At 37.4% G+C, this 524449-nt stretch overlaps 6 protein-coding genes across 15 annotated transcripts; 4 read left to right on the top strand and 2 right to left on the bottom strand.

Annotated features, from left to right (window-relative positions):
• The first annotated feature begins 1542 nt into the window (after positions 1 to 1542).
• On the top strand, positions 1543 to 8145 carry LOC125253279 (CD276 antigen homolog). Of its 2 annotated transcripts, none has more exons than XM_048167209.1 (5): positions 1543 to 1727; positions 3799 to 3842; positions 4067 to 4327; positions 7384 to 7701; positions 7866 to 8145. In XM_048167209.1, the coding sequence occupies exons 1-5, from the start codon at positions 1708 to 1710 to the stop codon at positions 7943 to 7945; spliced, it is 723 nt and encodes a 240-aa protein (XP_048023166.1). In that variant the 5' UTR covers positions 1543 to 1707; the 3' UTR covers positions 7946 to 8145. The 2 variants fall into 2 exon arrangements, with proteins under 2 accessions (XP_048023166.1, XP_048023158.1); XM_048167201.1 differs by having other exon boundaries at positions 1555 to 1727; positions 4001 to 4327.
• Positions 8146 to 37219: 29074 nt separating this feature from the next.
• On the bottom strand, positions 37220 to 46302 carry LOC125253251. 5 transcript variants are annotated; one of them, XM_048167185.1, is made up of 9 exons: positions 46178 to 46302; positions 44549 to 44639; positions 41598 to 41732; positions 41187 to 41251; positions 39777 to 40984; positions 39366 to 39698; positions 39083 to 39217; positions 38655 to 38719; positions 37220 to 38473 (listed from the first exon to the last, which is right to left on the bottom strand). In XM_048167185.1, the coding sequence occupies exons 5-9, from the start codon at positions 39799 to 39801 to the stop codon at positions 38384 to 38386; spliced, it is 648 nt and encodes a 215-aa protein (XP_048023142.1). In that variant the 5' UTR covers positions 39802 to 40984; positions 41187 to 41251; positions 41598 to 41732; positions 44549 to 44639; positions 46178 to 46302; the 3' UTR covers positions 37220 to 38383. The 5 variants fall into 5 exon arrangements, with proteins under 5 accessions (XP_048023142.1, XP_048023134.1, XP_048023150.1 ...); XM_048167177.1 differs by lacking the exon at positions 46178 to 46302 and adding an exon at positions 45160 to 45543; XM_048167193.1 differs by lacking the exons at positions 39083 to 39217; positions 39366 to 39698; positions 39777 to 40984; positions 41187 to 41251; positions 46178 to 46302 and adding exons at positions 41881 to 42213; positions 42304 to 44065; positions 45160 to 45547.
• Positions 46303 to 46324: 22 nt separating this feature from the next.
• Positions 46325 to 308230, top strand: dock3 (dedicator of cytokinesis 3). Its single transcript, XM_048167153.1, is given in 55 exon segments — positions 46325 to 46456; positions 112526 to 112609; positions 129744 to 129784; positions 159356 to 159411; positions 169143 to 169239; positions 200110 to 200258; positions 204150 to 204234; positions 209239 to 209280; positions 210520 to 210671; positions 233998 to 234079; positions 234206 to 234266; positions 238125 to 238272; positions 252826 to 252914; positions 254251 to 254376; positions 263997 to 264121; positions 264607 to 264769; positions 265122 to 265228; positions 267907 to 268078; positions 268164 to 268261; positions 268366 to 268449; positions 269206 to 269306; positions 269428 to 269509; positions 271150 to 271320; positions 275109 to 275301; positions 275556 to 275683; positions 275782 to 275928; positions 277726 to 277824; positions 277913 to 278007; positions 278336 to 278411; positions 280096 to 280196; positions 280818 to 280876; positions 281373 to 281521; positions 282279 to 282364; positions 282504 to 282530; positions 282663 to 282758; positions 283377 to 283437; positions 283544 to 283637; positions 283875 to 284023; positions 284997 to 285083; positions 285253 to 285357; positions 285534 to 285675; positions 286688 to 286854; positions 286949 to 287035; positions 288101 to 288280; positions 288518 to 288601; positions 288682 to 288798; positions 289453 to 289571; positions 290987 to 291119; positions 292214 to 292295; positions 292526 to 292644; positions 292799 to 292886; positions 293830 to 293949; positions 300205 to 300287; positions 302522 to 302588; positions 302591 to 308230. Coding segments are annotated over 55 exon segments (6207 nt in total). The 5' UTR covers positions 46325 to 46419; the 3' UTR covers positions 303106 to 308230.
• A 3227-nt stretch (positions 308231 to 311457) lies between these two features.
• On the top strand, positions 311458 to 314019 carry manf (mesencephalic astrocyte-derived neurotrophic factor). The gene is made up of 4 exons (XM_048167145.1): positions 311458 to 311685; positions 312828 to 312955; positions 313056 to 313197; positions 313378 to 314019. Exons 1-4 carry the CDS (start codon positions 311598 to 311600, stop codon positions 313560 to 313562), a joined length of 543 nt encoding a protein of 180 aa, XP_048023102.1. The 5' UTR covers positions 311458 to 311597; the 3' UTR covers positions 313563 to 314019.
• Positions 314020 to 314645: 626 nt separating this feature from the next.
• Positions 314646 to 318649, top strand: rbm15b (RNA binding motif protein 15B). Its single transcript, XM_048167132.1, has one exon. The coding sequence runs from the start codon at positions 314917 to 314919 to the stop codon at positions 317362 to 317364; it is 2448 nt and encodes an 815-aa protein (XP_048023089.1). The 5' UTR covers positions 314646 to 314916; the 3' UTR covers positions 317365 to 318649.
• Positions 318650 to 335709: 17060 nt separating this feature from the next.
• Positions 335710 to 432695, bottom strand: pcbp4 (poly(rC) binding protein 4). 5 transcript variants are annotated; one of them, XM_048167083.1, is made up of 14 exons: positions 432543 to 432695; positions 379297 to 379477; positions 376695 to 376718; positions 369062 to 369094; positions 364887 to 365003; positions 356341 to 356472; positions 354865 to 354993; positions 353501 to 353575; positions 349438 to 349509; positions 344439 to 344480; positions 344155 to 344233; positions 342209 to 342264; positions 339745 to 339914; positions 335710 to 337939 (listed from the first exon to the last, which is right to left on the bottom strand). In XM_048167083.1, the coding sequence occupies exons 2-14, from the start codon at positions 379402 to 379404 to the stop codon at positions 337588 to 337590; spliced, it is 1389 nt and encodes a 462-aa protein (XP_048023040.1). In that variant the 5' UTR covers positions 379405 to 379477; positions 432543 to 432695; the 3' UTR covers positions 335710 to 337587. The 5 variants fall into 5 exon arrangements, with proteins under 5 accessions (XP_048023040.1, XP_048023047.1, XP_048023054.1 ...); XM_048167090.1 differs by having other exon boundaries at positions 342209 to 342261; XM_048167106.1 differs by having other exon boundaries at positions 337797 to 338206.
• Between the last annotated feature and the right edge of the window lie 91754 nt (positions 432696 to 524449).

The raw sequence follows: 524449 nt of genomic DNA, 5'->3' as shown, positions 1-524449 counted from the left end.
AAAAAAAACAGTTTTTACAAACCCATTGCAAATGTTCTATTGAAAGTATATTAATTAATATTAATATATCAGATGCAATTAACTAATCAACTTATACCATTAAATATTAAGTGTCTGTATATGTGAAAAATATCTAAAAATGTATAAAACTCATCAGAGATCAGGTAATAGACACTTGTACACTTAACACTCAGGGAATAGACATAGACACGTTGTACGCTGAATAAATTATTTTTCTGTGGTCACATCAAAAAAATTACTATTTGTCCTGCATTCTTTAACGTATTTGCTATTAAAAAATGAATTTGAAGTTAACTGTATTTTGGGTTTTCTACGACAAACAACTGTTTTATATAAAGTCTGGGGGTAAAGATTAGAAGGGATACAGCTACGGCCACTAGACATTTTAATATTTATTTATTTTATTTAATAACTGTATTAAATCAATTAGGGTTGGGGGTAGGTGTAGTCGTTAATAAATACAATCTGTTAAGTAGCATATTAATTTACTGTTGTTTTATTATGAAATTTTGCCTCACTTCCGGCCGTTGCTAGACACAACAAGGCTGTGTTCCACTCCAGTTTTAGACACGCACTCGCGAACTTCCCTACACACTTCCCCTCAGGGGAATCCCTGCCGCCATTTTGAAGTGCGTTCCACTTCGTGAAGTGGACGAGGGAAGTTTACATGGACAGACCCTCGCTCCCTCGATTTTAAGTCTACTTCACATGTACACTACAGGCAGCTCCATAACCCACAATGCAACACGATTATGACGTCATCGCACATCGCGTTTAATTTACCCTACCACAAACAATTCTATGATATATTAATTATTTTTTTAAACATTTAAAACACACATATATACATATAGAATGCTGTATTAAACAAATTTGTAAGGGGAAAAAATAAATAATAAATCAGCTCCATTGCGGATTCCAAGTGATCAAGGGCTTAGGACTTTCCAGTTCAGCTCATTGCAAAGGTTCCGCCAGAAGTTTTTTAAATTTTTTTTATTATTTATTATTATTATTATTATTATTGCAAGGAAAGAAACAGCACTGCATTAAACACATTAATATAAATTGAGGGAAAAACAACAACAACAACACAAAAAAAAAAAAAACATACAGACAAAAGAAACCTCAGCCAGTAAGAAAAAAATGGTCATAGTTCTTAAAGAATTTGTTGTTCTTGTTATTATCAATGAGTTTAAGAGATTTAATAACAAGGGAAATCTCAGCAATGTAGACATCAAATCTAGGCAATGTCTTGAGAAATTTGTTTTTGTGAATAAAATTTGCAATGCAACACAAAGAAATTAACAACAAGATCAATAGCATAGTCACTCCTCGAAAAATAAAGAAATATATCCTTCAAAGAAAAGTCTAAATCGCGGTTTATAAAAGGAGAAAGATAACAGCTTAAGTTCTCCCAGGTTCCACCAGAAGTGGGCACTCGTGCAACGTAAGCAATGACGTATATCCGAGTCAACGAGACCGAGGGAAGTTAGCAAGGGAAGGGCATTTAAAAACCGAACTGGTACGCAGCCCAAGAATGATACAACCATTTTGCGACAGGTTTGAACCGTTTTACGGCACTATGTAGTTGCACGTCTGTTCACCGCGTTTCTCCTGGAGCCATTGTTTTATAGACCTCCGCAATTTAAGAAACGTATAAACATTAGTTACATTTGTAACCTTTTCATGTCAGTCATGATCATCAGGTATGCGATCTGATTATTTTCATGTTACTCGGCATTATATATAGAAATTTAAATAAAGTAATTGGGCTAATGCTTAAACTAAGTGCTAACTGCTTAAAACTATATAAATACGGCTAGCATGTTTGATCTTGTATTTATTGAATGTATGTCTGTATAAACTGTTTCTATACAGACAGGGAAAAGATTTATCCTGAATGATGTGGACGCAGACTAAAGTTATCTCGGCATATATAGTTACTGACAATCTGGGCCCAGTTGCAACAAACCCCTAGGGTTTAAGGCACAATATGTAAGACTTTTGGATTAAAATATCCAAAAACCACTAGAACAGGGTTATATATGTTGTTTACTTGTGTACTTGTATTATACCAGATGTTTCCAAGATTGTTTAAACCCAGAGAAATAAGTCATTTTTACATGCCTGTCAGTGACATACCTGCAGTACCCTAGAGCAGTGGTTCTCAAACCTGTCCTGGGGACCCCCCACCACTGCACATTTTGCATGTCTCCCTCATCTAACACACCCAATTCAACTCTTGCAGACTTAGGTAAAGTTGGTTTTATATTCGCACATTCGGACTTCTGATCAATTCAGACTTTGCAATAAATGTGCAATAAATTAATGTTTGCGAATTTTAAGCAGCGACATGATATTGACAACCAACGATTGTCAACTTGCTTACTGCAGTGTGCAACAAGTGTCTCATAGCATCCGCCGAGTGAACGCACAGAGTAACGTTATAACATATTTTTCAACACACTCAATTATAGCTGATATGATAAAACAGTGTTGCTTTACCCCACCTACTACACTTGACTGGAAGAAGTGGAAGCAGCGACTGTGGCATAATTAAAGTTCCTCTGCTCTCAATGCATGTGTCACACTCGTCTCTTATTAGCAATCGCTACAGCCGTAACGTTCAACTACAACATCACTTGGCCCTGCTTCACTTCATACTTTAGTAACATTATTAATCTGTCCCAATTATTTTTCACTGGCTGTGAGGTGAAGAAGATATTTCCCAAGAATCCTCGCTCAATCTCTGTGTCATCAAGCTACGCCTTTGTTTTGAATGGGCAACCTCTAGTGACAAAAAACTACATAGAGTGCCTTTTAAGAAAGCCATTAGTTGTAGCTTAACTTCAGGGGTTTCTAGCAACTGAATTGACCTGTGAACCTACAAATCCAAACTACGTTTGAGCATATTATAGATTTTAGAGATTAATTTAATTTAAAAACTAAGAACAAACTATTGATAACTTAGCCCCAGATAACTTAGAAATATGCCTAATGAATGTCTCTATTGACTGATCTACATTTTCGTCTGACACTGAACTAATAGAGGAAGAGGAATAGATCAGAGGCAGAAGCATTTGATGGTGACATTTTCTATCCATTTTCATCTTTAATGAATTGTTAAAATGTTAAAAGCTTAGCTTAAAGTGCCCCATTATGCTTTTTCGTATATTACCTTTCATGACGTGTGTGGTATAGCTGTTTGTGAATGTAGAAGGTCTGCAAAGTTTTTAAGATCAAAGTGCAGATAAATGGAGTTGTTGTCTCCCAAAAGAAAGAAGTGATTCTGAACTGCCTGAAACAACACATGCTGTTTGTCGTAGACCAGTCAAAACAGACTGGGCCATCTGACCAATCAGACCAGAGGAGGCTCTTGGAAAGGAGAGGTTTAGAGAGAGAGCAAATATATATTATACACAAAAAATATACAAGTGTTTTTTTGTTTGTTTGTTTTTTTTTTTACCTTGGATGCATGTAAACCTATTGTAGGAGACCTCCAAAACCAAATTAGGATCCAAAATGGCATAAATGGGGAGATCGTATTCTCTCTTGAAACTGAGCAGAGACTTGGATCTGGAAACCTAACACACTTAAGAGCAAATGCTTTGATTTGTGAAATTTTTAACTTTATTGGAGTAGCAAGACTTCGGAGGTGTCTGTTTACAATAATGCACTAACCAAACAATAGACCTAAACGGTTTAACAACATTCACAGGAATGTGAATCTTATTTTTACATTTTTAATAAATATTTCAATTCTTTCTGTGTTTACAGGTGCTGTATTGTATTAGTTCCTCTGTTTATGTTGATGAATGAAGGTGAGCAGTAATGATCTTTGCAGGGTCAATGACATGAAAAAATGTCCATGATAAAGAGGAAACATCTTTAAATTGTCTAGTTTTAAACACCTGCATTAATTCATGTTTTTGCATTGAAGCTGTGTTTCTTTATTATTGTAACTTCTGTCTGTTTTCAGTGTCTCTGCAGGTCACTGTTGTGGGTTTAATTGGAGGTTCTGTCGCTTTACCATGTTCTTTTAAAGAATCTCAGTTTGCAGTTGAAGGCATCACAGTGAACTGGAAACACCATGACACACTGAAAGTGTATGACATTATTAAGGGTCAAGGCTCTGTAGAAGGACAGGATCCGGCATTCAAGAGCAGAGCTGAAACCTTCCCTGATGAGTACGAGAAAGGAAACTTCTCACTCAAACTCAACAATCTTGAATACAATGATACAGGAAAGTACCAGTGCTACATCATAGAGGAATCAGATATTCAGACTGTGGAGCTACTCATTGAAGGTTTGTAAAAAAAAAATATATATATATAAAATTTAAAAAAAAGTCTTAGGAAACACTTTATTTTATTTTATTTTATTTTATTTTATTTTTACTTTTATCTAGTTGCTTATTAGCATGCATATTACTAGAATTTTGTCTGTTTATTATTAATTATTAAGCACATATTAATGCCTTATTCTGCATGACCTTATTCTTCATTCTTTATCCTACCCAATACCTAACAATTACCTTACTAACTATTAATAAGCAGTAAATTAGGAGTTTGAGGGAAAAGTCGTAGTTAATAGTAAATACATGTTCCCTATACTAAAGTGTTACCAAATCTTATTTATTTTTTGGTTACACAATTTCGATGGTCCACTTTTGACATTATATTAACTATAAGAAATTTCAGTTAACTTATACTTTCATCTAACTAACTCTCATTAGAGTAATAGACTGTAGTAGACTGTTACATTATAGGGTTCAGGTTAGTAGAATTAGTTGACTGTAAGAGTATGAAAAGAATGTAGTTACAAAGTTACTTATATAGTCTGTAGAACTTTAATGCCAATATACAAAAATATAACAGTGTATACAAATTTTATATATATATATATATATATATATTTTTTTTTTTTTTTTTTTTGGATAGGCTTGATATGTTTTCAAGTAAAAATTAATTTTCAAATATATGAATGATTAATTCAGAAGGTGTTTTGAAAAGTCATACAGCATGACATTTCATAACCTTAAAGGATTAGTTCACTTTCAAATTAAAATGAGCCAAGCTTTACTCACCCTCAAGCTATACTATGTGTATAAGACTTTCTTCTTTCTGATGAACACAAACAGAGAAATCTTAATTAGGGATGTCCCGATCACGTTTTTTTGCCCTCGAGTCCGAGTCATTTGATTTTGAGTATCTACCGATACCGAGTCCCGATCCGATACTTCTATAATACATGAAAAAGAATAAAGAAGAGCGAAAAAACAGATCCAGGATCCAGGAACAGTGCTTTTCAGGTTTTTCAGGTATCTAACAGTAGTTTTCAAGTACAGAAAATGGATAAAGTAATCAAATATAAAATAACACTGCATATTATCTTTACTGTATAAAATAAATAAAGATTAATCATTATTGAAGTTACAAAAACTATTCAGTCAAGAGCAGTGAGTGATTTCTTTGTTATTTGTTGTTTGATTTAACATTAAAAACAGGCAGAAGGAATAGTTTTTTTCCCTATAAGACATGCACGATCCAGTACATATACTCTTACACATGCGCTGTCTTTCTCGACTAATATACGTTCACTTAAGACATAACCGACTATGTTTGCTAGGATACTCGCTAAGACGGGCATGTTGACATAATTTTTGTATGAATTTGTCCGCTGAAGTGCAAGACTTGAAAGAGAACTCAGTATTTGAGCGCTGACTGAAATAAGCGTGTGCGCGCTTCGGATGAGCGCACACAAATCTTCTCACAGCGCGTGCGAGTTCTCTTTCGCGTCTTGTTCTTGAAGGTTTAAATCAGCAAGGCTTAAATGAGTTAGTTTAAACACAGACAGCAACGTGTGCTGTTCAGGTCTCACCTGCGCTCGCACACTATCAACACCCGGGTGATGACGGCGTAAATGACTGGACATTAGAGCATACGGCACTCGCAGTTAACAGTTTACAAAGAGTGACTGTTTTGTCCACGCTTTCTGATTATTGTTGTTCTAACGTTTTGCGCATCCATCGACTGAAACATACATTATTTGAACTCTGTCTGTCTGTTTTCCACGTTGCTATTTTAAACAAACCATATTAACCAATAGAAGCGTCGTCATTCGAGATGGACCGCGGTGCAAGTGCGTACCGAACCGTAAGTGGAGAACCGTACGGTTTGATTTTTTACTGAGAACCGTTGCACCCCTAATACATATATATCCGAGTCCTGATCGGGAGGTAACGTCCGATTCCGATCGAGTCTGAAATCACGTGATCGGGCCCGATTTCCGATCATGTGATCGGATCTGGACATCCCTAATCTTAATGAATATATCCTGACGCACGTGTACTCCACATGGCTCCGGAGGGGTTAATAAAGGCCGTCTGAAGCAAAGCGATGCGTTTGTGTAAAAAAAAAAAAAAAAAAATCCATATTTAAACAAGTTATGAAATAAGATATCTAGCTTCCGCCAGACCGCCTTCCGTATTCAATGTACGAAGAATGTGTAAAACTCTTGCAGTTCACAAATTATGCTATGTCCTACGCCTTCCCTATTCAACTTATGGAAAAAATGTAACTGTTGCAGTGCCAGTTTACACTTTCTACGTAACTTGAATACGGAAGGCGGTCTGGTGGAAGCTAGATATTTTACTTCACAACTTGTTAAATATGGATACTTTTTTTACACAAATGCATCGCTTCGCTTCAGAAGGCCTTTATTAACCCCCCGGAGCCATGTGGAGTATGTTTATGATGGATGGATGTGGATGGAGACACTTTCTTCAGCTCATACTAGTTGGTCCCATTCACTGCCATTTAAAGCTCAGATGCATCAGGATATTTATTAATATTTATGTGATTATGTTCATCAGTAAGAAGAAAGTCATATACACCTAGGATGGCTTGAGAGAGTAAAGCTTGGGCTAATTTTCATTTGAAAGTGAACTAATCCTTTAACTAACCTTGCCTTGCTATAAAAAGGTCAAAATATCCAATATTTTTGCAGGGGTGTTCCATATGATGTCATTTCTTGTTTGTTTGTTTGTTTTTGTTTTCCCTGCACGTTTCACCACAGGATATTCATTTGGTGGACAAACGTTTTTAATATATTAAGCAATAAAACAAAAAAAAATAGAAATTCCTTTCAGAAATGTAAAACCACCAGCAGACGTGTATTCAATTTATTTTATGTATAAACTGCATTTTAAATGTGGTTTGGGGTTGGGTTTCAGAATTTGAATTCTCTGACTGACAGTAAACAGGTTAAGATGCCATTGAGTCAGCAGTCATTAATAAAGCAAATTCCTTTTTTGATGCATGAAAAACATTTTTTATTATTAATACTTCTCTCTGTTTTCAGTGCCTTTGCAGGTCCCGATTGAGGATGTTATTGGAGGCTCTGCTGTTTTACCTTGTTCTGCTAGAGAACGTATATTTACAACTGAAGACATTACAGTCAAATGGAGACACAATAAGACCCTGAATGTGTTTGACATTATTAAGGGTGAAGTTTCAGTGGAAAAACAGGATTCATCATATAAGAACAGAACTGCAACCTTCCCTGAGGAGTATCTGAATGGAAACTTCTCACTCAAACTCAACAACCTTCAACACAATGATACGGGAATCTACAAATGCTACATCACAAATGAATTAATAATTCAAAGTGTGAAACTAGGTTTGTGAAAAAGAGGTTTAATTTAAGCTAATAATGTTTTTAATGATTTTAAATAAGTGAGAATGAGATTGTTTAACATTGTTTTGAGACCTCTTTTAAAACACAATGAAATATTTTTCATTCGTTTTTACTCAACCTAACACAATTGTCTTTGTGTCCACCAGAAATTAACCAAGGAGCACAATCAAAACCAGAGAAGATTTTACTTCTAGTGCCTTTTCTTTGTTTCTATTCTGCTCTGTGAGTATTGACAGAAGAAATTTGTTCCTTTGTGGTTCCTCAACAAAACCTGCTGAGATCATCACAGCCTTTGAGAAACAGCTGAAGACATGTCTGTTAGCGCTGTAGTTAAAGGTGCCCTAGAATGCTTTTTCACAAGATGTAATATAAGTCTAAGGATTCCACAGAATGTGTCTGTGAAGTTTCAGCTCAAAATACCCCATAGATTTTTTTTTTATTAATTTTTGTAACTGCCTATTTTGGGGCATCATTAAATATGTGCAGATTCAGGCTGCTTCCCCTTTAAATCCTTCCTGCCCCCGAGCTCGCGACTCTAATACATTGCATAAACAAAGATCACACAGCTAATATAACCCTCAAAATGGATCTTCACAAAATGTTTGTCATGCATGCTGCATGCATGCATCCGATCATTTAAGTATGGTATTTATTTGGATGTTTACATTTGATTCTGAATGAGTTTGATAGTGTTCCGTGGCTAATGGGCTAAAGCTAACATTACACACTGTTGGAGAGATTTATAAAGAATGAAGTTGTGTTTATGAATTATACAGACTGCAAGTGTTTAAAAATGAAAATAGCGACGGCTCTCTTGTCTCCGCGAATACAGTAATAAACGATGGTAACTCTAACCACATTTAACAGTACATTAGCAACATGCTAACGAAACATTTAGAAAGGCAATTTACAAATATCACTAAAAATATGTTATCATGGATCATGACAGTTATTATTGCTCCATCTGCCATTTTTCACTGTTGTTCTTGCTTGCTTACCTAGTCTGATGATTCAGCTGTGCACAGATCCAGACGTTAATACTGGCTGCCCTTGTGTAATGCCTCGATCATGGGCTGGCATATGCAAATATTGGGGTCGTACATATTAATGATCCTGACTGTTACGTAATAGTTGGTGTTATGTTGAGATTCGCCTGTTCTTCGGAGGTCTTTTAAACAAATCAAATTTACATAAGAAGGAGGAAACAATGGTGTTTGAGACTCACTGTATGTCATTTCCATGTACTGAACTCTTGTTATTCAACTATGCCGAGGTAAATTCAATTTTCAATTCGATGGCATCTTTAAACCATCATCTTAAACACTCCTGAAACTTATACTTGCACTGCAGCCTACAGTAACAATTAAGTTATTCTGTTTTTAGCTAAATTGTTTTTTTTTAAAAATCAGTTATTATATATTTTATACTCATTGTTTACTTTTTACTTGCCACGAAGATAGCCTTGCTGCTGACATGCCGTTAAATGAAGAAAAAAAAAAAAAGTCGTTAGATAGCTTATGCATTTAAAAAAAACTTTTATTTTTTAAGAGTGTATTGTGTGACAACATATTATAGTGTCTGTATTACCATGTGTAAAATTAACTGTATCTTTGACCCTCAACTATAAAGATGGAAATGTTCAATAGCTTTTTGTACCTAAGTATGTGATTTTTCAGACGAAAAAATTCCTGCATACAGTATTAACTATGGTAAAAAAATGTTACAACTAGCCCCAATCTTCATTATGCAGTCTGGTTAAATTCCATTTCAGTTGGGAAGTGATTTTGAAAATCAGTGGCGGCTGGTCAATCAGTGTGCGCCGCCCCCTTTCAAGTTAGCCAGAGAAGAAGCTTGCTTCAACGTGTTAAAAAATAAGTGGCTATTTACACAACACTATTTTCAACTAAAAATGGGAAATGTGTTATGCGTTTTGGCTGATGTTCTGAAATAATCAGTGTGTTTGATTTTTGGTATCACTGGGCAGAGGTTACATGAATATTCTCAAGTTTCCTGATTTGTGTTAAAGTGACTCAGAAAATATTAGTGCATGCTTCTCGGCTTACATAAAGGTAATTAGTCTGTGTTAAACAAAGTTAAGCTTATGTAAGGAATAATTGATGACGGGCCGGGAGTGCGTTATTTTCTAATAATTCAGGGGTTCGGTGTGAACTATTCTGCTTATACCACACCTCAAGACATATTTCAAGACATCAGGTTTTTGTCCTTAAAACTCTCTTGTGTGGGGGATTAATTTCTTATGCATCTCATCCCAAGCCTCTGTTGCTAATTCCAAAACCTAATTTCAGAACAAGTAACAGAGGCTTGAGCCTTGATAGCAGACTAATACAGTTGATGCAGCTATTAATGCAGTTAATTGCCCAATAGCCTACATGATTTTGTGCCTCTTTCATAGCAGCAGCAATTTCCACTTCTGATCTGGGTAGACTTGAATTCCTTGTGTTATATGTTTCCAAAATTGCATACATCCATGAAAACATGTTAATGTACTTGTGATGGGATATATATATATATATATATATATATATATATATATATATATATATATATATATATATATATATATATATGAATAAATATGTGTGTGTGTGTGTATAATCTTATTGTGGCATGAATTATGCCTGTGATAACCAATATAATGTATATCAACTTCATTCTTTTTCAATGAAGATGACTTGTGCTAAACCAGACAATCCAGTTTTTTTTTTTTTTTTTTTTTTTTTTTTTTACTTTTTTGAACATCAGTGCATTCACAATTTTAATACAGGTTTGTTGTAAATGTCATTTTTATTTTATTTTTTTGCATTGAATGTGAGTTGCAAAGGCTGTTATCACTGGGACTGCATGAGCAGACCACAGTGTGAAGTGAGTGTTACTGTGTATGTTTAAACTAAAGTATTTCTGCTAATTATATGTCAGGACTTCTCATTTTTTTGTGAATAAAACTTACACATAATCAGTTGCTCTGTTTTATTCAAAATTAAACTTTACATTATTTACTTATATCTTTGATGTACAGTAAATGTGCATAGTACTACATGCTCTATTATTTTAGTCATTAAATAAATGTCATTAAAATTTAAACATTTTAATTGTTATGGTAAGCTTATAGAGGAGAATTAAACTTTTTATTGTAAATGTAGGGTTGCTCATTTCACAACTTGACCAGGGGTTTATTTCAGAAAGCAGGTTATGTAACATTTACGAGTAAGTAAGCGGATAACCTCAACTTTCAGTTCCAAAAACAGATAACTTTCAGGGTAGGTAAGTAGTCATAGCAACTTACTCTCTGAACATAACCTGCTCTGGAATAGCTCATTTTCTAGGGTTAGTTTGCTTAGGTATTCAGATACGTGTTATATAATTAATATAGTTATATTAATGTAACTAAATTTGTTATATAGTTACAGTTATATATACAATATTATATGTTAATGTGACTAAATTTGCTATATAGTTATATATACAATATATATATATTCAATCTTGAATATTCATGTAATGAAGTTATTGATGTCACTTTGTAAAGAAATACATGCATCTGCACATACACATTCTTTTACAGAGCACTTGTGCCACTCACGATCCGTGTTTTTGTTCTTTACACTTAGACGATAATGGTATCGTTTTCAAGAACATGCACTTTTAAAACGTTTTCAAAAGTTTGCGTTTTCAGGCCCCCAAAATGAAAGGCCAAAACACATTTAAAACGGTGTCATGTAAACAGCCCCGAAGCGCAAGTTTTTGAAAATGATATCGTTATCAAATGGCAAAAACACATATTATGGCCTTCATCTCTAAATTACATTGATACAATTTCTATTTGTTGTTGAGGGATTTGTGGAAACATTCGTGTTTTTAGATTTGTGGAGTAAAAATTACAGTGCAAAGAAAATAATTCACACAGAAGGATCTGATGGCATAATATCAGTAATGTTACTTTTTAAATAAAATGTAATACTGTAATTCATGGGGTTATTATTGAATAATGCCATTCCATTTTATACATTTTATCTTCACTTTTCATTAAAACCTAAGCTAATTGAGAGAAATTTTTCAATTTAGCACTATTATGACAAATTAAATATGTAAATATTTATAAGCATGCATGTATTCATAAATGTAACTTTCAGATGAATCTCTTTTACTGGGATTCTGCTTTGTCTGTCATTCAATTCAATTAATTAACCAAATTGTTACTTTTTCTGAGATAGGGCACCCCAGCCTGTCCCATTGCCACTCCCTGATGGTACAGTGTCTCGCTGCACCAGGGGGCAATTGCATTTAGGCAGCTGCAAGTCACCCTGATGTGCATACGGCCAGCTTGATGCATTGCACAGGACACATGCTTTCAGCCAAAGCTTAAGTGTCAGTGTGAAATATCCCCAAGCAACATACAGTCTTTGCTGCACCCATAAGCCCTATATTCTTTGAAAAGACTTTACAGTCAGAGACTTCCCTGATCTGAACGCAGAGAGGGAGTTGAGTAAAACCTGAGAGTGCTCCCAAGACAAGTGGGCTTGCATAGAGACAGAAGACATTTATATTTCTAAGAATGACATTCGTTGGGTTGCAGTATGCTCTTCTGCGTATTGTTTGACAGTCCCAAACACCACAGGTGGTTGATGAGCTTGTGTAGCCTAGGGGTCTCCAACACTGCTCCTGGGGAGCAACTGTCCTGCAGAGTTTAGCTCGAACCTCAATCAAACATATATGAACCAGCTAATAAAGTTGTTGGAACAGCACTGCAATTAAAGTCTACAGGAATTTTCTATGCACTGCTTATATAGTGTGAGAGTTTGAAGAGGAAAAGAAAGATGCTGAGTAAATTTTTGGTTTTTTTTGTTTAGACGTTATTGCACTGGAGTGTGGAATTGCCATAACATACACACAGAACAATTTTCTCTTTTGAATATACAAGGAGAACACATTTGTTTTTCCTTTAGCACTGTGCAGTGCACTCCTCTTACTGCTCAAACTGTCAGGATAGACTTGGGTTCTGAAGCACTTTGGCCACTTGGTCTGGAACCTTGTCACATTGGAAACGCATGAAGCTCTGTTTACCACTTGTTCTTGTGTCTCACTTCTGGCTTAGGCCCTCAAGGCTTGGCTAAGGCATAGCTGGGGGTGTATTTGGCAGAGCACTCAGGAGTGTGCTGAGTAGAAGAGGTGTGCGAGAATGTAGAGGGTGTTGTCTTCAGCATAAAGCGACTTATTGCTTTTGACAGCTTCTGAGCTTCAATAAATCAATCAAAGAGGCCTATGGGGCTAACGGAGGCATCAAGAGGGGCAACTTTTTCCCCGTCCTTCATGTCAGTCAAATTCAGCTATAACTGGTGGTCCAGGACAATGAAGGTGCCCACTGTGAGACCGATGGATTGGGCTGTCTTTGTGGCTCACAGGAACAGCTCTGTAGCGCTGCAAACTCTTTGAAAAGCTCTGGATCGGGGGCCATGCTCGTCCATGGTTTTTAATATCTTGGCCTGATAAACCTGTAGTACAGCCATCGTGTGAATTACTGAAGCTGCTTGTCCAACCGCAAGATGGCTCATCAACAGTGATAGGTGCTTCGCTCGTGTCGCTTTGAACCGCCACGCCGTAGTTTTCACCATGGACATAGCATCCTTGCATTCCTCTGACTTATCAAATGAAACTCTGAGGCGCAACGTAAGGATCTCCTGCAAAAGTGTGATTTAGGAATCGCCTGCCTTTTTTGCTCAACATTTAGGTTACTAAGTCTGCGGGACTTAGTAACCTGATGCATATATTGTCAATATTGCTACTTTTAAACTGTTGCTGCAGGTTGATTTTTTTCCCTGTGTGTTAAAGGTTTGACAAAGTATTGCATAAATTGTATTTGACATGAAATGCTTGTATAGAAACAGTGCTAGATGATGAGTTTTGTGAGGAAGGGGCACTGGTCTAGTCTAACCTGGCTTTGAGCTCCTTTATGAAAACAGACTGTGTTTATAATAACTGCTATATAGTGATTTTCAAGCTGAAAGTTTGTATAATGCATAATATTGACTGTAAAATATGTATTTTATGTATGGCAGTGTCATATTTTCAGTTTTGATATTTGGGATAGAGCCATTTGGCTATTTGGGCTTGTTTTGGCCTGTTTTTGTTTGGCCATTTTGCTTGTTTTGTTTTGCTTTGAAGACCTGGCAACCCTTATCCTATTCATGATTCTAGCCCCTTTAGCCAGACTTTTACAAACTGTTTATACTATATATTTGTAAATAATTTCATCTCATATGTCACGATCATCAGGTATGCATTTCATTTACTCATGTTGAATATGTCACACAGAATTAGTTATACATAGAAATTGAAAATAAGCAGTACATTGATCCAATTTAAGGAACAAGCCTTTGCTCGCTATACTAATGTATTTGTACTACTACAGTAGAAAGAAAACACAAAATAGTTTCAATATAATTTAGGTCTAGTTAAACATGGAAGGTTTTTTTTTTTTTTTTTTTACCAGTAGTGGAGAGTAAAGAGAAACAAGGCTTAGAGAGTCTGCTGGAGTAGCATAACTAGCATGTTTGAACTTGTATGGTACAGTTGGGCTAAAGGCACATCATAAGGAAAACATGCTTTTCCTTACTATTGTGGATTAGGTTATTGGTATATTGGGGGATTAGGGGATTGGTATATCAGTAATTTGATTAACTTAATAAATATATGAACAAAATTTAGACTTATGTCCATTTTCTATGAAAGTGTTGCAGCCCACCCCATTAAAACCTTTCTAGTATTCTAATAGAGTTGATTGTAAAAATAGTACTTGCAAAGTTTAGAAATCAGTTGTAGATTTAAGAATCATTTTAATTGGTAGCAAGTAGACTTGGGAAAATTGTATCAAAACTTTGAGAGATATAGAAGACATTATTTGCAGTTATGGATGTTACAAAAATTGTTTCAATTATCAACTGTCTCTGCTATAATAATAAAAAAGTTAATTAAATCGATAGCAGAATAAATAATTAAAATTATTTAAGTGCATAAAAGAAGGGACTGGTTTATCATAGCTATAACAGAGCATAAAATAAACAAAGATACACATCCATAACACTGTATTATAAGTAGACTACAAAACTAACAGTATATTGCCCGCAACCCAGAAGGGCACCATAAGAACACAAAGTGCATACAACCACACACTTATATTTCACAAGATGTTAAAATAAACATTGCATTTCAAAATAAATGCAAAAGAAAATACCAGAGAAATTAAATTCCCAACAAGCAATGTACATATCATTAGACACATTGCATTGATTTAATCCAAACATCACAACTAAAATTGCAATAAGAATAACAAAATGTCCAACGTCAAATGCAGCCTTAGCACAACAAACAAATTCCTCTCTTCAAAAATGTCCACAACACCACAAAATTACTTATGGCTTAAACCATAATAAAAACACATGATTCCAACTAACAATGTCAGTTAAAAGCAACATGATTAATGTGACACTCAAACGAAGGAAAAAAAAAATATTTTCTAGAAATATAGTATGATTTATATTAGTAAACATTTAAAAAAATATAACCACAAATGCAATGAACTTAAAATACAATAAAGATTGTTACCTACCAAACTACAACTGAAACCTGTTGTCTCAATGCCAGATCACATGCAAAAACCACTGTAGCTGATCACTGTAGCTGATAGAAGTGATACAAGAATCACTTCCTTAGTCTCCTGTGCAAACTGTCCCTCCCACACAATGGTGTCTGTTTACATGCCATATCAGTCAAGTGCTTTTATAAGTGACATATAAAGAACATGCCTGGGTCACATTTCACACCAGAATCAGAAAGAAAGGTAGCTTAAGATTTGTTATTATTCAGGCTCATGAGTTGTAAGAAAAATTAATTCATTAGTTAATCTTTTCCCACACACTTTGTTCTGTTGTTCCGCTCATGCTGCTTCAAATGGTATATGGGAAGAATGAAACACACACAAAGTGACATGCTTCACATCTACTTCCTCAAAGTTTGTTGGTCAGCTACACAGTTTACATACTCTGCTTATTATGCATATTTCATTTATCCTAGAACAAACACTATAAAAATTGCTTGGATAAACAAATGATAAGATTATCATAAGGCCTTGTACTTCTGTTTATCATGTATGTTTTTACCTCAAAACCATATTTGAGGAAGTTTTACTCTTTACAAGATTGAAATGTGTCAATTTCAACACAATTGAAGATGAACAGGAAATTCTGTGTGCTCTAGGCAAACAATATCTGAGTCTTCTATAGATATCCAGTTATCTGAGGCCCTAATAATAATATAATACATTTTATTTATGATGCGCTTTTCTAAAACCCAAAGCACTACAAACAATCGCAAATAAAAATAAAATACAGAAGTACAAAAATAATACAATACAAAAAAACTATAAATCGTAATATAGTCATTACAGTACAACACAATAGAATACTAATCATCACAGTCTATATAAGCAATTTTAAAAAGATACGTTTTTAACAGCTTATAGAGTACCTCAGGGATGACGTGTTTTTGTAGGCCAACCCGGAAGTTAGTGGCGCACAGGTTCCCTTGATCGAAAGCCTATGCATTTTTCCCATAGACTTTTGGAAAATCGCAAAAAATAAGCTCTTTTTATGACACTTACATGTTTTGTCTATCGAGATAATCTTTACAAGTTAACACAACATTTATACATTTTGAAGCCTAAATAAAGTCGTCAGATATAAAAAGTTAACAGTAGGCTATAAACTACAGCACACCATGGTCGCGGATCAACGTCACCACCACCACCAAGCTTCCTCAAAGTTTATTTAGAAGACGTTATTTAAAAACATGCTCGCTGATTATGATCTGCGCTGTGCATGAATACTTATCCACTTATGAGAAATGCTGTCCAAATGTCCTGTTTGTCATGATGACGTCTAAAGTCCCTGCCAAACGAAGTAGTCCCTTTTAGTAATTTGTTAGCAACTGCCATTTTTTAAGACACAATAAAGGTTTAAAAAAATCACGAGTGGGTTATAACTGGTGTGTTTTATGTCATAGATCAAAACGTGAAAATATTTAGAGGCTTTGTTAACCACAGACTTTATTTCAGGCGATTTAACAAAAATCCTTTCAAAAAACCCATAGACTATAGGCTGATGGAACCGGAAGTCCTAAAATGCTAACTCGCTTCCGGGTTTTGCCTACAAAAACACGTCATCCCTGAGGTACTCTATTGAAAAATAAGTTCAAATTTCGAGACCGCGTGGACGGTGCACATGCAACAGCGCATGCGCAAACAGGACAGAAGAGTCCACTAGGTGGCAATACGCACAGTACTGAGCACAATGTGCAGTTGTTGAAGAAGAGTGTGTAAAGAGCGATTCAAAAACAAGAGGAGTAAACTCAGAAGCATGCTTTCTCCATCGTCTTTGATTCCTGTTCCGAACAGGAACAGGAATATTTCAGAACCGAATATTTGCACCAAATATTTCAGAACACCGGGCACGGAAAGTGAAGTATACCGGGGCTTAAGAGAATCAGCAGACCGGAGGGAATGAGAAGGCATGTACAGGGTGACTAAGTCACAGATATAAGAAAGGGCTATTCCATGCATAGCTTTGTTTGTTAGTGTGTGAGTTTCAAAAACAATACATGACTGAACAGGAAACCAATGCAAACTATAAAGCATGCCTGTGATGTGCTGACGTGATGGGGTATGTGTAAGAACACATGCTGCTGAATTCTGGATACACTGCAGCCGTTTGATTGATTTAGCAGGTAAACCAACAAATAGTGCATTACAATAGCCAATCCTGGAAGTAACAAATGCATGAATAAGCCTTTCAGTGTCAGGTAGAGTGAGGAAAGGCCTAATTATTGCCATGTTTCTGAGATGATGGAATGCACATTTTGTAATACTCTTAATATGTGAGTCTAGTGTCAGACGAGAGTTAAAAATTACACCAAGGTTACGAGCTTAAGTAGATGGAATTACGACACTATCATCCATAATCAAATAAAAATTGCTTCCTTTGTGAAAGGCGCTGGTGTGCCAATGAATAGAACAATTCATTTTTCAAAAATTTTGGTGCACCGACGTTTTTATTTCCTGCACACACTCCGAGAGAATTGTAAAGGTAGAATCAAACTTGGAGCTGATGTAAATTTTGGTGTCATCAGCAAAAAAAAAAAAAAAAAAAAAAAAGATACCCTAAACCATATTTCCTAATGAATTGCCTCAAAGGAAGCATATAAACACTAAACAATATGGGACGCAGGACAGATCCCTGAGGAACACCATGGCAGACCTGTCCAATTTGAGACAAACTGGGAATGATAAGTGAGGTAAGATTTAAAGCAAAGTACCAGTGATATCAAGCCATCTCTCCAGCCTATTTAGCAGGATAGAATGGAACACTGTGTCAAATGCTGCACTGAGATCTAACAAGACCAAGATGGTAGAGGCTCCAGAGTCAGCCGAGACAAGCAGGTCATTCATAACTTGAACCAAGGCGGTCTCTGTAAACGCAGACTGAATATGTTCAAAAAGCTTTTTGGAAGACAAGTGTGAGTGGAGTTGTGCCACAAAAACATGTTCAAAACCTTAGCAAGTAAGGTATTATCGTTACATTACCATGTACAACATGATTTCCGTGCTTGAAACAGCTTGAGTCATTTGTCCCCTTACATTTAAAGGTTCCCTGTAAAAAATCATTCTGCCCTCCTCCCCAAAATATTCTTGACAATATTCTATGATTGACAGAAGCATTGTAGCTGCAAGCAATATATATCAAAAGCCCTTTCAATACATTGCTACATGGTCCACACAATAAAAGTATGATAGTTGCAATATATAGGAATCATAGAAGTTACCCATAGGGCAAAATGTCCAAAGATACTGAGATCTCCTAAATTTTCCTTCTAGGCTGGCCAACTAACACCAGGAATATCCACAGCCACATCTATAGTCTATATAAATTTATGGACAGTGTTGGGAAAAGTGTAAAAGTATGTTGCATTACTCAAAAACGTAACTCATTTCTTTACTCTTTCAGACAAATATTGAATTGTACTGTGTGGTGGTCAGACTAAGAACAAGCTGGACAGGTAGTAGGCAAAATGAGCCTACCCCCCAAAAAATCCCAAGATCAGCAGCCCATGATGTTACTGTGGCTGGACAACTGTCATGGTCATGGTCAACTGGATGGTCAAGCAAATGTTTGTGCTTTGGTTCTGTTTGGTATAATTGTAATGTTTATGTGTACAAAGCCATGCTTGCTGATATTGTGGTCTATAACTCCTCCCCGAACTCCCCGCTGCTCTGTATCTTGCTCTCTCATTGGCTGTCGGTCATCGCCGATGTAGTTTCCAGTCAGAACACTTTTCACACAGCAGGATTTTGAATCGCCGACAGGTCCAGATATTTAGCATGCCAAATATCTCACGGATGTCGGCGACTCGTCGGCGATTCTCTCAGATTGCGTCTTTGCTCATTCACACTGCGTGATTGTCACTCACGTGAACGAGCACCGATTTGCTTGTGATTTCGGGCATTTGTCGGCGAGCCAAAATCAGGGCTAAAATCGTGCAGTCTGAACTCGGCTTTAGAGTAAGCTCAGGAGAGGAATCATGGACTGGAGCAGGCTCTAGAATGACCTCATGGACTGAAACAAGCTCAGCAAAACACTCGAGGACTGTAGCGGGCTCTGCAATGACTTCATGGACTGAAATAAATTCAGGAGAGAATTCATGGACTGGAGCAGGCTCTGGAGTGAATTTATGGACTGGAGCATGCTCTGGTGCTGGTACAGCAGTCTTGTTTAAAGCTATTTTGATGAGCGTCACCCAAACACACCAAAAATGCCACTGCGATCCCTTGAAGCACAGAGGAAAACGGGATAATTTCAAAAAACAAAGAAGCATCAGTAGAAATACTCGATGGCAGGGAGCGAACTACGGGGAGCTGGGGGGGTCTTTCTTTCGTCAGTTTATGATGAAAACATTCCAGGATTATTCTCCTTATAGTGGACTTCAATGTCCTCCAAATGGTTGAAGGTGAAAATTACAGTTTCAGTGCAGCTTCATAGGGCTTTAAACGATTCCAGATGAGGAATAAGGGTCTAATCTAGTGAAACGATCGGTCATTTTGTATAACGATCGGGCAACTGTATATGCTTTATAAACACAAATGAAGCACGTACTTCCGCTTTCCTTATTCTTCAAAAAGCTTACGCTGTATGCCCTACGCCTTCCCTATTCTACTTACGGAACGAACGCGGCGCCAGTTTAGTTTTTTTCCATAAGTTGAATAGGAAAGGCGTATGACATACAGCGTAAGCTTTTTGAAGAATACAGAAAGCAGAAGCATGTGCAAGGCGATCATTTGTGTTTATAAAGCATATACAGTTGTATTTTTTTCAAAAATGACCGATCGTTTCTCTAGATAAGACCCTTAATCCTTGTCTGGTATCATTTAAAGCCCTTTGAAGCTGCACTGAAACTGTAATTTTGACCTTCAACCGTCTGGAGGCCATTAAAGTCCACTATAAGGAGAATAATCCTGGAATGTTTTCATCAAAAACCTTCATTTCTTTTCGACTGATGAAAGAAAGACATGAACATCTTGCATGACATGGGAGTGAGTAAATTATCAGGAAAATTTTATTTGAAAGTGGACTAATCCTTTAATAAGACATGGGCTCCCCTGAAAACGTGATTTGTGAAATTTTGGGAGGGGGGGGGTCTCAAAAAATATTGACAATGTGTTATTTTGACGTGCAATTTCAGTTTTGTGTAATGTGATCATCGTGGATTATTATGTGTAAAATTGCAAAAATATCATTAAAGTGAGACACATTACAGTTTTTCTCAAATGCTAAAACACAAAAGCCAATCCTCTAAACCAAATGACCAGTAGTCTAAACACATTTACTAAATCTAGCCATCACTTTCCAATATCATAAATACATTTCACATGAAGACACAATTCACAAAACACAATCCTCCATTCTCATAAATCTTAACACATTTTTCTTTGCTAAAACACAAGTTGCAAAAGAACTCTGCTCATATTCTCAAATGAAAGCTCATGTGATGCAAAATGCTTGCCACAGTCAGCAATATTTGAACACAATGAACACACCTGGCGTCATTCATTACACACAACGACTCAAAATTGAAGACACTTGTTGCTAATGCTGTGACCACATGTATAAAAGCAAGTTCAGAGTGCACAGTTTGCTGAAGATTCCAAAAAAAAAAACACAATGGATGAAGGCAGAGTCAGGGGAAGAGGAATTTGAGTCAGAGGAGGGAGAAGAGCTGGCCATGGAAGAAGAGGAGCAGGCCAACGAGGAAGAGGAGTTCAAATCAGAGGAGGAAGAGGAGCAGGCCAACGAGGAAGAGGGGTTCAAATCAGAGGAGGAAGAGGAGCAGGCCAACAAGGGAGAGGAGAAGGTCCAGGAGGGAGAGCAAGACAACCTCGCACCATCATTACGGACGAGATGCGAGCAACAGTCATTGACCATGTCATTGTCCATGGCATGACAATGGCTGAAGCAGGACTACGAGTCCGTCCAAACCGGAGTAGGTTCACTGTGGCCACCATTATCAGGGCATTCAGACAACACAACAGGTATTGTACTCTATTGCTTTCTTTGTCACAATACAATTTTACAAGCCTGTGAAAGTAGTCTATTGGTTTCAAATCAGTTGTTACTGTATTGTAAAACATGTCAATTGACAACACATGTTTCTTTCTTTAGAGCTGAAAGAATGCCACATAGGGGTGGGAGGGTTGCCATATTTACAGCGGCACAAGAAACCCTCAATGTGGATATGGTTCGTGAGAACAACCTCATCAGACTCCGGGAGATCAGAGACAAAGTCATTGCCGATAATGTCAACTTTGAGAGCATTGATGTCAGCTTGGCCACAATAGACCGAGTTCTCCAGTGCCAAAATATGCGGATGAAACGGGTCTATAGGGTTCCCTTTGAGCGCAACTCTGCGTGACACAAAGACCTACGTTACGAGTATGTGCAAGTAAGTATACATCCATGTTCACAGTACAGTTAGTGGACATACTGTGTTGCTCCGTGGCCTACATTACTTCTGGACAATACTGTGCTACCTGATTGACTGTTGTTCTGAACACCTGTGCACTTTCACATTTTCACAGAGGATATTACAGTTGGGCGCGATGGCCAGACCTCATGAGTACCTCTTCCTGGATGAGGCTGGCTTCAACCTGCAGAAACGAAGGCAAAGAGGCCGTAACATCATTGGCCAAAGAGCCATCACTGAGGTTCCTGGCCAACGGGGGGGTAATATTACTCTTTGTGCGGCCATGGGTTTGGAGGGGCTTGTCCACCGGCATGCTGTCCTTGGGTCTTACAACACCCAACGTCTCCTCACCTTCCTAGAGGAGCTAAAAGACATCCTCCTGGACCACCAACAACACCATCCTGGGCCCGCACATCACATTTATGTGATCATTTGGGACAATGTACGCTTCCACAAAACAAACCAAATCAGAGAGCGGTTCACCACCAACAGTAACCACTTTTTAAACGTCTGTCTGCCACCCTACTCCCCTTTCCTGAACCCTATAGAGGAGTTCTTCTCATCGTGGAGATGGAAGGTTTATGACAGACAACCATACACTAGAGAGAACCTCCTAAGGGCAATGGAGCTGGCCTGTGTTGACATCCCAGTGGAGGCCTTGCAAGGATGGCTTCGCCATTCCAGGGCGTTTTTCCCGCGGTGCCTGGCAAGAGACAATATAGCCTGCGACGTGGATGAGGTGATGTGGCCCGATGCAGCTCAGCGACATGATGCCGCACCGTGATTGTGGTGTGTGTGTGTGGTGTGAATAAAGTAAATTAAAAAAAAAAAAACTTCACACTCTGATCATGTTTTCAAGAGTACTGTTGTGTGCAATAGACTCTGTTTTTGCATTGAGTTGTTACAGTAGTGTACATGCAGAATTTACAATAGATTTATACTCTTCATATGAAACTCACAAATCTAAATGCCTAATCCTCTGCAGAGATCTAAGAACATCCATTACTGTAAAGTTTCTAAAAATATGCATTGGCAATTAAGAAACAAAGAACCTTCTCACAAATTGAGCACTGTTTCCAATTGTTTTGCTGTAGTGTGTAATGACGTGTATAGTGTTTACATTTTTGAAAGCTTCGAGCTGCTCTTTTGGTGTGAAAGTTTGAGTTTTGAAGTGAGAAGGTGTGGTTGTTTATGTAGCTTTAGAAAAGGGTGTTGTGTTTAGACATTGGGGAACATGGAGGAAATGTTTGTGAAATGTGTTTTAGCATTTGAGAAAAACTGTAAAGGTCATTGCTGCCCTCAGGTGGTCAAAAACAATAACAAAAGGTAGGAGAAAAAGAAGGGTATTTGAGTTTAAAGGAAAGGAACTAATGATGTCATATATGTTGTCTACTTATAATTTCAAGTTGTTTTATTGTTCACTTTTTAAACTTGCATAGAAAACATTTACAATGTAGTAAAATAAATGAAAAGTTAAAATACAACCCCAGTTCCAGAAGAGTTGGGACATTTTGTAAAATCTGATAAACACAATCTGTGATTTGTTAATTCTCTTCTTTTTTCTTTTTTTTTTTTTTTTTTTTTTACTGACAAAAGTACAAAGAAAAGATTTCCAATGTTTTCATTATTTTGTGAATATAAACAAATTTTAATTTTGATGGCTGCAACACACTCCAAAAAAGTTGGGACTAGTAGGTGAATTAGTAATAGGTGAGGGTATAGTATTTCGGTCTAAAAGAGCTTCTCACACTTTGCAAGAAAAGATGAGTCATGGCTCACCACTTTGTGCCAAATGTCATGAGAGAATTGTCAAACATCAAAAATCACATTTCTCAAAGCATGATTGCAAAGAATTTGTCTTTCTCCATCTGCCATGCATAATATTGTGAAAAGATTCAGGGAATCAAGAGAAATCTCAGTCTGTATAAGACAATGTATAGGATACCTCAGTTGAATATGCGTGACCTTTGAGCCCTCAGATGACATTGCATTAGAAACAGTTGTTACTTAACAGTCTGACTCTGCATCAAGAAATGTAACTTTAATCTCTGTTACACAAGGAGAAATCTACACATCTGTATAATACAGAGATGCTACTGAGTTCTCTGGGCCTGAGCTCATCTCAGATGGTCCAAAAGACAGTGGAAATGTGTGCTGTGGTCAGATGAGTCCATGTCTCAGCTTGTTTTTGGAAAAAACGTACATCAAGTTCTCAGTCCCAAAGACGAAAGGGACCATTTAGACTTTCATCAGCGACAGGTGCAAAAGCAAACATCTGTCAATGGTATGGGGTGCATCAGTGTAAACGGCATGGGTGACTTGCATATGTGTGAAGGTACCATTAACATGAAGGCATATATTTAGATTGTACAGACATAAACTGCCATCAAGATGACATCTTTCCTGGGTAGCAAGACATTGCCAGGCCTCATTCTGCATGATACATGAGAGTGGTTTCTAGACACTCTACACCATAGAGTGGATGTGCCTGACTACCAGCAGTCCAGATCTTACTCTTATTGATAATGTATGGCCCATTATGAAAAAGAGAATAAGACAATGATGACCACAGACTGTTGTGCAGATGTCTTGTATCAGGTGAGATTGGGTAAAAATTCCACTTGCAAAACTGCAACAATTAGTATCCTCAGTTCCCAAATGATTAAAAATTAAAATTAAAAGGTAAGGTGATGTGACACAGTGGTAAACATGGCTCTGTCCCAACTTTTCTGGAGTGTGTTGCAGCCATCAAAATCTGTTTATACTTACAAAATACAATAAAGTTGTTCAGTGAAAACATTGAAAATCTTTTCTTTGTACTTTTGTCAGTTATAGGTTAGAGAGAATTAACAAATCACAGATTCTTGATTTTATTGCCTTTTACAAAATGTCACAACTATTCTGGAATTGGGGTTGTAAATTAAAATAAGTTTTAATTTGACCTAAATTTAATAAATAGATAAAGACAGATTTAGGACATACACAGGACCTTGTGTTTTTAAAGCACATATGATGAAGGTTCACAACACAAAATACAAACTGATTTTAATCTTACCATGTATTGGCTATGTTTTTTATTAAAAAAAAAAAAAAAAATTCCTGGTTTTCTATCGCAACACTGCTCTCTTGTGGTCAGGAGGTATTTCTTTTGTGCTGTGGCTTAATTTTGTTTTGTTTAGACTGAAACTTATAATTAAACAGAAATAAACAAATTACAAAAGCATAAAACAAGGCCAGCAGAAGACATGAAAATATCATTATTTCTGGCCATATTGATTTTAAAACAGATTAGTAATCTTACATGCATAATTAGGTATTATGTATTTTATATTTACTTGCCCCTAAACAGCATATAAATTGATGTATCAATCAATATCACACACTTAAACATTGAGACATAATGGCCCAGTTTCACAGACAGAGCTTAGCCTAAGCCAGGATTAGGCCTTAGTTCAATTAGGGCATTTAAGTAACTTTTATAAACATGTCTTAGAAAAAAATATTACTGATGTGACAAAACAATGACACTGACATATTTTAAGATATCTCAGAGCAAGTTTCTTTCAGTTGAAACAGTTCAAACATGCATTTTAGTCTAGCTTAAGCTTTGTCTGTGAAACCGGGGGAATATGTTCTTTATATTTTCATGTAATATATCAGTGTTTGTGTTGAGTCTTGAGGTTGTTCGAAATCCAGATCTTGAAGATTCTTTAGGTTTGTATCTTGAAATCGTTTCAAGTCGTCTCTGTTTCTTGCATGAACAAACACCTGTAACAGTCCTTAAAAGCGACAAAGTGAATTTAGACAGATGTGACATTTAATGAGTAGTTTATCCAAAAACATTTTATTTATTCACCCACATTTCATGTTTTTGTTCTTTTTGTAACATAACAATATACAGGTGCTGGTCATATAATTAGAATATAATCAAAAGTTGATTTATTTCACTAATTCCATTCAAAAAGTGAAACTTGTATATTATATTAATTCATTACACACAGACTGATATATTTCAAATGTTTATTTCTTTTAATTTTGATAATTATAATTGACAACTAAGGAAAATCCCAAATTCAGTATCTCAGAAAATTAGAATATTAATTAAGACCAATACAAAGAAAGGATTTTTTAGAAATCTTGGCGAACTGAAAAGTATGAACATGAAAAGTATGAGCATGTACAGCACTCAATACTTAGTTGGGGCTCCTTTTGCCTGAATTACTGCAGCAATGCAGCGTGGCTTGGAGTCGATCAGTCTGTGGCACTGCTCAGGTGTTATGAGAGCCCAGGTTGCTCTGATAGTGGCCTTCAGCTCTTCTGCATTGTTGGGTCTGGCATATCGCATCTTCCTCTTCACAATACCCCATAGAAAAAAGGTCAGGCGAGTTTGCTGGCCAATTAAGAACAGGGATACCATGGTCCTTAAACCAGGTACTGGTAGCTTTGGCACTGTGTGCAGGTGCCAAGTCCTGTTGGAAAATGCATCTCCATAAAGTTGGTCAGCAGCAGGAAGCATAAAGTGCTTTAAAACTTCCTGGTATACGGCTGTGTTCACCTTCGACCTCAGAAAACACAGTGGACCAACACCAGCAGATGACATGGCACCCCAAACCATCACTGACTGTGGAAACTTTACACTGGACCTCAAGCAATGTGGATTGTGTGCCTCTCCTCTCTTCCTCCAGACTCTGGGACCCTGATTTCCAAAGGAAATGCAAAATTTACTTTCATCAGAGAACATAACTTTGGACCACTCAGCAGCAGTCCAGTCGAGACGCTTCTGCCGCTGTCTGTTGTTCAAGAGTGGCTTGACACAAGGAATGCGACAGCTGAAACCCATGTCTTGCATACGTCCGTGCGTAGTGGTTCTTGAAGCACTGACTCCAGCTGCAGTCTACTCTTTGTGAATCTCCCCCACATTTTTGAATGGGTTTTGTTTCACAATCCTCTCCAGGGTGCGGTTATCCCTATTGCTTGTACACTTTTTTCTACCACATTTTTTCCTTCCCTTCGCCTCTCTATTAATGTGCTTGGACACAGAGCTCTGTGAACAGCCAGTCTCTTTTGCAATGACCTTTTGTGTCTTGCCCTCCTTGTGCAAGGTGTCAATGGTCGTCTTTTGGACAACTGTCAAGTCAGCAGTCTTCCCCATGATTGTGTAGCATACAGAACTAGACTGAGAGACCATTTAAAGGCCTTTGCAGGTGTTTTGAGTTAATTAGCTGATTAAAGTGTGGCACCAGGTGTCTTCAATATTGAACCTTTTCACAATATTCTAATTTTCTGAGATACTGAATTTGGGATTTTCCTTAGTTGTCAGTTATAATCATCAAAATTAAAAGAAATAAACATTTGAAATATATCAGTTTGTGTGTAATGAATGAATATAATATACAAGTTTCACTTTTTGAATGGAATTAGTGAAATAAATCATCTTTTTGATGCTATTCTAATTATATGACCAGCACCTGTAGTCACAATAAAGCTGTAAGAGCTGTTAAAATATTCTTTTATTTATTTATTTATTTTTTAAATAGCAGATAGATATTATGATAAAAATTTAAGACAGTGTCCCCATTTGGATCCATACATGTACACTGTAAAAACTAAAGGTGCCTCAAATATCCTTTTGGATACTCAAGGAACTTCAAAATGTATTTTAAGTGCCTCAAAGCTCTTTCTCCTATAGTGGGGTTACTGGTGGAACCATTGACAGTCTATACAGTTCTTGCAGGTACTTATAGGATCCTTTAAGCACTTTGTATTCTGTTCTGAGGTTCTGGAGTCACCTTTTCATTACTATGAGACCTCAAAGTGCTTTGGGGGAAGTTCGAGGAACTCAAATTCTATAAAAGGGTTCTTGTAAGATCTGTAAACATTTACATGGTTCCTGGAAGATCTCTTTTTTTAAAAGCCAGCATCTAGAGGAACCCAAAAGTTCTGTGAGGCCACAATAAGATGTACAGCTTTGAACATGTATTATTATTATTATTATTATTTATTTATTTATTTATTATTATTTTTTTTATATACTTAAGTTTGATTAAGTAGCCTATAGCCTACATAGGCATACATTTATTCTGTATATTTTATTTTGTTTAAAAATAAAACATTAACGAATACGAAAACGACAAACACAAAAACGAAAACAATGGTGACCTGTGAAGGAGAATCTGCGAGTCTCAAATGTGATGTGGGATTCATAAAGGTTCTTAAAGCCAATTATGGGCGGACTGATTGCAAAACGTGCGCTAGTGGGAAACCAGCTGATCAGCTCTCAAATACACGCTGCCTCGCACAGTCTTCTCTCTGCACAATGTCCGCTCGGTGTGATGGAACACAGAGCTGTACTGTTCCTGCAGTGAACTCTGTTTTCTCTGATCCTTGTGTTGGGACTTATAAATACCTTGATGTGACTTATGACTGCGTCCAATCAAAGGAACAATGTAACCGGTGTCAGATGGGGTGAAATGGTTCACAAGACGACTTCCTAAGTGCTTAACATTACTATGTTTGCTGATACCTGTCGTCATTGGCTTTTGTTATTAGGCATACAGAATAACACAAATGGTTAATATAGTTTTTGTTTATTTACTACAGATTCTCTCCAATAGTACCCTTTTAAAGTTCTTTACTGGCCAGTACATTTTTATCTTTTAATGTTGTGCATGGATATAATCAGCTTTGTTATTTTGTTTTCCCAGAACAACCATTTCTGATATAATCTCGAAATGTTAGAGTACCTGAACCATGTAAGTATTGAATTACAATTTTCTGTGTGAAATTGTAGCCTATGTTTGACTGTGTACTTGTGTTTTTAACTTTACCTACCTACTGTAAATCTAATTTCAATGACAGTTTGGGAGATATTCACAGATCAAGATATACAAGGTGCTGTAATGTGGTGAGTTTTAGAAGTAAGGTTAAGGGATATTAATTTAATTTTAAGCTGCTCTTTTCCATTTATCAAAAGTGATTGGGTATAGGAAACTTCAAAATTAACTTAAAACCATTCATACACTATATTCCTAGTTTTTAGAAGCCATACAATAGCTATTTGTGATGAACAGACACAAATTTAATCCATTATTCTCTGAAAATCTTCCCTCGTGCTCTCAAATCTCATTCACGTTACTCATATAAATAATATGACAGGTATGGCATCAATGATGCTAGATGCCTTTTTTCTTATGCCTTAATCATTTGCATTTGAATTTAAGACATTTGAACTTGAAATTACATCTTCAAGTTTAGTCTTTTTTATAAAAACAAAGAAAGAAAAAAGAAAGATATTGTGTGGCTTCAGAAGACTTACAACACAACTCATAACACATGATTTGTGCACTCGTATGATACTTTTTAGGATCTTTTCTTGGACATTTTTGGAGCTTAGAATATTTATCCATTTTACATAGATTGATGCATTGAATTGAATGAGACTTGAATTGATTAATGAATGATTTACACAATTTTTTTTTCTGTTTGTGTTTCATGCAATGAAATTGAACGGTGACTGCATTATGCCTGAGATCTGCTTTTGGGTTCCACAGACAGAGTCAAACAGGTTTGAAATGTTACAATGCTGAGGAAATTATTTTAATTTTACAACTATCACTTTACTAATGTTACTAACAGTAAATTTTGTACTTTGCAGGGATCTTGGCCTAGTATACTGAAACAAAAATCCTCCTGTAGACCTGGAAATCATTGAAGTGCCTGGATCATCCACCAAAAAAGAGGAAAAAGAAGCCTAGCAGAAAACAAAGCTGCTGTACCTTTTTACTTTTCTGATTAATTACCTCAAATGTACCTCGTGAAGATTTTATTATTGATTGGATTTTATGTTGCCGCGAGTAAAGGTGCAGTCACATTTGTGACATTTCTGTGAAATCACGCAGGCAAAAAGGTCCATTTATCATTTTCAGCAATATAGTGACGCATTATATGATGGAGCTCATATAGGAGTCACTTTCAGTCAGCTTTCTGTTGGTCAAATCTGGCGAATTTGAGTAACCAACTTGGACTCATAGTGAAATTTTTGACCACACATGAAATTAATGATTGTGTGGATTTCTATTGAAATTACTGGAATTCATTCTCCAAACAGCAGCAAATTTTACTGCACCTTAAAGGGTTAGTTCACCCAAAAATGAAATTTCTGTTATTAATTACTCTCCCTCATGTCGTTCCACACCCGTAAGACCTTCGTTCATCTTCAGAACACAAATGAAGATATTTTTGATAAAATCCGGTGGCTCAGTGAGGGCTCTATTGACAGCAAGACATTTAACACTTTCAATGCCCAGAAAGCTACTAAAGACATATTTAAAACAGTTCATGTGACTACAGTGGTTCAACCTTAATGTTATGAAGTGACGAGAATACTTTTTGTGTGCCAAAAAAAACAAAATAACAACTTTATTCAACAATATCTGGTGATGGCCATTTTCATAACACTGCTTCATGAAGCTTTGAATCTTTATGAATCTTTTGTTTTGAATCAGTGGTTCAGAGCGTGTATCAAACTGCCAAAGTCAGTGGTGAACCATTGAAATTTCGAAACACTTATCACGTAATAAAGCCTCGTTTACTGAAATCACATGACTTTGGCAATTTTATATGCGCTACAAACCACTGATTTGAAACAAAAGATTTGTAAAGCTTCGAAGCTTCATGAAGCAGTGTTTTGAAATCGCCCATCACTAGAAATTGTTGAATAAATTCGTTATTTAGTTTTTTTGGCGCAAAAATAGTATTTTCATCACTTCATAACATTAAGGTTGAACCACTGTAGTCACATGAACTGTTTTAAATATGTCTTTAGTAGCTTTCTGGGCATTGAAAGTGCTAAATGTCTTGCTGTCAATGGAGCCCTCACTGAGCCATCGGATTTTATCAAAAATATCTTAATTTGTGTTTCGTGGATGAACGAAGGTCTTACTGGCGTGTAAATGTGGTAAATGGAAGCTTAAACATGTTTGTTTAACATGCAAGAACCAACGAGGTTCATTCTTGTGTTACACAGCACGTTTGAGCTTTAGCAAGAACCAGTGAGGTGGTTCGGTTGAGCTTCTGTTTTTTTTTCGCAGATCAATGTTTACATGTGAATAAAAGCTTAAAATAAATCTGTTCACCATTTAAGCCGGGCACACATTTAATGACTAGCTAAAACATTCTAAGACTGTGCTCAACATACAGCGATTGTTTCCTGCGACTGAAGCAGATTTAAATACTTACACATGGAATTTGAACACCGACTGTAATCGCAGACTGAACGCAACTGGCTCTGACTGGACGGGTTTGAGCGCGATCAGTCATAAGTATCAATTTACATTCATAATCGGCCTTACAATCGTTAAGTGTGTGCGCAGCTTTAAAGTGATTGAGTTTATTCAGAAAATTTGGACAAAACCACTCAATTCATATGGATTATTTTTACTATCTCTTTATGAACTTTTTTTAAACGTCAAATTGGTTGTTGCGTAGCTGTCAATGGAGGGACAGAAATCACTCAGATTTCATCAAAAATATCTTAATTTGTGTTCCGAAGATGAACGAAGGTCCTACGGGTGTGGAACGACATAAGGGTGAGTAATTAATGACACAATTTTCATTTTTGGGCTAACTAATACATTAATGTCATTTTTTAAACATTGATTTATTACATGGGACATTTGTGTTTCCATGCATTTTGTTGAGATGTCTATTCTTGTATTGCCTATTGTTTATAAATGGTTGGTTATTCATGTTGCTTATGTATTACCCTATTTTTTAAATGTGTATTGATATTAAGCCTATTGCTTTTTTTAAGTGCCTTAAAGTGTATGTAATAAAATTCATCTATATGCAATAAACAGTTTTTATTTTGCATTTTGCATTTGCAGTCTTTCAATTTATATATTATAATAGAAGTTAAGGGTAACCATAGTACCAACATGAAAATAAATTAATAATTTAAAAAAAAATGAAATTTGGTTCCTGGAGGCACCCAAAGCGGTTCCACACAATGCTTCATATATGGTTCCTCAGGAAACCAGCCCTTTTGAAAGGGTGCCTAGAGGATCTACAGACGGTTCCGCCGGTGTGGCAAAGTGAAGAACCCCAAAAGGTTCCTACAGGCACCTTTTATTTTTACAGTGTATAATTTCATCAAAGAGCTCACCTGTGATCACAATGATCAGAAGACCATTTATGAAAGCAGATATGAAGATAATAATCTGCCAGTGTGTCTGATTCTTCTCAGTGTGCTTCACCGCTGTATGATTCTGGATCTCTGGAGTTGGAGTTGGTACTGTACAAACATTGAAGGGGTTTAATATTTTTACCTTTTGTGTCTAACAAATTAATCACTGAATGGTCACTCACCGATGATTTGCAGTCTAGTGCTGTTGCTGTATTTTGGAGGTGTGCCTGTGTTCACACAGTAATAAAGTCCTAAATCATCAATAGTGACATTATTTATCAACAGATGATGTTTACTTTGCAATAAATATTTCTGCCTAAAAGTTTTACTGCAGTAAAAAGTAGGTGAAGTTGTGGAAGAGCATAATATCAGAACTGGAGGATCTGGTAGTTTCAGTAATAACCAGTTAACCTTCTTTACATCAAGATCACAGTTTATAATCGCATTTTGACCCAAATCTGTTAGTTGATCTGTTAAAGTCTCTGCTGCTTGACACCATATGAACAGATCTGTGAAATAAACAACACGCATACACACACACACACACACACACACACACACACACACACACGCACACACACACACACAAACAATATGATTATTATTGTGTCATTAAAACATTATTATAAATCCACTTACAAATAACAAGAAAATATTCATAAACTCACAGAGGTGAAGCTGCATGATCTTCAGGATGTTAAAAGACTTCAGCATGATGCAGTCTTGTTTAACTTTATCTCAGAGCTTTCGAAAGAATAGTGTGATTTTAACCACAATCAAGAGGAAGTTAAAGGCAGGTTGCTTTGGCCACATGTTTAGCATTTTTGTTTAGTTCAAAAGTCAACCATTGAGATATATATATATATATATATATATATATATATATATATATATATATATATATATATATATATATATATATATATATAGCTGTGTTTTCTTCAACTGTAGCTGAATTCTGTCATGTTTAGATGAGGTTTTTGGTTTCTGTCTCTTGAATTTCAATGTTTTCAGCAACCACTAACAATATTTATCCTTGAAGCATGTATTGAAGTATGTTGAAGTGTGTATTTTTATCTGGATTTTGTTTCTTTTTTCTTAGTTATTTTTTATTGTTGTTTTATTGTTGTTATTTATGGATTTTTGCTATTTGCAGCTAAATTGTATAGTTGGGCCATGTTATCCAGTTCCTACTAAAATATTTGTTGTTTAGACAGTTTTGTGGAAATGTTTAGAATAGAAAAGAGTAGGAGATGTGAAACTCATTTCTCACATTTGTTATAGTATTTATTAATCTTTGTTAACGTTAGTTAATAAAACTACAGCTGTTCATTATTAGTTCATTAGGTTCATTAAATAATATAAACAGATACAACTTTTGATTTTAGTAATGTATTAGTAAATGCTGAAATTAGCATGAACTTAAACGTTGTAGATTTTTTTTTCATTGTTAGTTCATGTTACCTAGTAGGTAACTAATGTTAACAAATGAAACCTTATTGTAAAATGTTACCATAGTGTTTCGTGTCATGTTAACTTGGTTAAAGTTTAAACCACTTGATGCATGCAGTCTATATATGATCGTGTTGCTCATCAAGTGACCAAACCAGTGGAACAATTCATTTGCACGAAACCATGCTTGTGTTAACCACAAAAAGAAAACTGTGCAGAAGTTAGATGTATTTACATATTGTCACTTTTTGAGTTTTTGATTCTCTTTCTGTTCCATTCATGTCTGAATGTCATTGTTATCTCCTTATTAATTAGTTCAGTTATCCTTAGTTCTCTCCGTTTGTATCCACTGATTTGATTAGAGTTCTTAGTTCAGGTGTGTCTTATTAATAGTGTCATTAGCTCCTCTGTTTCCTATGTATATAAGCTCTCAGTTTCTGTCTGTTCTTTTTCTAGCTTTGTTTATGTGTAGCGTTATGTGGTATGTTTTTCCTTGTTGTTTCTCCAGTTTATTGTTTTAATTACTTTATTAATAAGTTCCCAGAAGATATGTCCTTTGTCATGGGCTTTACTATAGCCACCTATCATGACAAATATTTGATTTGATATCAAGAATAATTAAAATGGTTGCAGAGATAAAAAGCTTCTTCAGCCCCATGAAAGCTCATTTGCCATGTTGTTTTCTATTAAGAGATTTGAAAAATAAGTAGATCTAGCATTTCTTATAGCCGTTCTGTACTCAATCATTTTTTCTTTCCACGAAAGGCGAAAAACTTCTAGTTTTGTTTTCTTCCAACTACGTTCAGCTTTTCTCACAGCTCGTTTTAGAGCCCGAGTGTGCTCATCATACCACGGCGTTGGATTAGTTTCCTTAATCTTCTTTAGACGTAAAGGAGCGACTGCATCTAATGTGCTGGAAAAGAGAGAGCCAATAGTTTCTGTTGCAGCATCGAGTTCTTCTAAGTTGTCAGGTGTACTAAGGCGATGAAACTGCTCGGGGAGATTATTTATAAAGCAATCTTTAGTGGTAGAAGTGATGGTTCTACCATATATATGGCTGGGTGGTGGTTTTGTAGCCTTGGCTAACTGTATTATACACGACACTAAATAATGATCTGATATATCATCGCTCTGCTGTAGAATTTCAACAGCATCAATATCAATTCCATGCGACAGTATTAGATCTAAGGTATGATTACGACAATGAGTGGGTCCTGACACGTGTTGTCTAACTCCAATAGAGTTTAAAATGTCTGCAAATGCCAATCCAAATGCGTCTTTATTATTATCTACATGGATATTAAAATCACCAACAACAAGGACTTTATCCGCAGCCAGTACTAACTCTGATAGAAAATCAGCAAATTCTTTGATAAAGTCAGTATGGTGCCCTGGTGGCCTGTATACAGTAGCCAGCACAAATGTCAACTTACATAATGTTACATAAAGCACCATCACTTCAAAGGAGTTATATTTGAAATTCTTTTGAATGATTCTGAATATATTACTATAAATTACAGCAACACCTCCCCCTTTGCCTTTCTGTCGAGGATTGTGTCGATAGTCATAACCTTGAGGACTAGACTCATTTAAAATAATGTAATCGTCTGGTTTTAGCCAGGTTTCTGTCAAACACAGCAAGTCTAGTTTATTTTCTGTGATAATTTCATTTACAATAAGTGCTTTTGAAGAAATAGATCTAATATTCAGTAGCCCAAGCTTTATCATTTGTTTATCTAATTTATCTGTGATTTTCATTTTTTGAACATCAATTAAATTTTTACCCTTAAAAGGTTTCGGAAGTTTTTTGTATTTACTAGTTCGAGGTACAGACACAGTCTCTATGTGATAATATCTAGGTGAAAGAGTTTCTATGTGCTGTGAATTATTTGAGTTCTGTGACGTGAGGCAGCTAGCAGACGGTCGGTTTAGCCAGTTTGTCTGCGTCCTGATCTGGGCCCTGGTTTGTCATGGTTTAGCTCTAAGACTATTTGCCAAATTTCTAGATAGAAGAGCAGCACCATCCCGGGAGGGATGAATACCATCTCTTTTCAACAGATCAGGTCTGCCCCAAAAGCTTTTCCAATTGTCTATGAAACCTATATTATTCTGCGGACACCACTTAGACAGCCAGCCATTGAGTGATGATAACCTGCTAACTATCTCATCACTCCGACGAACAGGAAGAGGGCCAGAACAAATTACTTCTGCTGACATTGAATTTGCGAGCTATGGTCGCAAGTTCCGTCGTTACCAATAGAGTTCAATGGGACTTGCGACCATGGTTCACCAACGATGCTTTCGGGAAACTCACCCCAGCTTGTGTGTGTGCGTGTGAGAGAGAAAGAGAGAGAGAGGCGCGGGCGCGATCGAACAGTGGAAACATAAAAACATACTCCGTCATTTTGTTCATACAGGACATCTTTCAAACTGCAAAGTGTTTACTTATATTTGTGTACACACAATAAAACACAACATTGTGCTTTTGTCAAAATGTAAACTTGTCAAACTGTAACCTACAACTGTCACCCAACCAAAATCTCACACACACAAGCTGGTTTGTTGAATTCTGACTGCATGCAGATAGATGAGAGAGAGCGAGTGTGGTGCTTAAAACATTAGCATACATTTGAACGGACGACAGTTTTCTGCCCCACTTTTACAATCTCCAGGTCCTGCATCCATCTGTAAAAAAGACCTGTGCCTGCTGCAGCGACTTAAATTTACTGTTTAACACAGCAGGTAGACGGCATCTTGAACACTGCGTTCTTCCCTCCATGCAAGTCTGGCGCCTTGTGTATTGTGCCGCGGATTCCCAAAATGCTTTGCGTTCACCACCGGGAATACGTCATGATGACGACACATTAGCAATCCCTATAAGTCTAAAAACAGCTGTTGCATTTTACCGCGCAGCATATGCATCAGTGTAACAAATCAACATAAAAAATAAAAAAGAATAGGGTGATTTTAAAGGTCCAGTTTTTCGTGGTTTTTTGAAGCTTTGATTGTGTTTATAGTGTGCAATATAACATGTGTTCATGTTTCGCGTGTAAAAAAAACACAGTATTTTTCACATAATTTACTTATCTGCATACCGGTGTTTACTGTCTATGGTGTTTCCACTGTCATAAAAACGGGCTGATGACTTCCTTGTTCTATGAAGTCCCTCCTTCAGAAATACGTAACGAGTTCTGATTGTGCCAGCGGTTCCTGTGTTGAGATACACTCGCTCAGTGTTATTGTAAACATGTCTTTAATTTTACCCTATCAATTTGAGCCGGAATCAGACCCGGTGATTGGACTGAGGGATGAAAATAACAGCGTTTCGACGACATGGCGACAAACACACTCTACAAACGCAACTCTTGTGTATTCCTGTGGGCGGAGGTTAGTCAAAAAACTGTTTTAGTGACGTCATTAAAGAAGGAAGTAGAGGGATGTAGTCCAAACTGGCCGTTCGATGTAGGCGACTTCTGTTAAATAAAATATCTCGCTTGGCATTGAACTTTGAGCTTTAAAATTTTACAGATTTTATTTATACTCTAACAACAACATTACACACTAACTAAAGTTTGAAACATGGGATCACGAAGAACGGGACCTTTAACCACAATCAAGAGGAAGTTAAAGGCAGGTTTGCTTTGGCCACACGTTTAGCATTTTTGTTTAGTTCAAAAGTCAACCATTGAGATATATATATATATATATATATATATATATATATATATATATATATATATATATATATATATATATATATATATATAAACAGTAATGCTGTGTTTTCTTCAACTGTAGCTGAATTCTGTCATGTTTAGATGAGGTTTTTGGTTTCTGTCTCTTGAATTTCAATGTTTTCAGCAACCACTAACAATATTTATCCTTGAAGCGTGTATTGAAGTATGTTGAAGTATGTATTTTTATTAATCTGGATTTTGTTTCTTTTTTCTTAGTTATTTTTTGTTGTTGTTTTGTTTTGTTCATGGATTTTTGCTATTTGCAGCTAAATTGTATAGTTGGGCCATGTTATCCAGTTCCTACTAAAATATTTGTTTGTTTAGACAGTTTTGTGGAAATATTTAGAATAGAAAAGAGTAGGAGATGTGAAACTCATTTCTCACATTTGTTATAGTATTTATTAATAAAACTACAGCTGTTCATTATTAGTTCATTAAATAATATAAACAGATACAACTTTTGATTTTAGTAATGTATTAGTAAATGCTGAAATTAGCATGAACTTAAATGTTGTTTTCATTGTTAGTTCATGTTAACTAGTAACTAATGTTAACAAATGAAACCTTATTGTAAAATGTTACCATAGTGTTTTGTGTCATGTTAACTTGGTTAAAGTTTAAACCACTTGATGCATGCAAGTCTATATATGATCGTGTTGCTCATCAAGTGACCAAACCAGTGGAACACTTCAGTTGCACGAAACCATGCTTGTGTTAACCACAAAAAAGAAAACTGTGCAGAAGTTCCCAGAAGATATGTCCTTTGTCATGCGCTTTACTATAGCCACCTATCGTGACAAATATGTGATTTAATATTAAGAATAATTAAAATGGTTGCAGAGATAAAAAAGCTTCTTCAGACCCAAAAAAGCTCATTTGCCATGTTGTTTACAACTTTTACTGCTACTGTGAAGATGTCAGCATACTTACATAACAGAAAAAAAAAGATTATTATTACTATATATAAGCATAATCTCCACTCAAAACAGTACCAGCAACATTAGTTACATTAGTACTTACAACACTGCATATTTAGATACAAAGCAGAAAACTTATAAAAGGTAACATAATTATATAATTCATGAAAAAGATTCTTGTCCTGAAACAAAGTTCCAATTTCCTATCAGGTTAAATGCACTCTTTTAAAATAATAGTAATAAAAAAAAAAAAAACTAATATGTAGGCACAATTTGTATTTATAATGTATATATTACATCATACATTGGCTGTAGACAGTAGTGCTCTGCTCCTGGAAAGGCCTGGTGCTACTGGAGCACATGGAAAAATCAATTTCAGCACGCTGAAAGAGGAAGATATTATATATGAACGGCCACATATGTAAGACATAATGTGCACTCAGTCAATCATAAACATTTCAGATCATTTAATGAATCTTGTGTATGCTTGAAGCTGCACTGTACAGGTTTAAAGGTAACAAAACAAGATAACATATATTAATAGTAAAGACATACTTATCTTACCTGTGGATTATTTGAGTTTTGAGCTGGAGATTTTCCAGCTGCATCCAGGTAGCTCTTCACCATACCTGAAACAGCACTGAATATGAAACATAACTGAATTCACACATTGTAACAGTCCGAAGGCCAGTTCAAACAGAATTTGTTTTTGCTGTTAAAAAATGTGACATGCATGCAGGACAGGGGAATGAAAAAAGGGCAAGGTCTAAAGACTTGTTTTTTTGAGTGCAACAGTTAAAGACTTCTGTCTAATGCACCTTTACATTGAAAAACAATGCAAAAGTGGTGCAGCAGAATAGAAAAATAATTTCTGTGTGAACCGGCCTCTAAGCAATCAAACAGTAAACAGAATATTGTTACATTTGTGTAGATCTAGAGTTTATCTCCTTGTAGTTCAAAGAGATCTTTACTGTAGTAAAACAAGTATTCACCTATTAATGCAATGGTCAAAAGCACAATTATCAGGACAGATGTGATGGTCAGAGTTTTCCATGGTATCTGGTGTTGTGGAGCATCATCTGTCTGATTCCTGTGGACTGAGTCTGTAATATTCTTTTGGACAAAGTCTGTAAAAGGTTTGTAGTTCAATCTTTATTCAGTTTCAGTCTTTAACAGAACAATTAAATTTTAACATTTTAGTTCTTCATACAGTATATTCAATATGGAATCCACTATGTGGTTTACAAAGACATATGAAATGATAAAATATCTTACCGCTGATGTAGATTTTGGTGCCGTTACTGAATTTTTGTGGTTCACTAGTTTTCACGCAATAATAAACTCCTAATTCATCAATGGTGATATTTTTGATGAACAGACGACTGTTAGTTTTCACTGAGTATTTGTGTTCAAAGATGCTGTTTTCATATTTAGCAATTTCATATATGCTATCATAAGTGCGTAAGATCAACACTGGAGGATCCGGTAATTTCAGTTTGTACCAGTAAATCTCCTCTATATCAAGATCACAGGTTATTATAACATCAGCTCCTAAAGTTACTGGTATATTTGTTAGACTCTCTGTGGCTTTATAACACATGAACAGATCTATGAGAGAAAGAAAAACACTTAAGATATAAAATCAAAAGAAAACGGAGTCAATAGAATGTTATGTGAAAAACTCACAGATCTGCAGCGGAATGATCTTCATTGTCTGATTCAGATGAAAATCTGCTATACTGTGAGCATTCAAACATCACTTACTGTGAGCAGAAACACAAACCTCAACCACACCGACAAGAGGGGAAGTCAGAGCTCGGCTTCTCTGATACTTTATCATTCTTAGTTGTTTAAATCAATGCTGTACGTTGAAGATACTGTATATGTAAATATTCCAGTGTGTTTTATTTGAATATACAGATGTGTGAATTTTGATTTGGTCCTCAGAAAAACCACATAAATTTATATAACCATATAAATTGTATTTATTTATTTATTTTACTACCAGCTATCAGGTGGCATCTCAGATTGACATTTGACTAAAATGCCATTGCAAAGGCTCATGCTTAAAGAAAAACATCTGATGATACCTTGATGAACAGAAGAAACCAAAGCAATCAGTGTGCATGTCTGATTAGCTATCTGTTCAGATGTTTAGTGGCAAAAACAAACGAATATGTGGAGCTTTCACATGTTCATAATGTCATAGGTTTAGTGCAATTTGTAAGAATTTTGTTTCAAAATTTAGTTTAATTTAAATATACTGTAAGGATTGCTTATATTGTTCATTGTGAACATTACTCCTGTCTGTCCTACGTTTTAATAATTCCATTTATACATTAGTATTGCAATTCACATCTCTACCACATGGTGTCACTGTAAACTTTTGTAGAGACTTAAATCAAGAAAGTGGTATTTATACCTAAAAATATGTCCAGGACATAATAGTCAGGTTTTACTGATTTTAATATTCATTTATTCATCCAGAATTTATTTATTATAATGTTTGTGTGTTTATAACGACTCAATGTGGGTATTTAAACAGCCTTTCATCTATAGGAGGATTGTTCATTCACATTTGGTGATTATTTAAATGTATTTACATTAGTACTACAACACTGCACATTTAGATACAAAACAGCAAACTTGTAACATAATTATGAAGATAATGTAATTCATGAAAAAGACTTTTGTCCTGAAACAAAATTCATATTTCCTATCAAGTTAAATGCACCCTTTAAAAAAAAAAAGAAAAAAGTCATATGTAGGCACAATTTGTACAATTTGTATTTATAATGTATATATTACATCATACATTGACTGTAGACAGTAGTGCTCTGCTCCTGGAAAGGCCTGGTGCTACTGGAGCACATGGAAAAGTCAATTTCAGCACACTGAAAGAGAAAGATATATATATGAATGGCCACATAGAGTACGTAAGACATAATGTGCAGTCAGCCAATTATAAACATTTCAGATCATTTAATGAATCTTGTGTATGCTACTTGAAGCTGAACTGTTAGAATCACTAGCACAGGTATTAAATGTGACAAAGTAAGATAACATACATTAATGGTAAAGACGTATGTATCTTACCTGTGGATTATTTGAGTTATGAGCAGCAGATTTTCCAGTTGCATCCAGGTAGCTCTTCACCATACCTGAAACATGAAACACAGAATAAGAAACATAACTGAATTCACACATTGTAACAGTCCGAAGGCCAGTTCACACAATGCGTTTTTGCTGTTAAAAATGTGACATACAGGACAGGGGAATGAAAAAAGAGCAAGGTCTAAAGACTCGTTTTTTGAGCGCAACACTTAAAGACTTCTGGCACCTTTACATTGAAAAACAATGCAAAAGTGGTGCAGCAGAATAGAAAAATAATTACTGTGTGAACCGGCCTCTAAGGAATCAAAGAGTACATATGATATTGTTACATTTGTGTAGATTTATCTCCTTGTAGTTCAAAGAGATCTTTACTGTAGTAAAACAAGTATTCACCTATTAATGCAATGGTCAAAAGCACATTCATCAGGACAGATGTGATGGTCAGAGTTTTCCACGGTATCTGGTGTTGTGGAGCATCATCTGTCTGATTCCTGTGGACTGAGTCTGTAATATTCTTTTGGACAAAGTCTGTAAAAGGTTTGTAGTTCAATCTTTATTCAGTTTCAGTCTTTAACAGAACAATGAAACTTTTTAAATTTGAGTTCTTCATACAGTATATTCAATAGGAATCCACTATGTGGTTTACAAAGACATATGAAATGATAAAATATCTTACCGCTGATGTAGATTTTGGTGCCGTTACTGAATTTTTGTGGTTCACTAGTTTTCACACAATAATAAACTCCTAATTCATCAATGGTGATATTTTTGATGAACAGATGACTGTTAGTTTTCACTGAGTATTTGTGTTCAGAGATGCTGTTTTCATATCTACCTCCTTCGTATGTGCTATCATAAGTGCGTAAGATCAACACTGGAGGATCCGGTAATTTCAGTTTGTACCAGTAAATCTCCTTTATATCAAGATCACAGGTTATAATAACATCAGCTCCTAAAGTTACTGGTATGTTTGTTAGACATGCTGTAGCTTTATAACAAATGAACAGATCTATGTGAGAAAGAAAACACATTTATTAAGACATAAAATTAAAAGAAAACTCATTTAATGATTCAATCAAATGTGACGTGGGAAACTCACAGATCTGCAGCGGAATGATCTTCATTGTCTGATTCAGATGAAAATCTGCTATACTGTGAGCATTCAAACATCACTTACTGTGAGCGGAAACACAAACCTCAACCACACTGACAAGAGGGGAAGTCAGAGCTCGGCTTCTCTGATACTTTATCAATCTTAGTTGTTTAAATCAATGTTGTAGGTTGAAGATACAGTATATGTAAATATTCAGGTGTGTTTTATTTGAATATACAGATGTGTGAATTTTGATTTGGTCCTCAGAAAAACTACATAAATTTATATAACCATATAAATTGTATTTATTTATTTTACTACCAGCTATCAGGTGGCATCTCAGATTGACATTTGACTAAAAATGCCATTGCAAAGACTCATGCTTAAAGAAAAACATTTGATGATACCTTGATGAACAGAAGAAACCAAAGCAATCAGTGTGCATGTCTGATTAGCTATCTGTTCAGATGTTTAGTGGCAAAAACAAACGCATATGTGGAGCTTTCACATTTTCTTAATGTCATAAGTTTAGTAAAGTTTGCAAGAATTTTGTCTCAGAATCTAATTTAATTATACTGTGAGGACTGCTTATATTGTTCATTGTGAACACTCCTGTCAGTCCTACATTTTAATAATTCCATTTATACATTAGTATTGCAATTCACATCTCTACCACATGGTGTCACTGTAAACTTTTGTAGAGACTTAAATCAAGAAAGTGGTATTTATTCCTAAAAATATGTCCATGACATAATAGTCAGGTTTTACTGATTTTAAATATTAATTTATTCATCCAGGTTTTATTTATTATAATGCTTGTGTGTTAATAACGACTCAATGTGTGTATTTAAACAGCCTTTCATCTATAGAAGGATTGTTCATTCACATTTAGTGATTATTTAAATGTATATTCTTGTGCACTCTTGTCTAAAAGACTGTTGCGTTGTTGGATTCCATCTTGCGTAGAATCCATGCAAAAATCTCTTTGATTTAACATCCCTCAAATCTGAAATCTCATGCTCATAACAAATCTAATCTAATCTTTGAAGATTTACCAGAAAAAATAAACAAACTAAGGTCCCGAATGCAGCCACAGACATGCTCCTCATGACACAGCGAAGGGAAGGATGCGTTTGATAGTTTTAACTCACAGACTGAGCAAACTGCTTTCATCTGGAGAATTCTCAGCTGAATCGCTATGACTCAGTGCTGTTCGTGTTTCAGGGCCTCTCTTAAGTCTTTTGAATCACAGCCAGCAAGAGTAACAAATAGAAATTCCCTTCACTCCATATGCAGTTTTATACATCACACTAGAGGCTGAAAATACAACTATTAAAGATGAATATTTTGGTATACTTTGCCTTTACAGCATCGATATACATTCAGACGTTTTTGGCTTATACGTGTTTCTGCATAGACACAGAAAATGCCTGCAAAAGCATTTAGATTGCAAAAATAAGTTAAAATAATATTAAATATTAAATTTAAGCTCTCATGACTATAAGACAGCACTGGAACTGCAACAATAATATATTCAACTGCAATAAACACAGACTTGGAATGAATAGATGAGATTATGAATCTGATTAAGGCAATGCATGGACGACTTGCTCAGCAGGTCAGGAGAATCCGCAACACCCACAATGACCATTAAGCTGCCTCGGAAAATGCGGCAGGTTGCTGTTCGCATCACCATGGTTACCTCATGTCCGGAATGTTTATTCAGTTCTCACAGGATCTAGGTGTTAGCAGACAATCACCTTTACATCTAAAAATAAACAATGAAATTGAGTTTATGCACCAGTGGCTCGGAAAAAAACAACCGATTTTAAGTGGCTTGTGGAACATCAGGGTAATCTGAGTTGTGCTTTTTTGAATGCAGTTTATGATTTTAGTTAGGTATTTATAATTTATTATTAATATTTATAATATTTATGATAATTATATGTAATATTTACAATATTAATTGCAATTATAATTAATACATATTTACATTTTTTATTTTATTTATTTTTATTGTAAAAATACCACACATTTGATTATTCTGTCTTTTTTTCCTGACGTTCAGATGCACATTTATGTGAAAGACTTATAAAAGAGAATGTGCCATCTAAACACACACACACACACACACACACACACACACACACACACACTAATGGACTCTGTCATTTCTAAATGAATGCTTGGGTAAATGAGATGGGAAGGGCAGTGAGAGCGACTCCCACCCCCGCCTGATTCCCCCCTTCACCTGCTCTTGTCATGATAATATTCCTCTGCAGTATCATCATTGTTTTCTTTCTGCAGGATAGTAGCTGTGTTTGAATCTCCTGGATCCAAATCTGTACAGAGAAATGAAGAAAAACGACAAAAATAAGTAAAGCAAAAGACGAGTATATAACTGCTGTCTTGAGCAGTTTTTATACAGTCTGGCACCTTTTATACATCAACAAGTAATGAATTTGTTATGGTAAATGAGTGGTGCAAAAACTTTCCTGGCACACTTGCTGTTGACAATATGGCCTGCATGACAACATAATTATGCCCAGATAATAGATTAAGAACTATAACATGTTTGGCTGATGGCTGGTTAACCCACATTTAGACATGGCATTAATCATAGGTCTAAAACCAGATAAAACTAGTCTAAGCTGGTTGGCTTGTCTCCCATCCTGGTCATTTCTGGATTTGCAGATTGGTTTTTAGAGGGGTTTTGGCCACATCTGTAGATGGTCAGGCTGGTCTTAACTGGGCTAAGACCAGCCAACCAGTTTAGCCGTTTTTTTTCCCAGCAGGGTAATGAAACAATAATTTACATAAAATCCCACCGTGACTAAAGATTTTGGATGCGTTCACACTTACAAATAGGCCTTCAGTGAACAGGAAGTCGATCGTCTTCACCCCGCGAACCCATGTAACGATATAGTATAAAGACATTGTATTGCGTCTTTAGGGATTTAATTTGTATTTCAAACTATTTTAGGTCACTCCCGCTGCTTTAATCCTCTCAGATATGAGGTCAAATCTCTGGTCTTGTCCAATTCAGTTTTTCCCTCAACGCCCAAAAGCATAACAGGTGTTGTTTCTCTCGCTGCCAGCACAGCATCCCTAATTCGTGACATTTTCCATAACAAAAGAGTTTTAACACGATAGTTTTAACATTAGTTATTGCCATTTCTGTGATACTTCTTCCGTTAATAGTACAGCACACGTCACCCGAACTCCCGCTCAATATTTGGTTGTGACGTCGGTTATAAAAAGCAGTTTGAATCAGTTTTGAAACTATGTTTGAAAATAACCGTTCAGCTCTCCAACAGGACATTCTGCTGCTGTGAGTCATTCTCTGGTAAAAACAAACAAACATATAAATAAATTAATTAACGAAACCAAACGACAGAAAGATTGTGAAAGGTATCATAGTTACTGCTGAGAAATCGCATATTAATTTATTGTAATTTTAGAGAAGACCATAGTGTATTATTTTAGCTGAAAGACTATAACATGGTAAATTTCTGTGATTTAAACTGTCGCGTGAAACCTAATGTGAAGTGTCAGTCAAGTGTTTTAAAGTATTGACCATCCTAAAAACTCAAACACGAGTCAATAATCCAGCTCGCGCTCAGTCGAGCTTTAACTGCTACTGTAAAGCGCGTGTCCCGTTAAAGAGCGACAATCTGCGTCATGTGACGGCGGACGGACGGAGAGATGAAGATGGCGCAGCACCGGCGCTGAAGAGTCTCCCGTTCACACCGTAAAATCACGGAAAATTGTATCGATTACGCGTAGAAGAACACCACGCGCGCACGCGACTCGAGAAACGCTCAAGGTTAGTTTGTCCTCGCGCTGTTTTGTCGGATTCCAGTGTTAAATCACGACTAACCGAGTCAATGAAATAAATAAATGATCGTCTCCATCCTCAGATGTTGCTGCCGTCGCATCCATAACGGGAGATCCATGCGCACGGATGGGAAACCTGAGCTGATGTGTGAAATATGTCGTTTGTTTTATGAAACATACTGCTGTGAGATAAACACGTCTGACCGTTTGCTTGAACTTTAATGTGTCATCGTACATGACATTTAACCGAAACTCTTTTGATATCTTGGTTATTTTACCGGGATCATGTGGACACCGACCGAGGACGAGAAAATCGGAGTGGGTGAGTTGAAAAATATGTTTATTTATCATTTTAGATGTACATATACACATTAAACTATTAGTCCTGCAACTGATTTCAAGTATGTTTTATGTGGCATACAAATCATTTAAAGATTTGAGAAGGCAAGGACATTTGATGCTGTCATATGAAACTAGATGCCATATAAAATGTATAAAAACCTATGCCATATTGAATGTTTTATGAGAAATTCGTAACCCGTTTTATGTATTAAATACTTTCACCAGGCTATTGCTATGAATTGTATTGAATTCACCATGTAAATTTGTCTGCACGACTGTTGAATACTAAAGTGATGTTATACAGTAGTACACACTGCTGATGTTGAGCATACTCGACCGACAGGGGGCGATAAGAGCGGTGCGTTTCCAACAGGTGCATATGGTGGAAAAACATCTAACATTTAGGTCTAACACTTATCATTCACATCACTATAATCATCATCTCAGAGAACATAAGCTTCCAAAATAAATGGACAGTGTCTTCATTGTTGAAATGCACCGTCAGCATGTTGCAATGGTTTACCCGAAAGCTTCACGTCAATGCGTGAAATGCCAGTACAGTTTGCACCTCCCCTACTGTGCCTGACAGAATCAGTCAAGCTTCATGTACAAACAGAGGCACATTCAAATGTAGGGGTCATTAGAATACCTTCAAAAGAATGAAAAAGCCTTGTGTGAATCATACAGTGGGGTAACATTGCTGCAGTAAATAGGGAACTTGAATGATTAGTCTCATAAGGGTCTGATGAGTCACCATTTTCAGAGAGAACAGCATTAAGGGCGGGTGTATGATTGGTCATATACAATCTAGCTGTCACATCGGTCAGATAAATGCAGATTAATAAGATGCATTGTTGTGTACACTTAGTTCTGTGGGTTCACTTCCTGTGCTTCGTGTGAGTCACAATACAAAATGGCAGCCTTCACTAGTATATCTTTGCTAGATGATATTTGCTGGCTGTTTTGTTGTGGTGTTAGTAGTTTGAGTAAATTAAACCTATTTTTAACAAGCCTTTTTAGTCGCCTCAAACTTTAATTACTCATTTTATTGATTCTTTAATTATGGCTACTTTTCTGTCTTCAAGGATGATTTTATAGAAAAAAATACTTTTTTTAAGGAAAAAAAAAAACTATTTAAAGAATGAATTGTAATAGCCTTAAACTTTTTAATTGACTGTTTTCTTCATTTTTAGGAATGTGCAAACAATAAATTGGCTAAAAATGTTTAAATCAGGACAATTCTGCTTTGCACCTTTTCCTTAGAATTTGAATGTTTAATTTTTATACTTGTACAATTTGTATAACATAAAAAAATATGTCAAGCATTTAAGTGAACAGTTGTGTTTTACTTGTATTTGATTATTGAAATGTAATTTAAAATTTTATAATTAAAAATTAACATTAAGAGGACATACACTTAATCTGCATGCCTTTTTATAGTTTTACATTTATTAAATATATGTCAAATCAGTTAGTGGTAACAGTTATTGCTTAAATATTTGATAAGACTGAATATTTGTCTGAAAATAAAAAAAATTCCCATTTTTTTCCCTTTGCATTTAAAGTTAATTGACCAGTAACTAGCTTGTTGCCAAGAGCCTGTTTACAAGACACCGTTTTCAACTAAAGGAAAACTTTTTATGTGTTTTGGCTGTTTATTTGCATGATAACAACGTTTTGTTGGCCCAAAAACGACGCAAACTATTAAAAAACAGGTTTCAAAGTGCAAGTTTTTTAAAACGATACCGTTATCGTCTCTGTGTAAACTATAAAAGCATGAATTTGTGAAAATGGTGACATCATGACTTTCAGACTATAGGCATGTAGTGTTTCTTTACAAAGTAACATCGCCAACTACTGGCCTGGCATGAATAATACAGCGCTTTTAGTCGTTTTCATGGATCTGTGTGAACAGGGATTGTTTTGACAGTGTTGTTGTCGTCTGTAGATGAAAAACGCAAAAGAAAAACTTTTTTGTTTTTACTACATCGTTATGTAGTGTAAACGTACCCCAAGGCATACAACTTTTCCTCCAAAAAATTTTAAAATTTCAGTACTACAGTATTTCAGTCACACACAATATCAAAATCACCACAGTGTTGTTTATCATTAACTAAAACTATTCAAAATAGTTTTCTTTAATTAAAATACAGCTGAAATAAAATAAAAATATTAGTTGAAAAACTTTAAAAACTTAAACAAAAATTAGAAATGTTGTCTTGGCAACTAACTGAAATAAAATAAGATTAAGTTGAAGTACTACAATTACTAAACTTCAATTACTACTTTAATAGTATGTAAATAATACTAAAATAACAGTACTATCACCACACAATATACCAAAATACACGTCTGGTTGATCAAGTTTGAAGAAGTTACAATTTTCAAGCTTTTTAGTTGGTCAAAAGTGCCCCTAATTGAAGAATCACACATATATGATGTGATATGATGAGGATATGTTCAGAGAGCCATTTTAGAGTCATTTATTCTTCTTCTTTGAAGCTGCATCTTGTTTGCAGTCGAAGTAAATACGAGAAAGTTTGAACTTTAAAATGTCTCCTCAGGGAGCCTTATAACCTCAGATACAGCCCATTTGTCAGAGCTGTCATCTGACATCTGCTTTAGTCTTAACGATTATATATTAAGAGCTACAGAATTATAAACTTATAGAAATAGACCAACTATTTGTCATCTAAAAAGCAGATCTGTCAAAAGGATAGGAGTTTTAGAAGAAGGTGGAAACTCATGGATGTTCTCCAAAAGGCCGACCCCCCCGAGATTCTGGCATGCCATTGAAAAACAGCTATTCATGCTGGCTCTGTGTGAATGGGTCTTTGTGATGCAATGGCCATGTTGAATGTGATGCTAACCTCAACAGCCTGCTAATGCACCACACAGTTCACATCAATGAAGGCTATTTTTCTCCCTATCTTTACTTTTACTGTAGAAAACATGTTGAATCAATAGCGGTTCAATATTAATTCTGCTTATTTTTGAAGGTATTATACATTAACAAAATCATTTAACGCACTGCCATTGACTTTTGGGACTAGAACAGGTGATATTAGTGTTGAAGCGGAACATTTTGAGGTTGTAAAGGAAATTATCATATTTGAGATGATTGTTACCACCACATACTACAAATTCTACCTCTTATTTTGATTATGACTACTAAAGTACGGCCTCATTTTAGTAACTACACTATTCAGCACTGCTTCCTCTACATAAGTCATAGGTGACATTGTTGATATAATGGAGATAATAAGATGGAAATCTTCTGTAAGAGGGCCAGACTGCCCAATTTTATGGTTAAAGAGCCAAATTTCCTCATAATGCCTAGAGGTGATGTATAATTTACTAATGTGCACAATTACATCCCATTTTGATCTGGCATTGCGTAATGTTATATCCTTGGGGTATTCGCGAATGGCAGGAATCCTTGTATATTTCTACTAAGATATTTATCTCATAATTTTTCAGTGTTTTGAATATAATGGTTGTGTCCGAAATCCATACTTCTCCATTATATACAGGCGAAAAACAGTATGTAACAAAAAAAGTATGTCCAAAATCACATTAGAAAAAAAGTACCCAAATGACCTTCTACTTCCGGTGAGATTCTGAAGTGCACATACAATAGACAATTTACCATCCCATGAGGCCATGTGAGAGGATTTGTGAATGGCAATGAAGTGACGTAACTGACACTGGTACGTGACATGACAATGACAACATGGCAAATGTAGTAGATCCGGATTACATTCACTACAACTACACAATCATACTATATAGAGTTTTTTTTGTGCTCACAAAGTACTTATTCAAAATAAAAACCTACTTGAGAGTATGTGATTTCAGACGCAGCGAATGTGTAAAGAAAAAATGGCTGTGCTAGCATTTGTTTTGCACGATTATCAACATAAAAGATAATTGACGTTGCTGGTTAATCGTTTGCTAAATGTTAGCTAGACAGGTTTAATCATTAATTTATTTATTTTTTTTTGCTTAAAGGTACACTTAGTCATTTTTTTGGTTGTGTTGCGCCAACTGTGCTGGGGTCATTTTGATCTCATACTGACACCTAGTGGTGTGGATGTAGAATCTCACAAATGTTTACAGTTACTGATTGCATAAATGCGATATTTGCAGTCGCACATGATTAATTTATTATGTTAGCAAACGTGTCCAATTTTAGGAGTTTACCAAGATGGTCATGTGATTTCAACATGGCTGCCCCCATGAGGCGCCCCACTACTTCTTAAACAAAACCGCTTTTTGGGATACATATTAAACTGTTGTCATCATCATGGTGTACATGATTTTGAATATATATATTTTTTCCTCAAAAATACTACTGAGTTGTTCATGTAAAACTTCTTAAATGAGGGAAAATTACTGAGTGCTCTATTAAAAGTGAATATCAACCTCGACCAGGCTGATTAATCAACATCCTGCTGTATAGATATCTAATATCAGAGTTTGAAATTTCGGTAAATTCTGAAGTTAAAAGTTTAAAACATGAGCACTTAGCATGTGCTGATAGACGTGATAGTGCTAATAGCACTCTTCTAGTCCCTTTTGAGATTTGTTTATCATCTGTAACCCTGCTTAAAGGAAGGAGTTAACAGGCAGATGGGGGAACTATTATGTCCCTTAATTTAATCTGTATTGAATGGATGGCTATAGAGGCCCAGCCTCACACTGAGCCCGGGGACACTTTGGATATTCGCCATTGAATATTCATCTTTGCTTAATGAAGAGGCTGCGTTCAATTAGAATATTATAGAAGGATGTGATTGTGGGCTGTCAAAGAGACGGGTGAGAAGGAGGGTGTCCATTGTTGTTCAGTAGATCATTAAATGCAGTTATGAGCCTATGACAGGAAAAGAGTGCTCAGGACTTCTGAAGTGTTGATGGAGGTTTTCTGGTGGCATTGTGAGAACTTTTATTGAATATGTAGTCGGTGGAAAGTCTGTTTGTTTGCGAGACCGTCACATTTCAGACTGCAGTTAGTTATTAGCTACATTTGCTAAGGCTGATACCTCAAATTATGCAGCTTGTTGAGGTGTGCTATTATTTTTCTAAGTGTCCAGACTTATAATTTTCACCTGACAAGACAACAGAATTGGCAATAAAATCACATACCTGTAACTGAGACAAGAATATCAATACTTGGGGGTTAGCGAGTGTTAGGTGGCTAGCATACGAATATCAACAACATCCTAAAACATGCTAACTTGTAATCTATCAAATCAAATTAGCTCCAGATCAACTTATGTGAGAGATTATTAGTATGATTTGCTTACCAATTTTTGGTTTTATTTAGGCTAGTAACACAACACAGACTTACATAAAAGTAAACGAGACCAGAATATCAATACTTGAGGGTTAGCAGGTGTTAGGTGGCTAGCATAGCAACATGCTAGAACACACTAACTTATAAAATAGCAAAACAAAGCTAGGTTCCTTTGAGCGTCCATAAGTATAATTTGCTTACCAATTTTGGGTTTTGTTTAGGCAAGTTACACAAATTACTGATAAATAATTTGGGAGAACAGTCTCAGTGCCGTTACTGCAAGATCTAAACTATTTTTGCTGTTCGTACTGTTATGTTGATAAATATCATAGATCTTTTATGTAACTGCTGGAACATTTTCACCCCTTATGCATCTCCAGAATGTGTGATTGTGCTGAATATCAGCAAGAGTGGAACACAGGGAGAAAGATGCAGACAGAGAAGGGAATAACAAGGCACAAAACACAGGAGATGTCAACACTCGATACCTCCACCAAACTGTTTACAGCCATCCTTAACCAGAGGGGGCTTGTTCACATGTTCATTCACAAATGTCACTGTTGCAATGCAAGCAGACATGAACATTTGGGAAGGGAAGCTTGCTGGGGGAGTGGAATTGGCACGCTAGACCTGTCATCCCGAGCCCCACACAAACTCGCGCACGCTTTTGTTTGTGAGCTTCCTCTACATGCACTCCTGCTGAATGTTTGCATGAGGCAATGAATGTCAATTATATAAAAATCTGTCAGCTCCTGATCGTTACTCTTATTTTGTCTTCGATCGGGCATTTAAAAGCTTCATTCTTAATGAAGTCTTATGGTCAGCCTGTGGCCTTAGTGTAGCTTGCTTAGGTCTAATGGGTTTCTGTGGATATGATTAATGTTTTTGCTTTTTATTAGTGTCTCCTCGTTATTTTCTAGTTCTACACAATTATAATAAATATAAAACTATAAGTAACTTTGCAACCGCATGTCAACTAACTCTCATCAGAATATTAGTAGAGGATTATTTATAGTCATTATTTATAGTCAGTCTGTTGGGGACCATCAAAATAAAGTGTTAGCAGATATTAAGCAGACAGTTTACTAATACCATAATGATCGGTAATTGACATGTAGTTTCAAAGTTAGAGGAATGTCTAAAATGGACTATCAAAATAAAGTGTTACCAAAAAATTCTTACTGAGTCCCAAACTTTTGAACAGTAGTTTATAATATTATACCAACCTCAACCATTTTTTTCTCAGTAATGCAAATTATTTATAAAGAGTGAAATTATACAGTGATAAGAAATGAAGGTGGAGCTTAATTATATTAATAAGGAATTGATTGGATCATAAAAAAGTGGGCGATACATACTAGTATAGAGACAGGTTTTTGTAGGGGAGGGGCTGAAAAATAAGCTGCCTTGATGATGTCACTGGAAAAGAAAAGTTGTTTCAGTGTAAAACAGCAACATTTTTATTAATTTTGTCTTTAACCTGCATGTTATTATATAAGAAAATATAAATTACTCTGTATTTTGTCTACAGTGTAGTGTATGGAACAAGGATTAGGATTTATTGTTAAACCTTATTGTAACATTATAGATAATATCTCGGCTACATCCTCCTGCTGAGGTTAGAGCATGTTTTAATTGCATTTAAATCATTACCACTAAGTGCTCTGAATTAATTACAAGATCTGATAAGGAAGCAACAGAGCAAGTGGTTTTAGGGGAGGCGCTGTCCAAGGTGCTGAACACAGATGCATTGTTCAACACACACGGATTGATACCTGAGACGCTCTTGCAGCAAATGGGTTTACCACGGTTTTCTAACACCCAAGACGCATTCAGCAAATCCTCGGTTAGATACTCCTTCAAAACACGTCCTCTCGTTGAAATCCCAGGTCTTATGTCAGTAGCGACATAATCGCCATGAAAGTGGCGCGTCGGAATCCTCCTGTTTACCTTTTCCTCCGGCCGAACCCGACACTCCTGAATGAACCTGACTGAGCAGCCGGCAGGTCATTAGTAAAACATTCTGGAGCTCTTGCAATAAGATCCCTGATTTTGCTAGCTGAACAAACTTGATTAGCTCTCTTTCAGTCACTCACTAGCTCTCAAATCAAACATTTACCTCTCTTCAATATTCCCCTGATTTGAAGCAAATTCCAGGCACCTTTTCTTCACACACTTCCCTCTACTCAAACAGTCTCTCTCAACGATTGATTCTTTCTGTCAACAGCTTGCGCAAGTGCTAGTGCTAATCAGTGAGATGTGCTACAAGATTGCGATATTTCGTGAACGAACTGGACTGATGCTGTGAGTTAGTGGCTTTAGTTTTGTATTGGAGCCCACAGTGATGCATTTATGAAGGTTTATTTACTCGCCCTTTGATCATCACTCATCCCCAGGGAAGCAAAGGCCTAAAATTTTCTGTTATCTTCCCAGAATTTTTTTATGGTGCATGTTTTAGCAGTGCAAAGAATTCAGACTTTGATGCAGAGTGTCATTATGGGATGTTTTCAAGGACTTTGAATATGTATTTATATATAATATGTGTATATAGAATGATAAAATGATGGATAGATATAGAATAATAAAATGCTGGCTGGGTGAATGGATAGGTCAAAAATGGATAATGGATGGATGAATAGATAGATAGATAGATAGATAGATAGATAGATAGATAGATAAAAAAACCTACATCTAGATGTATAAATACATTAGAATGACAAAATGACAGATATATAAAAAAAACAAATGGTGAATGGATAAATACACTCTAAAAAATGCTGGGTTAAAAACAACCCAAGTTGGGTTGAAAATGGACAAACCCAGCAATTGGGTTGTTTTAACCCAGCGGTAGGGTTAAATGTTTGCCCAACCTGCTGGGTAGTTTTATTTAACTCAACTATTGTTTAAAAATTACTGCATTGCTTAATTAAAATTAACCCAAAGTATGTTGGAAATGAACATTTATTAATGTTCAATGAATAATTATTAAACAATAAACATTTATTAAATTGCTTATTAATAAATTTATATTAATAAACTATTAAACTATTAAATTTATATTAATAAACTATTAAAGCTTATTAATAAACATTCACCTTTTGTCTATTATTGTTGCCTCTAATTGCATCTGGTTTTTAATTTCCCAACTATTTTGGGTTCATTTTAAGCTAGCCATATAGCAATTTTTAAACAATAGTTGGTTTAAATAAAACTACCCAGCAGGTTGGGCAAACATTTAACCCAACCGCTGGGTTTGTCCATTTTCAACCCAACTTGGGTTGTTTTTAACCCAGCATTTTTTAGAGTGTAGAACGAGGAAAAGGATGGATAGATAGATAGATAGATAGATAGATAGATAGATAGATAGATAGATAGATAGATACTGTAGAAGGACCAAATATAGATAGATCAACATGACAAATAGATATATAGAATGAAAAAAGGATGGATGCATATATATACAGAATGACAAAACTAAAGAAAGACATATAGACCAATCAGTTTAGAGCTTGTCAGTTTGACAAAGCTCATATTTGTAAACAATATGCTCAGTGATCAGTGAACAGACTGTGGGCGGCTGAGTTTAACAGGCTTGGCAACATGAAATAAATAGAAACATACAGAAAAAGCAATGTCAGCCACCAAGCCATCAAATTACCTTAAATTTTGAACAAGGGATACATGTTTATTTAGTCTGTGCTCTGTATTTTCTTCTTGAAATACTTTTCTTGTGAACTGTTGTGGCATGTTGATATTCTCATTTCTTTGTCCTTTAAACTTTATTTATTTTTCGGAACGAAGCACAGCTTTTGTGTTTGTGATTGAAAGTATTTCTTCCTCATAAGGATGTGCGTTATTGCTCTTGTAGACAAGGCCGACAGAAGGGCCCTAGGCATTGTGGGATTCTGTCTGAGAGTTCCGTTGATGTTATGGCAACCGTTGTGAAACAGAAGCCGGCCTGCGGAACTCTGGCACAGGGATTCCAGCATTGCCATAACAACCCTGTTGTCACAGTCAGAAATTAGCATGGTTTAGTAAGCAAGTCACTGCCGAGGTGGTGAATCACATGTAAGCCGACCTTGTGTTATAGAGCAAATGTAGATTAGCATGAGGGATTTGGATATTTTACTACTTATTTGTAATGGATTGTGTCTCGTGTATCATTTCTAGAGATATCAGCAGTATAATATTTTTAATATTTTAAAGCTTTTTTTTTTACTTTAACCATCAGTATATTATCTCACAGGTAGGAAAGTGCTATAAAAACTACTCAAAACCTGTTCTCCCAACCATATCAGTCTCACTAGAACATTCTGAAAGTGCTGATGGCTAGTCCACAGATTTATTTTTTTTTCTCTACTAAAAATTGCCAGGCTGCCCTTTTCACTAAGCCCAAAATAGAAGGCTTAAGTCAGCTGTTAGAACTAAACACTTTTGTCTTCTGAAAGGCCTCACTGCCTATTGATTAGCCCTCAATGACTTTGTTAATGGTGACTGTGTATGGCATGTTCACTATGGCTGACATGTGTGTGCGAGTATCTGTCTGGCCTGTGTGTGTGTGTGTCACATGGCTGGAGGCTGGAGTCAAACAGCCTTTAGTGGTGACATAAAACTGCATGTCCATTCCCTCTTTGGGGCCAAATGGATTTTTAGCGGCTCACTTAACAATAATCTTTACCAAGCACAAATAATGCAAAAAGACAGTTTAGGGTTTCACTATATGGGGTGTCAGAATATATTCGTTTGTTAAGCGAAAGATAAGTTAATTAATAGCTAAGGTAATAGACAGATAGTGTTCATTTAAAGGGTTAGTTTGTCCAAAGTTCATCTTCAGAAAACACATATGAAGATATTTTTGATGAAATCTGAGAAGTTTTTTTTTATCCTCCATAGAAAGCAACATAATTACCACATTCAAGGTCCAGAAAAGTAGTAAAGACATTGTTAAAATAGTTAACGTGAATACAGTGGTTCAACTATGTTATCTATGGTGGATAAAAAAACTCTCAGATTTCATCAAAAATATCTTGATTTGTGTTCCGAAGATGAACGAAGGTCTTATGGGTGTGGAACGACATGAGGGTGAGTAATTAATGACAGAATTTTCATTATTGGGTGAACTAACCCTTTAATAGTCCGTTTAATTTAATAGTTAAATTAATAGTGCTAAGTTAATGGATGGATGGATGTACTGTAGAAGGACAAAATATAGATAGATCAACATGACAGATAGATATATAGAATGAAAAAAGGATGGATGCATATATAGAATGACAAAACTAAAGAAAGACATATAGACCAATCAGTTTAGAGCTTGTCAGTTTGACAAAGCTCATATTTGTAAACAATATGCACAATGATCAGTGAACAGACTGTGGGCGGCTGAGTTTAACAGGCTTAGCAACATGAAATAAATAAAAACATACAGAAAAAGCAATGTCAGCCACTAAGCCATCAAATTACCTTAAATTATGAACGAGCAGAGTACATGTTTCATCTTTATTTAGCCTGTGCACTGTTTTTTTTTTTTTTTTTTGAAATTCTCTTCTTGTGGACTCTTGTCACATATGTGCCATCATTTCTTTGCCGGGTTTATGTTTCCTGTCCTACCTCCCCTCTCATCCTCACATTTCCTACATTTTAAAAATCTGTAAAAATCTTTTTTTTTCTCGCCCACTTTGTCCCTTTCCCCTTCTCGTGTTTCAACAAATGGGCAATTACTTTGACCCAATTTCCAGCTGTCCTCATGCTAATGGAGCTGTGCTATGTGCTATGTTTTTATGTCTTCTTTACCTGAAACATGCTAATGCGCCATTAAGTTTCAACAATAGCATATTGCATGCATCGTTTTCCTACTGCACACCATTCTTCCTTTGTGCTGGGGGTTAGTGGGTTCCTCATTCACATCTACATGAATTCCGGTAGCTAGTAGATATGGTTTATAATTTTGCTTCCAGCACATCGCATCTACATCGCAACACACTACAGTTCATATTGAGTTCATATGGCTTTTTTTTAGTCAGAGGCCACCAGTCCCTTTGGGATAGGATGTGCTAACACACAACTTTTATCAAAGAATTGCACTATCCAATCCAGTTTCTCAAGCACATGGTATATAATAAATGCTGTTGGAAATACTAGTCCTAGCCAGTCCTAATGACACATTCACATTCAATCAGAACACATTTATATGGAAGCCCTAAGAGGCCATTGATTATTATTATTTTTCTCTTGTTTCTGTTTTAAACGTGCGCACGATTTAGTAAATCGAGGGAACAGATTAGTAAGTCGTGCGCACAATTTAGTAAATCGAGGGAACGAAATAGTAAATCGTGTGCACGATAATTCCAGACATCTCTGCATGTTTTTGAAGCTATGATGAGACTCAATTTTAATTAAAACAGACCTGTTGAAAAAAATATGATGGGAAAAAATAACACTGCTGGATTATTAATAATATCATCAATGTTTTTGAAAAATCAACATCTAAAAGGAATATGGCTGTCTCAAATAACCAAATCATAGTCAATAATGTCTGGTAAATGAACACTGGTAAACTGAAGCGCTTTTCTAGCGGATTAATAAACGCAACCAAATGCATCCTATATTGAATAAGTGTGAACGCTGCCAACCCTGGTGTGTACCAAACAAGCGGACCAAAACCTCTGAAATATCAACTGAAATATGAATGCAACACGGACCAAAGACATCTAAACGAAACCAAAAACAGGCGTGATGTCAAAAGATGCAACCTTTTTTATCTTTAGGTCTGGTGTTAAGAATGACAGCGCTGAGTATGGTTGGGAATTACAATTCTGGAATCAGATACTTGTTGTAAAATCCACTTATTGATTCCTGTATGTGCATTTTAATGTGGTTTTAAACCATTAAAGTGCTTGAAGACATGAAAGAGAACTCAATTCGGTACTTGCGCTGTTTTCTGTGCTGGGCATATCCAGAGTGCGCACACAAAAAGCTGACTCTCATATAGTGCACGAATACTGAATTGCTATTTCGCATCTTCTTGCACTTGAACATACAAACACACACACAATTATGTCAAAATATTCTCGTAACACAGTTGGTTATGTCTTAAGTGAACGTAAACAGTTGAAAAAGAAAATGTGTAACAGTATATTGGATCCGTTCATTAGGTCTTAAAGTCACAGCAGCCTAATAAACCTGCTGTAGTCTGTGTCATTACTGTCAATCAAAGAAAAAAAGAAAATTAAAATCACTCACTGTAACCTTTGTAACTTATATATATATATATATATATATATATATATATATATATATATATATATATATATATATATATATATATATATATATATATATATATATATATATATATATATTATAAAAAGAAAACTATTCAGTGCTATTTTACATTTAATTTAAATTTCTTGTTTATTTGTGCTATTGCTAATTTGCTTATTTGTTGTTTTTATATTATTGACTGTATACTTGTCTTTAATAATGTTTGAAATTTAGTTAGTCTAGTTTATTAGTTGTTCTTTTGTATCATGATTGATACAACACAATCAACACAATCTGTGGGCTAAATACTGTGATATAAAATTGCTTCTTCAGTTGTAACGCAAACATTTCTTTCTATTAAATTAGGCTTATTAATATTCACCTTATTTTTAACACAAGAGTAATTTGAATGTGCAAGGTATTATATACTGGTTTTGTCATATTGTAATTTATTATCATAATCATAAAAACATTGGTTTGTAGCGCAGATAGTTTTACTACCTTTTACTGCACTTTTTTAGGACATTCATATGAAATAGCTTACTCATGCTTTGAAAAATTAGGTGAATAGATTGCTCTAAAACAGTGCAGACACCATATGCGAATAAATGGCTCTATCAGTCTTGGTCAGTTCCTCCATCAGTGTTTAATCTCATTGAACTAGTAAGATTTTTCTGAACTAGTGAGATTTTTCATTGCTGCAACCCTGCACAACATGGGCAAAGAAGCAAACTAGGGTAGCAACAAAGTATTCTGATGCTTGTCGCAGCAAGTTAGCAAAAGTTATGTTAGCTTACATAGCTTGATGTTACATAGCATGCTTTGTGTTGTGCCTGGCTTAAGAAATGTGTTTGGCAGATTTCTGTTGAAGAAAGCCTGATCGGTCCTGTGGGGTATTATAAATAGCTCCAAGTATTAATTAATCATGATAAGCTGCATGTTTAGCATTATGCTAAGTTAGATCTCTAGCCAGAAGCTAAAATAGTGGTTCCATCAGCAAAGCGGACACTTACGTTCTGCATTTTTCAGCTTTTTACAGTAATCTGCCTATGGCATTGATTGAGTTACCAAAGATTTAACATTATATTTTGTGTATCTTCCCCCTCTCTGTTGTAAATACTGTATGTTGCTAGCTTATCATTCTCATTTTAACATGATCTATGATCTTTGGTTGTTTTGATCGATAAATATAAATTTCACTGTAGAGTAGTTTCTCATTTTTAAGTCAAAATGAAATATAAACAATAACATTACATTACAGTTAGAAATCTTTTAAAGGGGTCATGAATTGAGGAATGACCTTTTGATATATAAGAGGTCATTGTACTATAAGATTATCCTGCAAGTTTCAGAACTAAAAACTTTCTTGTTTGTCCAATAAAAGCTTTTATTGACACCAGGCCCAGTGAATGACTCGTCCCGGAATGTCCTTATCTATGAGGTGAAACGCCACCTCCACAGAAGAAATCAATGCCTACTTCATTATTGCAATGTTAGCCCCACCCACTGGCAAGTTAGTGAGATGATGAGGAGAGAAGAGCGATACAGGACTAAAAATAACATTACCTTTCAAAGGATCCTAATGCTAGGAATATGGTTATTTATTTTCAACAATATAAATGTCTCAGTTGAGCTTTGTATTTGCAATTTTACTGTGGATTCTTTGATAAAACATCATTCCATAATCATTCAGGGTAAGGTTTGGAAAATGGATTCATGTTGTACATTGTCATTATATAATTTTTGTAAATTTTGAACACAAAAAAAGTTACGGACAGCACCTTTAAAGAGCGCGTTAGTAATATGCACCTATATGTGGGTGCACGACGCGCGATTCTGCTTATTACACAGGGAAGCACAGCAGCACACAAACATGCCAAATATTAAAAATAAAAGAATTTCAATGTAAAATATTATTATTGTGTGCATAAAAATAAAAATGCTTTGGTGGAATCCAGCTTTTCCCGTAGATGGTCTGCTGAAGCGCTTTAACCTTGCGCACGTGCAGATCCGTTTCCTCACTATAGACGCATTAAGTTATTCTGCTTTCAAATTCCACCTTGTAAATAGCATATACGCTATGGCAAAAAAGCGCAACTGGCTTTTAAAGGGAATGGGAGACGAGACTCTGATTGGTTTATTGCACGTTACCCCCAAAACACACCCATGACTCATTAAGAGAATATGGACAACCTCTTTAGACAATGCGGCGGGTGCACTGACCATTTTTCCAATTAAATTAGCAAAAGTGGATTCAGACATGCTCTAAGTTTACTTACGCCATGCGCTTTAGACCATGTGCTTAGATCGTTAAAATAGGGCCCTAAGTCTCTCTTCCACCTCCATTTTTTTTTTTTTTTTTACACAAAGCATTCCTCATTGGTTATGCTTCTTTGTTGTCTTCCAAATGTTGGTATGTTAATGACCCAGATAATAACTCTCCAGAATGTGAAATTAACTTATTCATGCAATTCACGGACATGCCAGTCTTAAAAATCTTTCCTAGTCAATGCAACCGGTAAACAACACAGAATAATTCACCCCACACATGCATTGTCTTGGGAGAAAGGCCTGTCATAGTCGATCAGCTGAAGGAATGTGTGTGCGTGTGTTCTAAAAATGTGTGTGTTTAATATATTGTTACACTAGCGGGAGGACAGAGTTATTAGTACATGGGAGACATCTGGGCACATTTGTCTTTTTCGCGGCAAGGGGGCAAACTTCAAATTTCCCAAGCAGTTGGAGCCCTGGTAAATGTTTAGGTGGTAATATTGATTACTATGGGGTTCCCTAATGGAAACAATGTGGATAAACCATTTACTGCTTTACAACTATGTGTACTGTAGGTCACATCCTCTGTAAAGTCTATGGAGTTTTTATGTGAATTAGAACTTGCATAGCATATAATTTTTGATACCAAAACAAATTTTATTTTATTTGGATGCTTTTAACTATTTAAAAAAATAATTTAATAGATATTAATTCAAAAATATTTTTTTAAATAAATATGAAATTACATCAATAGCATGTAGCAAAGGACAGAATGTTTTTTTTTTTTTTTCTAACTGTAGAGGTTAGTTATTATTAATGACATTACAAACAGCGGCAAGTCAGTTAGGATACATACAGTGCAGGGCCTAATGAACAGATTTATTTTTACGTCACATTTCTTGTCACGTCTCTATACATTTGACACGGCCCATTCAAATTGCGTGACCAAATTTTTTTTCTTCACATTGTTGTGCGCCATTTACTTGATTGTTGTTAGGCTGAACATATCTGTATACACATGATGTGAAAGGAATAAACACTCCACAGTCAACTCCTAAACTAAATTCATTCAAACACTTGACCTAATGTGATGGGAGATGTTGGTGCATTGCTAATGTCAAGGCTTTATATCTGACTGAATACATCACAGAGGTTACGTTCATGTAGCTTAACAGTTAGCTTAGAAATCTGTTTTCTTTTAGACTGTTATTTTAAAAAATGTGAATGTTCAAGGACTCTCTTGCAATTCATAGTTTTGGCCATTGTTCACATCTAAGGAAACCTTACTGTAGACCAGCCAGATTTAACGATGTAAAACGTAAAGACAAATCAGAATATATACAAATGATGGTTTAAAACAGTGTTTCTCAAACTGGGGTACGCGTACCCCTGGGGGTACGTGAGGTGACAAAAGGGGGTACGCGAACAAAATGCGGAGTAGTTAATTTAACTCTACCATACCTTAACATAATATTAAAACCGAGCATGTATTTCTAACTGGCAAAATGCCGTAAATCCATTACATTTAATCAAATTACCTCATGTTTTGCAGTCTAAAATGACTGCATCCACACAAGCAGCATGCATATGATAGATTGCGTGCAGTCTGCTGCCTTAAATCGCGCTAAATTACTGCCGTTCTCGACAATGCACCTTTGTAAAAGTGGGGATTTAGCACTTGCATGAAGAACAAATATAGACACAGATAGTGGATTTATATCAATTTAAGACTCAAACTTTCTTCGATACAAAAACATACCTTGTGTGAGTTCTTGTATTTAATGTTGATAACGAGGAAGAATGCAATTGTACCCAAATATCCACATGACTGCAAACGTGCATTATTATACAACAGGTCAAAAAACAAAACGTACATTTTGAACACAGTACTGTCAGTATTTACTCTATTTTGCAACGAAAAAATATTTCTAATGAAAACCAGAGCAGAACTACAACACACGAATGCGGCTTTGAACGAATCGTGAGAGTCGTTACTGAATGAATGACTCGATGACTCACTCATAAAAACAGTGACTTGCTGCCACCTACTGGCAGTTTTAGTTTAATATTTAAAAGTATCACTTCGTTTTACCATCATTGCATATTTCTCTATTAAACATTTTTTATAAACATTATTTATTTTATAAAGTTATTCATAAACGTAAAAATATGCACTGGAAAATCAATTTAGGGGGCAAATATTGTACCTTAATGGAAAAGGTGTGACTGCAGTCGAAGTGGAAGAGAGGGGGTACGCAGAAAGATGGGAATCCCTTCAGGGGGTACTCCACGCTAAAAAGTTTGAGAACCACTGGTTTAAAGAAGTAATCTTACAAGCTATGATCTGTAAAATACTGATAATGCTAATATCTCCATGATAGCTCTCACTTCCTGTTGTGCACTACTGTTGTGTTTTTCAGCAACTCATCAAATTAAATCAAGAGGTTTGTCATGACAAATCACTCCATCCACTTACTCTTAAAAGGATCACCACTGAAGTTTTAGAGCTTGCATCTTTTTATCAGGTGATCTTAACTAGGTTAAATGAAAAGCTAAGAGACTAGTGTGGGTTCACAGAACCTATGCTAATGATGCTAATGCTTTAAAGTAGCAAACATCAAATGGCATTAGCGCAAATCTCGCCAATGTTCTTCCCTGTTTGATGATAAAGCTCATGCTGTTGACATCAAAGCCAGTCGTAATGGGACATGTTATATCTTATTCACAACTGTTTCATCCGTGCTGTTTATGAGGGAGGAAGACAGGCCACTAGTGTAGCGTGTAGCTACTTGGAGCCAAAATAAATCCAAAAATACAGTCAAATTAATGTTTTATTTAGCCTTTATTTTACATGGAGCAGAAATTTGGACCGATGTGATGTTTTTTGACAAGGCTACCCAGTGCGACATGATAGAAATAGACATTAAGTGGCTAGCAAAATCCCATCTCTAGCATTGCTTGTCACTGTTGTAGGTGGTTAGGAGAAAAACTTAACAGGAAAGAGATTCCATGAATCCATTTGGTCATGTGTTAAATTCTCCAGGAATGTACATACTGATAAAATGTATGTTCAGTGCGCTGTAATTCACTTCAGATAAAGGCACCTGGCAAATGAACAAGTTTTAATGTAAGAGATAGGATTTATTGCATGTTGCTTTATCATTCCATGTCTTGTTAGGAAATGATGTAAGACAGAGAAGGGGAGAAATATAGACAATGGAGAACAAAAAATGTGAGTTTAATCCTGTTGTCTCTGCTCGGCAGCTGTGACATGTTGTTTGATGTGTACCCTCTCTGTCATCTCCCTTTTTTTATTTTCCGGGGTGGGCCTGCTGGTGATATCTGAGATTGATGTGACAGCAATAGACAGGAGTAGCCCAGGGACTCGACCCTCAAGCCTTGGGGATGTGAACCTGTCCCATTTTTGATTCCCTTAATTACCTTCATTCTGAAAAAAAGCTAAAAAGTGTGCAGTATTAAAATACATTCTCTTGTCCCAGTTTAATATGCAATAACTTAATTGACCTTTTACTAAACTCTTCTTTTTTTGAATATTTAACTCCTTAACATTTTACTGACCAGCCCTACCTTAACAGCTGTTGCTGTCCACCGTTTTCTCAGAGAGTCTTTTATTCTTGAACCCTTTGAAGGATTATTTATCCTGCCCATACAGACACAGACCAATGCTGATCAGCATCTGTAGGTGCATTGAGAATTAGCCTTTACTCTAATTTATTCTAATTTATTCCTACAGGATAGGGTTGGGCCAATTGACGATGCCATCGTCCATCGCTGATGCAACCTGCCCACAAAAAAACAAAAACAAAAAAAAACATCTTAATTAATCACACTATATCGCCCAGTGCAGATACTTCAAATAATTTTTTTTTTTTTGTCTGATTAGGTAAAAATAACATAATGAAGTTTTTCCTGATCACAATACAAATTACATTCAAAACAGTTCGATGAACACAATTTAAACAGTAAAGATTTTATTGTGCAAAAAATGACAAATGAATTATAGGCTACTAAATGTTTACATGAACTACACCACTGATATTCAAATGACAGACTGTGGTCCGCACCCCAGCATGTTTCTATCTGGACTGTGAGACAGAACGATAGCATGAAGTGAACAGCGTGTCAAAACAGCGGTGCGGATCACATCACAAGCACTCTGGATCTGGATTTGTGGTAATGATATTTCAACGCTATATCCTCTAGTAGTTTTATCTAAAGCCAAACGCGCTTCATTCAAGCCCTTTCAGCTCCGTGCGTGTTCTCTCTTTCTCTAGACGTGCGCCACACGGTACGTGTCCATTGGCGCGGTGCAGAGATTAATTAATTTTTAATTAATTCCATTGGAAGTTGAGCTTGTAGTATTCGTCATTAGGTGGGTCTAACTCGTAGAACACTGAAAGACAGCGGCATGACTTTTAGTTGTCATTTAATTGCAGCACACACCAACAACAAGATGCACAAGCGTCATGTAACAAGTTAACAACTTTACACATTAACATTGCAACTGTGCCCTCTAGGGGGACATGGCCATAACAGCATTCATAAACAGTTGTAATAGAGTATGCGCAATTTGCGCATGCATATGCTCCCCCTCCCCAGACGATGTCATCGTCCATCGAAATGTTTCACTGTAGACATTGTCCAATGCTAATTTGGTAGACGTCGCCCAACCCTACTACAGGATGTAATGCATCTGACTTAGCAACAATAACCAAGGATGGTGTAGCTTAGCAAACAACATCACAATCAGAGCCAGATAATAGTCTTGCAGGGCAGTGTTGTAGTATTCGAGACCATATTTTCATGGTATTGGTCTTGTCATGAAGCATTTGGACTCGTCTTGACTTAGACTTGAGACCGATTCAGATTCTCACGCTTGACTCAAACTCAACCTACTGAGTTCTTCGCCTGGACTTGATCAAATGAACAGGTCTGGACTACAACACTGCTGCAAAGCCCCTGCTCACAACTTCAGAAGCCCCAACCCCTGCCACTTCTTGTGCCAGACCTCTTTACCTACATTAAGCAAGGACAAGGGTCATTTGACTAAAAAAATGTTGATTTTTTTTGTCGGCTAAAATTAGATGACTAAGTAGCTATGGACCCTAGTGATCAGCTTATGCTGAGGGCACTGGTGTTCTTTCTTTGATGTTCTCGAGTCATGCGACCTGAGGTTTTATAGGCCTCTGACAATCTGAGGACATGGAGCTAATTGAAATTATTTTAATTTTAAATATAAAGTAATTGATCTTTTCCTTGAACAATACTAAGCAGGAAAGGACACACCTAGAGTCAGCTACATGAGCATACATATACATATGCATGCACAAACAGACTCATCCCTAGATGACAGATGGCCCTGAAAGGGTTATAGGAGACACACAGACGGGTCTGAGGATAGCAGTACATTGACACTATTTATGTGTAAGATAGAGAGGTCAAGAAACGCCTTTGCACCCTGCTGTGTCAGCATGATTTCGTTCATACCCAATTTCCTATTGCTTGTATTAATTAGAAGCGGCAGCTTGACACACTGGAAGAACCTTCAAGTGTGAAGTCTTATTTGCTAATGCTGTTTTGTACTCTAATGCCATTTAGAGTACCTGACAGCCTTTACTTGTTCCTTTTAAGGTAACTTTCTGTTTGTGTGTGTGTGTGTTTGAATGCATTTCAGACTTTAGCTCGGCTGCTAATCTGTGAATGTGCGAGCACCATCTGGCCATGGGGATTTATCTGCCTTCATCCAATGGCTTCTGTCTGCTCTCTCCACCCTCTTTCCTATGTGCTCTCACTTTCATGGTTCCAGTATCTGTCTCTCTCTTTCCTGTCTCATCTCTACTGTCTTAGAGTCGCTCGTTTGTTCTCTCTAGCCTCTCAGTGTCTTTTTGTTTGTGGCTTTCGCTTTTGTGTTCTTTTCTCCTTCTTTTTTTGCAAGGTGCAGTTATTTTGGTCAGCTGCAATTGTCAAAGTGTCCCTAAACACAAGAGGACAAAAGAAGAATGCAATGAACACAACTTAGTCTTGATTTCTTTAATGTTCTTAGCATAACAAAAGGATTGTTCTAATGTGATTTAGAGCGATTTCCCTTCTCGTCCATGAAAACATTGTTTTAACTCTGAATTGAAGACAGCACATTCATTGTTTTGGTCTTAAAATCCTCTGCTGCCATTTTGTCATGAAAGGGTTTGGTTGGAACAGATATATCACTCAAGATACCACCATCTTTTCCTATACTTATTTTTTTTTTTGTAACATCACCAGAAATGCTGTGTGAGAAGAATTGCTTATTAGTAGGAGTGTCCAATTCTGCTTCTGAAGGGCCACCTTCCTGCAGAGTTTACTTGCTTCAACACACACACATGCCTGTATGTTTCTAGTAATCCTGAAGACTTTGCTTAGCTGGTTTAGTTGTTTGTTGGTGGTAAACTGTAGGAAGGTGGCCCTCCAAAAGCAAAATTGGACACCCTTGGTTCAGCTTCTTAACAAGGAATTGTCCTGATTGGATTGTAAGAAGTGACAGTGTTTTACAATATGGTGGCTTCAACTAAAATCAGAAAAGCAATAAAAGGCATACTGTATCACAGCAGAGGACTCTTTTTTGACACCCATTAGTACACTTTCGTCATTGCCATTTTTCCATTTTTGCAGTCAATTTGTAAATTTTCTTGAGTTTCTCAGGCAATCCCTAAGGATACTGGCAACGGCAGACAGTTAGGGTGTCCAGAGTTGGCACCTTGGGCTTTGCAGTTGGCTTTTGTTTTTCTAGGATATGGGATGGCGGAGGGCACTCGGGCCTTGCCAAGTGCCTGCACACCTCAGGACAGGATGGCTTTCCCAGCGTCGCTCTCAGCACATACCCGGACACACTTTAAGTAATCCATTTACTGGGCATGACAATATAAAACACCCTTGGCCTAAAGAGCTGCTTCTCTCTCATGGTTTCTTGCAACAAGAAGTGGACATCATTACTTAAAATTATTTTAAATGATTTTTTTGATTGTCCTAGTTGATTATGACTCTAAAATGTTTCATGACTTGATTTATTTCTAGGTGAAGTGATTAAAGAGCTGATAACCAGGTTGCTGACTCTGTAATAAATTAATTGAACTGTTCTTCAGCAATGTTATGTGAAAAGCATGGAAATTAGATCCATTGTCTCTGTTGTGCAACAGTATTACAGTTCGAAGTGTTTTTTAACCGGTTTTGTGCTTTCCATTCTTTGTTGAGAACCAATACTCAATTTGCTTTCAATGTGATTCAAATAATGAAATCTATATGCTTAATGCAATGGTCTGCTGATCATTGGAGTTACAGTATCCATACCGTTAAGAGAAGTCAATGATTATAGTGACTTTAAGCCTGTGTAATGGTGGCTTAGCCCACTGCTCCAGTTACTGTGTAGACTCACCATCTGGACCCTAATCCCATAGAAACGCCATCTTTGGGTGCCTTTGCATGGCCAGAGAGAGCATGCAAGTCAGTCTGATCATACTTATATGCTTCCATAACAGACCTTATTGAAGTTATCATTACTAAAAAAAAAAAAAAAACATATTACAGGACAGTATTAGACATTGCATCTTGGTAAATGCATTTTGAATTATTGATGAAATTCAGTGTACAGTGTGTATATCCTAAATGATGTGAGAATTTGAGACTGGCGACATTTAATTAACTTGCTAAAATTTAATACGTTTAAGGAACTTTAGAAGGAAACTTATTTATTCTTAGGCCCTGTTTACATTAAGATGCGTTCTGGTTGATTGGATCACAAGTAGACAAGGGAGACACATTTCTATTTACACTTGGTGTTTTAATCCATCTCTTTTGTCCACCTCTGTCCTGATTTCTTTGAGGGGAGGGTCTATGGAGAAGTAAGTCTTTGTCAGATCTTTCAATCTAATGGATGAAATAAACTTGTACAATCTACATGTGACTGGAGACAATGGAAAACATACAGAGCAGCAGCTTTCTTTTCTGCTCTGATAGCCGCAAGACTACACCGAACGCTGTGAGTTAGTGTAAGAAATCACGAACATTGTGCCTGGTACATTTTCCGTCTTCAACCCAAACTTACATGTACAGCTCATCTGGCTCGAACATTTCCCATAATGTTTACACATTAAGTCAGTAGGCAGAGAGTAGGTGGTATTTTGTGGCTTTTCAAGTGCATTCAACCACATGAGGGTCCACAATGTGTTTTTGACTACCTCTGGAAGTGGTCAAAAGTGGACAAGCTCAAGACATTTTAGACCCTCTTTATACCTGTATTTAGCGTCGTCCACTTGTGATCGGTCCACCTGTCATCGGATATGTTGAAAATGTTGTGAAATAGGCTCAGAAAAATATAGAGTGACAGGAAAGTACTAATGAAAGTATAATTTTTGTTGTTTGTTACTTTTTTACCAATATATTTCCATGACTTTTACCAGATAGAGTTTCTAAAATTCCCAGATATTTCCAGTTTCTTGGAATTTCCCCCCCAAAAAAGACTGGCAATACATCAAAGCATGTTTTCTTCTGATATGGGAGCCTTCCTCTTGTGAGACACTAGAGCGAGAGTAGTTTTGACAATGTTTTTTATTTTTTTATTTTTTATATCTAGGCATGATTAGCCTGTGGACATTTAGGGTGTACTCACACTAGGTACTCTGAACCATGCCCGAGCGCGTTTGTCCCCCAAAGCCCGGTTCGTTTGACAAGTGTGATCGTTCCATTCCATGCCCAGGCACGATTCGTTTAGCCGGCCCTGGCCAGCTTGGAAGAGGTGTGCCAGAGGGTGGTTCGTTTGGGCTTGAGCGCGGTTCGCATACAGTGTAAGCGCTAACCGTGCCAGAGCACGGAACAGCTATACTTTTGTGTGTACTACTGTCATCATTATGATGGCAAACATCTTTATTGATACTTTGATAGTACACTTATCAATTCATGTAATTAATTTGAGTGTATTTGGGTTTATAACAGGTCTGATTCTCACCTTATTGATGAACAGGAATTGTAGTTTGCGTGTAAAGCTGCAAATTCCTCCATTAACGTCAGCTGCCTTCGTAATAATCCTCTGGTACGTGCTATTGAAAATCGCTGCGTAATTCGCAGCATACATTTTAAATAGCCTATATTAGGCAGGATCTTAGCGAAAGTGCATTTCTTCCTGTTTTCTTCCATTCAAAAAAAGTTGCATCATATATGATGCAAGCGTGCTTTGGCCAGGAACATTAAGTGCAGTGTGAGTGCGGGCCAGTGGGGGAGGGGGGACAATTGCATTTGGGCTCGGTTGAAGGCAACCATGCCTAGTGTGTGAGTACACCCTTAAATACATCTATTCAAACATATCACTGTAATGTTGTACCAAATAGGGTACAAAATACACTGTGGAAAAAAAAAAACCTGTAAAGAAAGGGCATCACCGGGGATGAAGAGATGCCACCTGGGCATCAGACAGAAGGAGCGTGCCTGTCCTGGCCGCTGCAGATAAGTGCCACTGACCTCATTAACTGCATCCCTGGCAGCAAAGGAACCGCTGAGATCAGGCTGACAGATTGTGAGCAGTCTGTCCTCCGACCGTGCCACGGAGCGTGGCTCTTCATTCACGGCTGATTGGAAAAGGCAGCATAGAGCCAAAACTCACTCACATTGAAAGGGAGAGAGTGAGTGATAAAGAAAAAGTGCAAGGGGCCGACTGATGTGTTGGGGAAGCTGCTTGCAAATACACTGGGAGTTTGGCTCTTTTGATTTTCCGTATGCCCCATGTCTACTTTCAAGGACGCTGGTCTTTTCCTTTTATCTCTCCTTAGTGAGGCACAATAAAACAACACCCCCCCCAGTTCCCAAGATTAAATTTATATACCTTAGAGTAAAAGCAATAACTGTTGACCTCAATAAAAAGTAGTTTCTGTAAAGGTGGAAATACAACTTCTGCCAAAAGAAACAAAGCATCTAGTACTGTTTAGAACTGTATCGTTTGAGACCCCTCATAGCAGAGATTTTGACCTCCTGTGTTCAGTTTGTTTAAGAGATTTTGAACTCCTGTCAGTCATTTTCTTCAAGGGCTTATTTCTCTTTTTCATATTACTGTATGTCAGAGGTGTATACAGACAGGTTCATTGATTATAACGGAAGTTTTTCAAGAGTGTAGCTTTGTGTACCTCGCGTTGTAATTGACATTTCAGTGATTATAATGGCAGCAATCTTTGCTCATTTTCTGTATATGATATATATTTTCATACTGCTAACTACTCATTGCAAAGTTTCTGGATTGACAACTTATTTAAATACATGATTAAATCTGATAGACAGTGATAACCATAGCAATGGATGGGGGAAAAAAAAACAATCTGATATGTCAAATGATCTGTGTATACACACAGTTTCTGCCAATGTCATGTTAATCTCGAGTACCTATATAGTAGTAGTGCATCCTTCATATCTCCAAATTTTTATAAAAGATACATACGCTGTACCGAGTCTTTCCGAAAACAGCCGAGCGCCTGGAGGCGTGCCGTGTGAGCGGAGCAAAAGAGTCACGAGCACGCGCAGCTTTTGCGTAGCGATCATCTGCAAGCTATCAATGGTCAGCTAAACAAATGTATTTAAACACACAATACACCATCGCATTATCCCCGGATAACTTTTGAATCACTATAAAGAATATAGCGTATAGTGAACAATGAATAATGAATTTATGAATTCACTACGTTCGATGACATTGTTGATTTCGTTAAGTCCCGTGAGCTGTGCAGCACTGCCGGTGACTTCCGTAAAGCCGAACGCATGTTGATGGGCGTGCTCTTGCTCTCTTGCTCTGGTCGACGTATGCCCGTACAAGAAATTCCGACCCTGTTGACGTCACACAGGCCCATACTCGAAAAAACAGACTGCAAAGTTTATGAGGATTTGGAAGAGTATTTTTGGCACAGAAATACTCTGTTATGCGTCCAACTCGTGTTTTGAAACTTTGGCCATGTTTAGCACTCTTTAACACTGTAAATAAGTCAGAATACAGAAGAAAATTTCAGAAGATGCACATTAGCACCCCCTACCATATAACAGTGAAAAAATGCAAAGCCAGAAAATTCCATCAATGGTGGGGAAAGAGTAAAAAAAAAAAAAAAAAAAAAAAAATCAAAAATGACATTGATATTAAATGATATATTAAAAAAAAGATGTCTTGTGTTTCATGACATTAACCCTTAAATATAACATCAAAAAACCATGGAAATACAATGATATTAATCTTGAAGAACATTATAGTACCATGATATATGAATATGATAATCAAACCATGGAATTATACTGTATATCTGATACCATTATTGAAGCATGGTACCACCACAGTACTTTTTAGTAGATTTATGGATTATTCATAGATAGATTTACTCCTAAAAATAATAAGTAGTAAATAAGTAAATTTTTACATTACATGTCACTTGATGAGTTACAGTATGAATACTATACAGGTCTTAAATTTGTACCCTCTCTACAAAACGGCTCACATCGGATTCATCCACGCAGGGATTGAAACATTACTTTTGTATTAGTCATCCCCTGCTCACACAGACATTAACATACACTTTACATGCTCCTCCCTTGCACACATTTATAAAAAATGCACCGCCTTTATAGTTCAACATGCACCTTCAAGACACAGAAAAGGGTTTGCATTTTTTATTGGTGTTTCCTTTTATTGCATTTCAGAGCGATTTAACCATCTGTGTTATCTGCGAATGCTCGCTTATATCATGCTTGCACATGGCATTGATTCTGATGAGGGCTAGCTAGAGGACCAGTGCTGACCCATTATTTCAGCCATTTTGTTGCATCAGCTGCTCAAAACCAAAAATTAGAAATATGCATAGTCGCGTGCTCATGGCTGTACAGAGCAGCAACATTTCGCTGGCTGTCCCAGTTGCGATTGCATGCATGAATACTCTCACATCCGAACTCACATCATTACCTCTCTGTGTGCATGTGTCTTGAGGGCTAAACCAACTGGCTTTCTGACATGTTATTCTTGTAATTATTCTGTGTTATTCTGACTTGATGAAAAGGGGAATACATTTCAACCGAGAGACTAATTAACAGAGCTTCCCAGCAGCTGAAAATGATGTGATAAAACCCTCTAATTATTTGAAGAGAACATCTTTTGCTTTAATGCTGTTCGCTAGCACCACCTTAACAGTTTTTCCACTTAATTCCTATGCCATGCTGTGAGTTACACTGCAGTCATTAGATAGTAAATGTTGTAATTGGCGTATGGTGTTGTTGTGCAAATCTGAAGTCATATAAGTCAGCCATACTCTTAAATAAATTAGCAGATGCGAAGTGCATCCTCTATGAGACATACATTTGTGTCCTGTGAATTGTGTGTCAGCCGGTAGAGATTCTGTTGTATTTTTGGTGAGTTTTTATTTTATTTGTATAACGTTGCAGAGCATCGTCGTAACTAGTGGCATACACACTTAAGACGAAAACTGTAAAATGATAAAGATATATTCATAAAGTTTTGTTTTTTTTCAGCTGATGAATGATAAAAACATTGACAGCCAATTAAAATCCATCCTACTTTAAAGAGCTCAAGCATTTAAAGTGGCAGACGACAAAAAAACTGCAGATCATTCTGGGTGTGAACTGGCCTTTAGTGTTAAATTTGTAGGATGTGAAGTTATTTCTTTTTGTAAGTTTGAGCTATTTTACACAACAATGGCTCATCCAATCAGAATTCTAAGTTTAAACTATCTGTTTTATAATGTTAGTTTTATTGTTTTTTTATATTTATTCTAGTGTATATGCATGTAATATGTCATTTGATTGTTTAGAATAATATCTTCTAGTTTGCATCTACAAAGTTCTAAAGAGATGATGTAATGCCTTAATTTGTAATGTGTTTAATGCACTGGATAATCCAAAATTATCCAAAACATTACCACTTCGTTGTGGTATATCATCCACAGTGATATTTTATCTATTATAATATTCATTAATATTTGAATTAGCTTTTACTTTGATATTTTCAGTCTTCATTTTAATTTTAGGTTAAGTTTTAGCTTTCTTTGTCATTTTAGTTTTTTATTATTTAGCTTTATTTATTCAGTTTTAGTTTTAGTCATTTTAGTACTTAAAACTTAAACTTGGTTATTTCATTTAGTTGCCAAAATAACATTTCTAATTTTAGTTAAATATAGTCTAATATTTATTAAATTATTATTATATATTATTAAATTAAATTAAATTAAATTTCAAAAAATAGAAAACAGCTGTAAACAGTAATAATTTAATTACAACATTACTGCTTTTGATTGTATTTTGTTTAATTAAATGCTACATTGGGACGAATTCCTTTCAGAAACAAGCTTGTTTGCAAGCTTTTGAATGGTAGTGTACAGGGATATAAATGACTCATAGTGTGATATAAGATTTTGTTCATACCGCCCACCCCTGCTTGCTATTTGTCTTAACATTCAGAAGCGACTTCATTCACACAACACCTCATAGCGCATTGTTGTCCAGTGTGAATGTGAAAAATAAGCAGTGAAATGAATATGTGGGGACTTTGGTCCCTTGTGATTGCGACTGGTGATATCATGACGCTGCAGGATGAGTGTGTTAGCACTATAGGCAAGAAAGACGATATCAGTGTAATCACACACTAGCTTCTTTTACATACTGTCCCATCCTCCACACCGCACCACACGACTCTACTGCTCCTCGTGATGCGACAAGACCAGGCTTTGTCCTCGACAAGGCCTCTGCTGCCTACTGATTCATGACAAGACCCAGTGATAGAGATTGTGTCATTGGGGAAGGACTGTTTTTAAGAGTATTTAATGCCAATTATTTTATATTATTACATAGCACTCTACAATACTTATTTCTGATAGGTCAATCGCAGCATTCAGCAGTCAAATGTTGTTTTATAATGACTGTTAAATTGTATAATGGACCATTGTCCCAGGTAATTAATGGTTGTGCTAATTTTATGCTACGTTCTGCGATAACATGCACCCTTATTTTTCTGTGGCGATAAACTCAGTACTGCAGGGGTGATAGAGTTCATTTCAAATGCCTGTGGCATTCAACCAGATGTATTATGATTTCAGTAGCTAGCTGTAAACATGCTCTGCAACATTCTCTTCAAACTCTTTCTCTGACAGTAGCTGACCTGAAAAAGAAAACTTACATTGCAGTTTAAGTTAATGTGCTAATAATGAACTGCACACTATAATATTTTGGAACAGTCCCTGCATTTGAATATACCTACTTCCCTATGATATAGTTGGTGAAAAACAGTATGTGAAAAACGTAGTAAGTACGAGTTCCTAGTAGGGCTGTGTGATTAATCGTGATTGATTTTCATTTCCGGCTTCAAGCGATTATGAAAACAAGATAATGGAGGTAAAACGATTATTGAGCCGCTGCCTAATTCCGTCCATCGCACCATCCTTTTTATCACAGCGGTGCGCTTTCTTTCCTCCCTAAAAGCCCAAACTTAACATCCAAATCAGACAAAAAAGTGAGTGGTGTAAAATGCAGTCTGTTGTTGCTAAACTGCAGGACGTGTTTGATATTAAACAGTGTTATTAAAAGCGCATTAAGCAACAAAAGAGACATTGTTCACCAGGCGGCTTTCTGTGTGCACATTCAAATCGGAGCCAAACGCGGATAAGCAAATGGGCTTTGGATACATGCCTAAACGTGTGCACGCAGAAATGTCAAAATGCCTTTTTGGAGAGTATTCATGCAAGGACAGTGGGATATGTCTTAAGTAAACATACACAGTTGAGAAAGAAAATGCATGCGCAACAATATATTGGATCAGTGCATCTATTAAAGTAACAGCAGCCTAATAAACCTGCTGCAGTCTGTCCTTAATGATAACCAGGGGTTAAATTGTGATTTGTTATGTGGGGGCGCTCTGTGGTTTTAGGCTTTTAAGGGGTGCATGTGTATGCAAAGACTACAAAATCGTATCCATTGACAAACTAAAATATAACAAGTTGAGAGAGCCCTCTGCTATGAACAATAAAATGCTGATCAAAATCATTCTATAGATGCTGGTAGTGTGCAAAGCTACATCTGATGACAATAAAATCTTTCTGTAGGCCTGTGCCTTCTCCTTTGTGTCAGTATCAAATATAAGAGTGATGCTACCATTAAAGGTGCCCTAGATTCAAAAATTTAATTTACCTTGGCATAGTTAAATAACAAGAGTTCAGTACATGGAAAAGACATACAGTGAGTCGCAACCCCATTGTTTCCTCCTTCTTATATAAATCTCATTTGTTTAAACAACCTCCGAAGAACAGGCGAATCTCAACATAACGCCGACTGTTACGTAACAGTCGGGGTGTACGCCCCAATATTTGCATAATGCCAGCCCATGTTCCCAACATTATGAAAGGGATTACACAAGGGTAGCCAGTTAACGTCTGGAGCTGCACACAGCCGAATCATCAGACTAGGTAAGCAAGAACAACAGCGAAAAATGGCAGATGGAGCAATAATAACTGACATAATCCATGATAGCATGATATTTTTAGTGATATTTGTAAATTGTCTTTCTAAATGTTTCGTTAGCATGTTGCTAATGTACTGTTAAATGAGGTTAAAGTTACCATCATTTCTTACTGTATTCACGGAGACAAGAGCCGTCGCTATTTTAATTTTTTAAACACTTGCAGTCTGTATAATGCACAAACACAACTTCATTCTTTATAAATCTCTCCAACAGTGTAACATTAGCAGTTAGCCATGGAGGACAGCCTCAAATTCACTCAGAATAAAACTTTAACATCCAAATAAATACTTTACTCACATGATTCGAAGCATGCATACAGCATGCATGACGAACATCTTGTAAAGATCCATTTGAGGGTTATATTAGCTGTGTGAACTTTGTAAATGCGCTGTAATATAGTTGACAGCTCGTGTGGCAGGGAGCACGCTATTTAAGGGGGCGGCGCCGAGTGTAAATCAGTGCATTGTTAATGATGCCCCAAAATAGGCAGTTAAAAAAAATAATTGAAAAAAATCTATGGGGTATTTTGAGCTGAAACTTAACAGACACATTCAGGAGACAACTTAGACTTATATTACATCTTGTGAAAAAGCATTCTTGGGCACCTTTAAAGGAGAGAATATAAATACAAAATAAAGAGTACGACATTGAGCCTTGTTTTGTGCTTGTCCCTTGGACAACTAAATTGGTCATTGACTTGTCAGAGTAAAAAAATAGGATTTTTTTTTTTTTTGTGTATTGTAAATATAATTTATTCTGAAACAAGCAACATTCTCATCAGTGTTTTATCAGCAGTGATATATTTAAATCTGCATATTTATGTTATTTATCCTGGGGGTATTTTATTAATATTCCTTACATTATAATAATAATAATAATTCCTTAATTAATAATAATAATAATAATTAACATTTATAAAGGGCATTTCCCCCCTCCCCCAATCTAATTAAATTTATGTTTAATCTTTTATTTCAATTTCTTACGTTTGATAAATTAAAATAGTAAGACACTATAGGGCTGTTACCAAATTAAATAATTTACACTGAAAAAAGTACAACTGCATTCAATAATGTTATGAGATTCTTTAAATATTTTTGAATATACAAATAAGAAATGTTGGTGGGAAATTTATACTTTTAAACATGAAATTAAACCGCCAGTAGATGGCGGCAAGTCTTAATGAGTGAGCCACTGATTCATTTATTCAAACGATTCATTCAAAAAGCTGAATCAAGAATGAAGCAGTTGTTTATGATTGGGCCATTGAATCTTCACTCAGCCGATTTGTTCAAAACGCTGAATCTTTCGAAACGGCTGAGCGTAGCTGCGAGATGCTCTGGTTCTGCCTTGTTTGGAACTATTTTCGTTGCTACAATAGAACAAAAAACAGGCAATATTGCACCTAAAATGTAAGTGATTAATATTAACTACTTGTTTATTGAACTGTTGTATGAAATTAGTGTCAATTTCAATCGTGTGATGCTTAACTTTATCATATGTCGTAAATGGCTAGCTATAAAAACACACATATTGAATTTTTATTTCAACATGATAACGGAGTTTCTTTGTTTGAGCAGAGCTCATTTGTTTTGAATTCTCCTCAAGAGGTTACGTGCGCCTCAACAGCGCAATAGGCTATCCCAGCCAATATACATTAGGCTGCATATATTACTATCCACTACCACTATCACCACTTAAGCTAAATGAATCATTCTCGCGTTTTGGTTGTTATTGACATTTTAATCAAGCTACTTGCGTTTTGGTTGTTATTGACATTTTAATCAAGCTACTTGCCTGGTCAGGCAAAGTATGTCGAGCCCTGGTAAGCCTATGTGCCGGGGCTCAGCCCCGGATGGCCCCGGCCCAATTTAACCCCTGATGATAACCAAACAACAAATGACAAAGGAAAATCATTCACTGATCTTGACTGAATAACTTAAGTAGCTTTAATAAGGATTCATCTATATTTAATGTACATGCAATGTTATATGCAGTGTTATTTTACATTTGATTATTCAGTTTTTTAACTATAACTTATCTGAATACCACTGTTAGTACATCTTCCTGAAAAACTTAAAACACTGTTTATTTAATTTGTATTTTCATTCTGTTGTATTTATTTTTCCATTTTATAATTTTTTTTTGGTCTCATTGTATTGTTGACTGTTGACTGTTTACTTGTCTTATATAATTATTTTGAGGACCTTTTTCTTACATTAGTTAACCTAATATAAGTATCGATGATTGTGAAGAAATCGTGAAAAAAGGCTTTGATTATTGGCCACCAATAATCATATTAAATAATTGTGATTTCAATATGGACCATAGTAATCGTGATTATGATTTTTGCCATAATCTAGCAGCCCTAGTACCTAGTTGTCAGTAGGCAAGAAGCACTCGGGTGATCTACTGCTTGCGACGAAATTCTGAAATGTGCAGCCGATGTACACTTTACTATCCCATGAGGCCACAAGAGATGAGTTGTGAATGGCAGTGTAGTGCAACTGATGCATACAGATGACGTAGTCAAAATGATCCCCGTTCACATGGAGCCGCAAAAACGAATAAAAATGCTGTATTATTCATGCCAGGCCAGTAGTTGGCGATGTCACTTTGTAAAGAAACACTACGCGCCTATAGACTGAACACTAATACGTATGCGCATGATGTCGGTTTCACAAATTCCTTTTTTTCGAGACGATAACGGTATCGTTTTCAAAAACTTGCATTTTGAAACCCCCAAAACTGTTTTTAGTTGGAAACGGTGTCATGTAAACGGCCCGAAAGGAACTCCAAAGGAAGTTTACACTAGCTAATAGGCAGTTAGTAAGCTAATAGGCTAAGCAAGGGGTTATTGAGGTCCACTTTCCTGCAGAGTTTATCTCCGATGTTGATCAAACTCACCTGCCTCACTTTTTATTAATCCTGAAGACCTTGATTAGTTTGTTCATAAATAGAGCTCATTACATTTTCTCCTTTTTCTGTTCTTATCATTTCTTGTTATTTTTCTAGTCAAAACATTACATTTTTCTAAACAAGTTGCCTTAAATAACCAACCCTATTTTAATACAAAATCACTGTCACAAATGGAGAACATCTGATACGTTCACATCCGAAATACAAACCTGCTCGGACAGGCTGAACCCTCGAGGGATGTAGCTCATTGGGGGATCAATAGCTCTAAGGACGGCAGTGTGGGATCAGTTTGTCCATGCCCCTTCCCCCACAACCGAACAACAAAAGCGAAATTCAACCACACTCAGTTTAGAAAGCTTGCATGGCACATTCCTCCTCACGGCTGACTCTGATTCCTGTAAAGTCAGGTGGGACACTTTGACTTGTTTCACCACAAATTTATCCATAAATGTTTACGTCTTGTTCTCCTGCAACTCCTACTTTCCATTATATCATGGATACTAAATGTTTTTTTTGCTTCCATAAAGAGAAATGTTACACAAAATCAACCCGCCCAAGGTCCTCTTAGATCTTCCAGTTGCATAATGCATGCTGCAAGTGAGTTACAACAGATTCATCAGCACATCACACACACATGCATTCGCTCACCCTTTTGCAGCCTCTGCTGCGTGTCCATGAGCGGATGCGTGTTTTCTCCAGCTCAGGCGAAACATATCCAGGTCAGTAAGTTGATCAGATTAACTGATTCTAACAGGACCCTGAGGGAAGGTGCTTCCTCCTGTTAAACTGCTAATTTGCAGTGCTTTCCCTACCTCACTGAGAGAAAGCAGGAGTGGCGTGTAGTGATAGCTAGTATAAAGCAGCTTTAAGCCCACCTGTCAAGTGAATAAAATTTTATTCTATATATGAGTTGTCAGTAATTAAAACAACATCCTTCCTTATGGGGCGGCAAATGCAAAATAAAAACATATTATAGCATACTGTTTTCTTCAGATCTAGCAACAAAAACCATCTAAGTACATATTTAATAAGTGAACTTTTGAAATGTATTATTTTTATAGAATTATTTTGGTATTGGTTTTAAATTGGAGCTTTTTTGTAACAAGCTTTAATTTTATATTTGATGCACCACTGATCTTTAATATTTAGTACTATCTATCTATCTATCTATCTATCTGATTATGAGAGAAAGAAACCAGTGAAAGTTTTTTTCCGAAAAAATGTGTGTATATTTATGTGTACGTACACATACACAAATTATTCTTTATATTTTATATACACATTAAATAATCAACAAACACACATATATATATATATATATATATATATATATATATATATATATACACACAGTACAGTCCAAAAGTTTGGAACCACTAAGATTTTTAATGTTTTTAAAAGAAGTTTCGTCTGCTCACCAAGGCTACATTTATTTAATTAAAAATACAGTAAAAAACAGTAATATTGTGAAATATTATTACAATTTAAAATAACTGTGTACTATTTAAATATATTTGACAAAGTAATTTATTCCTGTGATGCAAAGCTGAATTTTCAGCATCGTTACTCCAGTCTTCAGTGTCACATGATCCTTCAGAAATCATTCTAATATGCTGATTTGCTGCTCAATAAACATTTATGATTATTTTCAATGTTGAAAACAGTTGTGTACTTTTTTTTCAGGATTCCTTGATGAATAGAAAGTTCAAAAGAACAGCATTTATCTGAAGTACAAAGCTTCTGTAGCATTATACACTACCGTTCAAAAGTTTGGGATCAGTAAGAATGTTTATTTTTATTTTTTTGAAAAGAAATTAAAGAAATGAATACTTTTATTCAGCAAGGATGCATTAAATCAATCAAAAGTGGCAGTAAAGACATTTATAATGTTACAAAAGATACGATTTCAGATAAACACTGTTCTTTTGAACTTTCTATTCATCAAATAATCCTGAAAAAAAAAAAAATTCTACACAAATATTTTGTACAATTGTACACATTAAATGTTTCTTGAGCAGCAGATCAGCATATTAGAATGATTTCTGAAGGATCATGTGACACTGAAGCCCGGAGTAATGATGCTGAAAATTCAGCTTTGCCATCACAGGAATAAATTACTTTGTGAAATATATTCAAATAGAAAACAGTTATTTTAAATTGTAATAATATTTCACAATATTACTGTTTTTTACTGTATTTTTAATTAAATAAATGTAGCCTTGGTGAGCAGACGAAACTTCTTTTAAAAACATTAAAAATCTTAGTGGTTCCAAACTTTTGGACTGTACTGTATATATATATATATATATATATATATATATATATATATATATATATATATATATATATATATATATATATTTTAGTTAGAGTTAGTTAGTTAGTTAGTTAGATACTTTATTTATCCCAGTGGGAAATTCACAATTTCCAGCAGTATACACAACCGATACAGCATACAGTAATACTAAAATATTAAAATAATACATTTAAATTAAAAAATAAAAAAGTCCTGTGCAAATCAAATTTTATGCTACCTAATGTACAATAATAATCCAGTTCAGATCAGAGACAAATGTCCGCCTTGAGTGGAGTTGAGAGAGCTGCATGGCATGGGGAAGAAATGACCTCCTCAGTCTGTCTGTGGAGCCCACCTTCCTCACCAGCTTGTCCAGACGTAATGCATCCTTTTTCTTGATGTTGCCTCCCCAGCACACCACCGAATAGAAAAGGACACTTGCCACCACAGTCTGATAGAACATCTGCAGCATCTTTTTACAGATGTTGAAGGATGCCAGCCTTCTGAGGAAGTACAAGCGGCAGAGCATCCGTGTTAGCAGTCCAGTCCAGTTTCTCATCTAACTGCACACCCAAGTATTTGTGAGTCTTTACCAGCTCCACACGGTTGCCGTTGATGATCACAGGCTCCGGTTGAAGCCTGGGCCTTCTGAAGTCCACCACCATCTCCCTGGTCTTGGTAGTTTTAAGGTGCAGGTGGTTTAGGTCGCACCACATAACAAAATCCTGGATCAGTCTCGTGCACTCCTCCTCCTGTCCACTCCTGATACAGCCCACGATAGCAGTGTTGTCTACGAACACAGAGTTCTATTGAAAGTCTGACGTGTACAGGGTGAAGAGGACCGGAGAGAGCACAGGCGGTGGCGGTCCCGTGCTGCTCACCACCGTGTCAGACCTGCAGTCCCCTAGTCGCACGTACTGAGGTCTGCCTGTCAGGTAGTCCGTAATCCACGCCACCCGCTGTAAGCCTACTCCCATCTCTGTCAGTTTATCTCTGAGGAGCAGCGGTTAAATGGTATTGAAGGCACTGGAGAAATCCAAGAAAGTAATTCTCACAGCCCCCTGTCCAGATGGGTGAGGGATCGATGTAGTTTGTACACAATAGCGTCTTCCACTCCCACCTTCTCCTGATATGCAAACTGCAGCGGGTCGAGGGCGTGGCGGACCTGTGGCCTTATGTGGTGTAACAGTAACCGCTCCATAGTCTTCATTACATGTGACGTCAGGGCGACTGGCCTGAAGTCATTCAGTCCTCCAGGGTGTGGTTTCTTTGGAACTGGGATGATACAGGATGTTTTCCATAGCTGAGGGACCCTTTCCTCTTCCAGGCTCATGTTGAAGATGCGCTGTTGAGGGTCTCCCAGCTCCAATGCGCAGGCCTTCAGCAGTCTTGGAGATACTCCATCTGGACCCGCTGCTTTACTGGGACAAAGCTTCCTTAGCTCTCTGCACACCTGAGATGCTGTGAACATGGGAGAGTGATTATTCTCCTCTATGCAAAGATTGGTGCCTGGGGGGACGGAAAGAGCAGAAAGGAGGGGTTTGGGTGCAGGGTTATTAGGTGTGAATGAGTTGGGATGGTCAAACCTATTGAAGAAGCTGTTTAGCTGGTTCGCTCTCTCCACATCTCCTTCAATGGTATCACCCCTCTTTGAGCTGCATCCGGTGATTATTTTCATACCGTCCCATATCTCCTTCATGCTGTTCTACAATTTCTGCTCCAGATTCCTTCTGTACTGCTCCTTTGCTTCCCTGATCTGGACTCTGAGTTCCCTCTACACACGTTTGCTCTCCTGCTGGTCACCGTCTCTAAAGTCCCTCTTCTTCTGGTTCAGAAGACCCTTGATGTTACTCGTAATCCAAGGCTTGTTGTTAGCATACCAGCGTACAGTTCTAACTGGAACAACAGCATCCATACAGAAGTTGATGTGATCAGTAGTGCAGTTAACAACCTCCTCAATATCCTCATTATGCGACCCCTGCATTACATCCCAGTCTGTAGTTTCGCAGCAGTCTCTCAGAGTTTGCTCTGCCTCTAGAGACTATTTCCTAAAAGAGCGTGTGGTTGTGGATAACCTCCTCACTCTTGGTTTGTAGTGAGGCTGAAGCAGAATAAGGTTTGGTCTGCTTTCCCCAGTGCAGGCAGTGGGGTGTCACTGTATGCATCCTGTACGTTTGCATACAGTTGGTCAATAATCCTTTTTCCCCTGGTGTTACAGTCCACATACTGTGTGAAAGCAGGTAATGTTGTGTCCAGAGTCACATGATTAAAATCCCCAGAAATTAACACAAGTGCTTCGGGGTGCTGTGTTTGTAACTTAGCAACAGCTGAATGGATGACGTCACACGCTACTTCCGCGTCAGCGCACGGGGGGATGTAAACAATGACCACAATTGCGAGTCCAAACTCTCAGGGCAAGTAATAGGGACGCAAACTTACAGCCAGAAGTTCAATGTCCCTGTAGCAGCTGGAGATTTTAATGCTCACATGCCCATGATTACATCATCTTGTGTTCACCTATAAGGCGAGTCCTCCCTTATATATATATATATATATATATATATATATATATATATAGTTTCTGCCATTCTCATGTTAATCTTGAGTACAAAGAGTAACAGTGCATCCTTCATATCTCCGAAAAGTCTTTAGTTTTATCATATTTATAAAAGATAGGTGCGGAGTCTTTCCGGAAAAAAGCCGAGCTCCTGGAGGCATGTCTGCCGTGGGCAGAGCTAAAGAGTCACGAGCGCGTGCAGCTTTTGCTTTTGCTGGGTCAGAGAATCGCAGATTCTACCTGACCTAAAAAGCCTCTGCATCCATCTAAAAATCTCCATGAACAACAGCATATTAAAACAGATAAATCAACTCATCAGCTTACAGTGTGTAAGTCTCCTCAGCTTTCATTGTCAATTGTGCTCCCTCTTGTTGCGCGTCCCTTAAGCTGGCAACCCACGTCTTTGAAGGAGGAGGTGGGGCAAACAATATTTTGAATTTGGTCTGCAGTACCGATTTCGACCACTGGGTGTCATTCCTACATAGAGCCCCTTTAAGATATTTAAATGTTTTATAGTTTTATTAAAATAAATGTAAAATGCATTAAATATATAAAATGCCTGAAAATACAAAAGCTACTTTAAAAAATGTTTTACTGAAGAGATTCTATAATACACTAGTGCCTTTCACAGGCAGTCACGACTGGCCATTCAAACGGGCTCTGTTTATGTAACAGACAGGCTCTCTATCTCTCTCTTTAACTTTAACTCTATACACACTCTACTCTATCTCTCTCTTTCACTTTAAAGGGGTCATGAACTGAGAAATCAAAATTCCCTTGATCTTTTGACATGTAAGATGTCATTGCACTATAAAAAAATGCTGTAAATTTCAGAACTCAAAACTCTCATTAGTCTAAAAACAGCTTATATTGAAAACAATCTGCCAAAACGACAGGTTGTGGAATGTGCCACTTTAATACGTAATAGTGTGTCTAAACACCACCTCCAAAGAAGAAGATCAACGCCTGCTTCTACATCACTGCCTGTTTAGCCTCACCCACTGATTTGCACAGGTAGTAGGTAAATAACGAGCAGGTCTACGCAGAAACTAAATGATAAAGATGGCTCCGAAGACAAGATGCTGTGCAGTGCCAAGTTGAGGAAAAAACTTGAGGAAAAGTCTTTGCCTTACCTTCCTTCTGATCCTAACATTCGGAAAGAGTGGATGAACTTTATTTTTAATGATTCGGGAAACGTGGATTAGTTTACAAACAAGGCACAATTCGATGCAGGATTTTTAGAAAGATTGAAACTAAAAGACGATGCTGTGTTGACTATATTGGATCCGACAGTAATGTTGCACCACATAAGTGTGAGTAACTGTTTTTATTATGTGGTCACTAATGCTTTGTCTGTTATTACAGACTGTTTGATATGTACTGAGTATTTATGTATTTTTAAATTGTGATTAAATAACTCTCTCTTTATAGTGGATGAAGCCGTCAATCACACAGCACAAGTTTATCTGGATACGTGCCAAAAGTGGCTATTTACCCGGCACAATGAACCACTGGCTTTATTTACATCATGTTTGCATTGTTAGTTATGGTGAAAGAGTGTAGAAACTGTGTTGCAATGACGAGATCACTGCATTCAAGTGATCAATAGACTGTCATCGGCTACAGTGCTCATCGATGCAACCTTTCATGTGATGGGAATAGATCTACATATAACACCATAATCAACACTGTTCACAATTTGTTAATCTTGACAGCTGTAATAGTAAAAAAGTAGTAAAGTTATTAGAGAGGATTCCACAAGTAATACTCATTTCATATGCAAAGATGTCAGCCAATCACAGCAGTGGGTGTTTCACAGCAGACACACCTCTTCAAACAGAGGTTCAGACCAGAGGGTTAAAATCAGAGTAGAAAATGGCCTTTTATTTCTAAATTATGACAATTTTTTATGTACAAAGGGCACCTCAGGAAACAATATAAAATATAAAAAAAATGCAGTTCATGACCCCTTTAATTCTGTGCACACTCTACTCTCTATCTCTCTCTCTTACTTTAAATCTATACACATTCTATTGCTTACCTGCTGTACAGCCAACAGGCTGTTATGTTTGAGTTGTGTCTTATGTTCTGTCCATCAGAATTTCCCCTCGCTAATCCAACATAATCCTTTATTCAGCTTTTGTTCTGATCCGTACTGCCATAAGACATCCCTGCTCGCTCAGATGAAATGAGAAGGAAAATCAATTAAACCAGCCAGTCTTACCATTGCAGTAACTGTCATTGGTTAATTTATTGACCCCTTCATTTGTGTGATATATATATATATATATATATATATATATATATATATAGAAGTAATAATAAATGTAAATGCTTTGGGGCTGTTTTTAATTTCCATATTAAGAACAGCTCTTGCCATTAATTTTGCAAATAGTTATGCAGAGAACATCGAGTGGGTTGACGCAACTGTTTCTGCGCGCAGCCCATATGTGCTGTAGCAAAAAAACATTTAATTTGTGTAATCATGCATAATTTCAAATACTCAATTAGCAAAGCTTTTGATCCCTTGAAAGGAAATTTGAATAGATTGTGGAAAATAAGTGAAAAAACAAAACAGCACCCTGCCATCAAATGCTTCAACATCTGCTTTACAACATCACTGCTCTCTCTGTCTAGCAATTATATCAGCAGTCGTTAAAAAGTGATTTTTTTTTTCAATGAATGCACTGTGGCATTTTTAATTTCACTTCAACATTCATTTGCTGGACATCTTCAGTTTTAAGGAATTTAATTAGTGTCAGAGTTAAACTGAACTGCGTGTTTACAAGAATTATCACAGTTTGATTGAACCGGTTTGACGGCCACGTGGTCCGACCATATGGAGATCTGATCCCTTTCACCACACAGCCAATGATTCAGAGTTGGCACAGGACAAGCCCTGAAGGCTCGTCTCAGGCTAAGATTTGTTTTGTTAATGCTTTAATAATTTGGTTTTGTGTCTAAAGAGCCTTGGTACAAGTGTATGCCTTGCAGGCTTGGATTGTTAATACTGCTTATATTGTTTGCATTTCCACTGACTTGTATTTAAGTACACCTTGAATACAAGTCCTTGGAAATGCAAACATTATTAAAATATTAAAAAATACATCTTGAGTACATGTAAGGTCACATCTTAATCATTATTTTCAAAAATGCTTTTAGATATGTTTTTTCACGGTAAAACGATGAGGAGTCGCACCACATGACATTTAACAACCTGAACTGACTTGACATGCAGTTTTGAGGCTCTGCAGGGGTCCTCTCTATCATTTCCTGTTTATTTATTTATTTGTATTTTAATATTGATTTTTGATTGGTTTTGAATGTGGTTGCACCCTATGACCTTGATTAGATGATGACTCTGATTAGGCAGTTTGTAAATGTTGTAACCTGTGAAACAGTTATTTTTTTTTTCAAAAAACATAATAATAAAAGATTGTCAAACTGTAGGTTTTCTTTCCAGAAATGTATTCGTCAAATGAGGCATTTATTATTATTATGTTATCAGGACAGCACCAGCCCGCCATTTAGGACTTCGAAAATCTTAAAATCGGTTTTAATTTAGGAATAAAAAAATGTTCATCACTGAAGATGTGTATTCAAGTTATTTTATAATTGATTTGCATTATTAATGTATTTGTGAATAAATTGATACATCCAATAAATAAATAAATAAATAAATAAATAAAATAAGCGTTACGTAGAGCTGCACGATTAATTGTTTACAATTATGATTACAATCTCGATTCTCTGTTTGAGGATCATACAGCTCTAGAGTCATAAAATTGACCCATTTAATCCATAGACACTAAAGGTGTGGTGAACCATTGTTCAGCGAATTTTCACATGCAGAATCCAGTCACTTTAATAGGAATCCCCCCGATCTTGAATTTCTCATGAAAGCAAACATTTCTCCATTTTTTTATGCGAATTCGGCACGGACCATCTTGAAAGATAGCTGTTTGGTTTGAAAGACCCTTCTTTGCTACATTATTGACAATAGACTATGGACCTTTTTTTCTGAAATTTCACTGATGTGATCACATTTTATTTAACAAGTAGTACTGTGGCAGCAGAATTTCCTGGTTTCCCTCTTGTATAACCATTTTTACCTTTACAAAAGGGATATTACATTCACATTTAAAGGTGCGGTGTGTAAATTTTAGCAGCATCTAGCGGTGAGGTTGCGAACTGCAAACAACGGCAGCTTAACCCACCCTTCAAAGCAAAATAGAGAAGCTACGGTGGCCGTCTGGCCGACACAAGTCAAAGATGTCATCGTCTGAGACAGCAGAGAGTATGTTAGCCAGTCAAGCAAAGAGGTTTCTTCTTACTTCTAACAAAAAACTGTCTCTGCTTCTAATAAACCAGACGACGACTACTACTACTACCTCATGCGTATTCAACATAGTGACGATGCAAGCTGCCTCTAAAAACACGAGCGATTTAGAACAACAACAACAACACGCTCTGTAGAGTGTTTGTCCATTTAGGGCTGCTGTAGAAACATGCCAGAGCAAAATGACGACTTGACATGGAGGGGGACCCGCGGTGTATGTAGATATAAATGGCTCATTCTAAGGTAATAAAAACATAACGGTTCATTAAGTAAAGTCTTTATACACCACTGAAAACATAGTTATGTATATTATATTGCATTTCTGTCAATAGATCTGTCATTGCACCTTTAATATGGAAAACCCATGACAAAACCCTTGACATTGGCCTGAACGTAACCAATGCATACATCGTTTTTTCATCCAGCCAATTAAAATGCTAAAAATATTCGCACTGTCAAAATGTGCAGCACTACAGACACTGGCGCAATATCCTGTTGTGGAGAATAGACATGTTAATGCATCCTGTATATATTTCATTTTACTATTATAGGAAGACTGAATGTTGTATTTTTGGCACTTTGATGTCTCCCAAAAGTTTTTGAATGGATAGGTCCAGGTGGCCACTATGGTATTCTGGGTGGTTTCTTTGATGTTGCAATGGACATTTTAGTGTGGTTTCTATTATATTGCTAGGTGGTTGTGAGGATGTGCTTGGATGGTTTCATGGATACTAGATAGTTGCTGGGGAACCAAACTTTGAGCCCCTGCATGTTTAAATCATTGCTAAAATTATGGCTACAGTGAATCCCCAACTTGTAACAGACAGTAATGATTTGGTAAAGTCAAGAAACCCCCAATATAACGACAGAGCCCTTACCCATAAGGCCGAGCTGAATAATAGTATCCACTCTTCATCTCAAACCCACTAAATCCCTGTCTCTCCCTCACCAACCTCCACCTTCCTCCCTCCAAATGTAATTGAAATAATGTCTTGATTAAATCTGGGACGGCCTCCACACAGAAATCAAATTTAATAAAGTGCAAATGCACCAGAGCTGTTTATGAAAACAATACAAAAATTGAGTTGGAGGATGTTTTTCCCAGAAATAAGAAATAAAATTGGTATTTTAGGTTCACTCAATCTCAACAACAGGATCACTATCTGCTCACAACAATAATGAAAAAGACAAGACAGCATGAAGGAAGTCAAACCGTCCAGTCCAATTCAGACACAGTCATTAACGCCTTCACAGACAGCAGTTTTCTTTCAGAATCCCTTGCTCTTGGGCTAACCAACAAAAATGCTTTCCGCCCTAATCCTGCTGTCTCCTACCACAATGGCATTTACCCAGGCAAGGGAAAGCACGCTGTGTGTTTTTTTTTTTTTTTTTTTTTTTTTTTTTACACGATTCAGTTCACCTTTGCGGTTTAGAGAGACAGACTGACTGGTGCACTGCTGAAAGTACATTAGAGTTTGATGGAGGGGAAGTCTGAGAGGTCGTACCTCTTCTGGTTAGGGATGGATTTGAAAGAAGCACTACATGTGGAACGCTGGCTTTTGTTTGCAGCAGAATGAATTAAGGCTGCGTTTGTCTGGCATTGTACTTTATGTTAACCCTATTCTGCTTGACGGTGCTCTGGTGTAGTTTCCCATAGGTGAACTCGATGAACTCCATTAGTTGCTTGAAAAAATGAATAAACACATTAACGTTCAAACTTTTGGGGTCAGTGATTTTTATTTTTATTTTTTTTTTTTTATGTTTTTGAACGTCTCTTTTGCTCAAGGCTGCATTTATTTGAAAAATACAGTAAAACAGTAATATTGAGAAATATTATTACAATTTAAAAAAAAAAAACAGTTTTCTATTTGAATGCATCTTTAGATTTTATTTATTCCCGTGATCAAAACTGAATTTTCAACATCATTACTCCAGTCTTCAGTGTCACATGATCCTTCAGAAATCATTATAACATGCTGATTTGCTGCTTAAGAAACATTTATTTTTATTAATGTTGTAAACTGTTGTGCTGCTTAATATTTTTGTGGAAATATATTTTTTTCAGGATGCTTTGATGAATAGAAAGTTAAATAAAATAAGCATTTATTTGAAATAGAAGTCTGTTGTAACATTATAAATGTCTTTACTGTCGCTTTCGATCAACTTAATGCATTCTTGATGAATAAAATTATTAATTTGAATGGTAGTGTACATAAATAATTTTTCTGCATGTTACATAAATAAACTGTGCCTTATTCATAAACCAGATACAGAACAAGTTGACTTTTTATAAAAATGGAATGCAACAGCTTATAAAAAACGTCTCAGGTTACGTATGTAACCATAGTTCCCTGAGAACAGGGAACGAGACTCTGCGTTCGATGACGCAATGGGGGAACGTCCACGTGACCCGGTGTTTCGAAACCTCAGTACCAAAACTCCAATCCTATTAGCCAGCGACAGTCATATGTCGTGACCCGGAAGTATAAAGGCGCGCCTACGGAAGCAGTCAGTATTCATCGTCTTTGAGAGACTGTTCCACAGGCAGCCCCAAGCATGGCAAGGAAACGCAGAGTCTCGTTCCCTGTTCTCAGGGAACTATGGTTACATACGTAACCTGAGACGTTCCCTTTCGAAGGGAACTTCTACTCTGCGTTCGATGACGCAATGGGGAACGATATACCCATGCCTCCATGCTTAGGGGAGTGCATGCCAATTAGAATGGCTGAGACAAAGCCCCCACAGTTCTACAGGAACTGTAGCAACTCCCCCTCGGATCACACCTGACTGCCAGTGACAGCATTCCCTAAGGCCACCAGCCCAAGCTACGCCTATAAGAGGCCTTCCTCGCAGGAGAGAAGGCCTGATAAGGCTGCTAAGAGCTTCTGAGACCAACCCTTCCGCAGACAGAGTGGTCTCTTCTAGGGAATGAGGGCAGGGAGCCAAGAAAGGGACCCCGCCCAGCCACTAGAGGGGGCAGCGTCACCCTCAATGCCACCAGGGAAGCTGACCTGGTCTTATCATAAGACATGCCAAGTGTTAAGCAATCCCTGTCTGAACACAGAATCTCCAAAACGCAACCTCCACAGAAGGGAGCAGGTAAGAGTGACTGCAGAAAGGCAGGAGCACTCAAACTCGTGCATAGAGACGGGCATCCTGGAGAGCAGAACTCAGCTAGAGTGCTATGAACCCTCGTATCGATGGGAGTGTATTCTGCTCATCTAGGATCTGCTTAGTGCGTGATTAACGCACTAAGGAGGCTGTGCGCCAAAACCAGCACAAACCAGCCTACGGGCTGAAACACAGGAGGAGGCCTGAACAGAGCCAACCACCGTGATCAGCTTCGGGAGCTAAGCACTATTATGTACACAACACAAAGGGAAGTACAAAGCTCACCTAACAGGTAGACCATGCAATGGGCGAACAATCATGGAGGCCAAAGAGGGGCCTACAGCGTGACAAAAAATGGGTATGCAACAGCCGAATATTCAGAAGGTGGCCTAGAGGAGCCACCCCGAACATCTGTATGTTCTGGAGCAGACAGAACACTCATTCGCTTGCACGTCACTACCCAACACGAACCAACGAGCAGTGTACTCGGTAAAAGCACCTTTTACTCTATCAGCAAGAGGAGTACCACATACGCCGACACTTCATCAAAGAAGGCCTATACATGCCTGTCACCTCGACAAATGCGTGGCATCAGCTCATAGCAGTGTTCTTAGGCACCAGAAAAAAAAATATACTAACCGACACGAAGGAGGTTAAGTACCATCTGGACCCGTGGCCAACGGCATGTGAAAAGATCCTCAGATCAAAAAACACATCAACATATACCATATGTTGAAAAAGGCGGCCTATAAGGCCTAGAAACCTTTAAACATATGGCATTGGCCATATGTCCATATGTCCAAGTCCATTGGCCTTTACTAGGAGCATACAAGATCCACCTTAGACATCTAGGTGGCTGGAGCTCAACTAGCATCCTCTCATAGGCTCAGTGAGACAGATGTAGTAAGAAAACCAAACCTCAGTAAGGTTTGCTACAGTCTACTGAGGGGCTAGCCACTCAGAGTACTCAACAACCACACCATTCCTACAGCAGGAAGAGTACTCTAGCTGAACTCCAAATGCTACACCAGAGGCCGAGAAGGAGGCCTACCTTAGTATACACCTGGCATCAGCCAGTGGCTGCCACATCTAGACCACCAAAGAGCAGTGTATGAATCCTCCTCAGAGGAAATACACGATTCTACTCCCTGCTGCAAAACAGGCCTGAAGTGGGCTGTTTGCTCAGGTCATGAGTGCTCTTAAAGTGGTCGCAAACTAGCCAACCAGCCGACTAAAAAGGAAGGCCTAAGGAGGGCCAACGATCTTAGCAACAGATGGATTTACGGCTTTCTGTAGTCAATAGCTGAGAAGCTTAGAAAGAACCGAACAGTGGCCATTTTGTGGCCCACTCAGTCCTTCTAAAAACTCCTTCAGATTGCCCACAAAAAAACCCTAATATTTTACTGCTACATGTTCAGGAAAATATGTTTAGGAATAGAAAGACAAGGTCAACACTAATAATAATAAGCTGAACCCTGCTTACCTTTCCCGTGGCAACTGGACCGACGAAACTTCCTCCTGACCGAAGGGGGAGGACAACTCAGGTTCCTTTGCCAAAAGAACCCCTTTCACTATCAAGCCAGACGGCGGGCCATCAGAGAAAAATTCATCATGGGCCCAACCATCAGTCCTGACTGTTCAAGGGTGTCATCTGAACATGTATCAGTCAATAAGGTCCCCGGGAAGGCCGAGGAATAGAGGCGAGGGCAGATGTAATGTGCCCCCCGCCAGAGAGGAGATTGACTACCAGCGGGGTTTGTTCTGACGCCGGTTTTCAATCACCTCCCTCAGATCCTGCTTTCTATTCCTCGTATCCCGCTGCTTCTGCGACTTACTCCGAGGCGGAGGAGAAAGGGCCCAGAATCGGATCTGAGCGGTATGCAATTCTTGTATGCTGCTGAGTGCGCCCTCACGGGCGAGACTGGGGCATCAAGGAGAAAGCCCTTTTCTTTCTCTCCGATGTCCGCCATGCTCAACCACAGATGTCTCTCCGTGGCCACCATGGCCCGGAGAGCAAGATCTGTGGTGCGGCGCAGCTCAGCTACCGCATCGGGACAAACCCTGCCCCTGATCCAGATCCTTCAGCAGATCAGCCTGGTAAGCTTGCCTGTGACGAGATAGTTAGCAAACGTCTCGTCAATAGGCGGCATCGCCACATACCCATGCTGGCGTAATCCCTCCACATCAGCAAAGTTACCCCGCTGATGTGTATGAATCCTCGCCGAGTATGGGCTCTTCCATGCCTTCTCGATCTCTACATGGAGATCTGGAAGGAATGGAAGGCTCACCAGAGTTACGGGGTTATGGTCAGAAAGAAAACGTTCGTCCAGTCTGCCGTGAACAGTCTCTTTCTTCTCACGCTCCCAAGGCAGCTGCAGTCTGCCGGCAGCGCGCTCCATAACCTCCAGTAACTCAGCGTACGCTGAACAGGGAGGTCTGGAGAAAGAAGCTGCTTCACTCGCTTCTTCCTCCACTGCCATCACCTGCTCTTGGGGGCTGGCAGCCAGTAGAACACTCGCTCCTGGATCTGACGATGTTAGTGATAAAACATCATCATCATCCAGGATCGCGTTCTCACCAGCCGCCGCCTGAGGCTGAGAGACAATCACACCTCTCTCAAACTCGGCGGCGAGCTCCATCTGCGAACCCCATGAATGCAGTCTTCGCTCCGCCACAGCGCGAGTGGGACCAGATCCACCAGGCACAGATGTTGACGCCCCTTCTCTCGAGAAGAGGGCCAGGTGAGAACGGAGCGTTCTGATAGGGAAACGCTCACAGTTGACACAGACAGCGCCCTCAAGCACTGTCTGCGCGTGTTCTTCCCCCAGACAGTTAACACATAGGGTGTGTGTATCTTCCGGTGTCAGAAATCTCGGACGCGGATCAGCACACTTCTTAAAGTTCTTACCTTTCTCAGACATACTGGATTGGAATGAATTCTTTAAGACAAAAAATACAAAATAGAGGTCGACACAACAGTCCCGAAAAGACGATGCAATACTGACTGCTTCCGTAGGCGTGCCTTTATACTTTCGGGTCGCGCCATATGACTGTTGCTGGCCAATAGGATTGGAGTTTTGGTATTGAGGTTTCGAAACACCGGGTCACGTGGACGTTCCCCCATTGCGTCATCGAACGCAGAGTAGAAGTTCCCTTCGAAAGGGAAGTGGTTTTGCGAACAGTTTATATAGAAATTCCTTCTGCTCAATGTTTGCTAATACCTATGAAATAATTGCACATTTTGATGTAATTTGTATTTTTCGTTAAGCATGGTTAACTAAGTCTGGCTACTCAAGTAGTTAAATGCAGTCAAGCTTCTTTTGTTAAAAAAAAAAGAGAAAGAATAGTTTTACAAACAATTTACATAGAAATACTTCTGCTCAGTAGCCATGAGCGGGCTAGTGTGTGCCAGGGCCAGTTGCATTTCCACTGTCTCTGTCACTGTCAATGTGGTGAAAAATGGAACTGCAGCACGCATGAGCCATTGGCTCAACTATATCAGGCTACCAGTCGACTTTAACATTTAAGACATTTTAAATCATTTTCAGCTCAAAACTCACACCAGCGAGTGTTTGAAATAACTTCCTTGCGATCCAATGGGGATTCTGATCACCGTATGAGGCAGAAATGTATTTATGTGATGCTAAAGGCTACTTATGCTAACCATTGCGATAATAAATACACATATGTTTATGGAAAATACCAGAGACTGATTGAAGAATGTAGACAAATCATATATAATTGTATATGATTTCTAAAGTTTCTAAAGAATTGTGATGTAAACATATGATATTTTATCAATGTTTTTCTAAATGTGTAAGCCTTTGGACTTAAAAGACTTAATGGAGTTGTGTGACATTGTTCTATGGAGGTGTGTCTGGGGCTGGTTTTATGAAAGCTCTGAGGGGCTACTGGCTCGACAATGGAAATGCAACTTGATTTTGGCCTCTGTGCTTCATGTCCGAGGCTATTGGCCCCACCCGGCACGTTGTTAGCCCTGGCTCACACTGGCCCGACAGTGGAGAAGCAGCCTGTGTGTGCTAGAATACCTACAGTATGAAATAATTGTTCAATCTGATGTATATGAGCTTAATCATTTGTATTTTTTTCAGGCATAGTTAGCTAATTCTGGCTAGTTAGTAGCAGTGTTAGCTTGTAGCTGCTTGTAAACTATGGGTGCGTCTCAATCAGCTCCCTAGTTCAGTAGTCAGGGCACTGATCAGGGAATCGGCCACATTCTTTTACATGATATACTGATTCACGACCTAGGGAGCTAGGGAGCTGATTGAGACGCAGGGTATAGCTTCCAGAGCTACACGCTAGTCATAAAACTGCAAGCTACTTTATTTTCACTGCAGTCAAGCTTTATAAAAGTAGTTAGCTACACAACTGTTTGCTAACAAAAAGTAGCTGTCTGTAAATTATACACTGAAGCTGTTTAAGGTGGCAATATAAACATATTAAAGTGATTATTCACTTGAAAATGAAAAAAATGTACTCACTTTCATGTCCTAACTGGCTAACAAGTATGCTAAAGACTCTAGCGTCTGTGGCTAATGCGCCTCTTGAGGCTCGATGAGTGAGGTTTTACCTGCATAGCTACCTCATTCCAGCTGGCCTCCCTAACAGTTACATGACAGGGAGTTGTAGTTCTGCTTTGTATTCACAGACAGTATTTTAGAGTAGCAGTCAATAGCTCTTGTTAGCACAAAAACGTACAATGAGGGGTAGCTGTTAAATGGTATCTGTGGAGAAGTGATGTCAGTAAGTGAGATCTCACATGTAGATGTGTTCATTGTGTAGCAGATGGTATTGTATCTGATGTCTCTTTGTTTTTAGAGCAGGATTAGTGAATTCCTTGACACCCCGTGTGACACTTGCCGTTTAAACTGGGACACTAGAAAAAACTGTAAACAAAAGTGTGTCTGGAAGTGCAAGGATTTGTGGGATCCATCTGTCTGTGTTCATCATTCAATATGTTTGGCTGTTTTGTGGGAGGCCCGAGTGTTATTCACACAATTCATATACAGTCTTATGCTAATCCTTTAACCCCTTTCATAAATATAATGTTATATTTCGTGTGTGTTCCTCGTACCCAATTAATGTGAGATCTTATATGCGATTGTATGTCTACAGAACAAAAGGAAAAGGAATAAAAGATTAAAGCACATAGTTTGATATTTTAAAGATGCTACATTTAGGTTCATAATGTAAAATAACATGGATAGTCTTTCGTTTAGATTTTCTGAATAGAAACATGAAACCAAATGAAACTTTTGTTTTGAGTGACTTGAAATACACACACACACACACACACACACACACACACACACACACATACATATATATATATATATATATATATATATATATATATATATATATATATATATATATATATACAGTGGCATGAAAAAGTATGTGAACCCCTTGCAGAATCTGTGAAAATGAGAATTATTTTAATAAAATAAGAGGGATAATAAAAAATTGCATGTTATTTTTTGTTTAGTACTGTCCTGAGTAAGATATTTTACATAAAAGGTGTTTGCATTTAGTTCACAAGACAAAACAATAGCTGAATTTATTAAAATAACCCCATTCATAAGTATGTGAACCATTGATTCTCAGTACTGTGTGTGGTTACCAGGATGATCCACGACTGTTTTTTTGTTTTGTGATGGTTGTTCATGAGTCTCTTGTTTGTCCTGAGCAGTTAAACTGAGCTCTGTTCTTCAGAAAAATCCTCCAGCTCCTGCAGATTCATCAGTTTTTAAGCATTTTTGCATATTTGAACCCTTTCCAGCAGTGACTGTAGGATTTTGAGATCTGTGTTTTCACACTGAGGACAACTGAGGGACTCAAACTCAACTATTAAAAAAGGTTCAAACATTCACTGATGCTCCAGAAGGAAACACGATGCATTAAGAGTCGGGGTGTTAAAATTACTAGGGTTTTCTTGGGTGTTCTGGGCGGTTGCTCTGTGGGTTGCTAAACAGTTATTATAAAGTTCCCTTTCGAAAGGGAACTCATGCTGCGTCCAAAGTGCTAGGGGAACGCCTCTGTGGGAACCGTTGTCTGAAACACATATCCAATTTCGGCAATATCATATTGACCGGCGACAGCCCATGACATCATAACAATGCAACCCGCGTGTATATAAGGGCCGCCCAAGTAACATGTCATCCTCTAATCATCTTCAGGACTGTCTTGTGTGAAGCACTATCTGGCAAAATGAAATGCACAGAGAGGATTATTAAGTGTGGGGATCTGTGTCCTCGCTATCTGACACTAGATGACACACACAAGCTTTGCGTTCTCTGTCTAGGGAAGAGCACGCATAGTAAGTTCTCTAGGGAGCTGCCTATGCAAACTGTGAGCGTGTTCCTTTAAGAATGCTTCATTCTCTTCTGGGTCTCTTCTCGAGGGAAGAGAGTTCAGCATCTGGGCTTGGTGGTTCGGTCCCGCTCGTGATTACGGGGCTAGCAGTTGGAGCTCGCCGGACAGTTTGAGAGGGGCGTGACCGCTCATGCTGTTCACCGGCTCGCGAGAGTGAGCTGCTGGGAGAGGATGCATTGTCTTCTGCATCCTCAGGTCCAGCTGAGAGTGCACTTTCAGCAGAGCAGGAGATAGCAGAGGAGGATGGAGAGAGTGAGTTCACTGGATCCTCTCAGCCACCCTGTCCCACGTATGCTGAGCTGTTAGAGATTATGGAATGCACTGCCGGAAGACTACAGTTTCCATGGCAGCATGTTAGGAGAGAGTCCACGCACATTCACAAAGAATGATGATCGGTTTCTCTCAGGCCATAATCCTACAGCTCAAGTGAGCTTTCCATTCCTTCCTGACCTGCATATTGAGTTTGAGGCGATATGGGAGAACCCAATTCCTTAAAAAAAAAAAAAAAAAAAAAAAAAAGACGCAGGTCGAACTGTTTTAGGTCGGGTTACTATTTAAATACTAAAGTATTTCTTTTAGACCACTATTCCCTGTGTAGGGTTTGTAGAAGGAATATGGGTATGTGTCAATGCTTCCGGCTGATTATAATAATAATAATAATAATAATAATAATAATAATAATAAATGTGATTATTCAGCACTTTTCTTGCAAAAAATAATAAAGTGAGTGGACACTGACACTAAAAGCTCAGACTCTGCCATCTAAGCCTCTTATCTCGCTTAGATGGCAGGGCATACGCAGCAGCGGGTCAAGCTGGTGCTGCTCTGCACACAATGGCTGTGTGGTAGACGCACCAGGCTGAACTGCTGAGTAACTTAGACCAGTGGCATTCAAGACGTGCATGCTGCTGAGGTCTGAGTCCTCAACCAGACACGACCCAAGGGCCGTGGACGGGACCAGAAGGCTCCGTTCTTCAACCCCAGGCGCTTCTTACATCAGGCCTGTGGCTGTTGGTCTGTCTTTGGCTTTGACAGTGAGAAGATCCTTTCAGGCTTGTAAGGGTGGAGGACACCATGTTTCTATGGTGGAGTTCACCACCCTGTGGCCGCAGGTGGAACGGTTACCAGGTCTTGTATCTATTTGAAATACTAATGTATCTCTTTAGACCACTGTTCCCTGTGTAGAATGTGCTTGGGCATTCATCTAAATTAGGAAGGAAGTTTTATTTTATTTTATTTTATTTTATCTATTGTAAAAATATAATAATTAGGGCCCTGAAGTTCCCTGTAGGTTGGCTAGTAAGATTTTTAGAGAGAAAGAAGTACCATTTGGGTCTTCCAACTACTTCCGCTGCTCTGTTGCAGGCTGGCCCTCTTCAGGCCGCCTTGATAGCCATCTCAGGGTAGAGTCAAGTGTGGGTGGTTTTTCTATGAGAAGTCCCTATTCCCCTGGGGCTGAGTACAGATATTATTTCTGTCATGATGGAGTCTTTGTGGCTGGCCTCCACCTTGTAGTTTCTCAGGGTTAGGCAGATAGTACTCCCTTGTAAACAAGGTGTTTTCTGAGTGCTTCGCTTATATCTCTGTTATCTGCCCTGCACCATTGTGGCTCAGGTCGAGCGGTATTTGACCTTCACTGCAGGCTGGTCATTTAGTACAATCCCTTGTAGCTCAGCTGACGCCCGTGTTCATCTGGAAAAGTAGGCCCAGGTGGGCCTCCTCCAGGGCATGTTGGTGTATGTTTGTACTCCCCTTGCTTAAAGGGTAAAAAGTGCTTTGACTGAGTACACCCCTCGTTGGCGATGTGGTAGGTCCCAGGCATTGTTTGAATAGTAAACTATCTCTGCTACAAGACTCGCTATAGGGTAGTAGGCCCTAACAGGCCTCCTCTCACAGTGAGTTCCCACCATGTTGGACCCCTAGCAGCCAGCACATGTGCTGTTAGGTAGCTGGCCTTAACAGGCCTCCCTGTTAGCAGCCCCAGTAAATGGGTTTTCTGGTAGCTATTTCTTATGCCGTCAGATAGTAATCCTTAACAGGCTTCTCTGTGGTCAGCCCCAGTAGTGTGGATGTTGTAGCAACAAGACACGTTCCGGGTAGCTGGCCTTAACAGGCCTCCCTGTAAACGAGTTCCCAGCACTTTTGTATGTGAAAGCTCAGCTAGCAATGATTTGCTTTAAATAAGTAGGCCTTAAGAGGCCTCTCTGTGAGCGAGCTCCCTTTTGTGCTGGTATTTTTAGAATGGTTTAGCCACTTAAAACTGGCTACCAGGCAGCTGGCCTTGATGGGCCGCCCTGTAGGCTATACCCCGGCAGTAGTGGACTTGCTTCAGATTGCAGGCCTTACCAGGCCTCTCTGAGGATGAGTCCCCAGCAGTGTGGGCATCTGGCATCCAGCTGTGGCTTGTTTTCAGTTTGTTGGCCTTAGCAGGCCGATCTGGAAGACAGCAGGCCTCACTGTGGGCGAGCCCAAGGTTGTAGGTTTTGGACAGTAGGTTTTGGACAGCTAGCTAGCTATTTGCTATCAGGTTGCTGGCCGTATCAGCTAGTTTTCAGGCAGCAGGCCTTAATAGGCCTCTCTGAGAGCCAGCCACTAATGAGTAGGTGTATGGCAGCTAGCGATGGCCACAGTCAGCCAGTGAACATTTGCCATTGAGATGAGTAGCCTTAGTAGGCCCCTTTCGAGGCGAATTTCCCATAGTATGGTTATTTCTCTGCCAGTCTAGACTTGGTACCACGTGGTTGGCCACAGTAGGCCTCCCTGATGCGAGTTCCTAGCAGCTGGGTATCGGTCAGCAGGGTCTTGTTATCAGGTGGTTGGCATTCCGGCTTCCCTGAGACCGCACGCTTCTGCGTGTTGCTGGCTTGGCTAACCTTTTTCACAAAGCTTTGTTTCTAGTTTATAGCCTGGTCGACCTGATGGGTCGAGCTGGTACTCTCTTCACTCTGAGAGTGGGCTTGAGTACTTAGCTTCCTAAGTCTGGTCAGTGGTTGAAGGCTTACCTCAAAGCCTCCCAGTTAGATCAGCTCTTAGGCTGTGAGCATTCCCCTCGCGAGGGTTCCTTTTTAGAGTGCACGGCCTCCTTAGTGCCTTGAAACATAGGTGCTTTGTAGATCCTAGGATCGAGCAGAGTAACTCCCCTCGCTTACAAGGGTCGATAGCACTTCGCTGAGTCCTGCTCTCCAGGATGCCCATCTCTAAGATCCGGTCTGAGTTGGTCTACTGCCCTTTCTGCAGTCCCTCTTTCTGGATGTCTCTTCGTGAGACTTCTGTGTCTAGAGACTCTGTTTCTGAGGAAGCAGACAGGTTGTTGGCAGACTAGGTTACTAGTTCAGCTAGAAGCCAGGTCAGCCTCCCTGGTGGCATTCGGGGTTGATAGTGTTCCCTGAGAAGTGACTGGCTGGGGGTTCCTTCTGGCCCTTTAGCCACGCTCTCTTAAAGGGACCCCTTTCCTTTGAAGTGGTTGGTTCTAGGCCTTTGTGCGGCCTTGGCAGGTCTTCATATGTAAGATATGGAGGCCGCTTTGAGGCTTGTAGCTGAGGCTTTGACTGCTGGGAGCGCTGTCACTGACAGCTCATTTGTGACCCATAGGGTGAGTGGGTCTGGCATTTCATTTGAATTTGCCAGATTCTGACAGTTGTCACTGCCATGCGTGGCATGCACTCCCCTCAGCATGGCGCCATTGGTATCTCGTTCCCCTAGCACTTTGGACGCAGCGCGAGTTCCTTTTCGAAAGGGAATGTCTCAGGTTTCACATGTAACCATGGTTCCCTGAGAACAGGGAACGAAACGCTGCATCTCATAGCCATGCCTCGGGGCCCGCCTGCTTACAGTCCCTTCAGACGATATACGGATGACATGTTACTTGGGCACCCCTTATATACATGCGGGTCTCATTGTTATGATGTCATGGGCTGTCGCCGGTCAATATGATATTGCCGAGATTGGATATGTGTTTCAGTCACCGGTTCCCGTGGAGGCGTTCCCCTAGCGCTTTGGACGCAGCGTCTTGTTCCCTGTTTTCAGAGAACCATGGTTACATGCGTAACCTGAGACGTTCTATGTGGTTGCTGGGTATGGATAGGGTGTTTTTTAGGGGTGTAATGGTTCAAATTACTCACAGTTCAGTTTGTCTCATGGTTTTAGGGTCACGGTTTCGGTATGTGCTATGTTCAGGAAAAAAAAAACAAAAAAACAAATAATCAAACTACAACCAATATCACAAATAAATGTGATACAGCAGATATGCAAATAAAATAAACAGTGCTTTTCAGTTTTTTTTTTTGTTTTTTTTTTGAGGTAGGTAAACTAACAGTAGTTTTCAAGTGTAAAAATTGAACAAAGTAATCAAATAAATGTATGTATATTTATAATTAAAGATGAATCCTTATTAAAGTTACAAAAGTTATTCAGTTTTTAAGCATCGACCAGCTAAGTTTTCCCGGAATATTCTGCACTGTTGGCTGCAGTTGGACGCCATTCATCTTGTAGAATCGGCGTCGGGCCGTCAGAGATCTGATTGGCTGTTCAGTTTAGTGAACGAGTCAAAGCGTGAGAATAATAGCAAAACAGTGAGCAAACAAGTCAAGATGGTACAGGCAGAAGGCTTTTTTAATTTTACATCTTGAGTGTTCCTGGACGAATCTTTAATATTAATGTGAGCCGAGTGGAATATAAAAAGTGATCAGCATGCATGATATTCAAAATGGTAAGCACACGCTGCTTTGTTTACTGTTTGTGTATCTGCAGCCTGCAGTGATGGTCTCCCTTTATGAATTACGAATATAGAGAAATATATATGAAAGCGGATAAGACAGTGGTCTTTTTACACTCAGGCGCTGAACGCACGTGCTGGCTGACAGTCGGCCGTAGTTCTCTTTGTGTGTTCACGTGCAGTTTTTTGCCCCGATGTAGGCGACGCAAGGCGACAACACAGTGGGCTTTAATCAGTGCTAGTTCTTTGGCATCGGTTTGGTGTGTCCCTACTCTAAGTCATAATGGACGCATCCAGCATACTGATACTCTTACACGTGCATTGTCTTTCTCGACTGTTTACATTCACTTGAGACAACCAACTATGTTTGCTATTATACTCACCATGTATAAGACAGGCATGTTTTGGACATAAATGTTGTCAATTTGTAAAGGGCAATAAGACTTGAAAGAGAACTCAATTTAGTATTCACAAGCTGTCTGAGATGCAGCTTTCCGTGTGCGTGCTTCAGACGAGTGCGCACACAAAACTTCTCACGCAGCATGTGCAAGTTCTCTTTCACGTCTTCTTGCACTTGAATGTTTAAATTGGCAAGGCTTAAAAAAACCACATACACACACACACACACACACACACACACACACACATTAGAGCATATGGCATTCGCATCGAACAAACTCTCTCGCATTTCTGTTGTAACGTATTGGGAAGCCAGAATTTTCCCAGACAGGAGATTTATATGAAGCAAGCAGCGGCTCTATTAGAGGCTTGTCTCCTTCGCTTGCCATGCTGAACTGCAACACACCAACATGTGAAGAACTGTGATGTCAGCAACAGATTTTATATACAAACAGTTGATTGGACAGCTACTCTCATTTGAAATGCATGCGGAGCATATACATTAGTAGTGCTCAAGTCTCCATGATATTGTAGCCCAGAGATATGAATTGAGTTCCTCACTCAGAGTAATTCTATCTTATGTTTTGTCCATTTGTTTGTCCATCAGACGAAAAACGTAAGTCTGATCACGTACAAAAAATATAATTCATGTACATAATTCGTTGCACATTACTGGATTAGTTAGGCATTGAAGTTTGATACTTTGGTTAGGGGTTTGTTGTTGGCAAGCAGTGCTATAACTGTGTTTTGTATTGGCAGTACTTTAGTACCAGATGGTAGCATTTATTACAAATATTTCGGAATCAGAAGCTGTTAAATCGTAACTTAGGCACATAATGTAATCCCATTTGGCATACGTTTCTACCCACTGATGTCAGACCGGCCCAGTCACATCCTCAGCTGTCATACGAACAACACCTGAACTGGTCACTGAACAGCATATGAAATCAAAGGGTAATTTACATACATCCTCCACACCTCAGAAGCTGTGATGGATGCATGCAAATGGCCCATTTAGTTCATTTAGCGTGGCTGCAGGCAGTGTGCCCAGACTGAGAATGAAAGTCCAAAGTGTTTAGGTAAAATACACTTCAAATGAGGGCACAGCTAACACAATGTGCAAAAGCTTTCTGTCTTATCAATTTGCGTTATTGTCGCCCTGAGGCTATCGTGAGAACATCTTGCCAAAGTTTGCGTCAGATTCTGAAAGTACAGTATTGCTCTCTGGGGAAACCAATGCATGAAGCTGAGCTTTGATGCTTTGGATTGTGAAATTTTTTTAGGGTGCTTAGAATGCCATGAGAGTGAGAAAATACTGGCATAACAGTTGTTTTTGGGTGAAATATTCCTTTAAAGGCCCACTGAAGTGCCTTGGAATGCGCAGCTTTATTCACTGGGTTGGTGTAATTTTAAATGAAACAGGAAGACAGGGTGGGCTATATCTAGAAAATGCTCCTCCCCTTTTTCAAAATAGCCAAAAGAGTTTTGCCTAGATCACAGCTCAGCCAGAGCCGTTAAATTTTTCTCATAATCTCTTACAGTTTCTCCTCCATATTGCTTTAAAATATAGCATTGTTTGTAGAATTCAAATGTGTCCGAACATTTTGTGGTCTGCGCTGACTCGCACGTATAATCCGCTCTCGTGTCTCTGGACCAGAGCAGACCTGCTCGCGCTGCAGTGGTTTATGTGACACTAACCGTGAAAACGAACTTCATTCGTGTCAATGGAAATTCGTGTCATATTTACACTGTCTGAATCGTTCCCTATTCTCTATATAATGCACAATGTGCCATTCACCATGTAGAAACTAGTAAACGTGTGAACAGTTGACCGATTTCAGCCACAGCTTCAGCGTCTGATAATAGTGTAGGAGGGGGTGGGACTTCAGATTTTAGAGAGCATTTGATTGGACAGAAAATTTTGTTGAGAAGCTGAAGTCTGCAGTGATGTCATGAAAATCCGTGATCCATTTTAGCGGAAGTAAGAGACTGTAAGTTTTGAATGCTTGTATCTACTAAATGCGAATTTTGTAATTGTTTTGGAACACATCAGCTTATTCATAACCTTAAGGCTAACATATTCATACTTAAAGCTAAAATATTTAAATTTTGATTTCAGGGCCACTTTAAAGTGAAATTAGAGTGGAAAGATGTGAGAAGGATTTATTCTTATAGTGATTCTCTTCAGAAATCAAGCAACTTCTACTTCTACTTCTACTTCTACTTCTACTTCTTTATAGTCAAGTTGACATCTTTGTAATCTATTTTTTATTTATTTTTTTTTTTTTTTGTAGCAACGTTCATAATGCCAAAGAATGTAAATTCACTTATATTTTTTGCAAAATATTGAATAACAAACAAATTGCTCCAAATCACGCTAACTGGCATTTTATTGATAATGGATTTTGCTGATACTGTTAGCAAAGGTGGCACTTTTTTTTGATAGGTTTGCATTTTTGGTAGAATTTTCTTTTTTTATTTGATTTTTAATAGTTTTAAAAATCAATATTAAATGTAAACTAAACTAAATATGTATATTTTATATAAACTTACATAAAATCAAACAGTTTTTTAGCTATTTTATTTGTTTTATTTAAATTTATTTTATTTTTATTTTAAATACCCTTTAAGACAAAAAAGTGAGCCTTTTCAACTTATTATATTTATTTCTACATTTTAGAATGCAAAAGAACCTACTTTATTTCGAAGATGAAGGTCATGGGACAACGATGTAGCATACTAGTATTTGAAATGTTTATCATTGTATATCATACTATTTTAAAACAGAACAGATTTTTTTCAGTATATAATGAGCTGAACAGTATGCAGTCAATAGAATGCTAATGTAATAATGTACTAATTACTGAATGCCTAGTATATCTACTGTATATACTGAACTTTGAAAATAGCAACTGAAAAACTTGCAACTATAAATGTTTTAAACTGTAGTATGTTGCTACATCATTTTGCTCTGTTATATATGGCACAATTTGAAAAATATAGCATGCATACAGAAAATGTACATACTTTAAACAGTATGCATGATATAATAGTAAGACTACTATGGCAGTATATTCTGAACAGTCTCTGTGAGGTTTGGGGGAGAGATGTTCTTTATTAAGGAGGCTGCCATCTAGTGTTTAATAGATTGAGTGCAGTTTTAATGACAGACAGCAAAATGTCTCTGTAAATTAAATCTAAAAAAACCTTGGTTGTTTCACTGCTTTTCCAATTGACTGCCTGAAATATCCTTCGGTAAATCTGAGAAGAAAAAAAAAAAACCTTCCATAAACCCAGATTTATTAGTGTTTTCTGCTTGTTTGTTTAGCAGATTATTGAGACACGCATATAAAACCTGCCGGCATGGATCCATTTGGCTTGCTGTTTGTTTTTTTTGGCATGACAGGACAAATTTCAGAATGGCAGGAAGAGGTGTGGCCCTACGGGCTCCAACAGCTGCCATTCGTTTAATGAGAACGTGTGTATATAGATGCCACATGCAAATGTCTTAATTTAGCCTATAGGGTTAGCATAATATATGCAGATTGAAATTTGATTTGTTACTAGGCAAATACCAAGTGTATAATGAGTGTCTTCTGTCATGTTTACGGACATGAAGTCAGTGAACACTCTTGGGTTGGTTTACTGACCTGCTTTCTGTGCACAGGGTTAACTTGCCCTCGGCTCGCATGTCTGTCATAGCATCCTTGTGAATTGCGCTAATCACACACACATGCGTCTCAAAGGATACAGCTATTTGCTGCAGAGCTATGTGACTCTTTTTGCTAGCAGGAGCCACAACAAATGCTAATTTGACAAGCTATTTGCCTTAATTAAAATGTAATTTCCTCCCAGGATGTGCCATATTTTTCTCTCTTCTCTCGTTATCAAATTGTAAGTTAGCATTAGTTAGCCTAGCAGTTATACACATTGCATAAGAATGATTTATCTACTACATAACCAAGTTTTATTGCCTATTTTTAGATATTTTGTGTTCATTTTTGTGTTGCAAGTTAACATTGTTTAGCCTAGCAGTTGTATACCTCACATAAGGATTAACTGTTTATACTAAATAACCATGTTGTATTGCCTATTTTTGGATATTTACACTGCATCTGAAATCGAATAGTTCCCTTCTATATAGCATGCGAAAAATAGTACGCCAACTGAGTAGTATGTCCAAATTTATAGTATTTGAAAAACAGTAGGCAAAAAGTCCCAGGATGACCTACTGGCGAGATTTTGAAATGCGCATTTGATGGACACTTTACTATCCCATTAGGCCATGGGAGAGGATCTATGAATGGAGGTGAAGTGACGCAACTGACGCTGGTAGGTCATGTGACAATGACAACATGGCGAATGTACGTCCGGATTACATTTATTCTACACACATTCATACTATTTAGAACATACTTTTTTAATGGTTGTGAAGTAAGTTCAAATTCAAATGTAGTACCTACTCACACAGTGCGCGATTTCGGACGAACTGTTAGTGTTTATTTCTGTGTTGTAAGTTAGCATTGGTTAGCCTAGCAGTATATGTCACATAAGGATGGTTTATCTACTAAATAACCACATTTTATTGCCTATTTTTGGATATTTTGTGTTTTTTTTCTGTTGCAAGTTAGCATCAGTTAGCCTAGCAGTTATATATGTCAAATAAAGATGCTTTGTCTACTAAATAACCATGTTTTATTGCTTATATTTGGATATTTCGTGTTTATTTCTGTTGTAAGTTAGCATTGGTTAGCCTAGCAGTTATATACATCAAATAAAGATGGTTAATCTACTAAATAGCCACGTTTTATTGCCTATTTTTGGATATTTTGTGCTTATTTTTGTGTTGTAAGTTAACATTGGTTAACCTAGCAGTTACGTCACATAAGGATAATTTATTTACAAAATAACCATGTTGTATTGTACATTTTTGTATATTTAGTGTTTATTTCTGTTGTAAGTTTTAGCATTGGTCAGCCTAGCATCTGTATACTGTGACCATAGGGGTGGTTTTATATATATATATATATATATATATATATATATATATATATATATATATATATATTAAACCACCCCTATGGTGACAGTATACAGATGCTAGGCTGACCAATGCTAAAACTTACAACAGAAATAAACACTAAATATATTTATATATATATATAAATTAGGTTCTTTACAAAAGATTTTGATGTTTCCATTCTGCTATGTATTTACACATTACTTAATGTATGTTTAATGTCAAGGTAGTGTAAAACAGTCCTGTCTATTTGTAGCCATGCAAATATTTATACCACAGTATTCAGTGTGTGTTTTGGGGCAGTTTGTTTTCTGATTGAAAGATGTTTTCACTATTTTTAAGGTATTTACCAGGTATTTGCACACAAAAATGATACTTACAGACATCTCGGCGACCTACATATTAACTGGCCAGCATTTTTATTTTTTCTTATAGCATTAGGACCATCACAATGCCAGTTCTGATACCATTAATAGCAAAGTCTTCCCTATTCAAAACACATTTGTTTATGTCGTTTTGTCTTTTAGTGGGATTAACTCATGAAAAGCTCTTTTAATAGCTATTGAATTATTTACTAAATGCAGACCTCTGGCGGCAGTCACATGTTTTCTTGGAAACTGCAGCGAGAGTTTCTTAACAGGCATTAAATATTAAACTGTGATCTCTGAAAATAAATAACAAATGGTACAATGTCATCACAAATGAGTAAATGAACATGACAAATCCTGAAAGACGCTCTGTCCCTTTCTGATGGTTAACTCTGATATTTTGGTGTCTTGAGAACGACGCCGTCGAGATAATGTAATCATTGCTTTCAGATGCTGATTTTTTTTTTTTTTTTTTCAGTTCAAATCAACCTTAAAAATGTTTACTCGGATCTTATAATTAATTTTTTTAGGCCTTATAAAAGTTTATTTTGCATATAAAATCAATTATAGCTACTGCTGAAGAATTAAAATGATAACCCCCTTCAAAAAGTGTAGAACCTTTCAGAATCTGTGAAACTCCTCAGGGGAAAGTAGCCCTGTCTTCATTGGGAATATTGTATACATGTATGCAACATGTAATGCCATATTTGTCATCTAAACCATTGTCGATTTCAAATAGATGTTTCTATTGTTTCATGGAGTAGCGTTGTAGCCGGTTGCATGGTAACACCAAGAACAGTTTGCTTCTTGACAAGATTATGGAAAGAGCAGACATTGATATCAATTTGGGATTCTGAGAGGCCCCATCAGATGTCTGTGTACAGCAGCAAAACAAGCCAGACTGGATCATGTTGCACAAATACAGATGGATTCAGAGAAATTACTCAGCTTTGTTCCGGGCATTTCAGCTGGTCTGTTTGTCTGACCATTATAATCTCACCCTTATATAATGAAATTATATGCATGGCTTATTTTCCATGGGGGACGTTTAGATTAAAAAAAAAAAAAAAAAAAAAAAAAACTGAATTCACATGTAATCAAATGTAGATTGAGGAGGGGTTTATTTTAGGAATGTGCTTTGTCCAAAAATATCTCTTCAAAGACATCTCTATTTCTCTTACATACACATTTAAGCTCATTTTTGGATATTAATGTTAAAATAAATTGTCATTTGCCATTTTACCTCTGTAATGTGATGTGTTTCTTGAGTTAAACAGGATAATCAATAAGAAATGCAGGATAATACTTGATTTTATCCTTCTGGAATTGATCGGATGGTTAAAATTAGGTTGTACACACTAGAATGGAGCCAGACTGAATGTGACTTTGCTAAAACAATACTCTACCTGAAAAGCTAGTTGGCTATTGGTTAATAGTCAGCATGGCTTAAGTGATGTCATCGAAAAAGGAAAGTCATTTCAGAGTAAGAGCAAATTGTTGCATTTTCATAATGCATTACAAAGAAATGCATTTTCCAATAAATAAATAGTGCATAATAAGACCAGTAATGTGTTTTAAGTAAGTAAATTTTGATGCCATGTAGACTTTAGAAGTATTTTTCCCATGTGATTCCCATGTCGCAATGGTTACGGAAAGATATCTACTCTGGGAAAACTGAAAACAGCAAGGTTTTTCATCAGCAAGGATTCGATAATTCCCTGGGATGCTCTGTCCATGTTACCATGGCAATTCAGAATATCTCTGCTTTTAAATCTGCACATGTCCGTTTTTTTGCTGTCCCGGAATGCATTCATTGAAAGTAAATCCTATTATTTCCACAGTGCTGCTCTGCCCATCTGCACCGTAGTGGAATCTTGGTAGATAACATTAAAAAAAATCATTATATATTATATTATAAACATAACAATTAGAGTGAAAACCTATATTAAAATATCAGTATTAAAAACCTTCATATAACAGTGGTGGCTGATACCAAGTTATCACAATGTTACTGTAGTTATAATAACAGTATAGCAACTATATTTTGGCAGAAACTATAGTTACCAGTGAAGAAAACAATGTGGCCCACATAAACAGACACATTTTGTTCTACTGAACCCAGCGGCAAAAGCATAGCCCACAGATGACCTTAATATGATAGTAGCTTTGTCTTTAGCTTTGGCTTATCCCTAAAAAAAAAAAAAAAAAAACAGCTAAAATTCCAGGCTTCAAATACAGTATCCACTGCATTTATAAATGAAGCATTCCTCAATTCTTACCATCTGAAAAATAAATGTATGGAGAACATACAGAGCTCCCTCCTGAGGACAGCTGACAATTATTCACCCTATTCTCTGTTATTTTGCTCAAAATTATGACGCTATTGAATTTACCGACGTTTTCTAATTGTGAAGTTCCTGCCTCTATGGTTTATTTTGTAATATTGCACTTGTGCTTACTTGTAAGTAAACCATTTGTAGGTGGATTTCCTCAAAAAGTGTAAATATTGTCTCTCTGTGGCACTAACACATTGCTCTGTTTTTTGAGCAGTCCGACCAAAGGCACCGATATACGTCATTTAGAATAAAATCAGGCCAAAATGAAGTTCGTTTGGAGATTGTTTCGGGAGTTTGAAACAGATTTCCAAAGCAAACTTTCTGTAAAAGCTTGTTCCAGCTGATAAATACTTTTTAACTACCATTGGTTGGTGGCGATGATGTAATAGATGGGTGTGACTCTGAGGCTCCACCTTCTTTGAAAAAATAAATCTTCTCAGCTTAATTTCTTCTGTTCAGTCCGTCGAGGTCAAATGTGAGTAAAAACATGAACACACTGGAGAGCTGCTTTATAGAAAAATTCATGTTGCATGTCTAATTGAAAGCGACACTGACACTGTCCTTCATGTTTAATACTGTAAAGCTACTTGCTTTAAAGCCAATAAAGACCATAGGCGGGCATTAGGCAAATGTGTTACTTTGTGATGTGTGGTCGTCACGGAAGTGGGATTCGAATTCGTTTAACCGGTTCAGTCGATTCATTCTTTTGAGAGACAATAATTATTGTGCACTTTCGGCTTCACAACTTTGCAGATCGTTTACATTCACAGACAGCACATTGCATGAAAGGTAATATTCAAAAAAAGCATAATGGGGCACTTTAACTGCTGTTTTTCGACCGCTGTCGTAGTTTTTTTTTTTTTTTTTTTTTTTTTTTATGAGAGGAAAGCATGCAGCACATATTTACATATTCATTGCTGCTCACGCTGCTAACAGCAAAGGTATTTTGAACTTCTTTTAATCCCTAAGCGAAGAACGAAAAGGAGTTTCACTGTGAGTATATCAGGGCCTTGACAAAGCAAACACTGTCTCAACCAAGAACATCAACAAGGGGCGGAGATATCTGACCAATGGCAGACAGGGAAATATGTTTAGGAAATATATTCAGGAGAGTTGTAGCACAAATTACACTTTTAACAAATTGTTTTGTGGTTTTATTTTGAATGCATCGTCTCTGGATGCTTTCAATATGTATCTAACTCAATTCCCTCTTCTCTTTTATCTTTTCCCAGTGGTCTGTAGTTTCCGAGGATCTTTGTCACATGGTCTGACTCTAGAGCTTGGAGAAACAGTTCAGATCCTGGAAAAGTGTGAGGGTAAGTCTTTTTCCAGAAGTACCATGAAACTTAAGCTAGTGTTTTTGGAAAATAACTTTTTACAGGTGTTGATGTCTCACACAGTAACAAATTTTTTTTGTCAGTTTTGGGAAATGTAAGTTGTTAATAATTAATAGCCCCAAACTATCTCGCCCTATAGAGGGACAGCTCAGATTAGGTTAAAAATAAAAATTCAGGGTAACACTTAATTTCAGTGGTCCACTTTAGACATTCTACTTACTATAAGTAACTTTGCAAATACATGTCAACTTATTCTACCAACCCTAACACCTAACCCTACCCTAACAGTCTACTAACAGTCTGTACCGTCTACTAATGTGAGTTAGTTGACATTAGGGCTGGGTTTTGACACATTTTTCACGATTCGATTTCTATTCACATGCTTGCGATTCAATATTGATTGTTTTGGATGTATATCAGATACAATACATGGCAAATTTTCTAGAGAGAAAAAAAAAAGCTGCAGCAGACAAGAGACGTTGGATTCAAATGCAGTAGAAATTTATTGCAACAGAACTAAAATAACTGTAGACAAGGAACAAGAAACCCAGGCTCATGAAAACGATGATGCAAATGCACAATACCACCATGTAATGGTAATGCTAGACAAGAAACATGAGAAACGCTGGGGTTTTTATACACAAGGGGTTATTGGTAAACAACACACGGGAACAATCAGGAACTAAATCAACAAGGAAAAAAACCCCTACAAAACATGGCACTAGTAGCCTACAGAAAATACAAAAGTCCACAAGACAGGGGAACACAGACTGGGATCATGACAGAGCCCCCGCTTTAAGGAGCCGATTCCAGACGCTCCTAAAAAACAACAAACGAGAGTCCAGTGGAGTGGAGGGGAAAGGATGGAGGGCCTGGTCCGTGTAAAGGAAAGCGGCCTGGAGACTGAGGCTGGACAGACGGCCAGGGCAGAGGAGGCTGGATAGACGGTCAGGTAGACAGGCTTGAAGACCCCCCACGGCAGAGCAGACAACCACCACATTAGCGCAGACGGGCTTGAAGACCCTCACTGCGGAGCAGAAGACCACCACAGCAGATCTGGTAACACTGGGAACCAACATGGCTGACCAGGAGAAACTGTAACATGAAGCACAGAAAGGTTACCATTGGCCACTAGGGCCATAACTGGACAGGCAGGAAGCTCAGAAAAGCCCTCCAGGACTCCGACTAGAATGTCCTCTCTGGTTGTGTTGAACAAGGCAGACAGTTCTGGTACGACCTCTGCGGTCATGTCGAAGCAGACAGGAACCCCAGGAGCCACCTCTGTAGTCACACTGATACAGGCAGGAAGTTCAGGGACGATCTCTGTGGTTGCATTGAGGCAAACAAACAGTTCTGGTACGACCTCTATGGTTGTGTCGAGGCAGACAGAAACCCCAGAAACCACATTCATGGTCATATCCAGGCAGACAGGGAACTCATTGACGACCTCCATGGTCATTTCAGGGCAGACAAGGAACGCAGGGACAACCTCTATGGTCGTTTCAGAACAGACAGGACGTTCATAGCATACGAGGCTGGATTCAGGGACCGTGGCAAACTCTGGAGTTGACTCATGGACTGAAGTGGACTCTGGACTGGACTCATAGGTTGAAGCAGGCTCTGGAGCAGATTCATGGACTGGAGCTGATGTATGTGCAGCCCACACACACCAAATGGTTGTGGCCATAATGGCCAGCGCTGCAATCTCTGAGGGCTCAGGCGTGGCAGCCATCTTGCGACGAGGCTCTGGAAGATCTGCCGAGACGCGACAAGGCTCTGGAAGATCTGCCGAGACGCGACAAGGCTCTGGAAGATCTGCCGAGACACGACGAGGCTCTGGAATGATGGCCATCTTGTGAACTGGCTTAGGTGTAGGAACCACAGGACAGGAAGGTACAGAAAGCACAGGGCTAGCAACCAACAAAAGAGGACATGCTGGTGACCAAGATGGCCACAGAGCCTGACCCATTGGAGCTTGGTGTTTGGTGCCCCCCTCCAAAAAATATTTAGGGGAAGGGTCCTCTTCAACCCCCACAGTGAAGGGGGAACCACTTAACAAAAGAGCATAGTCAGTCAATTGTTCTAAGGTCAGATCGTTATTTTATAGGTTTGTTTAATCCATGACAATAAAAGTCTTTCAAAACAGCATCCTTCCAGTCCAAACGGTTAGCAAAAACACAAAACTGAGCAGTGTAATCCGCGATAGAACTAATACCTTGTCGAAGGAACAGAATTTCCTCTGGATCCATGTGGTCTAACGTTCTGTAACTAGTGATGTTACGGTCTGTGCCGAGGCTTCGGAGCGTGTGTCGAGAAATCCTGGAAGCTTTCAATGAAGCGCGTATCGAGGCTTGTATCGCTTTAGATCAATGACGTCATTGATGACGTTCGAAGCCTCGCTTCTGCCTGACTGGTTCGAATGGTTCGACTGGATGCGGTTCAAATCTTGACGCGACATTTTGACAGACATATAAACCATGGGATCCCCTCAGAATTTGTGGTTTTAGAATAATAATATCGCCCCTCCTGCCTGTTATGACCAAAGAATTTGTTTACACACATTTGATATCCCCATTCATTTGAAGCCAATACGTTTATTACACACTTATGTTATACAATCATTATATACAACTAGAAAATACACATTACATTCAAATAAATATATAAGTCTTTGTGGAAATAGATTTTTTCTTCACCGTTATTTCTAAGCCATAACTGCCGCAAAATACAGTGTATCACAGATCACATCGGGTCATCTGTAATGTATCTACTTGTTTTACACTCTTTGACCACCAGGTGGTATTGTGAGCAAATGAAGCCTCGAGAAATGAACCTTTTTGTGAACCACTTGGCTGAAAAGCTTCAATGCTTCATGAGGCTTCATCTCGCCATCACTATCTGTAACGCTGCTGCTGCAGACCAGAGGCGTTGGATCCAAATGCAGTAGAAATTTATTGAAACAGAACAACTAAAATAACTGTACACAAGGAACTAGATAAACCCAGGCTTGTGAACACAACGCTGCAACAAACACACACGATACAACCATGTAATGGTAACGCTAGACAAGGAACGTGAGAAACACTAGGGTTTTTATACAAGATGATTGGTAAACAAGACACACCTGGGAACAATCAGGAACTAAATCAACAAGAAAAACTACAAAAGGACTACAAAATGGCACTAGGACAGGAAATACGACAAAAGTCCACAAGATAGGGGAACACAGACTGGGATCATGACAATTACTATAATATTTAAAGTTAAAATTTAACTTATTTATATACAAACACTTAAGTTGCACTGAATGATGTTTTTTTTTTTTTTTTTTATAATAAATACAGTTTAGAATTACATAATCACATTTCTACTCCAATTCATTTTTTTTGAAATATTTATAAACATTTAAATCGTGGCTGTCATAACTGATTTATTCAAACATGCATTAAGTATTGAAGAACATTAAAAATTATAATGAATACGTAACAGTGCATATTTATCAGAATGCTGCTCTCTAGAGTTCATTTTTCTAGCTGACTTACTGGTTTATGGTCACTGAATATGGTTTTTCTGAGGTAAATGTGACGTTATGTGACATTGTTTACAAGCCGTTTTATTGACGTCTTTCCGAGGTTGAAACACTGATTGAACGATTTCATGTGACATGATACGGATGTCGGTAAGTTGTACTGTATGTTTTAACATACCTTCAGATGTTTAGTCATGTTTATTTCACGCTGTAACTGGTATTAAAGCGGAGAGGATAAGTTCACATGCGCTCTGTGCTGCCGCTTCTCTTTAACTGAGGTGCTACAGTGATCTGTCACATCACATTTAACAGTGCCAAAACGGTATTTATTTTTTGAATTTCATAATAAGATGGACATGATTTAACAAAGACATGATGGACATGAAGTAACAAAGCACTAAGATTATTGTGATTTATTGGATGGGAGGCGTGCTACATATTCTGTTCATTCATCAACTGAAAACAGGATAGACTAATCATTTCATGGGATTTAAGAATCGATATTGGTCCGTAAAAAAAAGAATCGATTGAAATCGAGAAATCTATATTTTTTTTACCCAGCCCTAGTTGACATGTAGTTGAAAAGTTACTTATAGTTAGTAGAATGTCTAAAGTGGACCATCAAAATAAAGTGCAACCAAATTCAACTCTTTTACACATTCTTCTATGTTTTAATCATTGTTAAATGAATTAGTTTTTAGTTCATTTTTTTGTTTGTTTCTTCGTTTAGCCCCCCCAAGGTGGGCAGAAAGCATTTTCCGAAGGTTAATCATGACCATTTGTTTAAAAAAAAAAAAAAATACATTGTTCAAACCCTTTTTTGTAACCTATTCATGGGAAGTGCCAAGAGACATAGCAACATTTTCCACCCACTCTTAGTTCAGATCGTCCTGTATATTACAAGACAAAATCTCCTGTCTCTGCGTTTTTTGCTCAGTATGTAACTTGTGCTGCTGGCAGTCTTTACTTTAGAAACCAGGATAAATATGAATACTTAAATGGAACCAAGAGACTTTCAAAACTGAATTTCAGGGCACCTCTGTACTTCAGCCTTCAGAACAGTAATTCATGTTTGATTAGTGTATATTTATGCTTTTTTGTTGACTTTTTGCACTATTAGCTAGCTTTATCCTACTGTTACCTTAGTCCTGCAGTTAATGGGATTGTTGTGTACCCATCTCAGGACAAGGGCTCTGATTCATGAGCGAACCATCGATTGTTTGGTGAAAGCTGTACATCGGCACCCTGGCCTGGATGTGCTGGCTCGCTCAGATAACGGGACTGATCATGTGATATTAGCTGTGGAACGTCAGTCCTCCAGTATTGATCGAGACTTCACTCACTTTTTTTCATGAGTAATCTTTCTTTGTCAGGAATACTATGAGAAGAACACTTGTCCAGGCAGTAGATGAAGCAAGATCTTCTAGATCCAGCAAAAAGAAACAGCTCAAAATGATGTTGATGGTCACCTTTTGTCTTCTTGAATGAGTTAACTTTGAGACTAGGTTGATCTCCCAGAGGAAGTGTTGAAAAATCCTAGAAAATCCTCCCAAAATTGCACAAACCGATTGTGGGGTGAAGATTTTGGGTATTGACTTCTCTCTTTAAATGCATTAATGAAAAAAGTCACTTATTACAAAGGTGGGTCAGCATGTTAATACAATTTGAATTTAAAAGCAATCCGCACAAATTCCAGGTAACAGAGTTTTCATGGATTTTCGCTTCAGCCCCCTCTGGGTCCTGAAAGAAAAGTGGCTCAATTTCAGAGTGTCGCAGTTTAAAGGTCAGTAATAAAAAATGCTCATTCCCAAGAGCTGTCAATGGTCATGGTTACAGCCTGATATTCAGAGCCCGCAGGCAAAGAGTGAGAGATGCATGCCGCATTGAACCTCAGCCAGTGAAATACAGCCTTTTAAAGGGGGAAGAAATATGTTTCAGTGTGTAAAAGTAGCAAAACACAAACCCCTGCCATTATACCTCAGGTGTTTGAGTGTAGAGTGTATTTAAGCAGTTCTGGGTGCAAATTGTTGCTTATTGTCAAGATTGATGGTGATATTTGGGACTGCTTTTTGGTTCTTCATAGAAAAATCACAGTCTACTTTCATTCTATGGTAAATAGTGACTTGAACATTCTTCAAAATTTGCTTGAAAGAACATCATACAGATTTGGAATGACATTAGGGTGAATAAATAATGACAAAAAAAAAATAAAAATATTCTGTACTGCACATTCTGAAGGACTGAATGTGTATTGATAGACAAACAGATTGTGTATGGGGTGTAGTAGATTAGCTGCAGGTCACCAGTTAAGGTGAGAGTTTTGGCTTTGGCCTCAAGGGCTGGGATAATCAGTGCTCTGATTCACTGGGTTAGCAGTTTGTTGTACGTATTGATTGTTTTGCTGCAGTGCCATACTTTTGAGGTAATGGATGCCTGGAAAATCGAAGCTTTTGAAAGCTCCAGGTTTTGGAGTGTCACAGTGGTCTGCAGTGGCCAGTGGTCTGATTGAAGCTTTCTGTTTTGAGATTTGAAGATTTTGCAGTGTCATCCACTGGGAACTTGAGGGAGAAGTGTGTGTCTGAAGACTTGACGACAGGATATTTGTTTGTGCTCATTGAGAGTTTTCCTTTAACTGTAAATGGCACCCAGTTCAGCGTTCTTTTTTTTTAAAGAGTATCAAAAGACTCTACATAGTCAGACACAGACAGATATACAGACAGACAAACAGACAGGCATATAGATAGACAGACAGACAGATAGATAGATAGATAGATAGATAGATAGATAGATAGATAGATAGATAGATCACTTTTGCTTTTTAGTATGGTAAATTGGATCATTGAAGGTCAGCAGCAAAGACATTAGTTAGGTGAGATTAAATACATAAAGTATATTTGTGTAATTTAATAGTTAATTATTACAGGTTTACATAAAATTCTGAGATTGCATTTCACTGTTTTTATTAATTTTGAGGAATACTGAATGTTTTTGTGCAAGTGAGATGAGTAAATGCATGTTCACATTTAGACTAGAATAGTGTTGTCACGGTACCAAAATTCCAGTAGTTGGTACCGATACCATGAAAATTTTACGGTTCTCTGTACTAATTTTGGTACCACAGCAAAATCTGTTGGAACTATTTTACTATTTTATATAGCCTATTTTAAAAACATTAAATATATAAAAAAGCTCAAACATCCATTTTGTACTGTTGAAAAAAACAGCATGCTGGTAAGGTAGGTTTTGGTTTTTTCAACAGGGGTAACAGACGTTCGTGTTTATTTGAGCTATTCCGTCAGTGAAACAACACACTACAGCCTGTAAAACTATTAAATAAATATTGGTAAATTATGGTAACCTAAATAATAAGAAAGTTAAATATTATTTCAAAAAACATTAGTTTTTTTATTTCCACACAAAGATGTGTCATATAGCCAAAGTCCCGTTATCTTTGATATAGCCACCGCTCTGCGCTTTGAGAGGTATGTGGGACACGAGCAGGAAAGAGACAGTTTCTCTTTAATAATATCTTCATGTTATCTCCTGATGTTTCAAGCAATTGACACTTGTTGTAAAAGGTCTGAAGAGCGAGTTTTATCCTCCGCAGGGGCAAGACATTCAGGCTATGTTTGATTTTGCGCTGCCAGAGAAAACGAAAGTAAAAATCACCGGCGTGTGTGAAACGCGCTATACAAATAAACTTGACGCGCCTTATAAAGTCTAATAACAGTCACAAACTCTTGTTAAATAGAAATTGACGTGCAAGCAAAAAGGTTTCTGTCCTACGGTGCTTTTTCTACTTTACCACAGTAAAGAATGCGAATAGGCCTAAATGCGAACGAACGGAAGAAACGTTTATAATCCCCTGCGTGAGTGAAGATTTGGGAAAAGAAACAGAGATGTTCAGTGGAATAACTAATGGAATATTGTTAAATTCTCTGATAATCGGGTGACCAGATCGCGATTCGCAAAACAGAATACAAAGCTTAAATGTATAGACTCACGTAGGCTACCTCTCATTCGGCATGAACCAAAATATTTCCATGGCTGTGATGTCACTTTTAATCGCTAACCTATTATTTCTTTTGTAAACAAAGCTTTGTGCTTCACTCGTGTCATATTCAAGTAAATACTGCCACAGTCCTATCAGTGGGTACCAGATATACCCGGATTCTCGGTACTACCGGTACTACAGAAATGCGGGTATCGTCACATTTTCAAAATTTCAGTACCGACTTGGTACCGAAGTACCGGTACTTTTGACAACACTAGACTAGAACTACAATAACCATCATGTTCACACAGCGCACACAACGCCTCTGCACTTTATTTCTCTCAGCATGGGGACAGGAGAGCTGTCAGTCAATAAATGTGAAAAAGTAACTTGCGTTACTTATTTGAAAAAGTAATTAGTATTTTACTAGTTACTTGAAAAAGTAATCTGATCACGTAACTCAAGTTACTTGTAATGCGTCACCCCCATCACTGGTGATTGGCTACAGTGATCAACGCAAGGGAACATTTGAAAGCATGTGGAAGTGTTTGAATTTGAAAGCATGTTGAAAGCTGGAGCTGGAGCGTTTGAAAGCAGGCATCTATCAGCAGACTGGTCTGTGATAGACGCCTGCTTTCAAACACTCACATGTGTATCTGTGTAAGAGCTCAGTGAAGAGCCTCAAAGTTCTACTGAACAGAGGAAACCGCAGCAGCCTTCGCCGCCTCGATGTCCAGCTGTCGAAGCTTAACCTCTTTATCGTCTTCAATTTCGAGCTTGCGCACCTGTAGACGCAGATCTAGTTCTGCTTGGCGGGATTGTGCTCTCTCTTGAGCTTCCATACGGAGCCGTTCGATGCGCACTCTCAACTGCACCTCCCCTGTTGACCTAGGAGAGACTGGTGAAAAAGGTTCAAAAGGTGGAAGAGTTGCCCCAACGTTAGCCTCCGCCTCAGCTGTGACTAACTCGCCCTCACCTTCACCTACTTTCCCAGCATTCTGCTCCACGCCCGCAAGATCTGCCCCTCGCTTAACACTCCAGAATCAATTAAACAATCAATCAATTCAGCTTTAATTTTCTTTTTTAAAGTTTGCTTTGGAATCACAATTTGGAAGTGGTTAGCTATAATTAACAACTCATCTTTTCTGCACTTCTCAATCACCTCTAATGAGGGATTATTAACAAAGCTCTGCAAGTTAAATGCCATCAAACCTCATCAAATGCCACAAGACTAAATTTGCTCAACCTACGTTCACACAAAATTCTGACTGTAACAATAACACACATCTTATTCCTTAAAGGGCACCTATTATGCCCCTTTTTACAAGATGTAATATTGGCCTTGGGTGTCCCCAGAATGTATTTGTGAAGTTTCAGCACAAAATACCCCACAGTTAATTTATTATAACCATTTGAAAATGTCATTTTTGGGGCCTGTTTTAAAAAGAGCTGTTTTGGTGTGTACCACCTTAAATATAAATGAGCTGCATATCCCCGCCCTGCCTTTGGATGAGGGCGTAACTTGCATACCTATGGCAATAAACAGAGGGTAGAAGCAGAATGGCTGAGAGTGAGAGACCCGCTGTTTTGTATGGCATTCAGCCGTACATGTTTGAACCGGAATCAGACCCAGATGATGAAGAGACTCCGGCAGAAGAAACACAATTGAGAATGGAGCAGGACGTCATGGTTATTTGATACATTTATGTACTTATAGAGTTTTAATCGCGTCCCCTTTGCAATTATGGATGTGCAACACACACACACACACACACACACACTGTGATAACGTTCGTGCATTTTTTTGAAACTACAAACACAAATACTGTGATAACGTTTGCTAAGTAAACATACACAGTTTTTAATACAATATCTTTAAAAAATATATATATATACGTGTGGATACACACTATACAAACAAGGTTTAAATTATATACACAGACATTCTACGACGACGACAACAACTTTAGACGCATTTGTTATTGAACTGGCTGACATCGACTGAAATGACTATTTGCTCAAAAAACATTAAATACACTTACTTCTTCTGGAGGTGACGTTGGATCGCGAACAGTAGGCAACGATCCACACTTGAGGATTAACTTTGAAGCAAGACCTGCTTTGAATTGACCCTCGTTCTCAAAACAGTCAGTCAAAAAATGATTCGCGCAAACATAAACGTATTTTGGAATTTTGAGTGGCGCCTTTCCTTCGTAAATAAAATCCATCCAGTGCGTTTTCAGTGGCTCTGATGTCGGAAGTAAGTGAAAACTACTATATTCATTATTACATCCCACAACAGAACACTTTCTTAGGAGACATTACCGGCTGTCGTTGAAACAATGGAGGATGGTTGACCGATCACTGAGGGCGGGGTCTATGCCAAAACCAGATTGTCAATCAAACCACGTGGGTGGGGCTTAGCGCAATTCTACGTCACAGTGAGAGCAATCTTAGAACAGGACGTTCTGAGACAGTGCTTATGAATTATTGAGATTGTAAAAAAAATACTGGGTGGATTTTTCTCATTCTAGGGTGGTTTTGCTCACACACTGCCAACACACATTTATGGTCAAACACCATGTAAAAGTGAATTTTGCATAATAGGTGCCCTTTAACAAAGGAGACAGCATTGCTTTGGGACGAGCCCCCAATTATGTTACGTCCCCCTGGCATCTAGGGGATATGGAGACGTAACATGAGAAAACTAATTATTAAAATGCTGTTAAAAGGAATGTACTCATTTATTAAGGAGATGTGATGTGTGCAATAAGGAAACAGGCAGAGAGGAAAACTGAATTTGTAGTTGCTTTTAGTAAGAAAAATAATTAAATATAACAAAACACCCAATAATACAATAAGCAGTGAACCAAACATACATCCTAAACAAACAAGTACCTATTTACAAATTATATGCAAACATAAAGAATAAACGATAACAAAGCGAGGGACAAGAGCGGTGCTAAAGCAAAGAAATCAATAAAACAAAACAAGATAACTAAACCCCAACAAATACTAAGCTAATCAAAAGAAAACAAGGAAAATAACATCTTCAGTGTAGGACACCGCTAACTACACTGTCTAGCAAACATAAATACATAAATTGGCACCCGCTCGTAACCTAGTGTGTTTAGACAACTTTACTGTGAGGTGTAAGTCACGTGACGTACTAACCTGGTCCCATCACTATGTATCGGAGAAGGACTTGAACAAACTCTGGTAAACCGAGAGTCGAGTCACACCATAAACTCAATGAGTAGATCATGAAGGGCAAAGTTTCAACAAAGGAAAACACACAATCAACTCAAAATGCAACTAGGCAAAAGCAAAACAAGAACAGTCAAGAGCAAACGCAGGCGAGCAAACAAAAAGCAAAGCAAGCGCTTCTCCCGTGCTTGTGTCACATCCGGGTCTTTATACGCGCCCACTAGTGTCTGATTGATTCTCGTGATGTCGCGTGGACCTGATGACTGGCAGCGACGTCATCCCATCACAGGACCTGTAACAGGTGAAAGTGAAAGAGAGGGAGAACACACTACGGGACGTAACAGACTATTTACAACATGTTTTTGAAGCGGTGATCATTGAAGCCAATCACAGATATATCTGATGAGCGTGTGAACACATTGGCCAGTCAGAGGTGTTTATGAATCTGCTCAACATCGCTCAAAGCGTCACATTTTTAAAATTTAGTACCGACGTGGTACTGAAGTTGAAACTTTTGACAACTCAGATAGATAGATAGATAGACTGACAGTTATACTCATAGACAGGTAGATAGACAGATAGATAGACAAACAGACACATATGGACTGACAGACAGAGAGTAGTGGTCTAGTATTCATCCCACAAGGGTGTGGCCCCCTAAAGAGCAAAACCTCTTGAGATAAACATGTCACCATCACAGCTGTGAATATTCTGACAGCTCAACAAGTCCCTGCAGTGTGAACCTGTTGAGAGACACAGAAAGAGATGACACATTTCATCAGGTGTTTGTTGGCAGCTGCGTGTTGATGCTGAGTTTCCTCATGTCCACATGGAAGTCTCACGCCAGCAAACATGAGCCGTCTGCTAATCTATCACAGCTAATGCCTACAGTCAGCCTCTAGCACAAACACTTCCACATACTGTTTGTGTACGGCACTCACAACTTTTTTGTGGTGGTTTTTGTCTGGATTCTTCTCTAGAGAAGACCTAAACATCTTGTTTGCTAGCTGCTGTGCACCAGCTTCTAGCAAATTAACGGCAAAATCATTTGCATGTTGCTAATACGCTAAAAATGAATTGACACCCATCTGGACCTAGAAAACAGCAGTAACATTTTATGTCACACAAACTGACACAAGACTCGTTGCCGGGAATGTTGTTCATTAGCTAATAGCATGGTTTGTTTTGGTGCTAAATGGAAAGTGATAATGGAAATGGCTAACGTTGACGGACGTGGCCCGCTCATTCCTTGCATAAACCAAATAGCTAATTACAAAGTGCACCTCTTACGTTTTCAAGATGCACCTGGGGAGAATACTAACAAAGATAGACTGCAATGATTAATGCGGCAGAGTCTGGGTTGCATTCAAGACAGATGGCCACAGGTGTGAGTGATGTTAGCAGCCAAGCTTATGAATATTTTCCACAGTTGTCGCAGCAAATTGTTTACAAATGGCTGCGTTAATGATTGCATCACACACTGACAATTTCACTTTACCTTTTTACACAGATTCTCTACTGCAGAGGTGTCCAAACTCGGTCCTGGAGGGCCACTGTCCTGCAGAGTTTAGCTCCAACTTACCACAACACACCTATCTGGAAGTTTCCTGTATGCCTAAAAACCTTCATTATTGGTTCAAGTGTGTTTAATTGGGGTTGGAGCTAAACTCTGCAGTACAGTGGCCCTCCAGGAGCAGAATTGGACACCCCTGCTCTACTGAGTCCTAATGTCCCATCATCACATAGTTAATTGGATTTGGTTAGGCTTCAGTATTACTATTCAAGGCCCATTTACGCCAAGAATGACTACAATGATAACGATATAAACATCTACACCATCGGACAATATTAATGTTTATTATAAGCGCTGCATTTTTGTCGTCTACTTCTTTAAATGTTCAAGCTCTATAAAGCAGGATGTATTCTGATTCTGATTGGCTACTAATGTTAACATTTATCATTTGGAAAAAAATGATGAGAAACATTATCGTTATAGTTGTGGTGTGGACTTTGCTATTCTTGTGAATTTAGAACAATTTTTAAAACTAATTCTTTATTGTTATCGTTACAGTTTTCATCTTTGGTGTGAAGATTTTGAAGCTTGTGGAACAGTGTTTTTACATTTCTGAAGTAATTTCCAAATATTGCTAAGTGAATGATAAAATGAGTGAAAAAATATAGACTTGCATTGTAGGAGGTATTTGAGCCATATCTAAAGATCCCCTATAACACACTATTATCGGCATAACAATGTGTAACATCACTCAAGACACCTGAGCAACTGCATAGCAACAACCTGGCAACCATCCAGAACACTTTAGCATTGTAACATCTGTTTTTGCAAGTGTAATGGAGGCGCTCTAGCAACTGATGCTAGAGACTGCGTCCTTGTTAGTGCACCCGCCTCCCATGCCGCAGACACCGGTTTGAATCCTGTTCTGAGAGCCTCAAGTTGGACTGGTTACATTGGTGCCATGACCCAGATGAGAGTTAAGGCCAATTCACACCGCACCGACAACAGCCAACAAACGGCAACAAACTCGTCTGTTGGAGTTTGATGGATCGGTGTGATACCCCAGTTGGCGTCTGTTGCCGTTTGTTGGCGTTGGTCGAAGTCGGTTTTCAACCGACTGAACATGTTTAATCAGTGTTTGTCGGGTCGTGGAATGTCTGTGCAGTGTGAACAGTTTTCCAACAAACGGCAACAAACTCTGACGTAATCTGACCTGGCTACGAACAGTTGCCATGACGATGAGGCAAGTCCCCTGCAAAGACAGCTGTTTGATCGCGCCTGCGCCTCACGCACACACAACAAACGCAGCTTGTTCGTTATAAAAAATAAAATACAGTTAAAAAAAATAATAAATTAAAATATACAAAAGGTACAATAGTCCATAGTGCAATCCATGCCATTCAGCAAGAGCAGCTGCTCCACTTCACCGAAAGAGAGGTAACGTTATAACCACCATGAGAGCAACACAGGTTTACCTTCAGTTTTGTTTTTTAATAATTAGTTTTGGTTTGTTTAGCTGCATGGTTGTATATGCTTATGGGTCTCGTTAATAAAAAGGGTCGCGCTAAAAAAAAGTTTAAAAACTGGTGTATATACCAACCACAACGCAATAGGTTACGATCAGATCAGTGGCTACAGCGCTTCGGATTTCAGGTTAGTATTTTTGTTTTGCCTCAATACTTTAATACAATGAAAATATATATGATACAGTATCATTAATATAATAAACTTGCCTGACAATATTGTTAACATGTTATTGGTTACACGTATAGTTGTGGAATTTTCCCAGTCAGACGTCACTCGTTTGTCGGTGTTTGTTGGGGTGGTGCGAACATGACAGTTTTTTCGTTGCCGTTTGTCGGTGCGGTGTGAATTGGCCTTTAGGTTTAGGGCAGGGGTCGGCAACCCAAAATGTTCAAAGAGCCATATTGGACCAAAAAAACAAAAAACAAATCTGTCTGGAGCCGCAAAAAAATTAAAAGCCTTATATAGGCTAACCCTTATATGAAGGCAACATAGGCTGTAAGTGTATATTAGCTATATTAGCCTACTATCAAAATGACTAAGTAGGCTACAAATACATAATGAGGTATTCCCGAGGTATATATTTAAAAACTGCTGAAAGCTACAGAAAAAAGCAAATGGATCGGTGCAATTCACAGAAACAGCTCGACTCCAGGCAGAGAAACATGGATTTGCATTTATCATTTTGTGTCAAATTGTTGGATTTTGAGGTAAAATCATTCCATATATATTGTATTGTTATATATTATGTTGACAAATCATCAATTAAATTTTTTCCATCTTATATTCTGCATAATTGTGTGTTTTAAAATAAACACTGACAAAAACTATATATATTTTAGGGCTGGACAATATGACGATATATATAACATTGATATAAGTGATTACGCGGATTTAAACCTACCTATATTGTAGTTATACAAAATATTCACAGGCAGATTTGCTTTATGTATTTCCCCGGCGTCGAAATCAGGCACATATAAATGTCAGGAAACACGACTCCTGGCTGTATGTCAATATCCATGGATTAGGTTTATTTGACAAGTTGTAAGAAACACTTTCGAGTCCAACCTTTAGTGTAATCGTTTGTTTTACTCGCGTTTTTTTCAGTTTCCCCTATTAAATCCAGTCACGCAGCAGGTTCTTTTGCCACTCAGTCCAGCTGAGGGAGCGAGCTTTCGGCGGGAAAGTGACGTCGATGCATACCCTCGCGTCGCGCTGAAACGTGTGTCGCAGGCTATGACGCAAATCTTCGTTGACAGAAATGTTGAAATTTAATATTATACACATTTTTACAGCATTGGAAAACGTTAAGAATGTGTCATGTTTGTCCTTCTACAGAAACCATATGAAAACAAAAAATATTTTTCCATTTTCATACATTTTTGAAAAAGCTCCAGGGAGCCACTAGAGGAGCGCTAAAGAGCCGCACGCAGCTCTAGAGCCGCGGGTTGCCGACCTCCGGTTTAGGGGGTGAGTTTAACGGAGGCCAGCTAGTAAGAGCTGCGCAAATAAACGTCACTCCCCTGGCCTTAAGAGGCGTACTACCAACTGATGTTAGAGGCTGCAGTCTTTAGCATCCTTGTTAGTGCTGCCGCCTCTCATGACATAAACGTCTGTTCGAATCCTGCTTGGAGTGGGGCAAATAGGACCAGAGGGGTTATACATGGTCAAGCACCCTCACATTTTCTTCAGAAAATATAAAAATCTGCTTGTATTAGTCAGGGGTACTGCTTATGAATTTTTGCCACAGGTATTTGCTAATAGTTTAATAGCTCTTTAGAGGAGGTACCGGTTATTTAGGCTCTAATTAAGTGAAAAATGCTCAAGCTGAGAAAAGCCGAGTAATAATTTGGTTGATGGTGTCTCCAAGGCTTGTTTTATCCAAACATACAGTGTGAGAAAACAGCCAGAGACTGGAGAAATATATAGATGTGTTTGCAATGTTTGGTGAAATTATACAGCTTTTTTGTTTCATAAATTCAGTGGCATAAACTTTATTTATACTCAACTACATAATGTTATAATACCATTTATAAATGATTTTTTCCATGCAGTACATTTTCTATTTCCCTGAATGTTTTTCCCCCCAGGAAACGTTTTGTCCATTAGGAGTAATGTTTATGCAATTTGGAAAAATTAATAGAAAATTTGAATATGTTTTATTGATTGATAAAATCTTAATATAGCATATTTTTTTACTTCTAATTACTCCTGTGTTTTTCTAGTGACACCAAAGAGAATTTCAATTCACATTTATTTGTATTGCGCTTTTCACAATGCATATCGTTTCAAAGCAACTTTACAGAGAATGCATGTCAACATTACAATTGCAAAAATGCAGAATGCAGAATTGCAAAATTGACAATTTTCAAACAGATCGCCTGAACGATCCTCTCATTTGCCATTGGTCAGGTAGCCCAGCCTTATATAGATGCCATTGGATGCCTTGTTTCTGTGTTGAACTGGCCAGAATGCTCATGGGGTGTCAAACAGAACTATGTTTTGACATTGCGTCACAGTCTTTATACTCTTCTGGGAAATCAACCAATTAATGCTCAGTTTGTTGCAGATTCAGTTTGTTGAATCTGCTGGGAAGCTGATTTTGTTCTATACATCAGACAGTGAAATTGATGGCCTACACCTTAGTGTACTATAAGTTCCAGTCTTCATGTTCCACCTTATCTAAAAAAGATACGGCCTTCAACACAGCATAGTTGCTGTGAAAATGTGATTCAATGCATTAGCAACACAGTGAAGTACTTTTTTCAGGGTCAAAATGTCAAGCGTATGTGTGTGCACAGCATACATTATGTTGACAAAAAAGAACTGACATTTGGATATGTATTTCATGGGCGCATATTATGGATGTACAAAAACTACATGGGGCTAGGACACCCCCTGGGGTAAGATGCCCCCAAACACATTTAAAATGTACTTTTTGACCATAGGGGGCACTAGATTTCATCTCAACACATTTATTGAATGCCTATGCATTTCTCAATGTTGATATTTTATCTGAATAGCAAATTTTGTGTCATGTATTTCACCTAAACAGTTTGGGGGGGTAATTCATTTATCTAATAAATTTAGACATTTTTGTTAACAGCTAGCTTTATTACTGTACTATATATATATATATATATATATATATATATATATATATATATATATATATATATATATATATTAGTAAAAATATCTAAAATTATTAGATATTCAGATAATATATTTTCATTTTAAGTTTTTCTTACCCCACTGGCATATTGTTTTTGATGTTAGTATCTCATTTATAATTTATAATGTCAGTGTTTCTCAACTAACATTTGCGTTTTGTCTATTTCAGGATGGTACAGAGGGTTTTCCACCAAGAAACCCACAATCAAGGTAAACTTATGCATTGTTCATACTCAATAGTATGGATTCTACAATCTGTACAGTTTGTTTGTGTGTTTGTTGACCCAGAGGTCTGCAGTGATCCTGTTTGAATGTCAAGTACACAGCAAAGATATACTTTAGAACTATAGTTTTCAACTGGTAGGCTGTGACTCTTGACCCATGCCTGTTCTGATAGGGCAACAAAAAGCAGGGAAAAGCAATGCTTTATGCAAATGACGAAGTACAAGTAACTTTTTTTTCTTTTTTTTTTTCTGCAGATCTGTCTTTGATTAAAAATAAATAAATTAAACATCCCTATAAATTAACATTCCTATATGATTTCAATCAATGATACATACTCCCGTACAGAAATGAAACCCATAATATCCACTTGCCTTGCAACAGTTGTCTTGTCTACAGGAAGAAGGTTGAAATGTTTTCTTCTTCTTGTTGTTTTTTCCCAATGCTACAAAATAAAATCACTACATGTGTTTTACAATAAATGCCCTTTGACTGGTTGGAAATATGTAGCATTGATCTTTCTAAATTTTAGCAGCAAGGGACTCTCTTTGCAGTGCTCACTTAAAGGCGCGTGGGCTATTGTCTTTCTAAAATACTCCAAAATACGACCATTTCACACTGAAAACTTCTTTTCAAATTGTACCGATACATTTGTTTATAGAACACATTTCACGTCATTTCACTAAAAGCCAGGGTATGACAGACCCTGATGACGTCATCCAGCCTTATGCTGCGTTCACGTTACCTCGTATTTACCGGAATCTTGAGATAACAACACGTGACGTTATATTCGGAGCTGTTCACGTCCTTTTTGGTCCTTGGACTGGGAATTATGCGTTTCCATGGCAGCACTATCAACGCCTAAATGAATCTACAGCGGTCAGGTGGTACAGCGGCCACGTGGTACATGTGGGAGCTTTCAGGAAACTCCCAGCTTACAAGCTGTAATTACGAGCTCTACGAGGACGTGAGCGCTTTTTACAAGCTAGAATGTCGTAACTACAGGAATTACGAGGCCGCGTGAACGCACCTTTACTCCCTCGACGTGACACTCCCAGTTTCTTCACACAACTTTTTGGAGCACTTCAAAGCTCAAAAGTCTGAATATTATCCAATTTAAGTGTTGTTTTTAATATGATTACCAAAAACATTTTTGTTCATCCTACAAAGATTGTCCTCATTTGTAAAACTAAAAGTCAGTCAATCAAAAACCACAGCCAATCAGAACACAGTGTGGGCAGGCTCTCGCAGAATTTTTTATGGCACCAGAGATTAAAATTGAAGGCACTCGCAAGAAAATGGATAAGTAAATAATCAAATTCACAAATATTACACCATTTAAACATTAAAGACCCCCTGTGGTGAAAATCAAGTTTTTAATGTTATTTATATGTCTATGTAGTGTTTTTAATATGCTTTAAGACAAACCATGTGCAAATTCATAAGTCAACACCTTTGCTGAGTATTTTATGTTTGAAACTGCAGTAAACCAAAAACCTGCGGTGTGAAATCGTGGGTGTTTGTGACATCACTGACTGCCTTGTAAACAATCACAACAGCGTGCCGGCAGGCTTTAGCATATCATTAACTATGACCGCTCGAGAAGCCATATACCGGTTATCCCGGTATATTTTCCGATGATATGAAAAAATGTGTAGATTTAGCAATATAGCGATGTTATGATGAACTATAAGATTCTGATTGTTAGAAGGTAGCTGTCTGACTCTGACATGAAGAACAGGAACGGTGTGTGTAACATTAGCAACACATTATTAGCTGTTTGATAACGTAGTCAAGCAAAAGGCTATTTATATTAATTCATATTAATTAATGACAGAACTGTCGCAAGGGCTGTGCCAAGTGTGCGAGCGCATAGTGGCTCGTGCCAAAGTAAAGTGACAGCTGACTTGAAGTAAAGCCAATAAAGTTCATGTTTTTGTCCTTTGAAATATTTTAATACTATAAAACATAGCTAAAACAATATTGCTCTGAGCGTGTGCGTGTGACCGTGATTCATGTGCATATATCAGTCAGTATGGAATCGCATGCCAAGTTCTGAGAGAGCTATTCAGTCCATTATAAATTCTGATTTTGGTGCCTCTGGAATGGATCAAACCATATATATTAGCCTACCTGATAAGATCAAGTAAATATGCTGGAAATCCGCGCTCATTCAAGGATGTGCATTTCAGAGATGGAAACTCGAGTCACACTTAAGTCACAAAAATAAACGATTTGCGACTTGACTTGGACTCGTGAACTACTAACTCGAGACTTGACTTGGACTTGTGAACAAATACCCGAGACTTGACTCGAGACTTGACTTGGACTTGAAGACAGAGACTTGTGAAAAATAAAAAGTCTTTTGGCGTGACATTCCCGATTGCGTTCTCTATTTACTAGCCCACACGATGGCACAAAACACCACATTTTACCATCTATTCATTCCCAAATATTTGCTGCAGCGAATATCACAAATCATCTCTAAACACACAAAGCCATCGAGCGCGTGACGCATCTGAAGGCACGCAAATTCATCACCCATTAGAAAACAAATAATAACAATAAAGCCAAGCCTTACCTTGCGATAAACTTTGTCATTTTATTTGAAAAGCAATCAATTAATCTGAAGGGAAGCTGCGATGTTCCACAGCTGCAGAGGCTTGCTTGTGGTCCATTTTCAAGAAGTACATGTCCTTTTCATTTTTTTATTTATTTTTGATAATGCCAAAGTCCCTTTAAGACAAGTCATTTCACTCTGCGGCCATCTTTGAAACGCCTCTCGGGCATCCTGGGCATCATGCAATCTCTTTGAATGGGGAAACATCAAATTCTCCAAAACTGTTCGCCAATCTTATGATTAAATTTCATATTTGAAATCACCAATGAAATCTAACAATAACCGGCTCATAAACCTAGTTTCTAAACGCTTGAATCATGACAAAAAAAAATTATTTTTCAGGCTGGATCAAGCTAATGCGCATGCGCAGACCTAAATGCGAGTCTCTTCGGAGGCTCGAGTCTGACTGTTTCTATAGAAACCGGTGATTCTAACAGCCGCTGAAGTGACGCGATGACTTTACCAGTCGCCGATTGGCTCTTATTTAGAAGGCGGGACCTATTCCGCCATATTGCGCGTTACACTTTCTCCCATTCAAAACAATACGAGTGACACGTCTTGTGTTATTCTATAGTCTTTGATAATGCATGTACTATCCAGATTTACCATGTTAAATTGTATTTGGCTAGAACGAGCACTTTCAAGCATGCGCATTTTATGACCCTGTCCGTCCGACTTTTTTCCACAGATCGGTTTAGTAAGTCACAGTGCGTTATTATATCTCCTTATCACAAACGAGACACACAAAAGGAAATGTTGTTTGTCGTGTTGTTTACTGTAACGCTTGTCTATACATAGGTTTTGTTACCACCAGCGCTCACTGGAAGACTACATTTTCCAGCATTGCTTGAGATCTACAGCAAACTACGGCAACTCATATAGCTCAAAATACACAGCACTTTTTTCCTTGCAGTGGTTCTAAATGGTATAATTTTGTACAAAGTTAGAAATAAATAAAAATGATTTAAGTAGTATTTTGTGTGCTTTATTAGACAATTTTAAAGTAAAAGTAATCTGTTTTGATATTTAAATACACTGTTAATTACAATAACAACTAGCTGAAAAAAAGAAAATAGAACAAAGACTTGACTTGAGACTTGACTTGGACCCCTAAAGACTTGAGACTTGACTTGGACTTGACTTGACTTGACCTAATTTGCATATTCATTGATCCATGTATATTAAATGAGGCAAGGGTGTAGAGTTACATTCAAGCTATTTTACGGCATGAAGACATTTTTTTCACTTGATTTTTTTTTAAATATGTCATTTTGGTGATCAAATATGAGTTTTAAGGGATAAAATAATTGACTACAGTTGGATTTTAAAAATACATACTGAGCTACTAAAACAATCTTTGTCATAGAATACACTTGTATGTTCACAGTTTGAATGGTTTTGCTTCCATTTGTTTAATTTCAAGATCTGAGGTGAATTATCCATTGTTGCTTTTACTACGGCTACAAAGATGGGAGCACTAAACAATATTGAAAGTCACATTACACAATTTTAATATTAAATAGAGCACATAAACATTAGCTGAGATAGATTAACATTGCCATGCTTTGTTTTGTTTTTCCTGTCACAGCAAAAAAATAGAAACTTGTCACATTCACAGCTGCTTAGGACAACCGGTAACTTAAACACCTCTGATTGGTCAATATTTTCAACAGAAATCCCTGTGATTGGCTACAGTACTCAAAGCTGTAAAATCACGTTGTGAATAGACACATTGGCAGCACCGTTGATCTTACATAACACAAATATGACAACCAGATCGCTTTAATTTACTTACTTTTCTGTTTTATTTAAAAATACAAATTATATGTTACACAATATAAAAATGTTAATCCTGCATGCAATGAATACAATTATAAAAACTGCACTGACTTGACCAGGCAGCCAAGGTATGGCAGTCGCCATACCCAATTGACGCCCCTGGTAAATTGTCACATCATGCAGCACCTAAATATTTGTGAATCATTCACATAACACATAATGTTATTTATTTATTTATTGTTTTAAATATATTATTTGAACATATACTGTATGTAAATCAATTTTGTCTGTAGACATAAATGTTATTTATGCCGTGTGTACTGACTGCTCCATTCTTCAACTTTTTTGCTCTTTTCGACACTTAGCGTAGCAATGACATCTATTACAAAGTGGCAGCGAGCAGCTAATATCTATTTCCTGGACAAGATTGTGCATTTTATTCTGCTTTTCCTCACCCCGCAAGCCAGGTTGAAACAAGGACATTACGAACTACTAATATTCCTCCCAAAAGGCAGTTTTTCTTGGAAAGGAGGGGAGAGAGACTTAGATCTTGCCTGCCACAGCTGTTTTCTTCAGGGGCACAAAACACAGACAGGTATTATTTCAGGCGCCATGTTGAGCTTATTTGTTGCCATTTCTCGGTTGAAAATGGTCTCTTTCCACATCTATACACCTCGCTAGAATGCATAGGGAATCACCACTTAAGACATCAGAACAGCATTATGTAAAGTTTCAATTATTTTAATACATTTTTAAGTCTTACATTTAATACATTTTAAGACTCAAGTCTTATTATCAGATAGCACTATACAAATATGTCACATTCAGCCATATGTTGACAGATCCATATCCAGTAGCTGACATTTTCCGACAATTTTCTTTTGTGTGAGTAAAGTTCACCTTACAAAGGACATCCGGAAAGTTTTATGCATACAGTGACCTTTACAGAGCTACGGCTAAACTATGAAGAAGCCCTCATCCAAACCACCAAAGATAAAGACCTTCAGGCAAAATCACATGTATGAATGAACAGGAGTTTTGTTTTGATGTCTGAGTATATGAGTTTTCTATATAACGTTCACTTGGCAAATACTAATAGGTTAGTATTTTAAGATAATTCACCCCCTGTGGTGAAAATCAAGTTTGTAATGTTGTTTATATGTCTATGTGGTGTTTTTAATATGCTTTAAGGCAAATTCATCAGTCAGAGCCATTAATGAGTATTTTCTCTTTAAAGACGTTGTGAATTGTGAAATCAACTTTTCCTTGAGCTTTTGATATATAACAGGTCATCATTTTGATATATAACAGGTCATCATACTGTAAGAATATCCTGAAAACATCCTTGTTAGTCCAATAAAAGCTTTTATTGATACCAGGCCCAGTGAACGACTCGTCCCGGAATGTGCCTATCTAGGTGAAACGCCACCACCGCAGAACAAATCAACATCTACTTCATCATTGCAACGTTAGCTCCGCCCACTGGCGTGTTAGTGAAATGATGAGGAGAGAAGAGCGATACAGGACTAAACATAACATTACCTTTCAAAGGATCCTAATGCTAAGAATATGGTTATTTATTTATTGATTTTTTCCTCCGATGTGGCACAGATCGGATATGATCCACGACCGTGTAAGCAGGAAAAAAGCGCATGGATTCCGATTTTCACAGATCGGTTTCAGGCCTCATTCATATGTGGAAATAAATCAGATATGAATCGGATATGTGCGTTTGCGCCTGCAGTGTAAGCGGACAGATCAGATATTTCCCTGTAAATGACTCCTGCGTCATTGAAAAGTGAGTTGTTGTTTTTTTTTTAACATTTTGCAGTACAGACATACCTATAACAAACAGAACATCTCTAGTTGACTGGCAGAGTATTAATTTCATTTGTTTGTGTTAAATAAAAGTCAATCTGACGTTGAAATGTGTTTCTCTTAAAATAACAAATATCTACCCGAGTTTTATTCAACTCGCACACTTCCGGCGGAGCTGCGTACGTATACTGTCGTGAAGAATTTGTATTATTTTGATGTAGGGATGTAACTATTGCATTAAATGGGTTTCTATATGAATTCCATGTCAATAAATTAAACTCAATGTACCATTGAAATTGATTTGTAATGTCATATATGCTATTTTTGGTTCATTTCGCAGTGTAAAAAGGAGACATCGGATACAGGTCACTTTTAAAAGAAATGTAAGCACATCGTCCAAAAAAAATGGATATGGTCAAAAGTTTGGATCTGTGCATTAAAACTTGCAGTGTAAATGCAGCCTCAATTGAGCTTTATTTATTTGTATTTGCGATTTATTTATTTCGATTCGCGACTGTGGATTCTTTGGTAAATTAATCGGCGCAAGCTTTGCAAACAGTTTTTATCTGCAAACAGTATCAGTTTTTATTTGCAAACAGTTTTTAAACTTTGCAAACTTTTATGATATCAACAGTAATGCAACAACATGTAAGTAACTGTGTTAATTCTAATACCTGATCTGATATGTAATGGTTCATGTACAGTCAGATGTTCTTTGTCTATGTGTCAGTAAATCAAACCAGTGACTAAATGGTCAACTTCAAATTGTTTCTCTTAGTAGGATGAAAATAATCTGTTATTTAAATGGTGATTAAATTATATTAAAAAAAAAAACCATCAAAGAATGCTCCCTTTACAATCGCTGGAGTTACAGCGCAAGTTTATCAGTGACTGAGTTCTGGACATGCAGAAAAACTCCAGTTTTATTCAACGAATCTCTTAGTTACAATGCGTTTGGACTGTTAGTTATGATGAAAGCATTCGTTAATGTGCAAAAATTGCAATGACGTTGCAATGACGAGATCACTGCTTTCATGCTCTACAATGTTCTAATGCCATAGATCTAAATCTAATGCAACACTTTTCATGATTAGTTAACCTTGAGAGCTATAATAGTAAAAATGTGCTAAAAGTTTTTGAGAGAGTAATATTTGCTATTTCAAATGGAAAGATGTCAGCCAATCACAGCAGTGGGTGTTTTCAATGAAGTCTCACAGCAGACATGTTTCAAACAGAGCTTTCAAATAAAATCAGGGTTGGAAATATGCCTTTTATTTCTAAATTATGACAATTTTTGATGTACAAAGCATACAAACTTTATAAGTGCACCCCAGGAAACATTATAAAACAATAAAACGATGTAGATCATGACCCCTTTAAAACTGTTTACCAAATACAGTCTCAAAAACACAGTTTGAAACCACCCGTTTCCTAGTGTCACAAACATGTAACCAATCCCGTCAACATGCAGCGGGGGTTTTCTCCACTGACTTTCTATGATGTTCTTCTAAAGATGCTGATATTTAGAAGCCAGCTGTCTGACTCTAAGATGGCGAATGAGAACATGGTTTGTGTAACATTAGCAACACATTATTAGCTGTTTGATAATGTAGTCACACTAAAAGCTAATCATATCAGTTACTGTTATGTGTTCGACTTTGTAGAGCGTGATACATAAAACGCATTACCATTCTGATAAATTGACTTGTAGACAACCCTGTATTATTCACTCTTCCTCTTCTTCTTAAACCAATATTTCTGCTTTCCATTGTGTAGCGTTTACTACAGTTGCTGGTGTGTTTGAGTGGAGGCAGGGACAAATTTGTATATTCATAGTTCTGCATATAATAAATGAAGCAAGGGTGTAGTTACATTCAAGAAATTCCAAGGCATGAAGAAATTATTTTCACAGGGGAAAATAAAACCTTTAAATGTGTCATTTTGATTTTCAAAGATGAGTTTTAAAGGATAAAATTATTGACTGCAGTGGGACTTTAAACATATTATAAACATATTATTAAAAACATATTTAGTACATTAAAATTACCTCACAATAATAAACTTCACAAGCAATTACAAAGAAATGGAAAGTAACGACATTTCGAAGTAGAAAAGCTGAAATAGTATTTTCTTGTAAAACATACTCCAATAATCTTTGTTTTATTTACAACTTCGAAAAAGCATTTTTTACAGTGTACAATAGTACGATTTGACATTTGATATTGCTTAAATAATTATGAAAATTTATTCATATATCTGAATACACACACACACACACACACACACACATATATATATATATATATATATATATTTTTTTTTTTTTTTTTTTACAGTGTGTAAGTGTAAGTCAGAATATGTATCTAAATCTGAATATGTATTTCAATCATGACAACTCTTGAAACAGTATTCTGAGACTATTAATACTATTTACTACTTGCTTTTGTTTTGAAGTATTAGTTTATATATTTAAAACTCTTAACATACAATTGTTTTAATTTAATTTTTTAATTTGTAATTATTTTAAAATGTTATAATTACTTATAACTGGATCGTGACTCCCAGAATTGGAATCGGATCATGAGGTGCCTAAAGATTCCCACCCCTGCTTGCTACTGCTAATAGATACACAGACACGCTGCTGTGAGCATGTAAGATATGCTTCTGCTGCATAAATAGACATTCATAAATCTCATAACAGATCTAGGCAGGTGGAGCTGGAGGAGGTGGAGGGGTTCAGAGTAAATTTGATAGTGTGCTGGACTATAGCAGGACTATGTTACAGCAAACAATGAACCAGACTATTTAAATGTTGAGCAAGCAATCTTAATGGCTGCAGGATCAGCAGAGGCCAATCAGTTTGTGCCATGTGGTAATGATGTGATTGCTTGCAGATTGCATGTAAAGTACCTATCAGCCTGCACCCTCTAGAGTTTCATGACTGAACTAGGTATTTATACAACAGAGTAGTATTTTTAACTTAGTACAATAACAAATGGACTATATATTCAGGATATACATAGCCTACACATGTTACTGAATCAAAATGTTACTATGTTGCTATGAACTTACTATGAACTATGAGCAAACACAGACATATATCTCACTTTGGCCATCCGTTAGGCGCAGGTGTGCCACACTGCATGCCAGTTGACACTTTACTCGAGGTGAGAATCCATAGGGCTGCCTTTGTGTTCACTGCATGTGTGCATGCCATGTGGCAAGACCTCAAAGTGCCCGCCGGAGGTGCCCGTGATGCCCACTGTAAGCAGAGTCCTGAGCAGTGCAGTCAACGGCCAATCCTTGCTAATCTTCTGTAGAGGTGACACTGAGCTGGCACCTGTTCCTAAATTCATGTGCCAAGCCTGCGCTGTGAGAACCACAGGGTTGTACTCACAGTGTGAATGAGGTGGGAAACTCATGCCATTACCTGGAGCTGCGAGGAAAATCTTGCCACCCAAACTGCTCAAAATTCCTGCTCTCGTTTAACAAGAATGTGATTTCTACAATTTCAGTCTCAGCATGCAGCACCAATGCATTTGTTTACACAACAAAATTCTGTGTAAATCATAAATAAAACCATTGGGTACACATTATTTTAAGGTGTCTGTGTTACAGTGTAATGACACATTTAAGCACTGAGTAATAATAATTAACCACATGTACTTACTATAGGATTAGGGTTAGGATTAAAATTTGGTTTAGGGTTAGTTGCATGTAGGGTTGCAAAATTCCGGGAATTTTCAAAGCTGGAAACTTTCCATGGGAATTAACAGGAATTAATGGGAATAAACAGGGAATTTGCAAAATTGCAGGTTAGCCTATAACAGGGTACTTAAATGTAGTTGACAAAACATCTTGCAACATAATTTTGGTTAAAACAACCATATTTAATGCAATTTTAGTTTAATTTTTACCCTGCACATTCCTCACACAGCACACTACTTACTGCAGGGCTATTGAGGCCACACCCCCTGCATGCACTGTGCATTCCCCCAGTCCAAAACATGCACATTTGATCAAAAATACAGAAAATTCTGTAATATTGTGAAACATAACTACAATTTAAAATAATGGAATAATAATTGATATACATAAAAATATTATTTATTTCTGTGATCAAATCTGAATTTTCAGCATCATTTCTCCAGTCTTCAGTGTCACATGATCCTTCAGATATCATTCTAACATGCTAACACAACTGTTTCCAACAATGATAATTACAAATAAGTATCAAATCAGCAAAATTAGACTGATTTCTGAAGGATCATGTGACACTGAAATAAATAACACATAACAATTGCTGTAATAAAAATATATTTAATTTACATATTTACTAAATTAGAATTAATTGAATGAGAAAAATAAATAAAAATGGTTTTACCAACAGAAATTTGCTCTTTAACAAAGTGTAAACGTCACACAAGAGTTGTTTTATGAATTGTTTCAGTGGTTTTATGAACACTTTAGAAATTTATTCTGTTAACAAATGTGAGGATACAGCATGTTGAAAATTTATGTAAGAATGGTTTTTCACTTTACACAAAAAATTCATCTTGTAAACAAACATGCAGGTACTGCATTATACGTCATTTTACGCAATAATGGTTTTACAAATATTTTACAAAGAAATTTGTTCTTTAAACCAATTGTCAGTGTAGCATAATGTGGCATTTTATGTAAAAATGGTTGGTAACACTTTTTTTAGTGTCCTTGTTACATGTAGCTACTGTAGTAATAACTATAAATAGCTACATAATTACATGTAACTAGGGTTGCAAAGGGGCGGAAAGTTTCCGGTAAATTTCCGGAAACTTTCCACGGGAACTTAACCTGGGGAATTTTGGAAATATTCCAATTTGGAAACTTAACAGGAATTTATGGAAATTTATGGGAATTCATTGGAAATGGTATACAGATTTATAATATATATATATATATAAAATGTATCATAGAAAATAAATATAAACATTTTGTTTGGTCATAACATTAAATAACAGTTTTCATGTAATGTAAATTTTTAACACATTTGCAGCACATTCACTTACATAATGATTTTTACCATTCGTTAATTGATTCGTCATTCAATGCAAACACATTTGCAAATTGCAACACTTTGGCCCTGGTATTAACACGAGTTTTGGTCGATCAGATCACAAGTGGACAACGCTAAATACAGGCATAATCAGGGTCTAAAACATTTTGAGCTTGTCCACTTTTTACTACTTTCAGTGGTAGTCAAAAACGCATCCGACCAGATTGTTTTTGTAGTGTACTGTAGATGCTCATGTGGTCGTATGTGTTCGAACAGCCACAAAAGACTGCCTACTCTCCACCCTAATGCATAAACATTATTGGAAGTGCGCTAGCCAGATTGGATTTAAATATTTTTTTCGGCTGAAGACCCAAGTTTGGTTTGAAGACAAAAAAACGTACCAAGCACAATGTTCTCTCACCATTCCTGATTTTTAACACACACCGCATTCGCTGAGGTCTTGCAGCTCTCAGAGCAAAAACGAAAGCTAATGCTCTCTGTATGCTTTCCGTCGTCTCCTTTCGCATTTGTATGTAATTTGTACAAGGTTATTTCATCCATTAAATCGAAAGATCTTAAAATGCCCATACATTTACCTTCTCGTAGACCCTCCCCTCAAAGAAATGAGGACAAAAGTGGACAAAGGAGACAAGAGTAAAACACCAGGTGTAAACAGGAATGCGTTTCCCTCATCTACTTGTGATCCGATCTAACAAAACACATCTTAAATGGTTAGTTCACCCAAAAATGAAAATTCTGTCATTTATTACTTACCCTCATGTCGTTCCACACCCGTTAGACCTCCATTAATCTTCGGAACACAAATTAAGATATTTTAGTTGAAATCCGATGGCTCCGTGAGGCCTTCATAGGGAGCAATGGACACTTCCTCTCTCAAGATCCATAAAGGTACTAAAAACATATTTAAATCAGTTCATGTGAGCACAGTGGTTCAATATTAATATTATAAAGCAACAAGAATATTTTTGGAGCGCCAAAAATAACAAAATAACGACTTATTTAGTGATGGCCGATTTCAAAACAATGCTTCAGGAAGCATCGGAGCACAGATGAATCAGTGTGTCGAATCTGCTGTTTGGAGCGGCAAAGTCACGTGATTTCAGCCGTTGGCAGTTTGACACGTGATCTGAATCATGATTCGACACGCTGATTCATTTATGCTCCGATGCTTCATGAAGCAGTGTTTTAAAATCGGCCATCACTAAATAAGTCGTAATTTTGTTTTTTTGGCGCACCAAAAATATTCTCGTCGCTTTATAATATTAATATTGAACCACTGTACTCACATGAACCGATTTAAATATGTTTTTAGTACATTAATGGATCTTGAGAGAGGAAATGTCCATTGCTCCCTATGAAGGCCTCACAGAGCTAACGGATTTCAACTAAAATATCTTAATTTGTGTTCTGAAGATTAACGAAGGTCTTACGGGTGTGGAACGTCATGAGGGTGAGTAATAAATGACAGAATTTTCATTTTTGGGTGAACTAACCCTTTAATACCAGGTGTAAATAGGGCCTTTGTTTTGCAAATGTCTGTTGCAAAACCTTTCACACAAACTGAAAGACGAGTCAAAATTATTACCTGTCTGTGACTGACAGCATAACACTGATGCTGTTGAGAGAGCTCAAGTTGCATCTTACCCGGAATGTTCTTGTAAGACACTTTTAGATGTGTTCATTATAATGTGTGATCTCATTAGAGTTGCATGTAATTATCATGTCATTTACAAGACTCTACACAATTCTTTAAACAGGTATTTGAGCTCTGCTACTGTCCTGTGAGTATTTGCTTGGTGAGGCAGCATAACGCTGCGAGTGATTGTTTTTGTTTTGCTTTGCTCTGCCTTCACTATTTTAAATCTCTTTGCCTCTCTCCCTCGATCAATTATTTTCATCCAAAATTTTACACCCACTCTCGTCTGCCTACACACTGACACGCCAGAGCCCACAGGGCAACATCAGGAATATGTCTATAACTGCTTTCTGCTGATGGAAACAAGAATAGAGAGAAAGAGAGTGAGAATTGAACTTGAGAAGTCAAATCATTCAATCACAGGCAGATTTGTTTGCCATTATTTATGGATTTGTTCATCAGAGAGAATACTGAGAAATAAAGATTAGATGATTCAAGAGTCAGCTTGAATCAACTAATTCATTTAGAAAGCTTATGCTGCCTTACCATATATTATGATTAAATTGACAAATAACAAATAAAACGTCTTTCGTAATGGCTATTTTATTTATACATTGTGTACAATAGGTATATAATAATTACGTAATATATATATATATATATATATATATATATATATATATATATATATATATATATATATATATATCACACATATATGACATTCACAGACATTGAGTTTTTAAGTCAGTAAGTTTTATTTTATTTTAAATGACATATACCATTTATACCAATACCATTTATAACATATAATAATATCTTTACATTTATAAACGTATTATAACATATATATATTTATATACATATTTATAACATATATGTATTTAGAATGTTATCATATTTATCGTATTTATTTATTTGTAGTTAGTTTGAGTGCCAAATAAAATATTTTTTTATTGATTTAGCTCTACAAGCTTTTTTAGAAAATCACAAAAAAAATAGTTCTGGTGCAAAAATGCGGAATGTGTCTCCCTCATCTACTTTCCCTGATCTTGGCTCGTAACATTAATTCAGTTTGAATGTTGCCTGACCTCACATCATCTGGTAAAAAAAGAAGACATGACATATTTAACTGCCTTAAAGACAAGAAATACAAACAGCTTGCAAGATGAGCACAGACAACAAACAATGAGCCAAATAATATGTGCGCATTTGATTGACATGAAGATGAAGATTTCTGAACGCCTGTGCAGCTGGTTCTTGACTAAAAGTACTGACAAATAGACAAAACACACTTGCCATATAATGAAAGCTTATCCAGAGCATTTTGTCCTAGACATAATCCTTTTTTTTTTTTTTTTTTTGCTAAATTACACAGTTTTCACTCACATGCTGCAATTATGTCAATTTCATTCTCTATTGTGCAAACTCCATGACAAAAGATAGAGTGTGGGAAGTGTTTATACATTATTTCTACTTTTTTTGGAGTCCTTGAATTACTTGGACACACTGTAGAATTGAGTATTTTATGAAATAATGGCAGTCCAAATGAAAGTGAAGACAAGCCATACGCCCGCAAACTTCTTGTATGTTTGTACATACACTACCATTCAAAAGTTTGGGGTTGGTAAGTTTTTTAATGTGTTTGAAAGAAGTCTCTTCTGCTCACCAAGTCTGCATTTATTTGATCAAAAAATTCAGTAAAAATAGTAGTATTTTGAAAAATATAAATATATATAAAGTAGCTGCTTTATACTTGAATATATTTTAAAATGTAATTTATTCCTGTGATCAAAGCTGAATTTTCAGCATCATTACTTCAGTCTTCAATGTCACATGATCCTTCAGAAATAATTCGAATATGCTGATTTGATGCTCAAGAAACAGTTCTTATTATTACAGTATCAATGTTGAAACAATTGTTTCAGGATTATTTGATGAATCGAAAATGAAAAAGAACAGCTTTTTTTTTTTTTAAAAAAGTAGAAATATTTTGTAACATAATGTCAAATATGATCAATTTAATGCACATTTGCTGAGTATAACTATTAAAGGTGCAATATGTAAGAATTTTGCAGTAAAATATCCAGAAACCACTAGGCCATTGTTATATATTTTGTTCACTTGAGTACTTACAATATCCCAAATATTTCTAACTATTTGTAAATCTTGAGAAAAATTAAAATTTTAACCAAGGCTCCGGGACATGTGAGGAGTCGCCTGTCAATTGCGTCATTTTGTAGAAAAAATGGAAACACCAAAGACGCTTTAATATTTACATGTTTCAGTAGACTAGGGATATATTTAATATATTTATAGACAGAAAACGAATTATTATTACATAGTTCAACACGTTTAATCTTATTGTTTAAATCAAATTTTCTTGATTTTTTGGAGTACCATGCTTTAAGAAGCCTCAGAGAAAAACACTATTTTGTCAAGTAGCTAACAGCATAATCAGATGCAGCTTTATTTTTAGTAACAGTAATACAGAATTTTCTCCATCATACAATACGTTTTAAAATTAATTGCATGCCATTTATCAACACAAGCCATCCAGCATTTAATATGGTATTCAAAAATCGATCTATCTTACTGCAGTGTGTAACAGTGTCTCACAGCAGCCGCCGAGCGAACGCACAGAGTAACGTTATAACATAATTTTCAACACACTCAAATGTATCTAATATGATAAACAGAGCTGTTACCTCATACTCATGACCAGAAAAGCGGAAGCAGCGCCGGCGACTGTGTCATAATAAAAGTTCCGCTGCTCGTGAGGCGTGTGTTGCGCAATCGCTCCAGCTCTGCTTCATACTAAAGTAACGTTAATAATCGCATCCATGAACATGATTTCTGTCCGAGTCCTATCCCGATTGTTTCCACCGGCTGTGAGGTGAGGTGAAGTCCACATGTCCCAAGATTCCGCTCTCAAATTTGCCGTCATCAAGCTACGTTTTTGTTTTGAATAGGCCTCTAGCGACCTCTAACGGACAGAAATCTTACATATTGCACCTTTAATTTCTTAAAAAAAAAAACTTACTTACCCAAAACTTTCGAACTGTAGTGTATTTTGTCATAAAAATAAATATGTTTTTATACTTGATAACAGATCATTTATAGTTTATTTTATATTGTTGTTTTTATCCAAATACAGAATTTGTGCTGATTTATGGGACGAGCAGTCTTGTACAGTCTATTTTCAAATGCTTCACTTCACTTCGATTCAAACTTTGTTTTATTGAGATTTATCTCCAAGTTGCTGTGATCATAATTTAGAACCATTTATATGAGAAAAACAGTGAAAAAATATGATTGTCAGTGAATACTGACACCGCAGGTTTTTAGATTTCCACTGAAATCTGGGACGGACGTTCTTTTCCACAGAACGAGGGTTTCTATTCCAGAATCCAGGCCACAGTCGGCCGGGTCTCCAGAGAGAAATTCCTGCCGATTAGAACAGATCATTACTCCTCATGGCAGAGGGAAAAGCAACCTGCGGCGCACAGGGAGAGAGGTCAAAAGGGGGGACAGAGGGAAGAGAGTCTGTTAGACGGCCCTTCACACAAAACCTTCCTTTTTATCAAGATGAATGAGGGCAGGGAAAGATAGCTTTGTTACTCAGATGAATTTAAACCTGACATATTGGTGTCTCTGCCTTGTCATCGTCTCTGTAAAAGCCTCTCTAGAGGTCAGTTGGCAAATCTTGATTTCCTGTAGCTGTTTTTGGCTGTTATGCTATTTTTAGTTCCTTCAGTTTTTTTTTTTTTTTTCACATGTTTTGCTAACACTTATCACTTTAATTAACAAGTGTTTTGCAAACATAGATCAGTAGTTCAGGCATAAATATGGAAATGTATATTTACAAACCATTTCTTGATGAAAGAAGTCTCTAATAGTCACAAAATACTGTAAAAAACAGTAAGTATTATTGCAATTTAAAATAACTGTTTTCTAGTTTAATATATTTTAAAATGTAATTTGCTCCTGTGATGTCAAAGCTTTATTTTTTAGCATCATTAATCCAGTCTTCAGTGTCACGTGATCCTTCAGAAATCATTATAATATGCTGATTTGCTGCTGAATAAACATTTCTTATTATTATCAATGTTGAAAACAGTTATGATGCTTAATATTTTTGTGGAAACCATGTTACGTATCTAGTTCAGTCATTAAACTCTAGAGGGCGCAATCTGATAGGTCCTGCAAGCAATCACATCATTACCACATAGCACAAGCTGATTAGCCTCTGCTGATCTTGCAGCCAAATGAGACTGCTTGCTCAATATTTAAATCTACAATATGTAAATGTTTCGCCGCTAGAGGTCACCTATTCAAAACAAAGGCGTAGCTTGATGATGCCGAGTTTGAGCTCGGAATCTTGGGAAATGTCGTCTTCACCTCACAGCCAGTGGAAAAGTATCGGAGCAGAAATCATGTTCATGGATGAGATTATTAACGTTACTGTAGTATGAAGCACTGCAGGGCTGAGTGATGTTGGAGCTGAACAAGTCCATTGGAGAGATTGGTAATGAGAGACGAACGCGACACACGCCTCATGAGCAGTGGAACTTTTATTATGCCGCAGTCGCCGTTTCCGCTTCTTCCGGTCAAGCGTATGAGGTAACACAGCGCTGTTTATCATATTACATTAATTTGACTGTGTTGAAAATGATGTCATGATGTCACACAGTGCGTTCGCTAAATGTAACCACAGTTGTTCCCTTGTCTAATAAAACATGTAATATATTAAAGCGTCTTTAGTGTTTCCATGGTTTCTACAAAATAAAACCGGAAACCGAGGGTAACCTGGGTATGACACCATTGACAGGCGACTCCCGTACACGTACCATATCCTTGGTTAAAATCACGATTTTCTCACAATTTACAAATCGTTGGAAACATATTGTAAGTACTCAACTGAACAAAATATATAACTCTGGCCTAGTGGTTTTTGGATATTTTACTGCAAATATCTTGCTTATTGTAGCTTTAAATAGTCTGTTTCAGTGTTTGCTGTAGTCTAGTTTGGTTAAGAGGTTCAAATGTATTTTGAACCCCTCCACCTCCCCCAGCTCCACCTGCTTAGATATGCTATGGGATTTATTCATGTCTGTTTATGCCACAGGAGCTTATTTACCATGCTCACAGCAGTGTGTCTGTGTCAGTGATGCGTGGGTCAATGTATAAACAACCCGCACCCGACCAACGTTTTCAACTAACCCACCCGCAACTCGGACCGCAAAAAAAAAAGGAAAATATTGTACCCGACCCGCTTCCTGACCCGCATTTTTTTAAAAGTAGTAAATGCTCATTGTAGCGTCATTGGGCCATAGACGTAAGAACTAGGGGTGCGGGGGGTGTGGCCGCCCCCCTCCCATACGCCCCCCATCAGCCTCCCTGGCCAATAATATCCATTAATCCAGCCTGTGGAGGAGAGAAATGTTTCAGGACCTGACGTGGTGCGCTCAGAGGTGCAGCGGCGAGAGCAGGCAGTTCTTGAGGCGGCCCATCATTTTCCATTTCAGCTGTCTAGATGCATATTATTGATGAATGCGATGTTTATGTTTCGACCCTGCTTGAAGAATTAATCAGCAGGTCAACTGAGAGAAGGCCCACTTTTGGAAAAGTGTGAAAGCCCTTAGGAGCGCAACTGTTCTTTTTCTGAATGCTGTATGATATAGCCTAGTGTTATGTAATAAAGGCTTGATTTATTCATTTATTTCGTTTCATTTTCTTAACAATTAATATACTGCATGTGTTTATCCAGTCTAATCGAAGTGTGCGTCTCTCCCCCGACTTTCCCAACAAAAATCCCGCCCCCTCTCAGAAAATACATAAAACTGACATTACTGAGCTATATGCGTTTAAAAGTAGCCTATTAAAATGGTACAATGGCATTGCTCAGTTCAACGTGTTGGGAAATCGGGCATTTTGTCCCGCGTCAGCATTTATTCAAAAGTTAATAACGCTCAACATTCAAACGGTAAATAAGGATTTCCCACTTGTATTAGTAGGCTTAGGCTATTTCGCCACGTGAATGCCCAATTGAAGCTCTCACAAGCACAAAATGCAGGGATAGAATATGTTAATAAAGTAGGCCTATTTATTAACGCATTTTAGACGAACAAAAACAGGTAGGCTAAGCCAAAGACTGAGGCTGCAATATCCATAAATAAATGTTCACAAATACCCATGAAAGTAAAACTGAAACCTTTAGTAAGTAAAACTGAAAATTACAAAGATTTAATTGGCATCTTTATTTCAAACGACCCGACCGACCGCGACCCGAATATCATTAAAAATATTTTTGGATGACTCGTAACCGCGGGTGACCGCAGGCACCCGCTCATTTTGGATCAACCCGCGCATCACTGGTCTGTGTATCTATAAGCAGTCTATACTTCTACAGCAGCAATAATTAACAGCATCAGCGTAGCAGATCTAGTACACCAAAACCAAATACATTAACATTGCCATATTCAATCACATGCTAAAACTATTTTAAGATTTGTTTTGATTTAATTTTCTTTTTCAGGATTCCTTGAATAGAAAGAACAGCATCTATTTAAAATATAAATCTTTGTACCAATGTAAAATCACTTTTGGTCAATTTAATGCATCCTTTCCAAATAAAAATCTAACTTTAAAAAAAAAAAAAAAAAAAAGCATCTTACTGACCCCAAACTTATTTCTAATAAATGCATTTGTGAGTAAAACTGAATGTTCAACAAGAACAAATACTCAAGTTTATAAAGGTGAAGTTTATAGAGTTCCAAGTTTACAATGAATTAACAAAGATGCTTATGTTTTTTACAATTTATAAATGGTGGTGTACAGAGCCTCAGACATGACTTGAGGACATATTCATTTTTTTTCCCCTCATGTCATGTGCGAGGCTCCGTAATGCTGCAAAATTCTCTATGGAAAGACTTTCAAAATGAGCAATAGTTAATTGAAGATTAAAACTACAATAAGACGAATATGATCTTTTTTTAAATAAAAATAATGCATTTTAGGAAGTAATTTTATGCCAGTTTTACTCAACTGTCATTCAAAAGTCAGTATTAATGAATGTCAAGAGCAGTGCACAGTGGGATAGTCGGCTTTCAGAAGCTTTTAATTATTTACACGCCTTCTAAAGCTGGAAACCTTGATGTTGTCTGGCCTACAAAGAACTGCAAGTTCACCTTCATCACTGTATGTGTTTATCAAGTTAGAGAGGAGCTTAATCCAGCTCATTAAAATCCTCTGCTCCCTCAAATTAATATTCGTCATGTGGCAAAAGTGAGTAAAGATTGGCTTTGACATGTTAGTTAGACTCAGTTTTCCCTCCAAAACTCTATGTTGAGACACATACATGGAATATTCCTCGCTTTGAGCCACCAAAACAAAATAAGAGAAGAAAATTGCATTCAACTTACAAAATATTACATTTTCTGAGAGAAACAAAGCGTTCATTGGGAAAAAATGTAGGGCAGGACTTCATTTTATTGGATAGGGAATAGTGGGCTATGATTTCATACTTAATATTATTTTCAGCAGAAAAGTTATCACATTTTGATGAAACATTATGAAAACAAGCATTTTTGTGTTCCTTGGAAATAACTTGGACTGATAAATCATGCACTATAAAGACAGGAACTTTTATTAGGAAAGTAAATAGTCAATTTTCATTTCTTTTAAGCAAACAAATATTAGCATTATCAAGAGGACAATTACTGTCAGGAATGATTCTGACATGCAGAAGCTGCTCGCTATCTTTCTTTTACTCGTTGGCTTCACTCTTTATCTGGTTGCAGCGGGATTGCTATTCTTATTTGGCTCCACGTTGACCTTTTCTGCTAAACAAGCATTAGGCTGCTGGGAGCGAGGGAAGGGAAGCACATTTCTTTTTGTTTGGCCCTCTAACTGAGTGCAGAGCTGTTAGTTACAGGTCAGCAGTCCTACCCATATGCCACGGCTCACCTGGTGTAAGATAGCTATAAACCCGCATGCATTACCTGCCATGGATACACATGTACCAGAATACACAGAGTGAACGCTTGGATGTTATGTCTATTGGAGCATTTATATTGGAAACTTTTATGTAAGACTGCTGCACTGAGCCATGTGCATTAGATAACAAATCAAGGGCCCTTGATATATTGTTAGGCCAGCTCGGTGGCCATTTTGAGAAAATTTGAGAAAAACTTAAGTATATGTTTAAAAACCAAATTGCAGATCATATAATATTAAAGAAATAAAAGGAAAATTAAAGAGTTTTTTAAGCACACTTAAAAAGTGCACTTGGTAATAATGTCAAATTTAAAAGGGACCTATAATGCCCCTTTTTAAGAGATGTAAAATAAGTCTCTGATGTCCCCAGATGTGTATGTGAAGTTTTTGCTCAAAATACCGCACAGATCATTTTTTTTCATGTTAAAATAGCCAGTTTTTGGGGTTGAGCAAAAACGCGCCGTTTTAGTGTGTGTCCCTTTAAATGCAAATGAGCTGCTTCTCCCGGCCTAAGAGGGCGGAGCTTCTAGAGCTGATACTTCGAGCTCCGGTGACAGAACAATCTCATGCACTAATAATGTAAGAAACTCTCCGTAGTGGTGTTCAGTTCGAAAATGATGCCTACAGAGCCAGAGAATATATGCTGCATGGAGATGGAACAGGTATAATTTAGTTTAATTACAGTTATAACTCATGTTGTCATATTGCTTGTATCCACTATTAGTACAAGCCTGTTGTATTGGACCCTGTTTGAATAATGGCCAAAACTTTACTGATGAGCTTTATGAAGTTTATTGTAAATCACAATAAATTCTCCCTTTCTGCAGTGACCAGTGTCGCTCGGGAGAGGATCACAAACAGTTTGTACTGATCCATCCTTGAGTAATAACTTCAACCATGGTGTCCTCAGATGGCTGGAGTCTATGGAGCTTCGTATGTTCGTTGGTACATCCAACAACAGAACATTTGTAATGTTTTTTTGGCACAAACATTGTATATCTCTTGCTGATACAGCGAGTAAACAGAAATGGCAGACTCTGTGCTTCTCACTTAGGGGTGTGTCTATGCTAACAAGGCAGATCGTCACCAGTCATGGGCGGAGTTTCCCTACTCTTATGTAGGAGTAGGGGGAAATATAAAACAGCATGTTCTGAGAGATTGAAAATGATAAATGGGGATTATAAAAAAAAAAAGTATTGGGTGGATTTTTACCATTATAGGCTGGTTGTTTGAACACAGATGTGTGTCCACAGTGTGTAAACACCTTATAAAAGTGAATTTTGCATAATAGGTTCCCTTTAAAGTATTTTAAGCATACTAATTTGCAACTTCAATAGAAGTTTCAATTAAAATATCATTAAAGTGTGTTTTAGTTTATCATAAATGCCTGATTGGCAGTACACTTTAACTGTGTTTCAAAGTCAATAGAAGTAATTATGAAATTACATGAAAATCGTGGCCACATTGAACTAATTCATCCCCTCGTTTTGATTAAACTAAAACAATGTAACAAATTATAACAATGTGGACACAATTTAGTAAAATGACGTGACATATTCTTCAGTGTTGGGGAAACACGTTACAAGTAATTTGAGTTAAGTAATCAGATTACTTTTTCAAGTAACTAGTAAAGTAACACATTACTTTTAAATTTACGAGAACATATCTGAGTTATCTTTTCAAATAAGTAATAATGTCAAATTGAAAGATTTACTTTAAAGTATTTTAAGGATACTAAATTGCAACTTAAATAGAAGTTTCAATAGAAATGACATTAAGTCCCTCGGGTCGTGATCACAGCATTTTTTTTCTAACCAGTGTGAAAGAGACTCAAAATACTCTGTCAATGTTGCACATACAATTAAGAGTTATACACCATTTTAATCTGTGGAATATCTTCTTTTATTTGTGTACACTCAGAGTAACAACAAAATGTTGTGCTTTTTGTAAAATAAAGAAAACTAACATGATGCGTAATCTCTCGTCTCCCTCTGAACGAACTCCAATCTGATAGTTCTCAGAAAATGAACTGTAACTTAGTGAATACTAATCACAAAAAAATTAGACTTATGTCTAAAAAAAACGTTGAAATGTCAGGTTTTAAATTGTGTAAGTCAAATCGAAAACAAATATTCTGTGTTTATGTAATCTGTATGAAAAGAGAGCCATGTCAGAAGTCTGTGATTCAGCTCATTATCCGCTAATGCGGCCACGCCCACGGAGCCAGCACTATTCAGACGCAAATTCAGTCAATACATCGTCTCAATCGTGTATTTATTGTCTTGAAAAGTGTTTTGAATAGCCATAGTTAGCGATCTCTGGCCTCTGTTAGTTCGGTTAGTTCCTGGATGACCTATTCTTCTTTAGCAGGCATTTGTGGACAAAAGGGGCAGAGCGCCCTCCGGCTGCAAGTATGAATTGAAAACACAGTATCCAGCGCTCATAGTAATGACAATAAATCCTGAATAAATATTACTCCTCTGTATAGAAAATTGAGAAACATATGAGAATCCATCAATATTTCTCCAAATGTGCATGCTTTTAAGCTAAAAGCCTATATGAAATGCCATAGAGGTAACATAACTGTTCAGACACTTTGCATCACAGAAATACATTATATTTTAAAGAATATAATAGAATACCATTATTTTAAATTGTAATAATATTTCACAGTATTGCTGTTTTTTCTGTATGTTTGATTTACACCATGATGAGATTTGAGACATGATCAACAGAGGGTTTTTTCACAGCCTACCTGACTGAAAGGCCTCATTATTTATGCAGGTCATTAGAGCTCTTTATGCGATTCTTTTGTCTTCTCAGGTGAGAATCACCCATTATTCATGATGATTCACGCCTCCACGCATACTGTGTTTCTTGACCAAAGATGTTTTAGAAAATTTAAATCTCTCTATTGTTTTATATGAACAAGCAGGCAGCATAAATTTTACCTCATTTTGAAGCAAAAACTCTAGTCTACAACCTCAAATACCCAGAAGCCTTGTGAACAAAGATTTAATATATATTTTTTTGGCTTTATTTCAGTGACTTAAGTTTTTAGTTTTTTCAATAACCACGCATAAACGTTATTCCTTCACAAACACAAACATGTACATACATGTTCCTCACATATTATTGTAGCCTAGTTTGTGCTGAATACAGTGTAATGACACTTTTTCCATTAATATGTTTATGAACAACTGAAAAAAGCACAAATGTCAGGGCATGTCAAAACTTCTCCAGGGTCCCAAAAATCCTCAGACCCCTGAGGGTTAAAGTGTATTTTAGTTGATCAAAAATGCTTGTTTGGCAGTACACTTTAACTCTATTTCAAAGTCAATAGAAGTAATTATGAAATTACATATAAATAAGTTCCTTCATTAAATGAACCTGTTTTAAAAATGTTTGCAGGAGTGTAAAACACAATCAATTATAATCTGTTGATAATCATACACCTGCAGAACAAAAGCTAGCATTGCTCTGCATGGTTTTTAACGTGAGATTTTAAACACCTGCAAAGCTAAGAGTAATGCTATCGTTTTTTCATCAAGTGTTGAGCAGTATAGAACACCTTTATATCTGAAAGTCACAGATATCAAACTGGAAAATCTGACTTAGGATGAAATGCAGCATTAGTTTCCTGATCCACTGATCCATATCAGTCTGACAGGTTTATAGCTTGTTAGTTGTACTGTTGCATGAAAAAGTATGGGAACCTTTTGCAGAATCTGTGAAAATGTGAATAATTTTAACAAAATAAGAGAGATCATACAAAATGCATGTTATTTTTTATTTAGTACTGTCCTGAGTAAGATATTTTATATAAAAGATGTTTATAATCCACAAGAAGAAGAAAAAATAGCTGAATTTATTATTACCATTGAACCATTGATTCTTAATACTGGGTGAGGCTACCTCACCTGGATGATCTATGACTGTTTTTTTTGTTTTGTGATGGTTGTTCACGAGTCTCTTGTTTGTTCTGAGCAGTTAAACTGTCCAATGTTCTTCACAAAAATCCTCCAGGTCCTGCAGATTCTTCAGTTTTCAAGGATTTTTTGCATATTTGAACCCTTTCCAGCAGTGACTGTATGATTTTGAGATTCTTCTTTACACACTGAGGACAATTGAGGGACTCAAACACAACTATTAAAAAAGGTTTAAACATTCACTGATGCTCCAGAAGGAAACACGATGCATTAAAGGGCACCTATTATGCCCCTTTTTACAAGACAAGATGTAATATTGGTCTTGGGTGTCCCCAGAATGTATTTGTGAAGTTTCAGCACAAAATACCCCACCGTTAATTTATTATAACCATTTGAATATGTCATTTTTGGGGCCTGTTTTAAAAAGAGCTGTTTTGGTGTGTACCACCTTAAATATAAATGAGCTGCATATCCCCGCCCTGCCTTTGGATGAGGGCGTAACTTGCATACCTATGGCAATAAACAGAGGGTAGAAGCAGAATGGCTGAGAGTGAGAGACCCGCTGTTTTGAATGGCATTCAGCCGTACATGTTTGAACCGGAATCAGACCCAGATGATGAAGAGACTCCGGCAGAAGAAACACAATTGAGAATGGAGCCGGACGGCTCTGAATGGTTATTTGATACATTTATGTACTTATAGAGTTTTAATCGCGTCCCCTTTGCAATTATGGATGTGCAACACACACACACACACGGTGATAACGTTCGCGCAATTTTTTGAAACTACAAACACAAATACTGTGATAACGTTTGCTAAGTAAACATACACAGTTTTTAATACAATATCTTTAAAATATATATATACGTGTGGATACACACTATACAAACAAGGTTTAAATTATATACACAGACATTCTACGACGACGACAACAACTTTAGACGCATTTGTTATTGAAACATCGACTGAAATGACTATTTGCTCAAAAAACATTAAATACACTTACTTCTTCTGGAGGTGACGTTGGATCACGAACAGTAGGCAACGATCCACACTTGAGGATTAACTTTGAAGCAAGACCTGCTTTGAATTGACCCTCGTTCTCAAAACAGTCAGTCAAAAAATGATTCGCGCAAACATAAACGTATTTTGGAATTTTGAGTGGCGCCTTTCCTTCGTAAATAAAATCCATCCACTGCGTTTTCAGTGGCTCTGATGTCGGAAGTAAGTGAAAACTACTATGTTCATTATTACATCCCACAACAGAACACTTATGTTTCTTAGGAGACATTACCGGCTGTCCTTGAAACAATGGAGGATGGTTGACCGATCACCGAGGGCGGGGTCTATGCCAAAACCAGATTGTCAATCAAACCACGTGGGTGGGGCTTAGCGCAATTCTACGTCACAGTGAGAGCAATCTTAGAACAGGGCGTTCTGAGACAGTGCTTATGAATTATTGAGATTGTAAAAAAACCACTGGGTGGATTTTTCTCATTCTAGGGTGGTTTTGCTCACACACTGCCAACACACATTTATGGTCAAACACCATGTAAAAGTGAATTTTGCATAATAGGTGCCCTTTAAGAGGATATACTGTTTCCCGGAAGACAAATTAAGTACAATTTATCTTGATCCTCAAATTCAAAAAGCTTTCACCCCCTGGGTCTTAATGCATTGTGTTTCCTTCTGGAGCATCAGTGAATGTTTGAACCTTTTTTAATAGTTGTGTTTCAGTCCCCTCAATTGTCCTCAGTGTGAAAAGATGGATCTCAAAATCTTATAGTCACTGCTGGAAAGGGTTCAAATATGTCTTGTATGTCTTCTTATTTTGTTAAAATTATTCACATTTTCACAGATTCTGCAAGTGGCTCCCATATATTTTCATGTAACTGTACATGACAGAACTATAGTAAGTCTACAGAGCTTTTAATAAATTTGAGACCGTAATAACTGCTTAAGTTTTTTACACTAACCATTACTGACCTATTACTGATTTATTTCAAAAATATGCAAGTTGCATGAGAAAGTTATTATATTATATTATATTTCATTACATTACATTATATACATTTGTTTTATCACTGGCCCTTTAAAGCATTCTTGCTGACTCAGCTGTCATTGTTCCTGTCCTTCATGACACATGCTGCTTTATTTCCAGCACTCAGCTTTGGTGCTCAGGATAAAAATAATAAAATAAAATATATGCTTCTGGCACACACACACACACACTGATAACATGAGTTTCAACAGATGGAGATGATGTGTATTCACACACACATCTGTGCCGCCGCAGGGCCTACAAAAACATTTCCTCTCAGTTCAGCTCATATAGGAGCAGCTATATTATCTGCCTCCAAAATGGATGCTGAATGCAGGACAAAATGACAATGCTAGAGTCCTTATGTGGATCAGTGCGTGATTCACACGCAGTCTGGAAATGCCACACACCACGCCTTCAGCTTGAATTATTGATCAAACCAATGAGTCGTCTTCAAGTCTTTTTGTTAACCCATATTTTTATTGTTACTCATTTTGCAAGTTTTTGTGTCCTGTTTGATTTAAAAAAGGAAGTTTTTGGCATTAAAGTAAATCTCATAAAAACCCGTGAAGAATGTCCAGGTCATATTTCACCCCAAATCAACAATTTTTTTCTGTTATTTTCCATTATTTTTTGCCTGATTTTATGGTAATTTATGGAATTATTGTAACGCCAATATTATTTATCATTCATGACAATGAAGCACATTTTACACAACCGTCATTAAAACCTCATCACCTTATTGTTGAAAAATTGCAATTGTAAAAATATAGTAAAAAAATTAAGTAAAATTTCCTAACACATTACGATAATGAGAATTGGGTTGAAATTGGACTTAAAAATAATATATTTTAGCTTTTAGGATGAAATCTAGACATGTTTTCACTGCCATAATTGATATTTCTTCTAAGGGGTAAAATTATACATATTATTTAGATGTTATTACCATAATGCAACAAAATCCCATCACTTTTATGTGGAAAAAAGAAACCGAGAAAAAAAAAAAAAAAAAAAAAAAAAAAAAAATTGGATGCTCCATCAACATGAAAAGGCCTCTCCTCAAGCAATAGGAGGTCTTCATGTATGACTGTAAGAGGAGATTAGCGAGTGACCACCCATCTCATGAATACTAGCATATGCTGGTTTGTCATCCATGCACATGGAATCCTTCCTCCAGCAGATGGAGGTTTGTTTGAGCGCATTTGGTGTCCTCAATTACTAATTAATCTGACCTTTGAAAGTGAACAGCGAAGACAGACAATTAGGCAACAACTGTATGTGGCAAGAAACTCCACCATCTGGATTCTTCAGCTGAGATGTTCGTGTGGCATGTTCTTGCTTTGTGCTAAACTGTGTATCCGTCCGTTTCACTGTTCTAAAGCAACTTGTGTGATTAATTACATTTTTAGACCTCCTAAATCCCTTAGATTGATCACTTTTAAAGATGAATAAATACATTAAAGGTTTGCACCAACTGACAATTAACTCTTGAAATTTGAATGTGTTCATCTCAAATACAATTATTGACTGAGCAATTTAGAATGACTGTTTTCGTGGTCAAGATTCAAGCATGTGTTGTGTTGTTCAATTATTAAGTTAATGTATTTCAAGGCAAACACTGTTGTGTAAGACTTAAATCACAAGTGAGATATCTTTACAGTATGTCTCAGTATGTATAGTAAATCTGAAATGTTTGTCTCTTGTAGTCTCTTGGTTCCTGAGAAAAAGACCACGATAACAATCTCACAAGTCTACTCAACAGTTTCAGAACAGATTTTAAATGTCTTAAACTGTGCTCAGATTTTCCTAGATTCCAAAATTTGCAATCAAAAGTCAGAAATCTCAATGTGCACATTTTGCACATTTGTGATCACCATAATGCAAAATAATCTAAGAATTGTTTGCTTATTTATAACTTTTTTTTTCTGCAGAACACAAAAGAATATATTTTGAAAAATGTTATACCTGTTTTCATCCATGTAATGAAAGTCAGTGGGGTTCAAAACAGCATTGGAACCCTTTGAATTCAATTGTGTAGACAAACAAAAAGAAACGAAAGAAAACAAAATGCACTAGACGAAACGAAACAAAGCTAAACACACAAAACAAAACAAAATGCATAAAACAAAACAAAAAAACAAAGCAATACAATATGAAACACAAAACAAAATGAAATTCACAAAACAAAACACACAAAATGAAACACAAAACAAAGCACTACACGAAAACACATGAAACAAATCACTGAGACATTTTTTAGAATACCTTCTTTTGTGTTCCACAGAATATAGAAAGTAATACCATTTTATAATGACAATAGGCTGAAGAAATGTATTATTTTTGGGTGAACTATCTCTTGTCATGATAGTTCATATTCAACTGTCCTTACTTTCACTACACTCTTGACACTGATATAAGGCAAGTATAAACAGTCAGAGGAGAACAAATCTTCTTCTTCGGAGGGCCTTTGACATGTCTAGTTGAGGAGCCAGGAACTTCCCGAGGTTGATTCAGCCTCAAGCAACATAAGCACAACAAGTAAAGATTATGACATGATCTGCATCCAGCAGGGCCTGAATCATCTTCTGCTCGGTCACATTCCCAGAGACGCCCATGGCTGAGCGTCCACTCATGGAAGCTTATAGTCGCCGAAGTCTTATAGTCTTCCCTTTTGTTTCGCAGGGAATCTTCCCAGCTGGCTACGTCCACTTGAAGAAGGCTGTCGTCACTAACAGGGGGTAAGTGTCTTTATACTAAATTATGTCAAGCTGTTCCCTCAATAGAGAACAAATGGGTTGGATGAGGAAAGGTGACACAGAGAGAGATGGATGTTAGAGAAACTTTTTATTTATTCATTTATCTCAATCCTGTGATTCCATTTCTCCTATCCTGCTGTCTCATGAGTTTCGTCACATGTCTGAAAGGCTGAGGTTTCATCTTTTGGAAGCTCTTCTACTCTCATTTCTTCCTATCAAATATTTGCTTCAAGCTTGGTGTGAGCTCTTGGTGGTTCAAACGCTTCATATATTGTATGGTATTTTTTGGGAAATAATTGATTTATATCATCTTCCCTTGTGAAAAATAAGTGAACTTGATTGTATTGAATGTGCACTTGTGCACTTCAAATCTGAAAAATATATTTTTAAAAACTGTACTTGCAGATAATATTGATAAAAATAAAACCCCACTTAAAGTGTAACTTCGTTGATTTTCAACCCGCTTTACAATGTTACAATGTTGGTAGTATATGTAAATTAACAATGTTTAACAATGTTCTCTGTGTTACCTGGACCTGGAGAAATTCATGTTTGTCAGCAAAAGACTTTTGTCAGCTCCAAGGCTTTCAGGAAAACTACAGATTATACTTCCACATTTTTGTATCCTAGCTCACTCGAGATTATTAAAAGAACAGTAATTGTAAGGGTAGGTTTATCACTGAAAATTGTACCATACTACGTCTACTCTTTAAATGGCATTATGGTAAAAATGGAACATGGCAACAGCTTTTTTGTACCTGTACACGACAGTGTTTTGCTTCAGGCAGAACTGACAGAACGGCAGTTTCATTCAGTTTTTTCCCTCAGTTTCAAACTGGTCATCCGGTTTGAAAGATGGACTACAAACACTGAGGTTTTTCTCTCCATATTTATGGTTCTTTGCAGCCTTCTTCTTTGCCTACAACGTGCTGGATCCTTCATTGGAAACCGAAAGTAACTCACTCCCGCTAATCATTTATTCTTTGAATTCTTGCACCTGTGAACAATACAAGTCGACAGTATTGTGACTAAAAGTTTTCTAAGAAGTATTTCCTACTAAAGCAAGGCCGTATTTGAATAGAAATCATATTTTTATGAAATGTTGTAGTTGGATGTTTACCATAACATTTTTTAAATGTTACTACTTGTTTAGGAATGGGCAGGGAACATTAAAAAGTAATGTTCCCATAATATTTGCAAAGTGATAAAATGGAATCTTCCCTTAACACTTGAATAACCAAGAAAAAAAAAACACTTGACATTTTAAACATTGAGATATAACCTTTTCATATACAAAAAACATTCTTAGAATATATTTTTGAGAAGAAAACTTTGTGAGTTTGAGAAAGTTTAGGAAAATACTTGAAAACGCTATTGTGGACAAAAAACACAATTTTTGAAAGAATCCAGATTAATGTAGACATAGCCTATATGTGCTTGCACTTGTGCAGTAAAAAAAAAAAAAAAAAAAGAACAGAAAATATCCGGGCTGCCACTCCCAGTGGGAATTAATTTCCAAAAACACATGGGCAAACTGCACACCAGAGACTGTAGGTCGACAGTTTCTCCTGTTTGTTTAAGCTTTTGATATTTTCCAACTTTTTCACAGGTGTTTGCATGTGTAGAACTTCACAGTCTTACCGCAACACATGTGCATGCACGTCTTTATTGTGTTCAGGCATAAGGGTAGAGCAGATCCCAGGGGCTGTGTTCAACAGTTAAAGCTACGCAAACTTGTTTACAGTCAGCTTTCAAAAGGTAGTCTGACAAATATGCTATCACTTAGAAAATTGTTTTAAATAAAATATATACACACTCATCTGCCACTTTATAAGGTCAATGCAACTCAATGCATTTAGACATTTATTAGACTGTTGAAATTCAAACTGAACATCAGAATGGTGAAGAAAGGGTATTTAAGTGACTTTGAAAATGGCAAGGATGTTGGTGACAGACTGGCTGGTCTGAGTATTTAAAAAACTGGTGATTTACTGGTAATTTCAGGGATATAGGGTTTACAGAAAATGGTCTGAAAAAGAGAAAATATCCAGTGAGCAGCAGTTCTGTGGGAGAAAACACCTTGTTGATGCCAGAGGTCAGAGGAGAATGGCCAGACTGGTTTGAGCTAATAGAAAGGCAACAGTAACTCAAATAACCACTCGTTACAACCAATGTCTGCAGAAGAGCATCTCTGAATACAGTACAAACCTTGAAGTAGATGGGCTACAGCAGCAGAAGACACATCGGCTGCCACTCCTGTCAGCTAAGAACAAGAAACTGAAGCTACAATTCACACAGGCTCATCAAAACTGGACAATTGAAGATTGGAAAAACGTTGCCTGGTCTAATGAGTCTCGATTTCAGCTGCGTCATTCAGATGGTAGGGTCAGAATTTGGCATAAACAACATGACAGCATGGATCCATCCTGCCTTGTATAAACGTTTCAGGCTGTAGCTGGTGGTGTAATGGATGTTTTCTTGGCACACTTTGGGCCTCTTATTACTAATTGAGCATTGTTTAAAGGGGACCTATTATGCCCCTTTTCACAAGATGTAATATAAGTCTCTGGTGTCTCCAGAATGTGTCTGCGAAGTTTCAGCTCAAAATACCCAACAGATAATTTATTATAGCTTGACAAATCTATCCTGAATTGGGAGTAAGCAAAAAGACACCGTTTTTGTGTGTGTCCCTTAAAATGCAAATAAGCTGCTGCTCCCAGCCTACTTTCCAAAAGAGGGCGGAACTTTAACAGCTTGTGCTTCGGTTGCTCAACAACAACAAAGCTGGAGAATCTCAAGCATCCAAAATGAGGATTGTCAGTAACATTGTTCAGCCTTACATTGTTCAAACCGGAGTCAGACACTGATGGAGGGATTCAGGAAGAAGTTATAACTATTAGAATGCAACTGGACATTTCTGAATGGTTAGTGGATAAATTTATGTAGTTGTTACCTAGCATGTGCCATCATGTTAATCTTTTGTGCAAATCAAGCGTTGAATTGACCCTCTTTTGTGAAACAGTCCAACTTTAAAGTACTTAAATTTTCTTCATCTGCAGCTTTGCCTCGTTCAGTTGGTATCGTTCCCTTGTTCAGTAACAACTCTGAAGCAAATCCTGCTTTGTATTGTCCAAGGTTGAGAAAGCATTCCGGCTTGAAGTGATTAGTGCACACAATCAGGTTTTTGCTTACTGTTTCTGGGGGATTTCCATTGAAAATAAAATAAATCCACTGCTCTCTTGTCTCCTCTGAGGTTGGGTTTAGTGTTGGGTTTGGTTTAAATAGTGTTTAGTGTTCATCTGTGCAACCAATGATAGAACAGTTAGAATGCTTTGCTTGAACTTTTGCCATGGCAGAAAACCCGGAAAAAGTCAGATTTTCATGAAATGTACCCTTTAAATGCCACAACTTATCTATGTATTGATGCTGACCATGTCCATCCCTTTATGCCCACAGTATACACATCTTCTGGTGGCTACTTCCAGCAGGATAACGTGCCATGTCACACAACTTATCTCAAACTGGTTTCTTGAACATGGCAATGAGTTCAATGGCCTTCACAGTCACCAGATCTCAGTCCAATAGAGCAAGGCTATTCAATTAGGTTAATTTGTGGGCCGGATTATCAAACTGAAAATTTTAGAGGGGGTGGGGTGTTGTCCCGATCTATTTCCGGAGGCCTATAAAAAGAGAAGTTAAAGGTGCAATATATGTAATATTTTTGCTGTAAAATATCCAAAAACCACTAGGCCAGTGTTATATATTTTGTTCATTTGAGTACTTACAATATCCCAAACTATTTGTAAATCACGTGAAAATTGCAATTTTAACCAAGGCTCTGGGACGTGTGAGGAGTCGCCTGTCAATTGCGTCATACCCGCGTTACCCTTGGTTTCTGGTTTTATTTTGTAGAAACCATGAAAACACCAAAGATGCTTTAATATATTACACGTTTTAATAGACAAGGGAACAACTTTTTGGTTACATTTATAGACAGAAAACTAATTGTTGTTATATAGCTCAACACGTTTAGTCTTATTGTTTAAATCTAAATTTCTTGATTTTTTGCGAGTACCATGCTTCACCATGCCTCGGAGAAAAACACTATTTTGTCAAGTAGCTAACATAGCATAATCAGGTGCAGTTTTATTTTTAGTAACAGTAATACAGAATTTTCTCCATCATACATTATGTTTTAAAATGAATTCCATGCCATTTATCAACACAAGCCATCCAGCATTTAATAAGGTAATCTAAAATCGATCTAGTTTACTGCAGTGTGTAACAGTGTCTCACAGCAGTTGCCGAACGAACGCACAGAGTAACGTTATAACATCATTTTCAACACTCTCAAATGTATCTAATATGATAAACAGAGCTGTGTTACCTCATACTCATGACCGGAAAAGTGGAAGCGGCACCGGCGACTGTGTCATAATAAAAGTTCCGCTGCTTGCGGCTTGTATTGTGCAATCGTTCCAGCGGCCTCGTTCAGCTCCCACAAAAACTCGGTCCTGCTCTGATTCATACTACAGTAACATTAATAATCGCATCCATGAACATGATTTGTTCCCGATTCCAATCCTTATACTTTTGCACCATCCGTTGAGGTGGAGACCACATGTCCCAAGATTCCGCTCTCAAACTTGGCGTCATCAAGCTACGCCTTAGTTTTGAATAGGCTTCTAGCGACCTCTAGCGGACAAAATTATTACATACTGCACCTTTAAACTGAAATGCATATTCAGCAGTAAAATTATAAAAAACAGTAACATCTATAAAGTAAACATCTAATTTTTATTGAGTTAAACTACTGTATCTTCTGTCACAGGAAGGAAAGACTAAGAACATTATGTGACATATTATTCAATATATTTTACAAGTATAAGGGTTATTATAGTTAACTAAACCTAAAACCAAAGAAATCTTCATTATTTGAAGTAAACTAACTGAAATAAAAAATAAATATATATAAAAAATGTAAACTTATTTTATTTCATCTAGTTTCTAAGCTTTACCTTAACCTGAGGTATTAAAATAACAGAAATAAAAACTTAGACATTTAAAAGCGAAAACTAAAAGACATAAACACAAAAAATTAAAAATCTAAAACTAAAAATCAAATCTAATAAAATTTGTGTGTCAATCCCTGAAATATGCAGAATTTTGCTCTTTCGTGTCTTTTTGCACTTGAACGGTCAAAAACCGTCCGCTTTGGCGAGCAAAGTACAGTTGGGTGAACATAAACAGTTTGGTGAATATCAGATGTACCTATATCAGTGTATTGGATCTGTGTATTGTTAGAGAAATGCTTTATGCATTACAATTTAACTAAATTAGATTTTAGTCGACTAAATCTACTGTAGATTTAGTCGACTAAAATCTTATGATATTTAGTCGACTAAAACTAGACTAAAACTAAAACAATTTCCGATGACTAAAATATGACTAAAACTAAATGGCATTTTAGTCAAAAGACTATGACTAAAACTAAATCAAAATTTGCTGTCAAAATTAACACTGATATACAATGTAAAGCCTGTCCAGACAGTGACAACATAAAAAATATTCTTGTTTCTCATTCACTTTTGCACATTTTTGGTACAAAACTAAAGGCTGTCACAATTTAATAGTGATTAATTTTCATACAAATTATTCCTTTACAGTAATTGTTTTGTCCATGTCAGTAACAGTATAAGATTAGGACACATTATATTTGTTTAAAAATATAGTATCATAATATTTTTACATGCATATATTTTAAAATAATAAATAAATATTAAACATTATTTACATGTTTTTATTATTTTGTTTAATTCTCTTTTGTGTAGTGTTTTTATTAAACAAGACCATGTATATTGTATTTATAATGATAAATAATTATTATTTACAAAACATTATTTATGGCTGTTTAATCAGCTCATAACAATGAATTACACTATCGTTCAAAAAATTTGGGGTCAGTTTCTTTTGCTCACCAAGGCATTTATTTGTTCAATTATACAGTATAAACAGTATTTTACTATACATATTGTTACTATTTAAAATAATTGTTTGTAATGTAAAAATGTCATTTAATAAAAATGTAAAAAAAAAATAAAAAAAAATACATAAAATAAATAAAAAAAAAAAACATGTGATCAAAGCTGAATTTTCAGCATCATTACTCCAGTCATCAGTGTAACATGATCCTTCAGAAATCATTCTAATATGCTGATTTGATGCTCAATAAATTATTACAATGTTAAATTATGTTGTTAATAATAATACGTTGATGTCTTATTATTACAATGCTATTTTTTTATTTGTTAATTCAAGTTCTCCGCCACCTAAAAAAAAAAAAAAAAAAAAGAATCACTGCTTTAAAACTTACGATGATATGTTTTTGTCACTTAGCTTCAATTACAAATTTAGGCATGTCCCGGGATCAAATTATAGCCTCTCATCAGAATTCAAAAAACAAGGAGGATAATGACTCTATGAAAGCTGTTACTTTGGACACATGTGATGATAAAGCAGAACAAAGAAATCAATCTATTTCCACTCAGTGTCAGAGAAGGACAGAGGAAGGACACTGGAGGTAAAACATTATGGAGAGATGAATGGACAGGAAGAGCTAAAGAGACAGCAGGAAGATGAAGCAGGGAGAATTTTATGAAATTGATTTTTGATGATATACCTCTGTGCACACTGTTATTTAAAGACCCCATGGAATGCCTTAATGAACACAAGTTTTTTTTTTTCTTTCTCTTCCAGATTTATAACAGGAAGGTACAGCAAGACATATCAAAGGGCTTGTCCTTATTTGTATAAATAAATGTAAATGTAAATAAATAGATGTGTTTTATCTGTAAATAAAATAAAATAAAACACAGACAAATAAATATTATTTATATATAAATTAAATGTTATTTGTGCTATATATATATATATATATATATATATATATATATATATATATATATATATATATATATATATATATATATATATATATATATATATATAGTACAGTCCAAAAGTTTGGAACCACTAAGATTTTTAATGTTTTAAAAGAAGTTTTGTCTGCTCACCAAGGCTACATTTATTTAATTAAAAATACAGTAAAAACCAGTAATATTGTGAAATATTATTACAATTTAAAATAACTGTGTACTATTTAAATATATTTGACAAAGTTATTTATTCCTGTGATGCAAAGCTGAATTTTCAGCATCGTTACTCCAGTCTTCAGTGTCACATGATACTTCAGAAATCATTCTAATATGCTGATTTGCTGCTCAAGAAACATTTATGATTATTTTCAATGTTGAAAACAGTTGTGTACTTTTTTTTTCAGGATTCCTTGATGAATAGAAAGTTCAAAAGAACAGCATTTATCTGAAATACAAAGCTTCTGTAGCATTATACACTACCGTTCAAAAGTTTGGGGTCAGTAAGAATTTTTATTTTTATTTTTTTGAAAAGAAATTAAGAAATTAATACTTTTATTCAGCAAGGATGCATTAAATCAATCAGAAGTGTCAGTAAAGACATTTATAATGTTACAAAAGATTAGATTTCAGATAAACACTGTTCTTTTGAACTTTCTATTAATCAAATAATCCAGAAAAAAAATATTGTACACAAATATTTTGTACAATTGTACACATTAAATGTTTATTGAGCAGCAGATCAGAATATTAGAATGATTTCTGAAGGATCATGTGACACTGAAGACTGGAGTAACGATGCTGAAAATTCAGCTTTGCATCACAGGAATAAATTACTTTTTGAAATATATTCAAATAGAAAACAGTTATTTTAAATTGTAATAATATTTCACAATATTACTGTTTTTTACTGTATTTTTAATTAAATAAATGTAGTCTTGGTGAGCAGAAATCTCAAAAATCTTAGTGGTTCCAAACTTTTGGACTGTACTGTGTATATATATATATATATATATATATATATATATATATATATATATATATATATATATATATATATATATAATAAAAAAATATTTATATACTTTTATTTTATTTATTTTTTAATAGACTACTTTTTTGGGGGGTCACACTAACCTCTGGTCAATGTTTGTTATTTTTTGCATCAGTTCATTTGTAAAAAAGAAATAAAATAAAATTTAAACAAAAATATTTAATTTAACTTAATTTATAAAACTTAATTTATACTATATTTATTATTCATCAGAGGTATAAAGAGAACCTGAAAACCATATTCAAGTAAAAGATACCTTACAGCAAAAATGACCCCATTACAAGATACAAGTCACCAATTTCAATACAACTTGAGTAAAAGTCTGTTTTAACAGTACTTAAGTACTTTACTCATACTGTATGTAGGCTTTAAGATGCACTAGACCTCAACACCTAAGAGTCATGCCAGTGAAAAACAAGAAACATGAGAGCAAGCAAACTCAAAATAAAACTGAACACCTCAATATTGCAATCGACACAGCAGCCTCTTAAACATCTACAGACACTCAAGTCTCAGTCAAGTGCTCAAAAAGGACATAAGTAAACTAATATCCTTCAAAAAGGTATCTTCAATATAATGGATAAATAAAATAATGTTAACTATAGTTAAAGCCTAAAAAAGTCAAAGCCTACTTTCACTGGACTTCTGATTTCGACTGCAGCCATGTCTTCATCTCGTATATGATGCACATGTGATTCAGCAACTACCTGCTAATGCATTCACACTCATGTAAAGGAACCTTGACAAGTTTGGCTGCGTGAGAAGATATAGTACCTTCAATGCCCTGCCAAAAAAGTTGGGTACCATGCAAAATGTATGGCATTTTTTGCACCCTTGAAGGGCAGTTCGAGAAGGGGATGCCGTTTGTAGGGGTGTTCTAAACGAAAGTGAACTGAATCCCTTCATGAAGGGCCTTTCCTCAAGGCCGTTAGCAAACAGTACATGCGATGGCCACTTCGAGGAAGTAATTTTATTATTTATGGTCATGTGACCCAGTGAATACTTGTGATTCATTCATTTTAAAGCTAGATGGTGGGAGTATTCGAGTTAACAAACATAGCAGTTCAAGTTTTTTTGTTTGTTTTTTGTGGTATACTTTACACATTTTTTTGTCATTTTATGTTTCATAGGTTAGAAATGTGTTAAGTAACGCATTGTCCAAAGATGAGACGGCAAGTTTTGAAATTGAGAATAGAGAAATACACTCACACACATATAACATTTTAAAATATATAAAAAGGTTTCTTTATTTGCAACAGTTATGTTAACAGCAATAATAAGAAATTTCTGTCGTAAGAACAGCTAATCAGCTGATGGACACCGTGCTGCGTTGCCATGGGAACATCCCAGCTGAAGATAATGAAGAAATTATGTTGCTTCCTTTGACAAGTGCATTCCAAACGGCTACATAATGGCATGCGAGTGCCCTGCTCCCTCCAAAGTCCCCAATTCAAGGGCTCTGCCCTCCGAAGGGAGTAGGGCATAGGGATGCTCCCTTCCGTTTGGAATTTGCCCGTAACAAAGAATTGCATTACTCATCACAAATGTATTGGAGTTAAGAGTACATACACTTATTTAATAATGTAGTCAAGTAGGGAGTAAAAGTTGCTAATATTAATATCTACTTAGTCAAAATTCAAAGCAGCCAAAAATATACTACTTTTTGGTGGGTAATCACACTAACCTCTGGTCAATGTTTGTTGTTTTTTGCATCTGTTTCTGTACAGGCAATATGAGACAGTGGTCCCCCTGGAGGACCCCATCATTACAGAGGTCACCTCTACACTGCAGGAGTGGTCTGTCCTGTGGAAGCAGTTGTATGTAGTAAGTACCAAACCATCTGACCCGCTCCTCCTCCTCCATCTTGACTCAGATGTGGGCAGTTGCAGTTTGCCTGTGCTACAAAAATATAACTGGAGAGGCTGGATTATTGCAGTGATGGAACTGTCTTATGTAGTAGACAGTACAATATTTTATAGTGTAGTATATATAGTATAGTATAGTATTTTTATAGTATTTTATAGTATATTTATATTTATAGTATATATATATTTTTTAATGTTATCTTAGAAAGCTTTTGTGAATGTTATCTTAGATTAATTAATGAATATCAAAGACCACTTTTAAGTTACCTAGGCAAAGGCACATGAAGATGATCTGAATAATTCTCAGGCAGGAGAGGCTTTGTGGAAGTGGTGAATGCATTGCTCTCCTTGCACAGAGAGACTATGAGATCTGACAGAGCCCTTTATGTAAGCCTGTACTGAGGATTACCAAGCATTAGTGTACGACATGACAATGGAACTCTCTCTCTCTCTCTCTCTCTCTCTCGCTTTCTCTCTCGCTTTCTCCATGGCTGTCAAGGCTTTTGGGATTTCAGACATGACGTAACCACAGAGATTTTAACAGTGTTGATTCGTATCATTCGTCATCGCTTACTGCCATTTTGACTATCTACTGCTCAGCACAAAGATGACACAGCATTTTTGTACATGTTCATTATCCATTTATTAGCACTCAATTTAGCTGCAAACAGACATTATGATTTTTTACTTAAATTGTTTGATTCTTATAGTAATAATAATAATTATCATTATTGTTGTTGTTATTTTTGATAATATTATTATTATTATTATTATTAATAATATATTAATTAATTAATCAATTTTGTCAAATCAAATTGATAATGATTAATATCAACAACAAGAAGAACATCAGTGAATAAAAATAAAAATATTAACAATAATAGTTATCAAAAATCAGTCTTGTGGACAAGTAAAATAATAATAATAACAATAATAATAATAATAATAATAATAATAATAATTATTATTATTATTATAGTTGTATTAATAATATTGATTAATATCAAATGAATAATAAGTAATATCAACAACAAGATCATTATGATCATTAAGATCCACAACATCAGTAATGACAAATAATAACAATAGTAGTTATCAAAAGCAAAGCCTCATGGACAGGCAAAAAAAAAAAAGATAATAATAATAATAATAATTATTATTATTATTATCATTAACAGAATATTTCATCAGCAGAAAAGTTGTGTCAGGAAAAAAAAGCTTTAAATTTGGGGAAAAATATTATGAAAACATTTCTTTACCAACTTTATTAGAGCAACTGTAATGTACCTCAAACTGCATATGATTCTGAACAGGATATATGATGTCTTGATTTTTGGGGAAAATATGATTTATTTATTTATTTATTTATTTATTTTTTTTTGCCTATTGTGTCTAAATCTAACAAAATTGAGTTATGCTTAGAACAAGAATAAAACAATTTGCTAATAGGGTTAACAAAATAAATGTTATTTAAAATACTGTATAATCTCTGTCTGAATGTCATTTTTGCTTAAAATGTTTAAATACCGATTAAAATTGTTTTTGCAGTTTACCATCACCCATCACAGTAGAGGAAATAGCTTATTTTTGCATTTTCCTCTGAGGACTATTTTTAAACCGCAACATGGTTCCTCAAACACCTTTTTGTTCTCAATCATTTCACCAATTCAAAAACATGAAAGCTTGTAATAAGGCTTCCAGGATTCTGACAGCACTCCTAATGCGGCTCAGAAAATAAACGCTAATTTGGTGGCCAGCTGAATCAAGGATGACTAATTCGTACTGATTTAGATTGCATAACAAGGCGAACACAGAGCATTACAAGGCTGCGGCTCAGCAGATAGCGAAGATTCACGCTCCACGGCTCTGGTTAGAAATGTGGGCAGGACAACAAGCAGCCAGTCACGTGGAAATAGTTGTTGTAATGGCTTGTAACGGTAACTGTCTCAATTAAGATCTCAATGTATCTGAGACTCTGACCAAAGCCACCACTCTTATCAGAAACCAGTGCAGGTGATAAATGTATCTGTCATCATGTAACAGCACACGGACATGATGGTTTGGTACATATTGAGGTCACGGTTTAGTGCCACTTCAGTAAAACAGGGAAGGAGAAAACTAAACATAATTTTTTTTCATCTTTTTTTTTCATTAAATAGAAGAAAATTGACATCTTTATTTAGACAAATTATTTATGTTTAAAAAAAATCCAATTATAATTAACATTTTCTTAACCCTTTGCTGCACAAGCTATGAAAACCCCTTCTAATACACAACATGGGTCTAAAATGACCCGTATTCATTCCCTATGTTATTTAAATCATGGCTGAGTGATTCTTTGCTGAATCTTTGAAAGAAATGTAGTTTACAATTTATGACAAAAAATAAAAATGATGAAATATAATAAACTGATTATCCTATTATATGAAATATAATAAAACTTACATCCATCAAATATACAAAAGCAGCCAAGTTGAGATGTGAAATGTGTGGCAGATGAACAGTTGTCTGCAGTAAATATGTTCCTACTTGCAAAAATGTGCAAATATTAAAGGTTTCTATATAAGAATAAGAATTTTTATTGTCATTGTATGCATATGGTAGTACACAACAACGAAAATAAAATTAGCCACTCTAAAAGACGCATAAAACAATAACAATAAATAACTAGTAAAAATAATAGCAGACGATATAAATTAAGTAGTATAAACAGTAGTGCAACCACAATGTACTGCCACATAAAATGAGGTAGAATAGAAAAATACTGTAGATACCTAGGATTGTTTGTAAACAGTACTCAGCAGCTCCTTCCAGTGTCTAATAACACCTTACGGTTATACTGATTATATATATCATTTTTTACCCATGTGTGTAAATTGATGTAGAATTCAAAAACTGAGTAAGAAAACAAAAATAAGCAATCATTTGTGGAAATCAAAAACAGGATATTTAATGAATACCTGGAATAAATAAATGATACAATACATTTCTTTCAAAGATTCAGCAAAGAATGATTGAAATAACATAGGGAATGAATATGGGTCATTTTAGACCCATGTTGTGCATTAGAAGGGTAGTGATACAAAATGATTTTTATTCAAAAAGTAAGAAAGAAAAAAAAAAAAAGATTTCTGATGATCAGAAACACATTCATTGGGGAATACCTGCAATACTGAATGATGAAATAAATTTCTTGCAAAGAAAAAAAAAAAAAAAAAAAACTCAGTCACTTTTGACCCATGTTGTGCATCAAAGGGTTAAGGATAAAACAAAATCTATCTCAGCTAATGCTGTAAACTATGCATTACTATAATATTAAAGGTTACCATTAACAACATAGCCCAAACTATCAAATTCAGTTGCTATATATTTTTTAATATAATAAACAACACTCAAAAACAAACAAACAAACAAACCAACAAACAAACAAAAAAAAACTAAATTGCACATAAGGCATAAGGAATGAAGGCACATAAGGCCTTCATTCATCTTCGCAACACAAATTAAGATATTTTTGATTAAATCTGATGGCTCGGCGAGGCCTGCATTCACAGCAATGACAATTCCTCTCTCAAGATCCATAAAGGTACTAAAAACATATTTAAAACAGTTCATGCGAGTTGAGTAGTTCTACCTTAATATTATAAAGCGACAAGAATATTTTTGTGCACCAAAAAAACAAAATAACGACTTTTCAACAATATAGTGATGGACCGATTTCAAAACACTGCTTCGGAGCTTTGTGAATCAAATCATTGACCAGAGTCATGTGATTTCAGCAGTTTAGCCGTTTGATAGGAGATCCGAGTCACAGATTCGATTCGTAAAGCTCCGAAGCAGCATTTTGAAATCAGCCCATCAGTTAGTTTTAGGCCCTGTGTGTATATATATATATATATATATATATATATATATATATATATATATATAGATAGATAGATAGATAGATATAGATATAGATATAGATAGATATAGATATATATATATATAGATATTGAATCGTAAACTGAGGTTCCCTTTCGAAAGGGAACTTCTACTCTGTGTTGGAATACACAATGGAGAACATCACGTGACCCAGGTGTCTGAAAGCAACTATCCAATAACTCCAATCCCTATTGGCCATCGACAGCCTATGACGTAATATGGCGCGACCCAGACGTATAAAAGGATCGCCTGGAGAAACAGAAGATATCTCATTGTCTTTCGTTCCTGTTCTGTCTGATTACTACTATATCGACTCCAGTAGGGTTTTAATATATGTCTTACAAATGTTCAAGAGAGTGTGTTTATCCCTGTCCCTGGGTTTGACACTTGATATACACAGGTTAGAATTCTAATCCCTGGTTTGTCAATATGTGTTTAAAATTAAGTGGTGCAACACAACCCAATTTAAAATAAAACCCAGATCAACAAATCCTTGATTAGCTCTAAACTTTGCTTAATTTAATCCTCAATCCTAATCGTAGCTAAAAACGTCTGTTTCAGATCTTAGATTGACCACTCAGTTGTGTTCACTATTTCTGTGTGAAACTAATGGGGCATGCTGAGCTTGCCTTTATATTGACTGACAGGTTTCCCTATGGGCAACTGCTTTTAAAATGCAACACCGGGTCAGGAGACGGTCACAGAGATACTTGTGATTGATCCGCAGCCTTGGCATACAGACAGAAATCCGTGGTTTTGGGATGAGGTTCCTTCCTGGGTAGTGCGGAGTGACAGTGAATTTTTGTGTCATGATATGAAAATCCTCAAAGCGTCGTTTTCCACTGAAGCCTGTCACAGAACATACTGTATGAATGACCTGAGCCAAATATGTGCATATTTTATGCGTTTTAAGGCTTAGTCATGCATATATTTGCTAGATGCGTTGAGGCTCCAAGCTAAAATGACCAACTGCGATTATAAGTAATACCATCTTTTATGACTATCTTCAGATTATGGGAAAGTGCTTCAGTTTCTCAGATGTTTCATGAAATGGGCTGTACTGTACATCGCTCATTAAAATATCTAAACTGTCCAGAAAAAAATTTGTTCAGCAACATTCAAATCTATCTGTTTCTTATGTTTCTATATAACACATAAAAGTCTGTATTTAATTCATTATTCAATACTAATCTGAGTTTGACTCAAAAGAATCATTTTGTCGATAAGAACTGGACATCGCTGCTTTAACTCTGATAGTGATTTCGGATAGCTCAAGATTGTTCTCTAATGCATCATGCTTTAAAACGCTGTTCTCTCACAGTCGCTTAAGTGTTCGGTCAGCCTGTCATCTTTACAGTAAATGATCTTTACTCATGCAGAAGGATGCAGCTGTCAGTGTGGTTCTACTTCCCTGTGTCAATAACCCACAGGAAAGAAAAAGAAAAAAAAAAATCAGAAACGTGTCTGTCTGAACAAATCCCAAAATCAAATGGTTTTTATTTGTGACTTTTATATATTCCATAAAATGCATGTTATTGATGCACCCATGCACATGTAACATGCTGCTTTAATGCTTCAACTGGGCTTCTTTTACACACAGGCAGTTATTTTGTTCACGTCAAGACCTGTTTGGTGCAGCCCCCATTTGCGATGTTGCCTGCAGGGCGAACCAACAAAGATGTTGGAGCATGTGTGGAAGCTTTTTCATTTTCGTTCCATCAGTGTGATGAAACGTCATGTCACACTGTCACTTCATCCTGGTTAACTGTCATTCATAGCCCCCCCCCCCCCCAACCCACCCCCCTTTGCTTTTAATATCCTGTTTGTAACATTATTGAAGTGAAATGTTTCAAGCTACTTTGCTAGTTGCTAAAACAAGAAGCTAACTATTGACAGGAAATAGCTTTTTTTGCAGACAAAACAATTCATCTGTATGAACCAATATTAACAGAATTTCCCAGGTTTAATGCAAGTTAAGCTCACTTGACAGCGTTAATTTATGACTTAAAAAAAATAATTTTGACTCATTTCTTGTTTTCTGTGAAGACAGCAAAAATCTGTAAATGCATTTACAACGGAAGAGAATGGGACAAATTTGATACTTCAAATTTTATAAAATCACATTATTTCTTCTTAGATGGTAAGAGTCATATTAAATTTATACTGACACCTAGTGGTGTGGATGTAGCTTTACGCAAAAACATTTGTAGTAAACGTAGCATGGTTGATTTATTCGTAGTTTACTAATGGTTTTAGTAGTTTCTCTACCTCCAGTCGGTTTTCCTCAAACACTTTTCTTAGTACATTAGCTGATATTGAATGGTACACATACTGAATGTGACTTGTACATATGCTGACGGGTCATGACCCGGGAAGGTGAAATGCGTGGTGAGAGCCTTAGGCAAATTGTTGTGGCAGGTTGTGGTATCTTCTGCAGGGATTCACACATTGACTCGTTCTGCGTCCGTGAAAGATAGAGGTGAACTATCGGGGTCAAAGTGTCTCTGAATCTGTCTATGTGTTAAAGACAGCTCACACCGTTTTTCCATTGTCAAGAACTTTCTTGAGGAGGTCAGCTGTCAACTGTATACTAGCTTTCTGCAATTATTTACTGAAGTATTAAGTAAGAATAAGTGTTTTATCAGGTAATTGTACATTTCAAACCCCCAAGGTGCAAAACAAGGCTCCTAGAATACACCACAGGTTTAAAACAACATGTTTAATGTCTCCCAGTACAGAACTATCCTCTTTCGCTTCTACACTATGTGATGGGCAACAATTTAAATTGTAAAAAAAAAAAAAAAAAAAAAAAAACACAAATTCAATCCACAAAAATCAAGTGATTGCCTTCAGACTTAATAGTTTATTGGTTTTAATCCAGAATCACAGTTCTGTTTTGGTGCATACTGTCTCTGGCTGAGTTACAAATTAGAAAGTCGTAATGCAATATTGGTTGGAATAAGAGAATTTGGTTGGCTTAATTTTGACTTGCATTTTGACCATTACCAATTAGTTACCCATTGATAATTACGACATTGTGTCATTGTTGTAAATACGTTCATTCCGTCATGACACGAAAGCAGCATGACAGAGTGTTGAGAAAGGCCAGATGCTAAATAGACAACATCAAACTGATATTACCCTGGGTATCTTGAAGAAACACTACAGATCCTATTAGCCTTTGTGTTAGATGGCTGTAGGCCTGATTGTGGTTTTACATCATTGTAATTGCGGGTCCTGTTGACAGCAAAATGTTTCTAAATGTCGAGACACTCATTTTTGAAGTGCTACTCTAGATGTGACACTTTTGTCGGTTTGAATAATCATTGAAATGGCATTGACGCACATGTTCAAACAATATCTGTACTAGTGGCCTAAATATCTAACAAATAGTGTGGTGCAGAAACTACGTCAAAACCCGGAAGACTAATTTGCCACTGGTTCCCTCGAGATTTTCCAGTGGGGTTTTATAATGAGGTTTTTCAATTTAAAATAAGATTTGTGGTAAACATAAATTAACGATACTTGAATGTTTTGTTCTACAATGTAAACTGCACACACTCACACCACAAATGTTCTTTTCTACAGGTAGTTACTTAATATTAACATATATATATATATATATATATATATATATATATATATATATATATATATATATATATATATATATATATATATATATTTGAGTTTTTTTTAAATAAACATAACAGGTTCAAAATTAGAATAAAAAAAACAAGTTTGTACACATAAAAATTAATAGTAATATGGGATAATATAATATAATTTAAAAAAAAATAAAATAATGCATATTGTTTTTTGTTTTGTTTTTTTACAATTTTATTGGAATTTAATTTATTATTGTATTTTTGGTATACATGAAACTTAATACTAATATTTCTTAACATAACATATCTTAAAACTAATACTAATAAGTAACAGTGTTAATTTAGTATCATACCTTTAAGTTTTTCTTCATATTTTTAATTAGTTTTCCTTTTTATATTTTCTGTTTTCATTTTAATTTAACAAAAAGGCCAAAAATTCTTGTTATACATTGAAGATCTTACCTTTTTACTGAATAACTCACTGAAAATCGCAACTTCATTGCTTATTTCACATATTGTGATGTGTGCCGTGTTTTTGCAAATGAAATTTAAGGGCTTTGACAGACTTTGTAATCAGATAACAACTACAATTTTAATTGTTTCGTAATTCACTTGCATTGTATGGAAAAGAGCAGCATTAACATTCTGCTAAATATCAACATTTTTGTTCTGCTGAACAAAGAAAGTCATTCAGGAGGTTTGAAATGGCATGAAGACAAACTATGCTACATAAACTACTTTGATTATTATTACTTTATTTTATTTCAGAAAATTAATGTCAAAACTTTAAATTCTCACATATTAGTGTAAAGTCCTTTGGTGAGCAAAAACAAACTCAAATACTGATATTATATTCCTGTGACGCTGCAGATTGTTGGTCATTACTGGCCTCTTTCCGTACTAACGCCTCTGTCTGCCCGACAGCAGGAATCGTCGTGTCAGTGAACTGTGTGGGCTGGCGCATAGTGTCTGACAAGCCTGCCAAATTGCTGTTACTAAGGCAACCCCCCTTTCCAATGGCAGTCTCCACAGAGGTGAGGGGGCGATCCGTTCGTGTGCTTGGCACCCGGACCTCTGTCCGGATCAGCCTGTGAAATGTCTTTTTACCTCAGATCTTAGGTAACACAACAAAGCTAAAATTGTGTGTACCAGACCCTCATCAATGGAGTGTCCTGTTCCTGGAGCTTTCCTTTGATGCTGCTGTCTGCAGAGAAACACAACACAGAAAAAAAGACACTTATTTTAGAAGCCAAATGATGGTAAACAAGGTTTTTCTTGTGGTTTTGAAATCATTTGAGTTCAGTGTTTTAGACTGTGTGTTGACCTAAACCAGAAGACTATACGTTTATCCCTTGAAAAATTAGATATGACATCTACTGTACCCGAAATAAAACCTGTTACCAAAGTTAAATATGATCAATAACTTTTTTCTTTATTATATTATATTATATTATATTATATTATATTATATTATATTATATTATATTATAGCTCTGGCAAATTGTTAAATACATAATAAAAACTTGCATTCATATAATCATAATAACTCATTAATTTAAGTGTTTGTTAAAATATTTATTATATATTATATTATATTATATTATATTATATTATATATATATTATATTATATTATATTAATTTATGGTGATTTAATAATTAAGTTAGTTATTTCTAATTATTATATAAGGATTTGTTTAAATATTTGTTTCATTCCTGAATGAATCAGTGTATTTGAACAAATTAGTTGAGTGAATGATTCAATGATTTGCTCATAAAATAGTCACTTGGTTAATTCCTGGAATTATTTATTATATTATATTATATTTTATTACAGTGACGAATGGTGACTTCTTTAACCGGGTATGCTGATACAACAATTTGGCATTTCCCGAAAACATCGTTTCAACAAACATTCACAAACAGCATTGCAAACTTGCATGGTTGGAACTATAGCTCTCAAGCTGTGGTTAGAAGCATAGTTTCTTAAATGTATTAAGGACACAATAAGCAAGCTAACATTCATTCTATATCTTTCATTCTATTTATATATATATATATATATATATATATATATATATATATATATATATATATATATATATATATATATATATATACATTTTAATCTACATATTTTAGCATCAGCATCTATATTCAACAATCAGTGCTGTTGCGCATGACATAGGGAGTTTGATATAGTCATTAGGTGACATGTTCGTTACAGCAACATCTTGGAGATCTCGAATAAATTATGCATGACATCATTAATTTTCCTATGGGAAAAAAAATGAAATACTATAGTTTCAGTTATTACTTTTTATTTGATTTAGTCTAGTTAGTTTTGTGTCAAATACAATGCAATTTTCAGTGATCGAAATCTGGTAGCAAATTGGTAAAAACATAATGAAAACTTGCATTCGTTAATTAATAACTAATTAATTTAAGTATTTGTTGAAATATTTAACTATTTTCATTTTGAGTCATTTGTTTTTGAACAAATCAGTTGAATAAAGTATTTGCACATACTGATTCATTCCTTAATGAATCAGCGTTGTACAAATCTGAATGAATGATTTGCTCATGAAACAACAGATATTAGTATTTATAGTTTGGTGAATTAAGTTCATTAACAAGATTTATTTTTTACTAACAAATTCAATTTTTATTTAATGGTTTTGCTGGATTATTTGTTCATGAATGAATCAGTGTTTTCAGTGATTCTGTCATGATTCAGCAAGGTATGTTGTAGGTAAGCAGGACAACGAAGAAGATCAATGCAATAAACTTTATTAACAGAAGATTTACCATAACCAAACTAGTATAAACATTAACGAGAGCCAACAAATGAGAACTGAAACACAGGCATATAAATACTAGGAGCAAACAAAGATAATTGGGTAAACAAAGATGAAGCAAATGAGGGATCTAATGAGTAACTATATTAACAAACAAGAGGGTAATGAGTAACCTAGGAGACAAATGAGAACTCAGGCAAATGGGAACAAAGCAGACAGAGTGAAAATGAAACCAAAAAAAAAAAAAATTAAACAGACCGTCCATGTGACTGATTCAATGATTTGCTCATAAAATAGTCACTTGATTCATTCCGCAAATTAATAATTAAATAAATAATTGAATTATCAGTTAAAACAGAAACCATTTATTTGGTGATTTAATAATTCATTTAATGATTTTTAAAATATTTTTATTAACAGTTTTATTTAATATGTATGTAATGGTTTAATTTTGAGTACTTTGTTTTTGAAAAAATCAATTCAGTGAATGATTTGCTCAAAGAGAGTTTGTTTCATCCCTGAATTCATTTTTAAATATAAGTAATTAATGATTTGTAAGTTTTAAAACATTAATTTATTACTTATTATTATACAAATGTAATTATTATATAAAGATTTGTTTAAATAATTAAATATTTGATTATTTCTTTTTTAATAATTTTTCCACCCATAGTATTCAAACATAACTTTCATAACTTTTTTACTCTTCAGCAATGTCATGTTTCTCTTTTTTAGCTACATCTCTTCTACTCCTCCTCACCCTCCCTCTTTCACTCCGTCTGTCTCGCTTTCTCTTATTTTCTCGCCCACCATAGTGCCCACTTTGTCTAAACAAATTTCACAAATGGCCGCAACGGGGCGTCTTGATCGCAAAAAAGACAAACCGGAATTTTCCAGAGGCACGAGGATCCAGAGAACTCTTAATGCACAGCTTGTACTCAGAATGAGGCATATTACCACTTTCCCAAGGCAACCCTACTCCATTTCCTGTGTATTTTTAGCATTTAGCACTATTGTTAACTGGGCTTAATGATAATGCTTCAGCCTGTGTGTCGTCTCCTTTAACACTGTGCTGTGCTGTCGCTAAAAATGGCTCGATCTGATTGGTTGATTTAAGACTCAAAAAGACAATTGGTTTGAATCAGTCTAATTACTCACTCACTCACTGAATACATCACACTTATGATAACATGTCACAAGGGGAGTCCTAATAATTAACATATTGCATTCTCCATATAAAGTGCTCAAAATGGCAGTTTATTTTCATGTTTAATGTATCTACACTCTTTAATGTGTAAAGCATAACACTTCCTTGATAATACGTGCTACGTGTTTCCGAATGCAGATAGTTTTGTTGTGGAGTGTCAGAAATTCTCCTGCATTGCCCTGCAGTTCTTTGAAAGGTTGCTAAGCAACTAGTTGTGCAGTTGTGTTATCAATCACTGATGAGCGAAACGAGAGAACAGGAGACGCCCGGAGATGACCTGACGGATAGCCTGAGTGCGTTTGTGGAGGAAAAAAGATAGCAAGAGAGGGCAAACCAAAATAAGAGGGAATTTTTACAGTTGATCACCAAAGACGATACTCAGTGATAATCTTTATTTTTGGCATTTTTAAACTGAGCCTCCCACAAGAATGAAAATGAAAGTGAATCAGAATGAAATTGATCAGATTGTCTGTAGGCATCTCAAATTGTGAGTTATTTCCATATAGTATTGCTTGTATCTGTATGAATGATTAATGTTTTTGTTGTCAGGAAGAATTTTCACACTTAAAATTCAGCACAAAACAGAATAGTTACCCCAAAAGGTATTTGAATACTCAGTTTATAAACATCTTGCAGCTAATAAACATCTTAAAGTTTGGATTTATACATTCAAATGTATGAAAGTTGAAAAACATTGTGATCTAATTTATTCAAAACCACTGATTCACTGAAGCACTAATTCATACAGGCATGAAACAAGTGACTCAATATATGAGCAGTTCACTGAATTATTCACTCAACTTGTTTGTTCAGTAACACTGTTTTGTTCAGAAATAAAACAATAAGAGCAAATCATTGAATCATTCACTCAGTTGATTTGGTCAAAAACTGATTTGTTCATGTACAAAACAGGTCACTGTCTTTATAAATTAGTCTTTTAATCATTAGGTGTGTTCGACATGAAGTAGTACTGGCATCAAAGTAGAGAGCGATTCGAAAACATGCAGAACCGTCTGCTCTCTAATTGCTATCGCGGTTCTTTGATGACACACAACGTTTGGTCTGTGCAGTGCCGCTTCAAGTCTGACACAACCAATTTGTTAAAAAGCACTGATTCATTCAAGAACAAACAACTGACTGACGTTATGAATGAGTCATTGAATCACTCTGTTTTCTGAAGTACTGATTCATACAGGAATGAAACAAGTCACTGACTAAATGAACAAGTGATTGTATTATTCACTCAGCAGATTTGTTCAAAAACACTGATTAACAAATGAATCAAATGACTGTCTTTATGAGTGAATTATTTAATCATTCACTAAAGTGATTTGTTCAAAAACATTGACTTGTTCAGGGACAAAACAGGGACAAAACACTTCATTCAGGAATGAAAAAAGTGACTGGCTTTATGAGTAGGGGTGGGACAAAATATCGATAGGGCGATATATCGTCGTCCCTCTCTCTGCGATCTGAGAATCGATACGCTGGCGCCAAATATTAATATTTTTATTAATAAAATAAATAGATCTAAATAGATTTCTCTGCTCCCAGCATTGTTACTTCAAGGCGGCGCTCAACACATGAATGAGGGAAACGTGAACATAAGTTAAACAGCCTAAGGTTTTTAATGGGATGGCGAACAGCAGTGTGAGTAAAATAATATTTGCCCCAGGCACATTTAAGTTCAAAGTCTAGACGCACTTAGGCTTTTATACCATTGATGTGACAAACGTAGACGTCTTTGACATTCTTCACCCAGCGCTTACACAGATATACAAGGGAGCATTTGAAAGCAGCCGTCTATCAGCAGATTCGTCTATCAGCGGATATATTAGGGATCCTCTGTTAGACGCCTGCTTTCAAACGCTCCCGTGTGAATCATATTGTAAGATGTCTATTTACAGTATGTTTTGGAAGCATTAATCATTGTAGCCAATCACAGACATATACGTTGAGTGCGTGAACACACAATGGCCAATTAGAGGTGTTTAAGAATCCACTCAACAGTGCTCAAAATGCTAGGCAATGCTGGTATCGTCAATTTTTTTAAATTTTAAAATACCCAAGACGGTTCCTTTGACAACACTATTCCCAGGTTCATTTTAAAGAAGATGGTAAGCACTGAGATGTTCCCAGGATTAAATAAAAGAGGTTGGTAATTTTTAAAATGTACAAGGTTTTTATAAAATAAGTCAATAAGCAGTTAACCTAGGCTAAATGTGTCAGTTTACATGCAAAGAAAAGTTTAAGCTTTTAAAAAGTATATGCATAAAATGTTTAATTTACAGAAAATGTTAAATTTAATTTACAGACTGAAAAACTTTAATACAGAGAGAAAACCTCCACTTAACCTTTTCACTGGCATTTTGTTTTCATAGTTAGACAGATATCGTGATGTATCATTATAGGATTGTCTAGCAGTATATCGATTATTGCAGAATCGCTGTAATCTGATATTATCGTTACCGTGAGCTGTATATCATGATCGTATCATATCGTAAGGTACCCTGCGATTCCCACCACTATTTACGAGTGAATCATTTAATCATTTACTCAACTGATTTGTTCAAAAGCATTGTTTTATTCATTAACACTGACTTGTTAAGAAATTAAACAAGTGATTAAATGAGTTTGACTTGAAACGTCATACACCGATTGGTCTGTGCAGCGCCTCTTCAAGTCAAACACAACTAATGTCTTTAGAAGCATTGACTCAACTGATTTGTTTAAAAAGACTGATTCATTCAGGAACAAAATTTCTCTTTATTAGTGACTGTCTTTATAAGTGAATCATTTAATCATTCACTCAGCTAATTTGTTCAGTAATGCTGATTTGTTTTGAAATTAAACAAGCGACTGTCTTTGTGAGCACATCATTGACTCAACTGATGTATTCAAAAATACTCATTCCTTCAGGAACAAAACAGGCGACTGTCTTTGTTAGTGAATCATTGACTCAACTGATTTATTCAAAAATACTTATTTGTTCAGGAATAAAACAGGTGACTGTCTTTGTGAGTGAATCATTGACGCAATTTGTTTAAAGCACTGATTAATTCAGGAATAAAACAAGTAACTGTCTGTAAGAGTGAAGCATTTAATGATTTACTTAACTGATTTGTTCAAAAGCATTGTTTTTTATTTCATTGTTCTCTTTATGAATAAATAATTGAATCATTCACTCAAACGATTCATTCAAAAACACTGATTTGTTCAGGAATTAAACAAGTGACTCTTTACATGAGTGAGTCTTGAATCAATCCCTCAACTGAAACACTGATTTATTAATTTGTTCAAAAACACAGATTCGTTCAGGGACAAAATAGATGACTTTTTTTTTTATGAATAAATCATTGAATCATTGCCTCAACCAATTTGTAATAATAATAATAATAATAATAATAAACACTGATTCACTCAGGTATTAACAGTTGATCCTTATGTGGCTTTGTTTGGATTTTTTGTTTTTTCAATGACAAATCAAAAATAGATTGTCTAAAATAAAATTATTGACATTATATTAAATGATTAATAATTATTTTAATTAATAATTAATCAATAATCTTATTGTTAATATATTTATACATAATTATTAATATAAAATATTATTTCATTAATATTAAATATTTTAAAATATTACATAATATAATATATATTATTTATGTCAAAATGTTTAATATATAATTTATGTATATAATGTCTATATTATAATATTTTATCTTATAATAAATATTATATTAATTTCTTGTTAATTGAACTGTTGTATAAAAGCAAGATCACAGTTGCAATTATGCTGTTTTTTCACAACCATGCTGATCTTTTGCTTACATGATATTGCCTAATTAGCAAAAATGCTAAAAACACCATCTTCCAGATGCAAATGCTCACCTCAATAGACATGTAAAGGATAAATATGTGTGCAAAGATCCCCAATATTGTATCAGGGACAGTCCAATGATGGCTATACGTGTGTGACGGCGGGATGTAAGGTGTGTAATACAGTGTTAACCGAGTCTCTCTGGGCTCCGCGCTGCTCTGAGGCTCAGGATGATGATTCACACCGAGTGACTCATTCAGCTGGAACATTCCGGTGAATTCTAGCATAAAGGAGCAGCGTGCCCAACAGGTTTACAACAAGCAGATCTGGGATCGACTGCGCTTTATATATAGAGCCACAGTGACAAAAGATAGGATGGAGGAGGGCTGTATTTTTAGCTTTATTTTTGCCTGTCACGTCTCAATCCATTAGCGAGATATGTGTGACTCGTTGGAAATGATCACTGATTTACAGGTTATTCCTCATCTTTGAACTTTTCCATCGAAGATTCTGGTATTGTATTCCAGTCCTGTCAGCTCCTACCCACAAACCCCTCATTTATCTGGCCCTTTTGTGCAGTGAAATTGCAGATATTTCTTTCTTAGTGAGCTCAGTGTATCCAGTCACAGCAGGAAGATTCCTGTTTTAAAGTTTTATGAATGTTTCAAGCTGTAAACTTGGTAAAAAAAAAAAAAAAAAAAAAAGACACAGATATGGACAAACAAGAAGAAGACCTCATTGTCTTCTGCTTTAATCTATTTTTTCTCCATCAAAGGATAGCTCTCTCACAGTCTACCCATAATGCATTGTGATTCATTCCGCCCCCACCCATCGCATTATTATCCAGGACCATTTGGAGCTTATTTGTTGGAGCCGTTTCAGTCCAATCATTATATATCATATTTTGAAACACAATGTTCCCAGTTGAAGCTGAAGCTTGCTTTCTAATTTTCTCTAAAGTAATCACTTTTAAAATGACTTTTAAAATTCTAAACTGTAAGTGTATAATTTGGCTCTAGTGGCACTAAACAGAAGTGCAGTTTGCTTGTTTTAGTCAGGTGACTCTCTCAGCCTATAGTGTGAGTTTAGGGCGGGGCTACCTGTTTATTCAACCAGTGGCTGATGGGGAGAGAGTTATTTTTGCAGTTCTGTTTGGTGCTGCTAGTGGTGCAAAAATTACATGCTTAACCTTTAAGGAAATATTCCTCCTGCTTACCAAGTTTTAATGGTGATTTTACGAAGACATTTAGTTGAATTTTTCTGTGGCATTGAGTGTTTGATGCCATTGTTGTCCTTTTGCAAGACCACTTTAGGATGGACTCACCTTTAGTCACTTTTCCCCTCACCCGTACTTCTTTTCCCAAGTTCCCCGACACTACCTACAACACAAAAAGTTGCTTTGTTGCAAGTGAAAGTTCACTTCCACAATATGGATCAGTTTCAGCATCAGTGCCACAGACTGTCTGGTCCTTCATAACAATATGGCCGCACAGATGCCTCGCTCAGCTAGTGTGGCTTCTTGCGGATCTCTCGCTGTTTTCAAGGACTCGCACAATTTGTAATACCCATCCATGAGTGAGAATATCAGCCTCACGATCTGACAAAGGCTTCCTGGAATCCATATTTGAACAATCTGATAGCTGCACCTGGACAGAATAGCCCAAGATTGTGGGCTTGGATTTGATTCATTGCTTTAGAGCAGCAACATGTGCCTAATCAGTATGATTGTAGGTGGTTCATGGTAGTTTTGTTTGAACATTGTCAGCTTGCCAAGACACCACATTTGCCACTCATCTCTGTGAAATTAGAGTGGTCATGAGAAATGTTTGAGCCTCTCACATCAGTGGTGTTTGCTGAGGAACATATTTAGAGATGTTAGAACATGAATGATACCTCAAATCATCAAAGTGATTGAACTCACTTTTTTTTAAGCATTCATGCTTGCTAAGCCAGCTTCTTTTGGACATAATTGATCAGTATTGGTCCATATTGGAAATATCTTGCTCAATTTTGGATATTTATGTTTATTATTATACATTTTTACATTTAGACTACCATTATCATCATCTAACTCTCAACTAAAAATTACTCTTTAAAACACCAATTTAATAACACTTCAATATATTCTTTGGCAAACCATATTAATCTTTGTACTTTTACCTTTTTCATACTGTACATTTTTTGTGATGCCTAAATTCACTTTATTTATAAAGAATAGTTTAGATTTTGAATATCTACATTTTATCAGTTATCAGCCATATCATGAAATAATTATCTGCCTTTCTGTATCTGCCAGAAAACTGCATAAAAATATTATTTATATTATTACAGGATTTAGTAATATTTAGATTTTATTTTTATATTCTCAGTGTTTATTTTAATTTTAGTTTTAGTCACTTTATGTGCTTTTTTTTTTTTTTTTTTTTTTTTGGTGTAGGTGTACACCAAAGGTGTACATCTAATAATTATATTTTATTTCTGCTTTTATTTCAATACTGAAAACAATATTTGATAGTTTTAGTAAGCAACCACCTAGCAACCACCCAGAACACCTTAGCAACCACCTAACAATCACTCAGAACACCTTAGCAACAGAACACATTAGCAACCACCTAGCAACCACCCTGAACAACTTACCAACCACCTAGCAACCACCCAGAACACCTTAGCAACCACCTAGCAACCACCCAGAACACTTTAGCAACTACCTAGCAACCACCCAGAACACTATAGCAACCACCTAACAACCACTCAGAACACCATAGCAACAGAGCACCTTAGCAACCACCCTGAACACCTTACCAACCACCTAGCAACCACCCAGAACACCTTAGCAACCACTTAACAACCACCCTGAACACCTTAGCAACCACTTAACAATCACCCTGAACACCTTAGCAATCAGAACACATTAGCGACCACCTAGCAATCACCCATAACACCCTAGCAACCACTTAACAACCACCCTTAACACCTTAGCATATTATCAGTGACTTTTGTGAAGGCTAGTACCACTCACATTTTCATTAAATGGAAAAGTCTTGTTTTTGGATATTAGCATGATGTTGGTGTTTGATACTGATTCAGTGGGAAAGCTCGCACTCATCTCTGTCAGCTGAAGACAGCGTGTTTGGGAGGCACAGCTCTGGAAAGCAAACTGGCAGTGGTTTCGTCCAATGGCAAGCATCCCTGGCATGCCTCTGTGTTTCTTCAGAGACGGTGAGGGAGGGAGCGTGTGTGTGCGTGTGGGCTGCTGAGAGCTTCACACAGCGCTAGTTAGGTAAGTCCAATAGAATGAGGGAAAGAAAGGCAAGACTTCAGGAAGAGGGAGCGCAATCACAAGCGCTGTCCAAAATAGATTTGCGATAAATTAGTGTGCGCGAGAGGGAGAGTTTCTACATGTATACTGCACGCTGCTCTGGAAAGCATGCGCTCCTGGTTGACGTGGGTGGCAGCGTGTGTCTGAATGCCTGTGTGATAGAGAGAGAGAGAAAGGGAGAGACCAGTTGCAGAGAGGGATCGAGATATTTGACAGCCTATGATTTCTGCATGTTTAGAGCGGCTGCACAGGAGCAGTTGGAGAAAAGACATGATGGTCTGTAGCGGTAAGTAGTGGTGTTTCTTACTTTACCTTCAAAAGTAGAAATTTGAGAGCATATAGTGCATTGATGCATATTGCAAGGCATGTTGGTCTTGTTTGACAGATAAGATATTGTGCTTGTAGTTGTCAGTTGCATTCAGGCCCTCAGGTAGAACCGGGGTTATGACCTTAGAGCATGATGCTTTCTGAGGGTTGCTGTGGTACATGACGGGTTGGTATTTGTTGCGTGTCGTGATGACTTTTATTCTCATTTGTCATCAAGTTTAATTGCACTTTTTTACGAAAAAATTGAGCATTTCGCAAAGTGAATGCCCAGTATTTGCTAATATTTAAGTCTTTTGTGCTTGTTTCATAATATGTGTGGAAGTGGTCATTGTTTCTCTGTTTAAAGGAGTAGTTCTTCCACAAATGACAGTTCTGTCATCATTTACTCACCCTCATGTCGTTCTATTTTCATCCAATTTAATTGCTCTTTTGTAAGAAAAAAGTGCATTTCGCATCCCAAATGCCCAGTATTCACTAATGTTTACATTTTTTATGCTTGTTTCATAAAATGTGTTGAAGCGGTCATGTCGTTCACCCACAAATGACAATTCTGTCATCGTTTACTCACCCTCATGTCATTCTAAACTCCTTTCCATCAAATTTAGTTGCTTTTTTTGGGGGGTAGTCGTGGCCTGATGGTTAGAGAGTCAGACTGGTAACACCAAGGTTGCGAGTTTGATTTTCAATACTGGCAGGAAATGGCTGCGGTGCCCTTGAGCAAGGCACCTAACCCCCAATCGCTCACAAGGCACCACAGCAAAATGGCTGCCCACTGCTCTGGGTGTATGTTCACGGTTTGCAGTGTGTGTATGTTCACTACTCACTTACTCCTAATGTGCACTAACTTGGATGGGTTAAATGCAAAGTACAAATTCAGAGTATGGGTTACCATACTTGGCATTCACATGCCACTTTCACTTTTTGTACAAAAAAAAAAAAAAAAAAAAAAAAATTGAGAACATTTTGCAGCACATTATTTATTAATTTTAAAATCTTTGAAGTGGTCATACTGGTTTTTTGCTGCTTGCTGACAAATTACCATTCTGTCATTGTTTACTGAGCCTCATGTCATGCTAAACCTTTACTTGTGACTATTTCTTTTGAACAACACAAAGGAGAATTTTTTATCCTGGCCATTCTTTTCCATATAATTAAAGTGAATATGGACTGGTACTATCAAGTTTAAAAATAAGACAAAAGTTTAGTCTGATTCACGAACAAATGACTCTGAGTAAGTTTCTCAAACTGGGGTTCATTAATAATTAATTGGCAATAATTAATTAAATCATAAAAATGTCAAATACGTAACTGTAAAATAATCACTTAATAAAAAAAGATGAACTATTTCATTTGTTTACTTGCGTGCCCATTTACTGACACCAGAGAACAGTGAACATGCAAATGTGTTGTTAAATAATTTAAATATTAACTTAAAATCACAGGTGGTTATTCAAATAAATATTTTAGGGAAAAGGGGTTCAGCTGACAAAAAAAGTTGGGCAATCACTGATTTAATATATAAATCAAAAAGATCTGTTTGAATCAGTCTGATGAATCCTTCACTGAACTGAATCAATTGGCTGAATCTAGTGGTTACTGAATCAACATCTGACTAACTTACAGAACTGCAAGTTCAGAACACGAGGATGAGTTTTCTGGGTGGACTGTCCCTTTAAGATGTTTTTGCATTTATTCATTTAGCCGAAGCTTTTATCCAAAGTGACTTGCGGTTGCACAGGTTAGCAGTTCCTTCTCCTTACATTTCCAAGATACTGTAAAGCAGGAGATAGAGTATCACTTTAAAGTGTTTATGGCTGCTGGAGGTGGAAAGATGTTTCACCTTCTTCAAGTTCTTGGACTGTATCTTTAGCTTAGACATTGGTACATCTGATTCATAATTAAAGACTCAATTATTCTTCTGAGTTTTCACTCAGAAGTGTCCCCAGAAGTCGTCACATGACATTTCATGATTTGTGTTATCATAGAAATGCAATTTATTGCTTGTGTCAAATTATAGATTGTGTCAAATGCTGTTGTACCTTATGGCTGAACATTATGGTTAATAGTATTAATTAATAATTCATATTACATTTTGCTGTCAAATCGATTAAACAAGATTAATCACATCTAACATAAAAGTTTGTAAATACATAATACACACACACAAACTTTTATGTTAGATGTGATTAATCATGACTAATCGCTTTGACAGCACTAATATTAAATGAAACATGACAAGTAGAAATATAATAATTTATAAGTAGATCAGTAGGTATATAGAGCTCCTATATCAGTGGTTCCCAACCTACCAGGAGACCCGTATTTTCACATTCAAAATCCTTAACAACATTAAGTGCATTAGCTTGTTTTTCATTAACAGATAAAAAATGTTCAACAACACATAAAAAATGTGCAGATAGGCTGGATGAAAATGTAAATCCACTCTCTGTCAAAACTTTTCTCATGGCAGTCAGAATTCATAGAATTCATTCATACTTAAATTCATATATTTCTCCTCAGCTCTCACTTGTAAATGTTGTAAAACCTCTTATTACATTTTTTCAGACAAAACGAAACTTGCGTTGCAGGCCTGTGTCTGTTTGAGACTGTTGCTTAATTTGCTTAATAATGGATGGTATTTACTGTGAGTTTTTCAAATCCTGCCAATAAAATACGGTTTTAATGATGATTAAAATATTAAACTGAGATACTAACAGTCAGAAATTGCAATGTGGTTTATCATCAAACTGGTAACCGTTTCATCCCTAACTCTCAAACTATAGTGAAGTTGGCGACTCCTCGTAAATCTTTAGAATTAAACAAACACATTAAATAACTGTACAACCCACTGAAGAGATGTATGTCTATCCCTCACAGCCTCGCTTTCATTCCCGTCAAAATTCAAAGATGAGTTTCATCTGAACTTTTTGACAAACTCGCCTGGATGTTTGCTGTAAAATGGTTGTAAAAAGAGCTGAATTTCAAATCAGCTAGGTCACATGAGGTTTGTTGCAGGTCTCTGAACAGTTTGTTGCATGTTTTCTCTTTGCAAAATCACCATAATACTGTCTGACCTTCCCATATGGTCTGTCATTTCCACCGCCCTTTGTTGACCCAGAGCAAAGGAACGCAAACACACACTGACTGACTGACAGTCCTGCTTGGCAGCGTGGAACTGCGAGGGAAGTGAAATTGCGTGCCCTGAGCAAAGGTCATGTCGGGCCATGAGAGGTTTGCCGCTAGTGTGTTAGCCAGTTAGTGCACATACACACTAAGTCACACATGATCATCATCTACCTAATAATACCTTCATAGCATATTCAGACCAGTGTTTTTTTTTCTTCTTCTTTTTCAAGTTGTTGTTTTTTTCCATCCATTGCTATGGTTATTATTTTTTTAATCATGCATTTAAATATGGTTGTTTATCCAGAAACTTTGCAATGTGTAGTTAGCTGTATGAAAACAGAAAGCGAGCAAAGATCGCTGCCATTATAATCACTGAAGCTGTCAATTACAACGCGAGGTACACAAAGCTACACTCTTGAAAAAAACTTGTTATAATCAATGAGCCTGTCTGTCTATGCTGTGCAATGAATCTCTTATTAGCATTGTGTTTATACTTTGTTGGTTATAATGAAAGGATTCGTGAGCATGCAGCAATCGCGCTGAACAAAAGATCAACCGTTTTGTGTGGTTTAAGCAGATTCTAACTTACTTAAACGCATCTGATTGGCCATTGTGTTATTGCACTCAACACATAAACATATAACACAAACACTCACGTGAGCATTTAAAAAAAAACAAAAAAAAACAACAGACATATGGCAGAACAGCAGATATTGTCACATTAAATTATCAAAGAAACATTTGCCGGGACAAAAATGTATTTTGGTTCCTGCTAAAATATTTTCAGTGCAGGAAAAACCCTGCAGACACAAGGACTTTTTGAGCTATTTTGGAACATTTTACGCTAGTTGACTGCATTAACATGATACTGCGCTGCTAATAATCATCTCAAAGTGCTGAAGCCTTCCAGACAGGACAGTACCCTGAAGAATTATCCATAAAAATAGCTAAACAGTCATACTGTTTGAAAATGATTCAGACCGTCTACCCTTAAGTTAATGTTGCATTTTAGTCTCAGATGTGGCAGCTTTCCCATGAGTTGCACTTTAAATGAAGCATTCAGACAAGATAAACTGTCTTTTTCCTTAAAGAACTTATATTTCAAATGAGAGTCCCCTTTGCATCAATATTGTCATTTGATCAATATTGTCACCGATTTGCCCCCATTGTATAAGTTGCGTAATATACTGTGTACGCACATTTTTCTTTACAACCGCTAGCATATTCGTAGCTAATAGTCTTACTGAGATTACCATTTACCATCTGTTTTCTTTCCCGCAACAAAACCTGAGAGTCAAATGTGTGGTTAGAGAAGAGCCCCTGCGTGTGGGGCGAGATGAGTCGGCTAGCGCAGGTGAGCATTAGCATTAGCTCCTGAAGGATCAGCAGTGACTGTATAGAGCGTGGGTGAAACAGTGTGAGTCACACTCCATCACTGACTGAAGAGTCTCAAATGGAGGACATGGAAAGCTAATAAATGGCTTTTTCATGGTTTACAAATTCATGTTTTGTGTAATATGTCTGTTTCCTGTTAGACAAACTTGTTAAATTAGGATTTGTTTTTTGTTTGTTTTTAGCACTAGCTTCTTTAATACTTTCTATTAAAGGTGTCCTCGAATGAAAAATTTAATTTATCTTGGCATAGTTAAATAACAAGAGTTCAGTACAAGGAAATGACATACAGTGAGTCTCAAACTCCATTGTTTCCTCCTTTTTATATAAATCTCATTTGTTTAAAAGACCTCCGAAGAACAGGTGAATCTCAACATAACACCGACTGTTACGTAACAGTCAGGGTGTACGCCCCCAATATTTGCATATGACAGCCCATGTTCCTAACATTATAAAAGGCATTAGACAAGGGCAGCCAGTATTAACGTCTGGATGTGCACAGCTGAATCATCAGACTAGGTAAGCAAGCAAGAGCAATAGCGAAAAATGGCAGATGGAGCAATAATAACTGACATGATCCATGATAACATGATATTTTTAGTGATATTTGTAAACTGTCTTTCTAAATGTTTCGTTAGCATGTTGCTAATGTACTGTTAAATGTGGTTAAAGTTACCATCGGTTATTACTGTATTCACGGAGACAAGAGCCGTCGCTATTTTCATTTTTAAACACTTGCAGTCTGTATAATGCATAAACACAACTTCATTCTTTATAAATCTCTCCAACAGTGTGTAATGTTAGCCCGTTAGCCACGGAGCACTATCAAACTCATTCAGAATCAGAAGTAAACAATATAACAGTATACAATACTCACATAATCCGACGCATGCATGACGAACACTTTGTAAAGATCCATTTTGAGGGTTATATTAGCTGTGTAAACTTTGTTAAGGCACTGTTCAAGGCAAGCGCAAGCTCTGTGGGCGGAGAGCACGGGATTTAAAGGGGCCGCAGCATAAAATCTGTGTGTTTATAATGATGCCCCAAAATAGGCAGTTAAAAAAATTAATAAAAAAAAAATCTATGGGGTATTTTGAGCTGAAACTTCACAGACACATTCAGGGGACACCTTAGACTTATATTACATCTTTTAAAAACATAATCTAGGGCACCTTTAAATGGCTGCTGGTCACCATTACTCCAAGCACATGTTATGTTTTGTTGCTAATTCAGCTGTTAATTGGTAACTCTGAGTATTTAGCAGTGGTTAAATGCCACCTGATAAACTTCGATCCTGTTATTCGTTCTTCCTCAGAAACGCTCATTGTATTCACCCAATGTCTTGTAAACTAAAAGCCAAAAGTCAGAGAACTGAGATGAACTTGATAGTTTTGTTTTCTCCTGAGAGCTAACGGTCATAATGGGTCATTAAACCAGCTAAACAAACAGGGCTTTAATGAGAAATGCTTTGATGCTATTTGAAGGTTCATTGTTCTCTATGACTTCAGTGGGAGGTGAGAGCAGTATATAGAGTGTATGGCTGGTCTTATGTTGAATATGTAAGGAATAATTGACGACAAGCTGTTGAATTATTAAAAAAATAATGCACACCCGAGGTCGTGGCCATTACACCTCGGATGTGCATTATTTTTCAATAATTCAATGGCCTGTCGTTAATTATTCCACTTATACTATGATTTCCACACCTCAAAACATGTTGTCAGCATGAACAGATGATCTATTTCAAGACATTTGTCAGTTTTTTGTCCTTAAAATGCTCTTGTGTGTAGGACTAATTTCTTACGGATCTAATCCAAAGCCTCCGTTGCTAATTCCAAAACATAATTTTAGAGCTAGTGACGGATGCTTGAGCCTTGATAGCAGAATAATACAGTTATTAATGCATTTATTAGAGAGAGAGAGAGATTAAGCATATGTAAATTACCTAAATCTGTGCGTCTCTCAACAGTTTTCGATAGCAGCTCCTCTGCTAATAGAGAAACTGTAAGTTTATCTGCTCCAAGAACAGTGGTGTTATTACCTCGCTAGTGATAAATGTAATTTTTTTATTGAAAAAATCATCAGAGCAACACTGACAACATGTTTCTGTGCAAGTGTGTGTCCGTACTAAATGTGTGTGCGTTTGAATGAAAGAGAGTATGTGCTTTTCGCACATAATATAAACAGAATATTGTTGAAAAAAAAAAAAAAAACATTTGTCGTTTTTATCCTCGTTTACTATATTTATTTGCTTGGTCAGTGTTGTTGTTGTGGGTTTTTTTTTTTTTTTTTTTTTTGCGGTTGCAGGCTGTAAGGATCTTTGAGATAACTGAAATAATTTGGCAAAGTAATATGGAACTGTAATGCAGTCAAGACCTGCCTGGACCTACTTTAGCCGTGCATTTCCCTGAAAATAATTGCACACCTTAGAACTTTCGTCAACCAAACAGATTTAAGATAGAATCAAGGATAAGATAGAATCTTATATAGAATCAACTCCTACCCTACTTTCCACTCCCCCCTCCCATTATTTATATATATATATATATATATATATATATATATATATATATATATATCATAGTTATCATTTTAAAATATAATATATTTATGTGAATTATTATTTTCATTGTTTTATGTACTTATGTATGCATTTTCAAAATGTGTATATATATGGCATGACCATTATTGAGTTTCACATGCTATTATTTTTAAGTCTTCTTAGTTAAAATTACTTTACTTTGAATTTGATTATTGTGAATTATTATTTGGATTCTTGTGTTTTACATGCTATGCAAACATTTTGTAAGTTCCTCCCCAGTCCTGAATGACCCTTCATTGCAATTAAGCTGCAAAAAGGGCTCAGATTTTGATGTCAGAAAGTCATATGACCAGATTGTAACATCTTCCAGAGGGTTTGTAGTCTGCCAAGGTGAAGTAAAAGACGAGAGGCGAGAAGGGAAACCCGAAGCACAGAACTGGTAGTCGCACACGTCTTTATGGTTAGTTCGCACAAGCACACTCTTCACATACATGTAAAAGAGCGGACATAAAACAGGAAAGTAAACACTCTGTTAAACACTGCAAACAAAACAAAAGGGAATAGACGAGATAGCGTTGTATAACAGTCAGTGGTAGAGCGGCCATCTCTCTCTTCCATGCAAACTTTCTCCTTAATCTGAACACAAGAACATCGTGCATACGCACAATAACAATCATGCAACAAGTCGTCATCAACATTCATGTCATAAACAGAATTTAACATTAGGTGGCCGTTACAACGCATATTGGCGTATCACTGACTCCTATTTAGTGTTTGTCAACTTGATCTGCTTAGTCATTATGAAATAATATGGATTTTATTATTCCTATGGACCAGAAGAAGAATATTGGCCTACTATTATTCCAGGTGGTATATGACTAAACGATAAGAGCAAGACATGGAGCGAAGTTTGCCAAACAGTGTGCTGTTCCTGGCTGTGTTGCACCTGCCATTCTGCATATCCTTGAGTGGCTAAAGTTTAGTTTTAATAATCAAAATGCTTGATCATGCACAAGAGTGAAGCATTTATTTAATATGATTTCTTATGAATATTTTTCTACGAGATGTCGATGCATTGGCTGAGACATGGTAAAATGTGTTTCTGACACCTTGTACTGTAGCTCAATTCAGTCTCTGTATTTAAAGCCTGTGAGTCATGCAGTTGTGGAAAGTGTGATAAATACATGTTCTTCACACTGCTCAGTGCTCAGTGGCTCCTCTTCCCACACACTCACAAACTGTTCTTCAGCTGTATTCCCTAAAGCACAGTCCACAAATGGTGCTTTGCATGTGTGTCTCCATCTGAGCTCTTCAGCTAAATCTTCCCGTTACAAAAAGTAACGGTACTGATTGATTGCTATATTTATATACCAAGGTATTTACATGGTACTTTGAAGAATACCTTGGTGAAAGTCCAAAAATCATGGTGTGATGGTAACTGGCATTAAAGCACTAAACATAATTTTAGATTGATATTTTAAATATTTATTTTATTAGTAGTATTAATATTATTCAGTATTATTACTTTATTAAATAAGTTATATATTATTTGGAATGATATTTGAGAAAAAAAAAAAAAAAAAAATCTTTGAAAATTTGCTCTGGCTTCAGTACAGTAACAGTATAAAGCAAATTATTTATTTTAGCATGTTGTTGTCACACTTTTTTCCACAGTGTAAATGGTGCTTTGTAAGTAAGAACTTTAACACTTTACAGTAAGGTTTTTTTTTTTTTTTTTTTTGTTAACATTAGTTAATGTATTAACTAATGACCATGGTCTAATGTCCAAAAAATGCACATCTCGTGTACACTCAAAAAAAAAAAGAAAAAAAGAAAAAAAGACATGTTTGATGTACAACAATGCTAAAGATTTTAATAAAAGTCTGGAAAGGATTTTCTTAAAGCACAACTGTTCCATCTTCCTGAAATTCTCATTGGTCAATGCATGTCTACTTCAAAGAACAACTGAAAAGCAATAGGTAGAATCTTTTTAACTTTTGCAAACCCTTGCAGTTTTTCCTATGGGAACTTGTGTCGCAATTAAAGTCCCAATTAAAGTCAGCGAATTCACATCATTCTTGCAGGGTAAATTGTAATTTGTAGGCACCCAAATGCTTATTTTTTTTCAAAACATTTCCAATAACTTTGGTGCTTATTGGTTTTACCATTAAGCAGTCTCAGATGCATTATCTGTGGATAACTACTAAGGATTCGCTGCTAAAACAGACTCATGAGGTTTCTTTTCCAAATACAAAATCTTTGTTGACATTTGAAGTCTCTTTCTGAATACCCTATTGAAATAGCAATGTCAATCGTTGACTAGGGACCCGTTAAGTGGTAGAGAATCCTGATGGATTGAACTGGATTCAATCCATCTTTCACAAAACACAGAGGTAGCGTGGTTCTTGCTGTTGGGGTGTGGGGGAGGCTGTCAATCTGAGCTTTTATTTCAGTTAAAGCTCAAGGATTGATACAGGTCTCTTGACAGCCAATTTAAAACGATCATAATCACATTATACTGCAGAGGCTGATAAATCTGTTTTTCATTGGGTAAATGGATTGGCATGTTTGTGGAAGGAGAGAGAGCAAGAGCACTGGAGGGTGGATGACCCCACACTGTGTTCTAAAATCTACTTGTGCCAAGATCCCGAAATACCTAGAAAAGCTAGAAACATCATGTCTTTTAAAACTAGATCTCATGTATGAAATCCTTTGTAGAGGCCCATAGAATTTTGGGATACATATGCACATCTTTCATTCATTTCGTGCAACAGATCAGAGCAAATGTAATTGCCTAAATCTAATTGATCAGATTGAGTCCTGTCATTGAGATACAGTCAGAAGTCTGATCAAATTTTACTGGTACTGAAAATGAGTCCATGGGCAGCAAATTAGTTTAGGAAATTATATCTGTTAGGTTTGTTCAGTTTGATATCAGTCAATGTGATTGGATGTGTTTGGGTCGCTAAGACGAGTGTAGGGCAATGCAATGCTATTTTGCTCCTAAACCCATAATGACCTAGAATTTTTCCACAATAAACTGCTAGTGAAAAGTTGTTAGAATAGTTACACAACAGTAAAGAGTTATCAAAAGATAATGGCAGCAATATAATACAAGCATCTTGAGACAACTTGACAGTAATTGTCTTGAAATTTATTGTTAAAGGCAAAAGTGATGTTTTGATAGTTGTAGTTGAATTTAGAGATGCAGCATCTTTGAGAGTGTTGATAGGTTTCTAAAATGTATACCCACAGAACTTCACTAGAGAACTAGGTGATTGTTAGGTGACTAGATGAATAATCAACCATTCCAAACATCCTTAGAGAGTACATCACTGCTCCTTAACTAGCCCAGCTAACTTCAGGACTATGTAGGTCCACCAGCTAGACGAGCACTAACCAGCATAATCCAGCTTGGACCAGTGTAGGAATGCATACTTGTCTAGCTAGCATGGGATGCTAGTTTCCCCACCAAGGTCAGCAAACTTCATCAAAAAGACTATGCTGTTCCACCAGCTAGAGGAGCGACATCCTAACAGGAAGTGGACTTGTGATCTGCAGCTGGTCATTGAGATTCTTCTCCAAGAAACTTACCATTGAGACTAGCAGGATATGAATCATGCTGTTCTGCTTGCATCATTGAGGAGTAATTATTGATGCCACCATGAGTAGGGGGAAGCTATCAGTCTCTAGAGCCAAGAGCGGTCAGGGAAAAAGACTACATCCAGTACAGAAGTCCAAGTGAGTGTAACTGAATCTGATGGATGTGGCTTTTACATGAGAGTGTCCAAATCCCATCTGATTTCACCAACAACACATTGTGGAATAAAATACTGACAGATACTTCATGCTATGTGGGTATCCAGGGGCACATTCTTGTGAAAACTCCAGACAAACCTTCTTTGTTTCCAAGAGCACGTCAAACTCAAGTCTTGAGATGTTTCAGTGATGGAGGACACTGGAGACCACACGCACAGCCGGCACAGCATGTCGGTATGACAGACGCACAGATCTGTTTGCTGCATGTTTCCCTGAGGGCAGATGAGGGAGTCGTTATCAACCATCATACACACACTTGGAGGGGAAGCCTTGCGGTTTGGGACATGTGCTTAGATGATGCCCGGTGGTTGTTCCACTTCTTTGACTATCTTTGTCTTTGATTATCTATAGTACTGCTACTCCAACATCATTGAAGGCAGCCTAACATCATTCTCACTGACAGTGATTTGTAGCTGGGCAACCTGAAGTCATTTATTTTGGTGACGCAAAAACAAAGTTGAGCAGAGTTGAGATAATTATGTACAAATGTGAATGCTGTTTGTGTGACTGTACCTTAAAGGCTAATTCACACTGCATCAACAGACCAATTGACACGTTCATCTGATTTTGTTGGATCAATGTGTTACCCCGTCGGTGTCTGATGCCGTCAGAATGGCATACCATGGCATTCTTTGGAGTACCTTGAAGTACCGTAAAAATGCCATGGTAGATGAATATGGTGCAGTCTTTGAAGAACCAGTGAATTTCAAGTATTAAGATATTTTGTAGTACAGTGTCAGGAAATACATTTTTATCTAAACCTCAGTAAGTTTGAATCACTGTGTGCACAGTATGTACTTACTGAATGATCATTTACTGACACTATGGTATGTATAACATGCAACTACTGTACATTTGCCTAGTAAAATTTTAGATTAGTTTGTCACATGTGGATGGATGAAATAAATATTTGCCTTTCGTTTTTTTTTTTGTTTTTTTTTACAGAAGCATAAAGTCGACCTCTTTTACAAGCTCCGCCACGTGATGAACGAGTTGATTGATTTGAGGCGACAACTGCTTTCAGGCCACCTGACCCAGGATCAAGTCCGTGAAGTCAAACGCCACATCACTGTACGACTGGACTGGGGCAATGAGTGAGTTACTCTCTTTTACCTCCAAAGAAAATGCCCTGCACAAATGAAAAACCTTGTCTTAATCATAAGGAAGAACCAGCAAGATGCCTTAAAGGTGTTGTTAGCAATGCTAGTCATATTGCTAACTTCCATAGTTCTAAATCTTGTGTATAAATTGGCAAAGATGCCTTTAAGATGTTGTTAGCAATGTTGGCTATCATGTTATCTCCCACCATTGCTCTAACTCTTGCGGAAGAACCAGCAAAGATGCCTTTAAAGTGTTGTTAGCAATGTTAGCCTTTATGCTAACTTCCACATGGGTCTAAATCTTGTGTGTCAGACAAAATGTGTCTAAATACATCCTATTAAGTTTATAAGATTGTCATGCATTTGTTCTGCTTCCAAATAATTTGTTAATATAAATGTCCAGTCCTGGCATGTTTCACTCAATTGAGGAGTGTTTAAATAAGCTCTTGTGTGTCGTGGAGATTTGCCAGCACTTTTAATGTGTTAGAGGCCAAGGCCTCCTGCACATGGAGTCAGCAGAGCTAAAACGCTAGGCATGGATTGCTGTGGCTTTCTCGTTCTTTTTCTCATGTGGCTTTCACCCTAAACTGGCTTGGCCCAACTCAGCTAAGAAATGAGGATAACAGTAACGTGTCATTCACTGCCTGGTTAATGTGAATTACATTGAGATTTCAAATGCAAACACTGAGGCCAAATGAACCAACACAACATGAGATTGAGTTTTTTCTTTTCTTTTTTCTTTTTTTAAAATTCAGACTAAATTGCCTTTTCACTGCAATGAAAGGCGGCCGTGTTTGTCCTTCAGATACCGCCCCCATTTCTAACTTACACAGCTGTGCAATTCTTCACAGCTTTTGAGTTTTGAATGTCAGTATTTACAGTTCTTGCATCATTATTTCATCTTTTTCAGAGATTTTCAAAAGTTCTATGTCCAATATCCATTTGCTGATACTGCAAATTGAAGTTTCAGTCAGCTACAAATAAAAAAAAAAAGATGGAATAATAATAGTTAAAAAATAAGGTACCATATAAAACACTTGTAAAAAATAAAGATGCAGTATGTAATATTGATAACTAGCGGTTGAAATGGGTACTGCAGTCCAAATTCAGAATATTGGAGAGAGTTGTTTCCCCCGCCCCATCCTCCTCAGAATCGACACTCACGCAGGTTGCCAGATTGAGGACACGCAACGGGAGCGAGCGTAATTGACAATGGAAGGCGAGGAGACTTACATACCGTAAGTTGATGAGTTGATTTATCCGTGTTTTATATCCCCGTTCATAGAAATTTTATATGAATGCCGAGGCTTTTTAGGACGGATAGAATCTGCCATCTCTGATCCAGTTCGTTTGCTGGCTTCCATGGCTGCAATAAGCGGTGTTTTCCACCAACTGGCAACCTGGGATGTCTAAATACTATTGGATAAATTGGCTGTGGGCGGAATCCCAGTGACCAAAACAAAAACAAACATTCTGACACAGAACACACATTTACAAGTAGAATAACTGGCTGTAACATTTTTTTTTTGTGAACTTAGTGAACTTAGCATGTTTCTTAAATATCTGCAAAAATATTATGGTATTTTTATGCCTCAAAACAGTAAAAAGATAATTACATACAGCATCTTTAATGTGTATATATATATATATATATATATATATATATATATATATATATATATATATATATATATATATATATATATATATATATATATATTATTATTATTATTTTTTTTAAACCATATAAAATTTACTATAAAATATACTGTCAATTTTATTTAATGTATCTGTTTGTTATTTTCAGTTACAATCTTTAATCACTAGTTTAACTGTTTTTAGACTTCTTCCAAACACATTAAAAATCATAATTATTCCCAACTTTTAACGAGTAGTATATGGTTTTCACTGTTTTATTATTAAAGTAAAAATTTAGGTCTTTGTGATCTTCATATTTGATGCTGTTTTAAGTAAAAGTAAATACAATACAGTAATTTCAGAATAAAAGATGTTGTTTTTTCAGCAATTATCTACATCATAGAAACAGCTTACAACCTTACCAGACATCCAAGACAAGACGAGTCATCGGGTTCACCTCTTATAGCGATTAATGAAAGCTGAGTAATCCAAACCAACGATCTTTTAGAGGCCAGATGATCCAAGTATTGTAGTGTATCAGCATGTGTCAGGGTTATGTTGACCACTCATCCCTCTTCTTCAAGGTCACCTGAAGATTCACTTCTGTTATGAGGCACTTTGTGGTTCTGGGCTTTCAGCAGTACATCACTGCCAGGTTTTTAGATCAGCAAACTAAGAGATAATTGAGTAAAGGAGATAAAATGGATTTGAGATGCGAGCACTTACCGATGTGTTCTATAAATACTTGAAGCATGAGTTGAAGAGCATCTCAAGTGTTTTTCAAACAATCTAATAATGTTTTTCATTATACGTTTCTTAGGTTATCAATTTTCTCTTAAAGTGATCTTGTATTTTTTGGCAAGTGTCACTGTTATAATATTATGTGAAAGTATTCTGTGTAGGACTGCGAGAGAGTTAATTCAGCCTCAGTAATAAGACATTTATATACTGAGCAACGTCTTGACGTAGCAAATTAAGAGGCATTCAGGCTGCAGTTGTGGAGTATATCAAGCTTGTAATTGCTAGGAACACTTAATTGTCACATAATAAGTTTATTACTGTCTGTTTATACAAAGTCATCAAAAAATAGATTTGTTTATGCTCTGATACAAGCCAATGATGCAAGATGTCTCTCTGGAGAGCTAATTTGCATTGAGATATTCAGAAAAAGATACAAATTTATACCCCTGGCTAGGTAGGGGCATTGAGTGATGCTAATGCTAATACTTTGATTGAGAGCATTACAACCAGAGCAAAATAAACTCAAGCCACCTAGCAATGCCCCAGCAACCATCTAAACACCTATCAATGACCTGTCAAACATACAGAACACTAAGGCCCAGTTTCAAAAACTCACAAAATAAAAAAAAATAAAATAAAAAAAAACATTACTGGTGTGCTCTTGAGACAAAACAATGGTACTGGCATATTTTAAGATATGTCAGTTAAAACAGCTCAATCATGCATTTTAGTCTGAGACTAGCTTAAGCCTTGTCTGTGAAACGGGGTAAGTGTGGCTAGTTATATTTGCATTATCATTACTAGCATTATTTTCCTTTGTTTGACCAATAACAAACACCTAGAACATCCAAACAAATGTAATATATATTTAGCAATGTTTAGCAATAAAAATGTGTATTTCAACAAACTATGTTGAGACTTTTCAGCTTCAACATTTCATATGTTTAGCTGCTAACCCACTTACTTGATGCTAGTTTGTGATTTAGGCTACTCAGGGTGTTGACTGGGTTTGATTTACGTCTGGGAAGTCTGGGAGAAGCAATGTTTATGTTATATTAAGATACAGTATGGCATGCCATCACTTTAGTTGGGTTATGAGGAGAACACCTGTTTCTATAGATCTACAATACGACAGCTGCACATAGCGTTAGCGCTAGCAGCTTTCTGTGCATCTGAACCATATGATCCTGCCAATATTAACAGCTCTGTGGGGATAAACCAGAGTTATCTGGAAAGTAGTGTGCAAAACTTGTCTAGAAACATTCTTGTCATGTTTTCCAATCTAGCGGCCATCAAATCACTGCGTTAGATATTAGAGTATAGAAATGTAGTGACTGATGGATACAAAAAAAGATACTGTATGGCTAAATGCCCACCACAACAGGTGGACGCAACAGCTTGACAGATTTTCTGATCTTTTATTATCCACATTATTATCCATTCTAAGTATTTCAGTCTCAAGTAATCTAGTTAATCTCTGTCCTGTGCTTTTCCTGTGTTCAACAGACACTTAGGCTTAGATCTGGTACCCAGGAAGGAGTTTGAAATGGTCGATGCGGACCAGATCAGCGTTTCAGATCTCTACAAAATGGTAAGTACACTGACTGCATTCAAATTTGTATCCGATGTGTGCATTTTCCTCCCTGAAGCAATGAATCGCTCCAACATCCTCTGTTGGGTCTTAGAACAACATTTAGTAGAAGATTTTGCAGTGTTTATGATGTAAAATGAATGAATTATTGGTTCTTTTTTTAATTCAAAGTCTGTTTATCAGATGTTGTGGTTTAAATGTCTCTGTTTTGAGTGGTTTTGTTGCTTTGAATTGCTGCAAGTTGTGAGTTAATATGTGAGTCATCTGTATAAATGAGTGCCGGAATTAATGTTTTAATGTATTCCTGTAACTGTTTTGCATATGTGCATAATGTAGGCATAATGTGCAGATGTTGCCAAGTTCGCACCTGTAGAATGAACTGAACAGTTAGAAAGCAGAAATGTTTTTAAACACTCCATTAGAGGGCAAATTCCCAAGACAGCTCATCAGAATGAATCATTTGCATATTCTATTTCCCAGTAAGCCTGATAGCGCATTTTCAGCTTTATGGAACAGTTAGACTTTGGCGTTTAATAAGAAACAATATTGGGGGGAAAAAAACAAACAAACAGTTTTTTTCACCTTTTGATTATATTTTTACCCTCAGTAATTCTCTTTATTCTCTATACCTCCATTCCACAACAATAACGTTTTATTGGAAACTGTTCTGACACCAGCATCTGTTTCTAACAGGTGCTTTTAAAGTGCAGCTTGTGGGGAAAAAAAAAAAAAAAAACACTTTACACTTTCATCAGTATTTTGCTACTATGTTTAAATCAGAGATGCTATTGAATATTCTTTTGCTTATATAAAATATTCTTTCAGACATTATGAAACTTATAAAAGCACATTTAAATAATTTGATATGCATGGTGTTGTTTAATTTTATATCCGCAACATGATAATAATCTGTCTGCATAATCTAATCTGCATTTTTCCTCCAACCTCTGAAGTTGAAAACTTGGAGAAAGACTGAACGAGGTTGGAAGAACTAGTCAAGAGAAGGGAGAACTATTCCAAGTGCCTGACTAAGAGGATTAGCTAACTTTCTGGGATAAATTCAGAGGAAAAGCAAGAATCTAGACTTGATTTTTAAGTGCACTAGCCAAATGTTGAGGTCACAGAGAGATTTGTATAGCTTGATATGTGGGAGGCGGAGGAGTTTCACACAAATACCAAAAATAAAGAAAGAGAAGAAAGAAACGAGCTTCTGCGGAGAACATAGAGACATAGATGTGAGAAGACTTTTACTTGCCCTCAGGCAACAGAGAGCACTGAAGCTGCAGAGACTCGAGACCTTTAGTTTTCTTGGAAGTTGATGCTGAATTGTCTCCAGGGGAGCAAAAGATAGATTAAATCAAAGAGCTGAGCTTTTCTCGTTCTGAATTACATGTGAACTGTTCACACAATTTACTATGTCTATCCATTTTCTATTTACTTTCAATATTCTTTCCATTATTTTTTTGGCTGTTGCAATAACACTCAAGAAAAAAAAGTCTTAAGCCCAAAGTATACTTTGGCCGTCTGTGGTCCACAACAATCTGTGCACTGTCCACGTGACGTAATTTTCATCATCGGGAGGGTCCGCGCACACCATCCGCATGCAGTTCTGTGTCCACGCGGATGGTGCGCGTCCACTAGGTGGCAATATGCACAGTTGTGATGTACTGTGCAGTAGCTGAAGAAGACTGCGTAAAGAGTGATACAAAACAGTAAACAAAGCAGCATATCATTCTCCAAAATTTTTGCTTTGGCTCTTATTCTAGACTCTAGAGTCTAGACCATGCAATAGCGGATCCGCTACTTTTCTTATTCTGGCCTTCCGAGTGAATGTCCTGTAAATTACACAACTCAGTGTTGTCCTCTGATGTCTGATAGAGTATAGAAAAGCAGTTGTACTGCGCATGTGTCGAACTCAGACCATCCGCGCTCATCCGCCATTGGGTATACTTTGAATGCTTTGTGGACACAGTGCACGTCCTGATTTTGCCTAGTTAGACGTGTTTATGGGTCAACATATTTTGTTGATCCTGGAACAACATTCCTGTCTGAAATTTTAGTCCTAACCTTTTCCCAACCCCTAACCCTACCCATAACTTACCCCTAAAATTAGAGGAAAATGATGGGTGAATAACACTGATGCAGAAGCACATAACCCTGGTTTTAAGCCTAAACTTGACATAACCTGTGAATTTGTCCCTCAAATCTGACTGGTTGATTGGAATATTGTTCCAGGATCAATGGAGATGTTGATCCAGGAACATGTTACACTTGGTGAAATCAGGTTCTGCGGACATGACAGTGAGCAAAATGGAGTGGAACAGAGAAAATTAAGTACCTTTAAGGCCTTTAAAGTTTCTTTTTTTATCTATGGTCCTGTAATGACACAGAATGACTGTCTCTATTTGAATTGTACAGTTTTACAATTATAAGAGGACCCTTTCTCATTCTTATGATACAATCAAGTTTCCATGATCTCCACATTCCCAAGATTTATTGAATTTAATTGAATAAAAAAAAAAGTTAATAAATTATCAATTCATTATTACATAAATATAAATAAATGTAAATAAGCAATTGCTTGACAAATAAGTAGATATTTAATGTGATTTATTTAATTCATGTTTAAAATGTTACATGTAATATTAAAATTGTGCATCAATGTGGCATGTATTAAACTTTAATATAAACTTCATTAAGCACAAACTGCCAAGTACATATTGATTTGTAAATGCTTTATAAAATTCAAGGTAAATGTTGCATCATAAATTTATTTTTAATTAAATTTTTATTAAATTTTTATTTTATTAATTATTTTTCATTTTAATTATTTTTATTTTATTTTTATTTATTTTTTTATTTATGTGTGTGTGTGTGTGTTTGTGTGTGTGTATGCATTAGGGCTGTCGATTTAACGTGTTAACTTAATTAGTTATGGGAAAAAAATAATATGTTAAAATTATTAATGTAGGGTACGTTATTAACACATTATTTTTTTCCCATAGGCAGTTTTAGTTTCTTATTTATAGTATCATTTAATAAAAAAAAAAAAAAAAAAAACATATTTCCATGTTATTAAAATAACAAAACAAACAAACAAACAAAAAGCATTAAAAGTATAGTTCACCCAAAAATGAAAGTTCTGTCATAATTTACTCACCCTCATGGCTGGTGAAACCTAAATCTTTGTGATTTTTGTGATATTTCTTTATATATTTATATATTTAGTTAGTTAGTTAGTTATAGTTAGTCTATGCCTTTCTCATTTAACATGATTTGACATGACTTTAAATTATCTTTTGGGGGTAATTTCCCAGCCAAATGTGATTTACTTGCGATTATAAATTTCAATGGCAAAAAGTGTCCCAATCATCATGAATATATATATATATATATATATATATACTCTGTATAGATAGAAAATATAAAGTTCTGCCATGAAACTCTAGATATGAAATACTTGGTCAGCTTTTGCTGTAGCAGTTGCAGCCTGCTTTCAGAAACCCTCCGCCTTCCCCAGCTCCGCCTGTATAGATCTGCTATGGGTAATTCATGTATGCTATATTGTAGAGCAGAATCTCATGTATGTACTGGCAGTAGCAAGTCCCATACAGCAGAACTTGCTACTATATATATGTTCCCTATAAGATGTCAGCCTTGTTGTACCCTTGAGCCAGGTGTCCTGTACCTGTAGTAATGTACGGTATGCATGAATATAGTCTATTTAATGATTAACACAGTTTTTACTTCATAAAGGGACAATATATTGATATAAGTTAGTCAGGGACTAAAGTCTCACAGAAACGAGTTGTAACATGGCTGTAAAATCTGCCATGTTCACAGTGCCGCAAGGCGCTGTTTTAGATTAATGAGTCCCGCCAGGCATGCGTTTAGCCTCCCTGATGGTGAAAGTGAGAACAGAAGGAAAGATATTTGTTTTCAGACATTTCTCAATTCGGCCTGAAATCCTCCACTGGGTTTGCAAATGAAGCTCTACTTCAATCCCTTGTTGCCAAGCACTATATCAAGTCTTACTTTTTATCTTGAGATAAAGTGCATGCAGCTTTGATAATTTCTTTTGCTGGTCCTTATTGAGAAGGTAATTATTAGTGGTGTTTACTAACGAAAGCATCTGTAGCAATACCCTAGCAACCACTCGGAACACATGAATAACACCTAGCAATGCACTAGCAACCTTCCAGAACACTGGACTACCACCTAGCAACCATGGCAAAGTACTCTAGCAACGACGGCACCCATCAGACCACCCAGAACAATATAGTACTTTGTCTTTTTAACAGGAAGGCACAATCTATTTTATATCCTTACGCTAGCATGTTTTGCATGCCTCCTTTCCCACCATGCATTCATCAGTGGGGGGTTTGTGTTGAATGCTGGGTAATTTATTCTAAACACAGTCAAAAGCACTGGAGAGAAAGATGCAAGCTAAGAAATACAGACTCATAAGTCACCCAGGCTTCCGGGCAAGATGTGTGTATGTGTGCGTTTCACCATGTGATTATGAGCATGTGTTTTCTGCTCGGGTTTGTGCTGATGATGCCTCTGTGAATATGATTAATCTAGATTTAGATATTGGTCTTAAATGTCTAAACAGTCTTGTGGGAAAATATTTAAACCCTTAAGCAAGTATCTTATTTACTCAATCGCAGATCAAACATGACATTTTGTTCCCTTTGATACTTCAATCTCAATGCACTCTGCAACCCCTAAAGAATAATTTTAATGGGATATGTTTTATGTTTGATGATTATTTAAGATGTTTCAATGCAAGCAAGTTTATAGTATATATTATATACAGTGCACATTATGTTTCAGTTTCAATCACAATCATTATAATAGACAGATTTTTTGTTTTAAGGATGCCAGTTCCTGTTATGCAGGTACAGCCAATATGTCTAACTGCAGTCAGCATGCTTTGCACAGTATATACTGTACACATTGGCTGAATTTAAGTTGTCTTTCTCTCTTTCTCTCGGTTGACAGCACCTATCCAGCAGGCACAGCGTCCAGCAAAGCACATCCCAGGTATATTTGTCATCCTTGGCACCATCTGAGGGCTTGTCAGACATGCTTAGTCGTTTACGTGTTCAGAACTTTTTGTAGGTCATGCTTCACCATGGGCTAAAATGTGACATGAAAGGTTTTGTTGAGCTAAACACCTCGTTTTGGTCATGCTAAAGACTTTTGACAGTTATGTATAAATCACTAGTTCAAATATAGGTCAGTAAAACAGGCCAAAAGATTGCAAGCACTAATAAATAATATGCATGTTTTTATTTTTGTTCAATTTAGATGCTTCTGTGGCTCAATATTGTTTTTGAAATTTTTAAATTATTATATTTAATTACAGTATATTATATTGCATCCTTATATTATATCTTTGAATACATATTTAAAATACAAGAAGTGTCTTAAGCCTCATTCAGACTGTCAGTCCAAATCTGGTTTTTGTGCATATCCGATTGGATTTACATGTTATACTGTTATGCAATGTTATGTTATACCATGTCGTGGTATAACATTACATGTTGTGATGTCATGCTGTGGTATATTGTTACATGTTATGTTATATTGTAACATGTTATGTTGTGGCAACACAATGACATAATAGCATAACACAACATGTAACTATATAACATTTAACAATATAAGATAACAACGATATCAAAGTCCCTTTAAGACAAGTCATTTCACTCTGTGGCCATTTTGAATTGCCTCTTGGGCATGCAAGTGCAGCTCCTATCTCTTTGAATGGGAAACATCAAATTCTCCAAGGCTGTTTGCCAAAATTTCGATTAATATTTGAAATCACCAATGAAATCTGACAAAAAACTGAACACTCAAATTATGATAAAAAATGTATTTTTCAGGCTGGATCAAGCTAATGCGCAGCACGTCTGACTGTTTTTGTAGGAACTGGAGCTTCTAACGGCCACTGCAGTGACGCAATGAATTTACCAATCGACGATTGGCTCTTATTTAGAAGGCGGAACTTATTCCGCCATATTCTCCCATTCAAAACGATACAAGTGACGCGTCTTGTGTTATTCTATAGTCTTTGACGATGTACAGTACCATAACATAACATGCAACAATGTAAAATAACACGGGAAAATATACAATATCATGTATTATAACATAACATAGCATCATAACATAACATAACATACAATATAACATCTAACAACATAACACTTTAACATATACTATAACAAACATTGTGACAAAATGTAAAGCTGTTGTTCACTTGTGTTGTGATTTCAGGATGGTGGAAGACAAAGACACGGGGATTCGTGTCGAATGCCTGTGCCGCACCATCTCTTCGTCAACCTAAAGAGCTTCACGTACAACACCATCGGCGAGGACACGGACATCTTCTTCTCTCTGTATGACTTGAGAGAGGGCAAGCAAATCAGGTAGGAAATATGTAATTTACATGTTTGCTTATGCAATCAGTGGTTGCATCCTTCCACCACTCAAACTTTTTACAATTAAGAGGCTTTCTTCTGTAATTATTCAAAAGGAACAGCAAAAAATAGTACAAAAGATTCCATAAGCAATAAAGTAAGCCATCATTTTTAAAGCATCAAGGTCTAAGAAATGAAAGCTTGCGCAAATACTGCCTACGTGTACAGAGACTTGTTTAAAATGGCACACAGTGAAACTGCAGAAAGATGAGATAAGGACAAGAGACCTTGATGAAGTATTCATGTAAAAGATCTTTTCGCTTCAGTTATGCTTGAAGACATCTCAAGTAGCATTTTCTGGGTAGAGGACATCCTAACTAACTCTCTCTGTCCAAACTAAACTCATTAGCAGAATATCACACTGTTTTAGATGGATTTTACAGCCATATTTTAAGACTACAAGATTTTCATAGGCCTCTACAAGAATGTGCCTCTATCTACATTTTTTTTTCTTTTTTTTCTTTTTTTTTCTCAAAAATCCAAAAGCATACCTATACATACAATTCACTGCAGTTTCCAGCTGAAATTATATCTGGTGGCAGTAAAACACCAACAACTTTTTTTTTTATTATAGATTAATAAAGACTTTTTTTGTCCCTACTATATGACCTCAAAACACATTTACTATATTTACATTTTGATGTTTGCATCACATAACCAGCTCCATGTATGTCTTTTCTGATGTAGTAAACTTGCTTGGTAGCTCAACTGGTACAGCACTGAACTTGAGTATGGAAACCGTAAATGCGAGTCATGTTAAAAGAGCTCAAAGACTTGTAGAAGCAAGCAAAAATGGCATAGTTGCCTCAGCAAATGTGTTATCTCACGTTTGCTTTTGTTAACACTATCGGGTATGTTTACGGTAGGGGTGTCGTGATATACTGGTATTGACGGTAATCGTGATATTTAATAAATATTATTATTGTGTTTATTAGGGGTGTCGCAATATACTGGTACTGCCGATAACCGTAATATTTAAAATTAATTGTACACATATGATAATATGACTTGTAAATAACCCAGAGCCAGCATCTGGTTGACATCCCAACGTACAGTAGGTGTCGGTATTGCACCTTAAAGGGGTAGTTCACCCAAAAATTAAAATGATCCCATTATTTACTTGCCCTTAAGCCATCCTAGGTGACTATCTTCTTTCAGATGAACACAATAGGAGTTATATTAAATAATATTCTTGCTCTTCTCATCTTTCTAATGGTAGTGAAGGGGGCATGAGATTTTGAAGCCCAAAAAAGTGCAAAGGAAAACTGTTTGTGCTTGTCTTTTATGGACAAGCAAGCCAACACGCCTCCTTGGTTGAAACAACTAATGGTCAGGGTGCACTGTTTGATGGGCAGAACTTTCTTTGACTAGTCTTGCGGCTCGATTTGCATAATTTATGAAGTGCTAGATCAGAGTACATTTTTCTTTGAAGTACCATTAAAAATAGAACAATGTATTTTACAGTGATGTGACATACATTGTCGAATAAGGCATAAAGAGAGCTTTACAAAGAAACCAAACTTGTCAGGTGGGAAAGGCATACAAGAGAAGTTGCAGTTTACAGTCAAATTTTATCGTTAGAAATGACACTAGCATGACTACAGTCCTAGCTAAACTTATACAGTAGGGATATCTATATGCAATTTCAAATACAACGGCGGGTACACTTAGGCATAGTCATATTTTGCACATACAATCTTCAATACGTGTTTGTGTGTGTTTGTCTCTGTGGGTGTGTGTATGTGTATTCGATTTTAGGGCTGTCTGGTATGTGGGCACATGGCTTGCAGTAATTCGATCCGAGGTGGCCGCGGTCGTTTGAAGTCACGAGGGAGATGTTCAGGAATCTATCGAAATAGCCATAAAACATGTCCTGTGAGCCGTTAGTGTCTGCCAGGCCGGAGCCAATACATGATTTGCATTCACAGTTCAGCAGGCTAAAAGCATTCTGAAAATCCCAAAGTTGGTTGACTAAGACGGATATTGTACAGGCGTTACACCCACCTCCGCCTCCATTATCTTGCAGATTTGGCCACTGTACAGAGAGTAAGTTTCAATTATTTTGCTAGTCCTGAAACAGGAAATGTTACATTAACCTGTTAACTGCTGACACCTTTTTGTGTTTTATTATATTTACATCCCTCTGGGCTTATTTAGTCAAGGCTTATTTAGTTAATTAAAGCTGCCATCGAATGAAAAATTGAATTTACCTTGGCATAGATGAATAACAAGAGTTCAGTACATGGAAATGACATACAGTGAGTCTCAAACACCATTGTTTCCTCCTTCTTATGTAAATCTCATTTGTTTAAAAGTCCTCAGAAAAACAGGCGAATCTCAACATAACACCGACTATAACAGTCGGGATCATTAATATGTATGACCCCAATATTTGCATATGCCAGCCCATGTTCAAGGCATTACACAAGGGCAGCCAGTATTAACGTCTGGATGTGCACAGCTGAATCATCAGACTAGGTAAGCAAGCAAGTACAATAGCGAAAAATGGCAGATGGACCGATAATAACTGACATGATCCATGATATAATGATATTTTTAGTGATATTTTTAAATTGTCTTTCTAAATGTTTCGTTAGCATGTGTACTGTTAGCTAATGTACTGTTAAATGTGGTTAAAGTTACCATCGTTTCTTACTGTGTTCACGGAGACAAGAGAGCCGTCGCTATTTTCATTTTTAAACATAATGCACAAACACAACTTCATTCTTTATAAATCTCTCCAACAGTGTGTAATGTTAACTTTAGCCCATTAGCCATGGAGCATAGCCTCAAACTCATTCAGAATCAAATGTAAACATCCAAATAAATACTATACTCACAGGAATCGATGCATGCATGCAGCATAAATGACGAACACTTTGTAAAGATCCATTTTGAGGGTTATATTAGCTGTGTGAACTTTGTTTATGCTGGTTAAGGCAGTCGAGAGCTCGGGGGTGGGGGAGTGTGAGATTTAAAGGGGCCGCGCCCTGAATCGGTGCATATATAATGATGCCCCAAAATAGGCAGTTAAAAAAATTAACAAAAAAAAAAAAATCTATGGGGTATTTTGAGCTGAAACTTCACAGACACGTTCAGGGGACACCTTAGACTTTTACATCTTGTTAAATATTACATCTTGTTAAAACTGGTTCTAGGGCACCTTTAAAGAGCAGTATTTTTTTCTATTTTCGTGACAACTCTGAGGGGGGTGAATTTGGTTTATAACTCATCCGTTTAAATTATATTAAACCTTAAAGTTCTGCTTAAGGGCATGGTCACTTGAATAACAGGTGGATTGCACTGTTGTCTGTTAGCTGTCACTTCACCTCAGATAATTCCAGCCGCTGAATTTGGCATCTCTGCCGTGTTTGTGCTTTTTTCAGGATTATTTTATACAATTATAAAATAATATGTCTTGCTGCGTTAATGGTCGAGACTCGAAACAGATGTACGTCTGTGTACATGTGCACACATGCAGAAGATAAACAGAACACGCGTTGTTAGATCGTCTTGGCATTGGCTAAGTTTTCGTGAGATTTACTACAATGACAATGGCGGGAGGATATAAAACTCTGACAGCACTGCTGGATATTATAACTAAAACTGCTGGACTATTTTGAAAAATTATACTTTGGACGCAGGCTCATTTGTTTGTGAGAGTCTAATGTAAATGATCATATACAGTTTTACAACATAAACTGCTCAGATTGCATAATTTCTTCAAGAACGATGATGGAGAGCAGATCATTCAGAAGAAATGTGATGCAAACAATGGACAATGTATCAATATTTCATGGATTTAACGCTTTTGTGGACAAAAAGTGCTGTTGTTTGTTTTTCAATGGATGCTCATGGACATTTTACCCAAGTGCGATCTATTGTATTCATCTCGCGATCGCTATTTCATTACAAAGGTATGAAGTCCCTTTATGATTTTGCTTGTTGTCTTTTTTGCACCCGACACAAATTACAATATTACTGTTGCTGGAGCATCTATATTGTAAAAAAGACACCGTAGATAGTAAACTTTTAGAACTTTCTAATGATATAACTTATCTTTATTAATATTATAGATAGACAGACAGACAGACAGATAGATAGATAGATAGATAGATAGATAGATAGATAGATAGATAGATAGATAGAAAGATTGATCGATCCTTTGTCTGCTAACATGATCACGATCAGCAACCAGTCACCTCAGGAAAAGGAAGAGGAATTGATTTCCAGTGCTTGAGCTAGAAACACCCTTGAGGGAAGTCCAGTTTCAGTGACTATAATAAACTCAACTGAGACTCAAGGATGAAGATATATATAGTCTTCTATTATATAATGGAACCTTGTTTTGTTTTTCCTCCGCAGTACGTTGTGTTAATCTTAATAGAAATAAGGCGACTGAACAATTTCTCCAATGGGAGTGTTTAAAAAGTAATTCATACACCTCATTAATTAAATTAGAGAAGCGTTTGTAGGCCACTAAGAAACGATCCCTTAAATGTTTCTGTTTGAAGCAGCAGTTCAATGAGGTCATGCTTTACTCTCTTATTCTTTTGAATGCTGAAAGAAACAACAACAAAAACATTAATTAGGATGGTCAGACCCCCTTAAACCGCCCACAGTATTACTCATCCCTACCATTTTTTGGTTTCACTCCAGGCTCACCTGAAGGAGTCATGTTGCGTCATCATCCCTCAAAACATCACGGGTTAGCATGACTGTATTTGCGTGATTTCAAAGCCTTGATCTGCAGAAAGCGCTAGAACATTGCTCGTGTTCGTCCTGAGGGATACTGTTCTCATGAGAGACCCCATGCTGATGATGCTCACCATGGAGACAGAGCCATTTCTCTACCTCTCACATTTTATTTCAAACGTTCTCATTCCATATTCCCTCTGAGAGGTTTTGGCCAAGTCTAGACAGCATTTTTTGAGCGAGTTAAGCTTTGTTTTTACATCATTCTGTCTCACTGCTGTTCTTTATGACGGAATGCATACATCTCTAACAAAACCCACAGTTCTTTTTGAGGTTAAACATGTTTAGTTTTGACCATTTCTATTTAATTTTAAAATCTACGTAAAATCAAAATGGACTCTATTCAATTTGCGGATGCACATCTTGTCTTCTTGTTATCCAAATAAAAAATGTTAAAAATGTTTTCATACAAATGTAATTTCAATTTCAATTACATTTTTAAAACAATGTAATCATTTCTCATTCAATTTCTTATTCAGTTTTGCTCAGAAAACCTTGAACATTTGAATTCAGGATTTTTTTTCTATATTAAATTATGCTTTGCTTATTTCAAGAGGACTTTTTTTGCAGTTAATTGTTAATGTGTATATATATATATATATATATATATATATATATATATATATATATATATATATATATATGTCATTATATTTTAATGCATTTTAGCTCATTTGTTCAATTAATGAAATGTGTTGATCACTCAATAATAATCTTATGTTTCCATCAGACAAAATCAATCAATTTTGTAAACATTTCCTTCATTATGCATATTCTTGAGACAAGATGTTTTATTGTGATATTAGAAAAAAACTCTTAAAACATTTCTAATTTCAAAACTTTAATAAGTCGAAACATCACTCATAATACATTTACAGTTCATTCTCCTTATTCTGTTCCTTATGCTAAATGTCAACGAATAGTTTGTTCGTTCATTCATATCAGAATAAATGTTCTGTTCTTTATGCTGTAAAGATATCAAAAATTATGGAAGCTTGTTTCTGAAACTAAATAAAAAATTAAAAAAGGTGATTGGACTTTACCTCACAATTCTGTTTTCGCTACAGCGAGTTTATATCTCGCAATTCTGAATTTCTCGCAATTGTGAGTTTATATCTCGCAATTCTGACTTTATTTCTCACAATACTTACTTCTCTCGCAATTGTGAGTTTATATCTCGCAATTCTGACTTTTCCCACTATTGCGAGTTTATGTCGCAATTCTGACTTTTTTTCTAGGAATTGCAAGTTTATATCTCGCAATTCTGACTTTATTTCTTGCAATTGCAAGTTTATATTTTGCAATTCTAACTTTTCTCGCTATTGCGAGTTTATGTTGCAATTCTGACTTTTCTCGCTATTGCGAGTTTATCTCGCAATTCTGACTTTTCTCACTATTGCAAGTTTATATCTCGCAATTCTGACTTTTCTCGCTATTGCGAGTTTGTCGCAATTCTGACTTTTCTCACTATTGCGAGTTTATATCTCACAATTCTGACTTTATTTCTCACAATTTAGAGTTTATATCTCACAATTCTTACTTTATTTCTCGCATTTGCCAGTTTTTGTGAGCTTATATCTCGCAATTCTGACTTTTCTCACTGTAGCAAGTTTATATCTCGCAATTCTGACTTTTCTCACTATTGTGAGTTTATATCTCGCAATTCTGACTTTTCTTGCTATTGCAAGATTATGGGCCCTATTTTAACGATCTAAACGCAAAGTGTAAAGCGCACGGCGCAGGTGCACTCAGGGCGTGTCCAAATCCACTTTTGCTATTTTAACGACGGAAAAACAGTCCGTGCGCCGGGGCGCATTTTTGAAATGGGTTGTCCCTATTCTCTTAATGAGTAATGGGTGTAACGTTCAATAAACCAATCAGAGTGTCATCTCCCATTCCCTTTAAGAGCGAGATGTGCTTGCGCCATGGCGGATTGCTATTTACATGGCAGAATTTGTTGGCGGAAAAGCTGAACGCTTTTCAAGCGAAGAAACCGATCTGCTCGTGCGCGAAGTTAAAGCGGGCTTGCAAATGCAGGCTTTCAAATAGCTCCGCGCGATGAGTCAGTTAATATATGTGTGTGTATTGGCACGATTGTTCAATTAATTAGCCAATTTCGTTCATCATTATAAGTAGTAATAGGCTGAATTGAAAATAGGTAGCCTAATTCTAATGCACGCAATGACTATTCATCATTACATTTTTATATTTATGTAGCCTACACAATAATATTCTTTTACACTGTAAGCCTTTTGTTTTTAATATTTGGCATGTTTGTGTGATGCGCATCCCTGTGTGTAATAAGCAAAGTCAGCGCGCACTGTGGACACGCCCAGAGGTGCAGTTTCTACCAACGCGCCTTGCGTCGCATTGCGCCGGATGTATTATAGGGCCCTATATCTCACAATTCTGACTTTATTTCTCACAATTTCGAGTTTATATCTCACAATTCTTACTTTATTTCTCACTATTGCGAGTTTATATCTCGCAATTCTGACTTTATTTCTCACAATTGCGAGTTTATACACTATATTGCCAAAAGTTTTGGTATGCCTGCCTTTACGTGCACATGAACTTTAATGACATCCCATTCTTAATCTGTATGGTTTACTATGGAGTTGGCCCACCCTTTGCAGCTATAACAGCCTCAACTCTTCTGGGAAGGCTTTCCACAAGGTTTTTGACCATTCTTCTAAAAGCACATTTGTGAGGTCAGGAACTGATGTTTGCGAGAAGGCCTGGCTCGCAGTCTCCGCTCTAATTCATCCCAAAGGTGTTCTATTGGGTTAAGGTCAGGCCAGTCAAGTTACGCCACACCAAACTCACTCATACATGTCTTTATGGACCTTGCTTTGTGAACTGGTGTGCAGTCATGTTGGAACAGGAAGGAGCCATCCCCAAACTGTTCCCACAAAGTTGGGAGCATGAAATTGTCCAAAATGTCTTGGTATGCTGAAGCATTAAGAGTTCCTTTCACTGGAACTAAGGGGCCAAGCCCAACCCCTGAAAAACCACCCCACACCATAATCCCCCCTCCACCTAACTTTACACTTGGCAAAATGCAGTCAGGCAAGTACCGTTCTCCTGGAAACCACCAAACCCAGACTCGCCCATCGGATTGCCAGACAGAGAAGCGTGATTCGTCACTCCAGAGAACACGTCTCCACTGCTCTAGAGTCCAGTGGCGGCATGCTTTACACCATTGCATCCGACGCTTTGCATTGCACTTGGTGATGTAAGGCTTGGATGCAGATGCTCGGCCATGGAAACCCATTCCATGAAGCTCTCTACTCACTGTACTTGAGCTAATCTGAAGGCCACACTAAGTTTGGAGGTCGGTAGCTATTGACTCTGCGCACTGTGTGCCTCAGCATGCGCTGACCCCGCTCTGTGATTTTACATGGCCTACCACTTCATGGCCGAGTTGCTGTTGTTCCCAATTGCTTTCACTTTGTTATGATACTACTAACAGTTGACTGTGGAAATTTAGTAGTCAGGAAATTTCAAGAATGGACATTGCACAGGTGGCAACCTATCACGGTACCACGCTTGAATTCACTGAGCTCCTGAGAGTGACCCATTCTTTCACAAATGTTTGTAGAAGTCTGCATGCCTAGGTGCTTGATTTTATACACCTGTGGCCATGGAAGTGATTGGAACACCTGAATTCAATGATTTGGAGGGGTGTCCAAATACTTTTGGCAGTATAGAGGGTATGCACGTGACGTCACCGTTGACTGTTATGACTGTGGTTACGCCCACTGAGTGGCAAAAGACTGAGCAGCACCATTGGTTTTAAGCGTGAATGAATGCCATGAAAAACACACAAAGCACATCCAAAACGGGAAAGAGCTTTGAGATTGACTGTACAAATAGCTTTGACACAAAACTTTTTTTCTCGGAACTATGGAACTTTGGCTTCTCTTGTTTTAAGGACATTTAGATTTTTTGCTGAAAAACAAGATACTGATGAAAATGAAGAATTTTTCAGTGTCCAGTCTTTGTTTTTCTTTTACCTGAATAAATGGTTCTTTAAGGACTGTGAAATGATGTTTTAATTGCTAGTGCTAACTCATCCCTGTAATTACTGAAATTATTAATAATATCACAGATTATATATTTCACTAACTACATAGAGGTTTAAAATCTTGAAAAATACAGCAAAATGCATCACGTTATATAAATGGCAACAGTCGAGGAAAGCTGGCCAAATGATTCTTCACACAACACACCTACAGAGCTATCTCTCTCTCTCTCTCTCTCTCTCTCTCTCTCTCTCCACCCACTCCTCACAGTTTTGACAGGCTGCTAATGGTGCCTCTGCCTCCCTCTCAAAAGCTGTCTGACCCTGGAGTGGGCCACAAGCTTGGTCCAAAATTATATCATGCCTGGTCAAGTCTGAAAAGAGAAACGTACTGTACGCAACGTTTTTTTTTTTAGTTGGAAGAACTTTCCAGATAGAAGTTTTGTAAAAAAGCATTCACAAAGCAATTCATTCTGTAACAGAACAGAATTTGACATTGACTTTAAAGAGGTACAATGTCTGTCCCTGAATAGTTTCACACTTTTTCTGTCCCTTGAAGGCTCTCTTTTTCAATCTGTCTGCCACCTGTTTCTCCAGTCACACATGCACATCATGACAGACATATTCATGGACGCTCACACACTCCAGTCACACTGTAAGCATCTGCAGTGCCGACTAGAATCCTCTCTGTGGGGGGAGTTTATTAAAACAACAAATAATAATTATAAAGTTGTTGTTTAAAAGGAAAATAATAAAATATAATGAGATATTAAATATAAAACAAAATATTTTATAATAAAAATAATAAAATGAAATGTTGTTGTTATATTGTTAATACATCTTATTAATTAAATCAGTAGAAAAGTATTATAATAATAATAATAATTTTTAAATGTATGTTTAACAACTTATGTATTTAATAATTTATTTAAATATTTCAACTTTTATTTAATGATTTAATATTAAGTAATTTGGCCCTCCATATTGTTGTTGTTGTTGTTAAAAACAACAAATAATAATTATAAAATTATTGTTGTCCTTTAGAAGGAAAATGGTAATACAATATAATGAAATATTAAAAATAGAATAAAAAATAATTAAATATATGTAATAAAATATTTTGTAATACAAATAAAATAAAGCACATTATTGTTATTTTCATCATTATTATTAAATATATTAAAATTGTAAAATATAATAAAATATTAAAAATAAAATAATATTTAAAATAAAATATTGTTATAATAAAAAATATCATTATCATTATTATCATTACTACTATTATATTGTTAAAACAATTCATACCACCATTATTTATTTATTTATTTATTTAACAACAATAATGATGATGATGTCGATGTGTTGTTGTGGTTGTTGTTAAAACAACAAATAATAATTATAAAATTGTTGTTGTTTAAAAGGAAAATAATAATAAAATATAATGAAATATTTAAAATGTTGTTTTAAAACAAATAATAATTATAAAATGATCATCATCATTATTATATGTTGTTATCATTTTTTTTTAAATTATTAAAAAAAAAAAAAAAACTATATTTGTAATTGCGGATGTTTTTTTTTGTCTTGCGCATCAGCAAGTCTTTACTATTACTTAGCTGATTTTTTTTCATAAAAAACAACCTCAAGTTCTGCTTAATATAAATAACAGTACGTTTATTTTTATTAATTCAAATAAATGCAATTAAATTATGCGACTCCAATTTTAATAAAAGGTTTCATGTCCAGGTATGTTGGTTTCTCTGATCTGTCGATGCTTTCGGTGTTATCGGGAATACACTAGACTTGATATGCGTTTAGACAAAAGGTTTCATGCAAACTAATCTTTTGGGTCAACATCGAAACCTTTAGTTTTGCAGCAACACATGTTTACCATCAAAACACTACCAATTCTTTGTTTCACAATAGGTGCTGCCAGTCAGTATTAGCCATTATTATTTGGCATTATGTTCTTTTCGTGATTGATTAAAATGCATGACAGCTGCTTGTCTCTATTCAAACTCAGATTAATTATTCAGCTTTGAAGGTGCCTTTAATATTTGATCTTGTTAAGCAGTATTCAGTATTCCACCGATCCCCAGAAGTTCATTTCATGTTCAGAAGCCCTTGTCTTTTTTTTTTTTTTTAACCCAAATGCACTCTCTGAACATGTTTCTTTACGTTATAAAGATCATACGGCAACCTGAAAGCCTGTCAGCCTTTACACACTCAAGACACTAAATGTGTTATTACCGTGTGCGGCATGAGCGAGCGATCGCTACACAATAGGATTTGAACAATTGCAGCAGAGTCATTTGAATGGGACAAAGCTGGGAAATAATAGCGCTGCTGATGTTGGAAGATTTTAATGAATACTTGTCACTGCTGCCAGAGGACAATACCGTCTCCATCGGGAAAGTGGGTTGGCGCCTTCCAGCGACATGATTGGTTGTTCTCGGCAGAGCCGTTCCCTCAGGCGGACGCACAGGGAACTGATGAGTCAATGTGAACATGTGAAGCATGTGCTGGAATGTGCAATCGTGTTCATTTATGTGCACATACACACATAATGGACATGTGAGATCAGAAATTCACATCTGTGTCAAATATGTTCTCTTGCATGATTGCACATGATTCCATAAAACATCTCATTACTTAGTTATTTTTGATTCCTTATCCCCATACTGATTTGAAATCCAACAATCCAATAATTCCTAGATTTATTTTTGTAATATTGACGACTTGCACAGGCACATGAATTCACCAGTGCAGCAGGCAAGCTTGGAATATGGAAAAGCTTACATTCAGCGGATGGAAATATTGCAATTACATTGATTTTGTCAGGAGAAAAGATGATCTGAACACCGTTTTGTAAGTTTTGGCATTACTTTAGTCTGGCATTACATGGCTTGCCCACCCACATCCCTCTGATCCTGAAATAAATTATATTACTATAATTAAAAATCTATTTCTAAAACAAAACATGTTCTTACGAACTTATGTGATATAATGAATTATAATTGTATATGGGTAACAGATAAATTATAGCTAATAGCTTCAAGCTACACATGACAATTAATGAGATTAATACATTTTACTTATTGATTAACAATACATACTGATTAACACTTTTACTTAAAAGTTACTATCAATCACCATTGAGTGTTTGTAATAAATTCTGACTGTGATCCAATGTGGATTTTGTTCAAATCATAAGGCAGAAATATGTCGTTAGTAACATTTTAGAAGAATTTTATGGGGAAGATATTAGTGTTGTCAAAAGTACCGACTTTGATACCAAGTCGGTACTGAAACTTTGATCGCTGTTGAGCGGATTTGTAAACACCTCTGATTGGCTATTGTGTTCAGGCACTCAACATTATGTCTGTGATTGGCTACAGTGATCAACGCAAGGGAGCGTTTGAAAGCACACGGAAGTGTTTGAATGTGAAAGTAGGAGCGTTTGAAAGCAGGCGTCTATCAGTGGACCGGTCTGCTGATAGACGCCTGCTTTCAAACGCTCCAGTGTGTATCTGTGTAAACGCTCGGTGAAGAGCTTCATTGATGTCTATTTACAACATGTTTTTGAAGCGTGATCATTGAAGCCAATCACAGACATCTGATGAGCGTGTGAACACAATGGCCAATCAGAGGTGTTTACGAATCCACTCAACAGTGCTCAAAACTTCACATTTTTTTAAAATTTCAGTACCATCTCAGTAACAACACTTTGACAACTCTAGAACAGTGGTTCCCAACCTTTTGTCCATGAAAAAAAAAAAAAAAAAAACATGCAAATTCACTCTCTACCAGAATGTGGTGCTTTTGGAACAGCATTTAAATATCTAAAAAAATCTTAAATCAATATACTTTTACTAGATTAGTAAAATGACATAAGATATTTTTTTCTTGTTTTCTGGGGGGAAAACATCAAAATGATGTGTGTTTTTGCTTAAAACAAGCTAAATTATCTGCCAATGGGGTAAGAAAATAATCTTTTCTGTTTGGGACAGTAACAAAAAACAAGATTTCAAACAGAAACAAGATTATTTTTCTTACCCCATTGGCAAATAATTTTGCATATAAACTCTTACTTTTGTAGCTTTACTAAGGATTAATCTATATTTAATTTATAATTTATGAAGTGAAGACTGTGAAGTGTTTGATAACTTTATACAGTTTCTGTATATTTCCTACCTGTTAGATCAAATATTTCAAATATACTGTTTTTTATGTTGTTTATACATTAATTTGTGAAACTATTACAATATAAAAATACATTAAAAAAAATAAATAAAAAAAATAAAAATACAATAATATAATATGTAATCTTTGATTGTAAAACTTATTTATTTATTTATTTATTTATTTATTTATTTATTTATTTATTATTTATTTATTTAATTGTTGTATACTTCATCTGGCTAGACATCCAAAACAAACTGAGAATGTGTTCCTGAATTCATTTTTTGCTGTTTTTTACATCAGTAATTCCAATGCCTAAACTTCACATTGGTCCTTTTAGCTGCATGAAAAACAAAACAGCTATTCAAATTTTGAATAAATTATACATGGAAAGCGAGCAACGCATCAACACCCATTTTATTAGGGTCACTGAAGTTGTCACTGCAATTTTACGTGGTTTTCCACTACTGTTTCAGCTCGGTAGTTCAGCATGGACTCACTGACAGAACTTGAGTCTGTAGACTATAGTCTAATTTAACTGCATGCTTGTGCTTGACAGACATATCAGTGATCATTTACAACCTGCAATCTCTGCACTAAAACACATTGTGCATGACGAAAATACATGTTCCCTCACAAAGCCTGTATCGTGACCAAGAAACTGAAGACTTAATAACTGTGCCAACAGCAGAAGTAGCATTGAGATATTTTGATCTGAGTTTTCATCTTGATGCTGTGTATTTGATATGCATGAGGACTGGTTCCTGTGGATCGGATGTGGCAAGTGGAGAATTCTCAGCAAGGAGAACTGGCTTGAAATCATGAATTAATATCTAATTAAGATCTCAAAAATAACATTTCAGAGTTTGCTGGCACTCAGACAGTCATTAGGGCTTCACGTTATTTTCCAATGATGCCATTGCCAGCATTTCAGTATTTCACTGCATGGAGAATGGATGAACATTTCAACATCAAATAAACACAAAATGTTTATTTGATATGTAGAATGCTTAACGAATTAGTTCACCCAAAAATGAAAATTCTGCAATTATTTACTCACCCTTGTGTTGTTCAAAATCCAATATGTCTTGCGTGCTCACATGGAACATAAGAGGAGTTAGTTTGCAGAATGTTCATGCTCCTTGTTTCCTTAAAATGAAGAAATGAATTATAGATTTATTCATTTAGAAATAAAAATGTAAACTAATTAATTCATTATACAAACAGAGATACGTTGCAGTATGTTCATGCTCTTTTCCATAAAATCAAGGAATTATCAATTTGTTCATTAAAAAAGAAATAAACCACTTTGAATTTAGATTATTTAATAAAAAATAAAAAAATATGTATTTATAAATGAATGAATTATTAAAGCAGTTATAAATACAATTAAAGTGTCCCTAATAAAAAAAAAAAAAAATATATATATATATATATATATATATATATATATATATAAAAATTCAAGAATAAAAATGTAAATAAACTCATCTATCTGATCTGATGCAATTCTGATTCTGATCCAATTAAAAAATATATACATATATAATGATCAATTTATTAATTCAAAAGTAAATGCAAATAAATGACTTTATTTGATTTTAATTGATTTAATTAAAATAAATATTAGATATTAATATATTAGAATTAATATCTAATTAAGATCTCAAAAATAACATTTCAGAGTTTGCTGGCACTCAGACAGTCATTAGGGCTTCACGTTATTTTCCAGTGGATTGGATGGATGGATGGATGGATGGATGAATAGATAGATGGATGAATGGATGGATGGATGGATGGATGGATGGATGGATGGATGGATGGATGGATGGATAATGGATAGATGGATGAATGGATGGATGGATGGATGGATGGATGGATGGATGGATGGATGGATAGAATTGGTTAACCACCTATAATCATAATGTTTTGCCACTTACAGAAGCACTAATTGGCTTCTCATAATGCTGTTCATCTGAGAGTCGGTTTTGTCTCTCAGAAATGACAAAAAGATGGTATCTGTCCTTCAGTAAAAATATCCAGTGGTGTGGCGGTATGCAAGTACAGTATTCGTAACCGTCTCTCTGGTGCCACAGACTCCATTATGCTCTATCAGAGCAGGCAGGAAGCGTGCAGCTCTGTTTCCTATGATCTGATTACAGCACAGTCAATTCACTTGATCCACTGGAAACTCACTTTATTAACTTTCTCAGTGTATTCCCACATCTTCCCTGTACGGGGTCCGGAATAATTCAGAAAGGTCCGCTTCTTAAATTGATATTAGATACAGATGTATTGCAATAAGGAGCCACAAGTGCTCCTTTATATTAAAATATTTCATTTGTTTGTGAAAAAAATATTTTATAGTCTTGTCAACTGTTAAGTTGTTAATAATTCACTGTATTAATTCAGAAATAACTAGTAATGCGATTAAATAGACATATTTCAAATGTTTTATGACTAGATTTAAATACAGTTAAAACTTGTGAACTTTCTAATAAAGCAATTTAAATGTTGCATTTAAAAATATTTATTTCTTGTTATATTTATCTACATTTATAAACATGAATTAAATAAGCAGTATTGAAAATGCCTATTTATTTGTCAGTTTGTAAAGTGATTTAATTACTTTTTTTTTTATAATAGCATATTCTATAAATAACACTCCAATAAATAATTAAATAAACAGTTTTGAATAATTTACACATTTGTCAAATTAAAGGATATTTATTATTGTGTTGTTATATTTAACTAGCCTTTTAAAAAATAATTAAATAACGTCTCGGTTACAAAGGTAACCCTCGTTCCCTGAAGGAGGGAACGGAGACGTACGTCGGATGACCGACGAATAGGAATCTCGCTAGAGAGGCCAATCTACTTCGAGTGTAACTAAACGAGCCAATGCACATTGGCATGCAATCATATGCATCAGCTGCTCGCCTCGCAGCGCGGGTATATAATGAGCAGCAGGTGCGTTGCATCTTCAGGTTTTCGCTGAGGAGCCGAACCCAGCAGGTGGCAGCATCAGCAGGACAGCGCCTGTGGCGACGGGACGTACGTCTCCGTTCCCTCCTTCAGGGAACGAGGGTTACCTTTGTAACCGAGACGTTCCCATTCAGTCGGTCACTTCGACGTACGTCGGATGACCGACGAATAGGAATCCCTACCAAAGCGCCACAGGAGGTGCCCTCTTCCAGTGCTCTGTTGTGAGCCACCTGAACCCCCTTGCCTAATGACGGTGGGACCGGGCTCACACAGAGAGGGTCGATCACTGTTGTTCCCAAAACCCACTCAGTGAGACTATAGATACCACTGGGAGCGTAACCTTACGTCAGATAAGGAACGCTGCGGAAGCCATATCCTTCCCCGAAGGAGTTATATGGATAAGTACATATGGACTAACCTTGTAGGTTGTACAACATATGGAAGAACTGGGGTGACTCCAACTTGGTGGGTTCTCCCAGAGGGAAAGACACGGGCTTCGATTAGGAGCAACCGTGGAAAGCCGCATATGGGATCCCCGTAGGGTCACACATATGGAACCCAGCCTAAATCCGGTTCTCAAGGATTCAACGGAGTAAGGCCTGGCGACCGACGCTCCGCCACGTCGGCTGCCGAAGGGATGTCGGAGGACTCGACAGGGTCTGCCTTGTAGGGACTCTCTGGAGAAAAGAAGCGCATGTCGCGCAGCAAGCGGACACTAAGCCGGGGCCTCTCCGTGCCTCTGACCTGAGGCGAGAACACGGGAGGAGACCGGCTCCACACGAAGGCTATAGTACCTAGCGAACGTGTTAGGTGTCGCCCAGCCCGCAGCTCTACAAATGTCTGTCAGCGAGGCGCCACGAGCCAGCGCCCAGGAGGATGCTACACCTCTCGTGGAGTGAGCATGCAACCTGAGCGGGCAGGGCACGCCCTGAGCTTGATAAGCCAGGGCGATGGCATCCACTATCCAGTGGGCCATCCTCTGCTTGGAGACAGCCTTTCCCTTCTGCTGGCCTCCGTAACAGACAAAGAGCTGGTCTGAGGTCCTGAAGCTTCGAGTTCTGTCTATGTACCGTCGCAAAGCGCGGACTGGACAGAGCAAAGCCAGGGCTGGGTCTGCCTCCTCCGAGGGCAGCGCTTGCAGGCTCACCACCTGGTCCCTGAAGGGAGTGGTGGGAACCTTGGGCACGTAGCCAGGCCGGGGTCTCAGTACCACGTGGCTGTCGCCCGGCCCGAACTCCAGGCACGATTCGTCGACCGAAAATGACTGCAGGTCCCCTACCCTCTTGATGGAGGCCAATGCAACCAGCAGCAAAGTCTTCATAGACAGAATCTTTAAGTCTGCTGATTGCAAAGGCTCAAAGGGAGCAATCTGGAGTGCTCTTAGCACCAGAGCGAGGTCCCAAGAGGGTATGGAGGGAGGTCGAGGAGGATTTAACCGTCTCGCCCCCCTAAGGAACCTGATGACCAGGTCGTGCTGACCAACAGATTTGCCATCTATGTGGTCGTGGTAAGCGGAGATAGCAGCAGTCTGGACTTTGAGGGTGGAGGGGGACAGCCTACGCTCCAACCCTTGCTGCAAGAAGGAAAGCACGACTCCGATCGAGCATCTTCGGGGGTCTTCTCGGCGAGAAGAGCACCACTCGACGAACAGGTTCCACTTCGAGGCGTAAGCACGTCTTGTAGACGGTGCACGTGCCGAAGTGATGGTGTTAAGTACCTCAGGGGGTAAGTCACCTAGAACCTCCGCGTCCCGTCCAGGGGCCAGACATGGAGTTTCCAGAGGTCTGGACGCGGGTGCCAGAGAGTGCCCCGTCTCTGAGAAAGAAGGTCCTTCCTCAGAGGGATGGGCCAGGGAGGGGCTGTCGCGAGGAGAGAGAGTTCTGGGAACCAGGTCCGGTTGGGCCAGTAGGGCGCAACTAGCAAGACCTGCTCCTCGTCCTCCCTGACTTTGCACAGTGTCTGTGCAAGTAGGCTCACTGGGGGAAACGCATATTTGCGCAGGCCCCGGGGCCAGCTGTGTGCCAGTGCGTCTGTCCCGAGTGTTCCCTCGGTCAGAGAGTAAAACAACTGGCAGTGGGAGGTCTCTAGAGAGGCATACAGGTCTACCTGAGCCTCTCCGAACTCCTTCCAGATCAGCTGAACCACCTGGGGGTGGAGTCGCCACTCTCCTGGCAGCGCAGCTCGTGACAGCTCGTCGGCCACACGGTTGAGCACACCGGGAACATGAATGGCGCGAAGCGACCTCAGATGCTTCTGACTCCAGAGGAGGAGATGGCGGGCGAGTTGCGACATGCGACGGGAGCGTAGACCACCTTGATGGTTGATGTACGCAACGGTCGCAGTGTTGTCCGTACGGACCAGTACATGCTTGCCCCGTAGCAGGCCTTTGAGGCGGCCCAGAGCAAGACGTACTGCCAGCAACTCGAGGCAGTTGATGTGCCCATGCAGATGGGGTCCCGTCCAAACCCCTGACACTGCATGCCCGTTGTACGTGGCACCCCAGCCGGTGGCCGAAGCATCTGTGAATACCACAGCATGCCGGGACACTTGTTCTAGGGGCACTCCTGCCCGAAGAAACAAAGGGTCCGACCACGGGCTGAAGGCTTGGCGGCACTCCTGAGTGATTGGCACCCGGAACGTGCCGTGTAGCCACGCCCATCTCGGGACTCGGCCGTGAAGCCAGTGCTGAAGCGGTCTCATATGAAGCAGACCGAGCGGTGTTACAGCCGCTGCGGCCGCCATATGCCCCAGGAGCCTCTGAAAAAATTTCAGTGGGACCGCTGTCCTGCCGTTGAAAGTATTCAGGCAGTTCAACACCGACCGAGCACGTTCCTCTGTGAGGCGTGCTATCTGTTCGACCGAATCCAACTCCATACCGAGAAAAGAGATCCTCTGCACTGGGGCGAGTTTGCTCTTTTCCCAGTTGACCTGAAGCCCCAACTGGCTGAGGTGACTGAGCACCAAGTCCCTGTGTTCGCACAACTGATCCCGAGACTGTGCTAGGATAAGCCAGTCGTCTAGATAGTTGAGGATGCGAACACCCTGTTCTCTCATGGGAACAAGGGCTCCCTCCACGACTTTCGTGAAGACGCGGGGAGACAGGGCGAGCCCGAAGGGTAGGACCCTGTACTGGTATGCTCGACCTTCGAACGCGAACCTCAGGAATGGCCTGTGTCGCGGAAGAATCGAAACATGAAAGTACGCGTCCTTCAGGTCGATCGCTGCAAACCAATCTCGGGGACGGATGCATTCGAAAATGCGTTTCTGCGTGAGCATTTTGAACGGTAGCTTGTGGAGGCTCCGATTCAAAAGACGCAGGTCCAAGATCGGTCGTAACCCGCCGCTTTTCTTGGGTACAATGAAATAGGGACTGTAGAACCCTGACCTCATATCGGCTGGAGGGACCGGCTCGATCGCGTCCTTCGCCAGTAGGACTGCGATCTCCGCACGCAGGACAGGGGCATCGGCAGCTTTCACTGTAGTGAAGAGGATGCCCCTGAACTTGGGGGGGCGCCGGGCGAACTGAATCGCATAGCCGAGCCTGATGGTCCGAAGGAGCCAGCGAGACGGACTGGGGAGCGCTAGCCAGGCTCCCAGAGACCGAGCAAGCGGCACCAAGGGGACCACCGGCGTACCCGCCGCGGGGCAGCGAGGTGGAACGCAGGGACGCGGCCCGGGGGGCTCTCTGTATGAGGCGGCCCGAAGCGGGGTCACAGTGTGCTGTGCAACACTTACCTGCTTCCACAGGTGGACAGAGGGAGCAGTCGAGGTTTTGTCTGCCTGCTGCTCGCTGCTGTCCGCTGGCGACAGAAGAGGTGGATGAGAGTGGTGAGGTTCTTGCCCTCCCACTGCCCTCCGAGCCCTCTTCGGACCCGGAGATAGAGGAAACTGTTCTTTTATTGAAAATTTGGGTACCGCTGGTCGTTGGGCCAGCGGCGGAACAAAAAGGGGAAACAAAAGATTCTCCACCCGGCCCTCCTCCGGGGGAAGGAGCGGTGCGGTCACCACCTCCTGAAGAGCAGTCCCATCCATCTCCGGGTCGCCCGTCCTAGGGCCGCTTGGACTTGGCCTTGCCACCCTTCTTTTTAGGGGGTGGCGGGACGGGCTGGGCACCCCGCCCGCGACCGGCTCCACGACGCCGCTTGGATGGAGGCTGCTGCTGCGGCGTGGGAGCGGGGGCGGCCGCAGGGGGGCGCCCTCGGCGACGGGCAGACTGAGGTGCCGCCGGCGGTGGGGGTGCAGCAGCTGACCGCCTCGGCAGGATGTGACTAATGGCCTCAGACTGCTTTTGTACAGCCGAGAACTGTTGGGCAAAGTTCTCGACCGCGTCGCCGAAGAGGCCGGTCTGGGACACGGGGGAATTAAGAAACCTGACCTTGTCGGTATCCCTCATGTCCGCGAGACACAGCCAGAGATGGCGTTCCTGGACCACCATGGTGGACATCGCACGACCCACTGACCGCGCCGTAACCTTCGTCGCACGAAGCGCGAGGTCCGTCGCGGTACGAAGTTCTTGTAGAACTTGCGGATCATGACCACCCTCGTGTAGGTCCTTCAGTGCCTTGGCCTGATGGACCTGCAACAACGCCATAGCGTGTAAGGCAGAAGCGGCTTCCCCACAGGCCTGATAAGCCTTGCCGGTAAGATCCGACGAGTGCTTACAGGCCCGGGAAGGGAGAGACGGCTCCCCCCGCCAGGTGGAGTTAGGGCACAGTTGCATAGCAACGGCCCGCTCCACAGGGGGTATGCGCGCATAACCCTTCGCCGCTCCGCCATCAAGGGTGGTGAGGGAGGAGGACCCACCGACACGGTTTCGGGCAGTAAAAGGTGCCGTCCACGTGCCAGTGAGTTCTTCATGCACCTCCGGGAAGAAAGGCACTGGGGTGGGGGACTGAGAACCAGCCCTTGCCACCCCGAGAAACCAATCGTCCAACCGCGAGGGCTCGGGACACGGTGGAGGATTCCACACGAGCCCGACCCTGTTGGCGGCCCGGGAAAGCATAGCCATCATTTCCGGGTCTGAATCGGGCACAGATGTCACTCCCGAAGGAGGCAGCTGCGCCGAATCGTCATCCCCGAAAGTATCAGGCTCACCCTCCGATGCAGCGATCGACATCTGGTCGTCATGGGGAGCTCCGAAGGATACGGATGGTACACACCTCTGGGGTGGTCCACCGCGTTCCCCCGGCAGCTCTACTGGCTGCGGAGTGCACGAGGGATGAGGGTTCCTAGGGGGTTGGTTCCCCGAAGGAAGCGCGCTCACCATGATCCTCAAGTCACCAGTCCCAGCGCCCGAAGCAACCCTCTGAGGAGGATTGGAACGAGGCGCCGGGACCGGGACTCCACCCCTTTGCAGGAAGTGGAGTCTCGACCGCAACTCCGCGACGGTCATCATCCCACAATGGGTGCATGACTCGTCCACAAACGCCGCCTCAGCGTGCCTTAAGCCCAAGCACGTGATACAGCGCTGGTGACCATCCCGAGGCGCCAGGTAACGACCGCATCCAGAAACACACAAGTAGAACGACATCTTTAAAAAGACGCGAACTACTCGTGTAAGCTCTTTCAGGAACTGCTCTTTCAAGTGCCGAAGCACGCAGGGGAAAGCCGCTGCAGCACAGACAGGGAAATGTGCAGCCTGTCGTGTGCACTCTCTTTGGAGATGCCGCTCTTACCAGCCGTGAAAACAGCTTTTCAGCGCTCTTTAAAGCGCACCGTACCAGCCGTAAGAACGGCTTTCACAGCTGACACACAGCTTTCTTTGCTCAGTGGGCAAAAAAAGAAAATAAACAAAAGGAGAGAATCGGCCCCGCTGCTGTGCTGTTCCACCTGCACCAGACGAGAGAGCAGTAGAGAGAGCTGGCTCGTTCCTTTCACACTCGCTCGTAGATACTACCATGTGTAGTTCGGCTCCGAAGCGAAAAGCTGAAGATGCAACGCACCTGCTGCTCATTATATACCCGCGCTGCGAGGCGAGCAGCTGATGCATATGATTGCATGCCAATGTGCATTGGCTCGTTTAGTTACACTCGAAGTAGATTGGCCTCTCTAGCGAGATTCCTATTCGTCGGTCATCCGACGTACGTCGAAGTGACCGACTGAATGGGAACCAGTGTTATTTGTGTATTATTGTTTTTTTTAATTATTATTTTGTTGTGCACTTTTTAGCATGAATTGCTATTTATTTGTCAACAATTTAATAATAATAAATATTTATTTTTGATTAAATAAAAGTGTTCTTTACACATTAGTGGCATTTAGTTTTTTAGTTTTTATTTTAGTTTAATTATAGTTTTATTAACTCTTTCCCCACCAGCGTTTTTTTTTTTTTAAAAATCATGTTTTTGTTAAAGACGTCTGGATCAGATTCAGAACGATGATCAAAACACAGATGAGTGGATTGAGTTCATCAACACCCCCAAAGCTTGCATAGTCCTATAGCTCTTCCTGAGTCGACATTTAATTCGGTAACATTAGGCAGTTTTGATTTATGTGCTGTTTAATGCTGATGATTGTGTTATTTTACATATGCTATCGCATGTTTCTGCTTCTTTTTCACCTGTGTTTTGATTCAGAGAGTCTGTACTCTTTCAGAAGATATGTCACAGCGCCTCCTACCGTATAACAGTGAAAGCACGGAAAGCCAGAAAATTCCGTCAATGGCGGAGAAAGAGTTAATATTTTGAATTAGTTTTTATATTTTTAGTTGTCTTGTTAGTTTTAGTTTATTTTTAGTCATTTCGTTATGTGCTTTAGTTTATTTTTTTTATTTTATTTTATTTTTTTTTTAAGATTTTGTTTTAGTTAGTTTCAGTGCTATCAAGCGATTAATCGCATTCGAAATAAAATTTTGTTTACAAACATATGTGTGTGTACATGTAAATACACACACATGCATGTACATTGCAAATGTTTGAAAACAGGTTTCAAAGTGCAAGTTTCTGAAAACAATAATGTTATTGTCTCCATGTAAACAACAAAAATGCAAATGTTTGAAAACAGTGACGTCATGCGCACATGTATTACGTGTTCAGTCTATAGTCTATAGTGTTTCTTTACAAAGTGACATCGCCAACTACTGGACTGGCATGAATAATACAGCTTTTTAATAATTTTCACAGATCCGTGTGAATGGGGATCATTTTGACAACCTTGTCGTCTGCACACGAAAAACGCAAATTAATAACTTTTTCTGTTTTTAGTACATCGTTATCATGTAAACAAATTGATGTCCTGAGTAAAATCTGGGTCTGACAACTTGGGTCTTTTAAATGACAACTTGCTCATGTGAACTTTTATAGAATCAACTTTTTCTTTTTATTCCTCCAGTGAAAAGTTTATGGTGAGACTCAACAAAAATGGTGGCCCAAAAAACCCAGAGAAGGTTGACCGCCTCTGCGCACTCTTTACGGTAGGAACACATTTAATAAACAGCATTGGTATTGCTATGGCTACAAGGTACATACTAATTTCATATGAAAATAGGTACTAACTTTTATAAAAAAGACCCTGAATTGCTTCGTTTATTTTCTCACAGGACCTAAGCAACAAGGACATGAAGAGAGATCTGTACATTGTGTCCCAAGTCATCAGGACGGGTGAGTGTCCCGTCTCATTTAACGTCTTTCCCTTTCTGTCTCTTCCTCTATCCATTTCCTTCATTTGGAGCCAAATGTGCCTGAGTTGCCACAAGGCATTGCATTTTTGCCAGCAATTGCATCTCTAGAGTGGTTACATAAGTGTGGCGTTGCAAGTTTCATTCCTTTTTAAAAAGGGACGGGTGGCTCGAACAGACCATTCAACCTCCCCCCGAATGAGACAAAACTTCCTGCTGCTCTCAAAATGGAAATGACACTGAATTACCATTTTAACCTCATTTGTGAGCATTGCGGAAACTTCAGTTATCTTTACATATTATCACGATTAGGAATGGAAGTGTTTGAAATTTGTTTGAATTAGTTTTGCAAAATTATGAGAGTAGTAAATGTGATTCAATTTCTGTCCATTTCAATTAATTAATTAATTTGATGATTCATTTGTATAAAAAAGATTTATTAAGAAAAATGTATTATTATATTGATCCATATAGCAATTAAATAGCCTTAAAAAATAAAGGCCACAAAATATATAGATGTAAATATCACTGTTTATTATAATGTATTATTACTAGGGCTGTCAAGTGATTAAATTTTTTTAATCAAATTAATTACATGATGTGCCGATTAATACATCTAAGCAAATTTAGTCGCAAATTAATCGCACATTAAATTTACACATACACTTTTAGGTCCTGAACAACAGCCATGTTTTGTTTTTGTTTTTGTTTTTTTTTTCTCTCCCAGAAGCTACATCTGAATTGGTATTTAGATATATTTACAGACTGTTTATTACAGTTCAGAGGTGGCATGAATGCATTTACACTGCAGTTACAATTGCATAAATAATGCCATGCATTTTAAATGGGTATTAATGGGATAGTTCACCCAAAAAGGAAAATTCTGTCATCATTTACTGTCATCATTTAGAAAATAATTTGACAAATGTCTCAGTATTTATTTATTTATTTATTTTAAATTATTATTATTATTATTATTATTATTGTTGTTGTTGTTGTTGTTATTTTCATACAATGGAAGTCAATGGTAACCAGAACAGTTTGGTTACCAACATTCTTCAAAATACAAAAATAAAAACAAATGTCTCAGTATTTTATTTTATTTTTTTTAATTATTATTATTATTATTTTAATACAATGGAAGTCAATGGTAACCAAAACAGTTTGGTTACCAACATTCTTCAAAATATATTATATGTCCTGCAAAAGAAAGAAAGTCATACAGGTTTGAAACAATGAGAGTGAGTAAATGATGACAGAATTTTCATTTTGATGTAAACTCTCCTTTTAGTGTTTTTTTTATTTATATGGATTTTTTTTAAATAAATGAATGAATGAATGATTGAATGAATGAAATGATACTCTAAATAACAACTAAAACTACCAGTAGTTGGCGGTAAATGCCTTAATGAGCAAGTAATTTAGTCGTTCATTTATTCAATTCATTCAAACAGCTGATTCATTTAGGAATGAAGTAAATGGCTCTTTTTATAAATGGGCCATTGAATCATTGTTTCACCCGATTTATTCAGAGAGGAAACAGTGTTGAGGTGCACAACAGTTCTGTTCTGGCTTTATAGGTAATATTTTTGTATGCAAAATTGATCTAAAACAGACGCTATTGTGTCTAAAATATAAAACAATAATAACTTAATAATATTAATAATATTTACTCTAAAATCAATATAACATTTGCACTTGTAATATTCTGGACAAAAAACATAACTTGTGTGATATTGCTTAACTATATCATATGATATAAATATGAGACAAAAACTCATACAGGATAATTTTTGCAGCAATATCTTGAATTTTAGGGTCATTCTAACTGCATTCTACAGGCTCCATCACAGAGTGAGTTGTTGCACTGCTTCATATTCGTCACCCAACCAACTTTATGAAATGTAAGATGAAATGCGTAGGTTTGGGGTGGGACGGGGCGGGTGTGTTAAATGTGTTAATCGATTTTAAAAAAACAACAACAACTAATTAATCACACTTTTTTTCTGTAATTAATCACGATTAATCACACCTAAGATGAATGTTTTTAATATTTTTTATATTGTAATACTTTCACATTGAATCTCCAAAATAATGTAGAAACAACATAAAGACAGTACATTTGAAATATCTGTTTAATGGCATCTTTTTACTAAGCACTATGAATGAAGGCCAGTATCACTGATACCAGTACTGATACTGATGTCTCTATATGGTTTCCCCCCCTCAATTTTAGCCATTAATCATAACCATTCAACATTACAGTATCATTGAAAGCCATTATTCTTTAACATTTAATAGGCTTTAAAAAATATAACTTTTAATTTAAGTGAACTTAATTTTTTTTTTCACATAAACCCTTTGTAATAAATGTCGCATTTAGCTGTGCCTTTAATATATCAGGGCTCATCGCCAAGGGTTTTTTCTCCTGGCCTAGTCAGACTGGTTCAGATTTTTACATGCCCTGCCAAAATGCACAAAGTTATTGTTTTCGTTGTTTTTGACCCGTGTAACCTTGTAAACAGTGCTTTATGATTTTCAAGCAGATCTAACAGGTAAATATACAGAAACTGAATAATTTCTTGAATAATTTCTGTATCTGTACAGTTAATAAACACTGCTCAGTCTTCACTGCATAAATTATAAATTGAATACTTATTAAAGCTACAAAAGTGATTTAGCCAAGAACAGCGAGTGATTTTTTTTCTTTGTCTTTTGTTCTTTGATTAACATTAATGACAGAGAGCAGCAGATTTATTAGGCCACTGCCACTTTACGACGTGACGCACATGAATCAGATCTGACACGCATCCAATTTTCTCTAATGAACTCTACATTCATTTAACACTTTTTAACTAATTTAAGACTCTGCTTACGAGAATACTCGCCAGTAACAGGCATTTTGCCATAATTTTGTGTGTTTTTGTCCATTCAAGCACGAAAGAGAACTCAATGCAGCGCTGTCTGAGCATGTGTTTCAGGTGTTTGTTCACAGAGATCCACTTCACACAGACAGCGCACCAGTGCAGATTTGAGTGCTGTTTTGTGTCTTATTGTGCTTGAATGGTTTAATAGCATTTGAATGAATGGTAGTGTCGTCATATATTGTAACACTAGAAAAATGCCGGGAAAAAAACGGATGCTGCGTTAACTGCATTAAATATTTTTAACATGTTAAACTGACAAAAAATTTATCGCATGCGTTAATTTTGACAGCCCTAATAAAAATGATTAAATAGCCTTATAAAAATACTGTTCATTTCTGAATAAGTTCTGAATAATTCATATGTAAAATTACATATAAAAGATGATTTATTATTTTATTGTTATATTTAACTAGATTTTTAAGCATTATTTAAATAAACAGTTAAATAAACAGTTGTGACTTTTTTCATGTTTTAGTAATACATATATGTAAATATCACTGTTTATTAATATGTATTGTTATATTGGTGCAAATAAAATTATTAAATATCAGTATAAAATACTGTTTTTTTTTAAACAAATTCTGAATAACTTGTCAAATTAAACATGATTTATTATTTTATTGTTATACTTAACTAAATTTTTAAACATTAACCATAATAAATAGCCTTATTAAAACAAACAAACAGAAACAAACAGAACAGAAAAACACATTTTTTATGTATTTGACTTCTTGCATTAAACATTTTGTATCTAATTGGTAGCGATGACTCTCTGATATACAAAAAATATAAATTTTAAGACAGTTGCGATTGTCATTTGAAATGTAAATTGTCTACTGAACAAGATTTGTGTAGTTCATTCAGATGGTAGGATGTACATTTCTGACAGCAATGTATTATGCATTTTTGTTCAGGCCGAATGCTGTTAAACGACTCGAAGAAAGGACCCCCTCATGTCCAGTACCGCCGACCATATGGATGTGCAGTGCTAGCCATGAGCGATGTCCTCCAAACCATCTCTGAACTCAAAGAGGAGAAAGACTTTGTGCTCAAAGTCTACACGTAAGTCTCTTCTATGCACTTTGGAGCCATTTATCTGCTTGATTTATCAATTAAATTGAAAAGAAAGACTGGGGAACTCAGGGCTTAAAGTTTTCCGGCACCGTGCCGGATTTCCGGCGTGCGGCATTTGGCTGAGGGAAAAAAATATATAGTCCTACATTTGTCTTGACTTCCTATTGTGCTTCATTTCATTCATACAGTTTGTACTCATTAATTGATCATATTGTACAATGTTCTAAACATTTAAACAGACATCGAATAGTATAAAGTGTGTATGTTGTAGTGTTTTAGTTGATAGCAGCGAGACGCAAGAGAAACACGGCTATTTGATTTATGAACGCGCTGCTCATTTCATAGTTTTCACCCATTTGTGTTTCATATCGTCTATCATCTCGCAAGGTTTAAACATTTAAATACATATAAAATAGTAGAAAATGTTTATGATCCAGTATTTTATTGATGTATTAGACTAATGAACCGACCACATAGCCTACCTACCTGTGTCAGCACTCCCGTTTTTGCCGGAAGTCTCCCGTTTTGCTATTTCTCCCAGGAAACTCCCGTAATTTGTATGGCTCAAACCTCGTTATAAGAATAATCAAATAATTATATTATTCCAAGGTTGTCCAGTTTGCCAGATCTTGTATGAAACACATTCTACTCGCGCAATCGACACATCACACAAATTCAAACCCATTTGTGACCCCAACCTGACAATCCCACACAGCAAAAGAACTCTGTGGCGGATCGGCCGCGGAGGTATCGTGGCTTCCGGACCGTATCCGCGGACGGACCCGTATCGGTGTCTACTTGCGTGCCGTGACAGATCCGCAACAAAGGCGTATCGCGGACCCGCTGTGGCCACTCCGCATCCGCGATTAAAACCTTACCTCCTTGATACAACCGTTACAGTAAAGGCGCGTGCGCGTCCACGGATCCGACATGGGTCCGCTCAGGATCCGACAGTAGAATTTACGGCGCCGCCCGGAGGCAGAGCTGATCGTGAACAGTCACGCGGGTTTGGCGACTTGAATGCGGATCCGCCTAGGAATCTCCTGCTGTGTGGGAACCTATAACCCCGTTGCACTGTTGATATCTGCGCAGTCGACGTGAGAAGTTGAATCAAGGCAAGCTTCACAATAAACCTCACAACAATCGAAAATAGGCTACTTAAACTGGAGTGAGATCATAGACATCACATCTCTGCCGCGATCTTTCCTGGTGTTCTGTGGCGCGTGACAGCGCCATTAGTTCAAGCAGAGCGCACGAACCAATCATCTCTTCCACTTTATTGTTACAACTTAAAATAAACAAGAATGAACATCTAAAGGTATGTTAAAAGATACAGTACAACTTAAAAAAATCTGTACCATGTCTCATGTAATCGCTCAATGAGTTTCAACCCCGGAAATACGTCAATAAAACAGACTGTAAAAATGTCACATTTACCTCAGAAAAGCCATTCACTGTGTCCAAAAACTCGTTAGTCAGCTACAAAAATGAACTTATAGAGGAGCAATTTGCTAAATATATGCACTACAGGCTATATCCCTTATTTGTACTTAACATATGCTTCAATATTGAATGTATGTTTGAATAAATCCGTTTTATGACAGCAACCATTTAAATGTTTAATGAAGGAAATTTTAAATGTTTATGAAAGAAAATTGTTTTCAAATAATGTTTTTTATATTTAGCTTACAAATCAATTAATTTGAACCTTTTAATAATATTATGATGTACCAACTGTCGCTCCTGTTTACAGCATTAGTTTTTTAGTATTTTTTTCTTTGAGGAATTTGCCATGTACTTTATAGGCCCCAAATTAATCAATATTGAATCGAAGGTAAACCAAATTGCAAGCTCCTGAATCGAAATCGAATCTAATTGTGAAATTTGTGTCAATGCCCAGCCCTAGTGTCTGTATATATATATATATAAACATTTTTTTTTTTTTTTTCCCCATTTATTTCTTGTCAGAGTGCACCAAAATGCTTTGTTTAAATGTTAAAATCACAAAAAAAATTCTGATTGGGGGAGGATGCCCCCAGACCCCCCAAACAATTTGATTTGTACACGTCACCTTTTAAAACCCCAACCCCGGCCACTTTATATGATAAACATTTTAATTTAAGTGTTTATTCACATAAACATTGATCGTATCACATATGTAGCATACCCTGTATTAACAAATGACGTGTGCATGGCAACAATAGAATTTTATAATGGCAAAACCTGCATCGCTGCCGTGAAACGTATCAAAGACTTTATGTGCAGCACCCTTAAGTTATATAGACATATAATCAGTGTTGGGTAAGTTACTTCAAAAAAGTCATTAATTACTAATTACTAATTACATCATCAATGTTGTATTTAAAATACTTTTCTAATTACTCTGTCTGAAAAGTAATTTAATTACTCAATAAGTAATTCAACTCATTACTAATTAATTCTTAAAATCCCTATAAACCTTGACCTGACAATAGAAAGGAAACTCTTTCAATAATTTAAATATGAGTCAAACATGGAATAGTCTAGCCTTTTATAGCTTTTTAAAACATTTTAGCTTTATTAAACCATACTATAATACTTAAAAATCTTTAGTAACAAATAGGGATGTAACAATACCAAAAATCCTGTAGTTGGTACCAATACCACCAGAATTGCACAATACTCGATTCCAAAGTCAGGTAGGTCTAATAGTAGCAAGTAAAAATACCACAGAAATTTAATAATCAAATAAAAATAACTCTGCAAAGTCATAACTGTATAAATTAAATATAGATGAATCTTTATTAAAGCTTTTCTTTTGCTGTTTGATTATCGTTTATAATACAGACAGCCAATAGTAGACAGTAGCATGTTTTAAAGGCTGCTGTCACTAAGACCTAATGGACAGAGGCAATATACTGTTACACATGCTGTTCACATTCACATAACCAACGCGAATGTACGCCAAGATGGGCATTTTGACATAACCGTGTGTGAATTTGAACATTTATGTGTAATAAACCACGAAAATCTGACACTCGAGAGAGGCGGCTATGTGTGCACGCTTTGGTCGAGAGCGCACTGACTGAAGACAGTCTCTCAGAAAGTGCGCGAGTAGTTTTTTTCTCCCCAGGACATAGCTTACGTTTTACCGTAATGTTCTTGCCTACCTGTGTCAAAAAAGTGAAGTAATTGGAATATTTCTGTTCTGCAAAACAGCCACTCGCTTCTGCCAACATCTTCAGACAGCGACTACACACCGAACTGGTGCGAAGTTGCGAACTCACGCGCAATTGCACTACAACTATCGATTTTAACCCTTAAATGCATGACTGTTTCGCCAATCATTCTTACATATTCGGGTCTTTATCAACCCAGATCTATATCTAACACAGAAGGATCTCTGCCAGTCGCGATAATATAAAACCCCTCTGATTTTAGAGTAACAATTACAGAAGAATAAAATAAATCGTATTTTGTTACCTTTTGGAGCTTGAAAGGGCTCTGTTTGAGCAGATGTTTTATGCCATCATCACTGTCCTCGTCAGAGCTCATTTCCCAGTAAATTCAGCAAATAATGGGCTAGTTTTATGTTTGAGGTCACGAATATGAGCCCATTCGCGATCTCAAACGTATTCTCAAAACTATATAATTTTCAACATCTTCAAAATCAATATTTCGATCGCTAACAGCTTCACCAGATCCGTCCAGTAAGAGTTACAGTCATATTTGATTGCGTTCAGTACTTGCTCTGCAGTAAATCGCTGAGCCATTTCATGTTTTTCTTATTATTTCGTTTTCTATCTGAATGAGTCGTCACTTCAGCATTGCGTTTCAGACATTGTCACCTTGTGGAATAAAGGTGAATTGCACTTATTCCGTCATCTAAGATTCAATTATTGTTGTGCAAAAAAAAAATATACTTACACTCATACACACCTCGGGTCGTTTGCGACCCTATACAATTTTTACAGAAATTGAATACAAAAATAGGCATTCTTTTATAATTTTAGGATTTTTTTCTTGTTATATTTTTTATAATGAATTGATTGAGGAATACCAAGAAGGTTGATGTCTAACTTTAAAAAATGAACGAGGAGGAGGGTAGTGAATGACGTCCCGGGTCACTAAAGACCCGAGGTATGCATTTAAGGGTTAAAGAGGCAGCATTCAATTTTACCTTTAGACAACAAATTTAGATTTTAAATTCAATATTGATTTAACTGTTGAACTAATTTACAGTATGTAACAGTATGTACTTAAAAGTACATTATAAGTAACTGTAATTAAATTACCTTAAAATGAACAGTAATCCCTTACTTTACTTTTTCTTTGGATAAGTAATTTAATTACAGTTACGCCTTACACCCAACACTGCATATAATATAGACATTCCAACAGGTAAGGAGAAATCACGCTTTATGTCTCATACTTAAGGGAAAAACTTGAGGTGCTTTACGCAACCGGGCACTGGAGAAGTTGTTTAGATGACAGGCAAATATTCCAATTTAGTAGAACTATTGCTCCTTTTTATAACGTGAGGATCAAGTCCAACATATGTTGTGATTTTCTGTTTATACCTCTCTTGTAATAGTGTTTAAACCAGTTGTAACGAGGTCAGTAGATGTGGGAAGAAGGAGGCGGGAACCGGCGAACGTTCAACAAAAGTTGAATTCAAAATAAACAAAGAACAAAACGAAAGTAATGCCGGCAGACCCTCGCGGACGTCTGCCGGCCACACAAACATAATAAAACATAACGTAAAGTCCAGGCCTGGTCCTCTCTCGTCCTTCACTGATGTCGCTCCTCCTTTTATGCCTCCGGAGCTCCTCCGTGAGAGACTCGAGGCCGGCACGCCTCGCAGGTGACGCTCATTATCACTCGCGTCACCGGCCTCGCGCCGTTCCCTCACGGCTCTCGCCCGCCCTGCTCGTCACATACCCCCAACGCCCCTCACAGGCCGGGGGGTACTCCCGCGACTGCGCTTACTCCCCCCCGGGGCCTGTCTCGGCGGCCGCAGCACCTGGGGGTAAGGATAGACGAAACGAGAGAAAGGAGACGGAAGCAAGGGAGCGACAGGACGAGAGAGGGGAGAGAGGAAAAAGAAAGAAAAAAAAAAAAATTCTTGGTCCGGTTCCCAGACACACTGCCGCCCGGTCCTCAGCCAGCCGGGAGGCTCTTCCTCGTGGTGCCATGCGATGGCACTGGACGCTCGGTGGACGGCCCGATCCTCGACCGCCTCCTGGCGGCCGGCGATGGCTCCTCCGACTGAGGGCAGCCGGCAGCGAGTCCCCCGTCCCCTGCTCCTCCCCTTCATGGCGGACGGCAGCAGGCTCCGGCCCACGGCAGACGGCGGCGACTCCTCCGCTCCCTCCAGGTCCAGGACGGCAGCCACCCCACCTCGTCCCAGGAGCACGGCATCCGGGTCTCCGTCCCACCTTTCACAAGGCTCCAGCACCACCGCCTCAGGCAGCCTCTCGCGGTCTACACACACTCCCGCGCTGCCCGAACTCTGCAGCACCGCGATCCCCCTCAGCAGCGAGGGCTCTTCGACAGCATGTCCCTCCTTCCTCCCGGGTTTCGGCACCAATGTAACGAGGTCAGTAGATGTGGGAAGAAGGAGGCGGGAACCGGCGAACGTTCAACAAAAGTTTAATTCAAAATAAACAAAGAACAAAATGAAAGTAATGCCGGCAGACCCTCGCGGACGTCTGCCGGCCACACAAACATAATAAAACGTAACGTAAAGTCCAGGCCTGGTCCTCTCTCGTCCTTCACTGATGTCGCTCCTCCTTTTATGCCTCCGGAGCTCCTCCGTGAGAGACTCGAGGCCGGCACGCCTCGCAGGTGACGCTCATTATCACTCGCGTCACCGGCCTCGCGCCGTTCCCTCACGGCTCTCGCCCGCCCTGCTCATCACACCAGTACATTTAGGACTTTCCTCCATCTTGTCCATTCTGCTTTTCACTTTCTGCCCTCCATCTGAATTCCTCACGTCATCAGAATCACATGATTGCAAACAAGCTATTATTCATACCCTTGGTAAAAAAAAAAAAAGGCTGTGAAAATAAATCTGCATCATTAATCCTTTTGATCTTTTATTTTAAAAATTTACAAAAATATATAACCTTTCATTGGAGAATAAGAATTTTAAATGGGAAGGGGGTGGCGGGGAGAATCTCATTATGAAATAAAAGTTTTTCTTTAATACACATTGCTCACAATTAATCATACCCTCTCCAGACCCTTTAAATTCCCAGGTCCATGTTGGTACTTCTCCTCTTCAATTTTCTATAGGGTTCAGGTCAGGGGACTGGGATGGCTATGGCAGAAGCTTAGTTTTGTGCTCAGTGACCCATGTTTGTTTTTGGATCATTGTCCTATTGGAAGATCCAACCAATGGCCCATTATATGACTCTAGCAGGGACAGTCAGGTTTTGATTTTTATCTGTTGGTATTTGATAGAGTCCATGATGCCATGTATCTGAACTAGTGTTGTCACGGTACCAAAATTCCAGTAGTCGGTACCGATACCATTAAAATTTTACGATTCTCTGTACCAATTTCGGTACCACAGCAAAATCTGTTGGAACTATTTTACTATATAGCCAATTTTAAAAACATTAAATATGATTTGGAGCGTGTGTGTATGTTTGTGTGTGTATAGGCTGCCTCAATGAAATAAATTTTGAAATATAAAATAAATAAATAAATGCTCAAACATCCATTTTGTACTGTTGAAAAAACGAGCATATGCTGGTTTGAGCTGGTGTATGCTGGTCAAGTGCTGGTCCATGCTGGTCCTAAACTGGTCCTGGACCAGCATGGTCCAGCATAGGACCAGCATAGGACCAGCATAATCCAGCATACCAGCTTCAAAACCTACCTTACCAGCATATGCTCGTTTTTTCAACAGGGGTAACAAACGTGTATGTTTATTTTAGCTATTCCGTCAGTGAAACAATATACTAGCCTGTAAATCTATGAAATAAATATAGGTAAATAACGGTAACCTAAATAATAAGAAAGTTAAATATTATTTAAAAAAAACATTCGTTTTTTATTTCCACACAAAGATGCGTCATATAGCCAATGTCCCGTTATTATAGTCTTTGATATAGCCTACTGCTCTGCGCTTTGAGAGGGATGAGGACACGAGCAGGAAAGAGACCATTTCTCTTTAATAATATCTTCATGTTATCTCCTGATGTTACAAACAACTGACACTTGTTGTAAAAGGTCTGAAGAGCGAGTTTTATCCTCCGCAGGGGCAAGACATTCAGGCTATGTTGGATTTAGCGCTGCCAGAGAAAGCAAAAGTAAAAATCACCGGCGTGTGTGAAACGCGCTATACAAATAAACTTGACGCGTCTTATAAAGTCTAATAACAAGCACAAACTCTGTTAAATAGAAACTGACGTGCAAGTAAAAAGGTTTCTGTCCTAGGGTGTTTTTCTACTTTACCACAGTAAAGAATGCGAATAGCCTATAATAGGCCTAAATGCAAACGAAAGGAACGTTTATAATCCCCTGCGTGAGTGAAGATTTGGGAAAAGAAACAGAGATTCCATGTCGAATAACTAATGGAATATTGTTAAATTCTCTGCTAAGCAGGAGACCAGATCGCGATTCGCAAAACAGAATACAAAGCTTAAATTTATGGACTCACGTAACTCTGTCATTCGGCATGAACCAATATGTTTCCATGGCTGCGATGTCACATTTAATTGCTAACCTATTATTTCTTTTGTAAACAAAGCTTTGTGCTTCACTCGTGTCATATTCAAGTAAATGCTGCCAACAGCCTTATCAGTGGGTACCGAATATACCCGGAATCTCGGTACTACCGGTACTACAGAAATGCGGGTATCGTCACATTTTCAAAATTTCAGTACCGACTTGGTACCGAAGTACCGGTTCTGAACAAGATGTCCAGGATCTCTGGCAGAAAATTAGGCCCCCAACATATTTTTTTTATCCCTGTTTGCACTAAACCCATCTTGACCATATAACGTTTGAAGAGTAACTGACACTTAAAAGTAACTGGGAAAAAAAAGGAAAAAAAAAAAAAAAGCAAACACTCAAGATGGGTTTGGTGCACACAGGGATAAAAAAGTACCCCATGTGTAAAATGAAATATACTGCTGGATCTTTAATGCTACAGCAGTATATTCTGCCAGCGATCAGTTTTCTGCCAGAGATCCTGGACATCTTGTTGAGATACATGGTATCATGGATTCTATCAAATACCAACAGATAAAAAATCAAAACCTGACTGTCCCTGCTAGAAATCATATAATGGGTATGGTTGGATCATTTATCAGGACAATGATCCAAGACAAACATCAAAATCAACTCAAAAATGGGTCACTGACAAGTAGCACCAACATGGAGCTGGTAATGTGAAGGATCTGGAGTGATTCTGTGTGAAGGAATGGTTTCTGATCTCTTGTCAGGTGTTCTCCAAACTCATCAGGCATTATAGGTGAAGACTCAGAGCTGTTATCTTGGCTAAAGGAGGTTGCAAAAAGTATTGAATAAAAGGGTATGGTTACTTGTGAGCAGTGTGTATTAGAGAGAAAAAAAAAAAGCATATACAATTCTTATTCTCCAATGAAAGGTTAGATTTTTGTACATTTTTTTAAATAAAAGATCAAAAGGATTAAGATTTATTTTCACAGCCTTCTTTGGTCATATTTACCAAGGGCATGAATAATTTTGAGCACAACTGTATATTAAACCATGAATGAAAAATCGCTCGCTTGTCTTATTAAATCTACAGTCAAACACTTGAGCGCTGATGGTTTAAAACCACTCAGGAATATATTAACTTCTCTGTTCCAAATAGAACTGAGAATTATTGTAGCCTGCACCATTTGAGATTTGCAAAGCTGAACATTGTAAACACAAATTCATGTAAAATTGATGTACACTATGCAGTGTACGGATCAGAGGAACATATTTGCTTCATGACTGACAGGGTGTTTTCTCAAACTCAGATTTGTCATTGCATTTTGATAAATGATGTAAGATTTGCATGCCAGAACAGCTCTGTTCCAAAACTTAAGATACTGCCTACCTATACAGCATTTTAAAGCGTCATAGGCATGCTTATGTCATTGAGGCTTTTTCATAAGGTAGTCAAATTTAAAAGAAAGAAATTATCAAAGTTAGTGGGCAGTTTAAGGAAAATGCCAAACTATACTTGTTTCAGTCAATATAGGTCCACTGTAGTTGTATTTTATATTTCATCCTAGGGGTGTGACGAGACAGGTGTCTCACGAGACGAGACGAGACTCAAGATTGAGTTCACGAGACGAGACAAGATTTTTACACACTATTTTTAAGAAATCCTCAATGGCGAAATACATGACTAGAAAAAATATTCTGCAGGTGTATTTGAAATGTTTTAACTAATCATCTTGTAATGAATGTCATTTCAGTTGTACTTTCTGAGTATTTATTATTATATGCAGTAAAAGACAACAATACTTAAGTACTGTAAAAGGTTTTGACACAAACTCAACTGACTGACTTCTCTTCTGTATGATTTCAGTCTCTTCAGACCTTCCTGTACATGATTTATGAGCTTCTACAACTTTTGACCTCCTAACTGAACTCCTTTCCACAAACTGATCATAGAAATAAAAACAGTATGAATAAAAATGGTAACACTTTACAATAAGGTCTCATTTATTAACATTATTGTATTAACCAACATCAACTAACAATGAGCAATATATTTGCTACAGTATTTTTTAATCTTTGTTTATGTTAGTTAATAAAAATAGTCATTCATTGTTAGTTCATGATAGTTCACAGTGCATTAACTAACAAATGAAACCTTATTGTTTGTGCTTAATAAGATTAAGAGAAAACTGTTATTCATTTTTTATGGTAACACTTTACAATAAGTGCAATCTTAATTGCACTCTCTCAATATTCAAAGTGAAAATAGGACCAAATTTTTCTTTGATACAGAGCTAAGAGATGGTTACAACTACACTGCCCAGTCTAACATAGCTTTCATATTGAGAGATATTTGCATTCATCAGGGAGCCGCTTTCAAAATGCAGGGTATTGAAATCGCGTTTGAATGCGCCCTTGTGTTTACTTTCACTTTCACGATCGTGCATAACTCTGTAAATATGGAGCGGCGGCGACCGTTATCCAACTGAATTAAATGTTTTAATTTAAATACAAAGCAAAACGATAGTGGAGGCATACTGTAAACGAAGCAGTGGCATATTCTTTCCTAATCATCCTAACACTCTGTCATGGCAACATCACGAGACTACTTTTCGCCTCGACGAGAAATCTTGTCATATATTAGTCTCGAGAGATCTCGTGACACGAGATCTCATCACAGTCCTATTTCAACCAATGTTTATGTGCCGTTTTGTTATGCTCACTAAATTGTTGTGCTATTAGCATCGCAACATGCTAACATGAAACTGTATTGGAACAAATTGGGAACATTCTAATTGAGTCTCTCATGAGGTTTCATTTGATAGAATTCTTTTATATTTTGTATTTCATCCAATGCACAGTGTATTATGCTTACTAGAGTATTCCGCTATTAGCGTAGCAACATGCTAACATCATAATTTATTGGAATGATTTGTGAACATTCTAATTCAGTCACTCATTTCAGATTGTATGCTTTTATATTTTATATTTCAGCCAATATTTATATGCGCTGTGTATTGTTATGCTTACTAGAGTATTGCGCTATTAGCATAGTGACATGCTAACCTCACACTCTATTGGAATTAATTGTGAATGTTCCAATTCAGTCAGTCATGATGTTCCATTTCAGTTAATATGCTGTCTAAGATGGTAGTTGTCTATGTAGGCAGCATACAATTTTTTTTTTTTTTTTTTTTTTTTTTGTGGAAATTTGGCTACATTTTTAATTATATTTGCTACAGTTAATAATTAGCAACAATAGCTGCAGCCTACATTTGCTGTTGTTTATTACAGAAAAGATACATCATACATTATTTCTGCTGTGAAGCTCTCTCTGAAACCCTTCCCCAGTGGACGGTGACACGTGGTTGAGTCCTCTAGCTATCTCCATCACAGACTTTCATTACCTCTGTGTGCAACCGTGCAGAAAGCCTCCTCTGTTTTATTGGCTGGGGAACTGACAGAACTGGTAAAAGAAAGAGAAATCAAAGAAGAAAAAAATATAGGTGTATGTGTGGACAAAGATAGAAAAAAGGGGCAAGATTTGTTTGGATACCCCAGCAATCAAAATGACAAGCAATCATGTGATATTAAGCCATCAGTGTCTGTGAAACTGTGAGAAATGTAGTAACATTGAAGTGAAGAATCTGCGCTTTTCACAGGCTGTTTCTCTTGGTGCTGCAGAGATGCATTAGTCGCATTGTCGTGATGAACCTCTGGCTGTTCTCCGTCAATAAAACATATTAATCGTCCATTGTGCGTGAGGGGTGAGATCTATTTGAATGAGATGAGATTATTTCTAGTAATTATTGTTTTGTATTTATAAAATGTGCTAATATAATGCATAATTTTCATTATCAGATTATTGGATTGGGTTTTTTAAGCAATAGATAGATAGATTTGCATGCGTGTTTTTGAAGGTCTCATCATGGAAGTGTGCGTTCAGGCTGTGCTTGTTTCTGGGGACATCTAGTGGTTGACTGCTGGGTTCGTAACGGCATGGCACACCAGGCTAACAGTTGAGCCAATCAGATTTGCATGAGATATCCCTTCATGTTCTGTAACGTAGCACTTTCCATCAAACAGCCTGTGTTGGTGTAATGCCGTTGCGACCCTGCGAGCAACAGACCAGAACCACCCTTGACGCCCTTGGAGCCAGTCGCCATGACAGCCAACCAGATGGACTCTGTGGGAGTTTCCACAAAGCATCTGCCCGCTATGCCACCACAAACCCTAGCATTAGCATAGCACGGAAGTCCCTTTTCAGCTGCCATGGCGGGTTTAGTCACTTCTACATCAGGCATTAATGATATCACTTCCCCTCAGGCCAGAAACTGCTGTTCTCGAAGCTCCATCAGCTAGCCCACAGCGATTTAGCAGCTTCTGATGCTGGAACGTAGCATATGGCTCTGTTCCCTCTCCTGGGAGCTCCACACTTCTCTACTTTTAAGCAGTAGAGTGTCGTGATTTGCTTCATTGTGTGATGACTCTCAACACTTGGCTGTACTTGACTGCGTGTTTCTTTCACTCACCAGCCTATCGTTCAAAGTGGCAATTGACAAATGCAGCATGCAAATGCTAATGCAGCTGTGCCAGTTGGAGTTAATTGTCTTGATTGTAGGTTATTCTACTCTCAAAGTCAAAGATATCCCCCTTTAAAAAAAAAAAAAAAAAAAAAGTGCACAAAACTTTTTAAAGGTGCCCAAGAATGCTTTTTCACAAGATTTAATATAAGTCTAAGTTGTCTCCTGAATGTGTCTGTTAAGTTTCAGCTCAAAATACCCCATAGATTTTTTTTTAATTAATTTTTTTAACTGCCTATTTTGGGGCATCATTAACTATACACTGATTTTTTGAGCGCGCCGCCCCTTTAAATCGCGTGCTCCCTGCCACACGAGCTCTCTACTATATTACAGCTCATTTACAAAGTTCACACAGCTAATATAACCCTCAAATGGATCTTTACAAGATGTTCGTCATGCATGCTGTATGCATGCTTCGAATTATGTGAGTAAAGTATTTATTTTGATGTTTACGTTTGATTCTCTATGAGTTTGAGGTTATGCTCTGTGGCTAATGGCTAATGCTACACTGTTGGAGAGATTTATAAAGAATGAAGTTGTGTTTATGAATTATACAGACTGCAAGTGTTTAAAAATGAAAATAGTGACGGCTCTTTTCTCCGTGAATACAGTAAGAAATGATGGTAACTTTAACCTCATTTAACAGTACATTAGCAACATGCTAACGTAACATTTAGATAGACAATTTACAAATATCACTAAAAATAGCATGCTATCATGGATCATGTCAGTTATTATTGCTCCATCTGCCATTGTTCGCTGTTGTTCTTGCTTGCTTACCTTGTCTGTGCACAGATCCAGACCTTAATACAGCCTTTCCTTGTCTAATGCTCGAACATGGGCTGGCATATATGCAAATGTTGGGGGCGTACATATTAATGATCCCGACTGTTACGTAACAGTCGGTGTTATGTTGAGATCCGCGTGTTTTCCGGAAGTCTTTTAAACAAATGAGATTTACATAAGAAAGAGGAAGCAATGGGGTTTGAAACTCAATGTATGTCTTTTCCATGTACTGAACTCTTGTTATTCAACTATGCCAAGATAAATTCAATTTTTCATTCGAGGGCACCTTTAAATGAATTAGATTATTAATTGCCTATTTTTATTATATTTAATAACCTACACATAGAACAATATCTAAAATATCTAATAAACTGCTAAATTTTAAGTTGTTTTCTTTTTTATTTATTATTCAAAATAGATTTCACGTTTGTCACATTCCTGATCATGTGTCATTCTGAAAAGTAACGGCAAAAGTCCCACAATGATTTTTTTCTCTTTTTCTTTCTCAGTGAAAATCCTGCTCTACTCGGAAATTCGTTACATTAACATACAGGGCTCTATTTTAATGTTCTAAGCGCATGGTCTAACATGCATGCCGCAAGTGCACTTAGGGTGTGTCCAAATCCACTTTTGCTAGTTTAAGGATGGGAAAAATGGTCGGCACGCCCGGCATGTGGTCTAAAAGGGTTGTCTCTAGGCGCATATTATGAACGCACTCTTTAAATAACAAAACAAATATTGCACCATTGACTTTAGACCAGGTTTCAGTTGGTCAATGACGCAGTCTATTTCAGTTGCCTCAAAATAACAATGCGCCAACAACACACACCTTGTGTTCAGACCAGCACGCCCATGGGTGTACAAATGGGCCGCGCAAATACATTTGCTATTTAAACAACATGGTGCTGGATGTGAAAATGTTAATTCCGTTGGGCTGAACCTAGCAAAAAACACTTGCGTAGCGCATGCCACTGCATTGCACCAGGTGTATGATAGGGCCCACAGTAGTTACATATAAATTGATAAATTACATGTGTGACTCCAAGAATCTAGGAATCACCAGAATACTCATGCACTAGTTGCATTCCAGATGACACACTATACACTATGCACTTATACACTATGTACTTATACACTATGTATTCATCCGTGTAGTGTGTGAATTTTATAAGATTATTTCGTCATTCAACATCAAAGTCTGATAGCCCCTCCCCCTCTACTACGTAATTAAAGCTCCGACAGTTGACTGCATAAAGTGTCCAACATTCCACACTTTGTTTTTCTGTTAATTTAGCGCATCATCCAGGTGTTTAGAATGTACTTTTTCTTTTTGGAATTTTCAGTGTGAACACACTACTTGCACTATTTATACTTAAAAACGTCATAGAATAGGCACCAATTGGGAATGAATTGGGATTCACCAACTGGTTCCACCTGCTTCATCCATACGATAACATATTTTTCTTGCTTTAATGGATTGTCCTCGTTCTTTTCTCTTTCACAGGTGTAATAATGAAAACGAGTGGTACCAGATTCATGAGAACATTATCCGCAAGTCCAGCACCAAATACACCGCCCCCAGCACTAACTACGGTAAGTGCACTTTGAAAATGGTCGTACACTTGATTTAAGTGTTATCAGATGAGAAACGTGTAGCTTCACTGAAACTGAACTGTCCTTGCAAAAAAGCATGTCTGTTATCTTGCTTTACTGTCGTAGTTAATGCTTCGCTTATTTTGCTGAAATCACTATAGGAATGTGTAAGATTGGCCCCTAACTCTCGGTAATTATCCTGTAATAAAGCAAAGTATGATGTCAAAGTCCATTTATGTTCTCAGTAGGTGCTAACATACCTAAAAGAACATGAAACAAGAAAATGTGAATGTAGACATTACCATGCCTGGTAACTAAGAATACAAGAACATCTGTGGAATGATAAAAGAGTCCAAAATTATATTGAATAACTAGATCAGGTCCCTAATAACCCTTAAAATGAGCTGCATGAGCAAGCAAAGTAAGGCCAGTCTAAAGGCCCATTCACACAAAATAACGATAACTAAAATGATAACTACACCAGCGATTGGTATATTTATTTTCTCTATTTTTCTAGCACGATTGTTTTATTAGCAAAATATCCAGGCGTCCAGGTCACACTCAATTGGCATTCCATGTATGCTCTAAAGTGCAATTGCCCTCATGTTTTGCCAAACGACAACAATTGCATTAAACATATCAACGAAATAAACAGTATAAACTTAGATATCTATCATAGTTTTCAAATACCTCTATTTTCTCCATTTTCAAATGTATCCACTTGGGAGAACATCTTCAAAAAAAACTAAAATGACATCTCTGTGCGAATGGAAGGCCAAAACAGAGAGAAAAAGATGTGTTTTCAAATGTATCTGGAAAAGTGTGAATGTAGCCCTAGTCCTAAGGGAAGTCCTAGGGGAAATGAGTATCATAGAGGTGTGACTTGAGGTATCGTTCAATGGTAATTGGTGTGTTAGCTGTCCTAATTGAGAGTTTATTTCACCATCGAGGGGAAGGCCTAGAAAAATTTCTGGACCTGGATGAACAGAAACCCTTCCAACTGGGAATTGACAGGAGCCAGGCAATCAGAATGACTGATTGCAGCAGGCGGGCTGGTGTGTACGATTTAATGAAGGATTGAAGGTAGCGGGGAGCCAGGTCATTAGCGGCATTGTAGACCCAAAACAATGTCTTGATTGAATTGAATTGTAGCAGTTACTGGCAGTCGGCATAGAGACCTGAACAAAATTGTAACATAAGAGACACAATCTCTCTGGTACGTTCTTTGAAACAAGGGCCCATTTTACTAAATAAATACTAACGTAATCACAAGGATAATTATAGTGGTCGTCATGAAGTCGTCTCACATTTCTCCGGAACTCTTCCCTTTGTGCAGGTCTAATCATCTCACTGCAGCTGTTGAGAGGTGACATGGAGCAGGTGCGCAGGGAAAACCCCATGATATTCAACCGCGGCGTGGCCATCACACGCAAATTAGGTTTCCCCGATGTGATCATGCCAGGTAAGTCTCATGAAGGTCATGGTTGCAGTTCACGATTACTTCAGGACTGAATGAATCCAAGAGATATGCTAAGACTTTGTATTCAGGGTCTGAGTATAAGTAGACGGCTGCGACAAGTTAGAATAAGAAAATATAACCAAAGTGAGTATAATAATAGTTGAATATTTAGGATAATATTTTGGACATACTAATTTCCCTTATTTTTACATTTCGACCATTTATCGGTTATTGGTCTTAGCATTAAAATCGACTTATTGTATCAGCCAGAATTTTAATATTGTCCCACTACTCAAATTAAATAATTGAGTTAACTCAATGCTAGGGTGTTGTGGGTGGTTTCTACTGCGTTGTTATCATTAAAAATCCCGTTGTCAATTGTCAAAATTGTACAGTCCATTGTCAATAGTGTAGTGTTGTATGAAGCACAGCTCACACAAAAGTCGCTTTCAAACCAAGCAGCTTTCTATTGGCAAACACAACGATTCCAACTACTTGTTGCGAAATCTGCATGAAGAAATCTTTTGTGAAATTCCAGATTGCATTGATTCCTACTGAAATTACTGGATTTTGTCTGCGAAAATTTGGTGAACTGTGGTAAATATTACTGTTCTGTTGTATCAAACAAATCACTGAGATTTTTTTCTGAGAAACTCAGAAAAACTCAGAGTTTTCAGTGGTTTCTGTGCACACTTCTTGCTTTTTCACTACCTAGGAACTTCATAAAACCACCCTCCTGTGTCTCTCTGCGATGCTTTTCACGTGGAGGTCAAAGCCCTGAAGCGAGTCTTGTGAAAGGGCCTTTAGCAAGACCAATAATCGCATATAACAGCACATAATCGGCCTCATTGCCTTTTAACTGTGTAGAATCAAGCTTATATGAATGTATATGACCCACATTTTGACAGACTGTACCGGCTCTCTGCTCTGAGCCTCAGAGGGCCTGTAAAACCAGCTGGACTCTTGCCACGTCAAAGTTGAGTTAAGAAATCCCTTCCCTGTGATTCAGAAGGAGCCTTGGGGCTTCTCTTAATAAAATCATGTCACTGTGTGTTCTTTAAAAATTCAGTGGAGCTCTGGCTGAATTCCCGAACAGTCAAAATCGCGTAACCATGTACAATATCTCTTCTCTTCGTCCATAAATTCACACATCAGTCTTGTAGTCCCAGATGTCCTTCAGTATAGGTGGATTGATGGGTCCTCCATCTTCTTTTGTAGAGCCCTCTCATTTGTCTCTGAGTTAAATGCTTCCTCCTTCTTCTGAAGAGCTCAATGATTAGTTTATCATCCACAAATCGATCAACCTGAGGTAGTTCAATTATAATCACAGACAAGGCTGTGCTCTTTAAATTCAGCATTTTGAAACGCCAATAAGTCGATAGGCATCCGAGAGCCATGGTTCCTTGGGTTTCTGAGGTACGTATTTTTCTGAAAGAGGTTTATATGCTATTGAACCACAATGTCTGGGAATAACCCATGTAATCTTATTTCAGATTGCTGCATTGACTTTATTCCCTTAAAAGATCAAACTTGGCAGGTTTCTAAAAAATGGTCCCAGCGTTGGGATCCATTGCACTAAAAAACAATGTCTGTCTTTCAAACAATATTAAGTCTTGGAGGCAGCAATTAGATGGAGTATTGAACTGTTAGCATTATGAAATGTTAATGACACTTGAGGTGCCACAAGCTTTGAAAATTATACATTCTCATGACATTTTCAATAAGCCGGAGATGAGTTTGTTCAACAAAACCTGTCCAGAATTATTTGTACATTCCTTTTCAATGCCAGATGTGATGGGTTGGGATTGCGTCATCCACTTCATTTTCATTTTAGCCATAAAAAGACCAAAAATACAACTTAAAGGTGACCTATAATGCCCATTTTAGAAGATGTAATATAAGTCTCTGGTCTCCCCAGAATGTGTCTGTGAAGTTTCAGCTCAAAATACCCCACATATCATTTATTATAGCTTGTCAAATTTGGCACTATTTGGGTGTGAGCAAAAAACATGCAGTTTTTGTGTGTGTCCCTTTAAATGCAAATGAGCTGCTTCTCCCAGCCTGCTTTCCAAAAGAGGGCGGAGTTTTAACAGCTTGTGCTTCGGTTGCTCAACAACAAAGCTGGAGAATCTCACGCAGCCAAAATGACGATTGTCAGTCTTACATTGTTCAGGAAGAAGTTACAACTATTAGAATGCAACTGGACATTTCTAAATAATTAGTGGATAAATGTATGTAGTTATGTGGAGTTGATTCAACTAATCGACTAGCATGTGCCGTCATGCTAGTCTTTTGTGCAAATTCATCATTGAATTGACCCTTGTTTGTGAAGCAGTCCGCCATAAAATGGTGGCATGGTAACAACACTACTACAACAACTCTTCCTCTTCTCTAAAGCATCCCAACATGGTCTCGCCCCCTTTGTTGTGTATTCTCGGGGGCAGGGTTTATGTCAATTTTAGGGTTAGTGATATCACTAACCCGGGAAGAAGCTTGTTGTAGTCCTTACCAGCCATTTGTTGTAGTCCTTAAACAGCGAATTCTTTAAAAGAAAATATCTCCCTTTGCGTGGAACTTTGAGCGTCATAACTTTACAGATGTTATGTATGCTCTAACAGAAACGTTACACAGTAACTAAAGTTAAAAAAGTGAAATCATAATCAGCCACCCTTTTAAAAAAAGTCAGTTTTCCTGATGTTTCCATGGTCCTGTGTTTTGTCGTCCTCTTAATATACATAAAACAGAAAGTGAGCACATGCAAATACCTAGATACTAAACCGTAGCATCTGCTTTCCCTTCTCTATACACTAGCTACTGCTGTCAGGCCATTTTTTCCTCTTTCCAGCTGGGAATGCACCAGGATTGTTCCTTTTTGGAAACAATTTGTGCCTGAATAGAGGGCTTTATGTGGATTGTATTCCACAAAATAGCTCTGAAGCAGTGGAGAGAAGTGTCTTAACGCTGTAGCCGTAACAGAAAGCATCTAAACAGGAACGCAATCCAATGAAATACCAGTGCTCACAGGGAGTCAGCCTGCTGCTGCCAGATAACATTTTTATCGGGGTGTGAAACTGTAGGGTACTGTCAGCCAAACAGACAAACACACAAAGCTTTATTTAGGCTTTTACAGTGTGTTGTCTATTCCATCCACTGTTTCTAAATGCAGCTGTGGCCATATTTGCTTTCTTGTCTAGATTTGCTTCTTGTTAGATTCACTAACAGTAGTATTTGTGTTGTGGGACACTGAATGTTTGGAATGGACGATTTTCGATCTGATACCAAGTACCATAAAGGCCAATATTGTCAATATGTTTACTAACACTCATACTGGTTTTATTTATTTATTTATTTGTTGCATTTTTAAAAGATATTTAGGGCCTGAACACCGATGGTGTGAGGACCCTATTGTAATTGCTCGGTCAATAGGTTGTTTGCACATGACGTCACAACAGCAGCACAAATGAGTCTGGAGGGCAGGGAGTGATTTTTCTATATACGAATCCTATCAAAAACTCAAAATTCGTATGTTTTGCGTCATTTATGGTTGCTCAAATCGATAAAATCGAGAACCCAGAAGGTGTTTATATCGTTTACATAACTTACACCGTTTTTTGTAACTTATATCGTTTTTTTAACTTTAAAAGTTGTCGCCTTTTATAGCGTTTTGCGTCTGCTGATACTGAAATGAATATGGATACCTGCTTACCTTTTTTGTTTTTGACTTGGTTAAATATCTACATTCTTCACGGTATCGTTTGCAGGGAAGAGAAGATATTTTATCCCACTGAATGATAATTTGATGTTTTCACTTGTTTTGTAGTATTCCGTTCACAATGTTGATCTGGTTACCATGAGAACAGTGTCACGTGCTGCTGCTTCAGCTATCATATGGTAGAAAATGTCCAAATAAATGTTGCTGACAGAAGTCGATTCAACAACGAAGACAACACTGTTCAGCTATGTGATTATTTTATTGAGTGATAGGGAGCGGGTTAAATCAGTGACATTATTAGATTTGATATACGGCGTCTTCCCGTCACCTCCTCAACCTGCTTCCCTTAGTGTGTTTTTACACATAGAAAAGGCAACAATTGTATTTTTTCTTTGAACGATGATGTGAGCTCCTGTTGCAATTCTGATTTAGCATAAATGACCTACAATGGTGATATTTTTCACAATTGCGACAGAAAATCAACATACTGCCCTAACTTCACTAGCAGCAAGGCAGCGTGATATTAACAAACCCAGACTGTTTCTCAATATGCGTTCTTAAGTGATCTTGCGTCCTTGTGTTCTTGCTCTACATCATCATCAACCGTCGAAGTATCTGTGTTCTTGCGTCCTTCCGAGTTCGTTCTTTCAAGGTCGCCTGGCAAGACCGGACTCCACGAGAACGCAAGTCTGTTCTCTGCTTTCTTGGAATTGAGAAACAGCCCCAGACTAGAACTGAACGTGGCGTGACGGCAGCTTTACATCCTCTAAATCTACCTCCTCGATGGCAGTCACGTCTTTCAATTCAGTGTAAAAGTCGCTCATCTTCATAACATAAGGATTGCGTCCAACATATGTTGTGATTTTCTGTTTATACCTTTCTAAACCAGCACAGAACGGACTTTTCTCCATCTCTTCCATTCTAATTTTCACTGCTTGCCCTCCACCGGTATTTCGCGCGTCACCAGAACCACGTGATTGCAAACAACCTATTCTTCTTCTTCTCCAAAATGAATCACATTTTTGAGGGCCTAAACATGCTAGGAAACTCATGAAACTTTGCACACGTGTAAAGGCCTTTGCACACTGAGTCCAAAATTTTCGTATGCGTTTTTTCATATTCGTGATCCTAAAAATCCGTCACGCACAGAGACCTTGCACACTGATGCGTATTAATGAATCCTTTGCGAAAAAAAAACGCAAAACAATACAAAATGGAGTCTTTAAGCAGTGAGCACGATTTAGTTGTCCTTTCTCTTCTTAAAAAGAGAAAAAGAAAGGAAATATTGGGTCCATCTCGAGATTGCATAGAGAGAAAGGGGAGTTCACCTCATCAAGGAGCTGCGTGATTACCCCGAACGTTTCAAAGTTTACTTCAGGATGTCAGTGGCTCAGTTTGATGCTTTGCTACTGGCACAATCTATCTTTATATTCTGTCTGTTTGTAGTCCACACTTCGTTTGTCATACAGTGCTGCTGCTTTGTGCTGTAGAGGACGTGGATCAACTTGTCAGATGGCATTCAGGATTTTGGCGTTCGCTTGTATGGTGGCTCTGAATTGTCAAAACATCTCTCAAAATGCATACCACGGATGCGAAAAATGCAGAAAATCGAACCTGATCTTAATATTTTTATGACGGACGAAAGTTTCAGATGCATTGTGTAAACGTGGTTGTCATAACGTGAGGTCGTATTTATTTTTTAATGTGCAAAAGTTTCAGACACGAATTTCGGACTCAGTGTGCAAAGTCCTTAAGAAGTGGTGAAAATTTACATCTGATATGGGTTTCAGAATTAGGTGTGACAAAATGGCTCGATAGCGCCACCTACAAAATGATTAAGCGCCTTTCGCGCTACGTTTCTCATACAAGTATGAAATTCGCCCAATACCTACAAAAAGTCCCTGGGTGCAAAATCTGAAAACCCAACAGGAAGTGAGATATTTTGAATTTCCTCTGCAAAATGTTTGCAGTTTTTGCCATTTCCAGACGTTGTACTTTAACAAGCTCCTCCTAGAGATTTTATCAGATCAACATCATATTTGGTCAGTCTAATCTAAAGCCCTTTAGCCCAACGTTAAATTACGAAAATCTAGAGTTTTCGCTGAAGGGCGTGTCCGTGGCGGCCTGACAAAGTTCGATGTTTCGCCATGAAACAGGAAGTTGTTGCAACTCGGGCATACAGAGTCCTAGCCTGAAGTCATCTACATGCCAATATTCAGTTACAGTCATAGCGCCCCCTGTGGGTAACAAGAAATATCTTGTTTTACACTGTGATTAACTCCTCATAGAGATTAAACCAGATAAACACGATATGTTGTCAGTCTAATTTTAAGGCCCTAGTGATGTTAAATTGTGAAGATCTTGAGTTTTTGCTGAAGAGCGTGTCCATAGCGGACTGACAAAGTCTAATGTTTTGCCATGAAAGACGAAGTTGTTTTAACTCAGGCATACAGTGGCCGATCTGCCCCAAACTTCACATGTGTGATAAGAGACCTGGCCTAAAGACATCTATATGCCAATATTCAGTTAGTTACAGCGCCACCTGCTGGCAACAGAAAATGGCATGCTTTACTCTGTAATTCACTCCCAGAAACACATTTCAAAATGCCACAAAATACCAAACATACTAGAAACAAATTAAATCATGCAACACTTGGCTAAGTGCTAATGTATGTGATTAACACCACTAAAGAGGAAGTTGTTGTAACTCAGACATACAATGTCTGATCTGCTCCAAACTTCGCATGTTTGATAATAGTCCTGGCCCGAAGACATCTACATGGCAGTATTCAGTTACAGTCAAAGCGCCACCTGCTGGCAACAGGTAGTGTGGCACTTAGAAATCACCTTGCCATAATTCTACTGTATTTACTCGCTTGCATGCATGTCGCCACCGTTCACTGTTTTCTTGAGGCCAATGGGTGGCGGTGAGCCCGGGTGTGAGGGTCCTTTCATCGCTGCTTGCAGCTTTAATTAGTAATTACAGCCCTTTAACATTTTTTGAAAGACATTGTTAACAGGCCAATTTCACAAACATTTGCAATAAAAAAAAAATGCAGTTATCAAATGTACAAATTTCTAAACACTTATTGTGTAATAAAACAAACAATCAAGCAACAGCAATTTAAAACACTGTGGAATGACCTCTTACAGGTCAATACAAAAGCTAAAATTACTCCTTGTTACTCAGAATGAACAAGTTATTCTCATTTTGCGAACAAAAGTCAAGGAAACTTTTTCATTATGTACATTACACTCAAAATAGAGCAAGAGTTTTATTGCGTAAGGTGCTTTATATCATTCTCCTTGATTATATCAGCCCTCAGTAAAGATATCTGGTGCATCAAAGCAAATTTAAGCTTTTCTTTAAGGTATAAACCGAAATATACATCTCTACACTCATAACTGTCTGCATATTCGCTGCAGGGTGAGTGTCAGCAGGAGGGATCGTTTCTAGCAGCGCTCAGAAGATGCACGCATTCTCTTTTATTGCATCAGCTGTAATTGGAAGAAATCAAATTAAACCCACAACTTCTTTCACTAACAGCTAAAACTTTTTTTTCCCCAGAGTAGACGGGTAAGAGCTCAGCACTATTCCAAAGAGAGTCTATGTTTATTTTGAGTATTATGATTCAGATGCTTGCCGCTCTGCAGAGAGAATGTGGGCTGCTGTGTCATGGATTGAATGAGGTTGATAATGAAAGAGTCATCTGAAAGCCAAGGTCACATGTGGAATGACAGTGTAAAAGACAGATTGAATCTCAAGTTTGATGATATTTCTTCTAGCCAGTGGGTGCAGTTTTTGCTCCTACAGTTTAGTTGGACAAACGATTTGACCTTTATGTAGCAATAGCTTTTATTACAGTCTGTAAAAGGGTTTAAAAGTGAAGCTAAATTAAGTGTGCTGGGTCTGTCCGAGATTAAATTTTCTTTTAAGCTTGAACAAAAAACACATAGATATAGGAACATGCTAAAAAAAAAAAAAAAAAAAAAAAAAAAAATCTATCCAACTTTTATGTGTTAGACATAGTAGACTAAGGTACATTTTTTATCAAATATCTGCAAGCATGATCAACAATGATTTTCTGAAAAAGTGTGGAAAAAGTGCCATTTAGAATTTTAAAAAAAAAGTACTAAAGAAAAAAAAAAATTGTGCATCTCTAACAGTTTCTTGAAAATGTATTGTCAGGGATGTTTTTGAACCCCATGTCGCGACACACAAGTGTTGACTTTTTCTTGCAATAATTCACCAGAGAAAAAATATAAATAACAACAACCATAATAACCACAATGTTTTTTTGTGACGGGTACAGTTTCACCAAACAAAAATTAGAAAACAAAAAAAGTTACTAAACAATAATATTCTGAAAAAGCATGTAAAAAGTGGCATTTAAAAGTGGCAAAAAAAAAGAAAAAATACTAAAGAAAAAAATATGGTAACACTTTAGGATAACACTTTACAATAACGCATGCATATTACTAGCATATTGACTGTTTATTAGTATTTATAAAGCACATATTATTGCCGTATTCCATATTCATGACCATATTCTACATCCCTTAAAGGTGCCCTAGATTCAAAAATTGAATTTACCTTGGCATAGTTAAATAACAAGAGTTCAGTATGTGGAAAAGACATACAGTGAGTCTCAACCCCATTGTTTCCTCCTTCTTATATAAATCTCATTTGTTTAAACGACCTCCGAAGAACAGGCAAATCTCATCATAACACCGACTGTTACGTAACAGTACGCCCCAATATTTGCATAATGCCAGCCCATGTTCCCAACATTATGAAAGGCATTAGATAAGGGCAGCCAGTTAATGTCTGGAGCTGCACACAGCCGAATCATCAGACTAGGTAAGCAAGAACAACAGTGAAAAATGGCAGATGGAGCAATAATAACTGACATAATCCATGATAGCATGATATTTTTACTGATATTTGTAAATTGTCTTTCTCAATGTTTCGTTAGCATGTTGCAAATGTACTGTTAAATGAGGTCAAAGTTACCATCGTTTCTTACTGTATTCACGGAGACAAGAGCCGTCGCTATTTTCATTTTTTAAACACTTGCAGTCTGTATAATGCACAAACACAACTTCATTCTTTATAAATCTCTCCAACAGTGTAGCATTAGCCATTAGCCACGGAGGACAGCCTCAAATTCACTCAGAATAAAACTTTAACATCCAAATAAATACTTTACTCACATAATTCGAAGCATGCATACAGCATGCATGACGAACATCTTGTAAAGATCCATTTGAGGGTTATATTAGCTGTGTGAACTTTGTAAATGTGCTGTAATATAGTCGACAGCTCATGTGGCAGGGAGCACGCTATTTAAGGGGGCGGCGCCGAGTGTAAATCAGTGCATTGTTAATGATGCCCCAAAATAGGCAGTTAAAAAAATTAATTTAAAAAAATCTATGGGGTATTTTGAGCTGAAACTTCACAGACACATTCAGGAGACACCTTAGACTTATATTACATCTTGTGAAAAAGCATTCTTGGGCACCTTTAATTCTACCCCATATCTAAACTCAACCACTGCAACAACTACCTAACTATTAATAAGCAGTAAATTAGGAGTTTAAAGTCTTATTTATTAGTAAACATATGTTCCCCAAACTGTGTGACCAAAATATTTGTGCATTTCTAATAATTTCTTGAAAATGTATCATCAGATTTTTGTCTAGGATGTCTGAACTTTTTGAACCCCAAGTGGTGATTGTTGAGTTTTTCTTGCAACAAAATTAAAATATAAGTAACACAGATCATATTATTTTTGTAACAGTGCAGTGTGGTGTTCACCAAGCAGTTTCACCAAGCAAAAAAACAAATAAACAAAAAAACCTAACAATATTACTCATATTACCTAACAATGTTGTTTTTGTTGATCTTTAGGTGACATACGCAACGACCTCTACCTCACGCTGGAGAGAGGAGACTTTGAGAGAGGAGGAAAGAGTGTTCAGAAGAACATTGAGGTCACCATGTATGTACTCTATGCTGACGGCGAGATCCTCAAAGTAAGTAAACTACATTAATAAAGGAATAGTTTGCCAACAATGAAAGTTCTGTCATCATTTACTCAACCTCATGTAATTCTAATCCATCTATAAAAGGAGATTATTTTTTTATTTTTTTTTAGAAATTGTGTTGGTTGCTCTTCCATGAAATTGCACCATGATTATTGGAAAACAAAAAAATCACATTCTGCGTTCCACATAAGCAACAAAGTACGTGTTTGAAACGACACGAGGGAGTAATTAATGACATATTTCTAATTTCTGGGCAAATTATTCCTTTGAAAAACATACAAGTGATCTGTAGCTCATGTGGTGAATCATTTAGTCTAAACAAATTTCAAGTCAGTTTGAAAGGAGTAAATGAGTTTGGGATTTTCTGATGTATTTTACATAAGCCCATCATAAATTTTCGTGTCGCAAACTTTGATGCACACTATAAAGCCACATAAAAGCAAACCATTTCCATTTCTTCTATCTTTTATCAGGAGTGCATTAGTCTGGGCTCAGGAGAACACAGCATCAGTGAGTACCGCTCTTTCGTTCTCTACCACAACAACAGTCCGCGCTGGAGTGAGGTCATCAAACTGCCAATCCCCATTGACCGATTCCGGGGGTCCCATCTGCGCTTTGAGTTTAGACACTGTTCAAGTAAGGATTTATACACCTCCAGTAAAATTTTGCACGCGTTTGATTATTTTTCTCTTGACATTTTGATCTTATGCCCAAATTATTAAAATTATTCAAATAATACTGATATAAATTGTGCCTACATATGAACTTCTCTCCAAAATAACATTTCTATTAAAAAAATAAATTAAAAAAATCCACTTGCTGGGTTAAATGCTGCATGCAACACTCAACATATTCAAAATTCAAGGTTCTTTGACTTAGTTCATGAAGTGAAATGATTTTTTTATCATTATTATAATGAATTAAAATTACTGGTACTTAAAACTTAACAAGTACTTTAGACAGTATTGCTATTTTATTGTTTTTACAGCAAAGGACAAGGGAGAAAAGAAGCTTTTTGGCTTTGCGTTCACTCCTCTCATGAGGGAAGACGGCACCACACTGTCAGATGAGAGCCATGAGCTTTACGTCTACAAGGTGAGGAGGACAGTCTCTGCCAAACTAGGGCTGTTAAGCAATTATTTATTTTTTTTTTTATCTAATTAATTAAACGATGTGGCGATTAAAGGTAGGGTATGCAATTTTTGGAGCATCTAGCAATAGCAAGCTAGCTTTGAAAGCATTAAATCCCACCCTCCCTTCAGAGGGTCTCCAAACCAACGCCTCCTTCAAAACTCATGAACTTACACAGCAGAGTTTGCAAAGCGTCTCAAAACGAGAGACCGCATTAACCTACCTTATGTCTCAAAGCACGTAACATTAAAATAGTAAGGAACATAAACAACTTAAATAGCACTGACCTGTATCACCTGACTAGTGTCATTGAAACGCATAAATTTGAGTCACAAACCACTCCAAGTAAAATGTCATGGTTTTCCATCTCTTCCAAATTACAGTTACAGCATGAACACAGCATAAGCTTGTTGTTTTGGTTCAGGAGGAACTGGATGAACATTTTATGGTCCTACGCCTTCCACAGATGATATATATATATATATATATATATATATATATATATATATATACAGGGTGTGATTTGTAGGGGGGGATGTGGGGGATTTCCCCCCTTCTGGTCTATGTATCCCTTCCTCTGCTGAATTATTTTTATCCCAGGTGGGGATAAAAAATATCCCCCCTGGAGTGATGCTACTCCACAAACCACCAAGAACATATAAAATAACAAAAATAAAAATATTTTTTTTAAAACATCGCCAAGTAAAACACTGCATTTATATAGAACTGTCTTTTTACGTCCACAACTAACGGGACACTTTTCAGACAAGCATTTCAACTTCACCTCAGCGTGAGGCGCAAATCAAACGATCGCGGAAAAGGTAACGTTAGGTGACAACGAGGGAGCTTCAGTTGAACAACAGTGAACTGCGGTCAGATGAGATGTTGTCAGGCTATGTTGGTAAAACTCAGAAAAATTAACACGACTGTCCAATCAGCCATTATACTGTGCTCATGGCGCGCACTCAAGAATTGCATGCGCAATTGCGCCGGCGCGCACTGCATAATTACTTTATTATAGCTTATAGAAACTACGTGCAATGACCGTCATTGTTCTGTTGTAAGTTAAGTCATGAAATTACCAAACATGCGATTAAAGCTGCCTCAAAACTGTGCATGCATGTATGTAGTATTTGTTGACATGGTTTTAAAGCTATTGTTATCCAATTTGTTGGCATTAAAACATCTTAAAAATGCACATATGTACACCAGGGAAAGTTTGTATGTGTGTGATCAAAAATAAATGGGACCAAACGCGATTGATTCTATCAGAAATTAAGAATTATTAGTGTCACTGTAGATAGTGTTGCAAATATCTAAGCTAATACTTCAAATCTCAAGGTTAAAACAGATTTTTTTTTTGTAAAAATGTTTCTGTAACAGCTGCCAAAAATAGTATATAGCTCCACTGTGTTTTTTAACAAATTTCAAAAAAAAAAAAAAAAAAAAACCTTTTCAAAATATTCCCCCTCTGTTTTTTTTCACAAATCACACCTTGTGTATATATATATATATATATACACATATATATATAGACAACTTAACGTAGTGATTGCTATCAGGATTTGAAGAGACTTTCAACCAGCATAACAAAAAAAAAAACTTCTAGAACAAATCACTTACCCAAATGGAACAGTATTAACTTCTTATTTATTGAACTGTTAAATCAATATCACATTTGCACTTGTGCTATTCAGGACAAAAACAGCACTTGTGTGATATTGCTCTCGTTACTCTTACGATATTGCTTAACTATATCATATGATATAAATATGAGACAAAAACTGATACAGAGGCATTTTTGCCCACATATCCTAAATATTCATCTGGATTCTGTAGGCTCAGAATTGTGAACAGAGTTGTTGCCTTGCTTCATGTGACATATGAGATTAGAATAAATGTACCTACATAAGTCTGGGGCGGAACGGGTGCTTTAAATGCATTAATCATTTTAACACAGAATTTTTCCCCATAACTAATTAATTAAATTAAAGCCTTAAATCGACAGCTTTACTTTAATTACATAATAAATTATGTGCATTTGTCCTTTACAAGTACTTTTAAATGTTGTTAAACATAATATTAAAATAATATATTAATATGTAACATTAAAGCACATTTTAAATTGGATTTAATTTTTTTTTATCCACTTGCCAAGAGTTAAAACATTCCAGCTGTTTAAAAGTCAAGTTATATGTTATATCATTATATCAATAGCAATCAGACAAGTTAAAGTCACACAATCAATAACACATTTGTTGTGTGTTTTTGTCATTGTCTATATTGGTTTTATCATGATTATTTTTTTAATAAATACAATGCAAGTTTTTGTTATCTTAATACTTCAAGTTAAACTAAACAAAAATGAGAAATGTTGCCTTCAAAATAAAGTGTTAGCGGATATTAAGCAGACAGTCTACTAATACTCTAATGACTGCTAGTTGACATGTAGTTGCTAGATCGTTAGTAGAATGTCTAAAGTGGACTATCAAAATAAAGTCTTATCAATGTTACTTTTATTTAGTAAAGAAGTAAAGAAAATAGTTTTTTATACTTTTAGTTAACAATAATAACCATGGTACAGAAATTGCATAGCATGTTGATGTCTAACTTATACAACTCTTTTCTTTTCTGTGGATCAGTGTGATGAAAACACCACCTTCAGTAACCATGCGCTATACTTGGGGTTGCCCTGTTGTAAAGATGACTTCAACGGCTGCCCAAACATCCCGTCCAGCCTCATATTCCAGCGCAGCACTAAGGAGACCATCTGGATATCCACTCAACTCTCTTCCACCAAACTAACACAGAATGGTAACTTACTAACACTTTTTCCTCAGTTTATCAGTTGTTGTGTCTACTTCACAGAGTAATAACACTTTCTTGTTGTTTTTTGAAGTCGATTTGCTAGCTTTGTTGAAGTGGAAAGCACATCCAGACCGTGTAATGGACATTTTGGGGCGATTGCGCCACGTCTGCGGAGAAGAAATAGTCAAAGTGAGAGCTCTGTCTTAATAATAATAATAAAAAAATAATTATTGACAGATTTTAATGTCTGCTCAATGTAATTTACACCCACATTTTCTGTTTTTCTTCTCCAGTTTCTTCAAGACATCCTCGACACACTGTTCTCCATTCTGGATGACAACACAGACAAATATGGACCCCTGGTGTTTCAGTCACTGGTTAGAAAACTTTAATTAATTACATTTTAAAGTCTGCGCCATAGCTTACCTAATGTTAATAATTCACAGCTGTAATAACATGTCCGATTTCCATTCATCAAAAGAGCTCACTTTTACTTTACAAGCGTGTATTTGCATGTGTGAACACCCTTAAATGCACACGATTCATCTCTTTCAGCAGTTTCCATGCTGTACGTGTGTGTCTGTTTTGAAAAATGGAAGATTTCAGCTGGCATGGATCCAGGCATTATTAGGCGTTCACAGCTGCTTGATAGTGGTGTCTCCAGAGAGCCTTTAGCTTCTCGTACTCCTGTAAAAAGAGTCAAGATGTTCTAGCCTCTCTTGGCTTGAATACATCTGTCATGTTTCTGTGTGGAGAATAGAGAACCATTGCAGGCTGCGTCCTTTTTGCATTGATATTAATTTTGCAATATGCTGTCGTGATCCTTTAGACTTCAGCTTGTCTAGTTTGGGATTTCTGTGTAAATTTAAACCAAATTCACATAAGATAAGTTTTTGCAAAGTTTATAAAATATTATTATTATTATTTTTTTAGTGATCATACTGTCAAATTCAGCAGCATTGTTCAATCTGACAACCAGTGTTTAATTGAACTGAAGAAAAAAAAAAAAAAAAAAAAGATTATTGATTATATTGATAAAACTATATGAGTAACTCAATGATACTAAAATAACGCTGATGCAATTGTGGATCTGATCTGTAACCTCCTGACTTCTGCTTCCCATCTCTGTCCAGGTGTTCATCATAAATCTGCTCCGGGACAGTAAGTTTTATCACTTCCGGCCTGTGATGGACACCTACATCCAGAAACACTTTGCTGGAGCACTGGCTTACAAGTGAGCTCATCAGTTTTCCCAGGATATTTTTGTTTAGAGCAAACATATCTTAGTAATGGAATAAAAATAGAATTTCATGTTTTCTGAATATAGTGTAACTAGTGTTCAATTCCAAATGCAGAGAGTTGATTCGATGTCTGAAGTGGTATATGGACCGGTCAGCAGAAGTTGTACGACAAGATCACATCCAGGAAGCCATGAGGGTAAGACCTCCTAGTATGCTGTATAACCAAACAAACGGAAGTCAAGAAAAAAATCCACATAAAATCAAATAAACATGATTCAGCTTAAACAGGAGCTTGAATAAATAAAATACAATACATTTTAGAGCATTCCTCAAAGGACCTTTGCAAATAACAAGTTCAAGCTAATTTTATTGTGATTTCTTATTTACTCCGTGTAGGGTTTTGTTGAAATGTATTGTCATTGCTGGTTTGATTGGTGATTCATTTTGGTTCTGACAGTACCCTCATATTAAAATGTCAAGCACTGCAAAAGTACAGAGAAATTATTCTTTAGTTAAAGTGTGGGTGCTTTGTCAAATATATCAAAAGTATCTAGCTGGAAACATACTTGAGCGAAAGTGAGAATTTTCCAGTTTTATTTGTACTTAAGTATTTAGGTGTAAAGTTTTTTTTTTCTTAGCTTTTAAAACTGGCTGATGAAAGACAGCGAAATACTTCTAATGTAATTTTGTTGCACAAAGTGTAAAAAGCAGCCCATTTAATCACAGTCTCAATGTTGTTTTTTCAAAAGTTTTTTTTTTTTTTTTTTTTTAATCTTCAGCAATGGTTATAATATCTGTACTGCTCAGTACAAATTAAATTGTAATTAGTAAAAAGTATTTTTTTTTTTTTTTTTTTATGTAAATGCAAACAAGTATTTAGTTTCATTAGCACTCTAATTAAGTACAAATTCCCCAAAATAATATTTTAGTAATTAAAGAGTTAGTTCATTTAAAATGAAATTCATTCATCTTCGAAACACAAATTAAGATCTTTTTGATGATATCCAAGAGGTATATGACTCATCCATAGACAGCAATATAATCAACACTTTCAAGGTCCAGAAAGTTACTAAAGACATCGTTAAAACAGTCGACGTGACTGCAGTGGTTCAACCTTAATTTTAAGAAGCGATGTGAATACATTCCGTGTGCAAAAACAAAACAAAAATAACGACCTTAACGACTTCAACAATGTCTTCTCTTCCCTGTTGTTATCCTTTCACAGGTGAAGCAGTAAGCACAGTGCAGGCTTCCATGTTAACGTCTGAATGCCGGCTCAGTATTGGCCAAAGCTGCAATACTGCTGACGCAGGAGCCGCCCAATAATGAGTCGGTGTTCTCACGTAGAATCTGGAAGTGCTGAATGTAAACAACGTATGAGAATGACACATTGTTTTATTTTTGCTCACAAAAAAGTATTCTTGTTGCTTCATAAAATTATTGTTGAACCACTGCAGTCACGTCGACTGTTTTAATGATGTATTTAGTACTTTTTTGGACCTTGAAAGTGTTGATTATATTGCTGTCTATGGATGAGTCATAAACCTCTCGGATTTCATCAAAAAATATCTTGATTTGTGTTTTCCAAAGATGAATGAAGGTCTTACAGGTGTGGAACGACATGAGGTAAGTACAATTTCTTAAGTACTTCCCACCCTTGATGTAAAAAAAAAAAATTTCTTATATTTTTTAAATTTTCTTCATTTGTCTTCAAGGTAAAAGCACAAGAATTGGCCCTATTTATTTTAACTGGAATGTTTTAAAGACATTTTATAGCATAAATGTGGAGCCCAGACATATTCAGGGTACACAGGTTAATTATAAATCTTCTTTCAGGCTCTAGAGTATTTGTTTAAATTCATCGTCCAGTCACGGATCCTCTACTCCCGGGCCACCTGTGGGATGGAGGAGGACCAATTTAGGGCCAGCATCCAGGAGCTTTTCCAATCCATCCGTTTCGTCCTCAGTCTGGACAGCCGCAGCTCTGAGACGCTCATTTTTACCCAGGTCAGATATAAACAAAAGAACCATTTCACATTTCATGAAATCTGGTGTATAAGTACAACTGTGTCAAAAAGAAAAAGCTTGAAATTACAGGAAGTGGGATGTAACAGGTAAATGTTTGTTACTGTGCTCTTTTTCATATTAATTAATTTATTAATTTATATCTCACTTCTGTTTAATTAAAGAATTAAGCATCAAAAACAAACAAGAACAAAAGAACAAGATGGTGTAATGTGTTTGTAAAGGAAAGGTTTAGTTGTAACGAGTTGCTGATCTCCAAAGCCATGGTTGTTGACTCAAGATCAAAGCTGCTTCCTTGAGGCCCAGGTTTGTTTAGTCTTCAGAATTGTGCATCTGTCTATCTCTACTCTAAAGAACACTGTAGTAAGGTTAGTTGATACGGGAAGAAGGAGGTGGGAACCGGTGAACGTTTAACACAACTTTAATAACAATAAAATAAATAAACAACAAAACGAAAGTAAAATGCCGGCAGTTGTCTGTGAGGACAAACATAACAAAACATAAAGTTAAATCCATGCCTGGTCCTCTCTCGTCCTTCACTGTCATCGCTCCTCCTTTTATGCTTCCGGAGCTCCTCCGTGAGAGATACGAGACCGGTGCAACGCGCAGATGACACTCGTTATCACTCGCATCACCGGCCTCACGCCGTTCCCTCACGGCTCTCGCAGGCCGGTGGGTACCCACGAGACTGCGCTCTACTCCCCCCGGGGCCAGTCTTGACAGCCGCAGCACCTGGGGGTAAGGACAGATGAGACGAGAGAAAAGGAGATGGAAGCACAGGGAGCAACAGACGAGATAGGGAAGAGAAAAAAAAATTCTTGGTCCGGTTCCCGGACACACTGCCGCTCGGTCCTCAGCCAGCCTAAGGGCTCTTCCTCGCGGTGCCATGCAATGGCACTGGGTGCTCGGTGGACGGCTCAATCCTCCTCAGCCTCCTGGTGGCTGGCGATGGCTCCTCCGGCTGAGGGCAGCCGGCAGCGAGTCCCCCGTTCCCTGCTCCTCCCCTTCATGACAGACGGCAGCAGGCTCTGGCCCATGGCGAACGGCAGCGACTCCTCCGCTCCCTCTCGACGGCAGCCACCCCACCTCAACCCAGGAGCATGGCAGCGAGTTCTCTGTCCCACCTGTTGATCAATCGCTCCAGCACCACCGCCTTGGGCAGCCACTCGCTGTTTTCACACTCTCGCGATCCCCCTCAGCAGTGAGGGCTCTCCGACAGCATGTCCTTCCTTTCTCCCGGGTTTCGGCACCAATGAAGTAAGGTTAGTTGATGCCGGAAGAAGGAGGCGGGAACCAGCGAACATATAACACAACTTTAATAACAATAAAATAATTAAACAACAAAACGAAAGTAAAATGCCGGCAGTTCCTCACGGACAACTGCTTGCCACAAAAACATAACAAAACATAAAGTAAAATCCAGGCCTGGTCCTCTCTCGTCCTTCACTGTCGTCGCTCCTCCTTTTATGCTTCCGGAGCTCCTTCGTGAGAGACACGAGACCGGTGCAATGCGCAGCTGACAGCCTCGCACCGTTCCCTCACGGCTCTCGCCCCACCCTGCCCGTCACAAACGTGTACGTCTAAGCTGTTTAGACAGGCCCATCTCATGGAAATCCTGTGAAATAATTTCTCATTTAGAATGAGTAGCGATCATACGAAACAAGGTTTTTCTTGAAGGCTGCAGGAGTATGTTTGAGAAGATATCTGTTTGCTTCAGATTGCTCGCTCATTGAAGCAGATGAAAAATGTTCTGAAGTATCAAATTTGAAGAATAAAAGACAAGAGGACTCAAGATTAAGATAGAGAGACTCCAACACCACCAAACGAGTTTTTGAGGAACTGTACTATCATTAGCCACTATTTTTACATTTGACATATTCTGAAGATGGTGTGAATGGTATTTGCTGCTATAATGCTTGTATGTTGTCAGGACATTACTGTATGCAGTTGTGAGGGTGTTTTAGATTGATGCTAAAAGCATTTCTAGGTGGATGCTAAGGTGGGTGTTTACTGGCCCAAGTCAAACTAGCCCTCCTCCAAGTTACTATGATATTCTGATCCCTATATATGTTTTATTGTTCACCAGGTAATAGTTCCCCTCAGTAAGGCTCATGACTTGAGGTATCATTGAGTTTCATAGGACAAACAATGTGTTAAAGGTTTATGTGCCAAAGTTTAATACATAGGGTTGGGGGTTGTAGACAGATGGACTTTGTTATAAGTCTCTTTTGTTTAATTATTGGTAGTCTTTATACAGAAAAATGTGAAAAATCTTTCTCTATTAATCTTTGAAATTTTACACTTATGTTGATTATGTACAAGGTAAAGTTGTATTTCTTCCACATGTCGCCACCATATTTTATTGTTCATGCCTCCAGCATTCATCAGTAGATCAATGGATCCACCAGGAACCGAAGAATAAAAAAAAGAAAAAGAAAAGTGGCTGTACTCAGTATCTGGACACATTACAGTCCATCCTACCAACAATTCTTGAACAAATGCTTTGAAGATTTAGTCTTTTTTGTTTTTTTGTTTTTTGTTGACTTAATCTTTTTCCTAAATTGTCCCATATTGTACCTTTGTGGACTTTTTCCATCCCTGCCCTGTATCCTGACCCAATCCTGCCCAACCTCATTGTACCCCCTAGGGTCCCCAGCCAACTACAGGACAAGCCACTGCCATCCAGGGCAACTGCTTGCAGCCGTTGAGCTGTAATGCCCCACGGCCCTCTCCACTGTCTGTAAGTAGATGCAGCTTGATGAATTGCCCCACAGTAATGGAATGGAGATTCCCTCACAACCCAACCCAATGCCCAAAACTACAGTCACATACAACCATTCAGTACGTTTTCAGAACACCAGACCCCAACATGAACCAACAACCCAAACACACTGACAACAGATGCTTCCCAATGCTTCTGCTGGGTTCTTTGGTGTGTTTCTTGGTTTTGATTGCTGTGTTTGACACCAAGTCTTCTGCACAAAGTTCAGTCCTTCCAAACACCTCAATTATTCACCTTTCCTCTTCAGTGGCATTGAACCAGTGACCAGAGATCACCTTGCCTGTAATGGATCGCACCAAGGGAATGTTGAGCAAAGTGGGGAAGGGAAGTCCTCAGAAGCAAGAGATGTGGAAGTTTATGTAATGGTAGCTTTGAATAAAGGAATAGATAAGTCTCAATTATGAATCACAATGGCAATCTAGTTGAGAAATTTTTGGCTGTGCCCGTGACTCTATAGCAGTCTTCAACCCTGCTCCTGGAGACCCACGGTCCTGCAAAGTTTAGTTCCAACCTACTTTAACCCATCTGCTTGTAATTTTCAAGTGACCTTGAATTTTTTATAATAATTCCCTACATTTACATATATTTATTCCCTATATTTTTAACGACCACAGAGAGTCAGGACCTCAATTTAACATCTCATCTGAAGGACGGAATGGTTGGTTCAGGTGTGTTTGATTAGAGTTGGAGCTAAACTCTGCAGGGCAGTGGGTCTCCAGGAGGTTTAAAAGCCTCTAATATAGCACCATAGATTTTTTGGCATCTTCCTCTCAAAAAATTAACTTAACTCACTCTCTAATCTACAAAGTAACCATGAGGTCTTGACGAAGCCTCACTGTTACTTCATCTCTTGCTGTATAGGTGATGTCCATCCCGTCTTTGGCCAACAGTCCCTTCACATCTTGAGCTGTCTGAAAAGGGGAACACAAACCATGACCAAAATGCAAATCTCAACTTTTCTTTCTCTTGTCCTTTCCCATCTCTTCAGGCTGCCCTGCTCAACTCTTTCCCTGCCATTTTTGACGAGCTCCTTCAGATGTTCACAGTACAGGAAGTGGCAGAGTTTGTGAGAGGAACTCTGGGTAGCATGCCTAGTACGGTCCACATCGGTCAGTCCATGGATGTGGTCAAGCTTCAGTCCATTGCTCGAACGGTGGATAGCAGGCTTTTCTCCTTTCCAGGTATTTATTAAAGAAATATGCCTTTTTTAATTTATTTATTTAACCTTTGTCAGGTACAACTGTACCTGATAAAGTACACTCAAAGGGACATCTTTGTATCTTATTTACCCCTAAAGCGGATCATTGTAGTACTATGCAAATTTTAGGAATAGATAAGATGCAAAGTTGTCCCTTTAATGGTGCTGTCCCAAGCTGTTGTACCCCTTAAAGTACAAATTATTGCTTTAATAACCTCCCTCTGTCTCTTTACATAGAATCAAGGAGAATTCTCCTTCCTGTTGTTCTCCATCACATTCATCTGCATCTTCGGCAACAGAAGGAGCTTCTGATCTGCTCAGGAATCCTGAGCAGCATTTTCTCCATTATTAAGAGCAGCTCATTGGTACAAACACTTCAGTCAATGTGAACGTCGTCAAAACTTTGAACATCCCGTTGGTGACATTGATCAAGTAAACAATGTTTCTCTTTTCCTGTTTGCAGGAGAGCTCTGTGCAGGAGGAGGTAGAGATGATGGTGGAGAGTTTGTTGGATGTGTTGTTGCAGACGCTGTTGGCCATCATGAGTAAATCTCAGTCTCAGGAGGCGGTAAGAGGGCAGCGCTGTCCACAGTGCACGGCTGAGATCACTGTTAGTAACTAACAAATCTGATATTCTACTTCCTTCCTTCCTTACTTCCATCCCTTCATCTCTGTTCTCCTCCACCGGCTTGGCAGCATCCTTACTGAGATCTTTTCTTCATATTCTGTTTCTTTCCCAGTATCTTTCTGGAACTCTCCTTTTCTGCCATTGAGTGCAACAGTCAAGTTCTGAATGCAAAATCACATAAATGTTATTCGTAGAGAGATTAATTTCAACAATAACATTAAACCTTTGAAAATAGTCCTACCATCATCTCCAACATTAATCATACCAATTAATGTTTTAAATTGACAGACCTTTATAGACCTTTCTCTCTCTCTCTCTCTCTCTCTCTCTCTCTCTCTCTCTCTCTCCTCCCTCTTTCGAATTCATGGCTATGTGTTTATTATGTCTCACACTCACTCACTGACTCACACATGTCTTCATGCAGCTGAATTTCATGAAAACTGCACAGAAATGTCCCGGTCATATTTCTTTAACAAAAGAAAAAACTAAAAATTTTGTTTTGCGTGGAGATAATGAAGCATATGTTTAGCATTTTATAGGGTGGGTTGTTGATTTCTTTCTGTAAAATACACATGCAAAATGACTTAATTTCTTTGGATTTTGGTATGAAGTATGACCCTGATGTTTCTTGACAGGTTTCGTTATACTCATCCATGCATGTTTTCCTCACATCTCTTATGTTTAGTCTGTTGTGACACCTGCTGGGAAAACTAAGATCAACAGTAAACTACTAGAACACAAACATACTCTGATCTATACTCTGATGTATAGGTTTGCATCCTTTGATTTACACTCTCTTGCTTTTAATGTTTAATTATTAATGTATTCATCATATATTGCTTGTAAACAGAACCCAGCAGAAAATAATATCATGTCTGTCTATATGTAGTTAAAAGAAAGCATGGTCTACTCAGGCGGGAGAATTCACTGAGAATAAACTGCGCCCTTTGAAAACATCACCTATTTGCAAACATTGTCTGAGTTTTATTGGCATCTGAATTGAGTATTTAAAATATCGAAAGTATGTACAAAGAAATCTTGCATCAGGATACATGCCTAGTTAAAATCATTTAATCATTGTTTGAGGCACTACCATTGCCATGATCACTAAAAAAAAGTCTATATTTTGTGGCCGATAATATTGCAGTGTCAATTGCGTCAGGTAAGTTTGTGTTGACATTTATGAAACCGTCACATTCTACAATGAGCGTCATTTACATGGAATTTACAGGCATGGCTGCCCAATGTAGAACGACAGTGACCTAATATAAATACGCATATTGTGCCTGCTGTCATTGAATTGTGGGTGGTTAGTGAATCAGACAAAGAGATTTGCGCTAAAGTACCACGCACTAGTCTCACATTACCAGACTTGTGATTAACAGTAAGTCTAGTCCACATTGGAGCTTACTCTGGCCAAGAACTGCCCACTTGGACAGAAAAAGACCGCCTGACCAACAAATAATTTATATCAACTGATTAAAAAAGTTGTGTGAAGCCAGCTAGTCATATTCGAACTGGTGAGTTCAGCAAGCGTTTCCATTTTTGTCTGCAAAATACTTCAGAAATTCAGTGAAAAGACTGGAGGCGGTCTGTGGCGTGCCATCTGAGGCTGAGACTAAGTGCCGCAACTGTTTAGTGAATTCATCCCACAGTGTCTTCATGTCTCTCATTCATTCTGCTCCCCCGCTCCCTTTGGATGCGTTTGATTGTCTGTTTGATTGCCAAAATTAACAGATTGATTGGCTCACAAGGACTTGCCTACTTTCTAATTGGCAGGGGGAGTATGTTTCCTGCTTGTTGTCCCTCCTGCGTCAAATGTCAGACATTCACTTTCAACACCTACTAGACAACTTCCAGAGCAAAGAGGAGCTAAAGGTGAATTTCAGAAGTCAAGCATATGAATGTTTTATAAAGAAATGCTTTCCTCTAACAGCATGTATATATACAATCCCGTCTCTTGCAGGAGTTCTTGCTGAAGATTTTCTGTGTGTTCAGAAACCTGATGAAGCTCAGTATATTCCCACGTGACTGGAACGTCATGCGACTGCTCACCAGCAAGTGAGAATTGACCACCCCTCCCCCCCCTTTTCCCCTTTCTGCTTCCTTCCAGAACAGTTTTACATAATGTTAAACAAGTTGTTTTGCTTTGAATAAAACTAATTTATTTCTCTGGAAATATCATAATTTGGCTACTTGTACAGTGGCTTCCGGGCACTTAAGTCACACTTACAATATGAATGTCATTGCATTAAACAAAAAAGTGGCATCTATTTTTACAGAGCATAAGTGCACTTTTGAACAGATATGTAAAAACTACCTTTCAGAGGTTTGTGGTCAGTAAAAAAAAAAAAAAAAAAATCTGATTATCCCTTTCTCTTTCTTGCAGTATCATTGTGAGCACAACTCAGTATCTGTCGCCTGCTCTCCATAAAAGCTTTACGGATGCTGACTTTGATTTTAAGGTGCGTGATTGTGATGAACATCAACCTGCACACATTGCACATTGCGTAATTTTCAAAAATACACACATCTATTTTTCTACAGTTCACATTCACATGTACACAAACGTGCTTGATGTGGGCCTTTACGGTGTCCTGCTGTTGGACACTCTTGGCTCTCTCTAATCCACTCTAATGAAGCTCTCTTCCCTGATCAAGACAGATGGTGCCACTAACCAGGGAGACTGGAAAAGTTCAAATCTCCTGAATTATTAATGAAGGTTATCTTTCAGAGAAAAACATGGCCCTGTCTGTCAGTGTGGGCTTTCACTGAATATCCCCTGGAAAGAAACAGCACATAGACCATTGTAGAGAAGCTTAAAGGTGCCCTCGAATGAAAAATTGAATTTATCTTGGCATAGTCAAATAACAAGAGTTCAGTACATGGAAATGACATACAGTGAGTCTCAAACTCCATTGTTTCCTCCTTCTTATATAAATCTCATTTGTTTAAAAGACCTCCGAAGAACAGGCGAATCTCAACATAACACCGACTGTTACGTAACAGTCGGGGTGTACGTCCCCAATATTTGCATATGCCAGCCCATGTTCCCAACATTATGAAAGGCATTAGACAAGCGCAGCCAGTAACGTCTGGATCTGCACAGGTGAATCAACAGACTAGGTAAGCAAGCAAGAACAATAGCGAAAAACGGCAGATGGAGCGATAATAACTGACATGATCCATGATAACATGATATTTTTAGTGATATTTGTAAATTGTCTTTCTAAATGTTTCGTTAGCATGTTGCTAATGTACTGTTAAATGTGGTTAAAGTTACCATCGTTTCTTACTGTATTCACGGAGACAAGAGCCGTCACTATTTTCATTTTTAAACACTTGAAGTCTGTATAATGCATAAACACAACTTGAATTGAATCAGCTCATTTATAATGATGCCCCAAAATAGGCAGTTAAAAAAATGAATTAAAAAAAAAATCTATGGGGTATTTTGAGCTGAAACTTAACAGACACATTCAGGGGACACCTTAGACTTATATTACATCTTTTTAAAAAAAGTTCTAGGGCACCTTTAAATCCAGAATCCAAACTGAACTGGTTAAGGTAGTTAATAGTTGCAGGTAGATCAGTTTGACCAGTAAAGCCATGCTAAAACTAGCATCAAAGTGCCCAAAACATACCATATACTGGTTATTATGTATCAAATATTTGCAAGTAATTAATTAACATATAATATTTCTACTGAATATTGAGATGTCAGTTATGTCAAAACGTCAATTTGACCTTTTTTGATGGCAAAAAAGTAATTTTCTATTGTCAATAGTGTGGATGTATGAAACAGCTCTCTCAGAAGTCACTTTCTATCCAAGCATGACTAGCTGAACCATTGCGAAATCTGCTTGGGGAAATATTTCACCCTCATGCCAAATTCCCGATTGCGTGAATTTCGCCAGCCAAAATTTGCCAAGAAACGGCAAATGTGACATGGAAAATAAATGGAAGGTGTGTCTTCCTTTCTCGGAGGGGCTTGAGCTAAGACACACCCACCAAAGAATCAATTAGTTGTGTATATCCATAGTAATGCTCCTTCAAAGCTTTGTCAAGATCTATGTTAAAGAAATTTGGCAGCACAGAAAGCATCACAGTAACATGACTAAGCGTCTATGTGTTTCTTTTTTCCATCAGGTGTGGAATTCGTACTTCAGTCTAGTGGTGTTGTTCATCAACCAGCCCAGTTTACAACTGGAGACTCTGACACCAGCCAAGCGGAAGAAAGTCTTTGACAAGTAAGACTTGATCCTGCTTATTCACACACTGTAATGACTTTCAGATCTAAAGAAACTACAAAGAAATCAATGTTGTTGGTTCTAAATGTATACAGATTGTAATATTTTCCTTCCACAGACTTTCATTGTCAATTTGTTACAAACAGAAGGACAAAAATCTGTGGTTTTGTCGTCATGTCACAAATGCTGTCTGTAAAGCTTAAGTTGTATTTAATCCAGAATACTCATTTAAATATGAAAATAATAATAATAATAATAATAATTTGAGTGTTGTAGTGAGGGCTAATCCATGTTAAATCCATTCAGAGTAAAAGCTACATCTCTTTGTATTCCATCTTTTTCTGTCGAGCTCTCCCTCCTTTTGTTGTTAGCCATGAGATCTGCATCTCATGATTAATAAATACGGGTTCCTTCAGCTACTGGTCAAATACTTAAAAAGAAAAAGCCGTAGATGCAGAAATGGACGGAAGTCTGCCGCATGGCATGCATCAGTAATCTTCAGCCTAGCATGTAGCTCTCCTGTTCTTCTAAGTCTGTTGTATGTTTAATGCATGATGTTGGTTTCAGCTATCTTACAATCTTGCACGGGTTTAGAGGAGTTTGTCTTTGTTGTTTTTGCAGGTATGGTGATATGAGGGTCATGATGGCTTATGAGCTATTTAGCATGTGGCAGAATTTGGGTGAGTGTTTTGATTCTCTCTCTGTCTTTTCTCTCTGTTTCATTCTCTTTTCCTGCATTTCTCTGCACATGCACAGACACAAACATTCACTTGCTTCCGAAAAGCAGTACTGAACTCTAGAGGTGGAAGAAGGTACTGCACTGCAGAAATTCCCCCATAAACCACCATAGTTGCATCAACTTTGGGAAATTTTATGTCCCCAAAAAAAAAAAAAAAAAAAAAAAATTGATTTCAGCTTTTTTTTTTTTTTTTTTGTCTGTTTGTTTGTTTGTTTTATATGAAGCTCATGTTAAACTTCTTTTTTTTTTTTTTTACTCTTGTCCCAGACCCAGACATTTGATAACAAATGCAAAAGAGTAGAACAAACAAATGTTTTCTGTATTCATTACGTTAAATTGATTTATATCAGCTTTAAAGAAACACCTTGTCACGTGAAACTCAAACATTATTTTTTAATGAATAATCACGGTTGTCGGTTTGCTTGGTTTGGCTGCAGGTGAGAATAAGATCCACTTCATACCAGGAATGATTGGCCCATTTTTGGGTGTGACGCTCGTACCTCAAAATGAAGTCCGAAATATAATGATCCCCATCTTCCACGATATGATGGACTGGGAACAGAGAAAGAACGGCAACTTCAAACAGGTCCATTATACCTGCATCTGCTTTTCTGTCTTTTCTTGGCTATTTTTCTCTTACTCTGAGTTATGTTCCAAGGAAACAAACAAATACAACTATGTTCAACTATGTTCATTTTGACTCTACCATAAATGAACCATAAATGATAATAAATAAATGAAATGTTTATTATCATATTTTATTTATGATGTCTGTTACGATGGACATAGTGTACAATAAATTAATGAAAAGAATGGAATGAGTAAATAAATAAGTAAGCTAATGCAAAATAATTGTATATTCAGGCTATTCTTGAGAAATAATGCCATTTTGAAGTAAATGAAAATGAAAAAAATGAATTAAGATTAATTTAAAGAAATATTTAATATATTAATATGAATTTATACTATATATTAATATATATTATAATATATTAATATATATTTAATTGTAATGTAAAATATTAGTACAAAGAAGGATCATTTTATGTATGTATTTATTTTAGAAAGCATCTGATCCGATATTATTTGGCAATTTGGGTGAAAATAATGAAATAATAAATAATGTAATTTTCGGGGGGTGGGAGGACAAGCTATAAAAACTTTTAAGTAATATTAATAATTAAATTTTATTCTGGATTATTATTATCAATAATAATGAAAGTTTATATATATTACATTACTTGGTGCTACCCCCCAAAAAAGGCAAAAACCATAGAAAATTCTCCATTCGTCTGTCATCTGTTCATTATCGGCGCACAATTCAGTTCATGTTTGCGGTGCAGGTGGAGGCAGAACTGATAGACAAACTGGACAGTCTGGTGTCTGAAGGCAAAGGAGACGAGAATTACAGAGAACTCTTCAGTTTACTGTAAGTGCACACACACACACACACACACACACACTCCCTCTGCCTTCTCCACTGACACACACAGCTACACATGCACCCGTTTATGTCTCATGTCATAACCCGAGTGTCTCTGATTTGCCTTGTGCTGCGGGATTATTAGAACTCAGCTGTTTGGGCCGTACCCCAGGTAAGAGGAAACTAACCCTGTTCAACCAGTCAGATGCCACTAAAAAGGATCTTCCTTTACAAGCCCCTCTTTTACCTTCAGCCCATGAAGTGACCTTAAAAAACTATGTATATGTGTGCCGTTCATGTCTAGTCTGCTGGAGAAGATCGAGCAGGAGACCTGGAGGGAGACGGGCATCTCCTTTGTCACGTCTGTCACGCGCCTCATGGAAAGACTGCTGGACTACAGGTAAAATTCCCATCTAAGTGTGAGTGTTATTTTAGTATTATTTTATATACTATTATAATATTTTTTATATTTTGAATATATTGATATTTATGTATTATTTATTGTTTTTATATATTTCTATTTAGCTATAATTTACTTTTACCGTTTTAGTAACTTCAGTAAATCAACTTAATCTTATTTCAGTTAGCTGCCAAGGCAACATTTCTAATTGTCTAAGTTTATGTTTTTCTTCTATTAACTTCAGCTTGATTTCAGTTACCAAAAATGATTAATAATAGTTTTAGTTTTAGCTTTAATTAATGATACCACTATAGTATAGTATGTGGTATTAGAGGCACATGTAGTCTATCATAACTAATTTGTTTCAATTCCTGTGCACAATGCAGATTTTTCTGACCAATAGCTGCTTCTTAAACAGGAAGTGGCCATTTGACTGGCAAAGTGTTCAGCCACAGCTCATTGTTTTATAGCATTTAACAGTTAATAAATCAGATATAATCTGGGAACAAGTAAAATGGAAGTCTCTAGAAATTATGTAGAAACCAGCCAATCAGATTTGATGGTCAGTGGGTGTGGCATTGTGTATCTGCTGAGACTTTCTGTTTCTTTTGTCGGCAGAGATTGCATGAAAGGTGATGAGACAGAAAACAAGAAGATTGGTTGCACCGTTAACCTGCTGGTGAGACTTAGCCTTCGTTCGAACCTCTGTGAACCTAATATATGCTATATGGCTTTTTTGCAATCAAGCAAAACTAACCTGGTGATCATATGATGTCATTTTGTAGAATTTCTACAAGTCGGAGATTAATAAGGAGGAGATGTACATCCGATACATTCACAAGCTGTGCGACATGCACCTGCAGGCCGAAAACTACACAGGTGAGAGAGTTATTCAGTTACTTCACATTTGCACATTTAAAAACCAATGGAAGCATAAAAAGAAGCATAGTGGAACGCATATAACAGTGCATATAAAGTATACATTTTATCACTGTGTGTTTCCTAAGAATCAAACCCATGACCTTGGCGTTGCTAGCATCGTGCTCTACCAGTTTAGGTAAAAGAAAGTATATTACGCAAGAGTATTTCAACTATATCAACTGTTGTGTCCTACAGAGGCGGCGTTTACACTCCTGCTGTACTGGGAGCTGCTCCACTGGGAGGAAAGACCCCTCAGAGAGTTCCTGCACTATCCTGCACAGAGCGAATGGCATCGTAAAGAGGGTCTCTGTCGTAAGGTCATCCACTACTTCAACAAGGGAAAGGTATTTACAGATACCACTTTGTGTCCCGGAAACAACGTTTTACCATTTTTTTGAGCAATTTCTATAAAATTCGAACTTAAGTTGTCCAAACACAATGATCCTCCTTACACTTACATTAGAACAGAGCAAAATATTGTCTGACAAAATGGACGTCAACTTTTGCAGGATTGGTCTGTAATGTTATTGAGACAAATGGCCAGTTAATCAGAGGAATTTAATGTACAGACAGATAATTTATGCCTTACACCATGTCTACATGTGGCACAATGCAACAAAAGCAAAGAGAACCCATTGTAATCAGTGATACTGTGTACACTTTATCTATACTATTTCTGAAGTACTCCATGCATTTGCGCTACTTCTGACATCAGTACATATAGATTTGGAATTTATCTTGAGTCCAGATAGCTTCAAGCTGTCGCAGCACCCAATCTGACGCTACTTCCAGTTCATCGCAACTTAAACAAATGAATTATTTTTTTCGAACTTTGAAACCTTATAATGAATGTTAATGGGGTCCAAAAAAAGATGTGTTGAGATGTGGGAGTGGCTCTCAAAAGAAGTCTGATGACAAACTAAATGATTAAAGAAATCATGCATACGTCACCAGAGAGAAGTTTTTTTTTTTTTTTTTTTTTTTTTTCCACTGGAAGGTTCAGTTATGACATTTTGATTAAACATTACATAGATCTATAATATACAAATATTGTATAGATAAGGCACATTTTAATTTCATGGGTACTTTAACATTTTTAACATTTTAAAAAATCAAATGTAACTAATTTTAATAATTGAATACTGAATACAGTTTCACCTTTCTTAGATTAATTTGCATATTGACAGTAATCAAGGTGCAAACCTTAAGTTTTTATAAACTTGACTAAAACTTAACCAGAATTCTGCTTTTCTGGAAATGCAAATCTAGTTTTAAAATGCACATTAAACTTGCTGTCCTGCCGTTGTTCACTTCCAGTGTTGGGAGTATGGCATCCCGCTGTGCCGAGAACTAGCCTTCCAGTACGAGTCCCTGTACGATTATCAGAGTCTCAGCTGGATACGGGTCAGTGCTTTTTGATGTTCTTTTTTTTTTTTTTTTTTTAAATGTGAATATATGAATGAGATTATATAACAGCACTTTGAGTGGACCACATAGCTATTAATGTACTGTTATGTATTATGCTCAGAAGGAGGTCAATGCTGTGTGAATATTTAGCTTTCTTTCTGTACAGAAAATGGAGGCGGCGTATTATGACAACATCATGGAGCAGCAGCGACTTGAGCCGGAGTTCTTCAGAGTGGGATTTTATGGTCGGAAATTTCCCTTCTTCCTCAGGGTGAGCTATTGCCATATTTACACGCTCTATTTGTTTGTCATAATTGTAAGGATTAAGGGATTGATTTTTAATTTAAAATAAATATAAAATAAATAAGAAATGAAACAATTTATTATATAGTATTTATTTATAAATATATGTATTTATAGATTTTTTTTTTTTTTCTCTCTACACAGAATAAGGAGTTTGTTTGTCGGGGGCATGACTATGAGAGGCTTGAAGCCTTTCAGCAAAGAATGCTGGGAGAATTTCCACAAGCAATCTCCATGCAGCACCCTAATCAACCAGATGAGGGGATTTTACAGGGTGATGCTCAGTGTATCCTTCACCACAATAAAACCATTAGATGTTTGTTAGTTAGTTTGTTTGTTTGTTTTAAAGGAAATGACTAAATAAAATAAAATAAAATAAAAGATGATAATTTGGCTGGGCAGCCAAGATTTTGTCCATGGACATAAAATCTTTTTTTTTTTTTTTTTTTTAGAATATATATACTTATTATTAGAATTTTACATGGTTTCTGGGGTCTTTTAAGGGAAAGGGGATAAGGAAATTGCCTTTTTTTTTTTTTTTTTTTTTTTTTTTGCGTTTTAGGTCAGGGTAAGCGAATTTTCATGTCATTAACAATACGAAACCAAGCATCTTTTATATTATTTCTATTAGTGTACAACAAAAGTAAGATAAAATGTTGTTTGAGTGGTAAATTTCATAGCAGATTTACTTACAAACTTGCAGCGAAACTTGATATTTCAACATTAGTTTGTAGTTTATTTGATTTTGCACTAAATATTTTGTATACTTAAAAAAATGCTCACCCAAAAAAAAGTAATATTATGTATTTATAATATTATATACATTTAATTATATAAAATGTTCCACAACAGTAATCATTCATATGTTCATTCATTAATCAGTTAAACAATAAATTCATTCATTCATTCATTCATCACTCACTCACTCACTCACTCACTCACTCACTCACTCACTCATTTATTCATTCATTCATTCAATCACTTACTTCATTCATTCATTCATTCACTCACTCACTCATTTATTCATTCATTCATTCAATCACTTACTTCATTCATTCACTCACTCACTCATTTATTCATTCATTCACTCACTCACTCACTCATTTATTCATTCATTCATTCACTCACTCACTCATTTATTCATTCATTCAATCACTCACTCATTTCATTCACTCATTCACTCATTTCACTCACAACATAAAATTGTGATGGACTATTCATTTTTAGGGTTATCTGTCCTTTTAACCTGCTTGTTCAAAATATAGCAGCTGTTTTTTCCTTCATGTAAAGTTCCATAGACCTACAGATCTACGCTGTGACTCCAGTTCCAGAAAACATTGATGTGCTACAGATGGACCGCGTGCCTGACCGCATCAAAAGTTTCTACAGAGTCAATAATGTCCGACGATTCCGTTATGACCGGCCCTTCCATAAAGGGCCAAAAGACAGGGAGAATGAATTTAAGGTGAATTTAAAGTTCTTCTCTTGGAAACACTAGTGGGTAAATGAATTTAACATCAGGCATTGGCTGAAGTTGCATCATGTCTGTGTTTTTTCAGAGTCTCTGGATTGAGCGGACCACACTCATCCTCACCCACCCTCTGCCCGGGATCTCCCGCTGGTTTGAAGTGGATAAGCGTGAGCTGGTGGGTGACTCACCAAACGAAGTCTGAATATATCACCAACATAATGAGGCCACCATTTTGGTTTGCCTTTTGAATCTCAAAGCTTTTCAGTCAATAATTTAGGAAGTGTCTTTGTGTACTATACACTGGTACATTTACCAGTACCTAATTATACTGTGTTTTAAGAAAAATTTAATTTAATAAAATGTTCATAATTTGTTCGGAGCTGATAGCTCGTGGGCACGGTTGTGCTTTGACCGAAGTTCGAGTCCAGGTTTCTGTTCCTTTCCAATCCCACTTCTCATCTTGTCTGCTCTCCGTACTGTACTGTATGAATAAAGGCAAAAAAAAAAAAAAAATAAATCCATAATTGGGCTGAACAGCCAAGATTTTGTCCATAAACATAAAATATGTTAAATTAGTGTTTTATTATTATTATTATTATTATTATATTATCCACTTAAATTGGAATATTGATTTTACGTAAATAATGAATTAATTAAATAAATGTCTGATTTAAATTTAGATTACCGATTCACTAAGTTAAACTTTTTTATTATTAAAAAATGTAACTTTCATGAACATTTCATAAGTCAATAATGTACATATTACATCAGTTTTTAATATAATGTTGCATAAATTATTAAATAAATAAAACATCTGTAATTCACGTTTAAACTACCCAAACACTAAAAAATTTTCAATTTAAAAAAAAATAAAAAATAAAATTTCATGAAGTCATGGATTTACATACTTGATGTTTTTAATATGATTTTGCATAAAAAATCTGTAATTTACATTTAAAGTACCCAAACACTAAAATCAATTTAAACTTAAAAATGTAACTGTAAAAATGTAAACTGTCAGGTAGTCATGAATTTACATTATGTTATGTTATCATGTTATTTTACATTAATAATTAAATGTATTTAATTAATAATAATATAACAAATCTCTCAATTATACTACCCAAACACTAAACTCAAGATAATAATAATGTCACAATAATGTACAGATTCACTGAAGTGAAATTGGGGTATACATTGAGAGCACCTGTATTTACCGTATGTACGTCATGTACTCTAGGTTGAAGTTAGTCCTCTGGAGAACGCCATTTACGTGGTGGAGAATAAGAACCAGGAGCTGCGCACCCTGATCAGTCAGTACCAGCACAAGCAGCTTCATGGAAACATTAACCTGCTCAGCATGTGCCTGAATGGGGTGATCGATGCAGCTGTCAACGGGGGTATCGCCAGATACCAGGAAGTGAGTGGTGCACTCGCTACTGCGAACTCTACCAAATTTAACATTGCAAGGTTGAAATGAACATTGTTTCTAATTGTGCTTTAGAAACTTCACACTAGCAGCACTGCTTTTTTTACATTTCTATTGCGTTGACAAGATTTTTGTTGCTCAGATGAATGAACATCAGACATTCAGCCTTTATATAAAAGAATAGATCATTATAAGTTGTTGAACGTTTTTATGCTTATTGTCTCGCAGGCATTCTTCGATAAAGAGTATATTAGCAGTCACCCAGAGGATACAGAGAAGATCACCCAACTCAAGGATCTGATGCAAGAACAGGTGAACACAACTTCTTCATTTTAACAATGCAAAGAAGATTTTGAAAAGATCAAATAATCATCCTTATTTAAACCCCATAGGTTCATATCCTCGGTGTGGGTCTGGCCGTCCATGAGAAACTGGTGCACCCGGAAATGCGTCCCCTGCACAAGAAGCTAATCGACCAGTTCCAGATGATGAGGAGCAGCCTCTGTCATGTGAGACCTCATACCTGCTTCTTATGAATTGACAGATTTGTCAAAAAAAATTTAATTTTAACCCAATAAATAAAAATTTAGATGAAGACCCCAATAAATCAAAATGTATTCAAATTTTATTTAATTAATATTAGATTTTATTATAATTAAGAAAATAAAAAAGCAAGTTTGTGGATTTAGTCCATGTCTGTTAGTTTAAGGTACAGTTATTTATTTGTTATTTTACACCTAGAAGTTTAAAGAAACTTAACATTTTTAGGAAAACAAGCCAAAATTATTGATGACTCATCCTGCACTCATGGGCGTGTCCACATATTTGTCCAATCAAATGCTCTCTAGAATGACAATATGCTAATTGCATCTGTGACGTAACCTAATTTCTGGTTAGGTCCAGTAATGTCCGAGACATTCAATACGTCACGCCCCAAACTTCCAGTTTGAATTGGAAATGCCAATGTAGGAAAAAAACTGTGATTTTGAAAGTATTTCATGGGGTCTTTAAATACATTTTGATTTTCTCACTTCATTCTTTGTGTAGATTGAGTATCATACAATTTATTTTGTAAGATGAGCGTGCATGTAAAATTAAATATGTGTTGGCATCAATGCAGACAGTGTGGATATTCAGAGTAGTGTTTCTATGTGGCCCTGCAGGGCCTGCCCGGTCTGGATAAGTTGAGTCCGGCCTGCTCAGGGGCGAGCACCCCACGCGGCATCCTCACCACCCACAGTCCCATGAGTCCTGAAAGTATTAAGCTCATGCACAGACACAGGTAAGTACACCCTTACAGATACCGTTCTGCATGCACACAGATCTGTACAATAGATCAGTATCTATTGGATATAAACTATGTATACAAGCCCGAGAACATATTAGAGCATGAACAGCGTAATATATGTTTCAGTTTTTACAATCTGATGTACCAAGTCAAAGTTATTTTCTGTGGTATTTGACAGCACAATACAGATGCTGTAGATTGAGCTTAGCTATAACATTCCTTTAATTTAACAAAGCCAATCAAATTCATGCACAGATTGCACTCCAATGAAAATCCATTGAACATACTTATTATACATGAGTGCAATATACTAAGTAATACTACTTTTATGAGATATAATAGCTCCATGATGTGATGCCAAAAAGAAAATAAATATGGGAACTGTTTATTTCATGTTCTTAGATTTTTTTATTTTAAATGTTTAGATAATATATTCTATATTTATGCTTAGTTTTATATTTTAATGAATGTATTAATTTATATTACATTCATTTTATATCCAGATTTTTTTTATTTATTATTATTATTATTATTATTATTATTATGTATATTTTAATTTTGTATCTACTCTACCAGTGGACACACATACTCATTCTTTATTATTACTTTTTCTTTATCAAAAAAAAAAAAAAAAAAAAATAGTATAATTTATATAATATTTTGAATAGGCTTTTACATTATTTTCAAATTTTTTATTTAAATTTTAGTTTGTTTTATTAATTTTATTTGTTAATAATAAAAAAAAAGGTTTAGTTAGTTTTGTCATTTTTAGTAACGAAAATGATTTTTAATACTTTTAGTTTTAGTTAACAATAACAACCCTGGTCCAAACTTTGTGTATTTATATTCAGGATTTCATTATTCCACATGTTTATTTCATGTGTTGCACCTATCATATTGTATTGAATGAATTTTTGTAGTCTGTGTGTTCTACTCACATGTCTGTGAGTTATAGAGAGATCCCTGCTCTGTAGACAGAGTCCTTCCTTTCTCTTCACAAACACTCCTCGACCGTGTATTCCTCATGAACACGCGTACACACTCATGCTGCCCACCCTGAACACACTAGCTTCAGCTCCGCCACGTCTCTCTCATGTCTCTCTGTTTGTTCCTCTTTCTCCTTCTCTCTCTTCTGTCACTTTACCTCAAATATGTTTGACATCTTTCTGTGTGCATGCTTTATACTCCTCTTTCTTTCTCCTTTATTCTGTCTTCCTCTTTTTTGTTCATACTTGCATGGCTGCCTGTGTTCTATGACCCTACAATCTCTTGTCTTCACCTTGATTCATTTTCCTCATCCCTGCATGCATTCCTCTTCCTCCACACTTTCTCCTGCTTTTCTTTTCCATCCCTGTATTTCCCTTCCCTCTCTTCCCCCTGTCTCGCTCTCTCTCTCTGTCTGTCTCTAGCCCTCTGAATGTGTTGGGGTCTGTCCGCCACTCCTCCTCTTCTCTCTCCTCTCACACCTCCAGCGAGACGGGAAACTTGCTCATCCTGACGGACAGTATGATGGAGCACCCGGAGGACCTCTACCGTATGCAGGTGGGCTACATGAGCTCATAATACACACATTTGGTGTACAAGTATACCCTAGTGACCAACCAAAACACCCAAGCATCCATTTAAGGCACACAAGCATCTATCTAGCAATATCCTAGAAACCACCTGCCACCTAGCAGTGTCAATACCCTTGCACCACTAAGCAACACCACAGTAACCACTCAGGACACCCTAACAACTACCTAGCAGCCACCTTGCAGTGCCCTAGTTACCACTTAGAGCACTGTATAAACCTAGAATCCACCTAGCAACATCTTAGCAACCACCCACCACCTAGCAATTCCTAATAACCCAGAAGAACACCCTACCATATGCACAACAATGCCCTAGCACTGTTTGGCAACACCCTAGCAACCACCAAAAACATCTAACCTAACAACCTCTTAGCAATACCCTAGCAATCACCCATACTATCCTAGCAGTGTCTTAATGTCTCGCGACACTCATAGCACCCTAACAACCCATTATCACCTAGCAAACCCCTCAGAACAACCTAGCAACTGCTTAACAACCTCCTAGCACTGCTTAGCAATATCCAAAGCAACTGCCTAGCAGCGCCCTAGAAACCATCTATCACCTAGCAGTACCCTAGCAATTTCTCAGAATAATTTAGCAACTGCCTAACAACATCCTAGCAATGCTTTGCAACGCCATTGAAAACACCTAGATCATCCAACCTAGCAATACCCAACAACCATCCATAACATCCTAGCAATGTCTTAGCATTATTGCATATTTCTAGCACATTAACAGCCACTGATTACCTACCAATACCCTAGAAACCTTTTAGAACAACCTAGAAACTGCCTAACAACACCCTAGCAACACTTGAGCAACTGCATAGCAGCACGCTAGAAACCACCACCACCTAGCAATTCCCTGACAACCTTTCAGAACACCCTAAATTCTTCATAATATTACTAGCATCACATAGCAACACCCCAGAAACCACCCATAATATCCTAGCAACACCTTAGCAACCTTTCTCTGCCAACCTTTCAGAACACCATAGCAACTACCAAGAATGTATTATCTGGTCTTTTAAAGTACTGTTTCCCCCCTGTGTAACATTTCAGCCCAGTCCATCATCATCCAGTTTGAGCTCAACGCATTCAGCTCCATCTCAGATGATCAACTCAGGGCACGGCAGCATCAGAGGTAAGCAACAATAAACTTTATAATATCACCAAGTTTTTGGTGTTTCCAAACTAATGTTTGGGAACTATAACGCATTGTGATTTGAACATTAATTTACTGTAATGATAATCAGTATCTTCTAGCTTCACTCAAAGGAACAACTCAGCTCAAAGATGACTTTTCTAGTCTCAATGTACAAATCTTTTACAAAAGCTCAAAACTAAATGATGTTTAATTTCCTTTTTCTCCAGTTGGGTCCCCATCACTACCTGACAGATACAGGCACAACCGAGAGATGTTGATGCTTCTACCACCACACAGGGACCGTCCCAGCAGTGCCATGTACCCCAACATAACCGAGAACGGACAGGTGCGTCTGCCACAAGATGCAACTAATTCGCACTTTCACAAATCCATTAAACTGTGTCAGAAAATGATAGGACCTCAAGTTTTGAGGGTAAGATAATGGCAGTAATGTAACATTAAAGTACATGTTTTTTTACATTTTGCTTTTTTTCTACTAGCCTACTAACCATCAGAGGGCTCTATACCATCAGGTCATTGGTCCCTGCAAACCCTGCAGTGACCCTAATCTCTCTGTGGCTGATAAAGGTATGACTGGGTGTGTATAAATCTCTGAACCCACTGTACCCCTCTATCCGTCCACAAACCCACAATACCCTCACCCCAGGCAGAAATCACAATTCTGCATCAAAAAGTGCATACAGTCTGAGTAGGTACTACTGACTTTGCAACCAATTAAAAAAGTATGTTCTATTTAGTATATGTCTGTGTAGTATGAATGTATTCCCGACGTTCTATATCGGTCATGTTGGCTTTGTTATGTGACCTACTATGCCAGTTGCTTCGCTTACTTGCCATTCACGACTCCTCTCCCATGGCCTCATGGGATAGTAAACACGATACATACATCAAATGCACACTCCAAAATCTCAGTGGAAGTTGTAGGTCATCTGGGTACTTTTCTCCTTCATTTTTCAAATAATGTATTCAGAAATACTTTTCTTTTGTTGTACCATTTTTCACATACTATATAGTAGGGAAGTAGTCATTTTTGGATGCAGCGACAGTTTCAGGTATATTCCCAGCTGATCAAAGACCAATGTCAGCACTGAAAGTCAAGATAGTCCGCACACAGTCCAGCCTTATTCTAACGTTTGAGCTTATGGCTGCTTAATCTTTAAGACTTAATTTTTGCAGTTAATAAACCAGACACTTAATAACAATTTCTCTAAACAAGAGTGGATAACAGAGTTGACACAGTCTGGTTAGTGCTAGTTTGGAGCTAATGTAGCTGATTACCATCATGCATGATGTTCTCCAACACTGCCTAGCTGGAGAGGTCTGTTGACCAGCTGGTTTGCTAAGGAAGTCTCGCTCAATAGTCTACTTTAGCTAGTGTCTGGTTGGAAACACTAGAATCCAAACCTCAACATGCTAAGCAGGAATTCCTGAGATATCTGACCTTCAGATGAGGATCCAGCAGGTCAGTAGTGATGTGTAAAGTGATGGTGGTCTTTGCTCTTTCTGGCAGTGTTGACAGCTCCCAGCAGCTGGAGTTTGGACAGTGGCACCAGGGACACTCTGCCGTTCCTCTCTGCTCATGTCGGGAGTGTGATGGCCCCACCTGTTCCCCCCCGCACCCTCCCTCCAGGTAAGAAACAGTATCTTTGAGGAAATGTTTCAATGAAGAGAAAGACATTTCATTAACCCATTGCTTTTACTTTTGAAATGTTATGAAAGAAACTGACTACGTTGGATCATCTATGCATGATAAGGCACCACGGTGTGTTCAGCTACACAAGCTCATTTGACAAACATTTGGAATGCGTATCTGCCAAAGTGTGCATGCACTATTTAGAAGAATTTATAAAACATGAAGCCAATAGAGTTAAAGGGTTAGTTCACCCAAAAATGGCATTTCTGTCATTAAGTACTCACCCTCATGTCATTCCAAACCCATAAGACCTTTGTTCATCTTTGGAACACAAATTAAGATATTTTTGATGAAATCCAAAATGGAAGAGTCAGAGAGCTCTCGGATTTCATCAAAAAATTTCTTAATTTGTGTTCTGAAGATGAATGAAGGTCTTATGGGTTTGGAACAACATGAGGGTGAGTAATTAATGACGGAATTTTCATTTTGGGGTGAATTAACCCTTTAAGAATTCAAAAGGTGTCTATTTAAAATATTTGTACATTGTTGAATTCTAGTGGAATCTTCATGAGATTGAACTTGGCTTCATTAAATATTCTCTGGGCTAAACAACTGTCGCTGCATCTCAAGGGACATTATTAGATTATTGGATATATAATTTTTTTTTCTAACTGTGCACCTTTTATACATAAAATTATGAAATTTATAAATAAATGGTAGTTTAATGAAGTTAAACGTAGTCTACACAACAGTTTTCAACTAAAAACAGAAAACTTTTCATCCATTTTGCCCATCTATTTACACAACAACAGCATTTTGAAAACATGTTTCAAAGTGCAACTTTTTGAAAACAGTACCTTTATTGTCTCTGTGTAAATGTCTCAGGTTACATATGTAACTCTTGTTCCCTGAATAGGGAACGAGATGCTGCGTCGAGACGCTGTGGGGGAAAGCCTCTGCGTGATTGCGTCGTGAAGCACATGTGTAATCAGTCCAACTATAAAGCATACCCAGAACAAAGAACGCTAGCTTCTGATAGGATGAAGCAAGGCAAGTCTCGTTCCCTATTCAGGGAACCAGGGTACATACGTAACCTGAGACGTTCCCTTTCATGGGAACTCGAGCTGCTTCGAGATGCTGTGGGAACCTCATACCCACGACACCATAGCACCAAGTGCCTGTCTGCAGTAAATCAAGATGAAAGCACCATGGTGGAGCCCAAGTCCAGGTTATAAAACCTGACAAAGGTGTGCGGTGAGGACCAGCCCACCACATCACAAATGTCATGCCATACTCCTAGTAGAATGTGCTCAGACAGATAAGGGTGAGGGCTGTCCGGCCGACTCGTAAGTGAGTGAGATAGCCTTAACTACCCACTTGCTCATTCTTTGCTTAGATCCCTTTCCTGGGTGAACTGAAACAGACAAACAATTGATCTGACGTTCACCACTAGGCAGCTCTGTGGACATAGTCATCTAAAGCCCGAACTGGGCACAGCAGATTAAGTTTTTCCTGATCTGATGAGGTGAAAGGTGGAGGACAATGGCCTGCAACACAATAGACCCCGAAATGTTAGTAGGGACCTTAGGCACATAAACCGGTCTAGGATGAAGAAAGGCTTTTACCATGCCTGGTGCAAACTCAGGACATGACAGAGCAACCGACAGGGCCTGTAAGTCTCTAATTCTTTTAAGAGACAACATAGCCAGAAGAAAAATGGTTTTCAGAGTGAAGAACTTTTCTGGAACCTCTTCCAAAGGCTCGAAGGGACCCAAAGTCACGCCTTCCAAAACGATGGCCAAATCCCAAGCTGGAGTATGGTCTCCACAACCTCAGTTGAGAGACTGGAAATTATGAACTGAGCCACCTCAGGGGCCAGGCCCACAGTTTCCACAACTCCGGACGAGAGTGAAATATCGTATCTCCTGATTGGGACAGGAGATCCTGACTGATTGGAATCTCCAGAGGAGAGCCGTCAACAAGGGACAGCAGGTCCGAGAACCATATTCGTGCCGGCCAAAATGGGGCTACTAGCAGGAGACAAACCCCATCCCGGTGAACCCTCTCCAGAAATGCATACAGACGTAGCCTTGGCCACATCTGCACCATAGCATCCAGTCCGAGAGGAGCTGGATGAGTGAGGAAGAACCACAACAAATAATGTGTCATCTCTTGAGATTCAAACAGGCCACTCAACCGAATTTCTCCCACAGGAGCTCCACCAGGGTGTGGAGCCTCTATTCAGCCCCTGCCTCGACAGGACGTTTGCTCCCTGATTTTGATGCCCTGGGATGTATACTGCCATCAGTGAGAGCAGCTTCCCTTGGGCCCACAGGAGGATCTGATGGGCCAGCTTGCAAAGGTGACGCGACCTCAGACCCCCTTGTGATGGTTGATGTAGGAGACCATTGACGTGTTGTCTGTACGGACAAGCACGTGATGGCCCCTCAGGTCTGGGAGGAAGTGCTTGAGACGCGACGACAAGGAGTTCCCAACACAGGCCCTTGGGAAAGGAACCAAGGTTTTTTCCACATGACTAAGGCACAAAGACATTCGTCACGTTACCTTGATCATGGGAAGTGGAATTCCCCTCGGGGAAAATCCCTTGGTCCTGTAAAGGTCTCATGTACAGCAGGCTAAAAGGTATCACGTTGGACGCCGTTGCCATCAGTCTGCAAACTCTGAAACTGTTTGACAGTGAGTGACTGGCCTAGTTTTACCCCAGTTACGGCTGAGAGAATCGAAGCAATACAAGCAGGAGAAAGACATGCCTGCATCGTCATTGAATCCCAAACTACACCTAGAAAAGTGGTTCTCTGAGCTGGAAGAAGCTTACTCTTCTTGGCGTTGGTTCTCAACCACAACTTTCCCATATGAGCAAGAATGACATCTCAATGCCAAACCACCATGAGTTTGGATTGAGCTAGAATCAACCGATCGTCAATACAGAGAGATCCGAACTGAATTCTGTAGCCCTTTCCTAATATATGCAGATATTTAGATATATATATTGGCAGACATTTTCATTCTGCCAGAAAATCTACTAAGGGAACCAGTCTCTCGAGTCTGGCCTCTGGTGTTGGTTGGGCAGCCAGACCAGTGCCCTGAAGTGGCGAACCGGCAGATAACAACCAAACTGAATGCTCTGCGACCCTCCTCAGAGGATCGCTGGAGACCGCTGTTCCCTGAAGCACACAAGGTGGCAGGGTTAGCAGAACGGCCCCCTGAGGGCACCAAGAAGAACCGGGCACTGCAGTGGTATGCCTGCAGAATAGACATAGTGTGCAGGCATGCCGCAGCCTCAGCGCTCAGCGCAAGTAGTCTTAAGAGGCTTGGTGGGTAACGTCTGGTATTTTAGCGATGATGCTGACCCAGGGGAGAGGTGGCTCACAAGCGTCTCTCCAGGCCTGGGTATCGCCGGATAGCCATAGTATTTCAACCCCATAATATTCGAATAATTAGATGTCTGGGGCTGAATACACAGTAAGACACAGGTCTATTCCACAACCTTGACACCTTGGTGTGGAGGTCGGGAAAGAATGCCAATCCCTGACGAAGAGGTTGTGATCTGGATGGTAAAATCTTTCATCCAGTTTGCTTTTATGTTGTACTTCTTGGTTCTCGGCTGGCCAATCAATATTTAATTTAGCAACAGCACAAGTCACAACCTCCATAAGCCCCTCGTAAGCAATGAGCCGCTGAAGACTCAGTGGATTAGTTATGTTTTTGAAGGGAATACGCCACAGATCTAATATACACATGCAATTTTTTGTCCCTGCTGTTTACATTCACAGACTTAATCGACTATGTTTGTGAAATTTGTGTTTTTGACAGAACCTTGTGTGTATTTGACAGTTTAAAGGGGGCCTATAATGCCCCTTTTATAAATGTCTGTGAAGTTTCAGCTCAAAATACCCCACAGATCATTTATTATAGCTTGTCAAATTTGCCCCTATTTGGGTGTGAGCAAAACACACCATTTTTGTGTGTCCCTTTAAATGTACATAAGCTGCTGCTCCCAGTAGCTTTCTAGAAGAGGGCGGAGCTTTAATAGATCGTGCTTCGGTTGCTTAACAACAAAGCTGGAGAACCTTCATATCACCGAAAAGTCTTTCGTTTTATCATATTTATAAAAGATACATGCGCTGTGAGTCTTTCCGAAAACAGCTGAGTGCCTGGAGGCCTGTCGTGTGAGCGGAGCTAAAGAGTGAGGAGCACGAGCAGCTTTTGCGTAGTGATCATCTGCAAGCTATCAATGGTCAATTAAACAATTGTATTTAAACGCACACAATATACCATCGCATTATCCATGGATAATGATGAATAATGAAAAGTTCTTCCAGGAGAGGTGCCCGTACAAGGAATTCCGACTTTTCTTATGTCACACAGGCACATAATCAAAAAAAAGATCACGAAATTTAAGAGGATTTGGAAGAGTATTTTTGGCACAGAAATACTCTGTCATACGTCCAACTCGTGTTTTGAAACTTTGGCCATGTTTAGCATGAGAATCCAACTCTTTAACAGTGTAAATAAGTCAGAATGCATGAAATAGCATTATACCCCCCCTTTAATCACGAGATGTGCTGTCTGACAGCCAGCTTTGTGTGCGTGTGCTTCAGATGTGTGTGCTCAGAAAACGATACATTAGAAGTTTAAACTAATACAGCTTTAAAACGCATGCAGATAATAAACTTTATTGATGAAGAAGAACTGCAATGTCTTTGAGCATGATCGCGATATAGATAATCAAAACCAAGCCGATGGTTTGTTAGTATTTGGCAGTGTATCCGATGCAGGCAGGGGCTGTTGAAGGAAGCACTTTCTTGAAAAGGGGGTGGAGAGCTGCAGCTCATTTGCATTTAAAGACACATGCACGAAAACAGCATGTTTTTCCATGCGCTCAAAAATGGATATTTACAGCATGGTATAATAAATGATCTGTGAGGTATTTTGAGCTGAAACTTCAGACACATTCTGGGGACACCCGAGACTTAAATTACATATTGAAAAAAAGGTGCATAATAGGTCCCCTTTAATATATTTGGCCAAAGGCTTGTGTTATAAAAGACAAAGTGTCACGCAAAGGCTGGATTAGCTATGACTAGACAGCAAATACCAGACTAAGACACTTTTCTTAAGACACTTTAATTTACCTTTACACACATCATCTTTTGAATAAAGAAAATGCTGTACTCATTCAAAGAACCAGATTTTTTTTTTTTTTTTACCCTTGCACTGCAAACAAGCACAGATCCTCCAAAATGTGTGTAGGATTTCATTCACGGTTGAGGCAAGTGGAGCTAATGTATGAGGTTTTTTGACAGTTTGAGGAACCACTAGTTCCACTAACAAGGGTTATTCACATGATTGTAGTATAAAGTTAAATTCAAGTTCTGGTATAAAGTATAGACTAAAAAAATTTAAAAAATAAAACATAATTTAAAAAATAATGTTATTAAGCGGTATTTTGTTATTAAGCGGTGTTTTTTTTTTTCTAATCAACCATTTTCGGAATGATAATGTTACAGAAGGAACGCAGAACAGAAACGCTAAAATACTGATTCTGCTCAGAGTGAACCGACTGATTTTTTTTTTTTTAAACCCTGGTTTGATGTAGTCCAATGTAGTCTTTAAGGTCTTAAAAACTGCATTCATAATTACAAAAGAAATAAAACATGCAGACGTTGATTTTTTCTCATATTACAGCATTTCTCACTAGTAAGCTGTTTGGACTCATTGTTATCCTCCCACATAACCACATTGAAGATAAGCTTAAAAGACCCCAACAAATGGCTTGCCAAGCACCGTTTTCTACTCTGTGTTCACATATGTCACATAATTTATAAAAAAAAAAAAGGGGGGAAAAATGCTGGCCATTATATACTGAGAAAAGAAATACTGCTCCCAGCAGCACAATTTTGTTTTGATTACAATAATGTTAAACATCATGTCAACTGCCCAAATGTGTCCTAAGTGTGACATCCTCCCTTTCATTTCAATAGCTTTTTCCCCACATTTGATCATTGATCCTTTGCTTCTAGCCTATGTCCTCACATGATCTAGAGTCATTTCCTCCTCGTTTCCTCTTCCCCAGCCATTATTCTCCTCTGAACATCAGCTAAGTTCAGAAAGAGTCCTTCATAGTGCTTGCTGAGTGAATGTGCATGCCAACAATTGTTTACACGTGAGTGTGTACCGTTGTGTGCTCTTTCCAACCCTAGTTCTGTCCAACTGTGTGTCCCCCTTTAGGACACTTCTCGATGCACTTTGATGCTTTCCACCACCAGATCAGCGAACTCCCTCCAGCTCTCCCCGCGCGCTCCTTAAGAAAGGTATCCTCCGCCTAGATGTGTCCTGTTAGTCCTCCTCATGCATGCATTTCGCGCTAGCATTACTAGATTGACCTCGGATGTCTCTGCCTGTTCTCCGGTCAAAATACCCAGAGCAAAATAGATCTTGAATTTGGTTTTGAAGATAACTGTTTTTGGTGTCCCTAAGATGCTAGTGTTTTGGGTTCTTATTGTAATCGTTTCATATGCATTTGTATATGTATGCATCAGTAGTGCAAATGTGTGTGTGTACAGTATGTGTGTGTTGGGTTGTAGTTTTTCTATAAAAGGGAGATCAGTAGGATGAAAATAAGTCATTTTAACTTAGCAGAAGGTTGATAGATATTACAGCAAGATTTCTAAGTTTCCCCTTACAAAAAAAGAAGTTTATTCAAGTTTGCTATTAGTATACTTCTTTTAAACTAAAGATAAGAAAGTATACTTTTAGTCTACTTTTTATGTACTTCTCAGAAATATACTTCATGTACTTCTCAGAAATAAACTTAAAATTGCACTTAAGTACTTGTAGTGACAGAAAGTTCTAAGTATATTTACCCTATACTTGTACTCAGTCTTTTGATTGAGATATACTTAAAAGTACAATTAAGTATATTTGGCTTGTAGTTGTGTTTAAGTGTTTAAGCTTATGGTTGAGTAGCCTATTAAATACTTTTTTTTCATGTAGTTTTACATACTGTCTTATAAACTTGCAATCTTTGAAAATACATTAATTCATTAAAAAAAAAACAACAACAACCAGATGTTACTAATTCTGAATATCTGAATTTTTGTGTAGGTTAGTCCACTTGGACTACTTATTTACTAGTACATAGTAATTTACTTCAAATCTAATGTACTCTTTCCCCGCCACTGACTGAAATTTCTGGTTATGCATGTTTCCACTATTAAGTGGTAGGGAGCGCTATCAAAACAACACAATCATCAATCATTAAACAACATATAAATCGAAACTGCTTAGCATTACCGAATGAAATGTCGAACCCATGAAGAGGAAAAGACTGTGCTGATGGATGTGATCTACTCCATCTTCATCTATGCGATCTACTGTTTTTATCATCCTTCTGAATCTGATTTGGATGTAGTCTTTGGCAAAAATGCAAAGTGTTGATTAAAAAAATAAAGCTACTGTAGAATAAAGGTTTTTTTTTTTTTTTTAAATGGAAAGAGTTGATGTAAAGTTAAAGGTATATTTCAAGTATAAAAAATTAATACCTATATAGGAATATAGAAGTATACTTCTATACCTAGAAGTGCAAAAATAATATATAAATAATAAATTATAAGTATGATGTTATGTCTACTTAAAGAAAACTTACAAGTATACTTGCAGTATAAAACTACTAAACTAGTAGTTTACTGAAAGATATTTCAAAGTGTACTTTCATAAACTAAAAAATGTACTAACATTTTTAAAAATGTTAAAAATATAAAAATGTTAAAAATATTCATAAAATGTTAACATAGTAAACTACTAGTATACATGCAGTACAAATGAGAAATGTAATTGTGAACTATTTGTGCACTTAGTTTACTACTATTACACTTATAGTACACATAAATGTATACTTTTATATAATAAAAAGTAGGCCAATTTAGACCCAAGCAGTATTGAATTTGTACATTAACAAGTTTACTACTAGTACATTAATATTAGTATACTTACTACTTAAAGTATACTTAAACATTTACTTTAACATTACTTAAGCATACTTCATAAAATGAACTTGAAGTATACTTCTTTTTCATAAGGGTCAGTCATCCAGAAATCACAAATAAACAGTCAAAGGTACACTTAAAAGATACACTTCTGTTATGATAGCAGCTTTAAGACAGAGATGTTCAATCCTGCTCCTGGAGATCTACCTTTAAATCCAAATCCAAAGCTAACATGTTTACAAGTCTCTAACGTACAGTATCGAAACATTTTTTTGTCAACGGTTTTCCAATGTAGGTCAGTAGACAAGTTCACCTTCATGTTGTTAAGGGTGAATTAATGAGGACAGAATAGTAATTTTTGTGTGAACTATTCCTTTAATGGATGTTCAAATCAACAAGTGTGATACAGCAGGGTTGGAACTGGAGGATGTTCTCCAGGAGGTGGATTGAGCACCATTACTCTTAGCTCTTCCTAATGTTATCCTACTGGTCTTACATTTAAACATTGCAACAGATACATTGTATTGAATATAAAAACCTTGTTTACCTTTCCTCACCAGTCACCCCTGCACCCTATACCTGCCTCACCCACCAGTCCACAATCGGGCCTGGATGGCAGTAACTCCACTTGTCCGGCAGCGCCAGCAGTGGCGTCTCCTCTTTGAGCGAGAGCAACTTCGCCCAATCCTCCTCCGAGCCTCCGGCTCGAGCCGACACCTTGGACTCGATGCCGAGCAGCCAGGCCTGGACCACGGACACAGAGGAAGCTGAGAGTCCCTACCTCCCCGTACGCTACAGCGTCTCCGAGCCTGAAGTTCTGGACCCTCTCAAGCCTGCTCCATGCCGTAGTCACTCAGCCCCGTTGGGTGTAACCCCAGGGATACCCACCGATGGCCACCACCACCATCACCTCCATCTCCACCATCACCACCCACATGCAGTACACATCGCCCACCCGCACTACCACCACCATGAGCCTCCACCTGCTCTGCCTCCCAAACCCTACCTGAGGGAAGGGTGCATCCCTGAAGAGGACTTGAGGCCGGTTCCAAGGCCCATGCCCCGCAAGATCTCCCAGCCTCTGCTCACTAACAAGGAGGAGCAGGCCAAGGTGGCATGGGAACATGGCATTAGTGAAGAATAGATGAAGAACAAATTGTACGTTGGCTTTGGTGTGATAGGTGGTTGGGGTTTTTTGGAAAGTCCCAAGAAATGACTGATTCGAACCTTCTTCTCTACTTCCCATGTATCCAGTATAGGTCTTTTACACCTTTTGAGAAGTGCTTGCCATGTTGCTGTGCTTCTACATGCTAGTGAGATTTTTTGTTTTGCACTTAGTGGTTGTTGGTTGGGAGTTGCCCAGGAGACTTGAGTTCAAATTACTTCTAGGTCCCAAGCTACTTCCCCTCATTAGTATCAGTATGTTGATTGGATAATACATATATGGTAAGAATCCCGAAAGTTGTAATGGTAAGAAAAGAGACTTTCAGATGAAACAGGAAGCACAAAATGAGATTCAGGTGGTTTTGAGGTGTACCAGATCCAAGAGTTTTATGTCCCCAGAGATAGATACACGTCTTGTCAAAGTCTAAAACTTGAAAACACTTAATAATCATCATTACAATAGTTTCAATTTGTAATACATACACCTTCAAAAAGAGTGTTGACAAACCTTACCAATAGGCATTGTTCAGTTTTGGTTGGGTTGCACTTTAGCACTTAACCTTTGCGCACCAAAAACTTTATTAGTTTTGCCTTTTATCATTATTAAATACTGAAATAATTTAGAAAGTGCAAAAGTGGATCTGTGATTTAGATAGTGGCTAAAATTTAAATTAAGTTGAATTACATCTCACTAGCCCACATAAGGGTGGATTTCAGATGATCTTTGAAGAAGTTTGAAGATCTCCTCATCGATCAAGCATGCCCATTGTAAAAGCCTCAGACGCGGTTTTGTTAACACAGCGTTTGATAAAACATGCTAACACTTCATTAGAGACTTTAAAACACTTCACAGACCGTCTGCTACCCCCTGCACGGTAGCGGGAAGCTTCTCCTCAGAGAGAATCTGCACTGATTTGACAGTAAGAGGCTTTTACAATCTTCGTAAAGCCTCATTACACCCACTATATTGTCGTGCTGCGAAAGCAAATCAGCCACTCTAAACGTTACTACCCCGTTACGCTAATAACACAACAGCCGAAGCGCTGTTAAATCAAAGCCATTTCACAGATGTCTCTTCACAGTAAAGCAGCTTTTGGTCTCAGCAGGTTCCTTTGGGAATTGATTTCTGTTCCTCTGAGTTGACAGTTTTCATAAAGAAGTATATTTTTAGAGAGAGCCATTATAATATTTCAAGACTTTAATATAATTGTATTGTAAAAAAAATACAGAGTTAGAATAAACGCAGCTTAGATTATATCATACTTTATATGGCTATGAAAGATTATATCACATTTTTAAAGGAGGAAAGGAGGCAAGATTCACAAGTGTGTTTTTTGTTGTGAGTTGAGTAACTTTTCTAAAGTCTTTCAACTGCTGATAGATGCAAATTTGGTACCTGATGGTGTTTGCATATTAACTTCTGACGACTTGAAAGTATATGTTATTTAAAAAGCTATTTTTTATGTACAATGTGCATGTTCTCTTCAATGGTGATGATAATATTACCCTACATCACTTGAAGGGAGGGTCTGTTAGAGATATCGCTTATACTGTATATGTACACATCCTCATCCACATCATCATAATTATTTCTGATTTGAGCAACTCTGCATATTACGATACATTTATGTGGCTGAGAAACCTAAATTTGCTGGCCAATTTTAATTTTATTTTCCAAAGGAAAGCAAGAACACCCAGTCCAAAAAAGTGACAAGCTGTGAAAGTTATATTTCCCATGTTAATTTTAGTTTGTCAGGCGATTTGTGTCACGATGGGTTGCTCCGCCCACAGTTAAATCTCACTGGTCCAAAATCTTGCTTCACACAACTCTGTTAAAGGGGTCATGAACTGCCTTTTTTGTTATTATTTTACAATGTTTCCTGAGGTGCACTACAGTATAATGTTAGTATGATTTTTACATCAAAAATTGTCATAATTTAGAAATAAAAGGCCATTTTTGACCCTGATTTGAACACTCTGTTGGAAGGGGGCGTGTCTGCTGTGAGACTTAACTGTAAACGACCACTTCTATGATTGGCTAACATCTTTGCATATGAAATAAGTATTACATGTGGAACTCTCTCGAAAACTCTTACTACATTTTAACTATTACAGCTGTCGATATTAACTAATGGTGAAAAGTGTTGATCTACTAGATCTACTCCCATGGCATTAAAGGTTGCAGTGATGAGCATGTAGCCAATGACAGAGTGCATGAATGCTGGGATCTCGTCATTGCAACTAGATTTCTGCACTCTCACAAATGCTTTCATCATAACTAACAGAGCAAATACGATGTAAATAAGAAATTCGTTGTGCAGTGCAAACAGCATCATTGATAATAACACTTGTTTTGATGAGAGCCCAGAACTCAAATGCGCGCTGTGTGATTGACAGCTCTAGCGGTTATAAAGGGAGTGTTCTTTGATCGTTTTCTGTATATAATTTAATTAATTTCAATATCAGATTATTTTCATAAACAGCATTAAACTAGTTTGAGACAAAGAACGTCTGACTGTACATGAATCATTACATATCAGAAATCACTGATCACAGATCAGGCATTAGAATTAACACAGTTACTTACAGGTAGTTGCATTACTGTCCGGTCCATATCTTACAAGTAAAAGTCTGTTTGCAAAGCCTGCACCAAAATTGCAACTGGTTTACCAAAGAATCCAAAGAAATGTACCGAACAAACAAACAATGCACTACTGAGACATTCACATAGTTGAAAATAAAGAATCACTTTCCAAGCATTAATATCTTTTGGAAGGTAACATTATTCCAGAGATCCTGCATCTCACATCTCATCTCACAAATGCCAGTGGGCGGGGCAAAAGCTGTGATGATGTAGAAGTAGGCGTTGATTTTACATCATAATGTGACAAAATCCAATGTAATTTTTAGAGCTTGGTTTCAATAAAAGCTGTTTTTGGACTAACGAGGAAATTTTGAGTTCTGAAACTTACAGGAAACTCTCAATTCATGACCCCTTTAAACTTCACATATATTCTGATTGGCTGTGATTACATTGTGTCATATGGTATTTTCACATTCATTGTGGACAGACAAATTACTTGTCACAGAAATGTTCACTTGATTTGACATATCTTTTATTTTATTAATATTTTAAATCCACTGTATTTTTATTTATTTATGTTTTTATTTTATTTTTTTATTAGGGATATTCTCCCATTCATTTTGCAACCTATAATATAAATAATCTCTCTCTCTCTTTTTTTTTTTTTTTTTTTTTTTGTTGTACTGCACTGTTAGGCCCCAAACAAATTGGTGATGTGGTTTACTTTGGTTTTGTGTCACTTAATTAAGAGGATATATTATGGGTTTTAAAAGTACTATTATTTATTATTATTTATTTCTGGCATGCAAACACAAACATATATACTTAAGCTTGCTCATAATATGAAATGTACCTAAGCCCCAGAATATCAAAGACAAAAGGCAAGTTTTTAGGTAAACTTAAGGCATTTATGTGTGCTTTTGCGAAATGAAAATGGCAGGATATGTACAGAGAGAAATGCATGTATCTTAATAGCTGATATGACTGATGGTTCATCACTAATGGTCTTTTTATGGCCAGAGAAAGCAAATACACATGATAGAGGGCCTTCTATAAATGTTCATTACATTAAAAATACCCCCATCTGTTTTCCTTTAGTCAGAAAAGACTGCCATTGTCTATTTACTTGTAAGCACTTCCTCATAAAGTAAAACTTGGGTAAGTGCTGATGGTATGCAGTTGTATATTATTCAATATTATTTTCTGTACTAAATTATAAAGACATATAATGATGAAGTAAGTGTGTTATGTCTCCAAAGACATAGAAATGGGTTGACTGATGAGTTATTAATAATTGTTTATATTAACCTTAATCATTTTAGGGTTATTTCAGACAATATAAATCATTTTTATACACATAAATATTGAGTGATCAGGGAAGGAACTGGAATCTATGCAAAGATTGAGTGTTATAAGACAGAGTGTCGAAGAATATCCGTCACAGCCCATTCTGTGAATATTAGCACTGATCAACTAAAAAGCATTAATATTTGTTGTTTTGAGCATTTCTTATTATGCTTTCTTGACATTTTGCATGTAAATATGGTCTGACGGATACTGTGTGTCTTGTATTCGCTCACCATCGTAATTTTGCTTGCATATCCAAGCAAAAAGATAAAAATAAAAAAGTATTCTAATCACAATTCATTAAAACCTCATGCTTTAAATGAAGGTTACTCATTTGGCACAAGCAACCATGTAAAAAAACAAGTGTACATATTTTACATGTTTGATATCTCCATGGAGGCAAGCCGACAGTTTTGGATTCAAAGTTTCGGATTGAGGGTGACATTTTATTTTTTACATGATGAGGTTGCCCTGATCAGCATCTATAATTCAATTCCAGATCAATGCTGTTGTTATGTGTGAATTGCTGATGAAATATTGGGTTTATTTTCCTGAAAGGATTGATGAATGAGGTAAATATTGTCATATATTGGAAACAACAGTTTCTGGTAATGTGAGAGGATGAAATGGGTGTGCAATGCAAAGGGAAAAAGTTTTTTTTTTTTTTTTTTTGTCTCTGTACATATGAAAAACTGAGTAAAGAGGGGTACTAAACGCTCTGGCCTGCATTACAGTTCGTACCACACCATGTCTGGCTTTCTTTTGTGTATATAATCCTTCAAAAGCTTTGTATTTATATGGTCAAGAGGGACAAATCATGTATAGACTGAGATTAATTGTCTGCCTTGTACTTTCTGATGTAAATGTGTTTTTAAAACTAAATTGCAAACAAGTGAAAAAGAAAAAAAAAATCTTTCAATGGCCTAATCACTACAGTTATTTTGTGTATTTTGCATTGAAATCTGAAGAGCGTTTTGTTTTACCATGCAGAAATACGAAAACCTTTGTACAAGTATTCTCAAAGTATTTTTTTCTGTATATATTGTGCTAGCATGAATAAATGTGGTGTGGATTTTAGATGTAAATACACATTTTTTTTTCCTACTCACTTAACCGCTGTGACGTGTAATTCATTAATAATGCCTAATATTAAAGATAATGTTTTATCGACTGATATTTGCCTTCCTTCCTTTACTTGGAGTTGTGATTGAGTCGTTAAGTTTCATGTATTTTTATTTTATTTTTTTGACAGCAAATTCTTGAAAGATCATTGAAAAACTATACAAACCGCAAAAGTATTACACAATATATGACCCACCAAAAAACAACTTGCCCCAAAATGAAATTTATGGCGGTTCACACCGAAAATATAACCATAAAGTTAATTCAATTCAATCCACATGTATTAGTCTAGTGCTTTTTACAATACATACCGTTTCAAAGCAGCTTTACAGAAAACGCATATCTCTGCAATATTACAATTTAGAGTGATCTGTTATCAGAGGTGGTGGATTTCAGAAATGTACATATACAAATCACGCAGTTAGCTAACAATGTATTAATTTAAGGTAGAAACAATGAGCTTATTGAAGAGAAGTCAAAGATAACAATACCCTTCGCCAGGAGTTTGATTGACAAGCGATCCGCCATTTTGTCCTATAAAGTAGTCAGGAGTTTGAAAAATGGTGTGTAATTGCGTCTTTCCGTGTTTGAAACAACATTCCTTCTCATGTTCATTCATGTTTATTTGATGCTATAAATTAAGTACTAGGAAGAGATGATCGGTTCACGAGGCTCTTGAGCTGAGGCACTACGGCGATCTGTCACGACACATTAAAGAGCCACAAAACATTTTTATGGTTTGAGGGGCAATGCCCCCCCAGATTTCTCTTGTGCCCCTCCAACATCCCCAGGATACTCAATTTTTTGTGATAGCACACAAAATGTAAAAAATATATCAACACTAAATTAGATACATACACAAATTACTAGTAACATTGTGTGGTTGTATTTTTCTGGCGTTCATGTCCTCACCCACATCCTTTTCCTAAGACTTTTCTCCAAGACTTTTGCACACCTTATCTGATCACTTCTCAAGACAGCCATTGACAATCACATAAGCAGATGACATGCAGCTCCTTCATAAATGTGCTTAGTCTCTATTTAAACGCACACACTGTTAATACATTGCTATACGATCATGGAACACTTAGAAATTTAGCTTGGAATTTTAAAAATGTGATTTCCAAGTCATGAAAAATCTCAAAAATGAATAAATTAAAAACTAAACAAAAATATAGATGTAACTATTCTAGTAAAATATAAAATAGTTTTGCTCAGTTATGTTCAGCTCTAAAATATTCTATCAGCATATTGCGCTATTTGTTGAATAGTAGCCTATTATTTGATGTGATAACACCTTACAGAATCTGCAAAATATCAATAATTTAAAAATACATAAATGAGATCAAAAATTGTTTTTTTTTATTTTTTTTTTTTTTTATTTTAGCACTGCAACAAAAATGTATTATTATGAGATGTTTACATATAGTCCACAATATATAATATCTGCCACAAATTAAGCAGTTCAAAAGATTACATACACTTAATTTATTCTCAGTACTGAGTCATTAATTTACAACTATTTTTATGATTTTCTTTATGATAAGTCCCATGTTTGGGACTCTTCTCATACCCAACTGTTACAAATGGTGAAAACATTTACTGATACTCCAGAAGGAAACAATGCATTAAAATTCAGGGGGTATAAACATTTGCACAGGATGGTTGGGGGGTAAATTGGTTTTATTTTGTCTTCTGGAAAATGTTTTATGAAGCTTTTGTAGGATAGAACTAAAAAAAGTAGATCTTTAAATAAAATAAGAACTTCCAGTCTTATTCCAGTCATCCTGTTCATAGGTTTACAACCCACTGGCTCTCTTGTTATGTTGTGTTGTCTTGGGCATCAGTGAATGTTTGCAGCTTTTGAGGTAACAACACACACTATTAAGAATCAAGCATATAAACTTTTGAACTGGATCTTTTGTGTAAATTCAGTTATTATTATGTCTTGTGGTTTTTATTTTTATATAGCCAAAATAACTGAGCACAACTCTATAGAAATGAACCAAAAATATAGGGGGGAAAACACGAAAAAGGAATGAATCATGCAACTATAGTCCTTCTAATGGTTTAAATTTCTTCAATGAACCAAGTTGTCTTAAAAGTTCCACTTTTAAATTTTACCATTCTTAAAGATTTAGAGTAAATCCAAAATTCTTTCTGAAAAACAGAAAACAATGGCTTTGTTTTAAGGAACTTACAGTAAATGAATATAACATGAATATAACATTTTCCCAAAATTAAAATATTGTTCAGTAGAAATTGAATGTGTACATCTTCCATTATTATACCAAAAGTTATGTTTTTTTTTTTAGAAAATGAAATCAAATTAATTGTAATTTTAAGCCATTCGTATGTTAGGCCAAAATTCTCTAAACAGTCTAATTAAACAGTTGTACTAACTAAACAGTCAAAAAACAAATGTACTGTTGTTTCACTTTCAGAATCACAGAAAGTAGGATTAATATTTAATCTGAAGCTGTTATTAATCTGAAGAAATCTGAAAAATGGAGGAAACTATCCTCCATCCTAATCCTAGAACCGGGCCTGTAACTAAGGGGGGCGGGTCTTTGCGAAGGGTCAAATCCATTTTTTTTTTTTTTTTTCAGCTAATGAACAATAAAACATTTACATCCAAACAGAATCCATCAGACTTTAAAAGAGCATTTAATGTGGCAGACAATGTAAGTACTCTTGTATTAAACAACATGGTCAACTAATATTGTTTATATTATTCACTGCAGTTATCTTGCTTGGTGAGAACTGGCCGTTATAGTCCTGGAAACCCAGTTCAGCTTTTTGGTTATTATCTACATTCATGAGCCTACAGAGTGGTATAACTCTTACCTGAATGAAGGCTACTGTGGATTTATTGTGTAAAGATGATTTTGGAATTGAAGTCACATGTCTGAAACAAACATACCATGGTATGTTAGAGAAATATCACAAAATGGTCCTCTTTTATAATGTACTTGCTGATATAAACAGCATCCATTATTAGCACAGTTTGCCTAGTGGAATAATGACAGTTAATTTATGTAAAGTGTCACAGGATGACCGAGAACTACAAACATGGCGCTGGTGTAAACCACACATCATCAAGCCGTGATCGTCACCAGGAGAGTTCACCTTCAAAACCAATCAGAGGCCGCCAACTGGACTCACTCCCGGGATGAACACTGCACATCCATTCAGACAACAGTGCGTGTTGCGACGTCATGAGCCGGCCAATAGACGAGTGAAGAGTGGACCGGTAACCAATCAGATGGGAGAGTGGGCGGAAACTTTCAATAGGAAGCGCTGTTGAATCGGTACGTTGCGTGTTTCTTTAGCCGGTATCTTTAATGATCGTTCAAAACTAAGTCCAGCACTTTTTCATAACGTATTTAAGTAGTTAGACACGTTTGATTGGCTTTAGGATGTTATATTTAAGTGGGCTTTCTGTGGCACTGGCCCTGGCGCTGGTTCCGAGTTGCAGTGATGCTTTGAAAGATGGAGAGTGTGAAGGTGAGTTTGTGTAATAATATGTTCATAGAGTAAACATGTGGAGGAAACACTTTCCCCGTCAAGAGCATCTCACTGCTGCGTTCTGCTCCTCTTCTTTAGTTTAGCTCTGCTGTGTGTTTAACTGAGGTCGTTTTATTGTGTATTTTGGTGTTCGTTTTTAACTGTTAACTACTTCAGTTATTCAGTTCATTAATCATTATTTTTTCCTTTAGGTTTTAAGGTACTGTTAAGCTAAACGCATTTTATAATCATTTGTATGATGTATATTTATAATATACAGTATGTTTCTAATAGGATTTATTAGAAAATAAGTATTTTAATGACATAAAGCATTTTATATTAGCATTGTAAAGGCATTTATTTTTTGTAATTTTGTAAATTAGGTCACCTAAACCACTACTTTCTTATGTTTTCAATGAAAATCTTTTGGACAATAGTATCATACTGTAAACAGTGGATTACATAATGCAGGTTATTATCAGAAACCCATGTAAATAAATACGCACTTCATATTCAGAACTATCTATTGCACACCGATTCAGATATTGGTCATAATTTCCGTTTTTTCTAGTTATAAACTGATCAATAAATAAATAAATAATTTTGAAATGAACTGATATAATGAGATATCTATCTATCTATCTATCTATCTATCTATCTATCTATCTATCTATCTATCTATCTATCTATATATATATATATATATATATATATATATATAAAATATGTGTATATGATATTTATCTGGATGATTTCATAAATGTTTATTTATTTAACCTTTATTTAACCAGGCAAGTCATTAAGAACATATTCTTATTTTCAATAACAGCCTGGCAGCTGGCAGGAGAGCAAAATAAATGTAAATGTGTCTAATTTAATGGACTAATTGTGTTGATCCGAGGGTTTAACAGGGTTGTAACTTGTAAATATCCTTACCTGGAAGAATTATAGGAGAAAAAAAAATACAAGTATATTTTAATTGTGAATACACATTTTCTTCAAGTTTTGTTCTCTTGCATATTTTTTTCATCTAGATATTGCTGTATTATCAAGTAGAACTTGCTTTTAAGCCGTAAAGATGTCTTAGTGAATCATTTTCAAAGAAAAATAAAAGTTCTTTGTGTACGATTTTTGCATTGCAGTCTGTGTGGGTTTCCTGGAACGGTTTTACCAGAAGCTAAACGACGACGACGTCAAGTTCAACAGTGATGCCATCGAAAAATCTCTTCTAAAATCTTGCAAAGATACCAAAGGGAAAGAAAACCGCTTTGTAAGTCTTGTGTATCAGATCAGTGAATTGTGCTTTTTTTTTCTTGCATTATTTATGTTTGTTTATTCTTACTTTGTATCTGTTTTGTGTGTTTGCGCAGTGTTATTATATAGGGGCAACAAGTGATGCAGCTACAAAAATGATCAATGAAGTTTCCAAACCGATGAGTCACCATGTGCCAGTGGATAAGATTTGTGAAAAGCTCAAAAAGAAGGACAGTCAAATCTGTGAACTGAAATATGGTAAGTTGAAAAGTTTGTTTGCATAGGAAAGTAGTTTTCTGTGATTAATTTATTGCATCTGTTTAGTGGTTGACCAGTATGCATGTGTAACCATATCATATCCATTGTTTGTTTAAGCATCCTGCCCAGCCCAAAACCAAAATATACTGCAAGTCATTAAATGCTTTTGTCATCTTCTAGATAAACAAGTTGACCTGAGCTCCGTCGACCTCAAGAAGTTGAAAGTGAAAGATCTGAAGAAAATTTTGGAGGAATGGGGTGAATCCTGCAAAGGATGCGTGGAGAAATCTGACTTCATCCGCAAGATCAATGAGCTAATGCCCAAGTATGCACCCAACGCAGCCAAGGCACGGACAGATCTGTAAACTTGCAGGGAATTATGGGACCAAGGCAGTGGCCAAAGGCATTTAGGGTGGAAGATTTGCGCTGTGCAGCTGACTGACCAACTAAAAGTTGGGTCTGCATTGTGATTGTCACGTTACCATGTACTCCAGGGGTAAACGTCAAGAAACCACACACTTCCATGAAAATACAACCTTTAATTTATGACTTGCAATGTGCAAGCTTGTAGTTCTAAATAATATCCAACACAACCTCTGTTTGCCACCTGACGTTATGGGAACTATGTTTGACACACTTTGCCTAGTTTGATTTACATTTTCTTTTCTTTTTTTGAGGGTATAGGCTTTCTTAGTTGACTCATTATTTGAAATATAATGGAGGAGAGTCTCATCTTCAAAATGTGAGGGTCAGTTTGAGTGGACTTTGCTGTAAAATGTTTAATACAGTTATACTGTCTTTTTCATTAAAAGAAGAAAAGAATTTGGTCTTGTCCTTTATTATTATTTTGCTGTTTTATTTGTTTTTTTATTATTATTGTATTTAGTATTGTACCTTTTTCATTGAGGCCACTTTTTGTAAAGTTTCTAAATTTCCTTCAGGGCATTAGCATTTTATTTGACTACCAAAATACCTAGTTACCATGTGATGGTATTGAATTGATTTATATGGTTATATAATGCAATACTTATTGCATGTATTTGTATATCTCTTTACAGTTTTTGTTACATTAAATACGTTCATGCGCATTTTTGCTCATATTACACTTTTTTTCATTATAATATCAGTATATGCTATTTCTCTAGAAACTGCGTAGTATGTGAATTTGTATACATAGTGGACCTACTACATTTGCAAAAAAATGTGTAGTGCAAAACAGGAATACTGTATGCAATGCACTCAACAGGATATGATAAGGTTTGTTGTTGCAAAATATACTATTTCACATTCACAGACAGACTGTACAATAGCATAATAATACAGGCATTGTGTGTATCTCAGCTCTTCTTGAATGAGAATAAGTATTATATTCTTATGAAAATAGTTAATACATTTAGCTCTCACATCTTTATTTTAGTGTCAATATTGATTTTCCATCATTTTAAAGCGTCACGCGAATGCGTTCTGACGTCAGCAGAGTCTCCTCCCACTCGCGGAGCGCGCACATTCCTTTTGTCCAAGATGGCGGAGTAGATGCAGCCGAGGCGACGCTAATGTTTGTAGTTTTATTTTTATCGGTGAAATTCAACATCCAGACGAATATTTTTCCGTGCAAACGTTAGTTAAAGTCCTCCTCACGGATGTGCAAAATCTCCTGGAGCCGTGAGATTTCACCTCGGAGCTGATTTTATATTTTTGCTGGGGGAGCATCACTGTAAAATGAAGCGGCAGGCCGAGCGCGACGCGAGTCCGTCCAGAGCGCTCACCAAACGCGTCCGCGAGCGAGACCGAGAGCGCGAACCGAACCCGCCGCTCGCGCTTCTGCTTGCAGAGAGCCGAAACTATCATAAACGAAGCCGCAGCCGAGAGCGGGAAAAACCGCGGGTCCGTGAGGAGAGAGAGAGTCTGCATCACCGCCCGCATCATGAACTGGGTCTGCTGGGTCGAGCCCCCCTCCGAACCACCTCAGTCCTGCCTAAAGGTAAGACACCATCCACAGAAACAGTGGGAACGCGACTAGAATACAAGACACTACTTATCAGCAACCTTGGATCTCAGCTTTCTGATGAACATGTGGAGGACGGACTGTTTCATGAGTTTAAAAAGTTTGGAGATGTGAGCGTCAAGCTTTCTCATACGCCTGAACTGGGTCGCATCGCCTATGTCAACTTCAGACACACGGAAACTGCACGGGAAGCACGTCATGCCAAAACCAGGTTGGTGCTATATGATCGTCCACTCAAAGTTGAACCCATGTATATGCGGCGCCGCAGTGTCACTCCTCCAGATGTTAGCTATGTATCTCTGCACAGTGCTGCCTACACCTACAGACAGCGGTCCCTGTCACCAGGTGCCGGGGGTAGCGCCCTTCGAGAAATGAGACCTAGGCACTACGTTGATGGCATGGGACTCAGCAGGGACCGTGTTTTGGACTATTACAGCGCTTTGGAGGAGAGGAGCCGCGCATATGCATATCAGCTTCCCGAGGAGGACTTAAAACCAGAGGATGATCAGAGAGCCACAAGGAACTTGTTCATCGGCAACTTGGATCATAATATTTCTGAGGTGGAACTACGACAAGGATTTGACAAGTATGGAATTATTGAAGAAGTCGTTATCAAGCGCCCCGCTCGTGGACAAGGGGGCGCGTATGCTTTTCTTAAATTTCAGAACTTGGATATGGCTCACCGGGCTAAAGTGGCCATGCAGGGACGCATGATTAACGGCAACCCGATTAAGATTGGATACGGGAAAGCCAATCCGACGACTCGGCTCTGGGTGGGCGGACTTGGCCCGAATACATCGCTGGCTGCTTTAGCCCGTGAGTTTGATCGCTTTGGGAGTATTCGCACCATTGACTATGTGAAAGGAGATAATTTTGCTTACATTCATTATGAAAGCCTGGATGCAGCCCAGGCCGCTTGCGCGCAAATGCGTGGCTTTCCTCTGGGCGGTCCGAACCGTAGGCTACGTGTGGATTTTGCTAAGGCAGAGGAGACGAGGGCATACCCTCAACAGTACCAGCCGCCTTTGCTCCCGCCTCCACATTATGATATTCTCGCTGATGGTTACGGACGCCACCGCAGCCTAGAGAGAGAGCTAAGAGCGAGAGCCCGCTCGCCATCGCACCCTCTGTTCGCCGAGCGAGAAAGAGAGCGCCTTTCGGACCGGGACTGGAGTCCGCCGAAAGGACTAGAGCGGCGGGCAAACCCGGAAGCGTTTGGGCGGGTCAGGCAGCGCAGCCGCAGTCGTAGCCGCAGCAGGGAGCGCTGGGTGAAGGAGCGAGACCTAGAACGTGGGCTGGGGAAAAACTGGGAGGAGCGGCGCAAGCGAAGGAGCCTCAGCCCCAATGACCGTCCCACCGAGGAGCGTGGAAGGTCAAAGCTCAGAGGAGGGGCGCCATCCACTCCTGAAGACAGCCCGGACCGGGGCCGCGGCCGTCTTCCGGACTCCACCTCAGAACCCCTCGATCACACGCCTGACATCAGCAGACATTCCAGCGACGAACGTCCTGCACAGGACGAATCTTTGCATCCGAGGAAGGATGAGCGTGATCGCAACCACCGCAAAAGTGAGAGCGACCCCGACTCGCAGACGGACAAGTCCAAAACGGACTCCAAAAAGCCCAGCACGCTCTCCGAATATGCCCAGACGTTGAGTCGCGTGTGGCACGGTTCTCTCGTTCTTAAGAACAGCTGCTTCCCCACAAACATGCACATGCTCGAGGGAGGCGCGAGCTTTCTCCAATCCCTCATGAGAGACAACCAAGCAGGTGGCTCCAAGATCACACAGCTTAAAATTGCTCAGCGGCTGAGGTTGGATCAGCCCAAACTGGATGAGGTGACGCGTCGCATTAAACTAGGCAGCCCGGACAGCTACGCTGTGCTCCTCGCCGTCCAGGGGCCCATGGACCGCGACGCCCCTCCTCCAGAACCAGGCCTTCAGCAGCGCCTTCTCCGCAACCTGGTGACGTACCTCAGGAACAAGCAGGCAGCAGGGGTCATCGGCTTGCCCCTCGGCGGCCCCAAAGAGAGAGAAATGGGGGGCATGCTGTACGCCTTCCCACCATGTGACTTCTCACAACAGTATCTCCAGACTGCTCTGAAAACTCTTGGCAAACTTGAGGAGGAACACCTGGTCATCGTGGTTGTTAAAGACTCACCTTAACACTTCAATTCCAACTCTCTAAGAACTTTCCACACAGATTTTATGCCTTTTATGATTTTAGGATGGATGTACCTTTTTATTTTAATACTTCCACACAGTCCACATGATCATTCCCTTCTTAAAATGTTTTGAAATTGAATAGCATCCCAGAGAAGTTGTTTTATAAACGTACAAATGAGGGGTTTTTTTTCATTATTTCTCTCAGCTGTGTTCAAAATTGTATCCTACTTAAAAATGTGTTTTATATATTTGCATGCACAAAGCAATTTAACTGAAGCTTCCTTCCGGTGGCTCGCTAAAATAGGTGCAAAACATACTGGGCCTCAAACAGAATGAATTGGTGTAAATTGTTTGTAAATGCGTTTGTTTTGGAATTGTAGCATTCAATTCACTCTAACAGTTTACGTAAAAAAATGTTTATGAAATGTCAATTTCTGTTGACCGGAATTCAAGTATGATATTTTGTTTGTGGCTTTTTACTCCGTAACGCATTCAGTAACAGGTCTTCGCTCCCATATTACATCCACTGTCTGTTTCACAACAATCAGATTAAGGCCCTAAAATGATTTTCAGAAATGAAACGGTGCTTGACGAGGCAGCGTGTTCGGTTCAGATGAGGCGTTTGTGTCATAATGTTGGCTTCTACCTCTTTAACCATGTAACACATCAGGTATGTTTGACAAAATGAAGACAGTCTTTGAGCCCATTGCATTTTTATTGTATGTTGTTTTAAATATGCACCTGCAGCACTAACAGAAAGGTCATGTGACTATACATGTTACTTACTGAATGAGTACTGTACTGATCCAAACACACTAATGTTTTAAACATTACGAACACTACGGTTTAAGCTCGTGCTTGTTTGTACACAGTAACGTCTTTTTAAGCATTAGTAGTGTTTCATCTGCCCTCCACTGAATGACTATTTGCCAAGTCATTTAAAGCAACACACATCTAAAAGTGCTGTTATGAGAGGTGTTTTTGTTTTTTTTTCTTTTTTTTCATGTCAAGTGATCTGAATTTCATAATAATGTATAAACCTGAAACAAGTGTTATTTTTAGATTTTAGTTAATAATGATGGGGTTTGAAGGTCCACCTGCCAACACTACAACAATTTGCACTGAACAGTAATTTTCCATGGTTTATTTTTAATCATATTCTTTTGTTTTACATCTCTTTTAACACTCCTTTTTGTAATACTTTTATAGGAAAGTCTTTTTTCTGTCTGTATGCAAAACCTGTATGAGTATAAAAAAGTAAACATTTCATGTGCTTGTTTTTAAAATCGTACCTCCTGTCATTATTTGCAAAACTCTGCATTCAATGTTTAGCGATATGTAATGAAAATGAACGGCCAGTAACCTGTCTCCATAGTTACCTCTCCATCTCAGTCCTGCCTACAAAACAAGTTGTGAAGGTTAAAGTGGTAACCAGGCAACTACATCCGTCATTAAAAAAAAGATTCCAGAGTTCAAATGAGGCTTGACTGTGAAGCGCTTTGTAATAACCACTAGGTGGCAGTGTGGTCAAAGAAAAACAATATTAACTCAATCTATGAAACCAGCGAGTTCCTGCTGTGCAAGTGGGAAGTTGCTTCAGGGGAAACAGTCAGTGCGGTGCATATTAAATGCTTGCTGAGACATTGTTGCTGCATTGAACAGACATAAAAGCGGTCTTCATTTAGTTTCTCCTTATGCCAGTATGCAAATGAAGTAGTTTGCGTGCGATATTTATGCTGTTTAATATATAGATCTGCATGACGCTGGAAGATTAGCCAGCTTTATTGTTTTCAGAAGCTTGTTAATTATTTATAATGTAGTTGAGTGACTGTACTTCAGACTAACACTTAATTAGCTAATTTCTCAATGTCAGAATGAGAGAATCTACACTGGTCAAGCCACAGAAGTCCAGTCTGTCAAATCCTGACAGATCTCTCAATGCTTTCCTGCTGACCAACTATCTGTACAGAAAGGCTTTAGAGTTGCTTAATTGACTGAACCCTGCTCTCAAGGTGACAGGTAATTTTAAATTGGCCATTTATACAGCTTTTTGTGTTTGTGCTTGTCAACCTGCCAACAGCTGCTGTCATTTGAACAGGCCACTGATTTCTGTTGTTGGAGAACTGTGATTCATTAGTTAATATGTGATGTTGGCCTGAATCGCAGCTCTCATATTTGACTCTTATATTTTGAATTTGTCTGAAAGCATTTTAATGGAATCCTGATTAACTGCCAAATGTCTTAAATGTCTAAAACTATATAATGTCTTATATATACACTTGATCAAAAATACAGAAAAAAAAAAAAAAAAACTGTACTATTGTGAAATATTATTACAATTTAAAATTATGGTTTTCTGTTTTAATATACTTTAAAATATAATTTATTTCTGTGATGCAAAGCTGAATTTTCATCAGCATCATTACTCCAGTCTTCAGTGTCACATGATCCTTCAGAAATCATTATAATATGCTGATTTATTATCAATGTTGGAAACCGTTGTGATGCTTCATATTTTTTTATAATCTGTGATACAATTTTCAGGATTCTTTGATGAATAAAAAGTTAAAAAAGAACAGCATTTATTTAAAATAGAAATATTTTGTAACAATACAGACTACCGTTCAAAAGTTTGGGATCAGTAATTTTTTTTTTTTTTTTTTTTTTTTTAAAGAAATGAATACTTTTGTTTAGCAAGGATCTGTTAAATTGATAAAAAAAGATGTAGTAATGACATATTGTTAGAAAAGATTTCTATTTTGAATAAATGCTGTTCTTTTTTAACTTTTATTCATCAATGAATCCTGAACAAAAAGTATCACAGGTTATGAAAAATATTAAGCAGCACAACTTTTTCCAATATTGATGATAAATTATCATGTTAGGATGATTTCTGAAGGATCATGTGACACTGAAGACTGGAGTAATGATGCTGAAAATTCAGCTTTGCATCACAAAAAATAAATTATATTTTAAAGTATATTAAAATAGAACACCATTATTTTAAATTGTAATAATATTTCATAATAGTACTGTTTTTACTGTATTTTTGATCAAATAAATGCAGCCTTGATGAGCATAAGAGACATCTTTCATATATATATATATATATATATATATATATATATATATATATATATATATATATATATATATATATATTATTGGGCTCATTGTAATTGGGGATGTTAATGAAAGCTAAAAAAAAAAAAGGTTTTTTTTTTAAGCATAATTCTTTTTGAATCATCTAAATCAAACCCGCAAAACATCTTTAATCCTTTTTTAAGACGATTTAGTTAGGATAGACTGAATTTTCAACACTTAACTGTTTGTCATAAATGCATTTTTTTTTTTTACTGACATTGATGGTTCCTTTGAAGCAGCACTTGAAAGGATTTTTAAGAAAGCATCTTTCATGGTGTGCTGAGCCAGCAGCTTGTCTGACCTGTATGTCTGATCGCTTTGTTTTGCGCTATTGCACCTGAATAAATTAACGTCCACAATTCAATTTAACCCAGTGATACAATATTAAACTAAACTGTGAGTTGTGTTGTTGATTTTTCTAACTTGAAAGGCCACATCTAGTTCTTTCAGGTGCAGCATAGATCATTTGGCCAAAAAACAATTCAAACCAACAAAATAACCTTCCTCAGGTAACAGATTTTCAAATGTTCACATAAAAAATGTACCAACTGCAACTGAAATCTCAAGTAGCACAAGGTTATTTATTTACAAGCACAAGCATGTTAATCCCATTGCAACTCAGGGTTGTTGTGCTAGTGTGTTTTTGTACTCTGTCTGCTAATGTCTTTAACCTGTTAGCATTCCACTGTACCACATACCTTTCAAAAGAGACCAAAACCATGCATATACTCCAAGTGGTTCAAGAACAGCATGCAATTTACTTTGGTCATGCCCCCTTTTTTTTAGGTGTTTTAGGCAAATTTGACAGGAATGCTAAGGGGTTAACTAATTTTTTTATGCCCTTTTTGTCATTTCAAATCACAAGTTTCATCCCCTGGGTGGAGACAGGGATCATGTGTTTTGGCCGGTTCCTGGTAGCAGTCCATCGACCCAGAGCACTTCAATGTAAGCTAGCCTGGTGCTCTTATAGTGTAGGAAATGGAAGACACAAGTAATGAAATATTAATGTGGAATCATGAAAGGTCCAATGAAATCCATTAAAGCAAGGAAAATCAATGAAACATGGCCCCACAGCTTCTCAGCTGGGCTGATGAGTTGATCGTATCTGTTGATGTAGTTTTCTTTGTCTTTATGGTCTTTGGTAAGAACACACAAGAAGGATACCATACTAGAGTAAAGCCATTAGTGACACATGGGCCCTGCAAGCCATTATAGAGTGCAACAGTGCCCGCCCCCTTTTTCAGCAGGGCTGCATGGTTCCGGAAGTTGTTTTTTTTTTTTTTTCTCTCTCTCTCATAATTTTTTCCCATATGGATTATAAAATAATAAGTCTTTGTTAAAGAGTTATAAGCCATGAACCAAACCAAGCAGCTACGAGGTGAATCACAAACTTTGATTTGAAGCAACATTTTTTTTTTTTTTTTGAAAATCAGACAAAAAGACAAAGGTACAAGACTGTGTGTGTACTTAACAGCTTTGGTGAGGGAAAGAAGTACAATCCCATGAAGCATTGCAAACATAATTGAATTAAAAATGGAGAAATACTCATTTACAAACATTGATTTTTTATATATATATATATATATAACATTTTAAGTTTATTGCAAAATATGCATATACTAACAAACATTTACGTTTTTTGAGAGTGTAGGGAGATCAGTTACCCGATTACATCATTTGCAGTGCTTCATGGGAGTGGGCGGAGCTAAAGAGCTATTTTGGAGCCTGTTGAATTTTTTCGACTCTAGGATTGTTAAACACTATCATTTAAAAAAATAAGCTATAATAATATGGGCTGACGGTTTCAGCAGAAGCAAATACCATCGATTAACAACCTCGTGGCTCACAGTAGGTCTGTCTTTAAAGGTTTAAAAGTTATTGTTCAAAATCAATTTCCTTATGGAAAAAAATGAATGGAGTTTTGACTTCTGGAACCCGACTCTATTACAGCTATATTCTGTCATCATTTACTCCTCCTGAAGTAGTTCCAAAACCTGTATGAATTTCTTTGTTCTGCTGAACACAAAGGCAGATATTTGAAAGAATATCAGTAACGAAACAGATCTCACCCCCATTGACTACCATAGTATTTATTTTTCCTACTATAGTAGTAAATGGGGGTGAGATCTGTTTGGTTACTGATATTCTTCCAAATATCTTCCTTTCTGTTCAGCAGAACAAAGAAATTCATACAGGTTTTGGAACTACTTCAGGGGGAGTAAATGATAACAGAATATTCATTTTTGGGTGAACTATCCCTTTGGATATATTTGAAAATGCCTTTTTTCATTTCAATACATTCTCTGTCCACACTAGCAGAAAAAAAAGTTTTTTTCAAAAGTTTCTTGTGTTAAAGCTCACTGAGATGATACCGAGGGACCAGACATTATTTATCTCTCATGCTTTTTTCTGGCACGATCATCTTATTAGCAAAGTATCTCATCACTTACTGGTACGTCCAGGTTGCACTCAAATGTCATTCCATGTCTGGAATAAAATGCATTTGCCACAGGACAGCAATTTCAAGTAAATGTTCTGTCATCTTTGCAGGAATATATTATGAAGTATCAAGTAACATTTAAGTAACAAGTACAAGTAACATTTATCATTAGAAACACTGAAAGTGAATTGCACATAGCACATACCGGTATAAACAGATATCTCTCAGTACAATATGTGTCATATGACTAAACATGCATGCATCAGCATTTTCAAATACCTCTGTTTTCAAAGTCCACACTATAGCTTGAAAACAGCCGTTTCATATTTATTCACCTTAGAGAGAGTCTTCAAAAAGCTCAGTTTTCTAAGTGTGGACAGAAGGCCAAAACAGAGAGAAAAATATGCGCTTTCAAATGTATCTGGATTAGTGTTGACCAGGGTTCCTCAAATCCTGCCCTACAGAGTTCATCTCTGGGATGGGCAACTTTAATTCTGGAAGGCTGGGTCTTGCATATTTCAACCCTAATCAATCACATCTGAACAAGCTCATCAATGTCTTCAGGATTAGAAAGCTACAGGCCATGAGTTTTTATCAGGGTTGGAGCTAAACTCTGCAGGACAGTGAACCTCCAGGACCAAAGTTGCCCATAGCTCAAACTCACCTACCTGTAACTTTCTGGTAATCCTGAAGACATTGGTTAGTTTGTTCAGGTGTATTTGATTAGGGTTGGAGCTAAACTCTGCAGGACAGTGGCCCGCTAGAGCTGGATTTGAGGAACCCTGGTGTATTTGTAGACTTAGACCTGTATGGAATCACAATTCCATACCATGTCTTTTTTTATATATATATTTATGAAAGAAATAAATGTGTAGGCTTGATGTTGACTCAATATTATTCTCCCTCTCCAGATATTCTAGAATCATTGAGATCCAACCATCCAACCAAATCAGCTGCTGTAAACCCTACACTACATGGATTCCTTGTAAAGCTTTCAGGATATGGTGCAACCACAAAATCACCAGCAGTCCCGAAAGGCCTGGCAGATGATGTCAGCTGAGCCACTTTGAAGCCTGAGCTTTGCATTCTGTCAAGCAGGCAGGTGGCGTTGTGGCTTTTGGCCTTCACATGTATCTGTGACATACCTACCATATCGCTTTAGGCATTGTTACACGACTACAAAGAAAGCTTCTCATCGCTGTCGGGAGCTTATGGTCCTGTCTCGCAAATCCGACTCAGTTAAGGCAGAGACAGGAGCAGGAATCTCCCAGAAACAATTGTCGACTGTTTTATCCCGATGAGATTGCTGGTGTATTTTTAAACCATGAAGCAGGCACAATAGAACAGGCAGTGCGACCCTGCAGAGACGTGACTATACAGTGTTATAACAGTCTTCCCTCTCATTGCAGATGGATGAATCTCACAAAACGAATCAAGAACATTTTGCACCCCGTAATAATATGCACACTATTGTTCCAAAGCGGTGAACATGATTTCACCAAGTAGAATATGTTCCTGGATCAACATCTTTATTGATCCTGGAACAACATTCTAATCAACCATTTAGATTTGAGGGATATGTTTATGTCAAGTTTAGGCTTACAACCAGGGTGCTTCTGCATCAGTGTTATTCACCTATCATTTCCCTCTGATTTTAGGGATAACTTATGGGTAGGGTTAGCTTTAGAGGTAGGGATAGGGCTAGGACTATGTTTTTGGATAGGAATGTTGTTCCAGGATCAACAAAAGATGTTGATCGACCTTTGGGGTCGTGAAAGTTTTTAATGTTTTATTCATTTATCATTTAATAATTTGTCTGAATAAACACTTTAAATGGGGTATTATTTCTTAAAGAACAACTAAGATCAAATAAAAACGATTTACGGGCTCAAGCATAGGCAGAAACGCGTTTTTGCAGATTTGAGCAATGTAGCCATTCACAGACAAATCTGTTGATTTCTGGAATGCATTGACATGTTAGGACTGTAAAAAAACCTTCACCTTCACTCTCTTCCATTGTAGTAACTGAAGCCGCCAGTGTGCCAATATGGTGCTGACATCTTGAGTCTCCAGTCTGTGCATTGTGAACTTCTGCCATGCCAAATCATGCACGCAGCACTGCCTATGCTTGCTTTTATGTTTCTGACTGCTGTTGATACTTTAATAACAAATAATGTATCATTGTTTATGCTGGGATCTGTAGGTTGTGGCTAGGCGACGCATAACTTAAAAGTGGAGCATGGAAATCTCATGGATGTACCCCCCCACCCCCAAGCTAAAACATCTTCCCATTAATATTGTGAAATATTCCTATTGAAAATAACTCTTTTTGTATTATAATATTAAAATGTATTTTATTGCTGTGGCGCACAGCTGAAATTTAAGCATCATTACTGCACTGTAAAACCCAATAAGTTCAGAATACTCAAAACATTTGAGGAAACTTATTACCTCAAAACATTTAAGTAAACTAACTCATTTTTTTTAAAGTTGGTAGAACTTAAAATTTTTGTGACAAGTGGGGCGGGGCTGAGAGTCATGGAAACAGATCAAGGCCAGTGTGGTGCACAGGTGTCTCTCACTAACAATCCCGTCACCAGCATCCCTTTCCCAGCTCATCATAATGTTAATTACATACAGTTAATTTACATAAACATCACATTCAGATCTTGGTTAAATGTTACATAGCAAATAACACATGCTATTATAACTATCAGACTATTTGATCACTAATCAAACAACATATGTGGTCTTAAATGTTTTGCAGCTCATCCTCAACCTAACCACAGGCTCTACTCTTCACCACAGTGGTAACCCTACAAAACTAACATAACAGAACCCCCCCTGAATCCCAACATAACACAACATTAAACATTAACTTATATCTCCATATGTTAATCTTGTGCAAAAACACACAAAATAACACTTAATTTCAACAGTTATTTATATGGTCTGACACAAAGCATGCTGGGAATTAGAAATCTGCTGCAGCTCAACTCAATCATATTAAGTTCAGCTTACTACAATGAAATTTTGAGTTCATGCAACTTTTTTCTATTAAGTACAATGAACTTTCATTATTATTTGAGTGAAACAAACTCATTTAATTTAATTAATTTCACTGTTCGGTTTTACAGTGTGCTCCTCTTCCAAAGTTGAGCGCATAAGCCTTTCAAAGTTTACTTCTTTTGCTGTGTGCTTGGAAAGATGCGTGGACTAGTGGACTTTGATTTTTGGCTGCCGTGTGCCTGTTCCCATATATATATATATATATATATATATATATATATATATATATATATATATATATGATTTTGTGGTATCAAGTTTAAGACAACCCATGAAGCAATTCATTAGATTTGGAGATTTTATAACAGCACTGTAACATATTTTAAAGTCGCCTTAGGGGAAGCACATGTATCCAGTTTCTAATTAGAAATAAATGTTAATAAAGAGCATGGTTTACAGCAGGGAGATTGTCAGAGGGGAGCTGTTTGAACTTATGATACAGCAGTTTCCATTAACAAGTGAAGGCAGTCTGTAAAGCAGTTATTAACTGCAATTATGTAATGATGAATCAATGAACTTAGTGCTTGCAATATTTTCCCCACTATCTGCCATTGTACATTTATCTCTCCACATACAAATACATGATAATACACAAATACACTACAGGTCAAAGGTCTGCTGCATGCTTACCAAGGATGCACTTATTTGATCAAAGAACAGTGAAACAGTAATATGGTGAAATATCATTACAATTTAAAAAAAATTGTAATATACTGTAAAATGTAATTTATTCCTGTGATCAAAGCTGAATTTTCAGCATCGTTACTCCAGTCTTCAGTGTCGCATGATCCTTCAGAAATCTTTCTAATATGATGATTTGCTGCTCAAGAAACATTTATTATTATTGTCAATGTTGAAAACAGTTGTGCTGCTTAATGTTTTGTGGAAACCGTAATAAACTGCCATTCAAAAGTAATTAAAATTAGATAAAACATTTGACATAAGTAGTCAGATAAAAAAAAAAAAGATTTAATACTTTTATTCAGCAAGGATGCATTAAATTGATTGAAAGTGACAGTAAAGAATTTTATGTTGTTACAAAAGATTTCAGTATAAATGCTGTATGCTGTTCAAATAAATGTTGTTGGTTTGAACATTCTATTCATAAAAGAATCCTGAAAAAAAAAAAAAAATGATTTCCACAAAAATATGAAGCGGCACAACTGTTTTCAACATGATAATAATCAGAAATGTTTCTTGAGCAGCAAATCATCATATAAGAATGATTTCTGAAGGATCATGTGACACTGAAGACTGGAGTAATGATGCTGAAAATTCAGCTCTGATCACAGGAATAAATTACATTTTAAAATACATTTAAATAGAAAACATTTTTTCACAACATTACTGTTTATACTGTATTTTAAATAAAATAAATGCAGCCTTGGTGAGCATAAGAGACTTCTTTCAAAAAACATTAAGCAATCTTCTTTTTTCCAAATTAGTGTACAAAAAAAAAAAAAAAATCAGCGTTACCCAACACAGCTGCTGATTGATTTCAGTTTTATTTATTAGGTGAACAAAAAGGCCTGAGATTTCAAAAACCAAACAAAAAAAAAAAAACTAATACCTAACCAGATTTCAGCACAGGTGTATATTTTGATCTTTGCTGTTTTCCTCCAGATGAGCGGCTCCAGGCTAGCAGATGGTCACAGGTGCTTCACCTCCTCCTGTTTCAGACCTTGATTGATCCCGTTTTTTGATTGTCCTCCTGAACCATCAGGGCACGTGTGGCCCTCTGGGACACTGGGAGAGAAAACTTCAGAAGCCTTTGATTCGAGGTGAGGAGTTTTACGGTATTGGATTGAGGATCGCTATTACAGAGAGGGAGAGGGGTTTGGTGTCGGCACAAAGAAATGTCATTCAGCCTCTTCCTCTGAGCTCCAAACGAAGCTTTAGTTCTTCAGAAGGGTTGTGTTGATAACCAGGTCATTCAGTGGTGCCTTTCACAGTTTGTTTTGCATATAGTGAATGGGAAGGCAGTTTGTACATGACGTGTGTATGAATAGCTTGATAAATAGGCTGTGTGCTCAACGGACTGTAGTGAATGAGCATGAGGGACAGACCCTCTCATGAGACCGGTGTTTAATCGCTTAACACGCAGACCTCTGGCATTAGATTGTCTGTGCTGAAAACCCTCATTGTCGCTGATTGTAGGATTGCTGTATAAGTTTCAGATCTGCCAGCGTGACTCACTCTCATAGACACGTAATTACAGGGACTGAGAATGAACCCACGTGCCTTTTTGGCATCTTATGGATCCAAATAATGGTTAGGAGGCAGAAAAATCAATTTAGTTAAAACTGCATTCACTTTAATTGGTCTACTCTGCTCTGGTTGGTCAGATGGCCTAGTCTGGGCTGCGTTCAGCCCCGACAAAATGTTGCAAAACGTTTTTTTAAACGGAAACGGTGGTGCGTTGAACACCCTGTTCTGATGACACAAGAGTTGCAGCTATGGCAGCTGAGAAGGCCATTCTTTGTGTTCTTTTTGAAGAATTGATATGCTATATTTTTACTATAAAACTCTTACGACAAACATGTCTTCTAATATCTTCAATTGTTGCGCATACCGAGCTGCAGCGGACACGTATGTAAACAACTTTACTTGGATCCTTTGTGCAAGCTGTCTCTTTAATACCGCATGGTTTATATACAGGTTGCTGCTGATTGCGCTGACATTTTTGACACACCCATCAAACAAGAGGAAACGTATCTCAAACCCCATTGCACACCGTTTCCAGGAAACATGTCGGTCAACCCGGAAACTGTAGCAAAACGTTGCGTACCATTTTGAGCTTGAACGTGCCCCTGTTGTGATTGGCCTACTCTGCTCTGTTTGGTCAGATGGCCCAGTCTGTTGTGATTGGACTGGCCTGCTCTGATTGGTCAGATGGCCCAGTCTGTTGTGATTGGACTGCCCTGCTCTGATTGGTCAGATGGCTTAGTCTGTTGTGATTGGACTGCCCTGCTCTGATTGGTCAGATGGCCCAGTCTGTTGTTATTGGACTGCCCTGCTCTGATTGGTCAGATGGCCCAGTCTGTTGTTATTGGACTGCCCTGCTCTGATTGGTCAGATGGCCCAGTCTGTTGTTATTGGACTGCCCTGCTCTGATTGGTCAGATGGCTTAGTCTGTTGTGATTGGACTGCCCTGCTCTGATTGGTCAGATGGCCCAGTCTGTTGTTATTGGACTGCCCTGCTCTGATTGGTCAGATGGCCCAGTCTGTTGTGATTGGACTGCCCTGCTCTGATTGGTCAGATGGCCCAGTCTGTTGTGATTGGACTGCCCTGCTCTGATTGGTCAGATGGCCCAGTCTGTTGTGATTGGACTGCCCTGCTCTGATTGATCAGATGGCCCAGTCTGTTGTGATTGGACTGCCCTGCTCTGATTGGTCAGATGGCCCAGACTGTTGTGATTGGACTGCCCTGCTCTGATTGGTCAGATGGCCCAGTCTGTTGTGATTGGACTGCCCTGCTCTGATTGGTCAGATGGCCCAGACTGTTGTGATTGGACTGCCCTGCTCTGATTGGTCAGATGGCCCAGTCTGTTGTGATTGGACTGCCCTGCTCTGATTGGTCAGATGGCCCAGTCTGTTGTGATTGGACTGCCCTGCTCTGATTGATCAGATGGCCCAGTCTGTTGTGATTGGACTGCCCTGCTCTGATTGGATCAGATGGCCCAGTCTGTTGTGATTGGACTGCCCTGCTCTGATTGGTCAGATGGCCCAGACTGTTGTGATTGGACTGCCCTGCTCTGATTGGTCAGATGGCCCAGTCTGTTGTGATTGGACTGCCCTGCTCTGATTGTCAGATGGCCCAGTCTGTTGTGATTGGACTGCCCTGCTCTGATTGGTCAGATGGCCCAGTCTGTTGTGATTGGACTGCCCTGCTCTGATTGATCAGATGGCCCAGTCTGTTGTGATTGGACTGCCCTGCTCTGATTGGTCAGATGGCCCAGTCTGTTGTGATTGGACTGCCCTGCTCTGATTGATCAGATGGCCCAGTCTGTTGTTGATTGGACTGCCCTGCTCTGATTGGTCAGATGGCCCAGTCTGTTGTGATTGGACTGCCCTGCTCTGATTGGTCAGATGGCCCAGTCTGTTGTGATTGGACTACCGCTTTCAGCGCATGTCAGAAACAAAGCGCATGTCCTCATCCTTTGGAAGTTCATCAAAGTGGATTTGCTATGGCAGTGCATAAAACAGCATATTCTCAACATGTCGACAACATGAACCAAACTCTTCCAGTCTCAGCTACAACTACAGTGTTTAAGGGTAAAAAAAAAGACACAGTCAGCCAACACAGGGCATAGACCGGCCTTATGTAAATATGTTACAAACATACATAGGTTCATGCAAGAAGACTGGAATTATTGATGGCTCATTTCAGGCAGTTCATCATTTACAGTAATTTTCATACAATGGAATTCTCGTGAGGCTTAAGTAAGTTTAAATGTAAGGCTAGTGTAATAAAACTTGTCTGTGCAAAATGATAACCATTTTTAATCTTTATAATGTTATATATTTTTCAGCTCATATTATGATAATGTAGGCCGGCAAATGGTAACTCACATTATATGCTCTAGAATGCCATGAAAAGGTTTACATATTAAAAAAATTGAATTTCACTTTAACTGAACTGCTTTTTTGTTTTTACAAACTGAGTAAAAAGAAAATTATTTTGTAATATTGAATTATGAACACAGAACATTTATTTTAAGTTCTTAAAACAAAAATTTCCAGTCATTTCAATAAAAGTTGCAATGGAACAGAAGTAGCGACAGATCTTTTCTGCCGTATTGTGATGTATATCCAAGTTTGGATTATCAGGAATAAAAAGCGGAGACTTGGTTCTTTCCATCGGTTGTTGATTGGATTTTGACTTGCACTCAAAAATGAATTTTGAATTAAACATTTATGAGACAAAAAAAGTAAAAAATATGATACATGGATGAATTGTTCACAATAAGATCCACACATGCATTTATAAAATAGATAGGGTGAATTTTTGCATGGCAACTTTAAAGCTATTGTGTAAAATGAATAGCTTAAAGGCTCATCTCAAAGACAGTTTATTTAGATTACTTGCTGTTAGTCATCTGCTATTTTATTTCAATCCTAATCTTTTACAAAGTGTAAGTTTCAATGTTGCAATTTAATGACAGATTACCAAATCTTAACATAACAGGATAGCAAAATCTTGAATGAGGAAGTAGTTTTGGTGTTTTATGAAATGCTCACCTCTCAAACATTATAATTATTGCAAACACAGTGAAAAGAAAAGTTCAAATCTTGAATGAAGAAGAAAGTGGGATTTATATGACAATTCAGTTGTTTAATACATTTGAAGAAGACTTTCATTTTCTATGTACCTGTTTGAATCACAGAAGCACACTGCGAAAATTCATGACTCATTAACGGGTCACCCGAGGCCTCGTTGTCTTTGATCGTGTTTTTTGATCTTGGAGAAATGTAGGCTATTATACAAACCTTTAATTTTTCATTGAACCTCAAAACAGACCAAGTCCACATGGTTGATGATTTTTAATAGTGTATCCCATGATGCCTCTTGCCCTGGCCTTGGACAAATGAATGGCTGTGTGTGTAGCATTGAAGGCAAAAGGTCACTCTAATGTGAAGGACGACAATTATATTAGTCACAGAACCCTTGTGACCAGTTTGAGATTTCAACAGGGGTGTCAGTATAGGAATCATCAGGAATGATGATACAGTGTTATTATAGTTTTTATTTCAGTTTTATTTTTATATATTTTTTTTTTATTTTTAGTTAACGATAATAACCCTGACAATAACAGTTTAATGCAAACAGATACACTCCTGTTTTTGTCATAAAAGTTGTCATTGCGTACATTGCTAAAACAATATGGGTATTATTGTCTAAGTTGACTTTTCTTGTTTACGTCTTTCCTTATTAAAGGTGCTCTAAGTGATCCTGGGTGGAGTAACTTTCTGTTGACGTTCGAAGTGTTGTCAAACAAAACAGAGGCTAGCTAGACCCTCCCTCCTCCTCCTCCCCCTCCCCTCCCCTCCGTGCTTCTTGAAACAGTCATGAACGCGCATTTAAAATCATTCTTGTCGGTTATTGGCTGGAGCATGTTTATTATGATTCATGGTCCAGGCTGCACCAGTTTTTATTGCCATTTTCGGAGCTTGTGGCGACTACAGAGACCCCTTTTTTTTTTTTTTACAGTGTGTTCAGGGGACAGGCAGCTAGCGGATAGTGAGGAGATGTTTGCTGTATGTGACAAAAAATGTTTTGGCCTAAAAACGCGTGACATCACTTAGAGCACCTTTAAGCTTACTTTTTTTGTTAATTTTGTTGTGTAAAATAAGTGTCAAAACAAAATAACATTTTATTAAGTTTAAAGTTTTTTATATTGTATTTTATTTCAGTGAAATTGTATTTTATTTCAAGTTTTTTTTTTTTTTTTTTACGATTTCAGTATAATAAGCCTACTCGTAAAAGCACTTAAAAATCACATTTACAGTAATACTCTTACAATGGAATTCTTGTGGGGCTCAAAGATTAAAAAGTAAAACTAGTGTAAAAAAAACCTTGTATGTGCAAAATTAGCATCTTTATAATGTTATAAACTGTTAAAACCTTAATATTTATAATTCATAAACTGTTCCATTTTAATTTCTTTTCTCATCTTACATTGCCTGAATGCAGAAATTAGACATTTTTCCTTTAAAATATAAGATTATCAGCCAAAAAGTTGGAAGACATGACCTTGGTTATTGACATCATTAGATTAAACTAATCTAACTAACTAAGGCCAAATCCAGGCCAAAATGTATAGGGAAAATCAATAGAATCTATGCATCTCAAGAATATTTTCATGTTACAATGAAGATTGGATATTTGGCCTGTTAATAGGAAATGGCAAACTTGCTGTTTTTCCCTGTTTCCAGTTTCAAAATATTTTACAGGCTTTTACATTGCCTCTCGGGAAGGTCACAGTGGCCCTAAATAATTCTGGATAGCTTTAGGCTAAAAATACACTGTAGTTTCTTTTTAATGGGCTCAGCTGAATTTTAGTTTCCTGTGAATTCAATTCCAATTTTAATGTTTTTTTTTTGTTGTTTTTTTTCCCCAAGTACATGGCACAGAGCATGTGCTTTTATTCGCATGCCAAGCCCACTGGTGTTAGTTCCCACCACAGCCAAATGGCCATCACCATATAATTACAGGCTTCCGTTTCAAACTGCTTTGTCTCCAGATTGTCTTTAATTGTTGGTAAATTGCAAGTATTATTCCACTCACTGGCTGTAGGAGGTTATTGTTGCATAATTACTCTTGTAAAGTGTGCATCTCAGACTGCGGACATCAATGGAGGACACCAAACCTGGTGGGTTTTTCTTGCGCAAGATGTCATGGATTGTCATGTGTGGGCATCAGCGAGTTCCTTTGTGAGAGATGTAGACTGTGTTTAGGCTGTCATTACGCACACCCCCACCCGTTCGGGACAGAAAACCCCGCCTGTAAGAATTTGTTTGTGTTTGAGCAGCTGCTGTGAGGTGTAAGCTTTATTCATAGACTGCTTTCATCTCTGGCGTCGTTGCATTTAGTGGCGTGATGGCAAACCGCCATGGGCGGCACTCTCAGCCCAGGTTGCGCTGGGATAGTAAGATAGAGGGGTGGCTGATGTGTCAGCATGTTATTATAGCTGAGTTTGTTTATTATACAGATGAATTCTGGCTATCTCTGTTGAGATTCAGCTGTACTACTCTCAAGGGGCCTTTCCTCACAAATGAAAATACACCGTATGCACTGAGTGACACAACAGAGACTTGTTCAAACAAAGTGGGATGTCTTATTTTAGACTGCTTATTTTAACGGCCCACAGCGCAATGGCTTTTTAATTAGCTTTTGAGAGGATGCTAACATCGTAACATCAATGTTGACAGACCAGGCAAATCTTCTAATGACTGTGTGGTGGCATTAATACTGCATAATGAATGCTAAAAAAAAGCTGATTTGAAGACTTAATTTTTTAACAATAGCATATTTAACCTTTCATGACAGATGTAGTGTGGGATTAGTGATGGTATATGCTTCTGTAGAAGCAGTTAGTTCAACACTATTAAACAGAAAAATGTTTAACGCCAGCATTTTTTAAAAGAAAGTTGCCAGCCACTGCCAGCATTTTTGATCATTTTCATAAAAATTTCATGGCCCCCAGAATATTTTGTTGTATGAGTATCGGAACATGCAATATATCAAGTTTTATTTTAGCTTCATGCATTCTTTGTTTTGTTTTTTTTGTTTTTTTTTTGTTTTGTTTTTTTGGTCAACTCTTTAATGTGGGTAAGTTTAATAAAAAAAATGCAACATTTTGAACAATGAATTCTCAAACCATTTTGAATTCTCAAAGCTGAGAAAATAGCATTTTTTCCAAAGACTACAATGTGCATAAGCAATGCTTTTACCGCTTGTTTCTTGCCTGTGTTTTGATCCGGAGATTCTGTACTCTTTCAGAAGTTGCAAAATAGCGCCCTCTACCGTATAACAGTGAAAACAAAAAAGCCGGGAAATTCCGTCAATGGTGGAGTCAATAGTGAAATTCCTAGTAAAAAAAAACAAAAAACTCAGTCAAAAAAATTCAGTAGTGATTGTCCACTTTCATGAAGCATTCTAGATGTAATCAAGTCAGTCTCAAATTACTTACATTTTGAATATATCCATTATAAATACTTTGCATAAAATTTATGGTCTAACAGAAAAAGTGGCAGATCTTTTCTTCCATATTTTATTACAAATATCAGAGTGTAACAGATTATCAAAAAAAACTGTAGGTTGTTGTCAGTAGTTGTCCGGTTGATTGGAAAGAGGCAGATCTGAATGTGAGCTTGCAGTCGATTGTAAGAAAGGGGCGGGGTTTAAGCAGACAAATTGATTGGAGAAGTCCAGCATACATCACCAGAGAGAAGTGTGTTGTTTCACTGGAAGATCTCAGGACATTTTGTTAAAATTACAAGGTAAAAAAAAATTTAAATAAATTAAATGCATGCATGGATGAATTGTTCACAATAAGATCTATAACATACATTTAGAAAATAGAATAGGTGAATTTCTATTTAATGCCAACTTTAATCTTAAAATAAGTAGTTTTAATATATTTAGAAGAATTTTTATATTTTGCCATAGTTTCTGGTTCAATATTGTCATTCCCAGTCTTTTTTGCTTTGAAGCAAAGTTTCGAGATTCTCAAAGCTGGTTGTTTTGTACTGTACATCATTCCAGTTTTCAAGAAAATGAACATTGCTGTCTTGTATTATATTACTGTTGCTGCTGTTTCATGCACGCAACATGGCACTGGAGGTTATACAGTACACTGATTTTACCATAGTTAAGGGCCAAACACCCCTTACCCATGATAAAATCACTGCAATGTTTTGGCCTTGAGTGGATTATTGCTTTAATAAAACACACATTGTACCTTAGGGCTTAGTTTTAATTGCTTGTTTATTTGAGGTCTTAAGTTTAAACTCTTTTCAGGTCTAAAGTTCCAAAAAAAATAAAATAATAATAACTATAATAGATGATTAATAAAAAACTGACTGTGCATTGTTAGTCACTGTGACTATCCCAGCACGCACACACACTTAGCTATTAATGTTAATGTTGTTCCATTTCACGCAGCTGAAAAAGAACAAAAGAGACTGAATTACGTTAATACAGTATTGTTTTTATTCATTTGTATGGCATTGATGAATAAAACTAAAACAAGAGTTGCATTTAAGCCAAGGCTGACAAATGAAACCTCGTGTGAATCCAAAAACCAGACCTCGGATAATTCAAGCATCTGAACAGTTTTTAAACCTTGTCCGGCTATCGTGGAATTATCACGGTGAAGTGTGACCGTGCGTAACATAGCCACACTGTGACATTTTGTATAGTGTGTGAAAGGGTGGTTATGTGTTAGGCTTTGGAATGGGAAATATGGATATAATATAACATATATATATATATATATATTTATGTATATATATTATACATAGCATGGTTCATAAATTCGAGAGCATCATTGTCCTTGTCTTGGATTCCATCTTTGCCGATAGCCCTTTTCCAACGGTGGTTTATTTAGGGCCATCTATGAAGCATGACATAGGATACCTCACTGAACCACCCCCGAGATGTTTTGCATAGACGCCAAGTTAAATTCATGCAAATGAGTATGGGACAGACGTTTGAGAAGATCTAAACAAAAAAACATTACGATAAAGAAAAAAAAATGACAAACACGAGTCAAGGTTATACTACATCTACCACATGAATGAACTGTGTGAGTGGTCACATTCAATTTTTAGGACTCTAGTTTTAGAAAAATAAGTGTGATTATTTCTATATCTTTTAAAAAAGAAAAAGAAAAAGTCAGTCCATGTAATATACTCTGTGATCGAGCATAATGATTACTGTAGCTACACTTGAAGCATGTTTATGTGTAGGTCTGCTATATGTGTATATTTTAGTACTTTCAGACGAATATTGCTCTTCTGCAGCACTGCCTATTTTTAACGGCATCAACAAAGAGACCTACGCGTTAGCTATTTTTTTAGCTAGTGTGTACTTGTGAGGGGCCAAGTCAACATGCAGCATTAGGTTCCGACAAGGGCAGTCACCATGCATAGTAGTCATTTTATGCCATTAGAAATGGTGAAAGAAACCCCCTGAAACAATAATGTTCATACTCAGCCATGGCTAGCCAAGTTTTGAAACGAATTTGCTAGCTGTTTCGTATTCAGATTTTTAATTATATCAGAATTCACCGTTGCACCATTCACTTCCCGTCTAAAGAAACTCACTACTTAAACTACTATCTTGTCCGTGGTTACTCAGACTCATGTGTCTTTATCAGGACTTATGTAACCATGATTGAATGGAAGAAATTTGAAAAGATTTTTGTTTCAACCTGCAGCCGTTACAGAAAACAAACATTGACTGTAAAAGAAACACTCTGCACAATAAATAAAATAAATAACATTTCAAAACGAATGTGAACAAAACGTAAAAATGTAACACAAAAGCAAGTTTTAGATCTGTTGTCATTTTAAAAACATTTCCTTTTTTTCATTTTTTTGTTTTAATACATCATTTAAAGATTTCTAAAAAAATCAGGAAGTTGTATACAGAAGCATTCACAGACATCATTGTATAAAAGCTGATACATAAGAGATTAGCATCAGTCAACAGTGTTCTACGTTATAAACTCTTTGCGGGAATATTTCGTTGTTATCAATAAATAAGAGCAGACAATAAACGTGTGTAAAGATTTTGGGAAAATAGGAGATTAGGAATAGTCTATGGCTTTAGCGGCTACCTCAGCCAAAAACAAAACAAAACAAAACAAAAAAATCTTTAAAATTTATGCCATTATTTTCCTACAGTTTTTCAGGACAAGCTACTAAACCAAAAAGAAAACAAATTGGTACCGTCTGTTTCTACATAGCTACATCAGGCTAGAAGAGAAGAACCCTCAAAGTATTCCTCTTCGGTCGTTGTCTCGGAAACAAAGGAGGTACTGGCTAGTTCCTCTCAGCGAACTTCAGTAGGGCGCAAACTTCTGACGCTCTGGTTTCTTGATGCCGTTGGCGGAGGAGATCTTGGCGGTGTAGGAAGCCAAGGTGCCGTGGGCAGGGGCAGCAGCGGCGGCGGCGGCAGCAGCTGTGGCAGCAGGGGCCGAGAGTGCCAGGAAGGGGACGGATTTGATTCCCAGGAGGCTGGAGAGGGGGAGGGTATAGGGGGCGCCCAAGATTGGAGCGTGGGGCAGGCCGCCCATCGCTGCCAGGGCTGCGGCAGAGGACGATGCAGGGGGAGCAGTCTGGGTGAAGCTCATGTTGAGGTCTACAGGGGTCGACATGGAGGAGGACTGGGCAGTGGATTTGGCGGTCTCTAAACTGTACGAGGGAGGGAAGGAAGGAGGTGGAGGAGAGGAGGGTGGAGGGACAAGGGAGGGGAGCCGGATGGAGAAGGGTTAGAAGGTTAAATAAAAGACATGTTAAACAAAAATTGAGAAAGATAAAAAAAAAATAATCAAAAAACAGAAACAAAAAAATCATAAGAGAGGTGTGTTTTGCTGGTGGTTGCAACAGATTATTTGAGGGGGGACCTTGGCACTCATGGGAAAGGAGCTGTTTAATTGAGGGTGATGGCTTGGGTAGGGGCTTTGGGAAAAGAAACAAAATGATTTCAATTTCAGTAGCATTTCCTTTATCTTTTATCAAAAAAATGCATTTGTCAACATGGTACTAATTGCAAATGCATGTAATCAAACGTGCTTTGCCATTAATGTATTTCGAGGGCGTAGAAATGATTCCTCATTATCAAGTAGGGGGTGTGTTCAATATGCAGAACGCTCTGATGCAATACATTGAAACGAGACGATTGTCTCGTAGGAAGTATTCTTACTGAGTGACACTGATTGGGGGTAACGTCTCCAGACTTCTTCAAGGACATGAATAATCATGTTTGATTTTTAATGGCTTGATGGAGCTGACTCGTTAAGGAAATATTCTGACGCTAGAGTGCCTTGGGTTGCTCTGAGGTCGGCGTTTGTTGCTGTCGCTTGGCGAAAACCAAACTGAATGAATTCAACTGATGAGAAACCAGTAAAATCAATAATATTAAGACAGAAGCAAAACAACAAAAGCTTTCCCAAAATATCTTGAAACCAAAATAGTAATCTTCCCATGCAGGAAGCCTGAGTAACATATTTCAAATAAAATAATGAGGGGTTTCTCAGAGTGAGTTTGACATTCTGCACCGGTCTGCTTGTTGAACACACCTGAGACAAGCATTAATATTTCATTCAAGACCCAATTATTGCTCTCTTGTCGACTTGCTGAGTCATAATATGCTAAAAGAATTAATAAATAACTTTGTACATGACACTGCATCTGTTAGAAATCTTAATTGTTTTTGCTGGCCAATACAGAAAATAGAGAAAAATGCTTCAACTGATTGTTAAATAAAGAAGCCACTAATTTGGAGTTGAGTCTTATTCTGTTTCTTCATTATTATCCATTAATGCATATGCTCTGGTCAACAGAATAAACTGGTCGTCTTGTTCAGATACTGATTTGAACTCTTTACTAACAAGAACTATAAAAATGTTCTTGTGGTTTGAATTGTTTCGATTTATTATGTGTGTTTTGCAAATTCTACCTTATGCTAATTGAACTGACGTTAGAAGTATACAACAATTTTCATTAGCCTGGGTAAAGAACAGAACTATTAATTTTGATGCATTAGCAAATGAAATTTTGCCCCAGCATTGACGCAGAAGTCTTTGCCGAAGAACTGAGCTGTCAGGAATTTACTGCTTTCTTGCCTGACACAACATTTGATCAAATTGCAAACGCATAGATCTCGTGGGAGAAAATTACAGTCTGTCTATGAGGCGGCCAAAATGCTCTGCCTTTAAGCTTTAACAAGCTTCTGGCTTGAAACTTGGCCAATTAATCCCTCAGCCTGGCTTCTTTCTGCCACATCTTCTTGCTTTGTAGTTGTGCAATGCCTTTGCTCAAGAGTGCTTCTCTTCTGGCCAGACCCCCGATTGAATATTCCCAGAGGTTTTGTCAGGGTCTCCTACTTCAGGGACCTCTAGAGGTCATTATGGTGTAAAATATGCCACATAAACACATGGAGTGGTCAAGTACAAACACCCTGAATCTGTCATGATGGGATGACTTCCAGTGCTTACCAGGATGTGATTAGATACTGGGCCAAGTTGATGCTGATTGGGGAGCCTGTAATGGTGACGTGTCGGTCACTAGTGCTGTCCAGTTGACTGCCGATCTTGATCTGAGCCCCTGACACTTGGCGGATCTCGTTGATTTTTGTACCCTGCCTGCCGATTATTGAACCAATCAGCTGAAAGGAAAGTACAAGACCAATCAGGTCAATAAATATGTCTTTTTATGTGTTTGTTCATCTGGACCTAAGATGACACGGCATTGTCTCTGTAACACGCATCTGCTAATAGTTCTGTGGATCTAGATGGTCAGTTTAAATCAACAACAGGTGGTGGTGAACTAATTCATCCTGCTATGACAGCATCAAAAAAGGTTGAGGACATGCAGCACCACAAAAACTAACTGTATGGATCCAGATGGTTACTGTACCTGCTGTGGAAGGTTTCCACAGCTTGAAAGAAAAGGACCAAGGGGGTTGGGTGACCTTAGGGCTTGGTGTCAAGGCTGGACAATGATAAAGTGGAGTGACCCCAAATGGGATGGGTTAACAGTTTATCATTCAAATGACTGACAGCTTGTCTTTTGTCCACCCTGCATCCCAGCCCCCAACCCTCACTTTGAGTGCGAGTTGGATTATGCAGGCAAGAATTGCTCCACAAAGCATTCCTTTCCTCACGAGTCATATGGACGTCAAAGCTCCTGATTTGTCACACCGCTCTCCCTGGTGCCCAGGGGCTATTAATGGCTCAGCTGATTGTGGCTAAGTGCTTGTAGTCGACCGCCAGGTCTCGCTGCCGCCCTGACATAGAGTACTTCAGCATGTCCTTTGCACTGCACCACATATTTGCCCACTGACATCCTTCATTTTTAGAAATCTATGAATTATACATCCTCAAGCAATAGGATAACGGAACAAACAATGTACCGTCACCCACACATCCTCCTCCAGCCTTCAAGTTTACCAAACAAAAAAATTCAGTTTGGCCTGTTTCATTGATTTCTTTGTATCCACTGAAATCAAGGTGCAATCTATGGCTCAATTCTGTCCAAAGCAAGAGACGGGTATAACCTAGCCAAGCTGGAGACAGGCCTATTTAAGGTGAATCTACTATTTAGGCCTTAGTTTTGAAAGTCTGGGGAGTGAGGACACATCCCCTGCCATCAAAAACTGGTGTCACTGACGGCCTCATCCACCTCTCACAGGGCAATCTTTGAACAGGTAGAGTTCTGACCCAGCTGCATCCGCTGCCACTGCTGTGTTCTCGAGCACTGATCCGATCCCAATCTAATTGTAGCATGTTTCAGGCGAGTTAGGGGGGATGGTTCACCATGGAGAAACTGCTCCTCTATAGAGAGAAACCTGATTGCGAATGATAAACAACTTAGTCTGCCAGGCGTTTGATGTCTGTTTGATGTCGCCTTGCCTTGGAATTGCATCGCTGTGAGGGAATTTCAATAATACATGCTTTCCATCACCCTGTTTATGGCTTTATGCAGGAATATGAATGTACAAGCATGCTAAATTAGCCCTTGATTGGAGAAATGGGTGAAGTTTCTTTGAAGTTTATCATGTATGTTGAGGTTAAGAACCTAATAAATGTATTCAGGAAGTCAAGTTATATTTGAAGCTAGTGTCAATTTGATAAGAGCTGAGTCTTTTTCTGTTCATGTGCATCAAGGTAGTAAATGACTTCACTTGTATGGAATCATTCTAGATAACGCATCCACTCATTTTTTCTGCCATTACAGCTGCACAAGAAATCAAAAATGCTGATACACTATGTAAGCTTAAAAACTCAAACCTGTTTAGAAGTATACAAGTCTGCTTTTATGTGTTGTATTAAAAACTGCTTCCTTTACTAGGCACAAGTAGATTATTATGAGTCAGGCATGAGGCCTTAAAATACCAAAACAATGGGAGTTGAAAATATGTATTGAGTATTGAGTCCACAGCTGGGCCCTTCGCCAGTCGATTAATCCTGTGATCTCAGGGAGACGTAGAGGCGAGAGGGAGCCCTGGTCAGCAGGCATGAAGGGAACGTCCCATTGCCCCCTGGGGTGCAGGGTCTGCACCACAACCTAGAGCTCTGACAAAAGGTTCTGGCTTTATTTACCGTCTCTGTTTTGACAGCAGAGGAGTGCTAAGCATGTCAGATGCCATGACAGGATTGAACTGGATCTTGTGAAGCTCTTCTGGCAGAGCAGGGGGTGGACAGATAAAAAGACACAAGTCAGTGTGTTTGAAACAAAAAGCTTCATGATTTCTGCAAGGCCAAAGTGTGCCAAGAGAGGTGCTCTCAAAAATATCAAGAACAGACCAAGAATGTCTAAAAAACAACTGACATTCATCTGATATTCTCCAAGGCTTAATATAGTCTTAAATGTAAGATGAACATAAGCATTATTACAAAAGAAAAAGTGTTTCTGTACAGAAATATCAATGAGTATCTTGAAAAAATAAGTTTTTCTTACGTCATTTGGAATGAGAAGTTCTTGTGATGCTGTCTGGGAACTGGACTCAATGCCTGCTGGAAGAGGAATAGGTACCAAGTTAACAAACCGTAGGATAATTCGATGTAGTTTGTTTGCTTTCTTATTTCCCTTTCTTTTTTTCCACTGTTTAGTTCTGCTAAATTTGACAGAAGCTCCTCTGAACTTATGTGGACAAGAGTAATCTCAAGACAAGTTATTTTCTCCCATCATGCACAGTGCATTTCTTTCTCCCTTTACCCTTTGTGTGTTCATTGTAAATGACACCACAAAACAGAGCAGTGAAATAGTTCAGACTGAATACGTTTTTAAGATTAAGTGTATCAAATCAGCGGCATAAAGCCGAATTGCAGTCTGTTTGATTGGACCAAAATAGCACCACTGGAGTACCTATTTATCTGAACATCATAAAAGGCAGGTCTTTACTCTTGTTTGGTACCTTTGAATATTTAGCCCACATATCCCAGCAGCTTCTAGTCCAACTAATCAACCACCTAGACCAGCTTACCTCAAAAGTTACAAACAGTGTTAAACCATTCAAAATTGGTCTACCGCAGAGGTTTTCAAACCTGTCCTGGAATCCCCAGCACTGCACATTTTGTATGTCTCCCTTAACTGACACACCTACGTCAGTTTTTGCAGTCTTTACTAATGAGCTGATGAGTTGATTCAAGTGAGTAAGATGAGGGAAACATACAAAATATCCAGTGCTGGGGATGATCCAGGACAGGTTTGAAAACCCCTGGTCTACCAGAAAAGAGATTCAATGGCCTCAACATAGGCCTATTTCTGACACCAAATTATCTTGCAAATTATCCACAGATTCTCAGGGGAGATTAACTTGTATTGAACCCAGAATATTATTTTAAGCATTCTCCTATCGGTTAGCAAATTGCTATCACCTAACCGCTAATGATGTGCACAGAGCTAGCCTGTTTCTCTTTTTCGTTACTTCCTGTCTCAGCAGGAGGCCCAGACCCAACAGTGCCTCCCAGCCCAACAGGGGCCTATTTAATAGACTGAAACATTGCCTTGACTGATGAGCTTTTTACCTCCGACATAATCGAATTCCCCAGCCATATCAAGATAGGATGTGCTCTTGTAGTTTTAGAGGCGGGGGGGCAACTATTACATTTGTTTCGACCCCTCAGTTCCTCTAAGGGGATTTTTGATTCTCACATTTGCACCGAATGTGCTTATTTACCATAATGTTCAACAGTCTGTTGGCTTTAACAACAAACCTTTCGCAAATGTTGGGAATCTCCAGACATCTTGAAAGACATCACTGAAAAACTTGGGGTGGCTGTATAATTGGATGTCTGGTTGTGAGCAAGAAAAAAAAGAGAGGGAACAAGAAAAGGAAAGCTTTAGCTGGACATTTATCACAGCTCTGAGAAGCCCCAGGAGCTGACTGTGGAGCCTTGTAAAATGTGTCCCCATTTTTGCAGCTGTAATCTGCATGTGCCATATGCTCCATGGAGCTCAGGTGTATTACCTTGAACCTGGGTGGCCTATGGGTCTTTGAGAGGTCTGTTGGAATCGACTTATACTTAAGCTTGAGTTGTCTGATGGAATTGTGTCACATCAACAATTGCTGTACGTAGGGATTTAGCGCTGCTTCTGGGTAAATATAGGGTGTTTTTGCACTTGAGTTCTCTTTATAATAAGAATAGACCACTTCAGTATTACAAACTTAACTGATTGGGGGAAAAAATCTACTTCTCTTTTCATTCACACTGTTCCTGGCCTTAAAACGGATCACTTGTTCACCAAATTACTAATTAATGTGAACTTTGAAAAAGAGGAGTTCTGCATGTGCGAATAAGATGGCGACAAGTTGATTACAGTCTAAGCCACTGTCTAACCCATAATAACCCATCCCAACCCTTATCTCCCTCTTCAAAGAGACTTGGATTGGCAAAACATACCGGGCAGAACTTGGGTGGCCGTGGGCTGAGCCATGGGGGCAAGACCCTGCTGCATGGACAACTGGTGCAACTTGGCCAACTGAGATGAAAGAAAAATGGGAGTGAAATGTCACTTCATTTTTTTTATGAAAAGGTTTTATTACTCTTATCAGAAGACACAGCTGAGAATTGAATCATATAGTTCATTTACAAGTGTAAAACAGGCTCATTAACTTCACAAAAGGACACTCAACTAATGAAAGTTACGCAGTACAAGGATGGAAATTCTCTCTAAAGCTTCTTACCTCTGAGTGTGGAATGCCATATTGGTTTTGTACAGTATAAGCCTGAAAAAGAAATAGTGACGAGTGTTAAAATGGAGAACATCTTATTCAATCATTCTTTTTTAAAGCTCCTCATAATCATTTAAAACAACTACAAAACTGGAAACAGGGTAATTCTGTAGCAGAAGTGTTTCATACTTTCTTTTTGCATTTTTTTCTGAATTTCTTAAAACAAAAAGACAAAACCTTTTTCTCTATGACCCTAATCATTAATGAGGTTGTTTGTTCTTCTCACCCAAACATTGTTTTCATTCACAGAATATACTGTTTTTTTACTCTGAAATGACACAAATTAAATAACAGATGAGTTACACATGCCATTTCATGATGACATTGACTTCAATATGTAATTGAACTCTGTTGTGATTGGCTAACTACTTAAATCTTTCCCCGCCTGCATTTTTTTTAAAAACTTAACAGGCAGTGCCAGCATTTTTGGTAATTTTCACAAAACTTTCATGGCTCCAAGAATATTTTGTTGTATGCATATCTGAACATGCAATATATTATTATTATTTTTTTTTTAATCTAGCTCTATGCATTCCTTTTTTATCAACATGCTATGAAATTTAGAAAATCATGTTGTTGTTTTTTTCAAAGACTACAGCGTGCATAAGCAATGCTTTTACCAATTGTTTCTGCTCCTTTTTTACCTCTGTTTTGATCTGGAGATTATCTACTCTTTCAGAAAATGCATAATAGCACCCCCTACCATATAACAGTGAAAAGACGGAAAGCCGGAAAATTCCGTCAATGGCGGGGAAAGAGTTAACATGTTCATACTGTTGTTCATCAAGGCGGGATGAGTTACTAAATTATGAATATGTGTTGATATGTAAATATTGGTATATCTACATAAGATATACATGTACACATTCCAGTCTGAATTTGTTTGCTTGTCTTCACTGGTCCGTTGTTTGATTTTAGAGGGGTTTTGGATTGGTTATGCCAGAACTACGGGGTCTCTGCCCCCATCACACCTACTCTCGTAGTTCAAAAAATGTCTAAAGGGGACAGATGTGAAACTAGAAGATCTCTGAATCAAGGCTTCTGCATCAAAGAGAATGAGAAGCCAAATAGCCAGACGCAAAAGCTACAGAGAATGTTACGTGCTAGTCCCAGAGGTTCTCTTGCATAAGCCTGTTTAAAAGTTTAAACACGTGGAAGAGAGACGGAGAGAGAGAAATCGAGGGAGGATAAAATGGAAAATAAAATAAAAAGATCAGCGATGCAGAAATGGCAGTCCATGTTTAAGAGCAACCCTAGTTTGTGTCTCTGGCAGCCAAGTTAATGAAAATAATTGGTCACAGCTCTCAAGGCAAACACTGTTTAGGGGGGAAAACATGACCCTTCATTGTCAGGACGGATTTAGCTTGTCTTCGAAGGTGAGCTCAGAATCTGCTACATGACTGCCACCCCTACTTTCAATGTCTCTGATATTTTCCCATTTTGTTTCACTATCCTTATTTATGCCCCTTTTCAATTTGAAGGTCCAGTAAAAAAAAAAAAAAAATCCAAAATTGGAGGAAAGACCGCAATTTATGTTCAAACCTGACAATGCATCTGGATGTGTCATTTGAATGCAAATGAGATTTGAATGTGGAGGAGAAGATAGAAAATTTGCCCTTTTGTAAATGCATGTTATACTGTAGATCTTACTTTAAACAATTGAATCATCCTTGCATGTTTCATTTTTTAGAAACATTTTGGCTTCGTAATTTTTAAATCAAAATGTCTTTACCGTCAAGTGAAAACGGCAGACTTCAAACCAGTGCAACGCCCACATTTCTAAATCCAATCAACAATCGATGGATAGAACCAAATCCTTTTTTTTTTTTTTTTTTTTTTTTGACAATCAAAATTACATTTGGATGAACTTCACAATACGGAAGAAAAGATCTGTTGCTACTTTTGAACAAAGAAATTTTGGTCTATTTCTTACACAAAGCTATCATTTCACTTCAGAAGATTAGGAATATTGTGCATAAGAAATAAAAAAATAAAACAGGAATTTATTTTGGGTAAACTATTACTTTAAAATATAACACAATGCTTCCAAATGCTTGGCAACGTATGTGTGCTTACTGGGGAAGGACTTAAGGTAGCGAAAAAGCAGGAGGCGGAGCTTCCATCATTTCAGTCATTGCCTTATTATTTCTTTCCTTCCTGTTCTCCAAGCTCAGAACGCTCATAAATAACACAGAAAAGCATTAATCACCTGGCTGAGCCACTTAACGCTGCGTAATCCTTATGCACACACACACATACAGGGGGCCTTCATTAGCGAGAGCCGTGGTGATGTTGTCAGTCCCGTCTCCTGGCAGACAGCATTTATCTCCGCTCGTTTAAGAGAATGTCACTGCTCGGGCCTGACACCTCATCCTTACAGCTCTCGAGGTAGAGTGTGTGTATTGGAAGGTCACGTGGTTCCCCTTTTTAGCCTTTACATCAGCATTAGTCAGAGGAGGCTGACACTTAAAGGAATAGTTCACCCAAAAATGAAAATGTCTCAAAACACACAGGATGATTTCTGTAATATTTATGCTGAGGTTTTCCATACAGCTAAAATTTTGTGTGAGGAAAATAACAAAATTTTAGTTGTTTTACTGAAAATGTTTTTCTGCCACAGCTCTCAATCTCAAACATCTGCATATTCAAACTTGGCATATTATATGCGTTACGCTAACAAAAAAGAAAAAAAAGAAAAAGAAGACAAAGACAACAAATGCTGCTGGTTCTCACATGTCTTTTAAACAGGTTTGAGAGCAAAACTGTGCTTTTATATGCATAATAGTAGCATTCTGCTACACATCTCCTTTTGGCCCTGACAGCAACATAGTGTCGGGCCAGATCCGGCCCACATCTGGTCCGCGTGTAATCCGCATGTACCAGATGTGGGCCATACTATGGGGCATACTATGCTGCTGTCTGGGGGGTTTCACAGAAGAAAGAAATTCATAGATTTCCTTTAACACAAGCTTAACTGTCTTGCCCTTGATATTTTGTGTCTCTCCAGGCCATGATAAACATTCTTTCACAGCTATGTGTTTAACGGCTGACTTGCGAATGGGTGATGCTATCAACTGTTCCTGTTAATCTTATAGTAGAACATGCGCATATACACGGATAATTGTCTGCCCAAAAGACCTCAACTTTAAGTCGAGAGATTAACAGTCATTCACACCATCATAGTGTCCCCAAATGAACTTCCCTCAACGACAGAGAATCCTGTTACTGTAAAACATCAAGAATAGATGTTTGTTCCTAACAGAAGCGTCAGTGATAAGCACCTCTTAAAGTGTGATATTTTTCTGCCCTGTAAATTACACGCTTCAAAGCTAAGCTGTTTGCAAACTTAGAGAGTGAGATGAAAAATCAAGACAATTTAAATTTCGATCAGTTCCTCACTTAAAAGTATGATTATGGATTCATACTTTTTTTTTTTTTTTGCGCCTCCTTTTATGGTGTAATTTATGTCATCTTTTTTGTTTGGACTTTGGAGCTTATAGTTGTATGGACAAGAGCTATGTAAAATTCTTCTTTATATATATATATATATATATATATATATATATATATATATAAAAACAAAACAAAAAAAAGCTATTTTTTGGTAAACAATTTCTTATATACTGAAGCTTTAAAGGTGCCCTAGAACGCTTTTTCACAAGATGTAATATAAGTCTAAGGTGTCCCCTGAATGTGTCTGCGAAGTTTCAGCTCAAAATACCACATAGATTTTTTTTTTTTTATCAGTTTTTTAACTGCCTATTTTGGGGCATCATTAAAAATGTGCCGTTTCAGCACGTGTCCCCTTTAAATGCTCGCGATCCCCATCCCCAAGCTCGCGAATCTATAATACATTGCATAAACAAAGTTCACACAGCTATAACCCTCAAAATGGATCTTTACGAAGTGTTTTTCATGCAGCTCAGATCATGTAAGTATAGTATTTATTTGGATGTTTACATTTGATTCTGAATGACTTTGATAGTGCTTCGTGGCTAAAGCTAACATTACACACTGTTGGAGAGTTTTATAAAGAATGAAGTTGTGTTTATGAATTATACAGACTGCAAGTGTTTAAAAATTAAAATAGCGACGGCTCTCTTGTCTCATAAACACAGTAAGAAACGATGGTAACTTTAACCACATTTAACAGTACATTAGCAAAATGCTAACAAAACATTTAGAAAGACAATTTACAAATATCACTAAAAATATCATGATATCATGGATCATGTCAGTTATTATCACTCCATCTGCCATTTTTCGCTGTTGTCTTTGCTTGCTTACCTGCATAAAGTATGTGTGCTGCTCCAGACGTTAATACTGGCTTGTCTAATGCTTTGAACATGAGCTGGCATATGCAAAATTTGGGGGCGTACATATTAATGATCCCGACTGTTGCGTCACAGTCAGTGTTATGTTGAGATTCGCCTGTTCTTCAGAGGTCTTTTGCACAAATTAAATTTACATAAGAAGGAGGAAACACTGGTGTTTGAGACTCACTGTATGCCATTTCCATGTACAAAACTCTAGTTATTTAACTATGCAGAGGTAAATTCAATTTTCAATTCTAGGGCACCTTTAATTTTGTAAATACAATAGGACTGAAACCATGGCCTTGGGGGACTAATACCTGTAAAGTTTACACAACTTTACAAAATCAAGTCAAAACACAATTCTCAGCAAATATCAATGCAATTGCAGTGGGTTGAGGGTAAAGCCATGCCCAAATGGAACGTCAAGTGGAATAACAATCTCATGTCTAAAAACAGTAATTGCTGTAGTCTCGCTCCCTTGCTCAAGTGGGGAGGACACTGGCTGCAACATGCGGCAAGAGGAATGACAGAGGGGAACAGAATTCCCATCTCCATGCAGGGGTGAAAGAGGCAAATAAAGAAAGAGTGGGAAGCATGGCTCCCTATATTATCCGTCATGGATAAATAATACTCACTTGTTGCAGATCCAGCCCTCCCTGAGCCATTGAGAAAAGCGGGTGAGACGCAAACTCTGACGTTTCGAAAACCTTAGAAAAGGCAAATAGGGGACAGAGACACAAACCAAGGCTTCATTCGCATGTCATTACTCATTAGTCTTACGAATATGCATATTTCGCATGTACATTAGCGGCAGTTTTGCTGTTACTGCTGTCATTACCAAGCATGATTTGAATACAGACAGAAAAGGGTTAATGAAGAAAAAAAAAAGATGTTCTCTGATATGAAGCAATGAACATTAATTTCATTATTAGACATTAATCTTGCTTTTTTCATGACAGACACATAAATATATCAAACAGACGATGTATCATACGTACGCACTTCAAAGTTTATGCCACTGCGATTAATTACACCATTGGCGAATGACTCCACAGCACTTTTAATGGTGAGGAATATTCATGAGCCTGACTGATCTTAATGCTACTGTTATTCATGCATAGGAGTGTTGATAATGAATAGCCGTGTCAACATGAATAAACATAACGGCCTCTCTACTCTCTTCTGGAGACATGTTAGAAAATTACGTGAAGTGAATAACAGGCAAAACGATTAAAGAGTGGAACAATAGACCTTAGTCCGGGTAGACGGCAAACTTCATTTGACAGGGACGAAAACAAGGCTGCGAAGGATGGAAGCACAGTTTGTTCAATGGCCATTCAATTAAATCTGACAACCTAGTTAGGAATAGTTGGTAACACTTTATTTTTACACTGTCATTGTTACAAGTTGCATGTGCCTACTATAGTAATAATAGTAGATTATGCATAACTAAACCCAAACCAAACCCTAATCCGAACCCTAAACTCATAGTAAGTGCATGTTGTTAATATTTCTCACCTAAATATACCTAAATGTGTAATTACACTGTAACAAGGACACCTTCAAATAAAGTGTAGCCGAATAGTTTTACGAAGGATTTCGTTAAAATTGGGACTAATTCAATCATGAATTCAATTATTTGCACACGGATGTGTTGCAAGAGGTTCTTTGAATAGACATTGATTATACTTCCATCCCTCAGCCTCGCTTTCATTTGCGTTAAATTAAATATGCCATTCACACTGATATTCTGTTGAAGTTTTTCGCAATATGTATTCAATAAATTCAATAAATTCAACATGACACGTATAAACCAATAAATGGAAATAAACTAGATGACTTTATACATGTTTGCAACACTTTTACATGACTTCACTCCATGACATTAATAATAGCACATAAAACAAATAAGCTTCAGAAATATTTCATAAACACAGACTGCCCCCCACCAACACCCTTCATTGATGGACAGACTCATTTTATTAAAGGAAATAAAGGCAGCATGCTGTCAGCTGTGTGAGGCTTTATGAAACACTACTATATTAAGAATCAAATGAATATAAAGTATTTTCAGGGCACACAGCATATTTACAGGTGGGTTTTATGTTTTTGGATCTGCTCAATCTCATTAATTATATTTGAGACAATAAGGCCTTGCTCACACAGGCATCAAAAATCTTTTTCTTTTTTCCCTTTCTTTTTTGGTAGACTAGACTACATTCATACTTGGTAAAATACTGTAACGCCTCATATGTTCTGCACCATGGTGAGAAGCCATAATAGTCATCCGCAATAACAGCTTTCTAATTTCTTCTGTAGAAGAAGCACCTATCTTGGCATCATGATGACACCTACGTCATGACTGTCACAATTGATGTAGCTGTAGCAGACATTGACTATACTGTTTGAACAAATGGATTCCAATTTCATCCCTTGCAAAACGTCAGTTTGGACTGCCAGTCCTGAAGACTGGATTTGAAAAAAAAAAAAAATCAGATTTGTATGCAGCGAGAACAAGGCCTTGAAGGAATAGTTTTGCCCAAAAATTAAATTTGACTTGGATTATAGTACACGGTTTGTGGACCACTTTTGTAATTGGTTTGTCATTTTGTTGCTTGACAGCCCATTCACTTTCATTACTCTGAGGGAAAAAAAAAGCTCTGGGATATTCAAAATTTCACTTATGTTCCACAGAAGGAAAAAGTCATACAAGTTTGACGATACACAAGGGTGAGTCAATTATTAAAAAAAAAAAAAGTTTTTTTTTTTTGAGTGAACTGTTCTTCTAACGCTTATTAAAGGTGCACTACGGAAGATTTGCCCTATAGCAGTTGAAGTTTAAGGGGTCATGAATTGAGAAATCAAATTTTCCCTGATCTTTTGACATGTAAGAGGTCTTTGTACTACAAAAAGCATCCTGTAAGTTCCTCATTAGTCCAAAAACAGCTTTAGATTTAGTGAGACAAGGAAAGAAGGTACAGGATCACTGGGCTAAAAATAACATTATCTTCCAAAGAATTCTAATGCTTGGAAAGTGGTTATTTATTTTCAACTATGTGAATGTTCTGGATTCTCACCAAAACTATTATAATCAATGACGCTGTCTACACTGCACAATGAATCTTTACATCGTGTTTGCTCTGTTAGTTATGATGAAAGCATTCGTGAGAGTGCAGAAATCGAGTTGCAGTGACGAGATCCCTGCATTCATGCACTCAATAGACATGTGCTCTGTCATCGGCTACATGCTCATCACTGCAACATTTAATGCCATGGGAGTAGATCTACATATAATGCTATAATCAACACTTTTCACCATTAGTTGATCTCGACAGCTGTAATAGTTCAAATGTAGTAAAAGTTTACGTAAGAGTTACATATATAATACTTATTTCATATGCAAAGATGTTAGCCAATCATAGAGACAGGGCGACACGTGTCATAATCTGAAAACCACGGCCACCGGGGGAGGGGAAACAATCCCACAGTCCCCATTGACTTTATATAGCGTGAGGCTGCCTCTTTGTCATTTCTGACGTATAACAAAAAACAGAACAATGTCTAAAAGCTGCTATGTGACATGGTGTACAGCAAACAAGCTAAAAAACCCAGAACTGAGTTATTATAAGCTGTCGACCCCCAAAAAATGAATGTTTAAGGACACAAAAGTGGATACAGGCAGTGAGACAGAGCGCAACGGGTCATATTACTCTAAGAACTACACTAGAGGGGAACGTAATCGCCGACAGGTGAAATATTTCTTTGACGTGGTTAAAAATAATGAATGGGGTTTTTTTGTTTGTTTGTTTAGCATATGTTGTCGCGATTATGTTCCCCTCCAGTGTAGTTCTTAGAGTAATATGACCCTTTGCGCTATGTCTCACTGCCTGTATCCACTTTTGTGTCCTTAAACATTTGTTTTTTGGGGTCGACAGCTTATAAAACTTAGTTCTGGGTTTTTTAGCTTGTTTGCTGTACACCATGTCACATAGCAGCTTTTTGTCCCCCCCAGAGAGGGCGTGGCCTAAATGCACTCTGTCTCTACAGCAGCAGTCGTTTACAGTGAAGTCTCACAGCAGACACACCCCTTCAAATCAGAGGGCAGAAAATCAGGGTAGAAAATGGCCTTTTATTTCTAAATTATGACAACTGCACCTCAGGAAACATAAAATAATTTTAAAAATGCAGATCATGACCCCTTTAATTGAATTGTTAATTGCGAGTTAATTGCAGAGCATTGTATCTGTGATCACATGAGTTGGGCTTCAGCTGATGATATGATGGATTGACGTTTATCTGGTTACCAGTGGTTACAGGCACAAAATTTACATAAATAATACCTTTTGAGTATTTGAGTCTTCCACTGTTGTTTTGATTAATTGAAAACAATTGTTTTAAAATAAAGTTACAAAATTTATGAATGTGACAATCACACAAAGACAAATTATGTCAAACTCAAATTTCCTGCAAAATTATATTTCATTATTATAAGAAGATTCATTGTGAACCGGATAAGGCATGGAGATGGTTTTGAAAACAGATTTTTTTTATGTACTCAAATTTGTATTAATTTGTATTAAAAAAAAAAATCTTTCGTAGTGCACCTTTAAGTATTGTGATTTCTATGAGAAGAAAAGTGGGACACTTAGTTTTGTTGATGAAAGAATCACGTTTTGCCATGTTGATGTGTATATTTACCTGATTTCCAGCAAGAAGAACTGCACCTGGAGCAGGACTGGGGCGGTACGGGATTGTAGCACCCTTTGGAGGAGACTGCAAACATAAAATAAAGAAATTGTTAACTTTAACTCAGGACCTTACAGATCCAATCTCTCTTGGCTGATTAGGCAGTGGCGCTAAAACGTCTTGAACAAATCAAGGTTTCTCTTACCTAAGGCATTTGCAGAGTCATTTGGTCATATTATCTTAATGACTGGAAATGCTGACACGGTGCACAAATGCAACATTTATTGATCAGTTCTTCATCGGATCACTTAAAGCATACCATTATCCTCTCACAGGAAGTCATTTGACCAGATTATTTCATAATGCTATTAATGCTTGCTCATGATATCCTTGGATGGGAAACTTGCAATGCAGAAAATGTGCCCGAGTATTTTTTTTTTTTTGTATTTTTTTATTGTGTTTGTGTGGAGGGGGTGGGTTAGCATCACTGATGCAACTCTATGAGCCTGTTGTTCAAACCCAGATTATAACTTCAAAAAAGAATAAAATACATTTACAAGATGACTGTTAAATCACGTTCGGCCCTCTAAGACAAGGTGTCATTCTGAGCCTGAAGAACATCTTACAACAGATCTTACACAAAATTTTAACAGATGACTATACCGTTAACTAACTATATCTGCTCATATGAAGTAATTTGATTAAAATGCCAAAATACAATATGTCAGAATAAGGCCAAAATGCTGAAAACCCAGTGAAGCACATCCCCCATGCTTGCTCAACCAAACAAGAATCTTTTTAAATATTCATTGGGTGACTTTGCATAATTTGCATCCTGGAGCAGGCAGACAGTTGAGGATTCCTAAAATGGGCAGTGTAGCAGTCAACAATCTGCCCCTCATCCGGTCCATTAAAAATTAAACAGAACGGCCAGGATGCACGCAGTACAATCCCACTGAATATAACCTATAAAATCTTTTCCTGAACCATTTATGTGGAAAAGAAAACCATTTGAGAGAAAATGCATTTCATGCTGAGGGAGATCTGAGAGAACACATTTAATAATCATTACTGTAATGATATTTAACATGCAGTTAGTTAGATCGAGTATCTTTTTTTAAAAATAAAATTATTTGACAGCAGCAAAAAGCAATAAAAATATCTGTTTAGAAAACAGAAATGTATTATATCCATTCTTTCCAATGCCACTAAAGCTACAACTGAAAACCAGTATGCTGTCTTTGAAGTACAGAAGCCTTTGAAGTCTTGCAGATTAAGAATATCACACAATAGTCATCCACAACAGTTTTTCAAGGCCAATGCATGCATAAAAATGTGTTAATGAAGCCAAATGGATTTGCTCAGAGTCAAATTACCTCCAGTATTACAGTGCAGATGAGCTTGACACACTGGATGATGGCGTCCTGACTGCCAGATATCGTCACGCCTCTCTCTGTGGAGTTAGGGAGCAGATCTCCTGCCACCTGTACCTGAGCTCCTGTTTTCTGCCACACAAAGGAAGAACAGATCATTAGTATAGCTTTACATAAGTCAGGTGCCCGATCTTGATCCTGGAGGGCCAGCTTCACATAAAGTTTAGCTCCCACACACCTGTCTGAAAGTTTTGAGTAATCCTTAAGACCTTGATTAGCATGTTTAAGTTCAAGTGTCTTTATTTAGGGTTGATGATCCTCCAGGAGCAGGATTGGACACCCCTGAGTGACCTAGGTAATATAATGAGGACTAACCCAAACCCTAACTTTACTGAAATAAGACATCTTTGACGGTTTACTGCTAGGTTAAAACCACCACATACACATACATTCATAACTAAAACCACAGATACTGTATTCAGTATCTATCTAAGGCCGCATTTACATACATGTTTCAAGTAACTCAATTCCAATTTTTCTTCCCGAGTGGATATGGCACACAGACGTGTAAGCAGGAAAAAAGCACATGGAATCTGATGTTCTCAGACCATTGGCATGCCTCATTCATATGTGGAAATAAATCTGATATATAATGGAAATGAATCGGATATGTGCATTTGCGTCTGCCATGTAAGTGGACAGATCGGATATTTCCCTGTCAAGTTGTACGGCATTAAAAAGTGATGGTGGCGAATGACATCAACTCAGGTGGACACTAGCCGCGATCACATGACTCTTTTCAATGGCGCAATGGAGGACGAAGGCTCAACCGATTGTTTTGCTGACCTTTAAAGATGGTGCGGAAAGCAAAAGCCTGTATTATCATTTTATCAGCGTCCATTGCAAATTGCGCCGTCTTTACTTCCTTTTCAACCTAAGCTTTTTCAGAGTCAGTACGTGTACTTTTGTTTTTTTCGCCAAGTGTATAGTGTAAATGCAGATATCGGATAGGGGTCACTTTTAAAAGATGAAGATGAAAAAAAATCAGATACAGTCAACAAATTAGAACTGCGCATCAAGACCTGCAGTGTAAAACAAAACCCCATGAACCGAGAGGAAAGGGCTCCACTGTTTACTTGGTGCTGCAAACTTGAAAGTCTCCAACAACCAACCAAACATACCCTGTTTTAAAACGTACTTCTTGTTTTGATTAGTTTAACGCACTTGATATTCCCTCAACTCCAACAACCTTCCCCTTGCCCACACCCCCTGCAACTGCATTACAGAACACTCCAAATTTAGCGTGACAGACCATTCACCATTACCTCATACCATCCTGACAGCCCAGAGACCATAAATGTAAAATAAATGGGCTTTTACTGGCATCCAAACCCATGAAATATGCAACAGCGCAAGCAGTCCTAACATGGACGTCCTGGGGCAGAGGAAAGAAAGATAGGGATATGGAAAAGCACTCACCTCTCTGATCTCTTTGATTTTGGAGCCGCCCTTGCCGATGAGGGAACCGCACTGGCTGGCCGGGATGACCAGCCGCAGTGTGACTGGAGGCTTACTGGTGACTGTGCCATTCGCCACAAGAGCAGCCAAGTCCTTGAGGGCCAAACATAGAATGGATGACATGTTAACTGAAAGTTGTGGTGTGGCTTTTATGGTATTTTCAAAAGAGCATATTTTTTGATTCAGGGTGGTTTGGAACCATGGATAAAGATCTGGAAAGTTTCAGGTTTGAACCTGCAAGCATTGATCCATGATCTATCACCATTATTTTCCCCCTTGAGCAAGAGACTAAACCCCAGGTTACTCCCAGAGGGAACTGGCTGTATGATATGCTTCTTCTACCAAGACTGCTGCTACCGACTTAACATGGATTTTCCAAAAGGGATCAAACAAAGGCGCAATATTGTCCTTTTGCAAACACAAAATGATTGTTGCCAGCTGGTTTGCTGTATCTCATATTTTACTATAAACTAGCACCAGTTATTTGTTACTTGGTTCATGTCAGAGTTAAGAAATTTGGTTGTAAACAGGGGACAGCATACTCTGGGATCAACAATAAAGACTGCCTGATGGCTGTGGGCCAGCTTGAAAGGGATTGTCAATGGTGTCCCATGTATATTTTAGTCAGGAGCCTAAAATACCTGCTGCTGTCTGTGTCCTTAAAGGATTAGTCCACTTTTAAATAAAATTTTCCTGATAATTTACTCACCCCCATGTCATCCAAGATGTTCATGTCTTTATTTCGTCAGTTGAAAAGAAATTAAAGTTTTTGATGAAAACATTCCAGGATTATTCTCCTTATAGTGGACTTCAATGGCCTACAAATGGTTGAAGGTCAAAATTACAGTTTCAGCGCAGCTTCAAAGGGCTTTAAATGATACCAGATGAGGAATAAGGGTCTTATCTAGAGAAACGATCGGTCATTTTCGAAAAAAATACAACTGTACATGTTTTATAGAGACAAAATATCGCCTTGCACATGCTTCCGCTTTCTGAATTCTTCAAAACGGTTATGCTGTATGTCCTACGCCTTCCCTATTCTACTTACGGAAAAAAAAAAAAAAAGAAATAATTACGAATAATGTTTTTGTTTTCATCAAAAACTTTCTTTTTGACTGAAGAAAGAAAGACATGAACATCTTGGATGACATGGGGGTGAGTAAATTATCAGGAAAATTTTATTTAAAAGTGAACTAATTCTTTAATGTTCATCAAACAACAAAAAGACAAAGAGAAAAATCACTCACTGCTCTTGAATTAACAACTTTTGTAACATTAATAAGGATGAATTCACTCTATGCAGTGTTTGACTACTGTTAGACCTACCTGAAAAACTCAAAGTACTTTTTATTTAATTTCTTTCTCATTCTTTGTTCTGTTGTTTTTATTTGTGCTATTTCTTGTAATTTATGTTTTTATTTTACTACTGATTGTTTACTTGTCTTTAACGATGTTTTAACATATTGGTTAGTATTTTTGCTGCGCTATGGTAATTGGGTTTGAGAATTGTGACATGTCAAGTTACATAGGTCAAAAACAATGAAAACATTAACTATTTTATTTATTACATTTTTTGTGTGATGGGGCCATTAAAAAAATTGGGAGGGCAAGAAAAAAACTGACTATTAGAAAAAAATAGTATTGAGTATTAAGCATACTTCAACAAGATTCAAGACACAGATGAGTTAATCTGGTGATTCCCATTTGAAGGATGCCCTCATAATTCACAAGGATCGTTAACGTACGTGCTTTGTTCCATGGTTTGAAAATGCCATTGTGCACCACTGACCCTTCATGGCTTTTGATTGCAATCTGATGAAACGTTCTTTACCAAAGCCACTTTAATCAATTTCTCTATTCAGAGTTTGCAGATCGATGTTCCTGCTAACAAAAGGTTATAGCTGACTGAACACAGTTGCACCGCCATTGAAGACACCCATTGATTTTTATGACCAAATTAAACGATATTTACCCACCTGTCATCCACACTTGTCTCTATCAAGGTGTGACTTGTATTTGCAAGGTGGGCTACATTAAGAAAAAACCTAGTCAATAAGTGCTTCTTGAGTCTGCTGAATGTCTGCATAGGACATAAGTTGTACCAATTCGATGATACTTTTATAGTTCATTTTTGGTGTAATTGAGCTTTACATATGGTCTGAATGAATGACATGAGAACCATCTAAAATGACATTTAACCCATCAACCAGAATGCCAAAATTAATTTTTAGGTGATCTATCCCTTTAAGCAAAGGAGGACAACTTGTTTTCCACCCTCATATTCCTGCCACTACAAGAAATCAGCTTCAACGTCCACTATCCAGCCAGTGCAGATTCAGAGGCTTTCTCTTTAATTAAACCAGGTAATAAATATCAGCCAGAATCGTGGCCCACCACTGCTGCAATCAATTAAGGGGGGAGCAGGAATCTTGCTGGGTTTGAAATGTAAATAGCGTGTGCTGTCTCTCTGCCCATCAACCCAGACCTCACCTACGTGAGCCGAATGAATACGCCTCGAGTGGTGTCTCGGAAAGTAGAGCTAGGGAGTCTTTTTCCTCTCTGTTTAGTGTTTCCATCATTGCTATGGGTTTTGAAGATTCTGTTGTTGTGTTCTTTCAACGTCTTGCCCTGAAACCTCCAGAGAACGAAGGGGAGGTGGAAAAAAGAAAACCGTGCATGTTTTATTGCCGACGCCATGGAGTTTTAGGGAAGGAATATCCAAATTATATTCTCCATTTCTATCTTGTCCTTCTTTATGGCTTTCTGTAGTCTTTTCTCTGCGGAATTAGTAGTGATATTAATATGCCTCAGTCTTAATAACAGTGACTAAAGGATGTCCACTCCCCTGATTCATTCTTGACGTCAGACAAACCCTTTACCAGTCATCCCTTTTGTCTCATTTAACAGCCCTCCATAATAAAATATCCATTTAGATATTACTCTCAGCAGATTGACTCTGTCTTATTTGCATATTATCTGTTGAGTAAAAGGGGGTCCTGGCCCAGAATTTATGACAATTTGTAAGGGCTCTTGAGCTGATGCAACTAAGGAGCTATTTTAAAGCTGCAATATAAAGCATATGCAACAACAACCTAGGGTTGAAAGGGTGAACGTGATTTCACCAAGTACAACATGTTCCTGGATCAACATTTGTTGTAGATCCTGGAACAACATTCCAATCAAGCAATCAGATTTGAGGGACTAGATTACAGGTTATATCAAGCTTAGGGTTACAACCAGGGACAGGTGCTTCTACATCAGTGTTATTCACCCATCATGACTTTAGGGATAACTTATGGGTAGGGTTAGGTTTAGAGATAGAACCACTGGTGTCAAAAGTATTCACATTCATTACTCAGGTAAGAGGTATAGATACTAGGGTTTAAAAAGACTTCTGTAGAAGTTGAAGTATCAACTCAAGCTTTTTACTCAAGTAAAAGTGTAAAAGTACTGGTTTCAAAACTACTTAAAGTATACAAGTAATGTAAGGAAAAAAATGCCATTAAGGACAAAAGTTTAGGCCGCGCCACAGGGGCCTATTGTGCACTCCACCTCCTCAAAAAATCATTTTTCTAAAGGCCATAATGACTATAAAGTTATATTAAAATGTTAATGTTGAAAAATTTGGGATGCACTAGGCTACCCGTTTCTGCCAACCTCCTCACTGGTGCTGGGTTTGGACATTTCGCTTGAGCTCTCTTCTTGAGTTTCTTTGTACTTGGCTACATACGTCTGCTATGTCCAGTGTTGGGGGTAATGAGTTACAAAGTTAGAATAGCCTACTTATCCAACATAGTCAATCGCGTTGTCAATCGCAAACGCTAATTTATTCAAACATCTCTCTACCGAACTACCTACTGTAGCTTAATTTGCGGAGGATGAAGAGAAAGCACCCGTTTGATAAATGAGCCAGTAGTGGAGAAATAATCTTTTTTGAGTAACGACCCCAACACTGGCTATGTCCTCCTTGCTGGAGTGTGACGTGATTTGTGTCATGTGCAGTTGCGATGGATTGCATACAAACCAATAGGGTGTCGGAATGGTATATGTTTATACTTCTCATCCAACCACAATCAAATTCACTCTATCCGGATGGTGCGATTTATCTGGATAGGTTTTTGTTTTGTTTTTTTAACGATGACAAGCCGGAATGAAAACAAGCCGAAATGAAGTAGGAGTAATGAGGCTATTTTTAAAATGTAAGGAGTAGAAAGTACAGATAATTGCGTGAAAATGTAAGGAGTAGAAGTAAAAATTCGGCTGAAAAATAATTACTCCAGTAAAGTATAGATAACCAAAATTTCTACTTAAGTAAGGTAACAAACTATATGTACTTCGTTACTTGACACCTCTGGATAGAACTAAAGTTTCGGACAGGAATGCTGTTCCAGGATAAACAAAATATGTTGACCCAGGAATTTGTCTAACTATACATGCTTGGGATGAAAGCAGATATAAATAAATTTCTAATGCAGTGCAAGGAATTTAAATATTTTGTTGTTTAGTGCCATTCATGTGCCTTCAAATCAACAGCAACAATATGACCTTCTAATGATACAAAATAAGTAAAAAATGTAAATTATCATTGTGTTTCTGTCTACTTTATTTTACAGGGTGGATACTATGGTGGCCCAGTAGTGCACAACACAACGGAATTAAAAAAGCAAACATAAGTTCACAACACAACGAAATCGAGCCACAACACAACGAAATCAAGCCACAACACAACGGAAATGCTCCCGACCACTAGGGGGCTCTCAGAGCTCGGTATTGTTAGTATTCCTTGCCACTGTTTAGAGTCGGCAGTGATATGAATACACGATTAGTTTCAACAGTATATAACCACTGTATATCGACATGAAATATTAATTCAAAATCACTTGAGTGCACAATAGCTTCATATTTATACCTGTGAATGATTTGACGCGCTACCACGGCGAATGATGAAGGGAACGTAGGGAATGAATTTGTATTCATTAAAATTACTTTTAACATTTAAAAACAGACATGTTCAAATTACAAAGCTTACCAACAGGAAGTAACAAGCTTTGGAATTTGAACATGTCTGTTTTTAAATGTTAAAAGTAATTTTAATGAATACAAATTATACGTTTTAACCACTTGATGAAATTGTCAGATGTTCCCTTCATCCGTGGTAGCGCGTCAAATCATTCACAGGTATGAAGCTATTGTGCACTCAAGTGATCTTGAATTAATATTTCATGTCGATATACAACGTTTACATAATTAAAACTAATCATGGTATTGATATCTTAGTAAGACTGTCGACTTTATAGAACATTGGCAAGGAATACTAATATTAACGAGCTCTGAGAGCCCCCTAGTGGTCGGGAGCATTTCCGTTGTGTTCTGGCTTTATTCCGTTGTTTTGTGGCTTTATTTCATTGTGTTGTGGCTTTATTCCGTTGTGTTGTGGCTTTATTTCGTTGTGTTATGGCTTTATTTTGTTGTGTTGTGGCTTTATTTTGTTGTGTTGTGGCTTTATTTCATTGTGTTGTGGCTTTATTTCATTGTGTTGTGACTTTATTTCATTGTGTTGTGGCTTTATTTCATTGTGTTGTGGCTTTATTCTGTTGTGTTGTGGCTTTATTCTGTTGTGTTGTGGCTTTATTTCGTTGTGTTGTGGCTTTATTCTGTTGTGTTGTGGCTTTATTTCATTGTGTTGTGGTTTTATTTCGTTGTGTTGTGGCTTTATTTCATTGTGTTGTGGCTTTATTTCATTGTGTTGTGGCTTTATTTCGTTGTGTTGTGGCTTTATTCCGTTGTGTTGTGGCTTTATTCCGTTGTTTTGTGGCTTTATTCCGTTGTTTTGTGGCTTTATTCCGTTGTGTTGTGGCTTTATTCCGTTGTGTTGTGGCTTTATTCCGTTGTGTTGTGGCTTTATTCCGTTGTTTTGTGGCTTTATTCCGTTGTGTTGTGGCTTTATTCCGTTGTGTTGTGGCTTTATTCCGTTGTGTTGTGGCTTTATTTCGTTGTGTTGTGGCTTTATTCCGTTGTGTTGTGGCTTTATTCCGTTGTGTTGTGGCTTTATTCCGTTGTGTTGTGGCTTTATTCCGTTGTGTTGTGGCTTTATTTCGTTGTGTTGTGGCTTTATTCCGTTGTGTTGTGGCTTTATTCCGTTGTGTTGTGGCTTTATTCCGTTGTGTTGTGGCTTTATTTCGTTGTGTTGTGGCTTTATTCCATTGTGTTGTGGCTTTATTTCGTTGTGTTGTGGCTTTATTTCGTTGTGTTGTGGCTTTATTTCGTTGTGTTCTGGCTCGATTTCGTTGTGTTGTGAACTTATGTTTGCTTTTTTAATTTTGTTGTGTTGTGCACTACTGGGCCACCGCAGGATACGGATCTCAAGCATTAAAAAAAATATATATTTATCATGGCAAATTACTGGTGTGAATGCATTTATTTTTCTATTTACTATTAGGCCTATTTACTTTTTAAATTTTAAACTGGATTTCTATAACTGTCAATACATACATATAAAAATGTATAAACTTCAAAATATATTTAACAACATTACATAAATATTATAATATTAATAATACTAAATTTTACTTCATCAAATGCATCGTTTCATGGAATGAAAATTGCAGAAATGTTTGCACATAAGAACCTTGTGCAGTTATTAGTGACATTTTTGGCATCCAGACTTTCACAGTCTTCTCCCTAAGACCCACAATTCTCTGTCTATTCTGTCATATATCATCCAAAACTGAGACATGGCCTTTAGAAGTTATCCGTGTTCTCAGCTGACTGCAAGAGCAGGCGAAAACATTCAGGATCAAAGCCGGGCCAAACCTCAACAGAGCTTCTTGTAAAATTCAACCAGTAATGCACATGATATTCTCCGCATAAATGAACCCCGCCACCTCAGGGGTTTCTATGGTGACTCTTCGGTTATGGATAGGGATACGGGCTTGTGCAGTGGACAGGGAGAGGGAGATTCCTAACAGATGTTTAATGAATGGCTCCCTCCCTGCTATGAAAGGATATCAAATACATAATGGATTTAGCAGGAGTGAGAAGATTCATTATTACTTGGTGGGTGTAGAGCTCACATGCTTCAGGCAGACAGACACACCTCATTGACTGGCAGTTATATAACTCTACTGATGCTATTAATAAAAATATGAATGTGTGACTCATCTATATGTATGTTTCTATAAACGACTGTGTGTTTTCAGATTTGCATTTGGTTCTTTATGCATTTAATTTTTTTTTTTTTTTTTTTTTTTTTTTTACAATTTCCTCCAAATGTACTTCACAAGAGAGTCGAATTCCAGCGTGTGATCTCCGTAAGCTCAGGCGAGAGAATTGACATAAGCGCAGAGGATAGAGCAAAACAAAACGCCGGTCATGAATTCAAGTCTAAAACGAGAAGTTTTAAAGAAAAATGTTGGAGGATTTCAATATAAGAGAAGAGGAGCTACGTCATACATCAGGTCAGAGGTCACCCTTCCGCCAGATCTCGACTCACTCGTGAACACGCGGACGGTCGCTACTGGAAGCTAGTGATTACAGTGTATAAAGTTATAAATATGGATATTTTGCTTACAAAAACCCATCGCTTTGCCTTTATTATGGGCTTTTTTGGGCTTCACTCCATTCACTCCCATTATAAAGCTTATAAGAGCGAGAATATTTTTTAATATAACTCTGATTGTGTTTGGCTGAAAGAAGAACGTCATATACAGCTAGGATGGCTTGAGGGTGAGTAAATTATGGGATAATTTTCATTTTTTTTAACTCTTTAAGACTGCCATTGCTCTGCAAAACGGATCCCGACCCCTAAACTCAACGTTAACATTGCTGTCAGGAAAGAAATTATTTGAAGTATATGACACACATCAGCTTCAAATGTTTTTATTTTTGTAGTCCCATCGCATTCTGGGACGTCAAGCATGTTTTTTTTTTTTCTTCAGAGAGCTGTTTGTCTCTTTTTAGCATTCGTTCACTGGCATCACCAAGGGAACGTAATGTGTAGGGGTTCAAATTACATTTCTGATTCTACCCTACAACAGATAGGAACCCCACTGATATGGGATATAAGAAAACTACCCACGACTGTTTCATCCAGCTGTTCTCACAAACCATGTCTCAAAAATTGCTGAAATTCCAACACACAGAGTTCGAAAGTGTTCATCCTAACAGCTTTATTGCTGCAAATCGACCAAAAATCATCCATTTTCAGCGCAAGTCATTATTTGCAGAGACTCTTGACGATGCAACAAAGTTGAGTAGATTATACATAGCGTTAAGTAATTATACATTGGGATAAAAATATCCCTTTTTTTCAAATAATTTTATTTGTTATTTAAAATAAAGATCCACAATAAGTACAAGTTGTAATGAAGCAAATAAGGTCATTTTTTTCATGGAAAGTATTGGGAACCTTTCCCCAATGTTGGCACATTAACATGCATGCTTATGTTATATTTTATGGTTATTGCTCTGCGTGATTGTATATGCAAGAGCAGTTTTCTAGTACTTACCTCTTCCAGTTTGATTGTGATCATAGTGAAGGCTCTAAACACACATTCTGTGGCGCCCGTGATGGTGATGATTCTCTCTGGGCATGAGCCTTCTGAGATGTTGATACGTGCACTGCTCTGTATGGACAGAATAGTACATAAATAAATGGGATGTACACTGAAAAAAAATGGTGTAGGAAAAATTTTCACTCAGAAATGGCTAGACATTTCACATAATTACAAGAATTGGCAAATAACACACTGAATTAAACATAAAAATCTGAAGTACAAAGACTGAAATCATATTTCCTTACATACTACAATAACCTTTGATTTCCTTACAACCTTGAAAAATCTAAGTTTTGCTCAAATACATAGGTGAAGCTGTGGCCTTTATTTTATTTTAACCTCTATATAAATGAAATATGCAGAAGGTTTGTGTGTGTGTGTGTGTGTGTGTGTGTGTGCTTGTTTTCATGATTTGTATAATGACATGGGTATTACATTGGTATTATGACGTAAACATGTTTCATGAGGACATTGCATGAGTCCTCATATTTAAAATAGCTTTAAAAAATAATAATGTTTTATTAACAATGTAATAAATGCACAATGTTTTCTGGGTAGGTTTAGGAGTAGGGGTAGTGTAGGGGGATAGGATGTACAGTTTGTACAGTATAAAAACCATTATGCCTATGGATCATCCTCACTTTGATAGCAAAACAAACCTGTGTGTGCGTGCGTGCACATTTTTGTGACATATTAGGACACAAATTTGTATAATGACATGGGTATGACATAGGTATTACAAGGAGAGTGTGACTTATGAGGACATTACCCCATATCCCCATTTTTCAAAAGGCTTATAAATCATACAGAATGAGTTTTTGAGAAAGTAAAAATGTGCACAGTTTCCTGTGATGGGTAGGCTTAGGGGTAGGGGTAGTGTAGGGGGGTAGAATATGTGGTTTGTACAGTATAAAAACCATTACGCCTATGGAATGTCCCCACAATTCACAAAAACAAACCTGTGTGTGTGTGTTTTGAAGGAGCTTTTAAATTATGTGTCTTATAAAAGATGTCTGGACTTATGTGCATTTTTGTGTGTGCATTTTTAAAGGTTCCCTAGATTATGTTTTTAAAAGATGTAATATAAGTCTAAGGTGTCCCCTGAATGTGTCTGTGAAGTTTCAGCTCAAAATACCCCATAGATTTTTTTAACTGCCTATTTTGGGGCATCATTATAAACGCGCCAATTTTATGCTGCGGCCCCTTTAAATCCCGTGCTCTCCGCCCACAGAGCTCGCGCTTGCCTTAAACAGTGCCTTAACAAAGTTTACACAGCTAATATAACCCTCAAAATGGATCTTTACAAAGTGTTCGTCATGCATGCGGCATGCATGCGTCGGATTATACTTTAACCACATTTAACAGTACATTAGCAACATGCTAATGAAACATTTAGAAAGACAGTTTACAAATATCACTAAAAATATCATGTTATCATGGATCATGTCAGTTATTATTGCTCCATCTGCCATTTTTCACTATTGTTCTTGCTTGCTTACCTAGTCTGATGATTTGGTTGTGCACATCCAGACGTTAATACTGGCTGCCCTTGTCTAATGCCTTTTATAATGTTGGAAACATGAGCTGGCATATGCAAATATTGGGGGCGTACATATTAATGATCCCGACTGTTACGTAATAGTCAGTGTTATGTTGAGATTCGCCTGTTCTTCAGAGGTCTATTAAACAAATGAGATTTATATAAGAAGGAGGAAACAATGGAGTTTGAGACTCACTGTATGTCATTTCCATGTACTGAACTCTTGTTATTTAACTATGCCAAGATAAATTCAATTTTTCATTCGAGGGCACCTTTAAGCACATAAAATTTTTAATAAAAATGTATTTTCTTTTTATATTAGGTAGGACGCCAGTAGTACTTAAACCACTAACTGTTATTTTACACTGCAAGTTGGCAAAAACACCTTAATCCTTAATGATGGTGCGCTAGGCAACGCAACAAGAAATTTAGTTTTAGTCTTGGTATTCAACGTTATGAAAAAATAATATACTACAACATATTCCTATCCAGACAGGATTAGATTTCTCAGAGGATGCTCAAGAAAATAGTAGTCAATTTGTTCTGTATTTATTTTTTACCAGGGTTGTGTGAGAAAAACACAGGCGAGTTCGATTCGGATGGGATTAAACTCAAAGTACGTCTATGAAACACAAATTTACCTGACCTCCTCAGGGAAACTAGCTCCACCCGCATAGGCCTCATGTAAGGTGTGCATATCGCATGTGTTCGGCCTAAAAGTGTGGATGTCTCCAGCAGAGATCTGGACTGGGCTGAATGATTCATTTTTCTACAGGGCTCTGACTGTCAGCTTCACTTAAATTGATCTCTCTATCAATCAGACACAAATGCGCGCAAATGCAACTGAGTTTAGTCAACGGTATCATGTACATCATAATCAGATATTTTATGCAATTTATGTATAATAATCAGTATATATTATTATTTATAAAATGTATTGGTATTTATATCAATACTAAATGTATGCAGTAATAAACAGAGTTTACTGTAGTTTCTGGAAAATAATACTTTTTTTTTTTTTATCACATAACAGTATATAATGCAATTAACATCTAGCACACAAAACATGTTAGCGCATATATTTGGATTTAAGCCAGGTGAGAGCTGTACGTAAGCCCTAGTTTATTTCCCACATGACTGCAGTTTTAGTTTCGCTTTAAATAAATTTGTTTAGGCTTGGCATTTATAATAATTGTTGTTCACTAGAATTTATGTTTGTTTTATACTTATATTTTTCATTCCTATTCTGAATACAGTTACATTTAAAGGAATTGTTTTGTAGCAAGGTGACCTAAAACAAATGTTATAGTGTTAATAATGTTTGTAAATGTTTAATTTTATTTACCCGCATTTTACTTTATTTCTGAATGTAATAATAAATTGTGACTTATACACCGATGCAACTTATGTATCTGTATTTTTGTTGTTGTCTTTCTCTTAACAATGCAATTTTGACCCAGTGTGACTTAAAGTATAGTTCAGGTTTGACTTATTTTAAAGAATATATGGTAGTAGAAAGCAAAATGTATTCTTAGAAATATTTTTTATAGATGCAACTTACCCCAAAAATGACAGTTTTGTCATCTTTAACTCGCCCTCATGTCATTCCAAACCTATTTCTTCAGAAGATTTGGAATATAGTGCACTTTTCTTGTGCTTTTTGAGCTTCAAAGTCCCTGATAACTATATGTTTTTGTTGTATGGAATAAAGCAGTGTGAACATTCTTCAAAATATCTCCTTTTGCATTCCATATATGAAAGAAAATCATTTGGAATTTGTGTGACAAGAGGCGAGTACATGATGACAGACTTTTTTTTTTCAGGAAGAGCTATTCCCAATCCATAATAATAGCACTGAACAGCAGGGAAAAACATCAAATTGCAATATCTTCTGTTTATGACATCTATCGGGCCCAGGATTGACCCCTAATGCAAGTCCCAACTAATGCAATAGAAAATGCCTCATGTGCAGGCTTGTGTTCACATTTGCCACCCTCAAACCCTTAATTAGGTTGAAAAAACCAAACATTTTATGTCATTTTATGTTGTTAGAATGCAAAAACCATTAGATAAGGGTGCAAGCAAGCTAGAGAATAAGAGTCAATGTGTGCTTCTGTTAGCTGATGAAGAATTTCTACTGATCATCAGTATTAGAAAAAAAAAAAAAAAAATTCTCAGAGGAACATGCTCACCCACGCCTGGGTTTTTCTCCCTGGTAACCCATTTAAATCTTTATCCGGAAGCTATTGTTATTAGCAGCTACCTTGAAAATACCAACGCATTCATATCAAACTAATGAATTTGTGTTCGCTGCATGTGCGCTGCCATGCGCCCTTGAGATGAAAGGCTTCATTTAAATATTCATGTCTTCTGCAGTCTTTCAGCTTTAAAGTGGCAGACATCAACATGTTTTGAGGACATATATGGGAAATAAGGGTGTTTCTGTGTCTTTTTTTCCAGTGTAAAACCACATTTATGTATACAATTCCATGTGGTGCTAGCTTCAAAGGAATGCCTTCAGTTCTACATGCATGATGCATGCTGAGAAGCTGAGAAAGACAACATCTATGAGTAGCATGTGGCTTACCTCCTCTCGTATCCTTTTCACCGTCTCTCCTTTCTGTAGGGGAAGAAAAAAGAGGATCATAAAGCACTCATTGCCTTTGTTTCATGTTTGTTTGCGTGATATGTTGTTTTCCCAGAGTGACTGTCTTTCACTATAGCTTATAGCAGAGGATAAAGTGAGTTTGACTAGTTGAACAGATAGCTGAAATTAATATCAATTCTGCTTCACTACACAGCAATATGGCATCTGCATGCATAGGCCTCGGGGGAACAGGTTTTTCAATCGAAGGCCCTGCAATTGGACTGACTAGGGAATCAATAGTCCATGAATCACTTAGATAGCCTCAGATAGTGTCTCGCTATCTCAGACACAGAAGCTAACGTGTGCGGCGTAGTCATGACTGCAGATCCGAAGACCTGCTTTATCACGCTTGATTGGCATTTCATTGTTTTTAGATGGGCTAAAAGGATGATTGGATGTGTCATAACAGAGGTGAAGTGGGGCTTGGGTGGTTTTAATTTATCAAGGAAATTGACATTTCAGATGAGACGTTTTCAAGACCACCCATCTTAGAAATCTACCCTTAATGCCAATACAAATTTCATGTCACAAAATTCTTTTAAACTTCAAACTAGGATGCATGTAGCCACGTTTGCAGATGCTTATTCAATAAGCTAAATATAACCTAAGCACTCTTTTTCAGAGATGACAACATATTTAAATTAAATGAACATTTTAAATTAAAATAAACATTTAAATGCGGGAGTGAATCCCCTAAATTATCGTTACATGTGTGTACGGAACACGACTCATTCTCGAAAATGCGATGATTGACAGCTTGAAAACCATAGTGACGTTCTAGCGTGTTTGGTATCCGTTATCGTGACCAAAGTAATATTAAAGTGACAAAACACTCGTTATTTTCAGCAATTTAACTAAACACACTAACACAGTCGACGGAGGCGTCGTGTTTTGTTTATGCTTGTAACGCCAGTTTTACACAGTGCGCTGCACTCATTCTGTGTTGCCATGGTCACTCATTATAAGCTTGTTGTTTAAGCTCGCCTCATAAAGCAAACGGGTTTATGGAGTTATTAAAGTGAGCAGACATGAATCGCGATTTTCAGCATAAAGCATTTGGATAGGCTTGTGCTTTCCCTGTGATTTGCCGCGCATACACGAGAGACAAACGTTACACCGGTGCACGTAAACGTCATTAACAACTAGTTGTTCAGTTCGGTTCCGTACACACTGCATAGAATTTCTGTAAATGCGGTTGTCACTACCTGTATTTTTCGGGAGTAAATACGGTTGTAGAATGCGGTTGTCACTCCCGTATTTTACTGAAATGTGTGTGTACAGAACGCGATTAAGCACTAAAAGGTGAACTGACAACCGAATTTAGCTGCAGTATGTACGTGGCCAATGTTACAATGTTGTACAGTTGCGTATACTTGTGTGTTGATAGTTTGGCCAATGAAACTTATATAACAAATAAAATATATATATATATATATATATATATATGCAAATTACGCAACTGTACAACATTGTAACAGAGTAAGTGTACTTCACTTCTTCTGCATCCTTGTTTTTGTTCAATTCAAATGAAATATGTTGTCAGCTCTGATATATATCTATATATATATATAGGTTATTAAAGTATTACCTTTTTAAATAGGTTTATATATATATATATATATATATATATATATATATATATATATATATATATATATACATATATATATATATATATATATATATATATATATATATATATATATATATATATATATATATATATATATATATATATATATATATATATATATATATATATATATAGTTTGTTTCCATGAAATGAAGACAGCTTAAAATGACAAGAAATTGTATTGTGCCATATCAGGTAATGTCATTTCTTATTCTTATTCTTATTTTAGTCCCTCTTTTTACTGGGATTGTTTCAAATTTTAGAATTTTTTTAACCTTATACCTGTCATTCAGATGACCAAGAACATCTTAATTTTAGAGGGTGATCACCTGCCAATTTTACAAGAGAGGTATTAAAAGAAGAGCTTTGTCCAGAATACAATAGGATAACAATGAAAAAAAAACCTGGAAGGCCATTTAAAAAATCATTTTTACATTTCTTATGAAATTAATGACAGTAACAGGACTGACGCCATGGTTACAGGACTGACCAGAGTAACAGGGATGACAGGACATATTTTTTGGCATACACTGCACATATATGTTTACATAATATCGCATAGTTTTACCTTTTTAAATTGCATGATATTGTTTTGCACTTACTTGGCATAGTTGTATTAGTAAAGCAAATTACATTTCTAAGAGATCTAATGTTTTAAGCATATTATAATTAGACTCATGCGTCCATCTGTTTGTCTGTGTCAGTGTGCCCCCTCAAAGAACTTAAAATATACTGATCTGCTTCAATTATTAGGCAAGAAAGATGATCAGATCTTGGTCTTCCTATGATATCTGAAACCAAACCAAGATCTTGATGCTGAAATTTGGTTTCGCTTTCTTGAACCTTGCAGGATTGGGGCGAGGGTCTGCAGTCAGCATTATTGACAATGAGTTGTGGAAAAAATAGTTTTATTGAGACTGATCACTGGAGGTGTGGACAGGCTGCTGAGTGGAACTGATGCTCATATGCCACCCACACTGAATAATATAGGCATTAGCTCAATAGGCTACTACACCCAGGATAACCTTTTAAAATGTTTGCATTTTACATAGATAAACTTTAAAATCAGTTTGGCTAAGGTGACACTTAATCTATGTCATCCTTGTTACCCACATGTCAAGATCTGTTACTCTGGAAAAGTAACAGGTTTGACAATTTCAAGCTACTTTGCTATTTGCAAGCTAATAGACCAGAGTTGCGTCCCAAATGATGCACTATACACTATGCACTTATACACTATGTACTTATGCTTATGTACTCACCCATGTAGTGTATGAATTTTATTAGTTTATTTTGTCATTCAACATCGGAGTCTGATCCCCCCTCCCCCTCCACGACGTAATTAAAGCTGCGACAGTTGAGTGTCCAACATTCCACACTTCGTTTTTTTCTGTTAATTTAGTGCATCATGAATCCTGGTTGAGAGATGATGTAACTTCCTGGAAGTGATGTCACTGGAATATACCATTATTTTACTTTTTTTTTTGGCGAGGGTAACAGGGCTGACATGAAATCAGTGGACACCGATTACATCATTTATATTTCATAAAAAAAATAATGTATACTTATGCCAAAATATTGCTTAACAATAGGACTATATATAGAGCAATATGCAAATATGATGTTTGTATCATTTTGTCCTCAATTTGCAAATTAAAGTCCTGCTGAAAAAGAACAATCATAGCAAGGGACAGGCCAAAAACCTTACCCTTATCAGCATAAATGCAATTTTAATTATTTAAAATAATATTTAATTGACTTTAATTTGATGTAATAAAGGCAAAAAGGCACCGATTTCATGGAATGACCCATAGACATATTTAAAAAAAAAATAATAATATATATATATATATATATATATATATATATATATATATATATATATGAAACACAATAAAATTTCTAAAACTTTAACAAAATATAAACTAAAATGAAAAATATAAGAACAAATATTAAAAAAATGAATTAATATAATATAAACTATAATAGTATCTCATTGATACTAAAATCGAACTTAAGTTTTTCATAATTGTGTACATTATAGTTAACTAAAATGTATTTTTTGTTAGCTAAATTCAGCAAAATCTATGACTATAACTTTTTTTTAATAGTTTTCATGCATAACATTAATTAAAAATGTAGAAATTTCAATTCATTGCAACAACCTATGCAAGAACGTTTTACGAACAAAGAAGCTAGCATGAACAAAGAAATTTGTTCTGCTTGTGTTTTATGAATGACGCCCACTGAATGACTCTACATCCATCATTGAAGGCCTCTTTTTTATGTCAAATGAAACATCGTCCACTGTGGCCAAGCTCTTTTTCTCTTTATAATACACAATTCACCTTCATTTCTTTCTCCTGAAGATGCGTTATGAATAGTAATCGACTCTAGATAGCCCTCCCCCACGAATATCTCCAATGAAGATTTGTGATGGAGAACCACCGGTAACAGCAGAGATTTAGTCTAGGACTGTGTTTAATCTATGTCCGGGAAACCATGCCTTGGTATATTGATTTCACAGTGAGGAGATATACACCACAGCCCTTCATTCATTTATTATGCTTCAGAGAAAAACAAGAGAGGGAAAAAGAAGACAACAGAGGGTGTCAAAGTCATCATTTATCTGATCTTATACTGGAAGGTGATTAAGCATTACATGATCATCATTCCATAAATGTCACCCAAAAGCCTTGGGACAGCTACATGTGATTTCAATCCGCGATGAGAGAACATATTATTTAAATTAGGCCAATGATACGACTAACTGTGGAATAAATTAATGCATCAAACAGATGAGGGCTTTTTAACTTTTTCTTTTTGATACAGCAGTGTTACACTTTGATTTAGGAAATTTGCCAGTACTGGGAACTACAGCCAGAAAGACACTTTACACAAGTATTGATGCAAACACGAATGCCTGGCCAACAAACTGAAACAATGCATAACCTTAGTACTCAAAGGGCGATAGAGTTATCAATGTGTTATCAATGATAGTAGTTGATCTGAAATAAAAAACTCACTAGTAGAATATAATTTAAGAGTTAACGACAACTACAGTGCCCCTTGTGGCAACGCTGAAAATGAAACACACACAATGAGCTACGCTAACTCAATTTTTTTGTTTCGCTGCATTTCCAAAATATGAAATCGAGTTTGCGTAGCAAGGAACGTTTACTCACAATTTGTACCTATTGTTCATTGGCGAAATGTTGGCAAAATCGTATAAATTCATATAACTTCATTTTCGTACAATCTGGTTACGCCCCTCTGATGGTTAGATTTAAGGGTGGACCTTCATGCATAAGTGTTTTGCTCTGCCATGATAGTAACTGATCTGAAATCAAAAACTGACTTAGAATATAAATTAAAGGGTTAGTTCACGTAAAAATGAAAATTCTGTCATTAATTACTCAACTTCATGTTGTTCCAAACCCGTAAGACTTTCATTCATTTTCGGAACACAAATTAAGATAGTTTTGATGAAATCCGAGAGCTCTCTGACTCCTCCATAGACCAATTTAATCTAACTCCAATTTAATTACCACTGTCAAGGCCCAGAAAGGTAGTAAAATAGTCCATGTCACTACAGTGGTTCAACCGAGAAATTGTTGAATAAAGTCGTTATTTTTGTTTTGTTTTTGCACACAAAAAGTATCTTTGTCGCTTCATAAAATTAAGGTTTGACCACTGCAGTCATGTAGACTATTTTAACAATGTCTTTAGTACCTTTCTGGGCCTTGACAGTGGTGATTAAATGGCTTTCTATGGAGGTAGAGAGCTCTCGGATTTAATTTGTGTTCTGAAGATGAACGAAGGTCTTACGGGTGTGGAACGACATGAGGGTGAGTAATTAATGACAGAATTTTCGGATGAACTAACCCTTTAAGCTAACGAAAACTATAGCGCCGCTGCTGGCAATGCTGAAAATGAAACGCACACAATTTTTTTTTTGCATTTCCAAACGGGTCTGAATGCTATATGAATTTGAGTTTGTGTATTAAGGAACATTTATTCAAGGGGCGAGAGTTATCAACATGTTATAATTCAGTTAGCTATGTATTATCATGTTGACAGTTTAACTAATTTTAGCAAACTTACTCAGCCAAATTATCTTTAAACTCTTGTTCTGCCATGATAGTAGTTGATCTGAAGTCAAAAACTTCAGTAGAATATTTAAATCAACTTAACGACAACAATAGCGCCCCTTGTGGCAACGCAAAAATAAAACACACGCTGAGCTACGCAATCATGAGTTTGTTGTTTCTCTGCCTTCCCAAAAGTGTCATAACACAATATGAAATCAAGTTTGCAGTTATCAACGTGTTATAATTCAGTTAGCTACCTATAAACATGTTGACGGTTTAACTAACTTTCAGCAAAATTATTTAAACAGTTGTTCTGCCATGATAGTGGTTGATCTGAAATCAAAAACTGACTGTAGTATAACATAATTTACGCTAACAACAACTATACCACCCCTTGTGGCAATGCTGAAAATTAAACATCAAGTTTGCCGGTCCCACTTTATATTAAGTGGCCTTAACTACTATGTATTTACATCAAAAACTAAGTACAATGTACTTATTGGGTTCATATTGAGTTGCAAAACACTTTTGCAGCTATTGAGGTGGGATACGGGTAAGGTTAGGGAAAGCTTTGGTGGTATGGGTAGGTTTAAGGGTAGGGGTAAGGTGTAAGGGATGGGTCAACAGTGTAATTATAAATGTAATTACAGAAATTAATTACAGATGTAATTACATGCAGGTGTTTTTAAAATATAAGTACAATGTAAAAACATGTATGTACACAATAAGTGAATTGTATCAAATGATTCATTTAAATGTAAGTACACAGTAGTTAAGGCCACTTAATATAAAGTGGGTCCAGTTTGCCTAACTAGGAACAAGGAACTCAAGGGGGCGATAGAGTTCACAAATGATTTAGTTGGCTACGTATAAATCTATAGCGCCACTTGTGGCAGAGCTGATAATGAAACGAACAGGATGAGCTACCCAAACACAATCTTTTGGACTGACGCTGCCTTCCCAAAATTATCAGAACACCATATGAAATCGAGTTTGCGTGGCAATGAAAATTTGCATTTTGGCACTACTTGTTGCAGCTAGACTCTATTGTATTGGTCAATGAGATCCCTGCAACAGGAAGTGCAGCCAAGCTTGTTCTTGATTTGTTCTTTGGATGTTTTAATCTCTAAATACCACTTTTAGGACATTGCAACATACTTTATTTACTTGTCAATTCTTTTAGTGCTAGACAAAAGTGTGCAGTGTGTTTTCGAGAAGACGTATTTTCAGCAACGGAGACCCCTGTGGAGCTCAGAGTGGTCTGCCTCTTGTCCTGAGGCCAAACTCTGGCAAAGGCCCAGAGACCTATTAGCAGGCCAGTTCTGAAGAGAGCTTTGTCTCACAAGAGATTTATTTAGAGCCAAAGAAATGCCAACAACTGTGTATTTGTCTGGGTATGTGTTTTGTAGCTCCAGGACCTAGAGTTGGCCAAAATAGGAGAAAAAAAAAAAAAAATCCCACAAAAATCATCTCATCAGTAGCTGACACAATGTTTACTAATCTCTGAGAGATTGTGCCATGTTCAGACAATTGCACTTGCTCTGGGGATAAACAGAGCTAGCTGTAGAATTTAACAATGTAATATATCCAGATCATTAATACATATGATGCACGACTCATCGCATTTAACAAACCATTTGCTAGGAAACATCAAGTCTTGTAGTGATAGATTCTGTATGTTTTCTAATCTGGGCTTTTGGACTGTAACCTAAAGGTTTGTGAGAAAGATTGCAAGAACAATCTAATACAGAGGAAAAAACAAACCCAATAGTGACAAAAATCTCAAGATGCATCCACCAAATTTAATAAGTCAACAGCAGGGACAACAGGAACAAAGAGATTCGCTCACCTTGCCTATGATGCTCCCGACCTCCTGTGAAAAGAGAAACAAAGCAAATGTCAGCTTATTGATTACCAAGCTCACTCCCTGCTCATCTGTCTGTGGGTTTTGATGAGGTAGGCTGGGTCTGGAGTATCCGTGCACTCGGGATCACATTGGAACCATATTAGTTCAGAGCCCTCCAGGCTGTGGAAGCACTCTGTCCCTTTTAAATGTCCCATCTCAGGTTTAAAGTGAACACAAATTGGTGTTCACAACCCATTTGATTTATGATGCTAAAAAGTGCAAAATTTAGGAATAAAGTCAGTGCATCTTTTGATCACATTTTATTTTGATTGAATATTAAAAAGCCATTTTTTTTCTTCTTTAGAGTAACATGCGCTGGTTAACTGTTCAAAATATGGGTCAATTTCATGTTGACTTTAGTTAAAGTATGCTTGACAAATGGGCATAAAAATCGCATCAAAGGCTACGAAAGTGCAATGCACATTTTAAAAATGATTGTCAAGTGGCTCAACACTCTCTTATTACAATTTGTAACTATTTTAGGTTATGTTGAATTGGTGGCAAATTCGTACAAGCTCATTCATATGTTTTTATACGATCTGGTTATGACCCACTGACAGTTAGGTATCGGGTGGACCTTCATGCACTCTTAAAACCATGTTTTTCTTATTGTGAAGATGAAGAACATTTTAAAGTCTTCCTGTAGTCAATAATTTTATCCCTTAAAACTCATCTTTGATCACCAAAATTACATATTTATATGTTAAAAAAAAATCTAAATGCCTTAAATAGCTTGAATGTAACTCTACACCCTTACCTCATTTAATATACACGGGTCTATGAATATGATAATTAGCCCCGCCTCCACTCACTTGCACAAGATCCACTCGGTCAACTTACTGAGGTAAACGCTGCATAATAGTATCGCTTTTTACAACGTCTGACACATAACGTTCATATGATTAGCGTTTTGCTTGACTATGTCAATAATGTGTTGCTAATGTTACACAAAATATGTTCATATTCACGAGTCAGACAGCTGCCTTCTAACAATCAGTATCCTTAGAAACGCTCTGAACAACTCAGAACATCAGTGGAGAAAGGCATGTAGTTCATCATAACATCGTAATGTGCATCATACACACGTCATATTGCTAAATCTACCTGATTTTTCATATCAACAGAAAAATATACTGGAATAACCTTCTTTTGAGACTCCCTTGCGTGGTCAGTTAATGATATGCAAAAGCCCGCTGACGATGACGTGATTGGTTACAAGGTAGTTTGTGACGTCAGAAACACCAGCGATTTCAAACTGCAGGTTTGAGACTGTCTTTGGTTTACTGCAGTTTTAAAGTGAAAATACTCAAAAGTGAAAATACTTAAAGCATGTTAAAAACACCAGATAGACATATGAACAACATTAAAAACTTGGTTTTCTGTTCAAATCTATTTTACGAATTCCTACAAAATTGGTACCTCATATAACAGTTATGTTTTCCCATGAGATTGGGTTGGGTTGCTTTTGATTTATGAAGTGTTATAACTGGTTAGAGTGCAGAAAAAAGTTTGAAGAATGATGTCATGTACCACTTATTAATCCGTGACATCATGTACAAATATTTCTAGAAAAGTTTTCAGCAAGAATTTGTGTTTAAAGTGCCAAGAATGTAAGGTATCACTTAAGTCTTGAAGCATCCCTGTTTATCCTCATTGAAAGATCAAATCACAATCTGTTGATGGAGAATTAAGAGAACATAAATTGGCACATAAATCATATAAATGTGGCAGTTTATTAACGGTTCATTATGTTTTCATTGGTTTTTCATGACTGTTTTTAATGACTCATTCCTTTTTAGAGATATGCAAATGAGAAATATCAAGGAGTTTTAGGCATGTGGGAGGAAATCTGTCACTGGCAGCTGGCTGACAGTTAAATGAACATGTTGACAACACTGTATGACATGGCAATGAAATCTACAACCATTTGTTTACTAATAACTTCAATTCGAGTAGATTTAAAACATTTGGAAGAAGGAAAATGCATCAAAAGAATCTAGTTGCAAATAATCATAGCATGATTCTCAGTTTTTTCACTGAACGAACACATGGAAGAATTATCAAATTAACAATTTATACATTTATAATGTTTTCTAAATATATAATTTAAAATGTTTTGTTTATATACTGTGCATATTATATATATATATATATATATATATATATATATATACAGTATATATATATACAGTATATATGCACAGTATATAAACAAAATGTAAAAACCCACATTTTTGAGTGATGATGCAAACAAAGAGTTTGCGTTTTTATCCGATTCATTGAAACTCAGTTCAAAAAGCTGATTTGCCCAGGCAAAATCTCACTTCCCGATACTATCTGCATGCTGAGTTTAAATCAGAGATTGTGTTAAAACATCTCTGTATTAACAGGTTGAGCCACTGGGAGTAGGTGCGAAACGAGTCTACTGAAGTTTCAGTACAAAGCATCATCATTTTGAAATGTACCTTTAGATGTCAGGTTCCTACTCCCAGTATTGTCTTGCACTGAAAATACTAAATGTTTGTGGTGTCTATGTGCATTTTACCTTGCCGTGCATGAGCAGCCGGAGAGTTAGAGTGACATTCATGCCTCCATCTCCAAAATCCTGCTCACAGTTCATCCTGACGTGGGATTCAGACCCAGGGAGACGCATGAAAGATGCTCTACGGATGATGGAATGGGCAGGGAGGGGGGGGAAGCAGGACTCTCTCCTTCCACTCACCACTCTAGAACGACAACACACAAAACATACGTCAATAACTTAAAGTGCCCCTATTATGCCATTTTAAATGTTGCTCGTTTTGTTTTGAAGGTCTCCTATAATAGATTAAAATGCATCTATGGTCAAAAACACTTTAATTTTCTCATAACATACATTGCACATCACCTCATTTCTCAATGAGTTTGAAAACGGTTCATTCAAAGATTCTTTCTCTCTAATCCCCTCCTTTCCGAGAGCCTACTCTGCTCTGATTGGTCAGATGGCCCAGTCTGTTGTGAGTGGTCTAGTGATTGCCGGAAAAAAAAGAGCCCATTACCATATCTGAATTTAAGCTCTGGAACTTCCTCAGTGCTTTTATACACAGTGATACAAACACAAACAATGGCTTTCTGTATCAATTCCAGCATGAGTCCTCATCCTTTCGGAAGTGCATGCAAAGTGGATTCACAGCACTAAAAACAGTGTATTCTTGACATGTCGACAACACAATACAAACTGTCAACTACTTATATATTTATGGGTATTTTGCCTTCATTGGGACTTGAAAGGTTGGGTGGGATTGGGAAACGACCCCAACTTAGATTCAAACCGGTGTTGGTTTCTGTTTGCCTTGACGGGAGTCTGCGTGTCTCACAGCTGTAAATAAGACGATCTGTAATAGCCATGCCATCTGCTCTTATGTGCAAAGTATTCAGTTAAGTGAGGACAACCATGACATGAGAATCCAACAATGCCTCAGCAGATGAATGATGACAATGAGGTGTTCAATTACAGTGGCACCAAAGTCAGTATCACCAATTTAGCCAATCTCACAAAGCAGGAGAGGATGATTGTAAGTGCTTGCTGAAATTACCCCCACTGCATGCTCCACGTTTTTTGGTGAAGACCCAGAAGTGGAGTATGAGGTGATGCTGGTTTTGGCTTTTTTTTTTTTTTTTTTTTTTTTTTTAAAAGGAAATTGCAGGTTTTGTGCACCCATGAGAAAAAAACCCACAGACTTAGGCAGTGTGGTGTAAATAGCAGTGGTAAATATTCAAGAAAGCAAATCTGAAATTGTATCAAATGAGCCATAATAATTTTATATGCATTCTACAATCCCCATGCACATTTCAACAAGAGAGAAGGAAGAAGCCCTGTTTATACCTGGTATTAAGACGCATTTTTGTTGATCGGATCACAAGTGGACGACGCTAAATACAGGTGTAAAAGGTGTCTAAAACGTTTTGAGCTTGTCCACTTTCGAACACTTCCAGAGGTAGTCGAAAACGCATTCAACTGGATTGCTTTCGTAATGTAAACGCTCATGTGGTCGAATGTGTTCGAACTGCCACAAAAGACCACCTACTGACCTAAAATGTAAACATTATGGGAAGCGCACTACTTAAACGGGATTTAAAAACTTTGTTTTTCTGTCATCTCCGGTCACGTTCATATGTAAATCGCATGAGCTTATTTCATCCATTAGACTGAAAGGTCTGAAAAAGCCCATACATTTAGCAGGGTTTTTGCTGCATTGAAAATGTTTTGGTGGTTGCCAAAATACATTTTTGTTCCGCACAAAACAGCAGAGTTTTTGTTCATGAATCCTTTCATTATAACCAACAAAGTATAAACACAATGCCAATAAGAAATGCATTGCACAGCATAGACAGACAGGTTCATTGATTATAACTGAAGTTTTTGCAAGAGTGTAGCTTTGTGTACCTCGCTTTGTAACTGACAGCTTCAGTGAATATAATTCAGTGAATATATTTGCTCGCTTTCTGTATATAATATATATTTTTCATACTGCTAACTTCACATCACAAAGTTTCTGGATTGACAACCGTATTTACTGTAAATCCATGATTAAATCCGACAGACATTGATAGCCATAGCAATGGACGAAAAAACAACCTGATACTGTATGTCAAATGAGCTGTGTATTAAATAGAGTGTAAATGCACAATAAATAGGCCTGACACTTTTGATATGTAATGTGTAACAAAACAGTCACTCACTGACTTTTTACATTTAAATTTAGTTTTTCAAAAAAAAGTTCTAAGCACTTTGTTTTATGATCTGTCCTGACATTGATTTTTTTTTTTTTTTTTAAATCATGACTAAATGTTACAAAATGTTACATATTACAAAATGTTCCTTTGCATTTATTTTGTATTTATTGTCATTAGGGTAGGGTAGGGTACTTTGTACTCTGTGTGTGAATGACTGTTTGTCATCCGCCACCATAGATAACCAAAAACCCTCTTTTTCCACCCATAGACCCTCTCCTTGAGAGAAATCAGGACAGAAGTGGTCGAAAGTGGACAAAAGACCAGGTGGAAACGGGAATGTGTCTCCCTCGGCTACTTGTGATCCGATCAACCAAAAAAAGTGTAAACAGGGCCAAAGTCATGTGATGTGACCAATAAAGTCATGAGGTCAAAACAACACATAAAATACAATTAAATATACAAGAAATTATATTATAGAACCTTATGACTGTGTCAAGGTCAAAAATATCAGGCAAGGTTAGTTCAGGTTGTAAAATTTCATGTGGTGCACTCCCCACAAAATGTAATAATAGTTATGAATTACTAAATCATCATATTTGTTAAAAAAAAAAAAATAACTTGAAAAATATATGTAAAAACATTTTGAAAAACAATGATTAAGATGTGCACATCTATCTGTATTTTAGGTGGAAAATGTTATATACACCAGTGTTGTTATTGTTAACTATCGTTTTTGGTAACTGAAACAAAGCTGAAGTAAAATTAAATAAAATTATTAGATAAAAAGCTTAAGTGTAATCTTATAAATATTGCCTTGGCAAACAACTGAAATAAGATTATGCTGAGGTATTACAATTACTAAAACAAATATAAATTAGAAAGAAAGAAAGAAAGAAAGAAAATGTTTTGCTTGTAGCCTACATCTCCTGAGGAATTGGAATCAAGGCTGCTTAGCACTCAAAAATTTCCGTCAGCTTCTAAACGTCCCCAAAATTAGACTGCATAAGTTATAATTTAAAAATTGATTGGCAAGTGTTGTTGAAGCTTCAGGGTGAATGAAATAAGCTGTCGGCTCTCAGAGGAACTGCTACATCAGACGTCATGAGTGCTAAAACAGCCGCATCACAGCATGCTTATGGCAAATTTGGTTGAGCAGTTGATGATTCTTAGAATCAAACGCTCCAACATCTGCTCGTCGTAACACCACCCAGATTCACCCACGTTGCGGTTTACTGAAATCTGCCGACAGGTTAATTAAAGCTGCCGCTGTCACGGCCGCTCAATTACAGGTGTGGGTGTGTGTTTTCAGATAACATCGGAAGACATCCAAGATTTCGACGTCAGCCGGGGCTCCAAAAAAGTAGGTCAGAAATCCAAAAAGCAAAGCAGCATCACAGGAGAGGCATCAATGAAGCCGTCTGCTGCTTGTGTAGGAGTTTGGCAGTGTGTCATTTGGATAGTCATGTCCACGGGTGGTGCTGGCGTATGCATGTCATTAGTGCAAAGCGATCGCTACTTGTGCCTGTCTCGTTTTCTTCTCTTCTCTCAAGGCAATCCACCAACCAATTAGAAGAAGAGACAGCGAGATGAACGGGAGAGAGATGGTGCCCACTGGTTTGCACCTGTGATCGCCATGATTTTGCCAAGTTGAGTGTGTTTACGAATTTTCTGTTGGTCCTGACAAAACATTACTGTTTAAGCAACCCCTAAGCCCTAAAATGAACCCTAAACTAAGGCCCTATGAAACAGGGTTATTGTCATTTACTAAAAGTATCTCAATGATACTAAAATAACACTGCTATGAAAATGTTTTATTTTTTCCCAAGTTCCATTTTATTTATTTTTTTTACCAAATTTCACGCTTTCCATTTTACTTTTGGTATGATTAAATTTTATTAGTCAAAAAGAATTTCTAATTCATTTAAAATCTTAATACTATAACAGTTACATGATTATTTTTAAAGAGTTTAACAATAGTACTCTATGAAATTTACTGTACTTTTTCAGAAATTCTGTGTTGTCCATTTAAATTTTTTTCAATTCAGTGATAATTTAATACAAATTTAGTAGGGATGCACCGATACCGGGCCCGATACCAAGCTCATGTACATGTACTCGTACTCGTAAAAATAGCCCCAATACCAAAGACCTATCCCTCACGTGACGTAAGCACTTTTTGAAAGGCAGGTTAAAAAATACTTTTTTTTTATAACCTTGGTAATTATGCCCTTTGAAGGTTATTGGACATTGTGAAATTTGTGCTTTAAGTTTGTGACAAGCACATAGAAATTATTACTTTTTTTCACTGGAGTAATAATAAAGAAGCTGTCCTTCATTTATTAGGGTGTGTTCACACTTGTAGTTCGGTTCGTTTGATTCATTTGGTCCGGACCAAAGAAGAAGAAAAAAAAAAAAAAAACATTTAGTCCTGGTCCGATTAGCGTTCAGATTGGCATTTTCATCACCGAACCAAAAGATACCGAACCTTAAGCCACAGGGATACATTCACAACGTGATTGGTCGGATTTTATGACTTATTGCCTATTTTGAGACGGAACTTACCGAGCATCTAAAACAATGCTGTGTGTTGAGGTAAATGCGCTCTTTTGTGTGTGTGTAGCCTGCATATGATGGTATTTTGGCTAGCTGGGAACTCGTGAAGAGCTTATAAAATGTGTAAAGTAGTTAAAATAGCGGCGGGAATCCCTCCGTCACACACACAAACAATCTGCTGCGTGGAGACGCGCGTCTGATGCCTGCGATGGGCAAACTCGCGACTATGACAAGAAAAACCGACATGCGTGAGGATTGTGTGCTTTTTAGGGTCTCGTCTTCCTGTTTTTGGTTCGTTTACATGTCTTTGGTCCGTGTTGCGTTCATATATCATTCGAACCGCACCAGAGTTCGTTTGGAAGCGGCCCGAGACCCATCTTTTCAGCGGTCTCGGTCCGCTTGTTTGGTGCGCACCAGGTTTCGGATGGCAGCGTTCACATATGTTCAAATGAACCGCACTAACCGAGTAATCGCAACAGGGTTCGTTTTAATCAAACCAAACATGACAAGTGTGAACACACTGTGTCTCACTGTCTGACTGTGTTGTACTTGGAAAACTGCCACATTACCAAAAAAAAAAAAAAAAAAAAAATAGAAATTAATAAATGTATAGGCATCTGTATTGATATCGGCGAGTAGCCGAAAAAAAAAAATCTGTATTCATACTCGGCCCTTAAAAATGGTATCAGTGCATCCCTAAAATTTAGTATCAAAAAATGGTGGTAATCAAACATAAAACATTTTCTTTAATGTTATCAAATGACATTTGAACAATTCCTTTCATTTTTTTTTTTGGCAGACAAAGTACTGCACAACAGAGGTTTGCTGTTTAAATTAAAACATGGATGAAAAATTGTGATTAGTGTGTGATATTCCTAAAAATAATTGTGTTAAACAGTATTATTAATATTATTGTTATTATTACTTTGAGAAGTAAATTCTATTGTACAATAGTAATATCATGATTTCTTCAAGTTAAACCAAACTTTTATTGTATTTTGTATCTGTGTATCTAACAATAGCTTTTCTCAAATGAAATGGTGAAATGCTTGTGAAGTGACTCTCAGAGCAGCTCCTTATATAGTGAGACAACAGACGCTGAGTGTAGTAGATGTAACTGCACTGCTCATTCAGAGACAGACTTTATATTTAAATAGCCATTTTGTAGTTTAACATCCACAGACACTATTCTATATCACCATGCGATTAAGTAAACAACCCTACTTTTGATTTATTCATCCAAAATTTTGCCAAATTCTATGACATTCCATGTTATACAATAAATTCCATTTTTATGAATTGATTCTGCGATGCCATCCATATTTTTTGCATTATGGAAATCACAGGGCTCTAATCATGTCATAAACCCAACCATAATCACTCACAAGGAAATAATAACAACTAAAGTCAATATGGCAATAAAATTTCAAATACAAAAACAAAAAAAACAGCAAAATGCTTAACAGTTGACTAAGATACGTTTATCAAAGCTGTGGTAACTTACTGTAGAAGAAAACATTGAGGAGCAGAACGTAATCAAAGAATAAATATATCCATTGTATGTTTTTCAAACCCGGTTTTGGAAATGAATCGGCTGCTTCTACTGAAGTCAACTTTTAAATAGTCTGTGTTCCTACCAATTTAACCAAGAAATTCAACCAAGATATGCAAATGATGTCGGTAGGTATTAAATCAACCTCCTGAACTTGTTTGAATAAAAAATGCAGTGCTGACTGTTAAGGTTTCCCTGCTAGCCAGTAGTCAATTACATAAAAGTGTAAAAGCCAATCTGATTTTCTATGACTCTGCCAAAGGCTCCTTTGGGTGTTCACTGCCGCCGTCCAGCCAGAACCACTAAACCACAGCCCTAACCCTAAAATGAAGCCGGAAATGTTGTTCCTTCCTGGACCAACAAGGATGTTTATGCATCTGACTGTTTATCTTCCTACTGTAGGATTATTTACACCTGTATATCTAAGAACCTGTAGCAATATTTCTGTTGGAACACAATCTTCCATTTAATTAATGCTAATCACCTATAAATCTCTCTTCTCTTTATGTGTAATACAATGCCACATCTAACGAAGACTAATTGGCAGTGCTAAATGACGCTTCGCCACCCTGTATTGTGTGAAAATATGGATTGTCAAGAGTGGCCACAGTCGATTACAGCTGAGGTCTATACTCTATAAGCCTTTATTCTGAACAAATAATTACATGCCTCACAGATACTTGATTATTCTATATAAGAAATTAGATTACTGTGAATAAACTGCTATTCTTTTGTGAAAATACTTATGTTATGCTTCAGTAATTTCAAATAATAATAATAATAATAATACATTCTTGTTTGTCCTTAATAATAATGCATACAAGTTCAATGAATTACAAAATGTAAGTCAAGAAGTTTGTTTTAATGTTTGTAAAAGTGCATTTTTTAAAATTTTATTCCAGAAAATTTTGGCAAAATTTCACTAATGTGGCCACACCTTAAATCAATTATTAATTTCTTCAATATCTGAGATTTTTAGCTCTTTTAGCTATTATCACCCAGATTTATCTTTGTTTGGACATGCACAAATTTGAATAATAATCATTTATGATGGATTTTCTGAATAAGGTGTTTGAATGGCCCAAAATTCTGAATAAAGCAAAAACATGTACCCGTGTTATTCGGATTCCAGAAACCAGAATATTGGTTTAATCTGATTAGAGCGATCAAGTTCATGCATTTGCATGATGCTTACATAATTGGAATATGACCAAATTCTGATTAATATCAGATAGGGGTGTGACGAGATCTCGTGCCACGAGATCTCGCGAGACTAAACTGTGACGAGATTTCTCGTCGAGGCGAAAAGTAGTCTCGTCATGTTGCCATGACAGAGTGTTAAGATGATTAGGAAAGAATATGCCACCGCTACATTTACATTATGCCTCCACTGTCGTTTTGCTTTGTATTTAAATAAAAAAACATTTAATTCAATTGGATAACGGTCGCCGCCGTTCCATATTTACAGAGTACGCGCGACCGTTGAAAGTGAAAGTAAACGCGCGCGCGCATTCAAACGTGATTTCAATTCCCTGCATTTGAAAGCGGCTCCCTGATGAATACAGATATCTCTCAATATGAAAGCTATTTTAGGCTGGGCAGTGTAGTTGTAACCATCTCCTAGCTCTGTATCAAAGAAAAATTTGGTCTTATTTGATCTTTTAATATTGAGAGAGTGCGATTATGGTTGCACTTATTGTAAAGTGTCACCATAAAAATGAATAACAGTTTTCTCTTCTTATTATTTACTAGTACAAACAATAAGGTTTCATTTGTTAACATTAGTTAATGCACTGTGAACTATCATGAACTAACAATGAATGACTATTTTTATCAACTAACAAACAAAGATTAATAAATACTGTAGCAAATATATTGCTCGTTGTTAGTTGATGTTGGTTAATACATTAATGTTAATAAATGAGACCTTATTGTAAAGTGTTACCATTTTTATTTATACTGTTTTTATTTCTGTGATCAGTTTGTGGAGAGGAGTTCAGTTAGGAGGTCAAAAGTTGTAGAAGCTCATAAATCATGTACAGCAAGATATGAAGAGACTGAAATCATACAGGAGAGAAGTCAGTCAGTTGAGTTAGTGGCAAAACCTTTACAGTACTTGAGTATTGTTGTCTTTTACTGCATATGATAATTCAGTCTCAGAAAGTAGAACTGAAATGACATTCATTACAAAATGATTAGTTAAAACATTTCAAATGCACCTGCAGAATATTTTTTCTAGTCATGTATTTCGCCATCTTATCTCGTCTCGTGAACTCAATCTCGAGTCTCGTCTCGTCTCGTGAGATACTGGTCTCGTCACACCCCTAATATCAGAATATCCTTGTGCATGCAAATGCAGCCATTGATGATATCAGAAGGTAATAATAGGAGCAATTCCATGGTATTTACATGGTACTCCAAGGAAAAGATTATTATGGTAAGCATGTCTGAACATAATAAACAGAATGCCTCAGGTGTCCTTACATAAATTTAACATGTGATATTGACCACATGCCGTGAACTAGTATCCCAAATGCACACGATTTGAGTGCATTTTAGAGCACAGCTTGAGATCGATACAAGCTCTTGCACCGACATTAAGGAGCACCTGCCCTCACGCTGGGAGGGTTTGGATATGAACACAAACTCAGGATTCATTCAAAGCATCTGTATGCAGGGAGGAGTTCTAGGTCACGGCAGAGCGCTGCTATTTGCATTGGTCTGGTTCTCTCTTTCGCTCTCTCTCTTCTTCCATGTTTGACACGCAGCTCAAATACACACCCTGCCAGTCAAGGCTGTACGCGTTAATGTGTCGGTTCACTGCGTGCTTGTCCTGCAGCCCCCACCCCCCTCGCCCCGTCGACATTCATAATGGCGCATTCCGTAAATACAAGAGCTGTTACAGGAAACCACCAACCCGAGAATGGAAGGGGTGCCCCAGACAGGCCTTAATGATCACTAGGGCCTTGATGAACACTTGGGAATTATTTCATTCTGCATTGTCAAGTCAAGTCACCTTTATTTATGTTGCGTTTTCTACAATATAGACTGTTTCAAAGCAGCTTCACAATAATAAACAAATAATAAACAATAATTTTCAACTGGTTCACGTTGGTTACGGAAATTCGTATTGCTGACCAACAGAAAGCAGCATGGTTAATTGGTCTATCAGTATGATATTTGGCACTTTTTAAATATCGGCATCAGCAAGTTTTTCTGTTTGCCTGATGTGTCAGAAGACTTTTATTTTGACAGCGCTGAGAATGCCAGCGCCTGAGCACACAGCTCTCCCATTCTCCGTCTTTATTAGTTTGCGGTCTGTGTTTAAAGGATTAGTTCACTTTAAATTAAAAAAAAATTACCCCAAGATTTACTCACCCTCAAGCCATCCTAGGTGTATATGACTTTCTTCTTTCTGATGAACACAATTAGATTAATAAATATCCTGACACATCTAAGCTTTAAAATGGCAGTGAACGGGACCAACGAGTATAAAGCTAAGAAAGTGCATCCATCCATCATAAACATACTCCACACGGCTCTGGGTGGTTAAAGGGATAGTTCACCCAAAAATGAAAATTTGATGTTTATCTGCTTACCCCCAGCGCATCCAAGATGTAGGTGACTTTGTTTCTTCAGTAGAACACAAATGATGATTTTTAACTCCAACCGTTACGGTCTGTCAGTCAAATAATGCTAGTGGATGGGAACTTCTACTATAAGAGTAAATAAAACTTGCACAGACAAGTCCAAATTAAACCCTGCGGATCGTGACGACACATTGATGTCCTAAGACATGAAACGATCGGTTTGTGCGAGAAACCGAACAGTATTTATATCAATTTTTTAACTCTAATACACCACTATGTCCAACCACGTTCAGCATTCGCTTAGTGATGTCTGATCGCGCTCTGACAACGGCAGTGATGTCTTGCGCATATACTTCAATGAGAGCGAGACATCACTGCTGCTGTCAGAGCGCGATCAGACCTCACTAACGAGTACTGAACGCGGTTGGACATAGTGGTGTATTAGAGTTAAAAATTGATATAAATACTGTTCGGTTTCTCGCACAAACCGATCGTTTCGTGTGTTAGGACATCAATGTGTCGTCATGAGCCGCAGGGTTTAATTTGGACTTGTCTATGCAAGTTTTATTTACTCTTATAGTAGAAGTTCCCATCCACTCGCATTATACCACTGACAGACAGCAACGGTCGGAGTTAAAAATCATAATTTGTGTTCTACTGAAGAAACAAAGTCACCTACATCTTGGATGCGCTGGGGGTAAGCAGATAAACATCAAATTTTCATTTTTGGGTGAACTATCCCTTTAATAAAGGCCTTCTGAAGCAAAGCAACACTCTTGTGTAAGAAAAATATCCATGTTTAACAAGTTAAAGTAAAACAAGTTAAATAAAGTAAAATATCTAGCTTCTGTCAGACCGCCTTCTGTATTCAACTTACAGAGAAAGTGTAATGACTTTTGCAGTTCAAAACACTACGTCCCTATGCCTTCTGTATTCAACGTATGGAGAAAAAAAAAAAAAAAAAAAAAAAACGTAACTGACGCTACGCAGTTATGCTTTTTTCCTAAGCTGAATACGGAAGGTGGTCTGGCGGAAGCTAGATATTTTACTTTATAAATTGTTAAATATGGATATTTTTCTTATACACAAACCCTTCGCTTTAGAAGGTCTTTATTAACCACCCAGAGCCGTGTGGAGTACATTTATGATGGATGGATGCACTTTCTTGAGCTTCAAACTCGTTGTCCCTGTTAACACTGATTGTGTTCATCAGAAAGAAGAAAGTCATATGCACCTAGGATGGCTTGAGGGTGAGTAAATCTTGTGGTAATTTTAAACTGAACTAATTCTTTAAAAGAATTAACACTAATAAGTTAACACTAATTAAGTATAAAACACTAATACTTTCTCATTTATTGTCAGCATTCAGCAAATACGCATTTATGTTATTTAAACTAATCTTTGAATATCTAATAAACATTTCATTTTACAAACCTTGCAGACTTGCGGACAGGAGAGTTCAGCTTTACTGGAAACACACGATCAACAAACTTTAAACCCTTTATTTCAGACTATGCTGCACTATATTCAGTTGCCCACTATGTCATGTTGTCATTTTCACTGGTTTTGCTGTATGCAAATTTAGTGTTACCTTGCTTTATTTGAAAGAAAAAAAGATTTCCAGTGCACACAAACTTATCAGATTACTGGCTACTCTGTTGGTTACAGTGTTTACTTCCTTATATATATATATATATATATATATATATATATATATATATATATATATATATATATATAATTTTTTAACAATTTCTTTATTTGTAAAAACAAGAAGTTGTCATCTAAATTATACATCTGTTTATTTTAAAGATTTATTTTCAAATAATTAGTTCTAATTTATTAAATATTAAGCAAAATTAATATAAATTATAAATATATCAGTTTTATATTGGCTATCCTGCTCTTTAAGATATCAGAATCGGCCATCAAAAAATTGTGACCTCTGTGTGAGGTGTGCTTCATTCAACACTGCACCTTTTTTGCCCACGAAATTTCAGTAATGTGACCGCGCCTTTACTAACTCCATTATGTATTATCTCAAGCTACAACAAAGCTATAAAAGTACTCTTAGCAATAAACTGCTCCTCTGGGATGTTTCATCCAGACCTGATTTGAGATAAACTATTTACTGAGCTCATACACTGTACCCTCTAAGGTTGTGGATTACGAGCTGGATTAATTTCAAATTTGAAGGACTTTCTTGGACGTCCATCAGCACACACAACAGAATTTCTATTACAGCCCATGACACTTCGTCTCAGTGCACATGAATTATGGAACTGATTTCAAATACTTGTAGGATGGGGTTAAAACCATTCTTTAGATCCCATTCCACCCCCCAATTCCCTTCCTCTTTCCTGGTGACCCATGGATGACTGATTCACGGCCTGTCCCAAGGGTTGTCCGCCAATATCACCATCACTCCACCAAATAAAACAGACAAGCCTCCGTCTCTATAAATGCTGTGCTGTCCTTGGACTGGATGCTTTATTAACATCACACAAGGGCTGAGTTAATGTTATTGTTGGGTGAATTGAATTGACGATATGAAAAGAAGCTGTTTAAAAGTACTGGGTCTAATCTTTAATGCAGGACAACAATGAGCCAGCAGGCCTTGGGTAAATAATATTTCTCTGCTGAAAAATAGCATTTATTCTTATATTTAAATCCCCACATGAACTCATTTCCCCAATTTCATTTGAGTCTAAAGCATTAAAATGCATGCAGACAGTGTAATATGTAAGCAATAAGATACAAGAGGCTGTGCTCTATCGTGAATAAGTCACGGCTGAAGGGCGTTGTGCCTAACGCGAAGCGGAGCGCCTGCAACCCCTTCAGCCGTGACTTATTCACGATACAGCACCAGCCTCGAGTACCTTATTGCTTTTATAAAATGGTTACCACACTATGCAAATATTAAACCCAAAAAATATATGTATCAATACAACTTTCATGAAGTAAAATCGCTAAAAGCCTTCCTTCCGCCGGAAAAAAATAGTCCCTGACCGTGAACAGCAACAGAAGTTGCATTATTACACCATTAGATGGCGGCAAAGACTGTCTTTATGAGTGTGTAAGTCAGTAGCAAAGACTTTTATATTGAAAAGATTGAATTGTTGTGAACACGGAACAAGACGCAACTGACAAATGCTTTGACTAGTGCTGTCAGTCATGGGAAAACCCCTTAACTGTTAAAAGGACAAGATAATACATTGGACATTTAAACAGATTTTTTTATTATGAACATAGGACTGACCTGAAGGAAAATGCTAAATCTGAATGCAGGTAATAAACTCGCTCACTCAATCTCTCTTCTACATAATACAGTAAGCTTCAATGAATAATATCAATTGAGAACAAATGGTTTATGTTGCTAAGAGTGGTTGCTAAGGGTGTTGTGTAGTGACAGAACCATGGGGTGAATCGTGAATAAAACACAGCTATTGACCAATCAGAATCAAGGACAGGCACTAACCGTTTATATATAGTTAAAATAAAATATTATTTGTAAATAAAATGTTAAATATTAGATATAAAATGATTTAATTTTATGATTTTTATACTGCAGATTTGCAGTGCACTGATTGTCATAAATGAACTCGTTGATCAGTTTTCAGAAACAGATCCTAAAAACGTAACATTGATAAGAAAATTTGTTCAGAGATCATGTAATAATGAATGCACTGGAAAAATAAAAAAGAGGAAATACTAAAATACTTAATAAAATATAAATACATATATAAAATATACATTAACACACTTATGTATTAAATAAAAATATATAAAAAATACATAAAAACTGCCCTGCATCTTTATTTAATACATATGTTTATTTAATGTATTTTTAATGTAATGCTTGAATATTACCCTTCTCTGTTATTCATCCCATATCTGAATTTTTTTAAATATCCTGAACTAAAAAGAAAAATCAAATAAGTTAAACATATTGCATAAGTGTCCCAATTATGAATTTGAATGCCAATCTCAAAGGAGTTTTGCCCTTTACACATATGGAACAACATTCAATCAGTTGGAGAAAATGTGTATAATAAAGAAAAATACTTAATAAGAAAAATAAATACATGAAAAATACATTAATACACTTATGTATTAAATAAAAATATATATTATATATTATTTTAATTTAATGCATGTTTATTTAATGGATTTTTAATATAATGTTTATATATTACTCTTATCTGCCATCCATCACATACAGTATCTGAATTATCCAAAATCCGACACAAATATATAACCAAAAATCAGATTAGTGAAAGTGTCCCAATTATGAATGTGAATGCCAAATATCTGATCAAATATCTAGTTTTTTGCTGATTACACATAAACAAGATCCAATCAGTGGAAGATTGGAACTGATTGCCAACGTAAGTTATTAAAAAGAAAAATTACACCTAACATGTGGTGTTTTTCACATATATCTTGCACAGAGGGGTATTCACACCGACACACACACTATTTAAATAGCCGGAGTGTAGGGTAGCATGTCTTAGCTTTGACAGGGCCTTACCAGAACACAAAGACAAAACAAGATCATGCAGTTTCGCCTTTCCTCCCTCCACCCACTCCATCCATCCTCACGTCTCACCCTCCCTCTCCTTCTATCACTCATCCCGCGCTCATGATCACTATAATTATGCTGAGTGGGATAGCAGGGGCGTTGAAGAGCTCTCGAAAGAAGCCGAGTTCTCCACTCTGAAGTGCGCGTGCTTAAGTACAAAGCAGTCAGACTCAATTTAGGCTGATTTCTTTTGTGACTCTTGCGTCACAATCGTACATTATTACGTTTTGTTACGATAATTGCCGCAACTGACGGCGTAAGTGGCTCCGGGTGAACTGCGAGAGCGGGCGAATTAAGGATGGATTTCTCGTGATGGGTGGATTTTCTGATTTCTATCTTTTCTGAATCAATTTCCTCGCTGACAGCTCGTGCCACTACAACAACTTAAAAGGTCAATAAATGCATTCGCAAGCCCCTGAGGTAAAGATAACACCATGTTATCAGTAAGCCGAGAGCGATTATACAGTCAAAGACTTAGCATAATTACTGCGCTGTGGAGATTTTAAAGGCGAGTTGACTTTAAGCGCAAACTGAAGTGACAGTACTTTTGTAGCTGCGATATTATTTACTCTCTCGCTTCGTGTCTTTATGTCCCGCTCTCTCGTTCTCAGCAGAGAGCTGAGTGTGCAGCGCAGGGTAATGTTGCTTTGTGGAAGCAGCTCTGCCGGATGACTGACAGCTAAATGGCGTCGGTGACCTTGGCCGCCAAGGGGCTCCGGCCGTCTGAGATTTATGTGACAGGTCTGAAAACAACTCAGCAAAGGGATTCGGACCGGAGGAGGAATCCTGCATGCTGCTGATGGTACCTCCATGCCACAAGGGGCAAATGTGCAGAAGTGCACAGAGGAAAAATCAAAAGGAAGATGCAATGGTGAATACAGACACAAACCAAATGTAAATTTCATACTAAATTGAGCAAAAAAAAAAAAAAAAAAAAAAAATATATATATATATATATATATATATATTTGAGCAGCAAAAAAGATGAAGCACCATAGAAAATCCATATTATTAATAATTCTTAATAATAATAATATTAATAAAAATGTACATTGATAATCATAATCATACAACACTATATATATATATATTATTATATGTTATTAAATTAAATTAAATTACCATTATTATTATTATTATTATTATTACTATTAATAATACTACCACTACAACTACTACTACTAATATGTTGCTGCTGATAATTATAATAATAATAATAATAATAATAATAATAAATTATGAAAATGTATTTTGGGGGGAATTGTTTCTTTAAATCTTGCAGCTGCTAATTATGCACATAAATGTCCGTCACCATCTAAACATTTACTAAACTACAGCAAGGAAAAGACCAAAAGGAAAAAAAAAAAAAAGCTAATATTTAGAAAATCTGTGCGAAAGGTGATATGACTCATGAGATCACAGCCACCCTGAGTTTTCCATAGAGTGCTGATCTGGAATCAGCCTCCTCAAAAAAAAAAAAAAAAAGAAGAAGAAGAAAAAAACATGGTAGAAGAGGAGTAGCAAACATACTCCTGTCCTCAGATCAGTGAACAAGAGCATATAATCTAAACTGCTGTTTGCACAAGGACAAAGAGAAACAGAATGCTGGGTAATATTCAAATTATGGACATCAAACATTTGAATCTCAGCACTGGAAAGGCATGATCAACGTACTTCAGCTATAGGACATAAATTAGGGGATAGTTCATAGGGATAATGTCAAATCATTCTAAATTAAACCTAGTGTAGTTTTACAAGGACTGTTTTCTAATATGGATGATACTATTGATCGTCTGTGCCAAAATGACCTCTACTTCCTTTACAGTCTCTTATTCCATTTGAGGACATTTTTCCTAGACAAATGTAGCCGAATCGTGTATTGCATTATGCTGTACAAGACTCAAGCCTTTACCACAAAATATAAAGCTGCTAGAGAAAGAGTTAGCGTAGATGCTAATGCTAATTACAGATTTAACTTAATGCTAATCCTAACAACGAGGCTGCTGTTTTTTGCTTATTGTTTGTGTGTGTCTGATTCTCATCCTATTTGCATTTTCCTCTGATAGGTTTCTTGTGTCAGGACCACTTATACAAAAGAGAAATAGTCAGAAATACTTTTTCTTGCCTAGTTCCATCATCTAAATTACATTGCAGACAATTTCTTGGATAAATCAGCCTATTCATGAACTATAAAATAAACAGACTTTTACCACATAAAATCTAAACCTTTAGTTAGCTACTTAGACTAAAAGCTTAAACTAGATGTTTACTGCCCTTAAAGGTGCAATATGTAAGATTTTTGCAGTAAAATATCCAAAAACCACTAGGCCAGTGTTATATATTTTGTTCACTTGAGTACTTACAATATCCCAAATGTTTCCAACTATTTGTAAATCGTGAGAAAATTGCAATTTTAACCAAGGCTCCGGGACCTGTGATACCCTGTCATACCCGTGTTACCCTTGGTTTCCGGTTTTATTTTGTAAAAACACTATTTTGTCAAGTAGCTAGCATAGCATAATCAGATGCAGCTTTATTTTTAGTAACAGTAATACAGAATTTTCTCCATCATACAATACGTTTTCAAATTAATTGCATGCCATTTATCAACACAAGCCATCCAATATTTAATATGATATTCTAAAATCGATCTATCTTACTGCAGTGTGTAACAGTGTCTCACAGCAGCCGCCGAGCGAATGCACAGAGTAACGTTATAACATCATTTTCAACACTCACAAATGTATCTAATATGATAAACAGAGCTGTGTTACCTCATACTCATGACCGGAAAAGCGGAAGCAGCGCCGGCGACTGTGGCATAATAAAAGTTCCGCTGCTCGTGAGGCGTGTGTTGCGCAATCGCTCCAGCGGCCTCGTTTAGCTCCCACAACACTCGGTCCTGCTCTGATTCATACTACAGTAATGCTAATAATCGTATCCATGAACATGATTTCTTCCTGAGTCCAATCCCGATTGTTTCCACCGGCTGTGAGGTGAAGAACACGTCCCAAGATTCCGCTCTCAAACTTGCCGTCATCAAGCTACGCCTTTGTTTTGAATAGGCCTCTAAGCGACCTCTAGGGGACAGAAATCTTACATATTGCACCTTTAAATTTAATTCTTTATGGGTTTCTTGTGTCAGGATTGCTCTTAAAAAATAAAAAATAGTCAGAAAGGGATAGGGTTCAAAGAGACTTCATGGATAGTGCCACCACCTAAATTACCACTCAGTATCCTGGCTGTGGAATTACAGGGTTAGCACGGATCATGCTCAAGTTGTGATTCAATCAGTCAGATGGAGGATTATAATGTGTATAAGCCCACGTGGTGAGTGTGGAGTGTGCTGGTCATGGTCTTTCTAATCTAATACACATTGTTTGGTCATTAAAATTACAGAACGACATAAGCATGCATCTATAAGAGTCTGATTTTTAAGATGGTCTATTTCTTGTTTCAAAGCAGAAATGAAACTGTATGAATAACTCCAAATTGGCTGGTTGTGAAATTGTTGAGGCCAGCATACTCTCTTATTGCAAGAGGAGCACTTAAACCCTGAAGTAAAATTGTAATTTTGCACATAATAGAAGTAGTTAAAGTCAAACACATGACTACTAATCCAACCGCTGTGCCTAGCATATGAAGGTATCAGCGATTTCCCTAATGCTTAAACCCAATGCAATTCTACTCATCATTTTTTCTCATTTTGTGCAAAAGGCTCCAGCTGAGTGGCGGTGCCGAATTAAATTTGTTCAGTGATCTCAGACTCCAAGCAAAGCTTGAAGTACAAGGACTGGGTAGGTACTTAATGAGTGTAGGCAATAACCTGAAACTGCCCCATTTTGATTTAATTAGATGCTCCACACAAGCATCAGAGTTATTTATCCTTCCAGAGGCTGTTCCAATGAGTTTTGGCGCACCCGGCAGGAAACTCCATTTCCGGTTTTCTTAGCTTTCATTTCTTACCCCTCGGTTCCTCGGCCGCCACTTGGCTGCCCTCCTCTACTCAAGTCTGGGTGAAGGTCACCGGCCGAGAATATTGGCAGAGGAAAATTACCCCAGCTTGTTTTCTCATTTTCTATCTCTGACCCCGGTTCTGAAGTGGCAAAGGATTACTCGCATACCAAAGGATGGCAGTGTAAATACAACGGAGATTGGAAAGAAAGGACCAGAGAAGCAACGTAAAGAGTTATTGGATTTTGAGTTCCCATTTGCTTCCCGTGAAACTATGCTGAAATCACAAGGGGTGGATAATCTGCCATTAGTTGGACATCTGCAAGTGGTTCCTCTTTACCAGAGCCATATTGCATAGGCTTGTGATTGCCACTGTGGAAGACTTCCTAAAAGACATTGTTAAATGAATCCGCCACTTTATTCCAGACTGTTTCCCAAAGCAGACTTGAGAGCACTCCTATCTTGTTTCTTGCCTTACACAGAGATTATGGGAAACTTCGCTCATGATGAGCCAACCCCAGCCTTCCTGACACAAACTGACCCAAATACATAATATACCAGTGCTGCAGTGCATCTTCCATTTGAATTAAATTGCGACTGACGCCTTCAGTTGCCGTCATGACTCCGGCTTCTCTTTTTTTATTTTTATTTTTTCAAGGGTTGGCTTGTGATATCTGTGCCATTAGAGGCCTGTGTTAGCCAGCCCTTTCAATGACAGATATGTGGTAGGTTTAGGGACTTGACGCCTGAGCCCAGTAGAGCATGGTGCTAAAACAACACAGCGTGCCACCCACCCTTCACACAGGGGTGGATTCCAGGACTATTGCACAAAGCAAACTGAGCGGGGCTGGGCAGAGGGTCGGGGTAGGGCTTTTGTCAGCTGCACAAGCAGAGCGGATCGGGCGTGTGCCTCTGATCTTTGGGAAGCTCCTCAGCTGTTCCATGCTGGACAGCTGGACCCCTGAGGGATCCAGACAGCCTGCTCAAATTAGAGTACAGGCGACAGGACTCGACACATTTCCCTTGTGAAAACATGTCTTGCTTTTGCTACACACAACTGTACAAATTCCACCAATCACCACATTTTTAATTATTCAAAGTATATAATTCAGCACTATGTGATGTCGCCAAGTAGGACCTATTGCTGAATCAACATCCTTTGGACTACCATTCCTGAATCAATGATGTAACTCTATTACTTAATTAAACATATATTTTAAAGGGATAATTTACCCAAAAATGAAAAAACTGTCATAATTTACCCTCATGTCATTCCAAACCTGATACTAATCAAAGATACTTTGAGAGATGTCTGAATGTTTTTTTTTTCATACAATAGAAGTCAGTGGTCACCAAAATGGTTTGATCACCAACATTAATCAAATTTTTTTTTTTTTTTTTTTTCAGAACTTTTGTGTTCTGCAGAAGAAACAAATAAGGGCTTCCAAGTTTTTTTTTTTTTTTTTTTTTTTAAGCAGTTCACACATTCAATGATGATGAACGTTTTCAATTTCTGTATTAAAATGTTGGGGGCAGAGGTCATAAAGTCATAAACTGTTGTTGGCAGCTTAAACAACCAAGTAAAACCATAAAAAAGTCAAACGATTGTGTCGACTACATGCAATTGATACACAGCAATCCTAGTTGTGTCTACTTCACCTAGTTCCTACACCCATGTGCCTAATCTTATCCCAAACCCTACCTTCACAATCAATACTGATTTTGATACCGATTCACAGAGGTTCAAGCCCCTAAATGTAAAAAAAAAAAGACTAATCCCATTGATTGATAGGTTTGTTGTTCTAAGAATTATCTTCAGAAAGTTGTAATAGCATGAAGCAGTTTAAAGGCACTCTGCCTACAACCAAAGCTGCACCACAGGGGTGACAAAGAACACAAGAAATTCATAACCATTCCCTCTAATATTGGAAGTTTCCAATGCTCCTTTGAAGGCCTGGGCACTTTAACTTCAACCAAGCCCTACACTTCAGTTGAACAGTGGTCAGCCTCACACTTCTCCTTAAGGTTTTAATGAGGTCCACGGGGAGCAAAGCAGCCTGCCCGTCGTGCCCTAACACTCTGTAAGAGCGCTGACCTCCTGCCCCATCATACTGTCAAACTGTGTCATAAGAGACCCAAGAACTATTAAAACCAAATAAGAAATGAAAAACGAGTTGCAAAACTTGCACCGCTAATGATCCGTTCAGTGTACATGTTGGCTTGCCGCTGTTTATTTCTCAATTTTGGTCAAAGATACGCCAGGCTGATTAATGTTCAGTCACACGGAGGTGATGATAATTGCCCTGACTGATAAAATGTCAGAGAGGTTATATTCGGCCCTGTTCTTGATAACCAGCTCCCTTACCATTTAATCCCTACATAATACAGAGATATTGTTACTCTATATCATAGCCATTTTGATGACTAATCTAACCTAATCTTCTTTAATTATCAAACTTTTTGGTAATAGCAGCAAATGATTGCTATTTTTGCCATCTGCCCTATAATCTATAAAGCAAGTTATCAGTAGATTGATTCACGGAAAGGGTAAGCTCTGCCTCTGTGATGTTTTCAAAACATTTCTCTGTTTGTTTGAGCAGCCCGGCGACAACAGCAAAACTGACCTAACCAATGGGGCGAGTTTGGGGTGGAGCTATCAATTTGACAGACCAATGGCAGACAGGGAGTGTTTCAGTTTGAAAACCCTTTTTTTTCTTTTTCTTTTTTTTGCTGTTATTCAGTGTAGTGACACTAGCAGTGTTGGAATTACACACTTCAATTTATATAAACTAATTTCAGAGATCTTTCTAACAAATCAATGCATAAACATGATGCAACAAGCATGCTACTTGAGTTTGCGCGTACAATGAGCAAGTGTGTGTGTGCATTAATGAGACAGAGATGGCCTTTTGATTTATTTGCATTACAAAGCAGGCACAAAGACCGACTGTAATCCATCAAAACCAGGCAATCTGATTCTCTGAAAAGCATTCTTCAGATAAACAAAATTACGGCTTTAAAAACTTGCGCACCATCAAATCCTGCACTCCTGGTGTTCAGAAAGATAGCTTTGGAGAGATATAAATAAATATATTATAAACAGATACATCTGATTAAAAATCCTCTTTAAATAACGTCGCAAATGAATGTATCGTCACAGACGAATCTCATTATTCCTTCAAATGACAAATGGTAAACCCAGGCTGCAATATCCATATACTAATATCCTGGATCCCGTTGTGATTTAATAAATGCACTGCTGACATTTACGCATCTTTATCTTATTAGTATAACAACAAAATATTAGTCCTAAACGAGGAGCAGCATAACAACCCACCACAACACAGTGCCAATTAGGTGAAGGGACAAATGATCTAATTATATAATCGTAATTCTGGGGGTTTATGCTATGACGGGCAAAGAAGCAGGAACGGCAGACAGGCTTGTTAAGCCATGTCATTTTAATTGTGATTTACAGCTCTGTTCAGTCACTGAGCGTGTATGTGTGTGTGATGGAGGCGTCTGACAGGCTGAATGGCCTGCTCTCATTAGTAAACGTCTCCCTTCGTCTGTACCAAAGAACAGAAAGCGCTGACCGCTATATGTGCGGTGTCGTTTAACCATCCTAGGGGCTGGGCAAGGCCTGGACCCACTGTTGGTTTTGTCAGCAATTATCAGTGCCGACGAAGCAGGTAAATTTGGTCCTCGCAGAAGCGTGGAGTAGTGCATGCTTCAACGCATGGGCAGCTTGTTAAGAAGTTCACGTGGTGTTAGCCCTTGTTAATTTACACATTACTTGGAATAAAATCCAAATTTGCCGTGTTACTTTCCAGCGTTGTTAAAAATAGAAAACCACGTCGCGATGTTGACTCAAGTCACTGGCGCTGAGCTCAGCCGTCCGTGTCTGGACGGTGAGAGCATGTCAGTCCATGTTTCGTCTATTGAGTGAACACTCTGTCTCCGTCTCCAGGGGGTCCGTCGTGTAGTAGAACACAGTCTGGCCCCTATGGCGCTTACCTTAAGCTAAGCTGTCCAGAGAGCATTCAAACTCCTCTACGTAACATACATCTGCCTCATTAACCCACAGGACCTATTGATTTTTTACCCCCCATGATTTTAAGGATCCTCAAGCTTTCCACAGCCATTGTGGTAATTCCAAGTTACAAGGGATAATATAATGCTGGGCTTCCTGTATCTGCTGCAATCCACTAAGACAATAAGTCAAGATAATTTAGCCATCTGTTGGTTCTGTGCTGAGACGGCAGAATCATGTTTTCTGTTTCATGGCTGTTCAGTGTTCCAGTCTAATGATTAAATATATTTTGCAAAATTGCCTTTATATTTCACTTACGACTACTACTACTACTAATTATAATAATAAATAATACCTATATTTTACATTAATAATACTAATACTAATAATATAACAAGTATTATTATTCTATTATTTAATATTAAATATTTCGTAAATTTGTAGTTAATAATAATACTTACATTTTACATTTTTATGATTTTATATTAAATTATATAACATATTTTGTAAATGTGCCTTTATATTTTATAATCATCATCATCATCATAAATATTTCAACATAAGCCATTACGGCCACTCAAAAAACTAAATTGTGCAGTTACACAGTGTGAGTTTATGTAACACCTTTTTAAAGATTAAAACATAGTTTTGGCTAAATTCAATGAAAACCCTGCTAGGTTGTAGTGGTTGCACGTGGATAAAGCTAATTGTTTATATCACCTGTTGTTTTAAGGCCCAAAATAGCCACCGTAAATCAGTCGCCAGGCTCTAAAACAAAAATTGCTCTGTGTTACATTGCTACTCGAGTTAAAGTGTAGCTGTAATATTCAGCGATGGCATCTTACTGCATTTGGTCATGAAGGTTTGTGTCTCATTTTATTTTCCTTGATTAAAATCATCCATTATATTGGACATTATAATTATTAGAACCAGTAATCCCACGCTTGCTTTGACTATTAATCAGGAAAAAAAATGCTCAAAATATGAAAGTCTTGAGCGGATTAATTGTGAGTTAATTAAGGGGGCACAATTTATTTGCTAAGGAAAAAATGGCTCATAAAAAAATGTCTCCTCCAGCCTATGGTATATTCCTAACCACACTGCCAAAATGTTAACTAATTCACTATAGAAAATTGACAGATTTATTTCAGATTTTCCTTTTGATCACAACACTTAATCACATAAATGTTAGAAGAATAAACCACAGTTAAAATGCAGCTAAGACAAATTTTCTCATATCCTCTAAACAAGCAGTTGGTGTAAAATAAAAACCATAGACAAGACAATTATGAACACAGAAAATCTAAAACGCTGGTATGAAAAGGATGGAAAACAGAAACCTTTCCAAACAAATACAAGGCTTTGTCGCTAAGCTCGGCGTCTCCACAACCCAGACTACAGTCCCTGTGAGAGCTACAATGTCACATAAAAATACCCCTTTTGTCATTCTAAACGACACTGGAATGAAGAGAGCCTCGACCGATGGTGACCACTTCTGAGCTCATCTAGCAACATGTGAACTTCACAGTTGTACATGACTGAAAGCCATAAGTATGCAATAAAAATTTTCAAATACATCAGAGGTCTCCAAACTCGGTCCTGGAGGGCCGCTGTCCTGTAAAGTTTAGGTCCAACCCCAATTAAACACACCTGAACCAGCTATTTAAGGTCTCACTAAACATACAAGAAACTTTCAAGCAGGTGTAATGGAGCTGGTTGGAGCTAAACTCTGCAGGACAGCGGCCTTCCAGGACCGAGTTTGGCGACCCCTGTAATGCATGGTCTTATTGCACATGATTCAACAGGGAACAAAAATGCTTTAAGAATGTTTAGGACAGAGCAAAAGAGAGATCTCATAACAATTTTATAGACAGAGGATACATTAATACACCAGCAGGAAGATTTTAGTTCTACCTCGTAGAACAGAGGCAAAGTGGAATGCTTTGACCAGGAATAGCTTCTCATCCCTGCACATTACCTCTTCCTGTTTTATCTTTGTCTTTCTCAAGTTGGCAGTCTGCTGTTCCTTACTCTCAATTAAAGTAATGGACATCTGGACAGCAATCAGGATGGCCCCTCTGGGTAAAAACACCCACAGAGGATCTGCACGTCTCGTCTCCTGCTAGATAGTGGGCTTTAATCGATGAGCTCAGAAGACTAATTGTAGAACACACTACAGCAATACAGAATCCCGTTAATATCCGAGTCATCATTTCCTCTCGCTTCCCAGATGAATTTCCTCCCAGGCCCATTTAAAGGGTCATTTAAAAGGTCTGTTTATTAGAAAAGATCAAATATGCGTTTAAAACGTCAACGTCGATGCTTCAAGAAACACAAACTTGATCTTTTTGTATTCTTAGCATTGCCACAAGTTGTGCTATAACGGGCAGTAGTGTAAAAATGCAAGTATGTAAATGCAGATGCTTCTACAGCTCGATTTCACATTGCATAGTGCCAGAACAAGATTCGTAACAGTTAACACATACAAGTATGTGTTAAATCCTTAGAGTTGTTACAAGTCATGCTATAAGTGAAAAAAAATGTCTTTGCAAGTATATGAACTTAGGTGCTTCTAGCTACGTAAGCTCAATATCATTGGCTTGTGTCAGAGTTCAATTATTTTCACGACGCACTGCCTTTGCATTAGCATTAGCGTAAAACCTATTTCTTTGGTTTTCCTTTTTCTGGTCAAGTACTAAGTAAGAACATTTGGAAGACAGTCTTGCTGAGCGAGTTATCTAAAGTCATCATGTTTAGCTAGCTACAAAAATAACATCTGACTAATGGCACAAATGTTTGCAGGTAACTTTCGCCCCCTTGTGGATGGAGGTTTGTTAACCCTTAAATGCATACCTCGGGTCTTTAGTGACCCGGGACGTCATTCACTACCCTCCTCCTCGTTCATTTTTTAAAGTTAGACATCAACCTTCTTGGTATTCCTCAATCAATTCATTATAAAGAATATAACAAGAAAAAAATCATACAATTATAAAAGAATGCCTATTTTTGTATTCATTTTTTGTAAAAATTGTATAGGGTCACAAACAACCCAAGGTGTGTATGAGTGTACATATATTTTTTCTGCACAACAATAATTGAATCTTAGATGACAGAATAAGTGCAATTCACCTTTATTCCACAAGGTGGCAATGTCTGATACACAATGCTGAAGTGACGAATCATTTAGACAGAAAACGAAATAATAAGAGAAATATGAAATGGCTCAGCGATTTACTGCAGAGCAAGTACTGAACGCAATCAAATATGACTGTAACTCTTACTGGATGGATCTGGTGAAGCTGTTAGCGATCGAAATATTGATTTTGAAGATGTTGAAAATTATATAGTTCTGAGAATAGGTTTGCGATCGCGAATGGGCTCATATTCGTGACCTCAAACATAAAACTAGCCCATTATTTGCTGAATTTACTGGAAAATGAGCTCTGACGAGGACAGTGATGATGGCATAAAACATCTGCTCAAACGGAGCCCTTTCAAGCTCCAAAAGGTAACAAAATACGATTTATTTTATTCTTCTGTAATTGTTACTCTAATATCAGAGGAGTTTTATATTATTACGATAGGTAGAGATCCATCCGTGTTAGATATAGATCCGGGTCGATAAAGACCCGAATATGTAAGAATGATTGGCGAAACAGTCATGCATTTAAGGGTTAATAGTGCGTTAATAATAATGTGTTAACTTGATAACTGTCAGTGTCCTAGTAAACCGCTTTAAAATTGGAAATTATGTTACCATCATGATACCACGCTTGAATTCACTGAATTGCCACCTGTGCAATAAGTCCATTCGTAAAATTTCCTCACTACTAAATATTCCATGGTCAACTCTTAGTGGTATCATAACAAAGTGGAAGCTATTGGGAGCAACAGCAACTCAGCCACGAAGTGGTAGGCCACGTAAAATCACAGAGAGGAGTCAGCGCATGCTGAGGTGCACAGAGCGCAGAAGTCGCCAACTTACTGCAGAGTCAATAGCTCCAGACCTCCAAACTTAGTTTGGCCTTCAGATTAGCTCAAGAACAGTGCGTAGAGAGCTTCATGGAATGGGTTTCCATGGCCGAGCAGCTGTATCCAAGCCGTACATCACTAAGTGCAATGCAAAGCGTTGGATGCAGTGGTGTAAAGCACGCCACCACTGGACTCTACAGCAGTGGAGACGTGTTCTCTGGAGTGATGAATCACGCTTCTCTGTCTGGCAATCCGATGGATGAGTCTGGGTTTGGCAGTTGCCAGGAGAACGGTACTTGCCTGACTGCATTGTGCCAAGTGTAAAGTTTGGTGGAGGGGGGATTATAGTGTGGGGTTGTTTTTCAGGGGTTGGACTTGGCCCCTTAGTTCCAGTGAAAGGAACTCTTAATGCTTCATCATACCAAGACATTTTGGACAATCTCATGCTCCCAACTTTGTGGGAAGAGTTTGGGGATGGCCCCTTCCTGTTCCAACATGACTGCACACCAGTGCACAAAGCAAGGTCCATAAAGACATGGATGAGCGAGTTTGGTGTGGAGGAACTTGACTGGCCTGCACAGAGTCCTGACCTCAACCCGAAAGAACACCTTTGGGATGAATTAGAGCGGAGACTGTGAGCCAGGCCTTCTCATCACTGCCTGAACTCACAAATACGCTTCTAGGAGAATTGTCAAAAAATTCCCATAAACACACTCCTAAACCTTGTGGAAAGCATTCCCAGAAGAGTTGAAGCTGTTATAGCTGCAAAGGGTGGTTCAACTCCATATTAAACCCTACGGATTAAGAATGGAATGTCATTAAAGTTCATGTGCATTTAAAGGCAGGCGTCCCAAAACTTTTGGCAATATAGTGTATATATGTATAACTGTATTAACATTATAAGTGAACCTCAAGGAACATATTAACATAATAATAATAATAATAATAATAATAATAATAAAAAAAACAAAAACAAAAAAACATGCCATGATCCCTTTAAATATACACAAGGCTGCATTGGCTAGTAGCTCACATTTGCATACTTGTGAAAATGATGTTTTTGGCCTAAAAATGATAATGTCCTTATCACTAATGAAATCTAACCTCAAACGGCCAACGTCACAAGGCTAAGCATCTAGACTGAGTCTTCTCACAGGACACGGAACCAAGGCTCGCTAATGACATGTAGCCCACTTCAGATTGAGCAATCATCTGTTAAAATCCTCTTCATGCAGGAGTAAATGGGCACTCTGCAGCAGGGACCACTTTGCTCTCACGGGACACATTAGCCCCTCAGGCGAGATCCCTACATATGCTGCCGATTCTCTCAGATTACAACCAATTTTCAGGATACATTCGGTTACATTGCCGACAGACACATCATAGCTAGAAAGCACATCTAAAAATATATGTGATACAGTCCTGTTGGGAATTATTTAGCGTGCATTTGTTTCTTACCCTTCTGTAAAATATAACAGGCTTTAGCTTAAAAGTTCTGTTTTGTATGGCTAAAGTTTTAGAATTAAAAAGTAGGACAAAAATAGAGGTACTTTCAAATGTAATACTAAAAAAAAAATATCCCTTGATACATAAAAACTTAAGCATGTTTTACCTTACACTCTCTTAAACTATGGAAAATGAATTTCTTACCTCCCTTGTTTTCATTTATGCTCTTATAGAGTTGAGTAACCCTTCTTTTCATCCTTCTCTAGTCCTTGTTCCAGCTCTGACCTTAAGCCATTGTTACTATGTATGGCCTGTCATTTAGGAGAAACGCCTATCTGGACCTTTGACCTCTGTCTGGGTTGAAGGTCGTTTTATCAATCTGTCGCTTTACTCTGGTTCCACACAATGATGATGATGCAAGCAACCCGAGAACCCACTAGAGATGCTGGGATGGGGTTGTCGAGTCCTATGATCAATAGTTTTAGAACGGTCAGGCGGTTCAGGTTATGGATACTCACATTACTTGCTGCTTGCTTACGGGAACTCTTCCTATCTGTTAAACCACTGCAGATTAGGGCATGGATATTTTTTCCATAAACATGCAAAGGATAAATCACATGATGTTTAAATATAAACTTAATACTGTAGAGAAGACAAAAGGATAGCAGAGAACAGAAGTCCTTTCAAGAAATAGTGTACAAAATGAGATAAAATATCTTGAATATAATACATAAAATAAATGAAAATAAAATATTTTAAGATTTTAAGACAAACCAATTATTATAGAATATTTTCTTTAATTAATTTAATTGCAACCCTATTTACAAATTTGAGACATTTCTTATGTTCTAATGTTATAATAATAATAATAATAATAATAATAATAATAATAAAAAAAACAGATACATTTATAAACAGATGTATAAATAAAATACTGATATTAGAATGAGTAGCAGGGTTGCAATTTACATGTAAATTGTAATTTATTTACATTATAAATAAATAAATAAATAAATAACAAACCAATAAACTTTTGTTTGCAATTTTTGCCACGGTGTTTAAAATTTGGGACATTTCTGATGTTTTCATTGTTGTTGTTGTTATTATTATTATTATTATTATTATTATCATCATCATTATCATCATTATTATTGTTATTATAATTATTAAAAATAAATAAAATTACAGATATACATGTATAAACAGATGTATTAGTAAAATACTTCTATTAGAATGAGTAACAGGGTTGTAAATAACAGGGAAGACAGTGAATGAATGAATGAATTAATTAATTAATGATAATAAATTATATGTTTTATGTAACGGGGTAACAGGGTAGACAATAATATCTAATATCTAATATCTAACAAATCGAATTTACAAAAAATAAATAAATAAATAAATAAAAATCTGGGGTTTGTGTGTCAAATTCTTTACAAAAACATAATATGACATCAAACTGTACCTTACTCACTGAGTGCCAGAAGATATTTTGTAATCTTTTACAACAGGACATTGTGACACTTGGGAGGAAACATAAACCTGTTAATTATCATACAGATTTCAAAATATTCCTAAGCAAGATAAATGTGTCAATTAGAAGCATGGCATTTCTCATCTGTAATAGTCATCATATAGACCTATCAGGGTGCTTTGTTCCCTGCAATGATGCCTGATGAGAGTCTGTAGAGATTCAAAGGTTAAGAGCAGGATAAGAATGGATAAAGAACTCCGGTGGATTGGGATAAGACTTTCAAAGAGTTCAAAAATAAATAAATAAAGATTTTTCTACAGTGGCTTGCTCTCGATTATCTCAGCGCAGCGTAACTGATAAACTAATCCTTTACTGAACTTTGACTCTGATAATTTTAGTGAAATAAACTTTGCAGAGGATTAAAGGTAGAGGATGTGCAGAGTACAAAGAAGGATTGAGAATAATAAAGAATTTAATCATTCAAGTTCCTTAACAGTTCTTTTAGTACTTTTGAGGAAGACATTTTTGGAAATAAGAAATACTTAATGCATGTACTGACCTCAGTATATTAAATTAAAATAGTAAATGAAAAAAATTAGTTTTGTTTTTTTTTATTTTATAAAATACCACTTATTAAAACAGAACTGCAACTACACATATTTCAAAGTAATGAAAGTCTATGTGATTTTTAAACTTTTTCATTTATTTTCCATATACAAATGTTCAAATCCCAACCCCAATAGTGATGTTTGTCTGAGCAAAACGTAAACCGTAGTCCTCTGCCCTTTTTTCTTTCTTTCTTTCCGCTTTTCCCGGATTCGTCTGTCACCTGATCTCTGAATGGCTTCACTAACCAGAAAATGTAATGAGGACACATTATGGATATGCACGTTTTGTCCTTGTGCCTAAATTGGCTGTAATTTGAGCCGAGTGATTCTTCATTCGATTACATCTGCGAGTCTCTGTTTTTTTGGCTCCTGTGTTTTAACAGCCACTAAAGAGCGAGAAGGCTAACAAATCATTTTTTGCCAATCGGCAGACAGTACGTCATGCTATTTTTACATTTGAAGCACATCAGCTTGCCTGAGACCCTGTGATGGCGGAGCACTGGCAGGAGACGTCTTCAGTAAAGTACTTTGCTTCATGACAGAGAGAGATAGGGGAATGAAAGAGTAATATATGACTTGCGGGAAAAGACATCTCCATCTGGCTCTGACTGATCTCTCGTGGAGGAACTAGAGCCCTGTGGAGTGGTCAGGGTGGAAATTAAAAATGCAGGTGCACGGATGTCAAGATCCCTCTCTTGCAGCCAGAGGACCACCTCTGTATTTTATTGTCTTCATTTTGTTCTATTTGAATTGGATATCACTCAGAGGAGCTGTCATTTAACTGAATCTCATTAAACCTTTTAAGAACCCATTTTATTTCATCACCAAAATTATATATAATATATTATTATTATTATTATTATTACTGGAAGTTGCCATTGAGAATAGAGATTTTAGTATTCGTCCTTGAGATTTTAGGTTTTAAAAAGAGAAAGTGTAATTTTTTTTAAGTCATTTTTATATATATATATATATTTTTGTTATTTCATTAGTTTAATTTAAATCTCCATTTATTTACATTTATTTATAAAAATATCCATTTATAAGTTTGCAGCATGACAAATACATTTTTAAAAATACAAGTATTCCATGTAGTCTCTTAATTAATGACATTATAATAACTTCTTTGCAAAATAATTACTCACTCACAATCCACTCACTCGCTCACTCACTCACCTCTCTCACTCGCTCACTCACTCGCTCACTCACTCACCTCTCTCACTCGCTCACTCACCTCTCTCACTCGCTCTCTCACTCACTCACTCACTCACCTCTCTCACTCGTTCACTCACTCACCTCTCTCACTCGCTCACTCACTCACTCGCTCACTCACTCACCTCTCTCACTCGCTCACTCACCTCTCTCACTCGCTCACTCACTCGCTCACTCACTCACCTCTCTCACTCGCTCTCTCACTCACTCACTCACTCACTCACCTCTCTCACTCGCTCACTCACTCACCTCTCTCACTCGCTCACTCACTCACCTCTCTCACTTGCTCACTCACTCACTCGCTCACTCACTCACTCACTCACTCACCTCTCTCACTCACTCACTCACTCACCTCTCTCGCTCACTCACTCACTCGCTCACTTACCTCTCTCACTCACTCGCTCGCTCACTCACTCACTCACACACTCATTCGCTCACTCACTCACCTCTCTCACTCGCTCACTCACTCACCTCTCTCACTCGCTCACTCACTCACCTCTCTCACTTGCTCACTCACTCACTCGCTCACTCACTCACTCACTCACTCACTCACTCACTCACTCACCTCACTCACTCACTCACTCACTCACCTCTCTCGCTCACTCACTCACTCGCTCACTTACCTCTCTCACTCACTCGCTCGCTCACTCACTCACTCGCACACTCATTCGCTCACTCACTCACCTCTCTCACTCACTCACGCACTCACTCGCTCGCTCACTCTCTCACTCACTCACCCATTCAACCACCCACTCACCCATTCACTCACTCACTGCTTCACTCACCCACTCACACACTTGCTCGCTCAGTCACTCACTCACTCACTCTCTCTCTCACTCACTGCTTCACTCACTGCTTCACTCACCCACTCGCTCACTCACTCTCACTCGCTCATTCGCTCACTCACTCACTCACTCACTCACTCACTCAATCGCTCACTCACTCTCTCTCACTCACTGCTTCACTCACCCACTTGCTCAATCGCTCAAAACTTTTTTTTATTTATTTATTTATTTTTGGGTATAAATTGTTACCTAGACATGGTTTAGACATGGCTAAGCTTAAATTGAAGTGGCCCATGTGTATATTTTCTTGATACTTAAATTATGTTGGTTACTCCTCTTTCAACACTCTTTAAACACAAATTTACACACTGCGCTGAGCAGAGACAGAGCTATGCACTAGAACACCTATTCATTTATGCTGGAGTGAAGCCACACCAATAAAACAGCAGAACCAGTGGTTAAATGAGGGCGCTTACTTTGCCTAGAATGCCAGCGCTCTAAAACAGGCACCCAAATTGGCAACTGCGAGTGTCAGGCCAAAAACAAGAAATAAAAATAATTGATATGCATGATTCCAACGTGACCTGCCAGTCTGGGCTGTGACCTTCAGTTCCTGTCCCATAAGTTACTGAAACCCACATTGATCTCATGAGCCTGTCTTTAGAAATAATGAAATCCCAATTTAAAGCCAAAATACTCTATTTAATACGTTGTTTACTAGGAAACAATGTTTTACCAATAACCTGTGCTGTGTAGTAACTGATTACATGTAATCCGGATTACTTAAAGATGCAGTCCGTGATTGTTGGCCCTCTAGCGGTTAATAAACAGAACTGCACGCGTCTTGCGAAAGAACATTGTAGCTGGAGCTACTTTTCTCCGTTTATGTCTATGGCGAGTCACGCAGTTACTGTGATACTCTGCAGCGGGTCCTACCAGTCCAGTCTGAAATAGTCAGAATATAAACACTTATTATAAGTGTACCATAATGATTCAGGGTAAGACAAAAACACGGTTTGGAAAATGGATTCATGTTGTACATTCTCATTATATAATTTTTGTAAATTTTGAACACAAAAAAAGTTACGGACAGCAGCTTTAATCAGATTTTAAAAATCTAGTACTTGTAATTGTATTATATTATGTTTTAAAATGTTCATAACCAGATTACAGTCACTTTTTTATTACATGATTACATGATTACTTATTCACACAATGGAAGTACATTTTTCATTTTTGATTCTTTGATTCTTTCTAAAAAATCCTATTGTGTGTCATGCAGTTTAGCTTTAACTATATTCACAATATAGAATGGCCAAGTAAATTTCATGAAAATAAATTTGTGATGCTTCCAGATTTGGGGACAAAAGCACCTCTCATTTATATCATGTATGAGATGAATAATTATGCAAATTACTAAACAATGATGCTGTGAAACACTATGTTTTCATCATATCCAGTGACCTTCACTAATTATTGATCTGGAAAGAAGAGTGTTGACAAAAATATTTCCAACCTGGAAAACTGTTTCCGTGTTTATTATTGTTTTTTTTCATGTAATGCGGGGATCCCCAAACTTTTTTTTTGTCAGACCTCTGACCTAAAATATTTACTTGGAGACCCCTGAGATTTTAAACAAGTTAGGTCAAAAGTAATCAAAAAGCAGACAGAATTCATGACCTAAACTGAGTGATCTAGATTACATTACTAACTTCAATTTTTGTCATGCAATTTGTAAGTAGTAACAAACTGCAATGTGCAAGTTATCTGCCCAACATTGGTTTAAACCAGCACAAAAGTGTGGAGGTTTTCTGACTTGTTTTGTAAGCAAAATAAACTAGGATACTAAGCAGCAAAGCAATCTAAAATGTCTCGACCACCAGTTGTATAATCTATCATGGCGGTAATCCAAAAGCCAAATCTTAAAATGTACAACACTAGTGCTAAAGTCAGAGAACTGGATAAAAGCAGCCAGCTCTCTAATGAGAAACCATCTCACCGCTACAACAAGGTCTTTTGTGTTTGGCTCTGGGAAGCCATGTGTGGAAAAACCTCATTTGAAGCCACTTGTGTACTTGAGACACAAGGAAAATCCTACATGCTGCTCTTCAGTCGAGAGGCACATGTCCTGGCAGGTATTCAAAGCTATTCCTCAAACAGTTCTCTTTCATCTCACCATAAATGGCACACTTACTGGGACATATGACCTTTGAGTCTAATCCCAGACAGCATGTTTGGTGGTCACGCTTGAGGTGATATGCAAACAAGAGGATGGGTTTGTAGGACCTGCGAGTGTCGCAATGAACCTTATAACAGTTGGGTGCTATAGGTGACATGCTTTAAAACATGCAGTGAAGATAATTAGCAAAGACAAGCAAGAATACAACAATCTCATATAATGAATATTAGTGTTGCCTATCGGGGCTGGTCAACAGCATATTTTGGGTTCTGGCTGCTGTGCTGATGTTGCCAACCGACAATCAAATGTTAAGTGTTTAAAGGTGTCATAGAACACATTTTCAAAAGATGTTATATAAGTCTATATATTCAGGTGTCCCCTGAATGTGTCTTTGAAGTTTCAGCTCAAAATACCCCATAGATTTGTTTTTATTAATTTTTTTTTAACTGCCTATTTTGGGGCATCATTAAATATGCGCCGATTCAGCGCGCGGCCCCTTTAAATTCTCGTGCTCCCCGCCCCCGAGCTTGCGACTGCCTTAAACAGCATAAACAAAGTTCACACAGCTAATATAACCCTCAAAATTGATCTTTACAAAGTGTTCGTCATGCAGCATGTCTAATCGCATAAGTACAGTATTTATTTGGATGTTTACATTTGATTCTGAATGAGTTTGAGACTATGCTCCGTGGCTAACAGGCTAAAGCTAACATTACACACTGTTGGAGAGATTTATAAAGAATGAAGTTGTGTTTATGAATTATACAGACTGCAAGTGTTTAATAATGAAAATAACGACGGCTTTTGTCTCTGTGAATACAGTAAGAAACGATGGTAACTTTAACCACATTTAACAGTACATTAGCAACATGCTAACGAAACATTTAGAAAGACAATTTACAAATATCACTAAAAATATCATGTTATCATGGACCATGTCAGTTATTATTGCTCCATCTGCCATTTTTCGCTATTGTCCTTGCTTGCTTACCTAGTCTGATGATTCAGCTGTGCACATCCAGACGTCCTGCCCTTGTGTAATGCCTTGAACATGAGCTGGCATATGCAAATATTGGGGGCGTACATATTAATGATCCCGACTGTTACGTAACAGTCGGTGTTATGTTGAGATTCGCCTGTTCTTCTCAGGTCTTTTAAACAAATCAAATTTACATAAGCAGGAGGAAACAATGGTGTTTGAGACTCACTGTACGTCATTTCCATGTACTGAACTCTTGTTATTCAACTATGCCAAGGTAAATTCAATTTTCCATTCTACGGCACCTTTAAAGGATTAGTTCACTTTAAAATGAAAATTACCCCAAGCTTTACTTACCATCAAGCCATCCTAGGTGTATATGACTTTCTTCTTTCTGATGAACACAATCAGAGTTATATTAATAAACATCCTGACACATCTGAGCTTTATAAATGGCAGTGAACGGAACCAACGAGTATAAATGTGTACTCCACATGGCTCTAGGGGGTTAATAAAGACCTTCTGAAGCAAAGTGATGTGTTTGTGTAAGAAAAAGATCCATATTTAACAAGTTATAAAGCAAAATATCATGCTTCTGCCAGACCGCCTTCCATATTCAAAATTCAAAATGCTTACGCTACGTCCTACAACTTCCGTATTCAACTTACAGAAAAAGCTTAACTGACTCCATATTCCTAAGTTGACTATGGAAGGCGGTCTGGTGGAAGCTAGATATTTTACTTTATAACTTGTTAAATATGGATATTTTTCTTACACAAACGCTTCGCTTCAGAAGGCCTTTATTAACCACCGTTAATAGGGCCGTGTGGAGTATGTTTATGATGGATGGATGCACTTTCTTGAGCTTCATACTATTGGTCCTGTTCACTGCCATTATAAAGCTCGGATGCGTCAGGATATTTAGTAATATAACTCCGATTGTGTTCATCAGAAAGAAGAAAGTCGTGTACACTTAAAATGGCTTGAGGGTGAGTAAAGCTTAGGGTAATTTTCATATTAGAGTGAACTAATCCTTTAACATTCATCACTGATATTGAGAACAACACTTCAAACCTTTCAATTAATAGTCATACGTCTCATGACATTCATCAAGACTTGTGACAGGCCTTTGAGAATAATGACTTCACATCAACACCATGTGGACAACTGACAGCGAGCCAACGTGCATCCAACCTTTTGCCCTGTGGGAAATCACAGCAGGAGACAAACTGTACTAGGAAGAGTTCTGAGACTAAGAGCATTACGAACAGAATCTGCTCTTAGATTAGCCTTTTCTGGCTAAGATTCATCTACAAATACAGGACCCTTGTCTTTCTGTCTGTCACAACAGCAGATTTCCATGTAGATTTTTTTTTTTTTCCAGGGTACATCCCAACTGTCTGTCATTGTGATGGACAGGTGCACAGCAGGGAGAGGAGGGGAGGAAGAAAGAAAAGGGTGAAAATAGACAGATCTAGGATGCATGGAAAGTGATTAACATGCAAGCTGATAGGCTGTGTGTCCTTAGTGAATGGTGACACCTGCCAACTTTTTCAATTTGCATGCAGAATATCTTCAAAGAACCAGTCGCAGTGGAAAACACAAGTTGTTTTGGCCTTCATATACTAAGACAAAAAAATAAATCAAATATATTGAACAGAATTTAGTGAGGTTTAGTTTTTTTACTTAAAGAAATTGCCTATTGAATAAGAAAAAATACTCAAACTATATTCCCTGGAAAAAAAGTTGGTAACACTTTATTTTACAGTGTTGTTACATGTTACATGTAGTTACTGTAGTAATAATTATACATAATTACATGCAATTAACTCTAACCCAAACCTCATCTTAACCCCAACTCTATAATAAGTACACGTTGATTATTATTATAACTCAGTACTTAAATGTATATTTACACTGTAATACTGACAATAAAGTGTAGCCAAAACATCAAACTATCTATTACAATTGTGCTTAAAATTGTATTAATGACGTGATTTGGATATGCTTTGATGTTAAAATTCTAATAATTATTTTGATGATATGGCCAATATACATTATTATTATTATTATTATTATTGTCCCTAATAATAATAATGAAAATAATAATAATTAGTTGTTAATTATTATTTATTTATTGTGCTATTTTTATACTAATATTAATAATAAACAAATATTATTACTACTACTACTACTACTATTTATGGTGTTTTATTTTTTAGACTACTAATTCTATTATTATTTTCATTATTATTATTATTAATAATAAAAAAATCACATGACAAACAAATAAATGCATAATAATAATAATAATAATAATAATAAACAATTATATAATACTTTATATTGTCATTATTTATAGTGTTTTATTTTTTAGACTACTAATTATCAGCTATTATTTTCAGAATTATTATTATTAGTTTAAAAAACTAAATCACATGATAAACAAATAAATGTGTTTTATTTGTATTTTTATTTATTTTACAGTATAATAATAGACAATAACTTAAAATATTTGTTAAAAAAGATTCCCAAACAAAACATCACTGTCAGAGAATAAGCTCTAGTGTTCTACTTAGTGTTTTTCATCTTGAATAGAATAGTTTTAGCATCACTGAAATACTGTGGTATAAATGGTATAGCTGAATCTCTACCCAGTAACAGATTTCAACTGTCGACAGGTAAATACAGTCATACCCCGAAGCCCTACTCTCTGCTGGTTCTTGGCACAGCTAAAAACTGCATCCAACTAAATTTCAGAAGTTGTTGTATCATGGATAGAAAAGAGAAAAAGAAAAGGAACGCACACAGTGGGAGAGAATGAGCTTCCGTCCCAAAATAGAACAAGCCTTGTTAAATATTTTAGGCACTCGGCAGACAGAAAGAAGAAAAAAAACCTAGCCACAAACAAAAACACTCCAGTGTTGAATGATTAAGATCCCATCTTGTATTAGAAGTGCATGAATACGTTTAGCGGGCCGCATCGTGTCGCAACTGAATGGCGTCGATTCAGCTACAGCGATGAACCGTGTGCCATTCTCACCTCCGTAATTCCCTCCACCTCGGCCTGGGCTGGCTCTTAAAAGCCAGCAATGTTATTTAAGCACTAGCTTTTGGAAATCAGCAGCTTGGCGAAACAAAGTGAGATTAGCCAGTGCTAGGAAAAGCAGGCCACTTTTAGCAACGGTTAGCAATTGCAACTGTCACGCCAGCAACAAACGGCTTAGTGCGGTGCAGGAGAACAGGGCTGGGGGAACCTCTGAGAGCTTGGCACTTCTCACCCACTCATAACAACCTATGACATTCCATCAAAACCCCCCATAGGCCATCAGGAAATAGCGGAGAGGATTTCTGGGATAGATGCAGAGGTAATGGGCGTCAGGTTCTTTCATGGCAAGCCGAGTAAAGGCGGAGCAGAGGGGTGTCTAGAAACAGGGTTTGATCAAAGCCAGCGAGAGGTAACCAGCCTCTAGAATGATAAGCAGCTCAGTGCCGAGTTAAAGAAATGCTGCATGCCGCAGAGGAACACAAACACTGGAGCGAACAGTGTGTAAAAATAAAAGTGCATGCTCAAATGCAAGCGTGCCAGCTCCTTTACCCAGAGTTACACTGCTCGCTGCTGCCATTGTTCTCCTCTCACAAAGTAATCAATGCTACATGAAAACATGTGCAGTCACATCACCTAGCTGGCAATTTTTTTTTTTTTTTTTTTTTTAAGTTCTGAGAAGTTATGTTTTTGTCCTATTTCATTAAATAAATCTTTTCATTACATTGCAGAAACATTATAATGACGTTGTTAGCAAATTTCCTTTATAAACCTTCCAACATGCTACCATGTATCACCAAAATGTGTTGCCACATGTTTCTTTAAAAGTAAAGAGTTTACTAAAGAGAAAATAATGCCTCATTAGCACAATTACATTCTAAAAACGTTTCAAAAGTCCTGAAAAGTTTTTGATACGCTTTTTATTCTACGTCCTTAATAAACACTTAGTGTTTTAAATATACTGTACATATGTATACCTTTATTTTATTTGGTCTTGAAAGCTTTGAAATGTACTGCAATAAAAGCTATTGTGAAATCATTGCAAGCTGTATGTGACTTAGGAGCATGTATTTGAGTCATAAACATAAAATGTTTTAACCTCAAATATGAAGTTATTTGCCTGAGGGTTTTAATTTGGGAGAATGCATTAAAAGAGAGACAAAGCTAGAGACAAGGACAAAATGAGGATATAACTGTCCTGTTCTGTCCACTGGATCACACGCTTCTGAGAATTATAAAGAGAATTAGACTATTTCCGAGGACTGTGCAGGGTACGGCCTTGATCCCGGAATGACTAGATGCCTGCTGCTAAAACTAAGCTGGAGCGTCACGACCATGCCATCATCCCACCAGCATGCGAGACGCTAAACCTCTACTAAACCTTGTCCTGTTTATAAACCTCAAATCAACTAGGTCAGCCTAATCGATTTATTTTGCTGAAACCTAGTGGGCTAATAATAGCGATTAGCTTGTATTTTATCCTTAAGAGTAGGTGGGGACGGAAACGAATGCTGGTGGAGCCACGAGGGTGGATGATTATATCTTCAAAACGAGTGCAGACGTCAGCTGCAGGGCTGTCTCATCCCTAATTCATACTGACACCACATCCTCTGCGCTACATAACAGAGAGATCTGTGCAGTAATTACCAGCGCAGACATGTATATTCAAGAGAAAACAAGGAGCTGATCGGGAGAGAGAGAGAGAGAGAGAAAGGAGCGCAATAAGCCAAAGAAATATTTTATTGCTCAAAGATTTTATAGCTCAGGAGATGTAATAGTTCCTAGTTATGTTCATTTAAAGTCAACATGAAATTGAAAATCGACCATGTTTACATTCCCTCATGTCGTTCCAAACCTGTATGACTTTCTTCTGTGGAACATAAAATAAGATATTTCGAAGAACGTTTCAACTGTTTCTGTCCAAACAATTAAAGTCAATGGAGTGCAAAACAACACTGGACTTTTACTGTATGGGCAAATACAAGCCGAGACATTTTTTCAAAATATCTTCTTTTGTGTTTGATAGAAGAAAGTTCATTTTGCTCAATTAACTCTCCATTTAACCGCTCTGCCATCTAAAAGAAACAATTGCGATACAAAATGGATATCATTTGTGATTTTTCTTTTCCACAAATGGAATAACAATAATTGTAGTACTCAAGATGAGACTCATGGACTCATTTGCACTTCGGTCTTGACTCTGACTCAACCCTCTTCATTTCTTTTTCTTTACTCAGACTCGACCCATTTCTGGTCTCAATATAGACTCAGGCTTGTCTCTCTTTAGGACTCTTTCTCGACTTGGACTTGACTCGGACTCGACCCTTTTCTGATCTCAATATAGACTCAGACTTGTCTCTCTTTAGGACTCTGTCTCGACTTGGACTTGACTCGGACTCGACCCTTTTCTGATCTCAATATAGACTCAGACTTGTCTCTCTTTAGGACTCTGTCTCAACTCGGACTTGACTCGGACTCAACCCTCTCTATCAATATAGACTCAGACTTGTCTCTCTTTAGGACTCTGTCTCGACTCGGACTTGACTCGGACTCGACCCTTTTCTGATCTCAATATAGACTCAGACTCGTCTCTCTTTAGGACTCTTTCTCGACTTGGACTTGACTCGGACTCAACCCTTTTCTGGTCTCAATATAGACTCAGACTTGTCTCTCTTTAGGACTCTGTCTCGACTTGGACTTGACTCGGACTCGACTCTTTTCTGATCTCAATATAGACTCAGACTTGTCTCTCTTTAGGACTCTGTCTTGACTCGGACTCGACCCTCTTCTAGTCTTCGTCTTTACTCTGACACACCCTACTCAGGTCTCAGTCTGGACTCAAATGAGCTGGTCTTGGCTTCAACAGTCAAAAATGTGTTTTTAAATGGACAAATATGTGCTGTGGAGCAATAATCAAAACCCTGAACTCTACAAAAAGGTGGGACAAAGGAAAGGGTGATGGAGAGGGAGATATAGTTGAGCAGTCGGCTGTTTCTTTTACACTAGCTGGATTGGTGTTCACAGTCAGCAATGCTTCAGTCTTGAATTTTCCACCCTGCAAAGCCCTTTTACTGCTCGGGATTGCAAGTGCCGCATCTTTGCACTACAAATAAGTCCAGATATTGGCATTTCCAAGAGCTTTTGGAGACGTGCGTGTCACTTCCTGACTCGGTAATTTATGGTAGGCCTCTTTCGCTCTCTCTCTCTCACTGCTTGAGAGATTTCTGCCCAGCTTTCATTATTGAAAAGGGCCACCCTCTTTCTTTCTCTCCCTCCCTCCTTCCCTCCCTCTCCATCTTATTAAATCTGCGTTTCCAAGAGTGCATTAGGATATTAAATTCAGGATGGGAATGGATGCTGCCTGCCGACTTGGCAAGACTCCCCATTGCTGCCTAACCTTGCTCCTTCTACTCCTCCTCGTCGGACTTGGACTGGTCAAATCCAGAGAGAGCGGGCATCTCTCGCTGAATGGGTTCTGCTCGTTGTGTCCTGCCATCTCTGTACCGAGGTTGACGAAGGCACAAAGCAGCCACTTGTGAGCGGGAAGCGATGGCGGGGCCAGCACAGTGGCTTCTCTGTCATCGTATGAATCATTCTGACGTGTTCGAGGATAAAGACGTGCATGCATGCACCCACACAGCATAACACCCCCCTCTCGCGCCGCCTTAGGAGCATTCCTCATGACATGTGAGCTTCCATTATGGCAGCTCCTTCGCCATTGTTATTTATTTGACTTAGGGGAAACTGTTTCACAAACAAGGGTGTATTTTTCTTGCTTTCTAGAGAGACGCAAGACAGTTGATGTGGGGCAAAACACACAAAGATAAACATGAAAAAATGAACTCTGCTGTTAGACAAACTAACAAAATTTTTTGCATTTTCTGTGCAAAACACAGTGCATTCTGGGTGGTTGCTGAACTGTTGCTAGGTAGTTACTTACTGGCCCACCTCAAAGATACACTCCAAATATGGTCCCCAGATATGGCTTGATTCCTTCCTTCGATGCAAACGTTTAAGGTTTTTCCTCTGCTTTTTTTTCTCTGCCAGATGTAAATCTGATGGTCCAATCATTTAGAAAAATCATGATTTGAGGCATCAGTCATGTTCATAGCAAGAAATAATCAAGATTTGGTATATTCGTATAATAGGATGATGGGAATACACTGTAAAAAGCAATACACTATATCTATTCCATAACATTTTGGCAACAGATTACAAGCAATATTATTAATTAAATTCAACAAACAGAACTGAGTTAGAATTAATCAAATTAATCCTTTAAATGTCAACCATTTAAAACGAGTAAAATTTAAGTACAAAAATATCTGAATAACAGACAGTGTCAAAGATGATGATGTTGATTTTATTGAAAATGTTTGGTCACTATTATGGTAGTTTGACTCTTTGCTTTTTATGTCAGTTTCTGGTTTTTGTAATGCTGTTTGCTAATTTTACACATTTTAAATGGTTGACTTTTAATGAATTAATTTGATTAATTCTAACTCAGTTCTTGTATGTTGGATTTAATTAATAATCTTGCTTGTAATCTGTTGCAACAATTTTATTGAGTAGATAATAGTGTATTACTTTTCACAGTGTATTAAACGCTGTAAGTCAGGAAACATACAAAACATTCCAAGGTATTACCATGTTTTTTGAACATGTTAGCATAGTAATACCATATTCTTTGTACCATGGTAATTACATCGGAGTACCATCCCTTATAAAAAGTACTCTGGTAGTACAATGGCATAGTTATGGTATCACATGGTAATAATATGGTACTTTGAAATATGGTACCATATACAGTAGTATTTACAAAAAATACTATGGAACTACTATGGTAAATGTCCAAAAAGTACTTTTTTTTTTTAATCACATATTAAGTTTCCATGTAAATAACATGGTAATCTTCAAAGAACACCATATTATTACTATATATTTTTTTCTTCATCATGATACCATTAAAATTCCATTTCTTTGGATTTTAGAGTAAGCTTTCCAGTTCTTGCTGCTTATAGACAATTTCACATTTTCCTCCAACATCCAACATAATCAAGTGAAATTGTCGAGCAACGTCTTCCTCTGTTTGTCGTATCAGTTTGACCCCATTCACGATGCCAACCCACCCAGCTTGTGAGACGAAAAACCTTACATTTTTCAAAATCACCTAGGGTTCCCTTTTTAGAATATGAAATGAGATGGAAATTTACCAGGATTGGCTGCATTCACAAGACACAAACATCTACATTCCCTGTTGACTATACCGATGGGATATACAAACAAATCCACATCATCTAAACTCAGGAGATGCGGTAGAGCTCAAGTCTCGGAAATGAGCATATGATGGGTTTTAAATAATAAAGTAGTTGAGTGCTTCTGCGATATTCTTTACGACCAAGTGCACCATTCAGGCACTTGTTCAAGCCAAGGCATTGCTTGACATAATTGTGCACCCATGCTTGAGCGGGAGAAGCAGAATAATGCATGTTGGGTTGGGGGGTGACTCATTTAAAATAAAAGGCAGGCTGGAAGTTTTCTTTCTCTCAATGAGACGTACTATTTGACCTAGATCTTACTTAAAAATTGGGCATTAGATGTGAATTAGTGGAGCATGCTCTTGTACAACTCGATTACGCGGAAACGCTTCTTCCATGGCTGCTTGATCGCGGCGTCTCGCTTCGGTCACTCTGAGTAATTCGACCTGTCATTCACATTTGCAATGGACAATCGAACAAGAGGTCTGCATATTATATAGAGTAGACTACCCAAAAATGTAAATTGTGTCATTTTGTTCACACTCATCATGTCATACAAAACCAGTATGCATCTATTTTTTTCCTGTGAGCACAAGGGCAGAATTTTGAAAAATGCATCTTTTTTCATATAAATCAACTCATTGTGTCCATGTCTGTCAGTGATAGTAGTATTTTCATTTTTTGGGAGAACTATTCATATTTAAAAATAGAGCCTATGTATTTGTCAGCGATACCATGTCTTCTTTTGATACTATATAATAGTTATATATGTGATTACTAGTGTTTGCTGATAGAAAGAATTTTATAATGTTAATGCTATTATATTTGTATAATATTTTTAGATTTATTAACAATATTAATATGAATACATTAATAATAAATTAATAAAATGTTCATTTATTTGTATTATCAATAACATTATGTTAATATATTATTATAGTATATTACTGGCTGCAATTGGGTAACAGATCAGCAAAAAATATTTGTGAACAAAAGACAAATGAACGCTACAGTTATGATTCAACTACAAATGAATCATGGCAGTAGGGAAGCAGTATATTTATAACCAGTTTCCCTGTGTCATCAGACAGCTGCGAGTTTCATCTAAAATTGAAAAGCTAAACTCTGAGTGGGTGTGAAGATCTCACATCATAAATTTAAAAAAATAATAATACTTTATTATAAATATTTTGTATTTAAAATATCATATTCAGTAAATATGATTAACTGATTTGAGCACTAAAATAAATATATCATGAATGAATTGGTCCTGCGAAAAAATCTAGACCTAGTTATTTCAGAGGCAGAAGAATGTTGGTGAAATGTTGCAAAAACATTTTTTTTTTCCTTTGGAATAAGACGCTCCAAATAAATCACAATGAGACCAGGAACACATTAATAAATGAGGTCAATTTTGAGTTGATGTCCACTTTAACATCCTGCTATTACAGGCAAGCCCTTCCGCTATATGCTCATGTTTGCAAGACACAATTTTCACTTAGCTTGAATGCCAAAAAGCGTTCATTCTCCTATCCTATTTCCACAGTCAGTTATTAGCCTGTAACCTTTCAGTCTAATGGAGGATTCTGACTCTTCCCTATGCGCTTAGCCGTCCCTCTGAGGATACAGAGTGCTTTCAAATGAACACTTTTTTTCCACCCCTCTTTCCCACTATCAAGACTCCCAATGAGTGGCGGAAACTCCAGAGGTCCCTCCCCTCCTCTTAAGTACTACTTCAGAAAATAGCATTGTACTAAATCTTTACTCTTAATGTAAAGGCAGGGTACACACAACGTTCAGGTACATGCGTGCCATTTCGGAAAGGACATCATTGGCGCCTGTAGGAGGTGGATAGTGCGTCACATAAATATCGCTTGGGGGGATCTCTCTGCAGAGTGGCAATATATCCGTGCTTTTTTGGGGAGTGGATAAGAGGAGGTAGCTATGTCAAGCACATCATGGCAGTTTTCCTATGGCTGATTAAAATGGAAGGTGGCAGCCATTCTGTTTGGGGAAAACAGGTGTTTGATACACATGTCAGATTGATTATATCCCAAAAATCACTGTGGAAAAACTTGTTAGTCATCAGGAAATCCGCCTGGTCTGAAAGTAATTACTTAAGCTTTATTCGAGTATCCTAGAGAGCTTTTTTTATTTCTCTCAGGCCAATGTTTAAATTGATGCCAGTGTCACTAAACAAATAATTCAACTAAATCACTATTATTATTATCTCAAGTGGTTGTTCTTCTTCTTCTTCCATAAAAATCGTCGGCGCATAACTCGTCCCGCACCATTTGTCGCAGACCCATGAATGAGGTGTCAAATTGTGCGACTTAGTGAGAAGGTGTGCTGTGACTTTTCTAAGTGATCAGGCGTATAATGTTTGCTTGGCAGGAAAATTTGTCACATCAGAATGTCGTAGAGACTTGAGGTTAACCTTTTTTTACTCGGCTAAGCAAGTAGCCAATAAATAGTGACATATCAATTTCATAGTCACAACTTAGCAGCAAACAGCCAATTACACTGAACACTTTCCAGCCACGCCCTAGCAACCACTGTTGAGCACCCTAGCAACACAAACCCAAAGAGGGATATCTTCCAATCTGAATGTCATAGAGGCATGAAATATCATCACTGACAGATGCCAAGCCACTCCCTAGCAACCAGAACATGATAGAGACATGGGGGTTAATTGGCTCTTTTGACTCATGCTAGCAAACAAGACATCCAACATGCTAGTCATGCTACCAGTGAATAGCTACATTCTAATAATGATTAGCTAAGTGCTAAAATATGTAAAAAATGTTAACTAAAACATAAAAGTAACATGCTAATCATGTAAGCATCTTGCTTAGCGTCATGCTAATAGTGTTAGCATTATGTTAGCCTACTAAGATGTTATTTGTGTTAACATCTTGCTTAGCATTGTGCTAGCCACATGTTAATCGTGTCAACATCATTGCTATCAACATGCTAAGTATGTTAACATTATGTTAGCAACATGCTACTTGTGTTAGTGACTTGTGTTAACAACATGGTAATCATTTTAGCATCACGCTCAGAATATAATTTGCTATGCATTTGCTAGGGTATTCTGGGTGGTTGCAAGGGTGTTGCTGTGCAGCTGTTAGAATACTCAGGGTGGTTGCTAGAGTGTTGCTGTGCAGTTGCTAGGGTACTTAAGTGGTTGCTAGGGTGTTCTGAGTGGTAGCTAGGGAAAATAAATTATCAGCTAATCATTTATTAAAATTATAATATATAAAAATTATAAAATAAATATGTATGGAAAACAAAAGATGTTGTTTAGTAGAATGTTAAGGCTGCTCTTATCCATTAATAGTGACTATGTCTGACAAACTCCAAAACAGTTTATTTTTCGCATTATTTATATACTATTATTATAGTATAAGAGTTTTGAATTAACTTTTATTTTTATATGATCAGTTTTAATTTTAATTTTAGCTTAAGTTTCAGTAATTTTAATGTACTTTTGTCAGTTTATTTTTATTTCAGTTGTCAGTCAAGGCAACATTTCTAATTTTTGTTTAAGTTTTTTTTTTTTTAATGTAAGTTTTTCATATAATATTAATATTTTATTTCAGTATTACTTTAACAAAAACTATTCTTAATCTTAAAAATTGTATAAAGAACAGACTGAAATTTAAGTCATTAATTAACTTCCCTCACTGTGTCGCATAAGGTTTGACATCAATGACACAAAACGGTATTGGGTTTGAATATGCAGAAGTACAAATAAAACTTGTTGCTTTTGCAGCTGGACATTCTGTGGCCACTGTTTTCATTGTGTGGAAAAAGAGCAGCGTGAACATTCTGCTAAACATCTTCTATTGTGTTCCACGGAAAAAGAAAGTCATTTGGGAAATGAAACGAGGGCGAATGTTCATTTGTGGCGGAACCATTCCTTTAATTTATTTTTCTCTTGACTAGCACTAGCTTGCAGCAGAGACAAGAGCCCGGTAATTAATTGAAGGACATCGTTAGTTGCAGAGATTCAGGGGAAAAATATCTCACACTAATTAACATGTGTCTGTGTTTCAATTAACAATGACCTCAATCTCTCAGAAAGCAGGAAAATAAGGGAAAGCTTGTTCGGAAGAGTGGGCTGCGTTCTGAGCATTCTGCCTGCTAGAACTCATGAAACAATATATGTATTCTCTCTCTATGAAAGGAGCGTTCTGTTGGAAATTATTCAGAAGAGGCCTGTATAAACTGACTGAACAATTACACAATCCTTGCTAACTCTAACAGTCGTTATCAACGGCAGTAAACCGCAAATATCTGTGCGTTCTTTTATCAAAACGTCAATGTTCCCTCACTTTTCGTGAGCAGGTCAAACAAGTCGCGTTTTCTGAAAGTCATTTTCAGCTTTTTGATTGCAACCTTGCCAGCTGGCTTTGATACCGATGGGAATTGGAGAGATAGAGAAAAGTACGTCTTGATCTAAAAATTCTCAGAGCTCTAAATTGCAACACCTCTCTTCCAAAGAAATATATCAAAGACGCTCTGAAAAAGTTGGAAGCACAACACTGACAGTGGGCGAGAAAGGGGGGGTGGTGTTGTGACATTGATGGGAGAAAACTTCGACTGAAGCAGATATGAGTGTCAAACAACATGCATAATGGCGAATCACTTCTAAGTTTAGATAGAGTCTCTAGACAAAAGCAACAACCTTGATGATATATGTTGGCAAAATAGTGAGATATGGTATGTGTTTCAAATTAACGTTTGTTAATCCCATCCCAGCTAACAGGGAACAGTGAATTTTAACTAACGTTCTGGCAAGGTTCTCTCAAAGTTAACAGAACGTTTGTTCAAAGTTATGTGGCCTTTAATAATGTTCTCAAAATGTTATTTATACGCAAATTGATTAATCGTGATTAATTGCATCTAACATAAAAATGTGTGTGTGTGTGTATATATATATATATATATATATATATATATATATATATATATATACACAAATAAAATGGTATTTTCTTATTCGAAAACAACAACAACAACAACAAAAACCCATAAAAAAAGTCCATACAGCAATATCTAAAATATCAAATAAAGCTTTGTATTGTAGGACAGTCTGGAAAAATCCTTTCTGTCACAAAAATAAAATTCATAGTATTACCTATAAATGTACCAGACAGGAAAAATATACCCATGTAAGATGACAAATTTAGCTAGAGGAAGCGCTAAAGTCTAGTGGAACATTGTATCAGCACCATTGTATCAGCACCATTGTATCAGCATCGAACACGCAGTTTCATCTCTTTCTGTGAGAGTCAATGGATCTAATTTGCTTACCTCATACAACGTTAAGCCATTATTATACTATCAATCTGTCAATAAGCGATAGTTCATATATGTTCTGTTATTATTTATTCACCCTCATTTCATTCCAAACCTGTATACTGTTATGTTTTCTGTGAAACACAAAAGGAGAATTTTTGAAGAATGCTCATGCAGCTCTTTTCCATATGACAGTCCATAGTGACTGACATATGAATGAATGAATGAATGAATGAATGAATAACTCTGGATGCAGTGATATTAAAATAAATAAATAACTATGGATGTACCAATATTAAAACAAATAAATAAATAAATAAATAAATAAATATGGACGCACGATATTAAAATAATTACATAAAAATGTAAAAAATAAATAAATAAATAAATAAAATAAAAAAATAATGCACCAAAATTCTTACTGAGTCAATAATTATGTTCATATCATGGCCAATATTTGATAAATGGCTGATATTAAATTTGATATTATCTTTTCTAAAAATATATTGCATGATTTAAATAAAACATATAAATAAACCATAATATTAATAAAATTAATACTTTTATATGTGCCAAATTAAGTCAGTGCTTGATGAAAAAATGTTTTAAATGAAAAATGACTGATGTTTTTAAATGTAAAATTAGGCAGAAATTAGGAAAATATTGGTTGATAACTGATATTGATGTAATTTTTGGTTCTTTGGTCAAGCATGCATAAGGAATCCCTTTTTTCTTTAATTTACTTATTATACTTTTAGAAATTGTCATCGATTTGGAAATCAGCCAGAGAGAAATAAAAGCTCTTTTGGCTACTCTAATAAAAGCTTCAAATAATTGGAAATTGAAACAATTTCCACCATGATGATTTTTGGGAAATAATCAAATGTGGTCATTGCACTGTAGAGAAAAAAGCTACAAAATGTCTCCTTTCATGTTCCACAGATTAAAGAAAGTCATACGGGTGACGCAAGGGTGAGCAAATGATGATAAAAAATTTGTGCCTTTAACTAAAAGTCCCTGTTGTAATAGTTTTGACAGTCAGAAGTCACATTGCAGGGCAAGGGCCAGGTTTGTGGACGCCAATGTACTTACAGTCAATATCTTCTCCGATCTTTTTTTAAACAGAGAATCCATGTATGATCAACGGCCCGGGGGCCTCGTGATGCACCACGCGCCGTGCTGAACCACTCAAACTCGCTCGAAACAAATAAACAGTAAAGACAAGGAAGAATTTGCATGAATCACATGCATGTCATGCTGATAAACTTAGCATCCTCACGCAGAGCCTGCGCTCTTATCTTAAATGCTGGATTCCTCACAGACGCCTGCAGTGTTTTTAGGGGGTTGGGGAAGCGGGGTTGTTTTGTGGGGCTAAAAATAGTGTCGTAGATCAGAATGTTGAGTAGAATAAGGCCTCGTGCAGATTAAACTGCAGTTAATCGCCTGTCTGCCACGCCAAAATGAAGCAGGATCGTAATGCCATTGTGTGTTAGACGCCTCGTACATGGTGAACTTCAATGAGGAGGTCTCAGAGAACTGCTCTTCAGCTTTGTTTTAGAAGGATGTTTACACTTCACCCTGTTTTTTTTTTCCTTCTTAAGTCATTCGTCACTTTTTTGCCTCCTCTCATTTCCTCAACCAGAGAAGCAATTTGTTTTCCTATAAACTCGCTTTGAGGGAATATCAGTTTGAGGGGTTTTGAGTTGACAAGGGACTTAATCAAAGAACCAAAACTAATGTGCTTTGGTGCAGATTTGTCAAAAAATTAATGACAACAATTACATCGCACCTCTTATTTTGTAATATACATTTTGAGGCTCACTCTTAAAAATAAAGGTGGTTTTTTCGCAATGATGCCATAGAAGAACCAATTTTGGGTTCCCCAAAGAACCAATCAGTGATCAGTTCTTAAAAGCACCATGTTTTTTGTAATGTGAAGAACATTATAATAATATAAAGAACTTTTTTCCACTTTAAAGACCCTTTTGTGCAATGTAAAGGTTCCACGGAAGTTAAAGGTTCGTTGTGGAACCATCAATGCCAATAAACACCATTTTTTCAGTGTACACTCTAAAACTGACAGACAGACAGACAGACAGACAGACAGACAGATAGACAGATAGATAGATAGATAGATAGATAGATAGATAGATAGATAGATAGATAGATAGATAGATAGATAGATAGATAGATAGATAGATAGATAGATAGATAGATAGATACTACTTTGAGGCAATCTACACTTAATACCTTCAACAGGCAACAAGGACAGAGCTATGAACATGTCCCAGTACACCCTATTAATATCCAAAGTTAACTTCAAAGCTAGTTTGTACAGAGAGGCAAAAGAACACCAACAAAGAATTCTATTCAGTGATTCAGAGAACAAGAATTAGCTGCTCACATGCCAAACAGTTTAGCAGACAAAATGCCACAAACACAATGAGGTTTTTCATTCTACATAAGTTCAGCTGGTGCAGTCAAGCTTTTACTTAATTTCTAGGTGATGGAGGACAAATAAAATAACTAATCAACTCTAATATTGTACAAATGCTTCAATATTTAGAAATACATTATGTAATGTGGACAGACAGATAGACAGAGAAAGGGACAGGCAGACAGACAGACAGACAGACAGACAGACAGATAGATAGATAGATAGATAGATAGATAGATAGATAGATAGATAGATAGATAGATAGATAGATAGATAGATACTAAAAGATAGATAGAAGACTATAAAAAATATTTTGTAGTTTTTATGAAAAAACTACAAACTGTAAATTTTACAGTATAAAACTGTAGTCTACAAACAAGAAAATTTGAATGTAAACCAGAAAATTCAACAATGCACACTACTACTAAAATCTGTTTTGTACCTTTAACATATACTGACAACCACCATAATAATGCAGGTGGTAAAAGAGAAAGCCACATGAAGAATCAGAGTTCATCACAAATATACTAATGTATAAAAGCTATAGCTTTTATATATATAAAAGCTATAGCTTTTTCACAAACTGAAGTATATACTAATATAAAGAAGGTGCAAAGAGCATGCAAACACAAAACACCATCATGGTAACCCACAACAACTTACATAATGCAATAAACATTCATTAACAGAAGATGTAACATAAAACCATAATGTACATAACTGATAACAAAAACTATTAAGAAACATGATTTTTTTAAACAAAAGACTTTCAAATGTGGAGTGTCGCACAAGGAATTTTAAGGAATCAGTTTACAGTTTAAACTGTAAATTATACATTGATTTGTTCTTTTTTAATTCTAAAAATTGTAAAATTTACAGCATTTTACTGTGAAAATTACATTAAATGTCTGGTAAGAGCTTTTACAGTTTTTCCCATATAGTATGGGAACTTACTGTTAACCTATTTACAATTTTTTCCCGTAGCGTTTTTACAATATTTTACCGTTAAATCACATTCATTTTTTATCATGCTAAGTCATTCAATTACTCGCCCTGAAATATGCATGATATAAGTAGTCTAGTTATTCTTACATACTATTTGACAGTGAATGACAGAAGAATAAAGATACAAAAACAAACAAACAAACAAAAACAACAACAAAACAGTTTGATTAGACAAGTCTTAGTTGGAGAATTGCTGCATTTTCTGGACCACAAACAGCCAATACACTCTCCTAGATAAGTTCAATTACAAAGATGCTCAGTCATTCAGTCAGTGACCCAAGCAAATTAGTATTTGCACTAATTGCAGGGGTTCGGCTCCCGGTCAACCTAATCAATTACAGCATCTAAAATCAAATCAGATGTCCAGAAGGAGTGATCACCCAGACCCCTGGCATCCGGCCACCATTTGTATCTATGAACTTCAGTCCAGACCACAGACGTATCATCCACCACACACGTTTATAAAGGCTCCAGTAGAACCAAAGCCTGATGCCACATGAAGATGCTTTTAAAGTACAAAGAACTTTTTAACCTCTGTATTAAATCATTAACAAATATTATGATCTATAAACAATTCTATAGCTACAACAAAATCATTGCTTGATACTGAAGAGTGCTGCAAAGAACAAATAAAGAACCTTTATTTTAAGAGGAGATTTGAATCCTAAATCACTCAGGGTTGGGTTGGTTCAGCTTTGCCTTAATCAGATTAACTAACAATCTAATTTCACAAGTCAACATGGTCCCCTAATCTTCTACACAATATACGGACGCTATATACTGCTCGTTATGCTTTTAAATGTTACGTTCAGACAGCTGTGCGAGTTAAATTGTTCCATAAAACGTTCATAACGCTGTAAACTTCTCCGTTCTGATCGGTTAGTTGTTCAACTTGTATTAGTAGTGCTGAATTAGACCGGTACGCAACGCGCTATGCTTTTATTGCCATAACAACAGCAGCGGTTTCCTACGGGATAACAGCGCGAGTCTGAACCATCTCTTCACTTCTGACCGGATCAGATTAACATCGGATGCATTTACTGAAAGCTATACTGATGCGATATGGATACATAAAAAAGATATCTGTCGTAATAATTCCGTCTTACCTGGTAATAATGAAGTTGAATGCGCTGCGAACACGACGCGAATTTAGATGATACACTATATATTCCCCGCTGATGTCCACATTGTCAGTGTCAGGCGCTTACTGTAAGAGTGAAAACCCCGATGTCAAGGAGAGAGAGAGAGAGAGAGAGAGAGAGAGAGAGGGAGAGAGAGAGGGAGAGGTGGGGGCTAAAGGAGATAGGACCATCCTATCCAATTACAAAAGACAAACGAGGGTTAAAAAGAACAACAATGCACAACCATATGCCGAGGACAAAAACCCACTGCGTTGGTTACGTCTTTTCAACCCCTGTTCTTTTTCGGTTATTTCATAAGAAATTAGTCTTGACATTTTCTCGACATAACGCCATGATATTTGTCTATCCTTCGCAGTGAGTTATGAAGTCATTTGACAGTGACGGAAGGGAAAATGTTCGACTCGACAGTGCTCGGCCGAGAAGATTCGATTCGATTCCTTACGAGGATTCCATTTGATTCGACATGGTTAAAATGATTTGACAGTAATTCACAGAAAACAAAACATTCGGTCCCGTTCAAAAAAAAGATTTTAATTCTTTTAGACAGCGATTGATTACAGAAAAAAAAAAAAAAAAAAAAAATCAATTTCGTACATTGCTCTTTGATGCTACACTGATGGGCTGAAGGAAAAAAAAGATTCGATTCTGCATGAGCATTTGATTTGACAGTCATTGACAGAAGAAAAAAAATCCATACAAAGATTCGATTAGAGTCATCAGGAAATATCACGAAAGAAGAACAAAGACAATCAAACAAAATAGGCTATATATTTCTTGTTATGGTCAGTTATAGATGCTATTTATTTCGTAAACCAGACATCAACATTTTAATTTTAACTTAATTAGGCCTACTTTAACACACCTCAAAATGGTGACCAATTGCATTGAAAAATATTGAAGCATCAGAACGTGCATATTTGAATGTATATTAGGCACCATTTATAATTTAATTAAGCATTTGTTAATGTTCATAGTGCTATATTTATCTTTTATTTAAATTAAGGACATACGATGGTTAACTTTAGTTTTAGGGTAAAACTATCTCATCTCATTTTGTGATTAAGTTGATCAACTTTACAGCTCATTTGCTTGCAGAATAGCCCTGATTTTATAAACATTATAAAATCCATTTAAACAATGAAATCCATTTGGCTACCGTGGACAGACTCGTCAGTCTTCTGCTACTTAAAATCCAGACTGAAGACTCTGCATTATGCATTATATTGATCAACAATAAATAGATGAATGAATAAATTCATGATAAACAGGGAAATTGGAATGTCCTAAGAAATACTGCCATCTAGTGACAATACATCGTATGTATATCAGCACTGAAATGTATTATTATTAGTATTATTACCAGGCCCAACTACAGTATAGACTATATGGCCAATTATTTCCAAAGAATTTAATGAACCTGTTAGCTTTCCACTGCATCGCCTGCGGAACACATGCCTTTCAAAGGCATGTGACCTAAACCATGCATGCACTTCAAATGGTTCAAGAACAAATTGCACTACTTTGGGTATGCCTTTTTAGGAGTTTTAGGCACATTTTACAGGAATGCAAATAAATTGACTAGGTCAAATAAAAATCTACAGAAGATAAATCTAGTGAGACTTTTTGACTATAATTTTTGAAAATAATTGTACTCTATTAAAATTCTCTACAGAAAATGTTTTTGTTGTATTGGTTGAAAGTCTCCTCATATCCTGATAGCAATCACTATGTATTTTTATAAATATATATAATCTGTGGACAGCATTGGACCATAACATGTTCATCCATTATTCGTTATATTAATTATATTCGGTTCGATCCTACCTGCCTGTCAACATGTGTTCTTATATTCAAGTCCAAACTCAAAACACATTAATAAAACATGCAAATCAAATCGATTAGATGTACCTGTAATTTGTAACTTGCTTTGGTCATGTCACATAACACTCTGCTTTCTTCCCACAGGTGATTGTAGACAGACAGACAGACAGACAGTCTCTCGCTATCATATGGTGTTACTGGCAGTCTTTCTCCGTCTCTGGATGTTTTAATTAATTTTCCTGCTGTAAAAATGATATAAAGTCAGCAGGAGCCTGAAGCTGCCTTTCTCAATATTCTGCGGCCTTGTAACAAGCAGCGGAGGGCCACTCTGGGTCACAGAAATCTTTCATTTCAGCCAGACAGAGAGATGATTTGAACACTAGATGTGACTTCCTGTTGATTACTAATAATCCCAGACGTCTGCTGGCATATTCGTGCTGCTAAATTCCAAAGAAATGCTAAATGAATATATGAATACACTAAAGGAATATACATACTTAGGGCCGTCCAAGCAATTACATGATGTGCCGATTATTCTAAAGCAATTTTTGTGTTACATGAGAAAAGCATCAAATAGACATTACAAAAAATTAGCTTTAGAAATAAATATTTGATTTGATTCAACATAGAATTTAGTAGGCTACACACAAACTTTTAGGGGCCCGTTTACATGAGACCACTTTCAACTAAAAACGGAAAATGTTTTATCCACAAGTTTCCTACGCCCCATGAGGCCTTGCGTCAAACGTGGGAGCGTCTTCCGGTTCGAAGTAAACAAGCTGGACGTGACACTCATTCATTTAACAGTTGACAGTCATTCAAGATTTAACGATCCAAACTTGCGAACGTTTGTTTTTTACTTAAAGATTTAAGATTCCGGCATCAATATTTGAACAATGTTTTACAATAAAAAATGTTACAGTAATAGTAATGTATCAATTTATGTCGAGTGCACATCAATCATGCTAAATCTAACTGATATTTATATAGACATGAAAAGAAAACACAGACATATTCAGTTGCGCCTACTTCCATTTATTTGCGATCACAAGAATGCAAAAAACAACTCCACTAAGGCTTTTAAATTCAAAGGCTTACACATTTAGAAATATATTGATAACATACCCTATGTTTACGTCACTTTTCGGAGCATTTCTATTTATTTTCCTCTAAATTATGCGATGATTGCTGTCCGAGGATGTTTGCGCGATCTCTCCTTCTATCTATCCCGATCCTTTCAGCCAGAGCAACAGAGGGAGCTCATGAGAAGACAACGGGAGTTATGAGTTATACGAGTTAACCGGAGTGTGTGAATCTGTGAAAGATATGCATTTGTCAGGAATCAACAAAGGCACAGGGAAGAGACAGATAAAACATTAAACCAAATAAATACACGATTATAATCACATCTTCATTCCTCAAGCAGTCTCTGATATTTTCCATAAACGTGTGTATTTATTATCGCAATGGTTAACATAAGTAGCCTTTAGCATCGCATACAGTGGAAACGCGACTGGCTCTGGCACGCACGATACATTAGGAGTAAAATATCATATCATAAGGCTTTGGTGCTAGCATCAGTGACGGGAAGTACAGACAGCGGGTTGTTCAAGTATTGCAGGGTCAAGATGCTCTAGTCATGCAGCAGCACTTTTGTGGAAGGTCAGTAAAGTAAAGGGCAATTAAGGGCACGAAAACTGTTTATTGTATTGTGATATTATTAACTAATAATGTAGTAAACTGAGATGTTGTCCCTGAGCGCCGTAACGACATCTCTCATAAAGATTTGCAACTTTACAAAGTAAACAATGATCCAAAAAACGCTTAGCCTCTTTGCTAATTAGCACACAAAATACCATTGGTATGCTACTTCCGCCGCCTCACCGGAAGTTGTACCCACGTTCTCTTTTACAGTAGCGCCCCGCGGAAACAGGTGGATAGCCTACGTTTTGGACGTTCATTTACACGGCATTTTGAGGGCCTGAAAACGCAAATGTTTGAAAATGGTTTCAAAGTGTAAGTTTTTGAAAACAATATTGTTATCATCTGTTTAAACTACAAAAACGCAAAGTTGTGAAAAACAGTGACACCATGCGCATGCGTATTATGTGTTCAGCATGTAGTGTTCCTTTACAAAGTGACATCGCCAACTACTGGCCTGGCATGAATAATACAGCGTTTTTAGTCATTGTCATGGATCCGTGCGAACAGAACATTTTGACAATGTTGTCGTCTGTATGCAATCCAAAACAGTTTGGTTACCAATATTCTTCAAATATCTTCTTTTATTTGAAATAAATATCATGTTATTTCAAACTTCTGTTTCAAATTAAACATTTCAGTTGTAGCTAAACCCTGCAGTGTTATTTTAGTGTCGGTTTTTTATTAATATTTTTGAATCAGTTTTTTTCTTTCATTTTAATTTTAATTAAAGTTTTGGTAATTTTGTAGTGTTTTTGTCATTTGTAATAGTTGTTGTTTTTAATATTTCTACATATTTTTCTTATTTTTTAGTTATTTAGTACATCAAGTGAAACTAAATTAAAATGAGAAATATTGCTTTGGCACCTGCTGAAAACACAAATATTTTTTAATATTTTATTTATTTCAGCATGTAATCGCAATATATGTTATTGTGGTACTAACACTTGTTTATTACGTGTTACATTAAGTATGAAAACCTAAGCTGTGCTTTTGGCCTGTCGTTCAGTGGTTCTTTGAATTAATTACAACAGTGTAATTATCTGTGTATATTTAACTTGGCTGAAACTGATACACTAGTATTTGAGTTCATGTGGAATGAAGGCAATGGTAAATGTGGTCATGTGACAATGAGAAATGGGCACAGGTGATCTGGTATCATATGTCACCTATTTCCATTGTTGCAGAGCTGTTTAATCAATTGTTAGACATAAGAAACACAAAAGCAACACATAATGTGTCACACACGCAATAACCAAATAAAGAAAAACAATTATGTCATCTTTTATTCACCCGCATGTTGTTCTTTTGCAGAACATATTAAGTAGCATGTTCGCACTGCTATTTTGCATTTTTTAACTACTGTATGACCAGTCCATTCCCTAACTAATGACTCTTATGAGCCAGTTCTTTTAAGTGAATAAAAAACAAGCAGCATCATTGTATAAGCTTTTAAGCTGGTTCTTTTTTTGTGAATCAAAAGCATGACCAATGTAGTCCGACTCCATTACAAACAAGCAGCTTATGAGTGATTCTAGTGATTCCAAATCATAAAGCACAACTAGTGTAGTCCAATTACCTTTCTTTTTAGCGAAACAAAACACAACCAGTGTAGCCTAACCAATTCCCAATGACTCTTATCGGTTCCTTTTAGTGAATCAAAAACATATGTGCTTTTTTTGTAAATGCCTACTTCTTATGTGAGCCGAGTAGTATGTCCAAATTCATATATTGATAAAACAGTAGGTAAAAAGTACCAAGATGATGTACTACTTCCAGCAAAATTCTGAAGTGCACATTTGATGGACACTATCCCATGAGGCCACGGGAGAGAATTTATGAATGCCGCTATGTCCATAATTGAATGCATCCCTTCTATAAAGACCATATATACTCATATAAACAGTTAGCGAAAAGTATGTGGCTGACCTACTACTTCTGCCGAGATTCTGAAGTGCAAATTCAATGGACACTTTACTATCCTGACCTGTGAGGCCACAAGAGGGGATTTATGAATGGCAGTGAAGCGACGCAACTGACGCTGTAGGTCACATGACAGTGACAACATGGCGGATGTAGTACGTCTGAATTTCATTTATACTACCCATATTCATACTATAGAAAGTACTTTTTTAATGGTCGCAAAATAAGTTCAAATTCAAATTTTTTATCTACTCAGACAATATGTGATTTCGAACGTGCTGTGGATGTGGACAAAATCCCTTTAAGACAAGTCATTTCACTCGGCGGCCATCTTTGAAACGCCTCTCGGGCATCCAAGTGCAACTCCTCTTTGAATGGGGAAACATCAAATTCTCCATAGCTGTTTGCCAAGCTTTCGATTAAATTTCACATTTGTAATCACCAATGAAATCTGACAACAACTGTCTAATAAATTTTGTTTCTAAACGCTCGAGTCGTGACAAAAAACGGTATTTTTCAGGCTGGCTCAAGCTAATGCGCATGCGCAGACCTAAATGCGTCTCTTGTGCCTCAGTGACGCAATGACTTTACCAGTCGGCGATTGGCCTTTATTTAGAAGGCGGGACTTATTCCGCCATATGACAGAACCAGCCCTTAACATACTTTTTTAACGGTCACAAAGTAAGTTTCAAACCAAATGCAGTATCTATAGTAAATGATTTAAGACACAGTACAGTGTGATCCCTCAACAGTCTGCTAAATTTCATTACAGTGTCTTTACAAATAAAAGCCATAGATGTTTGAAATGACTTGATTGCGAGTAAACGCTGACAGAAGTTTTGCTCCACCTTTGTATCTGGGTGCAACAGTTTTCATACTGTGAACGGAAAGACTGGGGTGGGGGTCAGTAGATTATGTTTCCTTTTATATGCCAGTATGGCTGGCATCTTCTTTTTGACATGTAGGCCTACTTCAGTTGACACAAGCATTTGTCTCTGGTAAACATCTATAAATGGTTTTTTTTTTTTTTTTTTTAGGCCTACCTGCCTTCAGCGCACACCTTGGCTCCTCAACTTCAATGCCGTAATCTCAATACTTTACACCCCAAAATCGGGTCTTTATTTTTAAGAGTCTATGACATTGCAGATCTGAGTTATTAAGGCTCTTGAGCGATTCAAATGGTGTCAGATTTGACAGACAGGCCAACTGGTGTCCCGCGTGCGAACAGCCGTGAGAAATACCGGAGATTTCGCGGCACACGACCGCACCGAATCAGAGCGAGTGTAACGCGGCGGGGGAAGCGTGTCGAGGTGTGAAAGGGTTCCAGACAGTATGTAAGTGCAACATGACAGGCACGTAGTAGTCTAGAGGTAGGCTATTCCAGTGTCTCGGATATAGCCTAGTAATGATGACAATAGGGATTGTAATTGAATTCTCTTTCGGTGATAAAGCAAGTGACATTGCTTTATAATGCGGACCGACAAGGACCGGGGTGTGAAGCTCTTTAACGGACTTCTTCTCTTCAAATTCAAATGTTGATCCTTTTAAAGAGGATTCTTGGGGACAGTCTTACATGTGGAAGCATACCTCCCCCTAGTGGCTAATCAAGGCAGCTTTTCTGTTTGCACACATTCCAATAAGCAATAATCCATTCCAACCGCTTTTCCACTAATAGGAATTTGTTTAAGTTTGTCACACTGTTGTTCTGCAGTTTGATTTGTCCTTTCACTGCTAAGATGGTAGATTTGTCTGTTCATTTTCTTGTTATCCAGATTATTTGGGGAGCCCCAAGGGTATGTGTACAAAATATTACAAAAATACAAAATATTTTGCAGTATATATAACAAAAATACAAAATATTTTGCATTATATTACAAAAATATTTTGTATTTTGCATAATATTGAATAAAACCCATTATAAACCTTGTATAGATTGTATATCTTATCTAAAATGTGCTTTAAAACACATTTAGCCAATTTTAAAGATCTTTGGAACTTCAAAACATTTTAAGCAGTATTTTAACAGTGAACGTTACGTTCTGACAAGGTTCTCTCAAAGTTATGAACAAACATCTTCCAGTAATGTTAATTGAACGTTTGTTCAAAGTTATGTGGTCTTTAATAACGTTATATAAACATTAGCACAAAAGTGTTATTTACACATCATTCATGGAACGTTTTTCTGAAACAGTTTAGTTGGATGTTAGTCAAAAGTTTTTTTGTTGTTGTTTTTTTTATGTTACTTTTTTAGGTGTTTCGAAGAACACTCAAAATTAACATTCTTATAATGCTTGCAAAATGATGAAATAGAGAAAACACTCTCTTAATCTTTCCTCTAACGTTCACATAACCAAGAAAAAAAAAGAAAAAAGGTTTTTAAAACATTTTTTAAAAATTGTATGATTTGAACATTGTGAGAACATTCATAAATAACGTTTTTATAATGGGAATGTTGGCAAAACGTTCTTAGAACATATTTTTGTTAGTTGGGTGTGTCTTAAACATATCTAAATATTCTTATCCTTCATTGATTTTGATATATTGTATTGATTTTTTTCTATTCCACTGGAAATATTTTTTGTTGTTGTTTTAGGCATAAACTTCACTAAAAAAATTTGTTGATAAATCTTTAAAATTTCTCTCTAAATCAAAGTATTACATTTATTGTTTAGTGTCTTGGTGAGTGTTTAGATACTTTATGAAAAATAAGTCATATTAAATCATATTGATCATACTGATATTGCCCAGAATATTCAGAAATGCCATGAAATGTCTTCTCTTATTAGCATGTTATTGTTATGATCTCACTGGAGCGTGAACATCAGCTTGTTGATGCCTCAAAAATGGTGATTCGAAAGTGATGCTTTGACACCTCTCACCCCAAATCACATCATTCCTCAAAACAGCGAAGGTCAGACTGCAAATTAAATCCAATCCCCATGTTCATCGTTCTGACCTTATTGTGGCCTGTTACATAACACCAGTTTTTCCATCAGAGAGGAGCTTCATTATCACGCAAGCAGGTGTTGATTATCCCCTGTAAAACGAGTCTTAACAGTCCTTGCAGTGAAGAGGCATCTGCCAGCACAGTGACATTACAGGACTGTAGTGCTGGCATATGTTCTCATCTGTCGTGTGGTGCTGCCTTCTGCTAAGTAAACATGCTAACTGATAGTTAACATTTTTGTAGTTCGGTCTGATGTAAAGGAAAGTTTGGGGTAGTTAAGCTCTATTTGGGACAGTTTGCTGTCAGTTGGCAAAGATTTGTTCCTTTCAAACAAACAAAAATAGCATGTAATGCACTTAAAGGGTTAGTTCACACAAAAATGAAAAATCTGTCATTAAGTACTCACCCTCATGTCGTTCCACACGCGTAAGACCTTCCTTCATCTTCGGAACATAAATTAATATATTTTTGATAAAAATCCAATGGCTCATTGAGGCCTCCATTACCAGCAAGACAATTAACACTTTCAATGCACAGAAAGTTACTAAAGACATATTTAAATAAGTTCATGTGACTACAGTGGTTCAACCTTAATTTTATGAAGTGACGAGAATACATTTTGTGCACCAAAAAAAAATAAAAAAAATAACGACTTTATTCAACAATATCTAGTAGTGATGGGCGATTTTAAAACAGTGCTTCATGAAGCTTTGAAGCTTTACAAATCTTTTGTTTTGAATCAGTGGTTCGGAGCGTAAATCAAACTGCCAAAGTCATGTGATTTCAGTAAACGAGGCTTTGTTATGTATGTGTTTCGAAATTTCCATGGTTCACCTCTGGGGGGGGCAGTTTGATACGTGCTGTGAACCACTGATTCGAAACAAAAGATTTGTAAAGCTTCGCAGCTTACCAGCTAACAGGGAACATTCTCAGAACTTTTTAAGGCCCGTTCACACCAAGGGTGGAAAGTTCTCTTAACTTTCGCATTACTAAGAAAAAACAGTTTTTTTGCATTAAAAAAAACCTTTTCATTAAAAATAATCATAAAAAATAAAGTTTTCAAAATTTAACAGATACTGTAGGATACAATAGCTATAAAAGGATGCAAAATGCTCTTATAACATATTTTTTGTTCATTGGGTTTCTTGTGAATACACTTTTCGCTAGGTTACCATTAGGCTTATATCCCTGTCGTTTTTTTTAATCGTATTGAAAAACGTAAGGAAAACTTCAATAACCCTTAGGTTTAACAGCCAAGATTAGCAAGCAGTCTCAAGATTAGTTACCAGTCTCAAGTTAGTTAACCATATAAGGGATTTCTGTTTTTTTTTACGTGGCCATAATCGCTGCAATACAAACAAACATTTTCTTAACCAGTAAAGTAAACATATCTACGGAGCCCCTAAAGGTACAGATACTGTAGTGGTAAAAAAAAAAAATTAAGAAGGGAGGAAATTTTATGTGCTGGTGGAAAAAAAAAAAAAATTGGGATGCAAAACAATTATTTTCTTAATTATCCAACTACCTTTTAACCAAGACAAAATAGCTACTTGAAGCATCATTGCATAAGAGTAAAAACAATTTAGAGCCGTACAGTGATCACGTGATTCTGACACAATATTGACATTTACCTGGTGTATTTTTCCTCCACCATTGAAAATAGTCCTTTAGAAACGAAGCCAAAACAAGCAACGCAGCAGTTTTCCATTCTTGAAAGAATCAGGAGGAATAATTCTTTAACAATTTCACTTAAAAAACTTACCCAGGTGTCATTGTTTTAGCCGATCAGACTTTTGAGGCTCTTTCTTCAGTGATCCTGCGAGTTGACAGCTGGCAGTACATGGGGTATGGAAGCACATGTGTAGCAATATTCAATTTAAAATGTAATATGCAAAAAATGGCAATGCAATATGTAAAATGGCAATGCATTTCTGTATTTAAATTTACATTTTCCATACTATAGGTGCAATGTTTGGAGCAAAATGATCATTCAAATTCAATAATATAATTTACATTTGCTGTTTCCTACTCTAGTTTTAAAATATAATTTAAACATATATTTTAACACTTTATAAGTTGCAAAATTAAAATGAAACTGTATTACAGAAATGATATATGTTTAAAATGTTCAAGCAAAAACTGCAAAAAAAAAAAAAAAAGCAATTTGCACTCACAGTTAAGACACTTGCAATTGCATTTTCATTAAATGTCCTGCAATGAATGTAGCAAAATTCAGTGTGGATTTGAAAATGCATTCTGAGCCGAATAGCCGAATAACAGAAATGCATTGCCATTTTACATATCGCATTGCCATTTTGCATATTTTAAATTGAATATTGCTACACATGTGCTTCCATACCCAAAATGTTCCCAATATCTCAAATCGACAGGGCCGAAGCAAGAGGACAGTAAATATCTGTTCCTTCGCAGGAGGAAGTGGAGAGCTTTGTGAGCATGAGGTAAATATTTACCATGTTTGCACCAAAGCGGCAAGGTTGTAATTATGGTACAATTCGAGCGTGCTGTGCAATATCGCTTATACAACGTTTACAAAGTTAGGAAGTTAATCAATGTATAATTTAGACACATGGCAGCTGTTTGTCTATTTTGGCCCCAAAAGGAAACCAAAAAGGTATTTTATTTAGAAAAAGAATGATTCAGAGACTCGCTCATTAAAGACATCAGACTTGTTCGAGATACATCGGCGCTGCGCAGACCAATCGGCGTATGCTCTCCATTCGCTCTCGCGGTACCTTGATGTCATATGCCGATCGGTCTGTGCAGCGCCGATGCATCTCCAACAAGCCTCTCTACTGGCTACTGTAAAAATGAAAGCTGCCGAAAAGACACTAACAAGTGTGTTTTCTTATCCCATTGATTTTTTTTCTTGTTTAAATTAATCCAGCAATTTTTTATTGAGGTTTATGCTTAACACAATAAAATTTGACAATTGAGTAAAAATTAAATACAAAACAAAAAATATTGATTCAGTCATGGTTTGCAGTTTAGGTATGTCTGAGGTAAATCTATAGAACTTACCATCATATGTGTTTGTGTGTGTGTGTGTGTGTTTGTGTGTGCGTGCATGTTTTTGTGACATATCAGGATACAAATTTGTATAATGACATGGGTATGACATAGGTATTACAAGGAGAGGGTGACATTACCCCATATCCCCATTTTTCAAAAGGCTTATAAGTCATTCAGAATGAGTTTTTTTGAGAAAGTAAAAATGTGCACAGTTTCCTGTGATGGGTAGGGGTAGTGTAGTCAGACAGAAAATAGGGTTTGTACAGTATAAAAAGCATTACGCCTATGGATTGTCTCCACAATTCACAAAAACAAACCTGTGTGTGTGTATGTGTTTTTTTTTTTTTTTTTTTTTTGTAAGCAGCTATTTATATCCACAGGTCCACCTTGTTGTTTAGGTGTCTAAGTGAGATACTGATAATGAGAGTGACCTTTGCTTCAGATGCATTATTATTCTGTGTAATTGCAATTTGTGGCAAGTTGCTATTAATTATAGGTCTCAAAATTAAAATAATCCAGCATCCAGCTCTAAATAAATGATTTGGAGTTAGTTTCATGGTGTTCATTAGAGGTCCACACAGCGAAGCACGCACATACAGTACATGTGAATCATTTCCACATAGGCCTATAACACTAAAACTGTAGCGGTAGAGTCAAAATGCTCCCTGAATCTTCTGGTCTCATAGTTTGGATTTTCACATATTTTCCAATAATGTTCAGGGCAGAAGCGAATTGAAATGTATTTAGCAGAAAAGTGGATGGATTCAATCCATTTGCTAGAAATAATTAAAGATGAGGAGTCTCTGTCAACGCATCGGCACAGTGGAGGTGTTACAACTAATTCTGCTGCTTTAGAAAGTGACATCTTATTTAAGCCGACTGTAAGCTGAGACACTGCTGGAGGTTTTTGAAATATGGATGGGATTTCGGACTCAGCTCAGCTCTTTAAAGGTGCCCTCGAATGAAAAATTGAATTTATCTCGGCATAGTTAAATAACAAGAGTTCAGTACATGGAAATGACATACAGTGAGTCTCAAACTCCATTGTTTCCTCCTTCTTATAAATCTCATTTGTTTAAAAGACCTCCGAAGAACAGGCGAATCTCAACATAACACCGACTGTTACGTAACAGTCGGGGTGTACGCCCCCAATATTTGCATATGCCAGCCCACGTTTCCAACATTATAAAAGGCATTAGACAAGGGCAGCCAGTATTAACGTCTGGATGTGCACAACCAAATCATCAGACTAGGTAAGCAAGCAAGAGCAATAGCGAAAAATGGCAGATGGAGCAATAATAACTGACATGATCCATGATAACATGATATTTTTAGTGATATTTGTAAACTGTCTTTCTAAATGTTTCATTAGCATGTTGCTAATGTACTGTTAAATGTGGTTAAAGTTACCATCGGTTATTACTGTATTCACGGAGACGAGAGAGCCGTCGCTATTTTCATTTTTAAACACTTGCAGTCTGTATAATTCATAAACATAACTTCATTCTTTATAAATCTCTCCAACAGAGTAGCATTAGCCGTTAGCCACGGAGCACTATCAAACTCATTCAAAATCAGAAGTAAACAATATAACAGTATACAATACTCACATAATCCGACGCATGCATGCCGCATGCATGACGAACACTTTGTAAAGATCCATTTTGAGGGTTATATTAGCTGTGTAAACTTTGTTAAGGCACTGTTTAAAGCAAGCACGAGCTCTGTGGGCGGAGAGCACGGGATTTAAAGGGGCCGCAGCATAAAATCGGCACGTTTATAATGATGCCCCAAAATAGGCAGTTAAAAAAATTAATAATAAAAAATCTTTGGGGTATTTTGAGCTGAAACTTCACAGACACATTCAGGGGACACCTTAGACTTTTAAAAACATCTTTTAAAAACATAATCTAGGGCACCTTTAAGAACACTTTATAATTACTGACAGGTGTGTTGAGCAGGGTTGGATCTGAACTCTGCAGGTAGGTAGATCTAAAAAAGCAGGATTGGGCACCCCTGTTATAGATCTTAATGTGAATAAATCATCTGTTTGTTTTGCTTTTTTCCCTTGTAATGTTTAATCAAAATGTCATAATTCGATCTTCTGATGAACACGACAGACATCTCTCAAATTCAGAGGTGTTCACTCGGTGGCCATATTTGGCCTCTGGGCAGCTATTTTGGGCGTCCAAGACCAAGTCCTATCTATTTGAATGGGGGAATCCTGAAATATTAAAAACTGCTTGGCGAACTCACAATTAAATTACATATATCAAATCAGCAACAAAATCAGACATGAACCGTCCCATAAATGTTATTTCTTATGCTGAAATAGCTTGCTTAGTTGGGGACACTTGATATTCACATCTGCCTGCATTGACACCATTGTATGCAAACTACATTAATAACTATTGATTTTTACAATGGTTGAATCAATACTGAATTTACTTAAGCTGGACAATGACACTATTTTCTTTAAGAGCTGCTGTGCAGCCAAAATTATTTACCAGTTATCACTGTAAAGCTGCTTTGACTCAATCTGCATTGTAAAAAAGCGCTATATAAATAAAGGTGACTTGACGACTAAAATAGCATTTAAAAAAACTTATTTTTCAGGCTAAATGAGCCAATGCGCATGTGCAGTCCTATGCGTGAGTCTCAGGTTTCTATGGGAACTTTATCGATCAGCGATTGGCTCTTTTACTTAGAAGGCGGGACGTATTCCACCATATTTTATTGGGCATTGCAGTTTCTCTCATTCATAGCTAATAGGAGTGAACCATCTTTCTATATTTATAGTTTTTGTGCACGCTCATACTCATTTATTTAGGTTCAACACCATTGTCTCAAAATCCAATCAAATTTACAGTATAACAATATGAAACAAACAAACGAACAAACAAAATGTAACAAAATGTAACAAAAAAAACATATAAATAAATAGCATGTAATACTTAAACAAAAACCTTTCCTTTACATAAACAATATTAAATAAATGTTTGCTCAAGCATTTATGCCTTTAATGTTACATTTTTTTGTTCAAATAAATAGATTCAAATTATAGCTCTTACATGCACACTTGTTATGAATTAAGCACATTTTTTTATATAAATAGTGATATTTACCTAGATTTCATGACCTTGTTGTTGTGCAGTTTTAATGTTTTTTTTTTTTTTTTAAAGGACAAAAAAAAGGGAAAATATTTTATATAATATGAATCACAATGAAAAGTGAAAGATCAGCATGCTGTTGCTATGGTTACATCCTTTGGGACTTCTGTACTCTAGCATTTATTTGCTGACAAATTAAAATATGCACTCTAATTTGTAATCTCATTGTTAAAATGGAATGTATGAACCCCCCCTTGAAATTTATATATTCCAATATGCCTATATGCATGCGACCCACATCCCAACCTTTTGTTTTGATGAATTTTTAGAGGGACAAGGCCCCTCATAATACATTAGACACCTTGGTTATACATTGTATACTTAATCAGAACACTTTTAAAATAAAGTTTAGCTTTCTCAGTGTTGGAAACAAGAATTTGGCCAAATATAACTAAAGCTCTGTAATATGAAGAGACAGGAATATTGACGAGAAGAGGGTCCAGTTGGGGTGGATCAAGATTTAAGAGCCGATTTCACTAGCTCTCACTCAAATAAACTGTCAGCTCTTTTTGGAAACCATGAGAGCATCATAACAATAGGAGGCCATTATAGCTCTGTGAGCTTTCTGTGATCTGCCGAAGGGTTTGCGAGACCCTCGGAATTCAGAAAAAGTTGTCTTAAAATGCTTCTGCTTACCTTCATCAGCCAAAGGATGTATTAGGCGACACAAAATCAATAGTGCATTGTTCAAACACTCTCCCACCTGCTATAAATGCATACCATGGTTGAAATGAGTATATTGATTTATGCTGCTTGTTTTCCATTGAAGTTTGACTGGCTTGTTGCTCATTATGTTTGCACAAGGATCTTAATCCCAAGATTGCATGGCAGATGTGACAGCTGCATTAATTGTGTCTGTGGCGATTTGTGGTGAAAGAGAAAGCACTTGATAACCATCTTGAGAGCTGTTTAGTCAGTTATAAACAAACTTCACTAAACTAAGCTGGTAGCTCATTCGCACCACTGTAAACATGGAGCCGCAACACTTAGAAGTCATTATTAATTTGACATTTTCTAAAGTAGCTCCTAATTACGTACATTTTAGGCAGTGAAGAACACAAGAGCCCTGATGTAGATGCACAATGTCCCCAAAAATAGTATTTAGACATTTAACTGTGTGAATGTCACTGCATTAGATGAAAGATCAAATAGAACAGTATTTGGACACTTTGCTGCTTAAGCATCCAAATACGTTCTGGAGGCCAGTGTAGGTTGAGTATTGTAAATTTGTGAATATGGACTCAAAAAATGCTGAGATGTAAGTATCGTCATGTCCAGGAGAGGGCGCTTTTATCACACCTGATAAAGCACAGGCTACTGACAACATACTAATTCTTGGTCTAGGACTAAACATAGTAGCAAGATGTAGTCATGTCTATAAATATAGGCTGTATCTCTGTGTTCTGTGTCTTTAAATGCTGCCATTTCCAAGACATCTGTATGAAGTTTTTCAGAAAGACGAAGTTATAAATTTTGACCTTTACTGTGCAAAATAAAATGTCACAGAAGGCTATTCTGTGCAAATATATAGTGTGTATATGGCTTAATTTCAGTTATTGCCTCATTAAAGGCAGCCTTTCATCTTCTATAACTTTTAAGATGAGTGAAATCACAAAACTTTTTATTTTTATATATTTTTTTTAAATCTTAGGACGATGTACATAATGGCCGTATACCTTCCCTTTGAAGTTACATAACCGATATATAGCTTCACAAGGTGTGCTTTGATGTGTTTAAGCAATCCAGTACTGGATTAATTACAAAGTGAGGGTTTTTCTTGATAAAGCGTCCTTTGAGTGTTCAAACAGGAACACACACGCATTCATCTATGAACTAGTACTCTTCCTCCAGTCAATTCCAAATTAGTATCCAGTTTGAAGTTAAATAATGCATTTTTAATGAGGAAAGACTTGAACTAGCAGAAATCTTACCCAGGATGAACTTTGCAGAGTCTCATGTAGTACACTAATCCACAAACCCTTCCTGCGTTTTTTCAGGGTGCAGCTTTTCAGGGTGTTTCTTGGTAACGCTAATCTGAGATCTGGTTTCCACATTATAGTTTAGGTGGAAATGATAATACATATGGCTTGTCCAGACCTGTTTTGTGGTACATACATTCAGTACTGTATCCAGACAGAAGGCCAGGTACCATTTTAAGTACATAGTTTTGCAGTTCTTTGTGCCAATTTTACCTACAGTATAATTGCTGCAACAATGTGAATTGTTGGGGATTTTAGGGGCTATGTTTTTTTGTTGTTTTTTTTAACACACAAGGACAGCACATACGTATACAGTACATTTCAACTGCTATTTGAAATATTTAACTCAGAGTTAGTTTGCATTAAGCCAGAATAATAAACAGATGCTCATGAACAGAAACTGTCTTTGTTTGAGGCGGCAACAAAAAGCAGTAGTACAGTAGTTGTTACGTACGCTGGTGTAGAGATGAGGCTGATACGGATTTCCACAATACGAACAATACATTTATTAAACAGAAGGCAGAGATCACCAAACATACATCTAAACAAAACAGAGAACGGACGAGGAGTGAAGGGAGTGAGTGCAATATATGGGGAGTGCTGACAATAGAGTCCAGGTGCAGGTGATGAGTGAAGATGAGGAGCTGACGAGGGAAGTGAGTGCAGGTGTGGAGAACAGGAGGATCTTGGGAAATGAAGTCCAGGGAAACAAGGGTTCTGTGACAGTAGTAGTCTCAGTTAAGATTAGTATCAGATGTAAATCAAATTTACATTTCACAATAATGAAAAAATCTTTTGTGCTCATGAGGATCGTTAACTGTGCTAACTGTGAGCTGTGTACAGCATTTAATGGCATCATACTGAAAAGTAGAGCTGCACGATTATGACAAAAATCATAATTGTTGATTATTCCTTTGAAATTGTAATTGCGATTATTAATTAAGTTTATCACAATTTACATTAAATGATGTTTTGAATAGCTTCATACCATTGTTTGATGCAACTGCATGCATGCCATATTTTTTTTTTCTGTCATGACAACTCTCTGAGTGTTTGGCATGGTAATGGGTATGACAATGTTGATATGTTTGGTTAGCGGAATAGATCTGCTAAGCTGCTGTTGATTAATGCTGCTGCTGCTGCAGAGCAAGTACGGGACTTGCTTCTGCCAACACATACAAAGACACACTGCTGTGAGCAAGTAAGACATGCTGCTGCTGTTCAATATAGTGTACATTAATTACCCGATCTATACAGATCTATACAGGTGGAGCTGGGGAAGGTGGAGAGTTTCTAAAAGCACACTGCACTGCTAAAGCAAATGCTACTCATGTATTTAAAGATTGAGTATGTGAGCTCATTGGCTACTAATACAGCAGGAACCAATCAACTGTGTCCTATAGATAATTATGAGCAGTTTGCGTTAAAGGTGCTACAGAGGATGTTTTCAACGACTGAGAAACCAAAGACTGTTAGTGAGTTTTTGAAATGAGCGCATGCGTAAGAACAACCCCCCTCCTTCACAGCTCATTTCGAGGGGACGCCTCCCAAAACTCGTGCACGAGTATTGGAACACGAGTGTTTGTTTACCACCGGCATTTGCTGTGTCGTGTTAGTGGATTCATTATGTCGGACTCACCGCAGGTAACTCATAATCTGCAGTTCTGACAAAAACACTGCATGCGGTGCCTGTGGAAAGTTACTGGAGCGTGTACGTCTCTCACAAGGAACGTAATGGCATTGATTGACAAGCCAGAGGGCCAATTGTTTACGCCATCATCGCTGATATTTGATTGGCTGATGTTTTTAAGGCCCTACCTCGTGCTCAGATGATGTATATTAATATTATTCCTTTCAGTGCACCTAATAAATAGTCTTTTATCAGTTAGTAAAGACAGTTTCAAGTAATATTGCAAAAATGTATAAAACAAAACATCCTCTGTAGCACCTTTAAGGACCTATTAGCCAGCGCATCTAGAGTTTCATGACAGAACTTTGTATATAAAAATATAAAAACAAGCTGAAAACACTCTTCCTGAATTTTTTTTAATTGCTTTTTTATAGCATTAAGCCTCAAATGTCAACTGTATATTGATTGGTATCTTCTTTAAATAATAATGATAATAATAATAATAAATAAACATATGGGTCATTTTCCTGGTTGCATTTGCACCGCCAGTAGGAACTCTGAAGTGACGTAAATCTGTGCTTGTTTTTGTGACTTTTAATTTGACGGCACACAGCGCTCACATTCTCCGTCGTCATTAGTTTACGATCTGTTTAGCAGTCCTGTCTAATATGTTATTAGATATAACTGTTATACAAAGAAAGTAGACAGTATAATTAAAAGTATTAGTTTTTGCCGTGTGATTGATGCCCAGTGTCGCTAGCTGAGCAGAAATACATATTCATGTTTTGCTTGGTCCACTCAAAGTCGCACTGGATTTTCTCCTTAGCGTAAGGTTTAGAGGTCCATCTATCACTGTTTTGCATGTTAATAGAGTTAGTTTGTGGAGTAAATATAAACTGTTTTTGAAAATGGTGGGTGCTGGTCTTTTGCATACATTCAACCAATCAGTGTACACTTACGTCACTGGTAGTTCCTTTTGTGCTGGGTTAGACTTAGAATTTTTAGATTTTTTTGGAATTGCACCTTTGAACGATTATGAAATCAAGGCATCCGTAATCGTAATCGCGTTTAGAATTTCGATTAATTGTGCAGCTCTACTGAAAAGTATTGATAAATATAGTTATAGTTAAATAAAAAAGGAAAATTTTACGTAGTATTCATGTGTGCTACTGTATGTATTTTTATGCTTTTTGTTGGGTTTTGTGTAGTTAGCTTAGCAACATGCTAATGAAAGCTCTACTAAAATCAATTCTTTGTTTTAGGAAATATAAGATTAACTACAGCAGCACACACTCAAAACCAATGTTACTCACTTATGGAGCAGAAACCTTGGTGTTTATTTTCAGGCCTTCCCATCCTACATGGGTCCTAATACTCTTGCCTGATCATTACACTTCTTTTCCCAATGATATTCATCTGACCTTTTCTCTTTTGTAATGTCTCCCAGCCATCTCTCTTTCAACAGTATTTCTTTAAATCTACCTCTTGCTCACTTTCTCTCCTCCCCCATCATGTGTGGACACACCCCCTACTGCTGATTGACTACAAGTTTGTTGTGGTGTTCGGTCCGATGCAGCTTTAAAGTTTGAAATTTGACCAGCAGAGTTGAAATCTCAGCTAAAGCTGGATGCACACTGTACAATTTTGGCCATCTGAGACTAATTTTGTGAATCCTAAAGCATTCCTCTAATCCTTGGCCAAAATCTGAAGTCTTTGATTGCTAGTTTGACATGTTCGCTGACAGCCAATTAATGACCATTGCCATCAAATTTCACCTCATCAAAAATTCTGAGGTGTCAGAAGTTTTGAGGCGCAGTCCTCCAGTGTGACTTCTCCTACAACAACCGTCAATTCAAAAACCAATAGGAGCACTAAACCTGATGACACATTTAGTGAGACAACAACAAACCATCACTTGCTCCATACACACGTCTTGTTTTTTTTCCAGTTTTCTTTTCAAGAAATTCTATGATCAAAATTTATGCTAGAGATTGTTTTTGTTTGCTATCCACCATTTCTATCCCACATGTAAATATAGCTCACATCACTGAAAGTGTCACGGATTGATGACGTAAAACCCCAGACGAGTCTTTGTGTGTGCTTCCATTTTTAACGCGTCTTGACTGCCGTTAGTGCCGTACTAGTGCCATTAATGACACCTGAGATCCTACAGTGTGACATGGCTTACAACGGAGATCATGTTCGTACAGTCTGACAAGCAACAGTCGTAAATGACTATTATAAATACACTGTGCACCCAGCTTAACAGGGAATGTTCTCAGAACTTTGGCTAAGGTTCTGGCCAGGTTCTTTTATAGTTATGAACAGACACTCTTCCAGTAACATTAATAGAATGTTCTTTCAAAGAGAACATTCAGAAATAACATTTTCAAAACATAATGGCAACATTAGCAAAACGTTCTTAGAATATATGTTTGTTAGCTAGGATCATTATAATATTTGCATACTAAATTATGATTGGCTTTCTTTCTTGCATCTATTTGCATCTTCCTTGCATATAACTAACTATTGATAGAAGCAAATTTCTTTTGCTGCCTACCAAGCATTGCTATTTACTTCAGGCTCTGCAAATGTACTGTAGCTCTAGTAGTTATTTACCAGACGTAGTAGTAATTTCTTGAATCTTACTTCCACAATCATCTTTTTCTTATCTCAATCTCTTATCTGAGGAGATTGTTGACTACTTTCCCATAGTTTTTGATGGAACAGCAAATGGAATTGACATGCCATGAATATTTTGTCCTGCAACAAGCACATCGCAGCATCTCCGGGAAGGTGTTTAGTCCTAAACATCATCATATTGAACTGTGATGTGCCAACTGTCACAAGACATTAGAACACTGCAGGTATGTAGGAAGAGAGGACTTCTACGGCATACGACCAGGCTGTGTGCTTTCTGCACTTGGAAATAATGGGAACTTTTTTCCTCCAAATATTGGAAGCTTTGGTATCATTGAACACTCCTTGGCAAAATCCTCTGAAATGAGGTGAGAACATTTTGGTAGGGGTAGCACAAAGACAAGTTGATAATGGAAATGTCAGGAAGCTGGCTTAATGTGTGTTAACTGTCCCCAAAAGTGGTGCTAGGAGCAGTAAAATCTTAAAACGTAAAGGACAGCAGTTTTTATTTTCTCCTGGGAACAGAACCAGTACTTCATTAAACAGTACCCTATGTCATCCCAATTTTTCCACCAAAACCCCCTATCAGAAGACTCATAGGCCCCTTTACTCCTGGTATTAATACCCACCTTGGCTGAGTTCAGCTAAGACAGATTGCTGTTTACAGCTGGTATTAAAATGTGTCCCAAATGTGTATCCAGTGACAACTTGGAAAAGGAGAGGACAAGGTACCTTTAAGGCAAATCAGTTCACTTGGTGGCCATCTTGAAAATGACTTCAGGCAAGCTATTTGCTATGTAGGTGAAACAACAGTTCCTTGAATGTTGGAAAGACTGAAATCTCCAGAACTGTTTGTCAAAATTATGTTTAAACAATGTATTTCAAATCAGACAACAATGGTATTAAAATTTTAGCTTCTTTAACTTTAAAATATGCTAAAAAAAATAAAAATCTATTTTTCAGGATGATCCAGTTAATGTTCTTTTGCAGTCCAGAGTATCCAAATTCTGTACAGAAAAAGTCAGTTTGGGTCTTTTAACTGACAGAATCCATTTATCTAGGTTAAATCCAAAACCATAAGTACAAACTTCCTTGGAAGACTTAAAGGCAACTTTAGCACAAATGTGAAGAGGCCATTTGAGGTCTCTGAGCCATTTTCAAATAGGATTTTAATGATCAGAACACAAAGTGTTTCCAAGACACATCGGAACCTGTTTCTGACACTGTAACTGAATAATCTCAGACGGACATTGATACCAGATGAAAAGTCAGAAGAGTTGCGTTTCTGGCATACGTCCATTGTTGATTGAGGAATGTTCTAGCATTTGGTCTCTGGCTATTCTCTCTTCTCGCTTGACTGTATTTCAAAGAGCCAAAGATATTTTGTACACCTGTTATTCCTCAGTCTGCAGCATCCATTTAGTGAAACAAATCACAGATTGTCTGGCTTTTCACTGGATTAAACACATTCTTGCGAATAAGGGGCGTTATCCCAAGCAGAAAGAATACAATTATTACATGCGGTCAGGCCTTTGTGTAACACCTGCACTTTCTAAAAGGGCCAGGTAACGAGGGAGAGCGCTTCACACCTGTGTGAAAGTTCGAAAATGATGGTGTCTGCACCATTCGAATAGAATCACAACCTGGGCCTGCTGAATAGAAACAATTGAAATTCTAGTTAAAAAGATACTACGCTTCCAAATCTGGCACTTCCAAGCAGCAACAGATTTTATGGGAAAAGTTAAACTTCAGAAACATTACAGGAGCAGCCATCTGGACACACCATAAACGGAGTTACTATAATTACTATCATGAGACATTAATGGGCCCTGTTTTTTCCAACAAACCTCCCACAAGAAACTGCTCATCATTTCCTTCTTCTGAATTTCGTGAAATGACATACATACCCACAGTTGTATGACAGTTTTATGGTACACTATACCACCAGCCCACACTTTAACTCAAGTCTTCAGAATGTTTGTTTCTTCTTCCATTTTCGCTTCTAGTTTCTACGGTGACCAGGAGGGGACATGCTCAGTTCACTTAGTTTTGTCGTGGCCACGACATATTTACTCGAGTCGTGGGAACGTGATAATAAGTTGTGGCCATGAGATCATTTAGTCGAGGTAACGACATCCTTATGTCTTCCTTATGTGACATCCTTATCCTCGAGATCATATGTTGAGGGAACGATATATTTTTCTTGTGGCCACGACTTCATTATGTTGAGGGAACGATATCTATTTCTCATGGCCACGAGTTAAATGTGTAAACAACCTGCGCAACCTGGAATTATCAGAAAGAGATAAGATTATAATAATATTTATTTTTAAATAAGAAAATGTGCGCAAGGAAGAAATGATTATATTAACATATTGCGGCCTATTGTATTGTGCGCAATGTTACCTAGACAGCATTCAAATGAAGTTTATCCATATGTTAAAAGAATATGTTAAAATGTCAAATGTTAAAAGAATGCTTTGTACATTTTTAATCTTATCCAACAGTCTTTTTTGTTTAATATTTTTATATTATTATTAGTTACATTTAGCTATTCATCATTATCAATATAATTTGCTTAATTTTCCCCTTCATTTCCCATATCTCTTTATCTAATTAACATTCTGTAGGCTAGGCCACCTTATATTACTTAAAGTTTGTATTTTGTAAATTGTTACTGTAATAATTACTGTAAATGCCCGATCATGCCAATAAAGTTTTGACTTTATGACTGTATTTCTGTAGACTACAGTAGCTTAAATGAGTGTCTGTTTTCACTTGTAGCCCCTCGTGCCTGTGACACCATTCGAATGAAGTTAAAAAAATGTGTTATTAATACACTCTAAAAAATGCTGGGTTAAAAACAACCCAAGTTGGGTTGAAAATGGACAAACCCAGCGATTGGGTTGTTTTAACCCAGCGGTTGGGTTAAATGTTTGCCCAACCTGCTGGGTAGTTTTTATTTAAACCAACTATTGTTTAAAAACTGCTGTTTAAAAACTGCTATAAAATGAACCCAAAATAGTTAAAAACCAGATGCAATTAAAGGCAACAGTAATAGACAAAAGGTGAATGTTTATTAATAAGCTTTAATATTTTATTAATATAAATTTAATAGTTTAATAGTTTATTAATATAAATTTATCAATAACCAATTTAATAAATGTTTATTGTTTAATAATTATTCATTGAACATTAATAAATGTTCATTTCCAACATACTTTGGGTTAATTTTAATTAAGCAATACAGTAATTTTTAAACAATAGTTGAGTTAAATAAAACTACCCAGCAGGTTGGGCAAACATTTAACCCTACCGCTGGGTTAAAACAACCCAGTTGCTGGGTTTGTCCATTTTCAACCCAACTTGGGTTGTTTTTAACCCAGCATTTTTTAGAGTTTAGGCTATAGCCTATGTTAAAAGAATATTTTGTTTATTATTTGTATATAGCCTATATAAAAGCTTTGATTTGATTTTTGTAGGCGCACGGGAATTTTACAGGAAGTTCATTTACGGGAATTTAACATATTAGGCTATATATTTCATTCTAGTTAGGTTTAATAGGCATAAGAAAGAAAGAAAGAAAGAAAAAAAGACACGATCAGTGAATGGATTAAAAAGGCTGTGAGATAAGGATGTCGTTACCTCGACAAAATGATATCATGGCCACGACTTACCACATTCCCACGAATTTATATCTCGTGGCCACGACATATTATCACGTTCCCACGAGTTTATATGTCGTAGCCACAACAAAACTACATGAACTGGACATGTCCCCTCACGGTCATGGTTCAGTCTCTTTACTTGGTGTTCAGAAACATTGATAGTTTGAATAATTATCTTCTGTGAAAATTATTGTTCCCAAACTTCCACAAGAGACCTCGAAAGGCCGTGTCCTTACTCTGCCTTGTTCGAAAGTATGGAGCCCATCAGCTGTAGACGGTGATTGTTTCTGACAACTGCAGGGTCTGTCTGATTTGTACATGCATTAATGTATACACTGGCAGACCGCCATTAAAAAAAGGCGACATCAGCTGCCAGACAGGTTCTTGTGGATCTTTTGGAAAATACTTTTTGCTGATATTAGGATCGAAGAAGCTAAAATAAATAAATAAAATGGACAAACCCAGAGAGGTCATCCAAATTTAATACGCAGTCATTTTTTGGATCTTTCAAGATTGAGAGCCTGAATCAGCACTGGAGAATGAGTGTGATGTATCATCTCACGGTTTCAATGAGCTCCTGGAAGGGGATAGTGATTGGCCGGCAGCCAAACAAACTTCAGAACCCAATGGGCCACAGGTCAGACACAATATGGGCCCGAATGAGACGTGATCTTCAACTTGGTCCCAAACAAAGCCGGTTACAGGATAGATACACTCTAAAAAATGCTGGGTTAAAAACAACCCAAGTTGGGTTGAAAATGGACAAACCCAGCAATTGGGTTGTTTTAACCCAGCGGTTGGGTTAAATGTTTGCCCAACCTGCTGGGTAGTTTTATTTAAACCAACTATTGTTTAAAAATTGCTATATGGCTAGCTTAAAATGAACCCAAAATAGTTGGGAAATTAAAAACCAGATGCAATTAGAGGCAACAATAATAGACAAAAGCTGAATGTTTATTAATAAGCTTTAATATTTTATTAATATAAATTTAATAGTTTAATAGTTTATTAATATAAATTTATTAATAAGCAATTTAATAAATGTTTATTGTTTAATAATTATTCATTGAACATTAATAAATGTTCATTTCCAACATACTTTGGGTTAATTTTAATTAAGCAATACAGTAATTGTTAAACAATAGTTGAGTTAAATAAAACTACCCAGCAGGTTGGGCAAACATTTAACCCTACCGCTGAGTTAAAACAACCCAATTGCTGGGTTTGTCCATTTTCAACCCAACTTGGGTTGTTTTTAACCCAGCATTTTTTAGAGTGTAGAATCTTGCTGGCCTGTATTATGGATAAAGGCCAGAACACACCAAACCTAAGAAAAGTTTTCTCAGTGTGTTTTGCACCGTCAGCTGAAGTTGGTCCTCGTCTGCTTTTTTTCGCCCGATTCAAAAGGTTGAAACGGCGTCGGAGCTCGTCGGTCCGTCGGGCCATCTGATCATTCTGATTGGCTGTTCACATACTGCCACCTGCTGGTTCGGAAAGGCTTTTCATCTCACACAGGCGCAGAACTGACGTGCTACTTGGCCGTCGACTGTCTAGCGTTGGTTTGGTGTGTCAGGGCAACTTTGGACACAGACGCTGCCGATGTGAGCCAACCCCGCAGTCTGCTTTCATCACCACTAGTTCGTCAGCGTCGGTTTGGTGTGTTCTGGCCTTTATCCATAATACAGGCCAGCAAGATTCTACACTCTAAAAAATGCTGGGTTAAAAACAACCCAAGTTGGGTTGAAAATGGACAAACCCAGCAATTGGGTTGTTTTAACTCAGCAGTAGGGTTAAATGTTTGCCCAACCTGCTGGGTAGTTTTATTTAACTCAACTATTGTTTAAAAATTACTGTATTGCTTAATTAAAATTAACCCAAAGTATATTGGAAATGAACATTTATTAATGTTCAATGAATAATTATTAAACAATAAACATTTATTAAATTGCTTATTAATAAATTTATATTAATAAACTATTCAACTATTAAATTTATATTAATAAAATATTAAAGCTTATTAATAAACATTCACCTTTTGTCTATTATTGTTGCCTCTAATTGCATCTGGTTTTTAATTTCCCAACTATTTTGGGTTCATTTTAAGCTAGCCATATAGCAATTTTTAAACAATAGTTGGTTTAAATAAAACTACCCAGCAGGTTGGGCAAACATTTAACCCAACCGCTGGGTTAAAACAACCCAATTGCTGGGTTTGTCCATTTTCAACCCAACTTGGGTTGTTTTTAACCCAGCATTTTTTAGAGTGTAGAATCTTGCTGGCCTGTATTATGGATAAAGGCCAGAACACACCAAACCGACGCTGACGAACTAGTGGCGATGAAAGCAGACTGCGGGCTTGGCTCACATCGGCAGCGTCTGTGTCCAAAGTTGCCCTGACACACCAAACCAACGCTAGACAGTCGACGGCCAAGTAGCACGTCAGTTCTGCGCCTGTGTGAGATGAAAAGCCTTTCCGAACCAGCAGGTGGCAGTATGTGAACAGCCAATCAGAATGATCAGATGGCCCGACGGACCGACGAGCTCCGACGCCGTTTCAACCTTTTGAATCGGGCGAAAAAAAGCAGACGAGGACCAACTTCAGCTGACGGTGCGGAACACACTGAGAAAACTTAGTTGGCCGACGAACAAAAACTGCCAGACGGCCGACCGTCGGCTTGGTGTGTTCCGGCCTTAAGGGAGCTCTTTTTTTAACCTCCAACTGAGATTTATCCGCAACTTGTGGCAGTTTGAATTGCTCAGGCAGGAACCTTGGTCTCTCTGGACCAATGTGTAATGTGAGCTTGTGTCAGGTCCACAGATCAGCACAAGGACGGTAATGAAGTAATGGCAACCCTGCTGCTTTTCTTAGTATTATTAAATAAAATGCTAACGCAAGCATCACTATTACTACTGCTCATAATTAAGGATGGCAGTGATATAATTGAGGACATTAGCAGATGATTAAAAGGTGAAAAAACTCATAGATTTACAATCATAATAGCGACTTTATTTTGACTAGACAACCTGGAAAGCCTTTGCAACAACATGTTGAAAACCAAATCAGTGTCTAACTTATACTGAGTGTTTTTCAGCATGTTTCTATGTTGTTGCTAGGTTGTTCTGATGTGTTTTTGCAGTTTCTAAAAACAATCCAGAACACCCTACCAACTGTATAGCAGCATGCTAAAAAAACCACCAAAATAGCTTAGCAACTGTGTAGAAACATGCTGAAAACCAGTATTTATAAAAACAACTACAACACACTGTATAGCAATATGTTAAAACTATTCATAACACCTTAGCGACCACATAAAAACGTCATACTTGCAAATCCTTTTAGCTGCTTATTCTAAAATGAAGAATGCAAATGTTTTGTGGCAAATTATGGTGGCAACACAGACAATTCAAAAATCGAGGAAAAATGAGCTTTTAGCAAAGGGTGATGAAATACATGATGAAAAACAGGATCATATAAATTCTCTTGACTTTTATTCCTGGGTAAGTGTTTCAGAAAGCCCATATATCAAACACCTCACCTCTGGCTTATTTATTACCATCAAACCTCTAAAGCTCCTTAAGACACCTTTTCTTTCCCTGTAGTTTTTCCAAACTATTCTATTCTATTCTATTCTATTCTATTCTATTCTATTCTATTCTATTCTATTCTATTCTATTCTATTCTATTCTAGCATTTGGCAGGAGTCCATTCCCCTTGTGTGGTGATGCTAAAAGAGATTCAGCCCACCTACATTATAGTCTTTTGTTTGGGCTGCTGTAAAAGTTCTGTTACTTTGTCATATCTTCTAATTATGGACTGCGGGTATTAATTGCTTTTTATCTGTAATGTCCACCCACTCCCTTATTGTGCCTGTAGGGGTGTAGAGAGCCTTACTGACTCTCACATACTGAAAGTTGGAACAATGAGGGTCAGTAGATACATTTAGTCTTAGCGAACACCAGCATATCATTCAACATGACCTTCTGTCATTCATTCACTATTGTTCCTGTCTCCTCATGGGCTGTAAAATGATAAGATGAGGGTTATTATATTCTAGAATCTCATTATAAAGCTTTAAATTCCAAGATCCAATCTCTTTTACAGTTTTGTATCATGGCACAATGTATTCCGCATGTAGAAAGGTTGGCGCTTTGACCGAATCATGTAAAGTTGTGGACATTGAAGTCTAATTTGTTGTTATTGGCATTGTGCTTTTCATTCTTCACTCCATGTTCTTTTCCAAATGTGCTGTGCTTCTGCAAAACATTAACTCAAGCGGCCAAGTGTCTTCTCTGGAGAGACATACTTCTGTTATTCGAAACTCTGCCAGACACAACGAGTCCACACAGAACGAGATCAATAAATTATGTCCTATAAAACTACTGCATGCATACCTCTCTTTGAATGCAGTAGACAGTCCAAATACTTCATTTGAAAGTGCTACAGTTACCTTCTCATCAGTAGACAATAACCATAATTTAGATTTTATTTCCTGAACAGTAGGCTTGTTTATGGAGAGAAAAGGCATCCCACACACTAATATTCTTGCATAACATCAAACACTATAGAAGATGAGGTCAAATATTGTAAAAGTAACTTGATTTTCATTTTTTTTGAAGGTGTGTTTGACCATGCAAAACTCCCTGCCATGATGCTTGGATGTTGTGGATGGTTGCCAGAACGATGCTTTGCGGTTGCTATGCGGTTGTGGGTGGTTGCCAGGCTTTTTATATGTTTCTGATTGATACAGGAGTGTGGGTGGTTGCCAGAGTGCTTCTATCTGATTGATATGGGTATGTGGGTGGTTGCCAGGAAGTTGCTATGGGGTTGTGGGTGGTTGTTAGGGTGTTTATATGCAATTGCCAGGATATTTCTATCTGAAATGGGATTGTAGTGTAGTGTAGTTGCTATGTAGGTGGTTGACTGGGTGTTTATGTGCAATTCTTATGGGACTGTGGGTGGCTGCTAGAGAGTTGCTATGGAGTTGCTAGTGGGGATGGGCCAAAAAAATAGATTTTTTGATTAATCATTTAAAATGTGGTCCATTCAATATTGATTCTTAAAAGCCACAAATCGTTATTTTTCTGTATTTCTTTTTGCAAACAGTGAACATAATATTTGATTGACTTTAATCTTATTACTAGTCTTTTCCACTAGACGTCATCCTCTTTTTTGACTTTGCGCAATGTTACAGTGCGTCTACACCAGACGCGACCGTTGACACGTAGCATCACGCCGCGCCGCTACAGCTAGAAGCTGTCTACACTGGACGCGACAAAGCGACCGCTGCAAATCCATTTGTCCTTCCTATGAGAAGTATTGCGAGTGCTTGGAGTACGTCATAAACAGAACAAGGCTGCAGTTTACTGTCGGGGATTTGTTGTGCAGCTCGCGTTTGGTGTAGACATGTTGTCATAACATGGTGGATGCAGATGTGCCTTTCAGAGTGAAAGATGTTCCAGACAGTTGAGGGAACTGTCACTGTCCCAATCAAGCGTGCCACAAGAGTCCTGAAAAGTGAAGCCAAAGCTTCTCAATCGCCCCCAGGTGGCTGGATGCAGTGTAGGTCATAAACCTGCCATTTCCATGTAATGTAATGGGACGTGAGACAAACTAAACAATCAAATTACACATCAAATATTTTTTCCAAAGATGGTGTCTGTTATTTTAGGCAGTTTTTATCATGCTGATGTTAGTTAAAATGTTTTTTCTTTAAATAAGTTTGGTTTTAGTTAGTTATTTAATGCTATAAAAACGCAGGTTTTGATGCTATGATTGACAGCTGAGATTGACTGCTTCTCTGAACATAGTAGTCACTGAAGCGAAAACTGACTTTTTTCTGGATCTTCGGGAGGAGATTGGAGCTTTAACTTTAATTTCTACATTTCCAGAACTGTTTATTTCACAAACAACATATTGAGTTGTTCTGCAGTAAACTATATTAGATGATTCTGCGGGAGTGTGGGTGGGACCTTGATATTGCGGCTCCACTTCATGCTCACTACTACAGACAGCATGCAGATAATAAATTGAATTCGCTTTCACATCTTCTTGCGCTTGAACGGACAAATTCACACAAATTTAAATACAGTGGTACGGAAAGTATCCAGACCCCCTTAAATTTTTCACTCTTTGTTATATTGCAGCCATTTGCTAAAATCATTTAAGTTCATTTTTTTTCCTCATTAATGTACACACAGCACCCCATATTGACAGAAAAACACAGAATTGTTGACATTTTTGCAGATTTATTAAAAAAGAAAAACTGAAATATTACATGGACCTAAGTATTCAGACCCTTTGCTCAGTATTTAGCAGAAGCACCCTTTTGAACTAATACAGCCATGAGTCTTTTTGGGAAAGATGCAACAAGTTTTTCACACCTGGATTTGGGGATCTTCTGCCATTCCTCCTTGCAGATCCTCTCCAGTTCTGTCAGGTTGGTGGACAGCCATTTTTAGGTCTCACCAGAGATGCTCAATTGGGTTTAAGTCAGGGCTCTGGCTGGGCCATTCAAGAACAGTCACGGAGTTGTTGTGAAGCCACTCCTTCGTTATTTTAGCTGTGTGCTTAGGGTCATTGTCTTGTTGGAAGGTAAACCTTCGGCCCAGTCTGAGCACTCTGGAGAAGGTTTTCGTCCAGGATATCCCTGTACTTGGCCGTATTAATCTTTCCCTCGATTGCAACCAGTCGTCCTGTCCCTGCAGCTGAAAAACACCCCCACAGCATGATGCTGCCACCACCATGCTTCACTGTTAGGACTGTATTGGACAGGTGATGAGCAGTGCCTGGTTTTCTCCACACATACCGCTTAGAATTAAGGCCAAAAAGTTCTATCTTGGTCTCATCAGACCAGAGAATCTTATTTCTCACCATCTTGGAGTCCTTCAGGTGTTTTTTAGCAAACTCCATGCGGGCTTTCATGCGTTTTGCACTGAGGAGAGGCTTCTGTCGGGCCACTCTGCCATAAAGCCCCGACTAGTGGAGGGCTGCAGTGATGGTTGACTTTCTACAACTTTCTCCCATCTCCCGACTGCATCTCTGGATCTCAGCCACAGTGATCTTTGGGTTCTTCTTTACCTCTCTCACCAAGGCTCTTCTCCCCCGATAGCTCAGTTTGGCCGGACGGCCAGCTCTAGGAAGGGTTCTGGTCGTCCCAAACGTCTTCCATTTAAGGATTATGGAGGCCACTGTGCTCTTAGGAACCTTAAGCAGAAATGTTTTTGTAACCTTGGCCAGATCTGTGCCTTGCCACAATTCTGTCTCTGAGCTCTTCAGGCAGTTCCTTTGACCTCATGATTCTCATTTGCTCTGACATGCATTGTGAGCTGTAAGGTCTTATATAGACAGGTGTGTGGCTTTCCTAATCAAGTCCAATCAGTATAATCAAACACAGCTGGACTCAAATGAAGGTTTAGAACCATCTCAAGGATGATCAGAAGAAATGGACAGCACCCGAGTTAAATATATGAGTGTCACAGCAAAGGGTCTGAATACTTAGGACCATGTGATATTTCAGTTTTTCTTTTTTAATAAATCTGCAAAAATGTCAACAATTCTGTGTTTTTCTTTCAATATGGGGTGCTGTGTAACATACATGATTTTAGCAAATGGCTGCAATATAACAAAGAGTGAAACATTTAAGGGGGTCTGAATACTTTATGTACCCACTGTACTCGTCTTGGCGAGTATCCTAGTAAACATAGTTGGTTATGTTTTAAGTGAATGTAAACAGTTACTGTTATATATACACTATTACAATATACTGCTACATGTTTGTATCAGTATATTGGATCCATGCATTAGTCTTAAAAGGTTATGAAACCGCAAAACACATTTTCTGAGATGTGAACAGATATGTACAGGCTGCATATCAATGAAAACACTAAAAGCACTCATAAATTTAACCAAAAAGTGGATTTTTTATTTTTATTTATTTATTTTTTTCCTGAGCAATTTTGCTCTTCTGGGCTGAAATGGAAAGTCAAAGCAACGTCATGGAATCTGACGTAAGAAGTGTGCCTCCAGAGTGTTTTTTCCTCATTAATGTACACACAGCACCCCATATTGACAGAAAAACTTAGAATTGTTGATTTATTAAAAAAGAAAAACTGAAATATCTCATGGTCCTAAGTATTCAGATGCTTTGCTCAGTATTTAGTAGAAGCACCCTTTGCTCTAATACAGCCATGAGTCTTTTTGGGAAAGATGCAACAAGTTTTTCAGACCTGGATTTGGTGTGAAAATCCACACCAAATCCAGTTTTTCTTTTCCCACCCTCTACTCTCCCACTTTTCCACTGCTTTACACACCCATTTCTTGAGACCTTTTCACCTCAGAGGTATGATTTTAATGTTAATCAACATTGCTGTCTGTGATTTTAATGTTAATCAAACTACAAAAAGACAAAGAAATCACTCATGGCTCTTTAATTAACTTTTGTAATTTTATTTATTTTATACAGTGAATATTATATGCAGTGTTGTTTTACATTTGATTACTTAATTCAATTTCTGTACCTGACTGTTAGACCTACCTGAAAAACCTGAAAAGCACTGATTATTTCATTTGTATCTTTGTTCTATTGTATATTTATTTGTGCTATTGTGTGTAGTTTGATTGTTTGTTCTTTATTTAATAAATGACTGTTTACTTGTCTTTAATAATCTTTGAAATTTATATTAGTTAGTAGTTTTATCTGTGGTATCAAAATTGTCATCGAGAATTGTTAAATGTCACTGGTATGTACAATTTTGGTGTCACGACCAATGGTGCAATAAGTATTACAAGAATGCATTGGTCAAAAACAATATTTTACTTATTTATTTTTTTTTACTTTTTTTGTGGTGGGGTCAGTGAAAATTCATTGTTTGAATTGAGAAATCTCAAATCGAATAAAAAAAGAGATCATGTGAATCGGAATTTGAATCGAATTGGGACATCTGTATCGATACCAAGCCCTAGCTTCCAGAGTGTTTATATGTGATTGCCAGACTATTTCTATTCGACTGATACATGGGGTTGCTATGGTGTTATGGGTTGCCAGGGTGTTTAAATGCGATTGCTATGGGAGTATGGGTAGTTGCCAGGGGGTTGCTATGGGCTTGTGGGTGGTTGTCAGAGTTTCTATTTGATTGAAAAATATAAGTGTGGGTTGTTACCAGGGAGCTGCTATGCGGTTGCAATGGGGTTGTGGGTGGTTGCCAGAACATTGCCTTGCGGTTGCTATGCGGTTGTAGGTGGTTTCTGTCCGATTTGATACAGGAGTGTTGGTGGTTACCAGAGTGCTTCTATCTGATTGATATGAAAAATGTGGGTGGTTGCCAGGAAGTTGCTGTGTGGTTGCTATGGGGTTGTGAGTGGTTGTCATGGTGTTTACATGAGGTAGTTGTAGGGTTGTGGATGACTGGCTATGTTTTTCTATACAATTGCTAGAGGCTTGTGAGTGGTTGCCAGAGTGTTTCTATTTGATTGATAAATGCAAGTGTGGGTTGTTACCAGGGAGTTACTATGTGTTTGTGGGTGGTTGCCAGGACAATTTTATATAGCTGCTATTTGGTTGTGGTGGTTGCTGGGTTGTTTATATGTGATTTCTATGCGATTGTTGGTTGTTTCCAATGTTTATTCTATCTGGTTGATATGGGAGTGTGGGCAGTTGCAAGGGGATTGTAAATGACTGTCAGTCTCTTTCTTTGTAGTTAATAGATTGTTGTTGGTGGTTGCCAAGACATTGCTCTATGGTTGCTGGGTTGTGGGTCGTTGTCCCATTCATCATTTTAGGTATCAGAAGGGTGCTTGCGAGAGCCCCCTTTGTGGCCGCTATGCGCCCTCGGATCATGTGCACTTCAGCTGAGCCCGCAGAGGACTTTACCCGGCAGTCAAAGGACCATTACGTCACGTGTGGACTCAGAGGAAAACCGTGAGGGTTTAGGGTGCCATTTGGGACTGGGCCTAAGAGCTGCATGACTGTCATGTTTGTGTGCCGCGCTGATGGGACCAAACTTCGCCCATACATGATTTTAAAATGCCGGTACCCAGATTTCAAAACTACAATTAGATTTCACTTGTACTGTTAATGAAATTTTGGTAGTCTGCATGGTTTTCACTATGAGATGGATAGCCTTTCCTTAACAAACCGTATGATTTAAAGGTCCCGTTTTTTTCGTGGTTTTTTGAAGCTTTGATTGTGTTTATAGTGTGTAATATAACATGTGTTCACGTTTCGCGTGTAAAAAAACACAGTATTTTTCACATAATTTACTTATCTGTATACCGCTGTTTCCACTGTCATAAAAACGGGCTGATGATTTCCTTGTTCTATGAAGTCCCTCCTTCAGAAATACGTAACGAGTTCTGATTGTGCCAGCGGTTCCTGTGTTGTGATTCGACAGCAGCTTCTGCCCCATCTTTCAAGAATAATCTTTGTGCGAATCCGGCATTAGACTGATTGAGATTCAGGAAGCTGTCCTCAGCAAAATGTGCTGCACATAGTTTTACATGTGGATTATAATTTTCGGGAACCGAGTTAAACATAAATTGTAACCATTGATCTCTAAGTACAGCGTCCCTGGGAAGGCCATACAAAGGTGATTGGACTGCGGGATGAAAATAACAGCGTTTCGACGACATGGCGACAAACACACTCTACAAACGCAACTCTTGCTCTTCTCCGTGGGAGCGCAACAAGACCACGCCCCCTTTTTTTGTGTATTCCTGTGGGTGGAGGTTAGTCAAAAAACTGTTTTAGTGACGTCATTAAAGAAGGAAGTAGAGGGATGTAGTCCAAACTGGCCGTTCGATGTAGGCGACTTCTGTTAAATAAAATATCTTGCTTGGCATTGAACTTTGAGCTTTAAAATTTTACAGATTTTATTTATACTCTAACAACAACATTACACACTAACTAAAGTTTGAAACATGGGATCACGAAGAACGGGACCTTTAAGGCATCATTCATTTCCATAGCACAAACTGTTCAATACATATTGAACAGTTTGTGCATAATCCTATGTATGATGTTACTGATGCCTGCCATGGCAAAACCCCTAAAAAGACAGTATTAATAAGACCACTATTAGAAAGAGAATAGACAAAATACATTTTCTTGGGTTCCAGATGGGCAAACAACCTTAATGTACTAGGTGATGGAGGGAATGTTGTTTTGTCAGGTCAATATTTTCAATCCATGTTTTACAGAAGTTCTTCAATGCAAAATCAGTAGACTCAATGTTCCTTTTTAGGAAACAATGCATGATGCGGCGCCACAGGGCCCAGTGATCTTCTCGCTCATACAGGAAACTCGCTTTCACCTGGGGCAGTGAGGTCTGTTTAGAAGCGATTCATTTCCTCACTCATTAGCGTAATGGAAGAATGCCCTGCTGTGAAGACTTACAAAGGCAGATAGGTAGATGCATAGCACTTGGGGAGAATATTCCATTTCATTTGAGACGAATAGTTCAACTCTCACAAAAACACACACGTATGCTCCAAGTTCATAATTAAACCCACGGTACTCTCAACCTTTTGAAAGCAGAGTCTAATTAGCAGTATTAATGTTGCTGTGAGTTGCCAGGTTTGATCTATTCATATGTGCATTTGAATGCTCGTGTATGTGTGTGTGCTTATGATGTACGGCTGCTTTTAATGTGTGATAAGCCCTTTCATATAGGCAATTAAAAGTCCTCCTGTGCCGCCTTATTTCTCATATTTAAATCCGGTGAGGCCAGAAACATGGAGCACAGAATATATCTATAAGCTTTTTTTTTTTTAAATTATAAACAGCACATACGGCCCTTTGCCCTGATGGTGTAATTATGAGATCTCTTTAGCAAAGTAGGGGTTTGAATGGAAAGATAATCTCCCTCATTATTTTTATTTCTGTTTTCAACACACAGATGTTCTCAGACAATGAATTTGGCAATGCGCAGGTGGCTTAAGAATGCTCCCCTAAAGCTCCTTTTTCAGTTAAGCACTCCATATATCCAGATGCAATTACAAGCTGATAACAGACATCTTATTGCACTCTGAGAATGGATCTTTTCTCACATTAGTATTCCTAAGTATTTAATTTACTGCATTATCAGTTATACAATAGTTAGTTCCTGTTCCTATTTTACAAATACTTTTTATTACTCCGCTTGTCTCTGTTTCCTTGTTCTAGACCAGGGATGTCCAATCATGTTCCTGGAAGGACCACTGTCCTCCAACCCCAATTAAACACACCTGAACCAGCCAATCAAGGTTTGTAGGCATCCAACTTCCAGGCAGGTGTGCAGGTGTGTTTTAAAGATCCTTAAATGCATGTTGCTTGCTATGCAGCATTTTGAGTCTTGAAACATTGTAGGTTGATGTTTCAAACATGGAATTTAAAAAATAATTGAACATGGCTGATCTAAAATAATGATGAAAAGGTTCATATATATGATAACCAATACTGCTAAGGGACAATAAAAAGATACGTCTCTTTTGTGGGACGATGAAATGCTCACTATTCCCACCACACAAATAGATTTGCACAATTCTGGCCATGCATTCTCCTGTCACAAATAGAGACAGCTCAGGTATGATTTCTGTCTGCCCCATAATGCAAAAGCATTGATGTGCAAAATAAGCTTCATCTTTGCTGAAAAACACATTTTAGGCAATACAATAATATTTCATATTGAACCAACAACCTCTGTACATTCTGTCTTTTCATCTGGTTTGAGCATGATTTTTTGTGTGTGTGTGTGTGTGTCCTTTACATCAGTGGTCAATGAAGCCCCTAAAGGGACATGGTGGTGGAAAAAAATTGGGATGGGAGGAAAACATATATATTTTTTGTGTTCCTTTGCAAAACTTTTGAGTTCTCTCTCAAAGATGTACGGAAGAGGATTAGGGCCAAGCAATAATATAAAATTAAAACCATCTTGAGATTAAAGTTGTTAAATTTCGAGAAAAAACTTGTAAAATTTCGAGAAAAAAGTTGAAATAAAATGTTGAGAATAAACTCATTAAATTACGAAAAAAAGTAATTAAATTACGAGAACAAATTCGTCAAATTATGAGAAAAAACTCGTTAAATTTCAAGAAAAAAGTCGAGATAAACTGTTGAGAATAATGTCATAATTTAAGTCAAACATTTTATCTCGACTTTTTTCTCGAAATACGACCTTATTTTCTGATGCACTGCCATCACGATAATCAATATTTTCGGGAAAAGGCTTTTCCGAAAACACTGCTTCAGGAAGCATCGGAGGGTTATGAATCAGTGTGTCGAATTATGATTCAGATCACGTGTCAAACTGCCAACGGCTGAAATCACGTGACTTTGGCGCTCCGAACAGTAGATTCAATACACTGATTCATAATGCTCCGAAGCTTTCTGAAGCATTGTTTTGAAATTGGCCATCACTAAATAAGTCGTTTTGGGTGAACTAACCCTTTAACAAACAATTATTGGCCGATACCGATATTTGTCACTTGCTCACTTATTTGAAATTTTGTCATAAAAATATATAGTATTTTGCTCATGTTTTAAATCAGCAAAGTTCAAAAACACTTGCATTAAATTATACTAGCTAGTTTATTGCTGCATCATCAAATAATTTCTAATAAACATTATCAGTTGGCAGTGATGTCTCGCTCTCATTGAAGTATATGCGCGAGACATCACTGCCGTTGTCAGAGCGCGATCAGACATCACTAAGCGAATGCTGAATGCGGTTGGACATAGTGGTGTATTAGAGTTAAAAAATTATATAAATACTGTTCGGTTTCTCGCACAAACCGATCGTTTCGTGTCTTAGGACATCAATGTGTCGTCACGAGCCGCAGGGTTTAATTTGGACTTGTCTTTGCAAGTTTTATTTACTCTTATAGTAGAAGTTCCCATCCACTAGCATTATGTGACTGACAGACGGCAACGGTTGGAGTTAAAAATCATCATTTATGTTCTACTGAAGAAACAAAGTCACCTACATCTTGGATGCTCTGGGGGTAAGCAGATAAACATCAAATTTTCATTTTTGGGTGAACTATCCCTTTAACTATAGGGAAACTGAAAGACTCAAGTTAAAAGAGGAATTAAAATATGATGGAATTAATTCTATGTCATTACAGTTCTCATAAAGGTTACAAAGCTCTTATAAATTTCCTGAAAATAACAAAGTTATATAACAAAATATAGGTAGAATCTTTTTTTTTTTTTTTTTTTTTTTTATTATTATTATTATTATTTCCCTTGATATCATCGCCTCACACTCCATTCCAGTAGGTGGTGGAATATGCACCATAAGCTTGTTTGCAAACCGACATAAAACTTCAAAAGAAGAAGACGAAGTAGAAGAAGAAGGCTGCGTCCGAAAACCTAGGTAGCTGTCTTGCTGCCTCGCTGCCTTATAAGAGAATGACTTGTACAGCAGCGTTTGTGCATGAAGGCACCTCACAAAACTGATTTCGACAGACTTCTGAGGCAGCTTAATAAGTTTAATGATCTACAGCAATATAGCGCAAGCTTTGATGAGAACTAAACAAATATTTAATTACTACAGTAGTAATTTCTCGATAGAAATGATATCAAAATTGAAATATGCTGGTCAAAATCGTACATTTATACACAAAATGAGCAGCAAACGCAACTTTCGGATGCCATCTTTATTTTTCTAGCTCAAATGTCAGAGGCTGCGTCCGAAAACTGGAAAATGCTGCCTTCTGAGGACACATTTCAAGGTAGTAAGGTATCAAGGCACGTCCGAATCCAATGTTAGCTTCACTTCCTGTCTCATGAGATACCTTCCTCAGATCGATTTTTGAAGGAAGCATGCATGTATCCTTAGCTGCCTTTGATATCCCACAATCCTGTGGTTTCCATTCTGTGACAGTTGAGCTAGAAAAATAAAGATGGCGTCCGAAAGTTGCGTTTGCTGCTCATTTTGTGTATAAATATACGATTTTGACCAACATATTTCAATTTTGCTATCATTTCTATCGAGAAATTACTACTGTAATAATTAAATATTTGTTTAGTTCTCACCGAAGCTCGCGCTATATTGCTGTAGATCATTAAACTCTTACGCTGCCTCAGAAGTCTGTCCGAAATCTGTTTCGTGAGGTACCTTCATGCACAAACGCTGCCGTACAAGTCATTCTCTTATAAGACAGTGAGGCAGCAAGACAGCTAGGTTTTCAGACGCAGCCACAGAATGGAAAGCACAGGATTGTGGGATATCAAAGGCAGCTAAGGATACATCTATGCTTCCTTCAAAAATCGATTTGAGGAAGGTATCTCATGAGACAGGAAGTGAAGCTAACATTGGATTCGGACGTGCCTTAATGCCTTACTACCTTGAAATGTGTCCTCAGAAGGGAGCATTTTCCAGTTTTCGGACGCAGCCATCGTCTTCGGAGCTATATGATTAATGAGAGGGAGAGTGTGTGATCTTTTGTTTTTCATTAACATTAAAGCGCAGACAGCAGCGCTAGGATTATGCAACAGACACTATACAGCTCAGTGCCTTCACGCATTTAAACCATCGGTTTGTTATATCAGCCTTTTTCCTGCTATAGCCGATATGTCGATGGTTGTAAATTGAGCAAAATTGGCATCTCTAATACATATTTCAACACAAGTAGCCTATATATAAAACGTGACCACATGAACTTTAAGATATAAATAGATAAATCGTTCAGAGTGGTTTAACCTGTAATGTGATGCAGTTAGACTAGGTTATTTATATGTAGCATACAAATCATCCAAGCGCCCCATTCTGAGCCAATTCTAAGATACATTTATTAATATTATTGAATGTTATTAAATTGTAAAGGAATTCCAGGTGCAATGCACTCTCAACCATATTCCGTGTAGCATTTTAATTGGTCAGTCGTCTATTCTGATTGATTTATTTATCTAGAAGCGAAGAGAATGAATTTCTTGTGAAAGAGCACGGAGAGATTCGTGAGTGCACAGGACAGTTTAAACAGTTTAAATCTGAGCAAGAGGGGAGGCAGTTCATAAAGCATTGTAGGCCTATATTGGAGAGCACGCATCCAGTTTTGTGAGAGAGTGAAGGAAATACGCAGATGGGAGATTTATGGATGTGCTCTCATCTTACAATAATGCCCTCGCGACGTCATTTCAGCGAAAGTTTTGCGAGGGAATGGAAATATCTTTGTGAGTCCATTCCAAATTTTTTCCACCACCATGTCCCTTTAAGGGCTCCATAGTGGTCCTCATCTGGTGGGTGGCAGATCTGTTCTGGAGTCACAGACAACAGGGATACATTAGTGCTGAATACAAATAAATCAAATGCAATTCACCATATTAGTTTCCTATTCAGTATATTTTCCTTTCCTTTCCTTTCCTTTCCTTTCCTTTCCTTTCCTTTCCTTTCCTTTCCTTTCCTTTCCTTTCCTTTCCTTTCCTTTCCTTTCCTTTCCTTTCCTTATTTCAGAGCCAATTGGACATTTTTTTTGTTGGATCTCCACATGGTGTCCAGTCTAAAAACTGGCATTTGAAGCAAAACCAATTGAGAACCACTGCTCTGCATGTCCACACCATGAGGTTTTATATTAAGAATCACTCTTTGTAATTTTTTATAAGTGATTTCCCGTCTTTTTGATAGCTGGTTGTATTTAATTTATTGCATATTACATATTACACTGTAGCGCAGCACTACTTCATTTCTCAAGGCGTTTAACATGCTGTGACATATTCAGCTCTTTTACAGTACAGTGTGGCTTTCTGCTGTGCCCTTCTTAGTTCCACAGCGCTCTGTGCTTTCAATAATTCACTGTTTTCTTAATCTAAGGTGTTAAATAGTTAATTAGAAGAAGGAGTGCTGGGGTCCTCTGTGTCTCCTCTTGGTCCACTGCTCCTAAAGCAAGGATGGCAGCTCTGAGAGTCATCCGTTCACCGTCATGACATTTTCCACCCCCAGCATTTGAAGCGAAACCCTTCTGCAGAAGTAACCATGTTGCTGCCTGCCCAATGACCTGCTTTATATCCGAGTCAAAGACACTGGCTCTTCACAAGTTGACGCTAAATCCAGACAGACAGAGAGAGCCATACAAAAAGATGTGCACTACTAAACCGACTGGCAATACCCAAAAATGCAATGAGAAACAAATGTCACCAGCATTTCCATTTTGAAAGGAACGATCACTAAATTGTCTCAAAATCTATGACATTAGAACATAATTCAGTACTTTAATGTCATAATGTTAAAAAAAGATCAGCTAAATATTAATATTAATTCACTCTTTATCTTTATTTCGGACATTTTTATTTTTTGTTGTATTTTATTTTGGTTTGGTTTGTTATATTCTGTCACAACTGTGATATATCAACCTAAATACTCAAATTGTACCTTAATCCTTGTGACTCCAGAAAAAATGGCTATTGATAATAGTAAAAAGTTATATTCTCAATACCATCAGCTGTAAATGTCTTTTGAAACCATCCTATATTCTTATTGTTGTCCAACATCTAACAGACATATACAAACAAGTGCGGAAATACTTGGTGGTTTTACAACACTTGCCTATTTGAAGGTAGTATTTCAGTTTACATTTCACTCACAGGGGAAGTTGAATATATAAGAATATCAAGGAAATATAGATGAGGGTTACAGTCTCCATATAACATTATAGTGTGCATTTTAATGGATGTTTCCTGCAGGCAAATTCACTTATTCATAGAAAACCAATTCTAGACAATACTAAGCAGTGTAGTAGGCTGTCGGTTTCCATGACACATACAAGGTTGAGAAGGGCATTACTGTGTCTAGTCCAAGATTTTATTAGATATTTCCACCTTTACAATGCAAACATTAAACTTAACAAAGCAATAAAAAGATGCCATTGACCTCATGAGAGCATCACTTCAGCTTAAAGCTTGTCACCGATGTTTACGAGCCAGATTCAACCTGAGAAAACTTTAACACTTCCTGGGCATCAGTGAATCAAGGTTGCACTTTATTGGAGCGCTTAGTGTCACCATTGATGGCTGCGATGCCCAGCCGGTGAGTTTAGATCATTTCAACATCCACAACCTTTCTGCAAGTACAATGAAATCTCCACCACAGTAAAAACCAGTAATGAGTAATAAATAATAAAGAGAATTAAGATGAATATTTTACACTTGTGGTAGTAACTCAAAGTGGTTAAAAGAAATAAATATTGCAGTAAAAGTACTCTTGATGTATATTCTTAAGTACAATTGACCACAAATGTAATTTTTATTCAAATAAAACAGGCTATTCAAGTAACTTGAGTTCAACTCTTTTGTGATTAACAATTGTAATATAAGGATTTGAAATCATTTTGATTTTATTATTATTATCAGTGTTGGGAGTAGAGGTCTACAAAGAGGACCCGAGACCCGAGGACCCGGGACCCGACCCGGGACCCGTATGGGTTCGGGTCTATATTTTAAATGGTCAGCCGGGTCCGGGTCGGGTCCCAATCTTTTACTTCGGTTCCCGGGTCTGTTTAACATTTTCCTATTCCTATTGTGTGCAACAGTAATGCAAACAAACTTCAAATCTCAAAAACTGCTTGCAGCCTTGCACACTCACATTTAAATAACATATTTCAAATCATTAACAAAATCTGAGATTAACTATCACACAAATGTTTTCTATGACGCTTAAAAGCTTTGTATCAGGTTGCTCCAGCTAACGCGCATGTGCAGTCTCATGCGAGCGCGCTTTCTTTCTCCTATATAGAGTACCCCAGGGATGACGTGTTTTTGTAGGCCAACCCGGAAGTTAGCGGCGCACGGGTTCCCTCGATTGAAAGCCTATGCGTTTTTCCCATAGACTTTTGGAAAATTGCAGAAAATAAGCTCTGTGTTTAACAAAGGGTTATGACACTTACACGTTTTGTCTATCAAGATAATCTTTACAAGTGAACACAACATTTATAGATTTTGAAGCCAAAATAAAGTCGTCAGATATAAAAGGCTAACAGTAGGCTATAAACGGACTACAGCACACCATGGTCGCGGATCAACGTCGTCACCACCAAGCTTCCTCAAACTGTATTTAAAAAACAAGTTCATTTATAAACATGCTCGCTGATTATGATCTGTGCTGTTATGAATACTTATCCACATTTTCATGAGAAATGCTGTCCAAATGTCCCGTTTTTAATGATGACGTCTAAAGCCCCCGCCAAAGGAAGTAGTCCCTTTTAGCAATTTGTTAGCAACCGCCGATTTTAAGACACAGTAAAAGTTTAAAAAATCACAAGTGGGTTATAACTGGTGTGTTTTATGTCATAGATGAAAACGTGAAAGTATTTAGAGGCTTTGTTAACCACAGACCTTATTTCAGGCAATTTAGCAAAAACACATTAAAAAAACCCATAGACTTTACGGCGTTGGAACCGGAAGTCCTAAAATGCTAACTCGCTTCCGGGTTTTGCCAACAAAAATGCATCATCCCTGAGGCACTCTATTTATAATAACATTATGAATGAACTGTCTTGTTATAGAGTTTTGGTCAGACTCGGCTTAGAGAGCACAGAAATGATCGCAAATAAGTAGCTAATGCTAACATCAGCTGCCATGTCACTTAACAAGCAATCATTATTATTCGAAAGGGCAAACAGTCAAAGTTATTTTATTATGAGTTGACTCGAGTCTCGAGATACAACAAAATAATGCAAAACTGCAAAGTCGCATTTGTCATCATGACAGCAAGTGGACTATTAAAGCTGGAATAATGAGTGGATTAAGCATTTCAATCGGCAAGAGAGGAATAATGGATGAACTTTCTTGGCAAGTGCATCACAGTCAGGTACAAGGGAGAAAGCTAACTGTTAGCCTACTAACATTAGGTAAGACAAAACTTTTTATTTTCGTGACTTATTTATTGACTTATTAATAGCAATTTTCTGTGGAATAGACCTATGTGCCGATCGGGTCCAGTCGGGTCTCGGTCGGGTTTGGGTCCAGCTTTCAAATAATAGACGGGTCTGCGTTGGTTCCGGGTAGTACATTTACAGGGTACCCCCAGGATCCTCCAAATGAAATTCAAGGCTTTTTAAGACCTTTTTAATACCATTTTAAATGAAATTCAATGCCAACTTCGTACCCATTCTGACAGAAGTATGAGGGGAAAATGTCAAATCTGTATAAATTTTGAACCCTAGAAAATAATTAATTCGGCATATATTTTTATACCTACTATAAATATTTTATTTACCATAGGCCTACTAAATGTAAACAGCAGTGTCTCTCTCATTGTTACAGAGTGTAATATAATTATATAGGCTAATACTATGATGTAATTGATGTAATACTACTAATGTAATTGATGTAATACTACTAATATACTAATATAATACTACTAATATAATACTATTAATTGCAATAGTCTGGTGCAACTTCTCACATCCAACAAGGTGCATGGAATAAAAAAATTAGTAATTTAGGAACAAAACCAGCAACACTCATAGATGCCATGGAGGGGTCAGAAATAAACAAAAAAACTGAAGCTATATATATCAACTTTATTTTGCCAAAAAATAAAAATCTCTCATTGTTATTAGTTTTTAACATTTAGTGGAAGTAGGCTGTTTTCCTTTACTTCATGCTAGCTTAAATAAAATTAAAATCTTGCACTGAACAACACTGTACAGAACAAATACAACCCTTAAATACATTTGTACACTCTTCTGTTTCTTGACATGGTAGCATCGGACGCGTTTCGGTGATTTAAAACGACGCTCGTGACTTAAAGTCGAGTGCTTTTACTGTAATTTAGGCAAGCGCGCTCATAATAGAAGCGACGCGGTTGAGAGCGCGGATCATGGTTGCATAGCAACGACAGACGCCACGGGAGCGAAAGCGCATTGAAAAGAAGGAGAATGCCGGCGCGGCCGCGTATGTGACGCGTACTAGAGAATAATAATTATAATAATAATAATAATTTAGCGGGCCGGATTATGTTTTATTTTTGAGATCAGTTGCGGGCCGTAAATGGCCCGCGGGCCGGCAGTTTGAGACCACTGGACTAGACTATCACAGAACGCTGACACAATCAGCTACCCAATGATGATTTTCATTCAATCCGAGCACAGATATTGACTCGTATTACTCGTATAATACTCGTACTCGGCAGAAGTGCTTTATCCGTACCGGATACTCGTTTCAGCCGAGTATCCGGCTCATCTCTAGTAATTTACCTCACTTGCCTAGTAACCATAGTAACGGGTGCGCGAGCTTTCGCGCTTACTGCTATGACGTGGAGCGCGAGGTGCACTCAACATTACGCTGCATGAATTTTTAATTAGCCTACACTAGTAACAGTTCATTTTGTTACGGTATGAACTTAATCCTAGGAAAAGTTAAAAAATAAAAAAAATAAAAATAAGACCTTTGTAACGAAATCCAAGACTTTGTATACCAAATTCAAGGCTATTAAGGCCTTAATTTTAGATTATCAAATTTAAGACTTTTTCAATGCTTTTAAGACCCCGCGGGTACCCTGATTTATAGCATCTCTCGGTTCTGCACGGGTTCGGGTCCAACTTTCAAAATAATAGTCGGGTAGGGTGACCACCATCAAACAAACCAAATGTGGGACGATTACTAAGTTTGTGTGGGACAATGTGGGACATGTTTCCAACACTAAAACATAACCTGAAGCTGTTATATAATGTCTATCTAACTTAATAACAACATTTGTATTCTGCCTTTCAGCTGATAAAAATACTTTGTTCTTTAGTCCCTTCCAGAAAACACCATTACATCACAATGTATGTCTTTATTTTACATGTCATTTAAATTAAATATCACTGACCCTAAAGGCAGCAGGCATCATGCAGATAACTATTTTTGAATTAGGTGACCAGATTTCTGAAATGAAAACTGGGGACATTTCCTATTTTAGGTGAACAAAAATCTCATTTGTTATTATCTATTTAAAAAACAGGGACAATACATTTTTTAATGTTTTTGTTTAATTGTTGTGGGTTCCTTATAGGCTATTATTACATGAATAATTATGAATTAGTTTTATTATTAGGATTTTTGCTCTGGTTTAAATACAACCAAAAAAACGTTTACACGATTAATAGTAACCACTATAAAAGCAGTTCTAAACAATACTGTTATAGCCTAACATTCGTGTGACTTTACAAAAACATATTACATTTCAAAAATAAAACATAAATAAGCCTATAAGAAGATAAATATTTAACAAATATGTTTTAACATTATTTAATTTAATATTTCAATTTTCACATGATGTTTTTAGCTACTGTACAGAAATTAGGTTACAACTGTTTTAACTTTTAGCTAATTTTAACTATTATTTTGCATTTTAGACTTATTTTAAGCATAAAGTATGTGTATTATTTTATTTTATTTTTTATTTATTCATATCTGAGTGTACCTTCACCACGTAGTTAAGACGTGTGTGTGGAAATTGCTGCGTTATGACTGCGGAACTTTTGTGGACATTTAAAATTGTGCAAAACAATCTCGCACCCTGTTGAGGCCCTGTTATAAAACATACAAACAGTTTGAATAGTTAGTATGTTACTAACCTTGAAACTGATAACGATGTTTATTTTGATATTTGACGATAATGGCGCTTTGCTCCGTTCCAGATCCAGATTACGTTCCTCATGAAGTAGCGGCGCGCGCGCGACCAAGTGTAGCTGCACAGCCCCCTCTGTTGGAGAACATGATCACTACACAATTGCTCCAGCAGGCTGCCGTATGCTCGTCGGAACAGACCACAGTCTATGGAACAGACTGATGAAAATGCGGGACATTTTCTCAATATGCGACGTGCGGGACAAGGAGTTAAAATGCTGTGCGGTACAACGCAAAGCGGGACGGGTGGTCACCCTATAGTCGGGGCCGGGTCGGTTCGGTGTAGCACATTTACGGGTCTCTTCGGGTACGGGTATGAATTTTTGGACCCGTGAAGACCTCTAGTTGGGAGTAATGCATTACAAGTAACTTGATTTACATAATCAGATTACTTTTTCAAGTAACTAGTAAAGTAATGCATTACTTTTTTTTTTTAATTTACAACAAAATATCTAAGTTTCTTTTTCACATTTATTGACTGACAGCTCTCCTGTCCCCATGTTGAAAGAAATAAAGTGCAGAGGCGTTGTGTGTGCTGTGTAAACATGATGGTTATTGTAGTTCTAGACTAAATGTGAACATGCATTTACTCATGTCCCTTATCAGTTTTAGGAAAAAAGGACAAAACAAGAAAGTATTCATTCATTCATTCATTCATTCATTCATTATTTATGCATTGATTTATTCACTAATTAATTTATTTATTCACTTAAATATTTATTTATTTATGCACCTATGCATTTTTTATTTGTGGATTTATACATTTATTTATGTATGTATTTATTTATTTATTTGTTTATTTATGTGTTTGCTAATTTATTTATTTTTTGCACTTATTTATGCATTTGTTTATACATTGATGCATTTATTTACAGTGCCCTCCACAATTATTGGCACCCTTAGTAAATATGAGCAAAGGCTGCTGTGAAAATAAATCTGCATTGTTTATCCTTTTGCTCTTTCATTCAAAAAATTCACAAAATTCTATCCTTTCATTGAAGTAAAACAATTGAAAGTGGGGGGAAAAGCTCATGATGAAATAAACGTTTTTCTCCAATACATGTTGACCACAATTATTGGCACGCCTAGAAATTCTTATGAGTAAAATATCTCTGAAGTATATTCCCATTCATATTTACAATTTTTAGCACACCATGGTGACTAGGAGCATGAAATTGTCCAGCCGTGACTTCCTGTTCCACAGGAGTACAAATATGTGTAAACACAAAGGCCAAATTCCCATAATCATTCATCACAATGAGTAAAACCAAAAGATTGTTGAGCTTCACAAATAGAAAGTGGCTATAAGAAAAAAGCTAGTGCATAGAAAATCCCCATTTCCACTATCAGGTCAATAATTAAGAAGTTCCAATCAACTAAAAATGTTACAAATCTGCCTGGAAGAGGATATGTGTCTAAATCGTCCTAATGTGTGGTGAGGAGGAAAGTTTGAGTGGACAGAGACTCTTCAAGGATCACAGCTGGAGAATTGCAGAGATTAGTTGAGTCTCAGAAAGCCTAAAAAAAAATTCAAACAGCACCTACATCCCCACAAGTTGTTTGGGAGGGTTTCAAGAAAAATCCTCTGCTCTCATCCAGAAACAATCTCCTGCAAATTCAGTTGTCAGACAAGACTGGAACTTCAAACGGGACCTGCTTCTATAATGAAACTAAAAAAAGAGCTTTTTGGCAGCAAACCCACCAGATGGGTTTGGTGCACACATGGATAAAAAGTACCCCATGCCCACGGTTAAATATACTGCTGGATCTTTAATGTTGTGGGCCTATTTTTCTGCTGGAGGTCCTGGACATCTTGTTCAGATACATGGCAACATGGGTTCTATCAAATACTAACAGATAAAAATCAAAACTTGACCACTTCTGCTAGAAATCTTATAATAGGCTGTGGTTGGATCTTCCATCAGGACAATGATCCAAAACAAACATCAAAACCAACACAAAAATGGGTCACTGAGCACAAAATGAAGCTTTTGCCATGGCCATCTCAGTCCCCTGACCTGAACCCTAAAGAAAATGGGTGGAGTGAACAGAAGAGAAGAAGCACCAATATGGAGCCGGGAATCTGAACGATCTGGAGAGATTCTGTCTGAATGGTCTCTTGTCACGTGTTCTCCAAACTCATCAGGCATTTTAGAAGAAGACTTAGAGCTGTTATCTTGGGAAAAGGACGTTGCAATAATTGGGTGCCAATAATTGTGGCCAACATGTATTGGAGAAAAACATTTATTTCATAATGAGCTTTTCCTTCCATTTTCAATTGATTTACTTCAATGATAGGTTAGAATTTTGTGAATTTTTTGAATGAAAGATCAAAAGAATAAACAATGCAGATTTATTTTCACAGCCGCCTTTGCTCATATTTACTAAGGGTGCCAATAATTGTGGAGGGCACTGTATATATTTAGTATAAAGCCATATGAAACTAACATGAATACAAATTATACATTTTCACTTGTTTGGCACTCATGTTTTCAACTAGTTTTTTTTTTTTTTTTTTTTTTTTTTTTTAAGATTTGGGACATTGTATTTGTCATTAACTCAACCCATAAGGAATTATGGCAGGATGCAGGTTTGCTTAGCATTCTGACTCATTCACACATTTATGCTTATTAGGGAACGGAGGATTTGGGGAAGACGAAGTAAGGAGGCGTCTGATTATTGATCACCAAATGAGAGCAGGGAGTCCCTTGTGTTTTATCCTTTTGTTCCTAAAGGCCTGTTCGGTTTATATAGTCAGTCCTCAATAGAGCGAATGAACTCCAAGTCTATCTGTCAGCTTGACACATCAGTAATCAGGGAAAGTCTCAGCTCTGGGTTTCGAATTTAGCCTTTGTACCAAAATGAATGTATGTCTTCCATTTTGTAATAAAACCGCAAGGAAGGCTGCTTAGTGAGATTGTGATTATGCACTGACAAGACTGCTTAGAGCTTTTCTATGGCATAGAAAGAGGAGGAGGGGGCAAGGATGGATTGCCCGAGATGGATTTATTTCCATAATTCCCATCTGATCCTCTAGGGGGAGCTATGTTATTGATAAAACAGACTGCGTCGCCTGTGGAAAAAAAAAAAAAAAAATGAACACATGAAATTATTCCTTTTTACTTCACTTCCTTGGTTTACTTGTCTTTTGTTATATTAAAATGTGTCTTTTTTATTGAAATGGAGGACCAATAACAGAGACCTTCTCTTAAAGCAGAGTGCTTACTCTTTTGATAGCAAAGACTTTTATTTCCGCAGTCTGACAGCCATCGTTCAGAGCTTCCCCAATTGTCTTTCCATCTCAACGGATAGACGTATTACTATATCAGTGTGCGCGGATGACTGCTGCCGTGACTCATTCTGAGCTGAATATCACATCCCACTGGTCCTGCTTTCCTTTTATCTCCCTGTGCTTTTGGCATCTATGCAGACTGATGTCAGCAATTTGTCAAATTAGAGGAACTGGAATTCGTTTTGAAATAAGATCAATATTCTGCTTGAGAAACTGTGTAATTGATTAGTTAAAGGGATAGTTCAACCAATTTTTATTTATTTTTTTAATATTATTCATCATTTATTCTCATTGTTCCAAATCGTCTTTCTTTCTTTCTTTCTTTCTTTCTTTCTTTCTTTCTTTCTTTCTTTCTTTCTTTCTTTCTTTCTGTCTGTCTGTCTGTCTTTGAGATACAGATATTTTGACAAATGTCCTGGCTGCGCTTTTCCATGCATTTGCAATTAATGGGGACTAATGGTTACAAACTTCCATGTTCCAAACCATATTACTTTCTTTCTTCTGTAAAACACATTTATTTATTTGTTTGTTTGTTTGTTTCAAAAACAATATATTATAAATCACCTGCAATTATTTATTTAGTTTATTTAGTTTTTGTTTTATTTATCTGTTGTTTTATTGATTTTTTTAATTATTATTTTACCTAATTATCTATCTATCTATCTATCTATCTATCATTTTTTTATATTGTTTATTATAATTATATCGCCTGCATTTATTTATTTAGGCTTTTTAATTAGGTTTGTATTCATTCATTCATTCATTCATTCATTCAAAATAGTTTAATATATTTTTAAAGAAATAATCTTACCTGGCTTGTATTTATCCATTTCTATTAGGGCTGCCCCCCATCTATAGATTTTTCTCGTCATTGTTCATTTAATCCATTAGTCGACTAATCACATGTTTATATTAATTTAACCCTTTCATGCATGAATTATGGCTTCATGAGGAATTATGGAATTATGAGGATTTTGTTTCTTATGTGTTTTTTTTGCTCTTAGGAGGGCATGAAAGATCAAATATCTGGTGGAGGTAAAACTCTGTTGAAACTCAGAAAAACTTAGAAAACGCTCATGCTCCCTCCAGTCTACCAGAGTATGTTGATTTACCCTTATTCGCTGATAATTCTGATTATGTTCAAAATGGACACATTTCTACAGTAGCTCTCCTCTCTGAGAAAACCTCAGACTGAAATCTACATTGATCTATTGATGTTTTTAGTCTGTGGAAAAACTAGCGATCAGGTGTTTTCAGACTCATCTGAAATCAGCAGTGTTTGGAGCAATGCATTACAAGTACATGCATTTTGTAATCAGATTACTTTTTTGATGTAACGTTTAAAATAATGCATTACAGGTAATGTACATTAAGTAATAACTTTATTTTTTTGATGTAACTGCAAATTACATTCTAATAACACAAATACATTTATTGTATTTACAACCAAAAAAATTACTGCTGATATAGTATTTTCAAGATGAACAGTCACTGTAATAGTATGAATTGTAGCTTAAATATAGTCTCAGCTTTAGACGTTTCGAATTATGTATTACTCTTATCTGAATGACCAAAAATGATGGAGTATTTTAAGTTGTTTCCGCTGTCAGGAAAAATGCAAGTGATGCACTAATACTTCAGCTTCCACACTCTGCACAAACACTTGGATATGCATCTAAAAATTGTGCACATTTATCTAGTTTAACATTAGATTGAGCAGCCATGTATAGTTGCTACTACTTACTTGTTTTAAATAAGCCATATTTGGGGTCGGTAAATGAGGCGAACGTTTGGATTTCCTGCTCAACATACTTTAATTACCACAATGACCCACCATTAACGATCTGTCTCTTACAGACTTCACCACTATCCTTTTGAGTTGTTCTTTTTTCTTTTTTTCCCCCTGAGAATATCCGACTAATACATATTTGGTCGACTAAGCCTCTTCTCATTGACTAACGTTTAGTCGACTATTAGGGAGCAGCCCTAATTTATATTCAGATATTTTAAAAAATGTTCTGGCTCCTCTTTTCCATGAGGTTGCGATTAATGGGGACTAACACTTTCAAGCTTCAAAAAAGGACACAGGGTGAGTAAATAATACCAACATTTTGAGTTTTGGGTGAAATTGTTCCTCTGCAGCCAGCTGACATTCTTCAGTTTCTGGCGGTTGAAAGCAGGAAGGTTTGGTATCTTTGTGTTGACTCTGTGAGGCACATGTCATTTTGATTTCCGGCAGAACATGAATAAATAGAAACTCAGCTCGCGGCGTTTAATGTCTACAAAAGCACAGCATGTTAAGGGCTAAATCAAACTGTCTCTCCGATGCCATGTTTTGCTCCCATGTCAAGGCTGCCTGAACGGTCTCTGGCAGCACAGACAGTGTGAGAGAGAGAGACTCATATACAGAGAAAAGTATGAGAGTACCTCTGGAGGGCCATCATTTTATATCATAAATAAGAGTTATCTGATATCACAGTGACAATGTATATCATGATATTATATTATAATTAAATTATATTAAAACTAAATTATATTATATTATATTATATTATATTATATTATATTATATTATATTATATTATATTATATTATTATATTGCTGCTTGAAAGTTTGTGAACCCCTTGCAGAATCTGCAAAATGTTAAATATTTTAACAAAAGAGGAGGGATCATACAAAATGCCTGTTATTTTTTATTTAGTACTGTCCTGAGTAAGATATTTTACTTGAAAGATGTTTGCATTGCATGGAGTCCACAAGACAAAAAAAAAAAAAGCTGAATTTATAAAAATGACCCCGCTCAAAAGTTTATGTACACTTGATTCTTAAAGGTGCCCTAGATTGTTTTTTTACAAGATGTGATGTAAGTCCTAGGTGTCTCCTGAATGTGTCTGTGAAGTTTCAGCTCAAAATAACCCATAGATTTTTTTTAATTAATTTTTTTAGCTGCCTATTTTGGGGCATCATTAACTATGCACTGATTTTTTCAGCAAGGCCCCTTTAAGAGATGCGCTCTATCTGCCACACGAGCTCTCGACTATATTACAGTGCATTTACAAAGTTCACACAGCTAATATAACCCTCAAATGGATCTTTACAAGATGTTCGTCATGCATGCTGTATGCATGCTTCGAATTATGTGAGTAAAATATTTATTTAGATGGTTACGTTTGATTCTGTGTGAGTTTGAGGCTATGCTCTGTGGCTAAAGCTAACATTACACACTGTTGGAGAGATTTATAAAGAATGGAGTTGTGTTTATGCATTATACAGACTGCACGTGTTTAAAAATGAAAATAGCAACGACTCTTGTCTCCGTGAATACAGTAATAAACGATGGTAACTTTAACCACATTTAACAGTATATTAGCAACATGCTAATGAAACATTTAGAAAGACAATTTACAAATATTACTAAAAATATCATGATATCATGGATCATGTCAGTTATTATTGCTCCATCTGCCATTTTTCGCTGTTGTTCTTGCTTGCTTACCTTGTCTGTGCACAGATCCAGCCGTTAATACTGCCTTTCCTTGTCTAATGCGTCGAATGGGCTGGCATTATGCAAATATTGGGGTCATAGATGTTAATGATCCCGACTGTTACGTAACAGTCGGTGTTATGTTGAGATCCGAGTGTTTTCCGGAAGTCTTTTAAACAAATGAGATTTACATAAGAAGGAGGAAACAATGGGGTTTGAAACTCAGTGTATGTCTTTTCCATGTACTGAACTCTTGTTATTCAACTATGCCGAGGTAAATTCAAATTCTGATTCTAGGGCACCTTTAATACTGTGTGTCATTACCTGGATGATCTATGGCTGTTTTTTGTTTTAATTGTTCATGAGTCCCTTGTTTGTCCTGAACAGTTTAACTGCCCTCTGTTTTTTTTTTTTTTTAAATCCTTCAGGTCCTGCAAATTATTTGATTTTCCGGCATCTTTTGCATATTTGAACCCTTTCCAGCAGTGACTGTATGATTTTGAGATCCATCTTTTCACACTGAGGAAAACTAAGGGACTCACACACAAGTAGTACAAAAAGTTGAAACATCCACTGATGCTCCAGAAGGAAACGCTTGTTACTTGTTAAAATAATTAACATTTTGCAGATTCTGCATGGGGTTCACAAACTTTCAAGCAGCACTATATATATATATATATATATATATATATATATATATATATATATGATATGTTTTAACTAATCATCTTGTAATGAATGTCATTTCAGTTCTACTTTCTGAATATGAATTATCATATGCAGTACAAGACAACAATACTGTAGCTCTGTACAAGGTTCAACTCAACTCAAAACTCAACTGACTGACTTCTCTCCTGTATGATTTCAAATGACTCTTCAGACCTTACTGTACATGAATTATGAGCTACTATAACTTTTGACTTTCTAACTGAACTCCTTTCCACAAATTAAAACAGTATAAATAAAAATGAATAATATCGTTTTCTCTTAGTCTTATTAAGTGCAAAAAATAAGTGTAACCATAATCAAAGTACTCTATTAATGTTCTAAGTGCAAATAGAGACCTAATTTTTCTATATGCATGGTACAGAGCTAAGAGATGGTTACAATTACACAGTCCAGCCTAATATACCTTTCATAACTGGAGACATATTCATGCATCTGGGAGTCGCTTTCAAAATGCATGGTATTGAAATCGCATTTGAATGCGCATTGTACTTTTGCTTTAGATTATGCTGATATTGGTGCTGAGCGCAAATTCTACAAGATAAGACATTTATCAGACACTTAGGCTCTGTTGTGCAATGAATCCTCAAGACTGTCCTCCTCTAAAAAAACGACCCTATAGGTCATTTTTTCAAGCACCCTATTACGACCTATATTTACATTTTAAAGTCATGCACTCTCTAGCTGACGTAAAAATAATGACAGTGTCGTGTTACGTCTGTCGTCATGAAATGACGTATGACCCTCGTTACCAATCAAAATGCGTGTTCATTTAAATGCAATGTGTGTACTTTTTACACGGTCCCTTACCCGCCATTTGTCCTATTTCCATTTAGCAAAACTCATCTTTTTATTAACAATTACACCTACCCCAACCCTAAACCTGCCCTTAGTGGTTTATAGTGCATATTCTCTTTATGAACATCGAATCATGGATCAAACCCACAATCGCATGATCACATGATTGCATATTGTTGTATATTGCAATGCTCTACCAGTTGAGCCACGTGAAACCCGAAATATGATGCAGATAAAAGGGTACAATGCATTAAAATGAAAGTGTCCTGTTGTAGGGGCGCAACTTTAGTAAACGCTCCTATGAGTCGTATTTCAGGGAAGTGACAAACGACCTATATGGGCGTATTGGTTGGTTTTTATGAAAAGCAAAACTACAGTTGAGGCATAAAGTAAATGTAGCGGTGGCATATTCTACTTGTAATTTCACACTCTGTATATCAAGAGACTGCTTTTCACCTCAACATGAAAACTCGCCACATCTTAATCTTGCGATATACTGTATACAGTATATATATATATATATATATATATATATATATATATATATATATATATATATATATATATGTTTTTGAAACTGGAAGACAAACCAAAATTGCATTGGATTTGTTCAAATGGTGCTATATAAATAAAGATTGACTGATTAATTGATTGAAAAAGATTATTAAATTAATTATTAATAAAATTAATTAAAACAAAATATGCTAAACAATAAAAATAGCGCTGTCAATTTAAACACAATTTATGGTAAATCATTTGAACAAAAATAATGCATTTTTGTAAATATTGATACATAGGCTATATCTAAACACGAGACTATTAAGAAATCTCTCCCAGCTTTCACATTCATCAAGTCTATATTATTATTCCATCCAGCAGTGATCTTTATTTTAATTGAAAATAATAGTTTGTTTTATTGTTTTGTTGTTATTGTTTATTATAATAACTTAACATTTATTTATTTATTTATTCTTAAATTAACAATAATAATTTGTTTTGTTTTATTGTTGTTGTTTATTACCTAAACTTTATTTATTTATTTATTTATTAACAATAATAGTTTATTTTATTGTTATTGTCTATCATAATTATTTATTCTGCATTATTTATTTAATGATCTAAAATATTTTAATGTTTATAATTAAAATATTATAAATATTAAAATATGTAAAAATAATATAATTACCTCACCTGAAGTTATTTATTTATTTTTAAACATTTTGATTTTTTTAAACATTTGTTATCCATTTTACAAAAGATTTATCAACAGAAACAAAATACAACTTGTAAAAAATGCGCGCAAACCAATAGTTAAACAATATTATTGCTTTGATTCGTGTCTCTCCAAGCATTTCTGTCAGTAATGTTGTTATGGTTAACACTGCTCCAGCTCTACAGTAGAGCACTTCCCACATAATAACACAGACATTATTTTTCTTACAGTAAAAACCTGGCTGATGTGGAATCCCCTTGATGATGCTTGATGCACCTCTTTCTTTGTCATTTCAAACAAATTTCATTTATCATCAGCATGTTTGTTCCTCAGCATCTCTCAGATATGGAAAGAAGTGCAAAAAGCAGCGAACAGATGAAATGAACAACAAAAAAAGAGAGACACAATTATTCCTGCAGCTCTTATTTTAATGAAATGCAAGCATAATTCCCCAGTGAAAGAGGCAGTAATTGCCTGAACAGTGTTATAATGTGACAATCGTAGTAGAACAAAGTATGAAATTGCAGGGGATTTTAATCATGGATAATTCTCGCAAGAAGCTTGACAAGTTTAGGTAATTAAAAAATAAATAAATAAAAAATGTCTAAAATAAGGTTTTGTTAGAATGTAAGGGATCGTATTCCTGCTCTGGTTTGAATCCTTTGGGTTTGATAGCTACATTTAACAGGGAATAAACTGGAGGAAATTTGAAATGAGTAATTTTAATCCTCACTCTATTAGCTGTAGAGAAACGCTACATGCAAATAATTATAAATCATATAGACTGAAAGCCAAGGAATATTATTCACAAGGATGGGGATGACATTGCTTATGTGAGGTTGTAAACCAAGACATCAGCATTTTACAAAAGAGGCCTTTTCATTATTCATAAATTCTCCAAAACTTTTTAGGAGGAATTTTCATCTACTTTTGGAGTCAAACTTGCTTTTAAACGATCCTATTCTGAATATTCCCACTAAATTGCACTGCAGACTGGTCCCGCAGTGAGTGTGGCAGAGGAAAACTTCGAAGCAGCCAATTAAAACTGTTGTTAAATGCCATGTGGGCCATTGGCATTTTGGTGCCTGCAACATATGCGACATAAAATATTCAACTAAAATGTTAAATAAAAATGAATTATAGAAGGCAAAGTTTCACTGGATTTTCCATGAGTATCACTCTCTTCCAACCAAACGATAAAAATCAGTGGTTATATAGCATAAAAGCAATCAGTTACGAGGCACAATAAACGCAATCGTTAAACAAACTAGCTAAACTCATTTGCCACTCAGTCCAAACAAGCTACAACAAAGATGGAGTGTATGCCAAATGAGCTAACAATGCTTGTTATGGCTACAAATAATAATAATAATAATAATAATAATAATAATAATAATAATTTATCAAATTCATAAATAATAAATATTATTACCCCACCTTCTTTATTTTGTTGTTAAATATTTTAAAGTTTTTAATTAAAATATTTTCACCCATTTAATAGTTATACATTTTAAATGTTTTAATATATAATAAATTAAACATTTATTCAATAAATATTACCTCCTTTATTTTATTGAAAAATATTTTACTTTTTTAATACGAATATTTTCACCTCACCTCATTTAATATGTATTTATTTTTTAATGTTTTAATAATGCATTTTAAATTAAATCGTTATTGAATCACATTAACAAAAAACTATATTATTAATCTTTTTACAAATGTTACATGTTCTGCAAACATCAATCAGATGGCAGCTGGTTTAAGTTTACCCTGTGCGAATGTTTCCATTAATTCCCTGTAATTGCATGATGGATCATCATCCTGTTAGTGCTAAATCTGTAAATATGTTGAAAATCTTCATGGCATGTGATGGCAATAGGATCAAGGGGCAAATGCTAAGAAAATTAGTCTCACTGGGTTTTGTATACTTTTTTAATAGCAAATTTGATTTCAGTGTTCCATTGGATGTGGTTTCTTATCCCGACGCCAGAGATCAGGTGGCGTCTTGTTTGTCATTCATGAATGTATTAAATTTCTATTATAGTTGAATCAAAACCATCACCATGTATTTTCCCCAAGATTGAGCCTGATATAAACCATGCATAGAGGCTGAGCCATCAATATCACATGACAGCACTGGACAAAGAATGAAAGAGAATAAAAATGTGGTAATTGGTATGTAAAAATGTCAAGCCAAATCATTCCCGGCAGGGACCGAGCATTGCTCATAATGGATCCAAAGTCACCCTCATTTTCCCCTTTCATTCTGTCTTTTAGCCAGTTCTGGCTAGGTGACTATATCTAGTTCTTGCCAGCAGTTTGGAGCAGGTGTCTGGAGGGAACTGTCAATTTTTATAATCGGAGACTAGCAGGAGAGTAGAATAGCTTGTGTACTTTTGTACTTAAGACCCTTTAAACATAAAGACTTATTTTCTTTATTTTTCCTTTCTTTTCAGAAGCTTATTTCTACCACAGAATTAAAAGACATATCACAATTCAGCCTTTTGTCTTGCAATTTTGATTCTGTATTAAAAAAATGTCAGAATTGTGAGATGTTAACTTGCAATTGTGAGATATAAACTTGTCATTCTGATAAGAAAAAGAACTGCAAGATGAAAGATTTTCAAGGGGAAAAAAATGCAAAAATTGCAAGGAAAAAGTCAAAATTTTGAGGTGTAAACATAGCATTTTGAGAAAAAGTAAAAATTGTGAGATGTAAACTCTGAATTCCGAGACAAAATGTCAGAATTGCAAGGAAAAAGTCAAAAATTTGAGGTGTGAACTCTGCATTCTGAGAACAAAATTCAGAATGGCAAGATGTAAACTCAGAATTCCAAGAAAAAAAGGAAAAATGGCGAGAGGAAACATGTCAGAATTGCGAGATGTAAACTCAGAATTCAGAGGGAAAAAAAGTCAGAATTGCCAGATGCAAACTTAGAATTCTGAGAAAAAAGGTCAGAATTGCAAGATGTAAACTTAAAATTCCAAGGACAAAAGTAAAAATTGCAAGATGTAAACTCAAAATTCTGAGTATAAAATGTTAGAATTGTGAGATGTAAATTCCTGTACAAAATTATGAGGGAAACAAAAGTCATAACTGTGAGATAAAAAGTAGCAATTACCTTTTTTATTTATTTAATTTTTGTCCGTGACGGAAATAAGCTTCCATAAAGAAGGGCTTCTGCGATGGATTGAGTTGTTTGGGGTTGTCACTGCTCCTCACAGATGCGTTCTCTCTCCTAAGGCTGTTTCGCCACAGTCTTCTCACATCTTAACCACTTCCCTTGGTTTTTTTGTCTTTCCTCCAGCATTTCTCAGAGGCTTAACTTGATGTTGCAGAAAAGAGATGCTAGTGCCGTTATTATCGACCTACGTCTGTCTGTCTGGCTCGCCTCAGCTGGGACGCTGCAGGCAGGAGAAGGCAGCCCGCAACTGCTTCAAAGTCCTCTGGGAGATGACATTACTGTCGTGAGGAGGAAAAACAACCCTCCTTTATCTCTTTACCTCTCCTGTCCTCTCACCCTCATGCTCCGAGACTTGGAATTGCAGGTTCTAAAAATTCTTACAGTTTGCCCAAATATGATCATTTCCATTCCATTATTATTTACCCTCATGGTATTCTAAACCTGTTTGACTGGTTTTCATGAATGAATCTTTTAAACCAGTTTGGTGAATTGAATTGAATCAAACAATTAATTGATAAGATCCAATTCAAATGAACGTACACTACTGGTCAAAGGTTTGGAATAATTAAGAAGAAAAAGAAATGTCTTTTTTATAAAATACTTTTGATCAATTTTATGGCGCTTTTGCATCCTTTTCAATGCTTGCATGTAAAAGAGTGGCCAGTACATACAACCCGAATTCCAGAAAAGTTGGGATGTTTAGTACAATTTTATGCACAAAATGAGCTCATTTCAAATTTCTATGCCTGCTACAGGTCTCAAAAAATTTGGTGCAGGGGCAACAAATGGCTGAAAAAGAAAGACATTTTGAAAAGATTTAGCTGGGAGAACATCTAGCAGCTAATTAAGTTATCAGGTCTGTAACATGATTAGCTATAAAAGGGATGTCTTAGAGAGGCAGAGTCTCTCAGAAGTAAAGATGGGCAGAGATGTGAAAGAGTGCGTAAAAAGATTGTGGAATACTTCAAAAACAATGTTCCTCAATGTCAAATTGCAAAGGCTTTTAATATCTCATCATCTACAGTGCATAACATCATCAAAAGATTCAGAGAAACTGGAGAAATCTCTGTGCGTATAAGAGACAAGGATGCCCGTGGTCTTCGGGCCCTCAGACGACATTGCATCACTTATCGGCATGATTGTCTCAATGACATTACTAAATGGGCCCTGGAATACTTCCAAAAAACACTGTCGGTAAACACAATCCGCCGTGCCATCTGCAGATGCCAACTAAAGCTCTATCATGGAAGCCATATGTGAACATGATATAGAAGCGCAGTAGTGTCCTGTGGGCCAAGGCTCATTTAAAATGGACTGTTACAAAGTGGAAAAGTGTTCTATGGTCAGACGAGTCCAAATTTGACATTCTTGTTGGAAATCAAGGACGCTGTGTCCTCTGGGGGAAAAGAGGAGGGAGACCCTCTAGCGTGTTATCAGCATTCAGTTCAAAAGCCAGAATCTCTGATGGTATGGGGATGCATAAGTGCATACGGTATGGGCAGCTTGCATGTTTTAGAAGGCACTATGAATGCTGAAAGGGATATAAAGGTTTTAGAGCAACATTAATCGAAAAATATGTCAAAGACAACCACAAACTCTTCAGCAGCTGGAAACCTATATCAGGCAAGAATAGGGCCAAATTCCAACACCAAAACTCCAGAAACTCATAATCTCAAAATAATCATAATCTGTTCTGAAAAGAAGAGGAGATGCTACACCATGGTAAACATGCCACCGTCCCAACTATTTTGAATTTGAAATAAGCTCATTTTGCGCATGAAATTGTAAAATTTCTCATTTTAATCATTTGTTATGTTACCTATGTTCTATTGTGAATAAAATATTTGCTCATGTGATTTGAAAGTCTTTTTGTTTTCAGTTTATTCAAATTTAAAAAACGTCACAACTTTTCCGGAATTCAGGATGTAATTCAAAACCCCCCTTTTGTGTTCCACAGAAGAACAAAAGTCAGTAACACTTTACAATAAGGATAATTTAATAACATCAGTTATTGTATTAACTAACATGAACTAACCATGAGCAATACATTTGTTACTGTATTTGTTAAGCTTTGTTAAAGTTATTTAATAAAACAGAGTCGTTCATTGTTTGTGTTACTTCATGGTGCATTAACTAATGTTAACAAATACAACTCTTGACTTTAATAATGTATTAGTAAATGTTGAAATTAACATTAACAAAGATTAATAAATGTTGTAGAAGTGCAGTTCATTATTAGTTCATGTTAACTGATGTAATTAACTAATGTTAACTAATGAACCTTATTTTAAATTGTTACCCATAAGTTCAAAAACATGAGGGTGAGTAAATGATGACAGTAAATAATTTTTGGGTGAAATAATCCTTTAACACATCTATGGATTTGTATGTAGGAAGATACTGTGGGATTTGAAAAGCAGTGGGAGGTTGTTTATATAATCTGTGATGGTTGTCTCATTGCTTAAAATAATAGAGGAAATACATCAGCTGTTCTAAAAATAGTGTTGTCGCAATATGGCATGCTAAAGTAACGCAGCTTGGCCCATCTAAGCAAGTTTGACTGTGGAAAATTGTCTCAAGAAAGAGACCAAGCTACTTTTAAACACTCACAATGGATTCTGGTAAGAGCGTCAAACTGTCCTTTGACTGGCGGTTTTATTTGCATGTCAGAATGCATTTTCGGTGAAGGCCGTCCTTGGGGTTAGGCTAAGGTCTGGGCTTGACTAAGAAGGGGTGGAATCATTTCACTTTAAAACTCACTTCCCAGACCCCTGCAGCTCTTAATTAAAATTGAACGGCTTAAGACAGTTTTATTAATTCTCTGTGACACGTCCTCTCAGATATGTTCCTGAAGGACTTTACGTGTCGCTGTTTGTGGAGGTCCTCAGCTCAACAGTTTTGTCCCTGCAGAGTGATATATTTAAAGCTCAGGCTATTTCTCCCTTTAGCTATTGTGCTCTGAGCTTCATCCTCCATCACCTTTATTTTTAAAGAGGAATGCAGTGGGAGGGTGTAATACAATGGGCTGCAATGGTTTATGGGGACTTTTGTGGCTTTCAGCATTGTAAATTTGACACCACCCCCCCCAAGTGTCCAAGACCCTGTCTCCAGCTGCCACGTTTGAAGGCTGCCAACTGCATCAACCTAAATATCGATCTCCTTTTCTCTTTCTCCATCTTTCTTTAACACCAGACATTCATAAGTCATGCACTCTTTTATGGCTTAAAGGCACAAGAACTGGCCGCCCTCCCAGGCATGGCCGGTCTGTCCTCGGTCCACACCGTGCCTGAAGAACAACAGGGGTTCTGTTTCACTTCTCTAATGTTCCCTAACTGGCAAAAATATGGATGGCAATAAAGTTTAAGTGGCAGCGCAGTGTACAGTTGATACTTTCTGTGCTTCCTTGGCCTCCAGCTGAATGCTTGTGCTCTGGTGCCTGCATTGCTTAAGTAGGCTCTCAAGATAAATCAAAGCCTATGTAGCTCCCATTGTCACAGGGGCGTATTTTTCTCAAAGTCGCCTGGGCTTGTTTTGGTTGGCGACCCATTTCACGGTGAGCTGTGCTACATTGCCAAATGCAGATGTGGAAGAACATCTCCTTAGTTTGACTGTTCCAGTAATGAAAGTGAATCTTAAGGTTACATTCTGGAGAATTGTGTGCTTTCAACATTGTGGTCCATATAGCAATTATGTATTTTTGAGTGAATCATGCAAACATTCAGTGAAGTTGCATGTATACAATTATCATTCATTTTTACACATTCACATAAAGTCATATTGTAGCTACAAGAGATAGTCATGTTACAAGAAATAGTAGCAGTTGCGAGAGAGTCATACTGTGAGATGCAGTAGGGCTGCACGATTAATTGGACGATTAGAAAAAAAACATTGATATCACGCTTAGACGATTTGGCTTAGTGCGATTATGAAATCGCAAAGCTGTGATTATTTTTTATGCGCAGCTTGTCAATGAACTATGGCTCCAAATGCTAATCCATCTGAAAGCACTGCAAGTTTGAATTGCTTATAATGTGCATTTGAAAAAGCAACACGCATCAAACATCTTTCTAGACATGAGAAGCGTTTATTAAAATCTTGTACAACAAAAGACAACATTTAATAACATGTTTTTACTCCAAACTCACTTCATAATGACAGTTGAGCAGCCTTCTGTGAGATGATGTGGCTTCTTACACAGAATAAGGCAGTTGTGTGTTTATTAGTCATGTTTAATCAATCAAAACATTTCAGTCTTCTGTTTTTTTCAGCTACAGCGATAGTATGGGATTTCCTGGAATGATGCGTGTTCTACTTCGGCAGCAGGGCATATTTGGAGTTTGTGCGCAAGAGCGCCCTCTGGCTTTCAGATGGAGAAGCATTTACTACTGATCACAGAGTCGTACAGCTCTGACAAGCTGCGCATAAAATAATCACAGCCTTTGCCAAATCGCTTGTGATAAAATGGCGATAAATCATGCAGCCCTAAGATGTAATGACAATTATGTGAAATAAAGTTGAAATTATCAGTCGCAAATGCAAGAAAAAGGTTGCAATTATAAGATATAAGCCCATATTCTGAAATATAGTCAAAATTACAAGAAATTTGTGAAATACATATTTATTACAAGTTATTACATTGTAATTATAAGAAAATAGTTGAAATTGATGTAGAAGGTCACGAATATGAAGAAGGTTGCAATAATGAGATAACATGAGAAGCCATATTACGAGAAATAGTCACAGTTGTGAAATACATAGTTATTACAAGGTATTACAATGTAATGTTAAGAAAATATTTGAAATTTTGATGTAGGTCACAAATATGAAAAAAGGTTGCAATAATGAGATAACTTGAGAATCCATATTACGAGATATAGTCACAGTTGTGAAATACATAGTTATAACAAGTTATTACATTGTAATTATAAGAAAATAGTTGAAATTTTGTTGTAGAAGGTCACACATACGAAAAAGGTTGCAATAATGAGGTAACACAAGAAGCCATATTATGAGAAATAGTCGCAATTACATTTTTTGGAATGAGAAAATCATAAGGTGTGGATTGTTGAGAGAAATGTATAAATTCTGAAATGTATAAATTATGAATGTTTAGTTGTAATTTTGAGACAAGGTAGCGATTGTGGCAGATGAAGTCGCTTTACAAGAAGTAGTCGTAGTTGTGAGTTGCAAATGCGAGAAAAGGTCACAAAAAACCATATATTGTATAAGTTAAAGTTGCAATTAAAAGAAATAAAGTTTAAATTGTGAGAATCAAAGTTGAAATTGCAAGAAAAACATTCAGATTATAAGATCACACAAAAAACAAAAATCTCAAAGTTGCAATTATGAGATAAAAAGTCATTGTCATGTTGTTTGTGGTTTTGTTTCATGATTATATTTTCATGTCTTTTATTTTGTCATGTGCTTCCCTTGCTCTTCATGTTATCCTGCAATGTGCTCCCCTTGTCCATGTGTCATGTTCTTATTGGTTGGTCTAGTCATGTGTCCTAAGTTCTCATTGGTTCATTGTTTGATTATTCACAGGTGTTCCTTGTTAGTCATTAATCTCTCTGTGTATGTAACGAGGCGGGACTCAAGGTAAGATCCATCTGCAGGCTTTATTAAACAGAGTTCATAGTTAAACAGGCAATGGTCAAACAGTGGCAAACAGGTATGGCAGAGACCAGGCAGAAACGTAGTCGAGGAACAGGCAAAGAATCAGGGCAGGCAGATATCGTTCACAAAACCAGGAAACAATAAACAATCCAAAAGGTCCAAAGGGCAGGCGACAGAGATACGAACACGGGGAACAGACAGGATCAGAAACAGGCAGGCAGGCAGACAGACAGACAGACAGGGTAAATAGCTCAGAATTGTACACTGGGTGAAACAAGACCTCGCAGTGTGTGTGTGAGTGAGAGTACTTTATAGTCCAGGTAAAGAGCTTCAGGAGTATGTGGCAATAGGTGATTGGTGAAGTAAGTGCAGGTGATAGGCAAGGAGGATGCTGGGAAGTGTAGTCCGGAACTGACCTGACTGTTGGCAAGTTTGTTTTGTTCAAGTTTATGTTCATGTTTCTAGTCTATGGTTCAAGTCAAGTCTTTGTTTATTTAGTATTGGTTTCATGTTTATATTAATAAACTGCACATGAGTTCAACTGCAACTCACCTCAGTGCACTTTTGTGACATTTATTATGTAATACAATTTATGCAAAAGTTGCAATTTCCTTTTTTTTCTTGAAATAGAAAGTCATATAGTATAGAGTGAATATAACTCATAAATTATCTGCTCCTCTCTTTTGTACAATATAAACTGAGAATTGTGAAAAAATTAAGTTAAAATGATCAGTTGCAAATGTGTGAAAAAGTCAATTATTTGACAAACCCATTGTGAGATATAAAGTCGTAATTACAAAAAATATTCGCAACTGTGAGAAAAAAAAGATGATCACACACGAAAAACGAAGTTGCAATTATGAGATATAAATTCATAATATGACAATTTACTCAAAAGTCAGAATTTACTTTTTTTTTCTGTAAAAATACATACAATGTAGAGTGACATAAGTAGAAATGCAGATACATTCAAAAACAACCCAGCTAACAAAAACATATTCTAAGAACATTTTTGTAATGTAATGTTAAAGTTATGAAAATGTTATTTCTGAATGTCCTCTGAACATTCTGAATGCCCAGGTTTTTAAATTAATTAAAAAATGTTTTTCATTGTTCATTGTGCTAATGTAGTCAGAACATTATTAAAGACCACATTACTTTGAATGAACATTACTAGATAAACGTTTGTTCATAACGTTGCTAGAACGTTAGTTAAAGTTCTAAGAACGTTCCCTGTTAGCTGGGAAAACTTGTTAGCCCTACTTGCTAATGAGGTAACCTGCAGAAAGGGCCACTGAACGAACCAGAGAGCATATCTGAAGAAATCTTTTGATGAACTGACTCAAATGTTTCAACTCACTGAAATGAATCAAAATCGCCACTACTAATAGTAAGAAAGAATATGACCTGAACGCCCCTGAATATCTTCCGGATGAATTGCGAGCCAAACTGCAAATCAGTCCTCACTATTTCAATTCCTCGCTAATTGCGTTATTTGTTTCGGCCCAGGCATTGTGCATGGAGTCAAAAAGGGGCTCCATTTTATACCCTTCAATCATAGAGCTTATAGCTTATGTCATGTGGAGACACGGCTAAGGGCAGCTGCTTTTCTGGCATGAGCCTGTGAATGTGTATATATGTGTGTGTCCTGTCAGAGACAGTCTGTTGGATGAGTCGGAGCTGACCTCTCTGAGGTCCCCAGCATCGTGTTCGCTGTCATTTCCTGCTCACTCAGACGAGATCCTGAGGAGATTCAGCAGTCGGCGCAAAACAGCCGCCCAGTGGTGTTTGCCTACTCACAAAGCCCAGCGCTACAGTGGGTCGCAGTGACATTTAGATTGGGACTTCATAAAAGAACCCTGTGTTTTGCTGTGTCGCTCTCTTTTATTCAATAATCCAGCAGGTAGAGAAAAAGAGAGTGAAAGAAAGAGAAAACAAAATAGACGCTCACAAGGGAAATTAAGTTGTCTTATTTGGCTCCTTTTAGATGGTATTTTACTCTAATCTTGGACCAATGTTCCTGTCACAACTACAAATTGTAACCTTTGTAAGAAAAAGAGAAAAACTAGTGACGGATCTGCATGGATGGCCTGTTCTTCCTATAGGTGGTCACCTAACTATGAAATAAATGGAATGTTTGTACTTTTAAAACATTTAAAACATTAAAATATGTTGTTATTCTTAAAGTGATGAAAGAAATGGTGTAGCGCCAAACGTATATGCAGAGTCTAATGTCACAAAATTTACTGAATGCATGAATCCAAAAAAAAAAAAAAAAAAAGTAGACAAAAAACTCTCCAACTGTTATTTTAATACTTCAACAGAGGGCTCAAAAAGATGTGCAAAAAGTTCTGTAAAGTGCAAAGTCAAAAACGTTTTCATGATCAGCTCTTCATCAGTGCCATACAATTGCAGACACACAAAAGTGTGTCCATTTAAAGCACACAATATTACCATGGACATCCTACAGTAATATATACTGTATGCAGACACAATAAAAGCCAGGATAAGGTAATTATCACATAAGGGCTAAACATGTCAAAATTGTATATTTGTCATAATCATATCTATGTCAACAAATTAGGCACATCATTTGAACATTATTCTACATCCATAGATAACCTTAATTGTATAAATGTATAAAATATTTGAAAACATTTACATACATATATTAATAGTAAATATACATACATACACAAAAATATATAAAATATAAGTACAAAACTATAACCCATGCAACAAAGATAATATCAAAATAATTCACAGAAAACAGTTCATAGTTCTTCATTCATACCTATAGAGGATATAATGACTTCATATCAAGAATCCATTTACATTCTCTTTGTAAGAGTCTGTGCTCAATATCACCCCCTCTTTGATGGTTTGATATTTGTTCTATAACGACAAAACTCAAATCTGAAACAGAATGGGACCTTTCACTAAAATGCCGAGCTACTGCAGATTTTTGATCCATCCTTCTAATAGCACTCATATGCTCAATAATACGTGTCTTGATTGGTCTGTTCGTTTTACCTACATATTGTTTATTGCATGCACATGTCAATAAATAAATCACATTAGCAGACGAGCATGTAACAAATTGTCTAATATGGTATATATGATTTGTCATACTACTCTTAAAAAATAAACATTAAACATTTTCTACATATATGTTTACAATTAGCACATTTGAGACAGGGATAAAACCTATTTCATTCATAGGCGTAATTTGTGGGTGGGACAGGTCGGACATGTCCCCACCACTTTGAAAGGGTCGATATTGTCCCCACTACTTTTTGAAACATCTCGCAGCACTGATCTAATACAAAAGAAACACCTCTAGTTGATTATCAATTTGTGTTAAATAATAGGCGATCTGGTGCTGAGATGTGTTGTTTTTGAAATCATGTTGAGTGCTCGTTGTCGCTGTTATCAGAGGCGCAACAGTGTTCTCTTGGCACTCGTGCACACTGCGGATTCACACAGACGAGCACCTCTATGGTTTTAATGAGAATTTAAAAAAAAAAATCATACATGGTTGGATTAGAACCCAGAACCTCTTGCACGCTAAACAAAAATGCTACCACTAATCCATCAGGACAATCTTATTATCAGGAACGGATCCATGTATTTATTAACTAATTTACACACTCTCTGCCCTCGGGACTAACGACATATTGTATTATAGCAGATGTAAGGAAGAAACTATCATATTAATTTTAATATCATATTATTATTATTATTGTAATAATACAATACACCCCCCACATACACATTCCTGTCCCACCCACTTTTTAAAATAAAGTTACGCCACTGATTTCATTACCTATGCGCCCATCCATCTGATTTTTCTCAAAGGTATCAGATTTAACAAGAAAATCTCTTAAAGTTTTTTGCTCTGTAGTGCGAAAAAAGAGGAGAGTCAGCAAAAAGACTTGCACACACACTATCGCTATAGTGAAAAAGTGCCAATGCGATGTAATTGTGCCCTTAATCTCTTGACTATGTGGTGAACATGTTTTGGTACAGACTACCGATCTATACGATGCATCCTGTACTTTCTCCAGTGTTTCACCCAGCCAACTTTTAGGATAACCCCTAGGGTGAATTTTTTGTACATTTTTACACTCAAAAAATGATTTTTGATGCTGTTCACTTTATTTAAACAATTTATTTTGATTCAACACCATTGTATCGAGTTTCTGGTTTAAATGTGATTGATTCATGTTAAAGGATTACTCCACTTTTAAATAAACTTTTGCTGATAATTTACTCACCCCTATGTCATCCAAGATATCCATGTCTTTCTTTCTTCAGTCGAAAAGAAATGAAGGTTTTTGATGTAAACATTCTAGGATTTTTCTCCATATCATTCATTTCAATGGGCACCAAACGGTTGAAGGTCCAAATGGCAGTTTCAGTGCAGCTTCAAAGGGCTTTAAACGACACCAGACGATACCAGACGATGAATAAGGGTCTTATCTAGCGAAACGATTGGTCATTTAAAAAAAAAAAAAAAAAAGTTTAAGTTTTATAAGCACAAATGCTGGCCTTGCTCTTTTCTCCGATGCGCGTTCGTGACGTCACGTAATACGCAATTACGTTGAAAAGGTCACGGTTGACGTAGGCGGAAGTATCGAGTCAATGTTTACATTACAAATGTGCGGAAGGAGGATCGTATACACATATTCAAATGTCTTTTTGTCAGTTTATTGTTTAACCCTTTGAGCGGTACTGTCACGGCTCCCTTGTCCCCAGAACTCCATATCCCATGATCCTCGTGTTTCTTCACCTGCACTCACTTCCCTCGTCAGCTCCTCATCATCACTCATCACCTGCACCTGGACTCTATCGTCATCACTCCCTATATAATGGACTCACTCCCTTCACTCCTTGTCTGTCCTAAATGTTATATCGTTTATGTTGGCTGTTGTTATTCTCCTTCGTTTCATTAAAGTACCCATATTGTGGATTTCCGTGACTGCCTCGTCTTTTGCAACCACCAACCGTAACAGAAGGACAGACCAAAACTGACTGGACATCCACAATTTAATCATGGGTTTGTTCCGGGTTCCCGTGGCTCCTGCTCCCCCTCAGCCTCTCACAACTACATCTGCGGCCGACCGGCTCATCGGGCTCTTCCAGGTTGGTCGTTCACTGGAGAGGTATGTGGAGGAGTTTGTAGAGCTTGCTTTCCTGACTAACTGGTCAGATGCACTTTTGAACACCCTGTTTTTGGACGGACTGGACGATGACACTGTCCGTTTTGATGAACCTGAAAATTATTTCTCCTTGAGCGAAACCATTAATCTAATTTTTTATTTAAACGGATCTAATTTCTGTGTCGATGAGGTTCAGGATATGTGTCAATCCCGTCCAGTCCCTCCAGAAACAGAGGTGGCCAGGCCCGCTCCAGCCCCCTCCGAGCCCGCTCCAGCCCCCTCCGAGCCCTCTCCGAGCCCGCTCCAGCCCTCTCCGAGCCCGCTCCAGCCCTCTCCGAGCACGCTCCAGCCCTCTCTGAGCACGCTCCAGTGGCTGTAGGGATTCTGGTGGAGTATGAGGGGATGGACTGGCCCTCTGCTCCAGCCGCCGCCAAGCCTGCCGCTCCAGCCTGCCGCTCCAGCCGCCGCCGCCGAGCCCTCCGCTCCAGCCGCCGCCGCCGAGCCCTCCGCTCCAGCCGCCGCCGCCGAGCCCTCCGCTCCAGTCTCAGCCGCCGAGCCCTCCGCTCCAGTCTCAGCCACCGAGCCCTCCGCTCCAGTCTCAGCCGCCGAGCCAGCCGCTTCAGCCTCAGCTGCTTCAGCCTCAGCCGCCGAGCCAGCCGCTTCAGCCTCAGCCGCCGAGCCAGCCGCTTCTGCCTCAGCCGCCGAGCCAGCCGCTTCAGCCTCAGCCGCCGAGCCAGTACCCAGGGGTGGGATACATGTGGGTGGGCCTCAAAGAGCACCTGACCCGCCATGGCCGCCCACTGCACCTGACCCGCCATGGCCGCCCGCTACACCTGACCCGCCATGGCCGCCCGCTACACCTGACCCGCCATGGCAGCCCACTGCACCTGACACGCCATGGCTGCCCGCTACACCTGACCCGCCATGGCAGCCCACTGCACCTGACCCGCCATGGCTGCCCGCTGTACCTGACCTGCCATGGCAGCCCACTGCACCTGACCCGCCGTGGCCGCCCACTGCACCTGACCCGCCATGGCTGCCCGCTGTACCTGACCCGCCATGGCTCATGGACCCGCCCTGGAGACCTCCACTCCTACCCATGCCTCTCCCTGCACTGGCATGAGGTCTCCAGGGCGCCTGATACTGTCACGGATCCCTTGTCCCCAGAACTCCATATCCCATGATCCTCGTGTTTCTTCACCTTCACTCACTTCCCTCGTCAGCTCCTCATCATCACTCATCACCTGCACCTGGACTCTATCGTCATCACTCCCTATATAATGGACTCACTCCCTTCACTCCTTGTCTGTCCTAAATGTTATATCGTTTATGTTGGCTGTTGTTGTTCTCCTTCGTTTCATTAAAGTACCCATATTGTGGATTTCCGTGACTGCCTCGTCTTTTGCAACCACCAACCGTAACAGGTACGTTCCCACATATGGGATGTTTATTTCTGTGCCCCTGGGCATACGGTTCCACATATGGGATTTAGAATGTTCAGCGACGTCACATAACTGCTAGATTCAAACTGTGCTTTCGCGCTCTGGCTGCGAGACGGACGCGCGCTCTCTTCTCATCACAGCTATGCAGTGTTTTCAGCCACATAATGTTTCTTTTAAGGTTTCAGACATTTAAATACGCATAAGCACCATTAAACAATACATTTGGAGTTTATAAAATACACACTGATGTAGACGTCAGTGGAAGCATCAATAAACAGTGAATTCAAATATAATTTGCCGAGATTTATTCATATGAGACACATATAATGGGTCTAAGTAACTATAAAGTTTACTCTCTTATTCTTCCAGTTCACCAGCCACTCACTTGCATATATTTCAGGAGAAACTGATGTATTCACCTGCTGTAAATCAGACTGACAGAACTCTGTGAACTGCAGTGCAAACTAAAATGGCGGCGCCCATCTCGCATTATAGATCAAGATAAAGATCATTTATAAAGGTTTTTAAACGACAAAACACACTCACTCACACATATTTGAGAATCTGAATATCATATAGTTGAAGACATGTAAACAAGTTTGCGAATATTTTAAATAAAAAAGGAAAAACAAAATAATAGTGATCCATCTCTCATACAGTGTTATTGTGGCTACGTTCAGCGCTCGTGACACGCACGCGTCGCCATGGAAACAATAAGGGCAAACGTTCTAAAATAGGGGTCGCCTTAAAAAAAACTCACTCTGGCGGTCAGTTAGAATATTTTAAACTCACTCTTGAAAGGTGTGCGTATCCTGGGTGTTTTAATATTAGAAAGCCTAAAAGAAAATTTTTGTCAGGACAGAAATTTGTGACTTTTCAGAGATTTCCTATACACAATCCTGAGCGAATGAAACTGTGGTTGCTACGCCTACGTCAACCGTGACCTTTTCAACGTAATTGCGTATTACGTGACGTCATGAACGCGCATCGGAGAAAAGCCAGCATTTGTGCTTATAAAACTTAAACTTTTTTTTTTTTTTTTTTAAATGACTGATCGTTTCGCTAGATAAGACCCTTTTTCATCGTCTGGTATCGTCTGGTGTCGTTTAAAGCCCTTTGAAGCTGCACTGAAGCTGCCATTTGGACCTTCAACCGTTTGGTGCCCATTGAAATGAATGATATGGAGAAAAATCCTAGAATGTTTACATCAAAAACCTTAATTTCTTTTCGACTGAAGAAAGAAAGACATGGACCTCTTGGATGACATGGGGGTGAGTAAATTATCAGCAAAAGTTTATTTAAAAGTGAACTAATCCTTTAAATTGACTTAAAATGATTACTCTTTGACTTAACTTGTTGTTTTCATATTGAAATAACATGTTTCAATCAAGTTAATCAAACAGGACTTTTACTTCCCGTCATGCTTTGTAAAGGGGTTGAACTGAGAGAGTAAATGTTGAAATAAAATATTATTTTAAACATTTTTTAGCAACATGAGAAAATGGAGTGTCTTTTTAATGGTTACTGTTCTATTATGTTGGTATTTAAAAGTTTCTGTTATGCTAATGGTTTTGGGGGTTACCATTGTGGAGAAGTGTAGCACTTGTGCTTGGGTTGAAGACCAGCTAACAACAATTAATTTCACTTTATTAATGAAGTGATGGCTATGGTAGTGCTTTAGGTTGTACTTCCCAAAAGCATCATAAATCTAAGATGATCTAGCTAGCTGCATTGGTGGCAATGGACCTACAATCAACTTAGAACATCATTATTTGCATAAATCAATTGAAATTTAAATCTAATTGAATCAACCACATAGATATTCATTAAAAAGTCATACATGGACAAGACATTAACTAGTTGGTGTAACAAGGCAGAATTTTGCTGAATTAAAGTGCATTACCAGTAACACAATACAAACATTTTGATTCAGTTAGTTGCAAAGAAGTTACATTGACATATTAAAATCATGTGTAAACTACAAATGTATGTTGTGTTCATATAAAACATTAAAAACAATTCAAGTTTACTTGACTTGATTAGATGCATAATGGGTGCTACGATTAAATCATGTTCATTTAACAATTTATTTTTTTGAGTGTATTACTTGTTTCTCAAAATCAGAACTCTCAGTGTAAATATGTTTAAGATGATGAATATGAGTGTAAGGTAATCCTTTCTTCAAATCTTCAAAGTGGCATATGGTTATTCTTAAAGTGTACATATTATGCTATTTTAAAGGTTCCTAATTTAGTTTTGGAGGTCTCCTACAATAGGTTTACATGCATCCAAGGGATCTATTTCAGCATCTGAAACAGTTCAAAAGGGGATTCAGTCTCTCTAAACTCCTCTTTTCCAAGAGCCTACTCTGCTCTGATTGGTCAGATGGTCCAGTCTGTTGTGATTGGTCAGCTCTGTTCAGATTGGTTAGATGGCTCAGTCTGTTGTAATTGGTCTACTCTGCTCTGATTGGTCAGATGGCCCAGCCTGTTGTGATTTGCCTACCACTTAAAGTGCTTGTCAGAAACCAAATGCCCATTACCATATCTGAATTTCAGCTCTTCCTCAGCACTTGATAAACAGTGATATGAACAGTAATGATGGTGCTGGTTTTACCATATCAATTCCAGCCCGAGTCCTCACCCTTTGGAAGTGCAGCAAAGTGAATTTGCTTTCACAGCATACAGAAAACATACTCAGTTACGAACGTAAACTCGGTTCCCTGAGATATGGAACGAGTACTGCGTATGGGGGGAAAGGTCTCCTTTTTCCCCACTGCTGAAGCTTTTTTCAATAATGCAGTGTAACTGCACGGCCATTGGTTCACTCATGAGAAGTTGTTGAACTAATGACGGCATGGCGTAGCTGCGCGAGCCTATGGCAAAATAGCGTGCAAAAATTCCCGCCAAAACGGGAGGGCTTATGGCTATATAAGCGGGCATTTCGCTGTAGGATTTCAGGTCATACGACTGAAGCGACGACACTGAAGCCGCAGCCTCGTGGCACGGCATGTAACGCAGTACTCGTTCTGTATCTCAGGGAACCGAGGTTACGTTCGTAACTGAGTACGTTCCCTTTCGATACTTCACTCGTACTGCGTATGGGGGAACGGATTCAACCGTGCCGTGCCACGGTAGGGAACGACTGGACTTGTCTTGGATACCGCAGGGGAACCAGCGGACAAGTGAGGAGGCCGAAGCCGTCGAACCCTTGATAGTTACACTTGCAAGAGGAGCGCTAGCTCCCAGAGAGGCATGATGGCGGAGCTCGACCGAGGCCGCTGCATCATACCGAGAGGACCTGAGCTTGTAAGGTGGGGATATCCAGGTTATAAAATCTGACAAAAGTGGACAGCGAGGACCAGCCGGCCATGTCACAGATGTCCTTAATAGAGACTCCACTGGACCAGGCCCACGAGGAGGCCATTCCTCTCATGGAGTGGGCTCTAACTCCTATGGGGCAGTCAAGGCCCATAGAGGAGTAACAAAGCTTTGACATTGCATCGACTATCCAACGCGAGAGATGTTGCTTCGAGACCGATGACCCCTAGGTGCAGCCACCAAAGCAGACAAAGAGCTGGTCAGACTGCCGGAACATCTGCGACCGCTCAATGTAGGTTCTCAACGCCCTAACAGGGCAGAGTAATTCCAGCTCTCGCTCATCCGACGAGGGAGGCAGCGCTGAGAGGGAAATGACCTGTGCTCTAAATGGAGTTGAGAGCACTTTAGGGATGTAGCCATGCCTAGGTTTCAAAATTACCTTGGAGTCGTTGGGCCCAAACTCAAGGCAAGCAGGGTTCACAGAGAGGGCCTGTAAGTCGCCAACATGCTTAACCGATGCTAAAGCAAGTAGAAGAGCGGTTTTGAGCGTCAGGGGCCTGAGGTCAGCTGACCGCAACGGCTCGAAGGGAGGTCCCTTGAACGCTCTGAGGACCATGGAAAGGTCCCAGGTGGGAACAGTGAGAGGGCGTGTGGGGTTTAACCGCCTAGAACCTCTCAGGAAATGCATAACAAGGCTGTTACTGCCCACTGACTGGCCCACGATGGGAGCGTGGAATGCTTCGATGGCTGCTACGTACACCTTGAGTGTTGAAGGGGTCAAACCCTTATCTAGATGCTCCTGGAGGAACGACAGTATCGGAGATACGTTGCACTCAACAGGATCTTCGTTATGTGCCAGGCATCAGTCAATGAAGACCGACCACTTCTGAGCGTAGAAGCGTCTCGTAGACGGGGCTCTCTCCTGAGAAATGATGTTCAGCATGTCCCCGGGGAGGTTTACAGGCTCCCATCGAGGGACCAAAGGTGGAGAGCCCAGAGTTCTGGCTGAGGGTGCCAGATCGTCCTGTTTGCCTGAGAGAGGAGGTCCTGTCTCAGGGGAATCGGCCATGGGGCTTTCGTGGAAAGCCTGAACAGCTCCGAGGACCAGACTTGGCTCCTCCACTGCGGGGCCACCAGGAGGAGTCTGTGCTTGTCATCCCTGACTCGTCTGATGACCCGAGGGATCAGAGCGATCGGGGGAAAAGCATAAAGGAGGAGGCTGGGCCAGTCGTGGGCCAGCGCATCTTCTTCCTTTGAGAAATAAATTGGGCAGTGAGAGTTGTCTTCTGAGGCGAAGAGGTCTACCTCTGCCTTCCCGAAGATCTCCCAGATCGTGCAAACTGTCTGGGGGTGGAGCATCCACTCGTCCGAGGGGATGTTGCTCCGAGATAGCATGTCTGCTCCCAGGTTCGTTCTGCCTGGTATGTGCGTCGCTCTGAATGACTGCAACCTTGGCAATGCCCACTCCAGGAGGCGATGCGCTAGCGCACAGAGGCGGCTGGAAGAAACGCCTTTATGTAGGACACTACCTTCATGCTGTCTGATTGGACTAAGATGTGGCGTCCCATCAGGAAGGCCTGGAAGATGTGAAGGGCTCGAATCACTGCCAGCATCTCGAGGCAGTTGATGTGGAGATGGCTCTCCTCGTGAGACCACAAGCCGAAGGTTGGTTTGCCCTCGCAAAGAGCGCCCCAACCAGAGTTGGACGCATCTGTCGAGAGCACCATCCTTCTGGACACCGCCTGCAGGGGTACTCCATGACTGAACCAAACAGCGTTCATCCAGGGTCTCAGAGTTGCAAGGCAGGCCCAATTGACCTTGAAGCGCAGGCGGCCATGCCGCCAGGCGTGAGGAGGGACCCGAAATTTCAACCAATACTGCAGAGGCCGCATCCGCAGAAGGCCGAGCTGCAAGACTGGGTAGGCGGAAGCCATCAGCCCTTGCATCCTCTGGAAAAACTTCAGAGGGAGATAAGCCTTGTTCCTGACAGAAGCCGCGAGCTGCTGAATAACCAGAGCACGCTCTGGCGAGACTACGGCTGTCATGTGGACTGAGTCGAAAACTGCCCCCAGGAACGTGATACGTTGGCTGGGAAGAAGTGAGCTCTTGACAAAGTTGACCCTGAGTCCTAGGCACTCTAAGTGGCTGAGGAGCATGGATCTGTGATGTTCTAGCTCGGTTCGCGAGTAGCCTTGATTTACTATCCCTAGAACCCACTTTGACACTCCGGGGATGGCCTGCCAGGCCTCGGCCGTGTGGCAAGGGGTAGAATGGCGTCGATGACGGGCCGCTGAGAGGGGGCTCGAACACCGGCGAGTGTGGAAGAGGAAGTTTGCTCTTTTTTGAGAAGGTAAAATATTTATTGTGTTCGCCATAACAACGGCGTTTTGGCTGGGTGCAACAGCAGTGGGCCCAGGTAGCAGAACACACGTATCTTCTCCCATGCCCGGAACTGAACGGGGCGGCGGGGAGACTGAACGAAGGAGCTTTAGGGGTGGTCCGGCCTCGGCGGGACATTGCCCCTTCCTCTTCTTTCCTGTAAAATCAGGAAGACTTGGGAGGCGCCGGGTCCAGCGAAATCTTTGGCCGGGGCCCTTGACGCTGTCTCGGGAAGGAGGAGTGCCTGGCGGGACGTGCTTGCCGGTGCTGTTCCTTGGGGGGCGCTGCCTGGGAGGTGGAGGGAGCAGGCTTGCTCTGCTGAGCCGGCGCAGTCCTGGGATGGCTCAAGGCAGAGGTAGAGCTGGAGCGCTTAGGCAGGAAGTGTCGCATAGCCTGGGACGACTTCTGAGCTGCAGTGAAGCGTTCTGTGAATCCCTCCATGGCTGGGCCAAAGAGACCGGTAGGAGAGACCAGGGAATCCAAAAAGACCGTCTTGTCCGCCTCCTTAATTTCGGTCAGGTTGAGCCAAATATTGCGCTCAAGCATGACCAGGCTGGCCATGGACCATCCGATGGCCTGGGCTGTGGCTTTTGTGGCACGCAGGGCCAAATCCGTGGCGCTGCGGAGGTCGCGAAAACACCTGGAGGATAGCCATGGTGTGCAGAGATGAGGTAGCTTGGCCCACGGAGGTGTACGCTCTACCCCGCTGTCTCTTCCTAGCCGGCTTGTGGGAGGAAGAAGACGGGAGGGCGCGAGCGGTGGGATCGCCTTCACCGAAGAAGGCGATCCGCGAGCACAGAGAGGCAAGACTCATGTTCTTGCAGTGAAAAAGGCTTCAGCAGCGGGGGAAAAGGAGACCTTTCCCCCCATACGCAGTACGAGTGAAGTCTCGAAAGGGAACAGCATCTTCTCAAAATTTCAACAACACAAACCAAACTTTTCCATTCTCAGCTACATCTACAGTGTTTGAGGGTCAAATTAGGCACTGTTCGCAGGCAGCCAATGAAGACCATATGCTGGCATTATACAAATTTGTTACAAACCTACATAGATTTGAGTAGGAAGTAAGACTGGAATTACTGGTGACTAATTTCAGGCAGTTCAGAATCACTTCTTTCTCTTGGGACACTGACTCCATGATCTTTGAAACTTTGCAGACCTTTTACATTCACAAACAGCTATATTACACAACACATGAAAGATAATATCCGAAAAAGCGTGATAGGGGCACTTTAAGAGCAATTTATTATCAACATTTTATTTTATTCTGTACAACTTTGCGTTTTTTTTTTTTTTTTTTTTTTAATTTGTTAGAGCTCAACTTGAAATATGTTTAGTATCAAAGCATGCTCTTTAAAAAAGGCTATGTTGAATAAAAAAATATGATTTTTATGTAGAAAAATCTGACGAGTTAATAAGCAAGCCTTTGAAACTATATTCATACTATTGACCGGCGCAAAAACACATGTCCGATTAACACTAATGAACGCTTTCCCTCACCAAAATAAGACAAGAAAATCTGAGACAAAGCAGCACAATTTGGAATAATTGGTCTGAGCTTGAGGTGTTGAGGGATAATTGGAGACGAATGAGGAGAGTTCTGCGTATAATTACTTGTCAGTTCTTGTTATTTCAGACCATTTCTTGACAGCGTAGGTTAAAAAAAGCCTAAGGAGAGCAATAACAATACAACCCAATGAGAACAGAGATTTCACTTTACTCCAGAGCCACAAGCACAAGTATGAGGATGTAGTAACAGAAATGTAGTGATGGACATGTAATCACAAACTTAATGTTTAAATCAGGTGTCTAAACATTATATTAAGGCTGTGCTTATTTGAACTACTATGTTCACAATGCAAGTTCCACTCTGTTGAAATAATTTTCGGTAACACTTTTTGATGGTCCACTCTAGACATTCTACTAACTACAAGTAGCTTTGCAACCACATGTCAACTAACTCTCATTAGAGTATTAGTAGACTGTCTGCTTAATATCTGATAACATTTTATTCTGATGCTCCCCCAACAGACATTCTACTGAATTAGTAACTCTGCAACTACATGTCAACTTATAATACTAATTCTAACCTAACAGTCTATTACAGTCTACTAATACTCTAATGAGAGTTAGTTGACATGTGGTTGCAAAGCTACTTGTAGTTAGTAGAATGTCTAGAGTGGACCATCAAAAAGTGTTTACCGAAAATTATTTCTACACCAAATATTTTTCAGTGTACTTAATATTGAGCAATCACCACCTAAGACTGCTGCACTTTCATGATGCTATTCTTTGTTACTCCTGAGAAATTTGGAGTGACCCAACTTGGCTTCCAAGCATAACATTAGCATTGCTGCCCAATTAAACATGGCAGATATTGTTGTGAAATGGACCAGGTGTCACATTATAGGTTCAGGTATTTCAGTATCCTTTGTACAGGGCAATTCTCTCTGGCCCATTTACAACAGAGCAGCTTTGTTTTATTATTTTCCTGAAGAGTTGCTCTTAATCACGTCTCTTATTAGTTTGTAATGGTTCACTTGTTAGGGCACATACTGCAGATTGTATTATGAGAAAACACATGCATGTTGACTTATTAATATACTGTTTAATACACTTTACTCATTAATATAACAACAAAATTCATGTTTGAATGTAATATCAGGCACCATTTTTAATTAAGGACATCGTTTTCATCACATCTTATCAGATCTGCCTTTTTAAAACAGCAACTTTTTAACTAAATTAACATGCTTCAGGTGTGATGACTATCACGAAACAGCGTTATCGTGAGAGTCAAAGCTTTTGCTGACAGCGCAGGCAGATAATCTCAGGCACTAGTGCCACTTCTGGGCTAATTATTGGGCGTCACAGACGCGCGAGCTGTTGTCTCCCGTCGTAAATCTAAACAAATCGCTCTTTTGCACATGACAGCCACTTCAAATTAGTACACAAAGGACGAAACCAGCTATGAAATGAGCTTAAGTGATTATGGCACAGTGATCTAATGCAGTAGCTTTTAATGTCTCCTGGTGGATTTTTTGTGTTGGTTTGAATCAAAGTATGTTAAGGAAGAGGGCTAATTGGTGGTGAGATAGATGGAGGGTTCCTGTACTGGCAGTGGTGTAATTTTCAGCAATATATTTTTCTGCATGACCAAAAGTTCAAAGCATATTTTCATATTAGACTGAGGGAGGAAATGCAGGGTTATGAGAAGTGGTGAAAATTCTTTGCTGATATCAGCAAGCCTTCGTCAAGTGGTACAATTTTCTCAGGCAGGTTTTAATGAAATCTTTCTTCTTTCCAAAAGAGAATCGGATTGAAAATATTCTGGGAAAAGTGATGTATTATTTCTTACTGAAATCCAAATTAATGACATTCTTAGAGTTGTACACACTTAAAAGTGTATACTTTTAGACTCTGTTGAAACTGAAAATTGACTTTACAATTTGTACTTTTTTTTTTTTTTTCTGGTGTTTGCGATCAATTTGCCTGGGCGTGTTGTTTCTAATACATTTTTTTTTTTTTTTTTTTAAATTAGGTACACCACTTTATTAGGTACACCTTGCTAGTACTGGGTTGGGCCCTTTTTGTCTTCAGAACTGCCTTAATTCTTCGTGGCATAGATTCAAGGTGCAGGAATCTGACCCTACCCTACCATCTGAATATTGCAGCTGAAATCGAGACTCATCAGACAAATTGTAGCTTCAGTCTCCTGTTCTTAGCTCACAGGAGTGGCACTCTGTGTGTCGTCTGCTGCTGAGTAACCCATATGCTTTAATGTTCAACATGTAGTGTGTTCAGAGATGCTCTTCTGCAGACCTCGGTTGTTACGAGTGGTTATTTGAGTTACCTTTCTATCAGCATGAACCTGTCTGGTTCGTTAGACTGTCAGTTTAAATCTAATTTTTGTGCATATCCGATTGAAATCAGATTTAGCAAGTGCGAATGGCAAAAAATCACATTTTTACAAATCCGTTTCGAGCTACATTCACATGTGGCTTGAAATCCTATTCAAATCGCATTTCTGAAAATCTGTTTAAAGGGTTAGTTCACCCAAAAATGAAATTTCTGTCATTAAGTACTCACCCTCATGTCTTCCCAAACCCGTAAGACCTGATCCACACATAGGCAGCAATGACATTTTGAGGTCCAGAAAGGTACTAAAGACATTGTTAAAACCATCAACGTGACTACAGTGGTTCAACCTTAATTATGAAGCGACGAGAATACTTTTTGTGTGCAAAAACAAAACAAAAATAATGACTTTATTCAACAAATTTGAACGGCGGCTCAGTATTGGCTGGCTCTGGTCACGTGAACAGCATGACAATAGCGTAGCTGTATGTCAGAGGACAGACAAGATAGACTTTATTCATTGAATTTGTCTGTCCTCTGACATACAACTACACTATTTTCATTGCAGAGCTTCAGTGTTTATGTCTGAATGTGGGCTCAGTATTGGACTGCTCCTGCATCAGCATCACACACGTGTCATGCTGCTCACGTGACCAGAGCCAGCCAATACTGAGCCGCCGTTCGAATTTGTTGAATAAAGTCATTATTTTTGTTAAAATTATTCTCGCAACTGGTCAGACCTCCCCTCGGATTTCATCAAAATATCTTAATTTGTGTTCCGAAGATGAACGAAGGTCTTCCGGGTTTGGGACAACATGAGGGTGAGTACTTGATGACAGAAATTTCATTTTTGGGTGAACTAACCCTATAAGTCCTACCAACCTACCAACACAACATCAATGCCATAGAAACCTATGCAGATATTCCGGAAAATGAAATGGCAGCATGGGACACAAATCGGATCTGAACAGTTGCAAAACACAATGTGAACAGTCGGATAGACAAATAATCAGATTTGGACTGACTGTGTTAACATAGACTGATGTTGACTGATTAGATATTTAGGTTAAGGAGCAGTTGAACAGGTGTACCTAATAAAGTGTCCGGTAAATGTAGTATAGTAGAGAAATACACTACTTTGTATGCAACCTTTGTTTTTGTAGTCTCATTTTACATGTCCTCTTGTCAAGGACAAATAAGATATTAGCATATTAGTTTTACCTCCAATTCTGTTATATATCCCTTGTAAAAAAGAAGCACACTTTAGCATAATTGTTAAGAGTACTTGTTATGGACATAATATAGTTTAAATAAATATACTTAACTGCAAACTGAATGTAATGTCTTTAGATGCTTAATTGCATGTTAATTGCAATTAAATGAAATTGTATTATAGTTGAAATTTATAATAATTGCAAGTATTTTTCTGATCCACTTAAGTATTTTATATAAGTGCTTTAGTATGCGTGATGCATACTAGTATGCATCAAAATCTGTACTTTTTTAAAAGCATGACAAAACAATAATTTAAAATATACTTAAAAGTGAAACTTTTAATCTTTACATTATTACAGCAAGTGTACTTAAGTGTGTTAAAGAACAGTCATGAAAGTGTACTCTCTTTAAGTAAATTTGTAAGTAAAATTGACAAATTTTTTAAACATTGACACTAATATTGAACTGAATTGACTTGAGCTGAATAATGACGACACTATTGTCTTTTTAGAGCTGATTTACAGCAGAATTTGTGTCATAATTGATGAAATTTGCATTATTGATTCTGTTATTTTCCTGCTTATTACCATGAAGCTGTAAAAAAGCGCTAAATAAGCGCTAAATAAATAAACTTGACTTGACTTTTAAGATTTGAAGTACACTACAATTGATCATTCAATACAATTAAGGGCACTTTCTTTCCACAAGTGTTGATAAGTATTTAGATCTTCATTTAGGCTCTTGAGCAGGTTCCGTTGCAACATTCTCTGAGGTTCTCAACACCAAGTGATCTTCACAAAGTCACTGGAGTTGAATGTTTCACATCGGCCATCAAAAAAAAAAAAAAAAAAAAGGTAATCACCTCATTGCTTTTGCATTTAAAGCTGTGAGAAATGTAGTCCCTCCCTGACAGTTTCGCCTTAATTAAATGTACCTCGCTTGTGAGTTCATGAGAGACCAATGAGTCTTCGGGTTCTCTGTAAATCACAATGTGCTTCGCGCAAACAACCGATCGCTCAGCAGCTGAATACATCTGTTCCGCTGCCCTCTTCAACATGGACAATATTTGTCTATTCTCTTGGCAGTCTTTCATGTGAGGCCAAGATTTATACGGCCACACTTCATTATTTGCACGGCCGGTATTTATGTTCATTAGTCCCAGTGATGGGTTTTTCTGTGTAATATATCGCCAGCGTTTATGTGCGTTGTGGGTGAGCAATTGGAATGCCTATTGATTTCTGAAGTGATTTAACGCTGATTTTCAACAAGCGTGGAAAATGGCTTTGCCTCTGCTCAAGAGCTTGGTTCACTTTAGTAGCACTCAGTGGGTGAATTCGGTCAGGGAAGGTTAATTATTAATTGCGTTGTTTGTTTATAGACTACAATATGCTTTATGAGATGTTTGGAAAGTGCTAAAGTAATCAGCGCTGTTCTCAGCCAATAGAATATTCATCTCTCAGCAGATCCGAATTGTCTCCGTTGTTTCCACTGGAAGCTGTTTGTGTTGGATACATTGAGGGATTTGATTGCAGATGCACCTCATCACACTCCCCTGCAGTGATGAGACAATTCAGCTCTGGCATTTTGTAGTGTCACAGATGGTCAGGTTAGCCTGCGATATATCACAGATATATCACTCCATCTTCTTCCCTGAAGTTAGTGGGATAGAAACAGACAACTGTCAGTTGGTAAGTGAGCAGACATTTGCCACCCTGACAGATTCAGCTTGTTCCCTCGTGAACAAAAGCACATTTTATCTTGCTTTGTTTCCCTCAGTACATGGCCTTTAATACCATCTATTCATGATGATCCACCAATAACTGATTATTATTGCTTTTTAACAATCAATAAAAATCTATAATATTAAATCATCACCATCATCATATAGTTATTTTATATAAATTTTATTTAGTTGTAGTTTTCACATATATATATATATATATATATATATATATATATATATATATATATATATATATATATATATATATATATATATATATATATATATATATATATATATATATATATTTTAGATAAATGCTGTTCTTTTGAACTTTCTATTCATCAAGGAATCCTGAAAAAAAAAGTACACAACTGTTTTCAACATTGAAAATAATCATAAATGTTTATTGAGCAGCAAATCAGCATATTAGAATGATTTCTGAAGGATCATGTGACACTGAAGACTGGAGTAACGATGCTGAAAATTCAGCTTTGCATCACAGGAATAAATTACTTTGTCAAATATATTTAAATAGTACACAGTTATTTCAAATTGTAATAATATTTCACAATATTACTGTTTTTTACTGTATTTTTAATTAAATAAATGTAGCCTTGGTGAGCAGACGAAACTTCTTTTAAAAACATTAAAAATCTTAGTGGTTCCAAACTTTTGGACTGTACTGTATATATATATATATATATATATATATATATATATATATATATATATATATATATATATATATATATATATATATATATATATATATATATATATATAATTAAACAAAATCACAATTGTTCCACAAAACTATTTCATGACTAAACTAATTCGGACTCGTAAGCATCAAGATCTACCTTCATGCTCACCTTAAGGACTCCTCCAAGCTACTTACCTGTCTCCAGCGTGTTCCCAAGTCTCCTTCGTTGTTCCTAGTCTTGTGTGAGTTCTCCTGTGTCTTCTCTGTTCCAGCCAGTCTCTATACCCGCCACATCTGCAAAGGAAAAGGACACTATCATTCTGTTATCATTACCAGTCACCTGCAAATCCCCATTCACTTACCTGCACTGTTGTTTCACTCTTCTGGTTATTCAATAAAACCTGTTACCTGCATTCCAGTGCCTCTGTCCCTTCTGTTTGTAACAGAAGTCCGGACCTAAAACCGCTGAACACCAGAATGAGTACCCCGGATCCATTCCAAGAGCTCGTAGATGCTCTACGTCGAGCACTCACCGCAAATCCACCAGCATCTCCACCAGCGAGCACATCCGTCAACACCACCACCTCTCCTTCACCATCTGCGTACGCCAGTCCCATGGCCAAACCGGTGCCCTTCTCTGGTTCGGCGGAGAACTGCAATGGATTCATTCTGCAATGTTTGCTGATCCTGGAGATGCAACTGCACCTGTACCCCGATGACCGCGCTAAGATAGCGTTTATAATTTCTCAGTTAAATGGCAAGGCGCTTTGCTGGGCTGAAACCCTTTGGTCCCAAAATAATCCGATAACACAGTCACTCACCAGTTTCATCTCCCATTTCAAAGAAGTTTTAGGGAAACCTGCCTGGGATTCTTCAATTGGTGAGCAACTATACCATTTAAAACAAGGTTCAATGACTGTGAATGAATATGCTCTTCAGTTCAGGACACTTGCTGCCGCCAGTGGATGGAATTAGCAGTCCCTGATAACAACATACCGTCAAGGATTGGATCCAATCCTTGACGGTTGCATCTGGCTGCATACGAGGATTCCATCGGGCTTGAACGCTTCATACAACTCTCCATTCCCTTCGCCACTCGTATGCAGTCGTGTCTCGAAGAGCACCAGGGCCAGCCACTCTTCACATCTTCCCTCCACCAACCAGAATCCGTCAGCCCTCCAGAACCAGCCAATGAACCCATGCAGCTTGAAAATACTCATCTGTCACCCACTGAATGGCTGACCCAGAATCTGTGTTTGTACTGTGGTTTAGCTGGGCATTTCATTTCTGAATGCCCCATTCGTCCTTCTCGTCACATGGTGAGTGTCATTATTCCTTCGATAAATAAAATGAAACCACCCACCACTATTGTGAACCTTACTGCTGCCGGCGTTTCCATTCCAGTTAGTGCCCTCCTCGACTCTGGGTCAGCCGACAACTTCATCTCTGCCGCCCTCTGCCGTCAGCTCAACCTCAAGACGACCACTACGCCGTCCATCTACCAGGTCCACTCGATAACTGGAAGACCTCTCAGTAGAAGGCGAGTACGCTCCAGTGTTGGTCCAGTACAGCTTCAAGTGGGCATCCTCCATGTTCAGCAACAACATCTGCTGGTTCTGCTGGTGTACATTGACGACATCTTGATATACTCCCGGAGCATGGCCGAACATTGCCACCACATTGCAACGCCTGAGGGAGTTCCACCTGTTCCTGAAAGCTGAAAAGTGCTCGTTCCATCAACCCTCAGTGCAGTTCCTTGGCTATAACATCGATAACAGTGGCATCCGGATGGAAGAGGGGAAGGTGGACGCCATCAGGACCTGGCCCACACCCACTACTGTGAAAGAACTCCAAAGATTCCTAGGATTTGCCAACTTCTATCGCCATTTCATCCAAGACTATAGTATCATCACCAGCCCACTCACCAACCTTCTGCGCAATAAGCCCAAGTCTCTGTCCTGGACTCCCGCTGCCTCCCAAGCCTTCAACTCTCAAGGAAACCTTCACCACCGCTCCCCTTCTTGTCCACCCAGACCCCGAGAAGCCCTTCATAATGGAGGTTGATGCCTCGACCACCGGAGTGGGAGCGGTTCTATCACAGCAGCAGGGGAACCCAAGTAGACTCCATCCATGTGCCTTCTTCTCCCGCAAACTCAACCCAGCGGAGGTCAACTATGACATCGGGAACAGGGAGCTTCTTGCCATCAAGCTTGCCCTTGAGGAGTGGAGGCATTGGTTGGAGGGTGCACAACATCTGTTCCTGGTTTTAACTGACCACAAGAATCTGGAGTATCTCAGAGACGCTAAATGACTGAACCCACAACAGGTGCAGTGCGCCCTGTTCTTTACCCACTTCAATTTCACTATTTCCTATCGTCCTGGATCCAAGAATGTTAAGGCGGGCGCCTTATCCCGTCTCCACAGTCCTGAAGAAAATACTGAAGAACCTGAACCCATCCTACCTGAAAAGCTCTTTGTAAATCCTATCATCTGGTCTGAAGAAACCTTGCCCTCCTCCAATTTCTCCACCAACACTCCACCCGGTTGCCCACCAGGTTTGCTCTACATCACCCGGACATGGCGCACTCCACTTATCCATGCCTCCCACACGTCACTGGCACTGGCCACCCTGGGGTTAATGAAACCCTCTCGCTGCTAAAAGAGCGCTTCTGGTGGCCGAACATGGCAGCTGACGTCAGAAGGTACGTGCAAAGATGTAAGGAATGCGCCATCTCTAAGAGTCCCCGGCATCTTCCCTCCACTAAACTCCATCCTTTGCCCGTTCCCAACAGACCCTAGTCACACCTAGGAATGGATTTCATCACCGACCTCCCTCCTTCTGATAATTGTACCTGCACATTGGTGGTTATTGACAGATTCTCTAAATCATGTTGTCTGATTCCTTTAAAGGTTACTAAAGGAACTAAAGGTTCCTTTAGTTCACTCAAAAATGAAAATTTGATGTTTATCTGCTTACCCCCAGCGCATCCAAGATGTAGGTGACTTTGTTTCTTCAGTAGAACACAAATGATATTTTTTAACTCAAACCGTTGCCCTCTGTCAGTCAAATAATGCGAGTGGATGGGAACTTCTACTATAAGAGTAAATAAAACTTGCATAGACAAGTCCAAATTAAACCCTGCGGCTCGTGACGACACATTGATGTCCTAAGACACGAAACGGTCGGTTTGTGCAATAAACCGAACAGTATTTATATCATTTTTTAACTCTAATACACCACTATGTCCAACCGCGTTCAGCACTCATTAGTAAGGTCTGATTGCGCTCTGACAGCGGCAGTGATGTCTCGCTCTCATTGAAGTATATGCTACTGAAGAAACAAAGTCACCTACATCTTGGATGCGCTGGGGGTAAGCAGATAAACATCAAATTTTCATTTTTGGGTGAACTATCCCTTTAAGGGGACTGCCCACAGCCATGGAGACTGTTGAAGATGTTCAACCACATCTTCAGATACTACAGAATCCCTGAAGACATTGTGTCGGATAGAGGTACGCAATTCATCTCAAGGGTTTGTAAATCCTTCTTTTCGCTCCTAGGTGTGACCATCAGCCTCTCGTCTGGATACCACCTGCAGTCGAATGGGCAGACGGAGCGGAAGATCCAAGAGATTGGCCGCTTCCTCCGTACCTTCTGTCATGGCACCAGGGCTCTTGAAACCAGTTCCTGGAACCGTCAGAAGGGCCAGCGGTCGACTACTGGTTCTGAGAGAGCGAGAGGGTCTGGGACTCTGCACATCACAAGCTTCAACAGGCCTTTCGCAGACGCAGAATGACAGCCGACCTTTGTCGTTCCGATGCCCCAACATACCAACCAGGACAGAAGGTCTGGCTGTCCACCAGAGACATTAGGCTGCGTCTGCTGTGCCGAAAGCTGAGTCCCAGATTCATTGGCCCCTTCCCCATCATCAAGCAGATAAATCCTGTCACGTACCAACTCCAGCTGCCTTCTCAATATAAAATTCACCCCACCTTCCATGTCTCCCTGTTGAAACCTCACCATCCCACTGTTTCTGTTTCCACAGAGCCTGGCGCAGCCGCTGAACCCCCCCTTCCTCTCATCGTGGAAGACGGTGCCGCTTACCAGGTGCAGGACATCTTGGACTCCCGGCATCATGGTGGTATCTTAAAATACCTCGTGGACTGGGAGGGCTACGGTCCCAAGGAACGCTCATGGGTACCCAGACACGACATACTCAACCCAAGCCTGCTCGATACTTTCCAAGCCACTCATCCTGAGAGACCAGCACCTCGTGGCAGAGGCCGACCATCATGACGTCGGGGTCCTCGGCCCTCAGGAGCGGGCTGTGGAGGGGGGGTAATGTCACAGACACGCCAGGCTCCACTATCACCCAATCACAGCGCACTCCCTCATCCGAATACTGAACACACACACCTGCACCTCATCAGCACAGCAATCAACGGCACTACAAAAGACACACACACTCATCGTCCGGACTCGTTAGCATCAAGATCTACCTTCATGCTCACCTCAAGGACTCCTCCAAGCTACTTACCTGTCTCCAGCATGTTCCCAAGTCTCCTTCATTGTTCCTCATCTTGTGTGAGTTATCCTATGTCTTCTCTGCTCCAGCCAGTCACTATACCCGCCACATCTGCAAAGGAAAAGGACAGTATCATTCAGTTATCATTACCAGTCACCTGCAAATCCCCATTCACTTACCTGCACTGTTACACTCTTCTGGTTCACGAGTTCACACTTGCAAATAAGTCAGATAAATAAATAGTATGCATATTTGGCGTGCTGTCCGAGGAGAGGGCTCCGAGCTCTGTATTTGGCCCGAACCCAGAGTACTCCCCCCGTATTCTGGTTAAGATAACCAGGCGAGTGTGAGATTTGGTTAGGAAGATAACCAGGCGAGTGTGAGATTTGGTTTAGGAAGATAAGCATGCGAGTGTGAGGAGATGGGGTGGTGGAGGGATGCTGAAAAACTGTCAAGGAACATGGGTGAGTCGACTGAGTATTTATAATGGTCTCCACTTATGCTGATTGGGTAGACTTGTTGATTACTGATTGCTGACAGCTGGTTGGAATGACGTGATGATTGAAAGGATCATTTGAAAGTGCTCCTCCCGAATTTTGTTAATGAAACATCATTTGTTCAATAAAACCTGTTACCTGCATTCCAGTGCCTCTGTCCCTTCTTTTTGTAACACATGTAGTCATTTATTTTAAAGGCATGCTAAATATTGCGTGAGTGCATTCGTTATACTTGAAACTATTGTTGAAAACAGTATTTTGTAAACAAAGAAGTGCAGAGACAAAAATAAAATTAACGTACAGATAAATTTTCACAAATGTTTAATTAGAAATCCTTGAATGCAAATTGACAGTTGAGAATTAATTATCAGTCTGACACTTGTGAAATGCAGACTTTTTATTTCAGACTTGTTAATGACCCTGTCACACAGAGTCAACAGACTGTTAATATTCACAGTTTTTACATATTTAAACAAACACATTTCCATGTGAAGATCATTGTTATGCAAAGTCTAATGAATGTTTACAAAGAAAAATCACTTTTAAAATCTCCATTTTTTTCTCTTTGACAGCAATACAATTAGCTCTTAAATGACTTCAGAAGAAATAAAATTAAGCTCACAAATATGGACCACTTTTATGTTTACGAGTTGCTGGTGGCTGTAGTAATAGCACGGCACAGAAAATAGCACAGCTTAGGAGGATGAGGGACTGGTGGAGGGTAGGACACCAGAGGAGATGACAGTGGGAGAGTCCAGGGTGATGATGATGGTGGGAGGAGCCTGGTGGTGACCCAGAATACAGACAGGACAAAGGCCCATGGCAGAGTCGAAGAAGGAAGGAGCCATGGTGGAGACTTGGGTGCCAAAGCACTGAGGGGGAGCTGGTAAGACTGAGAACCAAGGCAGAGCTGGAGGGAAGGCGGACCATGACGGAGCCTAAGGGGTGGAGGTACGAAGCGCAGCTGAAGGCTTGAAAGTCAGTGGCACAGGCAGAGCGACCAAGGTGGAGCCAGTGGGATGAGGGAGCCTGGTGGAGTTGTAAGGACGATGGTGTCAGGTGGAGCTGAGGGAGGGAGGAGTCAAGGTGGAGCTGACTGATTGATGAGCCAAGGGACAATGATGTGCTCAGTCATTCCTTCTGCCCCTGATATTGGTGCAGGCTTAGGGTGGGCTCTGGCATAGGCTCCTTGCAGGGTGTGGGAGGTGGCTGGCTGGGCTCTGGGTCCGTAGTGGGAAATGACTCGAGTCCATAGTGGGAATCGCAGATGGTGAATGACGATTCATTGTTCACCAGCTCCCACTCCACAAAAGTGGCAAAATTCCCTCGAGGACCATCCAAGGACCTCGAGGACCTTGAGTCAGGCACTCACTCGCTGTGTGTGTGTGTGTGTGTGTGTGTGTGTGTGTGTGTGTGTGTGTGTGTGTGTGTGTGTTTTTTTTTGTTTTTTTTACCAGCCTGACCAAGCAGTCAGGGAAGTTGTTAAGGCACGCCAGGTCTAAAAATGTCCTAGTGTGGTCCTTAAGGGTTAACTCTTCTTGCTCTAGACAGAGCAACTGGATGGTAGGTAAGTCCATATTTAATCACTGTAATAATTATAGGTGACTATCTTGAAAACCATGAATTTCGCCGCC

Source organism: Megalobrama amblycephala, linkage group LG2, assembly GCF_018812025.1.
Source record: "Megalobrama amblycephala isolate DHTTF-2021 linkage group LG2, ASM1881202v1, whole genome shotgun sequence".
NCBI classification, from domain to species: Eukaryota; Metazoa; Chordata; class Actinopteri; order Cypriniformes; family Xenocyprididae; genus Megalobrama; species Megalobrama amblycephala.
The sequence above is the reverse complement of the archived record's forward strand: the minus strand, read 5'-3'. Positions and strand labels throughout refer to the sequence as shown.

Coding starts and splice junctions, on each gene's coding strand:
- LOC125253251 (XM_048167185.1), bottom strand. CDS start 39,801: ATGAAGATCATTCCGCTGCAGATCT. Junction 39,699..39,776: donor GATCATTCCGCTGCAGATCT/GTGAGTTTTTCA, acceptor TTTCTCTCATAG/ATCTGTTCATGTGTTATAAA. Junction 39,218..39,365: donor CACCAAAATCTACATCAGCG/GTAAGATATTTT, acceptor AACCTTTTACAG/ACTTTGTCCAAAAGAATATT.
- LOC125253279 (XM_048167201.1), top strand. CDS start 1,708: ATGTCAGTCATGATCATCAG. Junction 3,843..4,000: donor GTTTATGTTGATGAATGAAG/GTGAGCAGTAAT, acceptor GTCTGTTTTCAG/TGTCTCTGCAGGTCACTGTT. Junction 7,702..7,865: donor AATTCAAAGTGTGAAACTAG/GTTTGTGAAAAA, acceptor TGTGTCCACCAG/AAATTAACCAAGGAGCACAA.
- rbm15b (XM_048167132.1), top strand. CDS start 314,917: ATGAAGCGGCAGGCCGAGCGCGACGCGAGTCCGTCCAGAGCGCTCACC.
- pcbp4 (XM_048167083.1), bottom strand. CDS start 379,404: ATGCGTCTCCCTGGGTCTGAATCCCACGTCAGGATGAACTGTGAGCAG. Junction 365,004..369,061: donor TGAAAAGGATACGAGAGGAG/GTAAGCCACATG, acceptor CTGTCCATACAG/AGCAGTGCACGTATCAACAT. Junction 344,481..349,437: donor GAGGGCTGGATCTGCAACAA/GTGAGTATTATT, acceptor TTTCTTTTTCAG/GCTTATACTGTACAAAACCA.
- manf (XM_048167145.1), top strand. CDS start 311,598: ATGTTATATTTAAGTGGGCTTTCTGTGGCACTGGCCCTGGCGCTGGTT. Junction 311,686..312,827: donor GAAAGATGGAGAGTGTGAAG/GTGAGTTTGTGT, acceptor TTTGCATTGCAG/TCTGTGTGGGTTTCCTGGAA. Junction 313,198..313,377: donor AATCTGTGAACTGAAATATG/GTAAGTTGAAAA, acceptor GTCATCTTCTAG/ATAAACAAGTTGACCTGAGC.